Genomic DNA, 576,716 nt, shown 5'->3' with positions numbered 1-576,716 from the left:
GAAATGGGGAAGGTCGTAAAAAAAAGAAAAGAAAAGTATGGGAACTGAAGTCAGATGTTCAGGCTTAGGTTCAACCCCAAAGTAGAAAACTGGCAGCCCGCAGGTCCAAAACAGCCTCAGTTATGTTTTGTTTGAATATACAAAGTTTTCTCTTCATTAAATTAGTACTATTTTAAAAATGGAGGAGTGTTCACATTATAACCAAGAATTCAGGCATCTTTAAAATAAATCAGAAGATCTGGTTGTACATTATCATGTGGTAACAATCGACAGGATATGAAGGGTGACTGTGCATATGCTCAGTGGCTTACAACAGTTGTCCCAAAGTCAGCTCCATTCACAGCTCTGATGCATTTATTTTGCACTGAGTAACCTCGGAAGACTGTTTCCTGGATCTAGAAAATTAATTGCAGGTTATGTATTCATTGTGTTATCTTCTGTCTACCAAAACATGTCATCACTAAGCCCTTTTAGTAAAATATATCTTTTTCCTTCCTCATTTATTTTATACAGATGCATTTTCATTCTTTCCATTGCCTCCTTTTGAAATTATTAACTATAACTATTTTCTTGTAAGAAGATGATAATACAAAGACAAAATCAAAGACAAAATATAGGTAATAAATTCATGAAAAACAATCATGTCAGTAATTAGTGATGTATCATTTTGTGCCTTTTTAAATTACACACTTTGTCTCCCTCAAAACCCCAAGAATAACAAAAGCAAACATCAATGTAATACTGATAAGATTATGAACTTTATAGTTCTCCGGATTATCAGCCTCAGCATGTGTCAGAGGGCCAGCCCTTTTCGGATCTCTGCCGTTCTTCTGTAAATCCTTTGTTATAAGACTTCTGTTCAGCTAGTCTTCAATTGGTTATTCAGGTTGATTGTTCTATGATTTAGTTGTATTCCAGTTTGGTCCTGGGAGGAAGTGAGTGTAACTTCAACCTAGTCTACTGCCATCTTGGATTTCTTTGGACATATGCTTTTATTTTCTCAGTTAAATATTTAGGAAGGAAATGGTTGGCTTATATAGTAGGAGTATATTTATCTTTTCAAGAAATTGTCAAAATGTTTTCCAAAGCAATTGTACTATTTTACATTCCCATTAGCAGGGTATCAGTGTCCTAATTCTTCCACATCTTTGCCAAAACTTCATGTGTTCAGTCTTTAAAATTTTAGTTATTCTAAAAGATACATGGTGCTATCTCACTGTGGTTTTAATTTGCACTTCCCAAATGAATACTAATGTTGATCATCTTTTCATCTGTGTATTTTTCATCCTTCTACATTTTTTGAGGATATGTCTATTCAGATCCTTTGCTGAGTTGTTATTATTTTTTATTATTGAGTTTTGGGAGTTCTCCATATATTCTGAAAACAATTCCTTTATCAGATATGTGATTTGCAATTTTCTTCTACTCTGTGGCTTGTCTTTATTCTTTTAACAGTGTATTTTGAAGAGCTAAAGCCTCAACTTTGATGAAGTTCAGATGATGATGATGATGACTTTTGCTGTTTTTGGTGTGGCTCATGCTTTTGGCATTATATCAAAGTCATTTTTGTTTATGTTTTTTTTTGTACAAATTTTATAATATTTTCTTGTACAAATTTTATAGTATGAGGTTTTATATTTAGGCCTGTTTTGAGTTTGTGTTTTCATGTGGTGTGAGTTATTTTTTTCATATGGATATCAAATTGTTCTGGTACCATTTGTTGAAAAGTCTATATGTTCTTTTCTGGGTTTCATTTGCATCTTTGTCAAAAATCAACTGACCACATATCTGTGCAATGATTATTGGACACTCTAATTTTTAAACTATTATTAAAATTTATCTTGATGCCCATATCACACTGTCTTGATTATTGTAGCTTTATAGTATGTTTTGAAGTCAGGTGTAAGTTTTCTAAATCCATTCTTCTTAAAAAGTTGTTTTGGTTATTTTAGGCCATGTGTATTTCCATACGAACCACATAATTGGCTTGTCAAATTCTATAATTTTGGAATTTGGATTTGGATTTTATTAAATCTATAGGTCAGTTTGGGGAGAACTAACATCAATAATATTGAATCTTCTGATCCATGGACACAGCATTTTTCTCTACTTAGGTTGTTTTAAGTTTCTCTTCATAATATTGTATAGTTCTACAGTAATCAAGTCTTGCACATTTTTGATAAGATTTATTCCTAAATATTATATATATATATATATATACAAATGCACTTAACTTTTGTACATTGACCTTCATAAATTTGCTCAGTAGTAGCATTCCCTCCCTACTCACTTTCCTTTCTCTCTCTTTCCTTCTCTCTTCTGTAGATGCATTAGGATTTATTGTGTAGACAATCATGTTGTCTTTGGATAAAGACAATTTTACTTCTTCAATTAGAACCCCTAGTACAATGTTAACAGATGGAGGTAAGAGCAGAAATCCCCATTTTATTCTTGATTTTAGCTGCAAAGTAATTAGGTTTTTCTTATCATCTAAGTTTTAAAAATTGCTTATTCCTAAACATCAACAATTATGTCACATTTTAAGCAATGAATATGTTGTGTTTAATGAAAAACAGCTTCAAAACAAAATTTTCTACAATTTATATGAGTGAATGGTAGAGTTTGTTCACTTTCAGGATGTAATAGAGTACCTGTAAAGTTTTAAGGTTAGGAAGGCGTCATAGTAGTTACTTTGCAATAGTAAAGGGTGTCTTTCCTATTTAAAATTTGAACAATGTTGGAAGGGGCAGGTAGTAACACATTAATCACGTGGTGTTTATTGTAGCTGAGGAGCAGCTAGAGTTGGACAGCCTTTCTGGTTCTTAGGAGATGAGCAACAATTTTTGCTTCATCACATTCAGATTGTTCTGGACAATAGACAGTAAGATTTTTCCAAATCTGTGAAACCTCTGTTTTCTATAGCACATACTTTAAATGCTGGCCATGGTAGCAGACCCTGGTTTGAACTGAAGAAGACTTAGTTATGAGCTTTGATGAGAAAAGCCTATGTTATAAAATTCGTCTTTGTCCTTGGGGCTTTGCTGTCAGACTCAGCAGAGTTCAAACATTTACTGAAGACCAGAACAATTTTTCCTTCTTATGCCTTTCCCATGCTTGGTAACCATGGGGGTTGTCGTTATCTAACAACCAGGATTGCTTGAGCAGTCCTTGAAAGAGGTTTCACTCCAGAGGACAAAGAAGCTCTTAAAAATGCTCTGTCCAGCATTCATCTTATTTACTTAAAACTCCTGTTACTTCCAAAAGGATTATTTAGAGTGCTGTCAGGGATCTCCTAGGAGCTATAAAACATTGCATGTAACACTGTACTAGCTAAAACTGTTCCAACTCTTAGAAGCTTGCCTTTTGGGTATGAGAATGCTCATTGAAGGTGTGTGGCTGTCTTTTTGCTAGAAATGAGGAAAGTGAGCCATGCTCTTTCCTTTCCCCCTTTACACCCCATACTTTGTCTTTCAGCTCTTACTCATCCTTCAGCTCTTTCTGTACCTCCCTCTTTAACCTGAGTGGGAGGACCCTACTTTTTTTTCTAATAGTATCTTGTGCTTCCCTGAGCACACATTAGCTGACTCTGTTGTGATTGCCTCTTAACTCGGTTGAGTTTCCCACTAGGTTATAAACTCTGTGAGTGCCCCTACTGCATTCAGGTTAGTCATTATTATGCTACCACCAACCACCAACAGTGCCTAGGCCATAGTTGGCACCAGTAGACATTTGTTTGATGAATGTATGAATGAATAAATGCATCGAACAGACCCTGAGTGGGTAGGAATATTTCCATTCCCAAGTAAAAGTAATAAAATAAAGTTTTCCTTGTTAAGAGTTGAAATTGTTGATGAGGGATCCAGATTTGAAAAGGAAATGAAGGAATAAACCCAGAGTTTTAGGAAGAGAGGAAGACAGTCATTGCTATAGAGATTAAAGGAGATGACCATAGAAATCTGTGAAGGTCTGGTATTAAGATTACCTGTTTTTGGCTGGGGGTCTGTATTCTAAAACCTCAAGTGAGATATGTGCGCTCTTATCAGCAGGTTGGTGCAAGGGTATGGAACACTATGGTAAAGACTCAATTTATTATAAAAATTTAGGATATATTTTGACAAAAAAGGAAAGAAAATGCTGCTTGTTCATATTTATATGAAACCATCTGTATTGATCTTTGAAATGTTTCTGGCCTTTTCTCAACCTTGCCATTGTAGATTGGGAAGTTGTAAGATAGAGAACTGGGTGCTCTTTTGGTATCTTTATGTTTCCTGAAATGTTCATATCTAGTGTTTTTTTGCCTTCATTTTCCTTTGGGTTTTCTCTATATGACTGAGTTGGGCTGAAAATGAATATAACCGGCATGTATAAAGTTTATCATTTATTTCCAATATTTACGTTAAGTGATTGTCTTGGATTTTTTCAGATATTTTATTATGTAGAAGTAAGAATAAAATTTCCTCTTACCTGATAATATACTTCTTTTTAATTTAAGAGGTCTTATTTCATTGTCTAGAACTACCAGAAGGATGTTAAAATATTAGTTGTGATGGTGGTCATATTTGTTTCATTCTTTTTTTAAAACAATTTTATTTATTTTTAGACAGAGGAGAAGGGAGGAAGAAAGAGAGGGAGAGAAACATCAATGTGTGGTTGCCTCTCATGTGCCCCCTACTGAGGACCTGGCCTGCAACTCAGACATGTGCCCTGACTGGGAATCAGACCAGTGAGCCTTTGGTTTGCAGGTTGGTGTCATCCTTTATGTTAATAAAAATGTCCATAGTGTTTTAAAATATTTAAGAATTATGTTGCCAATTAATTTGACTATAGAGATTGTATTTCATATTGAGGAATATTCTTCTATTTCTAGGTCATAGATTTAAAAGTTTATCAATTGCTTTAAAATATACATCAATTGAAGAAATTAGGTGGTTTTTCTCCTTTGACCTATTAATATAATGAATTACAGATTTCCTACTATTGGCCGATAATTGCATTCATTTCTGGAATAAATCCGACTCTGTCGTAATTCTTTAATCTGAATAGACAAATTATACCTAATGAAATTGAAGCAGTATTCAAAAATTTCCAACAAACAAAGCCCTGGACCAGATGGCATCACAAGTGAATTTAACTAAACATTTCGAGAAGAACTAACACCTGTCCTGCTCAGACTATTTCATAAAATTCAAAGAGGAGGGAAGGCTCCCAAACTTATTTTATGAGGCCAGCATTATCCTAATTCCCAAACCAGATAGACACAACAAAGAAAGAAAATAATAGGCCAATATCCTTGATGAACATATCATACTTTTTGGACTATAAGACATACTCCCTCCCCACCAACAAATTTGGGAGGAATAATGCTTGTTAATGCTGCTGTTGAATTCTGTTTACATTTGCATTGGTGAAATATTATGTTATTTATGTTATTAAATATTTTACCACATTTTTTGCTTCAATTTTTTTTCCTATTTTCCTCTAAAACCTAGGTGTGTCTTATGGTCCAAGAAATATGGTATATGCTAAAATCCTCAACAAAATATTAGCAAACCAAATACAGCAGTGCATCAAAAAGATCATACACCACGATCAAGTGGTATTTATTACAGGAATTCAAGGTTGGTACCTTTCAAATCGATAAATGTGATTCACCACATAAGTGGAATGAAGGATAAAAACCACATGTTCATATCAATAGATGCAGAGAGAACGTTTGATAAATCCAGCACCCATTTATGATAAAAAATTCTCAGTAAAGTGGGGGATAGAGGAAACATATGTAAACACAACGAAAGCCTATATGACAAACCCACTGCCGGAAACTCAAGGGCAGAAACTACAAGCATTCTCCTTAACATCAGGAAGAAGACAGGGATGTCCGCTTTCAACTTTCTTATTCAACATAGTACTTTGAAGTCCCACCCACAGTAGTTGGACGTGAAGAAGAAATAAATGCATCCAAATTGGAAAGGAAGAAGTAAAACTGTCTTTATTTGCAGATGATATTATACTGTACATAGAGAACAGAAAATATTTCACCAAGAAACTACTAGAACTTATAAATGAATTTAACAAAGTAGTAGGATACAAAATTAATATCTAGAAATCCATTGCATTTCTGTTTCCCAATTATGAACTAACAGAAAGGGAAATCAAGAAAACAATTGCCTCAAAAAGAATAAAATACCTAGGAATAAACGTAACTAATATTGTAAAAGACCTGTACTTGGAAAATTATGACACTGAAGAAAGAAATTGAAGATACAAAGTGGAAGCTCATACTGTGTTTATGGATAGGGTAAATTATTATCATTAAAATGTCCATACTATCCAAAGCAGTAGATAGATTCAATGCAATTTCTATCAAGATTCCAACGATGTATTTCACTAGACTAGAACAAATATTTCAAAAATTTATATGGAACTATAATAGGCCCCACATAGCAACAGTGATCCTGAGAAAGAAGAACAAAGTTGGAGGAATCATGCTACCTAATACTACAAGGCTACAGTAATTAAAGCAGCATGGTACCGGCATAGGAACAGACACATAGATCAGTGGAACAGAAATAATCCCACACCTTTATAGTCAATTAATATTCAACAGAGGAAGCAAACACATACAATGAGCTAAAGATAGTTTATTCAATAAATGGTGTTGGAAAAATTGGACAGATTTGTGACATTGAAAAACTATCGTTTTCTAATCATCAGAGAAATGAAAATTAAAACCACAATGAGATGTCATCTTACATCTGTTAGAATGGCTATCATTAATAAGTCAATGAACAACAAGTGCTGGTGAGGATGTGGAGAAAGGGGAACCCTTTGCACTGTTGGTAGGAATGCAGACTGGTGCAACCACTATGGAAAGCAGTATGGAGATAATTTAAAAAATTAAAAATGGATCTTCTTTTTGACCCAGTGATACCACTTTTGGGAATATATACAAAGGAACCCAAAACACTAATTCAGAAGAACATAAGCACTCCTATGTTCATTGGAGCATTATTTACAATCGCCAAGATATGGAAGCAGCCCAAGTGCCCATCAATAGGTGAGTATATAAAATAACTATAGAACATTCACTCAATGGAATTCTACTCACTTCTAAAAAAAAGAAGAGAATTTTACCCTTTGCAACAGTATGGATGAACCTGGAGAGCATTATGCTAAGTGAATAAGCCAGTCAGAGAAAGATAAATACCATATGATTTCACTCATATGTGTAATCTATTAATGAACAAACTGATTTAACAAGCAAAAGAGAGACAGACTCATAGATGGAGATCAGATGACAGCTACTGAGGGGGCAGGTTAGGGCGTGGAGGGATTGAGCAAAAAGGATAAAGGACTCATGGACTTGGACAACAGTGTGATGATTGCTGGGGGGAGGGGAGTATAAGGGGACTAATTGGTAATGGAAAAAAATTCAATAAAGATTAAATTAAAAAATATCCTGACATATTTCATTTTCTAATGTTTTATTAATGATATATGTATCTATAGTAACAATTGTGATTGCCTAGGAGACTGTATTTGACTCACAGTTACTGTTTGATGGCCAACTCTTGCTTTCAGTCCCTGCAGGTCTGAGCCAGGGTTGGGAGGCTATTTGTGACTTTTTCCTTGGGTTCTGGTTCCCTTCCCCCAGCCAAATTGCGTTCTTTTCCTTCCTTTATTTTTGTCTTCATCTGTTGTCTGTGTAGCAGAAGTGTTTTGAATCTTCTTTCCTGGTTTCTTCTAATTCAGATTACTCCATTTTTCTCTTTTCTATTTTCCTTTGGATTTTATTCACCAAAAATTCAGAAATGGTGGGGTAGGTAAAACCCATTTTATTAATCCAAAAGTCTTTGATCTTGTGCTTCAAATCTAAGAACAATAAACAAAACAAATTATTAAAAGATTATATTGAATTTACATTTGAGATAGCATTTCTAAAAGTCAGGTGTTAGCTTTTGAAATTTTCATAATGGTTAAGTCTCTGCCACAGGGAGGGGCAATACCACTGAACTACTTCACCAAGAGTTGAAAATATCTCAGTGGTTGGCTCCAGATTGCAGCTGAGGTAGCTGACAATGCAGGTCTCAAGTGCTAAACCTTGAGCCATGATGAGCATTTTAATAGTGAAGACTTTTATGTAAGTACAGTAAAACCCTTCTGTTAATGCTGGTAATTGGAATAGGATGCACACTTTTGTTTAAGACAACTAGAGTTCCACCTACTCTTATTTTGTGTAGGTGGCATTGTGAGACACAATTATGTGTGACACATAATTAGGAGACACATTCTGAATCTTGTGTGTGCTTATTATTAAGTCCCGAAATACCTGGAGAACATGCAAGTAAAACCCTCATAAAAACCACAGTCACACCAGCAACCAATTGCAAACACCAAGAATGCACAGAGCTTGTGCTAAATAACACTCCACCGCCCATACAGTTCACCTTCGGAATAGTCCAAACAGCAGAGGTCCCACTTCAGGATCCCTTCTCCTCAGGTCTCTTCCTCTTCCTTTTTTTGTCTCTTAGCCTTCCTCCCCTGGAGTCTTACTTTCTTCAGTTGGTGCTCTTCATAGGCAATCCAGAAATTCTAATTCTAAATTCCATCCTGGGAAAGGATTGAGGATCTTTCTGGCTTGGGGATTGGAGGTCCTTTGTGGGTAGATCATCAGCTTGACCAACTTTTCTTTGGTCAAGGCTGACTCTGTTTTGACAATGCAAATGTACCGATTAGCAAAAGGCAGATCCCATCTCCCCCAGGAGAGGCTGTCTGGAGGGGTGGAGGAGTTAGAGGTCCTTCCTATCGTGTTTTCAGTAGCGTGTGCCTTTGTAACAGCAGTTTTACAGAGCATAGCAAAGTTGACTGAACGACTCTGTCACCCATGGGTCTCTGAGCTCAGGGTAATAAATTGGTTTTCCTGTAGCCAGTGGATAAGCTGTCTGGACAAAAGTCCCAGGGCTACCTTCTCTTTAAGCCTCTGTGTCCCTGAATGGCCCTGGGCAAATGCATTAGCTTTTCCCTCTGTTAAAGGAAGGCGACTGTGCGAGTCTCCTCCATTCCAGAGCTGTTGGGAAGACGAATGTGAATGCATCTGTAAAGAGCTCTCAGCCTCCCCAGAAGGGCACTGTGTAATGACAAGGTGTTATTATCACCACTCCTGTTAGGTGCGTTGAGATTGCCACGGCTGGAATAGCTGCTCGTGCCAGTCTTTTGTCTTCGGCTTCAATGCTTCCTGTCCCCCCTACAGCCTTAAGCAAATACAGACTATTTCCAAGTCGGCTCCCTTCCAATGAGTCAGGGCTAACTCTTGCCTTATATAAACCCATGAACTTGGCCTTTTTCTGGTGGGCTGTGTGGTAAACTGGACTCTTTTCATGGCCAGACAGCCCCAGCTGCACTGTTGTCCAGCTCAGTGACCTTGGGCCTGTTATTTAACCTCTCTAAGGCTCTGTATCTTTACCAGTAAAATTGGGATACTTATAACTATTGTATGGATTAAATGAGATTTGTTCCTTAAAATTTCTGGCAATCAGATGGTACTTAATAAATGTTAGTGTTTTGAAATTTAATGTTCTTTTGTTCTCTCATTTTTTTGTCCTGGTATTTCTACTCCAGCATCTTGTTCAGGGTAGAAATTGATATTTTGGGTGCTTTGAAATGGCATCATTATTCTGGAAGATTTCATTTTGAACCATGTATCTTCATTCTCAGAGTTCTCAAAGCAATGTAAACAAACCAAAGTTATAAAAGCATTTACTTCACAACATTTACTTTCAATAGCTTGTGAACCTTTACACACTCTAAATAGAGAGTGGGAGCTACCAGACCTGGCCTGCCTGTGAGGAAAGGCTGTGAAGAGACTCAGTGAGCCAAAAGCTGACAATTTGAAACTGACTGTGGAGTGTAATGATGCCAACTAGGAGCAGACACCCAGGAAACCTGTCCCATTTACCCTGTATCACCAAAAATCTCAGGAGTCTGCGGAGGTTTTAGAAGAGTTTTTCTCTTAGGAAGTTTTTGCTATTTTACTCTCTAGATTTCTCTTTTGCTGTGGATGGAACACAGTATAGCAAAGGAATCTCAGACTGCAAACTGGGCTCTGTGGGTGGGCAGGGTTCCTCCCATGCAGAGAAGTTTGTGAGGCTTCCACTGAGCTGAGCTACTTGACAGCTTTATGCCTTCAGATTTCATTGAGAAGTGGCTGTTTCTGCTGCACATGTTGTTTCACGGTGGCTTAGAAGCCCGCTCAGCCTCTGACTAGCTAGGTGACCTGTCGAGTTACTTAGCCCATGAGTGTCAGTTTCCCTGTCTGTGAAGTGGGGATAGTGATACCAGCCTCATGGTATTTTTGTGAAAAGTATGGAAATGTGCATAAAATCCCTACATTGGTATTTGACATATAGAAGGCACACTGATACATTTTAGTTATTACTTTTAATAAAACTACTGAATAATAATCTTTGTGGTAGGCAGAATAATGACCCTCCACAAAGATGTTCACATCCTACTCCTTGGAACCTGCACATATGTTATGGACCATGGAAAAGGGACTTTGCAGATATGATTAAGGACCTTGAGATGGGAGGTTATCCTGGATCATCGTGGTGGGTCTAATCTAATCACATGAGTCCTTAAAAGGAAACTTTTCCTCTTGTGCTCAGAGAAAAAGAGGTGAGGCCAGAAGCAGAGTCAGGCAGGGGCCAGAAGCTGAGGAATACAGGCAGTCTCTAGAAGCTAGAAAAACTAAGGACCACATTCTCTCCTAGAGACTCTGGAAGGAACCAGCCCTCCCAACACCTCACTTTAGCCCAGTGAGAGCCCTATCAGACTTCTGACCTATAGAACTGTGAGAGTAAATTTATGTCTAAAGTCCATGTGTCTGTGATGATTTCTTATACAGCAGCAATGGAAAGCTAATAACATGATTAAAGAGAATGTCAAGCAGTTATACAATTATAGAAAGGATGAGGGCCATGGTGCTCTGTATTTGGACAGACTGTTATGGTATGTGCTAAATTCTAGTCCTCCTGAGCTTGGTTACAGTGTTTGAAAGTACCAGTTTTTCTTCTGGGCAGGAGATGTGGTTTGCTTCACAAGAATTGAAATATTTTGTTATACTCCAAAGAGTTTGTCTAGCTTGGAAAAGTCACATTATTTACATTTGAAATTTTGGAATTACCATAATCGTACAAATCCCTCGTTTCCTCTCTGAATAAACAGTACTAGGACTTTGCTATACCAGTCATTTCACAGGTGAAAGAACCTAGCAGTTAGAGTCAGAGATGTGGGTCTGTGTGCTGCCACCCTGGGAGAATAAATCGTGTGATCTCCAAATTGGATCTGCAGTATAAGGATGATAACACCTGGTTTATCTACCCATCGTGTGGGTCAAGGGGAAGATGTGAATAAAGGCAAAATGAGAACGGGCTCACTATACAATGTTAGGTGTAATTACGATTATGTTTGTTGTCGTTATCATCATGTTGTGATAGAATCATGGCATGTCAGATCATGAAAGGACACTAGAGATCATTTGGTCCACTGGCCTTGGAACTCAGGTCAAGAGAGGTTAAATAACTTGAAAATGGTTTTTTTTGTTGTTGTTGTACCCTAGTGTCCAGCCTCTGACATGGCCTGGATCATCAGTGGGCGATGGGCCAGGGTGGGAACTGGATCTCCCTTGAATGGTACCGCTGGGGTTGGGTGGGGGATACAGTTGAAAGAACCTAGTGATCCGGCCCTAGGAGTTGGTGATGGGTTGGGAGGGATTGGCCATGGAAGAGGATATACAGGTGCACGCCAGGAATTTGGGGAAGTAGCAGGGCAGGGTGGGGAGAAGTAACATCGTGCCAAGAGATAGCCTTACAGTTAGTGAAAGTAGGAATATTAACTTCCAGCTTCTAACTAAAGTCTGTGTATTTTTTCCAAGTATCATTATTTTGGGGGAGGAGAAGGAGAGGAAGCTGCCTTATATGTGGTTCTTCTACTGATTCCTCCCCTAACTTTTGGGAGGAACCCGAGATGGACTTATTTTCAGTTCTGCTTAAAGATTAAGGTATTGTAGTCAAGTTCCAGTGAATGACCTTCTTTGGCATGTGATTGGCTCACATTCCCAGAACTTGAATCTGTAATCTTTGGTCCTGAAAGTTTCTGCTTTAATATCCAGACTCACCATGGATAGTCAGGCAAAACAAACAAAGCTCTTTATAAGGCAGTAACAATTCTAAATTCATTTCTGGCTCCCAAGATTTCCTCAGCGTATACTTACTCACACAAACATGCACTTACACATACCACACATGTCATACATTTACATACACACACTCATACCACACTCACCACACACGTACGCACACACTTACGTACACACACGTACCACAAATGGAGAATTATGGTAGCAGTGGCTTCAGGATCTGTTGTGTTTTGTTTTCATGAGATATACTGACTTTTATCTCAGTATGTGGTATATAGAAACATGACATATTAAATATACTTTCCTAGGTTGTATTCAATGGCCATTTGCAAAAGAAAAATTTGTTGGAAGAAGAAAGAATGAATTGACTACCCCTAAATTAAAACCTAACAGTAACAGTCCTTTATAATTTTGAAAGAATGTGGAAATCAGAGGGTTTTCATCTTCCCCAGTGCCTCGTACCCCCAGCAGTCGGTGTGAGGGGAGGCAGGAACCTCGCTTCCTGCCCTCCAGGAGGCGCTTGGAGCAGGCAGGTGAAGTGGCCGAGGTCAGAGACGGGTCTCAAGGGAAGGACACCTGACGACTTCTCTGTAACCATGCAGCTGCTTCCCTCATCTAGTTGCCGAAGAACCGCAGCAATAAGGACTTTTTAAATGGGGATTAACATTTGATTTTAAATATGGGTTATGTAAAGGTTTCCCCATTCTGTGTTAAACAAGTTTGTTAGGCAGAATTTCAAAACCTGGAAAAATAGATAGGAGAATATTACCCTTCAAGATGAGTCTTATTATTATTTTTGGTGTATTTCTTTTAAAATATTTTTTATGCATAGAACTTCCTTGTCATTTTACTTTGTTTAGCTAATAGGTTAGTATTGAATTGTAATTTTTCTTAATTTTTTTCAAGAAGCATTTTGTCATATATTTTCTTGATAAATAAGCTTTAACATCCTATTTAATGGTTGCAGGGTACTCCATCAACAGGCTGTACCATAAATTCTTGGCAATTTCTGTTTTAGGATCTAGGCTGTTTTCAATTTTTTGCATTTCCATATTTAATTTAATTTTTCAGGTAGATGTCAAGAATTGGGATCATCAGATCAAGCAAATTGGATGTACATTGCCATATTTCTTTCCAAAACTATTCTATCAATCTATTTTTTCTGTGGTAGAAATGAAATCTACACTTAAAATGGAATATTGTTCTTAAAAGACCTTAAGGCACAGGGAACTTTTTACCAGCCTCTAGACACATTTATTTATTTGTTTAAAAGTTGTTTTTTTGTTGTTTAATTACAATTGTCTGTATTTACTCCCCACCACTCCCCACCCACCCCAGCCATCCCCACCTCCATCCCCTGCTTCCACTCCTCCTTGGTTTAGTCCTTGTGTCCTTTATAGTTGTTCCCGAAAACCCCTCCCCCCCCATTATCCCCTCCCACTTCTCCTCTGATTACTGTCAGTTTGTTCTTAATTTCAATGTCTCTGGTTATATTTTGCTTGCTTGTTTGTTTTGTTGATTAGATTCCAGTTAAAGGTGAGATCATATGGTATTTGTCCCTCACTGCCTGGCTTATTTCACTCAGTATAATGCTGTCCAATTTCATCCATGCTATCACAAAGGGTGGGGGCTCTTTCTTTCTCTCTGCTGTGTAGTATTTCATTTTGTAAATGTAGCATGTTTTTTTTTAAATCTATTTATTTACTGATGGGCACACAAATCCATGAAACACAGAGAGTCCCAACCAAGAGGAACCCAAAGAGGCATAGGGAACTTCTGACTGGCTGCCTTCCCCACACAGGACCCGGCATCTGGCTGTGTTGCTCCCTTTCTCCTTCTCCAGTCCCAAATTCAGCCTTTCACTGCTCACCCAACCTCAAAGTTCCATTAATTTCCAAGACACAGCAGTTTGGTTTTGCTCTCTCTTCATATTATAAGCCCTCGGGACCTCATCATTGTCCCAAAATGGTTCATTGAAGTATTTTTCTGATCAAAGTTGTTTCCCTTCCAATGAAAGGCTCTGGAAACCGCTGTGAAGATAATGCTTCCGACACTCTCTATCACCCACCGCTGCTGGAAAAACATCTGTTTATTAGTTTGTTTGAAAAACATCTATGTACTTGCTTGTTTACTTAGGCTGATGGATTTCAGGATCCTAATCAGGATGAACTTTCCAGGTAGAGAAAGTGGCTGGAATAGGTGCCCTAAAGAGAGAGTGGCTTGCAGGAAGTGATGAGTTCTCTGCAACGGCCGATATCCAAGCAGAGGCTGAAGATTATTTGACAGGATTGTAAACAGAATTCAAGCAACAGCTTCCTATTGGGTCAGAATAAGTGAACTTGAAGATCTCTGTGAGTCAGGGAATCTGTGATTTTCAACTTCTTTCTTTATTAAAACACTTATTAATGGTCCATTTTTTAGGCCTCGTCTTTTAATAACACACAAGCACATAAAGTGCTGGGCTCATGGGTTGGACACCTATGTTATGTTGCTTCCCCACCTGTGATTCAGGGTGATTAGCTCCCTCCGGCAAGGAGGCATCCTTTTAGGCAATTTTTCTGCCTCTGAGATATTTCAGCCCTTTTGCTATTTTAGGAACACACTGCTAAGTTACACAGGGTTTTGCTGACACCAGGGCCACGACACCTTGCCAAGAGGAATTCCCCATGAATGGAATAAATGAAGAGAGAACGCCTGTGAAATGTGTCAGTGCGGCTCAGCTGCTCTTCCCCAAATGCACCGCTGCTGGAGGTGGAGGGTTCCTGACATTCAGGACCAGAAGATGCTTCTCATTTCTGAAGTTAGTGGTATCAGAAGAGCGCTGATGCCCCAAGCAGCCCGGTCTTGGAGGTGCTGGCATGGTAGCCAGCTCACGTCTGCCAGCGAGTCACCTTCCTTGGATACTCACATCACCCGCACCTTTCATTCTGACGTTGTGGTGCTGTTCAGAGTAGCTAAGGAACACACCACCCTACTTTGAGTTAACTACTCCACTTTTCTCAGAAACAGTCTTCTAGGCCCTCATCATAGTAAGACAAAAACAATAACCTTGCAAAGAACTTTGGGTGATATAAAAACTGGGACCTAAAACGTGTCAAAAATGGATATACCTTTTTATCCCAACAAGTTTACTTCTTGCTAAGGAAATAATGAGAGAAGTGTTCAAGCATGCCCAGCTGCAACACTTCATAATGTCCAAAATCCGGAACTCAGATGCGAGACCATGTTAAATGAGGTACGTCCGTACTTAAGAACCATGTTGTAGAAAAAGATTTAGAAGCACAGAGATCTGTATGATACATTATTCAGTAAAAGAACCAGGCTACCAAGTAATTAACATGTATTTTTAACGATTGTGTTTGACATAGATCTAATAATAACAGTTAATATTTATTGAGTGAATATTGTATGTCAGGCACTGTTCAAATTGCTTTCCGTGTATTATTTAATCATTAACAAAACTCTCTGAGGTACTATCACTGCTCCTATTTTATAGATGAGGAAGCTGAGGCACAGAAAGCTTGGATAAGTTGCTTGAGGCTACTAGGAAGAACTGGGATTTAATTGGGTAAAACCTTTGCTCTAAAACCTGAGCTGTTAACCACAATGAACACTGCCTCCAGCAGACTGAAAAGGAGATTAACCTCAGAAAGCTAAATGCAATTATATATGGTTGTTAAGATTATAGGCGATATTTTTCTGAGTATTTACAAAGCGAATAATAATATTTATTGTAAAATAACATAAAAATAAAGAGTCTGGAACCTTAAGTAGCAGCTTTCTAATTAATGTTTCTGTTCAGCCAACGTTAATTTGGCTAGCAAAATAAATAAGACATGGTTATGCTTTGTGGATCAATCACCATTTGGAATTGACTACTTAGCTTTGAGCCAATCAGCTCACTGTCCCACTGAGAGGCCAGGAGAGCAGAACCAAAGCTCCTAATTTTCACTGCAGGGCCAGTTTTAATTGGCCTCAAACCAATGTTGACCTAGGCTGTTGACCTAGTGATTGTATTCCTTTCTTCTCTTGAAGTTCTTAGACTTGGAGAAAGTCGGCCCTTGGAGAAGTGTTTCTTAGCTGGGGTGATTTTGTTCCCTGGCAAACATTTGACAGCGTCTGGAGACCTTTTTACTGTGGCAGCTGGGGCTGGGGTGTTGCCATTGGCACCTGCGGGTAGTGGGAGTTCAAGGAGGCGATGCTTAGGGTGGTTCCTTAATACACCAAAGGATTATCTGGCCCCAATGTCAATAGTGTGGCGATTAGGACACCTCCTCCTGGGGATGTCAGAGGTCCTCCAGTCCCACTTCCTGCCCTGCCGGTGCTACAGTGCAGAACTGACTCCACACTGCTGTGACTTGGCCAAACTCACTGTTCTTTTCTCTCTGGCAGAATTCAGGAAGATGTGCCTAAATACACATTCTGGGTCCTTGAGGAAATGTGGGCAATGCAAAGAACTTGGGCTTTGCAGTCAGACAGACCAGACGGACCACACAGGCCTGCGGTGGGAACCCAACTCGGCCGCCGACTAGTCTGTGTGGTTGTGGGCAACTTCGTTAACCATCTGAATTGCAGTTTTCTCATCTAAAAACTGAGGACAGCAATATCAATTTCCTAGGGGTGTTGCGCAGACTTTATGAAATGCTACTTCTAAAGTATCTGCTATAATACCCTGATATAGTAGGTACTTACTAAATGTCTATTTCTTTTCCAATTTATCCTGAAGAAGAGCATCAGTGATCAATTAAATAGTCACAGTATAAATTTAGCATGTAGAAGTGATCTAGTGGGCACAAGTTAGGTTCTTAAAAGTTGATATTATAGAAAATCAAAATAATAAATAAATAAAAAATAAGTTGATATTGTGCAACATCACCTATTACATGTCTGGCTGCCTGCAAGTCAATGTCTTTTTCTCTGTCTGGGAAATTGCCAGCTTTGTGTGCGCTCATTGCCGCTGGGGGCGTGGCCTGCTTACTGCTAAGAGCAAATTCAGTACTTGTGGTAGCAACTTATTTTGGAGCTGCATTTGTCTTCTGCTTTTTTTCCTTCTACATCTCTCTTAGCTAACTGGCTTGGACAGTACTGAACATTGTAGTAAAATTAATGATGATGATGATAATAATAATAATAGTCACAACAATAGCTAAGGCATATAAGGTACCTTTTAAATGGGAGGCATTGTTCTTAATACTTTATACATGATAACTCACCTCATCTTTATTGTAACCCTAAGAGGGAGACTGTGGTGGGCAAATGATGGATCCCCCCCAAATCCCTGTGTCCTAATCCCTGGACCTTCAAATATTCTGGCTCACCTGGTATAAGGGACTTTCCAGAGGTGATTAGCTCAAGGGCCTTGAGCCGAGATGATCTTCCCAGATTATCTGGGCAGGTCCAATTTAATCACACAGATCCTTAGAAAGATAAAGCCTTTTCCTGCTGTGGTCAGAGAAGGATCGAAGTGGGGTCAGAGAGATACTGTGCTACGGGGCTTTGAAGATGAAAGGGGTGAGGGGGCACTAGCCAAGGGATGTAAACAGCTTCTAGAAGCTGAACAAGGCAAGGAAACTGATTCTCCTCTAGATCTCCAGGGGGATCTAACCCTTCCTACTTCTTGATTTTTAGCCTAGTGAGACCCACTTCAGACTGCTGACCTGCTCATCCTCTGGAAGAGAAGGATAATAAATTTGTGTTTATTTAGACCACTACATTTATAGTAATGTATTACAGCCACAACAGGAGTCCATACAGAGGATGATTCCAGTTTTACAGGTGAGGAGGGAGGGGAAGAAGCTTGCCAGGGTTGGCACAGTAGCACCAGGAGCCCAACCCTGCTGATCTGATTCCAGAACTCATGCCCCGAACCACTGCGTTGTGCTGCCTGTGAGAAAAGGGTGCCTGGCCCTGACCGTGTGTACCACGTGTGATGATGTGACAGAAGTGAAGTTGGTGAGCTGCTGCTGGGTGTTGGCTCAGGAGGGAAACAGATACTCATTTAAGCTCCTTGACTTTGTCATACCAAACTTTTAAATCCTGCTGAGAGCTTAGAGCCTGTATTAAAAGTTGGTCATTCTGACAATTAGAACTTAAATTCCTGTTTACTTATCTTTGCCAATGGGTCTTTTTTGTTATCTCTTTACATTTTATAATCTCTTCATAGTTTACAAAACACATTGGTATTTGTTACTTATTTGATTCTCATGATAATCCTGTGTGGTAGACAAGGTAGGTGGCACTGAAGCTCAGAAAGTTTGTTTTGCAGCTAAGACCATACGTGTAATAAGGGCCAAAGCAGGAGTTCTAGTTTCTTTTTAGATCTAGAGCTATATATAATACATCTTGTTTTCCATATTGACAGATTTTGTTTAAAGCTATGAATGTATTATATTTTCATTTATACTGAGAGCAGCCTCCATTTAGAAATTATTACTCAAAGAGTCTGGTAATGATGCATGAGTGACTTCAGGAGCATATCTATCACTTTCAGTTACAATCTGTACACAATACATCTCAACATAAAAGACAAATAAAATCCAATTTTTCTCTTGGCTTTTGTTTGTCATTTTCTAGTGAGTTATTCATGATCTTCAGCCATTAGTCTGTGGCTATTGCATAAAGCCACTGTGTTTAGAATAACACTCAGACTGTCTTGCACAACTGGATTGAAATCAGTTTTGTGTATCTGTGACAGGCAAACCCAGGGCACTGAGAAAATTCTGATCACATGTAATTTTTTTCAATTTGAAGATCTAGCGTATGGATATTAAAACTTCAATGATGGGAGATCTTAGATCATAAAATAACTCTGGACCTGCATCAGTTACTTAATTAATATATTAAATATCTTCTACAAAGGTTTGCATTGCCAGGAACTGTGGCATGGATGAGAGAGAATCCAAAAGTGAATTAGACTTAGTTCCCACTCTCCAAAACTCTCAGAATTCCAGTGGATTGCAGACCCATACAATATAAACCTCAAGGCAATTGAGTGTTAAAGGTTCCATAGGTCTTTTGCAGGTAGAAAGTAGGCCAAGAATAAGGGTGGTACAGTAAGAGGCAAAAAATGTTCAGGAATTGCAAATGGAGGCTAAAAATTGTGTGTGTGTATGTGTGTGTGTGTGTGTGATATGTTGTGTGGCCATGCTGAGGAGTGTGGGTGTATTCAAGAGAGTAATAGGAATCATTGAAGTGTTTTAAGCAGAAACAGGTAAAAGAAAACTTTAAATGTCTCACTTTGGTTGCTATGTGGGGGATTAGTAATTAGGTTCCTCGCTGTAGTAAGGCTACGAGCCTGAACTGAGATCAAGGGAGAATGGGGGGGAAAGAGGTGGAAATGGTGGGATGGCTTAGAAATAAATGATTGCGTGGTGACAGTATTGAAGGAATTATTTTTAATTTTGTGTCATTAATTTTTCTGAAAAGATGTTTTGTGTAAGTACAATTTATTTGGTGTCCACATGGTTTAGATTTTATTTAGTTATTCATTCAATAAGCATTTATTGAGTAGCTGCCTAAACAAATAAACCCAATGTTTTCAGCATTGTGGAACTATATATATTGTATATATTGTGTATATTATTTGGTCTTGACCCTTATGAAGCTTATAGTGTAGTGGAACTTACTTAAGGATCCTGGAAATACTGTTTTATTCTTAAGCTATGTTTCCAAGCTTGGACAATTGCATGCTCACTCCTGGGACTTTGCAACGAGAGCTCATGGCATGGAACCAATGGGTGGTGGTCCCTTATAGGCCGTGCCCTCGAGCCTCTTCTGTCCACAGGATGGACCAAAGTTTCTGCTTCTTTACTCTCTGGGGCATCCTTGGCTCCTGTTGATTTTCCAGCTTCTTCTTGGTTCTCTGAGTTCCTAGAAATCTTTTGAAAACATTTCCTATTTCTTGTATTAGTCAGAATCAGTCTCATTGGCTTGCCTTCCTTATATGATCATATTTTTCATTATGGAAAATTATGGACCTTTTTGAAGTTTGTCTTTTTTGTCATTGGTTCCGTTTTTTGAACTGTAAGTTCTGCTATTAACTGCCTTTAAAGTTGATTTTAATCCCTCTGTTGCACTTTACTCCTTCCATGTCCTTTTTTATTCCAATCTTATTACCATTGCTTTTAGTTTTTGACTTCTCTCTTCATATGGATATTTTTCCTTATCCACAGGGAATTTCCATTCCTTCACACAAATAACTCATCAAAACATTTTTTCATACCAAATACCAAATATTTTCTGGCCACAGAAATAATACCTTGAATATTTCCTTGAATATGGCAAAGTTATTATTTAATCCCTTAAATCAATTGCATCAGTAGGGAGAAAGCCCAGGGTATTGAAATGCTGCTTTGAGGATTGTATCACAAGGAAACTCAAATACATTCCTCCCCACTGTCCACATCAAAATGTCTAGTCTTAAGGTACAAAAACAAAAATAAAAAAGAAAAAGAAAAAATAAAACAAACTATAGACACCCCCGGGTCTGTGGCTGTCAGTCTGTGGGGTTTAATCCTTTCCTCCTACTGCATATGAATATATGAAGTCTGCTTCCCCAGGATTTGCACAGACCATTCTTCAACCCACGAGGCTGGGCCCCGCGCATGTTTACCTCTGCCTGGCCAAGTTCAGACCTCACATATATCACAGTATTTTAATGGACTTAGAAAGACTTCTTTACCTTGTTACTAGATGAGACTCTTCTTTCTCTTGGACCATCATTTTATAATTTTTCAGGGTTTATTTTTTGGCCTTCTACTGAGGATGTTTTGGCTCACACCCAAGTCTCACTTTCCTTAGGATTTCTATCATTTTCTACAGAATGGAAAGACTCCTTCGCCTCTTTTTGTGACACAATGAGTTTCTTTCCTCATTTTTTTCTTGTCATTCTTCTGACTCTCATTTCAGAGGCTGAAATAGACTGTACATAAGAGATTGTAGACTTACTCTTTTACATTTGTTTGGAGGAGAGAGAAATGAGGCAGAAAAAGCTAAAGTAGTACTGTTTTATTACTCCTTTCCTATATACCTTGTATGTCCAACCGCCCCTGGCATTTCCACTTGGATAGCTCACAGGATCCTCAGACTCATGCGTGCAAGACTATGCTCATCTCTCCCAACCCTAAACCCAGCCTCAAACCTGCTCTCTCTTTATGTCCTGAGTTCAGGAAATACCACTGGTCTTCACCACCCAGAAACCTGGCAACCCTCCTTCATGCCTCTTCCTCTCTGAAACCTCTCATTACCAATTCTACTGAGTATATTTCTTTTTTAAAAAATTTTTTTATTGATTATGCTGTTACAGTTGTTCCATTCCCCCTTTCATTCCCCTCCACCCTACCCCCCATCCCCACCATTACCCCCCCTTTAGTTTATGTCCATGTGTCTCAAGTCCTTTAGATTCTATATTTCCCATGCTATTCTTGCCCCCCCATCTATTTTCTATCTACTGTCTATGCTTATTTTCTGTACCTTCTCCCCCCTTCTCCTCCTCCCACTGCCCTGTTGCTAACCCTCCTTGAGATCTTCATTTCTATGTTTCCACTCCTGATCTAGCTGTCCTTTTAGTTTGCTTTTGTTTTAGATGTGGTTGTTAATAACTGTGAGTTTGTTGTCCTTTCACTGTTTATGTTTCTTTAACTTCTTTTTCTTAGATAAGTCCCTTTAGCATTTCATATAATAAGGGCTTGGTGATGATGAACTCCTTGAATTTGATCTTATCTGAGAAGCACTTTATCTGTCCTTCCATTCTAAATGAAAGTTTTGCTGCATAGAGCAATCTTGGTTGTAGGTCTTTGGATTTCATGACTTGGAATACCTCTTTCCAGCCCCTTCTTGCCTGTAAGGTCTCTTTTGAGAAATCTGCTGACAGTCTGATGGGGACTCCTTTGTAGGTGACTGTCCCCTTAGCTCTTGCTGCTTCTAGGATTCTCTCCTTCATTTTAATCTTGGCTAATGTAATGATGATGTGCCTTGGTGTGTTCCTTCTTGGGTCCAACTTCTTTGGTACTCTCTGAGCTTTCTGGATTTCCTGGAAGTCTATTTCCTTTGCCAGATTGGGGAAATTCTCTATTATTTGTTCAAATAGGTTTTCCACTGGTGGCTGTGCCTTTCCCCCTTCTGGTACCCCTATAATTCAGATGTTGGAGCGTTTAAAGATGTCCTGGAGGTTCCTAAGACTCTCCTCATTTCTTTGAATTCTTGCTTCTTGACTCTTTTCTGTTTGGCCATTATTTGCTTTCTTCTGGTCCACTCCATTGATCTGAGTCCCAGTTTCCTTTTCATTGCTATTGGTGTCCTGGGCAATTCCATTCATTTCAATTAGTTTTGCCTTCATATATTTGTCTAATTTGTCGGTATAATCAACCAGTTCTGTGAGGATCCTGATGACCAGTGTTTTAAACTGTGCGTCTGAGAGTTTTGCTATTTCTTCATCGCTTAGATCTATAGGCTCTAGAGCTTTGAGATCTTGCGCCATTTTTGGTCTGTTCGAGCCCTTTAAGTGTGAGAAGCGGCGCCTTGGACTCCCAGGTCGCTGGGTTGTGACGCTGTATGTGGGGGCGTGGTCAGAGCGGGGAAATGGCGACCCCCTCTGCTGTTTCCCGCAGCTGGGTGAGGGGCGGCGTCTTAGGTGGTTCACCTGGGCCGGGCCACTCAGAGTCGCTGGGTTATGACGCTGTATGTGGGGGTGGGGTCAGAGCAGGGAAATGGCGGTGCCCTCCACTGCCGCTTGCCGTGGGGACCTGCCGGCCAGGTCCAACCGCCCACTCCCTCGCCTGTCCACCCGCGCCCAAATGTGCGACCACAGTCAACACGCAGCACCGTTCCCCCGCTGTCTCCCCCGAGGTCGCTCACCTGGTCGCTCGCTCGGTCGCTCACTAGGTCCCACCCTGCGCCTGGATTCCGCGTGCCTGAGTCCGTCTGACTGAGTTTTCCTGTGCAGCCCCGCTCCACCAGCCGCTGGTTTCGCCCCTTACCAGTCAGGCTGAAGAATTTGTTAACGGACTTCCAAAAAGTTCAATTTTCTGTGTTCTGGCTGTGTTTTCTATTGCTAATATTTAGTTGTCTCTAAACTTGGTTGTGTGAGAAGGCACGGCAAATCCACCTATGCCTCCATCTTGGCGGAAGTCCTCTGCTGAGTATATTTCTTAAATAAACCTCAAATTCATCACATTTATCCATGTTCAATGCTACAACCCTAGCCCCTGCTAATGGTATCTCTTTCCTGGATTGTAGCCTCTTAAGAGATATTGCCATTAGGAATCTTTTGGTGGCAAATAATAGGAAACAATAAAGGACTTAAACAATAAAGGACTTTTATTGACTTTTGTCACCGAAAAGACCAGAGTTGGGGGAGGCTTCAGGCAGGAGTTGATTGCGAATGTCAACAGTATCCCCCTTATTCTGGTTTCTTTCAGTGTTTCCTGTCTACTTTCTGCTGCGTTACCTTCCTGCTCAAACTGGATCACCCTGTCAAATAAGGGGGCTGCCAGGAGGTCCTCACAGTTTTATTCATGATCTTCAGAAAGAGAAAACATTTCTCCCAGCAGCTCTCAGAAGAGCGACAAAGCCTCTTTCCTAGAAGTCTTGAAAAAGACCCTCTCGCATCTTGTTGACCAAATTTGGATCATACACTCATCACAGAGTGATGGGTTCTGCTGGTGGAGGCTCACTCTTTGAGTTAAGGGAAGATAATCCCACTCAAACTATAAGGCTAAGAATGTCACAGGGGAAATAACTTGAAGGAACTCTGGGGAAGTGTTAACTGACAAGGAAAGTAAAGGTCAGCACACAGGAGTTACCCACTGTACTGTATTCACTGTCCCTCTCTCTAGCCCTATCTCCATAGTGTAGGCAGTGCGGTCTTCAAAAAAAAGAAACTGTGTTGTGCCGCTTCCTTATTTAAAACCATAGCTTTGGCTTCACTTTGCTCCTTGGATAAAGATGATAATTTTTAAGACACCTTACAAGGTCATGGTGATGTGGCCCTGCCCGCTCCTCCAGCTTCACCTGCTGCTGCCATCTGCTTTCGGTCACTTCCTCTCACACAGGCTGGCTCTTGTTTGTTCTCTTGGATTTTTAGGGCTTTGTCCTGTCTCAGGGCCTTCGGATAGGCTGTGCCATCGCCCTAGAATGATCTTACTTCCCCCGTTTACCTGGGCAGCTCCTGTTCACCTACGCCTCTGTGTTATAGGCTCTTTCATGATTTAAAATAAGCTCTAATTAGATTGTCCACTTAATGCTTGTCTTTCCAGCTAGACTGTAAGCACCACGAAGGTCAAAGCTGGGCTTGTCCTTTGTAAACGTCAGTGTGTCTAGCATAGTTCTCTGGCCTCATTTAGTCAAGACACCCACCACTTCCATTCCAGCTTTAAATACAACTTCTCTTGTGGTATCACCAGCAGTTGCCCCACCTTCTTGTTTGTTTGTTAGATGGGACAGCTTTGCCCACCTTGCTCTTCACCTTGAGCAAGACCCTTGGCTTTAAAGACTTGAAGTGTCCTCATATCTAACCTGGGAAAAAGATATTTACCTCTTAGGATGTTATGAAATTACACTAGTGAAAGTATGCATAAAGCTTAGAGCACCTCGGGTAGTCTGACAAATATTTGCTAACTTAAAGTTGGAATCTGTATTTAGAGAATTTACCATTAGGTGCATACTACTTCATTAGCTTTTTCTCTGGAAAATAGCTGAGTGACACTTGGAAAGTTATTTTGCCATTTGTCTTTATAAATATTTGTTGATGAAAGCTCAGGGTGCGTAGAATTTTTCCAGGCTATTATTCCAGCCTTTTTCCAGGCTGTTCCTATTCCAGGGACAAGTGAAGAAGGGCACCTTGAAGACAGAAGAGATAACTCTACAGAGCTGCCAGTCTTATTTGCACTTACATTAATACACACATTTTTACATGGGATTGTTTTCTATTATTAAAAATGGAATCTTATTATAAACCAACCTACAAGGTCTTTGTGAAGGATTTGAGTCCTTTTGCTCTTATATTAATTTTTCAGGTTGTACTTATGCTTGGCTGGGTTTATTCTTCAGATGTGCTTTGTGGAAGGCACTGTCATAAAAATAATTATTTTTGCATGAATTATAATTTCATGAATGGCTTCCTTAGTGTATTCCCAAATATTTACTCAAGTGAATCATAGAAAAGGAGAGGTTAATATAGTGGGCACTTTAGCATTCATTATGTCACTTCATCATTTTAAAATGTATCTTTTTTATGGTAAAAATAATGCATGAATTTTCACTATTGAAAATTTGGAAAATATAGATAAGGGAAATAAGCATTTGTAATCTTATCATCCAAGGAGATACCCATTGTGGACATTTGATATTCTCATTCTACATACACACACCCATGCATACATGACCACACAAACACACATGCATGGATACTATTTCAAATAATTACAAAAAATTTAAATATTCATCCAGTTTTTTAACATGTGTTACTGAACAATAAATTGTGATCTCAATTTACTTTTTAAAATCAGTTCTTATAGTTTTACCATTGGTTTTCTTGCATTTATTAGATCTGTCACATAAAGATAATATTTTGACCTAATTTTTTTGCAAATACTTATGCTCTTGGTTTTGTTTTCTGGCCTAATTGCATTGACCTTCCAGCACAATGATAATTGTAGATATAAGCTTATCATGTTCTTGACTTCAGTAGAGTTGTATGTAACTATATGTCTGCTATAAAAGTGTGCATGTGTGTGTGTGGTGTTTGTGTGTGTAGCCATTGATGAAAAGCTCCTGAGAGTCAATGATTGGTTGGTGTGGTTGGATAAGTAACTGTCAATAGAGATTAGGACACTGAATAAATTTAGCACAAATTGTTCCAATTTTGTGGCATTAAAAAAAGATTCAAGATGACGGAGAATTAAAGCTCACTCATCACTGTCCTTTCTGAGACAGTAGCAGCTGGTAGAAATTCACTTGTATCCATTTTTGGGAGAGGAAAAGGTGAGCTGGGTTATAGAAAGGGAGCAAATCATTTAGAATCGCCTTTGCTGACTTGGAGCAACCACACTGACAGCAGCCCTGGAATCCATGCGGCACTAAGTCAGGCAAAGGCTGGCTGCACAGCGGGGCTTTGGCACCCGGCGGGAAGTCCAGGAGGCAGGCCAGTGAGGGCCAAACTATGCAATTGGCGCAGAGGCCAGGCTAAGCATAATGAGAAAGCTGGCCTGAGTCACAGCTGTGCAACCAAACACTAGGAAGAAATGTCATGTGGAGCTTCCTTGCTACAGCTGGCATTGGTTCACTGAACTGTGATGTAAAGATATATAAAGCAGCATTCATGCTTAAGATTGAAGAAATGTCAGCCACTGCATGGGCAATGGGGAAAAACCTAGGCCTTGGTAGACCTCTTCTAACTTGAACAGATAAAAGAAAACCAGTGTGGGATTCTGCAAAACATAGGATGGCAAAAATCATTAAAAAATCAGAAGAAGTGGAAGCTTCCTGATAAAGATTTGCAATAGGAATTACAAAGTATTTTGATAGCATCTCTTTATGAGATTAACTAAATTTTTAGTGTTTCATCAACATATCAGGAAAGGTCAAAGCCAGTGTAATGAGATCCTCTGTTGAAAGGCATGAAGAAATAAAGACCTGAATTTGAGTTTCAATTAAAAACATAACTTCAGATTTAAAATCAGAATTAGGAGCTCACAAGACAAGAGAAATTTTAAGAAATTATATAAACTATGTAGAAGACAATTCTGAAATGCTTTCTTAGAATATAGAAAAAAGGTTATAAAACTATAAAGATGAAAGGAAAATGACAGGAATGGAAGACAGATGTTAGAAACATGAACAAATGCTATGTAGAGAGATTAGGACAAGGGAAAATAAGTGGCTTTAAACTGTTTTTACTCACCGGAAACCACCTGAGTTTGCAGGTCAAAGGGATTTACAGCGCCTAAAATGAAAATCCTGGTAAGAGAAGTAAATTCTATTGGTAAAGGAAGAATCAATAGTGAGGGTCATGCTCTTTCTCTCTTTACTTTTTATTTTTACCACAGATCAATAATATTTGGAGGTGACTCTGATGCGGTTCTGAGAATAATACAATCATGCCTAGGAAGCCAGCGGGGACCATGCTTTTGCCTGACATGACTTCTCACTAATAAGGTGGAGTCCCCTCCAAAATGATGGGAAGTAATGTCAGGGGGCAGTCCAACAGTCACACTGAGCACAAAGCACGGAGAATGAAATACAGAAAGGTGGCTGTGGCTTCTGCACAAAGAAGTGGTTACCCGAGACAGCTGCTGACGTTTCCCACAGTCCCGGATCCCCTCCTCAGGCTGCTAGACCATGGAAACTTCCTTCCCATTAGGATTTAAGGGAGAGATTTACCAGATGTTTGGGGGTAAATAATAGGTTAAAGCTATACTCATTCAAAGGTAATAAAGCAAATACAAAAGAGGATGGAATCTGACAGAGTTATAAATTATTCTGAAAGATTACATAGGAAAGTAAAATAAAGAGAAGCAGAGAAAAACATACTTTGGCGATTTCCAGTAGGGAACAGAAACACATGTATACTGTGGTATAAATTAAAGAAAATATAAACTTTTGTAATAAGAGTTAGTTGATGAGGTGCTAGAACAAGGAACTGAGTTAAAAATGTTGCCATCCCAGTAGAGCAAAGAATGTAGAGAAATGTCCCCAAGTACATGTGAAAATGTCGTTAGAGAAGTGCAAATTACAAGTGCGAGTTACGACTGTGAGTCTGCTAGAATGGCCGTCATCCACAAGATTGCCGATATCAAGTGCTGGCTAGAAAGTGGGGAAAGTAAAGCCCTCACATAGGACTTGTGGGAATGGAAAGTGTTATAGCCATTCTGGAAAAGAGTTTAGCAGATTTAAAAAAATGTGTTTTTCCAGTTTTATTAGGAAGTCATTGACATATACTTCACTGTATAAACTTTAAGGTATACAGCGTGATGCTTTGATTCATATATTGATTTTGTTAACATGCATTATCTCATAGAGATACAATAAAAAGAAAAAATTTCCCCTTGTGATGAGAATGCTTAAGATCTACTCTCTTAACAGCTTTCCTATTTACTGTGCACCAGTGTGAACTACAAGAAGTCAAAAGGTACAGACTCTAGTTAACAGTGCTGTACAGTATGTAGCAGATTCTTAAAACTTTAAACATATACTTTCCAGGTGTTCTAACAATTCTACTTGTACATACCTACCCAAGGAAAAACTTGCATGCAGATGTTTAAAGTGGCCTTATGTGTAATAGTCCAAATATGGAAACAATCCAAATGTCTGTTAGTTGATGAATGGATACACAAAATACAGCGTACACAGGCAGTGGAATACCACTCAGTGTTACAGTGAAACAGCTGCAGATACATGCTACAGCATAGATGAGCCTCAGGCACTTTATGCTGTCCTGTCCCTTATCCTTGTAATGTATCTGAGCACACTGCAGCCCTGGATGAACCCTGTTTTCCTCGCCTGTACTCAGCTGTATAGTCCTGTGAGTGAAAAACCACAACCTGGTCAGACTGGTGTCATTGTAGATGTGTGATTACCAACCTCAACTAGTCTATACCCTACTCATCAGTTTTCTGGCAGCTCAGACTCTAGCCATTCACAACTGCTTTATATTCTCTCCCTTCTTAGAACTCTGACACCTCTGTTTTCGAATTTTCCTTAAATTTTCAGCAGATTAAGATATCTCCCACTTCACAGTGAAAGTGGATGTCTTCAAATAAAAATACTGTGAACCTCCCTTCAATGGATTTGTTAACCTGCAATCTTACTTTTTCTTTTATCTTTCATCCTTTTACTTATTTGAAGAGTTGTCTCTCTTCTTATCTAAATTTTCCATATCCTGGGAGCTACAATAATCTCTGACTGTATGAAACTTACATTCTGCTGGGAGGAGAGAGCATCAGTTCTTTGGTGAACTCTTCTAAATCACACACTAGTTACCTCTTTGATTTAATGCTTCCAAAGCACCCAGAACTACTACCTCAAAACTATTGACCACATTTACAACTGCTTGTTCAGTGTCTTCTTTTCTTATCACCATGTTGTCTTCATGAGCACAAGCAGTGTTCCTTGCTCACTACAGCACAGGGTGTGGCAAAAGTAGGCTTACAGTTGTGAGTGCACAAAACGCAGGGTTTATTCTTTTATTGTTATTTAGTATTGTATTATTCCCCATAACAAGAACTGCAAACCAGCTCTTGCCCCACCCTGTATTTCTAGCGCCTGGCACAGCAATCAGTATATGGTTAAGTCACAGTAAAGATTTACTGAATGACTAACTAACAGATGTCTATATTAACCACAATTATTTTTATTTTTTATTTTTATTTTTTAACTTTTTTTATTGATTATGTCATTACATTTGCTCTATTCCACCCTCCATTCCCCTCCACCCTGCATACCCCTCCCCCACCATTTCCCCCTTTAGTTCATGAACACGTGTCTCAAATTCTTTAGATTCTGTATTTCCCCTACTATTCTTACCCTCCCCCCATCTATTTTCTATCTACTGTCTATGCTACTTATTTTCTGTACCTTCTCCTCCCTTCCCCTCCTCCCACTCCCCTGTTGCTAACCCCTCCATGAGATCTTCATTTCTATGGTTCTGCTCCTGATCTAGCTGTCCTCTTAGTTTGCTTTTGTTTTAGGTGTGGTTCTTAATAACTGTGAGTTTGCTGTCCTTTCACTGTTCATCTTTTTTTATCTTCTTTTTCTTAGGTAAGTCCCTTTAGCATTTCATATAATAAGGGCTTGGTGATGATGAACTCCTTGAATTTGATCTTATCTGAGAAGCACTTTATCTGTCCTTCCATTCTAAATGAAAGTTTTGCTGCATAGAGCAATCTTGGTTGTAGGTCTTTGGATTTCATGACTTGGAATACCTCTTTCCAGCCCCTTCTTGCCTGTAAGGTCTCTTTTGAGAAATCAGCTGACAGTCTGATGGGAACTCCTTTATAGGTGACTGTCCCCTTAGCTCTTGCTGCCTCTAGGATTCTCTCCTTCATTTTAATCTTGGCTAATGTAATTATGATGTGCCTTGGTGTGTTCCTTCTTGAGTCCAACTTCTTTGGGACTCTCTGAGCTTCCTGGATTTCTTGGAAGTCTATTTCCTTTGCCAGATTGGGGAAATTCTCCTTTATTATTTGTTCAAATAAGTTTTCCACTGGTGGCTGTGCCTTTCCCCCTTCTGGTACCCCTATAATTCGGATATTGGAACGTTTAAAGATGTCCTGGAGGTTCCTAAGCTTCTCCTCATTTTTCTGAATTCTTATTTCTTCATTCCTTTCTGTTTGATCATTTTTTCCTTCCTTCTGGTCCACTCCCTTGATTTGAGTCCCAATTTTCTTTCTATTACTATTGGTATCTTTTGTATCACCATTCATTTCAATTAGTTTAGCTTCCATATGTTTCTCTAATTTGTGACTAAAATCAACCAGTTCTGTAAGGATCCTGATAACCAGTGTTTTGAACTGTGCATCTGAAAGACTGGCTATTTCTTCATCACTTAGATCTATCGGTTCTGGGGCTCTGAGTTGTCCTAGAGCCATTTTTGGTCTATTCGTGGTGTTAAGTGAGCGGAGCGATGCCTTAGTTGTTTACCAGGACGGGGAGACCCAGGTCGCTGGTTTGTGACACTGTGTGTGGGGGCGTGGTCAGAGAGGGAGCAATGGCGGTCCTCTCTGCTCGCTCAGCGCATCCAGTCACTCCACACGCCTGGGGCTTGTTTATCAGATCGGAATTGTGCGAGCCTGCTGCCCGCGCCGGCTTCCCTTCTCACTGGTTTCTCCACACGTAAATGCACGCGACCAACCGACCCACCGCGCCCCTTCTTTGTGCGCTCTGGCAGCCAGCTCGCTCACGCTTGCAATCGCGCCCTTGGTTGCCTGCGCGCACCATGCACCGCCCCGGGAATTTTTTCTTGCTAACCTGCTCCGCTGCTGGCCTCGCTCCTCGTACCGGTCCAGCTGAGTATCTAGTCGTCCTTTGGACTCCGTATTGTCGATTTTCCATGTGGCTTGGTTGTGACTGCTGTTAAAAATAGTTGTTCTTAGATTTGGTTGTGCACAGAGGCGAAGTGGTTTCTCCACCTACGTCTCCATCTTGGCGGAAGTCTAACCACAATTATTTTTAAGTGGCAAAATTACTGCTGATAATTACTTCATGATCTTTTAAATTTTTCTAAATTTTCCTTAATCGACCTTTTAAAATTACTATTATATATTAAAACTATAAAAAAAATTTAAAAAGTCAATGGATTTGAACCCAAGTAATTTTTGCCCACATGACTTGTGGGGAATTTCTTTGAATTATTTTTTTATATTGAACCTAAAAAACATAAGCTAAATAATCAGCTTAGAATTGAGAAGAAAGTTTTTGATAGGTTGTTAGGTACCTGAATCATATACAAAAACCCAGTTATCTTTCTACAGTTATATGACAGAAAGTTGTAGTTGGGCTTCTAAAGGGACTATGAGGTCATACTAATTGATTTTTTTAACAATTTGTTGCTTATTAAATATTTAGTAAGACTCTCGAGAGCAGGGCCATGGTATCATGTGAGTAGCTTTTAGATTTTTCTTTGTAAAGTGGAAGAGGTCAAGGTGATTGTCCCTGACCATGATCCCCCAAGGAGTCAATACTGTAATTACGCATAATGTAAAGGACTTGCCACTGACAGATCCTAGAAGGCATACAGGGATGAACTATAAAAAATTCAATATACAACAGTGCAGTAGTTCTGTGTATTACTGACATCAGTACTGACAGGTAACTTAGTTTTTAATTTCATTATAAACTTCCATGATTAAGTATCAGCGGGTTCTAAAAGCTGTTTATTCATTTGCTTAGTCCATTTGTTTTTATACAGTACCTAATCTCTGACTCTTACTTAATGAGTGTTGACATTGCTGTAAACTGGGTCACTTAATCATTGGCTGGCGTAAAATGGAAAATCACTCTTGGTGCTGCATTTGGTCTTGCAATTATGTACCTCTACAGGCTCGTTTAGGGCAAATAGGAAAGCCAAAGGGAGGAGGATTACCAAGCATATATAGTAAATATGAAAGTAGTTCTTTAATTCGCTTGAATGCATAGTTTTCTTAGAATTACTCATTGAATAAGGTGTACCGAGCCTTTTGCTTACACTGTCATGGTAACAATATACTTTACTATATCATCTTTGCTTTTAGTGTTAATTTTGAATCTTTCTCTGTTATAGAATAGGGTTAATTAATGGACTATCATTACGAATTATATATGAGGTTAGTCTGAGAAAAGTACAGCCATTGTTAATATAATGACAATAGTTTGCTCAACATCAGTGTAACCTGGCAGCCAAGGAGAGTGGACTGGAATGCACATGTGTGAATAATGACTTCACTGTACTAGTCAGTGGGGGTGGTAGACACCACTGAGTGAGCATGTGTATTGTGTGGCTGTCACATTCAAAATACTGAGCAAGTAGAGCAATGAAGATGCATCCAAATTTGCATTAAGCTTGGACCTTCCTTTACAGAAACTATTTGGATGATTATAAGGCTTTAGGGATGATGTAATGAGTTCATTCCGAATAAAAGTATTGCACAAACACGTCAAAGATGGTTGAGAATCTGTTGAAAGTGATCCATGTTCTGGAAGACCTGCAACAAGCAGAACACCTGGGAATGTTGAATGTGTATAGGCTACAGTCAGCAAAGGTCAGCTGCTGACAGTGTGAGAACTGGAAGCTGATCTGGGGATTCCAAAAACTACTGTGTCCAAGATTTTGATGCAGGTCTTGGTGTGAAACATGCCATGGCAAAATTTGTTCTGGGGCTTTTGCTACCAGAGCGGAAGGAACATTGTGCTGTAGCTGCTTATTACCTCATTCAAACTGCTACCAGTGAACCAAATTTCCTCAAGAAGGTTATAACCAGAGATGAATTGTGGGTCTACAGCTGTGATCCAGAAAGAAGGCCCAGTCACCCCAATACAAATTGCTTGGTTCTCCATCCCTGAAGAAGGCATGGCAAAGTTGCAGCAACATCAAGACCATGTTAACTGTGTTTTTTGTTTGGAAAGGTGCCGTCCATCATGAGTGTGCCCCTCTGGGCCAAAGAATTAATAAGGAGTACTACCTCAATGTTCTTCATTGGTTGAGAGAGACAAGACTATGAAAATGGCAGCAGCTATGGGCGACTGGTGATTGGCAGCTTCATCACGACAATACGCCCTTTCCTGCATCATGTCTTCTGCAGAGGTCTTTGGTGAAACCTCAAATCACCCAGATGATTCAGCCCCCCTACAGCCCAGATTTGGTGCCCTGTGACTTCTGGCTTTTCCTCAAACTAAAATTACCTCTGGAAAGGAAGAGATTTCAGACTGTCAATGAGAATCAGGAAAATAAAATGGGGCAGCTGATGGCAATTGCAATAAAGAATTTTGCAGGGTGTTTTGAACAGTGGAAGAGATGCTGGGAGAACTGTGTGAGGTCCCAAGGTGCCTACTTTAAAAAGGACTGAATTGTTATTGTCTGATGTACAACGTTTCTTGTGTCTTGTATCTTCTTCAATCAATGTCTCTATTTCGCTTGTGACATGGGTGGATACTTTCTGGACAGACCTCATACGTTTATTTATACACACAACTCATGTAGACATAAATTTGGAATAACACCACTGCTTTATCACAATGTTGTACAATGTTGCACAACATTGGACTCTTCTCATATTGTATCATCAGGGAAAGTATGGGGTCAAAAGACTGTGTTTCATCTAATGTACTGTTCACTGGCCATTGGCACATCAACCTGCTCTTCATTTCATATCCCCAAATGGGGATTTTGTTAGCATCCAACATACAGTGAAAAAGTCAAGGGAGTTTAAGAAACCTCTCTGTTGACAAATATGCTGTCTAGGCAGACGGCTCCTCATCTAATGATGAAAACCACCACCCCCACTGACTCAGCAACATCTGCACGACAGAGAGGCGGTGGGAAAATGTGTTACAGGGTCGGGGAGGGAGTGGGAATAACCTGCCTGTGAGACCAAGGCCGAAAATCATGTGTGTGTGTGCGTGTGTGTGTGTGTGTGTGTGTGTGTGTACATACACATTTAGAAAACTGTAAGAGTCATTGCTGTCTTGAAAAATGAAAGACTAGAGAAATAGAAGTAGAAGCAATAATAGAGACATAAAAGCAGAAGAGTTTCCTGAATGGAATCTTTATAAAATCTATATAAAAATGAAAAAGAATTAAAAAAAAAGAGAGAATTGCACCTAGATATTTACTGGCAAAATATACTCAGATGAAAAGGAAAATATCGATGCTTAAAACATGTACCTAATCTGGCTGGCTGAGAATTCTTAAGAAGGTTAAACAAATGCTGGAGAACAATGGGTACTGGTTTCACATTTCCGTGCAGAGACTTTTCCACCTCACCAATTTGATGCCTACATAAGTTAGTTGTCATGTGTGAAGGCAAGAGAAACACATCTTCGTATGTCACAAGCATAGAGAAATATTTAACATTATTCCATATTTTACACCAATGTCCAAAGAATGAGCAAAGCATAGTAGAAAAGAACTTGTGGTTATGGGAAACCAGTCAAACATAGGGTTAAGTCTAATACTTATGGTAACATGAGCTTTTAAATTAAATGCAAATTTAACATTTTTCTTGAGGAATACATCTAATCTTACAATTCTATTAATAATAATTTGGACCTTAGATGTCATGTAAGTTGGAGGTATATGTGACCAAAAGCATTTCATTTGTGTTTAAACACACACACACACATGTGGTTCTTATATATTCAACAGCTAATACAGGCTGGTGGACAGCACACACGCACAGGTGCCCTGTGCCATTACGTACATTGTTTCTAGCTGGTGTCTTTTCTGACTGGACAGAGTGTTACGTTCTAATTGGTTGTACCATACCAGGTGTTAAATGTTTTCAATATCATCCAGGTTGAATGAATGAATGGATAAAAGAATTATTATAGTTGATCTCCTTCCATCCTCACCTATATATTCTTCAGGATTTTTTATTCTCACATTTAAGAATCTCTGAACATAGAGTATATGTTATTTGTACTCAATAAAATTCTGCCTCTCCTTTCTTTATATAAACCACAATATCCATTTCTATGCGGCTGCCTATTGAGTCTGAGGACAACTATAATGATGCATTTATCTTAAAGATTTTTTTACAATATTAGTAGTTTTTAGTTCTCTCCCCACTCTCTGTATGATGGTGGATGACCACCTGTGACTATGGCTATTATTTGAGTCCACTCTTAATGACCGCCTGTGGGCATGCGGGGTACCTTAGGCGTTGCTGCGATTCTTTCCATGTCATACCTGTTAGGTTTCCTTATGAGTGAATACATACGTCACTTTTTAATTTTCTCCTTCCTCCTTTAGACAGGTATTGAATATTAAGATTAGAAGGGCTCATGGACATTATGTTGTCATTTAAAAAGTAACTAGGATGAGAGTGGTTCAGTGGTTTTATTTAATTATGCTTCATGGAGGCAAAGCTTCAACCAGTGTGCAGATCCCCTGCTCTGCTCCCGGGACTTTTTAAACAGGTTGGTTCATTTTGGGGCAAACATATGCTTCCCTGTATTACTAACATGTGCTGCATTTCCGGCTCAGAACTTACCATTTTGGTGTTTGAGACTGCAGTCAGAAGTCTGAGTTCCATTCTTGACACCATCTGCAGAGCCGACTTTTGCCGCCTGTAGCCTGCTTTCTCTGCGACACTCCTGACTGTTGGCGGGAGGAAGCAGTGACAGCGCCACCTGTGCCCCGTTGGATTCCTGGTCCAGACTCTCTTTACCGAGCAGCTACTGTGTGCCAGGAAACATCCCAGAAGATGCTTCCTGGAGACTACTTTATTGTTTAATTACTTTATTTAGTAATTGAAATTTATTGAGCAGCTATTGTGTGCCAGGAAACGTGCTAGTTGGTTCTTTCCCACCTAAACGAAACTGTGCTGATAGTGAATTTAAGGGGGTATGTCTATTGCAATATGCAGACAAGTAACTGGCCTTTCTCCCTACTAAGAGAATTTCTGACTTGTTTTCCCCTCTAAATTCTAAAGATACACTTAAGCTACTTTGGAATAAAATTTCCATTTCATTCTTTAAAGCTTTCATTTTTTTTATTTTTAAGGTAAGCAATATGTATTCATTTAGGCACATCTGAAGATTCAGGTAAGCAAAGAAGATAAAAATATTATATATGTGCATGCTTTATATATATGCTTTAAAAATATTGGGGGGAATGTACTCTGAATGGAACCCCTCTGCCACATGGGACTTCAGGTGGGGAGGCTAGAGAAGATACCACGCTTTGTTCAAATCTGTATGGCTTGAATTTTCATGATCATATATTGTTTTTATAATTACAGAAAAGATCCAAATGTACAATATGAAACAAGAATATCAGGGTCACTTAGATTTTGCAGTCTTTTGACTGCAGTGACACATGGGAAGTATACGTCAGGAACTAAGCTATACTTGCATTTGATTGTTAGGATTTTATTAGCTTCAGAATGTGGCTTGTTATCTATCGGTGTTGTCTAGATCTGACCTTGAGGAGACTATTGATAGACAATTCTGAAAGGTGGTGGTTTGGTTTGATTTGCAGCTCCAGAAATGTGTTGGGCTCTAACCCCTAGAATTTTAAAATGTGACCTTATTTGGAGATAGGGTCTTTACAGAAGCCATGGAGTTAATGTGAGGCATTGGTAGTTAAGGTAGGCCCTCCTTGATAGAACATGACTGGTGTTCTTATAGAAAGGGGAGATTTGGGCACGGAGACACGCGCGCAGGGAAAACTCCATAGGAAGATGAAGGCAGACATCATGGTGATAATTTACAAGCTAAGTAACAACAAAGACTGTCAGCAAACCGCTAGAAGCTGAGAGAGAGGCTGGGAACAGATTTCTTTCTAGTGTCCGCAGAGGGAGCATGGCCCTCCTGACACCTGGATCTCAACTTCTGAGAGACGATAAATTTCTGTTGTTTAAGCCACTCAGTTTGTGGTACGTTGTTAGGACAGCCCTAGCAAATTAATACAGATGCTCAATTGTAAAGCCTATTTCAGATGCTCAGTAAATTGGCCTTTTGTAGAAATCTGACCTTTAAAGTTGAACATATTTAATTACCTGAATCAGTTGTTCCAAATACATAATTCTTAAAAAGGCCACCTTTCTTAGCTCTTGCACATAGATATGTATGAATAAAAATTCCTGACATTATGAAAATTTTATGGCCACAATATAATGCAATAAAATATAAATTCTTATGGTGATGTTTATTTTTCTATAGGTCAGAGGATCTATTGGGCTCCTGATCAATTTATTTAAAGGTTAGATTTTTGGGGGTGTCACGTCTCCAGTTCAGGAACCTGGGTGGGGAGGTATCTTTTCTTTTGTGTATGAAGCCATTGGTTAAATTACTTGTTATTTGGGGATTTAGAAGTCAAGAAGGAGGCAGAAGAAAATGGAATGAAATGCTGCATTTGGTTTAGAAAACAGAAGTCACTCTAGGTATTTTAAATAAGAAGAGGATTCACTACAAGTAATTAGGTGCTTTCAAAACCATTAGAAGGCTGGGGGCATAGAAGGTCAAGGAAGACCATTGCTAGAACTCAAGTTCACCATCAGCTTTAAGGGAATTAGAAAGTCCCAGGAACCCCCACACCTGCAGCACCAAGCTGGAGAGTCGTGAGGAAACATGTACAAGTACTTGCACAATCCAGCATATGCAGGGGCCCAGCTTCACTGCAGCCAGAGGACGAGGACTTGGGGTTCCTCCCTCCTACTGCTGCCTGGCTGGTTCCGTGTTCTGTGGGGCGGGGGGCTGGCCCTGCCCCAGCACAGCCTGGGAGCTCCAGGTGCTTGACTCATGCAAGAAAGCTTTCAAGAACAGTGAGGTTTCGAGTGAGCATTAGCAGGTTTTGTTCCCGTAGAGATAAGGGAGAGGCCAGAACACGGGCTCCACCGCTGTGAAAGAAGCAAAAGTACGCATCCAAGTGGACTCGGAGTTGCACGCATGGTCATTGTGTCCAAGAGTAGGTTGTTTCTTACCTTTGTGGTGCCAGATTCTGACACTGCTCCCTGGCTGGTAGTATCATGGGGTTAGACCCCTTGGCCCCCCTTTTACTTGTGGTGTCAGGTTTCTTTATAATGATGGTGTAATGAGCTTTGAGGTCTGTCTCTGGACAATCTGTTTTCCATCCTGGAGGGATCTGGGTTTAGCCAGTCCTTGTCATTGTTGTTGGCTTCTTCGACCACTGACCACCGAGGGGTTTCCTGCTTTAAACTCTCTCGCTTTGATCTTGAGTGAAGTGAGGGCTCTGGTGAGAGGACCTAGTGGCTTATCAGTCTGTGATGTCAGCTCCTGCTTCCTTAGTCCACACTTGTCCAGGTTTTCCCTAACTTCCCTGCTTCACTACCCTCTAATCACACATGCCTCTGGCATTCTGTAATTCTGAACCCTGTGATAGGGGTTTGGACAAATCCGGTTCCCAGGCAGTTACCCCTTGAGACAGAGGTGATAGCATAAAGGGGTGGGGTTGGTGGAGAAGTGGACATTCTGCACAGACCCTGAACAAATATTAGATATGGGATCTATTCTTCTATCTCGAGTCCAAATTTGAACTTTCCCAAAGTGCAGTTCCTATGGTTATTCAAAGATATTACAGTTTAATATTTTTATTGTAAATCCAAAGTGTAAGGTCTGAATTTGTCATTAAAACAACATGATTTTGGGATTAATGCCCCCATTAGAAGAGAGACCGGTGCTTTTGCTGTCTGCACACTAAGCAGAGGTCCTGTGAGCCCACGGAAAGGCCTCAGCTGCCTACGTACCAGGAGGAAAGGCCTCAGGATGAAATCTTCGACTGCCCGGCCTCCAGCACCATGAGAAATAAACTTTTATTGTTGAAGCCACTCAAAAGAGTTAAACAACATGATATTTCAAATAAGTGGGGGCGGGTGGGATGGGGGAGACTGGTGGGGGAGAATGGAGACAACTGTGGTTGAACGATAAAAAAGAGAAAAATGCTTATATTATTTCTTTTGAGAAAAGCAAGGGTCTTGCTGCATTTAATATGATCAGGTATTTATTTAATTTATTTTTCAGTGACGGTTGACATGCAATAGTATATTAGTTTCAGGTGTATAATGTAGTGATTAGACATTTATCTACTTTATGAAATGATCCCCCTGATAAGTCTAGTACCCGCCTGGCACTGTGCATATTTATTACAATATTATTGCCCTATATTCCCTATGCTGTACTTTACATCTCCATTTTTATACCTATTTTTATGACAGCTGTTTCTGTAGCTGTCAATTTGTATGTCTTAATTTCTTCTTCTTTTTTTTTTAACTGATTTCCCTGATAACACTCCCATCTGGTGGTGACCATCAAGTTGTTCTCTGTATTTATAAGTTGTTTCTGTTTTGTTTGTTCATTTATTTCATTTTATAGATTTCACATAAGTGAAATACAGTATTTATTCTTCTCTGTCTGACTTACTTCACTTAGCATAATGCCCTCTGGGACCATCCACGTGGTTGCAAATGGCAGGGTTTCATTCTTTTTTAGGGCTGAGTAATATTACATTGTGTATATGTAACACGTCTTCTTTTTCTGTTTGTCTGCTGATGGACACTTACCTTGCTTCCATATCTCGGCTATTGTAAATAATGCTGCAATGAATATAGGGATGCAGGTATCTTTTCAAATTAGTGTTTTGGGTTTCTTTAGATAAATACCCAGAAGTGGAATTGCTCAGTCATAAGGCAGCTCCCTTTGTAATTTTCTGAGAAAACTCCCTGCTGTTTTCCATAGTGGCTGTTTTACAGCCCTGCCAGCTGTGCAGGAGGGTCTCCTTGCTTCACATCTTCACCAGCACTTGTTTGCTGAGCTATTGGCGATGGCCACTCAGACAATTGGGAGGTAATATCTCCTTTCAGTTTTAATTTGCTTTTTCTCTGATAATTAGTGACATCGAACATCTTTTCATATATGTGTTCTCTTTGCAGAAATGCCTGTGGAAGTTCTTTGCTTATTTTTTTTTTTTATCCTCAGCTGAGGAGATTTTTTCCTTTGCTTTTAGGGAGAGAGGAAAGGAGAGAGGAAGGTGGAGGAAAAAAAAACATTGATGCAAAAAAGAGGGAAGCATCAGTTGGTTGTCTCCTATATGCACCTGGACTAGGGATCATACGTGCCTGAACCAGGGATCAAACCCACAACATAAGCATGTGCTGTGACTGGGAATTGAACTCTCAGCCTTTCAATTCTGGGATGATGCTCCAACCAACTGAGCCACACTGGCCAGGGCAAGTTTGCCCATTATTTTTTTATTTTATTTTATTATTTTTTTAAGATTTTATTCATTTATTTTTAGAGAGAGGGGAAGGAAAGGAGAAAGAGAAAGGGAGGCATCAATGTGTGGTTGCCTCTTGCGTGCCCCCTACTGTGGGTGGAGGGACCTGGCCTGCAACCCAGGCATGTGCCCTTATTGGGAATCGAATCCATGACCCTTTGGCTCATAGGTCTGTGCTCAATCCACTGAGCTATACCACCCAGGGCAGTTTGCCCATTTTTTTAAGGAATATTTTTTATGTGTGTTAAGTGGTATGAGTTTCTTATATATTTTGGATATTAACCCCTATCAGATCTACCATTGGTGAATATTTTCTTTTATTCAGTAGGTGGTCTTTTCATTTTGTTGATGGTTTTCTTTACTGTGCAAAAATTTTTTAGTTTGATGTAATACCATTTGCTTATTTTTTTTGTTTGTTTAGACATATGCAAAAAATATTGCTAAGAGTGTTGTCAAAGACTTTGTTGCTTATGTTTTCTTCTAGGAATATCATGGTGTCAGATGTTACAATTAGGTCTTATTTTCCTCTTTTTTAATTGTATTTTTTCCCATTATCATTTATCCCCCGTATACCCTTTTCTGCCTCCACTCACCCTCCTTCCCTGCAATCATGATGTTTTTGTCCATGTCCATGAGTGTTTTTTTTTCCTTTTTCACCTTTAAGCCTTTAATCCATTTTGAACTTAATTTTGTATATGGTGCAAGAAGGTGGTCATTTCATTTTTTTGGATGCATCTACACACTTTTACCAATCCCATTTACTAGAGAGATTGCCTTTACTGCATTCTATATTCCTGTCTCCTATGTCATAGATTAATTGATCATGTAGGCATGGGTTTATTTCTGGGCTCTCTCTTCTGTTTCATTGATATGATCAGCTATTTAAGCATCAATCAAGATGGTGGGCTTCTGCCAAGTTTAGAGAAATACTTAATGGAAGCAACTTGCTCTATATGTTAGAAGAAGTGAGTGGTTACAATTCACTACCATCCTGCTCATGGCGTATTGCTGGCAGCTCTCTTAGGATGAAATCCTCGAGGCTGAACATATGTTACAGCTTCCGTTTTCTGTCAGCTTCTGCAGAAGAGATTGTTGCCGTAGCAGAACAGTCTCTGTAAAACGCCCGAGTCAGAAAAGCTAGGGGCCCTGAGCAGAGAAGTTAAAGGAAGAAGACAGATAAAAAGGCATATATGAATTTTACCCACTTATTGCTTATTTTCTTTCTCCTCTATACATGTCAACCACAAATGTCACCGATATTTTGTCTGTTTTATTACTTCTGTGTTCTTAGGTTTAGAATGGAACCTGGCATATAGAAGTTACTCAAACATTTGTGGGAAAAAGTGACCATGAATTAGCATTTAAAAATACTTAGATGATTCTTACTCAGATGGTCCTAGGAATAACCAAATACTGGTTAAAATGATAGAATCCTTTATAAAAAATTAAATTATACTATTTGCAAGGATAAATAATTAATAGATCAGAGAAATGATTTCTTATGTTTTGTTTCAGAGTTGGGTATGATGTTTTAAAACATGAAAAGCATTAACCATAAAAGACTGATAAATTCAGTTATATTAACATGAAGAACTTTTATTTAACAAAGGACACCATAAAGTGGGTAAAAGGACTAGCAATAAACCAGGAGATATAATGCACAGTACATATAACTGACAAAGGACTGAGTCTGAACATCAGTAAGATTTTATTTATCAATAAATAATACCTGCGAATCAACAAGAAGAAGACAGACACGCTAATATAAAATGAACAAAAGGCTTGGATAGGCTTTTCATAAAAAAATTCAAATAGACAGTAAACATATGATAATGTGATCAGTTTTATTGATAAACTGATATAAATTAATTTAATATAAAATTAATATAAATTAAAGCCACAATGATATACCATTATACATTCACTAAGTTTGCAAAATTTAAAAGACAAATCTGCCAGTATTAACTGTTGGAGAGGGTATGGGTCAATCAAAAATTAGAGCTTGCCAAGTGTAAATTGGTATAGCCATTTAAAAATGACTTTTATCATTATCTTGTAAATTTGAATATACCTCAGCATCCAACATTTCTTTCCTAGGCACATCTTAGAGCAGCGATTTTCAACCTTTTTCTTCTCATGGCACACATCAACTAATTACTAAAATTCTGTGGCACACCAAAAAAAATATTTTGTTGATTGGACAAAAATAATAGGTATAATTTTGATTCACACATATTGACAGCTATTGCTGTGTTGACTGTTGTCATTTTTTTATATGACTGTTTAAGGGAAAAGAGGCCAGTACCTCTGACTAAATAGTCAGGCATTGCATGTTTTAAAATTTTTTTGGCACATGGGTTGGAAGTTGCTGTCCTGGAAAAACTCTTGAATATAAACACCCTACACGTGCAAGGATGTTCACAGCAGTGTTGGCAGTGTTATTTGTACCCCAGATATACAGCAGCACCACAATGGAATATTACATTGTAGTGAAAATGGAAAAAATCCCAGCTGCACAGCTGTAGTATGGATGAATCTTAAAATGTAATATTGAGTGAAGACAAGCAGGTCACAGAGAAGTCCATACATCTCAATAACATTTTAAAAAGTTTATAAACAAGCAAAACTTAACTTAGTGTTTAAGAATCCATACATATGTAGCAGTAGTATAACAAAAGCAAAGAAATGATAAGTATGAATTTCAGGATCGTTCTGATGGGGGTGTAGAAAGAGGCAGGCAAGGGGATAAAAAAGGGGTGTGCAGGTTAATACAAGGATGCTGGGAATCTTTTAACTCTGAGGCTGGGTGGTAAGGTACAGAATATTTATTGTTATGCTTCACGATTTATGTATATTTGACTATCTTTTGTATGTATCCCATATTAGGTAGTTTAAAAATCTAATCATAAGATTTTATTTCTAAATAGGAAAATTTGTAGTTATTAGATTATAAATGCTTTGACGGTAACCATTTGGCACAAACAAAATATCAACAATGGTTTGATAACAAAGAATTTTGTGACACTATACACTGGTATTTCCAGAGTTCTTGAAAAAAATGTAGTTAAAAGAGATTAAAGACTAGTGTCATATGTAGTTCTCTTATCACTTAGTCTTCATTTGCTTAGGATAGCAATTTTTTTCCACAAACTACAGCTAAACCACCATCCTACTTCATGAGAAATATCAAATTAATGGGGTCTGAATGAATGTGTTCTTAATAATCTGTATAGAATTGATGACTGTTGTGTAGAAACTCATCATTTGGTCTGTGCACATGTAATTCATATCTTGGAAGGAGCTGGTAGAAGGAATTAGAAGAGCTAATTCATGTAGTGAAAATACGAGGTATTCTGTTTGAGCCTTACTCACCTGTCTAAATACAAAGTCAAAAGTTTACTTCTCTATATTAAATAATGTGAGTGCATAGTTTGAAAGGGAGGAAGAGGAGAAAGTGATGCAAAGATGTATAGTTTTCTAGGGAAGGATCTCTCTCAACCTTTGTTTCCACGAGATTCTTTTGTTTCCCAAACAATAGGACTGGGACAAATGGCACTGACCTGCATGCTTATGGACTTGAAAGCTGTCCAATAGATTGGAAGAGACCAACAGGACACACAGGCATATCCTATTATACATGTCTTTGAGGTCAGAAATATTTAACAGTCTGAACACACTATGGTTCTTGAGATTAGATAGGTCAATGGATTCGATTGTGAAACCAGGGTGGATAGCAAAGCCAGAAAGGACCTAGAACCAGTGAAGTCTCAGATTTTGTGACCCAGTGGGTCAAGTCTGGGCCCTGATATGTGGTTAGTGAGGTCTTTTGCTGGGGTCATATTTCCAAAAGTGAGTTAGCTTAGGGCCCAGAGAATCCTGAGGTCTTTTCAGTGTTGCACATGAGATGATCAGTTACAAATGTGAAAGAGACTTCCCAGTAGCTGGAGAGAGTGTGGCATCAAGAGAAGATAAAGACTGGGCTCAGGGTAGGATAACAGAGCATGTGGTTGTACAGAAGCCAGTGAAGCCCACAGCCAGGGCCACTGATGTGTCAGGGTTTCAGACTTGTGCAATACAAGGAGAATTCTTTAGGAATGTTGTCATGATTATTTCAACCTTAAGATGGAATGTAAGGGGAGGGCGTCATAAAAAGTTAAAGATGTTTAGCAACGAGATGGAAGTAAGAAGATAAAATACTCTATTCCTCAGCAAATGCATTCTCTTGTTTTATGTTCTGGACTTTTCCTTCACTAAGCAATAGAAGACAATTGAACTAATACAAAGAAAGCACCTGCTTCAGGTGACTCTGTTTTAGGAGGGAGTGTGGTATTTAGAAAAGGGATCCTATTATGCTCTCTGGGTTGATACTGAGACTTGACACCCCCTCCATGGATGAACCCCTGTAGTTGGGAACCTAATGGCAGTCAAGCATGGTCCAGGAAGGGTCATCAACATTGTATACACATAGATAGCTACATTTATTCCCAGGGAGGAGTCTTGGATCTAGAGAGTGTATTGTTGCAGGACTAGTGGAAATGGGTGCTTGGAGCCATTATTGCCTTTTTTTAACTAGTATCTTTTAGTGTATGAGCCTTTGCTTCAAGACCTTGGGTGTTTTAGGTATTTGGCTTTTGTGGGTCAATTTAAGAGGCTTGGTAGAAAAAGTTCCCCATTCTCTGTAGGTAACTCAGTAACCAGCAGAATAATTCGAAGCATTAAATACCAGGAAGGAATAGCCTGAAGGCCTGTGATGCAGCCACTGACATTTGCAAATTAATTTGGGAGCAGAAGATAAAGAAAAATAACCGTATCTATAAGGAAACTTAAAACCGTAGTTGTTAAGGCACTAATCTAATCTTATTCAAATTCTTTCTTAGAAAAGTAAGTGATTAAAGACCTATTGCAGATGCAGTGTAAGATCTTAAATTCAAGATTTGTAATTGCTAGAATGTAAGTTGTAATGTCAGGAAATGTCGACTTTCCAGTGTTGGGGAAAATGATTGCATTTCCCTGGGGTTGATCGTTTCCACTGGAAGACTACAATTGTGTGCACAGTTTCTGGTCTTTAGGATACAAGGATGGTTTCATAATCTCATCCCCCTTGGTCACAGTGCCTCTGCAGTGGGCCCAACCAAGCACTGAATAGACTTCAGTAAAGTTCTGCTGACTGCACAGTAGAGAAATGATTAATAGCAAAACAGCCAGATCCGCCCAAAGTGATTGCACCATAGCTCATCTTCTCAGTTTCTCACATTTTTTATTAAAATGGTAGATTGATTTTTCTGCTTTCACAGCTTTTTCAGTGTAAGATGATGCATTTCTTATCTGGCATCATCAGCAGCCTGCAGTTGTACAGCTGGGTTCCTGTCACTCTCTGTGTGTGCACATGCACATTTGTGTGCATGCTCATGCATGTGCAATAAGTGCAAAATTTCTGGACTGAGTGCTAGGAAACCCAGGCTTTATTTTGCTCACTGCACTCACAATCCAGGTGACTTAGTGAAAGCCACCTTTGAACTTTAAAATTTTGCAACAGTAATGTTTCTTTTGTGCTCCTCACAGGTGTATGAGAGCAATTGGGTACTGTTGCTAGGGGGGCCCACGAGGCACTGTGGTGTCAGGGTTAGGGTCCCTGGTGCTGAACACAGACAGATCCTGTTTTGAATCCTGCTCTTGACCTTTATTTTACATGTGGCTGAGAAATTATGTTGCTTCTCAGGTAATGTTTTCTCATTTGCTAGAACATGCTATTGTGAACTTCAAATGACAATGTGTTGGTACCAGAAACCAACATAATGACAACTTGTCTCTTGAGAATTAATAAGAGCAGGATCTTCTGATGCTCTTTCACTATAAGAGAGTACCTGGTAATACATCGGATATCAGGCTTTAATCACTACCTTTCTGGTTCAAGAGAGAACTCAGAAGAGATCAGGTAAACATCTTAGAGGTAGAGTTTGAAGTATATGTGTATGGTTTTGGCTCTTTATACTTTTTCTGCCTTCCTCCCCCCAATTCTTGGGGTCCACAGTGGGTCTCAGTGACCAATATTGGAGGCTTTCAGATGAACCCTGCATCTTTTGAGTAAATGGATAAAATCATCAATATTGCCGCTGTTTCATCAGTCGGTAAAATGTTGATGACCCATCTACTCTCCAAGATATACTCCAAATGTCCATGTGCTCCACCTTTGTTTCAGGCCATCCACGGGCACTTTTATTTGCACATTTTCTCTGCCATGGTCACCAGCCTGTTGTTTTAGGAGGAATCTACTCCCCAAAGCTTGCATTCTTACTTAGAAGAGTTCTTTATAGTCTCCCCAGTTTGCCACAAAAAGAAGAAAGATGTACATCAGAGTTGTCTATTACTCACTTTTCTAGTAGCAATTTTTTCTGCACTTTGGACAAAAAGGCAATGCTAAGCTTCTTTTTCCTTGTAATCGTGGAAATCAGTAAAAACCTGACAGAGAGTAAGTGTGATTTGTTTTCTCAGTGGTGGCTGTTACTCAGAGTTAGGAACATTTCACCATTGTCTCTGCATTTGTAATATGTGCTTAACGGTTGGTGTTCCATGAACAAAGGAATGTACCAGGTGTGAATAAAGTTAGTAAAAAGAAGACGTTTACTATGAGGAAGCTAATTATCTGATAAACATGTGTCTCAGCTCTAACAGAATTTCTTGGAGATCTCAGTGCCAGGACCATTTTGGATTTATACCAGGAAAAGAGACCACATTATGAAAGTCAGAATAAGCAAACACTGTCTGGTCACACTTTGATGTTTAGGCTACTTGTATTCTGCCAGATTTGTAAAATGATTTAAGTTATCACACATATTTTATCTTTCTACACATATGGTAGAAAGATACAATATATTGAAAGTGGAATGAAAAATGAAACAAAGGGAAAATAAAGATAGGAAAGTATAGTGGAGCCTGCAAGTGCCTTAGCACAAAGGGACAAGCTGTGATATCCTATGTTCCTGCCAGGGGAGGGCCAAAAGTTGGCTCAGGCCTTCCTGTTGGCCAGTGTTGAAGGGAAATGGGATCCACTGTGCATTCATGCCATAATTAATGTAATGAGACGTGCCTCCCAAGGATATTTATAGTGGGGGCCTTTTGAAGTCTACTTAATAACATCCTCAACAACAAAATTACCAAACACAATTAAAAAAATTGTGATGAAATGCACCTAACATTCAATTTATGATTTTAGCCATTTTAAAATGTACAATTCAGTGGAACCATCACCATCATCTAGTTTCAGAATTTTTCATCAAATGAAAATGCCATACACACTGAGTAGTCACTGCCCTGGCAGTCGCCAGTCTGCTTTCTGTTTTAACAACCTTCTCGTCGTAAACAAAATAAACACTTTCATAATCCTGTCTTACAATGGCACAGACAGAGTGGGTGGCAGCATGCCATTTTTATGTTTATGTTCAAGTCTTTTATCATTTTAGCTGTCTAGAAAAACTGTCTGGCGGAAGAGAGGGTGGATGGCCTCCTTTGCTTCTGAAACTACCAGGAGGGACAATGGGAGAGAACTGTTTGACCTAAGTGATTGGGTTGGAAGAACTTCTACAGAGAGACTTTCACCAGGGTTCCTGTGGCATTTAATTTGGTCAGGTTTGATGAAGATTGACTTATAGCCAAGGATTATTGAACTATTTTAGTATTTATCACAGCCCTAAAGGTCAACCGAATTCCTGCCATTGGTGATGCTAATCCAGTGTGAGGACTTGAGGGAAGCCAAATTGATTGCTCCCAAGCAAAAGTAACAGGAGTAAAGGTTTGGAAAGCTGGAGGTGAAATGAGTATGGTTATGTCCATTTAGGTAAATCCCAAAAAAAGCAAGGTTTGGGGGTAGGGAAATGGGATCGATGGGACTCAGTAATCTTTAAAATCAGTGCAGAAATCAGTTTGTAAATTAAGTGTTTTAATTTTTTATTCTAGTGTGCTCAGAAGAAAGACTAGTTGGTTTTGCTTGGATCCAATATTTAACTTGAGTCTTGAATCATGAGTAAGAGTAGACATTTGAGCATGAAGATGCAGCCTGAATTGAAATATGGAGGCATTACACTTTAGGTTTATTCAGAATCACTCTTTTTTCTTTCAGTCACACATCCAGTCATCTCATTAGTTTTTCTTATTTAATCAGAGTTCTTGTTACCCATACGTTTTCTTTCATTCTTAGTGTCATAACCTTAATGCAGGCTCTTGGCGTCTTTTGTCTGGATGACTGCTGTGGTTTTCCAACTGGTCTTTCACCCTTCAAGGTCTTGAGCACTTAATTCTTTCTTCAAACTTGCCAGAATAAGTCACTCCACCCATATTACTCTTTTTCCTGAGCCTTCAATCTAAGAAATAAGCACATGGTAGTAGTGCTGTCTAAATTAGCAGAGAAAATGATGATATTTCAAAAAAGTTGTGCTCAGGTATGAGCCATTTACTTAGAGAAAAAACGCCACTTAAATCATCATATGAGGTCTGTCTGGAAAAAGTCCAGCCATTGTTTATATAATGAGAACAGTTTGTGTGACACTGTTGTAACCTGACAGCCAAGGAGAGTGGACTGGAATGCACATGTGTGAATAATGATGACTCCACTGGAGTCAGTGGAGGCAGGAGACACTGTTGAGTGAGCATGTGTACTGTGTGGCCGTCACATTCAAAATGACTGAGCAAATAGAACAACAAATCTGCATCAAATTTTGCCTTAAGTTTGAACATTTCTCCACAGAAACCATTTGGATGATTCAGAAGGTTGCAGCTATGGCCAGCTGGTGATTGGCAGCTTCATCATGACAGTGTACCCACTCATACATCATTTCTTATGCAGAGTTTTTTGAGAAACATCAAACCCCTCAGGTGACTCAGCCCTGCTACAACCCAGATTTGGCACCCTCAGACTTGTGGCTTTTTCCAAAACTAAAATCATCTTCAAAAGGGAAGTGATTTCCGACCATTGGTGAGATTCAGGAAAATAGTACGGTGGTGATTGGGGCAACTGTGTGAGGTCCCCAGGTGCCTACTTTGAAGGGTCTGAGGTGTCATTGTCTTATGTACAGTGTTTCTTGTATCTTGTATCTTCTTTAATAAATGCCTCTATTTTTCATATTACATGGCTGGATACCTTCTGGACATACCTCATATATCATAAACTGTAGGTGTGTTAATGAAGTGATAAAAGTAAAATACTCGAAGAAAATATAGATGGGTATTTTTCTGATTGAAGTTTAAACAAAAGACTTTCCAGTGGTAGAAACTACAAAGAAAAAAACTGATAGCTTTGACAATGTAACATTTAAATTGTTTAGTTCAAAAATATAATAAGTGAAGAAATGTGCATGAAGTTGATAAAAATGCAAACTGAAGTTCCAGCCAACATGGAGGCGTAGGTAGAGACCCTTCGCTTCCTTGCACAACCAAAAGGAGGATAACAACCAATCTGAAATCAATAAACAAGCAAAAGTTCCAGAAAATCAAACTGCATGGAACTCTGACAACAAAGGAATTACAGAAAAAAACAACCAGAACAACCAGACTGGTAAGGTAGGTGGCCAATGGGCCAACTCAGAAAAACCGCAGTGACGTGGAGGACCCAGCTCTGCAGGCTGTGCAGGAGGGGCTCACTTAACAGGACTCAGAGGTGGTGGTGGGCCACGGCTGGTGTTGCTGTGATAGGAGAAGCTCCCAGTCTCACACGAGAGTCTCTTGAAAAGTGTACCAGAGATGAGCAGGCCAGTTGCACAGTTCCTTTTCTGGCCCCTCCCACACAGGCAGTGCTGCATCCCAGCAAAGAGGGTTGCACTGCCTTGGTCACTACCTGAGGCCCCGCCCCCTTCCAGATGTATCAGCTGTGTGAAGACAAAGAAATATGGCCCAAATGAAAGCACAGAGTAGAGCCTCAGAAAGGGAGCTAAGCAAGGAGATGGCCAACCTATCCGATGGAGAATTTAAAGCCTTGGAAATCCAAATGCTCACAGACCTGATTGGGCTTGCTCAAAAAATGAAAGAACAAATGAAGGATACCCAAAGTGAAATAAAGCAGAATGTTCAGGGAATCAACAGTGACAGGAACGAAACCAGATCTCAAAGCAGTGATTGGGAGCAAAAAGAAAAAAGAAGCATCCATCAAAATGAAGAAACAAGAATTCAAAAAAGTGAAGAGATTCTTAGAAACCTCTGGGACAACCTGAAATGTTCCAATATCCAAATTATAGGGGTGACAGAAGGAGAAGAGGAAGACCAAGAAATTGGAAACTTATTGAAACAAATAATGAAGGAAAAGTTCCCCAATCTGGTGAAGGAAATAGACTTTCAGGAAGTCCAGGAAGCCCAGAGAGTCCCAAAGAAGTTGGACCCAAAGAAGAACACACCAAAGCACATCATCATTAAGTTACCCAAGATTAAAGATAAAGAGAGAATCCTAAAAGCAGCAAGAGGGAGGGAGTGAGTTACCTGCATAGGAGTTCCCATCAGACTATCAGCGGATTTCTCAAAAGAAACCTTGCAGGCAAGAAGGGGCTGGAAAAAAGTATTTAAAATCATGAGAAGCAAGGATCTACATCCAAGATGACTCTATCCAGCAAAGCTTTCATTTAGAATGGAAGGGCAGATGAAGTGTGTGGGAGACCATTCTGCATGGTGTGGGCCCAGCCCCCAGTGGCAAACATTTACTGCAAAATAATTTCCTAAAATCCATGCTAAACCTTCCTAGGACCAGTGTAACCGGTCCAACCACTTTTCCCTTTTCATTTGCAAATATCCTTCTTCTGTGATGTGATTGGCAGCATTGGCTACTTTGTTGTCTGTAAAAGGTAACCACCTAAAGTGAACCCGTGCATAGTAAATGAGGACCATCATGTAATGTGCTGGGAAACCCAATAAAGGTCCGCCACAGCAAGGGCCAAGGCTTTTGCTCCCCTTGAGAGAGAAGCCATGCCGTTCCTTTCCTTCCACTGGACTCAGTAGTCTGTGTGAATGTCTCATTTTATCCATAATGACAGGACACTGTGGGCCGGTGTCCTCATCAAAGTGCTTTCCAGATAAGATTATGTTAAAGGAGTTCATCATCTCCCAGCCATTATTATATGAAATGTTAAAGGTACTTAGCTAAGAAAAAGAAGATAAAAAAATATGAACAGTAAAATGACAGACAACACACTCACAACTAACTATCAACAAATGAACCTAAAAGAAAAAAAAGACAAGGAAAACAAAAACTAAGCAACCAACCAGAACAGGAACAGAATCAGAGAAATGGACATCACATGGAGGGATTTCACTGGGGAAGGGGAAGGGTGGAATAGCGGGGAAAAGGTACAGGGAAGAAGTGTGGTTAGTAGACATAAGGTAGATGGGGAGAGATTAAAAAAGGTATGGGTAACAAGGGACTCAGAGAACTTATATGTACAACCCATGGACATGAACCAAGATGGGGAATGCTAGACGGTTCAGGGGGCAGGGAGAGGGGGGATAGAGGGGGAAAATTGGGAAAACTGTAATAGCATAATTAATAAAAATATTTAAAAAATGCAAAGTGGAGATGAGAAATCCCTCTTGTGTCTTTTTATTCTCTTTGTGGCAGTTACTAGAAACAATCAGTTCCTTCCCTTGCATGTGCTGTTCTCTCTGCTTGGAATGCTCTTCCGCATTGCCTTCCATGACTGCTGTTTCCCTCTTGTTTTGGTCTCAGGGCAGTATTCTATTCTTAGAAAGGCTTTCCTTAGTAACCTTCTTTAAGAAGCCAGTCCTCACCCACTCGCTCTTTATGACCTTCACTCTGTGACATTACTTGTTTTGTGTTCTTCATAGCTGTTATCACGAACAGAAATCATCTTGTTAGTGTTCTCATCTATCCCCTCGAATACAAGACACAGGAATGTATAGACCTCATCTGTCTTGTTCAGCATCATCTTTTTGAAACACGAGAAGTGCTCAATAAGTGTTTGTTGAGTGAATGAGTAGATAAATAAATGTGTATATATGTAGGAAAATTGGGAGTATATATAACAAAATGTAATAATAGGATTATTTCTAGGTCAAATTTTGTAGATGATTAAAGTTTTTTAAAACATTTATGTCTTTCCCAAATTTTATAAAGTGAGAATGTATTATTTTTTCAGAATTATACATAAGTAGTATTGAATAGAAGGTGTATATTATTAAACAATGGTATCTAGAGTGTCAGATAATTAATCTCAATTAGCATGATAGACTATGCAGGCTGTAAAGTACAAGTTCCCGGGAAACAGGAGTGTCAGCTAGGGTCCTCTTAAAGCATTCGCATATCTGAAGCATCCAGTTAGTTTAACTGAGTAAGGAAGAAATTAGGCCAAAAAAGCACTATCTACCTTGGACTTTCTTTTGAGATTTTTAAATATAACTTCAAGTAAAGAGAAATTTTTAAAAAATTAAGTACTGCTGCCTAGTTTTAAGAGATGGTTACCAAAAGTCCATTCTCCCTGAGCCTGTCAGACATTAAAAAGGGCAGTTGAGAAAAGGCCTGAATATGAAAGTGTGGAAAGTTCCCCAGTGGAACTACCTGCATGGCCATCTGCAGTAGAGACATTGTGACTCTGGGAGGTCTGTAGCAGTCTTGTGCCCAGATGTTAGCCTTGCTTAAACTGGCCACACTATGATTTGATCAGGTCTTTCATACCAAGTGATGATACTTTAAATGACCTCAAATGGTCAAGTTGTTAGGAGCAAAAGTGAACCGAGACGTAGCAGCCTTGTGTTTCATTTATTCACTCACTCGTGAATTCTTTATGCAGCACCTAGTGTGAATCAGGCACTGTTAGGTACTGGGCCTTCCATGGTGAAGAAGATATACATTCCTTGTCCTCAAGGAGCTCACCTTCTAGTGGAGGCAACACAATAAATGAACAAAATAGTTACCATTTGTGAGAAGGCTGGAGAAAAAATATTTAAAATATTAAAAATATTTAAGTAATAAAAGGGCAAAGAGCAATAGATAGAGAGATAAGGGAAGACTTCTTAAAGGAGATGATGTTTAGGCTGAGACCTAAATAGGATGAGAAGAAACCCAGATTAAAGATATCCATTCCCTGTGCAGAGATGTCTAGGGGATATCAGAATCCTGTGTGGCCAAGCAAAGTGAGCAGAGGAAGCATGAGATGAAGCTGGAAAGGTGGACAGAGGTCTGGTCACATAGGACATTGTAGTGTTTGATTTTAAATGCCAAGGGAAGACACTAAAGTACTTTAATCAGAGGAGTGACAGAATATAGAATACCATAGGAAGCCAATGAAATATTTTAATGGAGAAATGGCAGAATCTAATTTTAAATGGTCATTCTTGCTATTATGTGGAGATTGACTTTTAAGGGGACAGAAATAAAAGCAGGAAGACTAGTCAGGAGACAACTGTAGTCATGTAGTTGAAGGGCTAGTTTTGGACCATAGTGTTAGCAGTGGATGTAGGAGTAGACCGATACTTTGGAAGTAGAGCCCACGTGGAATGCTGTGGGATTGGACACAGGAAGTTAGAAGAAATCAGGTTCAGGCTCTGGTTTGACTAACTGGGGGCAAAGCATAGGATGGGGAGATTGTTGGAGGAACAGAGCTTTCTGAGTGTACTGGGAAATTAAATGCTCTAATTTCGGTACTTTAAAATTGAGATGGTTTAAAAAATATTCACGTGAACATACCAATTAAACAGTTGGACATATGAGGCTTACGCTTGGAAGAGAGGTCTGGGCTGGAGATATAATATGAGGAGGCTGCAGTGCTGGGGAATTTGAAGCTGTGGGAGTAAATGAGGTGAAGAAATAGAATGCAGAAAAGAGAAGGGCCTGAGAATCAACTCTGACATTTAGATTTACGAACAAATAAGAGGAGCCAGAACAGGAGACACAATGGGAGAAACCTAGAAGAATGTGATGTTAGAGAAGCTGAGTACTGTGCTTCAACAAGGAGAGGGCGACTCAGCTAAGAACAAGCGTGAGATGAGGACAAGTCATATTCACTAGATTTGGTACCAACTGACATAATGGCTGATCTTACATTTATACAGTGGAATGCTACTGGCTGTAAAAATGAAGAAACTCTTACCTTTTGTGACAGCACGGGTGGACCTGGACAGCATTATGCTAAGTGAAATAAGCCAGTCAGAGAAAGACAAATACCCTATGATTTCACTTATGTGTAGGATCTAGTGAACAAAATAAACTAGCAAACAAAATAAAAACAGACTCATAGATACAGAGAACAGACTGATAGCCATTGAGGGGTGGGGGGTCTGGGAGAGCTGAATCAAAAGATGAAAGGATTAAGCAAAAACAAAACCTTCACAGGCACAGACAACAGTATAGTGACCATCAGAGGGAAAGAGGGAAGGGGGTTGGGGGAGGTAGAAGATAGTAAAGGGGGGATAAGTGGTGGTGGAAGGAGATTTGACTTGGGGTGGTGAACACACAGTACAATATACAGACGCTGTATTGTAGACTTGTACACTTGAAACTATGTAATTTTTAACCAGTGTCACTCCAATAAATTCAATTTAAAAAGGATTAAATGAAGGGGAAAAAATGAGTTAGCTAGACTGGTGGCTATGGAAACTCCATTGAACATTTTGAATTAATTTCTTATTTGAATGATCACACAAAATTTTGAATTTTTCTATTATATTTTTATCACAGACACCATTGGCCCTCTGCCAATATTCTCTTGGATCCCTTTACCTTTTTTGAGCACGCTGGCTCCGGACATACTTTCACTTCCAACAGCCGACACCTGGATCTATGTGGTGGAGGGCTGCCCGAGGTTGCTGGAAGCCACTTTGCGTGCCCAGATGGAGACCAGGAAGTGCTTAACCAGTAATTAAACCAGGAGGGCATATAACTATTCCAGCTCCATTGCTTCGGGTTGGGAGGACTACACTGTTTGCAGAACCCACCTGCAGACAGAGCTCACAGCAGGACTTCTTTTGATAGGGTTTTCTTGCTTGGCTTTCTTTGCTTTCCCCGACTTCTCCACTCTCTACCCTAGTAATTCACTCACCCACATGACCTGGTCTGTGGCCTCCATCTGGGCCACACAACCTAAAATGTTTTTTTTAACCAAACATTAACTTGGTCTATTATTGTCCAGCTTGGTTATGGAATAAAAAGCATGGTCCTCAGACCCTGACTTAATATAGGTCATATTCAGAGTTATTTGCTTTATTTAGACAATTTCCATTAAATGAAAAAAATTAAATGAGTTCCATATTCACTACAGACCTCAAAAACATTTTCTTAATATTTTCTAAAATGGAGCAATGTAAGGGACAGTAGAAGTGGAAGAATACAGTATTTTAATAGTAAGCAGTTCTGCAGTTTTGCTTACCTCCAGTTTGGTTGAATTTCAGCTATTCTTCATTAATTTAGATTTGCATTTTATTCAAGCACATAATTCACTTCTCACAACTTATCTAGAAGCTGAGTTCTAGATGTTTTCTAAACTGTTCTTGATTCTGTTAACAATGGCAGGTGCTCTGCCCAAAGGGGAGGCCACCTTGGCTCTGTCGATGTTGTCATGCTGCCTGTCTTTACTCACTTTTAAAACCTTGACATCAGCTCTCTTTCTAATCAGTCACCGAGTTTCATTCTTTACATGATAACAACATCTCTGCCATGTTTGTCTTTCTACCAATGCCCACAGGGTCCACCCTGTTTTAAGCCCACATGTGTTTTTTGTTTCTTAAGATTTTATCTACTTATTTTTAGAGAGAGGGGATGGGAAGGAGCAAGAGAGGGAGAGAAACAGTAATGTGAGAGAGAAACTTCAATCAGTTGCCTCTCAAATGTGCCCCTACTGGGGAGGAACCCGCAACCCAGGCATGTGCCCTGACTGGGAATGGAACTGGCCAACCTTTACCTTCTGGAATGAAGCCCAACCGACTGAGCCACAGCGGTCAGGGTAAGCCCACACTTCTTAACCAGACTTTCACGGTAGCCTTCTAACTGATTTTCCCTTCATTCAGGCATTCCTACTTCTCATCGCACCCATGCTGAAGTAGGAGGAGGCTGCATGTTCTTTCTGAAGCATAGCTCTGAGTATGTCTCTTCCAGTTCAAGGACGTTCACAAACTCCACACTGTCAACAGAGTAAAGTCATTTCCCACACCAGTCAAAGCCCTGGTTGAGCTTATGTATTGGCTGAGATGTTAGATGCTTTCTAAGTTTTTCATGTTAGTTTCCTATCCCTGCTATAAATTACCACAAATGTGGTGGCTTGAAACACCACAAATTTATTTTCCTGTAGCTCGAGATCAGAAGTTTGAAACAGGTCTCACTAGCCTAAAATCAAGGTGTTGGCAGGGATATGTTCCTCCTGGGGGTTTCAGGGGGAGAATCCATGTTCTTGACCTTTCTAGCTTTTAGAGGGCACTGCATTCCATGGACTGTAGCCCCCTTCCTCTATCTTCAAAGCCAGAAATGTCAGACTGAGTTCTTCTCCTGCCATCTTTTCATATGCCATTTTTGGCCTCCCCCAGACTGACCCATGGGACATAATCAAGTCATCTCTTTTGACTTTTCCGAAACCTGGTTAGGTCAGTGGTAGGCACTGACAGGAGATGGGAAGGCACAAAGGGTGTGATCTCTGGGTCTTTATTTTTTCTGACTTCCTTCCTGTTGGGCGTTTGTAGGTTGGGTTTCATTTCTCTTCCAAATGCCACAGCTTTGGGAAGTGACCTTCTTCATACACCTTTCCTCTCTGGGATCTGGTAACCACGTCCTTCTCGTGCTCTTTCAGACCTACAGTGGTGGTGTTTCCAGTTGTAACGGAGTGTGAACAGCTCTTCCTGGGTTTGCCTGGGACTTTCTGGGTTTCAAACCGGAAGTCCTGCCTCCCAGGAAATGCTAAGTCCTGTCCAAACAGAGGCAGGTGGCTGCTCCACTGTTCCTAGGCCCTAAATCCTGCCTAGTCCTTTGAAAACAATTTTTAAATTATATCTCAATTCCCCACTTTGTGTGTGTCATGAGTGTTCTGTTGGGACTCTGAGAAAGCCATGTTTGCCATGCAAATTACCTCATTTTGCCGCATATGATGTGCTCCCATGTATAATGTGCACCCACATTTTTGGCTCAAACTTCCAGGAAAAACTTTCATTTTAATTTTTTAATTCAATTTTTATTTATTTATTTATATTTAGGCACTTGTTTTTTGTATTATAAAGGAATTTTAGCATTTATTTTTGAATATATGATGGCACAAGACATTTTATGTAATAAATAATTAGAAAACATAAGAGCAGGTACAAAGTATGTCACTTACTACCCATGTATAATGCACATCCTTATTTTCCCATCAAAAAATATAAGTATCTGGAGTTTATCCTTAACATCTGCGCTTCAGAAAGATGACTGTGGCTGTAATACGGAGAACCAGTGGAAGAGAGTCAAGAGTGAATGTCGGGAGACAGGAAGTTGTCAGGGTGGTGAGTGAGCTGTGGTTATGCCTGAAGTAAGGCAATGGGGATGAAGATGGAGGAGGACAGAAGTGTTAGTGAGGCAGGCATCACAGGATAAGGCGATTAATTGGATGTGGGCGGACGGGGATAGAGAGGAGACTAGGGTGACGTACAGGCTGTTGCTGAGACTTGTGTGGACTGTGATGCCACTCACTGAGATGAGAAATTCTGGAGAAGAGTAGGGTTTGGTTTGGTTGGAAACTATGAGTATAAAGTTTCTCTTTCTGTGGCTTTTATTTTCAAACTATTAAGGAGGCCTCTGTTGTGGATTATAATCAATACAAAGCTTATGGATTTGTTAATGGCTTGAGTTTGTGTGTGATAGCACGTGACTATAGTTGCCATTATTAATGCTATGAAGGTCAGCGAAACGTAGCCTTTTAGGGGCAGCATTCTTCACTTTGTGAGTTTCTGGAGGTGTACAGAACAAATCAGCATGTACTTTATGAGGGTAAAAGTAAAAGACTAAGGTTGGACTGGACCCTCCCTTTAGGTAGAATTTTATGAGGAAGGAAGATTCCATGAAGAATGAATCTGACTGCTCTACCGAAATTCTCCCTTCAGCCCTCTGGATAAGCAGGCAGTGAACAGAGACTTTTGAATTGGTGTGTGACCTATGAGCATGTGTAACAAATGACTTTGTATATCTTAGGAACATTTGCAATTCTTGAGTGTCCATATGTGACATTTAAAGGTGAGTAACACTTGAGTAAGTCCGGAGTTAGCTGGAGTCAATGAATGTTTGAATCAATATACAATGGCATTTGTAACATATCACAGCTCCTCCTAAATCAGCTAGGTGCTTACTTTCTGCAACACATCATTTGCATTCTTTTGTTACATAGTCCCAGCTGCTGCAAATCTCCTCATCTAGAAAGAGATTTTTCTACTCTGCATTTTCATAGAATTCAACTTGTATTTTCCTCATGGTGTACATCAGGTCTTGTCTTTTGTGATGGGGGGATTTGTACACATGACATCTGCCCTAGAAGATGTAACAACTCTCAGACTCTGAGCCTGCACCCAGGCAAATCCCTGGGAGCTATCCGATGGGTGGCTCATAAATTCCTACTGACTATTAGTAAAGTCTCATCTGTAGCTGTTGGTGAGTGATCGCCACTACCTGGCAATCTTGATATCCTGCTTCTCTTGCTCGAATATTAACTTAGTGACTCTTAGAAGCTTGTTGATTCTGAGGAGGGCTCCCGGCCTTTTACTGCCCTCTTTGGATGTCTGGAATGGAAGGCCTGTTTCCCTGGGCCAGCATGGAGGATATCCCATAGGAACAGTATCTTGCCTCCAGGTCTAGTGTTCCATGTTCCACAAATGAGCTCAAGATATGGACCTTACATTGTCTTTCTTTTCTAGTTTTTAAAAAAATTTAAAGCAATCTAGTGTTTATTCCTTTGAAGATAGTGTCCCCCCTTTTTATTGAATTTATTGGCATGACACTAGTTAACAAAATTATACAGGTTTCAGGTGCACAATTCCACAACACATCACTTGTGTACTGTATTGTGTGTTCACCACCCCAAGTCAAGTCTCCTTCCATCACCGTTCATCCCCCTATACCCTCCTCCACCTTCTCCTTCCCATCTTCCCCCTGGCAGTCACCACACCGTTGTCCATGTCCATGAGTATCTTCTCTCTTTTTTTGTGCAATCCCTTCACCACCCTCACCGAGTGCCTTCCCCGCAGACAGCTATCAGCTGTTTATTGTGGTAAAATGCACATAATGTAAAATTGACCATCATTTTTGACTGTGTGGTTGGTTCAGTGGTATTAAACATATTCAGATTGTTGTGCAACCATGACCACCATCCGTGTCCAGAACTCCTTTCATTTTATAAAACTAAAACTCCATATCCACTAAAAAATAACTGGCCATTCCCCAGTCCTGTCCAGCCTCTGGCAACCACCATTCTGCTTTCTGTATCTGTGTATATGACTACTCTAAATACCTCACGTAAGTGGGGTCATACAGTATTTGCCTTCTTATGACTGGCTTATTCCACTTAGCATAATGTTCTCCAGGTTCCTCCATGTTGTAGCATGTGTTGGAATTTCCTGCCTTTTTAAGGTGGAATAATATTCCACTGCATGTATACACCACATTTTGTTCATCCACTCATCCACAGGTGGACGTTTGGCTCACTTTCGTGTTTCAGCTGTTGGGAATGATGCTGCTGTGAACATCGTGTAGCCTGACATTCTCTTTTATTTTAGATGTGATTCTTTTTTATCCATGGCAGTCCTCAAGAGACAGGATTTATTCTATTTTGATCTGTGGGAATACTGAGAAGAGGATTGTGTGTCAGCGATTGATTAAGGCTTTGGGGGAAATGAAATTGGGAAGAGGACAAAGCCATCACCTGTGATTTCAGGAACTCCCAAGAAAGTAGGAGTTTCTGAAAGGAATCAAGCTAATTAAGCATTAGCTTGATTGCAGAGGAGAACTTTGGAATGTAGATTAGGCTTCAGTGCTCTCCCACTGAAAAGCAAGGAGTACACTCCTGTACTTTTTAGTTTTCCTCTGTAAACTTCTAGGCACTTTAGGCTTTCCGTGTTCTTGAGCCAAGTGGCTCCAGCAGCCCCAGGGCAGTCCTCCAAATTAGCTTTGCCAGTGTGGGCTGTTGGAAGCAAAAGCATACCAGAGTTGGTGAAGGAGCCCACAGCGAGAGTAGAAGGGACCTGGAGGGATCTGAGTAGTGCAAACAATGCCCACTCCAGCTTCTCACTGGGCGTTTACATTCCGCTGTCCTGGGAACAAACCATCATTCACATTGTCTCCTCCATGGTGTTTCCAGGAGTCACATTATGAATTCATGAACTATTTCCGCCATCTTTTTGTGCCACCATAGTGGTGCACCTGAATGTCCTGGCTGATGCTCTCAAGAGTATCAACGATGCAGGAAAGAGAGCCAAACACCAGGTTCATATAAGGCCGTGCTGCAGAGTCGTCATCCAGTTTCTAGCTGTGATGATGAAGCATAGTTACATTGGTGAATTTGAAATTAGGGATGACCACAGAGTTGTGAACATCATAGGCAGGTTAAACAAGTGTGGACTAATCATGCCCAGGTTCAATGTGCAACTCAAAGAGCTAAAACAATGGCAGAACAGCCATTGATGGGACCTTCTGTGCCATCAGTTTGGTTTCATTGTACTGACAACCTCAGTGGGCATCATGGACCAGGAAGAAGCCAGATAAAAACACACAGGAGGGAAAATCCTGGGGTTCTTTTTCTAGAGATGTTATATATACATGCAAATAAAATGCTTCAATGAAAAAAAAAAAAAGAATCCAGGAAAACCTGACTCCTAGTCACCTTCTACACTATGCCAGCCTTTCTTAGAGGGATGATTTTGTGAAAACTCAGACCAGATCTTCTAAATCACTCCGTAGCTGTCCATTATTATCTATTATTATCTCTGCAAACCTCTCTGCTCCCATTGAAATTAGTTTTGAAGGTTGTTCACAAAGTTATAAGGTTTTCCTCTAATAATCTGTGGATGAAAAACATTTTAGGACAATATGACAGACAAGGGACATTATTAATGTTAGTTTACAAATTCATGAATATAACCTTGATTATATGAGTGCACATTTATACCAGTTTTCAGCTTCTAGGGACTTCCTGTTGCTGGCAATGCTTCATGGAGGGGAAGATGTTATTAAAATCCACAAATCCATCTCTCCCACCGTGAACATAATTTTTAATTTGACAGTCATAAAAGTCATCAACTATAACCAGTGTTTTAAAGATAGAGGAAGTGAGGCAGACAAAGTTAATGGCATTTCACTGAAGTTGTATTAACCCAGCAATAGATCCTTCCATTAACTACAACTTACTCATTTTCAGTCAAAAATTTTATTCATGGGACATGATTATTATTGATTAGCAATATGGTTTAACTTTCCTTAAAAACTTATCCCCTTTCTCGCTTTCACTTTTTATTTGCCATATAAATTCCAGTTAATCCAAATGAGTTTTGAAACTCAGTAGTAAGATGGTGCTTTGTGTTATTGGGGGCAGGGCTAATATTGTAGTCCAGGACACTAAGATAGAACTGTACTGAGTGACGTCCAGATCAGACTCAGAGTCAGCCATTAAGTGACTTCTGTGTGTCTTGATCTCTGTGAGGAGTATTTTTTGACTCAATCCATACAACATTCTCATGAGAAGAGATTATCGGTCCCAATTTTACACTGAAGGTGACAGTTCTAAAAGATAGAGTATATTACCATTTTTTCCATCATATCCAGCAACATCATTCTCCTAAGTCCCATGATCATCTGGAATTTCTCACTAAAATTTATGACCTATTATTAAAATCAATTCTTAAATATTATGGATATTAGAAGCTGTATCTATAGGGTTGGGGGATTTCCAAACATATATTTTGGAGAACGAGGGAAGGTAGGAAGAAATAGAGATGATGGGAAAAGATAATCCCATAAAAAGATAAGACCATGTCAGGGCATCTTAGCTTTTGCCAGTGTAGCTGAAATTACCAACGGAGTGTAAACACAGGGTAAGCATGTACTGAACAAGCACTGTGCATGGCATGTGATAATAAGTCAGCTTCATTTTGGAGTCCTTGTGTATCTTTTTAAATTTAACATTATAAAGAAGCCCCTCCCTCTCACTGGATGAGTACCCCAATGCCAATGAAGACAGCAACAGCAGAAGTAACAACAATACCACCATATATTTTGATACACTTTACACTGTATGAAGTGTTTTTGTGTAGATGCTCTCATTTGGATATGAGAACAGTTTCAGGATTTATTACTCCCACTTTACAGTTGGGAAGTCTGGAATTCAAGGAAGAGGAAGGACTTTTCTATGTAACAGCAATAATATCAATAGATAATGTTTATTGCTCATTAATTTTAATGTTTACTTATTAATAGATGGTGTCTATTGACATTCAATATTATTAGCTATTAATCAATATTTATTGGCAGCTCTAGGGGACTTTGATCATCACAAATCTCTGATTAGGTATCACTTTCAAATTTTCCCATTATCCAGATGAGGAAACTGAGGCATAGGGAAGGTTGGCAATTTGCTCCAAAGTCTGGGATTTGAACTCAGCATATCTGTTATGCTTGTATGTTGGCTTAGATTCATACTCTGGCTTTTCCTCTGCCCTAGTGTTGGCCCTTGAAATCCAAAGCTCAATATGGGCCCACTCGGTAACTTGGTGGTTTCAATTCAACTATCTTGTAAAGGAAGAAAATTTAACAACTAGCATGCATGTCAAATAATCTAACAATATACATTATACTGAATGTACCCAACATTGAAAACCCTGTGTATTGAGGGTATCTTGATGGGACAAATCACAACTGTTGATCAAAGAAACAGAAGACATGTACCTCTATGGAGTCAGCCTGACATTTGTTTGCAGCTGAAAACAATTATGAGTTCTTGCTATAATCAAGCAAACTGACAATATGCTGTCGGCCAAATATCTAGGAACTGAATAATTAAGCCAGTCTCCACTTGGCATTGATAAGGAATAAAGCTCCAGCCCCAAACAGATGCTTGTGTAGTTATGAGTAAGGACCTCCAGGTGTTTACATCATTCTTCAGCCCATAATTTTGGACATTGGATAATTCATGTGACTCCAACTCTATGACTTACCTGTGACTAGGTTTTGTGAGTCTCATAGCAGGGACTACACCGATGGAGAGCTGATGCACAATTTGAAGTATTGTCACGTTGTGTGAATGGCTAAAAAAGTTTCTGCAAGCAGCCAGAATGTGTTGTTGCACATTGATCAGACATGGAGATCGCTTAGTTTCAGCAAAATTCTGCTGCCCACGAAGGCAAAAACCACATTGTCAGAGTTGTTTATCATCATCTACAAGACAGACACTGGGCTTCTTTTAGCACATGTGCCGGTGCATGTGCGTGCGCATGCATGTTGTCTTAAGACCAAAACCTAACCAATGTTCATTCATGTCATTAATGAGATCCAGTTCAAATACTGTTTATAACTTTGTTATAATTGTATCTTTTGTTGGTTTTGAAAGTGTATGTTTAACTGCAATTTCCGATACAGTATAAGAAGTGGGCGACTGGTCTAGGATTACTGCTGAGAAGTGCCAGTTATGCAATTCAAATACCTCACATATACTAATAAATATTAAAGTAAATCATTCATTTTGTACTCTAATGACTCAAAATATAATAAAATAATTAGCTTTGGTAATATTAGCATAAGGCCTGTGTGTTCAATAGATTTGAATAAATATTTATTAATTTCTAAATGAATATATAAGCATAATCATAATGAATTTTTCTCTGTTATTTTGTGCTTATTAAAATAATTTGATTTATTTGCTATAATATTCCAGTGTTTTCCAGCATTAAATAAAACTAGACCCAGGATCACTAGATAATGAATTTGACTTATGTGACTCCCACAGTCTTTCAGTTATTGAGCTAATGAGAAGAACACTTGCTAGACTATTTCCAATTTTTTATTTTCAAACAAGACAGGAATTCTTGGTGAATTAATTACAATTTACTTTAACAGTTAAATATGAGCAAAGGTAACTCTAGTGATTTAAATATCTAATTTTCTTTGATCTCTGCAAAGTTAGAAATTTGCACAGCATTCTTCCAACTAAATCCATAAAATATCATGCTAATTATGCTTGTAATGTGAATTTTGATGTGACTGTAGGAGCTACCACAGCTTTAGTCTGTATCATCATACTTCTTTCAAATGGCAATCAGAAAATCTGGAGACATTTTCAACATAGGATCTCATTTCAGAAATCAACAGTATTCAGAACTGTGGCTCATAGGAAAAGATATTCCTATCATGCTGTGATTTAGGTTTCTAAATTGGAATGAAATGTCCTACTCTAAAATACATAATTTGTTATTAAAGAAAATAGCTAGAGTTTCAGAGTGCACAGCAAGAAAATTCTGTCGTTTAAAATTTCTTTACAATTATCCTTTTTAAAGGAGCTATGATCTTCTGCACACCTCTCTATTGCTTTGAGTGTTGTTCTCCCCACACTACCCTATGATCAATAGGGAGATGAAGTTGTCAGTATGTAGATTTCGGTCTCCTACATGGTAAATGAGCTGACAAGGCAGGGGTTCCTCACAGAAGATGAGACCATAGCATTCCGCAGGAGCTCCCCAGGACTCTTACTTAGGCATCTCCCACTGCTGACAACAGCCTCCTTTCCACGTTGACCCTGGGCTATCTATCATGCACGTGTATACAGAAAATCTCAAAAAGACCTCAGGGCCTTCCCAGTTCCTTACATGAGGAATATTCTGGAATATGTCTTTGTTGCTCCTTTCTGGCAGTTCTGTTTATGAGCTGATTCAGTCCTAGCCTTTTGACCTGTTTTTTATTGTTGGCTCATCATCAACCCTTGGGTCTGATTGCACAATCGCCTCTCTGGTTCTTTTCATTCTTTTTCATGCCTGTGGCAGGCTACTGGAACTGCCCTTCCTTATAGAGAGCAGCCTTTGAAATTGATCAACAACCTTAGGGTATTAACTATTTTCATTTTAAGGCTAGTCCAAGGCAGAGAGATCAAGGGTAAGAATCTAGAGGTACTAAAATCTTGAGTATAGAGGAGTGGAATCAAGAGCTGATAAGGAATGAAGGGACAGTGGAGGGAGAGAAAGTTTGTATGATAAACCAAGTTTTACAGCCAGAGAAGTATTAAGTGTTTGGGCACTCTGCAGAGGCATGGGCAGAATCCAGGAGGACTGTTCAGTTAGCAAGCTGGGTTGAAAGCCAAGGTCAGGACTTGTGGAACAAATGTGATGGGGATCCTGTTGGAGAGGTGCCCCAGGCAGTCGGAGCAGGGATGAACTTGCTCAGAGAGCAGCCCGGGGACCATTGGAACTAGAACTTCATCTCAGCTGTTTTTAAAATCCGCCTTACCTCCACGTGTGGTGCAGCTCTTCCTACCCTCATTTCTTACCCACAAGTGGATACTTGCCAAAAACTAAGACTAATTTTGTGAGAAAACCTAAAATAAATTGTCTATCTGTCTATGACAGGTTGAAAATATTCTGGAGAAACAGACAAAATCCTGTGTAAAGTAAGTGATTGTGGTGGAAATTTATAGGGTTATCTGAAGCAATTCTATGCCAATTGAAAACAAATACTTAGCTGGTTTCAAAGTTCAAGGAGTTAGAACATTCTAGAAAACATGGTGAAAAGAAATGCATCTTACTGGGAATACTGTGGTCTCTTTTCTGTTTATAGGGTAAATCATTCTATAGAAAATACAATATTACATGGAAAAGAAAGTTTATTTCCTGTTTGTGGAGTACCAGTTTCCCAGCTCCCCAGAGCATCTGTTCGTTCTCCCAGCTGCCTGGAATGCCCTGCGCTGCAAGGAGCTGCCTTCGGTCAAAGTGGGCTGCCTTTCCTAAGGTTACGCCCCCTAGGGGCAGCCCACATTCCACAAAGGCTCAGTTTAGAGTCACAAGGCCTGCCCCTTGCCTCAGTTTCAGACAACTCTGCAGGGCCTTCCTCTTTCCCGACTTCCCTGTGGGATTAGCAGGGGCCTCTGTTGCCACTGCATCCTGCACCACACTCAGCTTCTCCCCGCCGCCCAGTCTTCCTAGGAGTCCTTCATGAAACCCCTCTCGGATAAACCCCCTGCATGCAAATCGTCACTCCAGAGTGTGTTTCCAGGTAACCAAGCCTATGGTGGCCCAAGAAATGGCTTTATTTATTTTTATTATTTTTTAAATACAGTTTACATTCAATATTATTTTGTATTAGTTTCAGATCTGTAGTGTAGTGATTAGACAATCATGTACTTAAAAGGAAAAAGAAATGGTTTTAGGGAGCTGACTTTATAATGCCATTTTGGAGCTGGGTAGACTCACTAACCTGTGGTGGATAGAGGATCTATAGCCCCTGGCATGTTGGGATTTTGCGGCTGTTAAAGCTCACTAGTGGGACAGTAGGAGGGGTGACATGGGAAGGAAATGCACTGTCTGGAACAGTACAAAGCATTTGGGACTTATGAGAGAGCTAGTTATTAGAAGAATTACAAAACTGGATGTCCGTTGCTGGGCAATATTTGTGCATCGGAGAAGACAGTGACAGGCCGAATGCAGATTAAGGTAAAATAGGAAACTCAGAGGGCTCTTTCGTAGGATATTAAGAGGCTCTTTTCTCTTACAGCTCAAAGGGTGGAAAAATCTGAGTCAGATTAAGACTTAATTACAAGAGTAGCAGTACTCCAGAGAAAGTTAAATTGTCTACTCCATCAAGGCTCTGCCAACATCAGGGACCTGATCAGAAAGGTGAGGGACTCTGAGGACATATGGGTCACTGTACTTTATAAATCTGAAACCTCAAATCCCCCACACCCTCTGGGCCTGCTTAAGTGACCCACCCCTTTCTGCCAATGTTGGTGATCCTTCTTGTTTAAAGACACGGTGGAGGCCTCTGTCTGGCAGGTCAATACATGTCCTTCCCTATAAGGACATACCCACCACTCCCTTCATGGCCAAAGACTCACCATTAAAACCAAATCTTAGCGTTGAACTGGAAACTGGCCTGCTAAGGAAGAAAAGAGACCATATGCTAAACAAAGGAGGTGTAGACTCTAGACAAAATGAACCAGGGCATCTAGATAAACCTTATTAATTATAACATTCTGTTCCTCTCTGTCTTTGCTTTTTTGTTTGTTTGCTTGATCGGTAGAAATCTTTCACTGGTATCATTTTGTCAATTTCTCAATGCCTTTCCAAGATATTGCCCTTTAAAAATATTTTGAGGCAGCACTACTAGTTGGCACATAAAATTTTATTATGGATATAGACTTTTCTCCTTATATCAGCCACTTGGCGAGGTTGTACCTGACCAGCACAGCTCTTCCGTATTTAGGTGAGCAATAAAATCAGCCTTGTGCTTTCTTTTTTCAGAAATCAGCTTTGTTATCTTCCCCTTTAACAACCCCCTTTAAGAAAACTTACCTTTCTTAGGTTGTTGTGAAGATTGAAATGAAAGTAGTAAGTGCTCAGTAAATATTAGCTATTATTTTTTTCCATGCTATGCTCCTTAATGCATGAATATCTAACACGGCTCGAATATACAGGGCTGAGCAAAAGTAGGTTAATAATAATAATAATAACAGAATAATGAATAAATAATAATAGAAGAATAAACTCTGTGTTTTGTGGACTCATGACTGTAAACCTCCTCTTGCCCACCCCAGTATATTGTAAAAAATGCTATCTTTTCCCTTTCGGGGCTTCACATTTTATTTTTGTCATGGTACTATTACAACCCTATCTTTTTTCCTTCTTTACTTTCTGAAATTGCCTGGAAAATGTTTTGATATTTGTCAATTTGCTTGCCTTTGTTTGTTTTAGTTATTTTTGATTAGAAGAATCTTTGAGGCAGAGTGTCAATTTAATAATTAATATTTTAATTGACTATTTTGTTACCACTAGGAAGGGTCCCTTATTGTGTACATGTGTAATTTTAGGTACTTGCAGAGAATTAATTCAGTTCATATTCCCATCACTTAAAATTCTAAATCTCCAAAGTGAGGACCTCAATGTTTATGTTAGATATTTAAATATTTAAAGTAGACAGTGAAGTTGGCAGATCATGGTTGCAGTACAAAGCATGCGAGGGCTGGTGTAGACTCTGTAGGTACGTGTCTGAACTACAATGTTCTGCAGACCTGGGACCTCACTGACCCGGGTTTGGGGACTACCTATATGTGGTTTAAGACCAAATGGGAGTATTTTTTACTTGAAAGCCAATAAACCACCCATCCTATGGTTTTTGCTACTCAGCAAGCGGAACTTTTTCTCCTTAACATAATCTGCATAAGACCAAACAGAGGTCTGGGAATTACTTGGTAAAGTAATTATGGACTAAGAAATGAGTTAGGTGTTCAGGTCAGGACTTGTCTAAGTTTATCGATCAGTTGGATATATTCCTTTCATCCAAGTTGGAATTGGTGATGTACCTTCCAGGATTCTCTCCCCAGCTTTCAGGATTTGAAGACAGTTTATTTCTGAGTGATGTGAAATGACTTCCTAGCGCCTTATGTAAACTTCTCTTTTATTTCAAGCATAGAGGACACTATTTTATAATTTATATTCTTTAGCCCTTTTTATAAAAAACATAGGCTACATCAGGATTTCTCAACTGTGGCATGCTTGACATTAGACTGTTGTTGGGGTTATGGCTCCAGCATCTTTGTGGCAGATGTGATCTTACCTTTTTTTCAGCATCTCCCCCAATTTAGGAGAAAAGACAGCAAGTATCAAGTATGTTACACCATGAAGTGTCAGAAATGGCAGGAGACTTCATAGTCTTTTCAACTCTTAAGAAAAGTCAGCAGTCAAAGATCCTTGCTGTGTGATCTTGGACATGTGCTCAGGCGCTTGGTACTTTCAGTTCAGTTATTGATCATATGGTTGATCTCTCGAGTTGCCCCCAGCAATGTGACTTACTCACCTTTATGTCCTCAGGGTCTCGTATGCTGTCTGGTGTGTGTGGAGTAGGCACTTGATAAAGTTTGTCAGATGAATGAATATCCTGACTGTTTTGTGAATCTAAGATTGCATTTTCACTAGCATTCAGAATAATCATACTTGGTTGTCTTAGTCACCATTGTATATCCCCAGTTCCTACCTCAATAAAATGTACAGTGTAGGTATTTAGGAAAAGTTTATTTGAACAAATAAGTGAACAAATATTACAGGATTCTTAGATTATATGATCACTCACTATAATATGAATCCCAAAGCTTTACCTTATTACTTTTACTCAAAGCCTCTCTTAGTGAAGGACATATTATTCCTACACAAGTCATGGTAATATACTACGTGTGTGTCCAAAAAGTGAGTAGTTCTTCCATTAAATTAGAACTTGTCTAGGCAAATTCCACCTCCTACAACAAGCTGTGGTTGCTCAAACACAGTTTCCTTGGTCTTGGGGAGAACCTCCATTAGAAGCTGGCCCAGTCTTTGTCCCCTTTAAGTCAAGATAGCACAGGAGGATGTAAGGGGAAAATCCCCAGGCTTTACCATTGGAAGGATTTAGGTTTCAGGTCCACTTCTTCTGCCTACTGGAGATACATGTTTGAGGAAGTACCTATGTTCTTATCCAGTGTGAGCCTAGTTTTTTCATCTGTTAACTAGGGATCAAAAATACCGTATTTTGCCATGTATAATGTGTACTTCTTGGCCAAATTTTTGAGGGAAAAATAAGGATGGACATTATACGTGGATAGTACTTGAAATACCTTTTATATGTCCTTATGTTTTACAATTATTTGTTATATAAAATTTCTTGTACCGTAAGTTCAAAAATAAATGCTAAAATTCCTTTATTATACAAAAAGCAAGTATCTAGATGTAAATAAATAAGTAATTAAATTGAAAGATTTTTTTCTGAAAGTTCAGGCCAAAAATGTGAGTGTGCATTATACACAGGAGAACATTATACATGGCAAAATACAGGTGTCATTGATTTGACAAAATGAATGAAAGAAAACACTCAATAGCTATTAATATCCATTCCTTTTTAATAAGCCCGCTCTTTTACTTTGTGGTAAAGTTACTATGTGTTTTACATAATGGATATGTTCCAAAAATTTGTGTATGTGCACACAATTTTCCGTGAATTGTGTTTAATTTGTTATTAAACAGAAAAAAAAATTCTTATGAAAGAATCCTGCTACAACTCTTTCTGAAATGGGAGTGGGATGTTCTTTGTTTTGTTTGAGACTTTAGCTTTGGATATAGGTGGTTTTGCAGCATAGATTCTTGGTGTTCTCCATTAGCAAATGATCATTTTAGATCTGCACTTACTTTAAATTGAAATAAATGTGGATTTTGGTCTCCCAGTGAGTTCTGGTCTCCAGATTGTTTTGTTGTACATATGAAAACAACTCAGTGTGTCATCGTGCTTCAGGGCGCTGGGAGCAGAAAGCCTGGGCTCTTGCCTCACCGTGGTCTTTACTGACTATGTGGTTTTGGGAAACTGTTTTGTATCTCAGTTTCCTTACCTGCAAAATGGAGATAAAAGCAATACCTATCTTATGTAGTTACTGTAAGACTTACAACATCCGTGGGTGTCTTATATATGATAGGTAGCAAAAGATATTTATTTACTTATTTCTAAATCCTGCCTTGGAACCTATGTTTGTAAATCGTAAAGAGGAAGCTAGCAGAGGGCATGCGAAATCCTGGGTTTATTTTTTTAAAACTTACTCGGAACACTGTTCACAAAGTAGTTTTTTAAAATGGGGCTCTCTGTAGTGTTCTTGAGATTCTCTGGTGTATATTTAATTCTATTGCTCTTCCTAAGTGCGTCCAATATACTTAGATGGCTTCACAGTTGAATTTTCTCTCATCTGTTGTGGAATTTACTAAAGATAGTATACAGCTATAAATAAGCCTACTCGTGCAGCCGTAACCATGGCAACCACCAGCCTCCAAATGGAGAAAGTGGGGCTTACAGGCTGGTCTCAACTTCACAACAGCCTGATATGTCCCTTTTCAAATTAGACAGCTCAGAACTGTGCTTTGCACACAGCACAGCCATTGTTTGCTCTCCACAGAGTGTCTATCATTGACTTCAATCTAATACAATTCCTTCTGACTTTTACACATTCTTTGAAAGCACTCTAGTAGGTTCTGTGAGGCATAAAATGAATGACTCAAGCTAAGTTCTTTCACCAACAAACAGTGGGGTCTTCCTAACATTTGTATTTCCTGGGTCACTCCCTTGCTAAAAACTGTTCAATGGCACCCTGGTGTATATAGAATCTTGCTCTTGCCTACTTTTTAGCTTTATTTCTCACTCTTTTCCCCTGGCACGTTAAACTCCAGGCTCTGTCTGAAAACTCTATGCTGTCCAGTGCTGTTTTCTCTCTCTGTTTCTAAAATTCTCTCCCAACTCTCTTATTTGCCTTCAGATGTTTACTTTTTCCCCCTTAGCCTTAGCTCAAGTGCTTCCCCTTGTGAAATTTTCTGTCACAGTGTGTTTTTAAGATTAATTTAATTTATATAGAAGCCATCAATTATTTGCTCACAGGAATGAATCAAAGGAATTGAACATTTACCTTACTAGCACTAGCAAATGAAAAACAAAAACAAAACAACAAAAGTCTAAAACCTTATTTATAAAAAAGGATGGAAATGGCAAATGTTGCTTAGCCTAGTTTCAAAATAAAAGGTGCTCATGATTGATATTCTTCTTTGAATAAATGTGGCTAGTGAGAGTTATGAGTGCTGGTATTTGGTAAAGGGTATTGGATGGACACTGGTGTGATTGCTATGAACACACCAAAGAACCTACAAAATTTGGCTCTAAGTGGGAAAAAAAAGAAAAAAGTAAGGTAACTGTAAGGTATAGGTAACAATGAGAATAATGATGCTATCTGTTGAGATAAGAAGCAGAGAAAGAATATATTTGGGGTGGAATTATACTTGATTTTCAACTCGTTGCACTTGATGTATCATTAGAACATACATGTCTAAGCAAATTTTGCTTAGACCTCAAGGGCAAGTCAGAACTAGAGATGTAGATCAGAAAATCATCAAAATATGGATGTAAATGTAAGGCAACGGCATGAATGAAACTGCTCAATAAGAATGTAGAATAAGAGGAGACACCTACATTCAAGAAGGAGACTCAAAAGGAGTCACTAAGAGAGAAACAGTTGAAGGGGCAAGGGCCCAGGCCAGGTGCCCAGACTGGTCTTGAGTAAGAGGAGGCATTCTCCCTTTGAGCCATGTGGGAAGGAGTGGAATTGCATAGAAGTGAGGAGACACTGTCCTCTCTCTTCTCTGAAGAGTAGAAGCCAAAGTATTTGTGCAGAGTGAAGGCTTGCGACCTTGATAAAAATACACTATAAGGACTATACCTCCCATATCCCAGCTCTAAATGGTAGGGGGATTCAAAATATGACAGAGTTCAGTAAAGAGGACATGCTTTTCTTAATAACACACTGTTTTAAAAATGTCATTTGTTTCCATGGCTCAAGGAGAGTTTCTTGATTGAAGAAAAAGAATTGAGTCTAGTTTAGAAATGTGAATTTTTACTCCTTTTTCTCTGTCTTTACTCTGTGCAGGGGTGAAATCTTTATGACACCAAACAGAGGCTAGTAAATCAGTTCAGTTCTGTTAATACCTAAATGATCATTACATTTGTTTAAAAAATCCAAAGTTCATGTAGTTTGGATAACAGCTGTTGCATAAAGAATCAACTTTGAATTAAATTAAAATATCTAACAGTATGATCCACTTTCTGGTAGAATTCCACAGAACAAACCACTGGCCAGCTTGAGGTCTGATTATTTTAAGTCCTAAGCCCTTTACTAATCTTTATTTACCTGTTTCTCCAGAGAACCATTATTCTAAACTATATCAGATTATTTTTCACTCCCATACTTAAAAACATTTAAAAGATCTCGTAGAACTGCTTTATGATGCAACAGTTCCGCTTTTGAGAATGTATCTGAAAAAATCCAACACACTAATTCAAAAAGATTTATGAATTCCTATATTCATTACAGTGTTATTTACAATAGCCAAGATATGGAAACAACTCAGGAGCCCATCAATAGATGATTGGATAAAAATGATGTGGTATATATATACAATGGAATATTACTATTACTCAGCTCCGAAAAAGAATGAAATCTTACCATTTGCAACAGCATGGATAGATTGAGAGGGCTTATACCCAGTCGAATAAGTCAGACAGAGGAAGACTAAGTACTATATGATTTTACTTATATGTGGAATCTAAAGAACAAAATAAATGAACAAATAAAACAAAAACAAAAACAGACTCATAGGTACAGGGAACAAACTGATGGTTGCCAAATGAGAGGCAGGTGGGAGTATGGGTGAAAAAGGTGAAGGGAGTAAGAAATTACACAACAGTCGTGGGGATGGATAGTACAGCACAGGGAACATAGTCAACAATTTAACAACTATGTGGGTTGCCGGGTGGGTACTAGAATTATCAGGGAGATCACTCTGCACATCATATAATGGTCTAACCACTATGCTGTACACCTGATGCAAGTAAAAGATAAGATCTCTATTGCATGATGAATAAAAGAGCAGATTATTATTAGGGAATTCAAGGCCCTTCAAAATCTAGCTTTTGGTTTGGACACACTGCACATCATTTGTGTTAACAGTCTATACCTCTGCTCATGCTCCTCATTCTACTGAGAGCACCCTTTGTTCTTTACCACCACATGCTAAACTCGTGTGGATCTCTCAACCCTCTCTTCACATCACCTTCACTCTGGTTCTCAAACTTGGTTGTACATGGAATCTTGTAGGTAACTTTAGCAGTCTACCGGTTTTCTAGTCCATTAAAGCTTTCTCCTCTTGACCTTATCTCTTGGGGAAAACATAGATAAAGACCTCATTCTCTCTTTGGGGGGAATGAGGTATTTTAAAAATGTCATTTGTTTCCATGGCTCAAGGAGAAAATAAGGGGGTAACCTTTTAACTAATCTCCTTTCACCCAGGTTGTTCACTGTCAACCGTCTTCACCAACAATCACTCATTTTTATCTCTGTGCTGCTAGGGACATTGTAAAAATTGTTGTAGAACTTACAGTTGTTTATTTATGAGTTCCCGTCTATTTCAGACTATAAGCTCTTTTTGGGCAAGGGCTTTGTCTTATTTCATTTGCACACCTGGCTTTTTGCAGTGCCCAGGAACATAATAGATGTTCAGTTTGTACAAAAAAGAAAAAAAAAAGAAAGAAATTTGGAGAGAGGTACTGTAGATAGTACTTTTGAGCCTACTTTAAAAATAAAATTCTCTCTATTTCAAGAATTTAGATAAACAGAAGGCAGAAGTGAATATTGAGAAAATCAAAGACAGCATACATTCATAAATGACAGTGCAGCTGTCGTGGGCTATACTGGAGGAGTTTTTGAAGATTCAGTATTAATACTTTAGTAATTTCTTAAGCTCCTCAATAAAATTTTCTAATTCTCTGTCCATTCCTTCTCCTTTCTTACCCCTTCCATATTTGCTATTAAACTAAGCATCTTTTGTGTCATATCTTAAGATTGGAACACCATAACTGGGTTAATTTCTGATACACAGACTACCAGATTATAATGTTCCTTGGAAAAGAGGAAGTTGAGAAAGTAAATAGGGATGTTAAATTCTCTTTGCCAGAGAGCTGATGAAGATCGCTTCAGGGGATATAATAATAATGCTGAAAAGAGATACGATGATATAAAGATGCTGAAAAGAAATCTGAATTTAATCTGTGTATTCTTTATGATTAAATGGAAAATTAAAACCAGCTTAATAGTCATGCTGTTCAAGCATTTTTGTGGCATTTTAATGGCATATTTCAAATTTTAGTACCAACTCATTATACAATATTTTAAACATCTACATTTTGCTATAACCACAAAACCATTAAAATGTACATTGTCCTTTTCTTATTGGAATTATATGCTACTTCTTATGTCCTAGCCTTGGGGCTTGTTTCAGAAAGCTCAGTATTGCTATTTATGATCCAAAGTAGACAAAATAAAATGAACTACAGTGTCTGTTACTTGTAAAATTTAGATAATTATAGAAGATATTTCATATTTTTTTCTTTTGTTTTCTTTTATAGGAAATAATATTTATGCTGTTGCTAATTGCCTGAAGTGATGCAGGCTAATTATTTAATATTTTGAAAGCAAATAAGAGCAAAACAAAGTAAAAATCTCTCATACGCCAATGACCCAGTGATGATGACCAATGACATCTTACTTTATATTTTACTTTAATATTTTATATTTTATTTCAGCTTTTTTTCTATGTGAAAGTACACTAAAGGGCATACCTTAAAGATATTGTTATAAATTTGCAATTTGAAATATTAAAACTGTTTCTGCAGTTTAACTTTCATAGCCATTGGTTGCTTTAGTGGGAGTCGAGAAAAAGGGGTAAGACACGTATTATCCTTGTATCATCTTCCATAACAGTTTCTGAACCAATGAGCTGAGAATGAGAATGAACCAGAATCAAGTTACCACATGAAAGCTATGGATACAGGTGGTGGTAGGGGGTCACGTGGGCTAATGTCAGAAACGGCAGAATCAGAAGCAGGAAGGAAGGAGAGACACAAAGGTGAGGCCCATGGGATGGAGCAGGTAGGGCCAGGGAAGCAGATCCCAGACACACAAGGGAGTCTGAGCGATTCTTCATTTTTCCCTCTGTCCCATCCTATTTGTCATCAACTGTGAAAGAGAAACTGTCATTCTCATCTTCACTGCACTGATTAAAGTCAGTGCTCTAATCACTCACTTCTCACCGTACAATGTCTTTATTTCTGAAGGCAAGGTTTCATCATTCAACGGTCAAAGAAATAAGGGCACTGCAAATGGAAAGTTGAAACTTCCAGTCATGATTAGGTGGAGCTGTGTGTACACTGGGATAATGGATACTCATTTCTCTTGCAACTGTTAGGCAAAACTGTTGCCTATTTCTTCTATATATTAATATCTATTAAACTAGAAATCCCATAAGTGAGCTACCATAAACCCCATTTTATATCCAAGTAAAACAAGTTCAGAGAAGTTAAATTATTTGTTGAAGTTTATACACCTAATTAAGAAGTTCAGATTTATCTGGCTGGTGTAGCTCAGTGAATTGAGCACAGGCCTGTAAACCAAAAGATCGTGGTTCAATTCCCAGTCAGGACACATGTCTCAGTTGCAGGCCAGTTCCCAGTGGGGGACGCATGAAAGGCAACCATACATTGATATTTTTCTCCCTCTTTCCTTCGTTTTCCCTCTAAAGATAAATAAATAAATTTTCTTTTAAAAAAGAATTTCTGGTTTAAATTCAGGTCTGTTGATCATGAAGGCTGGTGTATGATTTTTAAGAATCTCTGAATTCGGGAATATTAAAATCAGAATTTGGGAACTCTGTAGGTTTTAAAGGTGTGTACAGAAGTCCATAATGGGAAGAACAACTTCAATTATGGAAATAATGTATGTGGAAGTGAATTCCTCAAGCTTTGGTATCATTTGAGAAGATCAGTCTGTTCAAGAAAGATGTTCAGAAGTGTGCCATAGGAAAATTATGGCTATTTGGATCCATTTTCAACTCCTAAGGCTTTGTGTTCCTAGAAGGGTCGGCGGTGAGTGGGGGTGGGGGGGGATCTTTGTCTTCTCACAAAACAACTCTGAGAGGCAGTACAGTAGACCAGAAAAAGTGTGGACCTTGGATGAAGATAAATGAATTGTGGCCCAAGGTCCAAATCTCAGCAGCAGTATTAATTATCTGTGAGCACTGGGCACGTTGATGTTTCTGAGTCTTTGAATTTTGACATCTGTACAAAAAGAGTGATTCCTTTCTCATAAACTTTCTGTGCTGAGATTGTGGATTGTGAAAAGCTGTTTAAAATGCTGGTTGTTATTAGTCAACAACCATTACTATATGGTGAAAAAATCATTCTTTGCCAAAATGCCAGATGTTATTCTTGGTTGCGTTTCAAAGGGCAACGAATGTGGTTGCATCCCCGGGTGCTTGCTTCGTAAACCAGGTGTGAAAAGGAGGCAGTTTCCCGGAGAATATCAACAGTCATATCAGCCAACTCCCGTAATTCTAGAAAAACTCAAGATAACATGTGGCCCTGGTATCCTTCTGCTGTTTGAGCAAATTATAATTTAATTCCTATTTGCAGTTTAACAAAATAAACAAGATCATCTACCATTGCTTATTCATTGACCACATGTCTGCTCCCTGTGCAATTATAGCATCTCAGTTGATTGTCTCTACAATTCGGTTTGGAATAGCCTGAAAAGACTTTCTTTAACGTTAGCCAAATATTTAAATAATCAGTAGAAAATGCAGATCTACTTTTAGTTACTCAGTTAACCATGTACTGTATCTGGCCCACCTTCATCTTCCTAAAAAATCTCTTGGCCCACAGAATAAAATATAAGCTCTTTCAAGGAGTCCATAAAGACCTTCACAAATTAATCACTGCCGTTTCTGCCCCATATTGCTCCTCCTCTCTCCATGCTTTCTACATTCTAGTCACAATAGCTTCTCGGAGTGCCTAATCTTTTTTTTTTTTTCTTGGTTGTCATACCACCTGCATCAGGTCATGCCTTTCCTGTTAGACTTGGGTGAGCATCACAGCCCAGTGTGAGGGCTGCATCCCTGATTGGCTGTCAGGCAGCCAGATGACCCACCATGGAGAGAACCTACATGGTGGGAAAACAGACATAACTTTTCTTCTTTCTTTTCACTTGGGGACTTCAGCAGGCCCGCAGTGCAGCAAACGAGCCTCCTGACACGTGAAGGCATCCCAACTGGTTTGACATCAATTGAAAAGCCTGATGTATGTTCTAAATCTTCGAATTCTTTTCTCCTGCAGAGATAAACATCCACATTATTTTTGAGGAGAACAAAAAGTTTGTTTTGTGCACTTTTCAAATCAAAGAACTCCGAAAGGAGTTTTTATAATTTGAACGGTTCAACAGAATGTTCAGATAAAAGGTTGTGAAAGCTTTTCCCCCATTGTCTCTTTTGGTTATTACTGTGGAAAAGCCACTTTAAAAGAAAGACTTTCTTTCCTATTTTCAAGATAAAGACTCAAGCCTCAAGAATTCACCAAAACAAATTATTTTACAGAAAAGCTTATTCAGAAAAGGAGCACATGTGAAAATTTCCTAATCTTCCACAAACCTCTCCTACTCTCATGAAAAAGGAAGTATTGGAATGTAATAATGAGAAATTGGAGCCCAACAAATTGGCATTGTTGGGAGAAAAATATAAAAGCAGAGGTTTACTCCAGGAGGTTTCATTTCGGACCTTCCTTTTTTATGGAGGTTTTTCCTGTCTACTCTCACATCTTTACAAAGAACCTTTTTTCCTCATCATCTGTCTGGCCATCGTGTCTTGCTTTCTCTTAAAATTTAACATGATTGCAATGGAATGCATCTGCCTTCTCTGAAAGCCCATTTTCACTCTTGGCCCACCACCTGTGTTAAAGGAATGGCATTAATTCTCACCTTCTTGAAGTCCTCTTCATTGTCAGATTGCCTCTCTAAGTAGTCACCCTTCTCAGTAGCCACAGTTCTCTCAGGGGCTTTTGCCTTCTTAGTTTCCAGGCCACCATGCTCTTTCAGGCCATTCTCGCTTCACATGGAAATCAGTGCCATGGTCTTTTAATAGACTTCCCTTTATCTGATCCAACCTTCATTGCTTGTAGTAGAAGGTCCAAAGCCCTCTTAATTTTTGACTAACTCTACTGTGGATGGAACTTCATGATTCCTTATTTCTGGCCAGGAAGTTCTGTTCATGGTTCTCCCAAAGCATGATGATATTTCAGGCAGTATTTTAAGCACTTTTCACATACCATCTAATTCACTCCTCACAGTGGTATCATGAGTAAGAGTGCTGGCTTGTTGCACTGGATATGGAACTTGGGTGGGTAATGTAACTGCTCCGTGTATTGTCTCATCTGTAAAATGAAGATAATACTACTAGCATCTACCACATCAGGTTATTGCAAGGATTTTATACAGGCACGTGTTAACAGTGTCTAACCCATTAGACATGCTCAATAGATGTTGATTGTTAGTATCATATCACAGGAGACACTTGAGACACAGGGAGGTTAAACAATTGTCAAGTTGCCATAACCAGTTAATGAACCTGGAGTCTGAACCAAATCTGACTTCAGAATGCACCCAAACATACTATATGGTTTCTTCTCACGTCGTTTACACTCGTGGTTTCTCCCCCATCTCTTTCCTTTGAGGAACAGTGTAGACCTCCAGGACTGTTTGTAGCTGCCCTCTCTTCACTCTGAGATGCCATGGAGGCCATGGAGAGAAAGCAGGTGGCCCCAGTTTGTGCCTCCAGACACTTTTTCTTGAGTCCTGTTGGCTGTGATTGCCATCTGCTGACTCTTCCTGTATTCTAAACACTTCAGGTGAACATGCCTGGTGTGGGCAGAGGGTAAGTCTCTCAGGAAGAGGATGCCTGGACTGAGTGAGCCCCTGACTGAGGGAAGCAGATCAATGCTTTTTTTTTTCACATCACAGTAAAATTTCTAAAGAGACACCATCTATACTTTAAGATGCCAGCGCTGGCTAAGAGACCCAGTGTCTACCTAAGGATTACTTTCCGGTGAAAGGAGTCATTTTCAGTGCATGGGTCATGTTCATGCCTTGAAGATTTCTATTATGTTCCTGACCTGTCAATCACCAAACAGAAAAGAAACTATTGGGATTCATAATTATTAACATAGGACAGTTAAAATGGTTTAGGCGAAGGAAGTTCCCTAGAATGAGGAAAGAAAGAATGAAACCAATATTTTACTGTGTGAGGATCTCTTCTGTGCCAGATGCTATTTCATACATTGCCATGTATTCATGACTCCAGTTCATACAATTTGATGAGCACTTATTGTGTGCCAGGGGACACCTGCGATAGGTCTAGGGGTGCTGGGATTAATGTGGTCCCCATACTCCTTGCCCTCATGGAACTTAGACTCCAGCAAGATGTAGAGTAAGCATTTGCATATTCTTTTTAGTTCCTAAAATGCAGGAATGTATTTCCATTCACAAATGTGGAAACTGAGGCCCAAAGAAGTAAGCTATCTTGTTTAATATAGTAGGTCCATTAAGTAGCCGACTTTCATACCTAGTTCTTTCTAGCCATTGATTTTGATTTCCTTCCATTTGTCACCAGGTATCTCCTGACATGAGCTTTACTGTTAGCTTTGTAGTAATATTAGGTTAAACAATACATTTCAGAAGCAAGCCTGTGAGATTTTGACTTATATTGATTGTTCTTCAGGAAATAAGCCAAACCCTTTCATTCAGCCTACTTAAATGCTAACATCAGAGATTTGAATATTGACTCTTGCTGAAGCACCAGGTATATTAGGCATGATTATTTCTGTATAGTTGAATAGCAACCCAAGTTTTGTTTACCCAATTCCTTAAAAGATTTATATTGATTTAAAATAAAATTATTTCCAGGTTAAATAGTGGTTCAAAAGCTAGTATTTAATCCTCCTCTCAGCCCCAGAAAATAAGTTCCCTCTGAAATGCTTAAAAAGATATAAAATTTGAGAATATTTTATATCAACACTGGAATTTGGAAGGAATGTATGTTAGAATAGGCTTGGGAAAGCTTCTTCCAAGCTTGTCTGTGTGTCTGGCATGACCTCAGATTCTCCCTCACTCCTGCCGCCCTTCAGGCTTTGCTGGAATATTACCTTTGCAGTGAGATATTACATTCAGAATTTCCTAGCCTTCTTTCTTTGATGCTATGCTTTTTCTTCCCTGTTTTATTTTTCCTTATAGCTTAAAATAATCACCTGCCATGCTGTAAATTTAGCTTTATTATTTGCTTATGTCTATCTTCCTATTTGTACCACTAGAACATAATCTCCATGAAGGAAGAGTTTTTTGTTTTTTGTTTTCAATTTCACTTTCTATTGCTTTGTCTCTATTACCTAAAACAGGTCTTGTACCTAGGAGGCACTCAGTCAGTGCTCCCTCAGATGAATGAATTCCTGTTTTACCAATGAGGGAACTGGGGTTAGAGAACACCGTAGTCTTGTTCTGCCTCATTCATGTTCATCATTGTTTCTAAAATTTCTTCATGTTGATATACATAGATCTAATGAATTCCTTTTAGCACAATATTTTATAATTCGAATATATCCATTGTGTTTTTCTACTCCTTCACAGATTGGCGTTTAGGTTGTTTCTCATACTAATATAACAGCTTGGCGCTAGGTGTTGAGTGTTTGCAGTTGGCCCAGAAGTGCAGACATCAGCAAGGGCCTAAAGCTAAGTACCAAAGGAACTAAGTCCTCCATATTCTATGTGGGTGGACTGCTGGGCCCAGGTACCATCTGCCTCTCTGCAGGGCTTGCCTCTCCTAACTGGATATAAGAAGGAGCTTGTGGGAGAGGAGGACATATCCTCTTGTAGGAGTGATGTATTCACAAGGAGAAGCTCTCTCCTTATCTACCCTTGTGTGTGTGTAAGTCGGGGTGGGGAGGTAGACAGTGGGATAGGTGTTTTTTTCCTGAATCCAAGGGAAAGAGCCCACAAGGAAATCCTACCTTTTGAGCTCAGAAAACTTCTCTTCCGAAAGCTGCCAGTGACCTGGGATGTTGGAGAAAGGGACAGGAAAAAGAAGACACATTCAAGGGAAGGAACACCAGAAAAGCGCACCGAATCCCCTCTGCTTGGCAAGTCAAAAGCATGTTCCTTTTCATTTTTTGGTGAAGGGGCATTTCTCTGTGGTCTTAAAGATTTGAGTTGAAATTTGGTACATTCTGTGTTGATCTTCAGCTTTCATCTTTGACTTGAATATTGTTTTTTTCTTCTTACTTTAACCATATTCTCCTAAAGGCCCAAAGTTTTAAACAAAAGGGCTGATATAAGCATTTTCATATGTAATTGTATAACTCTACTATGACAACAGAATGCCATTAAAATATAAAATGAGGAAAATCATACTGTTTTCAGAAGCTTCAATGGAATAAAAATAATTTTGATAATTTATAACAAAATAGTTCTACTCTGAGGCTTGAAAATTAGACATCTAAATAAAGTAACTTTTTAGATATATTAAGATTAGTGTCCAAGTTGCCTTTAAAATATTCTGAGTAGGATTTACTTTGACAATTAAAAAAATCAGGCTTCAGTATATATTTAAAGTGATTAAAAGCACCAGATCATAATGCAAAATCAAGATGCCATTTATATGTGATTTAGTTAACAAAGCATTTTTCTTTTGTTTAAGTATTTTGTTATTGATTATGCGATCACAGTTGTCCCATTTTTTCTCCCCTCTATTTCCCTCCACCCTGCACCCCCCTCCTGCCTACCACCATTGACCTGACCTTTAGTTCATGTCCATGGGTCATACATATAAGTTTTTTGGCTTCTCCATTTTCTATACTATTCTTAACCTCCCCCTGTCTATTTTGTACCTACCATTTATTCTTCTTATTCCCTGTTCCTTTTACCACATTCTCCCTCAGCCCTTCCTGCTGATAACCCCCCGCCCCCACCGTGTGATCTCCCTTTTTGTGATTCTGTTCCTGTTCTATTGTTTGCTTAGTTTTTTTTTTTTTTTTAGGTTTGGTTGTTAATAGCTGTGAGTTTGTTGTCATTTACTATTCATATTTCTGAGCTTCTTTTTCTTAGATAAGTTTCTTTAACATTTCATATAAGGGCTGGGTGATGATGAACTCCTTTAACTTGATCTTATCTGAGAATCACTTTATCTGCCCTTCCATTCTAAATGATAGCTTTGCTGGATACAGTAATCTTGGATGTAGGTCTTTGCCTTTCACGAATTTGAATACTTCTTTCTCGCCCCTTCTTGCCTGCAAGGTTTTTTTGAGAAATAAGCTGATATAGTCTTATGGGAACTCCTTTGTAGGTAACTTTCTCCTTTTCTCTGGCTGCTTTGAAGATTCTCTCTTTATCTTTCATCTTGGATAATGTAATTTTGATGTGCCTTGGTGTGTGCTTCCTTGGGTCCAACTTCTTTGAAACTCTCTGAGCTTCCTGGATTTCCTGGAAGTCTATTTCCTTTGCCAGATTGGGGAAGTTCTCCTTTATTGTTTGTTTCAAATAAGTTTTTGATTTCTTGTTCTTTCTCTTCTTCTTCTGGCACCCATATGATTTGGATGTTGGAACATTTAAAGTTGTTCCAAAGGTTCCTAAGCCTTTCCTCATTTTTTTGAATTCTTGTTTTTTTCAGTCTGCTCTGGTTGAATGTTTATTTCTTCCTTCTGTTCTAAATCATTGATTTGAGTCCTGGTTTCCTTCCCTTCACTGTTGGTTCCCTGTATATTTTCCTTTATTTCACTTTTCATAGCCTTCACTTTTTCCTCTACTTTGTGACCATACTCAACCATTTTTGTGAGCATCCTGATTACTAGAATTTTGAACTCTGCATCTGATAGGCTGGCTCTCTCTTCTTTGCTTAGTTGTTTTTCTGGAATTTTGATCTCTTCTTTCATTTTGGCCATATTTCTTTGTCTTGGCACACCTGTTACATTCTAAGGGGCGGAGCCTTAGGTGTTCACCAGGGCGAGGCAACCCACATCAATGCGTTGTGCCACTGTATGTGGGGAAGGGGTCAGAGAGGGAACAATGCTGCTTGCTTCGCTCTCCAATGGCTTTCAGCCACTTCCCCAGCTACCTACAAGCAAATTTGGCCCTTCTGGTGCTGATTTCAAGGTGGGTGGGTTTGTGTACATTCTAGGACCCTGTGGGTCTCTCCAAGGAACCCCCCTTGAGACTGGGAGTTGCTCTCATTGCTACAACCTCCACAGTTTTTACAGCCAGAGGTTTTGAGGCTTTATTTTCCCAACGTGGAACCTTGTGTTGTGTGGTCTCCCCAGTTGTTCCTCCTGGTTTATCTGTACACAAATGTGGGACCACCTGGTCCACCTGCTACCACCTTGGTATGTATCCTCTCTACCCCAGCTGCTCATCTTTAACCCTCCTACCAGTCTCAGTGAATGTTTCTTCTTTAAGTCCTTGGTTGTCAGACTTCCTTACAGTTGGGTTTTCTGGCAGTTCTGGCTTTTTAAAAAAATTTGTTGTGGTTCTTATTTTGGTTGTGCATAGAGGCAAAATGTATCTATCTATGCCTCCATCTTGGCTGGAAGTTAGATAATAAGGTATTTTTTTTATTAGAGCTTACTACTTGCCTTCTGTACATTAATGGTGCTGTTTCTGACTTGATCATGTCTTCTACTTAGAGTGCCTCCATCTAGAATGACTGATCACCATTTTTTTCCTTTAGTGCTGGTAAAGTACATGTCTGTGAATGTTTGTTAGAAGACTGATAGAGTTTTTACTAAAGTTATATTGAACCGAACTAAAGAGTCAAGGTTCTGACTCTTCACCCTGTGATTTCTCCTCACTCCTTTCCAAACTTGCTTATTGCATATTGTATTTGAATTAGGTTTTATTGCCAAAGTTTTGATTAAGTAAATGCCATAGCTAGAAATTAAATTATAAGCACTTACCAAATTGCAGCCAAGTGATATTGATCTCTAAATGTAACCTATATATTCAGTGCAGCATGCTATCTATGAAATGAGCTGTAGTAATAAATTGGGTATGCTACATTCCTCATCATACTTTTAGTATCCATTAACCAATTACTAAAAGGTGGGAGGGGGTGAAAAAAAGAGGATGTGAATGCTGCAGATGTTTAAATGTGTAGCATTAGCAGTGAGGGGAGGGCATTGCACTATTCACTTCTTTGTAGTTCCTCCTTAGGAAGTCTTTCCTAAAGGTGTTCTCTGCTGCCCGTCATCAGATTGCTGGGTGTCTGATTTACTGCATGTGTCTCCAGTTGGTTCTTCTCTGGAGAAATGCTACTTCAGGCAGAATTTCCCTTACATTACAGCTCCTTGTGAGTTTTTTGTCCAACACAAGACATTAGAGGAGCTGTGGCCTGTATTTTTCCACCAGCTCTTACCTCCATTTATTAACATTGTACTAGAGGTTCTAACCAAAGAAGTGAATATCTTTGTCTAAAGGCAATGTGATTGTACAGGAAATCCTAATGCATCTGCAGAAGAGAGAAGGGGATAGAGAGAAAGGTGGGGGGAGAGAGAGAGGTGTAGGGAAATGCTACTACTAAGTGAATTTATGAAGATCAATGTAGAAAAGCCAAGTGCATTTGTATATATATGAAATATGTAGGAATAAATCTGATTAAAAACGTGTAAGACTTGATACTGAAAACTATAAAACATGGCTAAAATAAACTAAAAAGACATAAATAAATAGAGAAAAATGCTGTGTCTGTGTATCAGAAGGCTCAATATTGTCGATGTTAATTCTCCCTAAATTGACCTGTAGATTTAATACTATCCAAATCAAAATTCCTGGACACTCTCCTGTTGAACTTGATAAGCTAATTATATAATTTATAAGAAATGCATATAGTCTAGAATAGCCAAAACAACACTTTAAAAGAACAATGTTAGAGAACTTACACTACCTGACTTTAATCTTATTATAAGGCTAAAGTAACCAAGGCAGTGTGGGATGCACATCTAGATAAAAGAAATAGGTTAAAAAGAATAGTTAAGTAATAACTTACCACAGATATATGATCAGTTGACTTTTGACAAAGATGCAAATGAAATCCAGAAAAGAACATATAGACTTTTCAACAAATGGTACCAGAACAATTTGATATTCATATGGAAAAAATAACTCACATCACATGCAAACATTAACTCAAAATAGGCCTGAATATAAAACCTAATATTATAAAATTTGTGTAAGAAAAATTTTGGGTTAGGCAAAATTAACTTTGATACAATGCCAAAAGCATGATCCATACAAAAAAATTGATAAACTGAACTTCAGAAGGTTGAGACTTTTGCTTCTCAGAAGACACTGCCCTCAATTTGGTACTTATAAAAGCTAGCCTTGGTGCACAGCTTGGTCCTTCCCACAAACATCCAGGCTGTGCAAATGCAGCCACAAACTGTGGATTGCTTTGTAGCTGCAAACAGGTTGCCCAGGGTCAGTCACAGACAGTGTCTGACATTAGTCCATACCAGAGCCCCTCCCAAGAGGCCTTAGAACCAATACATCCAGAGGCCAACTTCAGAAAATATCAGAGCAGGATCCAGTTAGCTTTACAAGAGACATATTCAAAGGGAGACCTCAACAGGCACCAGACCCTGGGGTGAATTATGTTTTGTTTGGTCACCACCTGCAAAGCAGCTCATATATTGTGGTCAGGGTTGATCCTCCCAATTAGCCAGCTTCAGGATGAACACTGTGCATGAATGGGCCAATAGCAGTCAAGACTCAGTTACAACAGGAAGGCTCACATAACCCACACAAGGGACATTCCTGTAGCCCCCAGCTCAGGTGATCAGGGAAACTACCACTGGGTACCACAGGACATCTATGGCATCAGGCCACCCTACCAAAAGTGGGAGTCATAGAAGATGTACTTAATACATAGAAACAAACACAAAGAAATAGCCAAAAGAGGGAGACTAAGAAACTTGTCCCAAATGAAAGAACAGGAGAAATCTCCAGAAAAAGAACTAAATGAAATGTAGGCAAGCAATTTGTCAGATACAGAGTTAAAGAAAGTGGTTATAATGATGTTCAAATAATTTAGTGAGAACTACAACATGGTAAAATACATAGAAAGCATAAAACATTAAAAAATTAAGAATACAATATCTGAAATGAAGAATACGCTAAAAGGAGTAAATAGTAGGTTGGATGAAACAGAGGATCAAATCAGTGATTTGGAAGACAGGGTGTCAGAAAATACTTGATCACAGCAGCAAAAAGGAAAAAAAGAATTTTAAAAAGGATAGTTTAAGGGACCTTTGTGACAACATGAACCAAGGGGTACCAGTAGGAGAAGAGAAAGAACAAGAGAGCAAGGATAACCTTTTTTTAAAAAATAATTACTGAAAACTTCCCTAACCTGCTAATGGAAAAAGACACACAAGCCCAGGAAGTGCAGAGTCCCAAGCAAGGTAAACCTAAAAAGGTTCACACCAAGACACATCATAATTAAAATGGCAAAAGTTAAATAAAGACAAAGGGAAAATTTTAGAAACAGGAAGAGAAAGATAGTTACCTACAGGGGAGCTTCCATAAGACTGTCAGCTCATTTCTCAACAGAAACACTTTGGACCAGAAGGGATTGGCACAAAACATTCAAAGTGATGAAAAGCAAGGACCTACAACCAAGACTACATTACCCAACAGCATATCACTTAAAATGGAAGGATAAATAAAAAGTTTCCCAGATAAGAAAAAGCTAAAGAAGTTAATTATTACTGAGATAGTATTACAAGAAATGTTAAAGGATCTTATTTAAACAGAAGAAAAAAAAGAAATAATGATAAAAAATAAAATGGCAATAATATGTACGTATCAATAATCACTTTATTTTAATTTTTATTGTCCATGCTATTACAGCTGTCCCATTTTCCCCCTCTGTGCCCCTCCACTCAGCTCACCCCCCACTTCCATAGTCAATTCCCACACCATTGTCTATGTCCATGGGTCCTTCCTGTATGTTCTTTGACTAATCCCTAAACCTTTTTTCAATCAGGCTAATGTTACTAAAAAAAGAATGAGTTAACAATGAGATCAATGAGGAGATCAAAAGTTACCTTGTTATAAGTGAGAATGAAAACACAATAACCCAGAATCTATGGGACACAGTGAAAGTAGTCCCAAGAGGGAAATTCATAACATTTTAGGCATACTTTAAGAAACAAGAAAAATCAATAGATGTAGAAAAAGCATTTGATACAATTCAGCACCAATTTTTGATAAAAACCTCAGCAAAGTGGTAATAAAAGGAACATACCTCAACATATTAAAGGTCATATATGACAAACCTCCAGCCAACATCATATTCAATGGACAAAAACCTAAAAGCATTTCCCTTAAGATCAGGAACAAGACAGGGATGGTTGCTTTCACTACTCTAATTCAACATAGTATTGGAAGTCCCAGACATAGCAATCAGACAAGAAGAAGAAATAAAATGCATCTAAAATAGAAAGGAAGAAGTAAAACTGTCACTATTTGTAGATGACATGATATTGAATATAGAGGCCCCTAAAGACTCCACAAAAAATAACCTACTAGAACTGATCAATGAATTCAGTAAAGTAAGATGGGATACAAAATAAATATCTAGAAATCAGTTGCATTTTTATACACCAATAGTGAACTATTGAAAAGGAAATTAAGAAAACAATCCCCTATACAATTGAATAAAAAATACTTAGGAATAAATTTAACCAAGGAGGTAAAAGACCTATACTTGAGAAAATATAAGATACTGAAGAAAAATTGAAGAAGATACAAATAAGTGGAAGCATATACTGTATTCATGGATAGGAAGAATTAACATCATTAAAATGTCCATACTACGCAAAGCAGTCTATAGATTCAACACAATTCCCATCATGATACCAGTGATGTATTTCCACAGAACTAGAACAAATATTTTAGAAATGTGTATAGAACCACAGAAGAACCTGAATAGCCACAGCAATCTTGAGAAAGAACAAAGTTGGGGGAATCACATTACCTGATACCAAACTCGACTATACTATAAGGTCATAGTAATCAAAGCAGCATGGCACTGCAATAAAAACAGACATATAGATCAGTGGAATAGTATAGAGTTCCCAGAGATAACCCCACACCTATGTGCTCAATTAATACATACAATGGTGTAAAGACAGTCTATTTAATAAGTGATTCTAGGAAAACTGGACAGATACATGCCAAAAAAAAAGAAACAACAATACCTGCTTAAACTGTATACAAGAATAGCCTCAGAGTGGATTAAATACTTAAATATAAGACTTAAAACCATAAAAATCCTACAAAAATATAGGCAGTAAAATCTCTGACATTTTTGTTAGCAATATTTTTTTCTAATATATATCCCTGGACAAGGGAAACAAAGGAAAAAATAAACAAATGGGACTATATGAAACTAAACAATTTTTTGCACAGCAAATGAAACCATCAACAAAATGAAAAGACAATCCACTGAATGGGAGAACATACTCTCCAATGATACCTCTGATAAGGGGTTAATATTCCAAGTTTATAAAGAACTTAACAAAGCTCAACACCAAAAACCCCCCCAAAGCAATCCAATTAAAAAGTGGGCAAAGGACCTGAATAGAGACTTCTCCAAAGTACACATGGCCAATACTTATGTATTAAACAAGAATAGTATAATATATAATATCTCCCCAACAGATTTATTATAAAAATTAGAGAGTATGTGTTTAAGGAACTTACAAACAGCTATGTATTTTAACTATAGTTTGTTAAAATGATATGACATGGAGTTACCAGATAGTCAGTGGTAATGTTATGGGAGAAACTCAGTTCTTCTCACCAATGCAGTAAAGAAGTGCAGGCCAGCGAGCCTACTACCCTGCAAGAAAGTTTATGAATGCTGAGTTCTAATAGAAAAGCAAAGCAAGGGTGGCTAGAGCAGGGGTGGCAAAAGTGGGTTGGCTGGAAGAAAGACCAAAGTTCCTGCCTTTGGCCAGAGGATGGGTGGTGACAGCCCCCCATGTGGCAAAAAGGGCCAAGAGAAGACAGTGGGTCCTTTGTTCTGAAAATTTATATAGTTGCTGTGGTGGGGCTGCAGAAGCTCCATATTGATTGGTGGATAAATGTGGTGCCAGCTTTCCCTGGGGAGACATGATTACTCAAAGGTAGGTATGGGTGTGGGTCTGTTAGCCCAGACCCTTATCTTGCTCTAGAGTCTGTTTGTTAATTTTGCATATGTGACAGGTGACAGGCAGTTAACCAAAGTTGTTTTGTGGCTTTTTTCCTTTGGGCACTGTTGGTCCCCTCCCCTTCTCCCTCCAGGCCTTGGGATGAAGACACAGTCTCAAGGTTTTCCTTTTCCCAGTGAGTGGAGATGATACACACAGACTTTCAAGGGCTCCCCACCCCTACGCTCTCATCGTTTCACTTGTTTGGGAAGCTTGGCAGCTTTATCGGACTAGACCCAGGATTACTGGGTCAGCGTGCCAGCTTTTGCTTTTAGCCTCCTGTATTAAGTTCTTTGTTAGATTGTAATGGTGAGGGATCCGCCTTTGTTTACTGTCTGGCCACTCATCCACTTTAATGGTAGCTGATATGATTATAAAGAATGAACTATTGTCACTGTTGTTTCTGACTTTAGAACCTTATAGAGGAGACATTCATGGGGATAAAGTAGTATTTCAGTGAATATATGTCTATAGGTTTATTGTATCCTGGAAAAAGTGCAAGTAGTGTCTGAAGAATAAGAAAACAGATTATAAATTCTACCTGATAAAATGTCTGAAAGAATGCAGTATCTTGCATCTCAGATGGGAGATTCAAATCTGTGTATTAAAGTCATTTGAGAAGGTTTTCACAGCTGAGAGTTCTAATAACATATCCAGTCACCAGAGTTGCCAGCTTCTTGAGTATTTCTGAGGATTTACTGTACCATCTTGTGTTCCGATCTATTTTTGTTATGCTCTTGATATGAGATTCTGTGAGTCGTTGCTTTTACCTAAGTTTTATTTAGGAGTTGCTTTCAGGTATGTTACTACAATTCACTTTCACTTCTTTTTCTAAATTTCATACATGAAACATAAGCGTTCTGCATCCAAATGAAATGTACAGTGGGATAAACAAAGTAAATCTAACTTACTTTGTGTTTCTAGAAAAAAAGAGGGAAAAAATTCTTTCTATAGAGGATACTATGATAAGTGAAATAAGCCAGTCAGAGAAAGAAAACTACTATATGATTTCACTTATATGTGGAATCTAATAAACAAAATAAACAAGCAGAACAGAAATATCCTCATAGGTGTACAGAACATTTTGATGGTTGCCAGATAAAAAGGGGGTTTGGGGAGTTGGGAAAAAAAGCTGAAGGGATTAAGAAGTACATATTGGTTGTTACAGAATAGTCATGGAGATGCAAAGTACAGCATAGGGAACATAGTTAATAATATTGTAATAATTATAACTAGAGTTATCAGGGTGATCACTGAATAAGTTATATAATGTTTAATCACTGGGTGGTACACCTGAATTAGTATAATATTGTATGTCAACTGTAGCTAAAAAATAAACAATTATTTAAAAAAAAGAAATCAGGTTCATTTCAGGTCTTGGTCCTTAGATTTGTTAAAAGATAAACTGAGGCATATAAATAGTTTGAGTTTATTTTGTAACCAACCCCACCATTCTTTTAATATTGTTTTTGTAAACGATGATCTGTTAACTACTATGTGACTGCAGACAGCCTGTTTGTTTCAGAGTTCTAGGAACTAACTTCGAAGGATGCTGACTCCAACCTTCAGACATTCTGGCTCTGGGAGACTTGCTGACGTTCAAGTGGTTATCTGAACAGGCTCTGTTGGTAGCTTGCACATAGTCCCCTCAACTGAAGAACTCTCAGTGCCCTCCTTTCAAATCCTATGTTCTGCTTTTTTTAATCTTCCTCTTCTCTCCTTACAAAATTCTCTGCCTGTATCCAATTGTCTTAAGATGGTCTTTGTGGAGAGCATTATGCTAAGTGAAATAAGCTAGGTGGTGAGGGACAAATACCATATGATCTCACCTTTAACAGGACCCTAATCAACAAAATGAACAAGCAAGCAAAATATAACCAAAGACACTGAAATTGAGAACAGGCTGACAGTGACCAGAGGGGAGAGGGGAGGGGATAAGGGGGAAAAAGGGTGAAAGGTTTATGGGAACAATTATAAAGGACGCATGGACAATAACAAGGGGGTGTGGAATCGGGAAGGAGGAAGGGAGGGCTGGGGTGGCGGGGAGGGGCGGGGGGAAAGGCAGAAAACTGTACTTGAACAATAAAAAAGTGTGAAAGAAAGAAAGAGAGAGAGAGAGAAAAGAAAAGAAAAAAAAGAAAAGAAAAAGAAAAAGAAAGATGGTCTTTGTGACCGGAGTCTGCCATCTTTTCAAGCTACTGACTCTTGAGTAAACTGCTTTTTCCTTCCATCTGCCCCTGTCTCTTCACTATTGGCTTTTGAGTGGCAGGCAGCTAAACCTGGGTTCAGTATCAATTTGAGCAAAAAAGAAATCTACTGGAATCCAGCAGTGCCAGACCAGAAGTAGTTAAGAGTGCTTTGCTGACAAGAGCCAGGGGAGGGGCTCATATGAGAAAGTGCGGAAGCAAAGAGAAGAAATTATTTGATTGGCTGTTGCTTAGAGCCTACTTGGCTGTTTGTGATTGGTTGTCCTTAACGTTTTGAATTCAAAACCTTGAAGCATTTACAGGCTTAGATTTTGGTTTGCTTAGTCAGGCTGCCGCAGCACTAGGGCTGCATCAGGCTAATGGCCTCCTTGTTTAATTAATTTAACAATGTATTTCTTACACTACATTGCACCAGTGAATGGTGCATATTGCACCCCAGTGGTGCAATTGCACCCCAATGGTGCATGGAAGATAGTTATCTTCCATGACTTAAGTGAGGTCCTTGAGTCTGACTTTCAAAGCTCTGGCTCTAGCCTGTAGCCCTTTTCTGGGCTGCAGATTCGGAGTTCACCTCCCACCCCACTCCCAGTGACAGTGAGCTACTGGTGGGACTTAGAACACATCATGCCTTTCCCCTTGCCCTTCCCTCAGCCTAGGAGTCCGTCTTGGACACCACCCACCAACACCCCCATCTCACTGCCTTTCTAACTTGCTAGCTCCTTCAGATCCTTCTAGACTCGGTTCAAATGCAGTTCTTCCTGGAAGCCTCCCTCAATGTTCTTTCTGATTTTTATTCTTTCTTTCTAGCATCCTCCACAGTTTCCTTCTTTCTTACAATACTTAGGACACATTGTGGATTAATTTGTTTCCTTCCCCAAAAATAGAGCTTCTCAAAGGGCCAGGACCAATCAGGTCATGTTCTTGTATTTTTATATTTTCAGTTTCTTTTAGCCCAGTGCCTGAAGCATAGTGAGTGTTCAATAAGTAGACATTGGATGAATGAATAAATAATTAAGTGGCAGCTAAAAATTCTGGTGGGGTTCATTGAAAAAATGGTTTCTGAAACCATTTCTTTCCTTTAAGAAATGTAGTTTGGGAGTGGTTAATGAGAGGTAGGAAATGTAAGCATCATTTACATGCAGCTAACGGTTGCTACTGAGAACATGCTCAGGTGAAGGAAACGTGGAGCTTGTTTCTTCACTGTGTCTGTAAGAATGATGAGGAGAATTGTTTCACAGTTCTATGCCATCTGTATATCAATATGGCCTTTAATTAGTGACTATTTTTTCTGGGCAAGTGTTCAGGGTACTGATATCTGGGGCTTTCTCTTCATTCAGTCCCTCGCTCCCTCAATGGTGTTTCTGTACCACTTTTGACTGCCTTCTGGAAATTGCTAGAATGGCTGAGTACATAGAATGGGTCCCTGCTGTACTCTCACTGCTCCCAGGGCCATGAGGGAGGCTCTGGGAAACAGCGCAATTGGTGACTGGTAGGCTGCTCTTCTCTCTCCTTCATTGCTTGACAATGACTTTGGCCACTTAAATTTCATTGGGACAGCTAAGTCCTTGGTGCTGGGTTTATTCCCTGCTGGAATAGCCCCAGAAAATGGGACCACCTACCTCAACTGTGCAGTTGGCTTCTAAGGCTAGACCAAACAGCCAAGTGATAGATAAACAAGAAGAGAGAATGAGTTAATTTAAATATCCTAGAGCCCTAACAGGTTAGGGTCACCTCCTGTGCTAACTTCTTCTCCTTAATTCTAGCACCTGCATAGGCACCTGGCAGTGATTGGATAGCCAGGCACTTCTAATTTTTTTCCACAAAAATTAGAAATTTTTTTCTTGTGTGTTTTTTGCACAGTGTGTTAGAAAGAAATATATTTAAAGGGAAGTAAGATTTCTAAGTCCTGCAAGTTCTGAAAGAGACATATTATAAAAGTCTGCATTGTAGATCCACTGATAGCGCTAAGAACTATAGAATAAGAAGGAAATTTGAAGAAAACTCAATCCCCTTGATTTCTTAATCACAGTTAGTATTCCTTGAGACTTTACTATGTACCAGTGTAAGTATCATCTTTGTACTAATTTACTATGTACCAGTGTAAGTATCATCTTTGTATTATCTCATTTAGCCCTCAAAATAACTCCAGGAGGTAGGTCTTGTTATTCTCATTTTTTTTAAAGATGAGGAAACTGATGTTCAGAGAAGTGAAATAAATTATTTGATATCATATAACTAGTGGATGGTGGAGCCAGAGTTATGACCCGTAGGACTCTTAATTTTTTAAATCTATGATAATATTAGCTACTATTGATTTTAGAGTGTACCAGGTACTGGGATGAGCCCTTCACATGCACCAAATCATTAAATATTCATGACTCTGAGAGATAGATATTATCTCTACTAGATACATTAGGAAAAAGATTCAGAGAGGTTAGGGGGCCTGTTCCCAATTAGGAGAAGTTAGTTCCCCAGTTAGGGGACTGTTTTCAAGGTCAGACAGTAGAATTAGAATAGAAATCAGCCTTCTTTCAGGCTAGCATTCCTTTAATTCTTTCAGGTTATATCAATGTCTTAGTCTTAGAAGGCATTTTTTTTAAACAATATTATTTTCAGATCCTAAAGGGAAGGTTGGGTTAAGTTAATGTACTAGTTTGCTTATTGATATTTAGCACTTTTCGTGCCTACCTGTGTACTTACCCAAGTATCACAGAAGTTGGAGGCCTAGAACTACATTTCCCAGAACCCTTTGCCAGCAGGGTTTAACTTTAGATTCCACAGATAAAAGGAATTCACAGAAGATATGAGTAAGGAAGAGAAACAGAGATTGTTATGCCACTTGATCTCATGTCCTACTACTGTGCCCTCATTTCTCCACCCTAGGTGTCCTGACCTCTTTGCTGTTTCTCAGACACTCTGAGAACACTATCCTTTCAGGGATTGTGCACTTCATCATCCTTTTATCTGAGTTGTTCTTCCCTCAGATACCCACATGGCTTTCTCCATCATGTCTTTCAGGTCTCTGTTCAGATGTCCCCTTATTGAAGTCTTCTCTGACCAACTTACTTAAGATTGTAAAATCTATCCTGTTCCATGCTATGCCCCTTTCCCTGCTTTAGTTTCCTTCATAGCATTTATAATCTGATATATATATATTTTAGTTTTTAATTTACTTCAGTATAGAGTATAAGCTCCACAAAGGCAATTACTGGTTCTCTAGTCCAGGAACATATCTGGGTCAAATTAGGCATTCAATAAATACTTCTTGAATGAATGAGAATAAATACTGCCATTGACAGGTGACCACAGGTGGTGACTCTGTGCGTGGGGCACTGTTATGCTTCTGATTAGACGAGTCATTTGTTGTGATCGAGAGCCTTCCTTTGTCTTTACTCCTGCTCTTTCTTGCCACTCCATTCTGTGAGGGCATCTGTGTTGGGTAAGAGACCCAATTTTCCATGAAAAATGCAGATGGAGTTATCAGGAAAGCTATGCACAGCAAGGTGCCTCATTCTGCCAAGTATTTGTAAGATCTTTGGTACATCACACTTAGTGATGTACCAGAGGGGAGGTGGTAAGGGCTGTGTGCCCAATGGGGAAGAGTGTTTCACCACTGACATTGTTTAGAATTGTCAGTGCATGATGATAGTACAAAGAAGGCTGACTTTTAGTTGTATGTCTTTATAGTCTTTTACAGAAAACAACTCTTACTGCCTTAACAGGAAGTGGACCACTCCCACTGCCCTACCTGTGATACACTACAGCACAGAGGTGGCCGAGGGTCTGAAGTCAATCTCTAAGTGCTGTGACCACAATGACTGGGAACTCATAGTGGTATCATTTCCACTCACTGAGCACACTGGTTATTTGCAAGGACGGTTACTGCAAGCACTAACACAAAATCTTGAATTTGCTCAATTTGTCCCCTGCTTCCTGATGACCCATGCTTATTGCCAAGTCTTGAGCTTTGATGTTGGGGGTGGGGGGTGGTTTGGGGCTTATTATTTGTTGCTTTGTAACAAATTACTGTACTCTAAAACGTAATGGCTTGAAATAACATTTATTATCTCAGAGGTTCTGGGTGCTAGGAGTGCAGGCAGCCTAACTGGGTCCTGTACTTCAGGGTCTCTCAGAGGGAGGCTCCAGTCAAGGTGCGGACAGGGTCTGCAGTCTTATCTGAAGGTTCAGCTGGGTAAGCACCCATGTCACAGCTCACTCACGCAGTTGTTGGCTGGCCTCCTTTCCCCAAGGGTTCTTGGACTGGGGGCCTCAATTGCTCCCTGGCTGTTGGCCAGAGACCACTCTCAGTCCCTTGCCATATCAGCCTTTTCATAGAGCATCTCACAACATGGAAAAGTGGGCAAATTAGAGGGCAAGAAAGTATGCCAGCAAGAGAGAGAGGCCTACGAAGACAGAAGTCACATTTTTTATACCTAATCTGAGAAGTGATATCTCATCAGTTTATTGTATTCCATCAGGAGAAGTAAATTACTAGGTCCCTCACACACGCTTACACAGGCAGGGGAACTATACAAGGTGTGAATACCACAAGGCAGAGGTTATTGAGAGTCATTTCAGTTGCTGCTTACCATATTAGGCTTATTCTTCAGTAATTACTCCACATATTTTAAATATTCATGCATTAAACCTTCAGAGTGGTACTTTCCTCAGCCAGACTGTATTTTTGTTATGTCTTGTAGAAAAAAATTCCTCCAAGTTTCTGGTTGATTAATGGATTTATTTTCTGAGTCACACTGAGGATGAAAATTTATTCTTTTTCTTTGACATTTCAAAGGGAACTGGGGAAGGAAGGGAGTCAAATATGTAAGAGCAAATGTTATTTTTATATGTACATTTTTGACGTTTTTTAAAGATAGGTTCCTGGGCAGTAATATTTTAGGTGCTCTGTATGAAGATGTCTTGCTGTTGCATTTACCCACAAAGGAGTTGTGTGGATATCAAATATAAATACATATTCACTTCTCCTCAAAACTTTGCCAACATGAATTCACTGGCTTCTGTTATGTGTGGTAGTGTTGTAGTGAAGTTGGAGGCTACCTAGGTTTTTGCTCTTTGTGAGGAGATGCTCTCAGGGTCCTTCTCACATCGGCTGAATATTCACTGTGTCCGTATATGTGTGCCAGTCTGTCCCACCACAGTCATTCGGGACTTTCTGTCTCAGGGCTTCTCCTGAGGAATATGGGCTGGCAGTTCAGGGTTTCCCAGCTTTACTCTTTGGGTGGATAATACCACCATGTGTGCTCTCTATTCCTAGATTTCTCCGTGGATCGAGCCCCCATTGCCCATAGCTGAAACCAGCTCCATGAAGATCCCTTTGATGATTCCATTCTCTTTCTTTTCTCGTGTTCCCACACCCCTGCAGACGCTTCCTGGGATCACCAAACCGCTGTCTTAGAATCTGCTTTTGGGGGAACCTGCTGGAAGACAATTCTCTATAGGTGAGTTTGTTCAGATGTTTAAGAGATTTTCAAAAATTTGTTTATTTTGATTACCTAAAATTTTGTCTGTTTTACCCAGAGGTTACATTTCTTTAACTCATTTCCCCCCCCCCGGACTTAGGGACCCTTACAAAATATATACGGGTCTTTTCTCAGCTCAATGATTTATTAACTGATAACTTTGATGATTTCTTCGTTTTTGGTTTATTCTGATTTCTTCTTCCTGAAGTTCGATTTGTTCTGGTCTCACTTCTGATATTACTGAGCATTACTGAATACCTGAATATTCTTTCTCCACTCTCTTCTTTCACACTTATAATAATCTCTCATAATTTATATATATTTGTCCTTATTCCCTGCGTTTTAAGAAGGCTTTTCAAGTTTGTGACCCACATCACTCCTTCAGTTTTCTGCAGCATAAGTTTTGCTCTTTACTTCCCCCAGTGTGGTCTTAAACTTTACTATTGATGTTTTACCAATTCTTTAACATCTCATCGATTTGCCCCTTTCATCTCCTCTCAGATGTTAAAATAACTTGTTTTGTTTCATGTTACAATATATTTTTTACCCTTTGCTGAAATTTTCTTTTAGATCCTACACTTAATCATATGATAGTGGCCTGTTCTTCTCTGGGTCTTCTGGCTGCTGATTTTCCCTCTTGGTCTGTAGTTTATTTTGAGTCATATGGAACTTTCTTCTCTACTCATCCTTGGTAAAGATAACATCTATCTAGACTTTGTGCTTATCAACAAATGGGGTGATTATTGTGGCCCATGTGGTTCTTTATATTTGTTCAAAAATCAAATCCCTTTCTTAGATCCCTTGTTGGGAGAGGGAACTTTCATGTACAGTGGTCCTAGACAAATTAACATTTCCTAGCAGGTATGAACCAGTGAGGGCTTCTCCATTGCCCATTTTTTTGGACATTAATAATCATAATTAAATTTTCTGGAATGCTCCACACCACTTCTAATTGTGCCCTCTCTTAACCTCTGCCCCTATTTACTGCTCAGTTATTTTATAGGATTTACTGACTCTTCAAGGAGGTAGGAAAATGCCAGCAGAAGTGGACGGAGTAGTTTTAAGGGTTCAGAGATATCCACACTGCACAGTACAGTTCTAAGCATTACAGAGGGATGATTTCTCAGAGCAGGGCCTATATCTCTATTTAAGAAACATGTTACGTTGCAAAGGTGACAGTAGATTTTTTTCTGCCTATTATACCTGGTCCTTTTTTCCAAACACAAAGCTGGTTAGTGCCATGAGCTAATGCTTGGGTGAGCGTTCTAAATCCACGTCCACATTTCTTATAACAGTTACTAATTTATCAGTTATTATTACATGTATGAGAACCTTAATATCTAGTGGCCTAGTGAATTATCTTCTTTTGATGTATCATTAATATTTCTATGAAAGTTTGGGAGGTAGTAGGTAAGTAAATGTTAATGAGACACTGTTTTGAATGAGAAATCTCATCTTATGTCTATTATAGTAAGTGAATAATACAATAGATGATGTAGTATAACAATAACGTTTTGTGATTTCTTGGGTTTTAAACTTTACTCATAAGTAACATTATTTTCTATTACAGGTTTAAAATATTTTCTCTGACAAATAATTTTATAAGCTTGCTTTGTGTGTGTTATAAATGTCTACCTTAAAATTATTTTTGAGGCAAAACAACCTCAACTTTAATCTACATGCTGATCTTGAGGAATATTGCTGTCAAAAATTATGATGAAGTGCTCTGAAGTGTAGGTATTCGTGACCATTGCTCCATGTCTATCCTCAGAATTCATGATTACATCCAGCACAGTGACAGGAACTCGGGAAGAGATTCAAGAAAGCAAAACATAAGCCACAGAAAGTACTTCTCCATCTTTAACAGATGTTAAAAACATCATCCTGGGAGTGATTGATGTGCAAGAAGATACCATAAAAAGTGAAAGCCTTCGAAGACCTCTCCTGCTATGCTAAAAATAAAAAAAAAAGGAAGCCAAACTTAAAAATTTATGTGCTTGTTCATTTGAAGTTTAAACTTTGGCCCTTCACCTTTGATTAAGATTAACAGTAAAACCACTAAACTCTTCATGGTATGAATAAATACATGTGGACCAGTGACCAAGAGTTGCTTAATCTATTGATTAGTAGAAAAACACTGCACATTCAGCTGTTTTTAGGAGTGTGCTGCAGCAGCTCTTCTGGATTCCTGAGAACCAACTGTGTGAGTCTCTTCTGAACTCAATGGCATCACAATGGTAGACTGAAACCAACCATGTCAGGAGCATCTGTTGCATAGAAATTGGTAAATGCTGCAAGAAGAACTCCCCCCACCCTGCCCTCTTCATAGAGCCAGTTGTTCAACATTGATCAGAACTACTACTTTCATTAGGACCCTTTTTATACCTTCTTTCCATGATGACATGGTTACATTTGGTTTATTTAATATTAAACTCCTAGACTTCATTATGGTGATTGAGTCTGAAATGATATTACACTTGAATTTTCATAGATTTCCTTTTACCCCAATGTAGGAATCATTATGCAAGCAATGGTTTTGTACCTTCTTTTTCTTTTTTTATTTTATACTTAATTTTTTTTATTTTAAGGTACCTCTTAATATTGCACTTGCTATTACATTAGGTAAGAAATATTAACATTATTTATATATTTTTAAGTTTGTATAACTCTTTATTTTTTTCATTTTTTAAATTGAATTATTTTCAAGTACAGTTTTCTATTTCTCCCATCCCAGCCCACCCTGCCCCGTGCTCCCCACCTCCCTTCCATTTCCACCCCCCTTAGTTATTGTCCGTGTCCTTTATACTTGTTCCTCTAAATCCCTCCCCTTTCTCCCCTTAAATTCCCTCCCCTCTCCCCTCTGATCACTGTCCCCATTTTTTGTTTCAGTGTCTTTGTTTTTATTTTGCTTGCTTGTTTGTTTTGTTGTTTAGCTTCCTGTTAAAGGTAGGATCATATGGTATTTGTCTTTCAACACTTGGCTTATTTCATTCAGCATAATGCTTTCCAGTTCCATCCATGCTGTTGCAAAGGGTAGTAGCTCCTTCTTTCTCTCTGCTGCATAGAATTCCATTGTGTATATGTACCACAATTTTTTGACCCATTCATTTACTGATGAGCACCTAGGTTGCTTCCAGCTCTTGGCTATTGTAAATTGTGCTGCGATGAACATTGTGGTGCATAGGTTCTTTGGATTGGTGTTTTAGGGTTCTTAGGATATAATCCTAGCAGCGGAATTGCTGGGTCAAAAGGCAGGTCCATTTTTAGTTTTCTGAGAAAATTCTATACTGTTTTCCATAATGGTTGCACCAGCCTGCAATCCTACCAACAGTGAACTAGGGTCCCCTTTTCCCCACAACCTCTCCAACACTTGTTGTTTGTTGCTTTGGTTATGATAGCCATCCTGACCAGTGTAAAGTGGTATCTCATTGTGGTTTTAATTTGCATCTCTCTGATGGCTAGCAATATTGAGCATCTTTTCATGTGTCTCTGGATCTTCTGTATGTCCTCCTTGGAGAAGTGTTTGTTCAAGTCCTTTTCCCATTTTTTAATTGGGTTAGTTGTCTTAGAGTGCAGTCGTGTGAGTTCTTTGTATATTTTGGAGATTAAACCTTTGTCTGAGGTATCATTGGCAAATATGTTTTCCCATACAGTTGGTTGTCTTTTTAATTTAATACTGTTTTCTTTAGCCACACAGAAGCTTTTTTATTATGATGAGATCCCATTTGTTTATTCTTTCCTTTATATTCCTTGCTCTAGGGGACATATCAGTAAAAATGTTGTTGTGTGAAATATCTGAGATTTTCTTGCCAATGTTTTCCTCTAGGACTTTAATGGTTTTGTGGCTTAATATTTAAGTCTTTTATCCACCTTGAATTTATTTTGGTGTATGGTGTAAGTTGGTGCTCAAGTTTCATTTTTTTGCACGTAGCTGTCCAGTTCTCCCAACACCATTTGTTGAAGAGGCTATCTTTACTCCATTTTATGTTACTGCCCCCTTTGTTGAATATTAATTGACTGTAGAGAGTTGGGTTGATTTCTGGGCTCTCTGTTCTGTTCCATTGGTCTATGTGCCTTTTTTTAATGCCAGTACCAGGCTGTTTTGATTACAGTGGCCTTGTAATACAGTTTGATATCAGGTATTGTGATCCCTCCTACTTTGTTCTTCTTTCTCAAATAGCAGCTGCTATTCGGGGTCATTTATAGTTTCATATAAATTTTTGAAGTGTTTGTTCTATATCTATGAAATATGCCATTGGTACTTTAATAGGTACTGCATTGAATCTGTAAATTGCTTTGGTAGTATGGAAATTTTGATGATGTTAATTCTTCCAGTCCATGAACATGGTATATGTTTCCATTTGTTTGTGTCTTCCTTGATTTCTTTCTTCAGTGTTGTGTAGTTTTCTGCATACAGGTCTTTTACCTTCTTTTTCTTAAGGAATCATTAGTTGTAGCTAACAACTACAACCATAAGCTAGCTCCTCTGGTTTTTTTTAATGAGTAATCTTTCCAAACTAAAAGATGCACTTCTATTCTAGTTTTCTAAAAGGTTTAACATTAGTTGGAGGCTTCATACCTGCAGTTATAGTGAGGATGGACTTCATTTTATTTGCCCAAGAGAGTGCTCTGGCTTAGGGTCCTGCTTCCTGTGCTGCTTCATCACCCTGTGCAGGGGGAAGATTGCTGGAGGGGAACCCTGAGAAGGGAGGAAGTGGAGCTTCCCAGGCACTGCTGGCCTTGACCAAGCTACCCCTCTGTTTCTCTCTACTGCTTCAATGTTTCTTCCTTCCTCCATCTTTCCAATTCTCCTTTCAGCATTATCTAGTTGATTGTTTATTGTACTTATTAGGGTGCATTTATACCCATACCTTAATTTTTTAAAAAAGAAACTGTTGATGGGAAAGATGACTATATAGTCATGTCTTCGTATGTGACCTAGGACGAAAGCAATTTATCAACCCTTTAGTTGATATTTAAAAAATGGATGCTTAATATTTATTTGAAGAAGAGGAAATGTCTACACTTGTTAAGAATGCTTGGCTGTTTCAACATGACAGCCCTAGTCCTGTCTATTCTGAGGGACCAATTTACATGTAATCAGCTGTGAAAGGAACTGAGGACGCAGGGCTGAGTTAACTGGCACCGCATTTTCAAGTTAATTAAGTAATATGTTAATGTTCCTTAGAGAAGCACTTACCAATTTATCATGTGCATATCTACCACCTGGGAATCTGATTCAGTCTGTCTGAGGCGGAGCCTGAGAGTCTGCATTCCTTCCAGATTTCCACAGGACGCTGATGTTGCTGGGCCAGGGAGCCCACTCCGGACGGTGCGGGTGATGTCCCCTCATCTCCTTCACTCTGGTTCCCATGGAAGGGTCAATGTTTCTGTAAAAATGAGGGCACTAGATAGTGCTTTCAACATACTTACTTTTTAAAAAAATTGTTTATTATTTATTTATTTATCCTTAAAACATGTTCTTTTGGGTTGAGTAGTTTACTGGCTCCTAAGACTAGAAAAATTTTCGGCTTCTTTGACATAACTTGTCAAAAGTGGAGGAGAGAGTTGTATTATTCTATGTATACTCTTAGGAGAGAATTGTATTATTCTGTGATTCGAGAATTTTTGTGTCAAAGTTGCTGGGTAGAACAAGAGATATGAAGGCCCTGATAGGCCTATACTTGTGATTGTTTTAAAAATGATAAGATTGTGATCAACTCAGTAGGAACTTTTATGAAGTATATGTTTCTGAAAGGCATATAAAAGACATTGAAACTGAAAAACATGAAACATAAAACCCACCCATAATGATTTAAGGCCAACACCTAGACTTCTAGACAGTAAGATGTCCATGGGAACTGTTATGGTAACCATGTAACTTTACCTCCTCATGTCCCAGGGTGTTCTGGTTTACGAATATGGAGACATGAAGACACCATGCCCGATGTTTTTCAACTCTTCAATTCTGAGCAAACTACAAGCTGCCTGTGATGTGCCTTTGCCAGGCACATATAAAATGCTCAATAAATATATGTGGAATGAATTGGTTCCAAAGGACTTAACTGTGTAACTTGCATACCAGCCTGCACCATTTAAACAGTGCCTGCCACAGGCACGTGCTTCCAGAGATGATTCCTCCTGTGTTATGCTCTTCAGACCTGGGGCGTGAGCAATGCTCTTCTGTTTGGCTTTATGATCTGACACCCACCTCCACCCGTTAAGCGCCCCTCAAACATTTCAGCTAACACAGAGCTCTCTGCTTCCAAATACCCATGACAGTTATTATATTTCATTTTTTGCCATTTGTATTTTGAAAAGATTGCATTCCCCAAGGTGCTGTGAATTCTTAAAAGCAGAAACATTTTCATATTATTTTTTTGTGAAATTCAGAGCAGGTATTCAATAAAAAGCTATTAAACTGATTTCCTGCTTTGATAAGTGATTGTTGATGATACTTTATTAAATATCTATGTCAAATATTTCAGACAAGGCCCAACCCTTCCGGATTCAACCAACAAAATATGTCATTGCTTTAAGAAATTTTCTTATGACTTGGTCTTTGAAACACCTACAGAATAAAATATTTCTTGATAAAGAAAGGTTTAGGTGTGTTTCTCCAAGGTATAGTTGAGAATAGCTTTTGTAATATTTCCATTAGATACTATTGGTTGATGTTTTCTCTATGTTTTCTCAGAGTCAACTGAATGTGAGTTTAGTGTGACTACTACAACCAATCAATACTCTGAGAAGAGCAAACCCAGCTCAATCATGGGGAAATACAAGTAAGTATTTTTAAATGTATATAATACCTAACATTCTTGAAAGCTTATTCTAGAATATATCCTATTTTCAGTGCTTCAGATTAGAGTTTATCTTATCTTTGAAGAGCACTATGAGGTAACTAATATATTACTCCCAGGTGTAATGAAAGACTGTGGCTCAGAGCATTAAGGTCAGTTTTCCAATATCACGGTGCTAGAACATGCTGAGGTGGGACTTGGACTCAGGCTATTTCTAAAACTGTTCTGATCGATACAATAGCCACTAGCTATAGGCGATTTTTTACACTGATTGTAATGAAATAAAAACTTAGTTTTTTAGTCATACCAACAATATTTTAAATGCTCAGAAGCCACATTTGGCTAATGGCTACCATATTGGACAGTGCAGGTACAGAACATTTCCATCACTGTAGAAAGTCTTATTGGACAGCGCTGCACTTGCTGCTGATGTTCTTGCACCTGCTGGTAGCATTCTGGCTGTGCTGCCTCCTGAGGACCTCACTACAAAATGAACCGGGAGCTGGAGAGGGCTACTTTGGGTCAGATGTGGAGGTGTGTGAATGAAGAACTGAGAGGTAGTGGATGAGGAAGGGAAGGACTCTGCATCCTAGGTCTCCTGCAACCTGGTTTGGGCCTTCAGTAGGGACCGAGGTCCCCTAGAATACCCTATGGAACAGCGAGTGGAGGAAGACCTCCCTTTTCCCCACCAGTGAGTCAAAGAGTTTGGGGCACCTACTTAAAGGCTATGTGGGAGGTTAGAGAAAGGAAGGAGAAGAGAGGAAGTCTATACATTAGCAGCCACCAATAATTATCTGCTCCCCTCTGGCCTATGGCTACAATAAGTTGTAGTTCCTATTACTTTTATTTAATTTGTATATTCTATTTATGTACATTCTTTTAATTTTCAGAACAACTCTGTGAGGCATGCATATTATTACTATTGTACACATGAGGAAACTTTGGCACGGTGACTTGATCACACAGTTACAAAGTGGCACTGCAGGTGGGCCCAGGCGTTCTGGGCCCTCAGGCCACTTCCTCAGTCCCTACACTGAACTGCTGTGCTTGCCTGGCATGGGTGTCACTCAGGGTTGCACTCCTCTTTGTTCCTTATCCGCATAAACACTCAGCCGGGTGTTCAGTTTGCTCCGGCTTTTCACGTGATCACTGCAGCTCCAGTCTGGCAAGCATTCCTTGAGCTTCTAGGAACTACTTACTTTCCTTTATAAATACCGACAGTGGTATTAAGCATGTAGTAGCTGGCAGAAGTTTTATCTTTTTTGCATCCATCTTAGAATCTCTACTCTGTCTAGCAGTAAATGGTATTTTTACTTATTTTTTATTTAATACAGTGCTTTAAATAACTATTTATGAGTGTGTATAATTCTGAGTTTGTCTTAGGGACAAGGGTCTGATTTTAATTCCGTATCCTTCCTTATAGCTACCTTTAGTCACAAACAACTGAGTGTTGCTCTCTCAGGAGGTTGATTATTAAGTTCAGGAAGCATTATCTAAGAATAATAAAAGTAGAAATTAAAAAAAGAAATGTAACCATTAATAACATTAATCCATTCATTGTTATTAATGTGTGTCATGCCTGTACTTCTATATAAAACACAAAACAATTTTAGAAAATCGGTACAGTGTTATAAACATAAATCAACTGGGAAAATAAAAACTAAAACTCGGAGGCTGTTGACCAGCCCTTATTGGATTGGCTGAGACAGCAGAAAGCTATCAGTTAATTCTGCTACATAAATAACACTCTCCTCAGCAATGTGTTGAAGACCGAAGAATTTAGAAAATGGTTAAAAACTGAAGAATGTCCTCCGAGAGTGTGATAGATATGGCATCAAATTCACTGCCAAATATAAATCTGCCAAGTGGGGCAATTTCTTGTCTTCTACGTGATTGGAAAACTCAGATCAACTCCAAGATGCCACATTGGGGGGGTTTGAGTTATTTCATTAACCTAAAGATGAGGCCAAAGCTCCTGTGCAGTTTTGGTGAAGCCTGTCATGACTGCAAGGATGTAACAAGATTGAGCGAGGCCACGTGTGGAGAGCAGATTGCAACCAGCTTGTGTTGGATAAACTCGAATGGGGCTTACCCAAGAGCCAGGGCATAAAGTTATGATCAGTCTCAATTATAGCTTTCAACAGGCCACTTTGGGTGACTAGCACTGGGAGAATTCAAACAGCTGAGGAAAGGCCCTGAAAATTGCATTGGTGTTCACTAAAGAAACACAGTTGTGAGCAGTGGTAATGAGTCATGTGTGACAGCCACACCCGCACATGCCCTCCATATCATCCCTCAACGGAGGGTGAAATGAGCTAGAGATGCATGATGGCTCATTTCAACCTTGAGCATGTGTAACTCTTAATGAGGCTGAGGGGGATTATACCTTCAGAACATTAATCTTTAAGCATGTCTTTTGAGCTATGGGAAACCTAAATATTTTGTAGGTTGGTTTGTTTGGTGTTTGTTTATGAAGAATCTGAAGAGTCTTAAAACAAGAATGTAAATAAAGGTGAAATTTGAATGAAGAATATAGGAAGGCAAGAGCAGGATAAATCTAGTATGGTTGGCAAGGCAAGAGTGAGATTTCATGTAGGCTGACCTCTTTGTCCCTGTAGTTCCCATACAAGGCAAGCCCCGTCCCCAATAAAGCTTGTTTGACAAGGGACAAAGGTTGGTTGGAATGAGCAGGTCACATGGACTGCAACATTTTGAAGATGGTCTTTTCAATAAATGGTGGTAGAAAAACTGGACATCCACATGCAAAAAAAGTTAATCTAGATACGGACCTTACACCATTCACAAAAATTAACTCAAAAAGTTTCATAGAATTAAATGTAAAATGTAATATATACTATAAACCTCCTAAAAAGAGCTGATGGGAAAACCTAGATGATCTTGGGTACTGTGGTAACTTTTTAGGCATAATACTAAAGGCATGATCCATGAAAAAATACATAGAATTGTTAAGCTAGACTTCATTAAAATTAAAAATTTCTGATCTGTAAAGATACTAAGAGAATGAGAAGATAAGCCACAGTTTGGGAGAAAATACAAGTATATAAAAGACTGATACCCTTCAAAATACAGAAACTCTTAAAACTCTATGTAAGAAAACAACCTAATTTAAAAAATAGGACAAATACCTTCGTAGATATTTTACCGAAGAAGATGTACACATGGCAAGTAAGCATCTGAAAGGATACTCCACATAATATGTCATCGGGGAAATACAAGCTAAAGCAACAATGAGGTGCCTCTACACACCTGTTAGAGTGGCCCGAATTTAGAAGACTGACAACACCAAATGTTGGTGGGGATGCGGAGACCGGGACTCTGGACCGTTGCTGGTGGGAATGAGGATGGTACAGCTACTTTGAAAGGCGGTTTGATAGTTTCTGCGAAACTCAGTATACTTTTGCCATATGACCTAGCAATCATGCTCTTCGGTATTTATGCAAAGTTGTTGAAAATTTATTTCCACATAAAATCAGGTAGGGATGTCGACCATGGGGGAGTCTATGCATGTGTGAGAGCAGGGGGTGCATGGGCAATCTCTATGCATGCCTCTTAATTTTGCAGTGAACCTAATGTTGCTCTTAAAGAAAGTATTTTTAAGAAGTCAAATAAGGGCCCTTTTACTGCCCCAATCCTGAATCCAGCTATCTTTTTTCCTTCAAAGTAATTTGAAAAATCCCACAGACAATAATCTCTTAAACTAGGGAGTCAAAGATGTTTCAAGTGAAGACTTTTGAATTTAAGCTATATTTGAATAAATAAAGAAGAGGTGGAAAATTATTTTTATAGTATAAAGGCATTCATTCGCAGTCACTGCTATTCTGAAAGGGTGCATAAGGAAAGACTGTAAACTAGTCATCTGTCTACTTCCCTGGAATCTCCCAGTGCAGTCATGCCCTGGGTCTCCCATTAGCAGATACACTGGCTGGTGGTGTTTTCACAAGGCTACGGCCCGGCCAGATACTGATTGTTATCAAGGGGGAGGGACTTTGGGAGACATAAATGAGAGAAGTTGAAACATGAAATTACATTACAAACCACACAGTCAGTTTGAGTTTTGTAAATAATTCTGCTCACAGATTTGATTTACTTTGATAAATCAAAGTAAAAAAAATACTATTTACTCAATTTTTAAGAAATGAAAGTTTCTTCATTTCCAAATTATAGGTGTAGAACTCAAGGGTTGGTTATATTACTGAGCCTTCTAGAATGGTATCAGCTATGATGTTTTTAAAATGGAAAATAAAATAAAAATTTCCCCTCGTTCCCTCTCTCCTTCCCTCTCTTTCTCTTCTTCTTATTATTAAATGTATTGGTTTGTTTTGATGAAGCTATAACAACTGAGCCCTGTTTAAAAAAAAAACCAATTTGTGAAATATGCAGTTGGCTTAATGCACCCCTTCGGAGAAAGGCTGATTTTGATTACCTACTCAGTATTTAACTCAGAATCTCAGCTGTTGGCCCACAGTGTCAGCCTGTCTGTGGTGGCTGCAGGGCCTGGATGCAGCTCTCAGGGGACAGGCTAGTGAGTGCACACCCTTAGATTTAGATGCAGCCTGGGAGGCTGGGAGGCTGGGGGGGGGGCGTAGCTTTGTGACAGAGAACCCTTCCCTGTTTGATCTGATCAGAGGGACTTGTTTCCTCTCACCATTGGTAGTTTTGCATTTAACTGTCTCAGGTTGGCAAATCTAGTGAACATACTGGGAGAGAAATTCAAGTTGCATTTTCCCCCCATGATTCCCATTCTTACACTTAACGTGTTCTCCCCACAGAAAAAAACACTGGCTGTTCCGAATTGATAAATGGTTTGGGATTGGTCTTGGCAGCACTTTTTTTATGCTTATATAGCATCTGGGTTAATGTGTTATGGGAGAAAAGATGGATTCTTTCAACATGTGACTCTGTGGGGATCAGTTTTCATTTTAGGGTCTTTGCATATCTATCTGAAAAGCTCTAATGGGGAAAGCCATTGCTTGGGAGGGAGGTGATTGGAGTGCCAGGACACTCCAAAATCTGAAAGTGGGTCATTCGTTAATTTGTCTATTCATTCCACACATGTGTGTGAAGGGCCCGTCCTGTGCCTGCCACCATCATAGACAAACTATGAAAGGAAGAAGCCTGGTTAAAAGAGCTCTGTGTGTAACAGATGACTTGAGTCCAGTGTCATAAACTGTTACACTTATGGATTGTCCACCGAGGTGGTGTTCATTTGTATACCTGGAGCCCTGAGTGCCCAATAGGATTTGGCAACTCCTAGCTACAGCTCATTATTTTCAAGGGTGCCTGGGGACCACAGTTATGAACTACCAGGTTATGTCTTCCTGAAAGTTTTACACATTTCCCAATAGCTTATCATTTATGAAAATCTTGAATAAATTTTGTTCACACAAAGTTTTAGCCATGTCTGTCATTGACATACATATAATACAACTTTAATAACACAGAACAGTATTTAAAATAATCTAGCACAGACCCCTACTCGCAGCCTCAGTGAAAAGGCTCAAGTATCTAATTTCAGTCAGGCCTCTGCCCTAAACCCTTACCACCTCTCACTGAGCCTGTATTGAGAACCAGATTTGAAGGCCCAGACCAGGACCCGTCTTCACACGATAATAGTGTTAAGGAAAGATACCATGAATTGAGTATATGCTAAATGCCATACATAAATTATGATGCCACCAATCCTTCAAGTTTGCTAAAGGGAAAAAAGAGTTATTCTGGAATCCCGAAAGGTTTGTCTTTCTGTGTATTTGTTTGATGGTTATATATTGCTCTATTGAAGCAAAACAAGAGCCAAAATGTTTCAAGCTATGCAACCAAATATGGTCTGGTACCCATGATCAGGAATCAAAAAAGCTGTATTTCTTTATTCTCAGTGATTTGTTGTTGCCTGCTCTCTGTTTTAAACTACAAGAACAAAAGGAGAATTCCAGACAGAGGTTGTTAGGTTCAGCTATCAAATCCCACATAGCTGGCAAAAACTAGAATACGTAGACTCTGCTGTCACTGCTAATAAACATGTGAATGTAGGGAGGGTGGGGATCTTGCAAGGACTCCTTGAAGAGTGTATTAAGATTTTGTGCCTGCTCAAGTCCTTGCACCTGTAGGCTAGGGATTAGAAATGTTCTTATATATCTGTTCAACAGTGTCAGCAAGTTAGTCCTTAGAGTTTACTGCTGATACTGAGGCAGATAGTATTATGTGCATAGTGTATCTTTTCTCTGCAGACAAATATGAAGTGTTGGACTTAAATAATTAAAAGATTTTCTAATTCGTCTGACTTGAGAAGGGAAAAATTAAGTATCAAGTGAGCATTGTCACAGAGGTGGGATATGCTGGGGCAAAACATAGAAACAAAGAGAAATGTCTGGCTTTGGTTTTCAAAAATCTAAATATTTAGGAATATGTAGAGATCTCAATGCACAGACAGAATATTTGAGAGTTTGAAGAGAGGTCCCTTTCTTCATCTCTAATACTCAGGCTAGAAAAGGTTTTCTTAGGAGGAGTATTGGGGTGTGGGAGAGAAATGGAAGGAAAATGAAAGAATAGAGGTGTGGAGGGTTTGCAAAGAGTGGTCTTGTATCCTGTTCCCAAGTCAGAGTCTGAAGCTGAGCCAGTCAGCTTCAGTTTTCATCTCCCTGGCCACTTGCTCTGGAATGATGAATCGGAGTGAATCTCAAGACTCCTGCTAGTAATTCTGGAACAAGTGCTCATTTTCTTCCCTTGGAGGGTGCGATGAACCATTATGTCAGCGTGAGGGAAGCTACCTTCGACACAAAGCTGACTCAGGAGGAGAGCAAAACTGAGGCAATGGCAGAGAACACATGGAGTCCTGACTGACATTAAGAACTATTCTGTTAAATTGCATGCGAAGCCCACTCTATCTTAGAACTGCTCATCTACATAACATAAGACATCTCCTTTATTATTAAGTCCCTCTGAGTTAGGTGTTCTGTTACTTGGAATCCATAGTATCTCACCTCATAACTGCTATCTTTTATGTGCCTTCTGTGTATGTCCAAAACTTTAGACGTAAACTCATTTCATGGACATTTCACCCTGGAAGTGGACATCATCATCTCCATTTTTTAGATCAGAAAGCCAAGACTCAGAATTGTTGCTCAAGATGGCAGAGCAGGAGTTTGGATCTGGGTCCACGAAATCAAAGCCTGGACTCTTTCTCTTTTTATCGTATTATAACCCAAGTGTAGAGTCACGTCACCTGCAGGTGTCTCATCGAAGCTCTGTGTTCAGTGTTTCACGTGCCTTCTCTTGACATCTGTCTGGAACTTCTTCCATCACAGATGTTTTGCAGTATGGGCCTCACAGTGTAGAAAGCACATTTTTTATGTCCTCTGATGGGATAAAGGAACTACAAATCAAAGTTACAATAAAAGATTAGAATATATTTTGACATAGATTCAAATATTCAAGGAGAAGATTGAATGCACTACATTTAAGGCCTACTTTAAATGGCAGCACGAAGCAGCAGAACGTGCCGGTGTTTGGATGAGACAGATGTGGGTAATGATTTTAGGTTTAGCACGTCTGGGTTAGCAGGGTGGCAGATTAAGTGTGCCTAAGAAATATGCCATCAAAATCTCTTGAACCACCCAAAAGAATATGAAAAAAATAACAAAGTTAATAATGTTAGTGACAGTTAAATAGGAGATGATAGTTCAAAATCTGACCTGGCCTTTTCATTAACTGCATCACTGAAGGTGAGAATTGAGGAAGGTCACTTGCCTAAATGACATACCATGAGCTCTACGTGAAATAGTGTCTCTAGATAGAAGGCATTGGAAAACTCTCATTGGTCCCCTCTCTGTACATATTCTCCAGGGTAATGATGAGCTCACAGAAAAATCCAGGACCATTCTGCAGTTATGCATGAAATGTTCTCTAAATCAGACCAAACTGGAATAATCTCTTCTGCACTCTGTTAAAATTTCCCAGTCTGTCAACCCTGAAATGGCTAGTCTCTTTCTCCAGTCCACGTGGTGAATACAAATCCAACATTGCAGAAGGAAGAGGCTCCTAGAAGAAAGTGCATTGTACGGTGTCCTATAGAAGTATCCTCCGGTTGTCAGTGACAGAAATGAAAACAGAGGTGGAGTCAAGCCAGTGAATGCAGAGGGGTGGGAGAAATGACTAGATAGAGGAGGTGAGGATTCAGCCTCCGCCCAGTGGACTGTCACTAGGTAGATATCTGGTAGGAATCCTAAATGATGCCGTGGGCTCCACACACACCTCCCTATATTTAGATATATGAAGGCAGGTGGCAGCATCTGAATGGGGAGTAAGGGGCCATCCAGCAAAGCTGTCTCATGACAAAGACTGGACTTGGACTGAAAAATGAGAAAACAGAAAACAAGACCAATGACACAAATAAACCACAGGAGGTAATCCAAACAGTATTGACAAGAGGAGAGCACTCAATAAATGTGAGTGTGGTAAGATAATATTTTGAGATACTAACCTATTTTTCTTTCTCTTGGTGCTTTGCTTTTTCCTATAGCTTGCATTCCTGCCTCATTTAAGGATCTGGTAAGACTACGCTGTCTGCTCAGGGTAGGGATGGGCCAGGACAGAGGACAGAAGCAAAGAAGTACTATTGACTTTGTCTCCAAAAGCCTAGGCCCTTAGGTGACTGGAGAAGATTTTAGGCAGGGCTAAAATATTAGGGTTTATATTTACTGCCTTTCTACCCAAAGTGGAGGAAGGGGATGGATTGTGTCAGGGAGAGCAGACCCTGTACCATAATTTCTGGAGGAAGTCTGGGGAAAAGGTGTAAGTAACTGTAGAAAGAGTGGGTATTGGCCAGTTTGGTAGAGACATGGAAAAATTACAATGGATTTTGTGCTCATAAAATGAAAGGAAATAGGAAAGACACAGCCATCAGACCTGAAGGGAAGAGAGAAGTTAGTGATATTTATTTCAGCGGTGACCTAAGTAGATTAGTGATGGAGAACTAGAAGAGGAAACAGCTACCTCAGAAGAAGCCTGCACGGACACACGATATTGAAGGGCAGATAGGAGTCCCACCCCTTACGTCAAATGCCATAGTACTGTGCAGGTCACTCGGAACTTAGATACAACTCTAAGACAAGGGGGGGGCCCAAATTTTCTGAGATTAAGTTTCTGCCATCTTGGTGGAACAGCAAATAGACATTAGGTCAAGTTATTAATAATTATTATGAAGTACTATTTGCATATCTGAGGTGTAAGCTGAGATACATATTAACTATGTTGGCTACCATTATTATTACTTAGATATTGTAGTCTTCACCTGAACTCATTCTTTATTCGATAAGGCACAATATTTTTAAATAAATACAAAGAAATTGCAGTAATAATTTAAATTTTTTGTTTTAAAAAAATTGCATTTTATTAATTATGCTGTTACAGTGGTCCTGATTTCCCCCCTCCCTTTGTACTCCTTCCCCAGTACCCCCCAATTCCCACAGGCAGTCCCCTATCATTGTTCATGTCCATGGTCATGCATGTAAGTTCTTTGGTTACTTGATTTCCTACACTGTACTTTACATCCACATGGCTATTCTCTAACTACCTGTTTGTACTTCTTAAACATTAATAATTCTAAAATAGGTTATAATTTGCTATATGATAAAGTCTTCAAACTTAATCTAGAGATTTAATTCAGGTGGTTCAACAGTTTGGCAACAAGGACCCAAGAGTCAGAAAAATTCTAAGTGCAGACTTCATCCAGTTCTCGCTCCTGGGAGTCAGGTATACCCAGTGGTGTGAAACAGGAATTCCTCTTAATTGCCTGCTGGTTCCCTGACCTTGGACTAAATGAGCCCAGTAAAAAGATCATTTATATAACTGAAAACCATCTCTAAAAGCAGGCAGCTTTTAAGCTGCCTTTAGATCAAAGGAGAGAAGCTGCTTGCAGGTCCAAGTGCTTTGATGTCAGACCTCCTCTCCTTGAGGTTGGGGAGCCCTAGCAGCCCTCGGAAAGCGCGTCTGGGCACCTCCATTGGTTAACGTGCCCGTAAGCTTTTCAGCTAACCTTGGGAGACATATAATTCAGATGGTGGCATGTGAGAGTTTAGTTCTGTCCTCCAAAAATAAAAGACATGGTTTATTTGCTGCCACAATTTCTGAATGACAGAAAAAAAATCATCTCTTTTTTATTTTATTGCATTGGGCTAAAGCTTCAGAGGAACTGTGTGCTGATCTGTTCAGTTGTCTGTATGAATTATCACCCTGTGAATTTGGGAGAGCCGTTTCCACCCTACTTATCTTTATAAATCCTGAGAGCTGTTTCACTTGGAGATGTTTTATTTGGTTGCTTTTTCCATTTTGCGATTCTGAATGCTTCCTATGTGCTGAGCTGTGCCTGGTGCTGACTTTGTGGGGATGGCAGACACAGTCTTCCTCAAAGAGCTCAGAGGCTCTTGGGGAAATTCATGGTACACAAATCATTGTGATTCCATGATATAAGTATTGTGATAAAGACTCGCGGTCAGCACACACTGTGTACGGCATGGCTAAATGGGAAGATCTCAAACCATCACCAATGGCGAGGACCCATAGTGGCAGACAGGTCATGGGAAAGAGCTACACTCAGCTTAGCTCCGATCTTGTGTCAGAGTTACCCTTCTGTACAAAAGCTGGCAGTTTTCTCATCTCTCCCATCCCCATAGATCTGGTAAAAATGTGCACAGAGTTCCCAGGGGCAGAATTCAGGACTCAAGAGGCCCCAGCTTGGGAGAAGACAGCCAGAGTCCCAGACAGTGCCAGGAAAGCAGAGTGAGAGAAATCATTACCAGAAGCTGGGGCAGTTACTGAGAATTTAACATAGTAGGAGGACCCCCTGGGAAATTTCTTGTGCTTTGTTTTTCACGGCTGTGGCCTCATCAGCAAGAATTGAAAGACATGTAGATTATCCTTTTAAAAGGTTAATGAAGGCTTTTTGACAGCATGGATGGACCTGGAGGTTATTATGCTAAATAGAATAAGCCGGACAGAGAAAGACAAATACCATATGATCTCAGTTACTTGTGGAATCTTATGAACAAAATAAACTAATGAACAAAAACAGAAACAGAGACGTGGATACAAGGAACAGACTGACAGTTGTCAGAGGGGAGAGGGGTTGGGGTGCTGGATGAAAAGTGAAGGGACTAACCAAAAACATATATATGTGTGTGTGTGTGTGTGTAAATAAAACACATAGACACAGACAACAGTATGGTGATAGCCCAAGGTAAAGTGTTTTGGGGGATAGGTGGAGGTAAGCAAAGTCGGGGGACATGGGGACAGAAAGAGACTTTGCTTGGGGCGATGGGTGCATGATGCAGTGATACAGGGTGCAGATGGTGTTTCATTAGGTTGTACACTTGAAACCTAGATGGTTTTCCAGACCAATGTCACCCCCATAAATTCAATAAAAAAAAGACATAGGTTCCTGAGGTTCTGGGCTCCCCTTACTTCCAGAAAAGAAAAGAAAAGAAAAGCATTTAGGTAGATTCAGATCTTGTTGGCAATATCAAGATATTTCTGAGGATAATTAGAGCTGTTGTGGGAAAACAAAAGGTCAGTGCAGACCAGTGGTACCATGAGGCCTTAAGTAGAAACATCAGGTAGCCATAGGTTGAGAGGCAGGGCTCAGCATCCCCAACTGGAAGTCCCATGGATCTCTTTTCAGGCTCAGCATAGGCCCCAAAAGGGGGGAAGGGAGGGGAGAGAGTCCCTGACTGATACTGGACTTACCATGAGTCTTGACAGATAGTTCTCTGAGTTGGCTATAAATTAGTTTCCTAAACCTGGCCCTATTGAAATTTTGGATTGGATAATTTTATTTGTGTGTGGGGTGGGGACTGTTCTGTGCATTGTAGGACATTTAGCAGCATCTCTGATCTTGATCCACTAAATGCCGGTTCCACCCCATCCTGCCCGAGTGATAATGACAGTTGTCTCCAGATATGCCAAATGTCTCTTGTAATCTTCCAGTTGAGACCCACTGTTCTAAATAAATATGACAAAGTGGGAAAAAGAAAAAAGACATTTTTTTAAATTTTATTTAGTTATTTTTCGAGTACAGTTTTTTGTCTATTTCTCCCATCCCAGCCCCCCCCCCACACACATCAGTTTCAAAGAACCTGTGCACCACAATGTTCATAGCAGCACAATTTACAGTAGCCAAGAGTTGGAAGCAACCTAGGTGCCCGTCAGTAAATGAATGGATCAAAAAAGACATTATTTAAACCTGAATCTTATAGAACAGGTCTCGTGATGATATCTTTATAATAGTCACCCATTACACCCAGTAACAGTAATGTCTGCAGGCATTTGGTAGACTCATGGGCACAAGAAGACTTCTTTAGCAGTGACAGTGCATTAAGGGCTCCCAAACCAACAGAGATCTCCTGGAGCAGACGGGGTTGCATCTGGGAAACAGGGCAGGAGCTTCCAGTTACATGTGGTGATGGCTTTTTACCAACCAGATCTCTAATGAGGGAACAGCTGGACATTTATATCAACTCCCAGATGAATATTCTGTATAATTTTCATGTATAAGTTACCCATAAACCATGTGCGTAGAGTTTTCATCCCAGGACAATCGCATGGTCAAGTTTTCCTTATAGAGTCCTTGATTAGAGAGTACTTCAGCTAGCTTTGAATCCTGGGCGAGCCCTGATTGAGTATTTTAGAGTCAGGTATTTGGTGCTCGGGCTTTCTGGAGCAAAACCAGTTGAGCTGTGAGCAGCCTTTCAGAGGGTGTTGCTTCTAAATATTTTGCTTTTCTCTGTCTGGCTTAAAAAGGAAGGAAAAAGGGGCAACACCTCCAAGCTCTAGTCCGGACACAGCTCAGTCCTCCTTTTTGTGACTTAGTTCCCCTTTGCGAGCTGCCTTTGGTGTTTATTAGAGAATCTTGATGGGGCCCAAAGGGGGTGAGATGTACCGGATTGCTGGGGCCCAACTGTCAGGACATTACTGGGCCCTGTCCTGGGCTGTGGCACCCAGTTCTCTCTTGATGTCCTTCTTGAGATTCATTCTCCCAAACCTGTGTCTTTTCTCACCCAGGACATGTGGCTCTCTAGCTCCACTGCCATTTCTTCCCACTGAACTATTGTCACAGAATTTGAAGATGGGATTTTAAACTAAAAAATCATTCAACCCATTATTTTCTTCCCACCACGTATGTGTAAACTGAAGACCAGACAGGAGAAGTGACACACCGAAGGGAGCCCAGCTTATGGAGAGTATACAGGAAAGAAGACTGTGGGTGAAACATCAGGAACACAAACAGATAAAGGATAAGAAGCCAAGACAAGCTGAGATGGAGTCAGATGTGTTCAAGGAAAAAGCAAGCTTGAGAAATGATGGGAAAGCCATGAGGGAAGGAGTCAGGAAGAAGGGAGTGGCTAGGATTCCAAGGCTGTGAGAGGGAAGCATGCTTTGGGCAGGACCTTGGGACAATGATGTCTTGTGGGGGGTAGGGCAGGGAAGCCAGGCTTCAAGGGTTGAACAGGGGGCAAAAGGAAACTCAGGAGTTTGGTGATGAACCAGATTTGTCTTGGAAAGGAGGAAGGATTCATTCTCCACTTACCTGTCAGTATGTTCCTGAATACCCAGAGCATTTGGTGGGATTTGCAGCAATGTAAACAGCAGGAAAAGCTGAATTCACAGCTCGTGAGCAGGTGTCCTTGGTTGCAAAGCCTCCTTGGGAACTATAGGATTTCTCTGCGGTAGAGGAGCACACTGGGCAAGCAGAGGACCAATGCAGAAAAAGGCGGTCAGTGTTCATCTTGCCAGGTCATTTCTTGGTGGAGCACCATGGGCTATCAGCTCTGTTAGGGAAATATGTGAATTTGTGATATAATTTAAAATGTTCTTCCCTCTCCAGATTTCTGCACCTTTTATTTGAGTAACTGATGAAATAGACTATCTGCTATTTACATGTTGCAGGGTTATTTTTCTGCCTGTGGGTGATTTTATTCTGAGGGGGAAAGGATGCTATTTCTGTAAATCTCAAACATTACATGCATCAGAGAACTCAAGGAAAAAGCCTTTATTCTCTTGAGATGAACACAAATAGCTCCAGTTTCTTCTACCTCTTGTTTAAAGGCACCTCATAAAGTGCTATCACAAGCAAGCTCCAAGGATGAATTGTTCAGTGCTATAAAGTTTATTTGTGTACAAACACATTTGCATTTCTACTCCACATGTAGTTATACTATACTCTCTAAGAGCACTTTAGAAGACTCAATATCAACTTTCTTCAGTGGAAAATATAAATACAGACCAGCAAGAAACCCACATGTTATAAGGCAAATAAATGCTGAATATAAAAGACTGAAATCTAGCCATTTGGTAATGAAATGCTGATTTCTTACTTGGGTTGTTTTCCCTCTTGAGACCAGATGGTAGTTCTCAAAATTCAGGTTATAAAGGCATAGCACAACTTGCAGTTTTGTGTGTTAAATGGTAAACTTTCCACTGGCAGAGTGGTACACCTCTCTCTGATGGCCTTCTCATGGGAGACACTTCTCAAACAGTACACGTGACCTTGTGTAGTATCTTCCCCTGCACAAGGGAATTAGGTCGTCTAATTCCAACTCCACTCGAAATGCCATTTATTAAAAGTCTTCCTCTCAAATGAACCATGGTTTATTCCTTCATACTTTCTTCATAGTCTTCTTTTTGAAAGTCCTTCAGCTGGGAGTCAGGATTCCATAAATATCCTCAAAGCGGGAATGAGCCTGAAGAGCATGGTAGGCAGACGAGACCCACACTGATTGGGCAACTTCGAAACTAAGACACTTGCTTTGCACATTCAGACCTGAGCCTCGTGTGGCTGCAGAAAATTTTTAATTTCAAACATTGTCTTACTTCCCTGCTGTATGTTCAGCCCCTAGCAGACTATCTGACAGATAGTAAACTTTTACTAAATAGTTCTTGAATTTAATAGATGGAGGGTAATTCTGCTACTCCAAACAAACACTTTCTTATTTTCAAAGAAACAAGCATATCTGGTTTAATCTAGGTGACTGGTCTGTCCATTTTGTTTACATTCCAAAGCAAAACATTCTACTGTTTGGAAGAAAGATGCAGGTGGGGGTGGGGAGTAATACATAGACATTCAAAGCTAATAGCCTTAATGTAGATTGGGCAGCAACATTTATCTCTGTGTTAATGAGCGGGGCCGATCCAGCTGAAGTCTAGAATTCAGGGTGCCAAAGTGAGTCAACTTACTTTTCCCAGGGGTTATAGGAGTCTTAGATTGTCCTAGATTTAGGTATGTATGTGGTTAAGTTACAGCTGGGCAAAGCAGAAGCTGTGACAGTGGAAAGATTGCTACATGTATATGTAAATGGGCTTTGACCCCATCTCAATTCCTAAATTCCTGCTTCTGTCTCCTTTCTGTAGGAGAGAACTAAGGGAGAGTCCGATGTTCAACAATCATAAAACCTCTTACAAGTTACAGGCTGTCCATGCTGGGAGGCATCTTTTGCAAAGACAAAATCAAAACTGGCTGCACTATAACAGATGTGAGGCTATGTATAATCAGCAAAGAATTTACAGCCTGGAGTACCGACCATCAGCATGGTCACTAAAATGGATGAAACCACAAAATCAGTTTTTGCATGAGCCAGTGATGTAGTGTTCTTTTAATCATTTTCAAAGCAAGGTAATATATAGCATGCAGACCTTGAGGTCTTCTCCTTGAGGGGATTGTTTAGTGTTCCTTATTTCAGGAGAAAAACAAGAAGTCAACAAAAATAAAAGTATAATAACAAAGCAATGTACACCTGAGTTGCCAAATATATATTCCAGTGTATGCTTCATTTGTCAGTGGACATTTGAAATAGCCTTGCTGATGGTTAGCAGAATTCCATAATATGAAGAAACTACCGGCCAGCATAAAATTGGTGAGTTAAACTTGGATTCAAGAACTAGCTCACATGTGTTTTGAAGTAGCCCTCCTGCTCTCAAGTACACTAAGACAGATCCTATAATGCTATATTCGTTTCAGAACGAACTTGGGTATGCAGCTCCCTGGGGAGTCCTCTGCTTGTCTGGACCAGCGGTGTCTCTGTGTTTGCTTGCAGAGTCTTGAGGTTCCTTGCAAACTGTAACTGAAGTAAGGTCAGTGGTGGAACTGAGGCAACACAGCCGACTGCATTGCATCAGGGCCCCTTGGGCTATTGAGAAGCCTTTGGGATTTGTTAAGTCTCCAGTGGTAATGAATGTGGCTGTTGAATAGTCTGTCTGGTTTATTCGCCCCATAGTCTAACATGCTGCCTGGTTCATAGTTGCTGCATGTATTTGTAACGTGTATTTGTGGAGTAAATGAATTCAGAGCTAAGTAGAGTGGTGGTGGTAAGTAACATGCAGAAAAGAAGGAGAAAATCATCCTCTGCCAAAATAAGTTTGTTTGTTGAATATTAAGTGTAGTAAGTTTTACTCTGGAGCATCTCACATTTTAGTATGTATTGTGAGAAGAATTTAACAAAGCAGTTTCCCAAGTTTTTTTTTTTAGTGTAAACCCTTTGTTCTTAAAGTACTGATTAGCATCTCTCTGCAGTACTTGAGCTAATGCATTTAAAATCAGTATGCTGTAATAAGCAGAAAATATGCTACAACTGAATTTTGCTTGCTGCTTTTAGAGAGAGTGTGTATGTATGTGTGTGCTGGACTTCAGGGATAATAGAGCGTAAAATTGTCTAAATATTTAAATGTATCTATAATATGTATAATCTATTCTTATAATCCTTAGAGTAAATTATTCTGTAAGCTCTGAAGTAACATGAATTCTCATAGTAATCTGTCAGAATAGTTGCAGAAACAGATTATAATACTGAATATCCTTCAAGCACGTGGGGGAGTGTTCTGGTGTGCATCTACATTTAGAATACTAGGGGGGCTTGTTGATTGTTAAATAAAGGTAACTGAGCCCCATCTGCCACCATCCCCATAGAGACAGACACAGGGAGGCCTAGAAATCTGCATTTAAAAGTTATCTTAGATGATTCTGAAGCAATGAAGTCAGTGGGCAGCGGTCTGGGTATTACTCGTATAAACAGCATCACAATATGTCATTTAACTGGCCAAAGGTATCCAATTTCCCTTCTTTGCCAGTTCATACCTTTTAAGCACAGCTTCAGAAGATATTACAGCACCCCTAAATTATGATAGAGAAATCATGTCCTTACACGGCATTAGCATAGAAAGGAGAAGGCACGTCTAACCCATTTTTACTATTTACACTAATTTATAAGATCTTGTTTCAGGAAGTATTGATCTTATAGATTGAGTTGGAAGTTACAGGAAAGGTGAGGAAGGGAGAGATGCCAGTGAAGCAAGAGAGAGTGGGCACATCCCCTTGGAACTCCCTCACATCTGTCAGGTTGACACGTGGGCGGAGTGGCTGGTGGAAGGGGATGTGTGGTGAGTAGGCCACGGAGTCAGGATATTTTAGTTCTCTTCCTTAGCTGTGGGCCCTCGGCAAGATGCTTCACTTCTTTATGCTTTTTTCCTATTATTTGTAAAATGAGAGTAACATTAATGAGAGTATTCCATGGGGTTATTTTTGAGGTTGAAATGAGATGGTTTCTGTAAAGGACATCGTCCCATACCTGGCATCTAGTAAGCTGCTGATATTAGCAAGTATTTTCTTGAGTGGCAGTGGCATCCAGCTCCTTCGCCATGGTATTTTGCATCTTAATTGAATACAGTGATACTGTCATTAAAAATGAAACAAAAGTATATAATCTTACACTGAGTGCAGCTTTGGAGCTCAACAAACTTGGGATTAAATATTACCTTCATGTCTCACATTGACAAGTTTTATGAACATAGACAAGTTATTTAAAGCCATATGAACTTGTTTCTTCACCTATAAATGGGAATAGAATACCTAAGGGTAAATGATGGCTATCATCATTGCCATTAACTTTGAGTTGCTCGAGCACTTGGGAATTTAATGGGATTGATTGTGTTCCTGCAGCTTTTTAAACCTCATTTGATTGCCTTGACTTCACTGAGATGATTCTGTGACTTCCCAACAGAAATGAAAGAATGCCAAGAGCTCAGGGCCAGCTGGAGTTCCAGGATCCACCCGTCAGGCGGTGAGAGAGAACAGCAGGCAACTATGAGGAGTGGAATGGACAGCAACCAGGCTCTAAGTCCTAGGCAAGGATGAACTCAGGTAAGAGAGAAGCTCCAAAGTGTTAAAACCAAGGTAGGAGTGAAGGAAGAAGGCAGTGAATTAAAAAGCAAAGGTTTGGAAACAGAACAGGCAAGGCAAACGGAGTGTGTCCCAGAGGCCATGTCTGAAGAAACTTTTCAGGCAACTATCCTGAGTGGGAGGAGCCTTTCAGAAAACTGCCAGGGGAGCCCTTGGTTGGTTAAGAAACTGTTAAGAGAGCCCTGCCAGTTTGGACAATGACAAGTACTATAAAAGTTATCATTATTTTTACTTTCCATATTATAATGTGAGCTCCTGGAGATCAGGGTCTGTATCTAATCCAATTTTCTAGAAGCCAGAGAGCAAATGCGGAACTTCAGTTGGTTCAAAGAGATCAAAGGATCAGCCTTGTGCATCCCATTTGCTTCAATTTCTAGGTCACTTTTCAAATATCTAGGGCTCCTTAAGCTCGATTTTAGGTTTTGCTGAGAAAGTTGTTTATATTTTAATCAGTCCAATATTCTTTATAATAACAGCTCAAATTTATTTTATATGTCAAGAATTGGATCAGAGTATACTTCCTGATTAGTGTATATATTATATAGCAGGGGAAATCTAGTAGCATATTGGAAGCTTCTGTATTTCTATATCTTTTTCTGTTTACAAAAGATAACAAAGATCTATAAAAATAAAAAAGGAAAAAGTAATTTTTACTTTTCCAGGTAAATTCTATATTATTTGTTTCATATGAACTTGAGAAAGTTAAAACTTAGCCCAAATAAAATAGTGTTCATAGCAGTGTTCTTTACAATAGCCAAGTGCTGGAAACAGCCTAAGTGCCCATTAGCAAATGAGTGGATCAAAAAACTTTGGTACATATACACAATGGAACTCTACGCAGCAGAGAGAAAGAAGGAGCTCCTACCCTTTACCGCAGCATGGATGGAACTGGAGAGCATTATACTAAGTGAAATAAGCCAGGTGGTGAAAGACAAATACCATATGATCTCACCTGTAAGTGGAACCTAATCAACAAAACAAGCAAGTGAGCAAAATGGAACCAGAGACTCGGAAATAAAGAACAAACTGACAGTAACCAGAGGGGAGGGGGAAAGAGGGATAACGGGAAAGAAAGGGAAGGGTCAAGTCAAGGAACATGTATAAAGGACCCATGGGCAAAGACGACAGGGCAGGGGGAGGATTGAATATGGGAGGTGGGGTGTGTAGGGCAGGGGAGAGTGTGGGGGAGAAATGGGGACAACCATAATTGAACAATACATTTTTTAAGTGCAGTTTTGGATTTCAATGACCATGTGTGAGGATTTCTTGTAAGTCAGACTAATGTGCCACATAGAGACATGTATTTGTGATACTATGGATGGAAAATGAGAAAATTATGTTACTTAAAAGGAAAGGAAATGAGGAGACATTTCATACAAGCCTCATCATTGTCTCTTAATTTTCAGAGAAAGTAATCACAGGATAATTTAGGAATATTTACATAAAATTTTGAAGAGCTAGATTGTATTACAATATCCTTTTCCAACATCAACACATGTCAAACCCTGCAATTTCCTTAATCAGAGAAGATTTCTGTCTTTAATACTCTTAGTCGGGAGCAGCACTTGGATGCGGAGGCTTAACTCTTGGTAAACCGGACACTCAGAGACAGAGCCTCTGCTCAGAAGCCGTCAGCTTCTCATTCTAGGTCCGATCTGTGTGCTTTCAATTCCAAGGGCAGGATGCACAGGGACCTCTGGCCTGTCACCGAGGGCTGACAGTGTGTGCGGTTTGCTTCCGAATGGACAGGCCTCTCACTGGTGATAGTTACCAGAACAGAGATGGGTAAAGTCTCTTAATATTAAATTCTGATTAAAGAGGGATCTCATGTTAGTTTTACCCCTTTGGCCTTCTATTTTTTAGCTCTTCTCTAAAAGAGTGACATTGCAATTACCCTTGAACTCACAAATAACAGAATCTGTCATGTGCTGAATTCGGCAGTACTGTGCCCTCTGCTACCTCAGCTTTAATTCTCCTTTTCTTTGCTGTTGACTATAATAATAAATTTCTAAAAATGAGTTATCACTTAGTATACATTTACTCTATCCCCGCTGTGGTGTTAAGTAGCACATACCTATTTTTTTTCACTGTTACAATCACCTCTACCACAATCATTCTAAATGTAAGTAATTACTAATTACACTGCAGCAACAAAGACTCTCAGTCCTTGCTTCTGATTTGGGAGTTTTGTGTTTTTCCAATGTCTTGTTTTCTTCTTGTCATTGCTGCATTTTGGTGGTGATTGCTGAAGACCCCACCTGATAATGCTGCCATTGGTTCTAAAAATCTTCAGAGGTTCTAAAAACTCATGACCTAAAGTTTTCCTTCAACTGATTTTTTCAAGAATCAGGATATCTCTCTAGAAAATGTTCAACTTTGACTTTCTGCTGTTACTCATCCTTTTAATATTATTGGTAAGACTTTCTTTTCTCAAATTTATTGGAGTGATGTTGCTTAATAGGATCATATAGGTTTCTATGATACATCATCTGTATATTGCATTGTGTGTCTACCACCCAGAGTTGAAAACTCTTCTGTCACCGTATGTTTGGCCCCTTTTACCCTTGACCATCCACCACCTCCTTTTCCTTGGAAACTACAACGCTATTGTCCATACTTACTGTGAGTTTCATTTTTATATCCCACATATGAGTGAAATCATATGGTTCTTAGCTTTTTTTTGACTGACTTATTTTGGTTAGCATGATATTCTCAAGGTCCGTCCCTGTTGTTGTAAATGGCAGTGTTTCACCTTTTCCTATGGCTGAGTAGTATTCCACAGTATATATGTACCACATCTTTCTCTAATCTTCTTGTTTAAAGTATAGGTGAAGGAAGATATCATCATCATTTTCATAATGCCCAAACTTCTTAACTCCTACAAACATATTCATGTCTTTACATAAATGTCTACTTTTCACCTGTAGTTATTAGGCAAGAATATTCATAGTTCTGGGTAAACCTAACACTCTTTGAATTTTCATGAACAGGATTGAATTCAAAGTTCGACTTGAAATTTGAGCCAGGGAATTACACTTTGTGCCAGTTTTCCCATTGTTGTCAGAGCCATGGCTGAGTACAGGGCTCTTGACCTTCAACTCCTGTGCTTCTGCCATTTCAGAAGTCTTAGCATTTAATGTTTACAAAGTGATTAAAGGCACACATACCACACATAAGCAGGAGTATCAAGAGACTTGCTCTATGAATGAAGGAGGGGAGACCTGTACCTGCAAGAGCTCTGATTGACAGGCAGTGGACATTGCACCAGGCACAGTAGTGAGTGTGAGGGCAGAGGGAGCGAGTGATCGTCCTCCTCGATAAAGTCACCTTCAAACAGTGAGATGCAGAAACCGTGACTACCTTGAGATCTCAGCTGCCTTCGGAATGCACTTCGACTCTTAACACAAATGAGCCTGTTTCCGTTCATTTCAAGGGAGTCTGCTGCAGCGCTTGTGTCTAACGTAATGGAAAGCTGAGCTGCAGATATTGGAGGTGACTGAACTTGGGCTGGGAAGATCCTTTCATCTAATCAACTTCAGTGATCTTTTCCCCAATTTTAAACAGACTTTTCTGATTCCCTCTCTTGCAGGGAGGACAGAAACTTCTGGTCCCATTTCAGCAGGCAATGCTCACTGTCCTAGTAATGGAGTATATATATATATATCCTGAAATATGTGGTATATATATATAAAGCATTGCAAAGTATCTGGGATTATATTCAAGTTTGTTTTAAAAGCGGTAGTATATACTCATATACATATAAAACCACACTCATATTATCTTTGTAAAATTGAACCATAAAATATACACTTTTTTGAGTGCTCCATAAAAGAGCTTCTGTATAATTAACTAGCACTTACTCTGGGAAGAATGTAAACCCTCTAAACCTTATAAATCTGTTAGTCTCACACAATCCCAAATGTCCATTTCTACAACCTTCCAACAGTCTTCCAGGAAAGATGATAAGGGCTTTGAACAAAAAGCAGCAAGTTTAAGGTACCATTCTATAAAAGTCGGTCTAAACCTAGGAAAAAAAAGATCATTGAAGTGGATTAGAAGAAACGACCTTGCAGACGAAGACCAGCCGTCTCAGTTTCTGAAACAGGACCGGGACCCTGTGGCGGATGGGGCGCTGCAGACCCCGTGCTTGGAGCCAGCGCCTGTGGTGTCCCGAGGCTGTGAGCCTAGGAACCCACACACAGAACAATACCAAAGAACAAGAAGTGAGCTAGAAACTGCAGTTCTTAATGTCAAAAAATAACCTTGCAAATCACTTGAAGATGATGTGATAAATCATTTTTTTCCTGATAATGAAACAATGTATGGGAACTTTTTATGTATTCATTTTGGAATTTTTTGAATTTTAAATCATGTGAATATATTATCTTCACATGATTATAATCAAAATGAAAAATTTTAAAGTCTTTCCAAAATCTCTTCTGCCAATTATTGTATCGCTCTCTGCAAAATAATAATGATAAATAACAATAATAACGTGTGATGTGACATGGGGTGAGGCCTCCACAGCTGAGAGTGTCATAGTCGGAATGGAAGTTGTAAAAACAGTCCTGCTGTTGTCTCTGCTGAATTTGTGAGGGAAGCCCCAAAACAAATTGAATTCAAGAGATAAGAAAAATTAAATGATTCAGTCAAAAGAAGGAAAATTCTCTCCTTAAATAACACTGGTGTAGATGTTTTTGCAGCTGAGTGTTAGTCAACCTTTTAAATGGGTAATTCCCATGCTAATCTGTACCTGTTCATGAGAGAAGATAGTCTTCATTCCACTTATTGTTATTATTAATCCTCATCTGGGGATACATTTATTGATTTTGAGCAAGAGTGATGAAGATTGAGAGAGAGAGAGAGAAACATCACTGTGAAGGAGGCGCACCCCAATTGGGGATCAAACCCTCAACCTAGGCATGTGCCCTGACTGGAGATCAGACAGGCAACATTTTTTTTAAAAAAAAGATTTTATTTACTTATTTTTAGAGAGAGGGGAAGGGAGGGAGAAAGAGAGGGAGAGAAACATCAATGTGTGGTTGCTTCTCACATACCCCCTACTGGGGATCCGGTCTGCAACCCAGGCGTGTGTCCTAGATTGGGAATCGAAACAGCAACCCTTTGGTTCTTAGGCTGGAATTCAATCCACTGAGCCGCACCAGCCAGGGCACAGACTGGCAATATTTTGGCATATGTACGGGATGATAATCCAACCAACTGAGCTACAAGCCAGAGCCTTCATTCTGTTCTGTTCTATTCTATTCTTATTTATTTTATTTTTTGTTTTTTAATTCTATTTTATTGATTATGCTATTACAGTTGTGTCAGTTTTCCCCCTTGAACCCCTTCCACTCAGCACCCCCGACTCCTTCATGCAGTCCCCACATCATTCATTGTTCATGTCCATGGGCTATGGATATATGTTCTTTGGCTACTCCATTTTCTGTACTGTACTTCATATCCCCATGGCTATTCTGTAACTGTGTATTTGTACTTCTTAATCCCCTCACCTCTCTACCCATTCCTGCACACTCTCCTCCGATATCTGGCAACCATCAAATGCTCTTCATATCCATGATTCTGTCTCCGTTCTTCTTGTTTGCTTAGTTTGTTTTTTAGATTCAATTGCTGATAGATATATATTTATTGCCATTTTATTGTTCATAGTTTTGATATTCTTTTTCTTAAATAAGTCCCTTTAACACTTCATATAATAATGGTTTGGTGATGATGAACTCCTTTAGTTTTTATGCCTGGGAAGCTATTTACCCTTTGATTATAAATGATAGCTTTGCTGGGTAGAGCAATCTTGGCTGGTGGTGCTCCAATGTGGTCCGTAGCTGTCCACTGGGTGCGCAGCCTTTGGGCTTTTCCGGGTGGTGCAGTCCACAGTCAACCTCCACTTGTGTTCTTCCTGGGGCCACCCTGCATGAGCTGTGAAGCAATCTGCAGGTGGTTGCTACTTGTGCTGGGCTTGGAGGTTCCAAGGCAAACCCAAAGTGTGATCCAAAGCTGGATGCTGCTAGTGCTATGCTTGGGGCCACTTAGCAAGAGGTATGGGCCTAGGGTCTTGCTTGTTTGAGAAGGTTTAGGAACTTGTGAAGCATGAGCCAAGACCAGTCATTCATATGGAAAAGCCACTGTTAACAGCTTGGGTGGGCCTATAAGTTGCTGGGACAGAGCCTCAGGAGATCTCCAGGGGTGGAACAAATAATGTTAGCCAGGTTGATAGAGTCTTAGATATAACACCTACTTGGTGGCTCTGTGGCCATGTGGGTAGATGGTTTAGCAAAGGGACAATAGCCTCCACCTACCTATCTGTCTGGTAGAAAGCTGTCCCTCAGCTTTTGCCTGATGCCAGACACTTCACTTCTTCCCTGTGTGCCGCTGGTGCCTTTCAAGCTGCTGCTCCGGTCCTGGAGCTCAGAGGTAATGAGTCTGAATAAGTTTGCTTCTGGGTTATTTAAGAGGAACTGCTTGGGATTCTGGAAGTTCTTCCACTGACTCAGTCCATGCTGATTTTTGCAGCCAGAAGTTACGGGGACTTATCTTCTTGGCACTGGAACCCTGAACTGGGGGGCCTGGTGTGGGGCTGGGACTACTCACTCCCAAGATACCCCATCCCAATTTTTTATCCAGCGCACGTGGATGCGGGGAACAGCCTGTTCTGTGTGTCTGTCCCTCCTACCAGTCTGGATGGATGTGGTTTCTTTAATTCCATAATTGTCGCACTTCCATTCAACTTGATTTCTGACTGTTTGGAGGGATGGTAGTTTTATATTGCAGTTGTAATTTTGTTGTGGTTGCGTGAGGAGGGGAGCCATGTTTGCCTGTGCCTCCATCCTGGCTGGCAGTCCTCCTCTGTGGACCTTCATTCCATTTTAAAAGGTAACTGACATCAAAGCCTGATGAAGACAGTGTAAAAGAAGAAAAATTCCTGCCAATTTCCCCTTTGCTTTGAATAGCAGGAATTTTTCATGGATGTGTTGTCCTAATCTCTGCTTACCCACTATTGGGAATGAAATTCAGAAGGGTCTGTGAGTGACTCTGTGTGTTTCTGTCTAAATGTTTATAGATGAAACTTGATGTTTAGCTAGGAAGGAAGAACAGAGAGTGAAGAATGTGGACTATCACCTCTGCAGAGAGTGAAGAATGTGGACTATCACCTCTAGCCAAAGATTAGACTTTCTTTTATCTACTAGTTACAAACTAGAGCCTCACGGAAGTCTTCTCTGCAGTACATACACATGCACGTATGTGCACAACACACAGTGCACACAAACGCACCACACACAACACTTGCTTTTCTATTTGTTTCATGCATTTTTACCTGTAGTGCTCCTCAGTATTGGGCTAATTGCTGACAGACCACAAAATGCTTTGGGTGGTGCATTATGCTTGTCCTCAAACTCTTATCTTTTAAGACAGGAGCTCTCATTTCCTTTTTAGGTATGTTATTCTTTCTCAGTAACAGCTCTCAAGTCAGGTTTCAATGGATTCCATTAATCTGGTCCATTTACTACTATTCTCTCAGGGACCCATTTCTGATTTCAAATGTGTGGATCTTATTTGTACATTTGATCAGTCATTTTCCAGGGAATTTGGGGAAGGGCAGCCCATGCCAACAAGCTGTCTGGAAGTATCTTTACAGCACATAATTAAATAATGTTCCTTTACATTTTACTAAAACTGATCTTTAGATTCTTTGTCTAAAGAGTCCCTCTTATCACAGAATGAGAAGATAGGGCATACTGTTTATGTTTTCATAGTACCGCTTATTGTGAAAGCAATTTGTTGACTTCAAATTTTGTTGAGCAAAATTTCCTGCTTACAGAATTAGAATACAGAAAAATATATTTCCTTTATTTCTTCCTCACATGCCTTAAGCAATGCTATTATCTTATATTTGTCTTCCTCTTACATTCCACACAGAAGAATTAACTGTCTCTTTACAATTATTCTTGCTCCTGTATAACGAGTTAGCAATGGTTCCCATGCATTTTTGAAATTCTGTTTCTTATCTTTTATACCACATTACTCTCTCATAGTCAGTTCTAGCTGTAAATCTATATGAATTATTTTATGGGCAATTTATTTTTCTTTCTCCAAAGTCTGACTTTTTTCCTGTTACCACTACATGACAAGTATTTCAATTTATAATTTTCCAGGAATTCCTTTAATGTCCAAAGCATCTGATAAAATACACAGGGGATCACAAGCTTCCATTTGCTTCAGAACATTTTCAATTATAGATAGTGGAGTGCTTAGACCTCCTGAGCTCCCAGAACATATATAATCTCCTATAACTGCTGCAGGTCTCCAGCTGCTTCTATCATCACTCAAACTGGGGGTCTCAGGTGGGTCTGTGTGAGAGGTAGTCCACTTGGGATTTTACACTGTGTTTGTTTAGAATTACAGATTGATGCTTGCCACCACCGTCTCTCAAACACGTTCAGAAGGAATAGTAACAGGCTCTAGTGTCCTGGTGCATTTTCCTCCATCCCAGTGTGGGGAGGAAACATCACACTGCAGTGGAAATATTACAAACTCTGAGCCAACAAAACTGGATTGAATACGGTTTAACCACGTATTACATGCATGACTTTGGATAAGAAACTTAACTTCTCTGAGTCTCAGTTAAATGGGGCGGCTATTAGAGTCTACCCCATTTAGTCCAGTCAGAGTCAGGACTATTCTGAGGATTAATAGGTAATGAACGAGCCAGTAAGTGAGAGCTTTTGAAATAGAATGAAGTGTAACAGTGCTCTGACTTGAGAATCATAGTTTACATAATCAAGATTCATAGGCCCAGATTGTAAAGGCTGGTGATAAGGGGAGCTCTCTTCTCTCTCTCCCCCATATCCCTTACCCTTTAGTGTCTGTAGCTTTCCTCTGCCAGTAATCTCCTGGCTCATGCTTAAGGACAGGTTTCTCCAGAAGCGTAAGGCACGTCAGAGTGCCAGGCCAGGGATGGGCTTACCCTCAATACTGTGCTGCTTGGGCCACGTGGATTTTCAAGTAGAAGAGTCCAATAAGCAGTTGGATGTAGAAACTAGGAGCTCAGTAAGCTTACAAACCAACTGTGAGGACTCAAGCCAAGGAATTAATCCCAAATGGAAATAGGACTTTTGCGTCAGTATACCTATTATAGTATTCTTAACAGAGGAAAATTTAGAAGCTACTCATATATCCAGTAGTGGAGGATTAGTTAAATATGCTGATAAAATAAACCCAGTTGGTAGAATATTATATGATGACGATGATGATAATTTGCAATTTTAATGGTCATATTTATGGCTAATTTAGGTAGTTCAGAAAAATATCTAGGTTGTAATACTTTATAAAAAATGAAAATAAAAAACTAAATATACAATTTGATCAAAGTTATATAAAGTGTTTAAAATATATTTCAGATGAAATATACCCCCATGTTAACGGTGCTTGTCTCTGGGTTGTGATTTTTATCTTCTGAATAATTTTCTGTAATCTTAGATTTCCAGTCATGGCCATATGTTGTAGGCTGAAAGGGCAGCTTTTGCCAGAAGGCTGGCAGGGGTCTTACAAGGGGCTTTATGACACTGCATTATCTTGGAGAGGCTGCCATGGCCCAGGCTCAGCCCTCAGGCTGTCACCTTCCAGTGTTATCAGAAGGTCACTTGTCTAGCCTATAATCAGAGCGAAGGAAGGTGGTTAGTCTTGAGAGATATTTTATCATGGCTAAGGGCAAAGGCAATAAATCAGCCTTGACCACCGCAGAATTCACCTCCCCAGTGACAGGAGAACTCGCGCTCCTCTGGCTGAACAGTCCTGAACAACACAGTCAACTTCTGGCTTCTTGCACTTCCCTTTCCATGAATTATATTGATCCTCTTCTTCACATGGAATTAATTAGACTTCTTCTGCCTACCAAATAGTATCACAGTCAAGGTTCTGCTTCCCCAGGTGTATTCTCAAGTCACATCTGTGTGTCTCACAGGCCTTCCTCTGGTTCGTTTCCATCATTGACTAGTCATATCCATTGTATGAGAAATTTATTTCTAAATCCTTCAAAGTACCTTAATATCACCCATGTTCTGGCAATCGAATATACTTATCTTCACAACTAGAACCTAACTTTTGAAAAGGAGCAGGGGCTGGTTTGTTTGTCTGTTTTATAAATACACCCATGAATGCTCCTAGTTGCATGTTTAAAAAGTAGAGTCCCGGGAGGCAATTCTGTTGCCATTGCCAAAAACATTCTTGTGGTTATCACTCCAGCCTCACCACCTGCCATATCACCCAAATTCAGAATGATTTGGGGCTGCTGCCAATTACTCATCAACCCTCAGAGGGCATAGAAGCCATCCTGAAAAATCTACAATAGGCTGTGACGGCAGATCCATAGAGGAGATCCAGAGATGACTTGTGCTGGGCTCTGACAGTTTCCCTGGAATTGGTGTCCCCTTGGAAGAGGGCGACAAGCAGGGTCCAAAACCCCAGATTGTCAGCTAAAGTATGTTGGTACCTTAGAGGCACATCTCGTCATCACTTAGACCTTGGCATTCTACAGCTTAGAGGAAGCTAGAAGTCCCTGAGTCCAGGGTTGACTTCTAATGTACAGCAAGTGAAACTAAAACTACTTTATGTCCTGTGAGGAGGCCTTTATGACCCTCAATTCCATGGATCCAGGAAACTTAAATAAGAGAAAGAAGGCTGGGGTTTGATGGGTACTATTCAGTGGTGCCTGTCGTATACCAAAGATACGTTTTTGTCACACATATAATATTTTACTCGCTTTTCATAGCAACAATCAAAACTATATCAATTATCCTTATTTTGCAGAAGATGAACCAGAGGTTCAGAGAGATCAAGTTTACCCAATGCTATTGTTAGTAGCTGGTTATGCTAGAATTTGAATCTGGTTTTCCGTAGCCCAGCCTTGCTCTTCTACCCCATAAAGCAGAATTCTCACAAGATCCATTTTGTTTTTCAGGAAAGGGCTTTATATTTTCCATTTTGGAAGTCTGGAAATTAGTGGGAATATGTCACAATAAAATTAGTCCCGCTGACCCTGTGGAGCGTGGCGGACCCAGAGCGCCAGGGATGCTGTGCAGTGTCCTTAGGGCGAGCTTTCTCAGGTGCTTGGGAAAGCGAGGCACACTCTTCCCAGTGCAGCTTCTACCTGGCACTTTAAGAAGGAGGATGGTGATGATGATAACTACTTATATTCATTGAGAGCTTTCTCTGCACCAGGCTCTGTGGTTAGAATAGTACATGCAACCGTTACATGTGGGCTTCCCTCAGCCAGGAATATGCCTTCCCAGAGGACAAATTAATAAATGCCTCTCATGAGGGGTGGGCTGAGAGGTATATTTAATTATGGCTATAGTATTGTGGAGTAGATATTATATATATTTTACGTGAGCCTGTTTATGCATGATTTGGGACTGGTTCTCCAGGGACATTTGACTGGTCTTCTTAGCGGGTTATGCTCCGAGAAGTGAGGAAGAGCTGTTGGCAGGAGAGTGCAGATTACACTGAGTCAGTCCTCTCGTCACAGTAAACAAAACAGGTCTGTCAATAATATGGGCACATTTGCATGAAAATGTAAATTATTATGACTTAGGAATTGATGCGGAATTAGGCTATAAAGATGATTTCTTTTGTGTGTGTTGGGGGTTGTTTTTCTCTTGTGACCTGAGGGTATGTTTCCCCAAAGCGTGGTGGCTCCCATCCATTCTTTCTCATATTTGCAGTACACATATGATATGTGGGCTTCTCAGTTAAGTAGTGATAGTTTCTCACTTTTCTGTCATTCTAGATTTAACAGTGAAGAACCTCCTCTAACTTTAACAAATGACTTCACTTTCATAAAGGTTTCCTTGTGTTTTCTGGGGTGGAATTCTTCTACATAGTCCATGACATTTTCTGTTCTCTGTGGCCGTGATGCTGCATTCTTTCCTCAGGCAAACATATTATTGATCGTCCTTGTCCTCAGGGTTTGGCCTAAGGAGGGAGGCCAGACAAAACGCTGAAATAGAAATCAGTGTGTTCAGCTCCTGGCTCACTGTGACTCCTTTAAGTCACCCCTTTAGATTTTGGGTTTAAATAAACCTATGATTCTGGGTAAACCATACTCGCGAGAAAAGAGTTATTATATACTTGTCAAGAAACAGGGCATGTGGGTTATAATAATAAAGAACAAAGGTTTTCCAAGTTATTTTTATAGTTTTGTAGACTGTACAAAATACTTTGTACATGATGTCATTTAATCTTTGCACCCACATGAGTTAGGTATGCTCTGCTCATTTTGTTGGTGAGAAATTTAAACTGAGGGACAGATTATTTTGTTATAACAAATTATTTTGTTATAATTTATTTGTGATCACAGAATCATTAAGAGGCAGAGATAGAAGTAGAACCTAGATCTTATGCTCCCAAATCTTGTCCTTTTTCCTGAAGATCACTCTGGCTCTTTTGCAAAAATCTTTAAAGTCAAGGAGACCTGCCGATTTTGAATGGGGCATTTTGAATTAGGTAATAAAATAACACATTAGTCATTGCATCATATATATTGCCAAGGAGAGAAAAAAAAGCTTGTTTGATTAATATTCTGGAAGATTAGCCATGGCTATTTATGGGTCCCTGAGGGAATATCTACCAGTAATCTTTGGGAACAGAAAATAACTAGTGAAGATCTTGGAGGAAACCTCAGACTGTTTATTAGAAAGTCCAGGTTGGCTTCTTTGAAAGCAAATGAATGGTGGTTGTAGAGCCAACCAAGGGGGCTGCCTTTTATCCCTGTCCCACTTCACGTTTGTGTTCATGAATGCCTGTGCTGGGTGGTGGGAATATAGCCAGGAAGCGGTGTTTCTGCTTCTGGCTCCCCACCCTCTTCCCCAGTCCAGCCCGTTTTCCACAGCTCCATAGAGATCCAGAGCGGTTTCTCTAAAATACAGTTCTGACCATGTCCTGCGGTATCATGAAGCTGTACAGAGATGAGATCATATCGTATTGTTGTATCCTCCGTGTACTTGGCATCAGTCAGGTGCAGCTGAGACCCTTCACAACTTGGCTTCTGCTTCCCTCTTCCAGCCTCATCTCCCTTTCCCCGACCTTTCACTGTCTACACCAGCTGTGCTAAACTCCTGCCTGCTCTGAGGAATGCGCCAAGTTCTGTCCCTCCTTGGGCCTAACCAGTGCTACCTTGTTTGCTCTGAGGCCTCAGGCCCCAACCCTCCCATTTTCCCTCTTCTGTTAACTTCTGTCTGTCCTTCTGCCTCAGTTCAGACCTCACTTCCACCAGAAGACATCTCAGAACTGACCTTCAGAACTGGCCCAGTGCTATTCTATTTTATTTCATTCAGCATTTACCCTATCATAGTATGTGCCACATGCTATTTATATTGCCTATTACTTATCAGTATGCTTCCAGAAACAATAACTGGCACCTATCAGGCATTCAGATATTTTTAAAAGGGCCACTGAATGATTAGATAAATTAAGCAATACTGGATAGGTTGTCAGGGATTTTGTTTTTTTTCTCTGCATCCCCGGCATCTGTTGTAATGTTTGGCTCATGGTAAGTGTATACTACTGAATGTTTTCAAGTTAATGCATTAAATGTGAACAGGACACAAGGCTTATACACGTACATGTAGATATATTGGGACAATTACCTGTTACAGTAGGACAATTCAACCCAAGGTCCAAGGCCCAAGTGGGTAATTGACACTGTCAGGTGCCTTCTGAGGGAATATTCTGCATGGAATTGACCCCTAGGGAGTAATAACCACCAATTGCTCTCCTTCAAGGAGAGTGGGTACCAGAGTAATATATTTAAAACAAATCAGTGGTTCTCCTGGCTTTATCTTAAATGCCTTCTTCCCCCCACTCCCAGTACAAATACAACTTAGCATGGTTTACAATTCCAAACCCTGCAGTTTTCCCTTAGTATGGCTTTCTGGACACAGCTGCCTCCCTTTTCCCAACCACCATGCCCTCCATGACAGCCTTATCGAACCATCTGCAATTCTCCACGCCCACTCCACTCTGCAGGCCTTGAATCTTCAGTTGATCTTCCCTCTTTCTGAAATGTTTCTTCTCAGTTCTCTGCTTAGAGAAATCTTTCTCATCTTCAAACCCACATTCAAAATATCATCCCTACTATGAACACTGCTCTAGCTGTTCCAAGCAGTTTGCCATTCCATTTTCCTTATACCCAGAGGAATTTGTACAGACCCCTACAATAAAACATATAATAATTATTATGTCTTTATGATAGATAGTGAGCATCTTGATGTCAAGAAGTAATGCCTATTTGTTTTTCATATACTCAACTCTCTGCATACTGGTAGGTACCTAATAATTTTTTTGTTATAATAAGTGGATAAAAACTGATATCTTAATTTCATACTGTCTTAGTCAGTTTGGGCTACTATAACTAAATATCATCAACTGGGTGGTTTGAACAGCAGAGTTCCCTCTTCCTGGCGTGCAGATGGCCACCTTCTTGTTGTGTCCTCATATGGCAGAGAGGAAGCTCTAAGACAGGGTGTCCAACTCGTTTTCAGCAGGGGCCACATTAGCCTCATGGTTGCCTTCAAAGGGCCAAATGTAATTTTAGGACTGTATAAATGTAACTACTCCTTAACAGTTAAGTAAGAGCTCAGCGCTGCTGCTGGGTGGAAATAAGGTGCAGAGCTGGATAAAACAAGGTGGAGGGCTGGACTCAGCCCGTGGGCCTTTGTGTTTGCCACCTGTGCTCTAAGATCTCTCTCTTCCTCTTCATACAGGGGCACTAATACTATCATAGGGGCTCTACATAATCTCATTTAAACCTAATTAGTGCTCGAGTAAATTTGGTTTTCAATAAAAATACAAATGATTTAGTTTAAAATGTTTGGGACAGAAATATTAATTCTGAGTTGTGAATTTAAGAATTCATTTGACCTTCATTTTGTTTATGTGGTGTATGACCTTTATTGATTTGTGAGTATTTTACTATCCCTGCATCCCTGGGATGAATCCCACTTTATCATGGTGTAAGATCTTTCTAATGTATTGCTGGATCTGGATTGCCAATATTCTGTTGAGAATTTTAGCATCTATGTTCTATAGAAATGTTGGCCTGTAGTTTTGAATAGATGCTGAAAAAGCATTTGATAAAATCCAGCACCCATTTATGATAAAAGCACTCAGCAAAGTGGGAATAGAGGGAGTGTACCTCGATGTAATAAAGACCATATATAAAAAACCTACTGTCAACATCCTACCCAATGAGCAAAAACTAAAATCTTTCCTCTTAAGATCAGGAACAAGGCAGGGGTGTCTGCTTTCACCACTCACCTTTCTTTGTTTTTCTTTGTTTTTTTAAAAATAATTTTATTTAGTTATTTTTCAAGTACAGTTTTTTGTCTATTTCTCCCATCCCAGCCCCCGCCCCCACCCTGTGCTCCCACCTCCCTCCCATTTCCACCCCCCTTAGTTCTCGTCCCTGTGTCCTTCATATTTGTTCCTCCAAATCCCTCCCCCTCTTTCCCCCTTAAATTCCCTTCCCTCTCCCCTCTGGTCACTGTCCCCTTGTCCTCTATTTCAGTGTCTTTGTTTTTATTCTGCTTGCTTGTTTGTTTTGTTGTTTAGCTTCCTGTTAAAGGTGAGATCATATGGTATTTGTCTTTTAACTCCTGGCCTATTTCACTCAGCATAATGCTTTCCAGTTCTATCCATGTTGTTGCAAGGGGTAGTAGCTCTTTCTTTCTCTTTGCTGCATAGAATTCCATTGTGTATATGTACCACAATTTTTTTATCCATTCATTTACTGACGGGCACCTAGGTTGCTTCCAACTCTTGGCTATTGTAAATTGTGCTGCTATGAACATTATGGTGCATAGGTTTTTTGAAATTGATGTTTTAGGATTCTTAGGATATAATCCTAGCAGCGGAATTGCTGGGTCAAAAGGCAGGTTGATTTTTATTTTTCTGAGAAAATTCCATACTGTTTTCCATAATGGTTGTACCAGTCTGTAATCCCACCAACAGTGAACTAAGGACCCCTTTTCCCCACACCCTCTCCAACATTTGTTGTTAGTTGCTTTGTTTATGGTAGCCATCCTGACTGGTGTAAGGTGGTATCTCATTGCACCACTCACCTTTCTTAACATAGTACTGGAAGTTCTGGCTATAGTGATCAGAAAAAAAAAAAGAAAAAGAAAAAGTAAAAGAAAAAAAAGGCATCCAAATTGGAAAGGAGGAAGTAAAACTGTTATTATTTGAAGATGACATGACAGTATACATAGAAAACCCTATAGTCTCCACCAAAAAACCACTAGACCTAATAAGTGAATTTGCAAAATAGAGGGATACAAAGTTAATATTTAGGAGTTAGTGGAATTTTTATAAAATAACAATGAACTATCAGAAAGAGAAACTGGGCAAAAATCCCATTTACTATAGTAGCAAGAAAAATAAAAGTATCTAGCAATAAATTTAACCAAGGAGGTAAAAGACCTGTACCTGGAAAACTACAGAACACTGAAGAAAGAAATTGAGGAAGATACAAATAAATGGAAGCATATACCATGTTCATGAATTGGAAGAATTAACATTAAAATGTCCATACTACCCAAAGCAATCTATAGATTCAACACAATTCCCAGTAAAACTTAATGGCATATTTCACAGATCTGGAACAAATATTCCAAATATTTATAAGGACCAAAAAAGACCTCGAATAGCCTCAGCAATCTTGAGAAAAAAAAAAAAAAAGTAGGAGGGATCACAGTACCTGATATAAAACTATACTCCAAGGCCACTGTAATCAAAACAGTCTGGTACTGATATAAGAACAGGTGATCAGTGGAACAGAATAAAGAACCCAGAAATAAAGCCTTGTCTCTATGGTCAATTAATACTTGACAAAGGGGGCATGTGCATACAATGAGTAAAAGTAGCATATTCAGTAAATGATGTTAGAAGAACTGGACCATACATGCAAAAAAATGGAACTAGATCACCAGCTTATAGCATACAACAGAATGAACTGAAAATTGATAAGAGGCTTAAATATAAGTCATGATACCATAAAAGTATTAGAGGGAAAGGCAGTAAAATCTCAGACATCCCACATAGCAATATTTTTGTTGATATATCTCCTACGGTAAGGGAAATAAAAACAAATGGGACTACATCAAACTAAAAAGCTTCCAAATGGCTAAAGAAATCATCATCAAAATGAAAAGGGACCTGACCATATGGGAAAACATATTTTCCAATGATACATCACACAAGGGTTTGATCTCCAAAATATATAAAGAACTCATATAACTGAACACCAGGAAAACAAACAATCCAAGTAAAAAATAGGCAAAGGACCTGAATATACACTTCTCCAGGGAGGACATACAGATGGCCCATAGATGTATGAAAAAAATCTCAACAACACTAGCTATTTGAGAGAAACACATTAAAACCACAGCGAGATATCACCTCACACCAGTCAGAATGGCCATCATAAATAAATCAACAAACAAGTGCTGGTCAGGTTGTGGAGAAAAGGGAACTCTAGTCCATTGTTGGTGGGAATGCAGACTGGAGCAGCCACTGTAGAAAACTGTGTGGAATTTCCTCAAAATATTAAAAATGGAACTGCCTTTTGACACAGCAATTCCACTGCTGGGAAATACCCTAAGAATCCTGAAATACCAGTTCAAAAGAACTTATGCTCCCCTATGTTAGTAACAGCACTATTTACAATAGCCAAGTGCTGGAAGCAGCCTATGTGCCCATCAGTAGATGAGTGGATCAAAAAACTGTGTTACATTTGCACAGTGGAATATTATGCAGCAGAAAGAAAGAAGGAACTCCTACTTTTTGCTATGGCATTGATGGAACTGGAGAATATTATGCTAAGTGAAATAAGCCAGTCAGTGAAAGACACATACCATATGATCTCACTAATAAGAGGAATCTAATGAACAAAATAAAACTAATGAGCAAAATAGAACCAGAGGCATAGAAATATGGAACAGACTGACAGTGGCCAAAGGAGAGGGAGAAGGGGGATAATGGTGGAAAGAAGGGGAAGGGACTAATCAAAGAATGTGTATGAATGTGACCCATGGACATGACAACAGGGTGGGGATTGACTCAGGGAGTAAGGGTTGGGCTGGGTGGAATAGGGCATAGGGAGAAAAATTGGGACAACTATAATAGAACAATAATAAAAAACTGAAAAAAAGAGTGCATTTGAAACAAGGATTAAACAGTAATTCAAATAAGGTATAAATATTCTACATGTAAACTTAAAAAGCAAGTAGTTTAGTGTTATGAGAGTATTTAATATTCATGCAATAATTCAAATTAAGAAATGTACCACATTCTTTTATAAAATATATTACATGAATATGGTTTAAAACTAAGTAGAGTTTAATAGCAAAATATAGAAACAATTTTAAGTATGAGAAGGACTTAGAGCACAAGTGGCAAACACGAGGCCTGTGGGCCAAATCTGGCCCTCCACCTTGTTTTATCCAGTCCAGCACCTTGTTTCTACCTGGCAGCAGTGCTGAGCTTTTGCTTAACTGTTAAGGAGTAGTTACATTCATGCAGTCCTAAAATTACATTTGGCCCTTTGAAGGCAACTGTGAGGCTGTTGTGGCCCCCAGTGAATATGAGTTTGATGCCCCTGATTTATAGTGTCTAAAGGAATATATTTACTAGACGATAACCTAGAATTACCTGGCTATTGAGAATCTGCACAGGTGGAAATGCTACTGGCATTCAATGAGGAATTGATGAACGAATGAATAAATATATATTATTTAAATTTTTTTTACTTTGGCACATCCAAAATGATCTTTTCTTCCTTCAAGAAACTCTAAACAAACCTAATTAAGATATATTGTTATTTTCACTTAAAATTTTTTTACTAAATCACCGTTGAAATCTGCATATTGACAGTGAGCAACATTATCTGGAGATTCAAGACACATGTACTTGTCCCTATCTAAAATGAGGAAACAGTGTGAACAAAATACAAGGTCTGTCCAGAAAGTATCCGTCCATATACTATGAAAAATAGAGACATTTACTGAAGAAGATACAAGATCCAAGAAATACTGTATACAGGAGTAGGCACCTTCAAAGTAGGCACCTTGGGACCTCACACAGTTATCCCAGCCACCGGCTGCCCAGTCATATTTTTTCTGAATCTCATCAACAGTGTGAAATCTCTTCCCTTTCTAAGGTGATTTTAATTTTGGGAAAAGCCAGAAGTTGCAAGGTGTCAAATCTGAATTGTAGGAGGGCTTAGTCACCTGGGTGATTTGATGTTTCACCAAAAACTCTGCACAAGACATGATGCCTGAATGGGTGAGTTGTCGTGATGAAGCTGTCAATCACCAGTTGCCCATAGCTGTGGCCTTCTGAATCATCCAGATAGTTTCCATGGAGGAATGTTCAAGCTTAACTCAAACTCTGATGCAGATTCGTTGCTCTACTTGGGCAGTCATTTTGAATGTGATGGCCACACATTACACATGCTCACTGAGTGGCATCTACTGCCCCCACTGACTAGTACAGTGAAGTCATCATTGTACATGCATGAGTATTCCAGTCCTCTGTCTTTGGCTGCTAGGTTACATCGATGTCGTGCAAACCATTCTCGTTATTAATGATGGTTGGACTTTTTCCGGATGGACCTCATATATTTAGTAAGCAGGAGTCGTGGAGGTTGTTTGTGCAAGAGACTACTCACAGCTGTCTGAACTGCACTGATGTTTCCCATATAACCAGCAGCCTGCATCTAATTTTATAATTTGAAAAAAATCACTGGTCAGCCTTAAGCCTGTATGAGACTTAAATTTTAACACGTTATGCTTATTATATTTAAAAATTACTCTATATCTCACAGTTGAGTGAAAAAATAATTGTTCCAGATAAATGTGTTAGTGGAACAGAATAGACAGTATGGAAACAGACCCAGGTCAATGTAGCCAACTGACCTTTGACTAAAGAGCAAAGGCAATACAATAGAGCAAAGAGAGTCTTTTCAACAAACAATGGTGGAACAACTGGACATCCACATGTGAGAAAACTAACCTAGACACAGACCTTTTATCCACAAAAATTAACTCAAAATGGACTTAACTCAAGACTCAGAAAGTTCAAAGAATTTGTCCAACATCACATGGCTAATAAGTGTGGAAGTCAGATTGCAAACTCAAGTTTATCTGACTCAAAAATGTACATCGAAATGAACTACAGAGCTAGTGCCCACCCACCTCCAGTGACTGCTATTGGCTAAGTCCCTGGGGGCTGGCCTCTGTGCAGGTTCTGTCCCCACTCAGGTTCTAGACTACCTTGGTTTAGAACTCTGTTCTTGGTGGTTTTCTGCTTCTGTGACATTTATTTTACTTCTCTGTGCCTCAGTTTACTCATCTTTAAGATAGAGAAGTAGAGAACTATAACAGTGTTTCCCCATCAGGTCATTCTGAGGACTAAGTAAAATGCAAAACTATAAAACCCCTATTATATAACATAGGAGAAAACCTAGATGACCTTGGGTATGGCAATGACTTTTTAGGTACAGTACCAGAAGCATCATTCAGAAAATACATAATTGATAAGCTGAACTTCATTAAAATTAGAAACTTCTTTCTGCTCTGTGAAATGTCAAAAAATGAGAAGACAAGCACAGACTGGGAGAAAATTTTTGCAAAAGACATCTGGTAAAGGGCTGTTATCAAAAATATACAAGTAACTCTTTAAAATCCCACAGTAAGAAAACAACCCAAATAAAAGAATGTGCCAAATACCTTAATTGAGACCTTACCAAAGAAGCTATGCAGATGGCAAATAAACTTATGAGAAGATGTTCCACATAACATGTCATTAGGGAAATGCAAGTTAAAATGAGATACCACTACACATTATTGGAATGTCCAAAACAGGAACTATGATGATACCAAATGCTGACAAAGACGTAGAGCAACAGACACTCTCATTCATTGCTGGTGGGAATGCAAAGTGATACAGCCACTTTGGAAGACAGTTTGGTGTTTTCTGTGGTGTTTCAAAACTAAATATACTCATACTACACAATCAAGCAATTGTGGTCCTTAGTTTTTATCCAGAGGAGCCTGAAAATTTATGTTCTCACAAAAACCTGCACATGAATGTTTATAGCATCTTTATCTATATTTGCCAAGACTTCAAATCATCAAGGTGTCCTTTAGAAGGTGATTGGATAAATATGCTGCTGCATCTAGACAATGGAACATTATTTAGTGCTAAAAAGAAATGAGCTATTGAGACATGAAAAGACGTGGAATAAACTTAAATGCATATTACTAACTGAAAGAAGTCAATATGAAAAGGCTTCATATTATATGATTTCAACTATATGACATTCTGGAAAAGGCAAGAGCTATGGAGACAGTTAAAAGATCAGGGTTGGGGTTTAGGGAGGGGTGAATAGGCAGAACTATGAGGATTTTTAGAGATTTGGAAAATACTCTATATGATACCACAATGATGGACACATGTCTTTATTCACTTGTCCATGTCCATAGAATGTACACCAATAGTGAACCCTATGGTAAACAAAACTAGGTACTTTGGGTGATTGTGATGTGTCAGAGTATCTTCATTGACGACAACAAATGTACCGTTCTGGTAGGGGATGTTGATCGTGGGAAAAGCTATATAGCATGGGGGCACGTGGTATCTGGGAAATCTCTGAACCTTCCTCTCAACTTTGCTGTTAACCTAAAACTGCTTTTAGAAAACCAAATTCTTAAGGAAAACCATCATATTCTTATATTTCTACTCACTCCCATGTTCTGGTTTTCTTCCTCACATCATTCTCAGTCAGTATCTTTACTATCAGAATAAAATGATTACTTTTTCTTTAGAAAAGTAATTGTTCTATAGGATTTCACACTATGTTAGAGCATAGCTGAAACTTAATTCTTCAGGTGTCTTATGGCTACTTCATATGATTTTTATATAAAATTTGCAGTGGAAAAAGGTGAGAATGTCCTGAAATTTTTGCATGTGATTGGATGCTTACTTACCCCCAAGAAGCCAGAAGAAGGGCACAGCAAAGTCATTCTTAAGTCTGAAATGGCATCTCACACAAATATGTTGCTTAAATGACCCACTGTGTAATAGGGCATGCGATCAATAGCACATCCGATCAATAATAACAACAACTATTTGCCATGTCAAAATACATTCTAAGTAGCTTACATGTGCTGACTCAGTCCTCAGAATGACCTTATGGGGAAACACTTATAGTTCTCTCCTTCTCTATCTTAAAGATGAGTAAACTGAGGCACAGAGAAGTGAAATAAATGTCGTAGAAGCAGAAAACCACCAAGTACAGTGATCGGAGTTCTAAACCAAGGTAGTCTAGAACCTGAGTGGAGGCGTAACCTGCACAGAGGCCAGCCCCCAAGGACTTAGCCAATAGCAGTCACTGGAGGTGGGTGGGCACTAGCTCTGTAGTTCATTTTGATGTACATTTTTGAGTCAGATAAACTTGAGTTTGCAATCTTATTTCCACACTTATTAGCCATGTGATGTTGGACAAATTCTTTGAACTTTCTGAGTCTTAATTTCTCGATAAGTAAAATGGGAGAATATTTATCTTAGAGTTGTGGGTGAATTAAGTGAGGTATCCTGTGAGAAGCACTGGTGCAGAGCACTTGTTTAATAAAGGGATGCTATTGCTTTTATTCTGGAGAGTACACCAAATCTGTTTGTGCTCAGGTACCACTCTTTGAGAAGCATTCTTTGGAGGAAGTAGGGGTGGTCCTTGTATCTGTAGCTGTTTGTTTTGGACCTATTTTGGAATTACGCTTTCTCACTAATTCAAGAAGAAATGAATGTAAGGTCTATGTTCTGTTATGACTTCCAATAAGCATCTTGACATGATTTCAGAAAAACTCTTAAAACAATATCTCATAGAAATATATTGCTTAATGTGACATGTGTACTAGAGGAAAAGGCTCTATGCCTGCCAGGGTCTTGGCTCTCTCCTTCTCCGTTTATAAATGGGAAGCAGCTGCTCAGTCTGTGGGCAAGTCCTTGAGCAGAAGCGATAAAAATCAGAAGAATGTCACCTCCGTGTGGGCCTCCTGCTTGTCGGGAAAGACCGCAGGGAGCACCGACCACTGTAAGATCAGGCACTGGAACATGCCCGTGCCCTTGCATTCTCCCTGACACCTTTCCCAAGTTCAGCTGGAGACCCTCATTACTTTGTGAATGATTGGAGCATTCCAAAGAGAAACTGTTTGATTTTTTTCTTGCTAATTTAGCTCTTGTAGTCCAATTCAGAGAAATAGTTGTGAAAGGCAAAGATTTTGATGTGTAAGAACCAGGCTATTAGAGATTTAAAAAAGCATTTCAGAAATCTAAAGTTAAAGCTTTGAAGGGACAGAGCATAAAGTTAATCCATACACAATATAAATTAGGACAATAGATGACCAGTGAGAAGTCCCTAACTTGGGGGTGAAGGGAGGGCAGGGGATGAGGAACCCAGAAACTGATGAAAGAAGGGGGACTAAGAAGGAAGCCAGTGGGCGCCATTGCTTGGGGAGCCCTCACGTAGGGGCAGGGTCGGCAATGGACTAAAGGGGTCCATTTGCCAGTGTGCATCAAGCAAAATAAGATGTGAACAGGAGTTTGCAGCAAAGAAAGTAAGGGTTTATTTTTAGGAAGTGGCCCATGCCCACAGACAGGTTAGCTCACACTCAAAAACCTGGCTCCCTGATAGTTTCTAGGGGATGAGTCATAGAGGGGAAAAATCACTAATCACAGCGACTAAAGGGTTGTGGTCAGGGCCGTGGTCTCTACTGATTGGTTGGCTAGGGTAGGGGGTAGGTGATCATTGCAGCTGGTCCTGACGTCACCGTGGCCTCACTTCATCTAGTTTCATCACTTTCCTGGGTTTGGAACTGAGAGACAACCAAGGCGTAGATGTTACCTTTAATTTGCCTGAAACTCTGTCTCTGTGGACAATAGACCCCAGGCTTTGTGCCTTAGATTATTTGGTGCTGATCAGAACCTCACTGTCTTGAGGACCTAATGCTTAGGGAAGTGTAAGGGAAGTGTAAGTGTAAGGTCATGTAAGGGAGGAGACAGGTGAGTCAGGGTGCTGGGTGAGGCAAGGTTAAATCAAAAGGAAACGGAGGAGAAGAAGCCATGATGAAGAAATGAAGTTTCTACATGGTTATAGGGTCAGCCTGACAGAATGCCCAGTCGCTGCTGGAGTGATCCCCTTCAAGGCCAGAAACATGAGGCTGTGGGCATGTGTCTCCCCAGCACAATGTCCATCTGAGTGGACAGTCTGAGTGATGGCTGCTGCTGAGGCTCTGTGTCAGCTCCCTACAGACATGCCCTTTGTCCTCTGGCAGAAGTGATGCTGTGTGTGCATGAATGTTTCACTTGGCCCATCTGAAGTAACTTGCCTGGCTAACCCTGAACTTAGACAGCACAGCACACTCACAGCACCCCTGAACAGAAGAGTGGGATCTTGGATTTACCACTGGACATGCAGTGCAGCAAAAGGCCTCTCAACCTCTGGACCTGAGCAGCTGAACAGAAATAGCCAAACACATTGTCAGGTTTGGGCTGGACAAATTGTAACCCTCATGCGCTGTGAAGAGCAAGCATGGTGTACTTTGTAAAAATGATTTATGTCCTGCTATTCACAGTAAAGTTGGTTACCATATTAGTTTATGAATAAATAGTGGGAAACTGTTGATCAGCAGAGACTCTGTGTAGTAAGAGATAGCTGACTCTTAGGTGGGAGGAAACACAGAGGTAATAAAAGGGGCATTACTTGCTTTTCCATTGCAGAAATCATTTTGAGACAAATGCTGCTTGCAAAAAGGTCATCCTTTCTATGTAACTTGTAGGAGATCATTTTGAAAGTTTTCCGGACTTGGCCTTATGGGTGTTTCAGCTCCAAAGTACTTTCATAGTTATTATTCCATTTGTTCTTTTTTATACTCTCAGGAGGAAGCAAAGCACGTTTTTGTAAATCCTGCTCTACAAAGGCTGAAGTAGTGTTTGTAGGGTGGGCAAACTGAGGAACAAATGAAATAAATGACCTTGGATAAACCTACTGCCATGGATCTCTTCTGATGTCAAAAAGGTGGTATTTACAATCATTTGGTAAATGCATGTATGAAGAAAATGTAGATGTTCTGAAATGAATGTTTTCAGAGTTCTCTGGGAACATTGGTGGATCTACATTTCCCTAGGAAATCAAATACACTCTCTCCATGAAATTTAGGGACTTGAAAGGAGAGTAGCACCTTTAATTTTATAATAATACTATTAGTCATTTTCCAAAAACTGAAGCCCCCTTTATTTTGTTTGAAGGGGACTTCAGCGGGGGTTTGAAAGGCTCTTCTACCCAAGTCAAAGCTGTTATGGTAAATAATTCTTCCCTAATGCTCCCCAACAATAGTCATGGCTTCAGTCCTTTATGTTTTAGAGTATTTTATCATCACCTTGCCTGGCACAGACATGTAGGATCTAAGTAACTCTATAGTTCAAATTGCTGATGCTGTATACTTGGAAGCATCTTGGTGCCAAAAGGCAGTGAAAGGCAGGATCCATTTGGAGACTTTACATCCTCTCTGTCATGAGGGGCTGATGAATGAAGAAGGTAGGACACTCATCAGGACAAACATCTCTGATTTGGGAGTGAAAGTTGCATTATCAAAATTATGCCTCTAATATTAACCCTGGTGTTTGTCACAGTATATAATTGTGGTGATGTGGATGGAAGTTAATGGCAGACTGAAAAGAGGTTTGCTGGATGATGGGGTTTTTGTGACACATGTAAACCTAAGTTTTAAAATGGTACCCAGTGGTCCCAGACAGGTGACTCAGTTGGTTGGATTGTCATCGCATACACCAAAGGGTTATAGGTTCAACTCCCAGTCAGGGCACATACGTAGGTTACAGGTTCAATCCCCAGTCGGGAGTGCCTGTGGGAGGCAACTGACCAATGTTTCTCTCTCACACTGATTTCTTTCTCTCTTCCACACACAAATCTCCCCTTCCTCTCTCTCTCAAATCAGCAAACATGTCCTGGGGTAAGGATTAAAAATACATTTTAAAATAATAAATAAATAAACAAATAAATAAATAAATATAAAAAAGCACTAATGAGCCTCATACAACTCTGTAAAATGGGTAAGGAGAGTATTATCTCTATTTTATGGGTGAGGAAACTGTGGTTAAAAAAAGGTAAAACAACTTTCCCAGTGTTCTACACTCAATCATCTTTAATTTCTCTCACTAACATTCAAATCATAGGGATTCCAGAAGGAGAAGAGGAAGAGTAAGAAAATGCTTAACTTATTTGAAAATATGAGAAAGGAAAACTTCCCCAATCTGGCAAAGGAAATAGACATCCAGGAAGTCCAGGAAGCTCAGAGAGTCCCAAAGAAGTTGGACCCAAGGAAGCACACACCAAGGCACATCATAATTACATTACCCAAGATTAAAGATAAGGAGAGAATCCTAGAAGCAGCAAGAGAAAAGGAGAGAGTTACCTACAAAGGTGTTACCATAAGACTGTCAGCTGATTTCTCAAAAGAAACCTTGCAGGCAAGGGGCTGGAAAGAAGTATTTAAAGTCATGAAAGGCAAGGACCCACATCCAAGCAGCAAAGCTTTCATTTAGAATGGAAGGGCAGATAAAATGCTTTCCAGATAAGGTCAAGTTCAAGGAGTTCATCATCACCAAGCCCTTGTTATATGAAATGTTAAAAGGACTTATCTAAGGAAAAAGAAGATCAAAACTATGATTAGTAAAATGACAATAATCTCACAACCACCAACAACTTAACCTAAAAACAAAAGCAAAAGCAAACAACTAGAACAGGAACAGAATCACAGAAATGGAGATCACATGGAGAGTTATCAGTGGGGGCGGGAAAGCAGAAGGAGAGTGGGGGAAAAGGTACAGGGAATAAGAAGCATAATTGGTAGGTACAAAACAGACAGGGGGAGGTTAAGAATAGTATAGGAAATGGAGCAGCCAAAAAGCCAAAGAATTTATATGTACAACCCATGGATATGAACCAAGGGGGACAGAATATAGGAGGGAAGGGGGATGCAGAGCAGAGGGGAACAAAGAGGAAAAAAGATGGGACAACTCTAATAGCATAATCAGTAAAATATACTTAGAAAAAAGAGAGAATTCTCAATGTGGGAATTCTCCAAGAGAAAGTGGAAGGTTTTGATAATACTTACCTATAACTCAGATCATTGCATGGTGATGGAGGAGGCAACTCTCAAGGGTTGCTTTAATTGTTGGGGCAATGGGAGTCTCCAGTTATCTTCTAGAGATTGTGAGTGTAAGTGGGAAGGATCTGTAAATTCAAGGTTAAAGACCAGTGGTGTAATGTAACATTAACTGTAAATGGCCTGCTTAGGAAACATCAAGTGGTACATTTTAGCAGCAACATAAACACTGAGAACACACGAACTGAATCAGTGGATAGCTAAGAAAAGTGGGGCACATTTAACTGCTGTAGTCTCTGAGAGTTGAGGAAAATGGACTTAGCAGGATTTCAGGTAGAAACAAGTAAAGGAAATTCTCAGGCCCATTTTTACATCCGCCACCTAACCAGGCAACCAAAATTGCAAACGCTTCTGAAATGATTTCAGCAGCATTTGCCGTTACGGTAACTCTCTTTGATTTTAGGAGAGATGCTAGACCTGGAGCTGACAAACCTTGAGCCGTGGGCCAGATCTAGCCCGCTGCCTCCGATTGTAAATGCAGTTTTACTGGAACACAAACACCCCCACTTGTTCCCACACTGTCTTTTATTGCTTTCCTACTACAAAGGCAGAGTTGAGTAGCTGTAACAAAAACCACATGGCACCCAAATAAAAAAAATTAATTCTCTGGCTTTTTACAAAAAAAGTTGCTGATCTTTGTCCTAGACCTTTAATGGCAAAATGCTTTAATCTCAATGCCAGCACTAATTAGTGAGAAGTGGCTGCTTGGACCGCTGTCTTGAATACCCTAAAACTACCTCTCTGGTCAATGAAAAAGAGTGCTGAGATCAATTAGCAAAGTCTGTGTAGGCACAGAAGCTAGGATTGGTGGCAGTTGTGCCAAGTATTTGCCATCCCCTACTGTAGGCTTTCGTTTTCCCACACTACTGTGAGGCCAGCCTAAGTCAAGGAATTCCCTGATGTCTGGAGGTGCTTAAAAAAGGCAGATGAGGTGATGTCTGGTGTAAGGCAATGCTAGCACCTTGCCAAATAAATTAAGATAACTAACCTTAGATATGACATGAACATTATAAACTTTGCTATACACCTGACAAATGCTATCATATTTATCCCTACCAATCTGGCAGATAGATATTTGTCTTTGTTTTATGGCTGAGGAAATTAAGATTCAGGGAAGTTCAGGAACTTTTGCTATTGAACCCAAATGTGTTTCCAAAGACAGTAATTTCATAAGTTTGTTGGGTTAAATTAAATTCGAGAAGAATCACAATGTCATTATCAGCCTTTCCTACTGCATAAAATCCAACAATTGGAAATTAAAGCTATATCTCTAAGAGAAATATTCTCGAGAGACTGAAACTATTGCTATTCACACTTTAATTAGACCACTTTACCTCTTAAAAAAAACTACTGTAATTTTGAACCTGGTATAAATGTCGTAGGGTGGTGATTTTTTTGTTTTGTTTTTTGCTTGTTTGTTTGCTTTAGCAAAGAAAATTGGAGAAGTATTGTTGGAGCTTGAAGTGTTCTTAAGGGAAACTAGTATAGTCAGAGATTCAATGTTGGATAAAGAAGAATATTTGAACCATGGCTAAGATCCAATAGGTAGACATAGGATAAATTGTGCCTGCCTAGTGTTTTGGTCAATGTTGTTTTGATTGCAACAAACTGAAACCTTTCAGAGATCATTTATCTCAAGGAGTATTTGTTTCAAACATTATGTTTTCATGGAATTTAAGGGCAGAAAAGTATACCCGATCTTCACAAGGAAGTCGATATAACTAGAAATTCTCTCTTTCTCTCACTCACACACCCCCCCTCCACTACCTGCTTTATTTTTCTGTTTTTTCTTTCCTGTGGTTCTCTATGTTTGTGGTAGAAAAATTTCATCCCCAGCCAAGAATAGCATTACGTTCCAGACTTTATCACAGGTCTAGCGTGGGGAATTTCATATGTGCATTTGAAACAATGAATAATATTGGAATAATATTGCATGTCAACTATAATTAAAAAACCGAAGGGCATTGTATTGATTTCTTCTAATACCTCTGTGAAATTCATAGCCAGTAGATTATTTTATAGTACAAAGTCGTTTATAATGTGCTTTTTGAAAATGTCGTATGACCCCATCTGTCAGAAAAGTGTGAGAAACTGTCTTTAACTAGAAAAAAACTGTAAATCTTCATTCATATTTCAAAAGAACCTTATGCACCCCAATGTTCATAGCAGTACAATTTACCATAGTCAAGTGCTGGAAGCAACCTAAGTTCCCATCAGTAATGAGTGGATCAAAAAACTGTGGTTCATTTACACAATTGAATTCTATGCAGCAGAAAGAAAGAAGTACCTTCTACCCTTTGAGACAGCATGGATGGAACTGGAGAGCATTATGCTGAGTGAAATAAGCTGGGTGGTGAGGGACAAATACCATATGATCTCACCTTTAACTGGAACATGATTAACAAAAGGAATAAGCAAGCAAAATGTGACCAAAGACATTGAAATTGAGAATAGGCTGACAGTGACCAGAGGGGAGAGGGGAGGGGATAATGGGGGGAAAGGGTGAAGGGTTTACAGGAACAACTATAAAGGACACATGGACAATAAGAAGGGAGGGGTGGAAACAGGGGAAGGTGGGGAGGGGTAGGGTTGGGGGAAAACTGTATTTGAACAACAGTTAAGGAAATTTTAAAAAGTCATAGTCTCAAGAAATTTAGGGATGTGAGCAAATGAACATGATATAGTGTTAAATGAACAAAATAAGGATGAAAGACTATATTTATAGCATGATATCTCTTTTTTCACAACTCTGTGTGTAGTTATAAATAAATGAATAAGAAAGGGCCTGGAAGGAAATATATCAATAGAAATGAACTATGTAGTGAGTCTACAGATGATATCTATTTTTGTCTCTAATATTGAATATACTGCAGAGAAAACAAACTAATTTTCTAATAAGAAAACAAGACCACACATTAATTTCTTAAGAGAAATATAAATTGAAGAAACACTTCTGTAGCTATGGAAAATTTTAAAGATTACATGATAATTACTTCTAAAAAAATTTTACAGACTGACCATTTCACAATGAGCTCTCTGATATCCTGGCGTAGAAGTCAAAATTAGTACATTTGAATCCTAAATTAAACACATTTTTGAAAAGCACCTAATTTCATGGATATTATCCATGAAACGAAAAGCACAGAATCATTTAATAAAACTGAACATACAATATGATGAAATTTTGCAAAAACATAGTATATGGGTAGGTGGCTGTGTGCACAGAAAAAATGAAAAACATTAATTAAACAACAATTATTTCTGGATAGTAAGATTATGAATATTTTTTCTTTGTTATAGTCTTCTGTACTTTCTAATTATTTTAAGTCTTTATCATATCATTTTTTGGTGTCCAGGCAAGACATCCAATGACAAACAACATTACAAACAAGAATGAATAACAAGGATTTTGCAACAGTAATCATTTTTTTTGTAGGCTCAAATGAGTTTGAGCCTACAAATGAATTGCACAGCAATTCTCATGTGTACACAATGAAATTTAAGAGAAAAATAGAAGAATCCTAAGTTTTTATTGCTAATTTTTCCCACTGTAGCATTCCAGCTAAGCAAGTTTAAAACCACCAATGTTAGTAAAAACTGAATGAAGATTTACAGTTTTTTTCTAATTAAAGACAGTTTCTCACACTTTTTTGACAGATGGGGTCATACTACATTTTCAAAAAGCACATTGTAAACGACTTTGTACTTTAAAATAATCTACTGGCTATGAATTTCACAGAGATATTAGATGAAATCAATACAATGCCCTTCGGTTTTTTAATTATAGTTGACATACAATATTATTCCAATATTATACATTGTTTCAAGTGCACAGCAGTGATTTGCCATTTATATTCTTTATGATAGGATCATCACAATAAGCCTAGTGACCATCTGTCACCACACGGTGTTATTAGGATGACATTGACTGTTTTCCTTATGCTATGCATTATATCCCAGTAACTTTTTTTCAATAACTGGAGGTTTATCCCCTTCACCTTTTTCACCATCCTCCCCCCTCACCTCTGGCACCCATCAGTTTGTTCTCTGTGTGTTAAGTCTGTTTCTGTTCAGTTTCTGTGCTCTCAGTACACGAGCAGCCCTTTCAGGAGAGCCCTCTGCTCTGTTCTATGTGTGCAAATGCAGATTTGCATACATAGAAAGTATCCCGGGTCAGTGATATTTTCCTCTGAAAGACAAAGAAAAATTCTTCATTTTAGTGAGCTAATCTTCTATTATAGCCTGTTCTTCTGTTTTAACAAGACACTATATTTTCAGGGTTGAATTTTTTTTCCTTGGCAGTGAGGAAGCATGTTTCCAATTCTCCAGTAGGAACAAACAGAAAAATCCTTTACATACCGTGACGTCTATATGAAATTCTTGTGAATACAGTTGAAAGTGAAAAGTCTGAAAGTGATTTCTTATGGTTTAGCTTTTACTGGGCTTTCTTTGTGTTTCCTTTTTAACCTTAATGTCTTGGGGGAAGTCTGATCCTCCTCCAAGTCATGGAGTAGTCGGGGAATGGCCCTAAGGAACTGGAAGCTGAGAAATGTGCTTGTAATTGATGCCTGACATGTCACCAGGAGAAGGGAGGATGCATTTATCTTTAAAGTATCAACTAGTTGGATCACTCGTAGGCTGTCCTTTTATCCATCATGTAGAAAATAAATACGAATTTTCTATGCCAATTTTCGAATGAATGCATAATTAGAAATTATCAGGAGTATTTTCAGATTTAACTTTGGCAAAGAGTAGTTCTCAGTTTTCTTTCTGAAATAGTTTAAAAAGTGAGTGTAACTTACACAAGGCTTGATAATTTACAAAGCTCTTCCACATCTTATATCAATTCATTTTCTTAATGAACCAGTGAAGTAGGATAAGGTGGTCATCATTCCTATTTTTTCAGTCCTCACCCAAGGACATGCTTACTGATTTTAGAGAGAGGAGAAGGGAGGGAGAGAGAGAGGGATAGGAACATCAGTTGGTGGCCTCTCGTATGTGCCCTGAATGTGGACCTAACCCACAACCTGGACATGTGCCCTGACCAGGGATGGAATCTATGACCTTTCAGTTCATAGGACAACACTCCAACTAACTGAGCCACACCAGCCAGTGCTCCCATTTTTTGGAAGAGGAAAGAGAGGTTCAAAGATAAGTGCATTGCTCATGGTCACATAGTTGAATCTTATAAGAAAGGATTCAAAGCCAGGTCTCTTGACTCTTTCCACTGTAAAATATTCTTTGTTTATTAGATCTCAAAACATCTGAATGCAATTACCCACAGTAGAAAAGGTCCAGTGTGGCTTTTGTAGCTCATTAATACTTGTAAAGGGACCAAATCCCTGGATACCAAAGCAGGAATTTTTAAGAAAAGGGTTAGCTTATACCAAGTACTTCCATAGACATTACTTCACATTTTTGTGACTCCTTTTCCAAACCATGGCATCTCCTTGAATGTGGAAAGCCTAAGAAGAACAGTTATGAAAGACCTGTAACTGCATGGGATCAAGGAAATGACAGAAATCCAGTCCCTGGATTTAATGCTGCAGAACTGTTACTGGTAGTAGATGCTGACCTTTCATTCAGAGTTCCTGGAATCCCAACACAGGAATATAAATATAAAAAATAACTTTCAAGGCAATACAACCCCCCCTAAGATTGATGGGAAGTAAAGTACAAGCATATGAGGGAAATTTTCACCAAGCAAGACAGAGAGGTTTTGAGAAGGAACTTATTCAGGCTTCACCTCTTGAACAGACATAATCTGAGAAGTTGAGGAGGAACTTCTCCATTTCTCTGTCTCCTGAACTAGAGAACCAGCAACGGGGCCAATGAATCAGAAAGCTTACCAATCATCCCCGGTGATAGCTGCTCCCCCATAAGATGTCAAAAGTACTGTACCTCAGGTTTGTATATTTGTTCAGAAATGGTAACTGGATAAATGGAAGACATGAGAGGTATAAACTTCAATTTCTATAAATGCTCTCAAAGGAAATTTCAGAGGAAGGTTTTTGTTGTTGTTGTTCAGAATTAAAGAGAGCAAAGCCATGGGGATAAGATATTTCACAAGAATAGAGCAAAGATGCAGCAGAAGATGGAAGAAAATGTTTGGGTTTGGAATGCAAATTATGCATCACTGTGTCCTCTAGTTGAGGACGAATCTGGTCGGTGGATGTGTGTTTATGTGGGAGGTGGGGAAGAGCAACCAATTTATTATCACGTTTGAATAGGCTACCTAGTTGGAAGATAAAGAGATAGAAGCAAAACTAAATAAATAAGTGCTGTAGTAAATCAATAAAAAACAATGGGAAGAAAATGTTATTCTGAAAGGTCAAGGATAAGTTCGTGTGAGAAAACAATTAACTGTGGGATTCAGGGGAATATTTCATAAAACCTGACTTTCATTACAAAATGGAGTTAAGAGACAGAGTACTATAAAGGAAGCTACTAAAAATTATAAATTACACAGAATAAAACAGAACAAGATATAAAGGAATATTGGTAATATAACAAGGATTTGAGGGCAATAAAAATACAATAACAACACTTAAAATATACTGTTGGTAATTGTGGATCAGATGGCTTGCATCACTTTTCTTGTTGAGAACAACTAGAAAAGCTAGACAAAATACAAGCTATTTGTTTGAAGCCATTAGTGAGCTACTAAAGTAAAAGGGATTTGCAGGAAACAAGACCTGGGAAAGAAGCAAACCTGGCATTTGGTACTGCTTTTCTCTCCTCAAGAAAGTTGCTGATTCTGAGTGTGTCAGCCTAGAGGTCGATAAAGTGACCAGAGTTCATGATAGGCCAATAGGGCTATCGTGAAGTTCGGAGTTTGCCAGAGCATTGGGGTCCTAGTCCACACTCTTGGCTTTCAGTAGAGACCATGAAAGGTTACAATCTAGGAGTAAGAATAAATCAGAGGGAGAAAGAGAGCAGCCCTCTATATTGGGGGTCAGCAAACATTTTTAGGGCCAGATGATAGATATTTTAGACTTTTAGGCCACAGTCACTGTTGAAACTACTCAACTCTGCTGTTGTAGCATGAAAGCAAACACTGAAAATATGTACATGAATGGGTATGAGTGTGTGTTCCAGTAAAATTCTATTTACAAAATAGGCCTAGAATCCTATTCTTTATTAGCACCTGGGATTATTGAGCAGATACTCTTCATGATACCAGAGTCAAACAAGCAACCAAAGAGATAGACACCTGCTTCCTGAGTGGGAAGAAATGACAAGGAGGGATTCAGGCAACCTCTGGTGCCGTTTGATATTGCTCCTTGTGTGTTACGGAGAATAGTGCCTCATCTACAATGTCTCAGGTCTAATCCCTGGAACCTGTGAATATGTCTGGTTCCTGGCAAAGGGAATTGAGGTTGCAGATGAATTAAAGTTGCTAACCAGCTGATCTGAAGATCAGGAAAATATCTTGAATGACCTAACTGGGTCCAATATAATCACAAAGATCTTTAAAAATGGAAGAGAGAGGTAAAAGAGTCTGACAGTCAGAGAAGGAGACTTGATCACAGAAGCAGAAATTGGAAATAGGAGATGTGAGAAAGATTTGATTAGCCATTGTGGCTTTGAAGATAGAAGACGGCCACAAGACAGGGAATGCAGGCAGCTTCTGGAAATTAGAAGATACAATAAAATGCATTCTCCCTTAAAGCCTCCAGATAGGAATACAGCCTTGATTTTACCAAGTGCAACCCTTTTAGGATTTTTAATCTCCAGATATGTAAAAGAGTAAATTTGTGGCAGTTTGTTGCAGCAACAACAGGAAACTGGTATATTCCTCAGACCCAGGAGTAGGGCTGGACATGTGAATGGGGCAAAAGGAGCCCTATTTCTAGGAGGAGGAGGAATGCAGACATGGACAAGAAGGCTGAGACTAGCACTACTCGGTTCCCTTGCAGCTAAATTATGAAAACTAACAGATATCAGTTCTCTAAACTCTTTATTCTAGGAATTAGGATCAGGAACAATTATGTAACTAGTCATAATCCTTCATGACTTAATGTTTCTTTAAAATAGTGAGTCCATAACTAACTAATTTATTTATCTAGCCCCAGTTATGTCCACACACACTGTTTATTTAATTAGAATGCAACTAGTGAGATTGTGAGTATAAAATTCCAAATGAATATTTCTTTCTATGATAAAAGGAGTCTATGTGCCTGACCTAAAGCTGAGTAAGTCTCATTCCGTATAAATTCATAAAGATGCAATAGTGGCAGGATTTTACCTTTGCAGGCTCGAGGTGGTGACGTGAAGTACAAGAGGGAGAAACATGAAGGTTACCTTGTAAAACTCCTTCAGTTAAGAAAAAAAAGGATATTAACCTGAAATGTGTCATCTCTAGCTTTTGACCAAGGCCTAAAGACAATAGATTGTATATTCCAAAGTGAGTGGTTTTTTAGAATTAAAAAACGCACACAAATTGAGACTGTAACAGGGGAACACTGTTGGAGACTAGAGAGGATTTTGTGCAAGTTTATTTCTATAGAACTATACTGTGATGCCCAAAAGGGTGCAGAGTGAGTATATTTCCCTCACCTCAGGTCTAATGCAGGGCATGATTCTTCTTTGGCAGACACTGTGGACTGAGAGTGCCAGAGAGAGAAGCTTTCTGAAGCTGCTTGTGGAAGCAGAAGGGAGCCTGCAGCTGGAGACCAACACATTTCCCTCCAACAGTGAGTGGGCCAGTGGTAATGAAGGAACAGGCATGAAATTCATTTAAAAAGACATTCTGTCTACAAGGGTACCTTCCAGAGTACAAGGGGGCTCTCAGCTGATAAACATTGAGGGTGAACCACTGGAAATAGAAATCAAAGGTGATGACCAGCTGAAGGGGAGCCACTTCTAATTGTCAGGAAGATACATTAGGAAGTTACCAGAAGAGGAGAAAAGCACCTTGAAAACTAGAGTCATTGTGAAATGTCTGCCAGGTCAAAAAGGGGCTTGAGTCAGCAGTGTGATGAGAACCGTCCTACCTCCCCCACACTCCACTCTCTCACGGCTTCTCCTGCCTCCCTCTGCTCTGAGCATGCAGGGCCGGGAAAGGAGTGTAAGGGCTGCCCCTTAAGTCTGGTGAGAGGGCCTTCAGTGAGCTGGATATGGCTGCCTGCCCAAGTAATCTCAAGGCTAAAGGCTGTGGCTGCTGGCCTGCAGCAGGGCAGCGGGAGAGGGTGGAAGGTTATGCTGCAGGTGAAGTCGTGTATTTGAAGGTCATGGGACATAAGTGAGTACACGGGACTATGTGAGGTTCCCCCGGGAATCTTCTCCCTGCCCCCAAACATAGAAATATGGAGAATGGATCTGTGGGAAACATCACCAAGTAAATGGTGGGAAGTAGAGTAGGAATTTGTCTTAAATACTAAGAAAGCTTCTCATTAAGCCCTGTTTTTGGTCAAAGGATCCCATTTATGAGACATCAGGGCTTCCATCTGTGGTCATGTAAGAGGTCATGGATAAAAGGTCACCTAGCATTTAAATCCATAATCTTGGTTTTATCATTCTGTAGAACTAATGAATAGGACCATTTAGCTGGAAATTTAAAAGGGAATAGAATTACTATATAAACTTAGGGTTATTTATTAATCTTTTAAATCACATTGTCATTTACTTCTGTGTATGAATTGTAACACTATCAGTAGCATCTTCTAGAATGCAAGAAAATGATGATAATTTTAGTGGTAATAACTACAATGAATGTCTACACATTTCCAGGCCCTGACTAAGGTTTGTTTTTTTTGTTTTGTTTTTTTTGCACACTATTATTAATCTTCCCTGGGACAAAAAAGGAAAAATGTATCCACCAAAGACAAGGATTAGGTCGTGGCAGAGAACTCTTATTTCCCATGCATAGCATCAGTGGATGGTTTGTTCCAGCCTATTAATTATTTAAATAGTTATTATCTATGTTTGTCCTTCTGGCTTAAAATGAGAACTGATCTGAGCTTATCTGCATAACGTCTTGTAGCAATACAGAGAGTGTGCTCAGGACCTTTTCTAGCAGAGAAGAAAGAGGATGGATCTTATGAGCCAGGCAGCACGTCAGTCACTTTAACATGCATTATCTCATTTAATTATGACAATGAACTTGTAAAATAGGTATCTTACCTTCACTTTAGAAATGAAAAGACCAAGGTCGCTAAGTTAGTGAGCAGCCCGGCTCAGGATACAATCCTATTGTTTGGTTCCAGGACATAAAATGTAGAATTAAGCCCTATATTCTTTCCAGGATACTATTTAGAAAGTGCTTTACATGTCCAGTCTCATTTTATTGGTCCAAATGCTCATGAAGGAGGCAAGAACACATGATATGGTGCTGATTTGACAGACTGAGCATTTGTAGAACTGAGCATAGGAGCCAGCCTAGGAGATCCAAAGACTCAATGGATTCTTACCTTCCTCCACCACGCAAAAGTATGTGTGATCTGGGAAGCCTGCTAGTTTCAACTATGATGACCTTGTTATGGTAAGCTGAAAAAATGTCCTTTCCTCAAAAAAAGTAAATTTATTTCCTAGTATCTAGAACATGTGACTATATCACCTCATTGGGCAAAAGATTAAATATTACCTTATGTGGCAAAAGGTATGATGAAGTTAAGGATATTGAGAGTCACGAGTTTATCGTGGATTACCTTGGGTAGGGTGGGGGCCCTAAATGCAATCACATGTATTCTTAGGAAAGCTGGGTGGAGGGGGATTTGAGACAGAATGCAGAAGACACGTATATACAGAGAAGGTAAGGTGAAGATGGACCAGAGAGACAGGCAGATGCAAGAACGGATTCCTCCCTGGAGCCTGCAAAAGAGCGTAGCCCTGCTGACACGCGGATTTCTGACTTCTGGCTTTAGAACCGTGAGCGGATAAATTCCCATTGTTTTAGTCCATCGAATTTGTGGTAACTAATGCACCAGTTATTAACTCTTAATCGGGAGGCAATATAGTCAATAGATACTTCTCCTAAATCCCTGGATGATGCTGGCAGGCAAAATATTATGATGATCATATGTTTCTGGAATCATAAAAATATTGGTTTGAACCCAAACTCTATCACTGATGATCTTGAGTAATATATTTAATGCTCCTAAGTATTATTTTCCTTATTTAAAATATTGGGAGATTAATAATGTCTACCAAATAGAATTATTTGAAGAATTAAGTGAGGTTATGCAACAATAATGTAAAGTACTTAGTATAATACTGGGCACATGATTAATTTTTGGTAAAGACCAGCAGTAAGACAAAGCATATGAACTTAAGGGACATGCTAAAAAATATAAAAGTAATAAAACTGTCCTAGTATGTGTTATAGGTATCAGAAAAAAGTTATAGGAAGAGAGAAAAGGAACAATAATAAGGAATTAGTTCTTTGAAACTTTCTTATTTAGGTGATTTTAAGTTTGCTAACTTAACATTTACCATGAAAATTGATGGAAAAATCCTGAACAAAGCACTAGAAAATTCAACCCGGAAATATCTTTTTAAAAGATAATATGCCATGAGCTTGTGGTACTTACTCCAGTAATACAAAGTTGGTTTTATGTTCAACCAGTGTAACATACCATGTTAAAAGAATAAAAGATAATGATAAATAAAAAGGAACCTTCAAATTATATCAGTAGATACAGTTGGACAAAATTTAATACTCTTTCATGATACAATTCTTAGCAAAGTAGGAATAGAAGAAATTCTCAAGCTGATAGAATATCTTTGCATATAACATTGTACAAAACTGTGAAACAATAAATCCTTCTTTTCTCTAAAATTTGAAATGAAAAATGGGTGTCTACTCTAACCACATGTACTCATTAATTAAAAGAAAATAATGGCATAAATATAAAAGTAGAAGAAATAAAACTGTTGTTTATATAACAAAGTAATACAAAGTGTGGCCTTATACGAGAAACTTTATAGTAAGAGTCAAGGAATCACGTTTATTCATACAGGTTCCCCATTGTAGTCCACCGACCAAAATCCAGTTAATTGGTTTTATAGGTGTGTTATTTTGCTAAGCATGCCATAAAGTGTCAGTGGGGTCCAGTTTCCTTGAAGACGTTAGGGAAGGGTCTGTTCCAGGCTTCACTCCTAGCTTTTGGTAGCTCTCGGTGTGTGGCAACATGCCTCTAGTCTTCACATGGCGTTCTCTCTGTGTCGAAAGTTCCCCTCTGTGTGATGACCTCAGTTATATTGGATTGGGGCCTACCCTGCTTCCAGTATGACCTTATCTTAACTAACTACATCTGCAGCCACCCTATTTTCAAACAAAGGCACGTTCTGAGGTAGCGGTGGTTGGGGCTTCTACATGTGAACTTAGGGGGCACATAATTCAGCTCCTAACATTAGGTTTCTATCCTACAAAAAAAGCCTCCCGCTAATATGTTAAATTGGAGTCTGTAGCCTCTAGAATGGAAAATATAAATTCCATATTTATTAAAACATAGTGGGAAAGAAATCTATTATTTCTCCCCAAATGACAACCCCATGTCCTCATCCACAACCCCTGTAGTTTTTAGCAGAATCATCCGGGTGTCTGAAGAGAGACAGGAGGAAACGGGCCCCATCAAATGTTGCCTGTTGGGCTAGTTGGTTCCCCTTGATAAATGCACTTGACTGCTGGTCAGCAGAGCATTGTCTACATTTTAATTTTTTTATTTGCAGACATTGACGTGTTGCCCATTTCATGATAGCTCATCTCTATATGAGTCATTCATGTAGACCAGCCCCGAAAGACTGACAGGGAGTAGGAGTAAGGGCCCATTAAAACTGACAGGTGGACAGGTTGACTAATTCAGAACTGCTCACACATAGCCGCCCTCTCTTCAACTGGATCTGGTCAGACCCCAGATATGTCAGACTTCCTTGGGAGATGTCACTAAGTGTTTGTTTCTCCATTTTACCAAGATCTTGCTCAGTGGTGAAGTATGTCACCTACAATAAAAAATGGCCATGGCCTAATTTTTCTGCTGAATAGCAGGGACTTCATTATTGGCAAAGAACCCTGCTACTGGGCAGCTGGGCGGCTGCTCCTCGTTCCCACCCCAGTGGTGACTTACCGTGGCAGGAGCTGCAGGAGGAGGCAGTGCGACCCAATGCTCCAAACCAGTCTCTTGGGCTACTCCCAATGAGCCTGTTCTCACTGGCCATGGGCAAAGACAGGGAGCTACTCCACAGATGACACTCGTGAGAGTCTGACACTCTGAGTCTGTCAGGTGCTATGAAATGTGTGTTAACGGGAAAGCCTGTGCCTGCATAGGGCTTAACTTCAATAACAATAATAACAACAACAACAGTAAGAGAATATGCTATTTGCTAGACACTGTGCTGGGTGCCAAACACATTATCTTATTGAATCCTCTAAATTATCTTACAAAGAAAGCATTATCATCATCATTATTTTACAGATGAGGAAACCAAGTGAGATGATTGTAGTTATTAGGGAGCCTGTGTTCCCTAGCACAGTGCAATTTCCATTTATCTGTAGCACTCCCCGATTAAGTTTGCTGGACGTGTTTCTGCCAATATGATGAATCCGTGAGAGCCAGGACATCTGTGTGTGTGCACACATGTGCTTCTGTGATTTTGACCTCATGCCCTCAAGCACCTTTCTCCCTGGGCTTCACAAGAAATTGTACCCTGTGATATCAGTGCTCCTTTCTTGTAAGTCCTACTGCTCCCTGTAATTTCCTGGTGATTGTGCTCTAGGATGTGCCCTTCAGTAGCCTGTAACCCTCATTAAAGTAAGAAATGTCGAAGAGTGGCAGAGAAGCTCTGTGTTAGAAGATGTGCACTGGCTGACCAGGGCCTGAATCCTGCTCGCAGATGTGATTTGTCGACCAACACAGGGTTTCTTTGTTTGCATATCCAAAGAGGTTTTATTCAATGTTAAACATCAAAGGTTCTATGCAAAACCTGACTTGTAAATTTTCTTGAAAAATGAAGAACTGAAAACACTTTGCCACTTTCCTGAATGACAGCTGTCAGCTGCCTCCTTGAGAAGGGCACACACCAGACCCTTCCACTCAGGAATATGCTGTTCGCATTGCCCACTTCATAGGCTTTATGGATTTCCTAATTGTATTTATTTATTACATATAATATTATTTTATATTAGTTTTGGGTACATACATGGTGATTAGACAATCATATAAAGTGTTCCCCCCGATATTTCCAGTACCCATCTGGCACCATATATCATTTTTATAATATTATTGACTATATTCTCTATGCTGTACTTTACATCCCTATGACTATTTGTAACTACAAATTTTTACTTCTTAATCCCTCACCTTTTAAACCAAGTCCCAAAACCCCTCCCCTCCGCCAACCAATAGTCTGTTCTTTGAATCTGTGAGTCTGTTTTGTTTATTTCTTTTGTTCTTTAGATTCCACAGGTAAGTGAAATCATGTGGTATTTGTCTTTCTTTTTCTGACTTATTTCACTGAACTTAGAACACTGCAGTGAACATAGGGGTACATGTATCCTTTCAAATTTTTGTTTTTGTTTTTGTTTTCTTTGGATATATATACGCAAAAGTGAAACTTCTGTGTAATAAGGCAATTTTATTTGTAATTTCTTGAGGAACTTTCACACTTTTCCACAGTGGCTGCACCAGTCTGTATTCCCGCCAACAGTGCATGAGGGTGCCCTTTTCTCTACATCCCCACCATCTTTGGTTGTGGATTTATTGACCATAAGTGGTGAGGTAATATCTCATTGTGGTTTTATTTGTGTTTCTCTGATGATTAGTGACCTTGAGCATCTTTTTTGCATGTCTGTTGGCCATCTGGATGTCCTTTTTGGAGAAGTGTCTATCCAAGTTCTTTATCTCCTGGGGCATTTCTTATAGCATGTTGCTCTACTTCCTATATTAAGCACATCTCCAAGAAGTATAGGAGTTTGTCAGGAATTATTACAGTTTGTTCTCTAGAACCTCCAGTTCAACAAAGAAAGATAGAGCATAATTTTTAATTAGAGGAACTATTCTGTTGTGCTTCCAGCTCTAGATGCAATACCCAGTTGCACGGGGCTGTGTTGCTCTGAATGACCTGGCAGCCTTTGTGCATTTGCTGATCCTTACTTTATTTGAATTGTGACCACTGTCATCTGAGGCACTGCTAGCAAGCCATCTATTGAGAGCCAGTTAGTGAAGATCAGTTCCACTTATACCCTTTTCCATTTATACCTGGTGGTGAAGCTTCTGTTTGGTATTCCTTGGTGATGTCTGCTGCTTCCATCACCCACTACTAGCAAAACCCCGTGCTGTTCAGTATTTGGGGAGAGTCCACCTAACCACCCCCTGCAGCTTCTTCACCCCTCACCTTTCTCAAGTGCACAAGGCAGAACTTGGTGGGATTCTGGGAATCTCTATGGATACCCAGGAAGTATGATTGCTGCTTCAGAACCTTGAGGGAATCTTTTTCACTAAAATGAAGACTCAGGTCCTAATTTTTTTTCCACCCAGCTGCAAACCACCTGTCAAACGTCAATCCTTTCCCTCAAGCTGAGGAGAATGAGATCAAGTGGATAAAGTAAAGATTTATTTATTTATCTTGGCAACATTTCAGTGCTGTGTTCAGAGTTAGAGATTCAACAAATATTCATTGAGTGCCTCCTTTTTATAAAGCATCATGCTGAGCAGAGTGGCTGCCAATCACAATTGATGTGTGCAGAGCACTGAGGTACATGATCTTCTTATCTGGTCCACACATTCATCCAGGGAGGTGGGGCTTTATTGTGCTTCTCTTACAGATGCTGACTCCAAGGCTTCAAAGGACCTTATCCAGTGTCAGTGTGAGAAATAAGGAGCAAAAGCAAGATTTGAGCTCGAAATTTGGGGCTCTGTTTCAATATAGTCCCTAGAGTTTGTAATGCTATCTTAGGCCATACCAACTTAGAGGAAATGATCTCCCTGGGAAAAAAAGCAAACAAGTATTCCTCTGGTTTCTTCCAGTGTGTTATGGTACATCACATGGTGTCACCAGTAGACATGAAAAGATTCTCTCTCTACTACATAGGAACAACCCTTTTCCTACTTAATTCTGGCTGCTGGCAAGGGAAAACCATGATACTGGAAAAAGGAGCCTGAACACTGCAACTGCTGCTGATGTCCTCCATTCTTGGCACAGATGCTGGTCTTTGAGACAAAACCTATACACTGAGCCAGCACTGCGGGTGCCACTGGAGTCCCACTGCCCTCAGTACTGCTGACACTTATTAACATAGGCATGAGGTGGCACAGCAGCCACTGGGCATGTGGGGGTACTGGCACCACTGATGCGCCATAGCAGGGCCATGTCCCCGATGCTCTGTGCAAAACCATAATATGCTGCTGTCTGGGGAGTGGGCACGGAGCTCAGAGTGATTTGGTTCAGTGGGAGTGGGGATGAGATGCTCCAGAGCCAAGATTTCTTTTCTCTCCTCCTGCTTCTTCTGTGTCCGGGCCAGCACAGTGCACAGCCACTTTGAATCAGGCTCTCCTATGGATGAGCAGAAAAAAGATAGTAAAAGACAGTAACATCTTTCCTGAGATGAGACGTCCCTTAAGAATCCAGCATTTACTGCCAATTTCATGCTCTAATTCTAGGAGGGAAACACAGCTATGCATATGCCATTTATTCCTTCAGCAAACATAAGCTAAGCACCTATTACATACCAGGTAGAAGACACAACTGTCTTCCATTTGCTCAGTTTATAAAGGCGATCACGAATCTGAATGTGTAATGACAGTATTGTAGGAGAAGAGCTAGGCTAGAGGTAAACTGAGGATGCTGTGAGAACACTGAGGAGAAGGTACTTCACGACCTCCCTCCTACCTGGGAGGATTCAGAGAAGGCTCTCTGAATGAGGTAGTGTCTGGGTGGACAGTTGAAGGACAGGTGAGATTTAGGGAGACATGCTGGGGAAAGTCAGAACAGCACGTGGGACGTACTGTGGAGAGAAAACTCGACACACTTGGAATGTGACAAGTGACAAGATTTGGGTGGGTTGTGAGTGAGGTTTGGGGCTGATGCATATGAAATCCTTGTCAAGATCGTGAAGAACCCCCTGGATGGTGTAGCTCAGTGGATTGAGCACGGACTGCGAACCAAAGGTTGCTAGTTCGATTCCCAGTCAGGGCACATTCCTGGGTTGCAGGCCAGGTCCCCAGTGGGGGCCATGTGAGAGGCAACCACACCTTCCTTTCCTTCTCCCTCCCTTCCCCTCTTTCTAAAAATAAGTAAAATCAACAAAATCTTAAAAAAAAAGATTGTGAAGAACCCTGAGCTCCAGGTTGGGGAAAGTCTCTGAGGAGTTAAACCAGGGACATGGTCATTCTGTTTTAGATGACTTCTGGGTGCAGAATAGGAGATGAGCCTGGGAGGACAAACAAAAACATTCTTCTTTCTCTGGGAAGTTGACGTGCATGAACTGAATGACTCGGGAGTCACGTGGAGGAAGGGAACAACTACTAAGCCAATCAGATTAGCCTAGCAGTCAGAGGGGTGACAGCTGCTCCTAGCATTTTCTCTCACTGCCCCTGTGGTGTGGGAGCCCCTAGGATGGGGGCAGCTTCTGCCCACTCGAGTGCCAAGGGAAACCTGTCGGCCACACAAAGCTGTGACTGGCACATGAACCCACCAGGACTGGGAGGAGCAAGGAGTCCCCAACACCACTGTCATCTTTAGGAGCCTAACGGAGCTGGCAGGAAAGAGAGCTGAGACCACCCTTAGCTGGATATTGACAGCAGAGGTGGTTATGGAGTTGGGCTGGGCCTGAGGCCAAATGAGTTGGCAGGGTCTGCCTGGCCTCTGCCTTGCCCCCCTCGGCTCCATCTGTCTAACGGTAGGTGTCAGCCTTGAAGAGTGCCAGCTTCTGAGTCTGGCAATTCAGAAAAGGGGAAGAGGACACGCAAGATGAATGCTTACCGGTGGAAGACTGCCTGAAACGTGCAGTCCTGGAAATCAGTCACAGTGTGATCCTCTAAACATTGTTCCCATCCTGTGCTTGCTTTCCCTTTTGTTTGCCACTTATCCTTAAAGAGATACCCAAATTAATATATCATAAAGACATCTTCCGTGGGGCCAGGGAATGAAAACCTAATCCAAAATGCCTGAAGCAAAACTGAATTGATTTCTTAAGTAACTGAAAAATCCAGTGATATTTTAAGGCACAGCTAGGTTCAGGGATTCAAAGCTGTGTTAAGGCTTCTCTCCTTAGAACATTTTACATGTTTAGAATGCCAGGAAAAGGAGACATCTTCTTTCCTGTTAGAAAAAGTCCTGGATTTTGATCCAGTTTTCCTGGTCTGAAACACTTGCCATCTCTGAGATACCACAATGGCCAGGGCAGTGGGAAATTCTGCTAATTCAGGTCACGGTTCTGTGGCCATACATGGAGGTGGGAGAGGGTTTTCATCCCAGCACTACGTGAGTTAATAGTTGGAGAATGGTGGTGTTTTGGAGGAAATACAGAGGCCATGACTGGTTAGAGGGGGAACACTGCAAGCCAAAATAACAGGTACCCAATCTCATTGAGTCTTTGGGTCACCAAGCTATGTAGACTAAAGTGACCAATTGTGATGGAGATTATCCGCTGATGATAATGATGGTCATGTTAATTATCACTGTTATTTTATGAAGATATTTGTATAGTTTGGTATATAGTTCAGTAATTTTGCTGAGATTTCCTAGTCAGATGAGTATTTAGGCATATGATGTATCTAGGCACCTTTAGTAGGTGCCTAGATACATCATATGACAGTGACAAGGATTATGGGATGATCCAAGGACTAGGAGACATACACACAAAAAGGTTTATCAAATGATTTTATGTTATAATTTGTGTCTACATCAAAGTTAGAGAGGGAGCATAAATTTTTTATGTGATTGTACTATACTATTCCAGTAACACCATAAAATTGTTTTTAGCTAAGTTCTCGAGGCATTTCCTTTATGCCTTTCATGGAATTATTTTAGCAAATACATTTGTAAACTAAAAATAACATAAATCCAAAGGCAGAATATTAGGCATAATTTCCTCACAGTACGGAATTCTAGATCTCAACTTCTCTGATTATAGTGGCATCAGACATTTAATACATGGTGGCTAAAAAGAAGAAAGAGTGAATGAATGACTGTTGTACCTGGTATGCACCCAGGGTATATACATACCCAAGGTATATACCCCAAATAGAATTCCTGGATCATGTAGTAATTCTATTTTTAATTTTGGGGGTAACTGCCATACCATTTTCCATAGTGATTGCACCATTTTACATTCCCAGCGGTAATGCACAAGGGTTCCAATCTCTCCACTTTCTTACCAACAATTGTTACTTTCTCTTCTTTTTCTCTTTTTGATAATAGTCGTCTTAATGGGTTTGAAGTGATATCTCATTTTTTTTCATTTTGACTAAAAATCATACTTTATTTTCTATTACTTCTCATAACCATATCATTGTGGTTTTGATTTGCATTGCACTAATGATTAGTGATGTTGAGCATCTTTTCATGTGCTTATTCTTGCAAGAGATATTGGAATATTAGGACTATATTTCTTCTTTGGAGAAAGGTCTGTCAAGTCTTTTGTTCATTTTTGAATTGGGTTTTTACTATTGTTATTGAACTGTGGGAGTTTTCTATATATCCTAACTATTAATCCTTTGTCAAAAATATAATTTGTGAATAGTTTCTTCCATTCTGTGGATTGCCTTTTTTTCTGTTGACAGTGTCCTTTGATGTACAGAGACTTTATTTTTAATACATACAATTTATCTATATTTTTCTTCTGTTGCTTGTGCTTTGGGTATCAGATCCAAGAAATTATTGCCAAATCCAATGTCATGAAATTTTTCCCCTACATTTTCTTCTATGAGTTTTATAGTTTGAGATTTCATGTTTAGGTCTTTGATTTTGTGTTTATTCTGTATACAGTGTAAGGTAAGAATCCAACTTCACTATTTTGCATGCTGCTATCCAGTTTCCCAACATCATTGTTGAAAAGACTGCCCTTCCCCATTGAGTGGTCTTGGCATCCTTATTGAAAATTACTTGGCCATATATGCAAGAATTTATTTCTAGGCTCTCTATTCTATTGCATTGGTCTGTGTATCTGCATGCCAGTACCACAATGTTTTGATTATTGAAGCTTTGTAGGATGTTTTGAAAACAGGAAATGTGATACTTCCAACTTTGTTCTTTTTAAAGACTGTTTTGATGATTTGGTATCTCTTGAGATTCCTTATGAATTTTAGTACGGATTTTCTATTTCTGCAAAAGAAACATCATTGAGATTTGGATAGTGTTATGGGCTGTATTGTGTTCTCCCCACAAGTCACATGTTGACATCCTGACCCTCAGAAAGTGACTGTATTTAGAGATAGGATCTTAAAGAAGTAATTAAGTTAAAATGAGGTGATTAGGGTGGGCCTTGATTCAATATGGCTGTTATCCTTAAAAGAAGGGGAAATTTAGATATGCATATGTAATAGGAAGAAGACAAGGTGAAACACAAGGAAAAGACAGACATCTATAAGCCAAAGAGAGGCCTCAGAAGACATTAATCCTGCCAACACCTTGATCTTGGACTTCTGGCATCCAGAACTGTGAGAAAATAAATTTCTCTGGTTTAAGCCACCATGTCTATGGTACTTTGTTATGGCAGCTCCAGCAAACTATTGAATAATACAGATAGGAATTGCATTGAATCTATAAATTTCTTTGGAGGAGTGACATTTATAGATAGGCTGAAATTCATAACTTTGGACTAAATGTGTAAAAATGCTCAGTCAGCAGCTAAATTTGTATGAGTCCAACTGAGTAAAGGTATTGTTCCTATACTGGGACTTACATAGAATGTATTATTTTTTATTTGGGTTAAGTTTATTTATCTTTAGAAGGGCAATTTCCTTTAGGTGCTAGCTATAATTAGAATATATTCACCTGCCCAATATTAACAAGCAGGAATATTGTGCTCACACTATTTTTTTCCATTTTCCTTTAAAATATTCCCCTAATTAAACTCTTATATTGCACATGCTGGTTGCAGTGAATAGTTGCTGTCGCTGCTTCTGTTCCATGTGGAAAACAGAGCCAACTGTTTTGTAGTAAAGAAAAAATAATTTTCCGAGTATATTCTTAGGATAGTGTGAAAGCCATAACGACAAGGATCCTCTGAACTGACAATGGACTCAGATTTCCTGTACCACTTGCATTGTTTGTATTGTATTCCCACAGACAGGACAGAAAGCAGGCTTCTTCAGGTTTCTGCTACCCAACACATTGCTGCTGGCAGAGGTGAAGGGCAGAATGTGAAGGATTCAAGTCAGGGCTGGCAAACTAGAGTTTGTCAGCCAAATTCAGTCCACCACCTGTTTTTGTAAAAAAAAAAAAAAAAATGGAGCACAGCGATTCTCATTCTTCCATGCATTGTCTTTGGCCGCAGAGTTGAGTGGCTGTGACAGGACATCACATGGCCCACAAAGCCTAAAACACAGGGTGGGGCAACAGTAGTTGTACAGTCATGAGTATGAAGAACGCAGAGTTTATTCTTGTATTCTTTATTACTTACTGTATTATTTTTCCATACAAACAACCGAGAGATTACTTTTGCCCATCCCCTTATATCTGTTTATTTACAGAATAAGTTTGTCGATCCCTACTAGACTACTAAGTGGTGATTTGCTCAGATCTCTCATTTTGCAGATGAGAAAAATAAACAATAATATCACGGGGGTGGAGGGTTCCACTTGGCGGCATGGGACAGACTGAAGAAGAGAGATAGATGGCCTCCTGCAGATCAGTCCTGGGCTGGGGCAGGGTCAGCAGTCAGGAATTGCTAGCAGTGGAATGTCTACAATGTGTAAAGACCAAGGGAGGTTGAGTCATAATTCTAATAATTCCTGCAGAAACTTCCAAGAGGAGATAACAAAGATGGCATTAAGGATGGAGCCAGACAGTGCAAGAATCAGTGATAGATGCCTGGGTCCCACCTGTGGGGATGGGGAGACTGGATAGGATTCTCAGCAACAGACGGACCTGGATCCTGGAGGCTGGGCCACAGAAGTGGTACCTAGAATATAAATCTTGGTGTATGGGGTAATCCAGAAATCAGGGCAGATGAATTAGCAACAAGTGTTAGGTTGGAAGTGGGTGAGGTGAGTCCATAAAATTCTTAAAAATTCTTCTAATGTGTATCCATCAGGGTCCTAGTAAGAAACATGGGCCCCCCTCAAATGAAGATAATCGGAGGAAAGTGCCAGGGCTGTTCCGTGTGATGGACAGAATGCAGCAGAACCAGTGTTTTACTGGTCCCTTTCACTCACGGCAGAAATAATAGAAATGCTGGGGGGAGATTCTGGCGGTGGTCCTTTTCACTTTTGGATTATTTCTTTTGAAGAGAAAAAGAGTTCTAACTACTATTGACTCAACTGTTTCATCCTACTTAGGGGAAAAGTTAAATAAATTAGAACATTATTCTGGCTGGATTAGGTTGGCCAGCATGAAGCTACCCTTTGAATAATAATGTACTTTGAGCTAAAGTGCATTCTCTTTCTGAACCAGAAAAATAAGCATGGGCTTGACTTATATGTTTCCAAGGGGATAAAAGCTGTCTGCAGAAACCTGCTTTGCCTTTCTCACTCAACTCCCATTTTTAGATAATCTCACACATACACACACACACATACACCTTTAAAAAATAGTGCCTATTTACTTCATCATGAAGTAGTACCAAGATCATGGTATTTGGGAGTCTTTTTCAAAGTCAACATGTTACCAGCAGAAATTTATTTTTGGCTATGTATTTATTCATTGCCTCTTGAAACATTCAGTGAACATGTACTACTTGCTCACTTCCATAAGAGGCACTGGAAGCATGAAAAAGATTTGAATCTCTGCCCTTGAGTAGCTCACGACTGCCCTAGGTGGGAGCCAGTCAGACATTAAAAAAAAAAAAAAAAGACAATGCATTAAGAGTGACAATAAGAATACATGGAAAGGGTTATAGGGATAGTTGGGTAATATTTTTTGAGGTCCACATGTTGTAAGGAATATTTGGATTCTTACAATAGTAACAAACCACTGGTTCCCCCCTTGCAGTCACGACCTGACAGTTTTACTGAACCAGAAAAGGTTACTGTGTACACAGTACATGTAATTTACACAAGAAGAAAACCTCATAAATTTATTTGTCTCCTTAGAGTGGTATTTCAAAGAACAAAATTATAGGTAGAACACAATTTCAATGCAGATGGTTAAGTATGCTTCGTAATTATTAGAAAATATTCAGAGCAGAACTTACGAGTATACTGCATCACTCTGGAGTTGTTATATTATTCTAGCAATACGTAATCGAATGGAATTATTTCCATATAATTTTCTAAGAACTGAGGCATTTCTGTGGCACCCATAACTTTGGAGGGCTTTATGTTCAAATACTCTTACTGGTTTTTATTATTATTTTTTGTATTGATGTTGTGATGAGTACCAACAAGACTGGGTTATTTTACTTACATAGTAAGTGAGGCCACTGGATTTTTTTGTTGGCAGAGACAGGTACTAAGTTTAGGGATTGTCCACCAGGTAGGAAGAGGAGGGCTAAATCTGAAATCTGAATTTAAGGAGCATTGGAAATACCTGCAGCCACTGAATTTCTTACCATTAATTTTTTCTCTCAAAACCATCTGCAGATGGGTGCATATTAATTGGCTTTGGGCATTCTGTTACCTAGCAGGAGTAACACATTAGACAGCTAAAATTAGCAGCGAGGAAAAAAAGGTGAAAATACAAAGCGTGGTGAATCAGAGTAGGTGGGTATTATAGCAGGAAACCCTGACTGCCAGGTGAGAGGCATCCTTCATCTCTGTGAGATGCGGAGTGGCAAAAGGTGCTTGAGGCATGTTACTGAAAAACCATGCTATCTCACACTTACATGCAGATCTGAGTGTGCAGGGTGACGACTGGGGTTATTTACGCTTCACACTGCCACACATTTTTATAGCATGCTTTTCATTTCATGGATTTGAATACATCAGTGATCAGGGTGATGTGTGAGCGGCAATGGAGGAAGCCAGCAGGAAAATTGGAAAGCAGTTGGCTTTCATCTGTTTTGTCTAAGCGTAGGGGGGGAAAGTCTCCTCAGCCTTAAAAAGCATTATAATAATGAAAATGTTAATGACCAAAATAAGAACAGCTACAAGTTGTACAGAGCTTACCATGCACTAGGCACTGTTTTATGTACATCATCTCATTTAATGTTGCCTGTGCTTCCCCCCATGCTCCCCAAACGGTAAACATCTCTTCCAGAACTGCTAGTTCACCTTCTCATAGCAACACCATAAAGGGATTGCACTTTATTTGCAATTCCAGATTTATAAAGTCTTCTTCATTCTTGACCTTGTTAGAGCTTTGAGATGATGAACAGAGTGTCCCTTTCCTCCTCACCCAAGGCCAGGCTCGGACAAAGGGAGTGTGCTTGTTGGCCAGGCAGCCCTGGACACTGACTGTAGTAGGAGGAAGACTCCTGGTACGTACGTCTCTACTGACAGACCTACAGAGTGGAGACCAGCAGCTACCGCCGCCCCACCTCCCTGTTTCAGTTCCCACCTACTTCTCGGACTCAGAGCCCTCATTCACTTATACACAGCGCCAGGGCAGGAGAATGACCTTCCTGCCAATCCTAACACCCTGCAATCCCAGCGAACACTAGTCACTGTTCTAAGGGTAAAGTGGTAACGAGGCAGATCCATCTTGGACGCCTTCCAAGAACCCTGGTGCCAAGAGGAAGGCCTGAGAAAATAGGCAGGGAAGAGGGAGCCCCAAATATTGTTAGTGGTTTACTACAGAGACTTTGTTGCTTTTCAGGAGAACCTGATCTCCCTTACCTGCCTGGTGCGTAGAGACTCAGACTCACTGTCCTTTAAGCAAAGAGGTGCTGCAATTCTACCCCTTTCAACAAGCTACTGATAGAAGGAACCAGTCACTAACACCTAGGGCACTTTTACTTTTTAAGCGCTGCCCCCCCCTCTTTTTCTTCCTTCCTTCCTCTATGTATTTTCTTCTAAACTTTGCTTTCGTTTGTGATATTTAGATATGCTGTTTTCTCTCCTCTGGGTGTGCTCTTGGGTTTGATCTAATTGGCCTGCTGTTCTAGTGTCATTTGGCATTATTGGGAAGATGAATGGGACTGGGGTCAGAGTTCAGCAAGAAGGCATCTGCTCACTTGCATTGCATACAAGTGCTCAGAGATGATCTTTAATGAAAGCTTGGAAAAGATTTGCATAGCGTAGGTTGTCTTCTAGCCCTCCAAAGCTGAGTGACCAAAAGGCAGCCCTTCTCCAGGGGGATCAAAATGGAATAAACAGGAGGTAGGCATATCTTCACAAAGAGTTCCCTGCTGGGGATGTCTTCTGCAGGACAGAAAATGGGAAAGACAGGGTGATCAAACTGGGAGAAGGTTGGAAATGGAAGCTCTTGAATGGGTCCCCACCACTGGCCTGTTTTGCTCATAGAACAATCTCACCAAAGAGGAGTTTCCACTCCACTCCACTCTCAAAGCCTCTCACCCAGTGTCTCCGCTGGCCTCAGGTTACTGCACCATCGCCACAGCGGGCTCAGGTTCTTACTGGGCTCTCTTCGCGTTGACAGTTCTTACACTTTACCAAGTAGCCAGAATCCCCACTTAGGAAGAAATGCTTTTTATGGCACGGGGTGGGGTGGGGTGGGGGGCAAAGGGGACAATGGATCTATTGTTCTTTTGGCCTTCTTGAATAGGGCAGATGTCTGCCTCCCCCGAACCCGGCCTCCAAAGGAGGCTGAGTATGGAGCCCTCTGAGACTCACCTTCCTCCCACTCCTGCTTTGTTTTCTGGAAGAAGGTTTTTGTATCGCCCTCCCCGCCCTCGTCCCACCAAACCTGTCTGGGGACCCCGGTGGACAGTTTTCTTTTTCTGCGCTTCACAGAGTGGAAGTTGGGAGGGGAAGAATGAAGCACAGATCAGATAACTCATTTTAATTCATGCGAAACCTGCTGCCCTTGGTTCCTCCTGGACCTCCGGGGAGAGGCACCAGAGTCCCCCACAGTGCAGAGGCAGGAGAGCGGTGCATGGGAACCCCGGAGCCAGCAGTAAAAATGCACGGAGAGGAGAGCCCAGCGAAGATGGATCGGGGAACTCGCTGCGGGCTGCGGGCTCCGCACCGCAGGTGCTGGGGAATCCCAGCGCGGGGCGCACCTTTGCTGTCGGGTTTCCCAGTTGCCTTCCGGGAAGCCGGTGGAGTCCCTGAGGCTCGGGTGGGCGCAGTCACGCTCGCCGGGACCCGCAGCTCTCGCTCCTCCCTCTGCCTGAGCTCCGGAGTGAGCGCTTAGAGTCCCTCTCTGAGCATGCGCAGCCCGGTGTCCTCCCCGCCCCTCCCGCCCCCAGGCCGCCCCCTACGCCCCCTCCCCGCCAGCCTTTTGCTCCTTCCTTTCATTAAACAAGCAGGAGATCCTGAAACCTGGACCCTGTGCCAGCGGCAGCACCGGAGAAGGCAGAGGCAGAGCACGGGATGGGCGCCGAGGGGGATCTGTGATCCCGCGCACCCCCACCCCACGCGCGCGCGCGCACACACACACACACGCATACACACTCGCACTAACACACACTCGTCCACGCCCGCGCCGCACGCTAGCCGGCTCGCTCTCCCACGCAGGCGGAATGCAGCAGAGCCCCGGGAGCGTGTCTCCGGCCGCTGCCTGAATGCACCTCGCTCCCGGGAGCCGGACGGCCCAGTAGGGCGCACCGGAGGACGCTCCGCCACCAGAGGTGAGTAGGGCGCCCGCAGCGGCGGGCTGTCCCGGGACTCCGGGCAGGGTCAGGTTCCCAGCCGGACTTGACGGTGCAGGTGGCCCAAACCCAGCTTGCGGGTTTCAAGGTGCAGATGAACACGGCGCTGGGGTTGTGCGAGGCGAGAGGGAGATCCCAGGGAGGGTCGCCTCCTTCGAGGTGTCAGATTGACCCAGCAGAAGGCTACACTGTCCCCGCTCGTAAACTTTCCTCCCTTGTCATTTGGGAAACGTGGAGACAAAGGGGGCGTGGAGGCTCCCTCTGTCCCGTTCCACCCTCCTGGCTGGATTCCTGGCTGCGACGGGAGCCGCTGTGCGGGGGCGCCCTGCAGGTAGCAGATGCCAAGTCCTCTCCGCCAGGGCGGGGGTTGGGATTCTCACCCCGAGCTGTAAGTGTGGCCGTTGAATTTCCTTCAGGCGGGGGCACCTGTCATCCTTTTCCTTCTCCCAACCCCGCACTCAGGCGCTTCGTAGCGGAGGGCGGGGGTGGAGGGGGGTTGTCACCTGGAGGATTGGAGGGGCAGCCTTTGGCTTTCTTATTCAGCGCCTGTGCCAGAGGCGCCGGGGTGAGGCTACGGTCAGTGCGGGGATGAATGATGAGTTACTGAAAGGCTTACCATAATCACCTCCTAGAAACGCTGGGCGCCAGGATCTCTCCTCCCCCGGGAAGGTGCTGTCTTCACGCACACCCAGGCGGCAGCACTGGGAGCTGGGCAGGGGCTGCTGTGGCAGCGGCTGCAGCCAGGGGAAGCTGGGCTTTATTTTTGCCCTGGGGTTTTATGACACACACGTGGAAAATGTGGAGGATTCTGGGTTATTTTTCTTTGTGGGGATATCGTTTTCCCTTTTAGCCACTTTCGTGGGAAAGATTCTCTGCAGCCCGATACCTAGCTGTGGACAAGCACCGTTCCTTCGGTCCCAGGGAAGAGCTCCCGAGAACAGGATTCCCCAAAATGCCAGCCCCATTGGGTCGGAGTCTCAGAGTGCGCCTGGGAATTGCCTCAGATCTAATGGCGCTTACAAACAGCAGAGACTGGGTCAGCGTGATAGGGGTCCAGGACCGGGACAAAGGCAGTAGAAGAGGGACAGATGATGGCCGTTTAGGAGAGGAGTGACTAGAGGCCAATTAAGTGGGAAGAGGTCGAGTGTGAGGCAAGGTACTCAGCAGTCTTATGGGAATTCATATATCACTTCTACTTCTGTTGCGGTAGGTGGCTTTTATTCATCAGTGGGACTCTAATTTGGAGGTTTCTGGAATATCACATCTGGCCCATAAAAGACTGGATTATTCCTTGGCTAACCTTTAGCACGATTACAAATCCATTCTCTAAGTCTAGAAAACACAATGTGTGAGGGTTTCCATCTTGACATTTTGTTTACAGCTGGGCCATGGGGTGGGCAGATAAGGTGTATTTTTGACTCTTCTCTACCTCGGGAGCTTTGGATTTGTAAAAGTGCGTGGGGACTCTGGAAGCCAAGCTGACCCTGACAGAAGAAGGCACTGGAAGCCGAGACCCGGGACCTGCGGCTGTGGGTTGTTAGGTGGTTGGTTCCCTCTTTACTTGGAGGTGACAGGTGGAGTCCTCTCTCTACCGCTTCGGGGACCTTTTCTGATTTTTGTTTCTAAAATTTTGTAGCTTTTTTGAAGTGGGAGAAAACATGATATACATGACGTTAATTGAGAAAGTTCACATATGAAAGAGACCTTGATTGGTAAGTCAACATAGTGAAAGGTGAAGTTTTTGAGAAAGGAAAAAAGGAAGGAAATTAGGACAGTGATGAGTGTTATGGAAACAGCTTTACTTTTATGATATTTTGAAAGCACTGTGGCATGTTAAAAGTAAGATAGAAACCTGAAAGTTGTTTTTTTTTTTCTTTTTTAAACTAGTGAAGTAAAGGCCTTTCCAGAAATATTTCCCAGAGTTAATTGGCATAGAAGGGGCTTAAGTATAATTGTCAGGATATGTCCTTTTTCCTTCATGGTGAACATTCTCATCATTTTCTTTGCCAAACTTGGCAAGAAAAATTTAAGATTTTTTTTAGCTTTTTACTAGCCCTATATTTTCTCTCTTTATGATTTACTTTCTTTTCCTACAGCTGCAAGTTCAATTTATTTTATTATATAAGACTGTACTTAGAAGTATTCATTATAAATTCACCTACCCCATATTTAGCATTGGAGGTAGTATAAAAATGTGTAACAGTGTTCTGATCCTCAGAGGGGTTTATGATGTAGTTGTAAATACAAGGCAGACACACAAGACGTAATTCAAGAGTAAGATAGCTCTGCATTTTACCATAAGCTCGTAACATGTATGCTATTTTCTCTATCCTTGCTCCTTGGGGGCTTTTTTCACTTTTAGACAGCATACCTCAGCACCTATTATGTAGTGGAGGCTGGAAAGAAAAAAAACAAAGGAAGTAAAATGTAGCTCCAGTTTTCAAGGAGGAGGAAACATAATATAGTATTTAGCCAACTGTGATGCAGTCTGATTAATCGCCATAATGCTAAGGCAAATCAAGTGCCAATAGTACAGACATGTAAGTGAATTTCTCCCCCCCCTTGGGGATATGAGCAGGCAATCTTTGAGATATTTTCAAAAATGAATAGTCCTCTACCAGGTAGGGAGGGATGGAAAGGACATCCCAGGCTGAGGAAATCTGTGAGGGTGTGCGATGAATTAGGGTAACTATAAGCCATTCTACATAGTAAGAGCACATGATGCTGGAGTGTGGATATGAAGATACAGCAACTGGATGATACTGATTAACAACTAATGTCATGGAGTAAATATTTGGCTACAGATACGCGTAGGATGCCATGGAAGCACTTAGGGAGGGCATCCACCTACAGGACGGAAAGGAGATCAAGAAAGTTTCTTAGGGAGCTTGAGGTGGCTGGTAATTGAAGGACAAGAAGTAGGGAAGGGCTTTCCAGGCAGAAAAAACTACGCAAGAGTTGGGAGTAGTTCTGTGTGACTTCAGTGAGAGATCTGGAGTTTTATTTTTATTTTTTTATTTAATTTAATTTTATTTTTTATCGATTATGCCATTACAGTTGTTCTATTCCCCCTTCATTCCCCTCCACCCTGCACCCCCATCCCCACCATTACCCCCCCTTTAGTTTATGACCATGTGTCTCAAGTTCTTTAGATTCTATATTTCCCATACTATTCTTGCCCCCCCCATATATTTTCTATCTACCATCTGTGCTACTTATTTTCTATACCTTCTCCCCTTTTCTCCTCCTCCCACTCCCCTGCTGCTAACCCTCCATGAGATCTTCATTTCTACGTTTCTGCTCCTGATCTAGCTGTCCTCTTAGTTTGCTTTTTTTGTTTTAGGTGTGGTTGTTAATAACTGTGAGTTTGCTGTCCTTTCACTGTTCATCTTTTTTATCTTCTTTTTCTTAGATAAGTCCCTTTAACATTTCATATAATAAGGGCTTGGTGATGATGAACTCCTTGAACTTGACCTTATCTGAGAAGCACTTTATCTGTCCTTCCATTCTAAATGAAAACTTTGTTGGATAGAGCAATCTTGGTTGTAGGTCTTTGGATTTCATGACTTGGAATACCTCTTTCCAGCCCCTTCTTGCCTGTAAGGTCTCTTTTGAGAAATCCGCTGACAGTCTGATGGGAACTCCTTTGTAGATGACTATCCCTTTATCTCTTGGAGTTTTAGTTCCATGGCATAGCAAACCATCGGGCCATGGAGATAGACAGAGATTAAATGTGAATGGAAATATCCCAAGCAAAAGAGCTTCAGTTTTATCCAAAAGGCTAGGAGAGAGTCTAGAAGTCGGGAAGGTTTGAGATGATCAGATACGCACTAGAGAAGGAAGGTCTGTGACCGCTGTGTGGAGGATGGGTTGCAGGTGGTGAGGCTGGGAGCAAGCAGCTTATTGTGGAAATACAGGCGTGAAATAGTAAGGATGGAGGCAGTAGGGGTGGAGCGGAGGACCTGGGACTGGGAGACAAGTGGCAAAGAGAACCCCGCTGATCTAAGAGGGGCCTCCCTCTCTGTGCTCCCCCTCTGCCCTCTTCTTTCTTAGCATTCACTTGCATGGCTCACTCTGCTGTATTTTGGGGTGGCGGTAGCCACAGCTGCACCTCCAGCATTCATCACAGGCTTGGTACAGAGTGGGGAATCAATAAATATTTGTTAAATGAATGATTAAATCAATGAATGAGGAGCTTCAGTCATGAAGTGATGATTCCTGCATAAGAAGAGTAGACTTCCATTTTTCCGAGGTGATCAAGTTTTGCGAGGTCAATGACAAAATGAGCCAGGGAGACTACCTCTATAAGGAACTGTCCTATGACGTGCCAATAAAAAAGCGGCATCATGACATGACATTTTTATATATTAAAAATTATATTGTCAGCCCCTCTTGCAGGCAACAGCATTTCGTGCCATTCCTGATTCCTAGCCCCCTGGCTTATATGGATTTTCTCATTTCAGGTGCTTTGCTTAAACTTTTCAGGTAATCTTGGGCCAGGGAATTTGTAAGAGACAGGGTCTCATTTAAAGAGCTCACAGCATCTTGGCATCCGAGGATGAGGGCTGAACCACGTGTGTTCCAGTCATGACCATGCAGCCCTAGGAATTGGGTCCCTTACTGAGCCAAACCCAAGTATATTGAGTTACAATCTTAAAATCCCAATAAGAGATCTCAGAATGGGTAAAACCATGAGCATTTGTTTTCAGGTTGACTACAGGGGCTGAAAGAGAAGGAGTTATCAAAGATAACGTCTTGGGATTGACCTTTGGCAGCTGGCTGAATGGCAGCAGAGGAAAGGGGGAGGGATGTGAACTTAGAAAAGTGGAAGTCTGAGTGCTATTTTGTGGAAATTAATTTTGGGGTGAGCCTGGAAGATCCTGGAAGGCACATAGCGCAGATCGCAGTGTGTAGTGATTTCACAGTAAGTGCCAGCTGTTGTTTTTATTAAGGGAGAGGCTGGAGAGAGCAGGAGAGCATAAGACCAAAGAGTTAAGTCTCAGCATTTAGCAAAATTTAGGAAGTAAGGAGAGAGACAAGTACCACAGACTACTCAGAAAAGATGGGAAAGAACCAGCATCAGAAAAAGCCTAAGGGACTCATGAGACGTGGTGATCAGACTTCACTGAAACCATCAGACCTGTGTGTCAGGCCTTGGGTGAGTGCCCACGTGTGGAGTCTCGTTTAATCTCCACGCTGCCTGAGGCTCCCTTCCCCATTCGACAGCTGAGGCGCCTGAGACAAAGATGCCAAGAGTTTGTCCGAAGTTACCAAGCCAGGAAGTGGCGGAATTGGGTCTCAAAGCGCATTTTAATAATCCCATAAACTGTCTTCTCTCATTAGAGGTGTAAATTACCAGGATGACTTTAAGTGCTAAGAGGTTGAAAAAGACAAAGTAGAGAACTAAAAAAAAAAAAAAAAACCAATGACAAGGAGTTCACTGATGACCATTTACAAGGCAATGTTAGCACAGCAGCGTGCTCAGGAGCCTGTGTCAGGGAGTTCAGTGGGGAATGGGAAGTGAGGAATCCAGGTGAGGTGTACATGTCAGTCATTTATGATGCCTGGTGGGGGAAAGAATTATGGCCAAAGGGGGGGGTTCAGTGAGCTTCAAATGCAGTGTTTATCAAAAGGGAACAGATGGAAGGAGCGGGTGTCTGAGCAGAGCAAAAGGTGTGGAGAATGAGAGAAGAGATTGTGGAGAAGGGCGCCTCCCTCCAAGAGCATGGAAAGGTGGATTTGAAGACAGGTGTGGGACATGCCCCTCTCCCCCATAACTAAATTACTGAGTGGCTTACTGACTCCCGGAGAATTCAGATCCTGGAGCGTTCTGGAAATGTCAGCAGCCTCTGAGTGCTGTACATTTAACGGTGTCAGTTGGGCATGCTGGACAATGAGTCTTGTCTACGTAGCACAGTGGCTGAGGACACGGACTTTGGAGTGAGGCTGTGTCTGAATCTTGCCTGTGCTACTCATCAACTGCGTGACTTTGGGCACATGATTTACTTCTCCATGCTTCCGATTACTCCAGTTCTTTAGATGGAGATAACCACGTGGACCCATGCCCTACAGTTCTGAGGATTAGATGACTTCGTGTTTACGAAGATTGGCATAGGTAGAGTAAGTGTTCAATAAATAGTAGGTATTATATGTGACAGCATGCTCGGGATTCTATAGATTGTGTGTTTCAGCATGGTTTAAAGATAGCTTGGTTGGTTGTAAATTGCTGGCGGTAACCCTGTCTTCCCAAGTGCAGGGATTAAATCAGCAGACAAACATGGCAGGGGCAGGCGAGCTCCGCCATCGTAAGTCTAGGTGGAGGAGATGCGAGCGGCGTGTGGCTGCCCAAAAACCAACCAAAAAGTTGGCTGGCTTTTTGGCTGGTCCTCACGTTCTTCAGGCTCATGGGCATCACACAACAGCTACTTAGCTATTCAGCAAATTGTTTTCAGGGAAGTGACGACATGTATTAATTACAGTGCCTCTTTGGTGCTGGGGGGATGTAGACTCTAAATATCTCAGATGTGAGGTTCACAACATTCTTTGAGAATTAAAAGCCTCCCTTCTTCATGGAAATGATTGTGGTGTGTTCAAAAATAGAACCCCAGTGGGTCTGGAAGCCCCATCCGCTAGGAAGGTGGCAACAGGGCAGTGAGTGAACCCCGGTCTGACCAGTACTGTTTGCGTTACACTCTGCCAAGATACTTTTTAAAAATTGTTCTGCAATCAAAGGCTGATATTTTTTGTTTCACTGATCCTATTTATGCTTCAGCTATCCTAACTTTATTACCTCAGTAGTGTCCCAACTGAGATTTTTGTGTTTTACTTTCAGGTCTTTGACCAAGCTGTTCTCTCTTTTTGGAATCTTGTCCTTGTTACCCCCTGCCTAAGTCCTTTAGGTCAAAATCACTTCTTGTGGAAAATTGCCCTGACCTTTTGGCATTATGGTTGGCTTCTTCTTTGTGTGTGTGTTTCTGTAATCCTCAACTTTGGATTTTTAGCACCTAACATAGCATTTTGCACATAATAATTGCTCAGCAAACATTTTGGATTGAATGACTGGCTGAGTGAATGAACCTTGTTCTTTTGAGTCATTGCTGATGCCCCTATAATGCAGCTTCGTGTTATAGAAAATCATAGAATTTTCAAGTTCAAAGTTTCACTGGAAAATTCTGTAATCATACTACCAAGAGCAACCAGATGAGTAGACTGAGCACCAGAGAGGCAGGGTGATTTGCCTGGGGCCATGTAGCTAAACTGCGTGAGAACTGATTTGCCCAGTTCCTGATTTCAGGGTCTACCCAGGACCAGAATCAGGGTGAGCGGAGGGAGGCAGAGTCTTGTGAGTGCAGGGTTGGTTCCTATCTTTATTTAAAATGTTGATGATTTGTTCCTCATGGATTTCTTTGCATTAATTTTCATTTTTAAAAATATTGCACCAAAATATTGTTTTTCTCAATTACTGCGTTTTGGGCACCCCTTTCAGTTTTGTGGCGGAAGCAGGTGCCTCACTCTCCTCACTGCCCTGAGCTCTGCACTTTCCAGGAAGTAGGAGGGGGGCACTCCCTAGCCCCCCAACAGTGGCGTGAGAATGCAGTGACACTGTGTGGCATGGGCCCTGGCCGAAAATAGCGAAGGAAACACCATGCGACTTGGTGGTGTGAGCTGTTGATAAACGTTTCAGGGCCTGGCTGACCTGCCAGTTAGTAAGCATTACATTCACAGTACAAAAGCAGGGGCAAAAGGAAAAAGTAAAAGTTGAGTAAAAGCTCTATCTAACTATTTCCTGTCTATTTATATATCTCAGGGCTAAAGGAAAGCATAGAGATTGTCCTCATTTATAAGTTCATGTATGTTGTTTATATGTACTATATTTTTGAGTTTCTTAACAATCCAAGATGGAAAAAGGAAGAAATTATTTTACCCAGAAACTTGGCTGGTCTTGGTTTATGGCATTACTGGCCTATTTTGAAGATTTGAGGTTAGAAATGAAAAAACAAAACAAAACTAAAGTTTGTCTTTCTGCCCCCAAAAATAGGAAAGGGAGGAAAAGAAGCATTAATGGAAAGGAGAAAAAGAGATAAATGGAGGAAATTTTGAGGGGAATATCTATCTGGTAATTAACATCCAAGGTACAACTGTCAAGTATAAAAGGGGTTTTATATATATGATTTCCTTAATTTCTACAGCTTGCTAGAATAGGTACTAATATCTCCATTTGATAGCTGAGCACACCAAGTCTTAGAAAGGTGAGTTGGCTTACCCAAGCTCTGAAAGCTAGAGCTTGATTCAAACCCTGGTCTGGGGTTAAACCCCTTTACTCATCCCACTTTCCCCTTCTGATTCTCAGAGGCTTGGGGTGACAGATCACCCTATTACCTTCTGCTGTCACCAAACCCTTAGGTGCAGGGCTTCGGGGGAGTATGTGGGGCCGATGGATGGGAAATGAGCAATCAGCTCCCCTTCTGCGATTATTTCCTCTTCCTCCACTACATTTATCTTTTCCCATTCATCAATAACAACAAGAAGCAGAGAGGCATATGCATAGGAAATAAATACTCCTCTTTGTGTGAATGTCATAAATTTTTATGCGACACAAATGCACGTATTTTACATTGCCTGCATTGTGTTAGAAGGGGCTTTCTCTGTAGGCATCAGGGTATCGAGTGTGTTAGCAGCGCTCCCCGGCCCACACGGAAGAGGAGGCGATCATAATTACTGGAGCAGATCTGTCACAATGAGGAGTAATGGGTTTGTGTGGCTGACAGTCAAGGGTTTCTGGGGTGCTCTTTTTATTGATGCTTCTGATGAATAACATGGAGCTGTGACCCCCTGACCCAAACATTTTAAATTCAATACCATCGCTGATCAAGTGAAAGCAGATATAATTAACCAGAAATAAAATCTAGTTGAGAGTGTTGCTTTGCCATTCATTTTTCCCATTTCCAGCCTTTGCTACTTAGCACTTCCTGGCACACCCACACACTCAAATGCTATGATAATCAGCCTGCAGCCTTCTCTCCTGAGGGTCACAGGAACTGAAAAAAAGGAAAGAAAAGTAAGACCTCTTCATTCACACTTGTATTAAATGGAAAAAAAAACATTAGCTTTGTGTGCGTGTGTGTGTTTTGCAGTATAAAAGCAAAGCAATATCTTTAGGTTTGAGAAAACCTTTTGGGTTGTTTTTCACGGGCTGACATACAACATGTGGCACAAACAATTCCTGGCCGGGCCAGTTGGGAACAATTAGACTATTTTAGCAATCACAAAATCAATGAACCTTCTTATGTAGGTGCTGCAACGCTGTACAAAATGCACATGGAATGAAGCCCGTGGTGTAGAAGTGGAGACCAGTCCCATTTCTGCTGTAACTTCTTTCCCAGAAAACCACTGTCCATTGTTTGGTGTATGTTCCTTCAATATTTTTGGTCCATTAACATTTAGATATCTTATTTTTCTAATGTTTTGAAAAATGTTTATTAAAAATGCCATTTTTCCATTTTTAAAAATTTAAGCTTTTCTGTATTTCTTCTGTTGCCATCAGTCCCGTTATATCCCCTGTCCCCAGCAGTCACCACACTGTTGTCCACGAGTCCTTTTTCCTTGACCCCTCCACCCTCTCACCTCCCCCACAGTAGCTGTCATCCTGCTCTCCATCTATGAGTCTGTCCCCATTTTCCTGGTTAATATGCTTCCTTTTTTAAGGTGGAAATGTGCTTTACGTATTATTTTACCTTGTACTGTTAGTTACAATTTCAAATGAAAACGATTCCTTTAGATTAGTAAGCATTTGGTAAATACTGCTATTGTATGACTGAATGCTACTTTTCATCCTAAAATAGATCTCAGCTGACATACCCTGGGGTCCTCTGGCCATCTGTCCTCATGTATATTTTGTAGATACCATCAATGAACAAATATTTTCTGAGCTCCTCCTAGGAGCCACCTACTACACCATATGCTTTTCAGGAGGTCACATCCTAGCAAGAGATAAAGTAATGAGAGGATTTAATTTGAACCTAATGAATGGCAACAGCTGTAAATTCTCCTTGACTCACAGAATTGCTGGAAGGGATAATCTATTCCAGTTGTCTTATTTTTTCCAGATGAGAATTGAGGTCCATCAAGGTTAAGCGACGTGTCCAGGGTCCCACAGCTGATGATTGGAGAGGCTGAGATGACAGGCTGGTTTTCAGCCTGTTATTATTAAGCCAGTGCTGATTCCATTATACCTGCCTGCAAAACAATCCTCACATCTGAGGGAGGGAACTAGGGAATTCACTTCCCAACACTAGTATGAGCAACGAATCCCTAGCAAATTTAAAGTCATGCTTTATGTAAATATTGTCACCTACAAGATGCTCTGGAGACCACCCGCCTATTCTCATACCCCTCCCCACCTAGCTAACTCTGCCCAATTTCATCTTTGCCTCCTCTTTGGCTAATCAGTCTCCAGTTTTAGCAACACCTTGAAGGTAGGCTACAATCTGACCCTAAAGTTGAGATGAGAGGATGCCCACATTACCTAGAGAGGGTGTTCTATAAACCTATTAGATTTATTTTGCAGTTTTGCTTCTTTCCATCTTGAACCTGAAGAAATGAGTTCCAAAATAAATGCATTTTTCCCCCGCCAGCTTTAATCAAGGCATCAACTCTTTCTTATATTAACTGATGACTTTTCTCCATGATGGGAGCATGAGGAAAACTCTAATTCTGAAATACCCTAATTGTCTTTTCCTGCTATGGAGGTAGGGTCATGTGGTAGATTGACAGCTTGGACCGTGGCATCAGGTGGAGCTGGGTCCCGGTCCCAGGTCTGCCGTTCACTGCCATTGTGATGGCAGGCCAATCCCTTAGTCTTTCCAAGTCTGAAATCGCTTGCCTGTGAGCTGCACGTAATAGAAGTACCCCTCCCCAACAGAGACTTTGTAAAGAATAAATAAATGACCTGCCTTAACACAGAGTTGAGAACATAAGGACTAAGGAAGTTGTAGCAACTGTTATTCATTGTTTATGATCTACACATGACATACAGTGGATACAACTCTCAGAACCACTTAGATGTCAAGTTTTAAAATACTGGGTTATAAAAAATACAGATTCACGTTAATCAAAATAAAATAAAATACTAGGTTGTCACCCTGTCTTCCATAACACTTTAATCTCCTTTTTGCTGTTGTTGTTTGAAATTAAGACTTAAACTAAGAAGCTGAAAATATGACTCATTATCCTGGTAACCCCTCAAAATTTGTCAGGTTTTGTCAAAATATCACCTTCATTTGCTGCTGACCTATGAACCTGGGAATTCAGAAGCAGAGCAAGATGTGGGGGAATGGAGGGATTTCATTATACATCAAAGCTTTGCATTAATCATGTGTCCATGATTTGGGCATCTCTGGACCACGCTGGGAGAAGAAGAGTTGTCTTGGGCCACACATTAAATACATTGTGACACAATCACAAAGAATTCTCATAGTGTTTTAAGTAAATTTGTGATTTGGGGTTGGGTCACATGTGGCAGGTGGGCTACCGGCTGGACACCTAAAGAATCAATCTCAGCCCTCTTTCTCTGCATTATTGTATTTTCATGGAAATGCTTTGGAACTGATGAGAATGCATGCCTTTCTCAAACCTTACGACAATGTTACTAATCATTACTGGTTAAATACGTGCCTTCAGTCTCGTTTTCCTAGTACTGGTAGGTACCCTAGATTCCGTATGTTTGCATACAATCTTCTCCCTCCTGTTCTTTAAGAGACAGGTACAAGCCACCCACCCAAAGGATACTTCCTGTCAAGGAACTTTTCTGGCCTTCCACACATTTCCTCCCGTAGGAAAGAGAAATATCCACCACCAAGAGTTTTCCTCATTTTTTTCCTCCCAGGTGCTAGACCCCAGCCTACCCCTATCCTAAAAATAGTAGTAAGTTACTTTTATGGTAGATTCAGCTTTCCAAGTACATTTGCTTCTGAACATCTAAGAACTACAGGAAGAAACTTGAGTACCCTTCTTTTTCCTCAAACATAATTCTGAATTATTTCTCGATTTGGTTTTAAAAATGGACTGTCCCTTATCATTCTACTTTGACCAAAAGGAAGTTTTGTCAAATTATAGCTACCTGGGCAAATGATAATTAACTGGGCGATATTTTATAAATGAAGGTGATTTCAGTATTGTTAAAATGTGAATAAAAAGAATAATTGTTCCATTGTTATAGGAGATGAAACAGAAACTTCACCTTAACAATTGTTCTGTGTGGGCTTTACCCAGGGGACTTTCTCTGGCATTTTTCCGGTCTTCTACCCTCTTTCTCCAGAGTCTCTGTGCCTGGCACTGTTTTCGTCTATGCTCTTGCTGATTTTAGACAGCCCTTGCTGCCATCAGTGCACGACTCCCAGCCCTCCCCCAGGTAATTCTGCAGCCCATACCACCTCCAGCCCTTGAAAGAGACAGAAAGATTATTTGGAAGTGGTGGAATGTAGTGGATGTATGAGATTTTATGAAAAGATCTGAGTTTGAGCCCTGACTATGTATACCACTTACTCACTGCGTGTCCTGAGAGTTTTCTTAACCTCTCTAGAATTAACTGCTTCATTTGTAAAATGGGGACCAGAGTAACTCACAAAGAATCATTCAGAGATAACGTGTGAGGGGGTAAACTCTAAAATTCTGCACAAGTGCTCATTTATTAATACATAATTTCTAATTCAGCACCACCATTTTATAGAAAATGAAGGGAAATGAAGTAACTCTTCCAGGAATGCGAGGCTCAAATTTTTACTGTTCATTTGGCAATTGAAAACCAAAACATGTAGCATAAATCAGATGGAAACGCACATGCTGGCTGAGAATGTAAATCACCCTGGATCAGATGTGCGTCTTTCTGACCTGACTCGGAAGTGTTCTGTGGTCAACAGAGTACATGCCCAGCATTCATACAGAAATCGCTTTACCTAGTTTGTCCAGAATCACTTACCTAAAGCTATTAAGTTTTATGGTTACTATGCTCCCTCTTTAATATGAAGTGTGCCTGAGATTTCCCAGAGGAGTTGAATAGGTTCTCAGCCTTGATTTTAAAATTGTAGGTGGGTGGGGGAGGGGTGCTTGCAGAAAAGGAAAATGAAGAGGTCAAAGGGAGGAGGGGTCCAAGCGGATCCGGGCAGAACCTGCTATTTTACATGAACCTAAGACAGAAGGAAGAGACCAGCCCTATCTCCGTGTTGGTGTGAGAGCGTCAGTCTCCACCAAGTTAGTGTGCCATGCCCTTTACCTCTTTAGCATTAGAGGAACCAAAACCATTTTGGATGAAAATCACCAGGAAAATTCAAGTGGATGAATAGGCTCGACCTGGAGAGGCTGACTGAGGCCTTAATGACGGGCAGCAGTTGAACTGGGCACATTCCTTTCCTTCGATTAGTAGACATCTTTGAGTATGCAGCAAATATTTTTTGAGTAGGCGAGTAAACGGAAGATTAAGTGAATGAGTAAGTGAGCTGAGAGTCAGGAATGAATGGGATTATCCTGAGCTTCTGAGAGTTGGGAGCCAGACGGGTAACAGCGACTTAATTGGGCAATGGGCAGGAGCGAACAAGGCAAACATGTGCTGGGTTAGAGATTTTGAATGATTGCTCTTAACAAATACGATTTAGCAAGACAGTGTTTGTTGAGAGGCTTGCCTCAAGGCTGTGTAGGTAATAAGCTATTATGCCACCTGATGCTTAAAGAGTTTGTGACATCCTTATACTTCCTCAGAGATGTACTCAGTGGAGCATAATGAGATGGGTGTAGGCTCTGGAGTCCAAGAGGTAATTTTCAGTTCTGCTTTGTTGGCTTTGATATGGGAAAGATATTTAGCCTTCTGGACCTTCAATTTTCTCATCTAAAAATGGGCCAATAGCACCTACCTCATGTGATCACTGTAAGGAGTGCCTGAGCTGTCTCTCCATCTCCTTCTTCATAAGGGTCAGTTGCCTTCTCTCCTACTTATTCTTGAACAAAATATTGACAACACCCTTTAGATAGAGACATGTTAAAAATGAATGAAGGACTGTAACTTCTTCCAACATTCAGAGACTCATATTAACTAAGCGACCCTGGTTCACTCCTACAAAATCCAATATACATTCTTAAGCATTGTTTGTGTTCAGAAATGCACTGAACTGAGGGCCTGCCAAACACAAACTTCACCTTACCAGTAGCTCCCTGTGCACGTTACCCAGAATAGCTTCTCCTTTGACCTTTTCCCGGTCTTGTGCTGCCTTTCTCTGAGCTCCCTTTCTTTTCCATTTCTTTTCATCTGTTCTCTTGACCATTTTAGACAGCCCTTGCTGCTGGGCCCTAACGCCCGACTGCCACCCCCTCCCTCCTTTGAAGTCTGTACCTCTACCCAGGGCAACTGGAGAACCACCAAAACCACGTTTTTCTCTTCTGTCATGTGCCCCAATTTGTCAACTCCCTTATTCTTATCAGAGCCAATCAAAACCCCTTCTTCTCTCTTAATTTTTCTAAACCCTTAGTTTCTTTAGTTTATTCTTGCTGTTGCTGTTCTTAACAAATTTTATAGTTAATTTATTTTTATGCATTTATCTTGGTTATGTGTCCCTTTAAGTATATAGGCTTTAAACTGGAGCCTATAGATAGCACCTTCCCTTCCCCGGCAGCATTTGTTTATAGTTTTTGAGTCATATTTTTACTCTTGAGTCTCTCCTCCCCCTGCATGTATACGCCTAGTCCTTTCAAACGTTTCTAGGGTTTTAGATGAAGGGATTTTGCTCCTTTCTTCTCTGTAGTCCTTGAAATAGTCCGAGTTGGCTGTCAGGAACTCTCAAGTTCCCATTTTAAGGACATTTCCCTCGCTCCACAGAGTTGTTGATCAGAGTCCACCCGATGACTTCATCTGCTCTTTGAGAAATGGAATCACAACAGGAATGTTAAGTGTGTATGTGAGCACTGGGTAAAGCCAGTTGTGTTTTAGCGGGTGTGTCTCCCCTCCTTGCTCTGCCTTGCCCCGGTGGCCATTCCGTGATTCATATCAGGAGCACACAAGTCGTTTTCTCCGTCAGCCCAAGCAGTGTCCATTATACTCTGACGGTGATATTACCTTAGTTGCTCTTTCTCCTTTCATTTTTTTTAACTCTCATTTTAGGTTGTAGCTGGCATGCATCCACTCTCAGGTGTAAACATGTGATTTCCTCATCATTTGATGCTCAGTATTTGTACTTTAAAAATACATGTTTAAATGAGTGCTGGTGAGGATGTGGAGAGAAGAAAACCTTCATGAACTATTGGTGGGAATGCAGGCTGGTGCAGCCACTTGGAAAACAGTATAGAACGTCCACAAACAATAAAAAATGGAGCTATTTTATGACCCAGCATTTTCACTTCTGGGTATATATCTGCAAAAACCCAAAACATGAATTCAAAAGAATTTGTGCACCCCTGTGTTCATTGCAGTGTTTTTTACAACAGCCAAGGTATAGAAACAATCCAATGTCCATGAGTAGATGATAAAAAAGTGGTAGTACATATATGTAGTAGAATATTACTTGGCCATAAAAGAGCATGAAATCTTACCATTTGCAACAGCATGGATGGACTGAGAGGAAATTATGCTCAGAGAAGTAAGCAAGAGAAAGACAATTACTATGTAATTTCACTTATATGTGAAATCTAAAGCACACATTAAATAGACAAAATAGACACAGACTCACAGATACAGAGAACAGACTGATGGTTCCCAGAGGGGAAGGAGGTCGGGGGCTGGAAGGAAAAGGTGAAGGGATAAAGGAATACAGATTGGTGATGACAAAACAGTCACGGGACTGAAAAGTCCAGCACAGGGAATGTAGTCGATAACGCTGAGATAACTATGGATGGTGCCAGGTGGGTACCTGAAATATCAGGGGGCACTTTGTAAAGTATATCATTATCTAACTACTGTACTGTAAACCTGAAATGAATACAAGATAATATTGAGTGTAAAAACATAAATATAATCAACTTAATTTCCTTTACAAATATGTTTATACCCTGGCTGGTACAGCTCAATGGATTGAGTGTGGGCTGCGAACCAAAGGGTCACAGGTTTGATTCCCAGTCAGGGCACGTGCCTGGGTTGTGGGCCAAGTCCCTAGGGAGGGCCATGTGAGAGGTAACCACACATTGATGTTTCTTTCCCTCTCTTTCTCCTTCCCTTCCTCTCTCTCTAAAAATAAATAAATATTTTAATTAAAAAATAAAAATATATCTGTAATGGTCATGCTCCCTAAATCCACCTGTGACTGCAGTTTACCTTGAGTGCCCTCCTGTCTTTGAGCAACCCTCCATTTCTTCTCTTGCCTTTTTTGATTGGCCATGTGTTTCTTTTTCAGAGGCTGCTAACTTTGGCTAATGTTAAGAACCAAACCTTTATTGTTGAGGGAGGTGCTTTTGCTTAGATAAGTCTTGTGATTTTCCTCAAATTGTGCCATATTGGTGGGTGGGCACCCAGCCTATTTTATAAAAGAGACTCAATTAATATTCGTCCATTGACCGACTGAATGAATCTCCTGCTCCTTCATTCCATTTGCCATAGTCGGGAGCCATTTGGCCCGAATTCCTTCTTTCTTTCCCTGTGCCTTGAGAACTGTGTCAGGAGAAATGTGCCCGGGGAGCAAGGCCATAAATAGATCATTACTCACAGGGAGAAATGCCAAGTAGCCTTGTTCTATATCCAGGAAAACATCGGGGCTCCTGAAAAGCAAAATGAAAAATGACAACTGAGCTTACCACTTCTTCTGGAAGACAAAAAACATAGACCAGAAAGGGCAGGATCGCTGACCTAGTGAGTGTTTGTGGTAAGGTACGCCAGGCCTGCCCTGAGCTAAGTGGGAACCGCAGGGGTCCTAGTGTCCTTTCTGTGCATTTCTTAGTGAGTCCTGCGTATTTCTGCAAAGTATCAGAGGAGATCACAACACTTCTGGATGCGAGACTGTCCTGGAGACATGGGGCTCATAATGAGGTAGTGAATGAACCAGATGACCCTTTCTAGGAAAAGGTTTTCTTTCTTTCTTTTTAAGGTAAATTATGAAGATGGATGTGATGCTGTTTCACTTCTGGGAGATTCTTAGAAGCATTGATTTTATAATAGGAAATATGCATATCTCCTAATGCATTTGCATTGAATGCCCACACTTCAACAGCCACAACTCCTCAGGGGCCAGCAACGATTTTTATTTCAGGGCCATTGTCGAAAGACTGGTCATTCACTAGAGTGTGCACGATGAACCCTTCAGAAACAGGAGATGAATAGCAGTATCTATAGCATATGATGGGTTAACGACCGTGCTATCAAAGAGCTCTACAAGTGATGAGAAATAGATAATAGTATAATGTACAAAGGGTATAAACAAGAAGCTCATAAAAGGTAAAATGCAAATAGGCAATGAACCTATCCAGGGAAGTTCAATTTCATTAGTAGGTAGAAAAGAAAAAAGTAAAAACTCAAGATACCATTTTGCAGCCATTAGATTGTTAAAAGATATTTTTAATATTTTTATTCCAGGGTTGTCAGTGTGTGTGTGGGAGTATGCATGTGTGTGTAAAAAACAGACATTTTGCACAGTGCTATTGGTTGTATGGATTATTGCAAGTTTTAGAACCTAATTGGAAAATATTTTTGAAACTGAAAATGTACACCCCTTATCACTCAGTAATCTGACTTTAGGAAAGACATCCTAAGGAAAGGATGGCCTGGATTTTTAAGGAGATATACTTAATGTATATAGACAAGAATACAGCATTTAGTAACTAAACTATTGAAAAAAATATCAGAATATTTATCAATAGGGCAGTGAATAAATTATGGAATACTAAATAAATGAAAATATTACACCACTTTGGAAAGCATATCTTTATGTTTACGCACATATGTTTATGCTCCATTACCCCTTGGCAAGTGGAAAAAGAAAATTAATAATAGTAACTAAAACATATATTGCTTACCATGTGCCTGGCACTGTTCTGAGCTGCATATATTACTTCATTCAAACGTCCAACTACCAATTTACAGTTGAGGAAATACAGCAGAAGGAGGTTAAATGACTTCCAAGGCCACACGAATGCTTCGTGGTGGAGCTAGGGTTTAAGGCTTCGTGGGATAGCTCCGAAGCTGGCGCTCTTGATGACCTGGGTGCCCTTTTTCTCAAGTGATGGTTGTTGTAAAATCCCATTTGTATATTAAAAATTAGAAAATAATTACATGTATACATATATATGTATGTATCTGTGCATATATACAGGTGAAGCAAAAGTAGGTTTACAGTTGTTTGTATGGAAAGTAATATAATAACTAGTAATAGCACAAGAATAAACTCAGAATAAAGTGTGTTTTGCATACTCCAACTGTAAACCTACTTTTTCCCACCTCTGTATTTAAATGTGATGCTTGTAATAACAGCCTTGATTATTTTTAAAAACAAAATAGATCCATTTGTCTTTGACCTTGTTACCCAAACAACTAAAATAGGAGCCTCCTTAAAGGTCTGTGATTTTGTTTTTTCAAAATTGATTTCAATTCTCCTCAATGTCTTTTTCGGCAAAAGATTTATGTACTGGGGGAATTTACTGTCCACTCTGTGTGGTAGGGGGGAATCACAGAGTGGTTTGTGTTTTCAGCATGAAGCCATGAATGGTAAATATAGAAAAGCAATGAAAGCTAAGGACAGTTGAACTTTCCATGTGGGGCTTGGGTCTCAATTTCTGATGCTCTGATATATGTGAGGAAGACATTCCGAGTGAGTAGCTGCTCTGTTTCCTGCCATTTCAGTTGTTCCTGGAGGAAGCAAGTGTGAAGGGATGGAGGATATTGTACAAAGGCTTTGAAGTATTGTGAAATAGCCTAGAAGGATGCCAGGAGCGGAGGAGGTCCCAAAGAATTCAGGAGAGAGAGAAGTCAGACAGAATTCAGGAGGTCCCAGGAGAGAGAATTCCGTGGATCTTGTCTCTCTATTGGTAGTGCTAAGTCAGTCGAAAACATATTTATGAGTCAAAATTGGCCCAAGTTGATGCCAATGAATGGAGGTATTAATTGACCCTGGACAAACCAGAACAATTCTCTTCTATTAAAACCTGAAATTCTGAACCAGTTGTGTACCACGGCCTCTTAGACTTTCCTCTGTCTTTGCTCTTGTCCTTTCATCTGCCACCTCCTACCTGGACTCTGCTTCTTCTTTGTAAACAAATCATTTCACTCAGATTCTACTGTCACTCTAGATCTACTTCGTTTCCTTCCGTGTGACATGATCCTGTCTAGTTTTCCTTTTGCCTCTCTGGCTTTTTATTTGCAGCCTACTTTTCATGCCCTGAAATGCTAGTGTTGCCCTGACTGGTGTGGCTAAGTGGGTTGGGCATCTTTGCTGCAAACCCAAAATTCCCCAGCTTGATTTCCATGCCTGGGTTGCGGGCCAGGTCCCCGGTTGGGGGCGTGCGAGAGGCAACCAGTGGATGTTTCTGTCTCTCTCTCTTCCTCACCCCCCTTCCCCTGTCTCTAAAAATAAATAAACTCTTTTTAAAAAGTTGGTGTTGATGAGCCTCCATTCTCTGCTTTCCACAATGCTCCTAGTATTTTTTCTGTTTTTGCCACTGTCCTAATTAAGGCTGTCATTATTTTTGCCCATACATTTTTTTCACTTATATCTTAATTGGCCTCTTACCTCCACACTTTCCAATCCATTGTAACTACCGCTATTTGATCGACATGTATAAAATAGGACTCTAATCATGTCTCCCCACTCCCCAGTAATTTTAGTAGCTCACTATGATGTCCAAGCTCTTCATCCTGGCACTCAGTATCCTTGGGATTAAACCCCAAGCTGGCTTCCCAATCTTCTCTCCTACCTGCTCAGGCTGCATAAGGTGCCTGGCCTTTCCACAGGCACCTGCACATTCTGACTCCCATGTTTCCAACCTCCTTGTGCCATGGTTACCTCTCAAAATGTTAACGTCCTTCAGAACCTACTAAAAAGTCTTCCCCTACCTTCTTAGATGCCCCTATGCAGAAATCATAGTTTTCTACTTAATTTCCCTGTTCTGGTCTATTCTTTGATTAGCGCTCATTTCCTTTTTGTTGTTGCTTCACAGCGATTTCGTGCATGTGTAGTCTCTTGCACTCCCTGGGCACCTTCTTGAAGATAGGTAGTGTTTATTTTTAAATTTAGAGATATAGGAAGAATATAAGTAATTTCAACCCCCAGATGGTGATAACCAAGATTAATATTATGAGGTGTATCCTTGAAGTATTTCTTTATGCCTGTATACAGTGCTCCTCATTTTAACAAGTCATGTGATAGCAACCTGTATGTATTCCTTTCTAACCTTTTTTTAATACCTAAGGGAAAGTCAGAATTGAGTGGGTTGGCTGCAGTAGCAGTTCAGGAGGTGTACTGGGAACACACTGCCGGAATGCCAGCTTTCCTACTTACTAACTAGGTGAATTTGGGCAGGATATTTTATCTTTCAATGGTCTACTCTGAAAAATAGAGATATTAATAACCTACTTCTTATGTTTGTTGTAAGAACTGAATTATATAATGCACATAAAATATTTCCCATGATATATATGACATAGGCATATAATAAATGTTACTTGCTATTATTATAAAAACCATATCCTGAATATCTCCATCGGACCGTAAACATGATCTGGAGCAGTGGTTCTAAGTGGTGGTGGTCTTGCCAGCAGGGGACACATCTGAGATATATTTGGCTAACACAGTAGAGGAGGACAGGTGACTGGCATCTATTGAGTGGAGGCTAGAGCTCCTACGAACCATCTTGCAATGCACATGACAGCCCTGCGTGACAAAGAATTACCTGACTCCAGATGTCAGTGGTGGTGAGGTCGAGAAACCATGACCCAGGGTGTTCGGGGCACCCGTGGGCACAGCTGACATGACTGAGGTCCCTGGGTAGCCAGTTGGGGCCTCTCTCCACATTGTGTTTCTTCCTGTAGGAAGCCAGCCGGGCTTGCTCACGTGGTGGCAGAAGGTTCCTCGGCTGTAAGAGAGGGGAAACCCTACCATGTAGATATTTTTCAGTCCCCTGCCTGTGTTGTTTTCTGTCCAATGTCCAAAGCAAGGTCTTTAGCCAACCCCACATGCAAGGGGTAGAGAAGTAGACTCTGCTTCTGAAGGGAGGAACTGCAAACACGGTGGCTGTTTAAAGATCTGCTGCGTGGGGTGGGCAGGCTTGTAACTGAGACTCACTCTGCTGAACTGCTCTCCAGGAAGGCTGTGCCAATTTATTCCCCCAACAGTTACCTGTATTTCATTATCTCACAAATACTTCTAAGTTAGCGTTGAAAAAGATATTTGCACTTAGCGTCTTTGATCAGTCAAGTGAAAGTAAAAGGGCAGACACAGAACAAATTAGAAACTTTATTTTAATTCGTTTCTTGATGTTTCCTCTCAGAAGAGCTGTGATTCATGTGGTAAACGGCCTGGTGGCATCTCAGCTTGGATGTCACACAGTGCCTGAGCCGGACGACATAAAAGGATTTACTTTCCCCCACAAACCTGCCTTTCCTACACCTCCCATTTCAGCTCATGGCACCACTGTTATTTAAGCCAGAAACCCAGGTTTCCTCTTGGAACCCCCCTCTCTTACTTCCTTTTTCAGTCTCACCTTCGATTACTTAACCTCCATAATGTTTCTCATATTGATTTCATGTTTCCCTATTCTCATCAGCAGAGGATTAATTTATACTTTCATTACTCCTTGCTTGGATCATTGCAATACCCTCTGTGTCCTCTCTGTATTATCCCAGAACACCCCCTACTCCAACACTTCCAGCGCTGTGTTTACAAAATAAAAATCAGACCGGGTCAATTCCATGACAAAAACCCCTTGCATTTTTATGTACTTTGTGGTTCTCCATGTCCTTCTGGGAATTAAGTTCAAATTCCTTAGCAGGGCATTTATGTTCCTGCCCCAGGAGAAATGATAATACAAGGGGAGACCCCCCAAAAATGGAATTTATTTATAAAAAACCTGTGTATTTATTCTTATACATTTAAACTTCAGTCACTTTCAAAGTACTCTCCATTTGATGAAATACACCTACCAAGACTTTTTTCCACTGCTCAGAACAGTTTTTGAACTCGACAATTTTAATGCCTTTTAGTGCTTCTGCTATTTTTTGTTTCACCTCTTCCACTTTGGCAAAACATTCCCCTTTGAGGACTTTTTTTATCCGGGGAAAGAAAAAAGTCACTCGGGGTGAGATCAGGTGAATAGGGAGGGTGAGTCATGAAGGTCCTGCCGTTTCTGGTCCAAAACTGCTGAACACTCAGTGCGGTGTGAGCAGTTGTGCCCATGAATGACCCATCATGAAATGGGCAAATGCATTGAAAGGATCTTTTTAAAAAATTCATGGAAGCCAAACATAGCATCTCACAACAATGCCAGCTGGTACACTGATACAGATGAGTTCCTTGAATACTCACCTAGTGGGAGAAGCCTGTACTACAAGGGCCTACTCTTCACAAGGTAACTCCATTCTTTGGTGGAGGGGCAGGGGTCCCCTTGTAAATTGCCTTGTGTATCAGACTGAGAAGACAGAATTTGATTCTGTGAGAAATGAAAAGCATATGCTAGCTTCTGCTATTGAAAGAATCTCTAGAAAGGGAATTATCACACCCTATTTACAGTATATTTTACTGTCAAAAAGTGATTAGTTTGAATGTTCTTTTCCATGTTGAATCACAGTTTCCCAATGAAAATCAATCCACTTAATAATTGCCTGCATTCTATAACCTGACTTTCACAAAGTCTTCAAATTCACAAAATAATTTCTGGAGCTCCTCTCATGCATTCATTTTTTTGGACACAGCCTTTGACTTATGTCAGAAAATGGTCCCAGCCACATTTCTGAAGCATGTTGATGACAGTTCATTGGAACAGAATCCAAAGTGGTTTTGCTGTACTGAAGTTAAGGTATAATCTCTATTAAGTCTTTGCACCTGCCTTCAGCTGTGCTTTACGAAAACCCAGCCACTCTCTTTTACACAAGATTTGTTCTTCACAAAGACTTAATGCTTATTATCCGGTGCCCTGTGATCTCTGGGGTTATTAAAAATTGATTTCTTCCATTGCCTTTCCTTGGTGCCAGCCCCTGAAATCCTTGACCGTCAATGGAAGGAGAGAATTGCAAACAAACAAACAAACAAACAAACAAACAAGTATAAAAGGAGATTTCTTTGTTCCAAGTCCCTGCCTCCTGCTAGCTGCAGACCTCTTGCGTGTGCGTTTGCTGTGTCAGCCCAAAGTGAAGCAGACAGAGGGGGAATTGGGGAAGGCCATTAGGAGCTGAACCAGCAGGAACCCAATAAGGAGAGTGACGGGCCCTGCTGTGAGCATGAGCGCCGGGGTGGTCTGTGGCCAGGGTGGAGCAGAGCTGCTTTTTGCTTTGCTCCTTGGTGGCAGCACAGTCATTTCAAAAACAAAGGGCTCCATGTGGATTGCTTAACTTGAGCTCATCAGTTCAGTGTCAAAGACAGGGGGCCCCTTTTAGCTGAAACCAATGACTGGATAAAGAGGGTATCATTGCTGTGGGGTTTTTTCCATACTTGAATAAGACCTTGAAGGACCTGCCTTCTGTACAGCATCATATGCAACATTAGTTTGTTTTTGAGCTTTTATGCTGACAATGAAAAAGATCTGAAATGTTCTAGACTTTTCCTGTGCGAATCCCAGAAGCATCCTCTTGATACCCATCTAATAAAGACAATCTCTAAAACCAAATAATAGATTGAAACATGTTATGAGTTCTTCTTTAATTCAAGACAGGGCTTACCTTTAATTCTCTAGCTGAGACAGTTGTATTTGTCTTTCTAAAAGCAGTTTGCTCAAGTGTTTCAAGTAACTCAAAGGATCAGTTGATTAATTCCATATGAAATTGGATTAGACATTCTCATTTTAAATGGCAGCTTTATGCTTACTCATTGTCTTGAATAACCTTAAACATTGTTGCTATCTTCCGGCCCCATTCTTTATGTAATCACTAGCCCTTGGTAGTCTGCTTCAGGTCATAGAAAATCACTTACAGATATTTTCAACGTGCACACCGAGGCCCTTTATGTCATAATCCAATTTGATGGGTTTTTTTCTCTTGCATTACCTCATGTGGGAATTCTTGTTTAAACTTCATTGATCTGTCTGGTTTATTTTGCAGGGCTGTGTGGTGCCATGTCATGTAGGAAGGATGGAGAGGTGCAGTGAACAGACCCACACATTTTGAGTCTTCTCTTGCCAATGGACACAATTAATTTCATTTCTTTGGGGCTGTCAGTTTAAAGTCATTGTTTGTTTAGAATGCATTTGCTCAGGAACATTGTTTACATGATGTAAATTCTCAGAAGCTCACCACTTCCTCTATTTGTAGTTGGCAGCTTCTACTCTGTGGGTTACTAACACAAAGGCAGTAACAATAACAGTTTCTGTTTACTAAGTGTTCTCAAGTGCCGGATTCTGTATAAGTGCTTTATATACTTTATCTCATTAATCCTTCAATATTCCAGGGACGTGTGCACTATTATTATTCATAATCTTCAGGTGAGAAAAGAGACATCGAGAGAAGTTAAATAACAGAACCAGTGGGAGTTAAACATCAGGATTCCCATTCATGGTCTTCTGACTCTCAAACCTATGTTCTTAATCATTTTATTATATAGGCTCCGAAGGTAACCTGTTCTGCCTTGCAGTTGTTAAAATGTTTTTTTTTTCCTGAAATGCCTTTCAAATCTGTCTTCCTGTAGCTTTCATTCATTGGTCTCATTTTGAGAATTTTGGCTAGGTGAAGTGGCTTTCAGCTCTTCCTGTGGATTATTTTTTAGAAGCAAAAATCCCCAATTCTTTCCCCAAAGTATGTCCTGGGCACTTGACCCATGGGCTTGTCTAGTCCTCTGACAGTGCTACTCACTCCTCAGAACCACAGATAACTCTATAGAGACTGGTTTTAGATCTCTCTCCTTCATCCTGGTGTTTCAATAACACTATCTTGGGCTATTTCTGTCCCCTAATTCTTTTTCTGTTCATGTGTCTCTATCAGATCTGAAACAGGCTGCACCCACTTCATCTATTCTAAAACAAGGGCACCTTCAAGTGGCAGCCAATCCCAAGTTATCTGCAGATTCTGAGGTCATCTTATGGAGACAACTCAGCGGATGGCCAACAGATCTGGGAAATCAGGTCCCCTCCTTGCTGAGTGGGGCCAAGATCTTACACCTACCCATATCTACCTGGACTTCCCGACTAGGACGAATTTAACATCAAGTCAGAATTTCAGTCCTTGGCCCTGAGGACTACCTGAATGTAACTCATGATACAAAATATAATAAATAAAAGAAATTGACCTTTTGTACTCTATGAAAGATCTTTATACATTTCTAATGTCCTTTTGATTCTGAAGGTTTCTAAGGCTGGTAAATTTTATTTTAACAGATGCCTCAGAGTCATTTAAGATTTCTTAATCTTGTCTCTGAGTAGCCATTCAAGTCTTGGGTATACGACTCAGTCCCAGCTGCAGATGTCACTGCCACTGGGTGGTGGCCTCTAGTACCTTCTGGGCTCAGTGATCCCTAGGATTATTAGGTTGTCAGTTAAGAAGAAACAGCTTCTGGTAAATGCTATTGGTTCACAGTACTTTCTGTACACAGTCTCTCATGCTCAAATTTTCCTAAAGAGAAATGTCCACTTTAATTTCTTTTTTCTTTTCTTCCCTGGTGACTTCTCAGGGTATTCAGAAAGCAATCTGAAGGTCACAGATCTCAAGTTCCCCCTTTCTTCTCCTTTGGGCTATACATACCCTTGTCCATTAAACTGAGGAAGCAAAGAGAAAGGAAAAGCAGAATTTCCTCTCAGCCAGAATATGTAAAAGAAGGAAGATTCCAGATACACTGAAAATGCTCTGCAGAACAGTGATGACCCCACCTCTGATAGTAAAAACCTGAGCCACCTCACCTCTCCAAGGTTATAAGCCTCTCTGCAGACTAGCCAGAGTCCCCAGGCCTTGGAGGGAGAGAAGGCAGAGGATAATACTTACTTTTTCAGCACCATTTTTGTATTATAGTCCACACATGGCTTGTGAGGGAGAGAGTTGGAGGGTTGCCAGGGGAGCCTAGCTGAGGACTGGACCTGAGGAAGGGCTCTACACCTCACCCCCCCAAGCAGGGACTGGGTGGGGGGTGACAAAGAAAAGAGAGGTTTGAGGGTATACGAGCAGAGGGGACTCAGCTCTCTTTTCTCAGTTAGAGCCCAGGGAAGAGCTTGATTTCAGGATTCCTTCATGGTGCACAGGGCTGCCAAGAACTGGTTCAGGCATTAGTGGAACTTCTTTGGGGTTTCCCTCAGCAAAGGTGGGTTCGGGTTGACCTGCAGGGTCGTCGGAGCCTGGACTCCCTTGTGGACCACTAGTCCTGTGATTTGTGTTGGCTTCCTCCACCCCCATCAGCCTGATCGATACAGGAGAGCTGAAGACGGAGGGGAGAACCTAACCAGGGCCATGATGATGGGAGCTAAGAGAAATGTGAGTACACAGGAGATACCTTGTACGGGCCACCAGACATACTTGACCATGACTCTAAGGCTGTGGGCTATGGGCGTGCTTGCAGCCCTCCCTGAGTCCTTGGGTCAGGAACCAGTGGAATTTGTTTTGTTAGGCCTTCTATGATTCCATCTGTTGGTGACGCTGGGAGAAACTCAACCACCTCGGACTGAACTTCCCAAACCCACTACTGGTCTGCAGCTGTTCTAACGGTGGCGGTGGTGACATTCCTCTGTGGGAAAGAAATCGTGGCACAGTTCAACACCTCTTTCTTAGCAAACCAGAAAGTGGGCATGTGTGTGACAAACACACACAAAAAAAACCAAATTACCAAACCCCGTGTATTCAGTCTGACATGGCAGGGGAATCAGGCCTTTTATGCTTGTCATACAGGCAAAATAACATTTTGTGCTTCTTATCAATACCCAGTACTGCATAGCATTTAAACTTTCTATGTCGTCTCATTTATTCTGTGTCGATCAATTAGGTAACCACCCCATTTTGTTGGAGAGAAACTGATGCCCAGAAAAAAATAGAGTTGCTTAAATGAATAATTATATAAAATCACAACAACTAATTAAATCTCAGATACTATGCTGAGAAAGTTATATGCACTCTTCTATTTAATTCTTAAGATTACTTTGTGAAACAAGTATTGTTATTATTTTCATATTTTTGATAAATGAATTAAGGCTCAAAAAAGTGAATTAACTTGGTCAGGGTCATATAAAGTCAAATAGCTGATTTCTTCTTTAAATTAATTTCTTATAATCTTTAAATCCGTATCTCCCCAACCTCAAAAGTCCACACTTTCAGCCCCTTACTACTGTGGAAGAGGTTGAAGGAAGAGTCAGATTTTTGTGATTAGCTGTAAAATAACCTTTCTATCTGTTTTACCCGCAAGGGAGTTTTTCATCGCATGTAAGGTAGATCCCTTCTTCAAATAACTTTTTGGTGTGCGAGCTTTTCATTAACATGCATCAAATGGAGGCATATAATTTTCAGATGGATTCATTTCCCCCTTTGAGTGCTTTCATTAATTTGAATATCAAAGCATTTGCTTGTTTATACACACTGAAGAGTGAGCTCCCTAAAAAGAGACAAAAGCAACTCTCAGAAAAGGTTTTGGCATGTTTTTATGAGTAAAAAATAGTTTGTGTGAATCAGTCAGGGTTTGTGTGTATTACACACAATAAACCAAATGAGTATAACAAGTTTAATTTATGAATTAAAGATTCAGTAACTCATCAGCCACCTGTCAGCAAAAGACTTTTGAATTCTGTGTATATAAAATGCTCTCTATAATCACACGGAATGTGCAATGTGGCTGTAAGGTAATAGGATTTAAAATATATAAGAATTTAGACAATCCTTATAGTGGCGATTGTAGTGATTCTCTATCCTATATCTCATCTCTCTTATTCACCAAGCCACACTCTGAATTGCCTTCATCCCCAAACCAGTCCCAGTCTCTGTGTCACCACTGAAGAAATTGAAGGGACTGCAGAGGAAGCCCCTAAAAGGCTGGGGATCATTCGGTAACTCCCCACGGCAGACGATGCCCTGACTGGGCCTCTGAACCTGCCAGTGAACAGATTCTGGTCTGCTCTTAAAAAAACCAGTGCTGCTCTGTAGCCTCCCATGGAAGGCTCCGTAATCTCGTTTTGCTACTCTCCCATCTTGATTTTTTTCAGTGAATCCAGAAGCCAGTTTCTAGCCTGTGTGAGGTGTCCTTTTGAACTCTTCACCCTATTAACTTTTATTTGTCATATTCTTTTTAAAAAGAACATGTTAATTAAGATATGACTTGCAAGTCACTTCGTAATTTTTTTTTTGAAGGAGGATGTCAGTAACGGAAGATTCTGGCTGCGGGATATACTTCTGACTCCTGATTAAAAACCAGCTCAGCCAGACATTTTGATGATGGAGCGCAAGTCACGTATTAAACAGTTGACGCATATAACTGCGTCATATAATTGTTTGGGATTAGTTTCTCCTTTGGATTTGCAGTAATTCACATAGACTGTTATGAAGGTTCTTTTTTGCATTCTCTCAAGTTTACTTAAAAGAGAAGTAGTGTGTGTGTGTGTGTGTGTGTGTGTGTGTGTGTGTGTGTGTTTGCAGGAAATGTAATAACTTACATGAAGTTAAAGGAGAGGTTCGTTTATTGGGTTTTAGAAAGAGGCATTATCCTAAATAAGAATGATAAAGGTGGTAAATGTAAACTTCTCAGAACCCCTCTGCTATCTTCTGGAGCCCCTGACATGCCCAGCACCTAATTCCCACAGTGCATTTCTCTCCTCTCATCTTCACAACCACAGTGGAGGCTGCTGACCTGGAAGCATTTGTAAACAGGTGAATTTCAAAGCATTAGATTTCTATTTGGTGGTATTTCAGGCATGGGTGCTATGTAGTAATTGGGGACAGAATGGCTTCCCAGGAAACTGGTGTAGATGTGATTTAGGCCCTTTCACTGAGAGGAAAGCATTCCAAGAACTCAGGCGCAGGAGATGGTGTTGTGGCCTGGTTTATTCATGTGGAAGTAGAAACTGCCCCCAGGGGACAATGTCCCTTCTCCCTCTATCCCACCATGGAAAAAGTCCAACTGTGTCCTCAGCAAGGCCAAGACAAAAGCCATTGTCCAGAGTTTTTGCTTTATATTAAAGCTTAGTCCTTTGGAGACTGCAGTTGGCTGCTAAGGGGTCTCAGTCCCCATCCAGAGGACTTAGCTTGTTCCCAGCTGCTCCAGTGGTGGAGTCTATGTGGCTGCGGGCCGTGTGGCTGCGGGCCGTGTGGCTCCTAAAACCACATGACTGTGGAGAGAGAGAGAGCACATGAATGCATGGGATGAATGCGGGTTCTCGAGTGAAGGGGTGACTTTTTTGTTCCCTTAGGATTATATTAGCTTGGGCCTGGGGCGGACGAGGTACACTTTCAAAATGACCACTCAGTTTCCCAGGCTTTCGATGGACTTTGAATGGGTCTACACATTCAAAGAGGTCTGGTTAGACTGACAGGCCTCTGTGGTCCAGCATCTCCCCCTGCATCCCTAAGAACCCTGTACCGGAGCAGGAAAGGAAGGAGTGTAAACCCCCTTGGTGGAGCAATGCTGTGGTCCCTTGGAGTATGGAAGGCTGTAGCTTCCTGGCTAAGCAAGCAAGCTTATGCTCCTCAGGTTATTATGTTCAATGTCTAGTTCCTTTTGCTCCCCTTTTCTAGCTCTATACCAGTGGTAACAAAACCATAAATCCAAACATGTTGATGAGTATAAACTCCCCAGGGCTAGCTAGAAAATGGAAGCTAAATTTACACAAAACTGAATCATTAAATGTGGCACTTTTACTTGAAAATAAGAACTTCCCCCCACTGGTCCTCTTTTATCCCATTCCCCAAATTCTCTGGAACCTCTTTTCAGTTATCAACAAATATTTCCTTTCCAGCTTTTCCCTAAAATACTTGTAGTTTCTTGTTTGACAAATATTGGCGCAATCCCTGGGCCCTGCATTAAAACTGCAGCCCCGGCCTGTCTCACTGGGGCTCCAAGACCCTCTGTTCCCCTGTGCCCTGAATTCCCCCTGGATTCCCACTTTTTCAGACCATTGTTTAATCCTTATCTTTTACCAGCCTATCTGTGTTGAAATCGACTCTCTCTTCTGGATGACATCCCTCCTTTAATACTATTATTAGGGTAATACCTGATTGTTGGAACTATAGTTCCTCCCTCATCCTTAGGCTATTTGACCTTCTGCAATGTGGAGCCCTTAGTCCTGCCTTCTTCCAGTTCTCACACCTCCTGACCTGCCTTTCTTGGCTTTCTCAATGCCTCTTCTTTCTCCAATCTTTAGTAACTATCGTAACTCCGTGCTTTATCCTTTCTCCCCCTCCATTTTTTCCATGAATGATCTAATCAACACCTACATTCCCCAGACTCCCTTGAATATGTCTTTTTTTTATTTGCCCTTCCACTGCCCTAACTCTAATGGAATGAACTTCTAAAACCACATCCTTTTGTCTTAGTCTCTCTACAGTTACCATTATGTCTTCAGAGTCATCTTTCTGAAACAGATCCAATCTATGCATTACAGTCTTTAGCAAATGTTAATGAATCCTGTTACCTCCCAGAAAAGTACAGGCTACTACAGGCTTGTGGGGAAGAATGGAGGTGAGGCAGGGAGGGAGGGGGAGTAATGCCAAAAGCCAAGAAGAGAGTCGAATGGCGTGTCTGTGTGCTAGGCTGCATGGCTTATCTTCAGAACAGCTCGTGCGTAGATACTATACTTTGTAATGGGCTGTGGAAGTGAGGGAGGCGATGAAATGTATTTTCCTGGACCCCTATCATCTGGTTCTCGGCTGCGGAAAGTCTGGTGGTGTTTAACTCCTCCATGCTGTGAGATTCAGCTCTTTCAATAGCCACTCAGAAGTAAGATCCTGTGCCTGTGGTGTGGCCATTCACCATCCAGTAAGTGGCAGGAGGAGTCACTGAGCTGGTAGGCAGGCCTGTACCGGCAGCCAGCGTGGAGCTCTGTGTTCCTGAGCAAGTAACTGCTTGGCTCTGGGAGGCAGGGTTCTGGGAGGCAGGATCACAGACACGTGTGAGTTTTCTTGGTTGCGACCTGGGAAGCAAGTGAGGGAGGCCAAGAGATATAAGGAGGCAGATAAGATATGTCCAGTGTAATGCTCAGCCTCACTCCTTATCAGGGAGAAATTGATGAGATTCCATTTTTCACCCATCAAATTGGTAGAAGCCAAACTGTTAATATCTGGGGTTGGCAAGACTGTGGAAAACTGGTACTCTCACACAGAGCAGCTGGGCACCTGCCTGGAACAGTGAGAAACGTACTCATGCAGTGGAATGCAGAGAGCTTTAAAGGACTAGCGCGTTCTCTCTCTCCTTCTCTGTCTCTGTATAAATGTATACATAAAAAATCAAGTTGCAGAAGAATACATACAATATAATATCATTTGACTACAAATAGAATGTAAGGAAATGGCCATGGGTTCCAATGCTGGTCCCTGCCACTAAGTATGAGCTCTGTGGAGAAGGAAATTGTGGACAGAAGCTGAAAGCTGCTTAGGTGACTAGAAAGCAGAGGGTGGCCCCGACTGCGAGAGAGGGACCTCCTCCACTCAATGTCTCTCCAACCATGAGGTGCCCGGGCCTGTCGGTGACAGCGCATAAAGGAGACTGTGGTGACAGTAGACATACGGAGCTGGTGGGAGAATGAAAGATGATGTGAACTGCCTCCTACTGACCCCTTGAAATATTAAGGGAAGGCTTTCCTCAGGTTCGACATTTTGGAAGGGACATACTATACAAGCAAAACATGTGAATTCATGTTAAGAAGAACTCATTTGACTACTGAGGACTGGGGTCATTCTGGCAGAGTGAATTGTCCCTTGTCTGTGTTCCCAAAACATGTACTGCATTATATTAAGAGATTGTTCTCTTCGCAAGGGTAAGGATGATGTCATATTCATCCTGGGTCCTCAATATATAGCCTCAATAGTGAATTTTTAATGTTTGTATAATGGATGAGTAGCTCTTTGGGTGGGGTCTCTGGAAATCAGTGTCGATACATCAGGATGTATTGAAATCAGTACAATACATTGGGATGATGGCCCTCCACAGCTTCTCTCCAATCTGAATAAGATCTTCAGGTGGGAAAACCAAGAAATACAAGGTGGCTGGCCTGAGTCTAGAATATTCAAGAGAGACGAGAATTACTGTGCCATTTGGGAATCACTTCGAATATTTGTAAACAGCTGCATTTTTGTCCTTTGGATCATGTAATGGCACAGGTCAAAGCTAAATAATAGGTAAAAGCTAAAAATTGTTAATGCGTATAGTTCCTAGCTGTCAATCAAATTCTGCTTTTTGTAAGTATTTCTAGGGCACTCACTGGTATGACAAGGTTTAATATATGTGTGTGTATGTGTTACATAGGATTTTTTAAATAAAACCTAAAGTCTTCAAGCAGATGTTAAAGAGCACATTAAAAAAAATTCACCACCACAACACAAAAACAAAAATGCCTTCAAACTGACAGATGGTCTCTGAAAGAAGACAATTTGAATGTATAAATATAAATATATATATATTTCAGAGAATAAATGTGTCAATGGGGCAAACTGATGCCTACATTTATGTCAGCTTAGCACTCCTGAGGCCACGCAGGGGCCTATATTCCTTGATTATTGGTGACCCTGAGCTCTGCACAATAAGAAGCCTTTTTTATAGACTTTACACTTAAACATAGAAAGTAGCCCACTCCCTCATCAAGCTATGTTATATGCATAGTATATTTTCACATTCTAGCCTCTATTATTTCAGACTGATCTAACCATTACAGTGGGGGAACATGTTTAGGATATATTATGACAAATTATAACAGTGCACTGAAAGTATACCAACTCATGAAATGTCATATAGAGAGGAAAGGTAATTAAAGTCACCTTGACTTTGTATTTGGCTGAAGTTTTGTTTTTTTTTTTTCCTTTAGAAACAACTATAATGAAAGATCTGGTAGAGAGCAGCTGTAAGATAAAGCACAGAAATAATAGGCTCTGTAAAAGGACACAGTGCTCCTTTGCTGGGACAAACTTGTCCTCGGACTCTTCTCAACCCCATGATGCACCCTCCTATCCAATTGGATAATTCCTGGCCTCCTGGATGATTTGGATTAAAAGTGTCCTATCTACTATGTTCCCACTGGGCTTGTGTTTGGAAGTATGGATGTTTTACTTTGGATTATTATTCATCATTGCATCCACCAGATTTTTTCAGTCTTCTTAATGGTGGCATGGTTTTAGGAGCAGCAAGGTGGGACTGGGCTCATTAGAGATCACACCGTGTTTGTGTGATTTTAGTCAACTGTTTTACACAGAATTCAAGTCATAAGAAGCCTGACAAACTTTCCTTAATGTAGCCATCTCCTATGTCATATGAGATGACCTATGAGTATATGTTTTCTAAAACATATAAATTGTTTATTAAGAGTTCCAGAAAAACCTAAAAGCTGCCAGGTAGTATCCAAATCACTCTGTTGAACCAGATGGTTATTTCTTTTTATTTAAAAAAAATTCTGATTCTGTGAACTTTGTTCTTCTGGACCCAAGCTGTTACTTCCCAGTCGGCAGAACGTGGGGCTTCAGTTTCTCTGCTTCATGTTGACTTTTTGCAAAAACTCAGCACAATACTTTTACTCTTTTGCCTTCCAGTCCAGTCTCTACAGGGACCAGTGTGATCTTAAATTATAAACCGGATCATCTCACTTCCCTGCATACAGTAATGGGTTCTCAGTGCTCTTAGAGAAAAAATCAAATTCCGTACTGCTTGATCCAGCCCCTCATTATGAATCCCAGCTGAATCTTATATCACTCTCCCTTGTTTAAGGTACTATCAACTGCTCTAACAGCTAAACCTTGAGATCTCACGGCTTAACACCAATAGAGGTTTATTTCTTACTCATGCAAGTCAAGTTGGTAGAAAGAGGGAGAAAGGACGGGCCTTTGCTCCATGCAGTTATTTAGGGGCTGAGATTAACAGTGATATGGCATCTTCACATGTAATTTTCAAGGACACTCTATCAGGGGTGTCCAACCTGTGTTCTGCGGGCTGCATGTGTCCCAGGGTGGCTATGAATGTGGCCCAACACAAAACTATAAATTTACTTAAAACATTATGAGATTTTTTTGTGATTATACATCACAATGTATTTAATATGTGTGCCCAAGACAACTCTTCTTCCAAGTGTGGCCCAGAAATGCCAAAAGGTTGGACACCCCTGCGAGGTATTAACATCCCATTGGCACTTAAGCAAAGAGTGTGGAGCATTTGAATGGGCCCAGTCTAGTGGTGGCATTTCCACCCATGTCCTTTAGCCAGATGCATTCACATGATTATGTTTGTATGCAAGAGGGCAGAGTTGAGACATTAAATTGCTTATTAGAAAGCCGTGTCCTCCGAGCAAGTCTGCAACCCAGAAGGGCATTCTTCGGTGGAATACTAGCTGTCTCTTCTGTACTCCTCTTGCACGCTGAACTGAAGCCTCACTGAGCCCTTACTCTGGTGCTTGTGTATTTGTAGTTCAGGGCTCTTCCCATGTTGTTTCTCTTCTAGGAACATTTCTGCTGTCTTAACATGACCAGTTTTTCTTCACCTTTTGGTGTTGTTCTAAATGCTTTCTCCCCAGAGAGACCTTTCTTAACCACTTGTCAAAAGTAGGATTTTCCAAGCACCTTGTTGGTTTCCTTTGTGGTACTTATCATAGTTGATAGTCAGTTGATTTATTTACTTGTTTTTCTTTCTGTAGCTCTCACTGGAGCACAGGTGGCAAACACAAGGCTCATGGGCCAAATCCAACCCTCCACCTTGTTTCTACCTGGCGGCAATGCCGAGATCCTTGCCCCTAGTTAAAGAGTAGTTAAAGTTATACAGTCCTAAAATTGCGTTCGGCCCTTGGAAGGCAACCGTGAGGCTGATGTGGCCCCCAGTGAAAATGAGTTTGACACCCCTGCAGATTGTTAGCACCATGAAACTAGGTAGATATTGTTTTTTACACCATCGAACTCTTAATGTCTGTTATAGTGATTTAGTAGGTGCTTAACAAGTATTTTCTCAATTAAAGCAGAGGTTGTGGGTAATAAATAAGTGCAATGTTAAACTGAAACATCGTTGTTTATCATTAATATAAACTTATATATTTGTGATTCTGTGCCTAGCTTTGACATAACCAATGAATCGTGATTGCTTTGTATTGACACTTTATATTAACCCAACCCTTCCTAAGAAACTATTTCAGTTAGCTATTGCTGCCTAATACATTGCCTCAAAGTTTAGTGAATTAAAACAGCAATAATAATTTTATCCTCTCTCACAGATTTTTGTGGACCGAGACTCCAGGAAGCGTTTGACTAAGTTATCCTGGCTCAGAGTTTCTCATGTGGTTATGGTCAAACACTGGCTGGAGCCAGAGCATCAGTGGGCCCATTGCAGACCCAGAGGCTGAAGGCTTCAAGAGCAAGGATTCCTGTGAGCAAAGCAGGAGCAGATCGATTTGTAAGACCTGCCTCTGGAAGCATCGTGTCTCTTCTGCTATGTGCTACTGGTTGAAGCGTACACTTTCAAGCATAGAGGACCCAGATCTGGATAGGACGAGTGTCAGAGAATTTGTGGGCACATTTCAGAACCATCATACTGACCAGGAGGGAACGAGTTATTATTACCAGGCTTTCTCTCTCACCTGCAGTCTACAGAGGCCACCAAGGAAGTCCGTGGGTCTGACATTTTCCCTGCACAGACCTCTTTAAATAGCCAAGATATGTATATATTCAGGACTTTGAATTTGAAAAGTGCCTCCTTACAGGGTATTGTAGATATCATATTATGAACACAGTGGCAGTGAATTGAGAACTTACTTCTTTTCATACCATTGGAATTGGCTGCGTTAATCCTTAACATTGCTTTGGCACATTTGTAGAAAAGAGCTTTTCTCAGAATAATTGGTTTCGGATTTCCAGCCTTGCTATTCTAAATAACACATTCTCTGTTTTCATTTAGGCAGTTAAAAAAAATGTGTTTAATATTTTTTACTCCGGTTAGAATGCCAGAGGAAGGAATTACCGTGAATTCTAGGATTCTGCTTTTTAACCATCTCACTGAACTTATTTAATAAGATGGGGCTTTTTAACTTTATTTTTATTGTTTACACTGTTACAGGTGTCGCTGTTTTTCCCCCTTTGCCCACCTCTGCCCAGCCCTTGCCCCCACCCCTGGGCTATCACCACACTGTTGTCTGAGTCTGTGGGTTTTGCATATGCGTGTGCGTTCTTTGGCTACTGCCTTCACTTTCTTATTTAATGAGATGTTTTAAAATGCAGATAGTTTAGATTAGAAAAACTCACAAACTGCTACATTAATCCAAGCTCCAAAATGTACAATAACCAACCTTGTCGCCATTTTTTTTACTAAGACTTTATAGTTAGACATATTATACTGTTCCAAGTATGACCTTGAACAAGGATTCGCCGACTTTTTAAAAGTTGCAAGAATATTACCAAGAGTTCTGATATAACTTGCGCCAAGTTTCTCATATTAACATTTCTGTGGTCCATTTGTCACAATTCATAAAACAGTAGTGATACATTATTAGTAACTGAACTCCACACTTTATTTAGATTTCTTTAGTTTTTACCTCATGTCTGTTTTCTGTTCCTGGATGCCACATTACATTTATTTGTCCTGTCTCCTTGGACACTTCTAGACTGCTACCGCTCTCAAGTGCTCCTTGTTTCTGATGGCCTTGACAGTTCTGAGTTGAGAACAGGACAAAATGGACAGGGAACACCAAGCGCTGTGCTGTTAGGAAGTTGAATATTGTGGCCAAGAGTAAAGATTTAAGGACAGAATAGCCATGTGTTCTAATCCTACTACTGTCAGTTACTAGTTGAATGACTTTGACTAAGTTCTTTTCCCTTTCTGAGCTTCAGTTTCTTCATTGTTTGAGGAATAATATAGGGCTGATGTGAGAATTAATTGAGGTAAAGCATATACTGTGCTTAGCATAATGCTTAATACTCACTTGTTATTAAGAGGTGTCTAAAATATAGGTCAGCCCACAAAAGACTATTTAAAATATAATATAGCTGACAATAATCATTATATTAATGCCAAACATTGACTGAGCCTATCCCATGAAGACATTAGTATTAGTACTTTTCATATCTGAACTGAATTCATTGTCCTAATAATATTACTAAGTCCAACCAGCCTTTATAATATTGTGTCTAGGGAAAATGCTTCTCAAATTTCAGGGGTGAGAGAGAAGACAGAGAACATTCCAGTATAAGTCATGGGCGTGCGGGGGGTGAAAGCTGGAGGAAGTGAACAGAGCAGACAGTTCTGGGTGTGGGTTTTAAACAGGTACGGCAGCAAGATTTTCAGCCATCACTGAAGGGCTTCACAGACCCAAATTTATGGTAGACTTCTCCATATCTTCTTCCTCGGGACTGGCTAGCCAGGCCAGGTAGGGTGGGAACAGGCAGGTTTTGAGGGCCACCCGAATGCTTAAACATTTGGTACGGGTGAAGATTGATCAACAAACAATCGGGAAAATGCTCCCACTTCTCTGGGTGCCCATGGCTTGGAAGAAATGCAAACCTGGCCTCCCTGGCTCCATGATTCCTTCCCCACAAGAGACAAATGTGCTCGCAACTTACTAATTAGATGGAACCATCTTAATGATTTTATTGCTGTTGCAGCCTCCACCAAGAGAGTGTTTGATTCATGTGAGGCAATCAGCACCCTAATCCACGACAGCTAATGAACACAGGCAAGAGTGTTATTCCTAGTGAGTACATCAACTTTACTTAATATGCAAAGGGCGACAGGGGATAGGAAAACTACTGTTTGAAATTATTGTCTATTATTGTGGGCAAATGTTTCATAAAACAAAACAGTGGCTTCCTCCCATGATAGCGTTGGGAGCGGAAGACAGAGGAGGAAATTAACTACTGGAAAGAGTTCCCCTGATGGGGCTTAAGCTGATCCAGGCTTCCCTAGTGGCTGTTATTTTCCATGTGGACGCTCTTCAGGAGGAAAGCAAGAGAACAAGCTAGGATCTTTGTTTAATAATAAATCTCATATTTAATATCAACAGCAGCTCATATTACTGGCTACCTGCAAAGTGCTGTGCATATCCACCTCTTAAAATCCTTAATAGACCAATGTGTTAGACATAATGCTTTCATTTCAGAGATGAAGAAATTGAGGCTGAGAGGTAAAACAATTTGCCCAAGGCCAAGCAACAGAGCTGGGAGGTGAAGCCACACGCGTCATTTCCTGAGCCCGTTATTGGAACCACTGTGCGACAGACCTGTGGCTAGAATGGCAACACCCCTGTCATACCTGCAGTGTCTGCGATGCTCTTTTTGGAAAGGCCCGGTCACCACAGTGATTGCTTTTTGAGTTGGCAGGGGTTTTAGGGACCCCACAGGTTCTCAGCTGGCCTGTACATTGGAATCATCTGGAGACTTGAAAATCAGCTGATACCCCTGAACCCCACCCTCAGAACCTCTGGCTTGATTAGTCTGATGTGGCGTTGTTGTGGACGGGAGAGGGATTTAAAAGCTCCACAGCTGGTTCCAATATGACCCGAGGCTGAGAACCACGCTGACCTAGATCAGCATTCCAAGACTGGCTGCTGCTGTGGCCCGTGAACTGTCAACCTCACCTGGGAGCTTGTTGGACATGCAGACAGCCCGGCTCCACCGCAGGTGATGCGTATGCACACTAAAGTATAAAAGATGGGCAGTGCCCAGCCTACCTCACAAAGGGGGTGTTGCAAAGAGAAAGAAGGAAGGGTATTCTAGGCAGATGGTTTAATATGCCAACTCCCAGAAGAGAAAGAATGGCATATTTGGGAACTAGAAGTGGGTGTTTGTGGCTGAAGCAAAGATTACCAAGGGCTTGGAAGGTCAACCTTTTCATGCAGGCTAGATACGCTTCCGCCCTGGGACTCGGCTGGTGCTGGCAGCTTTCTCTAGCTCTATGGTTCATCCTTTCTCAGTACTCAATACTTTCTCAATAAGGCTCTACTCACCTCATTTAAATTGTAACCTTTCCTCCTGACTTCATTATTTGCTCTTTTTCCCCCTGTAAAATTTAAAAACTTCGAATGTGTTACCTTACTGCCCTTACTTTTTGTCTTCATTTGCCCCATGTCTTAATAGGAGAACGCAAGCTCAGTGAGCGCCCAGGTCTTGTCTGTTGACCCAGTGCCTCCTCCAGCACTGGGAACAGAATCTGGCACTCAGGAAAGGTGCTTCCCTTGTACTTCTTAAGTAAGCAAGTTCTGAAGAGCTGAGCAGGTCATGCTTACCTTACCTACAGCTTGACTGTGAAGTTTGTCAAGAGCCTTTTCAGGACTTTAAGTGGGTGAAGAACAAGATTGGATTTACCTTTGATTTTAGGAAGACTGCGTGGCTGCTGTGTAGCTGTGGCCTGTGGGGTGCGGAAGTTCAGGGCTACGCTAAAGGTAGGAAGGCCAGTTTGGCGACAGTGGCAGCCTTGCTGAGGGGAACGGGCTGCAGAAGATAGAGTGCATTCAGGGCCTGCCTAGGAGGTAGCATCCTCGGGGGTTAGCTTAAGGAGGTGAGGCGGAGAGAAAACTCATCCTGGGCTTCTGCTTTAAACCACGGGAAGGACGAAAAGTCAGTCCTGAGATAGAGAGGGCTAAGGAAGAACACATATCTGGAGAGAAAGAGTGAAGCTACTGTAAAGCAGTAAGCTCTGTTATAACCTGGAGCAAACTTGAATTTCTCATTCATTAACTATACTCTTAATTGCTGGCATTATGCTAAACCCATGAGTGAGTGATCTTCCTTCAAAAAATACTGGCACACAATCCTCAGGAGCACGCCAGTGCCCTTCTTGCTCCCCCGCCCCCAGGAGCATTATCTGTACCTTCGTCTCTCCTAAGCTCCAAGGGCCTTTTTTTTTTTTTTGCCTCTGTAACTTGTTTCCTGAGCCTGTTCTGTTCTACAGCTCACTTCTACCTCTGTGGCTTTCTAAATAAAAATTTCCTAATAGTTTGAAAAAATGCTGCTAGGCATGGTGCTGGTTTCAAGGGATGCAGTGATGCACAAGTAAGATGGGGACGCATCTCCCTGCTGCTGGAGAAGTTCTGTAAAGAAAACAGTGCTGGGACCGGAAGAAAGAGGGGAGAGAAAGAGAGAAATGAGTGAAAGAGGCTGTGAGACCCTAACGGAGAGAGCGTGCTTGCAGCTGTAAGGGAAGTGCAACTTTCTGATGGTGTTTATACTGGAGCTTAAAGGAAACATGAGGTTTAGACACAGGGAGAGGACAAAGGAGTCAGAAGCACGGAGGCGAAAAGAAATCTAAATCACATGTGAGGAACAGCAAGTAATTTAGATCGTCAGACATCTAAAGGCATGGGGTGTTGGGTGTGATGAGAGGCAAAACCGGGAACACATGGAGAGCGAGACAGTCAGGTGAAGGCTTTTCAACTGTAAGATTCTGTAAGAACTTCGCCTGAAACACAGTAGGTTCTCAGCGTGTGTCTGTTCAGTACATCTATGAATTATTTTTAATGCGGGTGCTGTTTGGGGAATATAAACGTGACTTTAGTACAGAGGATGGATTATAAAGGGGAGAGGCCAGGAAATGGGGCTATTTTAGTAATGTATTACGCAGATAAACTGTCTTCTGTCAAATGACTGCTATATTTTAGTGTTAACGCCATGAAAGTTTGCATCTGGTTTTTACAAGAGTCCACTGCAGGTGTTCCTGGTTAGGTGGCTCATGTAAGACAGTTTCCCTCCAAATTGTAACTCGAGCCCCTAGCCTCCTTGTAAGTTGTGGCTTAGCCACCCTCTAGGTCGCAGGTGGCAAATATAAGGCCCACAGGCTAAATCCAGCACCTTGTTTCTACCCAGCAGCAGCAGCACTGAGCTCTCCCTTAACTGTTGAGGAGTAGTTACATTTATACAGTCAGAAAATTATTCAACCCTTTGAAGGCAACTGCAAGGCCGATGCGGTGCCAGGTGAAAATGAGTTTGATACCCCTGCTTCAAGGTCTTTCGGGTCTCCCCCAATCAGCTCATGGGTTGCAAAAGAGAAGAGACGATACCTTTTCTTGAGAGGCTCCCATGAGGCATCCAGAAGGATCAGACAGCAGTTGCAGGCACATTCCATCAGCCAGAACGCAATTGAGTGGCATGAGCCCAACCACAAGGGCGGCTGGGAAATACGATCAGTGTGCCCAGAGAGAAGGGGAACTAGTTTGTTGTGTAAACTAGTGGGCTCTTCCGCAGTAATGAAGGTGAGAGTTCATAAAGATTGAGGGAATAAAGAGGAAGATAATGCATTCTATAGATTTGGGGAAACGTACAATCGACAGTAAATTGCTACGGATTGGGCATGGAATTGGGGGGGCTGTGGTAAAAGGATACATTTTTCTGAATGTAATTGCCACCAATAAAAATTCACAGGGCCACTGAAATTGTTGTTTCCCTGATGCTATTTGAGAAGGAGAAAAACGATATTGTTAGCAACTCATGGGAAAGTTTATACAGAAAGGTTTAGATGTTACCGCATCAATATGAAAGCTTTTTATTCTATGTTTTATTAAAGAAAATAACTTCACCGTTCATGTGTATTGTTAAAAGCTTGAAGCATGTATCCAAATTGGTGAGGTTTAGAGATACTGGTTTACTAAGAGATAAACATTGCAACACAATGGGAAAAAATCTGTTTTTAAAAAACTATATATATACACCTGTTCAGAAGATTGGGGTGGGTATGTTACCTATATTTCCTCCTCAATGTTTAATTCCTGAAAAATAAAAGGTAGCAACTATTGTTATGTGGCCATAACAAAGACAGCCTGTGGAGGCACTGGTCTGAGTCGGGTGAGCGAGGCACAAAGTAATAAATCATGGCATGTTTGTATAGCGTGGTGATACTTCGAGTCTAATTTTGCTAGGTTATTTCTCAAAGGAACTTCTACTTCAATAGTAGCTCGCCAATACATGATTCTCAGCTGAAATTTGTTTGCGGCAGATCTATTGCATAAATTGAGGCAGCTGTGCACAGCATGCGTTTCATCTCAATGTCTACATCGTGAAGGGTGTTATTCAAAGGGCCACTAATCAGGGGAAAAGCTCTCTTCAATTGCAACTTCTTGGAGCCACATGCAAAGGAAAATTTGCATGTTTCATTAAGAGCGAACCGACCTATTGGTTTGTGTGCAGGCTGAATTATTTACATTTTCAGTTTAAAAAATGCTTAGATGTTATTTCCAGTCCCATGTCTTCCCTCAGTTCATTAGCCTGAATAAACTAAGTTCCCTTGGCGGAGAAATTGATTGTAGTGCCGAGGGTTTCTTGGGGCTCGTTGTGGCCACATACCCAGATAACCTTAATAAGATTAGCCTCGTGTTTTCCTATGGGCTTTGATGATAGCAATCTACCATATTCCCCAACTCCAATCCTTGTCACACTTGACTTTTGTTTTGCTTCATTTTAACAATGTGTTTGGCTTACAGAATGAAAGTAGATTGATCTGTTTCGTTCCTTCTGAGTTAAGTTGTTCCGTTCCTGGATTTCCATGCCCTGGCTCATGTGTGTGTATCTGCACTGGAGCAGACGGGGCTAATCTATATGAATCTGCTTTATGGAGAAGGAAAATGAAGCCATGAATATTAATAGCCTATTGTCGTGTGATGATATTCTAAACACATTCACCATAAAAATCTCAAACTATGAAAGGAAAGGAGTTGGTGGGGGGAGGCTGGGTGGAGGGGCACCAAGGGGGAAAAATTGGGGCTAGTGTAATAGCATAAATAGAATATTTTTTAATATGAAAGGAAAGAACACTGGGGTCACCTGTATAATTTCTGCCCTAGAGAAATGCGCTAAGAGCACGAAAACAAAGTATGATTTCAGGCCTGGCCATAGGAACAAACTGGGTCTGAAACTTGAACTCTTAGTTCAGTCCTGAAGTCCATGGTGGTGTATTGATGCATCAGGAAAAGTGAGCCAGGCACACAATATCTTTGTGGATCAATAAAATGTAAGACATTAGTTTGATGGTTCATGAATGCTCACTTGTATTTCAGTTTAGGTGATTAGCTATTACAGAAATCATGTATGATGTAATATTTTTCCTTTTTCCTGAAAGGAATTGTTAGAAATGGATTCTAGTACTGGAGACCCTGCATTGAATTTCAGATCTCATTAATCACCTTAACTCCCTAATTTTCTTCCAAAGGAAAAGTGAGGTTCAGAGAGATGAAACAGCTTGCCCAAGTTAGCCCAGCTAATTAACAGTAATTTTGCTACATCGTATGATAGTCCATTTGCAGAAACAGGTCCCTAAATGTTCCCTTCTTTGAATAAACATCAAAGCTCTGTCTATTCTTAAATAAAAGTTTCTTTGAGGTCATGGGCAGTGTAGGCCACGATAAAAACAGGTTTCCTTTCTCTGAATGTGACTTATGCTCCTGTTCGCTTTGATTGCTGTGTGGGTCATTCATTAGGTACCCGCCGAATGTCACTATGTGGTAGTTACCCTGCAGGGCTTAGGCCAGCAAGAGAAGGGTGAGCATGTTTATATACTTAGTGGGACCAAGTATTCGGCTAATTATCACGTGATTGCCCAGAGAAAAGTCCACATAGTGGTACAATGACTGAAGGTGGAAGATTTGCAGATACGAGTTCATGAAGTGCAATGAAACCCCCAGCAGTGATCTGATTCTGAAGGGCAGTGGTTGCTTTCTCTTGCCAGCTGGAAGAAGCTGAGGGAGCTCACTTACTGTGAGCCATAGAATGTGAACCAAACATTTATGTGCTTCTCTTGAAAAGAAACTTTCACTGCCAGTTGTGAGAAAGCACTCAAAGGAGTGCTGTGGAAATCCAGCTTTTTGTAAGCGCTGGAGAACAGACAGATATTTTAGTGTCTAAGAGAAATGATCTCTTAAAAACTATTTTTAGTTTGAAAACAGTCATTAAATGGCTCTAACAACATTTTTAAAAAGTCCTGAAAGTCAGCCTTTTCTTCTATATATCTGCAGTTTGGTAATTTGTCAAGGGTCATATACCCGGGATCAGAGATGTAGCTTCACATTAAAATAAGTTTAATTCTGCTTCACTTAAAAATGTTTAATTTATTTACAACCCTATTGCCCTTTTTTGTAAAATAGCTTGATTTTCTTTGTTTGAATAAGGCTAATATTACTGCACTTCTGCTGGGCTGAACTGACATTCCACCAGCTTTGTACTAAATTATACCTCCTGGTCTAATTTGCTAATTACAGATGACGTGTGGAATAAATTTTCTAATTACAGATGACATTGGGAACAAAAGGTTGTTGAAATGAGAGAAATGGAAAGAGCTCAGTTGGTGCAGAGTTGTTAGGTGCCTGTCTGGCTGGTGATGAAAGCATTCTTGTTCCTAGATCTGTTCTCTACAAATTTTCTCGTTCATCCACGAAGTATTTATTAGTTGCTTTCAACTGCTACAGATAAAACCAAAGAACCAGAGGAAGTGCCTGCCCGTGCGGGGCTTACGCTCTGTAGGGGAGACAGATGATAAGCAAATAATTTTAAACCTCCAGAGAGAAATGCCAGCGCTAGGACAACAGTATAGGTGGAGGTGGTCGGCGGAGAGTTCCCTTAGCTGGGATGGTTAAGAAGGCTCACCTGAAAGGGTGAAAGTCAAGGAGAGAACTGATATCAGCAAAGGGGAACAGTAAGGGCAAAGACCTGAACTGAAACAAGCATGAGGAATTGAGGCACAGTTGACAAAGTGAGGATTAGGAAATGAAGGGAGAGATTTGACCAAGCAGGCAGAGCAGTAAGTAGTTCTCAGTGTGCTGTCCCTGGACCAGCAGCATCGGCGTTGCCAGGGACCTGCGAGTGCTGCCAGTTCTCGGGCCCCATCTCAGCCTCACTGAATCAGAGCCTCAGGGGGTGTGGCCTGGCAGTCTGAGTTTTAACCAGCCCTCCTGGGGATGTGCGTGCCCAAACTCCGCACCCACTGATCTAGAGCCTCGCTGGTCATGATAAGGAACAGGAAGCTTATCCTCCACTGGAAGGTTTTAAGCTTGAACTAATGTGATTTAGGCCTTGAAAAGATAACATTGGCCTTTGTGAGGAGAATGGACAGATTGGTACTTACTTTTTTATGTGTATATTCTAACTAAAAATTGTGGCTCAGTAGGAAAGAACAATTAGCAGATTCATGCCGGGCTCTGTTTACTTTCATTGTGAAGGATAATTGTGTTCAATCTCATGCCCTAATTCCAGATGTCGCTACCTAAAAATGCAAATAGAAATTCCCTACTGTGAGATGTCAGATAACTGAAATTCAAACATGCTTGTGGAAATGCAAACCCATGATCAACTGTGAGTTTTCTAGTTGAAGCAAACAATGGCTTTAGCAATGAAATATAATTAGGGTCATTATATATTAATGCTGTCTATTTTACTCTGGGCATCAGAGCCCAGATTTGGTAGGGGGTGTGTGTGTGTATGCTTCCTAGAGTAGGAATTTAACCTTCCTCCCATAAAATCCCTTTGGATGTTTATGGGGTCTCGAATGATTCAAGAGTTTCTAAAACAAATCTCAACCCCACTTACATCTGCCATTTTTCCCTTTGCTTCTTTATTTCCCTCTCCTTGTGATATCTCTAGTAATGTTATGTGAGGGTGAGTTATTTGTGTCACAACTACCATACACCACCTCCCATTCCCAGAGGTGCTGCCTTTTGTAATACGCCCTCTGGCTCTGTGCCAGCATCCCAGCAGGGCCAGTGCTAAGGCTGCCGGGCACACACCCTGCTGGGGCTACAGTTACACTAAGCCCAAAGAAGTGCTGCCTCGACTTCTCCAGCTCTCACAGACATTGCAAGAGAAAGCCCCCTTTCCATTCCTTTCTATGCCTCCTCTCTCCTTGGGACTCAGACGGATGCTGGCTACTTCTGCCTCCCAAACACATCTACTTCCTGAGCTTTGGAGTAAACTTCCTGTTAGCACTTTCTTTCTCATTAGGCAAGCTTTATATCATATGTTCTCATAGAAATCGCCCCTAGAGTCTTGTGACGTACCGCAGTCTAGCTGGTGACTGTCAAGGCAGGCTGCGTATCACTCTTCACTGTCGTGGGCAGATCAGATCCTCTTCTCTGCTTTGTGGTGTAGGGGCCTCTGTGTCCTGAATTTCCATGGTTTCCTCTTTCTCACTTTATTCCTTTGTTTGCTGGAGCACGTTTCTCACTTCCCAAGAAAAGCTGCATGAGACAAACTTGATTTTTGTTTTGTTTTTTAGAATTTTCATGTCTAAAATTATCTCTTCTCTCCTCACACTAAATAATGATAGCTGAAAATACTTCCAGATTAAAAATTGCTGTTTCCTTAGCATGTTGAAGGCACTGCTCCATTGTCTTCTCATTTTCAGTACCATTCAGATTCTTCATTCTTTGTATAAAATGTATACTTTTTCCCTATGGGACTCTTTGGCATCTTTTCTTTCTCCCTAAAGTTATGACATTTCACTGTGAAATGCCTTCACGTGCTACTGTTTTCACTCATTATGTCAAACCATCATGGCGGTCAGAACTCACAATCCTGATGTCCATGTCTTTTGTGGGCAGGGCCTTTTCATGAATTGTTTTGCTGGTGATTTCTTCTCTTCCATTTTTTGTGCTCTATTTGATATATATATATATTTAATGTGCAGATGATTGGGAGCTCTGAGCACTACAAGAGGCTTGTTGACTCTGGTCTTCACGGTCAGGTGATTGGATGGACTCTTGTGGAAAATTTCTGATATCAACATCTTCAGAATTTTCTCTTTGATTACAATCCCCAGAGAAGACTCTGCCAATTCCCTGGCCTGGCTGCCTAGCTCTGGGAGCTGAGTAGGTGTGAGAAAAGGCTGAGGTCTGAACATTCAGCAGGCAAATGTTCTGTTATTACTGTTTTCCATCTGGGGCCCTCCTCTCAACTGTGCCTTGTGTCCCCCAGTTCAGAGTCCCTCTACTGCCTTCCCCACAAGTAAAACCCCAAGCTTGCACAACTTGGAAGAAGAATATTGGGGAAAGACTTTGGGGAGCTGACTGCTTTTTGCCTCACCTTCTCTATCCCTTTAGAAGTACTTGGTGCCATTTACTTCTAAGCCTCCTGAGGGTTCTGCAATGCAGAGCAGGTTGCTTACTGCCTTTCCCTGCTGCTGACTTAGAATTTTGCTTTTTTAAGTCTACCAAGTCAGTCACCATCCATCCACCCACTTTTAACCCCCAACATGTTTGTTCATCATCTCACATTTTCCTTTGTGAGTTCATGCATTTATTTAAAAACTACTTTATGTGAGATTTCATGGGATTTGAGAGGGAGCAGAAGTAAATGCATGTGTTTCATTCACTATGGCAAATCCAAAGTACTTCCAGACTGACTTTCCTCTAGTCTCCGAACTGGGTTCGAAGGATCAAGAGTGATACGAATTATGGCATCTCTATCCCTTTACTTCTCATTAGAAAACAAATAGCTACGGTAAGTTAGGTTTGATTTTTTTTCCCCCGCTCTGTTACACATTAACATGGTTCGATTTTTGTTTCTCCTTAAGATGAGCAAGGATGTATTTAAATTTCAGAAAGAGGAATGGAGATTAGATAATAGCAGAAATCTGTGTGGATGTCAAAATTTGCGTAATCGGGAGAATCCACTGAAACTGGTGACTAGCTGAGTTTACAAAGAGCTGGGAGCACAAGCCTGAATCTTCAGTTGGCTGGCATTGACTTTGTAAGCAATTAGTGCAGGAGTGAGCACACTCTTCTGCTTGTCTGGATGAAGAAGTATCTGCAGTTTTAAGCAAATGTAACACTTTCATGGGGTACATGTTTGGATACTGCAAAGTTGTCCCTGAGATAAATTCCTATCTAATTTAGTGCCTGGGTATCATTTTTGGGGGTGGTGAGCATAGCTGGTGCCAGATGGGCAGTGACTCTGTGTCCATGGTAGAGGGGAGGAGGGGTTCTAGCAGCTGCTATGAGAAACACTTAACCACATACAATCTACCATTAGTAATATATCCTCCCATTTCTGCCTGGAAAAGTGGTGGAGGATTACTGATATCCTTTCAGAGGCCTTAGGTTTACCTGTTTACCTGCTTTTTTCCTTCTGTTATTCTTCATGTTAGTTACAACATAATTGCGTCTGGATATTTTTTGGTAACTTTTTCTTTATGTTGAGGATCGGGGTGTGGGAGTGAGCCGGAAAGACTTTTTTCTTACAAGAAGGGGATTATAATTGTTAACATTGTTCACCCATGAGAGTCCCCCTTAGATGCGAGTGTTGCTGGGTGTCATGAAACCAGTGCTGCAGGGAGAAAGCCATGTTTGCTGTGCCATGAAATTGGATTGGATTTATGTTTAACTGCAAAGTCAAACTCAAGAAAATGAACTTGTCGTGGGCTACTTTGCACTGGAAGCTTGGCCACTCCTTGTGCTTTCTGGATTTAAGTTCGGAAGTATAGCACCGATGTAATGCTTATCTATCTGGCCAGGATTTTCTAATTCCTCGTTTCAGAGGACAGTGTCTCATGGGAGTAAATAGTGTAGGTTTCGAAGTGAAACAGACCTGGTTCCAAATGTGTGTGAGTGACTTTGATCAAGTGAGTTAATCTCTCTAAACCTCAGCCTCCTTGTTTGTAAAACGAGAATTGTTAGTCATGGACACCTGTGACCCGAATACACTTGGTTCCACAGCAGACTAGTAAATGAATCCCGACATACAGCCACTTGTAACAACATGGGTGGGTCTTGAGAATATCCTGCTAAACCAAATAAATCAGGCAGAAAAGGACAAGAACCAAATGATTTCACTCATATGTGGAATGTAAAACAGAAAGCAACACATGAACAAATGAAACAAACTCAGACACAGACACCAGTGAAGGTTACCAGAGGAGAAGGGAGGTGGGGGAAGGTTGAAAACAGTAAAAGGGAGTCAGATACATGGTGACAGAGGGAGACTGGACTGCAGGTAGTAAGCACACAGTACAATATACAGATGATGTATTATAGAATTGTATACTTGTATAAACTTATTAATGTTACCCCAATGAGTTAAATTTTAAAAAAGAACAATGAATCCTGCTTTATGGGATGTTCTCCCTAGAATTTATCTCATCACACACCAGACATCCTTATTTTCAAACATTCCAGCTGATACATTTTCAGGTCTGGAGACAGTATTGGGAAAAAAAGCCGAAGTAGGAAAATAAACATGATTCTAAGGATCCTCCATTCAGAACTGGGTTTCTGGCATTAAAGAAGTAATTCAGAATTGACTCTGAAAAGAATAGCTCCGAGTCAATGAAGCGTTTTCCTTTTTCTGTTTATCAAATCAAACACATTTCATAAAGGAGCAGGAACCTCTGAAAACAAATGCCATGGCACCTCCTTTAAGCAATTACTCCAGGGACTAATGAAAGTCAATTGTCTACTCCAGGTAGAGCTTTCATAAAAGATCGAATAAAAATGGAATTGGAAACTGCATCATGCTCTAAAGAAGTGGCCCCTTAAGACGGCTGATTGCCCATCATGCAGCGTCTCCAGTACTGGTTCCGTGACCTGTTTGAAAGGAGAAGCCTTGATTGAGGAATGCCATGTTGAATACCAAGGTCTATCCATCATCTGTTTGCTTATTAATGATCAGGTTTATTCTTTCTCTCTGACTCTTAAGATAATATTTCTAAACCTTGTAAGAGTGAGTACATTTATGTGTAAACCTCAGGAGAACTCCACTTGGCTGCTATTGCCTAATTAATCCTCACAGTTTGTCCATAAGGAAGACACAGCTTTAATGTCCTTCACTCTGTAGATCAAATAACTGAGGAACAGAGAACATAAATTGTATTTTCCTTGAATAGCTGGGTTTTAAAGGAGCCATCTATATTCACAATGATGAAGCCCATTCTAAGCTTTGAACACAAGGGACCTTGGACTCAGCTGCCTGTATGGTGATGCCTGGAGGCTATTTAAACAGGGAAACTTGTAGAAATGCTCAGGTGGTCCCAGGTCTCGGAGGAGCAGCCCAGTCTGTGCGCTGCCTCTGGGACCTACTAGGACCTATTCTGTTTTCTAGATTCAAGAGCTGGGTGGGTTGGGGATGGTCTGCCCAGCAAGGTACAAGGTGACAATCCCTGCCAGTGGGAGGGAAGAACTAAAACCTTATTGTACATCACTAGATCCACGTGGCTGGGCATATTAAGAGTGAAAGTGGAGTGGCAGTGATAATGATGACAGTGACAACGATGACTTATTTCATTAAATGCTACTCTGTGCAGTCTCAGAGCCAAGAATTCTATTTGTCTTATTTTCTTTAATCAACACAGTTCTTGATGAGGTTGGTACTAATGTGATACCCAGTTTACAGGGGAAAAAGTAAGGTATCTGACATTTGTTGGTAAAGAAAAAAGTGGAAAATCAGAGCTTCCATAGGGAGTCATTTTTTTTCCAATGCAGAATATGGCAATTCGTGTTGCGCTGCTTGGTTGGCCTTTTTACAGTTTAATTAAATTTTTTTATCAAGGATTTCTTTGAGATATTGTATGCAAGTATTGGGCCAGGCACTGAACATAATGAAATGGCCTAGTGCCTATCCTTAGGAAAGTCAGTCTAGATTTGGCTACAAACTCAAGTTTTTTTTCTTTTTAGAGACTTTATTGTTTTTAGAGAGGGGAAATGAAGAAAGAGAGAAACATCAATGTGTGGTTGCCTCTCCCATGCCCCCTACTCAGGACCTGGCCTGCAACCAAGGCATGTGCCCTGACTTGCGAATCCAAACGGTGACCCCTTGATTTGCAGGTCAGCTCTCAATCCACTGAGCAACACCAGCTAGGGCCAAATTCAAGTTCTTTCATGGACAGCCATGTGCAACATGACACCAGTGAGTGTGACAGAGCCTGAGGCCAACTGGAGAGCACATACCCTAGCTAGAGATGTTCCAACTAAGCGGTGTTAACAACAAAAATCCCTGCCATATAAGCAGAACTTCTCTCTTGGCTAGATTAGATCTGGCATTACTTTACATCTCATGGACTGGGTATCTTCTAACTTCTTGTCCAATAAAAAGTTTTGTTTTTATTGTATTAACATGAAAACACAGTCTTGACCTCTGTAATGAAAACTTTGATACAGAGGCTTAGGAACCTAGTAATGGCCACCATAGGGAGAAGGGAGTGGGCTCACCGAGAGAGAAGCAGAGACAAACGGAGGGGTGAGAGAGAGTCCAAATGGCATTCATGTCCATGGTTCCAATGCTCCCTGAGGCCCAGGGGCACCTTTCCTGCAATTTGGTTGGTCAACTATTTCTTCAGGCATAGAAAACAATACTACAGAATATCCTTCCAAGATATTTTTCACTTTTAGCCAGAGCTAGTATAAGTTGGGTTTCTGCCACTTGTAACTAAAAGTGACTTGACTAATTCACAAGGCTGCCTGTGAGGGCAGTGAGAGAGATGAGGGAGGTAGAGTGGACAGTCAAGATTGGGAGGAAGGGATCCATCCACAGAAGACAGGGCCAGATGGGGCCACCTGTACTCATCAGCCTCAGCACAGACGTGGAGACTCAAAACAAAAGTAGTAGGGGTGACAATTAGAATACATAAGGCAACTATGGGAATTGGGGTGGAAAATGATGGGGGCAAAAATCAACTCCTGTTTCTAACTGAAGCTAAAGGCACAGTTAATTAACTTTTGCCAGAAAGCTGCTGGAAAATGAATTCCAGTATTCCTAGGTAGGTCAAAATCAAAAATTTTTAAAGGAGGGGAAGCTGGGACTAGTTTTCAGGAGGAGAAGGGGTGGAGCTGGTGGCACTGGGGCCATCTGTAAAGTTCATGGATTGTCCTTAGAACTTACCCTGGCTTCTTAGGGGTCCTTTTTGTCCTCATTGGAGATGGGCCAGGATGGCTCTACTGGCTTCATCTTAATCTGGATTTTCCCTCTAAGGTATTGCTACCTTCTTGGTGTCAGGAAACATGAAACCTCCCTCCCTAAACATATTCTGTGAACATTTTCCCTGCTATATGTTGCCAGCTCGATTTTTAAAAACAGCTTTATTGAGATATAATTCACATATCATACAGTTCACCCATTTAAAGTATGTAATTCGGTGGCTTTTAGTGTATTCGGAGTTGTGCAAACCATCACCACAATCTATGGTGGAACATTGTCACCACCCCCAAAGAAACCCTGTACCCATGAACAGTTACCCCTCTTTTCTCTTCCAGCTGTCCCACTCTCTAGCCCCAGAAAACCACTAATCTGGTCCCCTCTCATCTCTTTAGATTTGCCTGTTCTGGACACTTCACATACAGGGAATCATACAACTGGCAACTTTTATGATTAGCTCCTTTCTCTTACCATAATGTTTTCAAGGTTCCTCTGTACTGTACATAAACAAATACTTCATTTCTCTTTATTCCTAAATAATAGCTCATTGTGTGGATATATATTTTATTTATCTACTTGTCAGGTGATGGACTTTGGGATTATTTCCACTTTGTGACTATTATGGATAATAGTGCTCTGAACATTCACGGACAAGTTTTTGTGTGGATATGTTTTCATTTCTCTTGCGAGTGTACCTGGGAGTGGAATTCTTGGATTGGTCATATAGAAACTTTATATTTAACTTTTTAGGAACTATTTTTCAAAGTAGCCATACTATTCTATATTACTAGCAGCAAAATATGATGGTTCCCATTTCTCTACATCCTCACCTTATGTTTTTAAAATTATAGCCATTCTAATGATTGAAAGAGGTATTTTGTTGTAGTTTTGATTTGTATTTTCCTAGTGGCTAAATAATGTTGAATATTTTTTCATGTGCTTATTGGCCATTTATATATCTTCTTTGTAGAGATATCTACTCAGATTCTTGTCCAACTTTTAATTGGGTTGCCTTTTTATTAAGAGCACTTTATATGTGCTACATGTAAGCTTTTCACCTTTTATATGAATTACAAATATTTTCTCCTATTCTCTGGGTTGTCTTTCTTATTTATTTTTAAGGCACAAAAAATTTTAATTTTGATAACGCTCAATTTTTTTCCAATCACTGCTTTTGCTTTTGGTATCATATCTAAGAAAATGTTGCCTAACCCAAAGTCATAAAGACTGGCTCATATTTTCTTTAAAGAGTTTTATAAATTTAGTTCTTAGATTTAGGTATGGGATCCATTTTTTAGTTAATGTTTTTGTATTATGCAAGGAAGGAGTCCAGGTTTATTCTTTTGCTGTGGATATTGAGTTGTTCCAGCATTGTTTGTTGAAAACACTATTTTTTCCACTGAATAGTCTTGGCATCCTTGTTGAAAACAATTGACCATTAAATAAGAGTTCACATCTGGACTCTCAATTCTATCCTATTGATTTATATGTTCATCTTTATGCTAGTACCATAGTACCTTGACTTCTGTAGCCTTGTAGTAAGTTTTGAAATCAGGAAGTGTGTGTCCACCAATTTTCAAGATTTTTTGGATAGTCTGGGCCCCTTACATTTCCATAGGAATTTTAGTATCAGCTTATGAGTTTCTGCAAAGAAGCCACTTAGGATTTTGATACTTATTACACTGAATTATTTTGCTTAGTGACTGAACTTTGATACTGTTTGGTAGTGATTGCATTGGATCAGTTTGGGAGTATTGCCATTTTAACAACGTAAATCTTCTGATAAATATGTGATGTCTTTCCATTTATATAGCTCTTTCATTTCTTTCCATAATGTTTTTCTTTTAATTTCTATTGTATTTTTCCATTACCACTTAATCCCCTTATACTTCCTTCCTCCTCCCCCCACAGTCAGCACATTGTTGTCATGTCCATGAGTCCTTTTTCCTTTTTGCTTGATCCCTCCACCCCCTAACCTCCCCACCACATAGCTGTCAGACTGCTCTGAGTCTTCTCTAATTTTGCTTGTTTTTTATTTTGTTCATTAGATTCTACATATGAGTGAAATCGTACAGTATTTGCCTTTCTGATTGGCTTATTTCATTTAGTATAATGTTCTCTACGTTCATCCATGCTGTCACAAAGGGTAAAATTTTCTTCTATGTGGCTAAGCAGTATAATATTCCATTGTGTAAATGTCCCACAGTTGTTTTATCCACGTATCTGCTGGTGGACACTTGGGCTACTTATATTCTTGTGAATTAGTGTTTTGAGTTCCTTCAGATACATTCCCAGAAGTGGGATCACTGAATCAAAAGGCAGATCCATTTCCAATTCTTTGAAGTATCTTCACACTGCTTTCCATAGTGGCTGCATCAGTCTGCATTCCCATCAACAGTGCAGAAGGGTTTCCCTTTCTCCATATCCTCGCCAGCACCCATTGTTTGTTGATTTATTGATGATAGACAGTCTGACTGGTGTGAAGTGATACCTAATTGTAGTTTTAATTTGCATTTTTCTGATGAGTAGTGACATTGAACATCTTTTCATGTCTATTGATGTCCTCTTTGGAGAAGTGTCTATTCAGGTCCTTTGCCCATTTTTTAATTTTTTAGAGTATGTTTTATATTTCTTATTACATTTATTTTTAAACGTATTTTCAATGCTATTGAAAATTTAATTGCTTTCTTTAAATTATGATTTTGGATGGTTCATTGCTAGTGTATAGAAATATAATTTATTTTTGTATATTGATCTTATACTGTACAACCTTGCCAAACTTGTTTATTAGTCCTAACAGTAATTTTGTTGATATATAAGATCATGTCATCTGCAAATAGAAATAATTTTACTTCTTCCTTTCCAATTTGATGGCATTTATTTCATTTTCTTATTCATCGTCATGGCTAGAATTTCCAGTACAATGTTGAATAGAAGTAGTGAGAATGGTCGTCTTTGTCTTGTTTCTGATCTTAGGGGTAAAACATTCAATCTATTACCATTGAAAATGATGGTAGTATGAATATTCTATAGATACCTTTGGAGGAAGTTTGCTTCTATTTTTATTTTGCTGAATATTTTCAATATGAAAGGGTGTCAGACTTTATTTTGAAAAGTCGATCTTGTGGCTTTTGTCTCTTAATCTCTTAAGGTATATTAATTTGTCTACTGTGTTAAATGTAGCTTTCTTGAACATTTGAGAACATTTACTTTTGTATAGTCAATTTTTGTATAGTCAATTTATGTCATCACATAAGTCCTCTGGAAGCAGCCAGTAAGACAGAATTTGTAATGCAAGAGTTTTATTAAGATCCATACCTGTGCAAGAATTGGCAGAAGCAAGATTGGATAGAGGAAGTCAAACTGCTAAACGTGTCTGACAAAGCTTTAGCCAATCCCACAGGGAGCTCTGGAACAAATATTTCCCATGAAGGTGTCCTGTTATGGGTCAAAATGGCTGGGTCTTTTTGCCCCGTGTTGCTCGGGAACCAGATGTTGGGTTGCTCCATGAAGAGTGTGCCCCAGAGCCAGGTAGCTCTCTGCAACTGACGAGTCACTGAAGGTACTGTGATCTCAAGTCTGTGTGCAGGTCACTTGGGTGATGAGTCTTTCCCTGAAGGCTGATCTGGGCCTTGTGTTCCTATGTCAGCCATGCTTATCAATCATAGAAATCTCAGACTCTGACCCAAGGTTTGTTTTTATTATCAGAAGTTTGACAAGTTTGAGACACATCAGAGAACAAAACTATGTAGTAGCCCTCAGACACTTTGGACAAAGTCATAAACACAATAGGCCAGTAGCCACAGTTGCACCAGCTGGTCCCCACAGTCCTCCTTGGACTACTTAGCACACACGAAAGTTTACACCCAGAGTGTTCAGAAGCTTTGATGGTTAATCTACCTATTATCTCATGAGAATTAGGGCCTCCCCAAATTAAAAAATATATATAACTGGGAAGCAGTTTCACTGATACTATCTTCATTTAAGAAAGAGAATTTCTAGTTGAAAATGTACTTTAATAATAATGCCTGTTTTATGTTTATTCATTTTGCTAGTCTTATCTTTGTCTTCATTTTCCCACTGAAAGTCTCCATACCTGTTTGTTACTCAGGGAACCTAGTAATCACCAGAAAGCATGAGGAAAAAAGAAAATGAGATGAAAAAATTCATGCCTATTTGTATTTCTATCAAAAGAAGTGCTCCTTGTAAATCGAGGATAAATATTTGTTTTACTCCAGGTTTCACTTTTTTATTCTGGTTTTCTTGCTCTAGGTCTCACTTCAGCGGCCCTCTAAAATCAACCTAGATTGGGTTGAATTTACTTGTTCTTTGTTCTCAGAAAATGTGGTATAGTGAACAGGAAACCACATTTAGGTTAATATGGAGTGTCAATACACTGTCAATAATTCACTAAGGTCTTACATACTCTATTATCTGGGATGTAGGGAGGGAGAAATTAACACTGACTCCATTCTCAAAGTGAGAGTAACTCTTTGGTACTATTTACATCAGAATTGTCTAGTTACTATTCTTAGAGGCAAGTGATTCTTCCATAGATGAAATAACTTGTCACTCCTTTAATCTGAAATCTGACTCATCAATAACAGGCATCAGTTTCCTCCCTGTCCCTGAAATGCCCGGATAAGCAAGAAAGAGCAGCTCATGGTGGAGGCTTTGTCAGCACTGAATGGGTAAACGTGAGTAGGCCATTTCAAGCATTAGAAGAGGATTCTTACTGATCAAGTGTGGAATGTGAGCAGAAGCATCTAAGTTTCCCCTGCCTTCAATCCCCTCACCCCAAGCCCCATGGGAAGGACCAATAGCATTTAGAGATAGCGAGGAGCTGCAAGGAATTGCTGCTGGAATGTAGCAGTACAGCCATTTAAAGAAGTTGACTTTAAGGACCAGTAAAGACTTATTTGTCTATGAAGTTGCTGTCTGCTCTCCACTTGTAGGAGTCAGATAGGCCTTATGGTAGGCAAATGAAATGACCAGGAAGGTAGAATAAAAAGGGAAAATAGCCCACTTGTCCACTTCTGTGTTTCATTCCCTTTTTTTCTATAAAACACAGCATTGTGTTCTATAACCGTGAGTAACTGCTAATTTTCACAATCACATCAGATCATCTCAAGTGATCAGTAATACAGTTTTCCATTGCTGAGATCTGTATGAGCAAAGGGACATCATTTTCTGCATTGCTGTAAGATGCTCTGAGGAAATTACAAGGGGAAATGGTTGCAGTATTTTCTGTCACTTGTCTTATAGTAATCAAACACTTTTAACCTGCTTAGCCTTTTATTATTCCTTCTCTAGAAATTTCTTTATACTGAAGTTATAACTTGTATACCAAAGTCCATAGTATGAACACAAAAGGGCTGTTTGAATTTGCTGTGCTCCATGGCAGATCCCCAAATGCTAGTACTCAGCTAACAACAAATATTTTGTCACCTTACAGTAATTCCAGATGGTGAACATTTAAAACCCATAGGGACTCTTTCTTCCATGTTCAAAGCCAGCCAGCTCAGACTGAGTCCTTCTACTGATATGTCTTGTTCTCTCTCTTATGCCTTCCTCCACCACTTTTAAGGATCCTTGTGATTCCTTTGTACCTACCCAGGCAATCTAGGACAGTCTCCATGTTTAAGGTCATCAGATTAGCAACCTAATTCTATTTGCAACCTTAATTTCCCATTGCCATATGGCCTACTATATCCATAGGTTCCAGGACATCTTTGGGTATATTATTCTGCCTACCATACCTTACTTAGCTAATCAGACACTAGGTGTATAATGGCTTCTACCTTCTAAATATGTCTCCACCCCATCCAATTCCCTTTTCCTTTGTTGTCTAGGATATAATGTAGATTTGGTCAACTCCCACCTGAATCATGCTAACAACCTCCTAACTGGCCTCCCAGCCTTTGGCTTTCCCTTCCCAATCTATTCTGCACAACGCCTTCCCTCTGGGTGCATTTTATAATATGGAGATGGGTCCCTTCATGATGGGTCTCTTGCTTATGACCCAGCTTCACCTTGGCACAATCACCTTGCACCCTTTATTTTAGCTGCTTCAGAACTTCATCTTCCTCCAACACAATATGCTACCCTATCTTACCTCTGGACTGCATACCTCCTTCTTAAAACTAGAATATCTAGTTTTAATTTTTACTTTGCTAAAGTCTTCTTCTCTTTCAGGCTTCATAACATTTCACTTTCTTTGGGAAGCCTTTGCTGATCCCCATCCTTCAGAATAGGCTTTCCTTACTACCCTATATCAGCACTTACTATTTTTGCATGGTGACTTTTTATTTGTTTGTTTTGCTGTTTCTCTAAACCTCTTGGCTCTGAGTTCCATGAAGACCAGGAGTCATACCTTGCTTACTAGGCCTGAGTATTTTTAGTGCCTAGTTGGTGCTTGACATATAGTACATTCTCACTATTAATTCATTGAGTTAGAGAAAGAATCAGTATGGTTTAAACCCTTCAGCAAATAAAGTGGCTCTGCTTGGCCCAGCCTGTTGAAGTTCATTCTACCTCTCTCGCTCTGGTTGTGTGAGATGCACACACACTGGCCTCTCAGTGCTGCCAAGGCCCCTGCCCACCTGTGCTGCAGAAACATTGCCCATGCTGCACCTTCTGTCTGCGATAAATTCTCATGGCCTTGCTGATCCTTCAGATCTCAGCCCAGGGCTCACTTCTGCAGGGAAATTTTCCTTGACTCTCCTCGTTATGGACTGAATGTTCTTATCCCTCCCCCCAAAATTCACATGTTGAAGCACGCATGCAATGGTTGGTGAAGACTGGGCCTTTGGGAGGTAATTAGGTTTAGATGGAGGTCATGAGGGTGGGGCTCCCATGATGGAATTTGTCTTGTTAAGAAGAGAAAGAGATTAGAGCCCTCTATGTTCTTCATGGGAAGACAAAGTACAGTCACAAGGCAGCCATCTACAATCAGCAAGAGGGTCCTCACCAGACACTTGAATTGGCTGGTGCTTTGATCATGGACTTCTCAACTTTCAGAGCTGTGAGAAGTACATGTCTGTTGTTTAAGACACCTAGTCTATGGTATTTTGCTAGGGCAGTCCAAGCTGGCTAAAACGTACCCCATCCCTCTCTCCGAGTCAGGCTTTCTTATTATATTTTAAGAAACGCACACACAGAGCATTATCTCAGTATTTTTGCATTAATTAAGAGATGTGTAGTTAATATTTGCCTCACTAGTAGGTTAAATTCCATGAGAACAAAAACTATCTATTTTTGATTCATCATTATATCTACATCCACAAATAAATATTGGGTGAAAAAAATGAATGCATTTCTCTTTTTATCCTCTAAGTTTCTCTTTTTCTTTCCTTTTCTCCTTTCTTCCTCTCTTCACTGTGCAAACTAGGTAACTTATAAATGTATGAGCACAGAAAGTGGTTTTTTTGTCTCTATTAAAATAGCACTGTAAGATTCTTAGATCATCGGCACCAATTTCCATACCAAGCAGAAATACATTCACCAACCCTGAATGAAGCCCGGGAGGATAACTTATGAACTTTTTCAGTCACTGGTAGCTTATGACATGTTCATACATTATATTTTTTCAATAGCTCCAAATGTTTGAAAACTCTCCCTTTATCAAACCAACAACCATCTTCTTAAATTCTCTCCATTTATCTCATCTCAGCCCTCTGTATCAATACAAGATAAAATGATTTTCTCTTCTGCATGACCCCCTCGAAGTATTTGAAGGCAGTTAGGACTTGCCCAAGACTCGTTTCTAGGTTCCATTCCTTTCAAAAAATCATCACAGTTTGTGTTTTGTGCTCTTGTTTTTCTCCCTATCACCTTCCTCCTTCCCCCACCCTTTCTTCCTCCCTTTTTTCCTTCCTTTCTCCTGCTCCCTGTTTCCTTCATCCTTTTGTTTCCCTCTGCCTTTTCCTCCTTCCTTCCTCTCCTTTCCTCCCCTTCCCTTTCTCTACTTAGTTTCCCCCAAATAGAAAGCAACTAAATGATCTATATTTTCTATTTTCCTCTTAAAGATCAGGCCTGCCCTGATCATCACAGAGCACAGAGAGGGAGAGAGGGAAGTCATCAGCCTTTACTCATTTAGATGAGTGGCAGTTGTGCCTTCGTCCATGCTATAGACAAAAACGTTGGACAGGGTTGAGCTATGTACAGAAACCCGAGAATGCCACTGAAAGTTCCTCCCACGTTAATGCTGATCCATTAATCAACACTCCCAGTTATTAATATGCCATCATCATGCCCATGTGGAAAGTGGGAACCATAATGTAATCACCAGGGAATCTTGAAAGCTATATTTAATATTTCAGAGAAATCCATTCATTTATTTATTCACTCTATTGAGTGCCCACTTAATATGTAACCCTGACATTTTTAACTGAATATTTTGGTTGTGGCAGCTATAATAGAGCTTTGAAATTTGGGATGTCAAATTTTTGTCCACTCAGAAGGCATATAAATAGCTTCCTGTCCATTTTTGATACATCCAGCTAATACACCATGGCCAGTGACCAATTTAGCACTTGATCTGGGTCCTTCTGCTTTAACTTGAGAATTTCCATTTATCGACTCAATTGACATGTAAGTCCATCACAATGGCAGCTGCTTCTATCATCTTGGCTAAATGAAATGGAGATTGTGACTATCTCTTTTCATTAGATCAACTATGCTGCTTTATCATCCTAGCAGAAGCAGTCAGAGCCCCAGAATGCATGACTGACTGGGTATCTGCGACTCACTGCCAGTGCTTCTGCAAAGGGGTGGTCCTGTAGGTGTGCACAGATTTTTGTTTCCAGCCCCTTTGGGATACTTGATGCAAAACTTGCAGGGGTTTTTTTTTGTTTCTTTTTTGACAGTGTGATAGTACATACTTCCGTCTTTCTCCCCAGCTGTTGGTCAGCTAACACCACTGTCCTCCCATCTTCATCTCTCTGGCTACTGCCTCCTCCAGACTGTCATCATCTTCCATCTGAATTGCAGCCAGAAGGCAATTCCTGCAGGGCTTCCTTTTTCCTGCCTTGCCTTCCGATGTTGTTCATACTGTAACCAGAGAGATGCTCCCAAAGGATAAAGCAATTTGAGTCATTTTTCTGCTCAAAAACCCTCAATAGCTCCCTATCACCCACAGATGACAGGGAATGTGACTAAAAGCACATTCAAACCCAGTGAAAGGCTTACAGTGGCTGCTACAACTTTCCCCAAGTAGATGAGGGTATTCGAGTGTGGCAGACTGATATCAGTTCTGCATAAACGATGGTGTGATTGGGATACCCTGAAGATCACAAAGAGCAGTTAGGCAGCTGGTGACTCAGCCCGTTCTTCAAAGGGGGTAACGTGCCAACAGCACCTGGGAGGCCAGATGCCACAGAAGACCAAGTGAAGATGAAACTTCCAAAAAATTCTCATAATCAAGAAGGGGCGTGGCCAGAGTAGTAGATGACCTTCATCTGTAGTGTGGGTTGGCTGGCAGTGCCTACGGGGCCTGGAAGGCAGTATCTGAGTGGCAGACACATGGCTGAATAATCCCATTGAGCACTGCAATCTGAATAAGCACAGTCAACATCAGCATCGGTTTGTAAAATGTGTGTGTGCTGTGAAGCGTGTATGGGCATGTGTATTTTGTGAAAAAGGAAAGGAGACATTTAAACACCTGGCTATGGAAGATCAAAGTGAACAGTTTAACATATGCAAGATTTACATAAACCGGTGTAACAACACACTGAACATGTGTGTCATCTAACATGCATGTGTACCATCTGATGGGGGCTTGTGAGGTCTCGAGCGTGACTTTTGAATGAGCACATGCACAGTCTGAATATCAGTGTGTGACATTTGAGCTGTTTACCAAGTGAGTATGTCTTTTTAAAGCTACTGGTTTACTAAACATGAGTATCACCTGCAGTAGTAAGGATACGATCTGTACAGCAGGTAGATCATCTGAATGAGGATGTGTAGCATGTGTCACACTTGAGCATGTGCCTGAATCACCTCCAGGACATATTAAAACATGTTGCTGGGGACTCATGCCCAGAGTTTCTGAACCGGGAGGTCTTGGGTCAGGCCCAGGCATATGCATTCAGGTGATGCTGGTCCTGCTGGTCTGGGAACCACATTTTCGGGCTTCCTGGGAAGCCTAGGATTCTGTGGGAGATCTGAATGGGCAGGGGCACTGTCTGAGTGGATACAACATCCAGAAGCTGCTGCACATGTGTTCTATACCTGAAGGCACTCATTGTCCATAGGGCTAGGTGGACACCTGTACAAATAATTACCATACATTGTGGGAAGTGCAGCAGTGTGTGTCCAAGGAACAAAGATGCACAGGAAGCATTATCTACATCAGGAACAGATGCTACCAGAGGAGGATGTGTGGGTGGAAGAGATGACATATGAGCTCTACTTTAAACGCTGATTAGAAATGCTCTAAAATGAGAGAAAAGGTAAGTGGGGGAGGTATTTCTATAACAGAGCCCAGAAAGGGCACAAAACAAAAAAAAGCTTTGGAGAACCACAAATAGTTTGGGGTTTCTAGAATAGACTATGAATTGGGAGCAGAAGGCTGAGGCTAGAGTATTCCCAAAATTCTGACCAGGGGGATCCTTGTGGGCCATGATGTAGAACATGGTGTGATTTTTTTCCCTCCATATCAGAGATAGAGGATCAATGAATGACTTTAAACAGGGAAGTAATGTCATCAGTTTATGTTCAGAAATATCACCCTGGAGCTTGAGTAGAAGACAGATTAGAAATGAAGCAGGAAGTCTACTGTGTGACATCTATTTATGACAGGTGATGAAATTTTAAACCAATAAATGCAATGGAATATAAGGGACAAAATTAAAAGCTACTATAGGAGAGAAAAATCAAGACTTGTGGACCTATTCACTGGTGGGTTCTGAGCATCAGGTGGAGTGAATGGGGATAAGGAGGGGAGAATGGGTTAGAAGGGATGATGTATTTAATATTAGACACCATCAGTTTAGGTGCTTCTGCACCATTCAGAAGGGGATGTTGTATACTTGGGTTTGGAGCTCAGGGGCCAGTTCAGGTAAAAGTTAGAAATTTGGAAATGACTTGTCAGTGACAACTACACTTGAAATTTGGAAATGACTTGTCAGTGACAACTACACTTGAAATTTGGAAATGATTTGTCAGTGACAACTGCACTCATGGAAATGGGGCAGTCTTGGTGAGGAGCGTGGAAAAGCACAGGTCTGAGATGGGGAACCCCAGGGAACATCAACATTGGAGGGGCGGGCAAAGGAAGAGACTCAAACGAAGAGAAATCAAGTGGCACCATCAGAAAGGTAGGAGGATGCAAAGCGAGTGACCTCATGAGGCAGTCTCTTCGCAAGTAGGGGGAAGCCATGTAATTTAAATGACTTACGGATGGTCCCAGATAGAGTGTGTGGTTCAAGAGGAAGTCTTGTTCTGTCCTGACAGTGCCACAGGGTGCTTTAGAGGCCTTGCTTCATTAACTCGAGTCTCTGAACCTCAGTTTTAAAATATGAAAAATAACAAGGCAATCTTGGCTGGGAGAGAACAAGAGTTGGGTGGTTCCTGTTTTGCCGTGCATGAGGGTTTAAAGGTGGCCCTTGGCATGCTTGTTACAAGGGCAGGCTCTGTAGTTGCTTGGTTCTGGATTAAAGTCCTAAAGGCATCATTTACTGGTTCTCTGACCCTAGGCAATTTACTTAATATTTCCAAGCCTCCGTTTTCTATAAAATAAGTCTAACAGCAGTTGACTTGTGGGTTTTTTGGTATACAAAGAGATAAGCCATGGAACGTGCTTAGCACACAATGCCTAGTACAGAGTAAGTGTTCAGACCAGCGTACGAACAAAAATAAAACAAAACAGCAACAACAAACCCGGTGAAAATTATGAAAATGGAGGAAGTTGAGTTAGACATCTCTAAAGTCCTCCCAGCCCAGAACCCTTTGGTTTTTTTTTTTCATCCATGATCCAGTGATGAGGGGCTCAGTAGACACTTGTGACCTATATATTGAGTAGGAAGAGGGATTTGGTTTCTGATTTTTGACATCTATTACACAGCCAAGAGAAAATTATTCTGATTTTAAAAAAAAGCATAAAATGCAAATATACTCTAAAAATATGGCTCAGGAAAGGAAAGCGCCCCTCCCCCACTCCAGTGAAGAGCTGAGCGTCCTGAACTGCATCCTCCACTAATGACCGTAGTAAATTGTTGCCTAGATCCAGGCCCTGGGACTGGTGATCATTTGTTTCTCAGAATACTGCAGTGAAACGGGAAGGAGCTATGGACTGGGGGAAGATGTGGCTGATTGATTACTCCTCTCCCTTTTCTCACACCTGGTCAGAGGGTCTCCTTTCTTTTACGAGAGTCACTGTATAGGTATTTATTCATATGTGCATTAACTAAGGCTATGTGAGATTTACAAAAAAGTGGGCTAGATCCCTGACTAAATTTAGGATCCAGCAAGGTGGAAAGATAAAGGAGTATGTTGCACTCAGGAAGTGAGAGAGTTGAGAAGATTTTACCTTTGTGGTACAATGACTGCTTTGCAATGCAAAACCTTCTCATCTCCATGCAAAGGCAGGCTAATGAGACCTAGTGGATTAAAGCCTGGACCTGGGAAAGGAATAAGAATGAGGTTTTACCTTCTAATCACTTTTTTTTTTTGCTGCTGTTTGTGAAAAAAAAAAAAACAAAACAAAAACAAAAAAACGAGGATTGTACATTCTAGGTATTAATTACACTGCTCATGTCTGTATGTCTTCCACACCAACTCCTCACATTTTGCCCAGCTCACCTGCTTGAAATACAATATCAGTGATCTCAACCACTGGAATACTGTAATTATTATGGAAATGTATTTTGGAACACACATTTTTTATATGCTGACATATAAGAATTTCAAAAATTATATTCTGGTAATACGTGGGATAAACTTAAAGACAGTTTTCAGAAATTATTTATGCTTTGTTGTGTGTATGTGTGTGTGGTTGTGATTATAGCTCACATTTATTGAGCTTTTTGAATAGCAAGGTGCTTTTCCAAGTTGTTTATTATTTAATCCTCACAGGACGCCACCATTAGGACAGCAAAGACACTGTTAGAGCCCACATTTAGGGTCCTTTCCCCCATTGTATAGGTGCAGTAACTGTGCTTAGTGATGCAAAGTAATTCACCCAATGTCACATCGCTGAATGGTGGTGGAGTCTCATTAGAACACAAGTCTTCCTGACTCCCAAACCCATGCTTTGAGCCACTATGTAATACAAAAATATATATACAAATAAATTAAACCTTAAGAAATGTGCATTCATTTACCCATGGCTGCTTGTGTTTTTCTTAAATCAGGACAGAAAATTTGTGCATTCTCTATTATATCACTTATTGCTTTGTGTTATAATTGGTTTATGGTTCTTTAATTCTTTTCCATCTTTGTTGCCATATGTCACCTCTTGGTCCAGATGAAACTGTAGAACTAGCTCTGGACACTTAATGAGGGCCTGAGGGTAGCCTGAGGTACTTCAAGAGGGGACAAAAAGAAGAAAAGAAAACCCTAATAATTGGTTATCAAACATAACCCTCCCCAACATTTTTCATTGGGTAATTTATCTAATATTTGACCACCTTGTTAAATAAATGGAATAAAGGATGAATGAAAGAATAAATCTATAGACCCTTTAGATGTTAATGAACCAGGTAGTTTAAAGCCTTGCATGAGACAGAAAGCTCCTTAAGGACCAAGATTTTTTATTGTATTCATCACTATTTTATATCTAGAAACTGATGCTCAAAACTATTTGTTGAATATAATTAAAGAATAAATCCATGAACTTAAAGACAACCCTTGTATGTTGGTATACTACAGAGCAAATTATCTTCTTTTTTAAATTTCTTCCTTTAAAACCAGACAAGGAGCCATTTGAAGACTATTTCTAAATATAAGAGCAATATTCCCCCAAAGGAGAACTCTGCCGTCACCTCATCAATGATGTTTTTTGTAGAATACCACCTGTAAACATTCCTACTTTCACATTTCTAGTTTCTTTTGTGTATGGGTTGGCCAAAAAGTTTTTTCCCCCTATAAGATGACTGTAGTAGTGCTTCATTGTCTGTAACTTCATTCAAAACAAGTTTGTTAGAATGTATTGTGACAGCTGTCATAATAGCATGCATTAAAAAAACTCAACATTGGAGAATTTTTGTGTAGCCATTATAATATTGAAGATGGATGAAAATACACAACATTTTTGGCATATTATGCTTTGTTATTTCAAGAAAGGTAAAAATGCAATGGAAATGAAATAAAAGATTTGAGCAGTGCATGGAGAAGGTGCTGTGACTGGTCACATGTGTCAAAAGTGTTTTTGCAAAGTTTTGTGCTGGAGATTCCTCATTGGACGATGCTCCATGGTTGTGTGGACCAGTTGAAGTTGGTAGCAACCAAATTGAGACACTGAGAAATATCAGTGAATGCTATCCCACACAGGAGACAGCCAACTTATTCAAAATATCTAGATCAATAAAATTGGTGAAAATGAAAAATGTGTCTTTTACTTTACAGAGAAAACTAAATGGGCTTTTTGGCCAACCCAATAATTATCTATCTTTTCCATTAAACTATAAGCTTAGAAATTCCACTTTTTTTTCAATTCCAAAGAACCACTTTTATCTGAACACCACTGTATTCCAAGACTTTAGATGGAGATACTCAGTAAATATCTGTTGAAGGATATCTGTTGCATCAATGACTGGATGATGAAATCAGTTCATTGATCTATACTTGGACTATAGGTTTTAGGCTGTAAACATCTTGCAGAGACTTAATCCATTCTTTCTTCCAGACCTATTACATAGAATCTGGCACGTAGGAGGTGTCAATAGATGTTTATTCAATGAAATGAACATGTGCATAAATGATAGTCCTGGATAAGTAGTGTGATTAGATAACATCTTGTGCCCCGTGTTGGGACCCTATGTTTGTGGAAGGCAGACACCGTGCCTCATTATGCCGGGATGATGGGTATAGATCAGAACTGTGCAGGCCCACAGAAAAGGTGATACCAAAGAAAGTAGACTGTGGTTTAGGGAAGATAAAAGCCATTGTCACTGTAATGTAGTTCCCCTGAACATTTTTTTTAATCCCACCCATGCCATAAATTAATCTTAAACAATGAAGCAACACTTACTAATTACTTTGGAAATCCCAAGGTCTTTCCTGTCTCCAAGAGACCCAAAACATCCTAGAGAGCAACTGGATGTTTGTCTCTGGGCCTGAGAGAGAAATTATTGTCATGATTTGCAGTTTTGTTTCTTTGAAGTAGGGAAAGGAACAAAAATCCCCTGGAAATTCTGTCTTTAAACACTATTTTTAACTGAAAACATTCTCAGCCTGCTCTTATGGCTTCTCTGGATCAGAGCATAACCTTCACCTCTGTCCACCACCAGGTTGGATTCACTCACATAGCTCAGACTAGAACTAGCTGATCTCCAGACCCACTGATGTTGGGAGTGAAATGGGACTCTCTTTGCATTCCAGTTTATGGGCCTCATGTCCTATTTGTGGATGACAAAAATCCTTTGCTCAAGCTAACTTTCAGGGAGTGTTGAAGAGTGGACTTTAGAGAAGACAGAGGACAAGAGTCTGAAGTCATACTCTGCCACTGCAATGGCTGTATGAACTTGAGAATTCACATAACCTTTCTAAGCCTTGCTTTTACTCATCTGCAAAGAAGTATGTGAGGATCACATGGGGAACCTTAATATAAAGGTGCTTTCTAAACTGAAGGGGACAATATAGAAACTCTAAAGGCAATATAAACAGATAAGCATCTCACAGGTACTCTGGACATCATCGATGATGAATAACTGGAATGCTACCAAGTTCAAGGCTACTTTCTGTACTTTCCTTTAAAAAAAAAGTTAATATCAATGATCTCCAGTAACCAGAAATTGATTTTGCCTGTTTTGAACTTGATATCAATGGAATTACTTTATAGATATTCTTAGATTTTATTCCTTCTTACTTATAATGTTCCTGTAATTTTATGTATCATATTTTGCGCTGTATTGCCAAAATTCACCCAGCATCAATGCTGTTTAGCATTCCATTGCTTTCTTTCTGCTTGTTGTTACAAACAATATTTCTATGAATATTTTTATATTTGTGTCTTTGGGTAAAGGTGTAAGAGTTTCAGGGAAGTTTTTGAGTTATAAATAATTCACAGCTTCAGTTTAATTAGATTGTTACTGTTTTCCTCAGGAGGTAAAATAAATTTATATACCCACTAGGAGCATGTGATCTCTATTTATCCTGATCAGAATATTTTCATCAGGATAGTATTTCAATATCAGGGTATTTTCTGATCCCTATATATCCTGGCCAACACTTGATATTGTTAAACTTTATAGTATTTGCTAATCTAATTCATATTGCATTATGGTTTTCATGTTTATTTTCCCAATTACAAAAGAAGATATTATTTGGATTCACCACATCCTGAAGGCTCATAGCTTTTGCCTATTTTCTTACTTGTCTTTTTCTGATTGATCTCTTGGTATTCCTTATAGTTTTTGTTACTAATGAATGCATTTAGATTACCCAGTCAGCTTTATAGGGCCTTCCTATTACTTTTAACCTAGAAAAAGAATAAAAATGTACTTTATCTATTTATTTCAGCCTATAGCTGACATAATCAATTTAACTTACATCCCAAATCCACCCTGGAGCCCAGAATTCCCTTGCTGTAGAAATTCTATCTGTAGAGGAAATGCCTGAACACTCAAATTGTTTTCTAGTCAGAGATCTCACCTCTTCATGAAATGGCTAAAACATGCCCTGTAAGTGAAATATGATTAGTTATATGCTTTTGTATACACACACATACACACACATGTGCACACAGTTTCTGCCTCTGGGTCAGTTATCAGGACTAACTAAAATTTTCTTCTACCTATCTTGACTTGTATTTGTGTAACTAAACAATATTAAATGATCAGTGCAATTCAGTATGGTTTGCCAGTCTTCTCTTGATGCTACTCTGGCATTTATAAATAGATTTTATTTATTTTGGTAAAATGAACAAATTATGAAGCACTGCCAGTTACTTTGTGAAAATTTCCGATACCGGGAGGTAAACCTGAATTGCACAGTGGAAAAAAACGGTAGGAGTCTCCCGGATCACAGAACAGTGCTGATGCTGATGAACTTCTCTCGGTGGGATCTACTGAACCGCATCGTCCTAAGGTGTCCACCAATCCAACCTGCCTGATATCGAGACATTTAGAAGGGCACCCAGATAGTAGCAAGACTTTGTAGTGGAAGAACAGAAATAGAATTTTTTTCTCTCAAAGACCAACTCCAAAATGTGCTTTACTTAAACAAATTGAAGTTCAGAGGATCATCTGGCATCTCCCCACCCCCATATACACACTTTTATCAGCAGGTATCTGTCAGCTGATAATAATCAGGCGTAAAGACCCTGTGGCTTTACAACCCTGTTTAAACACCCCACCTGTATCTGATTAATACCTCATACCACAAAAGCATTCAGGATGATAAAGACAGCTTTTCAGGTAGTTATTTCTGTATCGTATTATGAATGTTCTTATTTTATTTTTTAAGATTTTATTATCCATATTTAGAGAGGAAGGGAAGGAGAGAAACATCAGTGTGTGGTTGCCTCTTGTGTGCCCCCAAGTGGGGACCTGGCCTGCAACCCAGGCATGTGCCCTGACTGGGAATTGAACCAGCGGCACTTTTGAATGTCTTTATTTTAAATCTACAGGCAATAGGTACTCCACAGATAAGATTAAAAAGTGAGTACAAGTGGGAGCAAAAGGCCACCTTGGTGAATAACATTTAGCAGAGTTGGCCATTTGTGCTGTCCTTACTCATTTATTATTGTGCCCATATCCCTGTAGGTTTTAGGAGTTTGGCTACTGTTCCCATCTAAAAATATCCCCGATTAACAGATTCAAATGCAAGCAGTATTGTTCTCAGTATTTTGAGTGCTGCAGTACGGGTGCTGTCTCTTCCCGAATTTAATCAGTCTCCCTGGGCCTGCAGCACCCCCCACGTGCTTAACCTGTCATTGTTACTTGGTCACCCCAAGCAGTGCAGAGCTGAACTTGACACACACTGGGGGAAATGTGGGAGTGAGCAATGCTGAGAGAGCACTTTTCATTCCCCCAATGGAGACAGGAAGTGGTGCTGGCAGCTGTCTAACTGGGACGTCTTGAGTGGTTGTGCTATGACCTCGTCCTCACACTGGCAAATGCCAGGTAGTGGCACTTGCTTGTTTGTTTATCATTTACGTTGAGATAAGCCCAACAGAAACGAGTCCTCGTCCATTCGCAGGGGAGGATGAAGCAGAAGACTGGCCTCACCATTTAGGGGTCTGCTTTGAATATTTGGACATTTGTAATGAACATGGTTTAGGGCCTGACAGCTACATCCTTTCCTGTGTTTTTTCTTTCTTTCGGGAGCAAATAGTTGCTGAATGATATGCCTATGTGTTGGGATGGTTGTATATGCCTGGGAACCTCAACTGTCTTATTCTTTTAGATGTAGACATTCAAGTTCAGGAGGTGCGAGAATGATAATAGAAATGGGAGAGAAAGTGGTCAGAAGAATTTTGTGCTTTTGCTGAATCCTTAAGCTTTTAAGTGTGTCTCACCCTGGAGGCTGTTCAGAAGCCCCCAGTGAGAACCCTGAGTATTAGTTCTGATTTACTCAGATGAAACCTATACTAAACCAAAGCAAACCCTCACCAAAAAAAACTGAATGGGTGGTTTTTTGTATATTTTTGCCTCATACTCTGTAAGTAATATTTGTTCTTTAGAGAAGTAACAAGAAAGTGATGTAGGAGATATGTGACTATTATTGATGTTTTTAAATTTTCTGCACAAAACAGATCACTCACTTTTGTAAAAGGTAAAGTAGAAAATGGACCATCCAAGATATTTACAATCAGAATTCAGACCATGGAACTCCAATTTGCATTACTGATGAATTCTTTTTTACAACTCTTTTTAAACATGCCAGTATTCAGCATGCTTCAGGGGGAAATGTGGTGCGAGCAAAAAAACAGACTTTATTTTATGCTGACACTGAAGCTTATTTCACATGCAGAAGCAAAAACAAACAAACCAAAACAAAAAACAACTAAACCCTTGCGCTGTTGATAATTTTTTTCACAAGTCAAATAAAATCTTTAAAAAAAATTTAAAGTATTTACTTTTAGACAGAGGGGGAAGGAGGGAGAAAAAAAGGGAGAAACATCCAACATGTGAGAGATACATTGATTGGTTGCCTCTCACACACCTCCAGCTGGGGACCTGACCCACAACCCAGACAAGTGCCCTAATATGGAATCAAACCAGTGACCTTTCTGTTCGCAGGCTGGCACTCAATCCATTGAGCCACACCAGCCAGGGAAAAATACTTTTTAAATATTTTTTTAAAACGTGTATTTCTGCAGAAGCTGAGCCTCCATCACTCTTTTGGTTCCGTGGCAGGGTTGTGGAGGGGCCTCTACCCGGCCCGGTAAGTGACGGCAGACAAGGAAGCAGGGTTAGTTCCCTGCCAAGGCTGTGGTGGAGGGGAAGGCCTGCGACCCGGAAGTTGATCTGTTTGTAGACAGTGGGAGGGGACACAGCAAAAGGAGAGAGAAGCCACAGCGGAGAAGAGTAGCGACATGTCAGACAAAAAGTCAGTCAGGTGGCCGCACAGGAGATCAGGTAGAGAGCGATGGAGGTGTCCTGAAAAGCAGACAAGAGTCTGAAAATAGGTAATGTTGAAAAAAATCAGCCAGGCAAACAGCAGCATCCAGACCTAGGGTTCAGAGTCTGGCAATGGCTTCCCTTTGCACATAGAGTCCCAAAATTCTTCCCAAGAAAAATCCTGCCAATCCTGGCTCCCACTTTTTTTCTGTGCCCCATCTCTCTACCCAACACGACCCATTGCTTTCTACGCTCTGGCAGACTCGCTCGCCTGTGGTTCTTCCAACGTTTCAAGCTTTTTCCTAACCCAGGGCCTCACCACATGCCTAGAATCCTATTCCTTCCCTTGTCTTCTATCCACTGTCCCCAGTCTGGCTGACTCCTACTTCTCCTTCAAGTTTACTCTTCAGTGTTACCTCCAGAGAAGCCTTTCCTGACTTTCTAACTTATAGGAGTATAACCCTGCCCACTCACACTCTGTCACAGCCTTCTTGAACTCTGTTACCCCTGTGACCTAGGTCCTACCATCATCCTCAACATAAATGGCAGCCTGAGACCCACAGAGGTCAAGTAACTTGTCCAAATTACATACTAATAATGGGTATATCAGCCAAGGTCCCTGTAAAGGACAGACAGTACATTTGGATTCTCTTGAGCTAAGAAGCCCTTAATCTGAAGATCCAGGAAATAGGCAGAGCTGTGCAGAGAGGGTCACCTGCAAAAGCCGGAGACCTTTGGGTATGGAAGAGAGCCAGCCCAAGGTGGCTGTGCAGAGAGGGAGGCAGAGGCGGGGATACCAGACACATTCTCTCCCTCAGTGTCCTGCTGGCGCTCTTCGTTGGAAAGCAGGAAGGTAGGGGAGGCAGCAGATGTGATCCACGCAGGGTGGCCCCTAGGCCAGAGAGCAGGGTGAGACAGGTGGATCTGGGGGAAGGTGGCAGTGGAACAGGGATTTGAACTTAATCTGCTTCCAGAACAGATGCTCTTTGCAATGACATGTCTGTCTTTCTGGTACAAAGTGCTTAACTAGCACCGGTCCCAATTTAATGAGACCCGAGTGGTCAGGGAGGGGTTACTGTCTTTGCTCACTGAGACGCATGGTTCTCAGACGCTGCTTCTCTATAGGAGAGAGCCAAGGACCATTTATTAATTAACTTCTCAGTACTTTGAAGAGGTGGAGGAGAGGGCTTCTTTTATTTTGTAAGCTCTTGTAGCTAATTATGTTTCTTAGACTAGAAAGCTGCTGGAGATGACTCTCCAGGTAACTTCCTCATCACGCCCTGGGGCCGTCCTGCATTTGGATCTGCTGCTGAGCCCCATTCTGTCCATTCTCTGCAGAAGAGGAAGGGGGTTCGTTAGGATGCCTCATTCCACTCGCACAGCAAAGCCCCAGTGGAAACAAGTGCCCTGCTCACTCCTAGAAGGACGCTTGCTTCTTTTCCAAACAGAGCTTCAGGAGCATATGGGAAAACAGGCAACCTAAATGTTTGCATGTGTCTGTGCTCCGAGGCTGACTCACATAGAGGATCAGCAACCTGTGTAAATTTAGCCCACAAGGGCGGTTGTGATAGTTGTAAGAACAGTGACTGGGTTCAATTATGTGATTATTTATGGAGTGCTGACCATGGGCCAAACACTGGGGGCTATACTAATGAACAGAACAGACATGGTCTCATCATACTTTCAGAATTTTACTTTTAAAAATACACACTGCCAATCGAGATTGAAGGATGTGTCTTTTCCTCCCGTAGGGAATGAAGAGAGGGCAAGGAATCGAACTTAAAAAAAAAAAGCCATAGCTGTGAGAGATGTGCAAAACCACATTGCATAATAACCTTTATAAAAAGCCATTACATAAAACCTGCTGGTGAAATAAGACTATATACCATATGGCTTGTGTGCATTATGCTTCGTGTCATATAACTTGAATGTGCACTTCACCACATCTCATTTTAATGAGGGATTACTTCCTTTCTTTATACTGGTAGAATTCACTCAGATTTAGTTAGAAGAGATGCTAATAGCAACAATAATAATAAGTCACTCTGTTCAGGACAATCACATTTTGCTGAGTTTCAGATCATTCTCACTGCTTAACAGTAGTTCTTGGACTTCATTCAGATTTCTCTGGTTTGGAAGCTTCTGTAAAAGCACAGAACTTTGATGTCTAGGAATGGCCACAAATTCCAATGTGGCTCTGTGGCCAGATGTCAATATCATTGAGATAATTCAACGAATTGCTGTAGAGTATTTACTACCTACAATCTCTATAGAGTATTTACTATCTCCTAGGAAAATATCTGTGGTGCAGAGTGCAGGCTCTGAAATCAGAGGTGTGAAAAACTTCGGCAGATTACTTAATCCCCAGAGTCTTGATCTCCATCTTTTTAATTGGAGGTAATTAAGAACACCTCCTTCGAACGTTCGCTGTGGGAGTGAAATGCCGTGATGCACGCAGCACAGAGCCTGGCACGTGGTGCGCACTCGGTCAGTATCACCCAGTCCTGCCAGTGTTCTCTCCATCATTCAGTCACGTCCGACCCCCTTGATTTAAGTCGATGTGGTCCTGGGAAACTGGGGATTTCCTGACACGTTTTGTGTCAGAAATGGTTTCAAGAGGAAACCAGGAAGGAACAATTCAGACGGCAGCCAGTGGGTAAAAGAAGATAAGACCACATGTTCAGAATAGAAGATAGAGGCTTGGTCTACAGAGACATAGTGTGGACATAACAGTCTTGACTTTTTACTAACATTCCAGGAGATGAAGGCCCGTGATGGAAATAAAGGCAAGCATAACTTGCAATCATGTTTGAGGATCTTAAATGCCACTGCACGTATGGGACAAAGGTGTTGCCTGCTTGGGTTCCGGGGATCTGGGTTTAGTGGGGCTGATATGAGAGAGCTAAAGAGGAAGAATATAACTGTCCAAGAGAGATAATGTGTGCTGCGGAGTCACATCTTAGAGACCAAATTGGCTTTCTTGGAAACAGGGTCTAAAGGAGAGAGCTCAGTGAGTGGAATGGTAGATGAGATGTTCAGGAGGAGCGGAGCGCAGGAGAGCTAGGACTTGTCCCACGAACTGAGAAGGGATGCCTGGAATTCTCTCTCTGGCTCCTGGCTGCCCACTGAGATAGAAATGCACTTTCAGCTGGACCAGCATAGGTTAGAGAGCGATGAGAGAGGTTGTCAGGGAAGGTGGGGCAAGGTGATGAACCCACCTGAGACATGCTAAGGGCTTTCTGTCTGAGTCTACAGACAATGAGGAACCTTAATTTTTTATTAAATATGCAAATGGCATCCTGAGATCTCTGTTTTAGGAAGGCCACCCCGAAACGCTTCTTCTTACCCCATTCTCCTAATTCATCATCTCCTCCTCCTCATCCTCACACAGCTTGGCTCTGACCACATTATGACTTATAGTTACTTTTTTTTCATGACTGTCTTCCTCCTTCCAATTGTGAAATTCCTTGAAGGAAGACCCTGTGTATTAGACTTTTATGCCTTCAAAAAAAAAAGAGAGACAAGAACACAAAGATAAAGTGCTGTTTTGGAAGACATCCCATGAAAAGTTTGTTTCCAGAAACTCTTGTTGGCTTGGGGTTCTGATAGTAAGCAACCACCCCCTACACTAGAGTGGCTCAGCTGTAAGCTTAGCACTGCAAGCTTACTGAGAGTCCTTTCTATCGGTGTCTTCCCAGCCTTAACCCGTGCTTGGCACACAGCATTCAATGTGTGTTTATTAAATGAAAAGCTGGTACCTCTTCTTTGAAGGGTGGTCTTGGATGCAACCTTCAGACTGTGGCTTTTCCCTGGGTTATGGCATCCTCAGTAGTATGCTGCTTTGGTAATATGGAGGCCCACCTGGTATCCTGGGAGATGCTTAGAGTAAAACAATTTCATATTGCACTGCCCAGAGCGGAAGAACAAACCCTGGCCATTAGATATGGCCAGCAGAGGGCAGCAGAGGGCTGCAGAGCAGGGTCCAGTGCCTCAAAAAGAGACTTCCCTCTAGGGGGGCGTTGAACCACCAGGAGATGCCTCTGGATCAGGGAGGTGAAAGTGAAGAGTTAACAGGGAAAGCTCATAGGCAACCAAGAATAAGAGGGGATAGCCCCTTGGGAGAAATTAAGGAACTGCTCCTTGAAAACCTTGCAATAGGTTGGGCAGTGCCAATGGGATACTAGAAACTTGAGTTGAGCACAATCCCACAGTCCTGTTGTATCTGTACACCACCAGAATCCCCAGTGAGCGGACGAGACCCACTTGCCAGAGGACCTCAAAGGGACCTCAGACGGTCTTTAGCCCTTTTACTTAGAGAATACAGTGATTCCGGGCTCCAGAAAAATTCCCTTCCCATGCTCTTTCCCACATTCCTCCCCATCTCAACCTCCCCTGCCCCCCATTTCTGCCTCACCTGCCTGTTCTGTAGACAGCTGTGGAGGCTAGTCCTGCACCACATACAAACTCGGGTTTTCGTTGGCACCTCATCAGCCTCACTAAGGGCCGTCTACCTCAGTTCACGGCCATGTCTGGCAGAATTTAGAGGATGTTTTGCTCTGCTTTTAGCCGGCGATGGAGAGAGAGAGAGAGTGTGTGTGTGTGTGTGTGTGTGTGTGTGAACTGGCTAAGAGCGATCTCTGGGTTCTTTCTGGTGGCTGATTCAAGTCCCACATCTTTACCCCTAAGTTGGTGTTCCAGCCTACTCTTACTATGGCTTCCCAGGAGCAAAAAATATCTTTACACGTTCAATAATAAAAATAATCATCCGCAAAGTGGGACAAAGAGATGTACTCACTCACAATTATTTTTTTACCTTACCAGTAACAGTCAGCAGAATCAATTGTGAATCCTCATTGTTGGTGTTGATGGGTAGAATTACTGGCATTGGGTTTTGTGACTGGCTTAAAAGGAAGATAATGTTTGAATGTGCTATTTATTTTTCCAAGTTCACTGGCCAGTGTGTCTTATCAATCAATGTCTTTGTCACCTAAGTTTATTCTTCCACAATGTGGCTAGAGCACATTATTGTGTAAGGTGTTTTTTCTAAATGTCTTATCTATGGTCTTCTTCCCATAGTTGGTTAGCTATTCAGTCAGTATAGATGCTATTCAGTAAGCAACAGGTGCAATCGAATGAATGGGTGGATGAGTGCCTTATATAATAAGTACCATCCCCTTTTTTGGCCTATGACCACTGCATTTGTTCACCTGGACAAAGGAAATGGTTACCACCATATCTTTGAACAGGTGTAAGTGCAGGGTCCTCACCAAAGGAAAGGTTTGAAGATCAGTTGGTTCAGCCATTGGATCCTACTTTGGCTTCAGAATCTCTGTACCTTGAGAGAGAGAGAGTATGACCCTGTGAGGCGCTTCCTATTCTGTTATTTCCAGGATTTAGTGGCTTTTCAACTCACCACCACAATCACAATCTCTGCATTCGACATGCTGGAATTATTCTTGGTATCGTAGAGGACAGAATTAGAATCCATCCATGGGTAGTATTACAGAGAAAGAAATTTGGGCTCAATTTAAAGATGCATTTTCTAACAGTCGAACCTGCCCAAAGACAGACAAGGCTAGTTTGCAAGGAGGTGAACTCCAGTCACTGGGAGTTTAGGCAGAAGGAGAAACCTACTTATCACTGCTTCTGACAATCAGATTGTTTTTAAAGTCTTTTACAGCATTCAGGACACATAATGGTTATGACCTTCTAGAATGGGTTTCTTACAAGTTCCTATTGATGCTTGAGCCTTAGCTAGTGGAATAGTACAGTGCATCTTAGCAGTATTTAGCTTCTTTTTACCTGATGAAGAATAGATTTGCATTATTGAATTCCTTTATACCATGTCCTGTGTCAGAAGCTTTATATCTTTTAATCCTCACAACAACCCAGCTAGGCAAGGCTTAATCTTTTCATTCCACAGAAAAGACAACTGAGACTCAGGGTTTACATCACTTGTTCAAATTTATATCAGAGCAGAGCCCAGTTTTGCAGTCAAAACCATCTGTAGGTCTGTCTTTTCAACACAGTGGGTCACTTTTAATTTTAAAAAAAAGAAAAAGAAAGCTACACTTGCCAAAGCTCCATCCTTCTGAGTATTACCATGCCTTTTAGTCACAAGCAACAACATTTACAATAGTAATCTGTGATCAAGGAGCAGTTTGTAATTTTTGTTATAAATCACTGCAGAGTAAACGTAGCTCAGCCTCATTCTACATTCATCTCAGAACCTGTGCACAGTCGATCAATTAGTTCTCACACCCAAGCAAGTGGAGTGGATGTGATGCTCCAAGAAGGTGAAAAATAATTTATAGGAGCAGCAAGGTTTTTTATAACTGGTTAGGCTGCAAGAATCATGAATGTGGGCAAGTAAGAACAATGAGTTCTTCCAGAAAGTAGCAGCGTTTAACTCTGCTCTCCACTGGCTGAGTCTATCTCTTCTTCTTTAGATACTGGATGTGCACTAGGTAGGCTACTGGAGGCCTGATCCCAAATGTGCATGGCGTATTGTCAAGTGATTCCACCAATTTGTGGTTTGAAGACCTAAGAGGCCAGAGTCACCCCCAGGAACGTGGCTGCAGCATTTCCCACTGCTATCTGTGGCACCTCTGAACAGTCAGCCTTTTTGTGTCTATTTCCTTTAGATAAAACAGACATTGAAACTTGCTTTGTGTTCATTTGTTTTCCAGGTTAGCTCTTGCAATTTGCTTTGAATGTGCATAGAGGGATTTTTTTCAGAAGGAGCATCTAAGCCCTAACAAGAAATCTTATCTGGCAGTCTTCCCAGAACTGTCACTGAAGGCTAATCTCGCCATAGGAGCAGTGTCATACGTTGTAGAGATATATACCCTTTCTGGGCATTTCAAAACTTGTTCGTCCTCCCTTTGTTGTGCAAACAGTGACATTGTCTTCAACTGTTGGTTTTCATAATACTGCTAACAAACAGTTCATTGTACTTACTAGGTGCCCGGTACTGTTCTATCTGGCACACAGATACTGATTTTATCTCACAACTCTGAGATCATTCTCTCTTTACAGTGCTAGAAACTATAGCAAGCTTAATTTTTTCCTTAATAGACTAGAAAAGAATTAAAAATCAAAAGAAAGCCCGCTGCAAGCTTTAAAGTGAAGCTTTCATTTACAACAAAACAAGAACCATTTCAAAGAAGTGTGTTCCAGGAGTTATTTGTAGAGTCATATTTACCATTCACTGTTGTTTTCAATCTTGTTTAGCAATTTCTGTAGCTTATCGGAATTGCTAGTCCACTTAATTAAATTTATTGTGAGACAATTGGTATCCCTGTGAAGAAAATTACCTGTTCAAAACCTGACCCAGGGTGAACTCTGAGTGGGAGTCATAGCCTTTTGTGTATGACTTCCCATCTTCATCAATTCCTAATCCATCTTCCTTCTAGTACCTAGTCAGCACCAGGTTACTTTCAGAGACTACTGACTTGTAGGTCTGTCTATAGAAACTACATCACTATCCTTCTATATCTGCTTCCAGGATTGCAGGCAGTGACACTGAGTATATAAATGGCTTTGTTAAGACAAACATGCTATGAAATGTTGTGAGGACTTCATAATATCATTCTTTCCCTTAGACTCAAATTTAGTTTCATTTTGGTAGATTCATCTGGGCTTACGCTAAGGAATTGGTGTTCCTGAAGTCCTTCAAAGACTTTGTTATGAATGGTTTCTCTATATGCTAAAGGGATGTTTATCTAGATATTTCCACACCCCTAACTAGTGTTCCATGCTGCAACCAAACAATCTGAAAGTCCTCCATTAGAAATGTTCAACAACTCTACCTACAGGTCAGTCCCAAGGCTTTGAAGATACTAAGCAGGACATCCTCAAGCTTTGAGATCTTACAGCCTGGGTGTGGTCATACCAGGAAGGGCAAGAAGGGGTAACCATAAGTGTAATGTGCCCAGTAATGCCTCATGCTCACAGGACAGTAGGGCAACCGTGGGGAACGGGGGTGTTGAGTAGAGTGAGAGCAAGTAGATAGTTGGAGTATTGCGTCAAGAGCGTCAGTGAGAGGTAGGGTGGGAGAGGAGGAAGAATGAAACCACAGCAGATGTGGTGTAGGGGCTATGGGATTAAGGTTGACAGAATGTCTACAAAGGGTATTTAGGGGGAGAGGGTTGGAGATCTAGAAGTGAATGAACACTTTGGGATATTGGGAGGTTTCTTGGAGAATCTAGGTGCTGTGTCTGGACATACACTTAAATGAAAACTGGGCCCTTTGGTATCAAAGAACCAAGAGGTCTGTGGCTTCCATGGAACACCCCCAGAACATTTTAATTATAGTGAAATTTCAAGGAAGGAAAACTCACTGGCATCATGATTCTTCCCAACCTCTATCCTATCACTTTTTTTAAAATTCAGGGAAGTGTTTTCCTAAACGAATGAATGGTTTCTCTTAAAGTAAATAGAAATCATTTTCCTTTGAGATGTAATAATGATCTTATCTACTCTTGCCAAATCTTTGTATCATTTGAGTCGCTCTGTGAGAGACAGTTGACTGAATGCCAAGCTGAGTTTCCAGGGGCAGCTTTGAAGGCATAGTAAACATGCACCCCCTTCAAAGCAGCAATTGGATAGTATGGTTGGCACTCAGTAGAGTGCAAGTTTAACATGACAGAAGGGTAGCATTTGTTCTGTTGATGTGCCCAAGTCAACTGGTACTCTCTCAAAATATGTAGGTAATTCTTCATTTCTTTGCCTACATCCATGTGATCTGCAGGGTTGACATGCTTCTCTGATGAAACTTTGGAAGGAGATGACTTCGCAGTACTGTTTTATGGTTTGATGTGGGTCACTCGTATTATAACCCCTGTTAGGACGAGCAGAGAGCTTCAATAACTGACCCAAGGTAGCCCAGTCAACAAAGGATTCTGAAGCACCATCTTTTTCTTCTAACAACACAAATTCTGTTGTTCTCTTGAGGTTGGTACAAAATTTATTATCTTTTTCCAGAAGCTAAACCTGATCAACTACACTCAATAATGCTATGTTCTTTTTGTTTGTTTCCCCTTTAAATTATTTTTATCCTATTTAGATATCTGATCATATTTATCCTTCTTACCCCTTATAATAATGGGTCATAGACATAGATACACAGCTGTACTAAAGGTGCTCTAACTATTTCATTGTCCCCCCAGGTGGACTCTGAGCTCCGTATGTAGCCCTTTGTCCTCTAATTCTTCAGTGTCCCCACACCCTCTTGCAGAGTGAAGAGCATGCTGTAGGGGCCCAAGGAATCCTTGTTGACAATGAAAAAGACCAACTGTCCCAAATGTTAGCAAAGCTGTGGAGCAGCTGGAACTCTTGTTCACTGCTGGTGGGAGTGTAAAACAGTACAGCCACTTTAGAAAACAGTTTGGAAGTTTAAGTTAAACATACATCTACCATATGACCCAACTGTTCTATTCCTAGTTATTTGCTCAAGAGAAATGAAAGCATAAATCCATACAAAGACTTTTACACAAATACTCATAGCAGCTTTATTGATAATAGTCCAAAACTGAAAGGACTGATATATCTACAAGTGAGTGGATAAGCAAATGGTGATATACCCATAGGCTAGATTACTACTTACCAATAAAAAGGAACAAACTGTTAATATACACAACATGGATAAATCTCAAGATAATTATACTGAATGCAAAACAGGCAGACAAAAAAGGGTGCATGCTGTATGTTTCCATTTATATAAAACTCTAGGAAATGCAAATTAACATACCATGTGGTTGCCTGTGGATGAGAGGGTTAGAGAGCTAGATTATGAAGGCAGTGAGGAAACCTGTGGGGTAAGAGATATATTCATTATCTTGATTTTAACAGATATATATGCATGGTGCTAGTTTAACAGATATATATGTATATCAGAAGTCACCAAATTTACATTTTAATTGTTTGGTGTTTGTTGTCAACTGTACCTCATAAAGCTAAGGCAAAAAGCAAAAAGAAAGTGCTGAAATGATTATACAGCCATCACTTTCCCTTTGGTGTTCCACTGTGCGCATGTTGCCATGGTGAGGGCTTCCTTTTTGAGACGAGCATACAGGGTGACATTGAGCAGATGGGGCTTTTAGGTCGGGCAGAGCCGGTGTGACCCAACATTGGCTCTGCACCAGCGGTGCAACACCGGGCAAGTTACTGTGTCCTTAGACCTCGGTTTGCCCTTTTATAAAATGGGACTAACAATATACCAACCTTAGAGAAATGCTATGAAAACCAAATTAGATAAAAGGCCTGGGACTTCATAAAAGGTAACTATCACGCATGATATATTGCTAAGAACCTCTTTTCCCCATTTTTTGAGACAGTAATTAAGACCTTTACCAGCTTGACTTGATTCTCACAGATTCCCAACCAATTACTAAGAATAGAGCAACTAACAAAGAAAGAGCAGAATAGGCCTGAAATTATAAATAATACAAAATCACTGCTGGGCACCTATCCACCTCATTCTTTGTCGCCATGCTCAGTGGAGTTAGCGGCATGTATGTGTGTTCAGATGTTCGACGTGGAGAATGGGATGACACGGGATGTGGATCAGGGCAGGCTGGGAGCCGGCAGACTGAGCAGTGTCAGGAGGTCCTTGAAAGAGTATGGGTTTTAACTTACAGTCTGGTGTTCAATGTGAGCTCAGCTGCTTTTTGTACGTGAAACCACGTACAGGTTATTAAACTGGCAAGATCCTCCCTTCACTCACATGTGAAATGTAGATAACAGCTCACATATACTCATTTGTGAAGTGTAGATAACAGTTTACATATCACAAATTTCATGTAACAATAAATACATTGACATCAGAAATAATTTCAAGGGTAAATATATTTCCCTTCTTATTATGGTTGAGGGCAGCTGTGTGCACTGATGATAAACACATGGTTTAACCTGACATGAATGGTGTCAAAAAAACTATTAAAATGCCTTTTAAAACTCATTCTGGAATATGTGTGTGTGTGTGTGTGTGTGTGTGTGTGAAATTGCTTGATCCCTTGAATCCCTCCATTAATGCTTCTTTTAAGGAGAAATTTTTGTTGCATTAAAACTGAGGCAGGTACTCTCTTTGTGGGCAACTGAGAAACTAAAGCGACAGAGGAGCCCCTTTCTGAGCTTCCCCACCAGGCCGGGCCAGTAATAAGAGTGAGAATTCCAAAAGGTGAGGATGCAGACCAAAGCACTTTGCATTTGTGAATGCAATGAATCTACTTGATGGAATCAACTTTTGGGAAGGCCCATCAAAATTCAGTTTAGATCAGGAAGTAGCCATGCCTCACAGCTCGTTAGTTTGTCCTCTTCCCAGCATCGTGTTGGACGTGCAAGCCCCCCCCTCCACATCTCCTAGCAGGTACAAAAGGACAGTGGATAACACGGCTCCCTCATCACAGATAATTCAGAGATCTTTCTCTTCTCCAGTTAATTGCCAGAGACAAGCATTGACAGTGTTTTCAAACAGACGTCATATGGTGGGAAACTTGGGTCTGTTTCTCCGCATCTTGGTCCATGAGGATTTTCCTCTTCAGTTCAGACACATAATCATCCTTTTAACCAGTCTTCAAGGTCCCAGGGGCATCAAGATACACACCGTCATCACAGCGTCAAGTCAGACAGGCTTCTCGTCCTTGCGTGGCAGCAGGCAGACGTTGCAGCGTGAGCAGCGTTGCACTGATCACGGGTCTGACCATCATTGCAGAGGAGACAGGTGATTTCTTCTGTGAGGACAGGAATCTCGATGGCTGAAGCCATGGCTGTGGTAGCAGAAGAGGTGGTAGAAGAGCTGGAAAATGACAGTCACCTGGAAACTAATGAGTATTTAAAGGACATTGTTTTTCTAGGGTCACCTAGGCCCTCTTGACTAAGTTGGTCTGGGAATATTTCATTAAAGCTGTACAAAGCAGTTTTACAAGTTGCCACATTTCTTTATAAAATTTAAAAAATCTATAGCTACAGTCTAATGCAGAAATGAGAAGAATGGTGGTCCCAGTTATTACATTAATAACCTTTCACCTGAGGCTTTCATGAAGAGAAAAGGGTTTTATGCAAGAGAAAGTGCCCCAATTGCAATCATTTTAGACAGTTGAGGAAAGGATGTATTATATAGATTGGTTGTCTTATAAAGCAAATATTTTAATTATCTGTTATCTCCGAGTATTGTATTGCAAGGCCCTGCTTATTAGTGAGTCACATTATGTATGTAATAAAAACACTGAAGTTGATAGTCTAAAATAAAATAATATTTTGTTAATAGAAGAGAAAATGTAATTGCAGTGACTCATTTTACTAACATTTGATTTGAGAAAGTTTATTGGTCAAGTTTGGGGATAAATCATATTGTTTAACTTCATAGAGAACATAAGTGTAAGTCCTGTGAAATTCTCTTTGAGTTTTACCCTAACTGGACATTCCAGTGTAAACCTACATGTGCTATTTCATTCTAAAAGTTTAGGGTTTCCTCATTAAATCATGTTTAACTGAATAACTGAGGTCACTCAGGAGGTTAAATATCCCCAAATGTATTTTTTATATTAAAAATTAAGTATTGGTATAAATTCCCCTTTTCAGGAAGAACAAAAATGCAAATGCACAGTCAGATAAAATGGCAAATTTGTTTACTGAAAGTATACGTGTTTGGGAAAAGGTTCACAAACCCTTTAAGTGCTGCCTCTATTACTCAGACTTTAAAATTTTTCTATTTTCAAAGTGCCCAGGACATGTATACAAGGACACATTTTATTATGGGGACTATACATGGCTTTTTTGTTTGGACATTTGAAAGAACTTAGTCTTAAACACTTCCTGATTTAAAAAATTTTAAATCTTGTTTAACAAAACTTTTATATATCAAGATGTTTCACTTTTGTTGTAGAACTTGTTTACGAAAATTCATTTCTCTACACACTTGGATTCTTTTAAATAACTACAGCATTTGTACTATATTACTTTTTAATATATTAAAAAAGCCACTAAGTGCAGGAAGGCTAAATAAATAAATAAAGCAGTATTTTTGTGGCAGAGTAGTCATTGTAGGTTTCCCCAACCAAGCCTCTAATTCCTAAGGCAAGCCCACATTCCTTGGAGTATTATCCATGTTTGGGACCGGAGCTATAAGGGGACCACCTGAGGAGGAGCCAGACTCAGAAGCTCTGTCAGGGAGGAAGGGGCAGAAAGGGCCGCGGGGAGCCAGGAGGAGGGCAGGAAGCCGCTGGACTGGCTCTGTGAGTGCTCTGCTTCAGACGCAGCGTCTGCTCATGGATGCGAAAGACATGCCAGGACTGATTTTCTTGTTCATAGCTCACTTTCTCTGTAAAAGGGGAACTGAGTGCTTAGCAAAATAGGTAGCGAAGAACTTTGAAAGAAATTAGACTGTCCTCAGGTGATGGGGGCTCAGATTTTATGTCTGCCATCGGCTAGCTGTGTGACCTGGGAGAAGTTACTTAACCTCACTTTGTCTCGGAGTCCCCATCTTTGAAATGGTGACAATAGTGCCCACCTCATAGGGTTGTTGACAGGATGATAATGGCTAAGGCAAAGTTCTCAGAAAGTACAGGAAGCGCTTTGTCTTTGTTGGCTGTTGATTTGTGACACTTTGCCTAGGAGGTTTTATAAGAAAATATTTGGTGGCTTTCCATAACTATATCACTTCTAGACTCTTTGGCTAGTAGTATTGTATGACATTCTTGTGGCTTTTAAAGGAGAGATAGTTCGAAAACTGAGGGAGCCGTACACAGAGAACTCCTGGAAGGCTTAGGAAGAGATTGAGGTCGATCGACACCACACTAAATCTAGAAACTAGCAGGACCTGGTCCCGAAGGAACGGACTGTGGAATTTTAGTACTCAAGTGGGCTTTTTATTGCTCTTTCTTTTTCCCTCAGTTTCTTGACCTTTTTTATGTCTTAAATGATTAACCAAAGATTATGGTTCGTGTTATCTCATGTCGGGGTTTGGCCACCAGATAGATTCAATCATGCTACAAAGCTATGCAACCGAACTAATGTTTAGCTATAATATAAATTCCTTGGAGATCAGGTTCTGATTAGGAAACTGTGTTATATAGACAGAGAAGCTTGAGTAACAGTTTTTAGAGTGACAGAAATTTTATTTTCCTATTTTTGACTTTTCCCCACTAATAACATGCTTGATCCACTTCAACCCCCTTCCTGCACATGAAACCTGTCTCCTTATATAATACACCGCATGCTTTTGAAATTTACCTTACACTTTTAAATATCATTTTCCTTTCAATAAGTGTAGTACTCAACTTCTGAGTAGAACAGATTTATTTCCCTCTGATTTTATGTCCATTGTAAAAGAACATTTGCTATAATTAAATCATATAAATACTGTAATAGTTAATCTGAGAAAAGATAGCACACAAGTTGAAGGTGGCCTCCAGTATCAAAGAAAACTGAATTTGAATTCTAGCATCACCCTCTAAAAACTTTGGATAAATTAAGTTCCAGTTATTTTATTTGTAAGAAAGGGATTATATTCACATCTCTGGTATATGATGTTTACATGACCAGTTTTAGGCAATTATGGGAATTAAATGATATAACATATATAAGTGCTTATGGTAGCACCAGGCGTAGCGTGAACAGTTAATAAGAAGTAAATTTCTCTGTTTTCAACTTAAAGAATATCAAAGTTTTATGGTCAAAGAAGGACAACTCTATTGAATGTCTTCTTTTCTTGAGTTTATCCCCATAGGGAGTGAAGGAACTATAGCAAAGTAAAATCATACTGAAGCCGTATAGTTGTAGTACATGGTAGTTATAAACCCAGGCCCTGCAGTTGGACAACCAGGGTTCAAGTTTCACATCTAATCTTTACTACTATGAGCCTAGGCAAGCGGGTTAACCTTGCTGTGCCTCATTTTCTCCATCTACAAAATTGGGTTAATAATACCACTTACTTTACTGGGTGGCTAGAGAATTAGGTGAGATGATGCATATGAGACATAGAACTGCCACATTGAAAACATTCAAATACTTGGGTTACTAATATTCAAGAATCATCTGGGGAATCACAGATTGTAAACAACATAACTGAACTCAAGTTTAGGTTTGGAGTTCCAGAAAATATGCAAGATTTTTGCTCTACTGTTTGAAAATGAGGTTGGAATCTGCTAATAGTTTCTACTTGTCCTCAAAACCAAATAGATTGTATCTCTGTGTATTAAGCTTTATTGACTATTTACGCACCATAAAGAACGTTAAAGCTTACACATTAAGAAATGTGTGATACTGTCAAAAAGATAAGCCTAAGCCATAGAAAATCATTTGAAGACGGCATCAAACTGGTCAAGTGCTAAGTGATATGTTGCGGTCTGTGAGAAAGGGAAAATTACAAAGAATGGCAGTTTATCAGAGGAGCGGAGAATAACTATGGAGAGTATGGTAAACCACTATGAGAATTTGGAAGGAATTAGGAATGATGGACTCAAGTTCTAGTTCAAGAGAAGAGCAAAAGCAAGGGGGAGATGGTGAGAAGTGGGCATTGTATTTGTGGAGGGGACAAGCAGAGGAACAATGAATTTCCAGGATTAATCGGAGGGTATCTGTGAGCACAGAGTGAGCAGTGAGGCTGGGTATGGCATAAAGGTAACATAAGACCTCTGAAGAGGTTGAGTTTATGGCTCACCTCGTTTTGTAAATGAGATGGCTGAGGAAAAAGAATGATTTCACCAGTCGTACTTACTAATCAGTAGTAATTAGAGTCAGCTGGTCTAAGGCTCCATCTGCCTTGACTTCTTGGCTAGTGAATATGTCACTGCATCTCTTTGCGAGCTCAGATCACAGAAAACGTTGAAAGGACTGAAGAAATCCCCTTGATGCTTCCCGCGTGGTCACGATTCTAATTTGGGGGATGAATTGATGCCCCTTCTTCCTTCCATATTTCCTAAAGTGAAAGAAGCAAATATTGACTCATAGGCCACCCAGACAAGGGCCTCATCAGTCCCCACTTGGGAACACCCAGCCCAAACTAGGTAATTTGATTATTTGGGGCACTTGGCTGAGAACTCAGTTCTGATTCCTAGGGCAAAGCGCTTTGCACTGTATCATACCACCTGCACTTATTTACCGTGATTTCAAACTCTTACGGGTCTCCTTTTCTCTATTCTTATATTCTTATCAGGCTGAATGACACAGCACCCCCCGCCCCCCAGCTTCCCCAGAGTATGTCTCTTTGTCTCTCTCACTTTGACCTGTTCCCTGGAGAACAAGGAAACATTATCATCTGCTTAAATGGAGCCTTCAGGATTGCTCTCCCTATCACTCCCTAGGATCTGCTGATCTGGAGTTTATGTTCTGTTGGCTGTGTTCCTGAGTCCTGTAGGTCATCAGATTAGAAAGGTGTGTCCCTCTTTCTCTGAGTCACCTCTGGCTTAAAGACTGCAGGTCCCAGTGTGACAACAGGAGTCCTATTTTGACAAAAGTGGGCCACTCATATCCTTGGAAGACCCCTGTTTGCCATTTTCTTCTGGTGCAGTCATCTCCACCTTCCATTTCTCAGGGCCCCCCTCCTGCCACTGTGTGCCAGGTGCCCCTCAGTCCTCCATGAGGGGAGGGGCAACAGGGGAGTCGGCCATTCCTGTCCCTCAGCACAACCAGGGTTGCTGTTACAGAACTCTACAGATAAAATGCCAAACTATGCAGTAAGAGCTGTGATGGTTACTGGGATTTAGGAAGGTTTCTGTTATTTTTTTCATCAGCTGTAATTCTGCTCCTTCACCTCCGAGTGGGTGTAAATTACTTGAGTTTTTTTCACTCCTTACCTCCTCCTCTTCTTTCCCTTCCCTCCATTTCCCTTCACAGCCCTCGGCAAAGGTAAGTCTGGATTAGTGGGGAAATAATTACCCCATCTGCTTCTCCTTTACCATTTATCACCAGCCACCTCCCTTTAAAACCTGGGGTGCCGCCTGCATGTTGCGAGGTGCCCGGAATGCCCTCAGGAAACAAGAAAAATGTTCCTGGGGACAGCTGAAGCTGTCAGCTATAGAGTTGAGAGAATAAGTAAAGGCATGTTCATCAAATCGGAGACCTCTTTTACTGGGTCTGTTAAAATTGGGGCACAAGAATAGACTTCTGGGTTCTCCTTCGTTGATCTTATTTCATGCCATTCGGGACATGGTTTGCATGACAGTGTTCTCTGCTCCTCTGACTTTAAGTTGTCTTAATCACTCTAGTGAAGCTTCCAATCTCTCTAGCCTGTTATGCTGAATCTTTCACTCAGAAATCCCTTCCTCCCTGTTCAGTTTTCGGTCCACTTGGTGTATGCGTCTTACTTTGTGCATTGCATTTATTCTGTTCCGCTGGCTTTGAAGCACTTCCTGTACATTGATGTGTGAACATATGTTGTGTAGTTATTATATAAAGCATAATTGCCCAGTTAGGACTTCACTGTGGTTACCTGTGTTCTCAGTGGCTGGCAGTGACTGGCTCTTCTGACCTGCAGTCTAGATGGTCTTCTCACAGCACCTGTTTCTTTAAGGGCGGTGTGAACGAGAAGTGACATTCTTTGGCAGACTAGGTGGCAGATCTGGATATTCTGTGCACTGGGCTTGGGAAGTATCCTGTACATCCAAGCAAGAAAAGAAGCACCTGGTGGGGAGGAGCACCATGTTGGTTTGAACAAACTGTGGCAGGGCTGCCAGGTGAGAAGGGAGGAGAAGAGAGAAGGGCACCACAGGCCAGAGGAATGGAAGTTGGGATAAAAACATTAGAATTAGTTGGACTGAAGTAGACAAAGATTTAAAAAGAGCCTGAAGTATAAGCAGGTGCACTGCTAGCCTAGACTCTGCCTTTGGTCAGATTAGAAGAACGTGCCAGCCAGTGCCCCTGGGCGGAGGTGGTCCTGTGTTTGGGTGCACAGCTTGGTGAGCAAAGAACAGGTTGTGTTTCAGCTATTGTTTGTCTCTCCATTGGGCACACTTGTGTGAGCTGTAGCCTGTACATTGTCCGTGACTGCTGTGAGTGTACTGAACAAGAACGTGCTCTAAAAAGCAGCGGTACACATTTAGTATGTGTCACATCTGGAAAGAACAGTGCCTTGGAGGCGGTCGTATTGCAACATTCCTTTCCATAACGTAGTAGGATTTAACCTACTACGCTGAACAGCCGGGCCTCGTTTGATCCCCCCAGTAGCCCTGTGAGTGCATGGTTATCCCCACTGTGCGTGTGGACAGACAGGTTCCGGAGATCACGTTGCTCACACAGGATGCAGGGCGCCGAGCCCTCATGATTTAGATCCAGATCCTCCGACTGTAAATCCTGAGCTCTTCTGCAGTATCAGGCTGCCCACCTTGACAGCACACAGATGGGGGAAATGAGGCTGGGTTTGTGAATACTCATTGCCGCTTCTCATGCATAAGCGTGATTAAGCTGTGCACGTGCAGTAATTAGGACAACTCTGTCACTTGTCTATACCAGTGTAACAGGTGGGTTCCTGCCACCAAGGTGACTTGGAGAAATGAATTCTTTTTGCCTCCGTTTCCTTGGATGTAAACTGAGGCCAGTAATATCTACCTCGAATCTCACTGGGTTAATGATCGTAATTAAATCTCTGAATATTAAATTCCACAGGGCAGGGCTTCTGTCTGTTTTACATAATCACTGTACCTGCAAAGACAAGAATAAAACTTGGCACAAATAGGTGCTTAATATATATGTGTTGAAAGAATTAATGGATTTGAGTGTTTATTGTATGGTGGGTACAAGGCAAAAGCCTTCACAAACATCGTTTTATTTATTCCTCACCACAGAGCTGCAGGCCGGGTGTAATGACCTCCATTTTACAGATGAGAAAATCGAGACACAGAGGGTGACGAGACCTACCGGGTGCCACATGCCAGTGAGAGGCAGGGCTGGGATCGAAATGTGAGCTTGTCTGATTCTACAGTGCAGGCTCTGAGCTCCTAGGATTGTTACAAAGATTAAGTAAAATTAGGTGCCGAGTCTGTAACACGGAGGTGCTTGATTAATGAGAATTTCCCTTCTCACGCTAAATTCAAAATTCATGATCACTTGTATTATTTTTTAATATTTTTATTTATTGAATCTATTGGGGTGACATTGGTTAATAAAATTATATAGATTTCAGGTGTACAAGTCTGTAATACACCATCTGTATGTTGCATTGTGTATTCACCTCCCAAAGTCAAGTCTCCGTTTGCCACCATTTATTCCCACTTTACCCTCTTCCCCCTCCCCCACCTCTTTTCCTCTGATAATCGCCATACTGTTGTCTTCGCCTATAAGGGTTTTTTTTTTTTTTGCTTAATCCCTTCACCTTTTCCACCCAGCCCCTTCAGCCCCCTCCTCTCTGACAGCTGTCAGTCTGTTTTCTGTATCTATGAGTCTGTTTCTATTTTAAAATATCTTAGCAATAAACAAATATGAAAGTTTTCATTGGTAAATAACTGGAAGCCCACTTTCTAAAGACTCACTGGCCAGATTGTCTCTCCCCATCAGCCTCTCTGAGATGACAATTTCTTGGGGGCGCCAATTGATGACTTTTTCTCCTTTAAACACCCACCCCATGTTAATTTTGGCAAGGCTTGTTCTCACAGGTCTCACAGCACGGGAGACAATGATGCTGGCCTCTTTCCAAGGGTGGAGGAACAGCCAAAAGCGGCTAACATCCCATATGGTAGCAGACACAGTTCTCTGTCTTCATAATGTATGCATCCCGAGAGGCCTCAGGGTAAAGCACTTCATATGCAATTGGTAGGTTTTACTCATCTATTTGTTGTGAAATAAGTCATGTATACTTCTTCACCTTTCAGAAACAGAAAAAAATAATACTTAGTAAACATTAGTAGATGGATGTCATAAATTCTAACGATACAAACAGAGTTTCTGGAGCCCCGCTCCCCTGTAACAGTTGTCTGAAAAGCAGACAACTGTGCACCAACAACAGGATAGACATGCAGAAGTGACCGCTGCTCATGGAAAGAAGGCGCTCCCACCTTCCCAAACCCCATCCACAAAGACAGCCTCCAAGACAAGAACTGTGAGATCTAATAAGCACATTGCCGTTACAAAATACTCACGAGGGAATATAGCATAGCATAGGGAATATAGTCCATAATGCTGTAATAACTTTGTATGGTTGTCTGACCACCATGCCGTATACCCAAAACTAATACAAAATAATGTTGAATGTAAACTGTAATTTAAAAAAAAGTAGAAGTAAATACACAGGTTCATACCCTAATGTTGCCACTTCCTAGCCTTGTCACCCTGGGCGAGACACTCTTCCTTCGGAGCCCAGCCATCCTCTCAGGCGCTCTGTGAGCACTAAGGGAGCCATGGGTGTGGCCGACCCAGCCCAGGGCCTCCTGGGAGCTCTGTGAAGATGGGCTTTCCCCTTGAGGGCTGACAGTGTGCTCAGTGGGTAGTAGATGGGGTTCAGGAGCTGACTGCAAAGACAGTGAAGAGAGTCGGTGTGTTTCACTCACATTGAGGGTGACATCGTTATGTTAATTTTTGCAGGTGTGGAAAGGTTTAAAAAAAGTCACATATAATTATAATTGGTCATTAGAATGGCCATTTTGAAGTAAAAGATGCAAGTGCATGAGAGGCCAGTGTCAAGGGCGGAGGGCCTGGGGTCTAGATCCAGAGCTGAATCAGCGGGAGAGCTGTCTCTCCTCCTGCCTCACCTGCTCCTCGATCGAGTAGAATAAACATCTAGCACACATTTCCCACATGATAGAATTAATGAGGCAAAACTCGTGAACCTGTAGCATCTTCAAATGAGAGGGATAATATGAGTAAAAAAAGATCTGGAAAGGTGTCCTTGTCCCCCTCTCCACTCCCCGCCTTTTGTCACCTAAAGGGCTAAGGCTGAAACAGTCTCAGTAAAAATTACTTTTAATGAATGGGTCTGACTTTTCCTAGACACACAGGAAGCAAGGTTAGTAAGAAAAAATCAGATTTTCTGCATGAACTGAAGCTAAGTTTCTCTGTATGGACTGAAGCTAGGTCTGAGTCTCATTCATTCAACAGTTTGTTGGGACACTGTTTACCAGAACCTCTGCTTGGTACTGCACATAAGAGATGCAGGTCCTTGAAACACCAGCAAGAATGAGAAGGCATTGGAACAGTTGGGGTGAATACTGTTAGGTGTGTGAAAGGTTCTTTGCATTTCACATGCTCTGGCCGGTGGTTGAAAGGCAGGAGACCATGCCTCCTGTATTTACAGAACAGTCTCTTACTTTAGGGACTCCCCCCCATTTAAATAGCTCCTCATCATCTCATCAGTTGTAGAAAGATAAATGGCCCCTTCTCAAGGGTCCAGTATGACACAGATTGTTCAATGACACATCATAATGAGACATAACACAGAAGCAGCCAACAAGATTGTTCCATTCCTTCTATGGAAACAGCGAGAGGGAACGGAGGTAAGAAGATAGCAGCTGAGCACCTGCCGTAGAGTTTGGCCATCGTGTTGTGGGGAGGGTTGACTTGGTGGAATGTGTAATAAGGCTGAGTAACATTCCATAATTCGATGGTGTGTGTGCTCTTTCTAGGCAAACAAAGTGTAGCAACACAGTGCTAGGATGAGAGACTACAATAAGCAGCAATAACAAGAAACGAATGTGAGAAACAGGTGGAGAGTGTGCCCCACAGATGAGTGACATCAAGGCCTGTCAGTAGGTAACACTGATACAGAGGTGTCACCACAAGGGCACCTGGCAGAAACCCCACGAGAAAAGGATTAAAATACGGAAGCTTCTATCTGGAAGAAAGTATGACACTCCAGGATCCCTGTGTTAGAAGTGTTATAAGGAATAAGAATTCTTTGACTAGAAAATAAGCATTAATTATCAGCTACAAAGGACATGATGTTCTGTTAGACGTTTTGATGGGGTGGGTCTCTTAGGAGAACTTGTGGGAATCTCCTCTGACAACTGGGAACATTCCCGCCTGGGAAAGTATCAGCTGCTCTGCCTCATGTCACTGAATCATTAGTATCATCAACTCTTTAGACACGGGTTGGGGGGTGCTATAACAAATAAAACTCTAATTTCTTGAGCATCTACTCTGTGCCAATCACTGGGCTAAGGCTTCTGTGTAAATTGCCTTATTTCTCATCATGATTTATGAAGTAGATATTATCATTGGCAGTTTTCAGCATAGAAAATTGAGGATTAGAGAGATTAAGTGCCTTGCCAAAAATCACGCTGTAAGTGGCAAATCTCAGTATTTTCTGTTGGATGTAACTGAGCTCAGGTGAAAGGCCACATTCTTAATAATGATGGGTTTTTTTCCTAGCACAGGATGAGCAAGAGGATTGTAGGTCGTATATGGGTGAGCACTTTAAAATTTACCTATTTATTGACCAGGGACTAGAAAAAATATAACCCATGATTTCATCATGGTTATTTTTAGAATGAGACTAAGTAAAAATAGCTGATTTCAAGGTAATTTTCTGGAAATAGGATGGATATGAGAAAAGCCATGAATATGTACTTTACTGAAATTGGAAAACTGCATTAGGAGACATCCTTACCTGGTTTACACATCTTCAACCTGGTCTTGAACTTGTCACCAGTGCCCTGTATGTTTATGTTGTCTGGAATTTCAGTTCCTGTACCTACTCTGTGATTTCCCCAACTAGATTAATTCTATTGTTGACTTTCTCTGCTTCTGTTTCTTTGACGCTTAACAGTGTAGGGGGGGAAGCATAACCCTGCAAATTGGCCACATCACTGCATATTTATCATCCTCAGACTCAATTTGGTTCTTCCTGTTGGTATGCAATTCTGTTCTCTGTCCTAAACCTTTATCATGTTTCTCAATCCAGCTCCATCTGAACATCTCTTTCAGTAGATGATCCAGGTATCCTCTTTCACCAAGAAAATACCTCATTGGAGTTTATTTTACATATAAGTAAACTGGGGCACAGAGATTAAGTCTCACAGTGAAGTCTCACTGCTAATGCTAGAGCTGGGATTCAAACCCGTCAATCTGACTAATCACTATTTTTGCCTGATTAATCACTATGCCCCGTTGCCTCTTTCATCCTATACAACATCTGTCCAGAGAGTGTCCAGCCATGTAACATGAAAAATAGAGACATTTATTGAAGAAGATAGAAGATACAAGAAACATGTACATAGAAAAATGACACCTCAGTCCCCTTCAAAGTAGGCCCCTCACACAGTTCTTTCAATCGACATCAGCTGTTACATCATATTTTTCTGAATCTCATTATCATACTGAAATCTCTACCCTTTCAAAGATGATTTTAGTTTTGGGAAAAGCCAGAAGTCACAGGTCCTCAAATCTGAGCTGTACGGTGGCTGAGTTACCTGGGTGATTTGATGTTTTGCAAAACCATTTCTGCACCAGACATGATATATGAGCAGGCACATTGTCGTGGTAAAGCTGCCAATCACCGGTTGCCCATAGCTGAGGCCTTCTGAATCGTTTATGCAGAGGAATGTACAAGGTTAACACAAAATTTGATGCAGATTTGTTGCTTTACTTGCTTAGTTGTTTCTAACGTGACAGCCACACAGTACACATGCTTACTCACTTGTCTACTGCCCTCACTGACTAGTACAGTGAAGTGGTCAATGTCCACACATTCACATTCCAGTCCACTCTCCTGGGCTGCCAGGTTAAATCAATGTCACACAAACCATTCTTATATTAACAACAGCTGGACCTTTTCTGGACAGACCTCATATTTTGAATAAGTTAATTAATCAACGAATGGGTGGGTTAAAGAAAGACTGGAACTTGGCCACAGCTGTCATGGAAACCTAACATACACGGATCACATCCTCTAACGAGACATTGGCTAGCTTACCTTACCCTGGAACACAGGAGGTGCCAGCCTGATGGGGAAATCCCCGTCCTCCTCATTAATCCTGCCCTCTTCCCATGTTCCCTCTCCCAATATTCCTTAACACTCACTCTTGCCCAAACTCATAAAAAGTGCTCCCCTGCTTTGGAGGCACTGTACTCACCCCACTATGGCTTGTTTTTCTTTGAATACAGGGCATCAAACTTACTACTAAATTGTTTTAGTTTTGTCATTTGACACTAGGCTTTTACTTAAATGTGGCTGGACTCCACATGTCTTTGGACTTGGCTTACTTGGTCCCTTCCTCAGGGACCTCAGAAACTCCAACCAGGAACCTCCTCTGTGACTTAGTTTCCCTTTGCCCCAGTGTCCCCTGTTACCAGAATGGCTGCTCCACCAACTCATCCAGGCCTTAGCTAACTTTTCTCCTTTATCTCCTACTTCACCTAAGGACAGTCTCCCACATAAGAATCCAGGAGTAGTCTAGAATCCTTCCCATACGCTCCTTAAATTTTATTTCCTGAATCTGTCTCCTTCCTTCATTTTCTAGCATTGCTTCCTTAATTCCTTTTTTTTTTTTTTTTTGCATTGAGAATTCATTGAGGAATAAGACAGACAGGGCCCATGTTCTCAAGAAGTTCCCATGGTACAGGAGGAGACATTCTAACTGAGATCCAGATTGGGATAAATGAAGAGAAGCAAGTGCAAATGGGAAAAGCAAACCCGAGACTGGGGGCAGAATGGGGTGGCCTGATGGTGTTGAGAGCTTCTGTGAAATGGGTGCTCATGAATTTATTGTGAAACCAGACACCCCAGTTGGGTAATATTTTTTTCTCCTGTAACTGCCTGTTTGGATGAGGCATGGAAAAGTGGATGGATGACTTTCTCCATCATCTTTATCTAAGTCACTCCAAAAGCCTGTGAGCGGTCCCTTTACCTCCAGTTTCCATCTGTCTACAACCCCATGTTGATGCCAGCATGCTCTCTGTAAAACACAATGTTGTGTTGTTCTGGCTAAAAATTTCTGATGTCCCCTCTGCCAATAGCAGGGGTTTCCCAAAGTTAGTGTCGTATCAGAATCACCTGGAGAGCTTAGAAAACATCCTGCTGCCTCCTCCCTCACTCTCATCACCTCCAAACCCCTACTTTCTGATGCAGTCGTTCTGTGATGGGGTAAGAGAATTTACATTTCTCACAAGCTGTCAGTTGATGCCGATGGTCTGGAAACCATACTTTGAAAACCACTGGCCTGAGAACAGTTTGCTAACTTCTTTGAAAACTAAGCCAGACTCTTTCCAAATTCTCTTCTTCACCCTCTCGTTTATTTATATATATAAATAGTGTTCTAGCCAATCCACTTGCAGCATTTTCAACACACCAAGTACCTTCTCATCCATTACCTCTATTCATGCTGCTTCTCTTGCCTTGAATATTCATGTTTCTTTCTCTCCTTAGTGAAATTTTTACCCTTTGAGTTCCTGCCTAAACAGCCTCTGGGAATCCTGCCCTCCTCCCACCATTTGAGTAAAGTTCATTGCCGCTCCTTTTGGGCTCCACAGCACTTTGCGTTTCTTTATCTCTCACGGCATAACACATTTCTGCGTGTGTCTTGCTTTGAGGAACTACAGTTTACCCATCTCTGTACCCCACTGACCAGCACAGGGCCTGGTACACAGCAGATGCTCAATAAGTGTTGACAAACAACTGGTCAAGTAGGTCAATGCTTAGGGTGGTCAGAGAAGGCCCCTCAAAACAGAGTCTTGAATAAAGGAGTAGGAAGAACACTTGGTAATATGCCAGTGTTAAGGCCTGCTGGTCAGGAGCCCATGGGGCAGAAAATGAGGGTCCCTCAGAATACTCCACCAGCTATTCTATCCACCAAGCCGGGCCCATTTAAGAGATGAGATCTGTTAATTATGCAGAAACAGAATCTTTCAAAATCTGGTTATGCTGTGCCCTGGCCTTCTCTTGAACTGCCTGGGAACTTGAGCAATTGGTAAAGTACCATCAGTTAAAGTACCTGGTGAAACAGTTTCCAAGGATGAGGCTCAGAAGGAACAAGTCCCTTACTCCCCAGGAGGGCCAGGGAGGTATTAGCAAAATTATTGCTCCCTAATCTTCCCCTTCCTCCACACCAGGACAGCACGCTGTGGGCTCTGAGCTCCCAGTGCTGACAGGCCCGTATTCTAGGGTCAGCAGGAAAGGGTCCCCGACACCAAGGAACTTAAAATGATGCTCCAAACATCTGACATTAGCCTGGGGAGGAGACAGCTGCTTTGTCTATTGAAATTGGTGTTTTGTGATATTCAGGCCTGTTCCAATTTCATGGCACATTAAGAATTTTAAGAGACTTCTGTTTCTGATTTATGTTGCCAAATAAGTAAGGACTAGGATATTGTAAGATCATGTTTTGGGCACAGTGTCACCTCAGAAGTTCTGACACTGCGGTCACGGCCCAGCCACCCGATGACTTTAGAACTAAATGGGGCGCATGTGTGGCTGAGAGTGGCTTCCATCCTCACCCCACAAAAGAGGCACTGTGCTTGGAATTGCCTCTTGGTTGGTGGGATGGCCTGGTGTGAACTTCAGGCCACAAGTGAACTTCATTCACAAGTTGCTCTCTGTGGCTCAGAGCAGAGTCCCCCCAGTGCCTAGTGGTCTAGTATATTTCCAATGTCTGTATGCTTATAATTTACGAGGAATGCCTTATAGTCATCTCTAGTAAGGGCTTTCTGGAAATGACCAGTTTTCTGTCTTTGGGTGGACTTTAGAAAAATAGTCATTTTTGGTCCAATTGAAGAGCCCATTTTTTCAGAATACTAGGATATTTGGAACTGCTCGGGAAATAAAAAAAGAGATGAGTTTTTTGTTCCTGCCGAGTCTTTTTAGTCATAACTTCTTAGGAGGGAGGGGCAGAAGGACAAAGACATACTAAGAGACAGACACTTGACAATTAAGAGTGAAATTGAGGAAGAAAAGAAACTGGATTCCCAGGAAACAGAAGAGAGAGAAAGGAGTTGCAGGGAAGGAAGGGGGAGAGGAGGACATGCAGGAAGGAGGCGAGATGTAACTTCAGGAACTGGAAGTGACTTTGCAGGCAACCAACAGCTGCAGTAGCAGGTGTGCTGGGAGAGTGGGGCGAGGGGTACCGGGTGCCCACTGGCTGAGTGTTATGCAGCAGGGTCTTTGCTATCTGCTGCACTCTAACCTTGTGAAATCTGCACAGGGACCCTGCGAGATGTGAGTAACCAAAGCTGGCTCAGTGAGTTTAAGTCACTTGCCTGTTGTCCCTCAGTAAGTGGCATGAGTGGAATTGAAGCCCAGGTGTCTTTGGACCCCAGTGCTCATTCTTGTGGTCGAGTCCAAGGCACCATTTTTTTTTTCCCTGGGCATTCTGCAAACTACGGTTAGAAATGAGAGTGGTGTTAGGAGAGGCTGTTTGTTAAGCTGGTACCAACCCACCTTTCTGTCTCTAGGTGATCTTTGCTTGGTGTGAGCTGAGTGGAGTCTGGGGTGTCCAGGGTCCCCACCTTGGTATATCACTGAAGGGGGAAGTGTGTCTATATTTTCTCTCTTAGGGGGGGCCTTCCTTTGACCTTCAGGTCCCATCTTTTACTCACAGAATCTCGGGGGCTCCTGGTTACCTTAATTTAAGGTATGGCCTTGTTTGCCTGTCAATGTAACCATTTGTTTACACAACTCAAAAAAAAGCCCTTAAAATCATTAGTAGCTCCCAAGTAGTCACCTGTTACTTAGATTCCATCCCTCCACCCCTGCTTTCTCTCATCTGTCATTTTCATTTTTTTAGGCACTTGCCAAACTCTCTTCTCTGTTGCTTTTATCCCCTAGAATGAATCTCTTAACATTCTCTCCAAATTCCCTTTTCCACTTAACATCCAACCTCTCCCCATCTTTTGCTGAACCTTCCATTAACTTTATAAATGGCCCCCTGCTGTGGCTTCTTTCTTATCCTTATTAAAGATTTCCTGCCAGATTAATGTTTCCTGAACAATGTTGGTATTGCTGTGTTGACTCAAAAGCATCTCACTGGTCACAGAATGAAACTCCCACCGAGTCTGGCCTTCCAGGCCCTGGGGTCACACAGAAACCCATCCTACCTTACTTTCTAGGGTCCTCTACCCAAGACTCTCTATTCCAGGACGTATCCAGAACTTTTCCCATTCTGTGCCTTTATGGCTGCAGTTACTCCTGCTTGGAAGCCATTCTCCCTTTATCCCCAAGTGTCCAAATCTACCCGTAACTCAAGGCCTGATTCAAGTTACCATATAAACCTTCCACTGGAGTCCTCTCCCTGCCCCCCCCCATCCTACTGCTGGAATTGACTTTCTCCCACCACTGAGCTCCCATTTTCAGGACCTTTACATTTTGAAATTTGTATTAGGAATGTTTAGGTAATAGTAAGCACTTGTGTTCAATTTTCTTTCAGGAATTTGCTTCACAGAATTATAACCAGTTGACATGTGTTTCTCATGTTTCCTCCATACTTGTGATATAAAGGGAAGACACTCATTAAAGGGATTCTTTAAAATAATAGATCATATGTCCAAAATTAAGTGTGTAAAACGTGGACACTGGAATATAATGGGGACTCCACAAATATTTGTTGACTTAATGAATGGATAAGTAAACAAATGATAATTCCTCAAGAGCTCTCAGCCTTTACCAAATCTGTGGCTTTGTGTATAACTGGTACATGTCATATGCTTCCTGGGCTTATTGACAAGAACTCCAGAATTCTCCGAGGACACACGGTTATCTGGGGATACCCTGTTTACGTTTCGTATCTCACCCATGGTGGCCTTCCACAGGATGAGCCCCTACCTGGCTTGCACTAGAGGAAGCTGGGAAAACAAGAACAGCTCAGTTGGTTATGAAATTTTTAGGTCACATTTTTAAAAGAATTTCGCCCATATTTTTTCACTGTATTTTATATGTAAGGTGGCTAGAAAGAAGTCATAAACCAACATAATTTTTTATACTCTTTGTTTTTCATAACTGGATATCTACAGAATTTATCTTTGGAGTCCAAAACTTCATCAGCATTATATCAGGTTTTCATAGGAAAGAGGGTGTCTTTTTATCTGAAGTTTCAAATATTTAATCTAGGATTGTTTTCTCCTTTTATACCTTTGACTATTTTTACCCCATTTTTTTCTGCTTTGTTCTTAAGGATCAACAATTACAGGTATGTCAGCCTTCTCCATCTATCTGCTTCCTTATAATCATGTTACTATCTTCGTTGATTTTGTCTGTCATTTCAAGCCGCTCCACTGTATCTCTGGCTCTGTTTTCCATTGCATTTATTTTGTATTTGTGCTTTTAATGAGGCTTTCATTTGTGATGCTTTCACTTTTCTTTTGAACTTCTTTCTTGATCATCGTCATCTCACTCTTCTTTTCTCCTTCTAAAATCTTAGTGATAATTGCCTATTTGAGATCCTGCACCTCTTCTTTAAACTCTTTCTATAGCTCCTGTAATACGTTTGTGTCCATTAAGATTTGTTCTGAATGTTTTGTTTTTTATAGGGTTGTTCTTTTACTGTTAAATGGTCTTAATGTATTTTTTCATTTTTCTGCTCTTGTGGGGTTTTAATATTGTTTACTCTGCTTGCTTCAGTTTTGTGGCTTTCAGACATAGATCTCAAGTTGGTGCCTTTTTGATTGCTAGTTAGCTTTGACTTGGGTTACTAGTTTCAGAAGAATACTTCAGAGTGGAGTGCACAAGGGCTATTAAGTTGGAGCATTCTGCTTGGTTTGGGGTAAGCCTTGCTGTCTCAAACACGTTTTCACAATATCTGTTAGGTTTTGTATTCATTTATGTTACTCCCAGGCACCTGACTTTAATCTCTGTCGTTTAGAGAATTGGTGTGGTTCTCAGTCCAACCTCTAGGTCGAAGGTCTGGACGTCCTGGTCTCAGGACTGCCACCTCTTCTCCATCCATCACCCTGCTCTTTGGACAGTCTGTCAACTAGATGGTTATTCTGTGGACCACAGAAAGAGCCACTCCGCTCTGGTGCCTCTTCAGAACCCACTCCCTGCAGACCTGGAGGGATGCAACCTGCTCCTTTTATGGCCTGGGTCCCAGATCTCATTACTTCAAACAAAATGACTTTTCACTGGGCCTCAGGGAAGCAGCTCTTGCTCTTGGTGAAATCTGCTTCCCGTTGGAATTCTGAGGAGTTTGTGTTCACTCTCAGGCATACAGATTTCACATATTGGTCAGTTGGGGCAGCATTGCCATTTCCAATTAAATGCAGTTGTTTTCCTTAATGCCTTTTATGTGTAGTATTTGAGAGAATAGAGTAAAATGAAAATATTTTTAAGGAGAGGTATGTTTTGAAAGGTCAAGTCAGATGAGTAGAAAGCTATGTGTGACTAATAGAAAATATTGTGTGATTAGAGAACACTAAAGGAATTGGTATTTGTTACCACTATGAGTTGGCTATATGATTCTTTGGAACCCTTCTCAGAAGAAATAATGGATGGGACAGTGCAGGTACTTAAGTATAAGTTGGCAATATTCACCATAGAACAGAATTCCTGAAAGTCTAAGTCATCCTAAGGAACTTACTGCCCAGATTATCCAAAGACTTTTTCATTTATTTGGTTTTGAATAATTTTAAAAGGAAAATGTTAATGTTTTTAAGCAGGTGAAGCTATCAGTTATTGCAGAAATGAGTTAAGGATTTGTTGCCTGAAGATGTTATACAGTCAGACCAAAGAGCAGAGCAACATCCTAATACATGATCAGCTAGCTAATTGTCGGGTTCTGGGACATTGTAGATGAATGCTTGACCATGTACCAGTGAAGCCTTTTGTGGGGCTGTCACCCCCCCCCCCGGTTTACAAAGGGATGGCAATTACGGAGTGTATATGCTACTCTCTTGCGGAGTCCACGAATGAGTGCTAAGTCATCACTGTATACTTCATACTGAACTCAGACCTGGCCTCAGAGTCTTTCCCAATACAAAACTTAAAAGCCTCTATGTAAATGTATTCAAGATGGCATGACAAAAGCAATTTGCTCCCCACCTCTGGTCTAACTCATTACTGGACTTCTTAATTTGATGATATTGATGAAATAATGATGAGCAGGAATACATGTGAAATTATGCAAAGAAAAAAATGAAATTTCCTAACTCTCAGAAAACACTATTTGCTTGTTCCCCATGCTGTTTGGATAGGATGACTAACAATCAGTTTAAATATTTATTGGTGTCTATTCTGAGCACTGTCGTGAGCTGGGGTAAGGAGATGAATAAAACGTAGGCTCTGACTTCAAAGAGTAAGTCAATTAGTCCACAAATATTTAATGAATGCTTCCAATGACAGAAACAATGCCTGGTACTAGGGTTACAGCAGTAACAAAACTGAGGCTGGACTGTACCGGCTAGAAGGGAAGATGGGAATTCAAAACATCCATGGTAAACTAATTGCGAGTACCTGAAGTGCTGCAGAGTAGCAGACGGGCACCTGACAGGGCCTCTGAGTTTGTTGTGGGTGGAGGGGTTTGCTACCTTGTAATAGAAATAACCACGGAGCTAAATAGAACTTGGTATGATACACACAAGACTTAATGATTAATTCTGTCTTACAGAGATAATGAGGACCCTTAGGAAATACCTGACAAAGGTTTTAACAGATTTTGGTGAATGAATAGGATGTCAGTGGGCACAAACAGACAGAAAAAGGGTTTCCAGACAGAGGTAATAGCTGGAGTTCAAAAACAAAGAGGACCACTGGCTAGTATTTACAGACAATTATAACTGATTCTGATTGACAAGCTACAGCCTTTAAGATAATAAAGGTCATCTGACATAGAAAGAAGTTTAAACCTTATTTTTACATATCAATGAGCCTGGTATTGACCTGGTCCCATCTATTACAGAAGGACAATCCTGTGTTCAGGATGAACTGGTAGGTGAAATAAAGTCTGGAGATAAAAAATCTTAAATAGGAGTTTATGATACCATGTGGGAGCTAATGAGGAATAGAATAGTATAGTGACAATGTTGAAATGCCAAAACCTAAATATCTAATTCGATGTATACATTTTGGTCCCAACTTCATTTAATTTTTTGGTGATAATGAAGAAGGAGAAAATAATTTGAGGAATACTTAGGAGGTAAAATTCCCAGGATTTGTTAATTGCTAGGTCATGATCCCTGAGAAGGAGGATGGGTGGGTGAGCACATGAAGGTCTCACTAAGTGGGACGCAGATTATAGGAGCTTAGGGCTAAAACTTGGTGAGTTCAGCCTTAGATGTATGAAATTTAGAGGCCCATGAACATTTAATAAATATGCCCAAAGGGTTAATCAATATGAGTCTAAATTCAGAAGAGTGGTCAGTTCTCAAGCTGAGCATCGTTAGCATATTATGGTGGTTAAAGCCCTGATTATAAATGGAATTACCCAGAAAGAGCATGTGTGGTGAAAAGAGAATTCTGAGAAAAGAATCCTAGGGAGCATCATTATTTAAATAGAATGTTTGCACAGGAATCTAATCCAACAAAGCAGGTTGCAAAGGAATAGTCAAAAATATAAGAGGACAGTCAGGAGAGTGCCGTCACAAAAGTCAAGAGAAGTGAAATTTATAGGAGGTGGTTTTGGCAGTGTAGAAAAATTAAAGTACGGGCAGAAAATTGTTAGGTTTGTCATTAGAAAAATCACTTGACATTTTTGAGCTTCAGAAGAGAGATGATGTGTAAAAAGCCAGATTGCAACTGGTAAAGATGAGAAAATTCACAATATAGAGAGCGCTCTTTAGACTGGATTAAAAGGAAAGGAGGGGGGAATTAGGAAAATAGCTAGAAAGGGATACAAGAGGCTTCTTTCTGAGAGTGAGAGATGATTGATTCCCAGGAAGACGAGGGAGTTGGTGGGGGAGAGAATGAGATGGGAGATGACAGGACCAAAATTCAAGTGAAAGAAGTGGCCTTTATCCTAGAAACATCTTTTAATGCCCATGGTCAGGGAACTCAAGAGTTAAAGATTTTAGCCTTAGTTGATAGGCTCAAGTGATTAAAACTGTAACTCAAGAATTAAAAGATTTGAGCTTTAGATGATAGGCTTAAGTGACTAATTCATGTGGAAAGCTGTTATTTCAGGAACTGGAATGCAGGACCGCAGGACTCAACAAGCAATTCAACCTTTATGCTCCAGGGAGCCTCCAAGCCTTGGAGACCAGAGCTGAGCCGCTGTGTTCCAGGGAGGGAACACCTGTGGTGCAGATAAGAATTGTTGAGCGACAGATAAAGAAGTACTAGGATAATTGTGGCTGAACTGCAACTCTTATCCAATCAGCCTTTTTCCAAACCCTTACCCACCCTTTCTTCTCCTATTAAAAGTTCGGTTTGAGATAAGATGTTAAGACAGTTTTCCAGGATGTATCTTCCAAGTCTTTTTAGATTGCCAGCCATCTGAGTAAAGCACCCAGAAAAATTCAATCCTTGTCTTTACTTACTGTTTTTTTTAGTGACAGGCAGCACTAAAATGCCAACTTTTCTGGTTTCAGCAAGAGGGCAAGTACAAGTAGTTTCTTTAGGAAGCGTAAGCAGTACCGGTGGGGGAATGAGAAAGTGGGATTGGAAGGAAGATCTCCTAAGCCAGCTACACTGGGTGACTGGAGCTCAGTCCCAGGGGGACAGGCTGGGAACAGTGTAAAACACTTGCCATGGACTGTTCTCATCCGAGGGGTGGGGAGCTGGGACATTTTACTCCAGCTACCGTCAGCCATTGGCTGAGGGCTGCTTCCAGGAGCTTTTTGGTTTTGTTTTGAAATGAGCATATATTGCTTTGTTATAATAAACACAACATATTTTGAGAATAAAAGTACAGGGCCTGGCTCTATTAAGTATTATGGCAATTGCCCTGGCTGGTGTAGCTCAGTGGATTGAGCACAGGCCTGTGAAGTAAAAGGTCGCCAGTTTGATTCCCAGTCAGGGCACATGCCTGGGTTGCAGGCCAGGTCCCCAGTGGGGGACACATGAGAGGCAACCACACATTGATGTTTCTCTCCCTCTCCTTCTCCTTCCTGTCCCCTCTCTCTAAAAATAAATATTTTTAAAAGTATTATGGCAATAAATGAATGAAGTGTTAAGTGTTCAATATCTCCCTGTAGCAATTTGTGCTATCATGATGTGTGATAAAGCATTTTTATATTATATTTCACATTACATTGTGATTTATCTGTTTATCTGCCTCTCCTTCAGCCAAAGCTTCTCCAAGACTGGCATGGATATTACTCATTGTTATGTCCCCAGCATGTAGGTCAGGAATCCAGTAGGTGATGAGTAAATGTTGAATAACAGTAAACAGTGCGCTGAACAGCACTGAAAGATCTTGAGTTTAGTTTACAAGCCATGATGTTGACAATGACAGTGTCCATCTTGCTCTTACTGAAGACATAGTCAGTGTACTTATATTTTAAAAAAATCTTTGATTTAAAAAAAAGTGGTTCTCAAACTTTGCTGACAAAGTATCTGGGGGCTCTCTACTCTACTCGAACAGCCAGATTGAAATCCGACAGAAAGGTTCTCCAGTTGTTAATAATGTTATGGCCAAACTCCAATCTACCTCAGGAAGTCCTTCAGGCAAAGTTAAGATAAAAAGGTCTGGGCCCAAGAATTTTAATTCTTTGGCACTTTCAGCCTGCACTGCAGGCGGCTGAGCCATTATCCTCTGCTTCAAATGAAAGGTCCCCAGGCAAAGAGATGTAGAGACTGAAAAATTGGGGGTTTGGCTAGATAAAATGGGGGTTTGGCCGCACCAACAGCTTCTCCTGTTGCTTGGAAGAGTGCATAGAAGTGTGGGATTGAATGGACTCTCTCCATTGCCTCTCATGGAATAGGTGTGTGTATGCTAAATTTAGTTCATATCTTTGTCATATAACCTCAATTTTAAGAGTTAAATGTGTGTCTAAATGGGAATCTATACGATAAAGACCTTTTTTCTCATCTTAGATATATAATCGATCATCTTAATGATGCCTGACTCCACTTTCAATAAAAGTAGAAAGTCTTATTTGATTTCTCATAACTGATCTTTCAGAAATACCTGGAAATGAAATTTCACTGTGAAAAAACAACTTGATGTGACTAAATACATAGAAATTAAAAATCATCAATCAGGTAGTCTAACTAAAGAGTGAAATTAAAGGTGCACCCCCCCCTTCAGAATTCATAGCCTTAAGATAAGTCATATCCTTAAGAATATTTGGGATTTCTTATTCTAGAGACTTAACCACAGGCATCGGTCTCAAATTCACCTCATTTTCAGTTGCCTCGGTATGAAAGATTTGAGGGATCATTTAGGCTACAGTCATTTAAGTTTTTTTCTGGACTGTCCTCTCTGGACTTTTGATCAAACTGAAAGTGACTTTTCCCCTCCATAATAATACTAATCAGTTTGTTTCCCCTTTCATGTTTGAATCTGATTACCCAATGTGAGAAGAAAAAACCAAAATATTTCCAAGTGCTTGCCTCTAAAGAGCGGAACACAGAGCTGAGGGAGAGGGAATGGGAGACTGCTGGTGGGTCGTAAGCTTGTAGTTTCATCCAACCTTTTAAACTCAACACATAGATTGCTTTATATATTTTAAAGTTCCCATGAAGAAATAATGGTTTGTGGAACAAAAGAGAAAAGCTAAGAGACAGAAAAATGGAAAGAGGTGGTGAGTCAGAGCTATAGTGCAAAAGAACCAGGGCTCCAGGGAGATGAGGACGTTAACATGACCATTTCCAAATCACGGGAAAGACATGCAGGTAGAAAGAAGGCATTGACGGGGACTGAGTGGGTTACAACAAAAAGCTGTAGTGTTCTAAGCGAATAATTGAGCTTTGCACCTCACTCTCCAGGAATCTAGACCCTGAGAGCCAGACACATAAGTCTATAATTGAAGATTTTTCCACAAAGGAATTAATTTGCTCATTATGACGGGATGGTACCAGAACAAAATGCAAGTCTTTCTGTTCCTAGAAAAATTTTGTGGTGGTGATAGCATTACCCTTGGAGATGGAAAGTTGGAGTGAGGTTGCTAAGTGTATATGAAAAGGCCTCCTGGTACCTATCGGGTTCCTAAAGGGTGAACCTGGGGAGACCTCAGGCTTCTAGAAATGGGTTAGAACAAAGAGTGGCTTATTCTCCTCTGGGTACTTGTGAGCTGCTCTTCCTCTGTGACTAAAGAGGTGGTGTTGTATCTGAGGACCTGGCTTGAGAAGCACTTTTGCTTAGTTGCTGCGTGACACTGAACAGGCTCCCCAGCCTTTCTACTCCTTAGTTTCTTTCCCAGTTCAATAGGGTTGCTAAGGGTGGTCATGGGCCAACTTGAAGACGTCTGTATAACAGGCTGCCTGGCTGATGATATGGAGCAACCATTTGTGTTTTTCGCTCTCTTTGTTTTGGGGGTATTTGGTACGTTATTACTCTTTGATCAAAATGAAAGTGTTCACACAATAAACCCACATTATCATGGGATTTGAGTCTTTAAACTTTTGTCCCAAAGTAAGGGTTATAAATTTCATGATGTAATATGCATAAGAAATGTGAGAATTTAAAATGGAGCCTTTAAGGCTGTTAAAACAAATGCTTATTTAATATGAACTAAACCAAGATCAGCAAAGAGCTCAAGTTTCATGGAGAGCATAAATTTGGACAAATTCCTGGATAAAAGGCTTATAATCTAATTAGCCACTAGGATTCCATAAATATTTAGGAAGAAATCATAGGACTGGAAAGAATTTCAAGTTAAATGCAGATGTGATTTCTAAAAGAAAAAATGTCTTTAGCTTCCTTGTTCACTGTAACTTCTTATGTGCATTCAAATGTCATTGAAATATTAAAAAAAAATTTTAACTACTTTAGTGCGACAAGTTGCCTGTAGCTGAATGGTTGACTGGCTATAAAACATTATTCCCCTTCAGCCATTAAAGCTGTCCTTGAAAAAGAATCTCTCAATTTCCTTCAAGATCACTTGTGTTTCAATGAATAGCATTAAACCTCTTTGCTTCTGATAATGTCACGATTTTTTGACCTACGAGAGATACAAGTGAGAGTTTCCTAACTGAACTGCATCATCAGCTGAATACAAGTATGATTTCCTGGACATCAGACCTGCTCCTACATGGAACAAGCTGTAAGAGTATTTTCCTTCCCGACATGTGTTCAGATACAGGTTCAAAACTTGGTAGTTAGTATGTTACCTCCATTTCCCTAGACGCCCTGTCTCTAGGAAGCCCAGGAGAAGTTAGACATGCCTTAGACCGAAAAGAGCATTGGATTATTGGATATCTCTCTGCAATAACTTGCAGATAAGTGCAACTGTCTACTGATATCAAGCCACAGAATAGCAGGAACTCATTAGGTTTATTTTTCTATTTCGCTCTGTCTCCACACCCCTTGAAGACAGTCTCTATGCTAAGGCTTCCTTATTTGTGGCCTAGGACAAGCCGTGCAACCATCCATTCTAAATCCCAGTTTCCTTTCATGTAACATGGGGGTGCAAATAGTAGCTCCTGCCTTACACGATTATTATGGGGATTCTTAAGGCACCGCTGGGGTACCTAGCACTGCCTAGCACATGGCAGGTGTTCAAAATACGTATGCTATTTACTAAATGGAGGAGAAAATAGTACCTTGTAATGGTATTTCCCCAAACCCTAAGATCTTTTGTGTTTCTAGAAAGTTATTACTTTATTTCAAACTGTGTATAAGTCCTTTTCTGAAATTGTAACTATAGGATGAGGCCTTGGACTAGACTCATGGGATAGTTTCCTACCCCGAGACTCCATCATTGTGGATATTTGATTCATAGCATTCACTTAGGGAAAATATTTTACTATTTCTTATCCCCACATTTCAGTAACTTGGCTGTCCTGGGTCAGCATCATGTAGAGTGCGGAGCTAGCATGGTGGAGTGGTACTCAGTGGAGTTTGGAGCCCAGGAGTTCATGTTTGAGCTTCAATACTTTTAGCCTGGTACCACCTGAGGTAAGTTACTTAACCTGAGCCTCAGTATCCACAACTATAAAATGAGGATAAAAGAATATCCAGAATTTCTGTCACGAAGAGGTAGTGAGTTGGTGCATATTATACCCCAGGGTCCTGGGTCTCCAGGAAACAATCTTTCTGCTGCTGCAGATGCCACTTTTCCGCCAGGTGTGTCTGCATGATTAAACATGGCCTCGCAGTGTTTTATCTTCACCCCGAACCGCAGGGATGGCTCCCGCCTCGCCTCGGTCTCAACACAAAGCTGACACAAGATTTTGAATTACACTCAGATTGGGTTACTATGAAGGCCTTAAATAAAATGCTTTGGCTAGAGACAGGCTGGGCTCATCCACAAATCAGTGACAAAAGTACCTGACTTCCCAAGAGCAAAGCAAATGATTCTGTGACTGACTTTACTTACCGAGGGATGAACGTGTGTGTTTTGTGCCAGTAGCACTCAAGTACATCTATCTCGGCAGCAGTCTCTCTCTCTTTTAGAGCTGTTGTGGCAAAGTTGTCAGCATGATGTGCTAAACTCAAGAAAATTGGATGTCCTAGGTATTATTATGTTTAGGGCATTCTAGCTGCAACCTCACGATTACTTTTGATTCTTGTCTTGGAGGGGCTTCTAACCTCTTTGGGGCTTGACCCGTCACTTTGCAGGCATTGACCTGTCACTGAGCTCAGCACACTGTTTTTATTTTTGCAAACCAGATAGGTTTAGTCTATGTTGTGGGGAAGGTGGTCAATTAAGAGGTTCAGGCAGAACCCACATTTTATTTTATTCATTTTTTTGTTGTTTCATTCATTGCTCCCCTTATCTTATTATCCACATTTCTCCTTCAGTCTCAAGAATGAATTTCCTCCTTATTAAGCCCTGCTGGCTGAAATGTAGGCTGCACCTGCTTGATTGTTTTGTGGCTTCTCTTGTGAGCAGAAAAAAAAATTGTGAAATTAACTCATATCCAAATCTGAAGCTTTTCTGAAAATTGACATGAACAAATTAGGTGTCCTGGGAATCAGCAATGTTCCATAATTAATAATCTTTTTATCTGGGTGAATAGGGAGATATTTAATAAGTTTTGCTGATGTTCTTTAGAAACAGTCCCTTCTTATTAAGCAGAATTGTACAATGGTGCTTCCCTAATTGGTGGTGTCTGGACCTTGACGGGGAAAGTGGGAAACAGAACTGCAAGTGATGAGCATGAGGAACTTCCAAGCCCTGGCTGGGTAGCTCAGTCAGTCAGAGTGTCCTCCCAAAATGCTAAGGTTTTGGGTTCAATACCTGGTCAGAACACATATAGGGAGCAACCAAGGAATGCATAAATAAGTGGAACAACAAATTGATGCCTTTCTCTCTCTCCCCACCCTTCTTCATTCTCTTTAAAATCAATCAGTAATTTTTTAAAACAACTTTTATTCAACAAAAGTTTAAAGATCTCCTGGAATATGCTGAACACTACACATATCTTGTATTTACCCCTTACAATGCTGACTCCAGTACAACTACAATAAAACAAAGGAATAGACAGAAACACAGCAAGGCACAGGGACTTAATCTAATTTATGTACTTGTTGTCACCTGGGTCCAGATCCACACCTGTCAGACTCTAAAATCAGTGCTCAAGTCCATAAACTGGGGCTTTTTCATGGAGATGCACAGTGACCTTTACTCCTGTGATGAGGTTTGTGGTTGAGCCAGGGAGGAAATCCTGCCATTCTGGTGGCATTCCATGGCATCAGGCTGCTGCATAGGTTTTTGGTGAACTTGGCCAGGTTTCAATCTGTAGGTTACAAGCTTGCATAGTATGGAGAGAAAGGACATTATTGGAGAGGTGAGGAGAAAGGAGAGGGTGTTGAAGCTAAGACAGACTTTAATCACTTCTTCCACTTTTCCTTGGAACGATTGTAAATATTCACCAGTGTTGCCATTCAGCACTGTGCTGGATGCTGTGAGAGGTGCAAAGACTTACAAGTCAACTCAGTCATGCAGTCTACAATCCGGAAGGAAATATAACACGTATACCTATGGAAAGTTAGCCAAGAACTATGGGGTTTGGCTGAAAGATGAAATGAGAGCACAAACGGGAAACCAGAGACTGGGAAGAGGCTGGGAGAGTGCCTTACCTCATCCTGTCATTGATGTCCTCATGTTGCCCATGATTAAACACCAACTCAATGGCTCAGCTAGTCAGCTACATGGTGAGCAAAGGCAAAAAGGAAATAAGGAAAGGCATTCATATGTATTTAGGGACCTCGGTTTAGCAGGGGACTACCTTTACAATAAGGTATATTGAGTTTTTGTTTGTTTTTCTTTAAGCATGGTACAATTTGAAAAGATAATACCTTGAGTTGATTTTCAAGAATAGTCTGTTTCACGCTGTGCTGGATTCTGGGCCAGAGGAAGTTGGTGCTGAGAGGACACAATTGGGATTCAAGAGGAAGGACTGAACAGGAGGCTGCACTGATTTAACAGAGTAAACAGAAAGCTTTTATCACCTCATCACTCCTGGAGATGGCACACAAACACAAAAAAGATGTGTTTTAGTCTAAGGGATTTAAACAAATAAGAAAAGTCATTTTAACATTCCCACCACTCCCACTTTAATCAGCTACTAAATCTTATTTGCTCTTCTAATTATCTTTTTTTTAATTTGTAGAGAGAGAGAGAGAAGCATCGGTTTGTTGTTCCACTTATTTTTGCATTCATTGTTTGATTCTTGTATGTGCCCTGATCTGGGATCAAACCCACAATGTTGGCATACTGGGACAACGTTCTACCCAACTGACCTACCTGGCCAGGGTCTCTTCTAATTATCTCTTGAATTCACTTACTTGTCTATCTCTGTTGCTTTATCCTTACCCCGAGGCACCTTCTCCCCTTGTCTGGATGATCACAGAACCCTTCAACTGGCCACCTCATCGTCATATTCACTCTTTTTTGGGGGGTGGGGGTAGATATACATTTTAATGTACATGTGCATTAAACTCTTGGAGGAATCGTGCAGCACTGCCAGCATTGGATGCATCCTAGGTTACAAATCTGCATGCTCCTTTGCATCTGGTCATGAGATGGTAGAACCTGTCATCTCGCCTTTATTGTTTACTATGACACCCACGTTATCTTCAAAATAAAGAAACATGCCATCTTTTCTCTGGTATGACTTTTGCTGTGAAATTACCACTGCTGGATGTACCTTCTTTCTGAGCTCTGGATGCCTTTTGGGCTGTCCATCACCATGTCACCTACACCAGCAGCAGGAAGTCTGTTCAGTTGTCCCTTGATCTCCTTCACAGAGGTGATATACAGAGTTTTGGGTTCTGTGTTGTCAGCACAGTTGATCACAGCTCCTATCTGAAGATCCAGGGAAATCTGGAATTTCACACCGAGCACCCACCACATCCTCACTTTGACATACTGAACTCTGGAAAGGAACTGAAAGGATCATATTTATTCTTGTCCCACTGTTCCAAGCCACTCTCTATATCTTGAACAATCCTTTATAAAAGCAAATCAGGGCATGGCAGTTTTCTTCTTAAAACCTTTTAATAGTTCACTAGTATTCTTAGAGAACTCATTCCAAACTTTTTAACATGGCCTACGTGGCCCTCTAGCCTCATCCCATGTCCCATTGCCAATGCTCTTCATGTTTTAGCCATGTGGCCATGCTTTGTCTTATTTCAGGTACTTCCCGTCTACTGTCCTCTTGGTCAGCGATCCAGTTCCTACTCCCCTCTTAAGTCCTTTGCATCCATAGATCACTTCTTAACAGGAGACTCTCCTGGCTCCCTAGACTGTTTACAAGTTAACCCCATTACAGGACTCAGAGAGACATTGTTTTTATCTCACTTGTAAGTATTTGTCTAATGTCATCTTTCCAAGAGACACTTGGGGGACAGTTGGTGAACAAAATGGTCATGGATTAGTGAAACTTACATTCTGGCAGCTAGAGAAAGATAAGGAAATATAATGAATTATAAAGTATGTTGGATCGCTAGTGGTATAGGTAAAATAGAAAGATGTAGAGTAAGATCAGGAATGCTAGATGAGGGAAGCAAGTTGCGATATTAAAGAGAATGGTCAGCATATCTCCACACCATGTGCAAATTAATTCAAGAAGTGCTATGTTAAATGTAAAAACTGTAACTTTAAAGCTATAATTTTGTATAAAGCCTGGCATGAAATAGTAAGGCCTCAATACATGTTTATCAAAGAGACAAGTGGGCAGTATTGCCATTATTATTATTATTATTATTATTATTATTATTATTATACTCACTTGAAATTCTAAGTTTGCCTCCATTGCAGAATATAGGCAATCCTCCCATGATTGCACAGCCACGCAGGCAAAGCCAGGCTGGCACAAGTGTCGTCGGAACCCTTCTCTGAAGCCTCTCATAGAGAACAGGAGTTCCTCTCACTTCTTTTTCCTGTCTCTTGTGAAACCCCAAGAGTACCCAGCAGAGCTAATTCATTAACCTGTCATGAGGGCACATGAACTTCCTGGCAGGGATTCCTGAGGGTGCCCAAGGACCTGGGATCTAATGACAAAAACAAACCTACTCTGTTCCAGAGAGTTGACCTGAGGATAGATTGGTATCTCAACTCATGGCTTCTCTTCTCTTCTCTTCTCTTCTCTTCTCTTCTCTTCTCTTCTCTTCTCTTCTCTTCTCTTCTCTTCTCTTCTCTTCTCTTCTCTTCTCTTCTCTTCTCTTCTCTTCTCTTCTCGAAAACAAACAACCTGGCTTTTGGGCAGCTTAGCTTTAAATTGGAAAATGCAGCCTTGCCTGGCAGAATGACAGTATCATAGCCTCCCCACTGCATGGAACAGCTCGTGAAATACATCCCTGCAGGCAAGGCCATAAAAGGCTGTCTAATATCCTGCAACCACCACCCACTAAAGGACCTCCTGTACATTTTATTTGGAATTCTACTTTATGAATGTGTTTCCTCTCTTCTCCAGCAATTTCTCACCCTTGATTGATCTTTTGTTTGTGTGGGGGGTAGGGTTTCCTTTCCACTTAATTAGTGATTCCATCTTTAGGTCATTAGAAACAACCATGGTCCTGGAGATGAGGACCAGATGAGGATTCAAAGGGAAATGTAGAAGAACCAGTGACTAGGAAGTCTGAAAAGGCAGTCTGGCCCATCTGACCTTAATAAGATAAATTCCCTTTCTAGGCTGTTTCAGGGGGCCAGGTTTAATTAGGGGCTCTCATCTATCTCTTCTCTCTACTTGTCTCAAAAATACAAAAACTGGATTGAAGCCAGCTCATGCATGGGTCTAATCTCTTCTTACCTAGATGATAGCTGTCCCCAGTAAGTCTGCCTAACTCCAGTAATCACCTACCACCATCCGTCTGACATTCTGTAAGCCAAAGGAAATGGGGAGAATCTTCACCTTTAACCTACTCAGTGCTGCAACATAGGTCACAGTGACCACATCGTTGTAAAGTTTGTTGTTAACTGCAGTCACTTTGGAAATTCTATTTGAAATTTTATAATCAGAGCCAGACGAAAGAGAATGCAAATACTCAAGTATGTTTAAGAATCATATTCACTGCTTTTCAGTTGAGAGCAATGGAGACATATTCTCTGCCTATTTTCTTCCCACGCTTGAAGCTGAGCGCAACTTTCCCTGGAACTTACCTGGTGTCTGCCCTTCTGGGGTGGGTGCCTGCATGCGTGTCCCTGTGTCCTGTGTCCTGTGTGGTGTTCTTGTTCGTGCTTCAGGGCATCAAGGTTTCAGTTTAACTGAGCGCCAACACCTCATTTCTTTCCAGCCTTTGATTTTATTGAAGGAAACATTAACTATGTTTTAATTAAGAAAAGCTCTTTGTGCTTTGCTACTTCTTCCAGCTGTGGCTTTTTTTTTCCTGGTGGAAAATTAGGGGTAACCAATATCAACAATTTAAAAACTAGGACAATGTTCCGCCAGTCTGGGCATACGTTTTCCTGTTAAGCACTTCCCCTGGTGGTGGCCCATAGGATGATCTCAGGCAGGTCTTCCCATCAGCCATTTAGACAATAGCGTGCTCCCGGCTTGCTTCCCAACATCAGGCCATCTGCTGCTCTTTGTGTTCAGTGGCATCCTTCTGCTCTGTGTCGCTTTGAAAAGGCTAGCCTCTAACAGAGAAAGCTTACTTTTAAGAAGTGGATATTTTTCCCCTACTTCACTTTAGCTTTTGTTATATTTAATTAAGGAACATATTTTTTAAAGCAGCAATCTAAACTTTTTTTTTAACAATCAAAAAGACCCAGAGATAGAATTTAGTGGAATAATTTTGCCTTTCAACGTTACATTTTGAAATATGTTCTGGTTTACATTTTGATTTCCAGGCCTTCCTGACACTTTATTTTTCATTGCTGTTTGGGTCCAAGGTGCAGTGAATCTGACCTGGATGGAGTAAGCAGAAGGGACTGACCCAAGACCTACATTAGGACTGGGCCGGGATCTAAGGGACTGACCCACCCAGGGCAAGTGTGATATCAAATGATGGAGCTCACCGTTAGTGCCAACATCTGTCACCTACTATGTGCTGGGTACCGTGCAAGGTGCTAAGGGTACAGTGCTGAGCAAGATAAACGTGGCCCTGGCCACATGGAGCAAAGCTTCCTGCCATTCTAGAAAAGGAACAGATGCTAAACAATTATACAATAAACATTATGGAGGAGGAGGATGAAGTTGTATAATAGAGAGATAGGAACCAGTCAGGCAGTAAAGGAAACTTTCCCACTGAAAATGGTGTTTAACTGCAGGCCTGAGGGAGGGGCAGATATTTGCTGGGCAAATACGAAGGCAGAAGGAGTACTTGAGGGGGTGGATGTGAGAGGCCCCGGATGTGACGAAGAGCTTGGCATGTTGCACAAATTCAGTGAGTGGCTGAAGTACAGGAAGGTTGGGGGTGGGCAGGGGGTGGTGATTGTTATAAAATGGGACTGGAGAGGTTTAAGAGAGTCAAAAATTATTGTTGCATAGACATTAGCCAGGTGACGTTCTGCCTCAGTTCTGAAAGACCCAGCAGCAGGGACCCAGACATCAAGTAATACTCAAGTGACAAGAGGCAAAACGGCCGTCTCAAAGACTGTCCAGTCAGGTTCGGGGCAGAAGTGTGAGCCAGGCGTGTTCTGTGCTTGAAGGACTCCTAGAGGTAAATGGGAAAGCTGAACCCTAGTCACTGAGTGGGGTCCAGACAGCAATGCAGGCTCAGAGAGAGACTGAGGTTTTATGAAAGGGATTCATTGGATTAAAAAAGTAGGGATAAAGCTAATGACTGGTCACAAGAACCAGGCCAGTGTATGATGGGAGCCCTGAGGGAATCAGCAATGACATTTGGGTCTAAAAAGCCATTTGTGAACAAGGTGGAGGCCCAGGTATCCTCCCAGGGTTCCTGGGTCCTGTGTATTTTGTGGAGATTTGACTCAATGCTGGATTTCCCTGGTTTATGGGTTTTATGCCCTTTATATCTCTCTGCCTTAATGTGGGCTAGTTCAAGGACGGGACAGTGAATTTAGCTATGAGATACTATGGAAGGGGACAGGTTAGAGAAAAAAGGGTGTACCAATGCCACCCTCCTATCATACATGGGTTTCACACTGTCACTCTTTACAAGCTTTGAAAAGCATCTCTAAAACTCAACAATGCCAGGTATTTCTCTCGAAAGCCTCAGTAGCACCATCGTAAATCCCATGCCATCTCGTGATGAAATCTGTTTTGTACTCATCTACAATCCCATTTAATTTGTCCCTTAATGTCTCTGTTAATTTTTTTTAAAAAAAGGATTTCCAGTGTCAGAGAAATTAAATGCAAATGGTGATCCTGCTTGGAGATAATGTACTGAATAGAAATGATCCCGAACAGTGGGAGGCGGGGGTGCTCTGTGTCACCAAGGAGGTGACTGCCTGGTTCACCTGTGCTAACGATGGGGATTGTGGATAACTCATTACATATTTTTGATATATTTTATTTTACATAAAATGTAACTCTCACAACTCATATTTTCTTACCTTTTCTACTGAAATCCCCCACGTATACCTTACCTCCAAATAAGACTTGGGTCACGTAAAAATTAAGCTTCATTTTTCCCCCATTCTAGACATCATCTCATTTTAATCTTACATCACCTAATTCTGAAGAATGGCCTTATAGAAAGTTTCACCATGCTGAATGTTGTAAAACTCACAGCAGAGTCATCTTTGACATGGCCTGGGGATGGATTGTGTTGTCACATTCTTGCTTCCAGAGTCCCCTGACACCAGGGGAAAGTGCAGTGCTCCGTGGCCCAGAATCTCAGTAAATAGTCAGTACTCTGTACCAGACAAATTAAACAGTGGCCAGGGAGGGGTGGGGAGAATATTCTGCAAGGAATACTGCTCAGTACCTCTGGTGGTCCCAGTTGAGAACTGTTTTCCTGCTGGGGTTAATAATTAACCCACACCGAAGTCCTCCACCTTCCGACTGGTGAGCTGGGGTCTTTTCATTTTGGTGGGTAGGAACAGAAAGTATTCTTGGCCCTGTGTGAGCCCCGATGATTATTCTCTCTGGCCCTTAGGTCGTTTCTTCCCATGCTTGTCAGTACATGTGCTGTGGGCTTCAGGGGACCCTCTGCAGAGCCACCCAGCTCTCTGTGCGGGGTTCTCTGGTGCTCTGCCGTGGGAACGCCAGTTGCTTGGGCCTCCCCACATTCCCAGCTCCGCCAGCCACCTTTCTGAGTTCCCCCTCTCTGTGTGTGGCCTGCAGGCTCTCTCCAGGAAGGCAACTAGAGCGCTCACAGGGCTCACTTCTTTTAGTTCCCATCTTTAGGGATCACTGCTCTTCATTGCCTCAAGTTTAATGCCTGGAATACCATTGTCTCATTTATTTTGTCTGTATTTTTCAGTTGTGTCAGGCGTGAAATCCAGTCACAGTCATTTCCTCTTGGCTGGAAGCAAAATCCCTCTAGGGCTATTTTAAGGTTGTTTAAGATTGTTTTCTGCCTGGCTTTTTGAGGCTCTGTTTTGTATGATAATAAACGCATAAAGAGTAATCTGGCCCTGGCTGGTGTAGCTCAGTGGATTGAGCACGGGCCTGCGAACCAGAGTATCGCGCGATTCAATTCCCAGTCAGGGCACATGCCTGGGTTGTGGGCCAGTTCCCAGAGGGGGACACACGAGAGGCAACCATACATCGGTATTTCTCTCCCTATCTCCTTCCCTTCCCCTCTAAAGATAAATAAATTAAATCTTTAAAAAAAAAAAGTAATCTGATAGTAAATTTTTACTTTGTGGCAAAATGAAAATTTAAAACTTTTTTCCTGAAGTTATTTTTTTTCTGTGTCACTAATTTAATTTACAGTCATTTTAGTTTCCCTGAAAAGAAATTTTTAGAATTAAGAAAATTTTACCTACAAGTCACTTTCAAGTTAATTAAATTGTTATGGACACTTAATTTAGTAATGAATGGAGTTGTGAAAATCTGACATTTTTAGGTATATACTTACATATTTAGTTATTTGGTTTTGCATAGTTTGGGTGCCTTTCTGTTCACTTCCTTTATTTTCATGGGCTCTTAAATAGCTCACGGGCACTGGAGACTGGGCCTATGTAGTACCTAACATATAAAACATCTCCACTTTCCTTTGGAGTCCGGAGTGATAGTAACAACCACTTACAGGAGCTTTGGTGTGACCCCAATAATGGCCTCTGAACTTGAGATGCCCTTCACTTCCCCAAATGTCAGTAAGGCGCCTCAGTAATTTTCTCTCTTAGAGAGAGGTTTGTCCTGTTTGGCTCAACTGTGACCTTTATCCCAGGTGGAGCAAGTTCATCACCACCTCAAAGTTTCTCATGTTCTAGGGGCTCAGCTCTCTGTCCTAAATTAGTGGTTCTCCACCAGGGGCCATATCCACCCCTGTTGCTCTCCCCCCTTGAAGCAGATAGCTTGGCAGTGTCTGGGGACATTTTTAGTTGCCACAACTTGGGAGCAAAGGGGGTTGCTACTGTCGGTATCTTATAGGTAGTTGTAACAAAACATTCATCAGGGTTCAGTGTAGCCCTTGTTATTGGTATGGAGTCTGTCACACATAATGTTAAAATTGATCAGAGAAAGTTTCACTCAACGTGTCCAAAGTTAGTCTCTCAAAATGAAAAGGAAATGTATTTTCTAGTTTCAATCTGGAAAAGGCGAGGAAGGACCTAGTTCAGGGAAAAACACATTAGAAAACATTAACACGAATTCATGACCTTTAAGAAAAGTACAGTTGGCCATTCTCAGGCACTCTCTATATCACAGCCCGTAGGAACCATTGGAAAGGCACAGGGATACGAGACAAATGATGCCAGACACATGTTAAGGAAGTCTTGCTCTGCGTAGAGAATCGGAGATGAAGTAAACAATTTTTTTTTATCTGGCCTTGGAAATTTCATAAAAATCTAAAATCTCAACTGTGTTGTTTTGGTTTTTAAAGAGGATCCAAAATCAAGTCAACTCCTAATAGAATGTTTTCAGTTCAAAAGGACAAGTCTGTAAAACAATCGGCTGTTGTGCAGATATTCCATCTCGTAAGTTAAGAGAGTGTATTATGCTGTCAGTGTTTTGTACTTGGAACACGCACACACATGTGCACACACAGGCACGGGACTGAAGGAATCAGCGAGGGGGGGGATCAGCGATGTATTAATCCAAAGTAGTTAATAGCCATGTAGCAAAGGGAACCAGGGCAAAGAGTGGTCACAGCAGAGGTTAGTGCCTCAGTACAAATGTCAGCAAGGACAGAAACAAATAAGACCTAAAGTTGCAAACCAGGAGGATGGGGCATGGAAAGAGGTGATCCATGCAGAAGGGACACTACCAAATGTTTTGCAGCCGCAACTGTTTCAGGGCACGAGGGCAGTCTGCTGGGTTGAGGCACTGTGAAGCACCAGGCAGCTAGAATTCTGCTGATTAGTTAGGTGCACAGGGCTCCCTATCTGGGCATTTGGTCTCTACGGCTGTTCATGGCTGGCATATATTATTTTCTTTTCCCTGGAATGATTATTTGACGTAACTGTGTTGTAGATCACTATTTTGCATTGTTTGTATACAGCTTGCCTTATCTACAGGGTTGCTGATATTCTTATGTAAATACTCAAGGGACCACTAAACATATGGTCTTACACCCTGCTACATATTTCTGTTTCAGCCTGGACAGTCGCGGATGGTGCAGCCTCGCTACATGGTGTAAGAAATGGCTGTAGGAAGCAACACCCAGCGAAGTTATTCCATCATCCCGTGTTTTATATTTGTTGAGGTATGTGTATTTTTTTACCTTTATGGATAAGTTGAAATAAAGTAGCAATTTTTGTGCTGAGAACTTGGATTAAAATTATTTAATCTTGTGATTGATGATTAAATTTTGATAGCCCAAATATAATTATTAGTGCAGCATCTAAATTAATTTGTTTTCAAAAAATCAATATCATGTTTCAGGAATTCAATGAACCAGACAGTTTACAGATGATGTCAGTTGATGGTCTTTTGCCTTGGAGCCCAAATAAAGAAAACAAAATCTTAAAGCTGACATCTCCAATGGGCATTTTTCTTTAGTTGGAGCTTGGATAGTGTGCAGTTTTCTTTGGTCGTGCGTGATTTGGTTGAGTTGCTCCAAGTTTGTACCAGCAAAGAGTTTCTCCAGCATCTTGTTGGTTAAACTTCTTGTACCCCTTCTTCATTGTATCTCCCTCTCTATGTGTTTGCTATGCAGGAGAAAAAGACATGGAAATTTTAAGAAATGTGGAATCATATGATGCAAACAAAAAGCTATTGCAGGTTATCTCAGGATAAGCTGTTCATTTTCTAGAGACGATATTTCTGCCTTCTTAACAGTTTGGACATCTAATGGGTTGTTTATTTGTTTGTTTTTAATCCTAAAGATCAGGTTTCAAATATGACAATGTAAAGAGCTGAAAAATAAATGTCTCAGTTTCCTTTCTGGTTAACTGCCTGGGTAGTTTCCACACCCCAAGGGCCAGCTGTTGCAGGTTCTTGTGTTGTGGGATTTTTTTAGCTGAATATGACAGAAACATGGGTGTTGATTTAATACCCATGTAAAAAGAAGACATTTGGGTTAAGCCCCTATTTATATGATCAGAAGTAAATTTGCAGTACACATGTTCAAACACATTGTACAAATCAATATAACAAATGCTGTTATCTTCTACCTCTTGAGATAACTTCAGCTGTTTATATAGTCAGTTAGATAATTTTGAGCATTCTGATTTTTGGCCAATAATGTATGTGTTTGGCTGATCCATGAGTTTCACCTTATAGTCACCCCTTAGTAGTTTAGATGAACAAATATTACTTGATGATTTATTTTCTGGTGATATTTGTGAACCTGTTTGTATTACAGAGTCAGGTGGAAATAGGAAATCAGAGTGGGATATTAATAGGAGTCAAGTCACACATAGACTCAAGCATCCCTCGCCATAAGCACATATTCTTAATACTCTTCCTTTAACTTGCTATGTAAGAACTAGGGTAACTCTATTCCGAGAAGAACTATACATCCTGTGTATTGTGGGTTCTAGTTACTATCGTTCATATTGAAGCTGTAATGGAGGAAAGGAGTCCTTCCTCCTGCTGCTCATGAAGGAAAGAGCAGAAGGCTATAGCATTAGTTTTCAACATTAAAACTTTCTTTTGTTACAAGGCAAATAAATTTTTAAAGTGAGTTGGGGGAAATTAGGGTATAAGTCATCCATCATCAACTTTATCCTCCCAAAAGCGATTTTATTTGAGATTTTCTTAAAAATCAAATAGGAACCAAGACTCAAGTAAAAGTAAGAGGTTTAATATATTGCTGGCAGCTATATCTCTGATGATTTCGAGCCCGCTAATGTTTGAATGATGAGCTTCACTGGAAGAGCAGGCAACACGAGACATAAATCAGTTTCTCTGTGCCTTTACCTGGCACAAACAAATACAAGTCTAAAAATCTGGGAGAGAAAATGTAGTTTATTCTTTTTCTTGCTGTGCTGTGCTTCATTTGCATGGAAATTTAAGATGCATCAGGGATTTCTCTCAGCAACTACCAGGAGAAAGAAAAAAGGAAAGTAGAATAAAGTAGAAATTGAGTCGGGAGGAGGTGAATCTCCAAGTGGCTCATATGATTCCCATGTATATAATTTATCACTTATTGTTTATCCACATTATCCCAGGTGTTCTGATATAACTAACGTATCAGAAAATTTGGTGAGAAATAACTTGGTTAAAAAATGTCAATTTGATCAATAAATTTTTTTGCTGTTATTTTTTAATTATAAAAGAATTCTAACAGGGAAAATAATACAACAGAGATCCCTAAGCCAACTACCAAAACCAAATCTAAAATTTTGCCATATATTTATCAATTTTTTTTCAAGGAAATAAAATGTTATAGCTATGGCTAAAGTCCTACTGTCCTGGACCCAGAAGTAACTATATGTGAAGTTAGAGGCTTCATTCCTCTGCATGATTCTCATGTATATTTTCATGTTTTCTACATGTGTATATATACATAATTAATGTTTCAGGAAGATTTTAAACAAATGATACCATACCAAAGTTTTTTTTTTTTTTTTGCAACTTGCCTTTTCATTAAAAATCATGTTCCTGAGATTTATCCAGATTGTCAATTATGAAAATTTTGTTAAACTCTATGAGTATGTCTGTAATTTTGTTATATTTTCTTTTCAGACAGTTATATCATTTGCAGGTAGTAGCAGATTTGTTTCTTCTTTTCTGATTGTTATGACTTTAATTTATTTTTCTTGTCTTATTGTTTTGGTTAAGACCTCTAGTATTATACTGGATAGGAGCAGTAGTAGAAGACATCCTTTCCTTGTTGCTGACTTTAAATAAGTGTGAACTTTTACTTCTTATTTATCTGTTCTCTTCCTGCTAGATAATGACTTAATTTGTTTTAATTTTCCATTGTGTTATAAATTTTAGATTATATTTCTATTCTCTTAAGCTTACTATTAAATTTTAACCTCAAATGTTTAAGTTTATCTATTTAATCATTAGCTCTATGCTTCTCAAACAATCGATGATATTCTTCGGTCACTTTGAGATCTTGGGTGTCATTCTTGATTCTTATATATTACTTAAATTTTTCATTTTTTTAATCAGGGTTTTTTTTGTATTTATCTTCATATTCATCAGTTACTTTACTTACCATTGCTCCTTTTATTCCTCTCCTTCCTTCAGGGTTTAATTTCCTTGTAAAGTTTATCCTCTAGTAGTTCTTTCAGCAAGGATCTAGTGAATTATAAACATTCTTAATATTTATCTGAAGTTTTCTTTATATTAATAGCTTGGCACTTAATTCTAGAATGAAGAGTTTATTTTCCACCCTCAGAATTTTGTAAGTTATCCCTTCCCCCCTCTACTCCTCCAGACTTTATTGTTGCTGTGAAACTCTTCTCTTTAATTACCATAAGATACTTTTTGTTTCCAGTTCCTTTTAAATTTCTCCCTCTCTCTCTCTCTCTCTCTCTCTCTCTCTCTCTCTCTCTCTCACACACACACACACACACACACACACACACACTGCAGTTTCAGAATTTATACTTGTTAGGACTTATTTTTCATCTTGAGTATGAAAAGCCCTGTTTGTACCAATTCTATAAAACTCAGAGTTTTCTCTCCTTCATTCTTTTTATTGTATTTTTTCTGCAACATCTATTTGATGTGTTATTTCTTGTCATTCTTTCTATATTCAGTGTCTCTTAAAGCTATCTTTTTTTTAATTTCTAGAAGTTCTATGTACTTTTTAAAAAATATACCTGTTTTTATGCTTATGGTTTTTCTTTTATGTTCTTTCAGAGTATGCTGTTATCTGAAATTATCGGTGTTCTAATTTTCCTGAATGTTGTGTCTGCTGTCTCTAGTTCATGGGGGATTATTACCCTGCTCATTTTTATAATTTGTCTTCAGCTCATTTTTCACAGAACTTGCTTCTTCTGTAGGATTCATGTGGGTCTTAAGTTTTAAGAGTATGTCTTTGAAGGAATTCTACATGCATGTTTCTCTTGGGCTCAGGCTTCTACATCCACAATCCAAACATGCACATTACTGAAGTAGGATTAGCCAAAGTTCACTTTCCTTGTAGTCTTCCTGTGCCAGCAGGTGGATGCATAGAGAACTCATTTCCTCTTAAATGAAAAGCAAGCTTTCAGAAATTCTGCCTTTTACACAGGAGTCTGTTCCAACTCAAGTCCTCATGACCTATTTTCATGGACATTAGAGCCCAAATCCTGTTGCTGAGATTGACATGTACCTCTTTCTCTGTTCCCACCTAGGTCCACTGTACCATCAGTTTAATCAGTTATGACTCTTATTTTAGTAACCTTTTTGACTCAGCTCACCTGTAAATTAAAAAGAATACAACGAAAGAATTTCATCGTCATTGTTTGCAGATGCTGCAGTGGAATGTTTTCATGCTATTTTTGTCTCTGAATGCATTCATTCATTCAACACACATTTTTTTACTACCTATTTTCCCCCAAGGCATTATGTGTTTTGCCCCTCTTGCAAACTTTACGTACCAAATAGGCTTCTGTAATTTGGATCACACCAAGTTTTTTATACAGCCATGATTGTTGGGCCATGCTTGCAATGTGTGTGGGGGATGGAGAATGGCAATGACAGATACCTAGGGCCCACAGTGGAGCACTGATGTGCATTTTCTTGGTGATTTTAACTATAGGAGCACAGAATTTGGACTGGCACTTGGTGAGGAGAATAGATGCCAACTAGCCTTCTCAAGTCAAACTTGCTGACAGAGTAGGAGCCTGCATGTGACCGACCCAAAAGTCCGAAACAGTGCTGGGGAGAAGCTGTCTGATAAAGAAGCATGCAACGCGAAAGATCTCATGGTGATGACAAGTTAGGAGAGCACTGCTTAGGCTAATCCTTGAATGTTACAAACTAAAAGGAGAAGTTAAGATGTCACTGAAGAGAGCAAAATGTGTAGATTTCAGAGAGTACCTATAGAAGATAAGGGGCTGAAAGGGAGGCGGTGAACAGCAGAGGACAACAGACTGTATTAGAAGTATGACGTGTAGTAGGCAATGCAGGCAGTTCCAGAAACAAAGCCCTAGAATGATAGATAGCATTCAGTAAAATGTCTCTTCTGTCCATCTCCCAGTGTCAGCTAATCATTAAAGGTGCCTTGTCATGCTAGCCAGAGCCTCTTAAACAGAAAGCCATTGACGAGAGAATAATGACGTTAAGGGCCAGAATAGGACATTTCTATCGCTAAGGAGAGGGAAATCCAGAATCACTAAAATTCCAGGAAGGTCCACAACAATATTTCTGCCCAACAGCTTCAGCTCTTCACTGATAGAGTTCTACCAGAGCGAGTGAAAGTAGCAAATACTGAAGTAGACAGAAGCTAGAGAAGTCAGGAGTAGGAAAAGAAGTGGAAAATTAACAACTTTTAAATGAACACAAGGAGATCTCCTTTCTCATTTTTGTTCCTTGGACTCAATAATATTAACAATTGGTGAGGATAAAGGGACTTAAAACAAAATAGCTAAAAATAGGGATTTAAATAATCAAATGTTCTCTCTATGGTAATTTTTTATCCATGTTACTTCCTTCTCTTTCCTTTCCTCCTTCCACCTTCCCTCCCTCCCTCTCCACCTTTGTCTCACCACGTATTTCTGGTCCCCACTCCCTGATTCCCTCCTTTCTCCTTTCTTCTCTGTCATTTCAGCACCTCTCTCCTACTTGAGGATCTACAGAAGAAGGACTTCCCTGGGGGAAAACACTCAATTGGGTGTTGAAGGATCACTTTTTCTCTAAAAAATACGAATATGAGCTGCTTCCTGTCTTCTAGGCCTCCACAATCAGTAGCAGATATGATTTTTTCAAAATGCTTAAGACCGAGATATCCCTTTGAAAAATCTTCCCAGATACCAGTAAATTCCTCTCAACAATTCCACTGCATTTTCTATAAACTCATGAATAACTCAGTCAAGTTTCTTTCAAATATACCTGTGCTAACAGCAAAACTTAAAATAAAGCTTAGTTTCCTTGGAAGACAATATTGAGTACCAGGAGTCTGGACATAATGAATGTAATTGTTTCTTGATGTGTACCGATGTGACAGTTTTATCATTTTGGCGGTTGCTTGTACCTGCAATTTTTATGGCCTGTGTTTGACAACTCATTTTTCTCAGCTTGAACCTACCAGGTGATTGCTATAAATTCCAGCCTGAAGATAAATAATCTCATGAAGTTCTGCAAGAATCTGATGGTTCTGAGTGTTTTTCTCTGGGGCCATAAGTGAAGGAATTTCACATCATCATTTTTAGAAACCGAGTACTGCCTCAATGCTTCTCTCATTTTGTGTGCCTCAGGTTGTAAAAAAGAATGAGTCTTGGTCTTGCTTTCTGATCTTTACTTACAGGTACTTAGATTTAGCAGCTCTGAATGCCTTGTTTCTGAGACTTAGATTGTTACTGCCTTAGATTTTTATATTTAAGTCGCATTGAGAACTTTTTCTCCTTTAATGTTTTTTAGAACTCAACTGCTTTTGCCTAGGAGAATATATAAAAATCTTATCCTCATGTATAATTGTGTAGAATGAGAAAGTAACCTGATGTCAAAAGTCCTGGGTTGCAGTCAAGCAGAAAAAAAAAACCCAAAGACACTGAAATAGAGAACAAGGGGACAGTGACCAGAGGGGAGAGGGAAGGGGGAAAAAGGGGGAGGGATTTGGAGGAACAAATAGGAAGGACACAGGGACGAGAACTAAGAGGGGTGGAAATGGGAGGGAGGTGGGGAGCACAGGGTGGGGGGGCTGGGATGGGAGAAATAGACAAAAAAAAAAAAACTGTACTTGAAAAATAACTAAATAAAATTTAAAAAAAAAAGAAAAAAAAAAGTCCTGGGTTGCAACCCGTCATCTATTGTTGCTGATGGTAACTTCTTTGGACTTCAATTGCTTCATCTGTGAAATGGAAATAAAAACAACCTTCCAGTGGGCACTTTTGAGAAATAAATGAAGTAATGAACCTGAAAGTCCTTGCCAAGTCATATGTCTAATAAATATTAACAAAAAATAATTAAAAATAACAGCTCTTACCCAACATAAAATAGATAAGAACAAAAATAACAAATGAAACAAACCAAACACACACACACACAACACACACCCCCCAAAATCCTGACAGAGGGGCAATGACAATTTAATCCCCAGATAAACAGTAATGTAGGTTTAGGGGAACACTCTTTTTAGAATACATTTTGAGGTGCTATTGGATAAGATTTCAAACAAAACAATGAAAAATTTGTGGGTCTTATAAACTGCAGTGACAAATGCAAATTGTAAAGTATTTTTCCATTTTTTGATTATTTAGTCATTATTTTGACTAGTGTTTGTAATACTGGAGCAAAAGGACAATACCAATATTTAGGTACCTATTTTTCAGAGTATCAAAGTGCCAGTGTTGATTTTTAAATGAGATATGGTTGCCATTACCCTTTATCCTTATTGTCAGATGCTCTTCCAGCTGAGTGAGGGCTCCTCTGTTCTTTAGCATTGAGCCTGTCCAAGTTCAATGTTTTGGGATCAAGATCCCAGTTTAAATATATTGTCATGGGTGAGGGTAAGGGGAAGAGAAGTTAGGACTAAGAAAATGGATCTGGCTCAGGAGAACAAAGTATTGGGAGAGGAGGAAACAGATCTGGAGGAAATCAGGTGGTGGGTCCCTAAGGGAAGGACTGGGAGTTGGGCCTGAGGACCTTCCAATCCCTTGTTTTTATAATTCTACCACACCCTCTTCCTGATTTCCAAAAATGGTCATGCTCTTCACTATAAAATGTCAGGCAAGAATCTTGAATAGGCAGGGATGTGGTCAGGAAGAGAGCGCCTTTGCTTTCATCAACATTGTAATGACATATATAACTCTTTGCACATATCTCAAGATGTAAGTTATTCAGACTTCGGATTTTTTTAAATCCCCAAATAATGGTATCATACCATTAAATATACCATATTTGACATTTGCATACTATTCTGGTACATATTGGAATACTGAAAAACATCAATGGATAATATTGACCCTGGGCAACAGGAATTTGTCTTCACTTTCAACTTTCAGATGAAGAAACCGAGGTACAGAGAAGCTGTACTCACTGAAGGCCACAAAGCCAGCAGGTGGTAAAGTTGGGATTTTAATTTAACATAAATGCACATCATATGTTACTTCCATTGCGCATATGTAGGCCTAATGGTTAGTCTCACAGACACACTGAAGAAGTATACTTTCTCAGTGGAGAACTGACACAGAGTAAGGCAGTCCTTTTTGATATGGTCAGAGGTAAAAAAATTTAACATATAATGTTGAAATATGACTTTCCTTTTCTACAATCTGCCACTCTTTGTGACTTAGGTTTTTTTTTTTATTGTTATTCTATTGCAGTTGTCCCAAGTTTCCATCCTCTGCTCAGCCCACTCCTCACTCCCACAGTCAGTTCGCACACTGTTGTCCTTGCCCATGGGCCATTCATACATGTAATCCAGGTAAATCAGCTCTCTGGAACTTTTTGGGAAATAGGACGTTTTGTTTGATGGAGATTCAGGTTAGCTAATAATAACCAGAAAACCCCTTTAACTTCAGTAATTATTATTAAATAATATTCTTTTGAAAATATATTTTAAATGATCTCAAGTATACTCTATATGATAGAAAATAATATAATCACTCAAGTACTTATAACCTAGCCATACAAAACCCTAAATTTTGATATTATTTGGTTCAGATTTAAAATAAATAATAATAAAACATAATGATATGTGGGGGAGCTTTGTCCAGCAGAGCCCCCATTGGCTGTCACGGATGAGAATAAGTCTATCATGACATGATCTGCTTGGGGAGGAAAGGTGGCCGACCTCCCAAAGGAGAAGGGCCTTGAGCCTCTTCCTCAATGGGCTTTTATTGGGTTCAATTTGCAGATGAATACGGGTAAAGCTCATGAATCATTGTCAGGCAGTAAGGATCAAACAATAGTAACATTTTAAAAAGCATGAGGGACTATTCTGAGTCAGGGTTAGATAGCTAAAGGGCCATAAAACTTTGGGAAACAAACTCATTTTATGCTTGGACCCTTATCAGAAAATTGAGGACATTCTTAGCAAAGCAGCTTTCACAGGATTTTATGCACTCTTTCTTAGGTCTATTCACCTGGGTGAACCACCCATTCCCACCCAGGCTGCACTGCCCTCTGGCATTGTTTCAGGCTTAAGTCAGGCAGGGGAAGTAAGTTAGCCAAGAGATCAGGAGAGTTGACAGCATGAGGACTCAGGCTATGTCAAAGCTGAGGGGTGAGGGGCCATCACCTTCTTTTTCTATTAGCCCCCCAAGTCCTTCCCTGACAGTGCCATCAAGACAATGCCTGTCTTAGGTCATCCCTCATTTGAGGAATCTTACCTGTCATTGCCTAGCCAGTCATCTGCCCGGGGCCAAGCAGGGTGAAGTAAAGGAGGCAGAGGCAGTACCCCTGCCAGAGGATAAGCTTTGTCTCCTTAGTGGCTTTATGGTTACAAGGTCTTTTTACTCAGCCTTAGCCATGGGGGATCACAGCTTCTGAAACTAGGCGGGGCAGTTCCCAACACTGCTATAGTTGAGGCTCCCCTGCATTCTCCCTTACAGGATCCCACTTTCCCCTCTGCCTGTCCACACATAAACTGTAAGCTGAATTCAGTATACATACTCTTCTAAGATTTGAACAGTTCTCTAATATGTATTAGTTCAGTTTGTTCCTTAGTAAGTTCCCACTGCTGAATTATTAAATATCTTTTTTTAATATTAAGGTATTTGAACATGGATTGTGTTTACATGCTGCTAAAGCTGTAGATATATAGGAGATTGGATCAAATACATATATGACCAAGGCTATATATGGTAAATTGGTGTTTTAAAATAATCTCAACTAAGATGGACTCTGACAGTCAGTAAGGTTTTGCCACAATAACAGACAGTACCTAAATCTCAATGGCTTACTAAAACAAACTGATTTTTGACACTGCAAGTCCTGTGCAAGTTGGTAGGAGGTCTCTGCCCAGTCACAATCACCAGGGACCCATCTTGTTGGAGGCTCTCTCTCAACATATTTCCATATTCACTTTGGTAAAGAGAAGCAAACACAGAAACTCACAACCAGGCTCTTAAAGCTGTGTCTGTAATTAATGTAGGTTCTTCCCACACACATTTCAATAGCCAAAGCAACCAAAATATAGCCATGCCCAACTTCTAAGTGGGTAGGAAAATACCTGTATTTTGCCACGTATAATGCCCACTCATGTTTTTGTGTGCATTATACACAGGATTATTATACCCATGGTATGTAATCATTATACCCATGTATAATGCACATCCTTATTTTTTCCTCAAAAATTTGGTGAAAAAAAGTGCATATTATATGCAGCAAAATACAGTGCACCCTACAAAATATCTAAGTGATAGTGCCCTCTTGATTTTTCTCTTCCCATTAAAAATTAAGTCCTAAATCATGCAGATAATAACAGATTTTACTTGGTTGTGTTCTAACTAATAGTGATATTTGCATGTTTTTTTATTTGTTAAATGATTTGTTTCTTGAATGGCACTGATAGGAAGAGTTTCCGGTCACTGGAGGATTCAAGCAGAGATCAGTTTGCCAAGTGGCAGGAAGCTGAAAGGAGCCCTGAGCACTGCGTGAGTGACTAGTCTAGAAGACCATCAATATTCCCCTCTGACTCTGGTACCTGTCTTAGTGAGACCACCCAAAGATGACAGTCTTAGTAAGAACTAGCCACACCCAAGGGGCTTGTCCCAGATTCCACCCTGGAATGCTGTCCTCAATCTACCATCTACTCTGTGTAGTTTCCCAGATCACTCTGTGTCCACGGTGTACACCCTATAGCAATGTTCTCCCTATCAGTTTCCCTGAGAATTAACTCATTGCCTTAAACCAGGCATTCTTCATGATGTTGAGTGGATGCAACAATACTCTGATCATCATAGAATTTTACATACTTTCCCTATGGGGCATGAGTCTAGACAACCCTAGCAAGATAATGACAGACTCTGTCTGGACTGAACATGTTGCATTTTTCAAGAGCTATAAAAGATACCCTCTTATCCTGCTGCAGTATATTATTTTGCACAGCCTGCAGGTGCATTTATTCTTTCTGATTCATTTTTCTTGCATAAAAGCTATCCTTTAAATCTATCAGGAACCGGCGTAAGTAGTCATTGATATGGGAAACTGGCCAAACTCTTTTATTTTTCTTGAATCTTAATTCCAAGACTACATAAAACCTAATTTCTAAGTCAATGCAAAGTTATGATTATTTATTCTAAAAAAACAAACAAAAACATTCGAATCTATCTCACAGCATATAAAAATATAATTTATAGGAATGCTCACTTATAAAAGAAGTATAAAAATAGCAATCTGTAGGGAGAGCAGCTTGGGACTGTGTACAAAAGTCTTCAAGACTTTGTATTCATTCCCCTTTGGACCCCAGAGTACACTCTTACTCTACAGAAATAATCATGGATATGACAGACTTTGCTGCAAGGTGATTTATTATAAAATCATTAATGATGATAAAAAGCCCCTAATTGTAAGCTATGGGGGGTGGTTAAACATTATTTTTCATTCAAAAAATGGAACACTATGCATCCATACAAATGGTACTATAGAAAAATATTTAGTTCCATGAAAAAATATTCAAGTTAGACAGTAAAGGGGAGCAGGCATGGGTTCAGAACAGTGTATGACCTGAGTTTCCCCAGGCCTCACCAGACTGTGAATACATCCAGCAGTGACATCAGGAAGGACCTGAATTTCACCGGCTGTTGCTCACAGAGAATTCCAGCAGCCCTGTAATCTTCCCCAGTTAAGCCTGGATCATCACTGTGCTCAGGATGATCCAGGCTCAAGCCATCTCTGGGCTCTTGTTACCCAGAACATTAGAGAATTTTCCTCATTATCTCCAGCCATGCACGTTCATTTCCTCAAGCAAAGAGGCCATGCAAAACTGCCTCACACTGTGCTCATGTGGGGAAATGCTAACATCTAACCCCCCAGGGACTTCCTCTACACTAGGGGGGGGAAGAAGTCCTGCTCCTGAACTCCATGTCTCACTTCATCACCTGAGAACAATGGGGCACTGCTGTGTCTTATTTTTCTCTGCAGCCCTTCTGTTCAGAGAACTTACACGTGAATCCACTTGGAAGGGCCCGTCCCTAAGGTGCACACACTTTGTCTCTTCTACCTCTTTTTTTCCTTCCACTTTCTCCATGCAGATTAAGTCATGGGAAATGTTTTTGTGCATCTTCAGACTCACTAACTTCTCAGACATGTCAGGTGTGTAAGCGTTGTGGCCATAGATCTTGCAGCCTCCAAGCCAGATAACCTTTTCATTGAAGTTCTTCAGCACGGACATCAAATGGGATGTCTTTTTGGAACTCTGCATATGTGCCTATGCAATCATATGCCTATGAAGAAAAGGAAGGCACAAAAGTCAGTATTTACCTCTTGGCATTGGGATTAAATGTATCGTTTGCATGGAACTTGATTTATTTTTCCATCAGAAAAAGATTAAATAACTTAGTTTTAAGATTGTACTAAGTGATTGATGTCTACTATGAAATACAGAATTCTCTTTAAATATATTTTATTGATTATACTATTACAGTTGTCCCATTTTTTTCTCCCCTTTGTTCCTCTCTGCCCTGTACCCCACCTCCCACCATTGTTCTCCCACCTTAGTTCATGTCCATGGGTCATACATATAAATTCTTTGGCTTCTCCATTTCCCATAGTATTCTTAACTTGCCTCTGTCTATTCTGTACCTACCATTTATGCTTCTTATTCCTGGTACCTTTTCCCCCATTTCCCCCTCCCCCTCCCCACTGATAACTCTCTATGTGATCTCCATTTCTGTGAATCTGTTCCTGTTGTAGTTGTTTGCTTAGTTTGTTTTTTTCTTTTTTTTTAGGTTCAGTTGTTGATAGTCGTGAGTTTGTTGTCATTTTACTGTTGAAAACTCATTTGAAAACTCATTATATTCACAAAAAATCCAAAGTCTCACTTTACTCTCAGAGCAGAATTAATTACCAGGCCTGGTGGTTTGGTTCATTGGAGCATTGTCCCTGTACACCAAAGAGTTTGCATGTTCGATTCCCAGTCAAGCCACATACCTAGGTTGCAGGTTTGATCCTGGATCGGTCAGGGCACACACGGGAGGCAACCAGTCGATGTTTCTCTCTCATAATGATGTTTCTCTCCCTCACTTTCTCCCTTCCTCTCTCTTGAAAAATAAATAAATATATCCTTGGGTGAGGATTTTAAAAAATTGTTCATTATATATCTTATTTTCAGTTTTAAGCCTGTCTTGTCTATATACATTTGTGGAACTGCCCTTTTTTCCCTCAGCTGGAAGCTCTGGTCTCAGTACCTACCTGCGGTTTTCAGTCACCTTGGTGCATGCTATATCAGTGGAAAAAAGAATCTATCCCCTGTTCCCACTCCCATACAATTACCATCACCAAAAACATCTCCCCACAGTTACTGATAAAAGCATAGACTCTTATTGCTAAACAGGACCTTAGATCACTTATACAAATGCCTCTTCTTTCGATAACTGAGAATCAGAGAGGTTACGCAACTTGTTTAAGATCACGCAGTTGGTTATTAACTGTGCGGGAAACCAAACCTGTAACTCTTACCTTGTAGTAATCCATAGCAAATTAAATTAGTTATTCATAGCCAAATAACTTCAAAAGCAGAACAATAAAAGTGACTTCAAAATGTTTTCAGCAAGAACAATTACAGAATGCACAATATAGTATATCTTCATATATTTAACACGATATGAAGAGGAGTCTTCACGAGTAGGAGTGCCCAAAGCCTACAAAGATCCTGTAACAGCTCTGACTCACCTTTCCAAAGGCTCAGTGAATTTTCCCAAAGGAAGTTGACATTTAGACAATTCCTGGAGACCAGTGAGATGCTACCCAAGTGAAGGAGAGGCTCCTGGGAGGAGAACTCCTGGAGGAGGGGACAGTTTTGCATGGGCCAAGACCTAAGAAGTTACTGGGAACTCGAATTGCTATAAGAGTTTTAACAAGGTTGGAACTTAGACTATAAGATAGGGAATAGTGACAGCAGAGACTGGTGAGGCAGACAGTGGCCAGATCATGAAGTGCCTTGCAGGTCGTATTGAGCACTTTATCCTAAGGGCTTTGGGACACCAGAACACTCCTGGATATTTTAAGATTGTACCTTACTGCTGATAAGAAATGGCAAAGAGAAGTGGTGATGAGAACCTGGAGCCAAAGGGAAAAGACATGAGCTCAGATTTTGTCTATTCATTATAGACACCATCTCTCCCAGACTGAAGAATATCCTTCCTGGCGAGGAAAAAGTGTATTGCCCTAGGGCCCACATTGCCTGCTTTCCCTAATACATAGTAGACAGATGAGAGAATATGAAAGGAATCTACATTATCAACAAACCAGTGAGCATGCCAAATTGCCTTCGGAACTACCATTTCACCCTTTCTCATAGCTCCGAAAACTTTGAAAAAAGACAATCTCAAAAGTTGCATTAGCTTTGATGCTTCACAAAACTGCACTGGTTTATATGCCAGCTCCTTGGAGCAGAGACTTGTATCTTGTTTCCCCCTAAGATTCCTGACCAGTGTATATATAGATAGATACAGTGACTTCATTTTTTGTCCCACTGTCAACTCTTCTGTCATCCCCCTTAAGTTTACATTTAATCATCACACCATGTGTTGGGAAAGTATGGTCACTCTCACATGAGGACATCTGGTCATTTTACTCCTGACTCATGATCAGTTGGGTGTACATATATTTAAAGTGATTTTCCAGAATTAGACCAGCAATGTGCTAACCCACCCACATGCTCCCATTATGTTTTCTTTATGAACAACAGCTTATACTTGAAAAAATGGCACATAGAAAAGTAAGGTCTATCCATGGCCAACTCAGAGTTTTTCTCTGAGACACAGTTGAACCCACATGGGAATAAACTCATGGTCTTTGGTTGTACTAGCATAGAAATGTCACAGTGTGGCCCGGGGACCACCTGCTTTGGAATGAATGAGGTGTTTGTTAAAATTTTGATTCTTGAATCTAATCAATGATCTTAATCAGAATGGGGGGCACTAAACATCTGCATTTTCCTAAGTTTTTCAGGTCATCTTTATGTTCAGGAAAGTTGGAAAACTAAGTCAATCAATAAGGCAGCTCAGCCCTAGCTGGTGTAGCTCAGTGGATTGAGCACGGGCTCCAAACCAAGGGGTTGCCAGTTCAATTCCCAATCAGGGCACATGCCTGGGTTGTGGGCCAGGTCTCCAGTGGGGGCCATATAAGAGGCAACCACACATTGATGTTTCTCTCTCTCTCTTGCTCCCTCCTCTCCTCTCTAAAAATGAATAATTAAAATCTTTTAAAAAATAAAGCAGCTCCTTGTGGAAAGGTGTAAGGTGTACCAGTAGCCCCAGTTTAGCAGATGCTGGCAGTGCCCTGCCCATTTCCCACTGACTCAATCCAAGGGCACTTGCAAACAACCCTGAATGAACATACAGGTTTCTCTGTCTCTAGAGAAACATACCAGGCCCAACACGTTGAGTAGGCCATGATGGCTGGGGAGTTGCCCCCAGTTACCCTTGACCATTGCAGAAAAGGCAATGGTGCAGAAATCATCCAGCTTCCTCACTCCTCAGTGGGGCCATTCAGAAGGGAATTCGATGTCGTTTCTGAGAAATTTAAGGTAGAACACCAGCTAGCTGCCCGTGGTGATGACTTTGTCATTATTGTACCTTTTTGGCTTTCTTCCCCCTTCTTCACTCCTTCACATCCTTCCTGGGATCACTTGACAGATGAACTTTGTCAACTTGGGGGGAAACCTAAAATAAGAGGCTATATAGAGAGTAGAACAACTTTATTCCAACTGAATTAGGGGATAAGATATGAAGAATAAAGGGCTAAAATATTTTTTAAAAGATATTTGATAAAGGGAATTTTATTAAATCTGTCTGATTAAAATTGAATTAGTTTAGGTTAATTTTATTTTTCACATTGTTATCATTTCTGTGTGAGTCTTCTATGAAATCTAATGTGTTGAACATCCTTTTCAAAATACCATTGGTATAGAATCCTGAAACATTCCCTTGAGAAAAATCTTCTGTGTCTCTGGAGATAAATACTAGTTTGGGGTATACTACATGGAATTTAGATAACATGGGAATTCATTTTCTTTTGATAGTAGACAAAAGAATGCTTAGCCAAAAAAAGAAGGCATTTTAAAAACTTATTTTCCCTAAAACTGTTATTTGACCAAGTAAGAATTTCAACTCTGTGTTACTAAAATATAAGTTTCTCTCAGCTGATAATTGTTCAGATTCATCTTTGGCATCTCCTGAGACAAGACCCTTTGAAGCTGACATATTGGTGTTCTTTTTGGCTCTGAAGGAAGACACTGTGTTATTTTGGGGACACTTTACATTTGAGGGTCTGATGAAATAGTTGTGTGACCTTCAGCAAATTACTGAGCATCTCCAAATTTCAGTTTTCTCATTTATAAAAGGGTGATACTAATAACTTCTGCTTTACTAAGTTGTTTTGAGAATAGAGTTTTTAAGATCCCAGCGTATTATAGCTAGGTACTTTCTAATTATTAGCTCATAAGACAAACCAGCGAGAACCACACATCATGAAAAATTCAGCATTTATCAGCTGAAGGATGCCCTTGAGGTTTCTTATCATATATGTTTATTCAACTTGCTCTGTTTTGTCATTTTCATTCAGTAACTTGTCTTGGGCTAAAGGAGAGTTATTTATAGGGTTCTGCACAGCCGATGTCTGTGACCTGCAAATGTTTGGGTGACTCTGGCATGGCCTGTAGCTCAAGTGAAAATTCAAATTGCTGATTTGTCAACCTAATAACACAAAATTGCACTGTTTAATTTGTTCACTTTCTACAGAAATTAGATATTTTGACAGAATTGAATGATAAGACATATAGTTTTCACACTCATCAAATGCAAGATGCAAAATAACCAACTAAACTTGTCCAACCAGTTTGGGGGGCTTTGTGTCCTTCTCAGTACTGAAACACAATCTTGGTTTGTATGAAGTCTTTTCAGTTTGTATTGATCATTCAGGCTTGCATTGTACTGTATAAGCAGTGACAGATTCTCTGACACACATTTCCAGGTAAACTTGGGACCTTGGTTGTTTATTTGCTGTGGGTAATGTTACCACTTTGCCTATCCGACTCCTTCCTGCTTGAGAGAATTTCATGCTGGGTTCTTAATGGCAAATTCCACTTTTCATTATGAGACTCCTTCATGGGTGAATATATTTTCTTGCATATTTCTGGTCTTCTCCCAAAGTATTTTGTCTTATCCTTCCCAGCCTCAGCCTTCTGAGGGAACAATATTTTTTTCTTTCTTAACTTTAATTTAACTTATTTATTTAATTTTAGCAAATGTATTGGGGTGATATTGCTTAATAAAATTATATAGGCTTCAAGTACACGATTCTATAATCCATTATCTGTATATTGCATTATGTGTTTGCCACTCGAAGTCAGATCTTCTTCCATCACTATATATTTGCCCCCCTTTGCCCTTTTCTACCAGCTTGCTACCACCTTTCTCTCTGGTAACCACCATTTACGTTGTCTGATTTTTGTGTGTTTGTCTCGTTTGTCTGTTTGTTGCTTTCAGTTTTATATCCCACATTTTAGTGAAATCATATGGTTCTTGACTCTCTGACTTATTTTGCTTAGCATGATATTCTCAGGATCCAACCATGTGGTCGCAATGGCAGTATCTCATCTTTTCTTAAGGATAAATGGCATTCCATTGCATGTATGTACCACAGCTTCTTCATTCGGTCATCTATTGAAGAACACTTCGGTGTTCCTATGTTTTGGCACAAAGATTTATGTACTCCACTGTTCACTGCAGCATTATTCATGGTGGCCAAGACATTATCTTCTTCATCTTCATATCTCTTGATACCTATTATTAAAAAGCGATTTGTACAGAGCATATGCTTATTTTACATTGGATTCCTCTAGGAACAGACCCTGAAACATGTGAGTTCAAGTAATTGATCCGGATGATAATCCCAGAAATTACCTGTGGAGAGCAGGGAAATGGAGATAAATGGAGCAAATTCAGGAGACATGGAAGAGCAGGTTCCCCCATGGGGATCTGGGGCTCAGTGCATGCTGGAGGCTGTGGAAGACCACCTACCTGATGTCTCAGATTTGCCCCAGCTGAGGGGTGAGGAAGCTGGAGTGTTTAATCACATGGCAGTTACACCGTTGTTTGAGGTTTACTCCAGGGGGTATTAATTCCTGGGCACTGTGGCCAGCTCTGCATGTACCAGTCCACACCTGCACCTCAGAAAGCTTGCAGGAAGAGAGGTGCTTTGTAAGAAAATTGCAAATGCCAAGGGGTTACGCACAGGGCACTAGCCACCCCTGCTCTTAATGCACAGTAAACTCCTATTGCACAGAATTGAATGGAATTTGCCAAGAGCTGTAAGAAATATCAAATCATCCTAAGGCTTGAAATTGCCTATTTTTACTCACCACCTGCAGATGCGTGTTTTCCACAGTGTCAACTTTGTTGGAACTGAGGGACTTGAGGGCAGTGCCATCCCTGAAAGCCACAGCAGGGCAGTTGTTCTCCTAACACCACCACACCTTTGGTGTGTGCTGTGTCTTCCATACACCGGCTATTACAGATGGAGCAGTGAAAGGACGTTTTATGCTTTTTAACCAAGCTATATGGGATCTCAGTAGAGACTTTATGGTTCTTTGGAAACAGCAGTGGGCCAGGAGTTAGGGAATACAGGTTTCCATTCTGTCTTGTATGACCTTGCAGCCACGTGGTCTTGCAGAAATCACTTTGAACTGTCTTAGGCCTCATTTGGCCAATCCGTAAAATGTACAGTTTGGATACAGAGGTCTGTTCCAGGTTCAAGTGTGATTATCCTATGAAATAAAGCAATAAGGCTTGTATCTGCTATGTGGATCAAATAGGAATCAGGGGAAAAAATGCAGGTTTACACATATGTGCAAATATACATATTTATTTCTGTAAGATATGCATGTGTCTACTTACTGTCTTTTTTCACTCCTAAAATGAGCAAACACATTTTTGTAGCATCCAGAATATGGCCTTTTCAAATGACTTTTTTCTTAAGAACAAATGATTTCCTCTCTCATTACAAATGAGATTATTATATTTTCCATGTAGGATCAGAACAGGGAATTTGAAAAAGAGCATTATGCCTTTGTTTTTCTTGTGACTAACATGTTTAAGTGGTCTGTAGAGATTAAATATTTGTTGAAAATTTGTGAGATTCCCCATGTGATACAAGTTTCTCTGAATTTCTTATTTATCTTCATAAGCTCAGCAGGGTTAGACTTCTATGAGAGATCCCCTGTCTCTTAAGTGTTGGTCTCATACCCTAATAAAAGGTAAAGTTTTATCTTGTTTGGAACCAAAAGGTAGAGTAGGTGGTGCATGGGGGTTACTAAGCAACCAGTTCAAGGCCACTGGGGATTATTAGGGTTCACTGGACCCAGCCCCTCTCCCTTTGAGGACTTTATATCACACTGTCAATAAGGGAAATCAAGTATTTCAAGATAGGGATGGAAAAATCATATTATGATGCAATGTCAAAGAGAAGGAAATTCACATCCTATGCTAGCACTACCTTTCATCGTCCTTGGCTCCTACCTCTTGCTTGGGTCCTTTGAGGGAGTACCCCAGCTTGGCTGAGGATGCAAAGTGTCACTAGCTCTAGTTTTGAGTTCCAGTCAAGTTTATGGGCTCTCTGCAGCTGCTTCCTCAGTGCACTGAGAAATCAAGCCACAGCCAGGGCCTTCTGTTAGTGCATTGCCATTGCCTGTTCCTATTAATCTCCCTGGAGACTAACCCCACCCAGACCGTGTCTTCAGGGCTCTGGAAGTATCTAATGGCTTTCTAAGCTTCTGTAGAGGGGTTGACATTGTCTATTGGGGCTAAGAGAAACATCTGAGATCCCAACAGACTTTGGAGTCAAATTCAGCTTTGGAACTTTTTAGTGACTGGGGACATCGAGGTATTAGAGCCTGTGCTCACCCCAGTTCAGCCTAGTCTAACACGTATCATAAAGTGGGTAATGCTCGGTTTTACCAGGGTCTCTGAAGGAAGTTTCAGTTCTGCCTCTGTAGAAGGGGTGTGTGTGTGTGTGTGTGTGTGTGTGTGTGTGTGTGTGTGTGTGTTGGGTGGGAAAAAGTGTGGTCTTTTTTCCACACTCTGTCTATAGAACCAGCTCATTTTGTGGATTTTATGTTAATGATTACAATGACGTTCTTATAACCTTTAAGGTACTCATGTCTCCCATAGTTTTATTACTCACCCAGTGTTGCTATTATGGTTGTGTTTAAATCCCTGTTGGAAGAAAGAACACAGTCATTAATGCTTGCAAAATTCTTGAATGTCTTCAAGGAGCCTTCATAAATTCAATGTATGTTTTTGTTTCTTTTTGGAAATTCTCTTTCCCTACAGTCAGGCTCTTAGAGCAGCACTTTTCACCATTTTTATCTCGTGGCACACATAAGCTAATTACTAAAATTCTTCAGCATACCCAAAAATGTATTTTTTGCCAATCTGACAAAAAATAGGTATCATTTTGATTCATTTGCCCTAGACGGTTATTGCTCTGTTGGTTGTTGTCATTTTTTTTGACAACCTAATGGGAAAGAGGTCAGTGCCCTTGACTAAATAGTCAGGTATTGTATGTTTTAAAAATTCGTGCAGCACACCCGTTGAAGATCGTTGAAAATTGCTGTCTTAAAGCAGTGGTTCTAACACTTCAATATGCATGAGAATCACTAGAAAGGTTAAAAGTGTAATTTCCTGGCTCCTAAAAGAGTGGATTCAGAGAAGATGATTGATTGGGAATCTACATTTTAAACTACCCCCACAGGATGCTAAATACAGTTGACAGGCAGATCCTATTTTGAGAAATTATTTTAGAGAAGCTAATATGATAAATGCTTTTTGAAAAATCTTCTAGGAGAGATCTTGTCAATGCCAGAAATTGGGTGTTTCTAAACAGAAGTAAATCCCGGGTTACAAATGCTTTGTCATCTACAGCAAAAGAGCCAATGGGTATGTGATGCTCACCCTGTAGGCTGCAACATTGCAACTCAGGTCTATCAATAGATTAGGACTTTTTAAAGGGACAGCACTCACTGCATATGTATTTCATTGGCAGGATGGAAGTGAACGGGCTGTCATTGCCTGACTGCAATGGGGATAGTCAGTGGCCCTGAGGAGTTGTGGTTCTTCCTTGTGCAACCTTAGGAGACATACACATGGAGATCATCTCTTGAACCTGAGCATCTGTCAGTGGTCAAGGATGTCCTGGTGTAGTGGTGGTGGGCTTTCCCCTCCCCTGTGATAGTTTTCTTTGTCAGCATGCATTTTAGTTCTGCATTCCAGTCGTGCTACTGTTTGTAAACACTGTCACCCATTCTGGACACAACAGCTATTCTTTAATCATTATATCTCAGCCTTCATTTGTCCCAAATAGCTAACTATCTCTCTACTGGGAAATTTGCTTAGTCTCAGGAAATGTGTGTCTGTTATTAGTTCAGATTACTTTTGCTAAATCACTGAATGTAATGTCCTCAGGGTAGAATAAATTAATGCATTTGTAAAGGTAATTTCATTAAGTACTTTTTCCACAGCAGTGATAAAAAGGATATAGAAAATTTCTACTGAATCCTTTAAAGTGGGTTTTATAGAAGACTTATACAGATTCTAATTAGTTGTAAACTGGACTTTGGTACTTTTCCCCATTACAATGATAGGTCTCTCTGGCCACTACCACCCTCTCTAGTGATTCCCATTGGGCCAGGCTAAAAAAGAACTATCCGACTTGGGTATGCCCTTTTGTCTTTCTCTACCTTGGTTTCTTCATTCACTCACTAGCAACCATTTATTGAGCCTCCTGTGAGTGCGTTGGGCAAGGAAAGAGATAGCTCAGACTCTTTTAATAAAGTGAAAGAATTAGACCTGTGGTTCTCAAAAGGTAATTTCCAACCTGTCCCATCAGCATGATGTTGGAACTTGTCAGAAATGCAAATTTACAACTTCTACTTCAGATATAATGCATCAGAAAGTCTGGAGGTGGGCCCAATACTTACGTTTAACAAGCCCTCCAGGAGGTTCTGACTTACATAAGAGTTGGAGAGCTGGAGTGTTCTGTGTTTGCACACAGAAGCTCTGCTCTGGGTTTCCTCACTGAGCTTTCTCTGAAACAAAACAAATAAGGCAAGGGATAAAGTCTATGGTATTCAAAGAAGCAGACTTTTTTCTTATGGAAGTTCTTGTCTGATAGAGACGTGTGTTGTGTGGGTATTGCAGGATAGGTATGTTATAGATAGAACCAACCTTTACGATGTCTTATTTTGCCGTGCATAATGTGCAGCCACATTTTCACCCAAACTTTCAGGAAAAATATCTTTCAATTTTTTAATTCAATTACTTATTTATTTATATTTAGATACTTGTTTTTGGTATTATAAAGGAATTTTAGCATTTATTTTTGAACATATGGTACAATAAACTTTATATAACAAATAATTATAAAACACAAAAACAAATACAAGGTACTGTAGGCACTGCCCTTGTGTTCATCCTTATTCTTCCTTCAAAAATGTAGGCAAGAAGTGTGCATTATACATGATGAAATACGGTAATTGTGGATTGGATGAAACATTTGCTTCTTATCTGTCTTCCTGTTCAGGGTCATTTCTCAGATTTCTTGGGCATCCAGCACCTCCACAACCCGATAATCTATGTTTCTTCCTTTTATACAATCTCTTGTCCATTGTCTTGACCAGAAATATAAGATCAGCCAATTCTTACAATGAAAAATGTATGATTAGCCCAAACCACGGAGATGCATAGGGTGAAACGCAATGTATTGTGAGCAGTTGACAGTGCAATTTTCTTGCCAGCCCAAGTGTTTGATCTCCACATTGGATGAATGTAAAGAAATCTGACCTTGCCAGATTTGTCCACTTTTCAGCTACTGAGTCTCTTGGAGGAATTTCTGCAAATGTGGGTTATTTTAGCAGTGAGAAATTTTAAAAATAACACATCAGCTGCCTTCTGGATCACAGCTTTGCTGACCTAATGATTTGCTCTGTCTTCAAGATTAACACTGATTCCCACAGACAGTTTGATTGTGCAGTGACTATTAACACAGGTATGAGCCCAGGAATAATGGAGCCTTAGATGTGAAGAATGAGCGGTACCTCTTGGAAATTTATGAATTAGTTTTATAACCACTTAAGCTTCCTTTAGATGTAGAATTATTGCCAGAGTTATAAAACCAAGTGGTATGTATATTTGGTATGTCCTGACAAGTGCTCTAAGTTCTGATCATCAACCATATTCTGCTAACGCCACCAGCAATGAATGGCTAGTGTTGCAATCAGATATACAATGGCATTCTGCCACAGGCAAAAGCATCCCTGGCTTTGGGGTAGGAGGTGCAAACTGTATGCATCTCACAAGAAATTAATGTAGCTCATGCTGCTGCTTCAGAGCACTGAGGGGATCGTTGGAGAGAAGATAAGGACGTGTGTAGATAATGAAACAAGCAGCTCAGAGGTCCCTAGATCCTTAATTCAGGAGACACAGGAGTTCCCTGGGCTCCATGGGGTTTGTTTGGGAAATAACCAGTGCTTAGGGACAGACAGGGAAGACGAGGGGTGCACCCCATCCCCACCCTACTCTCCCAAACCCTCTGCAGGAGATACTTGACTTGCCATCTTTCCTGTTCTTGGTTTTTATAACAGGCTTGAGTATAAGAACATTCATAGTCTCTCATCAATTTCTCCCCCAAATTTGACAGGGTATCATATGAATATAATAAAATTTATACATTTCTGCTGGAAAATTTTGTTTGTAAAAGTAAAGAGGTATTTAAAACCCAAAATTTGGAAGAATGCAGTTTTCTTTTTTATTTGTCTTTGTGATGGAAATTAAGCATCCCTTCATTTTCTCCTCTTAATTAATTTTAATTTTATTTGCTATAATTATAATTAAGGTATTATGAGCCCCTGATTAATTTCTGAATTGAGATATTGCAGCTGAAAATAGTTATTTAAAAAACAGGACTGCAGATTTCATGGGGATCACCCAGCCAGTAAGAAATGAACTTCGTGAAGACCGAGAAAAGCAGCCCTGACACCCAGGAGCTGGCCTGGTAGTGCTAGTGAGGCCTTGGTGTTCTGTTGAACATAGGCAATTTCACAGGACATCAGCATCAGACAAGGCCATTCTGTGATTATGATGGGTCAAACAAAAGCAAGACTGCCCACATCTGAACAGACAAAATAGAGCCTCAACCACGCCACAAAACACTGAACATCCTCCTCTCTGAGCTCGTAAGAGTGACTGCTGTTTCTTCACCAATTACATATTTAATCTCCCTCTGCAATGCCTGCCCTTACATGAGATTTATTCAGATAATCATAGACTTATTTCTTCTTTCTAAAAGTACCCAATCCAGAAACCTACTTCTTTGGACCTTCTTCACATCACTGTCAATTCCCCAATCCTGTAAGTCCTTTCCAACATTGTTTTACTAAGATACCCTACGGTTGCCCACGGTGTGCATTCTCCCTCCCTGCAATGAGTCCCATACACAACCTGTTCAACTACAAGTGTGTTCCAGGTGGTCTTTGGGTAGAGAGTATTCTGTAAGTGCATTTATTATTTGGTTACGTCCATTCTGGACAACATGCCAACCTCCTTAACCCTGGCCGTGGCTTGCTCCTACAGTAGCCTGTCCCCTCTCTGATTTCAGTTCTTCTGGGAGATTTGTTCTTAACAGTTTATATGCTGAAAAGAGTTTAGTCCTTTGGAAAGAAAGAGTCACCTTAGAATTCAAACTGAAACTGTGCTATTTAGGGTTCTCTAAAGAAATAGAACCAACAGGATGGGTGGGCGGATGAGGTGTATATGATATACCTTAAACATCTAACATACACTGCATGCCAGGAACTGCGCTAAGTGCTTTGTGTTGCGTTTTACATGAATTAATCTGTTTAGATCCTTGTGATAAGCCTGTAAGGTAGATATTATTACCCTTATTTTACAGATAAAGAAACCAAAACACAGAGAGGTAAATTAACTTGCCCAAGATTACACAGCTAGGGTTCAAATTCAAGTTGCCTAACTCCACATCCCTTATTCTTAGCTTTTACATTCTACTGCCTTTGAGATACTTCCTCTGTTTAGTAGAATCTAAATGGTAGTAAATTAGAATCCCAACTAGACCCAGAGTAACATACATAATTGCAGGAGAGCATAATAGTAGTTATTTAAATGTTTGTGTATTTTATTTTAGGATAAATGTCATTACCAATGTCATTTTTCTCAGTTATAATAGTTCATGAGTCCATTGATTAGACTCTTAAGAGAGTCATACATTATTATCAATATAGAACTATATAGATTTCACATAGTAAAAGTAAATATCATTCAAAGTATATTCCTCAGAGATACCAAGGATTATTTAAATTACAAACATATAGGAATCTGTCTTCTTTGAATACGATAGACATACATGTGGTGGAGGAATGGGAGATATGTATATGTAACATGAGAATTGAGTACAAGTGTGTTACGGTGTTGTCAGTTGTGTGAGTATTTCTCAGGTGGTTTTCTTCCCCATTGATAATAGCTTGTTGGGTATTTATACCTGCTGGTGTTCTTCAATTTGTCTGAGGGTATTTCATTAGTCTTTTGACCAGTTCTCTTTTTCAGTCTTCTATGTTCTCTGTCCCTAGTGACGGTGGCTTTACAACTGTCATGGTCTACTTGATCACTCCTTTAACACTAACCTACCATTTCTTCTATATATTTTTCAGCATTTGTATAATAGGTTAGCCATTTTACAATGCTGCAAATCTTTAAAACTTTTTAAATGTTCATTAATAAACCCAGAGCTTCTTTAACATTCACAAATGCATAAAAATATTTGAGTAAAAAAGCACTCAGAAAAATGCATAATCCTTACAATTACTTTTAATAAGCATTACATTGAACCCAAAATAATGTATATGTAAACATTATATATACTATATAATTCTAAGGTTAATATGAAAATGGCAAATGTGCAGAAACATATGAAATTCATAAACAGACATTACTTTTTTATCCTTTATCAATTTCAACCTTATAAATTAAAAGACATGGTTTAGGCATGATTATAATGTGCTTTCCTGTCCATTATCTATAGCAATCATGGGAAAAGCTATAACCACCTGAACCTTGGGGGAAAATATCTTAGCATTTTGCATATGAAATGTTCTTTATCATTTTCTATCTAACATCATTTGGGTTGCATTCATTTTCACATTCCTTCAGTTGCTCCTTATTGTTAATAACATTCTAAGTTTAATGCTTTGTACCGAAGAAGAGATGCCCACATGAAAAAACAAAGGGAAAGTTAGTTTAGTCATAACCTAACCTAGTCAAACACCCTCAGCGCGTGCAAACCCAGATAACATCATTAATATAATACAATTATATATATATATGTATATATAATTTTGTTTAAAGAGTATAAAATAATATATCACCTAGAGGAGATCAGTAGCTGGTTAAGGAACTTAAGATGCCCTATTCCTCCTGACTCCAAGTTCTGGACATTTTGACTGTGCTTCACCTCACAATACTTACAGACGTGGGGAGCACTCCAGAGCTGTGTCACGCCCCATACACACCAGGACAACATTTGTCCTCTTGCTGCAGCACTGTCATCATCTCTAGCTAGGCACTCGGGTTTGCATTCCCCACTGTGCCAACTCTTTTCCCCCTCGTTTATTGTGAAACCCACCGATCCCAGGTAGAATTCCCCTGCCCTCGGCTCCAGCTCCGCACTGGGCAGGGGTTCCTCCGTTTTTCCTTTTAGTGCTACCATCTCATATACTTCCTCATTATGCCATTTTCCTCCTTCTTTTCCTATGTTGTTTTGGCAGAAATAATGCAACTGTAAACCCAGTTTAGAACTCCACTGACGCCAATAGACATGTCTTCTAGATCTGAGTTCCTTAACCTCAGCACTAGTGACATTTTGGACTGGACGATGTTGGGGGTGGGGTGGGGGCTGTGAGGATAGTGATTGAAACCTATTGTTATTCATTGCCTCAAATTTAAAAGATAATTATTATTAAGCCCCCTTTTTAAGTGAGGAAATTTTTACACAGCCAATAAGTGGTAAAACCTGGGTTTGAAACTAGATCTCTCTGCCTACAACTTTCATCTTTTTTCTTCTGCTCAGTGCAAACCAGATTATTATTCAGCAATTTATATATGTGTTAGTTTTGGCTACTAATAAGTAAAATACTATAGACTTGGTAGCTCAAACAACAAAACATTTCTCATAATTCTATATTGGTAAGTTCAAGATTAAGGAGCTGGCAGATTTAGTGTCTGATGGGGACTTACTTCCCATTTCATAAATGGCTTGTCTTCTCCCTGTATCCTCACATAGCAGAAGGAGAGAAAGAGCATTCTGGGGCCTCTTTTATAAGGGCATTAATCCCCTTCATTAGGGCTCTACCCTCATGACCTAATTACCTCCCACAGTCCCCACCTCCTAATACCATCATAGTGGGGTTAGGATTTCAATATGTAAATTTGGGGAGGACATAAACCTTCAGTTTATAACAATATACATATTGCACATGGAGCAGTAAAGTAGCAAAAAAGGACACCAAAGAGCTACCTGTGTTCAGCTGTCATTATGTTATTAAAGTGTCAGTATCTTTTAAGAACACATAATTTTTCTAAAATTATGTTTTCTGCCTAAACGAAAAGTAATTTTTCTTTGAGAGTAATTAGATTCACAGGATTTTCCTTTTCGCAGGTGTATCTGGTCTCTCAGTTGAAGCTTTACAAAACAGATTTCAAACTGATGGGTGCTGATAACTGAAATGTCCAGATATAAATGGCTTCAGGTAAAGCTTGATCCAGCAGTTCAAATACTTTCACCAAGGGCTTTCTTTCCTGTCTTTCAATTGCCTCTCTAATGTCAATTTCATCATTAGATTCACAGTATGGAGCCAGCAGCTGTAGGGTACTATAAGAGTAATTCATGCCTCATGTTTCAAATGACACCATCCAAAAAGAAGAGAGATTCTTTTGTGTTAGCCACACAAATGAGAGTCAACTCCTTTTCCTCTTAACCCCTATAAAAATGTTTCCTTTGGCTCTCATTGAGTCATATATCATCCCTGAACCAATCTTTGCAGCCAGAGGGCTGGATGTGCAATTTCCTCTAGTGAATCAAGGCTCAACTTTGGGTTATGGGTAGGATCAGTCTCCTTCAAATTATAGAGCCAAAATTGGGAAGAGTCTTCTCAAGGAGAGTTAGGAATATGATTCCAGAAGATGGGGAATGGGTGCTACGGAGGGCCAAAGAATATATGCCTCTATACCAATTCTCTCAACCTGTCTCCTATAGTTGGGAGTTTTCATTATTTAATACCTACCCCATCCTTATTCTGTCTCGGAGTTTTTACCATAGACCTGTTTTGTTTGTTTGTTTGTTTACCTCGCATTTGTGGGAACTACTTAATAAGTGCCTACTAGACCAGTGTGGTGAACCAGTACCCACAGAACAGGTTAGAACAGGGCCAACCAAGTAAGAGGACAGCCCACTGCTTTTTGGAGAGGTCTCTCAACCAGGCCCTAACGTTCAATCAGAACTTCTCTGGATTATGTAGACTCCAGTGCCCAACTGTCCTCACTACAAGTAGGATCCCCCTTCATTCTTCAAGTACAAAGGAAAGTGACTTAACCTTTTTGAGCACCTACTATGTGCCAAGCAAGTCACATACACTGTATCATGTCTTCCTACAACCACCCTGAGGTAGGTATTACTAAACCATTTTAAAGATGAGAAAATGGAAGCTCAAAGAGGCAAAGTAGCTTGCCCAAAGTAATACCACTTATAAAAAACAGACCATGGGTTCAAACTGACATGTCTTTTACTCCAAAACTTGTGCTTTTTGTCGTCAAAAATGAACCCATCAGAAGATCAACAAATATATACATTTGTCATCAGAAGATCAACCAACAAATATATACATTTAGAAAGAATCCAATATTTATCAAGAAGTATGCTTAATGTCATTAGCTTAATAGCAAATATAAAGCCTTTCCCCTATTCCTTAGGAAGAAATGAATGGAAGAAGGAAAATAGAAAAGATAGAGTCTTGGTGTGATGATATCCTTAGCACTCCTAAAGGTACACAGAGTACCTAGAAAATCAGCATCACTTTGTAAGGACAAGAACACCCATAGCAACGGGGAAGTACGTTCTTCAGCAGAAGTGCAGTACATGACTTCTTTAGGCAGCCACACCAAGTACCCAGAGAAATTGGCAGCAGCTAGGGCGGCCCCACCGTAATGTGGGAATTGAAGCAGCACGTGAGAAAGAAAGTAAGCCAGCAGTATGATAATAGTTATAAAGTATTTCGGCTCTCCCCCCATATGGGTATACCCTAAGGGAATACCTGTTAGAGAAAGACAGCACAAAAATGCACATACATATGGGCTTTGCTAAAATTCAAACAATACAGTCTGGGATAGAACAAACGGGAAGAATGTTTGCAAATTCCAGGGCTACCTTGAAAAGTCAATGTAGCTGTAAAATGTGTGCTTGCTCTTTACCTGACAGGGTGTTATGTGGATTTCTCTCAGCTCTGGCGAGAACAAGGCCTTTAGCTATACCAAAATGCATCAGACAACCCCCTACCGAACTCGATCTCTGTATGCATTATACTTGTCATCCAAAACCCATGTGAACCTTTCACGGGTTGTGAGTTAAACTCAGCCCTTTGCCCGTGATCCATATTATGTGGTAGGACGGTGCAAGCATGAGTAGCCATTTCTCTACCGCATGTCTCAGAGAACGTGGGCAGTTGTGTTAGGTTTGGTTCGGTCTGCAGGTAGCCTAGAGCAGGAGCCCTCCAACTGGGTTTCCCAGACAACGAGGATTCTGACAGTCTCAAAGATGGCGATGGGTGGGGCCCGGAGGAAGCCTGTGCAGTTCTTCCCTCCGCCCAGCTCCGGGCACCTCTGGGCACCCCCACAGCAGTCTGCTTCTGATACTGGAGTTCTCTGGGAGATTGTGTCTGCAAACAACATTTCCCCACTAACAAAGGTTCCCAACACAGTCCTAGAAGGAAGTACCACGTTTGTGCCTTGGAACGCTCTGAGTGGTTCTCAGCATTGACAGTCCCTAAAATAATGTGGAAGTCAACAGCTACAGAGGATATTGACTTTGGGGGGCGAGTGTCTCCTGAATTTGTCTGGCAACATGTTAGTTGGTATATAACAGTGCTGGTCACGACATGCAGAAGATGGAACTTCCGTAAAGAGCATCCATCATATTCTGAACTGCTCTCCCAATTTTTAAATCCTTGTACTACTTCACCCGCATCCAGCAAGGACCTGCAATGATAAGTTCTAAGGAGAACTTAAGCCTATGGATTCCCACCAACTATGGAGCAGCGAAAGAAAGTTACAGGCTGTTTTCTACCTGACCAGCCACCTAAGAGTGTTAGGAAATGCATTTAACACATGGGTTGGGAAGTCACGCTATGTTTTGAGGTAGCTTGAGCTCCTCTGAAAAATACTGATCTGACAATTCTAGTATAAAATGAAAAGCCCAGTTAGTTTAATTCTATCAATATAAAGTAAATTATAGATAAATATACATGACAAATATATACAGAACATAACATATACAAATATATACATGCATAACAACAAATCAGTACTTCATCAGTGTAGAAAACTGGTCAGTTTGTAGATCGTAGTTTTATAAACATTATCAGCAAATTACGGAACGAAATGAAACCCCTGTTCAAATTCCTCTCCTGTTTCTGTTAATGTGTTGGAACCTGTAGCGTGATGTCTGGGTCTAAATCTCCCCCACCTTATAAAGATGAGACAACAAAGCCTCTTGCCTCCCAGCAGAGCTATCGTGAGAAATAATAAAAAGATGCCACTGTGCTTTAGCCTCTGCAAATTGACAGTGTCAGAAGCTGAAGAAAGTGGAAAGATTCTACAAAAAGAGTTCTCTCTCCCAACCAGGTGGTGGATTCTTTGCTGTTGCTGATGGTTACATAGGAACAGTGGTGAAAAATGTTCAGCTGGGAAAATAGGGAGGATTCCAGGGGCATGCCCCAAAAGATGCGACCCACTGTTGAATTCCGAGCATTCATTTCAGTGATGGTGGGAAACACAATTGAAGCTTCCATCTGGGTGACTGAATTCCTTTTTCCTTCTCACTGAACCCAAAGCTACTGCTGTTCAGTCCTCTGCCACTGAGTCTTGAGACAGTGTTTTATTTCTTCCCCATAATGAGGACGCCCTGGTGGCACTTTCACTTGGTAGAGAAAATTCCCTGTGGTCTTCTTCCCAGTGCCTGCAGACACTTATCAACACTCTGGAGGAGATCTGTGGGTATAAAAGAATGCTGTTCACATATTGGGCCTGCGTTTGTGCCTGTTCAAGAATCTGTCATGTGGAGTAGTTCGAGGAATTTTACCAGCAGCTCCTCCTTAAGTGAAAAGAATCATTAAGTCAGTTCCTTTAGAGCACATGGCATCTTTAATATTTTTCACGGGTCATTTGTGGAGAAAGTATTGTCACTGCTCACACCACAGCAGTCCCCAAAATAGAAGATGCTGCAGACAGATTTAACAAGGGCCCTGCCTCACCTCACTGCACAGGGCTGATTGGCTCATTCCCGTCCCACACAGCTCACCCAAAGCAAGAGCCAGTCCACTACCTTACAAGGATTCACCCACAAACTCCCAGATTTCCAGAACTTCACATTCCACTTTCAAAATTTGCAGCAGCCATGAAGAAGGAGCTTGTAGTGAAGATAGCCAGAAATGAGCAATAAGAGAAGGGCCCGCAGCAGCCAGGGGAAGTGACATGCTTCAGACACACCAATCTGTCACCCCGCAGGTTTACTTACGTGCTACATTTGCCTTCAGAGGGTTTATACACCACTCAACAGTACCCTCCACCATGATTCCCTGTACCTGTCTGGCCAAATAACATAGCTTAAAAGCGTCAAAATTAATGGGCAATGATTTGGTGACTATTAAGATGCTTTTGGGTATTTTAAATGGGTAAAATAATAGATTTGCTCCTATTATGCCAAACCAGATGCAAATATTGGAGCTCAGAGGGCCTTTGGAATCAACCCATTGGTATCACTTATTTGGCAGCTGGGGACACTGAGGCCCAGAGAGGTTAAGTCACAGGTCCAGGATCACACAGTAAGTTTAGTGAGAAAACTAAGACCCAACCCCACATCCCCTGACTCTAAGTTCAGTGTTCTTTCTACAAGACCCAAGAGCCCTTGGCTGTTGTTCATCATCTGCCATCTCAGCCTCCGAGTTTGCACCTTGACCTGGTAATCTCACTGCCTGCACTCCGCACAGGTGTCCCTGGAGCTTTTTCTAATGCAGATTTTCTGGGGAACAAGTTGCTTATGTGGCAGAACACTATAATGAGATATTAGTTTGTATGTGTGTTTATCCCCACCCTACCTGCTCTACACACACACACACACACACACACACACACACACACACACACACACACTCCATTTCAATGCCAAGCAAGTAGCCAGGGGCTCACTGTACTTCTTTAAGACACAGGGATATGTGCCAGGAAAAACAGCTCAAGCTACATCAACTCATTGACTTTTCTCATCTTTTATCAAAGCGTATACTCAGGGGAGAAGGATAGTCACCGAGACAATAAAAGAGGGACAACGTGGGTGGGTCTTCCAATGAATGGGACACATGTGCTGCTGCTGGGTGAGAGAACTGCTACGAGTTAGCAAGACCCCAAAGGGGACGACCACATGGGGCACCGAAGGAGGCTGCACCTCGGGCCCTGGGGCTCGGAGTCCCAGCAAAGATGCCTGTGCCCGAACTGTGGCACAGAAGCAGTGGGGCCACTGGAACTAGAAGGACCTGCGTGAGCAGGACACTGAGGGCTCGAGGGCTGCCCAGGGCGGTGTGGACCAGCACCCCGAGGGCCTCTCTGGTGCCCTGTTGAGATCCTGTAGCAGGGTGTTCAGCCCCAGCCTGCAAGGCACATGCGGCACAGGGTGGCTGGGAAGGCGGCCCAACACAAAATCATAAATTGACTTAAAACATTACAAGACTTTTTGTGATTACATGTAGCAATGTATTTAATGTATGGGCCCAAGACAACTCTTCTTCTTCCAGTGTGGCCCAGAGACACCAAAAGGTCGGACACCCCTTCTAGGAGAATTCCATTAATGACCACGGAATAAGTTTCTGTGGCCCAGTGTGATGGTGGCTCAAACTCAGACATAAATTCACTTTTTTAAAACATGGTATTTTTAAATACCCTAGTTTATAGGCAAGATTTTTACCTACTACATTTGTATTAAAGTTTTTATCAAAGCATGGGTATTGCATTCATCTCAACAACTGGAATCCTTTGTTTTCAGCATACAGTGAGACCCAAGTTCGAAATTAATGATTTGACCCTGAAAGATATTGGGTGCAGTGGAGGTTTTGTCTGCTCTGTGAAGCCTTTCCTGACCAGCCGTCCTCTGGGCTCCCACTGTATCTTGTAAATGCATCTGTAATTGCACTTGTCCCTCTGCATTATAATCACTTGCGTACAGGACTAGCTCCCCTGCTAGGCTGCAAGCCCAGTGTATGTACTGTTTGCCTTATTCTTCAAAGCACCCCCAGCAACCAGCACAAGTGCAGGCACCCAGAGTAAAGCAGTAAGTCTGTATTATACTGAAGTCGGATCCGTGGCTTTTCTGTAGTATTTTTTTCCTCAAAAGAGTTTCAGAACAAATTGAGGATGAGCAGTTCAGACTATACATGTAATTTTATTTTGAGGTTTAAAAAACCAAAGCCTGTGCAGTCTTCATTCGACCCATTGAACATCAGAAAGCCTGAGGTTATTTAGAAGGTGTGATGTGTCTAGCTTTCCAATTTTGTGGCTCTTCTTGCTTTCAACTCAGGTCAGTTCAACAAACAATGCGAGTACCTACTATGTTTGGGGCACTTTGCTCTGTGCTGTGAGAAAGCACGCACACACACACACACACACACACACACACACACACTCACACTCACATAATCAAGAAGTTCCCAGCTTATTGGGGAGTGTAAATAAAAGTAATCTAAGTGGTGGAAAAAACCATGCTGCAAATTCCCTTACATCAAATCCTCTGTAGCGCCCTCTTCCAGGATGGACATAAGCCCAGCTGACTGAAACTCTGCTACAAATGCCAGCCAGGGGCAGTCCCACAAGGGTGGCTGCAGTCCCATGAAGGCTCTGAAAGCAAGGAATTGGGTTCACATCTTTTATTTGGATCTGGACATGGATATAATATTTGCCTCAGAAGTTTGGTGAGAATATATCACACTTAAGAGTGTAATGTAAAAAGAGTTATAATGAAAGACTATCAAAGAAAGAATAAGTATATAAAACATATATCAGGGAATTAAGTGGAGAAGAGAGAATATAAAGGAATAGAAAGGGTAAATGAAGTATATGTAATCAAAAAAATTAAACACAAAGAAGAGAGACTGAACAGAGGTTGAAATTGGCAGTTAAATCCCAGCGGGACTATCAGAGATATGATATCCTGAGAAAGATGAAATTACTTAAAGGCAGGGCTAATTGAGTTCACCATAAATGCTGCACAGGAACTGAGGAAGTCATGATTTAAAAGGGTAAAATAGTTGATTCATTGTAAGAGGTAGAAGGTGGCTGGACTGGGATGCAGCCAAATTTGGGGGAAGGTGAGTTGGCTGGGGAGGAACAATAGGAAGTTGATGGAAATTTATGGGGGAGAAATGCAAAATACATGAACTGAAGGAATCAGTGAGGGAAAGAGCCCCCTCCCCAAGCCACTATATTATTTACTCAGGAATCGAATAACGTGTTTTGAACTGCAGCCCCCAAGGAGGTTCCTATGACCAGATTGGCCATTTCCATGACCTGCCCTGTCAAAATCAGCCAGTTCTTCACTCAGGATAAAAAAAATAAGTAGCTCTGCTTCCAGAAGTTTGCCTTGTTTGTTATTAAATCAGAGGTTCAATATTGGATCAAAGCCCCAATGACACATTAATTTTTTATTATAGTTTCTGTTTAGCATTATTCTGTATTAGTTTCAGGTATACACAAGTGGTTAGACAATCATGTATTAAGAGTAGTCTCCCTGCTCCTCCATATTTCAAGTACCACCTGGTCCCACACACAGTTTCCACAGTATTGGCAGCTGCGATCCCTATGCCGTGTGACTATTCTGTAATGTCAACTTGCACTTCTTAACCTGGTCACCTTTTCCACACCCAGCCCCCAACCTTCCTCCCCTCTGTCAATTAACACCGTTCTCTGTATCTATGGGTCTGTTTTTATTTTATTCTTTGGATTCCACATATAAGTGATGCATTCCTTCTTCATTAAGTCTTAATTTTTATTGAAATAAAAAGAAAGTGTATCTGCAGTCATTCAAAGAAATTCAGTGTAAAGTTCAAATGTTATCTGCGTTTACTTTCCAGTTCCTGAAATTTGCCACAGCCCCAAGATTTAGAGACAGATACAAAAGCTAGTTTTCCTAAGTACCTTAAAGGCAATTTTGGGGGCACTGATTAGCTCTCTTTTGAGAATAAGTGGACCTTTAGAAATTAAAACTTACTTGATTTTTTCAGTGTATAAAAGTAATGAACATAAAATGCATCTATTGTTCAATCATTCAAAGAAATCCACTGCTAACAATCTGATGTATGTCCTAATATTTTTATGTGTATTTTATGCATAGTTGGGTTCATACTATATTTCATATGTGGCTTTTTTTGACTTACCGAGAAGGACAATTAAAAACTGGTTTTTTAAAGTAGGATGCCTGAATCTAAAGTGCTGGGTGCTTGGAAGCTTTCGTCTCCCAATTTCTGCAACAAGATCTTAACAAACTCTTTAAGGGGAAGTAAAATTCAGCATCAAAACTGACCGTAAATTTAGAGGAACCATTCAGAGGCTCACAGCCAGCAAAATCAGCCCATGCTAAAGCCTCTCCCATTTCTGTGCCTTTGCCAAGTGACTGAACTGGAGAGAAAATTTAACTATTGCCTTCTGACTTTAATTAATGTTTAATTCTCAGTAGCAAAAATACACTTCCTCTTGTAGGTTCTCATTACGTTTCTCTGACTCGGTTAACGCTGTGTTTATCAAGATGTGAATATTTTCTCTAATTACCGTGATTTTGGCCGCGTGTCACACTGTCAGAGATCATCACAGATGTGTACATGCTTCTCCCCTCCCTCCCCTGGAAACCATCCAGTCCTCTCTGGAAATTAAATGCAGTAAAAGGTCTAATAAAGGGGAAAAAGTCCAGGCATATCATGTCTCATTTCAAGCCGTTCCAGAATAAAACCAGAAAGTATTCATCAGGGCGATGAGATGTGCGGTCTGTTTAAATATTAAGGATACGGATGCAGAGTTCTGTTACTTATGATACATTTCATTATTGGAAGATCCAATTCATTCTGCCGAACAAGAATGCTGAGATGATTTATGCTCTCAGAAGCACATTGCCCACTCCTGGTATTTCCTCTCCTGTGCAGAGAGATCAATGAGGACGTAACCCTTGGCCTCTCCACCCCTTCAGTGCCCCTGCCCTGGGTGGAGTAAGTTTCATGAGCATCAGCCAGTAGGGAAGAAGTAGACATGCGGGGCTCAGCTTCTTCCTCCTTCCCTCCCTGTGGGAGCCAGGTACCACAGGAAACTCGTTCTAGTCTGTTCTGTCTTTGTAGGAAGGCCTGTGGTGTTCTAGCACTGTCTCTGCTTGAGAGGGTCAGCCCACCTAATTCTGGGGGTGAGTACTGGGAGATCCATCTAATCACATCCACTAACCCAGCCTTGGGAAGTATCAGGGCACCAGCTTGCTCTCTTACACCTCCTCTTCTTAATTGATTTGAAACACTTGGTGGGCGAAAAGGGTGCTATTTAGTGGCTCCTTTAAAAGTGAACATCCTCCAACACAAATGTCGGTAATTAAAAACAAAATGAAACAAAAACACCACTCTTTTTTAGGCGTTATGTTTTTAAGTAGTACTTTTTTTTTAATTAGTCGCTCTTGTTCTAAATTTGCAGTGTGAATTCTGTAATACATTCTGCCTTTTGGTGTTTAATTCTGGATCTAGTTAATTAAAAGGCAGGAGAGAGAAGAAACCTAGCTGTCAAAGGTCAGAATTTTCCTTGATGGGAAGCTATTCCTCTTCATGCATTGATATTTCTCCCCCTGTGGTACTAGGAATTATTTTCCCCATTTTCCTGAGACAGGTGAGGTGGTGTGGCTTGCCCAAGTTCTCACAGCTGGATAGCAGCGCAGCAGGGAATTGAACTGCCCGGCTCCAAGGCCAGAGCTTTTTCTTCAGGAAAACTCTTACTACATCTCTTCCTCACAACCTCTGCCTACCCTTTCACTGTCAAGGTCATTAGGAGAAGGCGAGGAGGAAGAAAGGATAAAAAAATGGTGCCATGATAAAGACTACTTGGAAGAGTAAAGTGGTTTGCCTAGGAGCCATCTTTATCCTAAACTTTCTTGAGTATACATTTTTTGAGTTATTTTTTTCCTGCCACCTAACAGATTAATCCATTACATATGAAACAGGGATTTAGCAGAATTTCTCTTATTTCAAGAATTTAATTTTCCCACTTATTTTTTTTTTGGGGGGAAGCCTTGTGGGAGATTACCTATTTTATTTTATTTATTTATTTTTTAAAAGATTTTTTATTTATTTATCTTTAGAGGGGAAGGGGGAGGAGAGAGGGAGAGAAACATCAATGTGTGGTTGCCTCTAGTGCTTCCCCTGCTGGGAACTGGCCTGCAGGGAACTGGTCTGCAACCCAAGCATGTGCCCTGACTGGGAATCGAACTGTGATCGTGTGGTTCTCAGGCCTGCGCTCAATCCACTGAGCTACACCAGCCAGGGCGAGATTACACATTTTAAAAAGTCTTATTTGAATATTCTCTTGTTTTGCTCTAAAAATTCTTTGCAATTGCAAGACAATTCTGATGACTCTTCCAAATTGGTTCCCTTGGTTTGAAAATGTCACTACAAAAAGTCAAAATTTCTTGAGTGTATTACTCGGGGAATTCTTGCCTCTGTGAGAAGGTTACAGTTCATTCATGTCCCTGCAACAACTGAACACATATTCTCCAGAAACATCCATGTAAACTTTGCTCACTATTGATTCCCTTATAAATAGAGCAGCCTGGTCTCCTTCCTGTACCTTTAGACAGTATCAGGGAGAATACTGCAAGGATTTATTAAGTTGAGGGAAATATAACCCAACTGGAAACTCATGTCCCAAGAGTACAGAGTAGGGCCCCAGAGGTCAAGGCGAATTCTATAGAGCTAGAGTATGTGCTCCCAACTCAGGACTGTCATTTGCCTAGAAGGGCTTCATCAATGTGTACTAAGTGAACTAAAGCAAAACTCTGGATGAATCTTAACGAGGGAATTAGACAGCCATAGCATGCTCCAACTAGAATTCATCCAGAGACATCTATAGGTGTGGGTATGTGGGTTCGATGCCTCCTTCCTTTGTGTCGTTCCTTCAGATCTCGAATTTTAAGTCCCAGAACTCTGACTTCTAAGGTGTGTTTTTTGAAGACTGAAAGAGAGAAAGCTGGGATATTAAAATTTCCTATAAAGTGTAATCATTCATAAGTAATTCTCTGTGCCACCTGGCATTTATATGGTGGTAGATGTGGGGAAGTTTGCATTTATATTTTATTGGTGCCTAATGAACTTTCTAGCCATGACCAGCTCCAGGGCTGTGTTGTTTGAGAGTGAAGAAGTGCGGTTCTTCATGTCATAAACTGGCGTTCCAGATCTACATATCCTCCCCCACACTGCCCCCCATTCCTTTCATGATTGTGCGCCTTTGCCTGTCTGTACCAGCAGAGGGGGAGAGAGAACAGACCAGCGTTTGTTGTGTTAGAGAAGTGTCCCACACAGAGAACTGTTGAATTGTACTCTCCTTACAGCTACGTGGGAGCTGTGAGCATCACTGGTGCCAGTTCACAATGAGGCAGTCAGCTGCGTTCTCAGTGCCTAGGACTTGGAACTGCTGAATCTGCAGCTGTTGTGACTTTTTCTCTCTCTTTCAAAAAAATTTTGTTTAAGGCCTTCAGCATCTTTCATTGATTTTGTTAAAACCAAATAGGTACATGCTGTACTTTTATTTCCTTAAGTTTCATTTAGACCAGATGATGTTTTTATGCAGATTTTTGTGAGGAAAATAGTTTCCTATCTGCTTTGATTTATTGATCATTTTACAGTGCTCAGAATTACCAAGGGCACTTATTCTGAGTCAAGTTCTCTGGCTGATAGAGCACCAATGCCCCCTGCTGATACATTTCCGGAAACTTTCCTTTGGAAAATGAGAACATTACCCCATCTTCCAGGCACTTTTCACCAGCCTTGCCTGAAAAGGACATGGGTTTCTAGGGTCATCTCAGTCGGCTTTATTAGCTTCTCATTAGTGTAATTTCTTCTATTAGTCTTTACTAATGCAGCTAGAAAGTTATTTCATGCTTGGCTGGCTTTATTATAAAAACAGCTTTAAAGGTATCAACAGAGCTTTATACCTGACAAAATGAGAACCAGAACTAACATTCGATTATGGCGATGTAATTCTGTTACATTCTATTTACATTTAATGGGAAAAGTCCTTCGGATTACCTTCATATTTATCTTCCTGTTGCTTCTGTATTTATAGAATTCTGTCTTAAAGAGATTTTAAAACCCAATGCTCCTGATTTACTCAAATCCTTTCTGTCCTCCTCTATCAAGTGATTTCTTGGTTTCCCCTAGCGATAGAGAACATACCACCTAATCAAAGCAGTCATTGTGTCTTTGAATAATCCTGACAAAAAGTTCATGCAGAATTTTTTTGGTTCAGCATCTAAATATTAGGCCAGTTTCTACCCTTTTCTGCTGTAAGAGCTTTTGCAATAGCAAATCTAATTCCTCTTAATTCTTCAAATATTTGGAAAGAAAGATTATGTTCTCCTGACATTCTTCTCTTCCCCTAATACTGTCAACTGCCAGAAAAAAAAAAGACAAATATTTCTGTAAATGTTTGACCAAAGGGACAAAATCTTAGAATACCAGCAGAATATAAAATTTCTATTGTCAAATGATGTGCTAATTACTAGTTTCTCTCTGTATCTATAACTCCCTGGTTACCACCATACACTTTAAAAATGCTCATTTTTGAACTCAGTAAAAAGAAAAAGGAGACACGTTCCACGTCTATAATAGTGTGGTTTGAATATTCCCAAGAACATCCAATCTCAGGGCTTCATAAATGCCTGGAAATCATTATATCTCCCTGCTCAGCCCACATATTCTGAAGCAAGCCGTGTCAGATGAAGATTTTGAGTGAATTTGGACTGAGATGTTTTAATCAGCAAAAGCCTCAGAAAGCCAATTGGGTCTTTGTGAAACTCATCATTTCCCCTGAGTTTTGCAACTTCTCTTCATGCAGCTGCAACATCTAAACTCCTGGTGCTTTCTAGGCAACCCACTCCTCCCCCGTCTTTCATTTGCAGTTCCTTTTGCTGTGTAGGTAGCCAGTAACTAAGGCCGTTGCCATATTTTACATCAACCGTAATGAAACAATGACCTTAAGCCAAACACGTATAGCCACATTCATTTTGCTAGGCTTGCTCTGCCACTAAGTCTTAAAAGTTGTTCTTTGCTATTATAGTTTTCCTAAAATAATGCAAGGTGGTTTTATTTGAGGGAACCATTTATAACATTTCTTTTTTAAAAAATTGTATTGAATTTTTTGGGGCGACATTGGTTAGTAAAATTATATAGGTTTCAGGTATATAATTCTATAGTACATCCTCTGTATATTGTATTGTGTGTTCACCACCCAAAGTCAAGTTTGTTTCCATTTATCTCGCCCTTTGTGCTGTTCCTCCTGCCCCCATCCCACTTTCTCTCTTATAATCACCATGTTGTTGCCTGTGTCCTGAGGGGTTTTTTTTGCTTAATCCCTTCCTCTTTTTTACCTGACTCCCCAAACCCCCCTCCCTTCTGACAGCTGTCAGTCTGTTTCTGTATACATATGAGAGTCTGTTTCTATTTTGTTTGTTCATTTTGTTCATTAGATTCCATACCTAAGTAAAATTGTGTAGTATTTGTTTTTCTCTGACTGGCTTATTTCACTTAGCACAATAATCTCCAGGTTTATCCATGCTGTTGCAAAAGGTAAGATTTTCTTATTTTTTATGGACAAATAGTATTTCAATATGTAAATGTACCACAGCTTTTTTTTTATCCACCTATCTACTGATGGACACTTGGGCTGCTTCCAGACCTTGGTGATTGTAAATAATGCTGCACTGAACATAGCAGTTCATATATTTTTTTCAAATCAGTGTTCCTGGTTTCTTTGCCTATAGTCCCAGAAGTGGAATTGCTGGGGCATAAGGCAGTTCCATTTTAAATTTTTTGATGTATTTCTAACTGCTTTTCACAGTGGCTGCACCAGTCTGCATTCTCACCAACAGTGCGCAAGATGGGAATTTTCTCTACATCTTCACCAACACTTGTTGTTTGTTGATTTATTGATGATAGTCATTCAATGGCTATCTCACCTGACTAGTGCGAGGTGGCATCTCATTGTGATTTGAATTTGCAATTTTCTCATGGTTAGTGATGATAAGCATCTTTTCATATGTCTTTTGGCCATCTGTGTGTCCTCTTTGGAGAAGTGTCTATTCAGGTGTGTGTTTTTTAGTGTTGAGTTATACAGGTTCTTTATAAATTGGAAAATAATCCTGCCCTGGCTGGTTTAGCTCAGTGGATTGAGCATGGGCCTGCAGACCAGAGGATCACAGTTCCATTCCCAGTCAGGGCACATGCCTGGGTTGCAGGCCAGTGCCCAGCAGGGGATGCTCGAGAGACAACCATACATTGATATTTCTCTCCCTCTCTCCTTCCCTTCCCCTCTAAAGATAAATAAATAAAATCTTTTTAAAAATTGGAAAATAATCCTTTATCAGATGTATCACTGGCAAATATGTTTTCCCATTTGGTGGGTTGTCTTCATTTTGTAGATGGTTTTCTGTGCTGTGCAAAAACTTTTTAGTTTGATGTAGCCTCATTTGTTTATTTTTTCCTTTGTTTCCCTTGCCCAAAAAGATACACCAGAAAAAAATATTGCTACCAGCAATGTTCAAGTTTTTACTGCCTATGTTTTCAGCTAAAAATTTTATGGTTTTAAGTCTTACATTTAAATCTTTAAACCATTTTGAGTTTATTCTTGTGCGTGGTGTAAAAAGTTGGTCTAGTTTCATTTTTGCATGTATCTGTCCAATTTTTCCTACACTGTTTATCGATAGACTGTCTTTACCCCATTGTGTGTTCTTGCCTCTTTTGTCAAATATTAAATGAACGTATAGGCATGAGATTATTTCTGGGCTCTCTATCCTGTCCCATTGACCTATTTGTCTGTTTTGATTACTATGGCCTTAGAGTATAGTTTGGTACCAGGTAGTGTGATCCTCCAACTTTGTTCCTCTTTTTCAGGATTGCCTTGGCCATTTGGGATCTTATTTGGTTCCATATAAATTTTTTAAATCCTTGTTCTACTTCTGTGAAATATATCACTGGTATCTCCATAGGAATTGCACTGAATCTGTAGATTGCTTTGTAGTATGGACATTTGATATTATTTCTTCCTGTTCATGAACGTGGTATATGCCTTACTTGTATCATCTTCCATTTCTTTCTTTAGTGTCTTATAACTTTCCAGATATAGTCCTTTTATATCTTTGGTTAAATTTATTCCTAGGTATTTTGTTTCTGATGCATTATAAGTGAAATTGTTTTCTTAATTTCCCTTTCTGATAGTACCTTATTGGTGTATAAGTATGAAACCAATTTCTGGATATTTATTTTGTATCCTGTTACTTTATTGGATTTGTTGATCAGTTCTAGTAGGTTTTTTTGTGTGTGTGTGTGAAATCTGTAGAGTTCTCTACAGTATCATGCCATCTGGAAATAGTGAGAGTTTTACTTCTTACTTTACAATTTGGATACATTTTAGGTTTTCTCCTTGCCTCATTGCTGTGCCTAGGACTTCCAGTACTGTTTCGAATAAGAGTGATGAAAGCAGACCTTCCTATCTTATTCCTGATCTTAAGGGGAACACTTCTAGTTTTTGTCCATTGAATATGATGCTGGCAGTGGGTTTGTCATGTATGGCCTTTATTATAGGTATGTTCCCTCTATTTCCACTTTGCTAAGAGTTTTTATCATAAATGGGGGCTAGATTTTATCAAATGCTATTTCTGCATCTATGAATATGATCCTGTGATTTTTATCCTTCATTTTATTTATGTGGTATATCATGTTTATTGATTCGCAGATATTGTACCAACCTCACATCACAGAATAAATCCCATGTGATCATGATGTATAATCTTTTTATGTATTGCTGGATGTAGTTTGCTAATATTTTGTTGAGAATTTTAACATCCATGTTCATCAGGGATATTAGGCTACTTTTTTTTAAATTTGTAGTTTCTTTATCTGGTTTTGAAATTAGGATAATGCTGGCCTCATATTATGAGCTTGGGAATCTTTCCTCCACTTTAATTTTTGGAATAGTTTGAAAAGGATAGAGGTTTGTTCTTTGGATGTTTGATAATATTCTCCTGAGAGGCCATCCAGGCCAGGACTTTTGCTTGTTGGGAGTTTTCGATAACTGAATCAATTTGTTGTAATCAGCCTATTCAGATTTTCTGATTCTTCCAAATTCTGTTTTGAAAAATTGTATGTTTTTAGGAATTTATCCTTTTGTTTAGATTGTCCAATTTGTTGGCAGATAGTTGTTTATAATATTTTTCTTATAATACTTTGTGTATATATAGTGTTAGTTCTTCTTTTTTGTTTCTAAGTTTATTTATTTGAATCCTTTCTTTTTTTTCTTGGTGACTCTGGTTAAATGTGTGTCAATCTTATTTATCTTTTCAAAGGACTAGCTCTTGGTTTCATTGATTGTTTTGTGTATTGTTTTCTTAGATTCTATTTCATTTATTTTTGCTCTGATCTTTATTATTTTCTGTCATCTACTGACTTTGGGATATGTTTGTTGTTTCTCTTCTAGTTTCAAGTGTAAAGTTAGATCATTTATTTGAGATTTTCTGCATCTTGAGGTAGGCCAGTATTGCTATAAATTTCCCCCTCCAAACTGCTTTCACTGTGTCCCATAGGTTTGGGGTTGCTGTGTTCTCATTTGCACTTGTTTTAAAATACCTTTTGATTTCTTCTTTAATCTTGGTATTGACCCATTCATTGTTTACTAACATGTTATTTTGTGTATTATTCAGTTTTTTTCTTGTGAATGATTCCTAGTTTCAGACCATTATGGTCAGAGAAGATGCTTGACAAGATTTCACTCTTCCTAGAATTTATTGAACTTATTTTGTGTCCTGGCATGGGGTCCATCCTAGGAAATTTCTATGTGCACTCTAAAAGAATGTATATTCTCCTGCTTTGAGGTGAAATGCTCTGAAGATACCAATTAAATCCATCTAGTCCAGTGTGTCCTTTAAGGCCACTGTTTCTTTGTTGATTTTCTGCTGGAAGATCTATTCACTGATGTCATTGGGGTGTTAAAATCCCCTATGAAGACTGTATTTATGTCGATCTCTCCCTTTATGTCCATCAAAATTAGCTTTACATATTTAAGTGCTCCTATGATGGGTACATAAATATTGAGAGGGTTATGTCTTCTTGTTGGATTGATCACTTTGTCATGATATAGTGTCCTTCTTTGTCTCTTATCATAGCCCTTGTTTTAAAGTCTGTTTTGTCAGATGTAAGTATTGCTACCCCAGTTTTTTAATATCTTTTTTTATCCCTTTACTTTTAGTCATTGTGTATCTTTCATTTTGAGGTGGGTCTCTTGTAGGCCACATGTATATGGGTCTTTGTTTTTTTATCCACTAGCTACACTATATCTTTTTTTAAAAAAGAGATTTTATTTATTTATGTTTAGACTGAAGGGAGGGGAGGGAGAATGAGAGGGAGAGAAACATCAGTGTATGGTTACTTCTCGTGTGCCACCTATAGGGGACCTGACCTGCAACCCAGGCAAGTGTCCTGACTGGGAATCGAGCCACTGACTCTTTGGTTCACAGACTGGCACTCAATCCACTAAAGCCACACCAGCCAGGGCAGCTACCCTATATCTTCCTTCTGATTGGAGCCCTTAAGCCATTTACATCTAAATTGATTATCGATAGATATGTATTTATTGCCATTTTATTCTTTATATTTATTCCTCTGCTGTTGTTTTTCTTCTTCTTCTTCTTCTTCTTCTTCTTCTTCTTCTTCTTCTTCTTCTTCTTCTTCTTCAAGAAGACGAACATTTCTTGCAATATTGGTTTGGTGTAAATAAACTCCTTTAGTTTGTTCTTGTCTGGGAAGATTTTTATTTCTCCTTCAATTTTAAATGCTAGCCTTGCTGGGTAAAATAGTTCTGGTTCTAGATCTTTTTCTTTCATTACTTTGAATATTTCACACGAATCCCTTCTGCCCTGAGAAGTTTCTGTTAAGAAATCAGCTGAAAGTTTTATGGGAGTTTCCTTGTAGGTAACTGTCCTTTTCTTTATTCTTTTTAAAAATTCTCTCTTTGAGTAATGAAACTAAAAAATAATAAAATAAATAAAAATAAAAATAAATAAAAACAAATTTACAGAAAGATTCTGTCGTCGTCTTTAACCTTTGCCAGTTTAATTATGATGTGCCTTAATCTGGACCTGTTTCGGTTCATCTTGTTTGGGAATCTCTGCAATTCTTGGATGTTCTTTTTCCTTCACCAGGTTAGGCATGTTTTCAGTCATTATTTCTTCAAATAAGGTCTCAATCTCTTCATCTCAGTCTTCTCCCTCATCTGGTACCCCTATGATGTGGATGTTGTTATGCTTCACGTTGTCCCAAAGTTCCTGTAAACTATCCTCATTTTTTAAGTATTTTTTCTTTTTGCTGCTATGATTGGTTGTTTTCTGCTACTTTGTCTTCCAAATTGCTGACTCAGTCCTCTGCTTCATCCAAACTACTATTTATTCCTTCTAGTATCTTCTTCATTTCAAATATTTGTATCCTTCATTTGTGACTTTTTTTTTATGGTTTCCATGTCCTTTTTCATCTGTGGTAGTTCTCACCAAATTCCTTGTAATTTTCACTAAGTTGCTTGATCATCCTTATAACCATTTTTTTAAAAACTCATATATCTGGTAAATTGCTTACCTCCATTTCATTTAGCTCTTTTTCTGAAGATTTCTCCTGCTCATTCATTTTGCTGTCCCCCCCTTTTTGTCCCTCACATTTTGGCTTCCTCTTTGTGTTTTCTGTGTATTAGGTAGAACTGCTGTGCCTCCCAGTCTTGATAAGATGGCCTTATGTATTAAAAAAGCAAGACTTGTTTAGGTAACTTAGTAGAAGTATATGATCAGTCTATTGGATACTTGCAGGAAAGAGCTGAGATGAAATAGAAAGCTACAGAGGATTTAGCTCATCGGGATCTTGGTTGGCATGCTAGGAATTAGAGTTTTTATCCTCTAGGAAAAGGAAATCAATAGACTTTATTTTAGAAAAAAGTGTTTTAGTGGAAGTGAGATATTAAGGAACTAGAATAGGTCAGACTGTCTGTCTGATCTATGGAGTGTGTCTGAGTATGGAGTAGAAAAAAGGAACAAGGATTAATCAGGAACAGCTCTTCATTTTCTCAGTTGAATAATTAAGTGTGGTGAGATTTTCTGAAAAGGAAATACTGTAAAAAGAGTTTTCAGGAGGTACAGGTTATGATTCAGATAGGAAATCTTGATTGTAAGATGCCTAAGAAATATGTAGAGGAAGATGTTGATATTGGATGTAAAAACAAGGGCCTGTAGTTCAAGAAAAAGAGGTCTGGGCTATAATTATATGTCTGTTAATAGTCAAAATAGGTGGTAATTGAAGCTATTGGAGAAGTTCAGTAGGAAGTAAAGTCTCTAATTTTAGAAAAGGGTTTGGGTAAGAAATAAAGATTTCAACATGTAAGAGGTAGTTGGAACAGTGGGAGTACATGAGACTCCCCAGCACAACAGTGGGAAGAAAGTACAGAGCTAATGGTAGAGTAAGTGTCTATGTGAGAAGAGTTGGAATTCAGAGACTAGTAAAATAATAATAAAGGACAGGAAGGCAAGGAAAGAGAGAAATTCAAGAATAAAAAAATGGCCAGGAGTGTCAGATGTGGCAGAGGCATCAAATAAGCCGAGGACAAAAAAAGTGTTTAATGAATTTTCAATTAGAAGGTCCTTGATGACTTAGATGATAACTATGAAAAGCAGAGGGAGCAAATGAAGTTAACCCAAGTAGCTTTGCAATGCAGGAAAGCAAAACTATTGAGCAGTAATAAAATCAAGGGAGGGTTTTATTCTGTGTCTTGTGCTTTCTATTTTTTCTTTTTTGCTTTGTTTTTTTTTTAAATGTTTAAGAGGTACTCAGAGGCAGCGAAGATAAGGGAGGCTTAAGGTTCAGAAAGAGGAAAACTAAGGCAGAGCAGCATTTCCAAGAAAGACAACTTACTAACAGAGAGTGAACAGTTTTCCCCCCAAGTCTTGTCTCTCCAAGTATCGCTGTTCAGTTAGGTTACGTTTATATTTCTTCCAGTACCATCACCCAATATTTGAGCAATAGAAGCCCAAGTGTTAGGGCTTTTGTTTGTTATCTCTGTGAAATTTCCTTAAGTTAAACTCTTCATTCTAAGCTGTTGAGAATTTTCTGGATTCTAATTCTTTCTTCCAATACACACGTTATCCTTCAAAGTCTACATCACTCACAGATTTGATAAGGGTGACATCTAACTCACTGGCATAAGACTGAGAAATGAACATGCCTAGAATTCTCCATTAATATTACTACTGATTCATTAATAAACTCATTTTGAGTTCATCCAATATTCAATATACCTATTATCCAGTCCACATTTCTGTCTTGTCTACCAGGTACTCAAGGTCACCTTTTGCCAGGTTCCTGGATGTAGTCTGAACAGACCACAAATAACTCATTTCCCTGCTATGCCAATCTAGTAACTCCATTAAAGAATGAAATAAGATCAGTCTGAAGTGACCCGGCTCTTGCTTACTGAACCCATCCTGGCTCAGAGTGATCGATGTCTCCTCTTCAGAGAGCAAAGAAAGTTGCCCTGTAACATCAGTTCTACAGTCATGCCTGGGATAAATATAAAATTCAATCCTTATCATCAGTAATGCTTTTAGTACTATATACTTCCCTTTTTGAAATTTAGAAATATATTTGCCCATTTCCAACATTTGTGACTTTCTTTTATTCTCATTAATTTCTTTAAAAAACCTCATTTGCAATTTTCTCAGTATTCTGGATGTGATTTCCCTTGTAAAGCATATTTAAATTCATTTAAAGCAACATCGTTCTTTCTTTGGTCACTCCCTATGTTTAACCAATGCTATTCTAACTTTTTAAATCTGAAGGCCTTTTCTTTAGATAAGGAAGACAGGCATCAAATACAATCAAAGAATTCTGCATTCTCAGAAGTATCCATCAATATTGCATTATTGTTCCATTTTACTGCATCAAATTTAATTGTAGCATTTTTGTTAGCCACCATTTACTTTAGATTTTAGACATTTGAACACACTGTAAAAGAGATCCACTATCTTCTGTTGGTCTCAGCTCTCTTTTCTTTCATTTTCTGTACATCCAGTTACCAAATTTGGCCTCATTAGAGAGTTCCCCCATACAAGCCAGAGTTTCTTTCAGTTGTGCCTCTTCTTCTTTATCATTAGAACTTAATTTTGGAGAAGTTTAACCATCCAGACTAGTTTCCATTTTAGGCTGTCATGGCTTAGGCTCACGCCTGCTTAACCTCAGGATCTTCTGAATTATGCTTTCACGAGTTCTGCAGCTCCTGTCTGAGCGAACTCTGAACCCCACATTTAATGGCAGCTTTTCCCCACCACATGAACTTCACTGAACCTCACATGACTGCACTACTAGCTGAATGAGCTTAGGTCATTAATTTCTAATTTAATTGTTTTAGATGATTTTAGGATATTTATTTTATAAGTTACCTATAAATGCAATGCCTTATTTTATAAGAATATAAAAATTAGCTATAAATTTGACATATGTTGAATCTGAATTGTGGGGTAAATGGAAAATAGAAATAAATACAAAAATTATATCTCTCAATTACTATTGGCTTGAATTAATCACCATAAAGGGGTTATAACTGGTGAAGTAATTGTTTTTAGTTCATTTTAGATGTAAAATTGACTGGGAGTGTGGATTATTTGTACATATCTGTTTCTTTGTTGACATACAGCAAAATATACCTTTGATGGAGCCCAAACCATACTAAACAAAATAGTAAAACCAAGAGATTATATCCATCATAGGATTCCATAATGAAAGTAAAAAGATAAATTAATACCTGAGAAAATACATTTGCCATTTATGCAACATAAAAGACTGGTGTCCAAAATTTATTAAAATCTATTTCAAGTCAATCAAAATAAAAAGACAATACCAAAAAAAAAGAAAAACCCAAAAATGATATATATATATAAGTATTTTATAGAAAAGGAAACAGAAAAATAAATATGAAAAGATGTTCAATCTTATTACTTAGAAAAGTGTAAGTTAAGACTACAGTATATATATGTACCTGCTCATAGTATATTTACTAGACTGAAAGGCTCACTACACCAAGGATTATAGATCTTGTGAAGAGTAAGAACTTTCAAACATGCTGATGAGCATGGGAAATAAAAAAGCCCTTTGAAAAACAATTTGGGATTGTCTTACAAAGTTGAACATATGTATCATTCTATGCTCCAAAAACTCTACTCCTAAACTCACACTCCAAAGGAATCTTATACACCTTACACATGTCCCCATAGACTTGATCAAGATTGCTTATAACAATCCCCTAATAGCACAATAAATCCCCAACAACAATTTAAACAGTGAAAATAAATGAACCTGAGATATATATAAAAAATGTGGATAGATATTAGAAGCTAATGTTAAGTGAAAAAACAGCTTCAGAATGGTATGATGACATTTTTATTAAATATGTACATTTTTTAGGGAAACATACAAATGTGCTAAAAAGTGAAAAAATATAAAATTCAGGAAAGTAGTGACCTCTTTGGGGAATGCAGTAGGCTAGAGATGCAACAGAATATAGTAGTTTGAGATTAAAGATACATAGATAGGAAGTCTCTATGGCATTGATGATGTCCTACTTCTATAATTGGCTGATTTGCCCTGACCGGTGTGGCTCAGTGGATTGAGTGATGACCTGTGAACTAAAGGGTCACTGGTTCAATTCCCAGTCAGGGCACATGCCTGGGTTGCAACCCAGCCCCCCAGGAGGGGGCCTGTGAGAGGTAACCACATATTGGTGTTTCTCTCCCTCTCATTCTCCTTCCCTTCACCTTTGTCTAAAAATAAATAAATAAAATCTTTAAATAAAATTGGGTGATTTGCTTGGATATTTCTTTTATTACTATGTGTCTAACTTACACATGCACTCTATATATTTTAACATAAAATACTGAATAAAAATATAAGGGCCCACTGGCCCTTGGATTTGGAAAAGCATGGTATTTTTTTTTTTTTGAGAGCACTGTATTCTTACCCAGGGTCTTCTGCTAAATTGTTCTGAAAACTCAAACAAGTTACTTAGCTTCTCTGAGCTTTGTTTTTTTCGTCTGTAAAAAGAGAGACTGGACAGTCTTTGCAGTGCCTTCCCATTCCAACAGTCTATAACCACGTGGTCCAGAGAAAGAATGGACTATGTAAGCCAAGGAACTTTCCTAGTAGCTGTCAGCTCACACTTGTTGATACAGACTCAAAATATAAGGAAAGGGGCAAAGAATATCAATCTACCATGTTCTTCTAAACAAATGGAAATTTCAAATAAGGAAGACTAAAAAGCAAGGTTGTATTAGGTTATTTAAAACTGTACTGCCTTAACTCTGGGTCAAATACCTACTTGACCACAAGCCTCTGTTTGCCCTTGTCATGTCCTTTTAAAATTTTACAAACAGCATATAAACAAGGAAAAATGCACAAATACTGAAGGCTAGGTAGCAAGTGACATTTATCAAATGACAGAAATCTCAATAAATATCCACAGATGTGGTAGAGATTAACTGCAAAGTGAAGAGAAGAAATGGAGCTCAATTTAGTAAAACCTCTTGCCCACCAAGATAAAGCAGCAGCATTGCGTGTAATTAAAAAAATAAACAAAACCCCAACCCTAGCATCCCTAATCAGGACGAGGCAGGCTGTGGCCCATGCAGGGTGAAACCACTCAGCTCTTTTTCCACCAGTGCAAGTCATTAGAACAGTGAGTGGTACAAGTACATGTATAGTGCTTATTATATGCCAGAGACAATGTTGTTCATATGTAATTAGTTCAATTAATCACCACATCAGCCATTTGTTGGTAGATAGTATTTTCTCCAGATGAAGAAACCAAAATATAGAGAGTTTAAGTGACTCTCCCCAGGTCAATGAGTGGCACAGGCAGGTTTTGAAACCAGGGGCTTCTAGAGTCAGTGCCTTAATCACTGAGCTATACTCCCCCTCAACAGTAAAACAAAGTGGCTGGTCCGCTGTCCTCGGCCACAACAATGATGTGCAGCAAACCACTCCAAAACTCAATGGTGTGCAAGAGTGATCATTTCTTTAGCTTAGGAGTCTGTAGTTGGCTGTTTAGACCTTACTGGGCAGGTTTCCTGGGTTTGGCTGGGCTCACTCATGAGCCTAAGAGCTGGCCAGCTATTGTCTGGGGGTCACACATCTCTGTGGGTTAATTGGCTGTCACTGGGGTGGCTTGACTGTCCTCCATGGATCTTATGGCTCCCCGCAGCAGGCTAACCCAAGGCACATTCTCCTGAGGAAGGCAGAGATGTCAGAGCAAACGGGAACACACGGATGCTTTTTATGCCTCCGCTTGTAGTCACGTCCAACGAAGCTTTTGCTGCAGTGACAAGGACTCTCCCAAAATGCAGCAGAGCTGTTTCCTCAAACCACAGACAGCAGATCCTAAAAGGAGGGAGAGCCCAGTTATGTCATCTGGAGCCAGACCCTTTATACAGTTAGATTCAGAAATCTGGCCTCCAGGGAATATTCTCCAACAAGACAGAGAAAAACACAGAAAATAAGAGACACAAAGGCAACTCCAACTCCCTCTCACTCCTCCTGTCTCAGGCTTCTAGATGACCTAACCGGGTGCTTCCATCAACCCATCCTTCACCTGTAATGTCAAAGAAGAGGATTTTTACAGCCATCATAAGGAAGGGAAGGGACTCTAGAGAGATATTTATGAGGAAAAGTATTTTCAGTTTCTAATGGGGTTTGGATTTACTACATGCAAATTTGGAGGGCACGCCTTGTCTCAAGGCACTTGAGGGAATGCCGGCTGGAGGCGCAGTGATCTGCACTGGTTTTTTACAGGCTCCCAAGTAGAAGGATGTTTCTTTCAGACTTAGGGTGCTCCTTGAATATCTTCAGGAATTAAAGGTGCATGATTGTTGCTATTCTATCTCCCACACCTCTCAATATTTGAGCATGCTAATTGAATATAACCTCCTCTTACATACATCCAGCTAAACAATTTTTTTTCTGATTCCCAGGGAATACAGTTTCAATCCTCCTTCACAGAAAACAAAGGAGCCATTGCCTAGAAATGGGTTCGGCTTAGCTCATACAACAATACTAGCAGTTACTCAGAATCTACTTTCTGAGACCCTGAGAGGGTGACCATGCAGGTTAGGAGGTGACAGTGGATGGAGCTCAGACCAGTATCCTGACTGCACCTTCTAATTATGACAGTTCTGACATCAAAGGTGCCATGAAAATGAGCTTTCACACAGTGGACTTTCTACCTTCTAAGACCATTGCTACCCTCTCAGGCCAAAGGTGAAAGGTAAAAAGACAGAGGCAGCAGTCAAGAATGAGAAAGTACCCAATAATAAACAATTATTAACTTCCTAAGAATATAACTAAGTTCCTGAACCTTTTCAGCTCAACATGCATGGCTCAGGTAAAATGCTGTAAAGGTATCTTCTAAAGCAATTTCACATGTCAGGGAATAAATTTCCATTGACAAGGCACGCTCAGTCATAAGACCCCTTGTATCACCGCAGAGGGATTAGAGTGCTAAATGATACAGATTTTGCATTGTGCTACGCTCAGAAGGTTTTTAGATGGAACAATCATTTCAAAAGGAACAAAAATCAATCCAACAGTATAAAAATGATAAAAAAGAGGCTTAGATTACTTTGCAGAACCTCCAGTCAAAAATAGATTCAGAGAGTGACAATTTTTCATAAGAATCAGGAGATTATGCACTCTGGGAGCCTTCCCCTATCATGTGTATTAGAATCATTGTTCCTCTAATTCAAATCTCTAAGCAGCTTAATTCCTGCTCTTATTTGAGTACAATTTAGAGAGAACAGAAGCACAAAAAGGCTGTATCTGTCCAGTATCTGCCTCTCTAAATGAAACTGCTCAGATGACTCCAAGCTCCGCACCTCTGTGGTTGACCATAGAGCTGGACATGCCTCTCAAAGTCAAGGTGAAGAAAGCCTCTCCCAGGTGAAGACTCCGGTTGAGAGGCAGTCTTAGGATTGTTAGGGGGGTACAATAACATCTTCCTAAGGAAATACGCTTCAGGACGACTTAACGGAAGATTAGAGGGGAAAAAAACCTTTGCTCCATTCAAAGATCTGAATCACCATGATTGCATTAATTTCCATGCCAGATTCCATGATAGGGCAATACTATCAGATGACAGAATTGGGGCCTTCCCTGGGACAGGAAGTAGCCATCTTTACTGGCTTCCTCCAAAATTAAAATCAACCATTCATGAGCTGATATCTGGCCACATCCCGTGCTAGATTGCCTCTTGTGTGCCTCTCCTCTGGAAAGCATACTTTGGAACTGATGTTCCTGTCTCAGGAATGTGGAGGATTTTGAAGGAGCACAGAAATCATTCTAGCATGTACTCAAAACCTTGTGGTAGCCTATCCTGTTCCAGGACCCCCTGTATATATCTGAAAAGCTGGTGTTCCTTAGGTCATCAGGGGCGGCCCAGGTCTACTCAGTTGGTAATGACTGTCTGGAGTCTATGTGGAAAGAGACGTGAAGACCCAACTGGGTTGGACCGGAAAGAGTCCCAAGAATTACTGGCACTGTCTGTCGTAATAATGGATGGAGGAGCGTGGCCCATTTGGCATGTTTTAATCATTCTAGTTCTGTTGACTTAAAACTACTATTTTTTCTCATTTCTTTAAAAACACGGGAGAAAAGAAGCCTGGTTAGACATGGGGGATGGGTTTAGGCCCTCTGCATTTTGAACAGTGACGATGTTGGTCCTACCTGTGTGCTTGTTATAAAATGGTACGGGCATTTCTAAGCCACAAATGTCCAGCTTAGGAGTGCTTGGAGAAGTGGACAGCTGGCCTCTTCTGCTCTGGAGACAAAGGAAGAGACACATCTCCTGAAAACCCAAAGAGCAAGAAAAGGTTTCAAAACTGCCAGGTCTCTGCCTGTCACCTGCTAGACAACAGGCACAGCTGCATTTGAGGACACAAATTGCCTAGAGATGACTGCCTTCCTTTCTCTTCCTCCTTTCCCATGCCTAGTATAATGGTAGACATTCAACATATACTGGTTGTGATAAGGGTTGAATCCCTGCTGCCCAGAGATGACTAGTGCTAAACTACCACCACTTAGAACTTTACGATAAGTGCATTTATGAAGTGATCACATTCCTGCATTAGCACTCAAAGGCTTATTATTTTTTAATTCATAGCACAACCCAGAAGAGCTCTCTGTCCCTTCCTTTTCAAAACAGCCCCATTAATCTGCCTCAGAGAACACTGGGGCTAATTCTGTTATGCCCTCTGCCTCTGTCTCTATTAACCACAATTAGAAAACAAGGACTCCGGGGAATCTCTCACCCTGTGGCCTCCCGTGTCCACGCAGCACCATCTCTAATTGATTCCACTTCCCACCCTCCTCAACCACTTAAATGGCTGCCCTGTGAACTCCAAACTCACAAGTCTGGCATCCGTCAAGTCCCTTGTCTTTGTAACCTTGTCTAAACAGTTCCTTCCTCTTTCTACTGTGAGCTTGGCTTTCTTGATTATATTGCTTCCTTGGAGCTCTCCCACATGGTCGTGTTTTATTTTCCACACCCTTGTTCTGTTGGACTTGGAGACATAGTAGATATCCTTGCCCCTCATTACCTCTTCTAGACGATTGTCCTACTCACCTTAAAAATCACTTAGCTTAGAAACTCCTGCCATCAGTCAGTACTGTTAACTCTGCCTCCTTGGTGCAGTTCTACACAGTTCAGACCACCCCTTCCCATTCTTGAAGATGCTAGTTCTTGGCTCATTATTACATTTTCTTCAACTGTGCTCTGGTCACCACCTCCTTAGTCTCCTCTTCAGTCTCTGTTGCTCATTCATCTCGTCTCTTGGACTCCTCTGTGTTTGCTCATGCCCTAGGTGATCGGGTACTCTGATGATCCCCAAAATGTATCTCCAACTCACACATCTGACTGCCTCTTTGACATTTCACTTGGATGTCTACTAGGCATGTCAAAATTTTTATGTTCAAAATTAAACTTCTTATTTTCCCCAGCCCCAAATCTACTCCTTTGAAGGCCTCCCCCATGCAAACAGGGACTTCACTGCGTGCACTGCTATTTCCTAATGCCTGGCACATAGTATTTTAACAATGAGTTTAATGAAGGAATACTTAATATCTTCACAATAGTAGTTGCAAACTAAACTTACAATACACAATGTTTTCCTGCTACTCTGCTGTGCATGAGAGGATGAAACAGGATTTTGTGAGCTTGCTTTGGAAATGCTACGGCACAGCAGTATTAGTGGTACCCTGAGCACCTGCTAACTGACCTATTAACAAACCTTTGCACCAACTCTGATTTCTCCAACAAGGAAGTCTCTACTCTCATTTAATATGAATTACTGCCAAGGTCACCCTCCTCAATGACAGGTTTGCTGTGTCACTTTCCTGTTCAAAACCCATCAGTGGTTTCCTTCCGAGTATAAATAATGTTAACAATTTCTGCCTGCAATTCAAAGTTCTCTTCTTTTGAGTTTGCACCTACTCGTCATCTTTCATGCTGAGAAGGCATCCCTGGTGCACCCAGCATGCTAACCCGAAAGGTGAAGCTGGTCCCTGAACAAATCTGTGTCAATCAAAAGTCCCTGACAGGAAGTGACAAAAATGTGACTGGCTTAGTGAAAAAAAATATTTATTTGACTCACCTAACTTAGGAAGATGATCAAACCATGTTGAGAAATGCAAGCTGTGGAACAGCATGTATAGCGTGATTCTACTTTACATATTTTAAAATGTACTCATGATTGTTTATATGGGGGAAAGTCTAGAAAAATACGTAATTACTACAGTTATTAATGATTAACCTCTAGTGAGTTAAGTTCTGATGATATGTTTTTCAGTTTATACCTTCATGTGTGCGAGTGTTTTATAATTTTTTAAAAGGCTCAAATTTATGTTTGGTTCCTGGGACAACCCTACTCATGCAAAGCCATCATGCACTGTCCAGTATGTAGCCACTAGCCATGTGTGGCTATTTAAATTTAAAAGAATTATGATGAAATAAGGTTTAAAAGTCTCCTCTTTGGTTTCAGTAGACACATTTCAAAGGCTTGATAGCCACCCATGGCCAGTGGCTGCCATATTGACAGTATAGAGTAGAACATTTCCATTGGTGCAAAATTCTGCTCCCATAGAGGGAAACACCTGACAGCTAAATGAACCGAGGTGCTCACACAGTTGCTTTCACTGGGATGATTGGCTTTGCTCAGATGCAGGCAGAGTGAAGGGGGCGCCTGCCTGAGCACCTGTGACCTGACAATCTCCAGGAGCCTGAGTGAGGGTCGGGTCTGTGTTCATTTATGCAGCATCTTCCAAGGTGTTTGGGAGGGGCACTATTATAGAGGCAGCTTACCCAGTCATTTTAAGGGAAATATGGTAAATCCCTACCTGGTAATTTTAAAAGGAAAATGAGAACATCTAAAACTTTGGCAACATTGAGATTTACCTGTTTTAATTAAGAAGAACAAACTGGTTGATTTGGAAGAATGTTTTTGCTTTTCATTTGCCTAATTCCCAAGAAACTTAGCAATGCATTTGAAAGGAAAAAAGAATCGTAGTCATTTCTGGTAGGGAAATTAAAATTGTATCTTAAGTAATTATGTTGACAATTATTTTAAAGGGAACAGGAAGCTCTATCTTGTTTCCTTAGTTTCTTTTTCAATTTGAATCTTTAAAATTTGTTATATATGGCATGCAGAATACTCAGTGTTAGTTCTATGTTTTAATTCTAATTTAGAGTCATGAAATCACTTATTGTGCCTTTTTTACTCAAATAATTTCTGTAATTTTAAGGGTCGTGGTAAGAAAAGGATCCATGTTATAAATAACAAATAGGAAGTCTCAATAATTTTTATTTAAAAGATAACTGTGATTTTAATATTTAATATAAACTGATTATATACTTACTATCCCTTTAAAGCTATAACATAGTAGGTTAATGAAAACATCCCTTATTTTCTTTTAAATAAGGTAATTACAGCCTTTTCATTTTTACCACAAATCCCCCTCTCTATTTTTCTCCAGAGCTCCTAATTAAGATCTTGCATACCAGAGATCACTGCTCAAAACACACTGATTTACGTTCAAAATTTTTGTTTTGACCAATATACTAATAAGATGTCTTAAACAGGTTATATGTTTCTTGAACAGATGCTAGAATTGCTCAGAGTATAATAAACTTTAGAATCTCATCCATTCATTCAGCTGATATCTCTGAAATACTCATTACATACCTGTGCTAAACTAGAGTTACAAATTTGAATGTTCTTTTTCCTTAAGGCCTCACAGTGTGGTAGAGGGAGACACAGTAAAATCAGGGCTGGCTATTCAAAACCGTAAGCACTGGGATCATGTTTGGCTTCCCAGGGAGCTGTCAAAGTACAGAAGTGAGACATCTCATCCCTCTGCACAGGTGCTCAAGGAGGACTTCTGGAGCAGTGTTCTGTATCAAAGTATTCCACATGACGTGCCATCCCCCAGATAAGGAAAGGACAGGATCAGGTATCCCATGGACTGCCACTGGTTTTAATCTGGTTATAGAGGATCCATAATGACTAGGAAAATTTCTTTTTTGGGGCTGACATCCTCTTCTGTCCTATTTTTCCAACATTACCGTATTTTGGGGCCATAAGATACACCTAGATTTTAGAGGAGGAAAATAGAGAAAAAATTTTTGAAGCAAAAAAATGTGGTAAAATATTTAATAACATAAATAACATAATAGGTCACCAGTATAAATGTAAACAGAACTCAACAGCAGTGTTAACAACCATTATTCCCCCCAAATCTGGGGGATGGAAAGTGTGTCTTATAATGTTGGAGTTCTTAAGAAACTTTAAGTAACTTTACTTGCAACATCATACATACAGTGTTTTAAAGTGGACATTATTATAACATGGACAGGCCAAAGAAAGTAACAACAAAGTTCTCTTTTGTCTTCAGAGTAGGCACCAGAGCCAAAATGATTTGTTAGAAAGCCATTCTGCAGGCAGAATGACGAACCAGACTCCCCAAAGCCAGTTCAGTGCTCAGTTAGAAAGCAAAGACCTCAGTAACGACGATTGCACTACGAGGCTCGTGCATTTGCTTGTGACACCAGGGATCGCTCACCCAGAGGCTCTGTGTGCTGATTAAATCCATATCTCTTTTACTGGAAACCTCTTTTGATTATTAATGAAGGAAATTTTAAAGATGGCAAGAAAATTGCATTTCCTTTTGAAATTACAGTAGAAGTGTCGTTTCTTCAACTGGCTCTTTAAAAATTGAGAAGACCCCAGCCTTACAGATTAATGAGATTTTCCTCCCCTAATCCTGCTCCCACCCCCTCAGACCTACTTATTCACTTAATAAGTCTACCACATACGCCTCACCTGTCAGCAATGACACAACTCTTCATTTCTTTGAATAGAGCTTACTATTCTGGATGTGTGGGCAATCATATTTCCAAAGATTTTCTTTACTGGATTTGACTGGAGTGGATGCATAGCAAAGGCTTTGGTCTCACGCCTACACCCTTCTCACTTTCCTCTGCAAGAGGGAAGTGGTGCCTTTGGTGTCAGTGTCTAGTGACTGGCATTCAACTAGCCCACTTGTTATCCCTATGGCTTGCCCAGTGATGTTCATTCCCACAAAGAAGCCAGACACTGGGGCATTCGAACCTAAGAGAAGGTGTGGCTTTAGGGCAGAGCTCCTGTTTCAGAGCCCCAAAGGAGTATGTGCTGGAGAACAGCATAGGTTGTTTTGTCTATGGCTCTTTAGATTCATAGAACAGAAAATCAATTGCGTTATATAAAGACAAAAAAGGAATTTTAAAAATGAGGATAAAAGGGAATCCTGTGAAACCCAAGAAGCATAGACTGGCCTCTGCATAAACTAAAATGAGAAACTGAAAAACCACCAGGACCAAAATGATCTTTTCTCCCCAGGCCTTCTGGTCTCTTGACTTTGCATGTCCACTTTATTTATTTTTTTCTCTATATCTCTGTCCATCAGCTGTCACGGTTTTTCCAAGTTCAGATGGCCACACAAGGCAGATCTGAGTAGAAACACAGTGCTCTCAACCCTGAGAAGCTAGATTTCAAATATTGCTGGTTTCTGCCTTCTGAATCGTTGCAGAATGATCAGGAATTAATGCATTTTCATATATATCGATTGTCATTCTTAGAAAGAGAAAGCTGAGGGAAATCCCTGGTATGTTAGCTCCTTACACCTCATTAACCACCCCCACCCCCCTGCCCCAGCTGTAACTGCGCCTTTCACACTGACATCCCCACCCTTCCCCCAGCACTTGGGGCCAGCACAGCCTCACCATCTGCTCCTGTGACACCAACATGATGGCCTCCCTCCATGCGTCCCTAAATGGGGCTGGAGAAGGCAACCGAGATGGCACATGTGCCAGCTGGCACCAGTGGTATAAACTGGATGGGGCTGCATCACGGCCGAAACAGGGAGGAAGAAGGGAAGGTGCTGACAGCCAGCAGTGCGGTGGCCTCAATGCCGGGAGGCAGACATCTCTGCTCCTGAAGCGGAATCCACGAGTTTCTCTTCCTGCAGTAAATACATGAGTTTTACTTTTTATATTACTGTTGACACTATCACGGTTGTCCTCATTTTCTCCCCCTTTGCCCGCCTCCACCCAGTCCCCACACCACCTTCCCTCAGGCCACGTTGCCTATGAGGTTGGCATGTGTGTTCTTTGGCTGATCCCTTCACCTTCTTTTATCCAGTTTCTCCAACAGCCTCCCCGCTGATGGTTGTCAGTCTGTTCCGTGCATCCAGGCCTCTGGTTCTGTTTTGTTCATCAGTTTATTTTGTTCATTAGATTCCACATATAAGTGATGTCATATGGTATTTTATCTTTCTCTGACTGGCTTATTTCACTTAGCAGGATAATCCAGGTCCATAAGCTTCTTTTTAATATGTGTTCATGAGAGTGTTCCACAGAGAAGAAATTGAGATCTGAGTTGTTTTGTTTTTGCATCTCTGAATCTCTGAAATTACCGGGGACTCTCCAGGGAGTTTGAGGAGTGCTTGGAAATGACAGGGCAGGGTTTCTGGCTGCTCATGAGGAGCAAAGGCAGAGTGACTCGTGCCAACAGGTCATCTGTCCCATAGGCTGCCCGAGTTCCCACCTACCTCTGCCGCCCTGAGTCTCCAAGCTTCCTTGTTCTCTACTTCATGCCCTGCAATTAATTGATTCATTCACTCATTCATGCAGTTCTCTCTGGATGCTACTTTCGGGATTAAATTGCTCAAGCAGCTATTCGAAATTTGAAATTTAGGGATATGATCTTGACTCCTCTGTTGTCCTCGTTGTTGATTTTCATATATTTTATTTTTTTAAAATATTTTACTTATTGATTTTTAGAGAGAGAGGGGAGGGAAGGAAGAAAGAGAGGGAAAGAAACATCAGTGTGTGGTTGCCTCTGGCTTGCCCACTACTGGGGACCTGACCTGCAACCCAGGCATGTGTCCTGAATGGGAATCAAACCAGTGACCCTTTGCTTCATAGTCCCATGCTCAATCCACTGAGCTACACCAGCCAGGGTGATTTTCGTGTATTTGATGTTTTAAGATAGTTCTATGTTCTAAAAGTTTCTATTCTATTTTCTATTAAGTCTATATATATATATATATATATATACCATATATACGAGGTATGCCCAGAAAGTATAATATGAAAAATACAGACATTTATTGGAGAAGATACAAGATACAAGAAACACTGTACATAGGACAATGACACCTCAGTTTGCTTCAAAGTAGGTACTTTGGAACTTCACACAGTTCTCCCAATCTCTATCAGCTGCCCTATTGTACTTTCCTGAATTTCATCAATGGACTGAAATCTCTTCTCTTTTGAAGGTGATTTTAGTTTTAGGGAAAGCCAGAATTCACAGGGTACCAAATAGAGGCTATAGCAGGGCTGAGTCACCTGGGTGATATGATGCAGAAAACCCTGCATGAGACGTGATACATGATTGAGTGCGTTGTTGTAATGAAGCCACCAATCACCAGTTGGCCATAGCTACGGCCTTCTGAATCATCTGAGTAGTTTCTACTAAGCAATGTTCAAGCCTAATCTGCAAAATGTGATGCAGATTCATTGCTGTACTTGTTCAGTCATTTTGAATGCAATGGTCACACAGTATACATGCTCACTCAACAGAGGCTACCACCCCCACTGATGAGTACAATAAAGTCGTCATTGTTTACACATGTGGATTCCAGTCCACTCTCCTTGGCTGTCAGGTTACATTGATGTCACACAAACTGTCCTCGTTATACTAACAATGGCTGGGCTCTGGACAGAACTTGTATACATATATGTACGTGTATGTGTATGTTTTTGCTTTTATTTACTTCATTTTCACCTTCCCTTTTAAATAAAAATGGTAACACAGAGGCACAGAAATATACAGTAATAACTCTTCCTCAATAGAGGAAGCTAGATGCTATTTTTGTTTTTTCTATAAAGCCCTCATAGATTCTGCTTTTCTCCAAGCGTATGTCTCCCAGGGCTGATGATGCCAAGAGAATGACAAAGGTGTTTCCAGCTCCATGGATGAGAGACGCAGAAATTCTAGATCAGCCCTGAGCAGGAGACAGACATCCCCAGAGGCAGAGCCCCCAAACTCTTGGAATCCTAGTGTTATCTCAGCTCAAAAACATTCAGGTCAGCTGGCTAGATTTCTTCCCATCAGGTCAACTCAGTTGACCAGTCAAGCACAAAAGAAATTAGAAACTTCATGCCCTTGACTTTACAAACTAGTGTCTGGCAAGGGTACCCATTAGCAGGGGCAGCTTTGGAGCAACTGTCTCTCATTCTTGTTGGAAGTACGTTTATCCAAGTCTCTGCTGCTAAAAAGGAAAGCAGTAAACCAAATGCTTAAAACAGCAGGGATGGCTGAGCCTTGGTGATGTACACATGGTGCCAGGAAACCTCAGGCCCAGAGATACACATGGGAACAGCCAGACAGGACAGGATGGTTATGAATGTGACAGAAGGTCACTTGGGAGGGAAGGCATGCCAGATAATAGAAAAATATAATCCTTGTAGAGCCAGAAACAAGTTGTGTATGAGGGACAGTGGGAGAAAAGAATGGTGTGTGTCCTACCATTGGGGGACAAAGAAAGCTGGTGATAAGGTGGCCAGAAGACCTTTACAGCAGGGTGGCCAGGAGTTGGGACTTGAGACACACTACAACTGCAGATACACAAGCCTTCTGAGCCAGGCAGGGAAGGCAGTGAAATAGGGAAAGTGGATGAATGGGGGAGGATTCTTAATCCAAATGACCCTTAAAGAAAATGATGCTTTCAGCTATGGTAACAAAGAATTGCAGAGATAATATCAAAAATAGAGGCTGTGCCAGGTTCCAGAGAGTGGGGTAGCAGAGGGCAGAGTTTAAGTCTCTACTTCAACATTGTGGCTAAATAAGTGAAAAGGAAAATGGACAAAAATGCCAGCTAGCACCTCCCTGCATTAGGGTTAACCTGCTTTGCCTTCCCGCAACTCTCTACCCTTTTGAGCAGGGTGCAATTCTAATGCCACCAGGTAGGCGTTTTTCCTCTGGGGATCAGAAAATGTGTGTTTCCAGTCTGGTTTTAACACTAGCTAACTATGACCTTGGGTTAGTCATTCCAGGGCTAGAATAAGAACTTTAGACTTTCTAAACACTGAAAATATTATGGTTTTCCCCTACTGCCCCTTATGTACTTCCAAACACGAGAGCAGACCCTCCATAATGGAATTTATTTATAACATATTGTGTATTTATCCTTGTGTGTTTAAACTTGAGTCATCCTCCATGTGATGCAATACACTTATCAGGATGTTTTTCCACTACTCAGAACTGTTTTTGAACTTGTCGATTTCAATGCCTTTCAGTGCATCTGCCATTTTTTGTTTCACCTCTTCCACATCAGCAGAACGTTTCCCTTTGAGGATTTTTTTTTCTTCCAGGGAAACAGAAAAAAAAAGTCGTTCAGGCAAGAGATTGTGTGAATAGGGAGGGTGAGGCTGGGGTCATGCTGGTTTGGGTCAAAAACTGCCGGACACTCAGTGCAGTGTGGGCAGGTGTGCTTGTAAGTTACCCCTCATGAAAGGGGTAAATGTGTTTAAAGAGGCTTCAAAAAAATTCCCTAAACTGAACGTAGCTTCTGACAACAACACCAGCTGATACACTGATACAGATGGATTCCTAGAACACTCACCAAGCAGGGGAAGCCAGTAATATTAGGGCCTGCCCTCCAGAAGAGAATCCCTGTTTTTTTGGGGTCCCCCCTGGTAAAAACAATTTTAAGCCATAAACAATTTACCGAGACATCTCCCCAAGTTCAGACTTTTTTCCCAGTAGTGATGAAATTGAAACTTAAAAGCGAATCAACACTTAAACATATTCTGTCTCCATGTGAGTTTCCCTGCTTCGCTGATGCTCAACCTAAGCCCATGTTCAGCTCCCGTGCTGATCTGTCAGTGGTCAGCTGTCCTGCTGGCCTCGGTTTTCTCATCTGTGAAACCAGGCTGTTAGACTGGAAGATCTCTGAGATCTCTTCCAGCCTAATTTTCTGTAATTTCATAACCTCACAGACCTTCTCTATCTACCTTTATCATCATCTTATCTCGGCCTTTTGGTTTCTTCCAAATACAAATGAGAAAAACAATGTTGGCATTTCCATATACCCTCAACTCCTACCTCTGACAGGCAACATCTAAACCTTGGTCAATATCTAGGACATTTCTGAGTCAAAACTGAAGGGTAATTGAGTCCCTTTTTATGTCTAACCTTATAGTTAGATGTGATCATCATCGGAGTCCTTGATTGACTGGCGGAAAGCATTTTAGAATAAAGGCAAAAGCTTTTGGAAAAGGATAAACAGTATAAGTGATGTAGGATACCTGTATTGTTTTCATTCCTGCCAGTAATTTAGGGTGTGTTCTGAAAATTTCCTTTGACATAAAGCTAAACGCCAGGTTTTAGCCTTCCTTTTCATTCATTCATTTATTTACTTGTTCATTCATTTGTGATCTCCCTGCCTCTAATAGTTTATATTGATAATAAGGTAAGTCTATCTCTCATAGTTTATGAAATTTCTCATGAACAGCTCTTACATATACCTCTTGTCAGTTCTGATGCCACTGATCTTTGACTTTTCACCTCTGGCCCGGATGGAAATGCTGCTTTGGTTCCCACACATCCCCCGAGAGGGTGGCAGCACAGGCTGGGACTCTCTGCAAGCCCTGCTGTGATGTGCCTCTCAGCGGGGAGCTGTGCACTAGTTGCTGGAAGGTTTAGATAACAGATGTGACAAGGCAGACAAGCAAGCACTCACTCCCCGAGCCCAGAGCACGCTGAGCCAGGCACGCACACACTCGCCAACACCAATACCAGGACAGCCGCCGCCACCCGGGGTGATGGAGGGACTGTGCTCTGAGGGGCGAAGCCCTGCTAATGTCTCTGTGTGGCCATGCTGTATTTTCAGCTTGTCATCATGGCTGGGACAGTGCTGCTTGCCTACTACTTCGAATGCACTGACACTTTTCAGGTGCATATCCAAGGATTCTTCTGTCAGGACGGAGACTTAATGAAGCCTTACCCCGGGACAGAGGAAGAAAGCTTCATCACCCCTCTGGTGCTCTATTGTGTGCTGGCTGCCACCCCAACTGCTATTGTAAGTACAGAAATAGACTTGCTTCTTTCTTGCCAGATACTAAACAACATTCTGCCTTTGCTCCTCTTGCCCTTCTTTCTGGGCGTTCAGCATCGGCCTGATCAGGGGTGTCCTGTTTCAGCCAAAACAGAGTGACTGGAGCTCTGAATAAAAGCTCATTAAAGTGGGTCTTGTCTTTTAGAAGTGACTTGCTTTTTGGTATCTGAATTTAAATATATACATGTATATATATTTAAATTCAAAGCATGTATGAATGCCATAAATGCTGGCTAATGTGTTAAGGAGAGCTACTGTGCTCTGGGAAAACATACAGTGGGTCCTGTGTATTAAGAAGAGGTCTGGAATGTACGTACCAGTGTTGATGTAAACCCTCGGATCAGAGTGGAGGAGACTACCCGGGCCCCTACCTCCTGCTGTTTTGATTGCGCTTCCAGAGATGCCAGAGATGAGAGAAATCGCTTGACCTGAAGTTCCCTATAATTCATTCCTGATGGCTCTGACTCTGTTCACATTACATCACATTCAATTAAGTTGTAACTTTACCTTCATTTATTTCATTTTTTTTTTTCTCTCAGGAGAGCACAAAACAAAAAGGCCAGACAGTCCTTTAGGGAGACTGTTTCAAAGCATAAATCTCCCATATCTGGATTAGCTGGTAAAGTGATTCAACACTTAGACACTTTAATTTTTAAAATGACTTTGTGAGGGCTTTAAAATACACATTTCTGTGTCTAAATACGCTGCAAGGTCAGATTATCTGGGATGTAATCTCAGTGATCACTTCTCTTCTCTGCTAATAGACGCCTCCCCAACTCTCTCTCCCTCCCTCCCTCCCGCGCCCCCCCAACCTGCCCTCTCCCTCCTTTTTGGGGCAGTAATAAAAATACTTACTGGCATGCTGAGGATTATACTGAATGCTCAGACATTCAGCACAAGTATTATTTTCTATGTAAATTTTTTTTGCTTACTTTAAGATGAGAAATAGAATAGAATTTTGAAAGGTAATGTGGAATCATAATGAATCATAATGCTTTGAGTTCATTTTGAAAGTTGCTCCTGGGCTCGACCAGCTCCCCCTAGATGATAAACCTGTGTCGTGGGGATTAAGGTTGGCGATGATAAAACGTGGTGTATGAGTGGTTAATAACACAGGCTTTGCAGTCTGACATACCTGGATTCATGTCCTGGCTGTACAACTTTAGGCAAGTCCCTCTGTTGCCCCCCCACTTCCATAAAAATGGGGATAATGTAACTATTTCATTGAGTTGCCTCGAGCCTTAAATAAAATGACTCACCCACGTGACTTAGCCCAGTGTCAGGCACGTACTGAGTGAAGAAAAGAAGCTGGCTGGGAATTGTTTTCTGAGGCTGGGTCCTCCACCTGAAGAGGATGAGGTTTCACTGAGAGCCCTGGTGACAGCCGCTCTTCAGAGCGACGGGGCCTGTGCCCTCTCCCAGAGGAAGGCTGGTCCCTGTGTCCCTCTTACTGTGGCCAAATTGATCCTTTCTCACCAGCCTGGGAATAAGAGGAAGCATAAATAACACCTTTCCCTGTATCTCAACCGGCGACACACTCCACTCCCCAGATAAAACCAGGAGGCCACATTGGGCTCTGAAATGGTTTACCAGTGGCTCTGCCTGGGAGCAATGGGCTTAGTCTGGAATCAGAGCTTGTTTCTTCCTGTCTCAGAGCATATCACTCAGGAATCCCTGAGTGATCCATTGACCTGGGAAAACATTTTCCTCTCTTTTTCCCAGGCCAGGAAATAGTGTAACCTAGGTTTCCCTATAGTTATTTATTGTAATTAGAGTGATTCTTTTCATTAAAAAAACAAATGAAAGGAAAGAAATAGATTAATAAAAATGATGCATAAAAATAGTGAATCAAAAAATAACAGAATTGGTAAATAAAGTCAGAAATTAATTTTTTAAAAGTAAAATTCACAATCCCCTGGCTAGTCTAATATAAAGGCAAAAGTAACAAAAGTTAAGAAAAGAATATGTATAAGCAAAAATACACAATCCTCTAGAAGTCTACCCTGTGTCTTTATTTAAATTGTATATAAAATTCTGTGTCAATAAATGCTTGCATCTTAATAAAATTGATAATATTCTATGAAAAGATAGTTTACTAACGAGGCCTTAAAAAGATGTAAAAAAGCTGAATAAATGAATAACAATAGAATAAATTTTTAAACATGTCTAAAAGTTATCTCACAAAATACTACCAGGGATACAGAACTATAGTGTACATTCCTTCGAACTTTCAAGGAATAGACAATCCATAACTATGTAAAATGTTTCAGAGACTAAATATAGAACGCTCTGAAATACCAAAGGTCGAGTGCTACTTGGAGGTCTGGGGAGTGTCATCTGGGTTTGCGGGCACCCTCATCTCCCACAGAGCACAGATGACAGCTGTCTCTGATTTCTTGTGAATAGCGACCACACCTGGTCCCAGCCATGAGACCAATGTAATTCCAATATAAAGATGCTGGGAAAACTGAAAAAAAAATAAGAGAAGTATGGATTTCCAACACTTAGGCTACATGCACACCCACGAAGCACTCTCACTAGTAACAACCTTACTTAGCATTGTCAATTCAGGTGTATAGAAAAGGATGGATAGATTTGTCTACCTAAAAGTAAGCGTTTCTATCCCCCCTCCAAAAAAAGTAAATAAAACCTGCAATAAAGTTTGCAGAACGTGAGACTCAAATGTAAATAGCCTTGATACTTAAAAAGATGAACTTCCCAACGTAAAAATGGAAAAGGACAAGAATTGACAATTAGGAAAACAATAAATTATGTACATATAAACATTTCTAAACTCCTCGGTTATCAAAGAACAGGACTTTTTAAAACAGGACTTTTTAAGAGCCCATGTTGTTGAAAGTGCAGATACTTTTATGTTGCTCAAGTCAAAGTGTAAACTGGCATCTTGTTCTGGAAGAGCAGCTTCTCCAAGATGCGTTAAGAGTTTTTTAAACTTCAGACCCAATCACTAATTCCATTTTCTGAACTTGTGTTAAGGAAATAATTAGAGGGTTTTTTTTAATGTTTTACAGTTGTTCCAATTATTTCCTTCTTTGCCTCCCTCCATTCAGCCCAACCCCACTTCCGTAGTCAACCCCAGCCTGTTTTCCTTGTCCATGGGTCCTTCATGTATGTTCCTTGACTAATCCCTTCACCTTCTTTCAAACAGTCCTCACTCCCTCTTTTGCTCTTACCAATGTCAGTCTATTCTGTGATTCTATGCTTCTGGTTCTATTGTATTGATTAGTTAATTTTGTTCATTAGATTCCTCTCATAAGTGAGATCATATGGTATTACATAAATACAAAGATTTGTTTATCCGGATTTTTACCTCAACAATAGTTGAAATAGTTAAAAACTTGGAACTAGCTAAATACACAATATTTAATGTATATATACATACATTATGGGGCCATCATGTTTTTTCAATGCCTTTAGTAGCAGTGAAATATGCTAGTGATATATTGTTAAGAATATTAAAAGGCAAAAAATTATATATTATATTGCAAGGGAAACCTTTTTTCCTTCTACAAGAGAATCCAAACTTCTCTTTATGTTCTGGCTCTGTTTCCCCAGAAAAAAAAAAGATGATATGTATCTATATTACTAGACCAAATTAACCCCTGATTGGAGAATTGCATCTGGACTCAGAGAACTGTAATTACCCAGGGAGGTACCACGCTCTGACTTCTGAGTGCAGTGACTCTGGAAACTTGGTATGTACGTTGTGGGACCTTGGAAGTTATGCCTATGAAGTTGCATATATTGACTTCTACAGGGCATGACCCTTTTCACCCAGGCGACTCCTGCATCCTCTTATATGTGTGTGGTCTCCTTACACCTGGGCTGTAATACTCTGCTGGACCACAGCAAGGACATGTGCTGAAGAGGATCACATGATGCCGCCCTATTGGCCAGATATGGCTCCTTCCCGGGGTACCAATGCCAAATGTAGGATGTGGTTGTCTGTGGGTCTAAATATTTGATAGACCCTAAAAAGATACCTTGTGTATGTTGCCAGTATAATCCCAATATATACTTATATGTAAAAAGATTGGTAAGAAATAAACTAAAATTTATAGCGATTATCTGAGTGCTAATAGTACAGTTGTTTTTCTTTTCTTTTACTTTATATATTTCTTCCCAATTTTGCATGAATGCATATTATTTCCAAATCAAAAAATATATATTTAAAGCAAATTATATACTCCAGTACTTCTGGTGATAATTATAAAATGACCAATCTTTAATAAGACTTGAAAATGGCAATTCTATTTGTAAACAGCACTGCTATGAACATAAGGGTGCATAAGTTCTTTTGAACTGATGTTTCAGGACTCTGAACCTAATGAACAAAATAAACTAATGAGAAAAATAGAACCAGGGGCATAGAAACAAAGAACAGACAGACAACCAGAGGGGAGGGGGAAGGGGGTGAGGTGGGAAGAAGGGGAAGGGACTAGTCAAAGCATGTATATGAATGGTTCATGGACATGGACAACAGGGTGGGGAATAATTGTGGGAACGGGGGTGGGCTGGGTGGAGGAGGGCAAAGGGGGAAAATTGGGACAACTGTAATAGAATAACAATAAATATTTTTTGAAAAAGAGAAAATGGCAATTCTAAAAAGCAAAGACACACATGGCCAAAAACAAAAATAGTAAAACAGACCAGTGTGAAAAATTTTTTCTCTCTGGGCAAAAATTATAGATCTTTTATACTAAACATTTCAGCAGAAACTTCTCCAGGCTACAAATTTGGATTGTATCTCTTCCACCAATTCCTTTCACCAAATGGCACAAATTGGCATGGAGGTCTAATGTTCTGATGGGAAGCAAAGGTGAAATGGTCAATGGACAGTGAACTGGGTTCTACCCCAGCTCTCAAGTATGGCACCCTGATTCAGACTTTCTATTCCTTTGCTTCTCCTGGAGAAAATGCTGGCAGGCCCCCAAGATATGTGCTGAGGAATAATCCCTAAATGATAGTGATAAGAATAATACCATCTAACTTACTTATATTCTGCGGTCCTGCCGATTTTGTCCTTTCAACATGCCAGTGGAATAGAAAGTGACATCCCAAAGATCATAGAGAAAGTATACGGTCCAATTCTCTTCATTTCTGAGTTGAGAACATTGACACTTAAGTAGGTCAAATGATTTGCCAGAGGTCCCAACTAGTTCTATACAGGACTGGGCAGATATGGGGTCCACTTTTATTTTTCTTCCTGAAGGAGGGACATTAATAGGAACCAGGGCTGGTTATAGCTGACGCATTGATGGCAAAGACCCATGTAGCCTTTGATGGTGCTTGATCTTCCCCCAAGATCTGAAAATAAATGAGCAACATCAGAACAGAATGTCTCCTGATGTTCAGGGACACCCCTGGCAGCAAGGAGCTGTGTTCATTTCTTTTGTCCCATCCTGGGGAGGGATGGTTCATCCAAAAGCATCCTTTGCTGGGCCTGGGGGACACAAATCCTGAGAGTCTAACTCAGCGCAGGCCCTGCTTCTGATTGTGCATCCTTCATCCTCTTCACCTTGCAGAGTCATCCTACTAAGGTTACTTGGGACCCCTGCCTCACCTGACCTTAGTAGGGGTCCCAAGCGTGGCTTTGTCTCTAGTAACTGTGTGACCTCTACGTCACAGTCCTTCTATGGGTTCAATTTCTCAATTATAAATAAAAGGAGAGATTGAGAATAATGATCTCCAAGATCCTTCCAGTGCTAATATTTCATGAGAGCTAGAGAAAGAACATTCGGATTGGTAGGCTCCAAATGTCAGAGTCCCAGTTCCCAGTTCTCAGCTTGTTTTCTGGAGTTCAGTGTTATACCTCTGTACCTAGTCAAGTGTTTTTGATAGGACTGCAGCTTTTTGGTTTTGGTTTGTGTTTTTTTTTGAAATTTTTTATTCCTCCTTAAACCCATTTCCTTTTCTCCCTGGAGCTGAAAGTTGGTAAGACTCCTCTGGGGTAACTTGTGTGGCATGAACTAACTGCAATTTTTTAAAAAGTAGCTCAACCTAGACTTGGTGTTCTTTGCATTCTCAAGCACATTAGCCATTGCAAAACCTAGCACCCTGCAGTGCTGTGTGTCCCTGTGGATGGGCACCAACATCCCCAGTCAAACTGCAGGACGCACACGAAAGGCATGAAGGACAAGACGATGTGTACTCGATGTGAAAAGACTGTGATTTCCTATTTCTACTTGTGCGCTTTGCTGCAGAAAAGATCAGCACCATGTTGAGGCAAGGCCACGTGGGGATATACGGCACCCGGACGGGCCACTACTGTTGCAGATCTTCAGGAAAGTTAGAGCTTGGGCACTCACTGTGTCCAGAACCATTTAGCTAAAAGTGGTCCCCATGCTTCCAAGAAATCTAAGGCATGCATGCTGACCAACTTGGAAATGCTGGCTGACTACTCTCCCAGGCCTCAGGCCTCCTCAATAAACTCAGACACTCAAAGGCAGAGAACCTGTTTAGATAAGAGGAGTTAACTGGGCAGAGAATCGGATTTACACTTATTTTATCTCAGCTCCAGCACCACAGGGCATGAGAAAATAGCTATTAAACCCTTCCCTTGGCCTCACAACAAACTAACAGCGAAGTATTTAGTATCGAAGCAGCAGAACGTTGGACACCCCGGGCCCAGGAGAACTGGAACAGCTGCCAGTCTGCACGCACGTGGGCGCGATTGCATACACCAGACTCATGTAGAATTTCCCAGGAAAGGCAGGGACAAACACAATTTGATAGAAAGGCACCATTTGGAGGAAGCTGCGAATTCTTACTTAGGGGCTTTCTGGGCGGTAAGCCCTCACACTGAATATAAAAGCCCTAAGCACCTGTGGATCACAGAGTGGGCTCTCAGTAAATGCCAGCCTGTGTGCTGGCTGAGGGGGCGCACAGCTGCTGAAGCAAGGGGACATTGTGGGGCCCGACTGCCTCGTAATCTGCCTCTGCCAGGCTCTGAACGGTCTTGTCTGTTGAAACCCCTTTCAAGACTTCGTAATTCACATCCTTCTTCCTGTGGTAGAGGACTTCTTAGTACTTTTTGTTCACTTTTTTTTTTTTTTTTTTTTTTTTTTACTGTGAGCACATTTTCTTTGTTGCTAATGTACAGTTCACAGTTTTTTTCTGGGAAAGATTTACAGGGACTGTTTAAAAACTTAGAAAATAATCAGTTCCCTTGTTTTTCATCCATGCTGCACAGGAGTGCTCCACATTCCTTTACAGATTGTTCCCCCCCCCCCATGTTCCACAGGGAGATTTGCTCCCCACTTTTGAGATTCCCCTTCTAATGGCTGGTGACTAGGTGGCTGTGTTAATAATCTTTGGTAATTCATTTCTTCACAAGGTCATTGCCTAACAAGACATGATGACTGATTTCCTTGGTGATTACAATGCCTTTCACCTTTTTATTGAGAGCAGTATTTGAGCTACCTCATTTTTTTTTTTAGATCTAACAAACACTCCTTTCGATTTCACTTAATTCATAGGATATGCCGTGACAATGTTTTCCAGTATTGCACCCTAATGAACCTTTATTTATCAGGTTGCCGTCAGCTCCAAGCTGTAGACTGACATTCCTGTGCCTTATAATTTTTTTTTCAATTTCTATTGTTGACACTATTACAGATATTCCCATTTTCCCCCCTTTGCCCGTCTCTCGACCCAGCCCCCACCCCGCTTCCCTCTGGCCATCACCACCCTGCTGTGTGTGTCCGTGGATCATGCATATATGTTCTTAGGCCCATCCCTTCACCTTCTTTCATCCAGTTCCCCCCTCTCCTCCTCCCTCCAACAGCTGTCAGTCTGTTCCATGTGTCATGACTCATTTTAAATTCCCATTTCTCTTGTATCCACTGTTCGGGGAAAAAAAAGGCATAAGAAACCACTGTGCTTTGGAGATGTAGTCTATCACCTTGGTGCTGCATTCTGTAACAGGTGTGAATTTAAGATCCTTCTGAATGGATAGATGTAGCCCCAGGATTAAGACCAGCAGGAAGGCTGCAATCAGCAAAACACTTCTTTTCCCAGTTGCTGAACATTTTCAAAATGCCATCCATCCTCCTGATGACCTTGATTCTATTGAAGGCTTTAAGCTTTGGAAGGCATAAAACATGTTTAAAGCTAATTTTTTTTATTTACACTTAGGTGCAATAAGTAGCAGTCAAGAGCTCTTGAATCAGCCAAAGCTCAGCAAGTGAGAGGACCAACCCTCTCTGCAGACCTGGTTGTTCAATGACACCCATTAGGAAAGGTTACAGCAGAGTGTGAAGATGTCTGCAGGCACGCCTGGTGGCACAGTCTATACGTTTAAAATCTCCCGCTTAATTTTTAAACAAAATCTACAGCAAAAACCATGCTGCCTTCTTTGGAAATGCTCATACCTACTAAAGCTCCTCAGGGAGACTATTGGAAGCATCTAAAAATCCCCAGGACTGAAAGCTCAGAAGCCACTGAGACCCTAATATTGGGACGTGTGCAGAGAACAAACCCTCTCCTCTTCCTCCAAGCAGAACCTAGAGAGGGGGCTTCCAGACCTCCGCTGTCCTTTGGGAACCTGAGTGACAGAGAGGTATCAGGAAATGTGATGACTCCGGAGCAGGCTGTGTGCACTTGGCTCTGAAGGAAGAGAGGCATTGCAGGAAGCCACTGGAGCCTGGAGGGTTTAACTGATGGCACTGAGATTGAAGCCCCGTGATGAGATTTCAGTTTCCCTGAATGCACCTCTCTTGTTAGCTCCTATCATAAAGGCACAGATGTTGAAGCTGGAAAAGTGTCTTAGAGGTCTTCTAGTCCAGTACACAAACTGACAGATTCAGCCCTGGCTGGTGTGGCTCAGTGGATTGAGCTCCAGCCTGTGAACCAAAGGGTTGCCAGTTCAATTCTCAGTCTGGGCACATGCCTGGATTGGGGGCCAGGTCCCCAGTAGGAGGCATGCGAGAAGCAACCATACATCGATGTTTCTCTCCCTCTTCTTTTCCCTCCCTACCCCTCTGTCTAAAAATAAATAAATAAATAATATCTTTATTTTTTAAAAAAAGAAACTGACAGATTGACAGCCGAGAAACTGACACCAAGAAGTCAAGCAACTGATTCAAGATCAAATGCCCAGTTGGGGCAGTGCAGAGCTAGACTCATAGATGTAGCCTTACTCCAGGACTAGGAGCAATGGTATTTTTTTAAACCAATTCCAACAGACATACTTGCCTAGATAGAACAGGAAGAGAAGGCAACAAACATTCTGTGAGCACCTATAGATACTTTGACATACATTTTTTAAGTAATCTCAATAATTTTCTAAAATATTAATAGTTATTACCCTCATGTTCAAAATCATGAAAAAGGGGGAAAAGTGAGGCTCAAAAAAAGATTCAATTAGTTGGCCAAACTCACCCATCAAGAAGGAAGAAAGCTGGGATTTCAACTTAACAGCCCACATTCAAGAAACGACACCGACTTTGATATTCCCAATTACCAGAGCTATAATTAGCATATGTGTGAACCTAGAACATATATTCCAGGAGTTTTAGGTGCCTTTTTCAATGACGACTACATCCAACATGCAGTGAATCTCCCTTAAAAATATTAAATTATAGCCTATCATAGAGTACCTATTTTCTTCTTCAGACTGTTTATATTTTGAAGTCTAAAAACTGTTCCCTAAATATTTTGCATTTATATCACTTATTTATCACTTACCAGATCTCCTATAAAACACTGTGAAGAAGTGAAGTCTAAAAGATAGCACAGCAAATTAATATATTACATTTCAGGGTTATTTGTTTATTTGCCATTTGAGTTTCCATATTTTAAAGACAACTTTATTAAGATAGACTGGTTATCCTTATTACTTAAAGTATATTTACTATTATCTAAATGTCTTTCGCCACTTGGGATTGTAGGCAGCATAGCTGGGGGATGAGAAATGCACTAATGGAATTCATTTGCAGTTCATTGCCAGATCGAGTTTGGCCTTGATGAGTTCTCACCCGAGGGTATTCTCATTTGTTGTGAGTGATATGATGTTTGTTAGCTAATAATCAGAAAGGCCATAACAGGTAGGGCAGCCAGGGCCAAACACATGGCAAGTTCCACATGCCCCAGCTGCTCTCTGAACAGAGTGGTAGGTAGAGGCAGAGTGTGTGTGGCAAAGATACAGATGGGGGAACCCAGGCATTGCCAAAACCGGTCATAAATCTGACACGATGTGCAAAATGGCATCTAACGCAGACTGGAGACCTGGCAGGAAAGGAGGCCCTTTCCCCTTATCGAGCAGAAGCCTCTTTCTCCCTTTCTACAAGCAGAGTGAGGCCCTATGTGAGACTCTAGGACCCAGTGGATGGAGAAATAGCACCCTCTGTATGGTCAGTGAAGTGCAGGAAAATGAACGTCCATGAAGCCCACTCACTGAGGTCTGAGATCCAGACTGTTTCACCAGCAACGGTAATGTCCATCAGTCTTAACTAAAAACTAGGAATATCTTCCTACAAAGGTGTATGTTATAAGGTGACTTCCTTCCTTCCTTCCTTCCTTCCTTCCTTCCTTCCTTCCTTCCTTCCTTCCTTCCTTCCTTCCTTTTGTAAACATTCATTTTCACTTATTATATTCTATGCATTAACTAGATGCATAGATTAGTGTGTGTATATATATATCAGATATATACATACATATGTGTGTGTGTATATATATATTATATATATATATCCTTGCTTTGATATTTTGTTATGCTTCATACCTCACTTGTTATTTGAACATTGTTGGCCAATAATAACATTTTTTGTACTGCTAATCATCTTTGATATGAGAGTCCTGGGATGTTTTATATATGGATTTATTTGCCAAAGTTCTATTTGGTCTGCTATGCCTTGAAGTTATTGTGTTTCCATTTTTGTGTGTGTATGTGTTTTTTGTTTGTTTGGTGGTTTGTTTGTTTGTTTGTTTGGAGAGGGGAAGGGAGGGCAAAAGAGAGGAAAAGAAACATTGATCGCTTGTTGCCTCTTGTGTGCCCCTAACTAGGAACCTGGCCTGCAACCCAGGCATGAGCAGTGACCGGGAATCAAACTGCTGACCCTTTGGTTCACAGGCTGATGCTAAACCCAATGAGCCATACCAGCTAGGGCATGTATATTTTTTAATAAGAATAGGCTGTGTATAGATTTTCCTCACACATCTTGTTTTTTTGCCCTCTTGTGTGAGTAGCAGGAAGCCTTAGTGAATGTAGAACTCCTTGAATTTGCACAGCTCTTTCCTGTACAGTAAGAATGTTTTCAGCTTCTGAAATGGCTGCAGCAAGCAATGCTTCTTTCTTTCCTCACTTTTTTCTTGTGTGCATCACTCTCCATTCCATTTCCCTGATTTACTTTTAAATCATTTCCTGACATTACATCAGATACTTATTTGTTTGTGTTGTCCCCCCACCCCCCACAGCTGGAACAATGCCCTCTCCAAAACCAGTGAATGCAAAATGAGTATACGAGTGAATTTAATTTAAAGGAAATCACTTACTTTCTGCCACTTGGTCCTTGGTTTTTATTTATTCTTAAGCAGTACATCAATAAATGCATGCTGTCTAGTCCATGTTGGGAATTTCCTTCAGTGTTCATCTTCAGAGATATTAAGGTCAGAGGCTTCTATCTATACGTAGATCCTCTAAAGATTCAATCTTTTATTCATTCAACAAATATTGATTGAGACTACTATATACTAGTCCTATTCTATTCTAGGCACCATACCGAGGTGGGGGGTGGGGTGCAAAAGTCCCTCCCATGAGGACATCATAGATGAAGAGGGACATACAAACAGTAATTGTAATTGAGTGCCCAGATGTCAGGATAGAGATCTGTATGACATATTGGGGGAGCAATGACAAATCAGGCTCCCCCTTTTCCTGAGGGAGACTGGCAAAGGCTTTGAGAAGAACAGTGACATTTTCAGTGAGTCTTGAAGGCTAAATAATAAAAATCATTTTTCTTTTTTTTATAATCTACCTAATTAAACCTATATTTCAAAAGACCCTCATTAATCTGACATGCTTTATTCATTGGACATTGATTAACTACTATGTACCTTCCACTGCGCTAGGCCCCTGGGTTACAACACAGAATAAGAGAGGCATGACATCCCATAACAAAGAATAACAATAATAGGCAATTATTTTCGATAAGAACTAGAAAGGAGAAACACAAGGTAAGGGATTCATGTACAACAAGATTGCCTAAGCTAGCCTGTGGAATAAGAGAAGGTCCCCTCAAGGAAATACTGTTTTATGTGTCCAAGTGTGCATGAATTTATCCCCATCTGTTCGCTAAGATAAAGAAGAGTAAGGCAGTTCCATCATGAACCGTAGGGACAAACGAAGCCCCTTGGCACCTTATTTTGGCAGAGATAGGTCTTGTGGGCAAAGAGGGAGGGCTGAGTTCTTGAAGCCATTCAAATATTTTCACATGGCAGAGCTCATTAACTCATTGTCAGTTCCAAGGCATGTTAGGCACAGAATATTTCAGCGCCTTCCAAGGCGATCCATGCTGGCCCATTATTTGCCTGTCAGACACTGAATTCTGTCTGTTCCTACCTACTACCCACCTCATTCTGAGTTGTCTATAATCCATTCCTGTCTGCTACACTGTTCTTTCTTGTATATGGAAGGAATCATGAGTTTTTCAGTGTTTAAAGCATATTGCACTTAATGTGTTTGTTTTCTATGTTCTCATTTATTAGACACAAATTCAATGGATATTTTTGCCAAGTCAGTAGACGTGTAGTGATTAAGAGGAAGAACTCCAGAGCCAGGCTCTCCTGGATTCAGAGCTGGAGCTTATGAGTTACCAGCTCTGATGACCTTGGACAAATTATTCAACTCTCCTATAGCTCAGGTGTCTCATCTGTACAGTTAGGATGACAGGGTCAATTTAGAGGCCATATTCAAGAGCTGCTTTAGACACAGTCTGGCTGTGTATGGCCAAGTCCCTGAGACCTTCAATTTCCTCACTTATAAAAGGAAAGGAAAGACATCTATAAATGATTCCAGTTTTAAAGTTCTATAGTTTAATTTCCATCACCCGTGTGCCATTCATGATATTGCCAGCTTTATCCATCTAAACAGATAGTCCATAAGGGGGGAATGTAAAACATGGGAAGTCTTAAACATTGAATGATTGAGTTTATCTGAAACCACAGGATATACATGGCAACGAAGGACATGTATAACCTCACATTCTTCTGGGGAAATGTTGAAATAAAGAGTAAGGCAAATAAAACTGGCACAGGATGTGGTGGGAAGTGTGCACTTTGACCCCCAGATGTCCTGGGTACCCAACCAGTGCCACGTGTGCCAGCTGTGTGTGCTGCAGGGTCGGTTACTGTGCCTTGCTGACCTTTCCTTCCTCACTGAGAAGCAAGAGCAATAGCACCTATATTGGGGGTCTTGTGAGCAGGAAAAATGCTCTGATAAGTGTCTGACACCCAGTTTTTAATAGATGATGATCACTATTGACTTTTTATTCTTCATTGATGGTTCTCAGTCTTCAGTCACCAGTGCCTGAGCTGGTGACAACTGGTCTCATCTAGTTCCTTATTTTAAATGGGAATGTACCGGGCCGTGTGCTATAAGCATAATGAAGAAATGTAAGATGTAGCCTCTGTCATCCGGGAGCTTTCAACCTATGTGAAGGCATGATGATTTAAATGGTCATTACACATGCATTAGTTCAAGATAACGAGGGAGAGAGGTGCCAATCATAAAGAAGGGACAGTCAACCAGTTCAGAGGAGAAATGTAGCACAGGCAAACATGTTGAAGTAAGGATTTATTATGCAAATAAAGGTAGCATTGCCATGTAATGAAGTAATGACATTGTGGTGTGTGCATGTCACACCTTGTTGGGCACAGCATCCTCAGTCATTTCTCAGTATTGCAACTCACATACTGAGTTAAAAAAAAGTCACTCCCAGGCTGGGCAAACCTTATCATGAATTCTATTACAATTTTTTATTTAAAGTGACTTTTTATGTGACTTTAAAGTTTAATATGGTAGCCTGAAATCTATCTGAAATGATTAATCATTGCTTTCTCTAATTTTCTTGATGAGTTCAGTGCACACTACTCTTTAATTGGTCATCTCTCCCACATGGTATCTTTTAAAAGGATTGTGGAGCCTCAGAAATTTGTGTTTTTGTTTTTGAAGGCACTGGTCTTTTTTATCAGACAGCTCTCCAGCTTGACCTTCTCAAACATTTCTTCTGCAGATTTTTATTGGTGAGATATCCATGTATTTCATAAAGTCAACTAGAGAATCTCTGATTGCCCAGGAGAAAACCATTCTAACCGGAGAATGCTGTTACCTGAACCCCTTACTCCGGAGGATCGTACGATTTGTAGGTGAGTACAAGAGCGTGCCGAACTGAGCCTCCCACCTCTGGGTAAAGCCTGCTACACTTACTAAAGATGAACCCCCTTGAGCACGGGTGCTGTGAGGGTTTTTCCAAGTGCAGAGACTGAGCCTGATCAGAATGCCAAGTCAGGGTTTTGATCCATGAAGTGTAGAACTTATCAAATTGTCTTATGAATGATTTCAGCTTTTTTTCCCCCCACACACAGTATTTATCTGAGATTCCCTCTGGACACAGAATTTAATATTGACTGGAGATTGCCATATACTGCTTTGGTGAATCAGGCAAGGGTAGGGGGCAAAAGGGAACATCCATAGAGTGAATTTAGAAATAATCGTATTTCCTCACGAAGCTTTTCCAACAAGTAATTTTGGTATGCAGAGAACTTAACAAAGTATGAGAGATATACTCCTTCAGGTTCTTGAAAATAACCTGTTTTCCAACCAAAGTTGAAAGACAAATAGTTTAATTATTGTTCATGACAAGAAAAATTAAGGCATGTTCTACATCCTTCCTTCTAGAACTTCTACAAAAACTTCTGGGGTGTTATGGATGATGATTACAGTATGGGGATGAATGTGTGCCTGGAGAGAGGAAGAATACAGATCTTGCAGAGTTCTTTCTTCTCTCTCTCTCTTTACTGTTGTTCAAGTACAGTTGTCTCCATTTCCCCACCACTCTCCCAACAGCCATCCCACCTCCCACCCTGGATCCTTCCCTTCTTTGACTTTGTCCATGTGTCCTTTATGGATGTTCCTGAAAACCCTTCCCACTTTCCCCCTGTTATCCCTTCCCACCTCCCCTCTGGTTACTATCCATTTGTTCTTCATTTCGATGTCTCTGGTTATATTTTGCTTGCTTGTTTGTTTTGTTGATTAGATTCCACTTACAGGTGAGATCATATGGTATTTGTCTTTTACCACCTGGCTTATTTCACTTAGCCTAATGCTCTCCAAGATCTTGCAGAGCTCTTACACAGTACATACTCAATAAATAATCATTACAGTGTTCTAATGATATCTTAACGGAAGCCAGGATAAAACTCCCCAAAATGTGAACATGGCTGGTAGGAAAACCAGCCACGATACCATTTAGAACATATAGAACTGACAACCGAGAAACTTAAGGCCAAAATACAGCATGCTCTTAGCTCTATTGGTTATCCTTAATCTTTTTTTCCCATTGTAAAGAAGGATTGAATTTCTTTAACTCATGAGCAAATGATCACATCAAAATCAAGTATGCAATAACTAGTATGATTAGAGTGGAAGTGAAGGAGATAGTGGAGCAACCTAAGAAAACCTAATTTGAAAGCAGCAACCCTTCACATTCATGTAGTCTCCAGCATTTACAGATGTGATTTGCAGAATGACCTGTGGCAGCCTGTGGTCAGCTCATCTGTGCACACCCTGATCAGAATGATGTCACTGCCATCTGGTCTACTCACCCAAGCAATGGTGGTACCTTTCAAAGATTTTCAGAGTCTGGCCACTTCCTAGGACAGTGGCTAAATAACAAATCATCAGAAGAGAGGAAAGAATATTTATTATACAGGACAACAGACTGGACACTTTCTATACACTGTATTATTTATTCCACCTGCCACCCTGTATGGTAGGTTACAGTCCTAACTGTACAGATGCAGAGTCTGAGGATACAAAATGGGACACAGTAGCTTTTCCCAAGAAGAGAGAGAGTCACTCTACATACACATGTACTCACTTTGTTTCATGAGGGCAGATTTTATGCCCACTGTCTGATCTGCTTTCTGCACATGTAATTAAAGCAAGTTATTCAAAGCAGAGGGTTATTAGGTCACAATTAAATGAATGTATCTGTTAAAGTCACTGTTATTTTTCCTTAGTGAAGATCAGTCATACCTATTTTCAACCCACCTCAGCTGGGGCAGAGTCCAAAAAATGGAAATTAATTGGCACCTGTCATGTATATAGGCCTGCCTCTCTGCATTGGCAAGGCAAGTCTTCGTTCACTAAGGAATATCAGTAGGCCCCCACCATCCAGTAGTGAACCCTGCAGATTGCTTGTTGTGGTACCTGAAATTCCCACTTGAGTCACTCTGTATTGGGCTGAGGCCTAGTTTCAGGAAGACCACTATTAAAGTAGAAATGTCTCACCGTGGAGGAGCATCCAAGTGCCATTTTAATAATCAATGACACATTGATCCATTTTGGTCTGTCATAAACGAACAGACGCCAGGATCCTGGGAGCATAAGCCAGGGACATGCAAATGAAACCACTTAGAGTTCAGCAGCCTGAGATGCTGGTAATAGGGAAGGGATGCCAGAGGAGGGAGACAGCCAGTGGGAACAGGTAAACCTTGGAGAATTAAGGGAAACAGCATTGAAAGGGGTGTGGAGGGGTTGCTGGATAAAGAAGCACTTGCTTCATACTTTCCCTCTTTTGTTTTATGACACCCAGGATCTGCCCAGTTGCTTAAACAAAAGACCTGGAAGTCACCCTAAACCATCTGGGAACCTGTTTGAAATGTAAATCTTTAAGCCTCATGTCATAACTACTGAATCAGAAAAACTGGGGATGGGGCCTAATAGTCTGTTTTATGACAAGTCATCCAGGTGATCCTCACGCATGCTGATGTTTGGCAGCCACGGGTTTAGGCCATTAAAATTTCTTGCCCCTGTAAGTGATCCCTTCACATCTTGTCTTGCAACTTGGCTGCATTTACCCTAGCCTTGCAAAAACACCATTCATTGATCATTCTGCAGATTTTTCTGGAGAAAAAATATGACCAAGTCATGTCCCTGCTTAAAACCTTTCAATGCATTCCTAGTGTTTTTAACAATTGATGCCTTGTCTCGGTTACTGCTTATGTGCTGCTCTTTCTGCCCAGAATAAGCCATTGCCACCCTCTCACCATCAAAACTGACGAGTTCTATTCATCCTTCAGAATGCTGCTTGTACATTACCGCTTTAGTACTCCAGAAAGCTAGCTTCCTCGTATTCCAGGCCCCTACCAAACCTTATACCTGTGTCTTTTATAGGCACTTAAGTCCTGTAAAAGATGCATTGCTGGAAGTCCATTATATGTAAGTTCATTATTCCTACTAATTTGTGATCCCTTGGAAAGCAGGGACTGTATCTTTTTCACTTTGTATCATTATTGCAAAATGCTTGGTACTTAGTAGGTTTTTAATAGGTTTCTCCTTTTTTTGGAGCAAAAATATACTCTTTTCAATCACAGATTTTCCTCGAATTGCTTCCAGAAATGCCCAGCCCACACCCCACTCCCACAGTCAATTCCCACACTGTTGCCTGTATCTGTGGGTCATTTATACCTGTTCTTTGACTAATCCCTTCCCCTTCTTTCCACCACTACCCCCCGCCCCTCTGACAGCTGTCAGTCTGTTCCATGTTTCCATATCTCTGGTTCTATTTTTCTTGTTAGTTTATTTTTTTCATTAGACTCCTCTTATAAGTAAGATCACATGGTATTTGTCTTTCACTGACAGACTTATTTCACTCAGCATAATAGTCTCCAGTTCCATCTGTGCTGTCACAAAAGGTAGAAATTCCTTCTTTCTGCTACATAGTGTTCCATTGGGTAAACGTAATCTTTAACGTACAAAGCAGAGCTCAAAGCGGCACTTTACCTCCCTAATTCCCTGTCTTCTCTAGTCTGTGTGGCATAGACTTCAACACATAGCCCCACGCTCCATTCCATGGGTCCAAATTAAATTTTAAATGAGAAAATGGCAAGAGTAGCATAGTCAAGGGGAATATATTTACATTAAACCATCTCCTCCTGTAGATAAATGCTACTGTGTTGGCCTTGACAGGAGGGTAAATTCCTCTGATTCACAAATCCAACAATATTCTCTCCCCCCCGAAGGTTATCATAAGAAATATGTGTCCTACCTCCCAGGCTTTGGGTGTAAACTCTCATAGTTCAACTCCTCTACCCATTTCCAAACTATTGTACAATTTCTTAAGTTTTATATACATGATGTGGGAAGAGAGGAGAGGGGTTGGCTGGACTAACAAATCTGACATTTTATAAAAACAAATGTAGTCAAATGAGCAACACATATTTGGATTTCTCCCTTTCCTCATTTCTTCCTTCTCCTTCCTGCTCTTCTCTTACCATTTCCTTTGACACTGCTTGAAAATGAACAACAATACACAGAGGTAAGTTCTCAAGAGAGATAACTTCCTGTGTCCCTTTTCAGCAGCAAAGCAAAATGAAGAGGTCACATTTTCCCAAAACTTCATGAAGATAAGTTCAGTTAAATTCTTTTCGTCCACAAATAAACATGAGTAAACATATTCTTGTAAATGTTAATTATTAAATAGTAACTTTTAAATCTAAGATTGAAAAGTAATAAAAAGATTAGACCCTCAGTCAGGGTTTTTGCTTTCTTTGCCATATAGAAGGAAAAGTAAATTAACTTTGTCTTCTGGAATAACTGCATCTTTTTTGAGTTAAAGAAAAAAAGGGACCCAAATGTGCCAAGATTAGACTGTCTGTTAGCACCTAAAATAGCCTGTCATCCAGAAGCTCCTTATTATGGGCTTTTCATTTGGAATCACATAGTTGCTCCATTGTTCTTGTAATAAAAATTTAATTAAATTCCAAGCAAGTCTTATGCCATTTAAGTCGATCTAAGAAGTCAATAGCAATGGAATAAATAGAATGTGCCATGGTAAACAGTTAATTCACGTAACACTAATTAATTGCCATAAATTAAGTGTGACCTAAATGAAGCGTGAATATTTTAAATGCCATTTCAAAGGTCACCATGTCCTGTGGTTGTAAGAATTAATACCCTGAGACAAACCTAATGTTAGCCTTTTCAAGAGCTAGAAAATCCTTCTCAATTTTGAAAGTCATTTAAATGTGCTTTATCTAAATAATTTATTTGATTCAAACAGTCCATTTCTACTTGCATTTGCTTTTTATACTTAAATTATGAACAGGGGGAATGATCATATTCATTCAACCTTCAACGAATAATTTGTCAGGCATATGCTATACACCAGGCAGCGATTAAGGCATTAAGAACATATTAGTGAACCAAATAGAGATTTGCCCTCATGGAGTTTATATTCTCGTGGGAGAAACCAGACTTTAAATGAGTAAATTATAATGTTTGTTGGAAAAGTGAGATGGGGCAATATAATAATGTAGAAAAGGGGTTCGTGGAGGCAGATGTGCAATTTGAAATGGAAAAGGAGAACCTGTTCTACAACGAGAATTGTCTAAAGTTAGCAGTGACGTCCCAGCAGCAGAGGGACCGTCCAGCCAACCAGGCACCCAGTGAACTAGGTCAGCTGCAGGTGCTGACTGAGGAAGTTGCCCTGGTGGGTAGTCTAAAAATAACTTGAAGTGCCCATGCACCCAACTTCAGTTTTGAGACAAGAGGCTAGACCTTAAAAAAAAATGTCAAGAGCAAAGCAGAGCATGGGCCTATGAACAAGTAGAGATATTTCTAGAACTCAGCAACAGGAATCAGATTTTGAAGCTCAGGTATATAGATCAGGAGGAGAACCCAAGATGGATCTGAAGGGGAAAAATGGAGCCAAGCCACCACTGAATTCCAATGTAGCCAAGTCGGGGTTGGCCCTTGGGGTGGAGATCAAGGACACGGGGAGAGAAGGGGTGCTGAAGCTGGAAGCCTTGGTTGACCTAAACGGCATAGGCAGGGATCCACCTCTGGCTCAGGGCTTAGGGAGTTGTGGTGAGGCTGCTTTTGGTTGCTCTGCTCAATGCAGAGAGCAGATCTCCCCTTTGAATGTCATCCTCGGTGAACCAGAACATTACAAACCCAATCAAGACCCTGGCCCAGAACTCTACGGGTTACTCTAATTATCAAGAAGAAAGTTACTTAGTTGTAGGAGACTCTAGTGATCCTTTTCCAAGGGCCCTCCCAAACACCAGTGTTTAGAGGCTGGGCTCAAAAGGACTGGGCAGATTGCTGCTTTCTCTAGCACTTCACAGATTAGCCAGTGCAAATTCGTGGTACTTTGGTGAACTTATTTACTATCAAGCCGAGTTTCTCAACCTCAGCACTATGGACATTTTGGGCCAGGTAATTCTTTTCTGCGTAGGGGTGGGTGACTGTCCCATGCTTTGTAAGATGTTTAGTAGCATCCTTGGCCTCTACCTGCCAGATGCCACTAGCACTCTCCTTCCCTGCTAATGACAAAGAAAAATGTCCCCAAACATTGCGCAGTGTCCCCTGGGGGCAGGATTACCCTCAGCTGAGATCCAAGCCTTAAAAGTTTAAGAAAACAAGTATATTTTAAAGACTTTAAAAAATATATTTTTTGCAAGATACTACACACATAACAAAATTACGCACAGCAAGGTGCAAAAATACTATCTGAACATTGGAAAATGACTGCCAACAATTGATAAAGGGTCATTTCAAAGTATTCTGTAATTAAAAATAAATTAGTGTGTGTTTCGGAAACCATTTAAATTATTGCATCAGAACATGCTAAAGTGATTAGGAATGCCTCAAGCAGAGGGCGAAGAGCACCAGGCCAGTATCTGTTAGTCACCAACAGGGCTGGCAGCTGCCTGTTGGGGCTCGGTGCTGGATTAGTGGTGGGAACAGAGTGGATTCAGATCACCAGCTTTAGAAACTTGTTTATACTCTTTATAAAACACAAGAATCCAAAAGGGCAAGTTACCGCCCTTGAGGACCGTTATATGCAAACGCTCCAGGCTTTGACATGCCTTTTTCAGATTCCTTGGCAGGTAAGGAATCTCCACATTTAGTCTGTAGCCAGGCTGTACTTCCTAGACTTCTCTGCAGCTACAGCTTCCACGCATTTTATTATAAGATTATTATTGCTTCTGGCAAAGTTTAGGATGTTTTTTTTTCTCTATCCATCAGCACTTAGATCCACACTGCCTTGAGCAGTGATTTTCAAACATTTTCATCTCATGGCACACATAAACTGATGAATAAAGTTCTGTACCACACCAAAATATGCATATTTTGTGATCTGACAAAAATAGATACAATTTTGATTCATTCACACCAGACAGCTATTATTGTGTTGGCTGTTGTCATATTTTTATTTGACAATCTAAGGGAAAAGAGGTTAGCGCCACTAAGTAGTCAGGCATTGCATATTTAAAAAAATTTTGCAGCACACCGGTTGAAAATTGCAGGCCTAGAGGAAATGAGAAGCAGCTATTTAAAGGCTAGCAGGCGGGAGAATGGAGTCAGACATTTGAGAGATGAAGTACTGAGTTGCCGTCCTTAGAAGTGAGAAGTAAGGAAGCACCGCTGTTGAGGTAAAACCATGTTATTAGAAAACTGTGTGATTTTATGCTTGGGGAAAATAGAAATCTATTGGTTGTTTCAACTGTAAATATATCAGGGCTTTAATGGATTACCCACCATGTTTATTAAGTAGTTATCCATCTTTACTTACTATGATGACTAGTTATGACAAATACAAGGTTAAAAAAACCACCAGCTTCTCATATTCTAAAAGGTGCTTTCAAGAGTTGAATATGTTGTTTGAAGTTGTTAGAATTACAGGGTTTTGTCTCTTCCTCTGTTTCAAAGCTAATTTTATGATCAACTTATTTAAGTTCTTTGAATATACAAAGAACTTACACGACTCCACTCTAAGAAGACAAGCAACCCAGTTAAAAAGAGTGGGCAAAGGACTTAAACAGACATTTCTCCAAGGAGGACACATACAGAGGGCCCAGGGACACATGAAAAGATGCTCAATATCATCAGAGAGATGCAAATTAAAACCACAATGAGATACCACTTTACACCGGTCAGAATGACCATCATAAACAAAGCAACAAACAACAAGTGTTGGAGAGGTTGTGGAGAAGAGGGGACCCCAATCCATTGTTGGTGGGATTGCAGACTGGTACAACCACTGTGGAAAACAGTATGGCATTTTCTAAAAAAAACTAAAAATGGACCTGTCTTTTGATCCAGCAATTCCACTGCTGGGATTATATCCTAAGAACCCTAAAACACCAATTCAAAAGAACCTATGCACCCCAATGTTCATAGCAGCACAGTTTACAATAGCCAAGTGCTGGAAGCAACCTAGGTGCCTGTCAGTAAATGAATGGATCAAAAAATTACGGTACATATACACAATGGAATTCTATGCAGCAGAAAGAAAGAAGGAGCTCCTACCCTTTGCAACAGCATGGATGGAACTGGAAAGTATTATGCTGAGTGAAATAAGCCAGGTGGTGAAAGACAAATACCATATGATCTCACCTTTAACAGGAAGCTAAACATCAAAACAAACAAGCAAGCAAAATAAAAACAAAGACACTGAAATAGAGAACAGGGGGACAGTAACCAGAGGGGAGGGAATTTCAGGGGGGAAAGGGGAAGGGTTTACAGGAACTAGTATAAAGGACACATGGACAACAACTAAGGGGGGTGGAAATGGGAGGGAGGTGGGGAGCACTGGGGGAGGTGGGCTGGGATGGGAGTAAAAGACAGAAAACTGTACGTGAACAATAATTAAATAAATTATAAATAAATAAATAAAATACTGAAGATACCTATTTCCTTCAGTTACAAAAATAATAACTAGTATCTACACAATGTTCACAATTTATAAACTGTTTTTACAGCTATTTCTTTCACTGGCATAATAACCCTGTGATACAAAGTAACTGAGGTTCAGATTAATCGATTTAAATAAAATCCATACTGAGGATTAAAGCCATTCCAAGACAAATAGACTGCTGTCAGTCTTTGGTGTTTTTGTGAAATCCAGAGGAGAAAGAGACCGAAGAATCTTTCTGTGAACTCCTGAACTTAACTACTGAAGAACCGATACATTTAATTCTGTCCGAAACCTCTTCCTGAAGCATAGTATTTGACATCTGTAAATCAATTTGCATCGCTCGTGCTTGAATTATACTGTTTGAACAAAGTTGACTCGTTGCCAAAATGATGCGAAAAGTGTCTCACTCAGAGATGACATACCATAGGTATTCTGTCATATTGTTATCGGGAAATTACTGGCTCAAACTTTGAGGAGTTCCACTTCTGTTGTGACATGGCAGCACACTTCATCGGGGGCGAGCTCTAGGTCCTTGCCTATTCTCAGTGCCCATGTGTGCATGCTACCAAGCTAAAGCACTTTTCATGCCCTGGGGTGTACCCATATTTTTTTAAGTACATGGAAGTATACACTTAGATGGTAATGATTAAGAGTATGGACTTGGAGCCATACTATTCAGTTTCTAATCCCAGATCTTCTACCTAGTAGCTGTGTGAACTTGGTCAAGTTGCTTGGCCTTTCTATGCCTCAATTTCTTCATCTGTGAAGTGTAGAGATAATAGTGTCTGCTTCATAGAATTGTGGTGAAGATTAAAAGAAGTAATATTTCAAAGCATTTAGGACAACATCTAGCACATACTAAGCACCATGTATTAGCATCCATTATTTTTATCTTTATTATTATTATTATTACTATTTTCTAGTATCCACAGCAGTCTTAATGAACATCTCACCAGCTCAGTATGTCTTTGCAAGGAAACAAGATGAACGTGGTAACTGCAGACTAATGGTCTCCATCAGGCAACTTCCAGCTGGAATACAGCATGTTAAGGAGAAACAATTTCACTATTCTTTCTTTTCTGAAACAAAAACCAGTTGTTTCCTGAGGGAATGCTCTTCACCGAGAACATATTTACAACAGCTGAATGGCTTTCTCCATTGAAATTTCTCCCTTGAGGATCTTGGTGTAGCAACAGCAAAAGCAAAAACAAACTATGCAGGGTTTTTTTTTTGTATCTTATATTTCATTTACAATGATGATTTGGTGAAAAATTTGATCTAGAATTAAGAGGCGATGATTGAATCAGAATGTTCTTTGGAGGAACTGAACATAAGAATTCCTGGTATGATTCCCTGCTGCTGTCAAAAATGACATTGGGGAACCCACGCCACTTGCTTGTACTTATATATGGTGTTCATCAATTTCCTTACTGAAACAAAAACCAGGAACTGATTTGAGGGGAGGTTACCTTGTTTCTTGAACATCATAGTAGAGAGGCTACTACAGAAGATTTACAAAGCTGGTTGAATTTTGCAAGCAAGGAAAAAAGTGTTCCAACATTCTCAACGCCACACAATGTTCTTTAATGCTCTCTTTCATTGCATTATCTTGCTGCAGACAAAAGAGTGCTCCTCTTTTAGAAATGTTTGATGACAGGTTAAGAACAGGGGTTGAGGAAGGGGTAGAATTCCCTCCCATTTTCAGAGACTGCTGTTACCAGCATAACCCAGATAAGTTGTGTTTATGCCATCTGCACTACCCTTTTCTTTTTTAAAGTGCTATGTGTTACTTTCTCCACATGAAAATATGTAGGAGCTACGCTTCCATGTGCCCGTATGATAATATTTAAGTGGACAATTATTGCAACTTCTGAGAATCAGAAATAGGGACATTTCTCTCAAAGATGTGCATATCTAAGTAAAACTGTGCCCAAGTTCGTCATGACTCCCAGATCCCTTGTGTTTCACAAAGTCCCCCCTAAGGAGTTTTTCCTGCGTGTAACGTGGATCTTAATCCTCCAATTCAAGGTACCTCTGTTGGAAATGTAGAATGGTTTTATTTCAAACTTATAATAGAAATTGGAAATATAAAATGCTTTTATTTCAAACTTGTGATTTCTAAGTTTCCTGACTCATGATACACTTAAAGTCCCAGTTTTCAAATGTTCTTTTTTTCCTAGGCGCACTATGCTGAATTTTGTGAAGTTTATAAAAAGAGACATACTCCCTACAACTTACATGTTAAATGGTCTGATGTCAGCCATATGTTCAAGAGAATCAGGGGTGCGAGACACCAATATGCTTTAAAAGTGTGATCAATTTTTTTTGCTTTTTTATCCTCTTCTCCTGCTAATCTTTCCTGAAGTTTCTTCAACAATTTGCCCACTGATTCTACAAATATCTATTAAACGTTTACTATCACTATGTGCCAGGTTTGATAATAGGTACTTGGAATACACTCGGCTCCGACAGAACTTGTATATACTACCATTCTAAAATGAAAATGGACAGTATTGAATGATCATACAAATATAAAATTCCTACTGGGACAAGGAGTACAAAAAAGGTGTAACGGTACCACACTAGTCTAAAATAGGAGTATATTTTCTAAGACCCCATGTGATATGAGATTATTCTCCTTATTCACTATTTTTAATTGAAGTATAATTCACATATGACATTATATTAGTTGCAGTTGTACAACATAATGATTCAGTATTTGCATGTATCACGTAATGATCACCACAATAAGTCTAGGTAATATCTGTCACCATAGTTACAGAACTTTTTTTTGTTGTGATGAGAAGTTTTAAGGTCTACTCTCTTAGAAAGTTTCAGATATACAGTTTAGTCTTATCAGTTATAGTCCCCATGCTATATATTATAACCCCATGAATTATTTGTTTTATAATTGGAACTTTGGACCTTTTGACCCCCCTTCACCCATTGTGCCTCCCCCTCCCCCACCTGCCTGCCTCTGGCAACTATCCCTACTCAGTCTTCAGTGGGGCAGACCAGTGCACACTCAGTGTTCCTCCACAGACAGAAGTGTGACTTGCTCTTGCCCCACTCTTCAGGGTGTAAGTCTGAGATGGATGAGCGTGCACGGCACCAAATCCAACCCCCAGATTTCCTGCCGGAGTTCCTCAGCTGCAGAGAATGTCACCTCCCTGTGTCCCCGCACACCAGGTGTCCACGCAGCTGCAGTGCCCAGCATGCACCGCTCTCCAGAGCACAGGGGCTGTTCCTCTCAGAAGCAAGATGCCAGCCAGTGCCTGTGCCCCACCTCTTCCTGCCTGGTTGTCGTACAGGAGTGTGTCTGCAAACACACTTGGAAGAATGAAGGAGGAGCGGAGACAGCTTCAGAGAGATTCAAAGAGCAGGTCTCATCCAGTGGAGTGACAGCAGCCCTGTCTCTCAACATTCTAATCCCAGATCTCTAAATCGGGGCAAGGCAGTAGGAGAGAAAGGAAGGAATTCTCTCCCTGGATTTTTCTCCCATGATCTGTCTTCTAAGGAGAAGACAGAGAGTATAGGAGTATATAAAATATACTCCTATTTTAGACTAGTGTGGTACCGTTACTCCTTTTTTGTACTCCTTGTCCCAGTAGGAATTTTATATTTGTATGATCATTCAATACTGTCCATCTTGGGTAAACTCTGTCCTCCAGACCATGACTCTTGGTCATCCCAGCCAAGCTTTTTCAGAATTCTGAACACACAAAGCAACAACAATAAGTGTTGGGAGCTCATAGCTCTGGCAAATCCAAAGCACTCTGTTTTTAGACTTTTGTGTCTGGTATACATTCATTCAGAAACATAACCAGCTCCCGTGGTACAGGGAACAGCTTTGGGGGCTGAGCCACAACATAAGTAGGACCCACTGGGAGGAAGGGGTTACAGAAATGAAAAGAGTATCTGTTAAAAATTTGCGAAGTAGAATCTTACATAAAGGATTTTAGACACCAATTTTAGGGTATGTAGACAATTTTAAAACATCCTCTTCAAATCATACCTTGAAATGTAGGAGACCATCAAAGGTGTTCCACCTGACTCTGAGGACAAAAGTAGCTATTTTTAGCTTCTGAGGCTTATAAAATATACACATGAGCTTGGGGTTAAGTCATAGGCATGGCTGGAGCTTCTCACAAAAGCCCTGTGTGATCTGACGTTGTGTGTGAATCGCCAGCGCAGCAGGTTCCACGGCCCTTTGTCGGCCTGGCCTGTGCCGGGTAGGCCAGACTCCCCAGGCTGCCGCATTGCCCTTCTGAAGCCACTTCAAATGCACCAGAGTGAACTGTTTGGAAAGCAGATGCTCGTTAAGCCATCAGAAGTAGACATACCCCAGAGAAGGAAGAGAAGAAGAGGGGAATGCGACTGTTCAGCAATGTCATCACATGACAGCCAAGAGAACTGCCTGTCACAAAATCACTGTGACCACAGAGATGACACTTCAGGCGCCGAGCCGAGGAGCCTAGAAATCCTCTAAGAAAGACCAAACCCATCCTAATTGGAAGCACATTGGACAAATAAAATGCCAGAGGAAAGTGCTGTCACTTTTCCCTTTTCAAATCATCAATTACCCTAGTGTCCTGGAAAAGAATGTCTAGACAGGCTTATTGCCCCCTCAAAAAAGCCAGAGACCTGCTCTTTGAGAATCCTGCTTGAAGATGTAAAAAAATGTCTAACCATTCAGGGTCCCAGAATGTGGGGGTGAAAATCGTCACAAATGATCAATGAATGCATGCCCGCTCTCAGAGGGCTCAGCCCTGCAGAGGGAGCTGGCTGAAGTTGTTGAAAAAGCCAGTTCTCATTGCGATGAAACACATCCTGGCAAAGCAAAGCCACAGAAAAGAACATTGTAGCAATCGATACAGATTATTAAAATGAGAACCGGAAGACGTTTTCAGCCGAACTCGTCTCCACTTCTGCTACAATGGATGAACTTTTGAGTGCTGATATCAGCACAATTTGCAGATCCCAGACATTGAATATGGGAATCAAAATTGGGTAGAAATTTAATTGAAACTATTGCAGGCCCTTGACATTTAGGAGGGTAACGCTGCCTCTCGTACTTGCCAGCTTCTCCCATAATTGAGCTGCATTTGAAAAGTCAGCTTTATCCCTTCAAAAGGCTTGTACATCCCTGGGCCTCTGCGTAGCCTCTCTTGATACATTTGATATATTTAACAGATACTCTGTAGATGTACTGTCTAGGCTTTGAAAGAATTCACAGTGAAGCTTCCTGTAAGGAAATCTGCCTATCCAAGTTCAAGCTTAGGGGGGTGAATTTTTGTGAAATTGACCAGAGAACAAGTAGAAGCCGAGAGCCCACAGGATTCTCAGCCACACAGTGGAGTCAGTGTGGTAGGAAGAATAATGCCCTCCTCTCCCAAAATGTTCATGTGTGGTCCCTGGGAACCGGGGATGTGGTATTTTACATGACAAGGGAGGATTTACAGGTGTGGTTAACTGAAGGATCTGGAGATGAAGATAGTGTCCTGAATTATTCCAGGTGGACCCAATATAATCAAAGGGCCCTTATAGGAGGCGAGCAAGAGAGAGTCAGAGAAGGGGATGTGACAATGGAAGCCAGGGTCATAATGATACGATTACTGGAAGGGGGTCACAAGAAAGGAATGAGGCATCTTCTAGAAGCTGGAAAAGGCAAAGAACGAACTGTACCCTGGAGTTGCCAGAAGGAATATAGCCCTGCCTATGCTTTGATATTAGTCCAGTGAAAACCTGCTTTATATTTCTGACCTTCGTAACTATAAGAGGATAAATTCGTGGGGGGTTGGTTTTTTGTTTTAGACTTTATTTATTTTTAGAGGGGAAGGGAGGAAGAAAGAGAAAGAAACATCAATGAGTGGTTGCCTCTCGTGAGCCCCTCCTGGGGACCGGGCCTGTAACCCAGGCCTGTGCCCTGACTGGGAATTGAATTGGTGACCCTCTGGTTTTCAGGCCAGCGCTCAATCCACTGAGCCACAGCAGCCAGGGCAAGAGGATAAATTTGCGTTGTTCTAAATCACTCAGTTTACAGTAATTTTTACAGCAACAGTGGCAAACTCATACAGTCAACAACATTCATTGTAACATTCTTTGTTTCTTCTCATTTTCTCTTTCCAACACCAAACGAAACATCCAATTCAATCAAGGTTTTTGGAATGATCTTTTTTCTCTCTTTGAAGGACATCTCCCTAACCTCATTCACTCTTACCTGCCCTGGTCTGATAGATAACTCCTGCTGGGAGAATTTGCATTTCCACACAGCACCAGGGAGAAGCTATTTTCTTTAAGAAGAGGACTGAAGCTGAGTAACTACTTAGAGCTGGGCACCATCACCCGTATTTTGCAGCTACCTTAGTTCATCTTTCCAACTGATTGCAGAAGCATCCCTCCCCACAGTCATTTTGTGGCCAAGGGTACCGTGGTTCTGAGATAGCAGGTACACATTCTGTCAATGAGTCACCAAAGGTGGGGCTGGAGCCCAGGGCTCTGTGACTCCAAAATTAGAAAGTTCTTTTTATGCTGAGAATGTGCTGCTTCTAATTTACTTACACGAAACAATACTATGCTAACAGCTCGATGCATGAATTTGGATGAAGGAGTCATTCGAGAAGCAGGTGCCACTCCCTACTCCCTGGAAAGATGCAGATGAGCAGGCAATCTGACTCTGGGGAGGACCTTTTCGATAGGTCGTCCTGGCCCCAGCTGCTGTTTCCTCTCAGGGACAAAACCGATCGGTGGTGTGTGTCGCCATTTCTAATTATTTTGAATCTCCTTCTAGGGGTATTTGCATTTGGACTTTTTGCTACTGACATTTTTGTAAACGCCGGACAAGTAGTCACTGGGCACCTAACGCCGTACTTCTTGACGGTGTGCAAGCCAAACTACACCAGTACAGACTGCAGAGCCCACCACCAGTTCGTCAGCAATGGGAACATTTGTACCGGGGACCTGGAAGTGATCGCAAAGGCTCGGAGATCCTTTCCCTCCAAACACGCTGCTCTGAGCGTTTACTCCGCCTTATACGCCACGGTGAGTGTGTGAGTCTTGCTGTCTCTCCCTAGTTGAGCTGTAGCTGGGATGTGTGTCTTCCTGCCCTCTTCGTTCCCATTCTTTCATCACTGTCACTTGTAGTGATTTTTAAAGTCCCGTTGCAACCTGCTTCTCCTATGCAATGTGCTGTTGCCCCCACCCCCACCCCCAACATGTCAATGTAATATCCTGACCTGCCAGAGGATATTAGTTCTGGAAAGAATGTTGATAATCACTTAGTCAAATCTTTGCATTTTACTGATGCAGAAACTGAGGCCCCAAGAATAGCTAAGGACCCGTGGTGAGAGGCGGCAGCCCGGCTTCTGGCTGCCTCCACAGAAGTATAAATGTTCTCTAAATTTGTTTGCTCTCAGCACAGAGAAAACCTAAAGTGCAACCCACATCTTAAAATACAAGAAGGACAATGGTATCACTCTTATTTTTCTACTCCTTAATTGCATCCATTTAGGGAATGATCTCAAATTGCATCCATTTGGGAAATTGCACCTTTCTCTGACCTATGCTTCTGTGGGGCCAAAAGAAATATTAATACTTTTCCTCCCACTTTCTAAGTTCTTCTGGCTGAGCTGATTATCAAATTAACAGAGACAGATTAACAAGAGAAAAATCAAAGTTTAGAATATGCACATGGGGAATTCACGTAAGCATGATTATTCCATGAAAATACCAAAAACAATGAAGCAGCATTGGGTATATAGAACAGTTTTGGACAAAGGAGACAGGTAGGGAACAGGGGATCAGATTTCAGAAGTGAGAATGGGAGAGGCCCTGGCCAGGTAGCTCAGTTGGTTGGCACGTTGTACAGATGCATCAAGGTTGTGGGTTTGATCCCAGTCAGGGCACATGCAGGAATTGACCAATGGACGCATAAATGGATGGAGCAACAGGTAGAGCTCTCCCTCTCTCTCCCCCTCCAAAATTAATTTTCAAAAAGAGAGAGAGTGGGTTATTTATAAGTAGTCGAAAGAAAGTGGAACACATGTGGCAGAAAAATCCTTGCCAAACAACTCAGAAACAAGGGGATACAGAGGTGTATCTAGCTAATAGTCTTCTGCCTGAACCCCTTTGTTTACCATATTTAATTCAAGCTTGGCTAAGGGAGCATCCTAAATTCTCTTTCCTGATGCAGGTTTCTCTGTCTGAATCTCTTGGGCAGGAAAGTTGGGGAGATTCAAAGATTCTTTCTGAGTCCTGTTTCTTAATAAACAGCTTAATATCAATATCCCAAAAAGGCAGCTTCAGGGTGGAAAAATTTCAGTCCCTTCAACTGCATAGAACTGAGAGTTAGGAACTCTGAGCTCAGAGGCTGGGTGTCGTGCGCGTCTACCATGGAAGCAGAGCTGTTGATGGAAAACGTCGCTTTTCCTTGCCGCATCTTGTCTCATATTCAGGAAATGAGTGGTATAGCGATTCTCAATGAAAGGTGAGGGAAGAAGAAAACAGAGGAAAGACCCCTGTCAAACTGAAACTGTCCCTTCTTCCCAGAGATTCTGAGCATGCCCCCCACCCCCAGGGGAGCATGATTCCATCCCCCCCCCCCCAGAGTCTGCCTCTGATGGAGGAGCACTCCTGCAATTACCCTGAATTACACGTTCAGGGCAGAGAAGCGGTGGCTGACAACCAGTCTGGTCTCTTTAGTAGACTCTAAAATAAATTGCTAAATAGTCTCTTTAAAACAAATGTTCCTCTGTGTCCCATTTACAGGATCACATCCATAGGACCAATTTGTGAACCAACAATTATCCAAAATGAGTCTTTCTAGTTACTCTGTTTAGATCTCCTCTTTAACGAATACATGATAAAAGCTTATTTCAGCTACCCTCACATTACGGAAACATGAACATAAATAATACAGAAGCTTCAATATACAAATAGCTCAGTGTGAGCTCAGTGAGGCTTCTTCGCTTCAATGAAATAAAATAATCCATGGCAGGTATTTTTTTTTTAAGCAAAGAAAGTCCTGTCAGGCATTCAACATATTGTTTTAATTTTCAAAATATTCATTTGCTTTAAATTATCTAGAACCTAAGTTATATGAAGCAATGTGCTCTTGCACCTTTTTCTTTGTTTTATCAGACCAAAGTCATTGCTCTGTGAAATTAATTTTTGACACCATTATAAAGCTAAATCTGTCATAATAAACTCTCATCAAGTAAGATATAAATTTATTTTGGAGAGAAAGAAGTAAGCAGAGTCAGCTCACCCAGAATAGATGCAGCCATAGCACATTTTCAAGGATTCAGACAAACCCAGTTCAAATTATGCCTCACGATCATCAGATAAGCCCTGATATAAGATTCTAATTCTGCAAACAATTCTGCGCCCCTATTATGTGTGAAGTGCTTTCAGAAATTGCTCAACAAATATTTCCTAAGTGCTAGTTAATAGTCTGAAGAATACTAAATAACTATAGGCCCCATGCTCTTAATAGTTTGTAATTGAATTGGAAAGATGTATAAAGGTTATATTTTGAAAAATACAGAGGCATAAAAACAAATATACCTAGTATAGATGCTACATAACACTTTTCACACAGCCTTAGAATGCTCTCCTGGTACGCTCTAATTGATGTCACTCCGATCTAACCACAGTCTTCTAGGGCATCAGCTACATACAATAATAAATAGAATCCCATTGTCCTGTATTCAAACCAGTGTTGAAGCATCATTCTAGGAAATTAACAATTTCCATTGTAATATTGCAAAATGCATCTATTTGAACTTGTATGTACTCTGGCCACGTAACCATACTACACACTATAATTTAAGTATCAGCACACCGTGTTTCAGGGTTGCAAACTCATTTATCACTTTTATTAAAGACGTCATAAATCAATAATGCCCTCTACTGGTTTCTTGTAACCATTACCAAAGGTGAACTAAGTGTGTTACTTGAAACAGGCACATCTTCCTAACGAGGCTACCGGGACACACTGGATGCCTGAGCCCAGGAACATTCATCTGCTTCTCACAGTGAAATAAGGAAGCCTGCACATTAGACTTGAAACTAATGTAAAATAATATTGAATTACAACTGTAACTGAAAAATTAAAATGTTTTAAAAGAACAGCTCACATAAATTCAGGCTCCCTAAATTTCAAAAATAACTAGTCATTCTTTAGTTAGTTCAGGTTTTCCCAACCTTTTATATGTCATGACATAAGTTTTAAAAAATTAATATTTGAAAATATGCTAGAGTAAATGAACAGATAGAGCTGATCACACTTGTCCCAAGGAATGTGGATGTCAGTTTCCCAGCAAAACTGAAATCTTTGTGACATGCCGGTTGAAAAGTTCTAATTTGGTCAATCAACTCATCAGTAAAGGCTTTTGTTTTCATTGCTCAGAAGTGTGAAGAATCAGCTGGAAGTATGGGGGACACAAAAAGTAAAGTGTACGGCCTCTCGCCTATCTGGTCTTCATAAACTTCATACTTGTAGAAGGTTTATTTGGTATCTGAGCATCGTATCACATGGGTTCTTTAATACCCAAAATGGTGCTTCAGCCTGTGGCGTGAAAACTGCGTCTTCTGAGTCTGATCATTATCATGTGGTCATTCTGCATGTCACCACATTTCTGTCCACATGTCCCCCAGAAACACCATGATTAATGGACATCTGTCCATTGTTCTCGCTGCACTAGTTTTCCACCCAAATTCTTCCCGAGCATCTGAGGGCAGTTGCTTTGGCACAGCCCGCTTTTGAGTGCCGGAGTGTGTGTGTGCATGCATGGGTGTGCACTGTGCGAGGAGGCTGCCGGTCACTCCCCGGTCTCTGTCCTCTTCCAGATGTACATCACAAGCACAATCAAGACGAAGAGCAGTCGACTGGCCAAGCCAGTGCTGTGCCTCGGGACCCTCTGCATGGCCTTCCTGACGGGCCTCAACCGGGTCTCCGAGTACAGGAACCACTGCTCCGATGTGATCGCAGGCTTCATCCTGGGCACTGCTGTAGCCCTGTTTCTGGTAGGTCAGCTTCCCTCTTTCTACCTTCTCCCTTCGCGTGCCCTCTGACAGGCTGCCTAAGACCCTGGTGAGTCGGGCGCCCAGACCTCACAGTCTAGGCCCAGGTTCATCTGGTCCCAACCTTTGTGAGTTGTAATTATTCCCCAAGTATTATGTATGCTTGTGCTGCAAGAATGACTTCTAAAGTACCCTGTCTGTCGGAAATATGATTGCTATATTTCTTCCAGGGATCAGGGAGAGGAGTGCCCAGGGAGAATGGCTTAGTCCGCTTTCTTCAACACTGTGCTTGGGGCTGACTGGGGCTAAGCAGACTACTAACTTGGCATACCTCCGAACCATTGTTCTGAAACATTAGTTTGGGATGCATTGGGAGCAGAGCTCAGTGTTATTTGGGGATAGAACAGAGACAAAGGACCCCTGGTGGAAGCAGGCAGCCCCTCCTCCAGCATTCCAGGACCCTGAGTTCGGGCCCAGGCTTGCATATCCCACTCAGAAACATGAGGACTCTCAGCTGACCACACCCAGACTTTTTCCAAAGGCCTCTATTATTACCCGAACATGCCTCTCAGGCATCTTATTTCTGCTACAAGTGGCTTCTCACCCACACATAATAATATTCCTGGACTCGTGATTAATACAGTTTTCTCTGTATCATTACAATGCCGATAATATTTTAGTTTCTCAAATACATAGGGGCCTGTCTATCTGCTCACCTAGGGAATCTTGGATTGGAAAGGAAGAGGTTAATTTTTATTGTTTTTGTCTTTTTTTACTGTTTGATCAGGTGTGAAAGGGCTATAACAAATGGCATGTAAACTGTACAATTTGATCAATTTTGACATACAGATATATCTTCCTGCCCACCCTCCCCTTTCCCTCATTCCCAAGCCACTACTGATCTCCTTTCTGTTACTCTATATTAGTTTGTCGTTTCTCAGATTTCATGTAAATGGAACCATAGAGTGTGTCTTCTTTTTTCTTGGCAGCTTTCACCCAGCATGATTATTTTGAGATTCATTCACATCGTAGCATGTAGCAACAATTTATTCCTTTTTCCTTCTGTATAGTATTCCATTGCATGGGCATAGCATAAGGTGCAGATTTTTTACTAATCTTCAAGGACTTAAAATTAACCCCAAAAGATTTACAGTTAATCACCAGGGCTGGAGATTCACCTGTTGCACATGAAATGAATCCCTAACAGTATTCAGCCAGCTTCCCCTCTGAGACTGAAGCCATCACAGTCTGGATGTCCCTCCTTCCGTCCTGCCCTTTCTGGTCCAAAGCACTCATTAAGACTGGCATCTCACATGGAAGAATTTCACAGTCCTATGCACTAACTCCTCCTTGTCCTCCCCAACATAAAAAATACCCCCATAGCTCTCCCAACCACTCATGCAGAGTTTTCCAGTGTTTTTTACGTGCTAAGATACACAGAAAAAAGGCTCAAGTTCATTCAGAACACTGATTGGGAATCTCCATTCTAATTCAAAATTATTTTGAATGAATCTAGGCCTTTCTTCTGTAGTGAAAGATGGACTTAGATGCAAATTCTCTGGGTGCAGCAGCAGGGAAAGTGGTGCTGAGGGGGACCCTGAAGACACCTCACAGGGATATTTTCCTAAGATTGCTTTCTTTAAAGAAGGAAAAGCTAAAGGTGATGTCAGAGAAGAGAGGGTTTTCAAAGAGGCATCAAAGGTGCACAAAGGAGAGGGCTCAAAAGGAAAGCCAGACAATCTTGCTGTCCATCAGTCCTGGAGCCAGCCAGCCCCAGCTGGAGAGAAAGAGCAGTGTGGGAGAGAGAGATTTCATGCGACCTTTACAGGATGAAATCTATCAAACCCTTTGGGTTTCCTCAGGCCCCATACACAAATTCTGCTTTACCATTAAACTTGCCTTCTCTCAGTGACTCACTACCATTCAGTTGCTGTTTGGACTGTTGTTGGCTTCCCAATTGACGTCAAAAGTCAAAGTTTGTTTTCCACAAATGATCTTTATATAAGACCCAGACCTGCTGTTGAGTCGCTCCGACAGGAGACAGACCGCCCTGTGTCTGCATTTGCACAGGTGCACACGCAGTAAGCTGGGAAGTGGGTGGGGGAGGATGTCATACAAGAGACTTGGAAGCATTCCAGAGCAGACTTGGAGAGGAGACAGGGAGAAGCAGAGAGGAGAGTCAGAGAATAGGAGCGTACTCGCAGCCTATGTTCACTACTGTTTTGTGTTTCCTATGAAGATGAAAGTGTGGGGAAGAGGGGAGATTATTAGTTGAGCAATTACTACATACCCTCCTCTTTCTGTACAGCAAATCAGGTGCTCCCAGAACAACCCTAACAATATTCTTATCCTCATTTTATAGATGAGGAAAGTGAGGCTCAAAGAAAAGTAACTTGCCCAATGGCCATACAACCAATTAGGTATGAAACTAACCTGAGTCTTTTCAACTCCAGCCTCTTCAGCTTCAACACCTTCCACTTCTCCTGTTTTGTGAGGGAAAGAAGTTGAAGCAGAGATAGAGGAAAGTAGTGAACATTTATGTAAATGTCCTGCAGGGTTTGAAGAACAACAGGAAAGATTCAAAGGCACAGATAGAAAAACAAAGATGCAGAACAATGGCAGAGAGAGAATGGAAAAAAAACAGATAAACTCTATATGGGCAAAAGAAGCAGGGTTGATGGTAAAAGAAAGAAAGAAAGACTGGTGTATGAAGGAGCTTCAGTAGGAAATAAAGTGGATAGTAATTTAGAAGGAAAGTTTTTTAAAAGAAGCAATGAAAGAAAAGTGTCCCGCATGACTTATGTACTCTCAAGCAAAGAGTGGTCACATAATTTAAGGATGATCATCCTAGGTAGGAGTCAAAGACTTGAGTATTTGTTGTATGTTTGGCACTTGTTAAGAGGCAAAATACTGTCATAGCATTAGCTATGGAGTTTAAATCTCTTTATGACCTTGGGCAAGTTATCTAGCTTCTCTGTACCTCCTCATATAAGTTGGGAGATAACGGTACCACCTTTCTTGTAAGATTGTTGAGAAGGTTCAATGAAATAAGTAAAATTCTAGAGACAACGCCAGACACAGAGTGGCCCTCCATCAATGTTAGGTGTTAACCATCAGGTGCTTTGCATTATCGTGTCTTTTCATCACTACAGATTGATGAGGTAGGTATCATATTATTCTTACTTTACAGGTTAGGAAACAGGCTTGATGTGTGGATTGGTTCTCACTGACCATCTGGTGACTCAACAGATGTTTCCTCAGCACTGAGAATGTGCTCAGCCGACACCCCAGACCATGGCCTGGGTATTTCCATAGTTCCTACCCACTGGCTCAAAGGAAACAAGTCGCTATGGCAGTGGCATTCTAGGGGAAAGGCCTGCCACCCTCAGAGCTGGCCAGGCATCGATGGCTATAGTCTGACCCAATCTTTTTACCCCCTCATCCTGCAGGGAATGTGTGTGGTCCATAACTTTAAAGGAACGCCAGAGTCTACTTCCAAACCCAAACCCGAGGATCCCCGTGGAGTGCCCCTGATGGCTTTTCCAAGGATAGAAAGCCCTCTGGAGACCTTGAGTGCACAGGTATCGTACAGCAGTTTCAGCAAACCAGATCCCCAGGCTCAGCCCTGTTCTCTTGGGAGGCCAGCCGATCCATTGGTCTTCTCGAAAGCAGGACACCGCTGCATCTACCCAGCAGCAGTAAAACACGAGATAACGAAGGCCCTCAAGACCTTCACAGCTCCCCTCAATTAGTCCTGCATTTATTCTGATGCTTGGCCATCACGAATCCTCTGGAAGTTCTTAGTAATGTCGAACTTAAGCCTCATCTGCTTTAGGATTCCTTGGCCTCCAGTCTAATTCCACAGTTAGGAAATTTGGACCAATCGTGTGGGAAGTCAAGCTGGTTTATGAATTAGGACAATATTTGGGAAAAAAGGTTTTATTATATCTAGTGACAGATGTAAACTAGAAGCACATTTAAAAGGTTATCAACAAATCGATGTTAGTGTCCTTTTGGATCTGTTTTGATGACAACCATCAAAAATTCAATACAGCGATACTTACTGGTCACTCACTTACACCAGGACCTTGTCTCATGCCAGGGGTACAGAAAATAATTAGCCACACCGTCCTTGCCCTGAAAGAACTCACAGATGATTAGGAAAGGACACAAGTGAGTGTCCGTAACTGGGCAATGCTGAGTCAGAGGCCCAAAATCCGCCGTGTGAACACAGATGAACAAAAATCTGTTCTATCTGAGAAGACAAGGCGCCCTGGAGGAGGCTCGCTCGCTGAAAGGAGCCTGGGCAGATGGCATTATTCACGCACATTATTCACAGTTCTCCAGGTGCTTTACGACTACATTCTTATTTGAACAAAAACCTATTGAACCAGTAGTAGAATTCCCATTTCCAGGTAAAAGATAGGAATACGAAAGATCAAGAAGTTAAACTACTTGTCCAAGGCCACGCACGTAGCATGTCAGAGAGCTGGATGGGGAGCTGTTTAAGCAGACAGAAAGGGGTGTGGCTAATAATAAAACAGGGTTTTTGTAATCTGTATATCTTGAAATCTTGTACAGCAGGATTGTACAGGTCCTACAAGGGAAAAGCAGATCACCTCCCCCCGGAATTAGCATGTGCTTCACATCAGTATAGAGTAAAAATATTTTTCACTATCTCACTAACAGTTATTATAGATCAGATGTCTCTCTAAGACAGCTATCCTATCTAATTTTATCAATAACCCAGAAGAAAACCCAATAAAGCTCTTTGCACCCCAGGAAAAATGTTTAGGACTCTCCATTAAGTCCAGTGCCAAGTAGTTTATTTGTTTGTTTATTTTCATTTAATCTGTTTTAAGATAAAATACAGTATTTAACGTTCTAATTAGAAGTAAAGTACTGAAAAATTTATTACTGGTTTATTTATCTATAGCGTGTTGATGCAGGTGGAATGGCAAATTAGCTTAAATAATGATACCTTGTAATGAAATGGTGTAAGAGACTCTCAGTAATTTTTCTTCCCTATCTAATGATGTTTCTAAAATTGGTGAGATCAGAGTGGTTCCCTCTATTTTTGAGGTGAGGCAATTACAGACAAAGGTCAGTTTAAAAGGCAAACTGAAATATTTGCTTAGTTCCACAAATATGTCAGTCTCTGTGTTCTTGTAAGTGCTGTTTACTTCACCCTGAACAGCCAGGTCCAAGGACGCCTCGTTTCCACCCACCCTTCCTCCCAACATTGCTCGGCCATTGCCCTCTGTCGAAGCCTTCTCCAGACTCCCCTCTCTCTTCTTCCATAGGGCCCCGAAGAGTTAGTTGAACAGGCCAAGAAACATCCAGGCCACATTTTGAGGGATTCCACTTACACTGAAAAATGAAATGCCAAACAAAGTTTCAAAAACCACTATTCACAAGATAGATTTAAAAATTTGTTTTAAATAATATATTGATTTATTGTTCACAACAGGCAGTAGTGGAACTTCTTTCAGATCTTTTCACATGTTTGTATTCTTGTAGATCACCTCATCCAGATACAATTAGAGGGCTTTCCTGAGTACCAGGCTTGGGCTAGAAAACCCTCACAATTAAAGCCAAAAGCATCCCCTCCTATCTGCCTCCCTCAAGGACTTAGACATCTTTGAGTATTTGAACTATATCTTACTTATTCTCCACATTTCCTGGCATTCGATAAGTGTGAAATAATGTCTGGTGGATAGATAGATGCAGGCCAGAAACCAAAACCTGAACGAGACACTAGAGTCAAAACCAAGAACCTAAAATTGGACCATAGTCATTATCTGAACCTTCATGGAAATCAGAAATATGAGAAACTATGAATAGGACTTCTGCAGGCGAGTCAAAATGAAGCCACAGGAAGCTGTGTGGAAGTCGTTAGCTCTCACGTGATGCCTTCCATACCAAGTGTGGAAGATTCAAGTAACCGCCTACCTGCTTTTAGTGTTAAATGTCCCTACATGGTTATTTGGGAGACTATACCTTTTACGTGTTGGTCACAAAAAGAAACTTGGTGTTTATTGCAAGCCAACACATTCAATCTTACGATAATTGGAATTATTATTCTGTTTTATATATGGAGTAAGTAAAGCACAAAGACTTTAAGTAATATGCCCAAGATCACCCACTGAAAATTAAAACCATAGACCCATCTATTTCTTCAGGGCCTTGCTTGCTACACAATGTGGTCTCACATTTCATTCAAGGGGAATTTCATTTTGAAATCCACACCTCTTAGCACTGAGAATGGAAACACGCCAGAGGGCACAGTGTGTTTGGACTGAGCTGCACAGACTTCCTTTCCCCTCTGCCACGTGGAGCCCTCTGAGCAAACACGTGCTTTTTCCTCTCTAAAACATCAGCTCGGATTTGAGTAGTTGCCGTCTGTGATTTTTCCCCTTAGTTGGGCGATGGAAATGGGATGCCTTTTTCTAAAAGCTTTCCCAAGCACTAAAGACAAACCGAAAAGTAAGCAATTACAGAGTGCAAAACAAACAAAACTGGCCAAGTCTCCAAAGCACTAGTTTCTGGGCCTGTGGAGTCACTGTGATCCTAGAGACACAGGTGGACCCAGGCTCCGCATCGCCAGGTCCGTGTTGACCGGAGCAGCTTTTAGCCTCAAGCGCTTTGTCTCCATGTTGAACACTGTTTATATTAACAAAGAAACTAGAGAAGGAACAGTTGCCTTAACCAGCTCCGGGTGTGGCGTAAAGTCTCCTCTCATCTCCAGATGGGGGAAAGAACACATTTTTTCTTTAACACGCATACAGGCACACAAAAGAATTCAATCTATGCTGAGACCCAGATACTCCAGAGATGCTAATTCAGCAATTCTGGGGTGAAAAATTATATTTAAGAAAATATTCCCAGAATGTGAATAGCCCCTTTCACACTAAACTTGTGATAATATCACAGACTTCCTATAAGTAGAAGACTTGGAGAGTTAAAGAAATCTACCCAGAGTCACCCACTTAGTTATCTTAGAGGGTTGAATTACTTTATATTTTCCTCTGACTCTTAAATGGAACCTTATAAACATATACATGAAATATTAACCAAAAAACAATTTTCAAAAATAAAGCGCACTATACAACTGAAAACATAAAAGAAGTTATTTTTCACATTAATGCAAAAATGCATCAAATCTTAGTTTTTACAAATATGGCACATCAAAACACCTTAAAAAAACACAAAATACTCAGTTTCTACAATTCGTAGCTGAGCTCTCAAACAAGAATCCAGAAACCTGTGATAATCATTTAGAGCTGTAGCCACAGTTTCTTAAGGTATTTGCCAATTCCATGGACCAGGGAATTTAAGTTCAAACAAAAGAGAAAGCTTTGGGCCTGCAAAAGGTGGGGTAGTGCAGTTGACCCTTGAACAGGGGGACTGAGGGGCTGACCCCCCTACACACGCAGTTGAAAATCCACAGGTAACTTTCGAGTCCCCCAAAACTTAACTACTAATAACCCACTGTAGACCAGAAGCCTTACCAACAACATAAAAGTTGATTGACACATATTTACTATGTTAAATGTATGATATACTATGTTCTTACAATGAAGTAAGCTAAAGAAAAGAAAACGTTATAAAGAAAATCAAAAAGGAAAAGAAAATCCATATATAGTATTTATTGGAAAAAAGTTTGCTTAGAAGTGGGCCCACACGGTTCAAACCCGTGTTGTTCAAGGGCCAGCTATCCGTGTAAACGATGTAAACAGAAGAGACCGGGGTTTATGAACAAAAAATGATAAAATTATGAGGAAAATGGGAAAAGCTGCAATTGTAGTAGGATCTTTTAACACATTTCCCTCTGTCATTAATAAGCAAACAAAATATAGTAAAGACATTGATAATAAAGTTGATCTAACGTGCATTATATACAAGCCTTCTAAAAACACATGAAATTATGAAAACAGACTACATATAAGACTACAAAGCAAGTCTCAAGAAATTTAAAAACCGATCACACAGATTATACACTCTACAAAAAAATTTCAAAGACACCCAAAAACAAACAAAAAAACCCTCTATACATTTGAAAATATTAAACTCACTTCTATATAACTCATGATTCGAAGAATAAATAACATGGAAATTTTTCAAAAATTAGAACTGTCCTATATTAAAAACATTACCTTACAAATAGGTGAGATACAGCTAAAAATTACTTTTGAGATCCTAAATGTTCATACTGAAATATAGTTGAGTAAACATAATACAGAGCAGAAGTATATAGGTAACAAAATTAGACAAAAAAATAATCTGGGGTTAAAAATCAGGAAAGGCAACAATTTGAGAGGCCGTGGAGACGAGAGGGAACCGCCCACGCACACTCGAGGAGAGAGGGAAGCAAGAGATAGTCAGGAAAAAAGCGAGTGTGTACACGTGTCAATCAACCGAATGCCAAGATGGTGTCTGCTTGTTTTTGCAGAATCACTCTGCTTCCATGACCGAAGTTACCTGAGACGGCTGCTGCGTCAGGAGCTGTTTTTGTTCAATCACCCACCAATTCGATACTTCCAGACACACAGTTGCTCGCTGTCAAACTGTGAAGACAAGTATTATGTTTATCTAGTTAGAGGCTAATGTTTTGTACATTTTTGTATGAGGAAGTGATGTAGCTTGCCCTGGTTTTTTTTTTTTTTGGTCAGCTTTCATATATTCATGCCAGAATTTCAAACCGACAGAATTTTCTTCTTGTTCAAGTGTGCATCGAAGAACCACATTTATTCAACCACTGATGTTGTTTTGTGATATTTGTACACAAACCTTCTTTTCGCAGTTTTATAAACACAGAAATAAAATTAGTATAACAATTCACTTTGATCTTTTATCACCACAGTTGCTGCCTCCTTCAGAATTTTTGAATATCCCTGAAAGTTACCTTTTGAGTTGCGGGGAGGACAATGTTGGTTAATGGAAAACCTCAAAAATCAATTGTGCAGAAGCAACATTACTTTCAACCAGAACCTTGTGTTCTGCTCTCTGCACATGTTATTGCATTCCAAGTTCAAGTGAAATGTTAATGCAGTCACCTAGTTACACAAGTGGCAGAAAATCCTGAATGTGAGCGGAGTGGGATTACATGATGGTTTCTTAGACAGTGGTCTCTCCCATCTAGGAAACCCAAGCCCTCCCTGGGATTATGTCCTTGGGCAGGTGGGCGACCCTGCAGCCTTCTTCCCCAAAGGCAGCCAGCACCAGCCTCCCCGTCAACTCAGCGGCTTTGTATATCGTATTGTACGGACTTTATATGAAAATGAATATTTTACAGTTTGCACAGTATTATTTTACAGAAAGGGTTTCAGAACTTCTACAACCCAGAGCCCAGAGCAACAGCTTTCCCTGGTGGCTTTTGATCGTTCTGGAATTTTAACCGCATCTCATTTTTCTAGCATGGTAATAACGGATATGTAACTCCTTCGAGAGGGGAGCCTCCTTGTCTGTACCTAGCCGAATGTTTTCTTGACACTTCCACATCGACTCTTCTTACCTTTTTTTTGTACATATTTTTTTTTCTAAAGAGAAGAAAACAAGTTATCACAAAATGTATTCTGGCTCTTGTCCTTTGTGTTAAGCTTCATCCAGCTGGGCAAAGGTGACTGAATTGTCTGAATGAAGTGACCTCGGTACATACTGATACTTCTCAGATCCCTGCCTGCTGAGCTGGGTCCTAAGACAGGTGGTACGTGTCAGCCCCATTGTTAGAAATACAGGTCTGCCCGGCTCCAAATTCCGCTCTTTCCACTGCATCTAGATGCCTTCGATGCCTGCAAAGGCTTTTCAGTGTGGTATGTCTGTGGTTCAGGGGTGGTATGGGTGAAAAAGGGCACCTGAGCAGGACGCGTTCTGCTTATGAGAAGGAAAAATTTGCAAGCTCTGGCCTCTCTGATCTTATATAAGCTACCTAAGTGTAATGTTGGACCATTTCATTCTCTAGGCATATTTTAGGATTTTTTTTTTTAAAGATAACACTGAGCACTCAATTCTATTTCATGTTCATAAGATATTCTGGAAAATGCTGTCAGGCTATATTGATTTTACATTACCCACTTCTTGTTTCAACGAGAGGCCATTTAAATGTCTGACTAGCAGATGGTATATCCAGAACTTGAGTCAAGCGGACAACATCAGTGTTATCCTTGTATTCCTCTGTCCAGTTTTAATCTGGAAGGACCTATTAGAAACGTTCCAAGATCTCTAGTCACAGACCCCCATTTTCTGGCCTTCGGCTTGGGGTGTATTGACTGAGTTATGCTCCACAGGACACCCACACTGGTGTATGTGGAATTAAAGGACATCTCTGGGCTCACGCCCAGGGGATCCCTGAGCCAGTTTGATTCCTTCTGTTATGCCTTGGCAACCTTGGTGTTGCCACTATTCAGCCCTAGGTTGCTTCACAAGCCTCACGTTGATCTTTCAAGTCTGCCCATTGAGATTCACTTCTTAGGGCTCGGGACCCCTCCCCACAGGCCTTCTACCCAAACAAAGCTCTGTCTACGTAGGACAAGTGGCCACTTAGCCTCAGAAAGAATCAACCTGCAGTGATCTTTTCTTCCTCTTTTTAAGGAAAGCTCCAAGGAGCCTGAGAAGTCTGCCTCACTGTGAGAGGGAAGTGGGAAGAAACAAAAGAAAGGCTAATGAACTGTGTTGACATTAGCACCCTCAGGGAACTATCAGCCCCTGAGGACATCCAAGACATTTTACTTCTTTGATTCAGCGCCCAGAACAGGGACTGACACAGAGCAAACAGTCAAAATGTGTCAAACATTTAGATTCCAGACTTCCTCCTAATTTGGCTGAAGGAAACTCGACTCATTTGGAATAAAGAGAATTTGAATGGTGCCTAAAAGATCCTAAAACTAAATATATTTAGATACAGGAATAATAAGGGTGAGGAGACTGTGCTCCGCAATCATGGACGTGTGGGTGCCTCTTCGGTAAATCCTAAAGATCTCCCCGGGGGCTGCGCGTCACTCTCCTGACTCAGAGAATGGAAACAGGCATAGCCCCTCCTCAGAAAGAGAGGGGGTGGGTATCCTTGGCATGATTTAAAGAACAGAAGAACCAAGAGTAGCATTTTTTTAAATTGACTTGATTCCCCTATTTTTTATTGTATTTTTTTCACCATTTTTACCATTGTATTTTACCATTGAACCCCCTTACACCTCCTATATGCAACTACCAGAACCTCTCAATGGTGTTAGATATCTTGGAAGCAGACACATCAAATACTACATTGCCCTAGTTTGTTTTAAGGAGTAGGTTACATTAAGGCTATTACACTGTTTCTGCCCTGATGAATTCAAGGTGTATACTAAAACTAGTCTCTCATTTAATATCATCCCTGGTACTACCATAGGAATTCTGTAATGGATGCCAAACCTCTTGCTTATACTCTTGTCCTTGAGCCAGTTGTCCCAGGATCCATTGATACATGTATTCACTGAGTAAGTATTTAATGAGCCTCTATTGTGTGTCAGGAATCATACTGAGAATGGGGAATATGCAACAAAACAAATGGACCTACTTCTTGCCCTCATGAACTTAGAGTCGAGTGGAAGAAAAGGAAAGCAACCATAAACTGATTAACATGTAATTAGTGCTTCAAAGAGGGACCTGATTTAGATAAGGCAAGCATAGTGTTATTAGGAAAGTCTTCTTTAAAGAAGTGACATATATGTTAGAATGAGTAGGAGGTGACTAGGCAACAGAGAAAAGCATATGAGGCCAAGGAAACAGCACGAGCAAAGGTCCTGGGGCAAGAAAGAGCTTTACACACGTGACGGAGTAAAAAAAAAGCCAGAGTTACTAGAGTGTAGTGAGAGACATTTGGTGGTGCTGGTGAGTATGTTGGGGACTTTGGAGGCCTTGTTTGTGGATTTTAGAGTTTGTCCCAAAGTTACAGGAAGCCCTTAGAGGACAGAAAGCCCCTAGTAAGCAAGAGAATGGCAGAATCAGTTTATATTTCTAAAAAGTCCTTCTGGGCTGCTTCTCTGTGTAGAATGAGCTGAAAGAAATCAAGAATGGAAATGAGACTTTCAATTAAGAGGTCATTGCATTGGGCAAAGCGTGATTATGACTTTGACTGGGATGGTGGTAGTGACGACAGAGAGGGGTTGCAAGGCTGTGGAAGACAGCTGCGAGATGGACGCAGCAGGATCCAAGCTGCCTGAGATGCGGTAGGACAACAGCTTTCAGGAACACTCTCTTTCTAGAGAACCTTTTCTAAATGGAACTCCCCTTCTCAGTGATGGATGAAAAGCTGAAAGGAAGAAGAAATTGAGTTTGACCCTGGTCTCCAGCCCATTGGCTCCTGTGGAGCCCAGGCCACACCACACCCACGGCTAGCATCAGAAATGACGTTGCCGAGAAAAGCAACACTGACACCACTCGAGCCTGGAGCCTCTGTCCTCAGTGTGGCTTGTCCATTTTGGTCTCCTGCGTGCCAGCATCTGTAGAAGGTTACATTCTATCGCCTTCCCAGGAAACCAAGGCCGCCTGTGTGAAGAGTGGAGGGTGGGGTGAGTGATGTGCTCTTTTGAGTTAGCCCCATCAGCTTTAAAGGAACTTCTGTCTCTCAATTTATCTCGAATATTGTGGAACAGAGAATAGCTCTTTTGTGGGGAACAGTGATGTTTAATGTTGTTATGTAAAGTCATATCTCCATTCAATCATTTTGTAAAGATCTTTTTTTTCCAGTTTCAAGTGAAGTTCCGCAGTCTTTCAGAATTGGGTAAATCCAGACTCATTGGAGTCAGACTTATCATACATAATTCTGTATTTAATGTTAATACTGCCTTCTTATTATCCCTCTCTGTAGCCAACAGAGTTTCTGCTTTTCGTGGGGACTGCGCAGTCAGGTATTTCCTCACCTGGACGTCTCTTCTGTCCTGTTCTTTGTCAGCCACGGGGCAAATGTGAAGGCAGGCAGGTGTCCCTCCACTCCAGCAGCCTGCCTTCTAGGGCAGGCACTCTCTGGTTCGGGATCTTGGGCCCAAGGATGTCCACAAAAAGGACTAATTAACTAGTCGTCAGCTGGGAATTAACTCGTCCTCTGAGGGATTTTGAGTGGGTTGACCTCAAAAATAAGTTTTGATGCATTTGGTAAAATCCGTCATACCAAGACCCGCTGGGTATGTATTGATTAATCTACCACTGCCCGATGAACCACTGAACTTGATGAACATGTACCAGCTCTACCCAGGTAACTTTGGGCTCATTGGCATGAAGCTGGAATCTAACTCTGTTCAAAAAAACTCTCTTATTAAATGAAACCAAAGGACTCTGATAGGCGTCCTTATAGGATTGTGAGCGATGTACCCCTTCATCGCACTTATTCCTCCTCATTCTCACAGCATCTTTGTTCTGGAACCTTCAACAATATATATTTTGAGATGCAGTTCAACTGCCGTATTCTCTACGACGCTCTTCCTGTGGCCAGAACTACCACCACCCACCTACTCGTAGTTCCGTAGCTTTTCACAGTAGCTCCGCCACAACTGTGGTGGGGGGCTGGTGGGGGAGAGGTGGGTGCAGGTGTCAAGGCAAGAAAGGTGAGGTTTCTGATTCCACCTGACCCTCAGGCAGGATTTCCCAGGACGGAAGCCACCACTCGCCAGGTCTGCACCTCACCCTCGCGGGGCTGAAACCAGGCTCTGAGCTCCTCAAAGGTGACCCATGACTTTGTGGCAGTCTGACTTATTACATGTAGCAGCATAAAACATTGAACCCATTTCTCCGTATAAGTACTTTCTGAAACCAATCTAAACTTCCTATGGGGCCTCTCTATACCACTGAGTAGAGGGAAGGAAAATAAACTTATTTTTTTAAAAGATTTTATGTACTTCTTTTTAGAGAGTGGAGAGAGAAAGAGAGGGAGAGAAACATCAGTGTGTGAGAGAAATACGCATCAGCGCACGCCCGCAACTGAGGACCCAGCCCGCAGCCCATGTGTACTGACCAGGAATCCAACCAGCGACCTTTCCGTTTGTAGGTCAGCACTCAATCCATTGAGCCACACCGGCCAGGGCTATTATATGTCTTTTACCTTCACTTTCTAATTTGTATGAGGAAGATGCTCATATCTGTACCGGTACAAGGCTCATACAGGCTTGACCATTTCATTTGCAAGCAAATTAACAGTAGGACACATGCCCAACCCACTAAGCTACACCATTCAGGTTAAACTTAACTTGCCAATTAAGTGTAATTGCAACTCTTCCCGGGAAACCAATTTCTTAATGGTAAAATCAGTCCCTTTGAGGACATTAACTTTCTTTCTCTTCATGTTATTTTTGTAACCATCCTAAAACTCCCCCAAGGCAAGTAAATAGAACTGGGACAGGGTTGAAGGGTGTGGGGGCAGGGGAGGGAAAGAGTAAAGAAATACAAAGAGAAATGCATGTCAATACATTTAAAAATGTTATCTCTAACACACTGTACTAAAACTAAAACATAAACTAAAAAACCACTTATTAATTGATGGTGGGAATTCTCGTGTCCAGAATTTGACCTCCCTTCCCATACCCCATCCTGGAACTGAGAGGTGCAGAACAGCGCTGTAACAGTTAGAAATGTTGCTTGGTGAGCATGAAATGCCAACAACAGCAACAACAGAAGTCAAATCATGTGTAAGGACATTCCAATAAGCCCTGGGAAAAGCCTACTACGCAGCCCTGGTTCCAGGGCCAAGACGGGTTTTCTCTGGTTTTCTTCTATCCGTGGGTTTTCTTCTTCTTTGTCCCAGTTGTCTCATTCAGGGCAACAATGGACATTCACAGAACCTTTCTTGCTGAAGCGAGAACATACCTCTGTTTGGTCTGCTTTATTTTTCTGTGAGTGTAGTAATAGCACGGTATTTGCAAAGGCCCTGTGCCTTTGGACTGGGAGAAAGCCTGTCTTTTACTATTACATCAGGGCTCCCCAGTTTCTGGGCCTCGGACTGGTACCAGTCTGAGCCTATTAGGAATGGGCCACGCATCAGGAGGTGAGCTTGAGTGTAATACACTTGAACCATCCTGAAACCATCCCCCGCCTCCAGGTCTGTGGAAAACTTGTCTTCCATGAAACCAGTCCCTGGTGCCAAAAAGGTTGGGGACCATTTACATAATACTTTTTTTTTCCTCTACCAAAGTCTTTTACTATTATGTGCTTAGCCAATCAAACTGAGAAATTGTAAGAACACTTACCACATTCAACCTCAATTATAGTGGAAGCCACAGTACAACAGGCAAAAGCTACTGCAACCTGGGTAGATACTGCCGCCAGATGGGTGAAATAAGTTATCCGAGTCTTGGGAAGAGACTGTAAGTTCAATCCTACTGGATATTTATCTCTACCACATGAGTTTAGGTAAATTAAGCTCTCTACCCATAATTAACACAGCTGTAATATGTAAATAATTCAGTGACAACCTATAATGTGATGGTTAAATTGATGTTTGGACCTGCGCCACCAGGTGTACAGACATCATTCTGAGTGTGTCTGTGAGAGCGTTTTGGATGAGATCAACTTCTGAATCAGCAGACTAAGTAAAGTAGACTGCCCTCCCTGGTATGGTAGGGCCCCATCCCATTGGTTGAAAGCTGACTAGGACAAAAAGACTGACCTTCCTGCAAGTAAGAAGGGACTCCTCCTGCCTGGCTATTTGAGCTAGAACATTGGCCTTTTCCTGCTTTCACACTCAGACGGAAACGTTGGCCTGCGTTGGATCATGGGCCTGCCAGCTTTCAGAATGGAACCCTCATATGCGCTCTCGTGGTTCCTAGGCCTTCAAACTCAGATTAGAATTATACCATTAGCGTTCCTCGGTTCCAGCTTGCCCGCTGCAGCTCTTGGGACTTCTTGGCCTCTATAATTGCGTGAGCCATTCCTTATAAAATAACTTCCTTTCTCTATATACATTCTGTTGGTTTTGTTTTTCTTGGAGAACCCTGATTAATACAGATTTGGGCACTGAGAGTGGTTAGTAAACAAATATAATAATGAGACCAGCTACTTGCTCTTAATATCACTGGACAAAATGTAGAAAGAAAAGGATGGACTCAGGGATTTTAATTCCAGTTTATGTGCTCCATAAATAATCAAAAGCATCTATGTGTGCTCTGAAGAATATCCTTATCTCCTGTAGCCACAGGACTGAGATTACTAAAAATCAAACCCAGAATCTTGTCTTGTGACTGGCTAAATTACAATGTAAGTTGAACTCCCAGCCTCACCGGGTGCCCACTGTGAAAGTGAGGGCACTGAATGTCGAAGGCATGCCATAAAGTCGATGTGAGAATTAAATCAGATAATTCATGAAAAGCTTCTAGCACAGCTCCTAGTATACAGTAAACACTCATTAAGCATTTTTGTGTCTGTGTTTCTGCAAAATAGGTGTCTTATTTTCAGCTCATCTCTAATCAGGAAGTGGCTCTACTCACCATAGGAGATTTCACTTCTTCACCCACTATCCCATCATCAGAAAGACAGTGTGATACAGCCCTGGCTGGTGTGGCTCAGTGGACTGAGTGCCAGCCTGCGAGTGGAAAGGTCTCCAGTTCAAATGCTCAGTCAGGGTACATGCCTGGGTTGTGGGCTAGGTCCCTAGTGGTGGGAGTGTGAGAGGCAACCAATCAATACATCTCTTGCCCTTGGTATTTCTTCCCCTCTCTTTCTTCTTCCCTTTCCCTCTCTATAAAAATAAATAAATGAAATCTTTAAAAAAATGTGCTACAGTTACCTCTTACTACCATATATAATTCTCAGCTTATGTATATTATGTGATCTTACAAAACTTTAAAAGGCTAATAAATAAATTCAAGATGGTTATTAATTTTTAATTCCCCTTGTTCAATTTTTTTAAAAGATTCGGTTGTGCAGTTTTTCCTTCTATACTGCCTCAGTCCAGATCCAGGGGAAGCTGGGATTCCCTGGTGGGCAAAGTGTTCGTGATCATGATAGTCTTCGGTACAAACGACAGAAAATCCCACTGCCAACAGCGTAAACAAATAAGGAAATTTATTGACTCCAATAACAAGAAATCCAAAGGTTGAGAAACTATGGAAGCAACATCATTACAGCTGCAGTTCCATTTACTTCTCTGCAGCTCATTTGACTCAGACCTTGTGTATCGCTTTTGTTCTCAAACTGGCTCCTCTTGCGGCCCCAGTATCCTCAGCCTAAGGACAAAACAAAATCCAAAGGGAAAAGCTGCCATCTCTTTGTTTCTTAAAACAAGGAAAATGTCCCCCTAAATTCCTAAGTGTCTCTTTTAGTCAATTTCCATTATCTTTAGATGTCTCTGACATCTCATTGGCCAGAATAATGTCACATGGCCATGCCTACACTCATCACTGGATGAAGAAAAAAAACCACCATGATTGGTCTACACCAATTAGCACTCACCTGTGGGGGAATTGTCCAAGCACAGGAGCCTGCTTGGGTTTTATTAGGAAAAAGGAAGGTTAGGCTGCCAACAGTATATGCAGCAGAGATTTATAAACCAATGAGACTTTCTACCAGAAGCAATAGGAATCCGTGAGGAGCACATAATAAAGAATGAGAGAGGAAAGCTCCCAATCATGTTTAAAACATAACTATGAAACATCAGAGTGCCAAGCTTAGGAATAAATAAAACCCAGACCCTGGCAGGGCTGCCAGGTCCAGAATTATTAATTATTTGTGTATTCAAAGGCACATAAACTGTTGCCTTTGAGGTAGACTCTCCACCCACCCTCCAAAGGGAATAGGGTAAAAGTCACTGGGACTCACATATGCACATAAATAGGAAGATGACAAGGGTTCCACATTTAATTTAAGTGAGAGGGACTTCTGCAATCAGCTCAAGAATACATGGAAGGAGAGAACAGCTTAGAGAATCAAAATGTCTGGACAGTAATCTTTGCCCAGGAGTTACAGAAAATGCTTGAAATATGTCAGAAACCAGAAGGGCACCTCCCCACCTCCATTTTCATTTGTTACGAAAATAATTAGGGGAAATAGGAAAAGCAGGTGGGGCAAACTATGCCATTTGGCAACTCAAAATGCTAGTACTGGATCACGTTTTTGTTCATTGTCCACTAAATGGACATGTTCTTCACTGGATGCTTGGCTTATCTCTGTACCCGTAGGTAAATCTTTATTGTCTAAGTCAGCATGGTGGTCTCATTTCCTATGCTTGTGATCATTTTAGGCATGAACATGAGGTATTTTTTGGCCCATAGCAAAATAAAATAGAAATCATAAACTCACTCCTGGTCATAACTTGATGGACTCTCAGAACATCAAGAACAAAGAGAAAATTGTCAAAAGCTTTCAGTAAAGAGGAAAAAACCCATAAAGTAGTAAGAATCGGGTTTCTCATTGGCAACCATGGATGCCAAAATAAAAAAACCAAAGTGCTAAGAGAAAATAATTGTTAACATCAAATCCTATGTGTATAAAAATTACAATTAAAGAGTGAGAGCAAAATATAGAAAGAGGCACATGAATCTTTTTAAACAATAACTTGAGTTTCTCCTTTGGAAAAATAGCCAAATGGATGATACAGCCAAGAATTAAAAAGATAGGTTGTAGGAAATGGTGAGGAGCAAAGAAACGATTAAAGCACAGTCATGTTAAATAATTATTGATTGTAAAATAATCAATAACCTGAGCCCTGACTAGTGTAGCTCAGTTGGTTGGATATCATCTCACAAAGCAAAAGTTTGCCAGTCCAATGCCCAGTCAGGGCACATGCCTGGGTTGCGAGTTCAGTGCCCGGTCAGGGAGTGTAAAAGAGGCCGCCTATTGATGTTTCTTTCTTACACTGATGTTTCTCTCCCTGTCTGTCTCCCTCCCTTCCCCTCTCTCTAAAAAATAAATCTTCTTCAAAACTCAGTAATCTGAAATGAATGCAGAAAGATGCCGTGTTTGCTGAAGTGCTTGTCTTTGTGAGCAGGAATGTAAATACATTGATTATATCTCGTGGGGTTTTTTTGACTTTTTTAAAAGATTTTACTGTATTTTTTCATTACCACTTACTTCCTTATACCGCTTCCCCTCACTGCAATCACCACACTGTTGTCCTTGTCCACAAGTTCTTTTTCCTTTTTTGCTCAATCCTTCCGCCCCCTAATTCCTTCCTGTAGCTGTCATCTGCTCTCTCTCTATGGGTCTGTCTCTATTTTGCTTGTTAGTTCAGTTTGTTCATTAGATTCCACATACAAGGGAAATCATATGGTATTATTGTAAAGAAACAGAACTTGATGAATCAGGAAAAAATCGATTTGATGGATAAACCTAAAGCTGTTCTTGAGAAAGATCAACAAAATAGACAAGTATTTAGCAAGTCAGACTGAAAGGAAAAAGAGATAGCATGCAAATAAACAACAAGGAATATGTGAAAAATTATAAGAGAAAAATGTGTTCCAGAAAATATGGGTGAAAATGTATTGTCTCCACAATAAATTTCAAAGCTAGTCAATATGAGAAGGCACAGTTAGTTCCTCAATGAACGTAATTCACCACATTAACAGATTGAAGGACGAAAGCATTATGAAAATTATAATAGCTAACTCATATAGGAATTTCTGTGTGCCAGGCACTGTTCCAAGTACTTGAAATACATTAATTCATTTAGTTTCAATAAATGCTATGAAAACACTTGATTAAATTAAATCCAATTCCTGATTGAAATTGTAATAATATCTTTTACAAATAAAAAGAAGTATTCCTATTCTTAAAAAAGGCAGTTAAAGTATCTACTGGCAGTCCATGGCAAGCATGACACTTGATGGTGGTGTTAGGGCTTTTCATATCAAATGTCACAAACTCAACTCAAAATAGTTTAAACAGAAAACATATTTCTACAAAGAACTTCAAAGTTCCAGGGAATTCATCTAGATTGGCAATACCTGGATCCAGTCTGGGGTATAAAAGATTATTGTTTGCACTAAAATAGCAACACATCCTGGTGCATATAAACTAAGACTCAATTTACAAAAATTCAAAGTACGTACGATTTATCAGAAATATTCCAGATGTACCCACACCCTGGTCCTTTGATTTGGACCATTTTTAGTCCAGTTCATTCAAGATGACTGTGACTAGAGAGAAATCAGGAGAGCCCCCTCTCCTCACCCCATCCCTGCCTTTTCCTCATTTTTTGGTCTCCCCACCTTATCTCACCCTTAGTTCTTGCTCACAGGTGGCTTCTGGTTTGTGTGAGGTGTTGCCTGAAGAACTTCTGGATCTCTCCCCAGGCGTGCTCCTGGGCAGCTGCGTGCGCAGCAGGGTCCCCTCCCCAGAGCAGCATTAGGAACCTGGAAGTGCTCCGTGAGGCGTAGCAGAGGGGCATGTAGGGTGGCTCTATGAGGTGGCCAGCCCCGGGGTAGACCAGCGCCCTTCCATTGCTTCTCCCGTGGCTCTTCAGCTGCTCCAAGGCCTGCTTAGCATGTTCTTTACTTTTTATAGATTGGTCATTCTCTCCTATTATGAAGAGGATCTGACCCTGAGCCTTTTCAATGGGCAACACGCTCTGCTGATTCACTTTATCCCGGGGGTCTCCCCGGAAGTGGAGGAGGCTCAGGGCCCCCGAGACATCAGTCTCCGTGCGCTCCATATATGATGGGATGGGTAACATAACCAGATCCTTGTACTTGAATGGAAAGTCAAAGATCGCATTGGCCCCACTGATGCAGACAGTGGCTACCACCTGCTTCAGGAAGCAAGCCATGGCCAGCCCAATCTCTGCACCTTTGCTCAGAGATAGGACTCCAATTCCTGGCCCTTGGATCTGAAATACAAAATAAAGGGAACCCATTACAGGCCATACATTGAGAAGGGGCAGCTAGTATGATGGACAGTCAGAAAATGTGGGGTGGGGGTCCTGGCACTCAGGTTCACCAGCTTCCGTGACTGAGAGCACTACCTGTTGTCTTATGGGGACGATAATATTACCTTCCTGGCAGGACTGTTACTGAGGATCAGCAAAGGCAGACTTACATAACAGCCTAAAGGATCCAGGGATGGCAGCAACATTTGCCATCACAAGAGCAGAGGCAGGTTAGCTTTCTGAAGAATCAAACTCTTCTCTCCAGCTAGGAAAAGAGGTCTCCTAGGTCCTTTCAAATAACATGTTAGTGTAGTTCATATTGAAATAGCATTTTGCAGCACATTCATAATCCAAAGGCTAATCCTAATGAGAAAAGATTTGGATTCTACCAACAGGCCAATTTCTGTACCCAGTCCAACAGGAAAAGTAGTAGGTGGTAGGAGGGAGTCCTTCCTTCTCTGACAGGCTGAAGTAGCAGAAAGTGGAGGGGAATCTGAGAGATGAGGGAGGGAAGGACCGGTATTCTGGACGGAAAACAGCAAAGACATGGCCACCTACTAAGTTTCCTTTTCTCACAATTGTATTCTTAACATCCTTTGTCATCAGAATCACCTGGAAAAAAAAACTTTTGAAATTAGAGCTTTCCAAGATCCAATTGTTCAAGTTTCTACTACAGATGGGCTGAGGAGGCCCAAGAATTTGGTACTATAAAATATTCCCCAGGAAATCTAGTGTATATCCACACTTGGGAACCACCTGCTTGAGGAATAAATAGTGGAGTGAAAGAGAAGGAACGTAACTGGAGATAGGAAGCTGATTCAGTGCAGCTGCAACATCACAGGTGAGCGATGATGAGGCAGCAAACTAAAACGGTGGCAGGGAGGGTAGAGAGAGTGTGATGTGTTGAGGAAGATTCCAGAGTAGAATCCAAAACACTTTGGGATTGGTTGAGGGTGTGGGGAAAAGAAGAGGGAAGGTCCCAGATAGGCAATGATGACAAGGTGGATTCGTTAGGTTCACTGTACACTAGACGAAGGATTTTCAACTGTGTGCCACAAGAATTATTAAAACATGCAACACCTGACTACTGAGTCAGGGGTACTGACCTCTGTTCCCTTAAATTGCCAAATTCAAACATGAGAACAGGCAACACGACAGTAGCCATCTGGTGAGAATGAGTCAAAACGATATCTATTTTTGGTCAGATTACAAAATGTATATATTTTGGGTGTGGTACAGAATTTAATTAATCAGTTTATGTGTGCCATGAGATGAAAAAGCTTGAAAATCACCATCTAGACTCTAGGCTAGGTGCTCTACACATATTATCTCAGTCAGGCCTTCTAAGAAAACTGAGATTCAGTGAGTCTCAGCCTCACTCAAGTTACAGCAGTATCAAGGGGAGAAGGGAGGAATTGAACCTCTTCTGCTGACTGTAACGCCAAATTGAGTTTTGACAATTGCCCTTTCTCCCCAGACAATGCCACAAGTAGTTAAATCTGAAATGAAAAAAAATAAGAACTTGAAAACATTTTGTATGGGATTTGATTCCTTTTAGGTAGTGTTTTCAAAAGAGATACAAAGGCTAGAAAAATCACACGTGTGCTGCTGCTGCTGCTGATGATGATGGTGACATTGAAGATGAAGATATCAATGTGCTCCAATAGGAAACCCAGCTCTCCGCCTTGAGAAGAGTGAAGACTCTCCAGGGAGACAAGGATACAAGGCAGGGAGTGAGGATGACTTAAGGTCTGGAGCAAAGACATGGCCAGAAGGGCTCCATCACAAGCCATGTGGCTTTGGCACATTGCTTCGCCTGACTATGCTTTCTCATCTGAAAAATGAGGATGATGTCAATAATACTCATTTCACAAAGTTATCATGAGCATCACTTACATGAGATAGTATATATAAAGTGTTCAGCATAGAGTCTAACAAAGCTTAATGTTAGCTGGTACGATTATTCTACCACTGTTAGGTTGAATAATAAGAAATACAGTAACTGATATTTGAGTACTTTTTAACTAGAAAAGGATAAGTTAATATGGTTCAACTTAACGGAATGTCAATGTTGACACCTGACTATCTGCTGTTTATCCTTAAGTATCTTTTTTGAATCATTACCGCAAATACCAGTACTCTGTTGTCTAATAAAGTGAGCTACATCAGCTGATATTTAATTCCTAGAAAAGACCTAGGTTATCCAGTGTACTATTCCAGTCCTTATCAAACTTGAATGTACATACGAATTAATTACCTCGGGATGTTGTTAAAATGCAGATGTTGATACAGAGACAGGACCTGAGAGTCTACCCTCGAAGGCTCCTAGGTGATGCCGAGACCTCTGGTCCAGGGACCACATTTTCAATAGCACAGTGTCACTTGACAAACAGATCTAAAATCACCCTGCCTTTCCCTAGCCTAGCCCCTCACATTGAACCCTTACTTAAGATTCTGCTCCTGGATCTGAAACTCAAGAGCTAATGCAGCCAAGTCAGGTGGTGCAGCTAAGTCAGTTTTGCTGATAATCCTGCTCTGCTCTCATAGCCCAGCTCTTATTTTGAACTTCTGCATTGTTCTCAGTCTCAGGACTCTTTAATGAAATTTATGCCAGCATCCCCCCATGCTGAGATAATCACTGAAGTCCGAAAACATGTCAAGCCTGAGAATTGGTGGCTGATTTGAGACTTCCACTCTCTGTTATTGTCCTCTTGATGCCAGTAGGCACTGAGCTGACCTCTCGCCAGCCCCACAGTCCCACAAGGTAGACGCTGGCATGCCCCTTTGAGTAGTAAACTCGTGTGTTGTGCCCAAGTCGGAACAGATTGGTAAAACGGGCAGAAGCGACATCGGTGATACTTTTCGTCCATTGCTATAAGGTGGCAAGGTAAAAGGAAGAGTATTTTAAATACCTTGGGATGAGCTAGTAAGAAATTGACGGCTTCCTCAAAATATTCCATATCCACCTCCACCAGTAGTTTGGGCAGGTCTTCATAGGCAAAATATGCTAATGCCAGGACTGCAAAGCCATGGGCAGCCAAAAGACTAGCTCGGAATTCCAATAGCCCCCCGGTTCCCCCGTACAAATCGATGATTCCAGGGAAAGGGCCTTCTCCTGAGGACAAGAGAGAAGAGAAGGAGATTAGAAACAGTGAAGAGAGGGTCAGGTGGACAGCACAGTCGAAGAAAAATGAATTCCATCTCCACACACCAACACACAAGGGCAAGTGAATTTTAATAGATTGCAGGAAATGCTAGCTCTCCAATACTTGGTGCCGTCTCTTTTTGGGTTCCCCTCCCCCATCAACACTGTTTTCTCTACCACCAAATATTAGTCTCACCTGGGGGGAGAAAAAGGGCTCCTCGCAGGCGGCCCTCTCGGATCTGCACCCGCTGCATCCCTGGGCGTCGGAACCAGCGCTGCACCACCTGACTGGCACCGGGCTGAACCATGGCCAACTCTGGGATGCAAGCCGAGTTGTATATGTCCAAAGTGACAGAAAAGGGGCTGTTCATCACATCCTTCTTAAGCAGCCTCATGAAAGGCTTTTCAGACTTCAGAGACCAAAAGAGGCCCATTGGATGGACCCCTACGTAATCGCCTCCTAAGGAAGGAGCCTGCTTCAGGTCCAGCTCACCAGCCTCATTAGCCCTGTAGAAGGCTTTGGACTGGAACAGATTTCCTCTCTCATCCTTCAGAGATGCCGTGAGGGTCACCAGCTGCATTGGAGGCAAGCCGGTCGCTCGGATGTGCACGGGCTCATCAGCAAGGGCACTTGCTGGGGTGGCTGTCAGCTGGGGCATTGGCATCTGGCCAAGGGACCACTGAGTGGTGTTTTCTGCCCTGCAGTGGAAGAGGAGACTTTGAATTGGAGCCCTAAATTCTGGAGTAAAGGTCCAGACAAGGCTTATGTTAGGTCTAGCCAAGTTAGACTCCTTGGAGTCAGTGCATGGTACGCAGAACATTTGGAGGAGGGAGAGAAAGACGTGCGTTATTCTCACTTTACCCAGGAGGAAGCAGGTTCAGCGACATGGTGAGTCTTATAAATAATTAATAGTAAACTGGAAATTCAAGCTAAGCCTGGCACCACAGCCTCCCGTCTTATCCATTATAACAGTGTAGTAAATCTTAGTTTTGTGGTTTTAAGTAAATTGAGCTTGAATTCCTCAGTGAAGACAATACCCATATGACCAATTCACAGGGTATTTGTTAGCACCCAAAGGGGCAATCGTGATCAAGGGTTTATAGGAAGGATCTGTGCTGCTTTTCGGCCCCCAGCCTCCCCGGGCTGCAGTTACATAAACAAGAAGTGTATTGTGGGAGTGTCTGTGATTTTCTCTCTAATCCCACCCTGCCCTTTTCACAGTTCCTATTATTTGTTCTTTTTAAGAGAAAATAACATTGTATGATCTTGTTTCTGCTTTTATGCCTTTACAAGGGAGCGATAGATGTAAAAATGTTGTTTGTAGTCAAGAGACCATAATATACATTGGGTCAGTTATTTTTTTATACTCAGCTCAATTATAAGGAAAATTGGGGGTGTTCCTTTTTTCCTTCCTTCTTTCCTTCCTTCCCTCATTTTTTTATACCTCATTTGTCAAAAGGATTTGAACTATCTACAGATAAACAAATACAGAGTAAAATAAAAATAAAATAAGATCTGGGAAAATGAGAACTAGAATCAGAGGCTTTGAACATAGAAAACCTGGAGCATGAAAAGTAGAGCATTTCATGAGCTGTGTGTTTGGCACTGAATTAGTGAGAGCCGCGGGAAAGAAGGCAACCTGCTCAGTTTTGTTGTTCTAATTATTCTCATAGAGACAGTTACCAGCTTCGGAGGGGCGGGGGGCAACAGAGTGAGGTCTTTCCAAAATTTAGCTCTAAAAAGAATGTCTCATATGAGACGTTGACAAAGTATGTACTATTTTTTCAGTAATATCTTTACATACATTGTGGTAGAAAGTGTTTCTTCAGAAAGCTCGATTCCCCAAGGCATCCTTAACTTCTTATGGGGAAATACAAAATAAAGGCTTTGGGGTTTAGATTTGTGAGTAGAGAAGCTTCTGGAGAAATGAAACTGGCTCTGGCAGGGACAAAAAAGCAACACCCGGCATTCAATCTTTTGCTGTGGAAAGAGAGTCATTAGAGAGGCAGGTGATGGTCAAGGGGCAAATGCCTTTTTGAACTTACGTTAGAAGTGATTTTCTGCAAAGACAACACCCCCACCCAACCTGATCCTTTATCAACAACCAGGATTACTGACCATTCTGTGTACACCAAAACTCAGGGTCAATGGAGCAGTTTTGAATTAAATGAGTGATTGTGAATGTTTTTTCTCAGTACTGGGAAAGTCCTTGAAGAAGGGGGCATCAGTTCAAGTTCATGGGCCTTACATTCATGTTAGTGAGATGAGACCATGTTTTTAAAAAACCCCACGTCCCCTGCAACGTTTTGATGGTCTGTAGGTATTTTCTGATCTGATCCTTCCGGTAAGCCTGTGTATCTGCTATTTCCTTTGTCCCCCTCCACAGGGATCGTGAAGAAGGGATCATTGATTTCCCCTGTTTGACATGTCCTTTCCAATTATTGTTATTAGTCTCCTTCTCAAAACTTCTATACAATGTATTGGCTCAATATAGATTTTATTTTCAAGTAGAATTAATTTGAATTGCTTACCATATCCACTCCCCAGCATGCATCCTGCCTCTGGTCTACTCCTCCCTAGTGAACTTGCAAAGTCCTCAAGGGCAAGAATGATGTGCTAAAACTTTAAGGATCCTAATGATACTCATGTATCACACAATGTACATACTCAGGAGTTAGGAGATTCCTGCCTGATGGGCAGGAAAAAAAATAATAGCACCAAAAATGTAATAAAAACACTGTATTTATACAGTGCTCTTGTAATATGAAATGTTGAGGTTTCTTCCTCTTTATGTGAGAATTGCCTCCTAAAGCCCAGAGATGGACTGAGGGCCGTATACAAAAGGGCCGTGTTCAGTTTGTTGAGTCCATTTTCATTTTTGGGTGCCAAGTCGGGGCGGCTGTTGATGGTCAGTGAGTACTATATTGAAGGGGGAAGAGGATAGCAGATTGATCATGCTTGCCTCTCCTTCCTGAATTACCTACTCCAACTCCCCTCAGGCGTGGGACAATAAGTTAAGAGAGTAAGCAGACTCTATTGGTGTAACAGAAAATCAGAGAACATTTTGCAGTCTATGAAATGAATTTGTACACATGGCAACCCAGCTGCACACTGACACTTTGCTATTATTGTAAACATTGCACAGTATGGATGGTATAAGAAGAGCACTGTAATAAAAATTATTTTTAGGGGATTTTTCTCATTTTGTTATTTATTATACCACTGTTTCATATTTTAATAAGCATTTGCATTTTACAAATACCTGTATGGTCCTATATGGTGATTTTTTAAAGATAAATAAAAAATGGAAGAAGAGAATTGAAGAACTAGGGACAAGTCTGATAAGATTAGTGATGGAGAATTGCCATCTTCTGACTCATTTCACAAAGGACAGCCAAAAAAACCCCACTCTTCACAACAAAACTACTGATTTATTTATGTCAGTTGGTAATACAATTGTCCTGCTCCCCTGTGCATCTTCTTTAACAAGCAATTTAAAAAGGGAGCAATGGCACCAGGAAAATTGAAAAGGAAATCATGTACTTCAACCATTTGACAAGTAAAAGAATTGGTTATTTTAAATGGTTATTGAAGTTATATTCTCCCCTGATTCCAATTTTTCCTCTAACTGCAAACAATTTTTGAGCAATGGCTGCCACATTCATGTAAGGGTAACGTCTACCACCTTTGGCCTAGCACTGAAGATCTTTTGCATGGGGGTGGCTCTGCCGTAGGACTCTGGAGAACTTCCTTGTGTCCACAGGCAAAGCCTGAACCACTGTATGACTTAAATGAGGGTGGAAGGCCTATGCTCTACCCAGGAACAGTCCTAAGACAGGCAATCTCTAGAGGAGGCTTTGCAAGATGGTTTCCTCACATGTCTGTCCCTGTCTTATGGGAGTTTGCCATGGGGAAGTTCTCCGCCCCCCCCACCTCCCTGCTTTCAGAGCAGCATAGGACTTTCCATCTCACTCCCACACTCCTTTGAGGCAGAGCTGCGGGCTCTGTGGCCATTTCGCTGCAGGCGAGAGTTGACTACTCAGCAACAGGGCATGGCACAACTGTGTGCAAGTCATCCATCCCCTTTTGTTTTAGGGACAACCTTTGGGCGCATGAGACAAGGACCCGGAGAACTGGTGCCTGTAGCTTTGCTTGTCTTTACTATCTTTGTAATAGGTTGTCTGAATTTAAACGTGGCTCCTTATATATTTACAAACTAAATCTGTCAGTCTTAGCCACATGTAATTAATTAAATTTCAAGTAATTAAAAATAACTAAAACTCTGTTCATTTGATTAAAGTCACTCTAACCAGATTTTAATTGTTTAGTAGGCACATATAACTAGTGGCTACTACCTTGGACAATCTAGATAAGACCATCTCTATCATCATAGAATATTCTATTGGACAGCATTACTCTAGGTTATGGATTATTTCTCAAGGGCAGGAAATATACTTTGTTCAATACTCTGTCTCTTGGTTCCCCAAAAGTGTCCAGCACGTATTAATTGCTCCGTGTTTGAAGAATGAAATGAAAGAATAAATGAAGATGAAAAAGCAAAAAAAAAAAATTTTGAAATTTCTCAGAAAAAAGAGTATAAGGAAGAAAGAATAAAAGCCCAACTGAATTTTGATACCCTCTCACTGAAGTTGAGAGACTCCTTCAAACCCAATATAAAATTTATATTGGGCACAATAATATGTGCCGGAGCTGTTAGGGGCTGAAAGCTTAATGCCATGTTGTTGAGCAGGTTCCAGACCACCTCCAGACTCTCAGGGGGAAGTGAGCCAAGTCTATGCCCCTGGGAGAACTTGACCTGTTCAGAGGAAGGGCAGTGAAAAACTGTCAGAACACCAACTGAGATGCCGGCAGGCAGAAATCAAAAAGATGAAAGGGAGCAAAAGGTCATCCCCAGAAGTTAATGTTACTAATCAAGAAACAAAAATTCCATTCCTTTTAGGAGCCTGACGCCTTTCTTTTTTTTTTTTTTATCACCAGCACTTCCTACCCCCTCTTTCCCAGCAATAAATCCTAGAAAAAATTCTTGAGTCCAGAAACAATCTCTCCATAAATTCACATTAGCTAGACCGTGATTTTAGTAGCCGAGTGAGCAATAAACCCTCATGGATGTTAAGCAATGGTGCCACCGAGGACCCTGCTTGCCTGCTTGAGAGGAAACACACGGAGCAAAGTGAAAGCAGCCTTCCCAGCTTCCCTGCCACGAAATCAGGAAGCTGGCCTGTCCTGCGAGGCCACGACAGCCCTGATTCTCCAAACACTCACCCTGAACTCCTGCTAGAAGCAGTCCGGAGCAGAGCTGTAAGCAGAAAGCTCTGGGCACTTGCCTGTTGTTCCCTGATTTGTAACAGCCCAGCCTACACTGTACGAAGTACAAGTCGTCTACCCAGAAACGGCAGGCAGCTCCTTCTTTTTAAGTTTCCAGCGACAGGATTGCCGTTTTATGCTGAGAGTCTGGGCAGAGGCTCAGTCTAGCTGGTGCGCTTTCAGTAAATATGTTTCATAATAGAGTCTCGTATTTCATGACCCAGTTCTTGTTTTGTTTGGGGTTTTTTGTTTATTTGTTTTTTATTTTGGTTTTGTTTTTATTTTAGAGAAAGAGGAAAGAGGGGAGAGGGAGAGGGAGAGAGAGAAAAGGATGTGAGGGAGAAACATCAATTGGTTGCGGATCATGGTAGGCCCACCATCCAGGTGTGTGTCCCGACCCATAATCGAACCTGCAAGTTTGGTGTGCAAGGCGATGCTCCAACTAACTGAGCCACCCAGCCAGGACCATGGCACTGGTTTTTAAGACTGTTCCCTTGACTCCTCCTTTCCAGTCTCAGCTCTACTCTCCTTTGCTTCAGTTCTCTCTGTATCCCCTCCTCTAAGTTTGTGGCCTCTGAAGCAGCTGCCTTTTTTAGCACTTTCTAAAAAGGCAAATCCTAAGTATCCATCTTCAGAGCAGTGTGGGTTTAAGACTCACTGGAAATATCCGGGGGGAGACTTTGTAAAGCATATGATTATCTAACCACTATGCTATATACATGAAAACAATGCAAAATAATATTAAATGTACAATGCAGTTGAAAAATAAATTTAGAATTCTCAAAAAAAAAAAAGACTTTCCTACGGAGTCAGCTAAAGATCCCTGAGCCCTGCCCCTGGAGATTCTGACTTAGTAGATCTGAGGTGAGGTTCTATGGAGATCAGTATTTGAAACAGATGTTAATCCATTGCCCGGTTTGCGAACCACTCTCCCAAGGGATGGTAGGAGCCTCCCAGAACCTCCCCCAGCACCTCTGAAATGCTTCCCCCAGAGCCTCTGAAATCTGCCCTGTTGTTAATCCTGTCACTCAATGCCCATTGTCAGAACATGCAAACGATCCAACCTACATGCTGTACTCTGTTTCCTGGCTGTGAATGCCCTGAGGGAGGGAACCGTGTCTTTTAATTTTTGCTTAGTTTGTGGTCAGTGAGGTGTAGTTAAGAGACTAGTCTCTGGAATCAAAGAGACCAAGACTAAAACCCTGACTCCTTTACCATCGATCAAGGTGACTGACCTCAGGCAAATTACTTAACCTTCCTGTTTCAGCTCTCTAATTTGTGAAATGGGAGTGAAGTGATAACAAGTATTAAAAAGTGAAAAATAAGCCTTGAGGAAAAGGGCTGAACTTTTGGAAATCATGGACGGATTGGAATGTCTGGTGGGAGCAGCAAGCAGTGAGGGCCCAACCATGTAGAAGGAGGGCTTTAGCAATTGTCCTCCTCATAGCAATTTTATGTAGGTGTGGAACATGCAGAAAAGACTGTGAAGACTTCGAAAGGAAGAAGGAATTCTACTCCCAGCCTGCCTTCTGCAACATCATCTCTTCCCTGTGTCTCCAGCCTGCTAGCCTTGTTTCTCTCTCTCTCTCTCTACACACACACACACACACACACACACACACACACTCTCTCTCTCTCTCTCTCTCTCTCTCTCTCTCTCTTAGGGTATATTGGCCGGGCCCGAGAATTTAACTGACGTAAAACAGATTAACAGGAGAAAACCACGTAAGTGTATTTAATGTAAGTTAATTTTTTGTGACACAGGGGACCTCAAAAGGAATGAAGACCCAAGGAAATGGCAAAACCTACATTTTTAAATATTAGGTTGAACAAAAAGAGGCAATTGTGAAAAAATAAGTTATGTGGTGAGGCTAACGAAAGATCCAATTATTTTCACAAGGTCTGTTTGTGTAGAATTCTCTCAATCTCAACTGCTTGTCCTTGAAGATAAGATTGTTACTTTCCTTCTGGGGTAAGGAGGACATCTATACGGGAGTTTTATCTTCTGCTTTCAGGAAGAAAACGGGAAGGGTCTTACATCTGCTTTTTTCTTAAGTGCTAATAAATTTTATGTCAAAGAGGCATATTTCGGGGTGAGGTGACATATTCTAGTTTGCTTTAAAGGAAAGGAGAAAAAATAACATCATTAAAATGTCCATACTACCCAAAGCAAACTATAGATTCAATGCAATTCCTATTAAGATACCAATGGCGTATTTTACAGGACCAGAACCAATACTTCTAAAATTTATATGGAACCACAAAAGAACCTGAATAGACATAGCAATCTTGAGAAAGAAGAACAAGATTGAAAGAATCTGATATCAAACTATGTACACTAAGGCCATAGTAATTGAAACACCGTATACTGGCACAAAACCAGACACATAGATCAATGGACCAGAAATAAACCCACATCTTTATTGTCAATTAATTTTTGACAGAGGGAGCAAAAACATACACTGGGGTAAAGATAGTCTATTCAATAAGTGACATTGGGGAAATTGGACAGATACATGCAAAAAAAATGAAGCTAGACCACCTTATACCGAACACAAGAATAATCTCAAAATAGATTAAAGACTTAAATGTCAGACCTGAAACCATAAGAATTCTGGAAGAAAACATATGCAGTAAAGTCTCAGACATTTCACATAGCAATATACTTCTGATATGTTGCCTCGGGCAAGGGAAACAGAAGAAAAAAATAAACAAATGGGACTACATCAAACTAAAAGTTTTTTCACAGCAAAAGGAACCATTAACAAAATGAAAAGACAGCCCACTGAACAGGAGAACATAGTCTACAATGATAGATCTGAGAAGGGGTTAATATCAAAAATTTACAAAGAACCTACACAACTCAACACCAAAAGAACAGACAAATGGGCAAAGGATGCTTCTCCAAAGAGGACATAGAGATGGCTAATAGATACATAAAAAGATGCTCAACATCATAATAATCCTAGAAATGCAAATTAAAACCACAGTGGGATAATACCTCCTACCTGTTGGAATGGCAATCATCAATCGGTCAACAAAGAACAAGTGCTGGTGAGGACGTGGAGAAAAGGGGACCCTCATGCGCCGTTCATGGGAATGAAGATTGGAGCAGCCACTATGGAGAGCAATATGGAGTTATAGCATAAAATTAAAAATGCAATTGCTTTATGACCCAGCAATTCCACTTCTGCTATTATATTAGAAGAAACCCAAAACACTGATTTGAAGGCTATATTCACCCCTATGTTCACTGCAGCATTATTTATGATCACCAGGATTTGGAAGCAGTCCAAGTATTCATCAGTAGATCAGTGGATAGAAAAGCTGTGGTACATTTACACAGGGGAATATTACTTGTCCATAGAAAAGAAAGATAGAAAAAGACAAGTACCATATGATTTTACTTATATGTGGAGTCTAATGAACAACATAAACTAATAAACAAAATAGAAACAGACTCACAAACAGCAGACTGGCAGCTTTCAAAGGGGAGGGGCTTGCAGGGCTGGGTGAAAAAGGTGTAGGGACTAAGGATAAAAACTCATAGAAATAGGCAACAGCATGGTAAATAGGTGGGGAGAGATAAAAGAGGGTAAAGGAGAAATAAAAGGTGATGGAGGACTTGGGGTAGTGAACACACAGTACGATGTATGAGTGATTTTTATAGAATTGTACACCTGAAACCTATATAATTTTGTAATTTTTAACCAATGTCACTTCAATAAATTCAATTTTTAAAAAGGTAAAAAAAAGACACCTAAAGTCAAGAGATGGAGAAATAAGACCTATAATGAATTGAAAGTTTTGTGTTCTATTATTCCATAGAAAAGATGGTGTAAAGAAGATTTAATAGAAGTACTCAGAGCCTAGGAAAGAAATTCGTTTTCAGGGACTATCTTAGTCATTAACTAGCAATCTATGTGACATTGGTAAGAACAGTGATGGAAAAGTCATGTGGCAAGTGTAAGGGGAGCAAGACTCAGAAAGTGAAAAAGCAGAGTCACATAACTGTTTCTCATCTAAGCCAAGCAGAGCAGTAGCACATGACAGTACTGCCTGCTTGGTAGTTCAAGTACAAGTCCATTGCATGCATCAAATACAGCTATTCAGTGCTATTGTCAGATTGTCGGTAACTATTGCTCAACTTACTACTGCAATTCTGATCATATTTTGGTGACCCTTATGTGATCAATCTTATTAAAGAAAAAATTAGACAATTAACAAGGGGATAACAAGCACCAACCCAATTACAGCAGAAAGCACATTTTAAGATTCAAAGAACATATGTGGATTGGAAAGTACTGCAGCCCCGTGTTTACCTCTCAAGCAACTAAAAATTTAGAGCCACTCTTCAAAGACATACAGATTATCTGTCTGGTTAAATATGATCATATAATAATTATCAGAGAAGATGATATTGATAACAACTGCTTACACCTGCTGAGTGTTTAGTTTTGCCAGTTATTCTAATAAGCACTTTACCTCTAATATCCCCTTTAATTCTCACAACAACCTTACACAGAAATATCATTACAATATTATTTAATAGATGAAGAAAGGGTGTAAAAGAGGAACACAGCACTTGAGATGTGTGGAACAATGTCACATAATCTAACATACGTGTAATTGGTGCTTTAGAAAGACAGGTGGGGGTTGGGCAGAGAAGAAATGTTTAAAAAAATAATGGCTGAAAGTGTTTCAGAACTGTTGGAAAACATGCCACGATTGCAAGAAACACAGCAAATCACAAGGAGGGCACATCTAAGAAAACCATAAGTATGGCATTATTGTCAAACTGATAATAATAAAATATAGAGAGCAAATCTTAAAAGCGGCCAGAGAAAAATGGAAACATTACATACAGGAGAACAAATAATAAAATAAGATTTGACTTCCTGCCATAAACAATGGAAGCCAGAAGATAATAAAATAAATTTGTAAAATGTGTCAAGGAAATTTTTAAGAAACTAAAATTCTTTATCTAACAAAATACACTTCAGAAATGAAGGCAAAATAAACACATTTGCAGGAAGCAAGAAACTGAAAGGTTCTATGTGAAGTAGAATAGCACTAGAAGAAATGCTAAAATGTTTAGGGGAAATTATGCTAGATAGACAAGTGGATATGTGGAAAAGATGAAGACCACAAAAATGGTCATTATAAAAGCCCTTTAGAAATACCTGTAATATATTTGCATATACATATGTGTGTGTTTAAATGTAATTAAAAGACTTTTAAAATGACAACAATGTGTTGTGGAGTTTATAAAACACAGAAATACATTATGATGACAAAACGGTGGGAAAGGATCAGTAGAATTACATTGTTGCAAGATTATTATATTACTATTTTTCAAGTAATACTAAATGGTTTGCAGGTGACTGTAATCACTTAGGTCGTTGTGGGAGACAGAGAGATGACCTGCCGGGAAGGAGAGCAGCTGATCACTGCACCGAATCAAAAACAAGAGTTAAGCCTTTGTTACTTACTGTGATCAGGGAAAGTGCTTGGGGCAAGACAAGGGTCCAGGTCTGCCGATCAGCCACAGGTGGGGTGATCTCACTGCCGAGGGAACCCCAGATGAACAGATTCCATAATGTTGGGGTCGGGTGGAGTGAGTGGAAAGGACCAAGAGCAGAAAAGAACAGTTTCCCTCCTCCTGGCGTCAAGAGACCTCAGCAGAGACGCCTGAAGATGACTTTGGACTTTGATGATGACAAAGATCTAGGAAAAAGAGATCTAAAAACGAAGCCTCTCCGGCAAAGGAAGCAAATCTGAGAGGAGCGGGACGATGTAAAGTGACCTGAGTCCTTCACTGCAGGTCCCCTCACCATGGCTGCACCCCAGCAGCCTGCCAGGGAAAGCGTCTGTAATTGTCCATGGTCAGGCAGGCCTGAAAATTCATGCGTTCCTTAGGTACATATTTTAATTTTTTGAGTAAACACACGCACAAATATTTAATTAACCCAAAAGGTGTTCCAATGACTGTGGCTGTGTAACAAACCATCCCCAAAATGTAGAGGTGTGCAACAGTTACTTATTTTGCTCACATATTCTGCAGGCCAGGAATCAGGACAGGGCTCCGTGGGATCAGCTTGTCCCTGTACCAGGGTGTCTGGTATCTCATCTGGAAGATCAAAGGCAGGGAAAGGCTCGTTTTTTCTCATGTCTGGAAGCTGATGCTGGCTCACTACTGGAGGCATTATTTCTCCTATGTGGGGGCCTCGCACTGGTCTTTCTGTATGGGCTGGTTTAGGCTTCCTCACAACTTGGTCTGTGTGTTCCAAGGGCAACTATCCCAAGACGGAGAGCCAAGTCGGGACTACACCCTTTTTATACCCTAGCTTCGGAGGTCACGTGACATAATCTCTGCCATTTTATATTGGTTGCAGCAGGTACAAGTCCCCATCAAAATTCAAATAGAGAGAACACAGACCACTCCTCTCAGTAGGAGAAATATTACTCACATTATTAGTTTTTAGAGCATGTGGGATAACACCTGTGTGCGAGTCTATGTATCTGTGCAACTGTCTTTGGGAAGCGTGATCTGCCACAACAGGAAAAGAGTAAAGGAGCAAATAGTAAAGGGGATTAATGGGAGACAAATGCCAAGATGGGATATTTTAATCCAACCACATCAATAACTGTGGTAAGTACAAATGGACTAAACACTCTAATTAGAAGATGAATGGTCAAACTCATTGAAACAAGTATTGTTTTTTCAGAAACATATTGTCAGGATAAAGACAGACTGAGAACAGAAGGAAGCAGACAATTTGCATATAGAAGAAAACATATGCAACACAAACGTGGAGCAGACAAAAGCTACTGCATCTATTTTATATCAACTTAGGCAGAGCATTAGTAGAGACAAAAGGGGACACTAGGTAACGATAAAGGAAGCAATTCATCAAGAAATAATCCTAAATGTATATGCACTCTGCAATAGAGTTTCAAAATACATGAAGCAAAATGGAAAACTTTTTAAAAACTCACAGTTGAAGATTTTAACGATTCTCTCTACCAACCAACTTGATTTAGTTGACATTTGTAGAACATTCTAGCCCAAACTGCAGAATATATAGTCTTAATAAGAGACCAGAGCACTGATTTCTGCTTAGAATATAGGAAGCTGGAAAGAGTATTGTTCCTATCAGAACAAGAAGAAAAATATGCATAATCTTGAAATCATAACTTGAACCTGCTGGAGAGCTGAGGTTACAGCACAACCAGTTAGCTGGAAATCTAAGAAAAGACAGGTGCCTTCAAGGAAGGATGGAACACCTGGCATACCTGCAGCAGGGCACAGGGGGAAGATGGGGCCGGGATTCCGGCAGATCATTAGAATGCAGCTAACTTTTCAGTGAATTGCTAAAGGCTGGCGCAAACACAGAAAACACCTGGAAGCTGCCGACACAAGTTTGCAGCCAGTGACAAGTTCTTCTCCATGAACCTGATCAGGTGGTTATGAGAAGGATTGGGGGTAGGGCAAGAGTCTGAAAAAAGCTTTTCTTACTTGTACAGGCCTGCAGGATGGAAGCAGTCACCAATGCAAGTAAGGCATAAAGCCCCACCAGGGACATTTTTCCCCAATAAAAGCCTTAAGCCACTAGGAAAGAGGATGAGGAACTGAACCAGTTTCCTAGGACTGACGTGTTTCCCAAGATGCAGGACTTGGCAATGCTAAAACCCAGGATGGTCACAGAAAAATCCGGAGGAGTTAGTCCCTCTACTGGGGAAAGAGCATGTTCAAGGCCTAGAAAAAGACCTATTTCTTCTAAGGCAGGAAAAATAAATAAAAGAAAAACTCTGTTTCTGGAGAAAGAAAACTATCCTGTGTCCAAACAATTAGTTAAAGAGTGCAGGGCCACTGAGAAATCTCTACTCCCAGGCTCAGGGGCACAGGACCTGCCAGACTGAGGCTCAACAAACTCTGAAAACATTATGCGCCGCCCCGGCCCCCACCCCCGTCCCTGCCACCCGCCTCCTGGTCCCATCTGTAGGCTGGTAAACACCAGGTAACAAGCAAGAGCAGTCAGCCACTGGGGTGAGCAGAAACATGAGGAGAGACCTCTCTGGGGTGCAGGCACACAGGGACTGCCTAACGCCAAGAATGGAAAGTGAACATTGAGAAAAACCCTCTAACAAACCAACCTCCATTCTAAATACGTAGGAAAAAAAAAACAGGCAGCAGATATGACCAGAGATTTTCCCAAAGAGAATATACAGACACCCAACAGGTTCACGAAAAGGCATGCAGCATCACTAATTATCATGGAAATACAAATCAAAACCACAATGAGAAATCACCCCATACCTGATAGGATGGCTATTGCCAAAGAGGTAAGAAATAACGAGTGCTGGCAAGAACGTGGAGAAAAGGGAACCCTTGTGCCCTGTTTGTGGGGGTGTAGATTAGTGCAGTCACTACAGCTAAACGGCCTTATTCAGTTTTCCTACTCATGGTTTTAGTGGCCAATCATGGCCAAAAATATTAAATGGAAACTACCAAAATGAACCACTCTTTGGGGGCATATATATATATATATATATATATTTTAAAGATTTTACTTATTTTTAGAGTGAATGGAAGGGAGGGAGAGAGGTAGAGAAAATTCTCTGAGAGGACCAGCAGAATTGATAAACTCTGAACTATTTTAATCAAAAAAAATACAAGGTGGACTACAAATGAAAAGCACCCACAATGAAAGAGGGCTTATCAGTGAACACCCAGTAGACCTTAAAAGGAAAATACAATAGTCCTCTCTTAGCTACGTTGTTGCTTTCCGTGGTTTCAGTTACCCAAGCTCCGAAAATATTAAATGGAAAATTCTAGAAATAAACCACCACAAATTTTAAACTGCTTGCCATTCTGAGTCACATTATGAAATCTCGTTCTGCCCGGGTGAATCCTCCTTGTCCAGGGTTATCCCCCTGTATGTGCGACCCACCTATCTGTCACTTAGTAGCCATCTAGACCAGCGGCCCCCAGCATTTTTGGTACCAGGGACCAGTTTGGTGGAAGACCATTTTTCCACATCTGGGAAGGGGGAGTGGGGCGAGACAGGAGGCAGAGCTCAGGCCCTAGTGTGAACTCTCCTCCTGCTGTGCAGACCCGTTCCTAACAGACCACGGATCAGCACCCATCCGAGGTCCGAGGGTTGGGGACTGCTGCTCTGGACTGTTGGGCACTGCAGTGCAGTGAATGTGTTCAAGTAACCCTGATAGTAGCCCAGGGCTGTGTCCCAATGCCTGCGTCACTCATCCCCCTTCATCTCATCATGCAGGTGTGGTATGGTCTCCTATCAGAACCAGAAGGGTAAATGAATAGAGTACCTTTTGAAACCATATTCATATAACTTTTATTACACCATATGGTTTAACTGTTCTGTTTTATTATAACTAGCTGCTGTTGTTAATCTCTTACTCTGCCTAATTTATAAATTAAACTATCATAAGTATTAGGTCTATATATAAAAAAAAAAAAACAGTTTAGATAGGGTTCAGCACTGCCCAGCTTCAGGCATCCCTAAAATCTGAACAAAAATAATTCCTGATTTAATCATGTCCTTGTGTAATCATTTTGTCGTTCAGAACCACCTGGTCACCTGGAAATTTGAGAAATTTCCACAAATTAAATACATCAAAGTCAGCAAAGACTTACCACCTTATTGGATATTCATAGGTACTCAAGGCCACTTTTTTTTAAAGTTATAGAAGAAAGATCTGAAGTAAATCTAACAGTGGAAAATTGTAACAGTGGGAAAGTGCAACCCACCCCATCATTCTTTTCATATTGTTTCTGTAAGTGCTGACTCTAATATGTGGCTTACAGATAGATGAGTATGTTTGTGTAAGAACCCTAGGAACTAGTTTCAATAGATACAGACCCCGACCCTCAGGAATCCCAGCTCTGGGAGATTTGCTAACCTTCAACCATGGAGGCAGGATGACTGAAGCAGGGTGATGCACAGAGGACCATCACTTGACCTGTTGGAATGGATTGTGCTCATCTGTGCAAACCCCTCCCTTGATCTCTGTGCCTCCCCTCTCCTACCTTATAAACACCTCTGCCTCCACTGAGCGGTGAGGATGGGCTTTGAGACATCAGTCCAGCATCTTCCAGGTGGCCAGCATCTGCTAATAAACCACTTCCCTTGACATCAGCACCCGTCTCTGGTATTGGCTTTTGTAGCGGCAGGCAGCCGGACCTGCGTTCGGTTACATAAACATCATCTCCTTTGAAGAAAATATGCATTTATCGAAGCTAGTATATATATCTCATTACAGAAAAAGTCACAGCACTTAATAACTGGCACATATTTTATTTCTTCATTTACAATACTTAAACTAAGGAAATGGCAAGGGAGAAAACTAAGTTTACCATAAAAAAATTAAAACACACACATTTCAAAAACCCAAATTTAATTCCAAAACAGATTACTCCAGAATGAACAGAATCATTTTCTACTATTTCTACTTGTGCAGTAAACAGTGAAACATATTTCTGTAATAAATGTAGACTTTTCTTTCTTTTATAAAGATATAACCCGTTTCCTTATTTGTCTGTATACTGTCCAGGGTGTCCAACCTGCAGCCCACAGGCTGCATGCAGCCTAGGATGGCTATGAATTCGGCCCAACACAAAATCGCTAATTTACTTAAAACATTATGAGATGTTTTTGTGATTACATGTCTCAATGTATGGCCCAAAACAACTCTTCTTCTACTTTAGATTTAAGAATACTAACACGATTAAAACATTTTCTTGCCTTATAAAGACTATGTCTGAACATGTAATAGCTTCACGTCCTAAACCAAAGTTAATTACTGTGTCCAATGAAGAAAATTTTCATAAATTATTAATGAATTGATTCCATTCAAAAAAGTTTCAGCAAATGTGAAAAAGAAAATCCTGTTATTTGTCAATCCATGATGCTATGAGAAAAAAAATAATACACTCTTTCACAAGAAATGTGGTTTTAGAGCACAGTTCTGATAGCATTTCACACGGCAGAGCATCAGTCTGATAAGCAGCCTCCTTGCTCAGGGAAAAAATGATTTCAATGAGCTCCTCTTCTGAACTGTTCAGTAACCCCATGTTATTTTTAAATTGGGAGGCAGATTACTGGCAATGAGTTCATCAAATTTAGATCTGTCTTGAATAGGAACCTTATAGAAATCGAGAACATCTCTGACCCTGCTCATTTCATGAAGCCTGGAGTTAGGCACTGCGTGGCCCAAGTCATCAGCTAAACGTGCCAAGAAACCAAACTTCAGATGACCATCTTCCAGAGAGATGTCCTGCCAATTGCTAGGAGCGGATGAGCCAAAAATTTCTTTGACATGAGATTCCAAGCGACCCTGGAGATCTTCAGGTGGTATGTATGTTCGGCTTCGTAAGGGTGGACACACCAGGATCGGTTCTTTCTTCACCTCTTCTACTGTCTCAGCTACCACTGGCTTTTCCTCTTCTCTGAAACGATGAAAATCAATGATGTGAGTCTTTGGTTCACTGCATTAAGGAAGTTGACAAGTTGGCAAACACCAGAACCAATCTTGCCCACCAAGTTAAATCAACAATTTGCACACTTACTGGGCACTGTGGAAGGAGGAAAGAATAAGACAGGTCCCTGTCCTTGGAAGCTAATAATTGAACTGAGCTGGTACAGACCAAAAAACAAAAGCTAATTCTAGATTTTCACATGCTCTATGAATTCCCAACCGTTTTGTATGGGATTTTCAGTCCTCCAAGATCCAAACCCAACCTACTGAACTTCATCTCTCACTGATGTCCTATATATACTCTATGCCCTACCCAAACAACACTATATTCTGCTTCCTACTTTCCTGATATCACGTATTAGTTCAAGTTATAGCCTATCCAAAATGCCTGTCTTTCACCTCTACCTATAAAAATCCTACTTACCCTGTAAGTCCTGGAAAAAAGCTGTTCTCTTCCAAGAAGCTTTACCTAGTTTCCCCAATCAAATCTAACGCTGAGTTTCTTTGAACTCCTGCAGCAGTTTAAATTGCTCTCAGCAATATAAACTGCATCCTACCTGAGATTTCATTTCATTGACATTCTACTTCTCTTACTGGATGATCAGGGTTTCCTGGCCCAAACATCACTGACATTTTGGATGAGACAATTCTTTGTTGGAGGTGCTGAGGCAGGATGCGGTTCTGTGCGGTTCACTGTAGGATGCTCAGTGGCATCTCTGGCCTCTACCCACTAATGAGTATCCTGGTAGCACACCTGTCCTCCAGCCATGGGAATCATACAATATTGCCAAATGTCCCCGGGGGGACAAAACTGCCCCTGGTTAAGAACCACCATGCCGGATTATCAACTCCTGAAAACACAGGCCTGTTTTATTGACTTTGGGGGTCTTTTGAAAACTGTTTGAATATTATTGAGTAGATGGGCCAATGTGAGGGAATCTGCCTGACACATTATTTCAGTGCTTAATAAAATATTTGTTCATAAACTGACTCCTGTCTTCCGTGGAGTTGCCACTGGATTGGGATTGGGCAACCCTACAGAAACTGGAGGCCCTGGAAATGAACAATGTTTGGCCAAGAATAGGGTCTGTAATGCTACTCCTCTCTGCCTATTCAGACTCTTCCAGCAATATATCCCTATTTCTGCAATTCTTTATCAATTTCTCCATATCTAATAAGTGTATTCCCAGGGCACAGAATATGCTATACTATCACCTGTCTTTAAAGGAAAAAAAACAAAACAAAAACCTTCTCTCCATGATCCCTTCCAGCTTCTTTTACAACAGAACTTCTCAGAATAGTTGTCTATACTCATTATTCTTCACTTCCTCACCTCCGTCTTCTCCTCAAACGACTCTAGTCACAGTTCATCAGAATGAAATGAAAGCTGTTCCTTCCATCTCAGTCATCTCTTATGCTGCTCTGGTTGTTGTCATAACTTACCACCTTCTGAAATTGTATTCTACATTTGTTCATTTTTTCCTCCACCAGAACGTTTTACGAGAACAAAGGTGGGATCTGTCTCATTAACACCTGGATCCCTAACACCCAGACACTCTGCATTTGTTCAGTGAGTGAATGCAATAAACCTGAATGGGATTTAAGAGACAATAACAAATAGTAGTCAAAAAAGAGGGGTACCTAATGAAACATAAGCTGATGACAAAAATCCTTTTGGAGTGAAGTTTTTGTTTGAAACCTAAGAGAGTATACATTGCTTCCTGAGGTTCCAACAGGTTCTGTTGTCCCAATACTACCTGAGTCAAACAGATTTACCTTCAAAAGATTCCACAGTGGGCTGAGAGGAAAGCAGTTAATGGGGAGTAAAGACACCTGGGTTCTAATTTAGCTCTGCCCTTGACTTGTGACTTGTGGGGTAGGGAGATTAGTGGGGCAGTTCTTTGAAAAAACAAGTAAATTCAATAGGTTATATTTATACTGGGACGGGAGTGTAGATGTATTCACTGGGGTTAAAAATATTCCTCTCTGTAGGTCCTGTTTCCTCATATATCAGCGTCCTTAAGCTCTGACAAGGGACTTTGTTTCTGCTGCTGTAGCCTACTTAGAAAAATGCTGGGCCAGAGCAGGCGCTTCATAACTGTCTGTTGAGTAAGTCAATGAATGAACAAACGAACAAAATGAGGAGGCTGCACTTCAACTCTGAATATCGCTTGTTTAGGAATATACCCAGAAAGTGAGTTTAGTTTATGGAGCACTTTCACGTTCCGGTTCTAAGTTGCTTGTATGCTTCCTGACACCACACTTGGTGTCTGCAAAACAAAATCAGCACCGTTTGCTTAATAAATTAATGAGCGGGCGGGCAGGGCACGGGGGCGGTATCTGTTACAAGATAAGAAAACTGAGGCCAAGAGAAGTGACCCAGCTCCCCGGCTCGCGGAGACCAGAGCTGAAGCTGAACTCAGAACCCTAAGGCTCTTGTCATTCTCCTAGCCAGGAGCAGGACCTCGCCTTAATAGTGCGACATTCCCTTTTGAATTCGTCCTTTCATCTTCCTCAGTTTCTTTCCTTACTTTCCGTGACTGTAACCCACCATCTAACCTTTCACTTTACCTGGATCGAGACCAAAATTCTCGACGTGGGGACCCTGCGATTATCCATGTGAGACTTCTTCTGGTAACACCGAGGACCGAAATCGCCGCCATCTCTGAGACTAGCAACAAGACGGAGCCCCGCCCCCGGCCAACCGAAACTAGCCAATCCGGTGTAAACTTAGTGGCGGAAATGTCGGTTCCTCATATTTGCATGCCGGGAAATGTAGTCCAGTAGCCATTGCCCACATGGCTGGACCGTGACGCTCTCGGAGCATGACGGGAGTTGTAGTTGGGGGGCGTCCCGGGAAGGTGCCGGGTGACGCCTTCTGGTCCGGGGGCGGTCGGTCACGGAGCTCCTTGGCTGAAAGGAGGAGGAACTGACAAGGGGAGGAGGCTGTGGCGAGGCCTGGAAGGTGCGCAGCCGAGCAGGGGAAGGAGTTCGGGGTTGGGGGGGGCGGCCTTGGGGCGCTTCTGAAATGCTGCTGGGGTCGTGACCGCTCTGGGACCAAGGCAGGACCTGGCCAGACCCAGCTTGGAGGCCTCCCCTTCGACGGGCCTAATCTCCAACGGTCGGCTAGGCCGCACCAGAGGCTCCTTTCTGTGGGCCGCCCCAGTTTCCTGCCCTGATTTCTGGCCAGGAGATGGCCTCCCCGAACCCCTCGCTGGAGCCAAAGGTAAGTCGCCCCTCTGGGTATCCCCTCTCACTACTACTCAAGCTAGGCCGCGCTCCTCCGCCCCCCATCCCTCAGACCGTAGTGTTTAGGGCCAGCTCAGTGCAAGGAAGTACCCCTAGTACTCTGGGGTGCGGTTCGACAGTAAACTGACCACTGGCTCGTATTTTTCCAAGAACGACTTGATAAATTAGTAATGCTCCAAACTAGCGCTTTCATTTGTAAGTTATTCCAGGTGAGGCATCATTTTTGACCATCTGCCATGCCTTCTGCGCCTGTCATGATGTTTGGCTCCAAGACAGACGCTTAGAAAACTTCATAGAATTGAATTGAACAGGGTCACAAGCCGGTGAGAATAAAGAATGGAGCCAGGCAATGAGGTGAAGGAAGCTTGGGGAGGCTTACTAAAATTAAAATGATAGGATATCATTATTAAACCAGAAAAAGCCTTATTCTTAGGCCCCTCACTAAGGAAGGACAGTGATCCAGCTCAGTTACCCTCTAGTCTGATGTGCCTGTCTGTTACAGTCGGTTCCCAGGAATTGAGCCCCTCTCGGAACTCATAGTTACCATGTTCCTTCTAGCCTTCCGGGCCCTGATAAGTGCTACTTTGCAGTAGTAGAATTGTCCTTGAGACAACAGGAACTGACTACAGAAATCATACTATTTCAGGGGTTGCTGACATTTGAGGATGTGGCTGTGTTTTTTACCCAGGAGGAGTGGGATTATCTGGATCCAGCTCAGAGAAGCTTGTATAAAGATGTCATGATGGAGAATTATGGAAACCTGGTCTCACTGGGTAAGAATCTGCTGTTTCTGATTAAAATATCTAAGAGGCTGTTAGAAATCAGACTCTTAAGAACACTTGGACCAATACCAGAACCAAAACTGCTTTGTTCCAAACTTCTGATTCAAACCTTTCAGCCATCAACTGTTCAGCCATGACTCTCACCCCTTGCATTTTAGCAGGGACCAAAATACAAGCCTTTCTGGCTTCCTATCCCATATTGCTCTGTACTTTCCCTCCTGGCTCATCCTCCCACTGCTTTCCTCCTACTCCTTTTCACTCTGCCTTCTGGAGCCCCTGTTCCTCTTCACATAATGTTCCTTACCCCTCCTGGCCTTAACTGAAACCTGGCACTTTCCCAAGGACACCACTTCTCTGGGAGGGGCTGCTTATTCTCCCACATCCTCTTCCTTCCCATCCTTTGTCTCCAGGCTGCAAGGGAGAAGAAAGTATTGCACTCCCAGCTTTTCAGTGCTCTTCCCAAAGGATTCGTTTTCCACCTTGAAACACAATCTCTCCCCTTTGAGCCCTCAGCAGTCTTGCTCTGCCCACTCAACTCCTTTTCACTACCATTTGGCAACTTTTTTGGACCCTCACACATAGACTTTGTCACATGTTTCAGAGTCCTCTGTGCTAACCCGCACCCTCCATGATATATAGTCATTACTTAAGCCCAGTCTATTTTGACCGTGTTGTCTTCAGGGCTATCCCTTTTCATTCAGCAACTCATATTGATGATCATACCCTCAATTTTATCATAACAGGCAAAACTAAAACCCCATATCTTATTCTTGACCAAGTAAAAATACTCAGGCGTTTATTGACTGTAACTCAATAGTGGTGATCAGAGCAGACATAATCTCAAGGGGAGCTTACTTCTTACCTTTCTTCCTCTCCTACTCCTTTCCTGCTAAACCTGTTCATTCCTAATGATGCTTCCTGTTCCTTGACTTCTCTGGTTTTTTTCTTCTCCTGACCTCACTCCTCTTCTAATATATGGATTTATATATGAGCCATCACCAGCATGCTCTTGTGTCACCTTGTCGTTATGCTCTGCCCATTCTGCAAGTTTCACATACCCCTGTTTTGGGTATAAAGTCCGCCTTTTCTTCTCTCTTAGTTGCATTGCTAAATGCACGAGGAGAAATTTTTTAACAGAAAGAATTGCTGCCCTGTGTATATTCATGGCTTTTCTTTCTTATAGTCTCCACTGGGTTTTTACATTTCAACAAGTTTTTATCCTTGATTTGCTCAATCCCCTGTTCCTTCTAGTGACTTTTCCAAAACAAGAGTTTTCCTTGAGTCCATCACTTAGCAGTGGACTTCACCTCCTTCTTCACAGAGAACACAGAGGCCATTGAACATGAATTCTCAACTTTTTGGCCCCATATCTTACACCCTGAAGGCTGCCCCTGTCTTCTCACTTCTCTAACTACTTACACATCAGTCAACCTTTGTCTTTTTTTTTTTTTTTTTTTTCCTTAAGAAGGAATAAAGCTTCAGTCTTTATGGTATCCGGGTTGATAGAACCAGGCAAATGACCAGCCTTGCCTATCCCTAGTGCTACAAAATGTGAGTGCCATATGCACAGAGGCATGGCAGTGAGCCCATCTATGATCTACTCTCAGGCTCTCTTCTTTATTTTAGCAAAACACAGCTTTTCATCATTTATTCCACAGTTTTTTCATTCTCTTCTGTAGACTTTCCACCCCCTTAATCAGAGTTCCTTTGGGGAAAGAACACTGTTACTCAACTGTTCCAATCTTGTTTCTTTACTTATAGCTCTGTAATTTTGGTTCATCATTTATACCTTTCCTTCCCATGCTGATTTTTCTTTAAAAACTTTAATAGCTACATTGATACAGCTGGCAGCTTGATTTCTCAGGTCTTGATCTTGCAGTTCTTTCAGCTAAAATCAACGTGTTCAATTTCATGACTTCTCTTTGCCATTTCCTTGCCTTCTCTCTGTTTCCTCAGCTACCATCATATTATAAAACTGTTAGGTTAAAGATTATAGACATCAGCCTAAGCTAGCTTAAGCCAACAAGAGAAGTTATTCTAGGGACATAGATGACTCATGAAATATATGAGCAGGATGGCAACTGAGCATCAGAAAAGAACCAAAGCCAAAAATTGGATCACTCTCAGGAAGCCAGGAATGAACTCTGTCTTTGTGCTCTGTTTCAGTCTCCTTGACAGAATAGTCTCTCCTCCTGTGTTCACATGCTTTTGTCCGTCCCTTTAGCTTCTGACTTGATAGGTTACAATTCTAGACACATTCACACTCCCTGTTTCAGTTTCAATTCTAGATTCCTGGGAAAGACACCCTTTTTTAGTCAGTTGTCTACCATAGACAAATTAGATGTGCTCACAAGATGGGAACACGTAAGTATGGCAGATAACCCAGAGGTGATTATAGTTACCAAACCCAGATCTAATGGATACTCATTTCTAGGCTGCCCCATGTGGAAGCCTAGACTCACTAATCTCTTTACCTCTGATTGACCTATTTACTTATATGCCAGTGCTTCTCTGTTTCATTTATTTTAGCTTAAAGGATAGCTTTAAATGTTTTACATTTTATGTCTGTTAAGATATACTTTATTGATTACGCTATTACAGTTGTCCTGATTTTCCCCCTTTGCTCTCTCCCACCCAGCACCCCCCACTCCCCAGGCAGTTCCCTCACCCTTGTTCTTGTCCACAGTTCATACTTGTAAGTTCTTTAGCTACTGCCTTTCCGACACTGTACTTTACGTCCTTGTGGCTCTTTTGTAACTACCTATTTGTACTTCTTAATCCCCTCACTTCTCACCCATTCTCCCATCTCTCTGTTTTTAATCTTTGTATTTTAATTACAGTGTGTCTTGGGGTGGGTCTTTTTGGGTCCATCTTGTTTGGGGCTCTCTGTGCTTCCTGGACTTGCCTGTGTATTTCCTTCACCAAATTAGGGAAGTTTTCTTTCATTATTTTTTGAAACAGATTTCCAATTTCTTGCTCTTTTTCTTCTCCTTGGGTACCCCTATGAAGTGAATGTCGAATTGCTTAAAATTATCCCACAGGCTGCTTACACTATACTCGTTTTTTTTAGATTCTTTTTTCTTGTTCTGATTGGGGTTTTTTTTTTTTTTTTGCTTCCTTATGTTCCTAATCATTGATTTGATTCTTGGCTTCATCCAGTCTATTGCTGTTTCCCTGTAAATTGTTCTTTATTTCAATTAGCGTATCCTTCATTTCTGACTAGATCTTTTTTATGCTGTTAAGGTCCTAAGTTCCTTGAGCATCCTTATAACCAATGTTTTGAACTCTGCATCTGTTAGATTGCTTAGCTCCATTTCCTTTAGCTCTTTTTCTGAAGTTTCGATCTGTCCTTTCATTTGGGCTATGTTTCTTTGTCTCCTCATTTTGCAGCCTCCCTCTGTTTGCCTCTATGTATTAGGTAGAGCTGCTTTGACTCCCAATCATGGCAGTATGGCCTAATATAGTAGGTGTTCTATAGGGCCGGTGGCACAGTCTCCCCTATCACACAGGCTGGGTATTCAGGGTTTACCCTTTGTGTGGGCTGAGTACACCCTCCTCTTGTAGTAAAGCCTTGGTTGCTGTTGGCAGATCAACGGTAGGGATTTACACAAGCCAGTCAGCCACAAGGATTGGCTGTGACCACTTATCAGCAACCTCTGCCCTCCATGGAGGATCAGCTGTGCAGGGACAGCGTGGCAGTACTCCAAAGTGGTCTGTAGCTGTCCCCTGGGTGTGGTGGCCCTGGGGTAGCCCTGGGGTTTCCCAGGTGGTACAGGCCAAGGTCAGCTGCCATCCGTGTTTTGCCCAGGGCCACCCTGCCTGAGCTATAAAGCAATCCGAGATGGCTGCTACTTATGCTGGGCTTGGAGATTTTCAGACAAAGCCATGCTGTGAATCTAGGCTGCTAGTTCTAGGCAAGGTGCTCACTGAGGCCAGCTGCTGCTTGTTTGAGAGGATTTAGGAAGTTGTGAAGCATGATCCAAGACCAGCTGTTCATATGGAAAAGCAGTTTGGGTGGGCCTGTAAGTTGGGTATAAGTCTCTGGGGACCTCCAAGGCAAATTAAACAGTGTTAGCCAGGTTGATGGAATCTTAGATATGTACCAGTCTGCCAGCTCTGGGGGGAGGGCTCAGAAAAGGGACAATGATCTTTACTCACCTTGATGTCAGACACCTCAGCCTCTCCCTACATGCCACTGGTGCCCCTCAAGCTGCCTCCCTGGTGCTGGAGCCCAGAGTAAGTGAGTCTGAGTAGGTAAGTCCATGTGTGGGGTCTTTAACAGGAACTACTTGGAGCTCCAGCAGTTTCTTCCACCAACTCAGTCCCCACTGATTTTCACAGCCTGAAGTTGTGGAAACTTACATTCTTGGCGCTGGAAGCCTGGGCTGCGGAGCCTAATCTGGGGCTGGGACTCCTTGCTCCCAAGATATCCCTCCCGAATTTTTATCTACCACGCATGGATGTGGAAACAGCCCATTCCACAATTGTGCCTCTCCTACCAGTGTGGATTGACATGGTTTCTTTAATTCCATAGTTGTCAGACTTCCATTCAACTTAATTTCTGTCATTTCTAAGCGATGATTGTTTTATATTTTAGTTGTAATTTTGTTGTGGTTATGCAAATGCCATGCCATCTTGACTGGAAGTCTCTTATACTTTTCTTACTAGATTTATTTCTAGGTTTTTTGTGGTTTTGTTATCATGAAGAACATTTCCTTTTTCTATAATATTTCTATAAAATATTTTTTCTTGGTAGTGAGAAATTGTATTTATTTTGTATATTAGTTGCCATCGCTATTTTGTTTAATAATTTTAGGAATTTTAGGTAGACATTCATATCATTTGCAAATAATGATAATCTTCTCTTATTCTTTTGAATAAACCCCCTGGAACAATATCTGCTGAGTAAACATAAAGAGACTTTCCCTTCTTGTGAGGGAGAGACCAACACGAACAGTTAAAAGTGCAGTGTAAAGATAGCTTTAATGGAGTTATGGACAAGGGCTAGTGATAAAAAAACAGAATACCTAAATCTGTCTAGTGGAGATAGTGAAGGCTTTCTAAAGAAACTGTTGCTTTGAATTGAATCTTAAAGAGTAACCGAGAAACCAAGAGTTTTCCAGCTAAATGTTGGGGGACATTTAGTAAACAAAATGTGCAATGAAATGGTACAAAAGACTGTAACACAAGCAATTTGCCCACTTAAACTGTGATAAAGTAGGTAGCAGTTGAACTACAACTTAGAGACCGTATCACAGTACGGAGAGCTTTGATTTGATTTTAGAAGTGATGGAGTGTTAGTGATGGTGACATGAACAGAATGTGAAGATCTCTCTGGATCCAGTGAAGTAGATGTCGTGTGAGGGCAGCCTAAAGATCAGAGCCAAGGATTATTAGGTGGCTTTTTCGGTGATCCAGGGAAAGCATGGTTGTGAGGGTAAAAAAGAAGTTAGATGCTAGAGGGTAACATCATTAATTTTTGTAACTGATTAGTGGTAAGAAAAATAGAGACATTTAGGACGATTTCCTGCTTTGGGACTTTAGGGTAACAGATACCAGTGCCTTTCAAGAGATGATTAGCAGTGGAGACGGACGTGAAAGTAGAAGATGATGATCCTGTCAGTTGTGAGCCCTTTTGAGACGTGTAAGTGGCAATACCCAGAGAGTAAGTATCAGTGAGATGGTGTGAACATGGGTAACAATAACCTTAAACAGTTGACAAAGGAAGAAAAATTCATTAGGTAAATGTATTAGAAAAGGCCAAAGAAGTAGGGAGAGAACTAGATAGATAAATAAATAAATAAATAAATATTTTAAAAAGAGAAGGATTTTGGGTTCAGGATAAAGTTATAGATATATTTGTATGTTGGTAGGAAAGTTTCAGTGGAAAATACAGATTGAAGAAAAAGGAAAAATGGTAATAATTGAACAAGTTCCCAGAGGCAAGTGGGATCAAGAGAGGGTAGATGGATTAGCCTTGGATAGGAGTAGAACAAATATTCATATACAATTGCAGGTAATTTTATAGATAGGGAGCAGAAAGTTGAAGGAGTTCTCCTGCCCTTTTTCATTGTGTGAAGGAAAAACAGCCCACTAAAAGTGACTTTGAAGGAGAACACTGTAAGCAGCCTAAGTAGAAGTAAAGTTTCTAGTAGTTTGTTAGGAGAATAAGTCTTGGGGGAATAAAATAACTTAATGACTGGGGGAAGTAAGTGAAAAGAAAATTTGAAGCTGACTTCACAGTTAGAAGACTCGAAAATAGAGAGAAAAGAGGAACTGGTGAAGTTGTCCAACAGGCAGCAAGAGGTAGGAAATCATGAAAGAAGTCAGAGGCAGGTTTAAGTGTCCCATGTGCTACTCTGTTGCATCATACGTTGTCTTTCTTCCAACACATGGGAGCTTTTTATTTCTCAGATATTGTGCATATTCTCATTTGGAACTAAGTGGTTCCAACTTGGGTCTTAATATCTTTAGACAGAGAATCATATGTACATGAAGAATGTGGTATGATTTATGGTAGGGAAAGTCATAAGCTATCACAGATTCTCTTTCTCATTTCTTCTATTACCTCTGACCATGTCCCTTTGTATTTATTGTTCTGTCTGTCTACATGATAGACTCCATGTCACTTCAACCCATTGTTTTTGTTAAAAGCCATTTTGTGTTTTGATACAAGAACTGCTTTTTATTTAATTTTTTTTATTATTTTCTTTCTCCATTTGTACTCATTGTCCATTCCATTTAGTAGGCGGCTTCATGTCTTATCTTTGAATCCTGGCTCATTACAGAGTGCTCGGAATATTCATCATTTCAATAAATAAGTTCTTATTAATAAATGAATTCTTGCTTTCCTGATTTTTGCCTTTGATCTTCTCAGTGTCATTTTATGTGTTCTTTTTTTGTCAAGTTATTTGGTCTCCTCACTTTATAATAATGCTACCTTATTCTACATTTTCCAGAACCTACTGTTTTCTTCCCATGTTATTCTTTCTACCTCAGTGGACTGGTTCATCCCAACCCTGCTTGGTTTATTTGTGTATCCACCTTTCCATGCGTAATTTACTATTGATTTACAACGGCCCTTCCTCTCAACTCCACTTGCTCCTGCAGGTTCATTCTTGGCCTTTTCATAAACATTCTTTTCATATCTATTCTCTAAGGAAAACACTTAATTGCATCAGATAACTAATTATAATGGTATTTACATAGTTTGCACTCTTTGCCAGGTAGTGGGTACTGTTCTCAGAGCTTTATGTATATGAACTAATTTAATCCTCAAAACAACACCATGAGGTAGTAAGCTACATTTGATATAGTAGGTTAGTTTATCTTAATTAGATTGATTTATCTGAATTATCTCATTTTTCTGACAGTTTCTTTTTACTAGAAAAGAGCCTGGCTGATGTTTCTGTTCTCTATTTATTATTCCAGATGTTTTAAACAGAGATAAGGATGAGGAGCCAACTGTGAAACAAGAAATTGAAGAAATTGAGGAGGAAGTGGAATCAAAGGGCATAATAGTTACAAGAATCAAAAGTGAAACTGACCAGGATCCCATGTGTAGAGAAACCTTTGAACTTGTTGGTAGGTTAGATAAACAGAGAGGAATCTTCTTATGGGAAATACCAAGGGAATCTTTGACCCAGGAACAGAAAATGTTCAGAGGAAACACTAACATTATTCGTAAGAGACCTAACTCAGAAGAGAAATGCCACAAATGTGAAGAGTGTGGAAAGGGTTTTGTCCGCAAGGCCCATTTCATTCAACATCAACGGGTCCATACTGGTGAGAAGCCCTTTCAGTGCAATGAATGTGGGAAGAGTTTTAGTCGCAGTTCCTTTGTCATTGAACATCAGAGAATCCACACTGGGGAGAGGCCCTATGAGTGTAATTACTGTGGAAAAACCTTTAGTGTGAGCTCCACCCTTATTAGGCATCAGAGAATCCATACTGGAGAGAGACCCTATCAGTGTAATCAGTGTAAACAGAGCTTCAGCCAGAGGAGGAGCCTTGTGAAACATCAAAGGATTCACACAGGTGAGAAACCCCATAAATGTAGTGACTGTGGGAAGGCCTTCAGTTGGAAGTCACACCTTATTGAGCATCAAAGAACTCACACTGGTGAAAAACCCTATCACTGTACCAAATGTAAAAAGAGTTTTAGTCGAAATTCATTACTAGTAGAGCATCAAAGAATTCACACTGGAGAAAGACCCCATAAATGTGGTGAATGTGGGAAAGCCTTTAGATTAAGTACATACCTTATACAACACCAAAAAATCCACACTGGCGAGAAGCCCTTTCTTTGTATTGAATGTGGGAAAAGCTTCAGTCGGAGCTCATTCCTTATTGAACATCAGAGGATCCACACAGGTGAAAGACCTTATCAGTGCAAAGAGTGTGGGAAAAGCTTCAGTCAACTTTGCAATCTTACTCGTCATCAGAGGATCCACACAGGAGATAAACCCCATAAGTGTGAGGAATGTGGAAAAGCCTTTAGTAGAAGCTCAGGTCTTATTCAGCATCAGAGAATTCACACCAGAGAGAAGACTTATTCATACAATGAAACTAAGGAAAGTTTTGATCCAAATTGCAGTCTTATTATACAGCAGGAAGTCTTCCCTAAGGAAAAATCTTACAAATGTGATGAATGTGGGAAAACTTTTAGTGTCAGTGCTCATCTTGTACAACATCAAAGAATCCACACTGGTGAAAAGCCCTACTTATGTACTGTATGTGGGAAAAGCTTCAGTCGGAGCTCCTTTCTTATTGAACATCAGAGAATCCACACTGGGGAGAGGCCTTATCTGTGCAGACAGTGTGGCAAAAGCTTTAGTCAACTGTGTAATCTTATTCGGCATCAGGGTGTTCACACGGGTAATAAACCCCATAAATGTGAAGAGTGTGGGAAGGCCTTTAGCCGGAACTCGGGCCTTATTCAGCATCAGAGGATACACACAGGAGAGAAACCTTATAAGTGTGAGAAATGCGACAAAAGTTTCAGTCAGCAGCGCAGCCTTGTCAACCATCAGAAGATCCACACGGAGATGAAAACCCAAGAAACCCATGAATGTGATGCTTGTGGTGAAGCCTTCAACTGCCGAATATCTCTCATTCAGCATCAGAAATTGCACACTACGTGGATGCAGTAAACGTAGAGAAATATTTAAGCTTAGTTTGCCTTGAGACTAGCTACCCAAGTGCAGTTTCAATCTTGCTCAACATGAGTCAAATTTAGTAAGAAAGCAAATTATCTTTGGCCTTAGGCAAATGGTTTCTGAAGATTCTGTGAATAGTGGACAATTGCCCACAGGCATTTGAAGACTTCCATTACTTTTTTTTTTATGACTTGGTAATTTATTTAAGCATCTTTTTTACATATTTTTCAGGTTAAACCTGAGTTCAGAGCACTTGGTTACAATAAAGAAGGGAGAATGACAAAGTTGCATTGGTACAAGGGAGCCAGAGCCACCAATGTTAAGAAACTGGAATAATTATTCAGAGTCCTCTGCCACCATCTTATATGGTAGTTCTTTCAGTTCCATGATATGTTTTGCTATGCATGCCAAAGTCCAGTTATTGAACATAATGATATTTTCAAGGAAACAGCCAGAATTTTTTTGAAACTGATATACAAAGTTTTTGTCATTGTTAAAGCCAGTTGTTTGGCACATGAGTTAAAGAAAACAGTTTCAATGCCTTGTGGTTCTCTGAAATGTAAAATGAGTGGACCATTAGTTTTATGAAGATTATATAACAAACCTAGCAGAGGTGTTACCGAGGAATCTTTGGCAGTGCCTTTTTTATTTTCAAGATGGGCCCAAAAAGGTTAGAGGAGGACACTTGTTTTTTGTGCCCTCCCATCTGTGAAAGATATTTGTAGTCTTATACAAATGATCTTACTCCTTCACTACCAGTAGCATGTGAAAGTGTACATACTTTGATTGCTGGGAATTGGAAATAAAAAACCTGGAGTCTATGCTAGGAAGCTAAGATATTTTGGTATTGCTTTGGTTTTTATAGTAACTAGACTTTGCATGCAATTTTAAAATCCTTATTTCTGGTTCTAGGGCTTCCCGTAGTTAATGGTATTATAAACCTATTAATTCATCTGTTTTAATCATTAAACCAGTTTTGTTTTTTGCTTTGTGTAAGTTCTTTGTTACTTTAGTGTAAAATCTGTCAAATATATTACTATGTTTAAAAATTAGAATCAAGGATGTAAAGGAAATTGCTTTTGCTTTTTCTACCTGTGAGACAGCAGAGATGTCCAGAGGTAACTGGAATTGTGGACATGGTGCACAGGAAACTATCTGGGCTAGAAATTAGAAATTCACCTGTGTTTAGACACAGAAATGAATTAGGGTTTAATGAGAGGATAAAGCCAAAAAATGCAGAAATGGAATACTGAGGCCTACTTTTGTTATTGGGTGGGCAAGATGCAAAGCAGACTGAGGGAGGAACATCCAGAAGTGTGGATGGAAAACCCAATGTGTGATGACAGCTGCTGTTGGAAACTGACCTGGAAGGGTTGAAGAGTGTCCTTTAGATCATTAGAAAGTCAGTGGGTTCTCCAAGAGCAGCCTGAAAATTTGGGAAGAGCCAGTTTTCAAGGGGTTATTTAGTAAAGACTGTTCATTTTGAAATTATGCACCTGCTTTTTTTAATAATTAATGCTCATGTGAAATAATAGTAATTTTAGATCATGGTCTGTTGAATATCTTCAGTTTAAAAAAGCCCTTTTAAAATTATTATTCTTACCCATTTAATTTTACTGGTTTATAGAAGGGAATAAAAGGTAGATTGTTTGAAACTATAAAGAGGGATATAGATCAAGATTAAAAAAAACTCTGAGTGTTTCCCATTCATTCTGGAAAGCCAGTTAAAGGAGGTTGAAGATTAAAGAAAGCAGGTGGACATTAAGTTATACAAGCTTAAAATTAATTCTAGCACTAGTGGAAGAATTTTCTTCGGAGGCTTTTCCCCTCCAATTTGGTTTAAAAAAAAAGATTTAGTATGAAGAAATAGAATACTCGACCCATTTTCAAAAAATAGTCATATTTATGTTTTGAGAGTCAAAACATAGTTTTGACTGTTAGGCGCAAAGTTAAGAGCCTCACTCATGATGAAGGTTTGGGTTGCAATGGGTAGAATAGAAGAGAGAACCAAACAAAAACTTAGGGAGAGCTTGTGGGAGTTTTTATAGGGCCCAGCTGAAATAAAGGACTGAATTTTTAGTGGAATTACTTGTATTCCTCTTGGAAATAACATGGGACAATTTTGAAGGAAAATCAGAGTTACAGGAGATGAAACAAAATATTAGTAGATGTGTTCAAGTTCTTCAGAGAACCAGTAAACCAAAAGGATGGATAGAGGGCAGACAGACAATAGGAATTGGCTCATGAATATGGAGGCTAGGAATTCCCACAGTGTATCTGCTGTCTGTAAACTGGAGAACCATGAAAGCCAGTGGTATAGCTCAGTCTGAGTCCAGTGGTCCAAGAACCAGGAGCACTGACATACAAAGACAAGAGAAAATGCCCCAGTTTAGACAGCAAATTTACCCTTCATCTTTTTGCTGATTGCAGGCCCTCAATGATTTAGATGATACCCATCAGCATTGGTGAAGGCAATCTTCATTTAGTCAACAGATTCAAATGCAAATTTCTTCCAGAAACACCCTCACCGACACACCTAGAAATAAGGTTTTACCAGTGCCCCTTAGCCCAGTCAAGTTGAGACAAAATTACCAGTAATTATCACAGTGCATAACATTGAAACAAGCAAGTAAAGGGAGTCTGGTGGAAAAAAAATTTAATGGTAATCACTGTAAATATTCCATTTCTCTAATTTTAATGAGGCATTGCGCTTTCATATGTGTTCCTGAAGGAGGATGTCAGCAAAAATCTAGGGCATGCCCAGTTGAGCATGGTACATGCATTACAAATTTCAACTTTTTTAAAGTAAATTTAATTGATTATGCTATTACAGTTTTCCCAATTTCTCCCCTTTACCCCCCTCTGCCCTGCACCCCAAACCCTCCAGCATCCCCCACCTTAGTCCATGGCTTGTACATACAAGTTCTTTAGCTTCTCTGTTTCCTATACTATCCTCAACCTCTCCCCATCTATTTTATTGCCTACCAATTATGCTTCTTGTTCCCTGTCCCCCCTCTATTCCCCTCCACTCCCCAGTGAAAACCCTTCATGTGATCTCTAGTTCTCTGGTTCTGTTACAGTTCTAGTTGTTTGCTTACATTTTTTGTTTTTTAGGTTCAGTTATTAGTTGTGAGTTTGTTGTCATTTTACTACTCATAGTTTTTCATCTTCTTTTGCTTAGATAAGTCCCTTTAACATTTCATATAATAAGGGCTTGGTGATGATGAACTCCTTTAACTTGACCTTGTCTGGGAAGCACTTTATCTGCCCTTCCACTCTAAATGATAGTGTTGCTGCATAAAGTAATCTTGGATGTAGGTCCTTTTATGACTTCAGGCACCTATTTTCCAGTCCCTTCTTGTCTGTAAGGTATCTTTTGAGAAATTGGCTCAGTCTTATGGGCACTCCTTTGTCGGTAACTCCTTTCCTTTTGCTGCTTTTAAGATTCTTTATCTTTAATCTTGGGTAACTTGATGATGTGCCTTGGTCTGTTTCTCCTTGGGTCCAGTTTCTTTGAGACTCTGAGCTTCCTGGACTTCCTGGAAGCCTATTTTCTTCTCCAGATTGGGAATGTTTTCCTTCATTATTTGTTCAGTAAGTGAACTTCTTGCTCTTGTTCTTCTGGTACCCCTGTGATTCTGATATTGGAGTGCTTATAGTTGTCCCAGAGATTCCTTAGCCTCTCCTCATTTTTATGAACCTTGTTTCTTCATTCTGTTCCAGTTGGATACTTATTTTTTCCTTCTGTTCCAAATGGTTGATTTGAGTCCTGGTTTCCTTCCCCTAACTGTTGGTTTGCTGTATATTTTTTTTATCTCACTTTGCATAGCCTTCACTTCTTCCTTTATTTTGCATCCATACTCAGTCATTTCTGTGAGCATCCCAATTACCAGTGTTTTGAACTCTGCATCTGATAAGTTTGCTATCTCCTTGGGGCTTAGTTTTTTATCTGGAGTTTTGATCTGTTCTGTCATTTGGACCATATTTCTTTGTCTGGGCATACCTGCTATTTTGTAAAGTGGGCAAAGCCTTAGGTACTCGCCAGAGCAAGGCAACCCATGTCCCTGGGTTATGGCACTGTGTGTGGGGGAAGAGTTGGAGAGGAAAAGATGCCACTTGCTCAGCTCTTGGCCAGCTCTAGCTCCACTTTGCAATGAACTCTCTCATGTGAGACTGGGAGTTTCTCACTGTGGCAACCCCCATGGTAGTTTATAGCTAGCTTTGAGTCTTTAATTTCCCGTTCAGCCAGCCCTGCCTTTCCCCACACAGTCCACCGCCTTGCCTGTGTGGTCCACCACCTTGCCAGGAGTCCTCTCCACTCAGCTGCCCATCTCCCACTCAGCTGCCCTTCACCCCTCCTATCAGTCTGGATGAATGTTTAACTCCTTGGTTGTCAGAGTTTCATGCAGTTTGGTTTTCTGGCACTTCTGGTTGTTTATTGTTTTTAAATTGGTTGTTATCCTTCTTTTGGTGGTGTGAGGAAGGGAAGCGTTTTTACCTATGCCTCCATCTTGGTAGAACTCCAAATTTCAACAATTTCTTTAGTCCAGATACTCCAATCACTTTTTAAAAGCTACCATTCCTAACCTTTCACCTCAACCTCCTTCAAAAGTGATGGCCTTTGGTGGTTGATGGGGGTAGATGGATTGATTTTTTAAATTAAAGTCATCTCTATTGTCATGAATGATGCATGGACAAATAGAAGAATAAAAATACATATTTAGTGGCCAAATGATCCAAGTTTAATTAACATGTATTTTTTAAATACCTGCCAGGTGCTATATTAATGCTATAAGTATTAGTTGCATCAAGCAGTCCTTTATCCTCTAGAAGACATGAGGGAGTAAATAGCCAAATGCATTTCATAGAGTAAGACTGGAGGGAAATCACCTAACTTTCCAAAACAGTTTTCACACATTTTGCACCAATAAAACATAGTGCATATCTCTGCCTGTGCTACCTCCTGTTCACAAGCCACATTCTCAAGGGCACTCTTCTCATGTCCGCCCAGGACAGTCATTGCCTTTCTGGAAACAAGAAGTGCCCTCTGATTTCTTTGCCCTGTGAATTCCCCTTGGGTAAAAACAGGGCAGGCCAAGGAAGAGCTGAAAGTGGCTGCAGAAAGATGCTTTGGCCTTGGGTATATTAAGAGGACAGGGTAGATTTCTCTGACAGCTGTGCCCTCAGGCTACAGCCTAGCCCTGGCTCTAATTGCTACAACTGGTGCTCTGTTAGAAGATGCTCTGTGTTTCCTTGTGCTACTGTGCTCCAAGAGCGGAGTCTGTGCATGTTTGTAAGCCTCTTTCTGAGAACTAGATGTTGAATTATTTTGAATTTTTATTTGTCCCAATACTTGCCTCTTGAGTTGGAATAAAATAGAGACTTTATTAGGATGGTAAATAGCAATGCCGCATAAGGAGACTTTTGTTGTTTTCCTCTGTATAATGATGTCGTGCCCACTCACCGACTTCCACCAAGGGGCTCGGCCCTATGCTAGATTGCTATTATATAGACAGCTGGTTCCCAGTTTCCTTTCAATCTTCTGCATGCTAAAAATAATTTTCAGCAATACTCTTTTGTCATATTATTTGCTGTGCAAAAATTATTCACATGGCCCTATTTCTAATTACATCCAGGTAAGACTTTCCACAGTATCTTTGTCCAGTCTCTCCTTTTCCTTCACTGTGTCTCTCTACTTGGTCTCACCGTCCTGGTCAAATTTCCCACAATTTCCTCAACATGTACAATCCGTACTCTAGTCAGGACACGGTTAACTCATCTGCACAAGTGCCCTGATCATTCTTCAAGAGCCAACTGACAGGGAAAAATACTTATTCACCACTTAGGTTATCTGACACTACATAACACACTGCCAACCTCGCAACAGCGGCCCTGTTTTACAGATGAGGGAAAGGGCTCAGAGAAGCGAAGCATGTTTCCCAAGATCATATAACTGGCAATAAACAGCCTGCAATTCACCTCACCTTTGTAAAGAATTCCTTTCCCTTTGCTCACAGTGCCTGGCCCATGCCACTGCAGTTTGGCACATTCTTGTGAACCAGTTTGTTTCCCAACTGCACCCTTGTTTTCCTCATCTAAACAGTAAGCATACAAAGACCGTGTAATATCTTTACAGCACTGAGAATACAGTAGGTGCTGCGTGTATACTTGTGGGCTGATGTTATATGTTTACGTATGTTGATGTCCAGTACTAAGTGCTAGGCTATTTTAAGAGGCTTGGGACAGATTGTGTTACAACTAGAAAAACATGTTATTTGACTAATGGGAAGAAACCTGTAACCGACTGTGTTGAACTTTGCCATTATTCCTCTCTTAATTCATCCCCTCCAGAAAATGGGTTTAGGTAAGGAATTGGTAGTATTACAGGAGCCCTCAGGCTCTAGTGAACATGGGGAAGTCTGCTTATAACCCATAAGTATGGCGGATCCTGTTCTGAGAGAAAGTTCGCAATTCTTTATCTGAAAGCCTTAAGGGAAGGGCCTATGTGTTTTGGAAACCAGAATTTTTCAGATTTTGGGAGTAAATATAGTACTTATGCTATGTCGTACATGACTTCCTCTGTGGGTCCGAGTCGGCACCTACAATCGACCACATTAAAACTCTGCATCCCATCCAGGGGAATATACAGCTGACAGCCTCAAGTCAGGTTTTGCCACCAAATAATTTGCTGCAAATTTGGGTTTTCAGAGGTTTTTGGATTTCAGAATTGTGAATAAGGGGCTGTGAACCTGTTACTGAGATGTATTGACTCCCTTAATTTCTCAATAATTTGTGACGGTGTACTTTATTTTGGAGATGAAACACTGAACCACAGAAAGGTTGTATAACATGTCCAAGGTCACATGGCTAGTAAGTGACAGAGCCAGCATTCAAACCTAGGCCGTCTGACTCCAGAACTTGCGCTTTTCACCAAGGAGGGTACTGCCTCTCAAGAGGACTTTGTAAATCACACTGGCCTCATCTACTGGTTATGTGGCCTTGGACAATGTCCTTAGCACCCTGGACCCTAGTCTCCTCCACTCTTGCTATGAGTGAAATGTAGATGTCAGGTGGAGTCTCTCACTCCGGGAGAGCTAAATCAGATGGACTTGAAGTTCCATTTACGCTTTGCCTAAAGCCTACTCCAAGGTTTCTGCAAGTTTCTAGAGAGTTCTATTCTCATGATCACAGTCAGCTTTGGCTGCTAAATTCATATTATGAATCATTATGAATCGTCTCATTAGCTTGTTTATATAAAGCATGATGTAGATGCATATGTGAAACTCGGCTCTTCCTACCAAGACACATAACTTTAGATCGCTTGATATCTCTCTTCCTTCTTCAAAGTCCTTTAGCCGCCTCCACACAATTCCACAGCGCCCTTACTTCTCCCTGTCTTCTCTCTTCCCGCCTTTCTTGTTTCTTCCTTTCTCCTCCCTCTTTTCCTTATCCCACCCCTCCCTTCTCTCCCTCTCCCTCTTCAGACCAAAAACAAACTCTTCTTTTTATTCCTTCCAGTATTTAGTAATTTTCTGTGGCTTTGGCTTTTGATACTTAAGCCTTTAAGGCCCAGGTGGCAAACACAAGGCCTGCAGGCCGCATCCGGCCCTTCACCTTGTCCTATCCGGCCCAACACCTTGTTTCTACCCGGCGCCAGTGCCAGCTCCTTGCCCCTAGTTAAGGAGTAGTTTCATTTATACAGTCCTAAAATTACATTTGGCTCTTTGGAGGCAACTGTGAGGCTGATGAGGCTCCTGGTAAAAATGAGTTTGACACCCCTGCTTTAAGGTATTATCTTCTCCCAGTGAATTATCAGAGTATTTGCTTACACAGTGTCCTTTTGGAAGAGTTCCTTTCTTTTTTACATCTTGTGATGTCCAGCCTAGATGCCCTCATGTCCATTTCTGCACCCAGCTAAACTGACTTTTCAACCCCTGTTCATGTTTCCTGCTTAGCTACCTGAGCTTAATTGTCTGGTATACAAATGCCATGGCTGCCCTAAAGCTGAAAGTTTTCTTAATTACTTTCAATGCCTAGTACCAGGTTTTATTTTTAGTTGGTGTTCAATAACTACTAGAATAAATCTGACAAAGTATCAAAAGCTAGGAAGCCATTAATATGTACAGTGAGCAACCACACAGTTAATAGAAATTGAAGTCTATAGCTTCATAATCCTTGTCTTCATATTACTCTTAAGTGGAGGAAATTGCTTGGCTTGAGATTTCAAAGGCAACTGTAACGGTGCTTTAGTATGGAAAATAGATCAGATGATGACCAGGGAAAATGCATTATATAAAGCCTCGCTCTCGGTGAAATGTAATTAGGCCTTGACCAAAAGATATAACTAACTCAGCTTTGATTATAAATTCATGTTCAACCCATAAATAAGAATCTAAGCAGTTTTTCTACAACAGAGAGTCAGTGGTGTGCTGAGTAAGCTCTAGATTAAAGAGTTCTTCCAGAAGAGCTTTGTCACAACAGATGTTGCTAGCTCCTTAGGACAGTTTAACACATGGTGGGAGCTTAAGTCATTGCTGATGGAATGAATGGATGCAATAGGAAAAGTGGAAGACCAACCCTGGTGGCAGCAGCATTGAACCCTGCCTGTTGCCCTGCCATTCCCTTCTTCCCTGGCTCTGTGTTCATTACAGAAGAAAAAGGAGACCTGAATGCTAATCGCTTAGATCTACCCTCCCTGACTGTGTGACTGTCATCTAGTAACTTAACTGCCCTAAGTTTGGTTTTATCATCTGTAAAGCGAAAGAAAGCCTTGGGCTAAAAGACCTGTAAGGCTCTAAGGTAGATTTGAATTGCTCGTATGGATATAGTTGTCTTTACAAAGCAATTCAGGTACATGGAAATATTCAAATGTTCTAGAGGCACATGATAAGTAAATTATATAGAATTTATAAATATATAACGTATATATTGCATACACAAATGATGTATGCAACGACCTTGCACTTCAGTTCCAGGTCGTTCTCATCAGAAGGTGGCCCTTTGGACTAGTTCTGTTTTAGTCCTCTACACAAATATGCTTATGCCTCTATTTCTTAATTTATCAACTCTAAGCAATATAATTTATCTTTGTACTCTTTGAGGCAAAGAATTTGTTTTGCTACCTTTTCTATATTTTAGTTATAGTTATGAATATTTTAATAATTTGTATCTATTTCCTTCATTGCTTTAATAGACCTAAAGTACTATTCCTTAATCTATCAATTTTAAGTAATGTTATGACTCCCCACTAAGTGAACTAGTCTCCCCTTGCCTTCCTCCACTTCTTCTCCCCCTTCAATTTCCCACCTTCTATCAGTTAAATAATCACCTTTTTCACCAAAATCATTACTTTTATGTCACTCAAAGTTATAATGTTTAAATTCCCTTTTGCAACTGTGGTTGTCTTTAATGCTTTTTCTATGGGTAAATTTTGAAAATGGAAAGCCCATAAAGCATAACTATGTGAATATTTTTTACTGCAAAATAGACAGCGTGCTGGGATGTGCGGAGGAAGATGTATTCCTATGTCGTCAGACCTGGGCCAGGAACACTCAAAGCAACAGTCACACTGATTCTCTCATTACACACCACATGTTTCTCAAAATCCTTTCACATTTTAGCTTGCTTCAAATTATAAATGGCTTTCATTTTTGGATAGATCGGTCATTCTCAAACTTGGCTGTACATTGGAATCATCAAGAAGACTTAAGAAGCCTTGGTACTTAAAGGACTTGACATTAAGAGTTTCTGATTTAATTGGGCTCACAGAGTGTGGATGAGGCATCTGCTTTTTAAAAATTTTTCCAAGGGATTTCAAAGAGTAGCTAAAGTTGAAGACCCTGATCATAATTAACGTCAGTCTCATTTAATAGAGTCAATGGTAATGAAGAAAAAAAGTAAAACCCAATACCGATTGAAGATTTGTATCGTATTTTATTTCTTTTTTGATTGTAGCTGTCTCCTTCATAACCTACCACTCCTAAGGTTGTTTAACAAGACACACTTCTCTGCCCTCAGCTTCTGAGATGTTTCATTTGGTAGTTGTTACTTGGATGGAGAGCTGATTTTGTTTTAAAGTCTGTTTTTAGGTGCATGCTTTGGGGCATGTACAGCTGGAAGTGTGGCAGGAAAACCGTCGTGTGACATTTCATCAGATCTTTGACATTCAGACTTGTTTCAATAAATGATTTTTTTCTTGTGTCTAGAAATTTAACGTGCATTGTGTTTCCAGTGGTTCAATCTAATCTTGTCTAATTTCCAGGATCAGTCGAAAGGTTGTTGTTCCCTTTCAGCCCACCTCCCAAGACACCTAGAAGAGCCGGAGCCAGCCACCCAGCCTCGGGTTCTAGTAGGTATAGCAGGGTGTGTAGAGTGACTGGGTGGACGCAGCACTGGAAGAGCCCATGGGAACGTACTTGCCTCGGGCTGCCTGGGAGTTAGCCTAAAAAATAAGAGTGACAGCGAAATAAGACCTAGTTAGAGCGAACACAACCATACATTTCACCCCCTCTGCTCCTCAGACGAGGAGCAGCAACACCTGCATTTGAATATTGCTCTCCTTACATTGATTTTGCAGGAATGTTGTGGCTGATACCATTCTTCCCATTCTGTAATGTTATCTCCTTTTCCCCAGTTTTCTTAGCACTTCTTTGGCAAGATAGGTTTGTGTCTATTACTGGGAAAGTTTCTTTTCAGTACCAACAGTACTGCATGAACAGTACTAGAAATTAAAGTTGAGAAACTTCTTATTAGTATGGGGATAAAGGAATGAGGATTTCAGTCTAAACAGGGGGGAAGCTTGGAATAGCTGTTGAAGTCCTCTGCTAAGATATTGACCAGGTGCTATGGCCAAGTATCAGACATGGTGCAGCTGAAGGTACACTATAGCAAAAACAAACGAATAAAGTTAAATTATTTTTTTAAGTTTCCTACTTTTTACTTGATCACAAGAACATGTAGTTTTAAGTAGTTGTTTTTCACAGTATCATTTGATTCCCTGTGTAAATTCCAATTAAGTAGAGCTCAGGATTACAAAACCTATAACAATATTTGAATGTCACTCTTCGAGTCACTGTTACTATTGTTTGCTCTCCCCAGGATCTATTTCTTCATCTACAGTGGTTTGCGAAGTGTGTCTCATGGACCTAAGCACTTGTGAGAAATGGGAACTCTCTAGCTATGCCCAGGACATGTGACTGATAAACTGAGGTAATTCGGTGGCTGGGGTCCAACCCTCTGCATTTTAGCAAACCCACCAGGTGGATCAGATGCACACCTGAGTTTGAGAACCACAGCTTACATGATAAACTTGGCTTTCCTTCCTTTGTACGGATGGCCCTTCTGGCCCTTATTTCCACAGTCCCTCCGTCATATTAGCTACACCTCCTCACCTCATCAGCACCAGCCATAATACCCTGCCCTCTCCACCATCACAAGGTAGAGTACTACCTCTAGAATCTCACACCTCTCTTATACCCCAAGATGATTTTTTAAACTTCTCTTGGGCTTTCTCTTCCTTTAGTGTTTCATTGGCACACCTCTGGTGAACACTTAACTTCTCGCTCTGCCTCTTCTGTGATCAGCACACTAAATGAGCCAATCACTCAACTCTGGCACTCTTCTGTCTCCTTATTAAACTTTTCTCTCCGGCTTTGTCTGTTTAGGTTGACCTGAATCTTCCTGCCTGCTTAAGAGGGCTGTCAGGAAAGTTCAGGATCTAAGTGAAGGTACCGCATACTTGTTCTCCTTTCAGCTGCACCTTGCCTGATGCTTGGTCTTCACCTCTGGTCTTCAGCCGAGGACGTCAGCAACTATTCCAAGCTGCTCCCCTGTGAAGACTGTACTCTCTATTCCCTTCTCACTCTCTACAGATGCCCTCACCTGTAGTCAGCGATCAACTGCTACATCTCTTTACCTCAACAGATTTGATTTCGGCCTACTCTCTTTCTTCTTTGATATCTCTCTCCTCTTTTCTAAGACCAACCCTGCCACCTGTGTAATATAATTATCATAATCCCATTTCCTCCAAGTCCTTGTCCTCTCTCCACTCTCCTTATCTTTACTCTCTCCTATTTTTCTTTTCTAATTGGTAGAAATGATATCACCTTATGGGTTTGACTTGCATTTCCCTGGTAGTTAGTGGTGCTGAGAATCTTCTCATGGGTTTATTGCCATTTGCACTTCATTGATGAAGAAATGTCTGTTCGAGTCCTTTGCCCATTTTTACCTGGGTTGTTTTTATTTTTGTTACTGGGATGGAAAGTTTCTTTATGTATCCTGGGTAATAAAACCTTATCACCTGTTTAATTCACAAATATGTTCATTCATTTTGTGAGGTGCCTTTTCACTCTCTTGGCAGTGTGTTTACATGTAAATATGCCAAGCCCTCTCCTACTTGGCTAAACTCTGTGCTTCCTGAAGGCAGTGTCTGTGTCTGCTTTTTTCACCCCAGTCTTTGGCTCAAAATAGGTATTCAAAAAGGGATGGTTCCTAGCAGAATAAAATCCTTATTTGTTCTCACTTCCCCTGGTAACCTTTCTAGGTCTTTACCTGGTATACTTCTTGGCTGTGCACATGTTCTCTTCCCTCTCTTTTGAAGCCCATCTGTTGAAGGTCACTGATGCGCACCTAAATGCCCATCTCTGCCTTTTCTGAGCCTTTCCCCCCAAATCTCTCTGTAGTGTGTTATTACTGACCCCCTGAAATTAGTTTCTCTTCGTTCTCAGAGTCCTTGGTCCATCCTGTCATACTATTGCTGTTTGTTTGGGTGGCATCTCTTCTTCATCTTCCCCAAATGAGAGGTGTCCCTACTTCAGTCCTTGTCCCTCTTCCCTCTGAAGTGTCTATGTGGAAACTGTCCTTCAATCTCTGTCATCAGCTATACACTCAGTGTGATTAACTCAAAACTCTCTCAGGCCCTAACTTGCCCACTGAGCTCCAACGCCACATTTCCAAATACCCAGCAGACACTATCTGCCGATGACTTCATGGCCTGAAGAAGGTACAGCTTTTCTGCATGAGAGAGCCAGGCCCCACGTGTCCACTTGATCAGGGAGATAAAAGTAGTAGCCTCTTACCACAGCCCGCTTCACGAAGGCCTCCTGTGTGGCCTTCTTGTTTGCAGCCTTGCCACTCCAGGCAGCCAGCGCACTGGCCTGCAGGGCCCGTCCGTAAGAGAAACTCAGTTTCCAGGGCTTTGGTAGAGGGCAGAGGTTGATAGCATTGAGGTTGAGGGTAGCATCCTCTTCACTCATGCCACCAGACAAAAAGCAGATGCCTATAATGAGAAAAGCCATTCCACTCCACTGGTCCAAGCTTGTGGACCCTGCTTGAGAAAGCAAGCAATGAGCCTAAAGGAGATGTAATGCCACATTTTTTTTCTGGTTGGTTTGCATAGGACTGAGTTGAAGATATTAGTCTGCCTTTGTTGAGGCTAAGGATATAAGAACTTCAGTAAATAAGGGTGGTGATGAAATGTTGAAGAAATCAATGGATTGTGTGCATTTGGACAGACTCAGAGTATATGGTATCGTGGAGTGTGAGGGCAAGTGCTGGCTGCCTGTGGGATAGCAGGGGTCTGCTTCATGGATAGAAGACTGCTGGACCAACAGAAAAGCTTGTGAAACTCTTTCAAAGGCTGAGCACTAAGACCATGAGTTGGAGACGAAAAGCCTTACCAGGAACAGCTGCAGGAACGGTGCGGTACAGAGCCGTGACAGTGGCCATAGCCACTTGCTCTGGAGTATACTTCTTGGTGCAGGCATGCCCAGCAGTCACCATGTTGGGCTTCAGCAGGGTGCCCTCCAGGTAAACATTATGGTCATTCAGGGTCTTGTAGACAGTAGCCAGGACCTGAGGGCAAAAGGTCCCAACAGATGAAACCTAGAGCAAGCCTTAGAGGCACCTGACCTCGGCACTTCTACACAGCAGGGTTGCAGGATGAAGGAATTCTTGTGTGCAACTTGGCCAAAGCTTCCCAGCCAGCCCCTAGGCCTCATCAGGGCAAGGTATTGTGAACCACAGCCATGGAGCACAGCCGAGCCGGCCTGTTCCGGCCCCTACTCTAACTGCTCACTGCATGGACTGTCGGCATTGCTCTGCTGCCCTTCACTCCTTCCTTCCCACTAGTCCCTTTGGTCAGTGGCAACCGTTTTGATTTAGTTAGTTGGGGACATCTAAATTGGCCTTCGTTCTCCTTCCCCATAGGTGCTAAGTGGACCTATACATGTACATTTTAGACAAGGAAGTGCTGTCAGATCTCATTTAGTCCACCAAACTTTGCCAGTGAAGAAACTGAGGTCAGGTTACATAGGACTCTCTTACTGTGTTACAGACACACTGTGGTCAATTTAGAAAGTCACAAGTAAACGTATTACTTTCTAATTAGATATTTTCATGTGAGCTTCATCTTATTTTAAAATCTCTTAGTTTACACATAACAGGACCGAGGTCCTAAAAGATAATATGACTTATCCAAGCTCCCATAACTGGGAACAAGAACCCTCAATCTCTAGTCTTGGTACTGTAAACCCTGTGCTTTTTCCATATAGAGCACACCATGTGCCAAGAAGTGGAAGGTGTGATAACACGCCCTTCCCTTCTCCCTGCTGAAGATGACAACTGAAGAACATTTTGCATATAACAGTGGATATAAGTTAAGTAACAGCTGTTACTTAAAAGCAAGGTTTTTCAACTAGAATTGGGAGCGTTATATTCAAGCCTTACCTTCTCAGTGACATACTGGCAGTGTTCCAGGTCATGGTCACCATCAGGAATTACCTCCGGCTCAACAATGGGTACCAGCCCATTCTAAAAAGGACAGAGCAGAGGACAGAGAGAGTGAAGCTCTGCTCAATGGGATCCTTTGCTTAAGAGATTATTCAGCAGTTGCAATTGGTATAAAATGAAGCCTTTATGGAGAAACACCATCTAAATGACGTAAAAGCAATGCAAAGAAATCTAATGGGATGTCTAGTGAGCAGGGCTTAACCAAAAAAGAACAATGCGGTTAAAAAAAAAGGTTTTCTGGAAATGGGCTAAAGTAAATGCCAGCTCTTCATTTCTATGTCTTGTTCTAGAAACTGTTCTCACTACCTCAACAACTAGCTGTCACTCTTTTAGAGCAGTCAAGCTTAAATCACTAAGATGCTGCTCATGTGAGTTCAGTAGGGTACCCAAGATGTGTTTACAATTCTGATTGGGAATCTCCAGGCACTCACAACCTGGGTTGCCTTAACATAGCACCCACATAACAAATCAGACTGAACTGGATCCCAGAGACATGCCAACATATGTTGGAAACTTCAGCATCGAGTCACCATCCTCCATTAAATTACATGGACTGGGTCAGAGCTACCACCCTCGAGCTAGGGATCGAGCTAGGGTCCTGTTTTGGCCATGTTGGAGCACAGACAGTCAAGTGCCAGGGCCTCAAAAGCCAGGCCACTTTGAAGACTCAGCATATAGCCCTTTGGAGAAGGGCAGCAGTTGATGGTACTTATCTTTTGGGTTCCTAGCTGGCTTGGGCAACCAGACCCTTCTCTACCACACTTGGCTACAGCAAAAGTAGTGAAAAATGCCATCAGGATACACTGGTGAGAGGAGGTGAGGGGTCCTGTGTGGGTATAATAAAATGAGAAGGCTAAACTCTAAAGGCAGCTCTTGTCTACTGTTTTGTATCCCAAGAGGAAGGCTGAGCACCTGCTGACAGATGCTGGCATAGCGAGCCAGGGCATTGGCATTCTCCTGGATGGCAAGAGGGGATGGACACTGTTTGTCAATCCTCAGCACAGCACGCCACTTCCCAAAGTCGACACCGTCTTTCTTGTACTGAGCACAGCGCTGAGAAAGGCCATCGAGTCCTGCAAGTCACAAAAGAGAGAACAGCTCTTTACACCCCTTCCCTGATCCATGAGGCCAGAGATAAAATGATGGAGTTCTCCTCTGGCTTAGCTTTCAACCAGCAGAGCTTGAGAACCAAACACAACCAGGAAAATAAACACAGGTCCCAATACTGAGCAAAAATACCTAGATTTAATGAATATAATTTTGAAGCACATAATGGATAATACCATAAGAATAGAGGGAACTAATATATGTTTAGTACTTGCTATGTTCCAGGCATGATTCTAGGCATTTTGCATGCCTTTTCTCATTTAATTACCATAACAACCCTAATGGTTAATATTATACTCATTTTACAGATGTGGAGATCGAGGCTCTGAGAGGTTAAGCAAGTTTACCAAGTTTGCAGAGCAAATGAGTGACTGAGCTGGGATTCTGCTTAGCTAACCCAGTGCTGGAGTTTACACTTGGACAGTGAAGGACCTCACAAAATTATCTAAGTCGTGAGTGATGGAACTAGGACTCAAACCCAGACGTATGTGATCTCCAGAGCTGGGACCTTTCTTCTGTCCCCACTGCTGGATTTCTCTCTAAAAATAGTATACCCCAGGTACAGAGTATCTTCTCTGTGCACCAGACTGTGGTTAAGTACCTTTATGTATATTGTATAATTTAATTCCCAAAACTATTCTGTGAAGCAGATATTATTACCCCTTTTGGACTCAGACACTTAAGTGACTAGCCTGGGGTCACACAGTTATTAACTAGAGGAGCTGGGATTAAAAATCAGGTGTACGTGGCCCTAAAACTGGGGGACAGTCATATTTTCTCTTCCCTTACTTATTTCTAGCATATTTGGGCATGATTCACATCAGCGGGCACCATCCTTACCTTGAATGGTGGTTTCTTTGTTTGTTCCTGCAAGAGGAGCACTTCCTTGGTCTAACTGTGAATTAAACCATTAACAGGTAATTAGCAGGTGTCAGGTGTCCCAGTCAAACACAGCACAGCCTCTGGTGATCACTAATAGTTCCCATTTTTCACAAACCAAGAAGAAGAATTAGGAAGATGATTAGTCACTCAGAGGGACACAACTCAGTTCTCAGCAGAAGGGAAGTTACATGGAAGGAACAATGTAAGAAGGTCAAGGTCAACCCTAAGAGGATGGAAAGCACAGGCCTGCAGCTTGGGAAGGGAGAAGTAATCTCACAGTACCCCGGATGCGGAGGTGCTGTACAAGAGCAGTTTCCTTTAAATCATTCATTCATTTATTTAAGAGACATTATTGAGCACGTGCACATACCAGGCACTGTGCCGTAGGAAACAAAGAGAATGAGGATGCAGCTGTAACTCTCAGCAGAGCCGAGACTAAGTTCATGAGCCAGAGAGACAGGCTGGGCTGCAGCTGGCTCCGATTTTACCTTGCTGTGGGCAAATTATGTTACCTCTTGTAATTCCAGTTTCTCGCTTCATCTCTAAAGTAAGGGTAATAATTGAGTCTGCCTTCAGAGGTTGTGAGGAGAATTAAATGAGTCCCTGGAGTTGTAAGCACTCATTGAATACTAATGTGCACTCTTGAGAAGTTCATGCAGTTTTGGAAGACTTCGTTAAAAATGGAACAGTAAGTGCTTTAATAATAATAGCTACCATGCACTGAATAATAATTATGCAATGAGAATGATTTTTAAAACTTATTTCACCCTTAGAAGAACCTTATGAGATGGGCGTTATTATTCCCATTTTAGAAATGAGGAAATTGAGACACAGACTTAGTACCTTGTAGAAAAGTTGTTGGAAGAAGATAGCATGAGAAGAAGAGTCTAGAAGAGGATCTGTTCTCAGGGGAATGTGTGATGGAAAGCAGCTAGATGATGAGAAATGTTCAGAGTGTTGGCCTTGCCCCAGCCCTTGGGCTGGGCACTTGACTGGGTGCAGCAGAGGTGAGGGGAGTGGAAGTACTCACCTTAATCCCCAGCACGATGCCCTTTTCCTTAAGGATGTTTCTGAACAGCTTTCCCTGGCTGTCCTTCTGGTAGAGGGTCTCATGGAAGAGGATCACACCCCCGATGCTCTGGCTGATGGAGTTGTCCACGGTAAAGATGATTTCTCGGAACTGCCGTCGGTTCTCCTCTGTGTTCTCCACATTGATCCTCTGCAGGCGGTTTCCCATGGTGCCTATGGTGGGCAGGAGAAGGCGGTGTAAGGAACAAGCCGAGCTTTCCTGCATACCATCTCAGTGACCCTCACCAGGAGGGACAGCAAGACTCTCCTCTCTATTAAGGTCTTCAGAATTCCTGCTTCTTTTTTTTGTCTTCCCAGGAATGACCTTGGTTGCTGTCAGGATGCCATTCAGGGATACTGTGGGCTGGGCGTGTCTATGTCAGGGTGGAAACCACCACTGGGTCCCAGTGGGTAAGTATGGCCCTCATCCTCTCCCCAGCCCTCTTCTGGTTCAACCCTCAATCTGACTATTGACCTCTCCAGCAGCTGTGGTTTTATGGTGGTGTGCAGGCCTGCCAGAGGTCTGCCTTGTACCATCTTGGGCTTGCTCAGACACAAGCCCTCCCCTGTGCCAGATGTGGATACTTCCCTGCCCTCTCAGCTCTTCATTGGCTGACTTTAAACTGACTTCTCATTAGCAGTAGAGGGCTATATATCTGACCTCCTTCTGGTTACTGAGTTCCTGGTCTTGCCATAGCCTGGATTCAAATGACCTCTGGCTGGGGGCCTTCAAATGGTAGGCCTGAGCCTCTGTCCTGGGTTTTCAGAGATCTGCCAACTGGAATGACAGGGCTCAAAAGGTCTATGATTACTAAGTGTTCTGCTCCCGCTCCTGTGTGCATAAACCTTTACTCCCCTGAGAGGAAAGGAATATGATGACCACGTTGCCTCTGCTGAGTGTAAAAGCCAAAGTATGCGTGTTGTATGATGTTTCTTGCACTCACCCACAGACTCGTCGGCAGCCAGGATCCCCTTCCCATTGGCGACGATGCGCTGGGCAATTTCAGAGAGCTCCTTCTTCTGTTCTGGTGTGAGAGCTGGGAATTGGTGGGCCATGGTGACAGGTCTGGAAAGGAGTACATGAGAGTCCTGAACAGAACTGTAGGTGGCTCAGAGGGACTCATAACCAAGGCAGCTGGGGTATGCAGACAAGCCGTGCAGGCCCCTCTGCCATTTCTGGCCCATTTTCACAAGTGTATAAACAAATGAGGTCTGGGGGGTGTTTCCCCCTTAGCCTAAGTAGTAACAATCAGCCATAATGGATGCAGGTGGGAGGCTGAATGTTCCCACTGATCCTACATAGAATGTCTTCCAGGAGACCTTTGGGATCACTGATCCTGAGACTGAACCAGCTAATTAGTGGTGCACTCAAATCTGACAAATAGATGGCACTGTGGCAATTACTGTCTCTCTATTTTGTGGATTCCTGGCGCTGTCAGGTGCCCTGAATGGCTTCAGGCCAGGACAGTGGGGCCTCTGTGGCCATTCTCCACTTTGCTCCATTAGCCTACAACCCACCAGACAATTCTCCGGGCAACCAGCTTGACAGGAGAAACCACCACTTGGCCTTGAAGTTAACCTCCCTTGAGCTTCGGAACCTACAGGGTGAGGGGCATGCTTCCTTTTTCCTGTATTCAAACACTGATGAGACGACTTGAGGCCAATGGGGAGGATTTTTCCTAAGTGTCCCTGGGCTGAATGTCCCCAAAGGCTCCAAGGGTGCTGAAGTCACATGCTGGTCTCTGTTCTAGTAATTCTTAGCCTCACTGCTCTAGTGAGGGGAGACTCTGGCTCAAAGACCGCCCACCCAAACAACATCCTTAGCAGTAGCACCCTGAAGGGGCTCATTGCCCCTGTTCAGCTGCCACTTTGAGCTAGTCTTGAAAATACAAGATCACAGGGCTCATATATCTTAGAAAAAGTGATTTTGCATAGGTTGAGCTATCAAAGAGGACAAACCACAGTGAAGATTATCTTGAGCAATTTCCTATCCAAGTCTATGGCCTCCTCTCCCCTCACACACTTACACACAGGATAGATGCCTTGTGCCCACATTCTACTTTCTGGAAGCCCAAGGGCACTTCAGTTCTCATTTCACCCATTCAGCAATGAGGTAACCAGCCCAGGTAGTATCTTCATTAATTAATGAGCAAGCTAAGATTCAGAGACATTTCCCTACTTGCCCAAGTTCTCAGCGAGAGTGAAGCAGAGCTTCCTACCCTGCCCTCTCTCATAGCAAATTGACTTTTTCACATTTTCTGCATCCCTTTAAGGCAGGTTCTCAAAACCCTCCCCCTTGACATAAGAAGTTGATGGATGGCCACTGAACTAACTCATGAGAAAGAATAATGGATACCAGTCTCATTAGTGCCACTCTTTCTTCAACAGTGGTCCTTGTCTTAACTGAAAAGAATGAAAGCACAGTGCTGCCACTGGGATACCAGGACATGCTAGTGAACAACAGTCTCTAGAGAAGATGATGTTCTGAGGCTCCTCACATCCCAGCCACCTAATGTTGCCCCTGTTTGCATACTAGTTCTAATATTGTGGTCAGGAATTATTAGCTTTGGACCTGGCCTCTAAATCTTCATGCAGATAAAAGCCAACCTGAAGTTGGGGACATTCAGGCCAAAGTATGAATTTTTCTCTCTCAGTTTAAGTATTTGCACAGAGGAGTTGACATGTAGCAAATAGCAAAGATGTTTTCTTAAGGAAACTAAAGGAAAACATAGCCCAATAATAAGAGAAAATGATCATTTACTGCCAAGCACTCTGCTGAATGTTTTTGCATGTGCTATCTAATTTACTCCTCACAATAATCCCAGAATGCAGCAGGAATTTCCCCCTTCCATGTATAGATGAGTAAAGACTATAAGAGAGTTTATTTGTCCAAGCACAAATAGCTACTAAGACATGAAGTTGAGATGAGGGGCAGTGCTCCTCTCTTTCAAGGAAAGAGTGAGCTCAGTGAAAGGGATCAGCCTTGGATGACTCTAATGTGCTTGAGGACACCCACAGAATACTTGGCGATGACACCCTCAGAGCACCCCAAATCCTTGGGCTGTGGGTCACCATTCCCACACCACTGTCATCACCAAACCTAAGCATCCGACATTCACACAGAGGTTTGCTGCTCGAAAAACAAACAGACCTGGGCTCCAGGGCCAGCTCTGCCTCTCCCCGGGCTGGGACCACAGGGAAATCAGTAATTTCTGGCTTCTAGTTTATTATGGATTAAATGGCAGTAATATCTGCTCTTGTTGTCACATGGCTGAATGTGTCAAATGTGACCTGTGAGCACTTCACTCATTGTGTTTGCTCAAAATAAATTTGTCAAACTGCGTGATAATCATGAAGGTGCTTTATAAAGCCTTATGAAAATGCAAGGTATTATTGTTACTTCTTTTTCAATTTTTTTTCAAAAAATAATTACCTGGGGGACTGCCACATTTCTATTTACTCGCAAGCTATTTTCTTCAGGCTGATGTGCTGACTCGACCAGAAAAACAGAGAAAAGGTCGAATCAAACCAAATCTGTTTACGGGAAGTTAAACTTCTACAGGAGGATTAAAGGTCTGCACCACATCAGCACAAATGTTATTTGTCTGTTAATCATAAAACAGGGTCAGGGGCCAATGTTCACCACGGGAGCCGGGAGGCCAGTGGGAGTGGGTGACGATGGAGAACGATTTCTATGCCCCGAAGCCTCTGCTCACTGAGGTCTCAAGTCAACATTTTTCAAAGTGTGATTGGAAATTGTTTACGTTATACTATTAAGTGAAAAAGTTGAGCTGCAGAGAAGTGTGCAGGATATAATATCATTCTTTTTTAATTTAAAAAGTGTTATACGCACATACTGTTTGCACGTCTGCATAAGCAGAGAGTAACCACCCTGGGGTTGCCGCTGGGGAATAAGATGGGGTGAGGTGACTCTTACTTTCTAAATTTTATTTTATTTCATTTTTGATAGAGGGAAAAGGAGGCAGAAAAAGAGGGAGAGAAACATCAGTGTGAGAGAGAAACATTTCATAGGCACCCCGACTGGGGACCAAACCTGCAACCCCAGCATGTGCTCTGACCAGGAATCAAGCCAGGTGAACTTTTGCTTTGTGAGATAATGCCCAACCCACTGGGCCACACCATTTGATTTCATAATAAACGAGTTTATATATTATTTAATTATCATACATAACATACTAACAGGTACATATGCACAGCTCTGCGAGAAGGTTGTGAGTATGCACATACACAAAGAGAAGGTAACCACAGGAAAACAGAGCTACAAGTGACCTCAGAGTGATCTCTACTCTGACCAACCCTGCCAACTTTAGAAATGAGGAAACAGAGGCCCAGGAAGAGTCCGTTTGATGCCTGTTCTATATTGTGATGTTCTAGGATTACAAGTCACATCCTACTGGGTTACGACTTGGAATCCCATTGCCAGTCCTTCTTCAGCAAAATAATAGATGGAACCCTCTGGTATGGTCCTTTCTGCCTTCCTAGAAGAGGTCCTATGAAAAGGTAATAATTTGTAAAATGTGAATATTCAACTTTTGGAGACATGTAAGGCAGTAGAGTCCATTTCCTTCTCCATGTACAAGGCCTGTGGATTTTCAAGAAGACAAAGACAAAAGGCTTATTCACCGCAAGGCTTATTCATTGAAAGCCTATGACCACCAGGCACCGAGAGCAGCACTTTTATGTATTAATGCAGGAAGATGCTCACAGTCTTGCTTCCCATCCCCGTGCCACAGTGACAAGTACAGTGAGATGCTCCCAGCCAGCCGGATCCCTGGTGCCTCTGAATGCATGTGCAGCAGCCCAGAAAGAGAGTGATGCTCTTTCCTCTAAACTGGCAAGTGAGTCAAAGGAGCTGCTCACAACTGCACTCCATTGCCTGGCTCAACACTTACCTTGGGTCCAGCCTGGGCCTCAGTCTTCCCCAGGTATACCCCTGGCTAAAGCCATGACAGCAGCTGGGCTTGAGCCCCTGCTGGGTCCCAACCAGCTCGTGGAGCCCTAAGTAACTATTTAAAGTCAAGCATATTTTAAAAGGCAGCACATCTTCACAATATGCTGTTTTTAAGAGAGTGAAACAAATGCACCAAAATAGATCAGCAGCTTTTGACTCTAGTTTAAGGTGCAGAGTCTCTGAGGTGTTTGGTGCCAGTAGGAAATGTTGTTATGGAAAGTATCAAAGTGGAAGGTTGGAGAATTTATAATCAAATGATAACTCTGCTCTGGGACGTTCCCAAGCCTGTTCCATTTCCTCATCCGAGCAATGGGTGAAAGTCAAAGGTAACACATGCGTCCATGTCTGTGACAAGGAAACTTCACTGCTAATACTGGTTGGTGTGGGAAGAGAATGAAGAAAGTGACAGAAGGTGATAGATATGTAAATAAATCATCCAAATAAGCAGTGGTTATGAAAAGAGTATAAATGAGCAGGAATCTCAAAAACTGAGTAGAACCTAACTAAATGGGAGCACTCAAGTTGATTTTCCCAGGCCAAGATTCCAAAAAGCCCTCAGACAGGTCACACTGGTAACTAGGAGCAAACTTGAACAGTTTGCTGCCAGGACAGGTATCAGGAAAAACAAGCATTTCATCAGATTATCACATTTTCAGCCATCGTCAGTTTTTTTCTGAAAATGAAAGCAAACACACTTTTTCCTCTACAAGTGCTCATTAACCCCTTACTCTCTGGTGCAGTCCAAGTAGACAAAAGAAGTTCCTTTACTTACACTCTGGGATAGCAGCGTCCCCTTAGAGATCAGAAGCTGTGGGAGAGGCAGCAGCTGCCAAATAGGACGAATCTTTGGGAAGAGTCAGCTTTTATAGACTTCTCATCAAAGTTTGTTTTGTGTGGCTTAGGGTGGTTTTTTTTTTTTTTTTAACTTTTGCCCTCCCCTTTCCACGTTGGCCTGGTGGGGAGGTGTTTATCCAATACCTCTGATTGGCTCGTAAACAGCCAATCCTTCTAATCATGCTCACATACTCACTGTATGCATAGAATGTTAAAGCTGCAAGGACTGGCTGGAGGCCATGTAGTTCTAACTTCAGACTCCTCATTTTGCTGGTTAGGAAATGGAGGCACAGAGGATTAGGGGAATTCACCTAAGATGTTCAGCTAATAAATGACTGAGCTCTAGAGTCCACAAAGGGAAACAGGGAAGGATGTTAGCTTAGCTCCAGCACTTAAAAAATGCATGACCTTGGCCAAGGTTGTCTCTATTTCTCTGACCCTTAATTTCATCCTCTGTAAAGTGTAATCCCAACTTCAGAAGAGTATTAAATAAGTTTGTAGAGCACCTGCACACAGTAGGCACTCAAAGGCCCTCTCTCCAAACCCCATCTCAGTGCCCCCCAAAACAAGCTGGGCTCCCTGGTGTTTTTAATGCCAGAACCCACTGCCTTTACTTTATTTCACATTCATTCTCAATCTATACATTTTTGTCTTAAAGTTAGTAAAGACTAGAATAAAACTCAAAGTGATTGAGCTAAACCATCATCTTCCCGAGCTATGGCACTATCTTGGTATAGATTCATTCCACAGGTTTTCTCCTGAGCATTCAAGCAAAATCCAAACCAAGAGAAAGCAAATATTGTAAAAGTATTGCATGCTTCCTGTGTCAAATAATGAATGAGGCAAATAAACATGGAGAAATCTAAAAATAATGAAGTGACCATGATTACTGGAAAGTATAAATGCTCAGGAAGACACTCCCTTGGGATAACTCACCAAATGCAGAGAGTGTCAAAGTACTCAAGGGTGTGGCGCGTGACACTAGAATGTATGGGGGGACCAGTGAAATGTCAAGGAAATGAAGAAAAAAGTAGCACAGAACTAGGTTATCTACATAGAGTTTAGGCCCAGAAAGCTCCTAAAAGTGGATAGTGTTAGACATTGAATGTGGTTATTAAAGGAAGTTAAAATATTTGAAACATAAAATTTGTCTGGGGAAGGCTTATTTGCCTGGGGAAGTCTGGGCCAAGGCCTGTCCTAACTTCTGGAGACAGGGAAGGCAGCAGAGAGTCCATTCGCTTCTCCAGCTAGACCAGGTGGAGGGCTAGACGAGGTGAAGCCCCCTTTAGAACTCTTGACTCGTCTTGTCCCCCAAAGGCACACTCTCTGGTTTTCCCATGTGCACCTGGTGCTTAGTCAAGTACCTGGTGCTTGAGTCATCAGGTCAAGATGACCCGATCTAGGGAGTATTTATCCTATTTTAGTTTTGTCAGAGAAGAATGGGAGGAAGCAGAGGTGGGTGGTGATGAAAGAATGGAGAGTGGGGTCAGGGACAGTTGGTGGGGATCAAACCTTGGGTGGTCAGAACGGTGAGTAAAACTCCACCCACTGAAAGCTGCATGGTGAAAATAATTTCACTTCTGCTGCTAGTACCAATTAGTCTCGTTGCAACGATGACAACAATAACAATAATAATCACTAATTTTTTTGAGATTCTATGATACATCTAGTTCTTTTTATAGATATCTCCAATCCGAACCCTCTCTGAAATTACCCACTTTCTGGATAAGGAAACTCTGGTTCAGAGAAGGCAAGTGACTTGTCTGGAGTCCCAGGACAGGTGCACCGAGAGTCTGTGTCACTCTGTCAGCAGAGCTGACACAGAGCAGAGCTGTTTACATTTTAGTCACCGAAGACTGCATAGATTAGCAATTTACCTCTCCCCTCCCAGTATTTTACAACCTTGGACATTAAACCTTCATTAAACAGGGAAGAACAACTTGTGTGGGTAGACCTCGGTGGCCCTGGTCCTGCTGAACATGGATTCACGTGGACAGCGGACTGGACAAGCACGTCAGGGAGGTGAATGCACCGAGTGACGCCGTCAGGTGCTGTTCCCGTGGCATCAGCATTTGCTCGCTCGCTCACTTCCAGGGGCTGATGTGTAAGTAAACTCAAAGTTCAAGATGGCAAGGCTAAGGCTTACCGGACAGAGAAACAGCAACTCCTCGGCAACACAGACCATTTGCAGGTTGTTTTTTTTAAGACTCTTAAATCCATAAAATGTTCAAAATTGAGATATCATAGTACATGTAAAGACCCTGGGACTTGGAAGCTGTGACATATTGGGGAATCCTCCAACCTCTTTTGTCCTCAGTTTTGTCCTCTGTAAAATGGGCTAGAAATGGGTACCATCAGAACCTGATTATGAAGCATAAATGAAATAACATATGAGTAGGGCTTAGTACACAGTAACTTTTTCATTAAATAGCTGGATCTAAATGCATAATTCTGATTTAGAAGCCTTCAATTACAGATTCTTCTAATAGACAATAATAATAAGATATTATTCATGGTCATGACTCTCAGTAACTCCAGTAACTGCCTTGTTGATTCTTGTCTCCCTGCCCCTCTCTAGATACTTCTGATTTGAATCTGATAACTATATAAGTCAACCAATAGGTCATAAGTTAAATGTATTTATGCCCAGTATGAGATCTAAATCCACAAAGAAACTTGTACATGCAAATAAATCCCATGTATGATAGAGTTACACTCATTGTAAAATTTGTATTTTTACTTAGGGAAAACTTTCATTAAAAGGTTTGCACATCTACGCAATGCAAGGAAGAAGCATGGTTAGGTCAATACAGCATTTAAAAATGGCTTCTCCAACCCGTTGTCTGGAAATCTCCTTGCCATACTGGAATTTGCTTTGGTGGTCAGGATGATTTCAGGACCCTGAAACCAGCAGTCATTCTTTTGGTCACAGGAATAGGGCTAATGTTATTTCAGCACAGTCAACAGAATTTTTATTGAGGTGCTGTGTGTGAGGCAATTTGTCAGCTATGAAGGCATTTTGTAGCAGATATACTTTCGTAGAGAACGCAAGATGAGTAAGACTGACGTGTCCACAACAGGATTGTAATGGAAGAAGTGGGAGGAGAGGGTTGAGGGCAGGAGCAAATCGAATCCAGTCACAGAAAGAGTGTGAGAACACCCAGAGATTGTGGTGGTGGTGGTGGTGGTGATGAATACAGTGTTCATGGAAGACTCTATGAAGGAACATGAGAGAAATGTCTGGATATTCTGGACTTTTGCATGGCCAGCCCATGCTCCCTGCCAGTTGATTCAGCCCATCAGACTGAGAGACCTATGCTGGGGGTTGTGGCGGAGAGCAAGCCTCACCACTGTCTCCCCAGCACTTAACACCACAGCTTACAGGACAGTAGGCACCCAATCGATTTTTGTTGAATAAGTGAACCAATAAATATATGAATTGCATTTGTAACAATATCAGAAAAATCTGAATTAACTGTCTTATAATTCTTATCCCTGAGAACTTGAGATATAATATAACCATTACCTTCTTCTAAAACTACACCATGTTCTGAAAGCACATCTACTATTGTTCCCTTGAAATTTCACAGAAATCCAGGCTGTGGCTTCTCCAAAATGCTGCACACGAACCACCGTGCCCCTCTGCCTTTAAAAAAATGTGCTAAAATACACATAAAATTTACCATCTTAACCATTTAAAGTGTCTAGTTAGTAGTGTTCATTCCATTCACATTGTTGTTTAACCAATCTCCAGAATTTCTTTTATCTTGCAAAACTGAAACTCTATATCCACTAAACAACTCATATTCCCACCTCTACCTCCACCATCACCACCACCGCCCCTGGAAACCTCCATTCTACTTTCTGTCTCTGTGAATTTCACTATTCCAGGTATCTCATGTAAGTAGAATCATACAATATTAGTCATTTTGTGACTGACTTATTTCACTTAGCACAGTGTCGTCGATGCTGTGGCACATCTCAGAGCCTCCTGCCTTTTCAAGGCTGTATAATGTTCCACAGGCCACTGGACAAGTGGGATGCTTCCACCTTTTGGCTGTTGTGAATAATGCTGCTTTAAATGTGCATGAACACATATCTCTCTGTGACCAGGCCTCCGATTCTTTTATGGCCCCTTTGTGAATATAACAGTTATATTGAGATAGAATTCATATCCCATACAATCCAACTATTTAAAGTGCACAGCCCAGTGGTATCTGGAATATTCACAGAGTTAAGAGTATTAAATGAGACTTCCGCCAAGATGGAGGTATAGGTGGATGTGCCGTACCTTCTCACACAACCAAGTTTAGGGACAACTAAATATTAGCATCAGAAAACACAACCAGAACACGGAAAACTGAACTTTTCGGAAGTCCGCTGACAACAAATTCTTCAGCCTGACCGGTAAGGGGCGAAACCGGCGTCTGGTGAAGAGTTGGAAAGGAGGGCTTGGTCAGACCCGGGCGCGGAATCCAGACGCGCAAATCCGGACGCGCAGGTTCCAGACGCAGGATTGGACCTGGTGAGTGACCGAACGACCCACCGGGTGAGCGACTGCGGAGAAGACAGTGGGGAGGCGGTGCAGCGTGTTGACTGCGGTTGCCTGATTGCGAGCGAGCGAGGGAGTGGGCGGTTGGACCAGCCGCAGCGGCGATAGAGGACGCCGAGGCGGTAGAGGGCGCCGCCATTTCCCCGCTCTGACCACGCCCCCACATACAGCGTCACAACCCAGCGACCTGGGAGTCCAAGGCGCCGCTTCTCACATTTAAAGGGCCAGAACAGACCAAAAATGCCGCAGGAAGACCTCAAAGCCCCAGAGATAAATCTAAGCGACGAAGAAATAGCAAAACGCTCAGATGCACAGTTTAAAACACTGGTCACCAGCTTCCTCACAGATCTGGTTGATTATAGCCACAAATTAGAGAAACATATGAAGGCTAAATTAAGGGAAATGAATGGAATTCCACAGGAAACCCATAGAGATGAAAAGGAAACTGGGACTCAAATCAGTGCAGTGGACCAGAAGAAAGCAAATAATGGCCAAACAGAAAAGAGTCAAGGAGCAAGAATTCAAAGAAATGAGGAGAGTCTTAGGAACCTCCAGGACATCTTTAAATGCTCCAATATCCAAATTATAGGGGTACCAGAAGGGGGAAAGACACAACCACCAGTGGAAAAATTATTTGAACAAATAATAAAAGAAAATTTCCCCAATCTGGCAAAGGAAATAGACTTCCAAGAAATCCAAGAAGCCCAGAGAGTACCAAAAAAGTTGGACTCAAGAAGAAACACACCAAGGCATATCATAATTACATTAGCCAAAATTAAAATGAAGGAGAGAATCCTAGAAGCAGCAAGAGCTAAGGGGACAATCACCTACAAAGGAGTCCCCATCAGACTGTCAGCAGATTTCTCAAAAGAGACCTTACAAACAAGAAGGGGCTGGAAAGAAATATTCCAAGTCATGAAATCTAAAGACCTACAACCAAGATTGCTCTATCCAGCAAAACTTTCATTTAGAATGGAAGGACAGATAAGGTGCTTCTCAGATAAGACCAAATTCAAGGAGTTCATCATCACCAAGCCCTTATTATATGAAATGTTAAAGGGACTTATCTAAGGAAAAGAAGTTAAAGAAACATGAACAGTGAAAGAACAACAAGCTCACAGTTATTAACAACCACACCTAAAACGAAAGCAAACTAAAAGAACAGCTAGATCAGGAGTGGAAATATAGAAATGAAGATCTCAAGGAGGGTTAGCAACAGGGGAGTGGGAGGAGGAGATGGGGGGAGAAGGTACAGAAAATAAGTAGCATAGACAGTAGATAGAAAATAGATGGGGGGGGGCAAGAATAGCATGGGAAATATAGAACCTAAAGGACTTGAGACACATGGACATAAACTAAAGGGGGGTAATGGTGGGGATGGGGGGGCAGGGTGGAGGGGAATGAAGGGGGGAATAGAACAACTGTAACAGCATAATCAATTAAAAAAAAAGAGTATTAAATGACAGTTTGTGAGAGAGATGTGGTATGGTTTTCAAAAATGCCAGAATCTGGGCAGTTTTTAAAGCACCAGAATGAAGACTGGGAGCAGAAGGCTTTGAGGCTCCTTTCATTTCTCCAGGGTGACATTTTTTTTAGACACTCCTCATCGCTAGGAAATGTGAACTCTGTATATTCTAGAAAGACTAGGGCAAATGTGTATATGCGAGTCTCCAGAGTAAGTAAATTTAAGAGTATTCAAAATCTAGGGCTGAGAGATACCTCCCCCTTGAGACTAAAAAGTAAAATAGAAGCTTGAAATGTGGTACAGAACTTGCAGCTTTCCTTTGTCTGAGGAACTGTGTCTGTGAAGTTAGGGGATGGCAGAGGCAGAGTCAGTTGGAGAGAATGGGCTCGGAATGCCGGCATCACTGCGCGACCAGTACTTTTCCAACAAGGAAGAGTTACTCTGCGGCCTGCGGTGACCGCCCATTCCCCCGCATTCCTTCAGTACGGGTTGTTTACTGCCAGGTCGGTGTTTTCTCCTGCTTCTTGCTCAATCATCTCAAAGTTCAGTTGGTTGGTTATGTCACTGATGACCCCCAGCTTATTTTTTCACTCCTCCTTATCTCTCTGGTGAAACTGTTTGGCCTTTAGGTGGCAAGACATCGTGTGTGTGGCAAGAGCCACTGATGAGAAGGCACGAGGTCTGGGTGCTGGTCCGGTCGTGTCCCTGATTCGCTGCAAAACTGAAGGGAGTCACCTCCCCCGCCTCCTGTCCCTGGTATGCGAGGTCGGCTTAGTCCTGCCACTCTGTCTAACTTTATCGTGTTGTCACAGTGACGGAATGTTATCTTCTAGATCAGCGATTTTCAGTCTGTGTGCTGCAAAAATTTTTGAAACAGGCAGGACCTGACTATTTAGTCAGGGACACTGACCTCTTTCACCTTAGACTGTCAAATAAAAGATTGATAACAAACAACACAACTAGCCACCTAGTATGAATGCCTTATCTTGAACCATAAATATAAATGGAGTTACATCGTAATTGGTCTGCTTGCATAATATGGTTGCATCTGATTGGTTAATTCTTGGTACCAGAAATCCTTACATACAAGTATAGGCACCTAATTTTTTTAAAAGTCACTTTGCAACAAAAAAAATTCCAAATAGTAATTAGTAATAGTGATAATAATTACTATGATTAATTTTTTGGTACATCAATCAAAATTATACCTATTTTTGGTCATATTGAGGAAACAATTTTTCGGTTGTGCCACAGCATTTTAGTAATTAGTTTATGTGTGCCATGAGATGAAAAAGGTTGAAAATTGCTGCTCTCAGTAAGTGCTATGAAAACTAGAAAGCCGTATATAATTAAAAATGTTATAAACCATGTTACGTCACGGAAGCAGATGTTACATTCCTGCTGTGGCGCATGCATGTGTGTGCACACACCCACTGAAAATCAGAAAGCAAGGTTCTGGCCCCAGCTCTACCCCGAATAGCTGAATGACATTGCCCAAGAAAGGTCATTACCATCTACTGAACACCTACTTCTTACACAGCCTTTTCTGGGCACTTCACGTAGCGCATTCCATGTAATCCCCACAAAGTCAGCAGGGCAGGTATTGTTTTTGAGAGGAGGGAGTTAATCCCATCTCTGCTTCAAGGTCACACTATTACTACATGGCAAGGCAAGGACAAAAATACAGACCAGTGACTGAAAACTCATCATCTACACAGTGAAGGGCGAGGTCTCGTCTAGCTGTGATGTTTCATGGTCTTTTTCTGCCCAATTGCATGTTTTCAACATTCACAGTTATCATAGAACAAAAAAATCATTTTAAACAATAATATAACAACTCTGATGAGCATGGCTCAGTTGGTTGAGCGTCGTCCTATAAAGCAAAAGGTCACCAGTGTGATTCCCAGTCAGGGCACATGCCTGGGTTGCAGGCAGTCCCCTCACTGGCACATGTGAAAGACAAGCGATGGATGTTTCTTTCTTACATCAATGTTTCTCTCCCTTTCTTCCTCCCTCCCCTCTCCTCTCTCTAAAGGTAAATAAATAAAATGTTTTGCAAAAACAGTAATATAAGAACTTAGATTAGACTATAACATGTTTTCCAAAGGAAGAGTTGTTGAAATGAATTATTTATTGAGTAGAGTTCTTCAAAATATTGGCATGTCTAAGAGAAGCCAGGGTTCTAACCCCTTGCCTCTTATTCCCTCCTCTTCTTGGATTTTGCTTCATCTCATCTCAGTGCTCTTTACGTGTGAGGAGAGCCAGGAGGACCACATCCAGAGCTACACTGTCCTGGAAGGCTGGAAAAAAGACCCAGACACTGAGGGGCAGACAGCAAGTGTGGATGGTGGGCCAGCCAATTGCTTAGTGACCACCTCGGTGCCACCTGTGTTCCCACAAAATGAAAAACAGGATCACTCAGTCTCCCAGGTTAACAAATCCAGTCACCTACAAACTCAACTTTCTGCCCTTTGGAAGATCTAGCCATAAATTTTCTTGGTGAATCAATATAATTCAGTCATTAAGAAAGTGGACTTTTCCCAGGCCAGGTGACTCAGTTGCTTGGAGCATCATCCTGTACACCAAATGATGTGTGTTTCATTCCTGGTTGGGGCACATACCTAGGTTGAGGGTTTGATCCCCATTTGGGATATGTATGGGAGGCAACCAATCAATGTTTCTCTCTCACATTGATGTTTCTCTCTCTCGCTCTCTCTTTAAAATCAATGAACATATCCTCAAGGTAGAATTAAAAAAAAAGAAAGAAAGTGGACTTTGAAGTCAGTTATGACTTGCTTCAAACTTCAGCTCTGACCTTTCTATTTGTGTTACTGTGGGCAAGTTCTCTAAATTTTTTGAGCCTTGGTTTTTCTCAGTCAGTCTACTAAAACTTGACTTTCATCATGGTCAGGGGTTGGATTGAATGAACAAAAAAGCTTAATGCCTGGCAAAAATGAAGTACTGTAAAATTGGGTCTTGCTCTCATCACCATCATTTTTTCTCCCGTCCATATCCTCCAAAATCTGTCACCAAAGGGCAGACCATTTCCAAAATTTTTGCCCCCACAGCACCCAGCTTCCTCAACTGTGTTCCTTACTCTGAATCCTCCCATCTCACTCCCACCCACAAGAGCTTTCCCCATTTAATATGCAGATAAATTAAGCCGGAGCCTGAGTCCCTCTCGGAAGTTGCATGCCTCTCAGGAAGAGGCACCTGCCCTCCTTAGAGGGTAACGAGGGGCTGTAGATGAGGAAAGATGTTTTCCCCTTGTTAAGCGAACCAAAGGAGAGTGTGACTTACTGGTGCCCTGAAAAAGAAGAAGAGAGGAAGAAGCAGGTTTGAGGAGACTGGAGAAAATGGCAGTATTATTTGTAGCAAGTGCCAAAGGGAATGAAAGAGGAGAAATGAATAAAAACATAAGGCCACGTGTCCGCACTTCCAGAGTCAGAACAGACTGAGTGGCAGGAAGGGCGACCCTGCCGGGAAGGCAGACAGGCTGACTGTATTAGCAAGCTTTGTACTGACCATGCAGACTGATGTATGACTGGCCTGCCCCACTGCACGCCTGTCCTCTGTGCTCCAGTTGACTCCCAGCGTGCTCGGCCCTGCTGAGCTGCCAGATGGAGGTGTAAATAAGAGGCTGGAACAAGTTATCTCTGTGGCAGGAGCCCGGGGAGGTCCTCATCACATCACTGGCGCCCGGCAGGGTGGGCTGCATGCGTACTGATCATGATCAGGCGGCAGATGCCCTGGCTCCCCTGGAGCAGGGAAGAGGGGTGCAGTCACCCCTTTTAAATTTGTTTCCTGCCTAGGGCCTGCCCCCCTCTGCCGCTCATTTTGGTGCCTCTTCTTTGGGCCATTTACCAAGTGAGGACAGAGACCTTTGATCCCAAAACGGGGAAGAAAAAAGGTAGTCACATTAAAAACAATTATATTCCAGAATGTTACGGTCAGAGAATACAAGCAGCTGCCTTGTGAGAGAGCTCTGGCCCGTGTGTGTGATTTCACCAGCCTGTTTCCAGTGCTCTCCCCTCTCCCCCAGCTCCCAAGGCACTGCTTCTGGGCCTTTCCCTCATGCTGTCCCTCATCCATCCTGAGCTTATGAAGTTAGCTGCTTATAGTTCTGCAAAAGTGAAGATTCCTTTTGGATCTAGTAGAGAAAGAAAGGCAAAATCACAAGTAAGGAGGCAAAATCACAAGTAGGTACAAAAAACTCCAACCTCAGCTCAGCTCTCCTTGCCTTTTTAGATCCAGAAGAGATTGTCTCGAACCTCCAGAAACCCCAGTGCTTTTCCCCAGTGTGGGGTTTCTCTTATCCAGGTCGTTCTGGCTCAGAGCTGCTCATTGCCCTGAATCCGTTGGGTCAGGCACACAGTCACCCCCAGGCTCGGCACGCCAGCCTGTCCACGCCACAGCAAGCCAGGTGGGAAGCAACTCCTTCACTAGATGTCCATAAAAGACCAAACACAAACGGGTTCACGTTGCACAAAGCCTTCTTGTCATATGAAAAGATAAACTGAGGCATATTAAAGTTTTAAGGATTTATTTGAACAAGACTAAGTGGTTAGAAAAACTCTATCCAAGGGGAGCTGGGTGGAAAAGTTTTATAGAGAAGCAATGAAGGTATAGGTTGGTGGCAGCTTAAAATCCTGTTGGCTGTGTGTGCGTGGTTGTCCTTAGGTTTTGACTTCATAATCTGAGGCACTTACAGTCTTAGATTTGGGGGGTTGGCTACATAGGCCACAATGGCCTTAGACCCACGTCAGTCTAATGGCCTTCTCGTTTAACAGATTTAACAGTAGACGTAGCTAAAGGTTTGTAGTCAGAGAAGGGAGTTACATGGTGGCCAAACAACAATTTGAAATCAAGCATTAGTCACCTCTATTCTTTTTTTAGTAGAAAGATTTTATTGATTGATTTTCTTTTCTTTTTTGAGAGAGAGATGTGCTGTGTCACTTATTTCTGCATTCATCAGTTGCTTTGTGTATGTGCCCTGGCCAGGGATCCAACCCACTGCTTTGGCGTATCGGGACGCTACTCCAGCCAGCTGAGTCACCCGGCCAGAGCAGTCAGCCCTATTCTTAAAAGTCCTCTGAAACCCCCCAGCAGGTGCCAGATGGGGTGTTCCACTCCCCGGGCAGGCTCTACTTCTCTCCCTGCTCTCCCATTTCTCCTCATTTTCTCCCTCACAAATTGCCCTTAGAAGTCTGAGTTGTTTTTTCTCTACAAGCTGAGGCAGGATGCACAGCTCACCTTTAAATCTTTGTTACTCCGGACAAATCAACTTGCTGGACCAATTACTCTGCTGGAGGTGAGCCACTCAGAAGCCCTGAGACCTCCTCTAACGCCCTCCACGTTCCTGAAAAGACACCTTGGTACCACATCACAACTTTGGTTTCTCTTTTCAGGACAATGTATCCCAAGCTTGTGTGGTGAGGGCCACAAGAGAGGCAAGCCCCTTTGCAAATGAGTTACAAGAAAGGTAATTCCTTTCTCTGAGGAAGAATGCAAATGAGGACACGCTGATCTGAGGAGGGAGTGAAGTTATTTCCTGCTCCGAGACAGAGCTTCAGGCGTGTGTTTTCTGTGTGTAACGGAGGATGGAAGTGGGTGCCGAGCCTTTTGTGGGCCTGTTTTCTTGTCTCCCTCTGCTCTGTGACTGTGGGAATAGAACAGAAATGGCAAACACCAAAGAAGAATTAACAACAGACTAACATCCCATTATACCCAAATGATAAAACTTTATTTTCTTGAGCCAGACATGGCCAGGACAGATGGTGGCCATTAGCTAATCATTGCCAGGAAGAAAGGCAAGGGCAGCAGATGTGGACAGTTCTGAACCGTAAGTTAAACTAGACGTTAAACTAGGTGGTAGAAATCAACCCCATATGTTTGCTTAAAGCCAGGAATAGCTCTACTTTAGATTAGGTATGTATCAGTGCTGTTTTTATCTTGGCCCAGGAGGAAGTCTAGCCAGGGCTAAAACTACTTGGCTATTAACATAGAGACTGCAGGTTTTGGGTGTTTCAGACACCCAGTTAAAATGAAATAAAGTGATTTTTGAATCAGCTTCCCCACCTGTGGTTCCCTGATGAGCAACATTTGAATGATGTTCTATTCAGGCCCATCCCAACTGATTCTGTAACGTTCTCCGGGACCAATGCCAGCGAGCCTGGAGGGTCTGAACTTCACACTAAAGGAAAGCCTCCATGACTTGGCTATTGGATATAACACTGCAATGAACATAGGGGTACATACAGTCTTTCGAATTAGAGTTTGGGTTTCTTCAGATACATACTGAGAAATGGAATCACTGGGTCATAAGACAGTTACATCTTTAAGTTTGTGAGGCACCGCCATACAGTTTTCTGTAGTTGCTGCACCGATGTGCATTTCCACCAGCAGAGATTGAGGGTTCTCTTTTCTCCATATCTTTGCCCACCCTTGTTATTTGTTGATTTTTTTTAGAATAGCCATTCTGACAGATGTGAAGTGATAGCTCATTGTGGTTTTATTTTGCATTTCTCTGATTATTAGTGACATTGAGCATCTTTTTATATGACTATTGGCTATTTGTATGTCCTTTTGGAAAAGATCTATTCAGGTCCTCTGCCCATTTTTTTAACTGGATTGTGTGTCTTTCTGGTGTTGAGGTATATACAAGGTCTTTACAAACAGATGTTAAGCCCTTATTGGATGAAATATCAGAAGGAACATTTTGTAAAGTATCTGAGTGTTTAACCACTATGCCGTACACCTGCAACTAATATAATACTGAATGTAAACTGTAATTGAAAAAGAAAAAATAAATAGAAAGAAAAACCTCAAATTCAGTTTAGATATGGCCAAGTGAATTATACGTAGTTATTGCTTTATGTGTTATTTCAAATGACTAATTTGCTAAGTGTGTACATTCAACTTATACCACAGTTTTGGAACTCTGGTTTTGCTCTTTCTTCATGTTGAATATACCCCTGGAAGCTTAAAATTGTGGAAGTAGCTGGCTTTTCCTCGGCCTCTGGGAGGTGCTGTCCCACACCCATCTTGATTGTTTAAACTACGTCCTAAATTATTGCACATCAGTGGAGTATAAACTTGGGCTCAGGTCTCCTAATTATGGATCAGAAGATCATCTAAAAGAAAGATGGAGAGAGGATTTTTTCAAGAATACTCAGTTCCTCCAGTTCGATGGCATCAGAGGTACACAGAACGGACCCATTACACACTCAGTTCTCTGCCTTTCTTGCTGGAATGGTTCTGGGTGAATAGCACGAATGTGCTTTGGTGTGTTGCCATCTAACTTGCCTGAGGGCCATCATCACACACAGGTCCATCCAACTCACTCGGGCCATTGTCCAGTGAAAGACCATCACCAGCTGTGCTCATTAGGGATTGTGCAGACACGTGTTGATCTGAGAACCAAGAATACTTGTATTGTACTTCTCCTGAACGATGAGTTTAATTTTATCTTATTGTGTTGTCAAATTGCTCAGCTGGCCAGGTTTGCATTTTGTTACTTAAGCTGAAAAACAGAAGAAACCTAAGGAGAGAAGTAGAAACAAATTTGAGGTAAAAGTTGATTCTTTGAAAAAGCTGAATAAAATGACAAACCCTATGCCAAGATCGTTTATTTCTACCTTCTTTGTTTCTTTATCAATATTAGTAATAAAAAGAAAGGCAGTAAAAAAGGTGACAAGGATATTAAGAAACTTGTTGCCCATATATTTGAAAACCTAACTAAAATGGACAGTTACCAGAGTAACGTTACTAACAACAGTGACTCAAGAATAAACAAAAACAACTATAAAAGTTAAAAATGGAAGCAGGTTTTATCACAGGGAAAAGTCTAAGGACACCCACTTTTATTGGTTTGTTTTAATTATGGAACAAATGGTTCTGGTTTTACTTAGTACTATTCCAGAGTACAAGAAAAAGGAGACACTGCCCAATTTTGTATGAGATTATCATAAGCTTGAAATCAGACCTGAAAAGAGGGTATGAAAGAGAAAAATTATAGCCAGTCTCTATTAGTGACCACAGTTGGGAAAATTCTAAACAAAATATTAGCCAGGTGAGCCCTGGCCGATGTGGCTCAGTTAGTTGGAGCATCGTCCTGTAAGCTGAAAGGCTGACAGTTCGATACCTGGTCAGGGCACATGCCTGGGTTGTGGTTCGGCCCCCAGTCAGGGTGCCTTTGAGAAGCAACTGTTTCTTTCTCACATCAATGTTCCTCTCCCTCTCACCGTCCCTCCCTTCCCCTCTCTCTAAAATCAATAAGCATGACCTTGGGTGAGGATTAAAAATAAGAATAAACTTCTTTTAAAAAAAATCTTAGCCAGTTGAATACAATAACTTGTAGGAGTGACTGTGACATTGGTTTGTCCCGTGAGATCACTCTGATTCCTGTTCTCACCAACAAACACCCTGAACACGAGTGTGTTCAGCCAGAAGTTTGTTCAAAGGCTCAGTGTCTTTTATCCCCTAGTGACCTCTTGTGGCTGGTGGACAGCATTCGTTGCTGGAGAACCTGCCTCCGGAGAATGTCTGACTTGTTGCCTCCTGAATGTTTATCCTTAGGCTACAGAAAATGGGCCCCAGGGGAACCAGGAAATGGGACCTGGCTCTGTTCCCCACGTACACTGGCATCCTTGGAAGTCAGCGTGGAAAAGGGCATCTTTCTAACAGGTGTCATCTCTAAGACAAGCGGAGGAAGTATGTAAGAAAGCCAGATTCTCTGTTTCTTGAACTTACCTTTCATATCTTTTTTCCCTTCCTTCCTTTCTTCCTTCCCTCCTTCCTCCCTTCTCTTCTTCCTTTGTTCTTTCCTTTTTCCCCTCTTGCCCTCCCTTCTCTCTTTCTTTTGTTCATTTAGGTGAGGAGGGAATACTGTAACGAAACATCAGTCCAACCGGAAGAATAATTAGCAGGGACAGAACAAGCCTGCTGGTATCAAAGTGGATGCGGGGTGCTCACTGCAGTGCTGGTCTTAAACAGCAAATGTTCAACAATATACAAATACCCATTAGTAGGAGATGTTTCAAGTGATTGTATTACAGTCATACAATGGAACCCTGAAGGGCATCGAACTGTACGCATGTGCCATACACACAAAGGCACAGGGGCCTGGGGTGGGGGGTGGATAAAGAAACCAAGTTACGTCACAACTTGTATGATGTTCTGTTTTGTAACATTTCTCTTTTCCATGAAAAGAGAAAGCCACCAAAATGTTAATAAGGCTGGTTATATCTAAATGGTAGTATTAGGTGGGTTTTCTTAAATTTTTATTTACATTTTTTTGTATTGTAGTGATTCCCAACTTAGGCAGCACATTAAAAACCTGAATGCTCACCCCCCCCTGTAGAGCAATGAAGTCAGAACTACTGGGGTGAGATCCAGGTGATTCCAATAGCCAATCAAATTTGAGAAGCAGCATTGCATTGTCCGACTCTTTCACAGTCAGTGATTATGTTTACAAAACAGAAGGGGGGGCAGATGTTGCCGATTTATGTGTAGTGTATATGTGTGTGTGCGTGCATGAATACACACACTATGGCGGACAATCAGATGGAGACATACTGCAAAAGTCCATGGAATCGGAAGGCAGAAAAACCTAGCTGAGACTCCTCGCTCTGCTGCTTCCTGGCTGTGGGACCTTGGACAATGCACTTCAGCTGTTTGAAGGTCAGTTTCCTCATCCAGTGGAGGCAGGCACTGATATCTGCCCCCAACAGACCTGTGAGAATTAAATGAAAAACTGCATGTGAAGGGCCAAGTAAATGATGGAGGGAAAACAGAGAGAAAGAAGGGGAAATAACTGAACATCACAAGATAAAATGTGGTCATCCCAGGAAGGTTAACATTTATTGTTTCTCACAGATGCTTTGATTCCTCCAACAAACGCCCTTGCTGGTGGCTGACTGGATCCCAGGCACTGCTACTTAGGCTGCAGAAGACGTAACCATAGTCTTTGTACTTGTACGGGAGGCAAAACTTTATCCTCTTAAGGTCTCCAGCTGGGTCTGAGAATTAAGTTGACATAAGACAACATTCATAGGAGAAAAACACAAATTTTTACACGTACGTGGGAGGCCCCAAAGGAAAGTGAAAACCCAAAGACCCACACATATACAGAGATAGACAGAAGTAATACACTGTGAAACATGATAAGACAAAGGGACTGGGGTTAGGACAGTTAACGAACGGAAAGGTGACTAGGACGATAAGGGTTAGTTTAACAAGGTTTGTTTATGCAGATGAACTGAAGCCTCATCTTCTGCTCTGGAGAGAAGAATTTTTCTTTCTTCCTGGTCTAGGGGGGACATCTATCACATGGGAGTTTCATCTCTTGCTTTCGGGAATAAAAACGAAGGTCAGAATGGCCTTTGTTCCATCTGCTGTTTTTTGGGTGCCTGTAACTCAAAATCAAAGTGGCTTTCAGAGGGGGTGATGTAATCTGGCTTCTTCCTGGATCGCACAGGCAGGGGAGAGCTGGGCTGTAACAAAGCATAAAATGTGATAAGTATTGCAAGAGAGGCAGGCTCTCAAAGGGGTGTTCGACCTTTTGCCATCTCTGGGCCACACTGGAAGAGGAAGAGTTGTCATGGGGCTACACATTAAATACACAAACACTAACAAAAACTGATAAAAAAAAAAAAAAGACTTTAAGTAAATTTACAGTTTTGTGTTGGGCCGTGTTCATAGCCATCCTGGGCGGAGGGTTGCACACCCCTGCAGGAGTAAGTGCCTCTCCAATGTCTCTTCTTAAGAAGGGAAGTGAAGTTCCACTTAAGCCTATGGGGAGCACAGAATGGGGAAGTGCAGATCGCATGCTCTGTCCACTAGGGGGAGCTCAAGGCTTTTCCTCTGCTACCTGAAAAGAATTGGGTAGTATTTCTGGCAAGGACACAGCTTAAATTGAACTGGGTTCAGATAAAAGCCCCCGCGCCTCTTGGTGTTGGTGGGCTCCCTTTTTAGATGCTTCCTTTTGAATTACATCTCTCTTTGCTACTGTGCATCTGGTAGTGTAGAGGGACTTCGGGTCCTCCTCTCGGATGAAAAATTTGCTTCCTCCACTTAGAAGACTAATCACGAACCAGAGCGAAGTCCCCCAGTCAGGAGAATACTTCCTCTAGGCACAAGTCACGTCCAGCCCAACTCACAGGAACAGCCGAGACCAGGACTTGGGGATGACTTTTGCCATAACTGGTCACTGGTACACATACTCTAGGGCCTGGCATTTCAAAGGAGCTGGCAGGACGACAGGGTCCGGAAATTCGGGACCCAGGCATACGTACTTATCCAACTCACCACAACCAACACATATTTAAATATTTACATCTGTTTATTAATTTTCATTATTATTGCATGGCTACATGATTTGTAGATTCGAAGTCCTCTCAAATCTTGCAAAAATTTGATTTAGAAATTTTTCTAAAAGTTATTTGTTACAGTAATCTGTATTGCAGCAACCTTTTATAGGCAGATTTTTCTTTGATTCTAAGATTGATTCCCTTCTCTTCATCTCATATATTTTTATGCTGTTAATGTTTCCATTTGCACACTCTTACATAACGAAGCCTAAGATTATCTCTGAGAACCTCATATAAAAAGTTAAGATGGAGTCTCGAAGTTTGTGTGACATCCAAATGAAGGGAAATATGGACTTTTTCCCATTTAACTTGTATTTATTGTATAGCGCACAAGCAGACAGCAGTTTTTGGACACCTTTCGCAGTTCAATATGGAGTCACTGTCAGCCGTGACAGTTATGTTGATTGCTATGTCAAGACTGAGGTAATGGGGTGTAACAGGAACACCCTTTGAAGGAACCCAGGACACCCAAACCCACAAACCTGGACACCCACTTGAAATGTGTCCTCCATCCCTGGTGGGCTACAAGGACTCAGGGCTCCGACCACCCAGAGCTCAGGCCTGGCTGTAGCACGACTCACGTTTGGAGCCCTGCCGGATCTTCACTCCGCGGCTGCCCGCCGCCACGGCAGCCCCCTAGCTTAAGACTGACGCCTGCCTTCCCACATTTCCATTGGCAGACACCGCCAGGGACCCGGACTCATGCCAGGTGCTTGCTCTGCTCATCTGGGTGTAACCAGCTCCTCATCTTGGGTATAACCTGTGTGTGACTCTGTCGGCTTATTGTGGAGGTCTACCCCAATAAACCTAGCATGTGGAAAGACACAAAGGTAGGAGTCACTACCTTCAGGGATGCGCCCTTGCTCACGACATTTTTTATATATATACAAAAGCTGTACGTATTTAATGCCTACTACTTGATGAATGTAGAGATAAGTATATACCCATGAAACCATCACAATATATACCAAAAACATATTTGCCACCTCCCAAGTTTCCTCCTACTCTCTTTCATTAATATGACTTTTGGTGTGGGACACTAACATTTAACATAAGACATTAGCAAATTTTAAACTATACAATACAGCCATAATTTTCAACCTTTTTTAATCTCATGGCACACATAAACTAATTATTAAAATTTTGTAGCGCAACAGAAAATTTTTTTTGCTGACCTGAAAAAAATAAATATAGTTTTGATTCATTCACACCAGACAACTATTGTTGTGTCGGCTGTTGGCTGTCATTTTCATTTGATAATCTAAGGGAAGAGAGGTCAGTGCCCTTGACTAAATAATCAGGTATTACTTGTTAAAAATTCATGCAGCACCCCCCTTGAAAACCACTGCAATGCAGTATTGTTAACTATAGGCTCTATGCTGTACGATGTATCTCTAGGACTTACTTATCTTATATAACTGAAACTTAGTGCAATTTGACTGATACCCTTCAGTTTGCCCACTTCCACAAGCCCCTGGGAACCACCACGCTACTCTCTATTCTGTGGATCTAACTATTTTAGACTCCTCACGTAAGGAGTATTATGTAGTGTTTGTCTATGTTTAGCTTGTTTCACTTAGCATAATGTACTCTAGGTTCATCTTTGTTGTCAGAAGTGGCAACATTTCCTTCCTTTTATTTTTAAGATACATTTAATTGATTATGCTATTACAGTCGTCCCATTTGTTTCTCCCCTTTATTCCCCTCCACCCTGTACCACCCCTCAGCATCATTCCCCCACCTTAGTTCATGTCCATGAGACATACATATAAGTTCTTTGGCTTCTCCATTTCCCATACTATTCTCAACCTCCCCCTGTCTATTTTGTACCTACCAGTTAGGCTTCTTATTCCCTTTACTTTCCTGCCATTCACTTCCCTCCATGTGATAACCCTCCATGTGATCTCTATTTCTGTGAACCTGTTCCTGTTCTAGTTGTTTGCTTAATTGGTTTTTGTTTTTGTTTTTTTTAGTTTCAGTTGTTGATAGTTGCGAGTTTGATGTCATTTTACTGTTCATACTTATGATCATCTTCTTTTTCTTAGCTAAGTCTCTTTAAAATTTTATATAATAAGATCATGGTGATGATGAGCTCCTTTAATTTGACCTTATCTAGGAAGCACTTTATTTGCCCTTCTCTTATAAATGATAGCTTTGCTGGATAAAGTAATCTTAGTGCTTGCCTTTCGTGACTTCAAATACTTCTTTCCAGCCCCTTCTTGCCTGCAAGGTTTGAGAAATCAGCTGATAGACTTATGGGAACTCTTTTGTCGGTAACTGTCTAATTTTCTCTTGCTGCTTTGAAGATTCTCTCCTTATCTTTCATCTGGGGTAATGTAATTATGATGTGCCTTGGTGTGTTCCTCCTTGGGTCCAACTTCTTTGGGACTCTCTGAGCTTCCTGAACTTTCTGGAAGTCTATTTCCTTTGCCAGATTGGAGAAGTTCTCCTTGTTCAAATAAGTTTTCTATTTCTTGCTCTTGTTTTTCTCCTTCTGACACCCCTATGATTTTGACATTGGAATGTTTAAAGTTGTCCCAGAGGTTCCTAGGCCTCTCCTCGTTGTTTTGAATTCTCATTTCTTCATTCCATTCTGGTTGAATGCTTATTTCTTCCTTCTGCTCCAAACAATTGATTTGTGTCCTGGTTTCATTCCCTTCACTGTTGGTTCCCTGTACACTTTTCTTTATTTCACTTTTCATAGCCTTCACTTTTTTCTCTATTTTGTGACCATACTCAACCATTTCTGTGAGCATCCTGATTATGAGTGTTTTGAACTGTGCATCTCATAAGTTGGCTACTTCTTCATCACTTAGTTGTATTTTTTTTAACTTTGATCTGTTCTTTCATTTGGGCCATATTTTTTCTCTCGGCATGCCTGTTACATAGTAAGGGGCGGAGCCTTAGGTGTTCACCAGGGCGGGGCAACCCAGTCTGGATGAATGTTTCTTCTTTAACTCCTTGGTTGTCAGACTTCCATACAGTTCGATTTCCTGGCAGTTCTGGTTATTTTTTGTTTTTAAATTTGTTGTTGTCCTTCTTTTGGTTGGACGAGGAGGCAAAGTATGTCTGCTATGACTCCATCTTGGCCAGAAGTCCGATTTCCTCCCTTTTAAAGACTGACTAATATTCCATTGTATAAATACAGCACATTTCCTTTATTCATCTGTTGATGGACATTTAGATTGCTTCCATGTCTTGACTACTGTGGATAATGCCGCAGTGAATATAGGAGTACAGATATTTCTTTGAGGTTCTGTTTTCAATTCCTGTGGAATTTGCTGAATCATATGGCAATTCTATCTTTAATTCTCTGAGGAAATGCTAAATGTTTTCCACAGTAGCTGTACCAACAGTGTACAAGCACTTCCTTTTCTCTACATCTTCACCAGCATTTATCCTTGTCTTTTTTTATAATAACTATTTAACAGGTATGAGGTGATAGATCTCTGTGGTTTTCATTTGCATTTCCCTGGTGATTAGCGACGTTGAGCATTTTTTCATGTGCCAGTTGGAGATTTGTACGCCTTCTTCAGAAAGTCATTTATTCATATCCTCTGCAGATTTTAAAAACTGGATTTTTTTTTTTTTTGCTATTGAATGATATGAGTTCCTTATGGGTTTTTGGATATGAACCTCTTAACAGGCATATGGCTTACTGACATACAATGATAGATCGGTTGGCAACTGAAGGTTATGGTTTAAGTACCAAGGCCTCCCGTCTACCTGTGAGTTTTGAAATCACTTTGTTTTCAGTTAAAATGTTTAATTGCATGATCTGTCTGCACTCAATTTATTTCCCTTCTGAAATCTCAGCCTTGTGTTTTCTTGTTACTTGTCAGAACCCGGTGAGTTGTGTTGAACAGAACTGCTTTCCCTCCTTTAAGGGGATGTGACTGCACAAGAACACCGTCACGTTGTTCACCATAAACTTGTGAACAAAGAAAACAGTAAGTAGAAATCTCAATCTTCACTGTTAACTAGTTATTCCCCTTTCTGACTTGAGTTTTTATTGCCTGTACTTCCTTGAAACTGGCCATATGACTGATACAGGGTGCAGCGGGGGGGGGGGGGGGCAAAAAAAGGATTTGGAATGGTGTCCAGAATTCAAAGTGTATAGGAATATTGGAGAGACATTTAAGATGTCCTCACCCCCCCCCCAGGGGGAAGGGATGAATAGAGCCAGGACCATTGAGAGCTGTTTTGCATAGCAACAGTTTTGCAGCTAACCTCTGGAATGGTTATTTAACATATCTATAACCTTTAACTGGTTTCATAGATATGTTAAATAGCAGTGGCCAAGTTTGGATCCAGGGAGAAGGGAGTAGCAGGGACTCAGGATGGAACTAGGGGCTGCGCTCCTGAGTGAGAAGGCCTGTGTGAGAGCTTGGAAAAGACTGGCTCCAGGACATGAGGGGAGAACTGCCTAGGTGGAAGGGAAAACCACGCAGCTTTACCAGAATGGAGATCCCTGCAGCCAGGTGAAGAAGAAAGACACACACTTTTGGTGGAGTGCAGACCCCTGCAGCTTTGGTAGAAGAGGCCCACATGGCTTTGGGATGCTTCCTTTGGCCACGTGGCCTGGAAAGCAGGGGAGACTTTGGCTGGAACTGGGTACAAAGAACTCTTGCCAGTGGACCATGAGAGGGTACCACAGTACTTTGGATTAACTCGAGATCCTGCACAGTGACACAGCTGATGGTGCCAGCGGCCTGAAACACAGACGTGTGCTCTTTTCCTGATTTACAGTACCCAGAGTTGGGACAGTGGGAGAAGGGAGCGCTGTGTGGGTGTAGGTATACAACCTAAAGGACTTTGCTATTTTAGTGGAGGCGTTAGGCCTGAATAGCATTAAATAAACATTTTGTTTCCTTTTCACAAATCTCTGGCATTGAGAGATGTCTTTCCAATTGGCGGCGGACAGAAGAACCCAGTAGATATTAGTATTTTGTTTTTTTGGGAGGGGCCCCTGTTGTATAGCAGTTTTTGGCATCCCTAGGTGGGCCAAATATTGTACTGCCCCTCCCTTGGACCTCTTGTTCGGTAACATGACTATATGGTTCAATAAATCTAATCTAAATAACATAAACATCTATATGTTGCTTCCATTTCTAAATATCGTAGAAAATGGAAAAAATATTTTAAATCTTGATGACTTCCCCAGAGACAGGGCAGTCGCTGTTCACATTTTGCCCGTTCGCCTACACCTTCTCCCTGGCTCACCAAGGCCCTCAGCTTGTTTGGGGGGTGGGCAGACAGCCCCTGAGGTCAAGGAAGACAGGCCCTCACCCAAGCCACAGTGAATGAATTGTGATTGGGCTTATCCCATTTCCCTGTGCCTGAGATTAAAATCCCTCCGGAGACAAAAGGAGAGGTCAGCAGGGAGACTTCCTGAAATTGTTCTTCCTGGGAAAACAAACAAACAAACAAACAAACAAACAAACTTCACTAGGAAAAAGCTTTCTACCTCATTCCTTCCTTCCTGCTTTGAACACAGCTCTGTAAGGACTTGTATTTAAAGCTGCAGTTACCACAAGGTGGAGAAAGTTGGCAGAAGAGAGGGACAGACAGGGTCTGAGTCCTCGATCACATCATTGGAACTGCCTTCTCCAGGCTTCCTGTTAGAACATTAAACACCTTTATTCTTGATGCCTTGGGAGACTGGCTGTTATTCGCAGCTGGATGTCCCTGAAGGCCACAAGTGCTACAACCATCTCCTGCACTGAAACCAACCTGCAAAATTTACAACAGTACTTTCCTGAAATAGGCGGATGTTAAAAGGCACTCCAAATATCTCTTTCAGAGAAATAGACTGATAGCATCATTTTTTCTTTTCATTTGAGCTGTCCCACCTTGGCAAGCAAAATCAGAATTTTCCCTCCTTTAAAACCAAACTATCCTATTTTCTTACTGGCAAGTGGTTAGAAACTATTAGCTCATGAACACTTTCTAATCAGTTCAACATTACACTTGCTAAAAACTCAGGCCTTTAATGTTGGGCTGTTCAGCTTTGTTCATTCATACAGGGGAATGAACGCATTCATTCATACCTTGAAGGTAAGGAAGGGGTAGAGTAGTTGAAACATTATGAACAATGCTTGCGAAGTACAAAATATCCCACTGTTATGGAGCAGCAGCTTGCCCCACCTTCCAGCAGACTGAGGGCTTTGGCCAGCACTGTTCAAGATGGATTGGTTAAAAACAACTAATTTTAAAACATAAGGACGAGTTTCTTCTGGCTTGAGGATCCATGTGGAAACACTGATGAGATGAGGCAGAAGAAATACTGTGGCCCTCGATTCAGAAGTTTTCAGAGTTCAAAGAAGGGTGCTCCTTCCCCACCCGTAATGGGTGAACTACAGACATCCTGTGAGAAGGGCAGGAGCTCCCTGACACTGGTACTGACTAGCAGTCAGTCATAAAGCCGATGAGCTGTGCTAAGAACCAGACTTGACACAAGAAACCCAAAGGCTGCAAGACTCGGGAAGGACCATGAACTAGCAGGAAAGCCTTAGGGAATGAGACTCACCTTGAAGGAATGAGGACAGGTGTGAGCCTCACAGTCTCTGCATTTGAGGACCAGTAGGCTTTTGTCAGCAGATGGGATGGATGGACAAAAAGTACTTTGGCTTTGGCCTTTCTTGATTCTTTTTTTGAGAACAGTATGGCAAATAGCTGTCAACAAGATGTGTCATTCTTGGGCAAGCTAAATTCTCTGGAGGTCATTTTTCCCCCCAAATAAATGTTTTAAATTCAGTTTCAGAAAAAAGATATCACATCTTTTTTCCTAATTTAGATTAGAAAACATGACATTAAGAGGCTTGCTCTCCTGGAAATGGAAGAGAAAGAAATAACCTTTAATAAGTGCAAAGATAATGTTCTGGACCTTCCTCTTGCATCAGAAGCTATCCCTTTTGCCCAGAGCACCTGCTCTAGGAACCAATTTACTCTCTTTATCTCCCTCCAGCTGGGACAGGCTCATTCCCCATTCACCACCACCTATTTCTGAAAGTAAATGTGTCCCTCATTCCCTTGGTTAGCTGGAGGCTTCTTCGGGGAGTCATGTTGTCCTCTGCAAGAAGTTGCAAGGGAGTTGAGAAAGTTGGGGCAGCTTAGAGTTCTGGCGCTTTGGGGCAACTTATAGATGACACCCTGTGACCCTGGCCCCCCAAGACTTGCTTCACTGTACTAACTCCTCCCCCAGACAACAAGGTTCTAGAAGGAAGTGCTGAGGAAAGAAATTGTAAACCTAAAGAATGGTTTAAAGAGTTTATTTTGAGCCAAGGGTTTGGGGGCCAGTCCCAGAAGCAAAACCTGAAAGGACTGAGTTAATGATCCAGTAGTTTTACCATTGATCTTATACATTAGAATCAGAGGAGAAGACATAAGAAAGGTTATGTGAAATCCACTGGGGGCAGATTCAGAAGAGGGGATATCTTTAGATTGGGTAAAAGTAAAATAGAGATATTTACTTCCTTTACATTGGTGGCATTACAGAACAGAGGTCCAAGGGGGCGGGGCAATATTTGGCCCACCCGGGGACGCCAAAAACTGTTACAGAATAACAGGGGCCAAGGTTCATTATGTCTGCTGCCCTATAGGAAAGATGTCTCTCAATGCCAGAGATTTGTGAAAAGGAAAGGAAAGGTTTATTTAATGCCATACGGACTTAAAGGAGTGACTTAATGTCTTCATTTAAAACATCAAAGTCCGTTTGGATACCCACAGAGGCCCACGGTGCTTCCTTCTCCCCCGGCCCTAATTCAGGGTGCCATAGCTCAGGAAAAGAAGCAAACGTCAGGGATCCAGGCTCCTGGCACCATCAGCTGTGTCACCATCCAGACAGGATCTCTAATTAATCTAAAGCCATGCGGCACCTTCTAATGGCCTACTGGCAAGAGTTCTTTCACCCTTCTTCTAGGCAAAGTCTCTCCTGCTTCTCAGGCCACGTGGCCAAAGGGAGCACCCCAAAGCTGCAGGGGTCCCCACTCTGGCCCAAACTACATGGTTCTTCTCTCCACCAGAGCTGCGGGGGTCCCCACTCTGGCCAAAAGCACATGACTCTCTCCTCAATGGCTGCCTAGTCTCAATCCTCCGCTGCAGCCCCATTTCCGACTCCTCCCACAATTGGCTGCACTTGCCAGCACTCCCGTATCCTTCTAGCTTTACTGGGCTGCCATAGTAAGTCTGGGCAGGTGTGGCCCCATGTCGTGGAGCCAATCATCTCTAAGCTCTCGTGCAGGCCCTGTAACTTGGGGGACCTGCCCCCAGTTACTTCTTGGGTGGAAGTCCCTTCCATCCCCCTGGCTCAGAGCATAGCCACAGCTATTTAACATATCTATGCAGCCAGTTAAAGGTGATAGATATGTTTAATGACTATGCCAGATGTTAGCTGCAAAGTATAAAACAGCTCTGTGGCCCTGCTCCGTTTGCTCCTTCCTCCAACTCATACCTGTGGGGGGAAGGGGTGAGGACATCTTATATGTCTTTCTAATATTTCCTAGATACCTTGGGTTCTGGACATCATTCTAAATTTATTTTGCCCCCCCCCTTGGCTGCACCGTTATAGTGGGTACAGGACAGTTAACAGTTCACATACAGTTTATAACAGTATGTGGGTAAAAGATAATAACGAGGCATGCTGGAGTTGTCTCGCTCTGTTCCAAGGTCTGGAGAAGAGATCACTGTGACATTTTAAGTATGTCATTCTAGATGCACGAAAGCAATGGGCAGAACTTGTCACAGTAGAGATTCAGCTATCATATAGGCCTTAGGATGTGACTTCCCTCCATAAGTTGCCTAGTTGGGATTTTTTTTTTTGACAATCAAAACACCCACATGGTTACTGTTAGTTACTGAAGGCTGTCAGGCTTGCCGAGGCAGCCCTTTTGTTTACAGAAGAAAGCACGTCTATGTCCGCTCACCCTGGGGTCTCTGGCTCTCAGCACAGCGCCCGTCACCCAGCAGGCACTCGGTCAATGTAAATTGACACGTGGGACGTGACGCCTGGTGCCTTTTGTAGATCAAAAATGTTTGTCTAGAGGATTCCGACATGCAGTTGTAAATTTCAGTGTCTTCCTTAGGGAGAGAATTCATGTTCAAGTGTGACAATATGGGTTAATTTGGCTGTACGAGTTTTCTTTCTCTGATGTTAACTGGTAAAGTGGCAGATAATGTGATTCTAATCTCTTCAAAGCATTTTGTTCATATATGGAAGTGTGTCTCTTCCTATTATGGTATTTTAGGTAATAGCTCAGCTAGATTTTTTTAAAAAGCTTGAGTCCCCTGAATATTGTTAATATGATTTAGGGATTTATTAAGCTAGGAATAAACCACTAAATTTAGATTTATGTATGATTTGTTTGATGTAGTTCCTTGCAGAAAAACACACGAATTATGATTTTCAATGTGACAGACACACTATTTTTAAAATAATTTTTTAAAATAATTTTTAATTTTTTTCTAAAGATTTTATTTATTTTTAGAGAGAAGGAAAGAGAGGGAGAGAAACATCCTGTGTGATTGCCTCTCATTGCCTCTCACATGCCCCCTACTGGGGACCTGGCCTGCAACCCAGGCACGTGCCCTGACTGGGAATTGAAATGGCAATCCACTGAGCCACACCAGCCAGATCTTTTTAAATTTAGATGCTTGTTTTATTTTGTACTTGTACAAATGAGGAAGAATACTCCATGTGTAGATTCCAAGAAGATGAAACCCTGGCTTCTTTATCGTAAACTTCATTGGAGGGGGAGCTCAACAAAAGCCAAGCTTCTTTTGCTGAACCCCAGCCGACTATGGATTCTGGGTGTGTCAGAGCTGAAAAGGGTTGAGACAGACGAGAGGAACTGCCTTGAACACATTGCAGGAAGGAAATCTACACAGACTTGCGGACTTGTGTTTTAAAAATATGGGCTGCTGAATACAAGTAACAGGTTCCAGGTCCCAGCAGTGCCAAGACTTACATTGTTTTCCAGATAAAAACAAACTGGGGCGGGGCACATTCTTTATCTAACATGTTGCCAGCATATGCCAGCGCCTGCATTTTGCAGGGGACTCAACTGTTCACATTTAAACAAAGCTACGCTAATAAAAATCAGATACCAAACATCATATAACAACAAAAAAAAATGGTCCTTAAAATAGGTCCCTGCTCTGCCCAGGCAGTTTCTGTGAATGTTTACCTCTTATTCTTTTTTTTTTTTTTTTAAGATTTATTTTTATAGGGGAAGGGAGAGGGGAAGAGAAAGATCGATGTGAAAAACATCCATCGGTTGCCTCTCGCACATACCCTGACTGGGGGACCTGGCCTGCAACCCAGGCACGTGCCCTGACAGGGAATCGAACTGGCCACCTGTTGCTTTGGAGGATGATGCTCGACCAGGCCAAAGCAGTAGTCAGGGCACCTCTCTGATTTGTTAAATCATATAATGTTTTGCCAAAGGCCACCACTAGCACTCAGAACTACACGGTCAGATTTAAACCGTATCACCCTTGTAACTTGAGAAGAGTGCACAGGTACAATGTGGTGATCATTCCTTCGCTCTCCAGCCCCTCCACCCAAAAGTGCTAGAACAGGCTGTGGTGCCAACCGTGGGTGGTGGTCACGTGCAGATGATTCTCAGGAAGATGCAGCTGCTGCAGCTGAAGGAGAACACCCAGCCCTTCTTTGACAGTAACACACAGGGCCCACCCCCACCCCCGGCCTCTGAACACAAAACTACAATAACAACAAAGGAGAAAGGAGCCATGTGGTGATGTAGGAAGTTCCTTTTTACACTTGCCATTCCATCTGGAATACGTGAAGAAAACTTCTTTCACAGGGTCAAACTGAAAATTAGAACCAACCCCGTTCCTCACCTTTTTTCTTCCCTAGTCCCGTTTCTTTGTCCAGTATTCCTTTTGGTGGACAGTTCTGTTAGAGAGGATAAGGGTCTCAATGTCCTGCAGCTCTAAATGTTATTTCTTGCAAAATGTTAAAACACAGCATAGTATTTCCCAGATGCAGTGGTAAACAGGATGAGCTCCTAGGAATTTGACAAATAAAAGTAACCAACTGCAGAAGAAATCAACATGTAATTGAAAGTAACCAACTGCAGAAGCAATCGACATGTAATTGACCAGTGTATATAAACACTGGCTAAGCTCCCAGGAGACAGAGCTTGGGATATGAATCTCATCTCCTGTACATGCTGCAACTACTTTGCCACAGTGAAGTCTTATTTTTTAAAAAATTACTTTATTGTCATTCAATTACAGTTGTCTGCATTTTTCCTCCACCCCAGCCAAACCCCTTGAAGTCTTATTCTTGAACAGAGCACTCCAAGTGGTGAACCACTTAAGCTGGATAACAGTCCCACTGTTATCCTATTATTTCCTGAAATCTTTCCTATTATTTCCTATTGTGTGTCAGGTATTGCTCTGGGGATGAATGACATAAAACACAGACGACCCCTGATATTGCAGACCTTATATTCTGTGGCAGGAGATGGAGGTGAAAAACCCAAAATAATAAATAAGGGAACTTGAGGTAATGACAAGAGCTTTGAAGGGACTCAAACTGGGTAATCTGATGAAGTGGGTTTGAGAGTAGGAAAGGGGGAAAGGAAAGCCTGCTTCAGATAAATGGAAAGTCTTTGGGGGTGGGGGCAGTTTAATACCGAGTTCAGGGAAAGGCCTTGCAGTGAGAACCTAGGAAGCAAGTACAAGGACTGAAAGAAAGCGGGTGTGTCTAGAGCCTGGGGAGTGATGAGACATGGAGTCCGAGAGTTTGCAGGGGCCAGATCACAACTGGCTCGGGTGGCAGTGTAGGGGTTTGAGTTTTATTCTAAGTGCAGTACGAAGCCAGGTCCTAGCAAGGTAATGAATGATTTATCCAGAACACTGACTGTCCACTGTTTTGTTCCTTTGCATCTCCACAAACTGGTCCTATAAGGATTTCATGACAGCCAAACACACACACACACAATTTATTAAATAAGGGAGTTTGGGACAGACAAGAACAGGTGACAGATGGGACTTTCTGCTTCTAATCACTGTCCTCTTTTCCCATCTCTCTGACATAGTAACGCTACCTCATTCCCACGTTCTTGTGCCTCCTGTTCCTTGTTTATTTTTGATGCAGTCGTCACTTGCCTTTGGATTTTCATCTTGTTCTTACCTCCAAATGGTGAACATAGGTGCTTTTTAAAAAAATCAGTTCATTTATCCATATTTCTGTGTAGGTCACCAGGGAAAGGTCAATGAAGATAAGGTGTCCCACTGTGAACCAAAAGTTCCCATTCAGCATGGAGGATGACTCATGTTGTTGTGAACAAACCAATATTGGGGTGACCCACCAGCCACGGCTCTAATATAATGTAAAATACCTTTTCTGGCCATTAGCACTGTTCAATTTCCAACTGTCTGACACAGCCCCAAGGTTTTTCCAAAAATCCAACCTGAAGAAACAGTGCCAGTTAATGAGCTTTTCTCAGCAAATTCATTGCAGTAAGGACCAAAATATCCAAATTGTTCATGTAACTTAAAAATCACCCAGTTATAGCATGTGTTACTGCAACTCACAATGAATCTCAGTGTATCTAAAAATCCCACAGTGATCAACTTCAGTTAGAATGCCTCTCCACCCAAATTGTTACCAATTAAATAAGTTCTCCCCAATGGGAAGTGCATCCAAGGGGAATAAGATCAATCCTATCATTTTATACATCCTGCTTCTATTCTCCAGTTACATGGTAGTATTCTCACCATTTTTTTTCTTTAAACAAACACAGTAATAAAGACGGATGCACAATTCAAATGCTTCCATTTAAGAAATTCAGTTATTAAGCCAACAGCCCGTACCTTTGCGTAGTACTTTGGGACTCCACAGTGGTGGGGGGTATGTGCATATGTGTGTGTTTGATACTACTCGCCACATGCAAAAATCCGTCCCATATAAATGAGTGAAAGAGAATAACAAAAGTCTTCTCAGGATACCTCAGTGGAATGGGTGCTTTTATTTTACGTGATATGTCTATGCAAATACGATCAGTCACAAATGAGACCTTCTTAGGCCTGACAATAATTTCAACTTTGAAAGATGAGCAGGACTGTTAGAAACCTTCACCCACCTAGTAACTTGTGTCCCTTGATATGGGGGGGGGGGGACTTGAGGTCTCCTCTAGTCCCCTTGCTTAGGATTAAACAAGGGACATCAGCTTTGGCGTGAAGCTGTCAGCTGTCCTAATCAAGGACAATATATGAAAATTGGACTCGAGGAATGAGGGACAAAAGGGGGGTATATCTAAAAGTGGGTAGAGGGAAAAGGGCAGCACTCAGCTGCAGAAAATATCCAAGGATGGCAGACTCTACTTAAGCTCAATGGGAGAAGAGGTCTGGGTACTTAGGTAGAAAAACCAGACAAGGCCAAGACGGCCTTGACCATCCAGAACGCAGGAGTCAGGAGGGGATGTCTGCATGCAGTAGCCAACGGAATCAAAAAGAACAGAAACATAAACCAGCAATGACTCCCCTGTCTTGAGGCTGCCTAGCTTAAACAGGACCATAAAAAAATTCATGAGAGGATCCAATCATGAATGCAACAAACTCTAATAAGGTCTAGGTTGAGGGTAGTCCTTTTCTCCAGCATGGGAGTGGACCAGTTGCTGGGTGAGGAGGAATGAAGGTGTGGAATCTGAACATCTGAGTAAGTCATCTGCTAGCTCTGACCACTTCGGGCATTGCTGGGAGATACCTAACAGGTCACTACAACAACACAACACACACTGTGACCTGCTTGTTCCCCAAGACCCACATGACAAAGACTTTCTCATACCTTAGTCTACGGATACATTATTCAGTCCAGGTTACAATCGAATTTTACAGGACAGAATTTGACTACATAGATATTTATAACATGAGTGCAGTCAAGAAAAAAGCTGCAAGTCAGAAGAGCTGTTTCCATCCTGTTCAGCTGTGTGAACCTGGAGAAGTTGTCTAACACCTCTGGGTCTCGGTTTGTTCATCTGCGAAGTGGGGTGCTAGAGCCCTTCCCCTCCCCCCAACTCCTCTCTCTGTTCTCAAGTGGATCCCCAGATGGGAGCTCACTGTGGAAACGTAAAAGCAAAGGGAAGATGTGGCTCTGAAACAAATCAGAGAAGTGCTTGAACTCTTAATTCAATCACATGTCCTCGTGAAGGGACTTGTCCATGGGTTTGATAAGCGTCGTCAAAGGCCAGTTATTTGTACCACTCGAGAGAAGTAATTTTTAGATGATAGTCTTGGAATAAGCTCAAAAGGAGCCTCAGATCACTTCCAGTTTGAATAAGAAGTTGTTTTGGCTTGGTTGGAGCCATATGCCCTGCAGAAGTCACAATGACAAGTCAGTGTTCATTGTAGTGGTTGGTCTGGAAGGGCTGCTTCATGAGTGTGAGCTGTGTTCTGTCTCATACTCTCAGCCAGCAGTCGCCAACCTTTTTGGCACCAGGGACCAGTTGGAAGACAGTTTTTCCATGGACTGGGAGAGGGGTGGGGACAGGAGGCGGAGCTCAGGCAGTACTGTGAGTGAAGCGTCTGCTTGCTCACTGGTGCTCACCTCCTGCTATGTGGCCTGGTTCCTAACAGCCCACAGACCAGTACTGGTCCACGGCCTGGGGGGCTGGGGACCCCCACTCTAAACAATATCATTAATATCTTTATCCAAAATACACTTGAGTTTTATATACTTATTACAGGAGAGACAAGAACCAAAATTTGCCAAGTACTCTCTCTGGGCTGAGCACTTATTAGGTGTTTTGCAAACATTCTGTCATTTCAACCACGAGTCAACTTTAAAGGGTAGGTCCCACTGTCCCCATTTTACAGGTGGAGAAACTGAGACTCAGAGTGGTTATGACTTGCCCAGTTCACATCACTAGGACATGAGAGATCTGAAATCAAAACTCAGGTCGTCTGACTTTGCAGCCCATGTTTTGTCTTCTATAACACCATGCTACCTAGAAGAAAAAAAATGAGAGTGAATGGTTAGCCAGCAAGTTAGGAAAAGGGATATACAGTGAGTAAAAAAGCTCACCCATTCTATGCCATTCTACAATGTCCACTTTCCAAATAATCAGAATGTGACCAAAATCTTCGATACTAAATCCCTAATAAACATAAGCAATCTGACTTTGATGATCCATAAGGTGCTTTCAAATTTTGCTAGGCCTTGAAGTTCTCACAAACAATACTGATCACCAGTGCACGACAATGCAGAAGAGAGAAAGGCAGGTAACAGAAGTGAGCCCACCTGCCTCCACGCTGCCAGGCGCTGCATGGCTTTTATTGGCTTTCAGGAAACAGGTGGAAATGATCGACATGGTCCTGCCTGTTTAGACATGTATCTGAAACACATCCATTCTCCTGTCCAATGAAAAGAAATCCATTCGAAAGGGTCTAACCTTTCACCAATTCTGCCCTTAAAATCCTTAAACAGTCACTGTGCACAATATTTTTGGCAGTCACAGTCTCTGCCATAAAGTGCAGCTGAGCACAACTGGAGAATATAACTGGTATTTAAATGCCCCCTGGTTGGTGGATCAGATTGCCCGAGGCGGTGTGGCTGGTGGAGGGCCAGGGATCCGGATCTGCGGCCAATGGCTGCTCGTGCCAAGGTTCTTGACTGGTCTGTCCCTCTGCAGTCTTAGTGCTTATATTCCCGGCAACGTTAAACAACGAATTATCTGCAAGCAACCATGTCGAAATATGGAGCTCAGTATTTGAATCTCTCAGAAGCAGCCAACTTCAGAGAGGCAGTTCGTGGCCCGCTACAGCAGACTGGGGTGAAAGTTGTACCGAAGGCTGGAGAAGAGCCCGATGTGTTTTACGAGGTTGGGTTCCACCACATAGGCCCGCTCCCCCTTGGCCCTCAGCAGTGAGTACAGTGCCATGTCCTTGCCAAAGCCCTGGTGGCAGTACACCTGGGACAGGTAGGTGAGGGTCCGGCGGGCCGCTGGGGCAGGAAAGAGCATGGCCGGGGTACAACATTGTGAAGCCGGGACCACGCTGTATAGGGAAGGGCTCAGCCGCCGCAGTTCCAGGAAATAGTGCCGGCCCACCAGCTCCACCAGGCCCATGCTATACAGGGAGAAGAACAGCATGACGGGCCAGCTAAACCCTGGACGGCTGGCAAACCGCATGTATATCCAGGTTAGTAAGGGCCCCAGCAACATGCCCACACCAACCCACTCCAGGATCCGCATGGGCTCCGGGTTGATATAGTGCTGGAGCCTCTCGGGGTGATAGAGCTTTAGATAAAGGGCATCTCTGAGGTGTGGCTCAGAGAAGCGAGCCCGCAGAAGGTGCTCCAAGACTGGGAAGATCTGCTCTTCTGGAATGGCATCGTCTTCCACCATCAGGACATAATCTGGGTTGTAGGTCTGCAGAGACGACTCCAGGCAATAGACATAGTCCTGCTTCTCTTTCTCGAACGAGTTGGTGGAAGGGTCATCGCCGTAATCGTCCTCAGTGCCCTCATAGCGGTTGGCCACGGGGACATACTTGGACAGCAGCTTGGCATCGAGATGGCTCACACTGCGCTCCACATTGCACAGGAAGAGCTGGTGCCCCTCGCACTGGGGGCCGCACTGTTGGAGAAGCCGGTGGAACTGGGACACCACCTGCAAGACGTAGTGGAAGCCAGGTTGCCTGTCCACCGTGACGATGGTGATGACCAGCCAGGGCCGTGGGGTGGCCTGCCAGACAATGGGCACTGAGCCGTTGGCGGAGGGCAGCTCCTCGAAGTAGTGAAGGGCAGCTTCCCCCTCCTTCAAGCTTTGTTGCAGGAACTCTTGGCTCATTTGGTTCAGATGCCAGTGGCGAAGGTAGAAGTAAGAGTGTAGAAGCCGGTGACAGGCCAGGGGGGCCAGCAGGCCAAATGTCACCACCGTGAGGACGAAGAGCTGGACAGCGGTGCTGCTCCAGGAGAGCCTCCGGAGCCTCCGGAGCAGCATGGCAGCTGGAGAGGCTGACGTGCTCATGAGGCCAACTTCCGGTCAGGTCTGGTCCCAGGAACAAACCATCCTGGACCTTAGGCCCAGATCAGTGCAAGTCAAACCTAGAGAAAGAGAAGCAAGAGAATGGTAAAGGGCTTTTCAAAATCCAGGGTAAGAACTCAGTGCATAGCAAACCAGAAATTCCAGTTCTAGGCTGGGTAGCTCCTAGAGACTTAAGTATTTTCTCCAGTACACCACTCTTTAGTTGTAATGATCTCTGGGACTCCTTTCTCCCTTCTGTGAGTAATGAGACCTTGGTACACCCAACCAAGTCTCCACATCTACAGATGCTTAGTTAGACTTACAAGGTGCCAGTAAGCCACCAGGCACACAAGCTCATTAAGTCAATTTAGCAGCTACAGACACGGGTTGTTAAAACAGATGCAAAAAAGCAAGACTTGACACACAAAAAATAAGTTCCAACGTAAATGCATCGTAAATACTTGATGCGACTTCTGAAAACTCGGTCCTGTCTGCACATCCCAAGCCCGCCAAAAAGGACTCTTTATGGCTCCCTGCAATGTCTTTGTCAAGATCTTCCATCCTTACTTCTCTAATCTCGTGCCGCTATACTTAAAATGGCATATTAATTTAACCCTGATTATTCTCCCATTTTGTTTTTTACTGCCCTGGAAACCAATGAGAGAAAGGATCTTCCCCGGTGTACGAGAACTCCAGAGCCTCAGACTTCTGGAGAAAAGGAAATGTCGGGGGCGGACGGAGGTGGAGATGGACGAGACCGTGGCCCCTGGCCAGTTCCAGAAAGAAATGTTGAGCGACACAATGACTCGGAAGGCGGGCCTGCGGTCAGGCCCGTGGTCCGGATCCTCGCTCGGCCACTCACTTGGTGGGAGGCCACTTCACTCCCCACAACTTGGATTCCTGACCTGGGGAATGAAGACAATAATAATACTGATCGCACAGTGTTACTGGGAAGATTAAATGTGTTACAGAACAAAATAATGAATAGTAAAAATTCCCTTAAAATACACTGTGAGTACAAACTCAAGTAATATCTTAAGACTAAGCAGGCCTAATGATCTGAGGGAAAACAGATTCACAGCAAAATAATAATAATAATAGTCCCAGAATTAAAAGGACAAAACCAGTAGGACACCTGTAAGGTCAATGCAAAACTAAAGGTATCTACAGAACAGAAGAAAAACCTCTTACTTCGGAAGCATACAGTTTGTTCACAGTTGGAGGAAAACAGCCTCCCTTGTGAATTCTCTGGAAGGACCACCCCGGTACCATATGAGGCTGCTGTGGCACCGTCTCTAGTGGTCTCATATCTATATTCTCTCCTTCTTAGGCACATAGAAGACCCTATTTCCTAGCCCATCTTTCAGGTGAGGTCATGTGACGAGGGCTTGCTGGTAAAGTGTGAGCAAAATGACCGGTGTGACTTCTGAGCCAAGGTGATTGAGAGCAGATAGGCCTCTCAACGCTCTCTTTCCACAGCTACTGTAATTGAACCAACAGCCTTGGTGGATCTACAGGAGGGTGGAGCCACCGGGAGGCAGCACCTGGTGTCCTTGATGGACTGCAGGGAACAGAGGCCCCTCCTACTGCTCACCTGCAGCACCCTCCCAACCCAGAATGGACTGTGCTGTGAGTTATACATAAACCTCTGTGTCTAGCAACTGATGATTTTTGGACTTGCTGGTTACAGCAGTCAGCCTCCCCTGCCCACCGAGTTGTGCGGAATACCAGACCTCTCTCCAGCACGGCAGGCCCGCAGATGACGTTGTTTAATTCTAACATTGATGAGATGACGCAGGAACTTAACTTTTGTTTGTATCAATTAGTCTACGGTAAAGCTGGTTTTGTTGTATGTTGTTTCTCTTACAAGTTGAAAGACCTATTGACGATGTTAAGTGAAGACTTACTATATGATGACATAGTAAGTGAAGACAGCAGAGAGACAAGTCTCATTTCAGCAACAGAGGCAGGCTACACAGTGGGACCCCAGATATGAGACAGACTAGCCTGGTAGTAGTAAGAGCTCTGAGCAAACTGGAGAGAGAGCTAAGTAGGGAGAGGTTCCAGTAGCACACAATGCCAGCTTGCTGGTTTGTGACTTCTGGAGCACTGCAGACTAGTGGCTTCTCTCTGGCATCTGCTCAGGGCAGTGGAGTTAATAAATCACATGGTAGTGAGGCAGGATAGTAAGAGGCTAAGCAAATTCCTGGGCAAGTGGAATGGTGAAATTGAGACAAGATCATTAAACAAGGCCAAGCTGAACAACTTACAGCCAGCCAGATGGTGAAATCGCAACACCTTATCTTCCCTGACACTCATTTGAATGCACCAGCACATTAAAAACACACCTGGAAAGCTACTCAATATTCTACTGAAACTCTACTCGAAGATTCTTGCCTGCAGAAAATAAAAACCTTCAAGCCAAAGACCTGCAGGCTCCAGAGCATGAACTTTTTACCTCCTCCTAGACTCCAAGGGTCTCCACCAGACTTGCAAGCAGGGAGCAGTGGGCAGCGGCAGCTCATCCCAGGCTTACAACCTGATCCTGTACGGCCCTCTCTTTCTCTGATTTCCCTGGCTTGGCTCGCTTCTGTCACTGTGACCTTCACTTCCACTGAGCTAACAGCAGCTTCACCTTGGCTCACTTCCTTTGTTTCCAGGGAGCCAAAGCAGAGTGCCGACTGCCTAGACTCTCTCCTGTTGTGGCTTTTACAGTCCTACCTTTGTTTCCCTGTCCCAGCCTTAATAAACATACTCTCAAAATCACCTGGGCCTGTGTTCTGAAATCTTTCCTACACGAAGTCAAGAGCCCACACGCTGCCAGCTGGCGTGAGCCAGACCCAGTTCAGGCCCGTCCCTGCCCAGAACAGCTGCACAGCCCCAGGGACTTGCCAGTCCTACATCATTACTAGTGGAAACCAAGGACTGAAACTGGGTTGGACTCACACTCCTGTTAAGTCGGCCTTGGGAACAGAGTCATTCAGGAGGCTTCCGGGTCCCCTCGTTCTCTCTGCCCACAGCTTGAAAAATGCAAGGCACATATCAAGTGCTAAGATGCCAAAATCCCTTATATAAAATGGTGCAGTATTTGCATATCACTTACCCACATCTTCCCACGTACTTTAAATATCTCTAGATGATTTATAATACAATACAATGCAGATGCTATGTAAATAACTGTTACACTGTTAACATTCAGGGATCATCTTCCTGGAAATTAAAAAATATATATTTGACCTGTGACTGGCTGAAACCACATGCAAAACTCCTAGATACAGAGGACTGAGTATTACAACATCACTAATCATCAGGAACATGCCAATCAAAACCACAGTGAAGTATCACTCACACCTGTTGAGGTGTCTATCATCAAAGAGGTCGGCTGTAACAAATGTGAGCACGGATATGGGGAAAAGGAACTCCTGTATACTACCTGTGGGAACATGGACTGGCACAGCCGCTCGGGAAAACAATATGGAGACTCCTCAGGACACTGAAGATAGAACGGCTCTGTAATCCCACTTCTGGGTACGTAGCCACAGGAAACAAAACCGCTGTCTTGAAGAGTTATCTGTACTCCCATGTTCACTGCAGCATTATTCACAACAGCCAACGAGCTAAGTGTCCCCCAGCTGGTGAATGGACAAAGAATATATGGTATACACTATATGCAATGAAATATCACCCAGCTTTTACGAAGAAGAAAATCCCATTTGTGACAACGTGAATGAAACTAGAGGTCATGATGCGACATGAAACAAGGCAAAGAAAGACAAATGCTGCATGATATCACTTAGAAGGGCAATCTTAAAAAAAAAAAGTCAAACTCACAGAAATGGAGCGGGGAGTGGTGGGTGCCAGAAGCTGAGGGGCGAAAAAAATAGGGAGAAGTTGGCCAAAAGCCAGAGGCTTCCAGTTATAAGTGAGCTCTGAGGACCCAACGCATAACCTGGTGTTTACAACTGGTAACAGTGTACCCTGTAACTGAAATTTGTTAAGAGGGTAGAACTTAAGAGTTCTCACCAAAAGAAAAAAATATGTTAAACTCTATACACAGATATGGGAAAACTCTAGGATAAATCTTCAGTTAAAGGAGACATAAGAAATGCGTATAGCATGTTACCATTTGTGTAAAAAAAGGGGGGAAACATACATAAAACTACTTGTATATACATAAGCTACTTTTCAAAGAATATACAAGAGACTGGCAACCTTGCCTCCAAAGGCAAAGTTGGGGAACTGGGTGCCGAAAGACGGAGGCGAGATAAAAAACGTTTTATTAGATACCTATTTGCACCTTTTGACTTAAAGGTACTGACTTACAGAAAATAAATTTTCAATTTTAACATATTTAATATAATATCATTGCCCTGCCAGCAATTCTCTCTATACCAGTAGCTTGTTAGATTCCTTGCTAGTCACGGTGTGCCCAGCCTCCCCCATCAGAACTTACCCCCATGGATACCCAGCACTACTCGTCACGAGAGTGCAAAGTCCCCAATGTTTATTGAATGAGCAAACTGAGGACACACCCTTACACTCAGCTAGGACTGGAAGGCCTGGAAAGGCACTGAAAGCACCAGGCCGCTGGCTTCCTGCTTTACTTTTCCAGGATCTTGCTAAGGAGCCTGGTGTGCTTGCCTGGCTGGCTCCAGAATTTCTGTACAAAAGAGGCTTGTGTGTTCCAGGTAACAGAGGGGAGGGAGAGGACTTTCTTAAAGCTATGTTTATAAAGCAAGCACAATGATTTTCCTTAGATTTCATTATTTATTGGGATAGAAACTATAGAACCTAGTGCTGATATAAAGAGGGCTTTTAATCCTAGGCAACTTCCCTACTGGGAACAATAAAGTCATTAACAACACAGAAGTACTTTGTTTTAAAAAGATACTGTGAGAATGCTATTCTATGGACAGTAAGCAAAGGAGAGGGAGTCAGTTCAGAGGACACAGGGTCCCTGCCTGCACCATCAGCTCTTGCTGGGGTGGTAACAGCCACAGATCTTCATTGCTTACACGCATTTCTTGCTCACTGGTCCGTGGATGGCTGTGGCTCGGCTGTGTTCAGCTCCAGACTGCAGGTCACAATCAGGACATCGTGCATACCTTTCATTCCCAGTCAAGTGGCAGAATGGCCACCCGGGCATGCTCTTGGTGGCTGACAGCTTACACAAGGATCAAAATATGCAGACATAGATCAAGTCCACTCACCATACACTGGCCAAAGCCCCGAGGCACAGAAATTAACTCTCCCGAAGAGCAGAGGAAGGGGAAGGCGAAGATTCAATAGAAAAGGAAAGCAGGGGGCAGATCTCTAAGCCCTCAGGAAAAAAAGAAAGGATCTAGCCATCTGCTCAGAGTCTGGGAAATTTCTCAAATGCTTAAGGCATCTGGTTCCCTATCATTATATATTCGCATGGGTCAGGACAGCCTACAGCACTGACCCCAAAGTCCCAAGGGGGTTATAAAAACTGAGGTTTAATTCTTACTCATATTACTTGTTCATTATGGGTCCACTGTCTCTGCTCCATGTCATCTATACTCTGGGACCCCGGCAGACAGAACTGCCTCTTCCCTGAACGTGGCTGGTTTTGTGGCAGAGGGCCAGAGACAAATAGCGAATCACAAGCTGGATCTCAAAGCAACAGCTCAAAAACCACACATACCATGCCCACCGGCATTTCAGTGACCAGGGCAAGTCACGTAATAACTCTTAAGTGCCACAGGGTGGAGTTATATAATTTTCCACAAGAAAGGGGGTACCAAAAGACATTCGGCCAACCCTGAAATCAATGGTTAGGGGAATATAGGTCTCTTCAGGGAGGGGCAGAAAGACGTCTTAACAGTAACGCACTCCCGCCTTGGGCCACGGGAGCCGGGACCAGATCCTTCACTCAATCATCAGACGACAAGGTTGTCTAAAATCCAGCTACACAAAGTTACGTAGCCTTTTAGGACCACTTTCTTCTTAGCTTTTTAAAAGCTCTTCTTAAAGGATTTAACCAACTATTACACAGTAGCATGTGGTGTTCAATAGCACCTAAAATTTAGTTCATTTTTTAAAAATCTGGTTTGAGATCACCAGTGTTAGGAAAACAGACCTAAAAACATAAAATTTTCTTTTATTTTGAATCATCACCTGAGGATATGTTTATTGATTTGAGAGAAAGAGAGAGAGAGAAACATTAGTGGGCTGCTTCCTGCACGTGCCCAGACCAGGGCTCAAATCCACAACCTAGGTGTGTGCCCTGATTGGGAGTCAAATCCACCACTTTTGGTGTATGGGATGAAGCTTCCATTAACCGAGCCACCTGGCCAGGGCACAGAATTTTCAATTGATAGTTTGAAGGACGTTCTCTACTCCCAGCCGTCCTGGGGGTGGGATAAGCAGAAGGCTATGTCTACGTTATCACTCTAATGGCCTTTTCCCAGAATCCCACAGTAACCATGGTGTTGGGTGCTCAGACCCACACTCCAATGACGCTGTTCACTGATTGGCAGTGGTGAGGCAGCCTGGAAACAGCTCTGCCCTCACAGCCCCTAGTCTAAGGCCCAGTGATGACTGAGATTCTTGTCTATCCCTTGTACTTTGAAATACAAGCAGTGCCTAAAAGCACTGGGTTGGCCCAAAAGGTCATTTGTTTTTTGCGATAAGATGACTCTAGTAGTACTTAGTTGTCTTTAATTTCATTTAAGACAATTTTGTTAGGTTGTATTATGAGAGTTGTCATCTCACCGTGCACTTAAAAAAAAAACAAAAACTGCCCTGGCTGGTGTGGCTCAGTGGACTGAGTGCCAGCCTGGGAACCCAAGGGTTGACAGTTTGATTCCCAGTCTGGCACATGCCTGGGCTGCAGGCCTGGCCCCGGGGTGGGGACTTGCCGAAGATAACTGATGAATGTATCTCTTGCACATCACTGTTTCTCTCCCTCTTTTTCTCCCTCTCCCCCCCTCTCTAAAAATAATTAAATGGAATCTTTAAAGAATAAAATAAAAATAACAATCAAAATTGGTTTTTGTGTAGCCATCTTAATATTGAAGATGGAGGAAACTTAGGGACATTTTTGGCATATTACGCTTTACTATTTCAAGGGAGATAACAATGCAATGGAAACACAAAAGATTTGTGCAGTGTGTGGAGAAGGTGCTGTGACTGATCGAATGTGTCAAAAGTAGTTTGCAAAATTTCAGACTACAGATTTCTGGCTGGATGATGATGTTCCACAGTAGGGCAGACCAGCTGAAGTTGACAGCAATCAAATCAAGACACTGAGAACAATCAATGTCATATACCACGTGGGAGACAGCCAACACACTCAAAGTATCCAAATCCATAAAGTTGTTGGTGAAAATGAAAAATGTGTCTTATTTTACAGAAAAAAACTAAACAAGCGTAGATTATGCTTGTTACCATGTCTAGGATGGAGCTGTCAGGGAAGGCAATAAAGGACAAAGACACCAAGAAATGAACAGGAAACAGGGCCAGGATGAATACAGGGAGGGACAAGGACAATCACATTTTAGTGCTTCTGAAAATTAAGCTGAGGGGCCACAGCAGTACGGGAGGCAGAGGGAGCATCAGGAGATGAGCACGACAGAATGGCCGCAGTGTCCCAAGTCAGCCCTCCTCCAGGAATGGCACCACCCCTCTCTGAGCGCCTGGGTCCCAAAGACCAGTGAGTTCTGACTTCTCACCCCTATCACTCACTTCCCAAGTCCTAGCCATTCCACCTCCCCCGTCTCTCTTCTCACCTCCCCCTCCCGTTGCCATGCCTTCTTCACTGCCAATGCCGGGCCATCCCTCATCACCTCCATCCAGGCCAGCTGACTGCAACAGGCTCCCAACAGGCTTCTGACTCCTGGAATGAGCTGTTTTGGTCCCAGTGAGATAGGAGGGAAAGAAGTTAGGGGGAAATGCCGACGAATTGATGGAGGAATTAGGAGCCTCACAGCCTCACACCAGAGCCCCCACCTCCGTGTATGATCAAAGGGCAAAGGGAAAGAGTTTATCAAAGCAGAAACCCTGCTTGTGGTAGAAGAAGTCAAGAAAAACAAGGCCCCTTCCCAACCAGAGGCAGAGTCAGAATCTGGCGCCAGAAAGCTGAGACACAGCTCCAGCCTTGGAAACACGTCGAAGTCCCACCTCATGTACAACTCATTCCAGAGCTGGTCCCTGTTCGTTTGGACCGGTACTTCCACTGCTTTCAGAGCAGTGGTGCAGTCCTGCCTCTTCCCCTTTCTCGACTTGAATAGAACTTGCTTTGGCTTCACTCTAACTCACTCTTGAAGCTTTTGCTGGGCGAGCCAAGAACGTGGAGGTTGGGAGACAGGTCCCGGAGAAGTAGGCACAGGGCCAGTCCCTGGCACCGAAATGACCGGTAACACCAGCACACGCACTAATTAGGTGCATTTATGTGATGAAATCACTTGATCTCTCTGAGCCTACTTGGCCTCTCTGCCAAAGTAGAAAAACACAAAATATCTCATTTACAGAGGTGTTGTGAACGTGAAATGAGACAACAACTAGTCCCTCTGTCAGGCACAGGACACTGGCAAATGATGGCAACGTTCAGGTGTCCAACCTGTGGCCCGCGGGCTGCATGCAGCCCCGGATGGCGGTGAATGCAGTTCAACACAAAATCATAAATTTACTTAAACATTATGAGTTTCTTTTGTGTGATTACGTGTTGCAGTGTGTTTAAATGTGTGGCCCAAGGCAGCTCTTCTTCTTCCAGGGTGGCCCAGAGATGCCAAAAGGCTGGACACCCCGGTATGGTCTGTCCATTCCGCGCTCGGCAGCGTATGTCTGAACACAGCGCTCTTACTCTGCAGAACTGTTCAATGGTTCCCCAATGACCGCTGAGTCAAGTCCAAATTCTTCTCCAAGATTCTTCACGATCCAGTTCCAACGATCTCTCCAGACCCATTTCTTCTCACACAATCCTCAAAGCTCAGCTCAAAAGGGGCCTCTTCCAAAAGCCGACCCGATCTCCTCCAACCACAAACACCAATCCTTTTTCTCAAGTGCTGAAGCCCTTTACACGGACTTCAGATGAATGTCATCCTTGAGGACATTCATTTGTCTTCTTTGTTTGTTTATTTATTTATTAATAGCTGTAGCTTGAAGGCTTTAATGCTATCATGCATACAGGATTACCAAGTCCATACAGGTGTACTGCCAGGAGAATAGTTGGAGATTTGATAATATTCCCAGTAGAAAGATCAATATCTTTACCATGTTTTCTTTCTGCTCTCTGATGAAAGTAAAGGATTCTATAGAATGATCAGGAAACATCACACATGGGGTTGGCAAAAGTAGGTTTACACTCTTGCCCAAAGTGTGCTTGAGTATAGCAAGTAGACTACAAGAATGTATAAATAGTGAAGGCCCACAAAGAACAACCGTAAACCTACTTTTATGCACCCCTGTGTTCGGTCTCTGCTGGAGGAAGTTGTGCCCTGGCTTTAGTTTTTGTTTTTTTTCCCTTTCTCTACAAAGGCAGAAAGCTGCAGGAGGGCAGGGCTGGCTAGGGAGAGGTGGATGGGTAGGAGGGGACATTTTATCGTTGCTGGACTTTAATCGTCCGTCATTGTGCAGGGTGCTGCACCCACTCTTCTGCGGCTGCTCTTCCCACCGATGCCTTTTGGTTCAGCTCTCAAACTGGGGCTTGAATATCGAAGGAAGCTTTCACCTTATACTTTACACTGTACCTATTTATAGCTACCACTTATTAAGCTCCAAATACATATCCAAGTTCTGTTAGACTCACATCTATTTCTTCTGACCAAAATAGCAACTCTCAAATAGCAATGGAACTGATCACATTTAGATGGAGGGGGGGAAAAATGATGAAGAAGCTACCAACTTGCAGAAGGAAGTTTAAGCACAGGACAGATGTCAAAGCCCATGTTTTTCTCCTGATGCCTCCCACAGCTTTACTCATGGCCCTTGACTTATGCCCCAAGGAACTTAGAATCCCTTACTAGTGGGTTTAGTCTGATTTATCTTTGTTATCCTCACAGACCATAGTCAAGTCATTTGACCTCTATGGTCCTCAATTCCTCAGCTACAAAATTGGGAGTATCAAAATGCCCCGTTACATAATGCAGAGATCAACTCATCTGTAAATGTTTGCTAAGCACCTTTTATGTGCCAGGCAGTTTTAAGCATCTTACCGATCCACATAAAAAGCCTATGAGAAGTACTATCATTAAGTCCCTTTTATACCTGAAAAACTAAGGTAAAATTAACTTATACTGAGGTTAACAAAGGTTTTAAGTGGATGGCAAAACTTGAACCCAGGCAGATGGGTTCCAGAACCCATGTTCTCACCCAATATGCAATAATATCTCTGCACAGATTGGGAATGCAAGAAAATCAACTGAAAAAACATTAGAAATGATAACAGACTTTCAGAACATGGGCATGTACGGAATTCATATGTAAAAATAACATGTATAATATATACTAGTTGGTTTTCTCTAATCAATCACCAAATTAATTAATGGGAGAGCAGATACTAGACAAAATGGGGGGGCAACTAAACTACAAAGAAATAAATTTAAGAACTATGCAGAAAATGCACACACACTATAAGAAGGACATTTAAAAAGTCTTCAATAAATGGAGAAAAACAACTTTTTCCCAGGCAGAGAGACTCAATAATGGAAGAGGAGAGAGAGGTTTTTTTCTCCTGAACATCTCTGTATTTAACACAAGGTCAATTCAATTTGTGGCCCAGTTCAACATACGGGTACTTTGTATAAATTGGTGTGACCTTTGCAGTACCTATAAAAATGTTGTACGTAGCCTTGGATGGTCTGGCTCAGTGGCTTGAGTGCTGGCCTTCGAACCTAGGATCAGGGGCTTGGTTCCCAGTCGGGGCGCATGCTTGGGTTGTGGACAGGTTCCCAGCTGGGGACATGCAAGAGGCAACCCATTGATGCATCTGTTGCACACAGACGTTTCTCTCCCTCCTTTTCTCCCTCCCTTCCCCTCTCTCTGGAAATAAGTAAATAAATAAAACCTTAAAAATAATAACAGTAAAAATGTTGTGTGTACATCCCCTTCGACATAGAAATTCTACTTGTAGGAATCTACCCTGCAGAAATGCAAGCACATGGTACCAAAGATGGACAAGAAATGTTCAGGGCAGTTTTGTCCGTAATAGAGAGAGAGAGAGAGGGAGAGAAGCAGGAAGGAAAGGAGGGGAAGAAAGAAAAACACACTGCAGGGCAAGAAAATGCCTGGCAACGACAGGAAACAAGTATTTAGGATAATTACACAAGAGGATAATACAGGGACATTGAAAAGAAAAAGGTTTACATATACTGACAAAAGAGTCTTAGCAAGGTCTCCCTTCTGAACGGGATGTTTGTGTTCCTCAAAATGTGTCAGTTAAAACCCTGATCCTCGCGCGGGTGTGATGGTGTTTGGAAATCCTGTCATTGGGAGGTAACTAGGGCCTGTCCCTGCAGCTCTCCAGCTGACATCAGTGCTTTTGAAAGAGACAGCAGAGCTTGCTTGTGCACGGCCAGTGAGGACACAGCAGGAAAGGGGCCATCTGTGCACCAGGAAGGAGGCCTCACCAGAACCCAACTACTGGCACCCTGGTCTCAGGCTTCCAGCCTCCAGAACTGCAAGAATTGTTTCTGCTGTTTAAGCTACCCAGTCTATAGTAATTTGTGATAGCAACTGAGCAGATGTAAAAAGTCTCTACAGGGAAAATGCCAACTATGTCAATGCAAATTGTAGAGAAATATTCATAGTATGGTCACTGTACTTTAAATGAGGAGTACAATTGGGTGAAGGAGAGATGGAGGTAAGGAAGGAGGTTTCCTGTTTTGCTTTCTATACTTCTGCAAAAAGCATGTATTGCTTTTATGACTGTTAAACGTTCAATTTAACGAATACTGAGTCCTGTGTCAGGTACTGGGAGGGTGGACATGACCCTTGTTATCAAAAATCCAGTGGAAATCCAAACATGGTTTTATTTTGGTGGAGTAGGGAGAGGTTGGTTCCCTCAACCAAAGTATTCTAAAGATCATCTGGAGTCAGCCCTAATAAAAACTTCCAGGAAACGCTCACTTTGGTGGCCTGTATACAGATTGGAAGGATATATTGAAAAGTATTGTGGCGCTGTGCAATGATGACATTAGGTAGTACTCCATAATTTTATTAGTTGAGAGGGTGGTTACAGCTGACAAAATTTCATCAAAATAATACATTTAAATTGTGCATTTTACTGCATGTAAGTTATACCTCAATACTAAATTATACCTTAATTTTTTTTTAACCAAGGAAAATGATGACCCCGGGTAATAAGAAAGAATCTGCCAAATCAGACATCAAACCTGTTATAAACCTTCAGTAATTAAAATTTGGTGCCCCAGCACCAACATATACTGAAAAAGATGCAAAAATCCACAGATATAAATATGCAATAATTTAATCTCTTATAATTGTAACAATTGAAATCAGGAGTAAAAAGAGATAGGCTTAACAGTGGGGCTGCAACTGGTTAACCATTCAGGAAAAGTAAATTAGCTCTGCTCTCCAACTCAACCTAGAATAAATTCCACATTAAAACTTTTAAATGAAGCTTTAAAGTACATGAAAAATGACAGGATAATATTTATGTAGACTTGAGTTAGGAAAGGGCCTTCAAGCAAGGCCCTCAAGCATAAACCATAAAGAAGAACAGATTTTAGTAACTAAAAAAGGTAAACTTGTATGCATGCGGCCAAAGATGAAAAACTGACAAAACATTAGAAACTGAGAAAGACGGTACAACATAAACAACAGAATCACTACTTTAATGTGTAATATATAAATAACGCTTAAAAGTCGCAAGCAGAAACTCAGCCGAAAAGAGGGCAACAGAATTAACAGTCAATTCACCCACACAAATGCAAAAAGCCAAACCACATTGGTAAAGGTGTTGATTTCCCCTGGGTAATCAGACATGTAAAGTAAAAGAAGATACTATTTTTGTCCATGTTATTACATGAAATGTGTATATGCAGAGAACATTTTAAGATACCCAGAAAAATCTCAGCCATCTGGAAGATGAAGTTTTACATTATCTGTATTTTTCCCTTTACATTTTTGTTACCTCTTTTGTAATAAACTTTTCCGTTAACAAATTCTAATAATTTTAATAATGTTAGGTGTTAGACACACATAGTTGTCTCTCTTTTCATCTTTCAAAGTACAAGGTTCAGTGCACTCTAGAAATGCACCCCTAAAAGAAGCTATTTCCCCTTAAAAGGTTTAGTTCTCCAGCGGAAATACGTGCACGGGTTTCGTTAATGTTCTGCACAGTGAGTTAGTTCACTGGAGCCGCCCTGCGGACCCCAGCGAGGAATAAGGGAGCAGCAGGGGATGCCCAGGTCACACCCACCCTGCAGGAACACTGTGGGCGCAGTGCGACACCGGCGACACCGGCAACACTCGCGCCCAGGCCAGGAAGAGGGCAAGACTAACCGGGGTGGTCCTACTTATCCCTCATGGGAAGAAAATGGGAGAGGAAGGCCAGAATCCGGGATCTAGCGTCTGCCGCAGACCTTGGGCAGTAACTGCTGAGCTTGGGCCTCAGTTTCCCCAAGGCCAAGGCTAACGGTCTTCATTGCCACGCTGGCTACCTTTGCCTGGTCTTTCCGAGGGACGCCTTTCCTTGCCTGGTCTCCCTTTCTCGGCCCGGCGCTGCTAGGTCACCCGCAGACGCCGTCACCAAAGCAGCGCGTTAGGAGGGGTGCCCGGAAGGCCAGAGGGGTGGATGTGAGGCAGACCCTCTCGGCTTGCGAACGGCCATTAGACAGCCCGGCAAGGTTGGGCAGGAGCAGGGCGGGAATGCGGGGCGTCTTACCTTGACTCGCGCACTCCGGGCTGGCGCCTTTCTGTCGGCCTTGCGGCGCAGCCGAAGAGAGTGAAGGGTAAGGGAAGCGCCCTCGCAGCAATGCTCATTCATCCCCGTGCTTATGCCAGCCTCTGCCGCGCAGGGGGACGCCCTTCCGAGGCCCCGCAGTCTTGTGGAAAGAAGCTACCGGCGCCCCGGGCTGGCCACAGTGGAGCCCCCCTACCCAGAGCGCACGATCCAGGGCGCAGGCCCTTCCTGGTTGCGCCAGTCCCAGCAGCTGCTCACTGTGCCAGCTGCGGCCACCCCTAATCCTGTTGCGATGCCAAAGGGACTGGGAAAATCGTGCGCAGTGGAATCCTACCGAGTGGGGGCGGTCAGCTCCATCCCCTGCGCACTCGAAGGGCCATCGCCTCTGGTGTCGCCTAGTCTGGCCGAATCAATCCCCTGAAGGAGCCATTGCGGGACCCTAAAGCCCCGGAGGCGCAGGCACAGCGCAGTTTGGCGATGCGCCTAAAGAAACCTCACCTACTCCGGCGCAGCGCAGTTCCATGCGACCTGTGAGCTGCGGGACGACCGCAATCCCCAAAGCCAGCCTGAGGAAACGGGGAAGGCAAAAGGCGCCAACTGATGGGCAGAGAGGGAAAAGCAGGCTCCGGGAAAAGGAAGTTGAAATGAGGGGAAGGATTGAGTCTTTCCGTGGTGCACAGCCCCCAGCTTGCTGTCAATCCCGTTCTCTGCTGGAGGAATTTGTTTATGCCAATGATAAAAATAATAACGGACACCATTTCCACCACCAACCGTACCCAGCTTTACCCCACGCATCTTATGAACATACCTCTAGCTTTCACTTCACTCCTGTACATTAGAGATTACTATCCTCAACTTGCAAATAACGAAAGATTTGAGATGATCATTAGCCAGGTGCAACTCTTATTCCCAAAGCCAAAAATGTAAATATTTATTAAAAAGCAAAAAGGCTTGGTCTAACCAGATCACCTAGCAAAATATAGGATTTAGGTGTGTAGCTCTTTCCAGCTAGCTGTCAGTCTGTCCCAGGAATGTCTTTGGTGGTTCATTTGAGTCCGAAGCAGTACCCATGCTCAACTCTCAATTTTGACAGATAGGTGATAACATATCCATCTTACAGATGGAAAAATTGAGGTTTGACCAAAAGGACGATCTTGTCCAAGTGACAGACCTTGTCAATCTAGTCTACCAGTTAATAATGAAGTGGCTATTTACTTGGCACTGTGTAAAACACAGAATTCATACGATTTTAGTACTCATACAACCTTACAAAGAAACTGCTGTTACCATTCCAAGTTAAGGAAATGGGCTCAGAGGAGTTATGAATTTACATAAGGTTAATTCACAGCTATTTAGTGGCAGAGTTCAGGTTCAAATTTATATCTTTTGTCTACAGAGCCTTCACCTGTCTCCAAAACCATTGTTTTTTCCACCCACATTGTGCCACTTCTTGCTCCTTCTATTGCTTCTGTATTTTTGCCAAAGACGAATAGTGTATCTAACCCATATGCAGAGCTACAGGGCATTGTAACAACATCAAGCCCAGTATTGAGCTCATTTCCAGGCATCTTTTTGGGTGATGTAAATGGCATCTAACAAACTGAAGTCTGTATCAACCAGTGGCCGGCTTTTTGAATACAGGCCCACACCATACCATTTATGGATCCTGATGCTTCTCCCAAACAGCACCAGACATACGTACGAGGGGCAAGTTGGAGCTGCATATATATGTCACTCTGGCCACACTGGCCCTCTGGTCTTTCTCAAAGACACCAAGCTCAGTTCTACTTCAGGGCCTTGGTACCCGCTGTCCCTTTGTTTGGCATATGCTTCCTCTACATTTCCATGTTGCTTGCTACTTTGTGTCCCTGATCATCTTACACTCCTACCTCCTGTACTTTTCCCTTTTCTTCTCAGGAAATGGCAAATGAATGATTATGAACTTCTGGATCTTTGCACATGGTCACCTAAAATGAAAAATCCAAAATGAGAGGCAATAAGTGTTTATCTGGGATCAAAGAATTGCAATTCCGGAGCACAGCTCCAGGCAAAAATCCCATTGGTGTCCCAATTACAGGTGAAGGGTTCTCATGAGAAAAGGAAAGGAATAAGTACATGAAAGGAAGTATGAATTCCTATAGGTGCTTATAAGCTGAGCTACTCTTGGCTATAGATGATTGTTTTTTCATTCTGTCTTCAGATAGAGTCCGTTATCATCAGTCCTTGTGGTTAAGGTGTCCACTATTCTGCAGGCTTCACAAACAACAGTTTGTGAGACAATGTTCGTTCATCCCAATCCAAAGGTCTGACCCAGCTGTAACGTTGCAATGGTTACAGAAGCAAGGCAGATGAGGCGGTTCCGCTGGAATGGCAGCTCTGGTTCCATTTTGTCATGGCTCCATTTATGTCACTTTTCACACACAAAACCTCTAGGAGAGAGAACTTAACAAAGGGAGGAGAGCATCATGGGAAAGGCATCTGAAAAGTGGCTGCAATTACTAATGAAGAAAAGTGGGAAAGGAAAAGCTGAAAGCTGTGGGGGATGGAAATAGCAGCTCCAGAAAAGGAGGAGAGAGGAAGAAGAAGAGAAAATATTGAAAAAAAGAAAAGATAAATTTTTGAAATAAAAAAAAAAGGTGAAAAGAACTGTCAAAGAGAAGTCAGCAAAAAATGCACCGTTAAACAGTTTAGTGACATTTAAGAATATAAAAGGCAAAAAAGTCTAAAAGCTTACAGAGAAGAACAGATCAAATACAAAGGAACAAATATCAGATTACCATTAGATTTTTCAACCGCACTCATGGCTACAATAAAGGAATGGAGTAAGGTTTTCAAACTATTAAAGGAAGAAAACTTAGAATCCAGAATTTTATATACAGCAAACTTTTTCGGATGTGTGGGCATGTCAAACATGTTCTCAGGTAGAGCTAGGTCTCACTCTTGCACAGCAGTGCAGAAATGTGAACATGATCATACATGTCAAAACCATACAAAACCATATCAACAACTCACCAGAAAACATATGATTATTCCACGACCTTAACATTGTTTGGCCAGAACTTTAAGTGCTCTCTAGCTGTCAGTTGTGAAAACGTTCTTACTCTCTAGGAAAACGATAAAAAAAAACAAAAACAGTCAAACTAATATTTATTTAGTACATTATAATTTACATTTTAGAAACACTGAGAATTAAATATTTTATTTCTTTATTAAAAAATCAAGAATAATTTGAATACTGTTTCCCCTTTTCTTTGTATAAATTACGATGTATAAATTGTCTTCTAATAAAAGAAGTACTCTTTTGTGGGGGCAACATTTTTCGAAAGTTCCCCCATCTGCCACAGGTGAAAGTAAACAAGACTGAGACATCATCTCCTTGGGGAGGAGAGGTAGCCAGTTTCTCCGAGGAAAAAGGCCTTGAGCAGTGGCCAGTTTCTGAAGGGAAAAAGGCATTGAGCCCCTTCCTCCAAGGGCTTTTTTGGGGTTGTAACACACAGGAGTATAGGGCAGCAAGGATCAAACAGTGGATAACATTTCAAAGAAATCTGAGGGCTTAGTCTGAGTCAGAGTCTGTCGGGAAAGGGGGTTGTAGAAACTTTGGGAGACGTACTCATTTCCTGCTCGGACCCTTATCATATGAATGAAAGAACTCTTAGCAGAGCAGATTTCACAGGTTTATCAGAAAGTCTTTGTGATGCCAGATTTTTCCCCCTGGGATCCCACTCTAGCCAGGCAAGGAGCTGCAGTGCCTCCCCCATTACAGGTTTTCAGGCTTAAGGGGATTAGAGCCAGGAAGCGCCTCTCCCAGAGGACATGGGGACTCAGGCCATGTCACATAGCCAGGAGGCATGAATCTATTGCTCACTCTTTGTTGCACCGCCCCTCCCAGTCCTTCCATGAAGGCCTCCCAAGTGGTCGAGTTTGGCTTAGGTTGCTCCCCACTGTGAGGAGACTTACCCATCATGGACTTCATAGCATGCTTTGGGGGCAGGGAGGAAACTGAGGCAGCGTTTGCTACCAGAGACAAGCCTTGTCTCCAGTGGCTCACATTCCAGAGGTCAATTACTCATTCTTAGCCATGGGGTGGGGGGTGGGGATGTTAGGGTTACAATTACTGAAACCAGGCGGAGCGGTCCACAACATTCTTTCTTTTCTTTTTATAAGATTTTATTTCTTTATTTTTAGAAAGAGGGGAGGGAGGAAGAGAGGGAGAGACACATCATGTGAGAGAGAAACATGGACTGGTTGCTTTTCTTAGTGCCCCGGATGAACCCACGGCCCAGGCATGCGCCCCCCCTAACCTGGAATCTCACCAGCCACCTTTTACTTTTCCAGACGGTGCCCAACCAACTGAATCACATTAGTCAGGGCCACCTTTAGTTCTTCGTTGGCCACTTTGAGAATCTGTATCTCTTTGCTTAAATTCTTGGTGTTGCTACTGAAAAAAGCTTGTCTCATCAATATATAATTATAAGTGATCTTCATAACCACCCATGAGTCTGCATTTCCCCAAAATACTGGCCGTGACCTTGAACAAAACAAGGTTTTATTTTGTGCCGATCTCAGCCTATCAATAACCAGTGTTGTTGTTGGACTGGCTCTTGTTCTTATTCTGATCACAAGACACTCTTTTGCAATAACCATCAGGAAACTTTGAAAAAATAAAGGTTTATTATCTACAGGACCTGAAAATTACGCAGCACACCTGGAACCTCTCTGGTAGGGAGGCCGAGAAGGGGCATGGGCCTGGGCTTCTGTTTTAATTAGGGTTGAGGATGGGGCCTAGGGTTTCTGGACTTAATTGTTCCTGGTGATTTAAATCTAAAGTAAGAGTTAAGAGTTTAAAGCTCGTGAAGGGAAAAAATAAACAAACAAACACGTGGCCCAAATGGTCGCATACTGAAATCAATGAAGCTCTCTTAAGCAAAGGAGCCTCAGTCCCAGAAGGAGGAAAGGCAGCCTGGCTCTTTAAGTCTTGTTGCTGGAAACATGTTCATTCCATCCAGCTATCACTGAAGTAGATGCTTCTTTGAAGTTTATGCCTCTGCCACCACAGTTTAAACCCGGCACTTGCATTAAAAAAAGAAACAAACAACTGTCAGTACCTACACTACAGCATGACCTAGTGTTAAACAACAAAATTCAACTTGGTAAATTTGGAGATCTCGCTGGCTTTAAACAATTAAATTGGACGGCATCTCTGCTGGCAGGCAGGGAGATACTCCAAGGGGTTGCACAAATAGAAGCTTTTTATGGGAAGAGGGATGTGGCAGGGGAGTTTTTAGTAAAGGAAAACAAATGGGTTGGATTTAATGGATTATTTCTAGAGCAGAACATCTTAACTTTTGGGTGGAAGGGAATGGCAAGGGTTTTATCATGCAGATTGCCTCTTGTTCCTTTGGGAAAGGGGAGATGAGGAGAGGGCAATTGTGACAAATTACCTTACTGGTGCTTCACCAGGGAATTCGAGGTTGGTTGATTCAGATTATGTTTCTGGGAGAGGTTGAAACTTCAGGTAAATCAGGTATTATAAATAGGCTTGGTATCTTGGGCGTTAGCTCAATTGAAGCCTTTTGGGCCTGTTGTTCTGCTCAACACTAGCAAGTCAACTACAAGCAAGTTTATGCAATGAAATGGAATGTAAGTTTTAGTAACCAAGCACAACAGGGAACGAGGTACTTGCTCATTCATGCTTTATAAATGGAGCTGTGGGCAGGCTGCCGGCCTGGTCCCTGGCGTGTCCCTGGCCCTCCATGCCCCGCGCAGCTAGAGTCTTTCGCAGTTTCCCAGGCTCTCAGCGATCCCAAGCGGGAGGGCTGGCTCGAGGTGGGAAGAGCCGCTAGGCCTGCTCCTCCGCGCGACTGGTCGGCAGCACCGAGTGCAGGCCGCTGCGCCCTGCAGGCCGATTCTGCCGTGTCCTGTGGAGCGATGCGATGATGTTGGGCACTACGATGGCCCGGGAGGTGGGGTAGGCGCTGCTAACATTGCAGCATAGGGCACCCCAAGAGGACCAGGAGAACATGAATCCCGAGAAGGCGTCGCGCGCCCAGCAGCCTCAGGCCCCGGTGGGGCTGGCACTGCTGAAGGCCTGGAACCAGCGGGGTGCAGCACGGCCCAAGACGCCACGGGTTGCACTTCTTAAGGATCTTCCTATAACTGTGGAACATGCCATTGTTCCTTCCTAGAAAGCAAACAGTAAATGCATTTACCATTCATGTGCATGAAGCAGAAGAGACTCAAAAGAGGCCAGATGAAATCTAAACGGAATGCAAAGATGTCCTGGAGTTTATCTCAGCTATTACATGACCTGCACAAAGATAGCCACTGATATTTCTTGATCATGCAATGGATAGTAGTGCTGAGTCACCACACACTATGGATGTTGTCAATTGAATTGGAAGATGAAAAGCCAGTGAGTGTTAATGAAGTCCCAGACTACCCCGAGGAGGACATTCACACACACCTCAGGTAAATGGAGATTCAGTGTAAGCCTAAAGTGGGTTCCATGAAGAGACAGCAAGACATCACCAACAGTGTGAGGGCTGTCCTCCTGCACTAGTTAGTTGAAGTAGAAGAATATAAACTATAGAATGAGACCCTGCTCTTGGCTGGGAACTACGTAGGTAGGTTCCTTTCATCCATGTCTGTGCTGAGAGGAAACCTTAGGCTTGTGGGCACTGCTGCTGTGCTTTAGCCTCAAAGTTGGAAGACATACACCCCCCGGAAGTAGCAGAGTTTGTGCATGTTACAGATGATACCTGCACCAAGGAACGAGTTCGAAGGATGGAGCACCTCGTTCTGAAAGTCCTGGCTTTTGACTTTGCTGCATCAACAGTAAATTAGTCTCTCACCCAACACTTTCTGCACCAGCACCCTGCAAACTGCAAAGCAGAAAGTTTAGCCATGTTTTGGGGAGCGTTATGTTTAAGAGGTGCTGACCCATACCCTAAGTATTTGTCATCCGTTACTGCCAGAGCGACTTTCCTTCTAGGACTCCACACAGTCACGGGACAGAGCTGGCCTGAATCCCTGGTACAAAAGACTGGGTGTAGCCTGGAGAGTCTGACCCCTCGTCCCCTGGAGCTTCACCAGACCCACCTTGGAGCACCACAGCACACAGAACAATTAGAGAAAAGTACAAAAATTCCAGGCGTCATGGTGTTTCTCTCCTCTTCCCACCAGAGATACTACATGTATAACACAGGAAGACTGCCTTTGCTTTCTAAGAGTTAAATCACTCAAAGTACAAATTATGGCGTTACTTTTTAAATGGTTTTAATTTGTATATCTTTGGTACATGTAACTATCTTAGAAATGTGCCCAATTTTAAATGCTTTCATTAAGACTATACTGTCAGGGATCATATCTATAGTTCTTTAAATTCTCATGTTAAAATATTAATGATGCCAACTGTCAGGATAATAAGAATAAGAATTAATGAATTGATTAAAAAATAAATACAAACTGAGCTATAACTATGGAGAGCTAAGCTTCCTTTTTTAAAAAATATTTTTTTCTTTTATTGATTCTAGAAAGAGGGGAAGGGAGGGGGAAAGAAAGAAACATACATGTAAAAGAGGAGCATCCATCAGGTGCCTCTTGCACACGCCCTGCCTGGGGCCCGAACCCACGCCCCAGGCATGTGCCCTGACTGGGAATCAAACCCACCACCTTTCCGTTTGCAGATGACACCCAACAACTGAGCCACACCAGCCAGGGCCAGAGCTGAGTTTCTTAACCCGCCTCGGTTTGGAAGTCTCCCTGTTGGGGAACAGTTTATTTCTCTTTCAATAAAATATTCCTATCAAGTAAAACTCAGAATTTTCTTTTTAGAGAGGCAGTAAGTAGGATGTTTAGTGCAAGCTATTGTTGAGGTTTGGGGATAGCGGGCAGTTATTCAGACAGGAGCGGAGTAGGAACAATAGGCCAGCTACAGAAGTTCACCAGGGCGGAAAGCCCCAGGGACCTAGCAATGGGCAAAACTTGGAAAACAAGTGTTGTAAGGTGGGACGTCGCCCCCAGGGTGACCTTTCCTCCCCCAGCATATCATTGGTCAGGCGGTTTAGACCCTCTGGCTTTTTATATCACTGGTCTCAAGGTTCAAAACCTCTCCTGACCTTTCCTTTCCTGGCAAGATGCTAGGCATGTGGTAGAGCCCCTTAAAGGATGAACAAAGGGGCTGGAGAACTCCATGGAGCCCTAGCAAGACCACTCCCTCAAGCATTAAGCCCTCAGGTCCATGAAGTTCTGGCCCTCATCCAATAATCTTAAGAGCAAAGCTTGGGGCCTGTTGACTACAGAGACAAAGTTTTGGTCCAACTAGAGATCACTTCTAGGTCTCAGTTGTGTTTCAGCTCCAGGCCCAGAAAAGCAGCACAACCAGGTGAAGTGCCGCCATGGCTGACATCAGGGCCAGCTGAGATGTCTGATTCCCTGCCTTAGTGCCAACCAATGAAAAGGAGACCACAACCGTGTAAAGGACATACGTGGAAAGCTGGTGAAATTCTGTTGAGATCTCCCCTAAAATCCCCTGAGAACTTCCCCAAAATTCTCACCTTTAGAAACCAGGTAAAACCCCTTACCTTAAGACAAAGGGCCCAATGAGTGCACCTTCCCCCCCCCACCCCCGCCCCTGACCTCCTCTGGACCATGCCTTCACCTTTCTGTTCCCTCAAGGCGGGTACCTTTGCTTTCTTTCTCCTAAGCTCCAACGGTCCTTCGTTTGCCTTTGTAAGTTGTTTCCTGAGTTCACAAAGCCCAGCTAGCTCACTTCTTCTACCTCTGTGACTTTCTAAATAAACTTTTGCTTATATTTAAGTTTTTGGCTCTTAATTCTTTGTTAGCCAACCTCAAGGACCAAGGTCTAACATCTACTGATGTTCACCATTAACAGTTCTGGCTTTGTTTTGGGAGGTTTAGTGTATAGGCTGGTGACTGCCATGAACAATGTGTTTCTCAGGACTCACCTAAAACAGTTAAATTAATTGAACAAAGATGTCGTTTGACTGGTGTGGCTATAATGCCCCTAAGGATATTCAATCACAACTAGCCCATTAGGCTTAAGTTACAGCCAATCACATAATTTCCTTCTGTAACGGAACCCACGCTCAGCAGCCTGCCGCCACAAAAGCCATATTGGTGAGACAGATGCCAGCAAGAAGGAAAAAAATTTATTCAAGCCCTGGCATCTCCAGAAGATGGGTGGATTCCTGTCCTTATCTCTGGTCAATCCAGAAATTCTTACAGGGAGTTGTTGGGAATTCAGGAAGGGGAAAACTTCCCAAGAGAAGTGGGTACATGCTGTTTTTTGGGGGGAGTAAGGGGAGTGGGGACTGAAAGGGGAGTCTCACAGCCCTTCATTCTGGTGTTGACTTTCTATTTGCATTAGCATCCTGCCCTTCCCTGGGCACCTGTGGTTTATGGCCAGATGCCAGCTTATTTATCTCACATCTGTAATGAGAACCGAAGCACAGGCTTGACAAAACTTTGATTACTAGCTGGGAGATTTACAACTTAACATCTTAGTGGAGGCAGAGGCTTTTACAGCAGGGAAGGGAAGGAGAGCAGAGTGGAGACTGGAGGTGGCTATGGACCTGCGGGCAGTGCTTCTGCTGGTCCCAGCGTGGATCATTGTGCTCTATGTCCCTGAGTCTGCGCAAGTTGAAGGCAGACTGTTTCTTAGGGTTACACCGAGGATGAACTTTTGATTCTAGTAAAGTGTACTTAGAAAAGAAAATTTAACATGTAAACTCTAGCTTTGAAAGAAAAATCGGGTTAGAGTAACAACCTGGGTTTAATGTTTACTAAGATTAATATGGGTAGCTTTATCTAAGTCCAAGTATGGTCTATTCATTCCTCATTAAACTTGATTTGCTTCTGCGTTTCTCTGTGAAAGTCTCTCTGGCCTTGGCTGGCATGGCTCAGTGAGTTGAGCGCTGGCCTGAGATCCAAAGGGTCACTGGTTTCAATTCCCCATTGGGACACATGCCTGGGTTGCAAGCTAGGACCCCAGTGCCAGGCTTAAGGGAGGCTGCCTATCAGTGTTTCTCTCACACAACTATGTTTCTCTCCCTCTCTTTCTCCTATCTAAAATAAAAAATAAAAAATTTATATATGTTTTAAAGTCTCTGTAAGCTCCTTTTGGTGGAGCATTCCTAACACTTCTGGTTTGGAGCTGCCCAATTCAAATAGATTTTAGCTCAAATAAACTCTTAAAAATTTTAATATGCCTTCGTTTCTCTTAGCAAAGCTTAAGCCAGACTTTAGTCAGCTTCTCTTTTGTAAAAGAAGGGGATGTCTTTTAACAATAGCAACAATGCCCTCTCTTTAAATAACTAGGTTTGTGCTAGCTACTCAGTTTATGTATTAAACCCATTTCATGTTTATACATAAATAGTTAATAAATAAAATATTTGATTTAGAAAATGGATAAAAAAATTATAGTACATATACACAATGGAATTCTATGCAGCAGAGAGAAAGAAGGAGCTCCTACCCTTTGCAACAACATGGATGGAACTGGAAAGCATTATGCTGAATGAAATAAGCCAAGTATTAAAAGACAAATACCATATGATCTCACCTTTAACAGGAAGCTAAACAACAAAACAAACAAGCAAGCAAAATAAAAACAGAGACACTGAAATAGAAAACGGGGACAGCGATCAGAGGGGAGAGGGGAGGGAATTTAAGGGGAGAAATTTAGAGGAACAAGTATAAAGGACACAGGGACAATAACTAAGGGGGGTGGAAATGGGAGGGAGGTGGGGAGCATGGGGTGGGGTGGGCTGGGATGGGAGAAATAGACAGAAAACTGTACTTGAAAGATAATTAAATAAAAAAATTAAAAAAAAGAAAATGGAGTAAATAGGAGATGAGAAAGTAAAGACAAAGAGGAAACAACTCGAGTATGTCCTAATCTGGTGGTGCATTGGTTTTAAATATTTTTAATCTTTTATAAAAAGATGGATGCTATACATATGCTCCTGTAACCTGATTACCCCATCAGCAACACATTGTAAGTTTATTTCATGTTAACAAATATAGTTTTGATTGCAGCTTTAATGGTTAAATAGAATTCTATGTTATAAACATATCATAAAGTAGTTAGATTGATTCTAAAATTAAAAATTATAAATAATGCTATGATAAACATTTTTATAGTCATATTTCATCAATGACTTGCTTTTATTTTCTTTGAATACATAATTAGATTTCTGACTTCCAGCCAAGATGGAGGCATAGGTACATGTGCTTTGTTTCCTCACACAACCAAAAGGACAACAACAAATTTAAAAATGAAAAACAACCAGAACTACCATAAAATCAAACTCTATGGAAGTCCAACAACCAAGAAGTTAAAGAAACATTCGCCCAGACTGGTAGGAGAGGTAGAGATGGGTAGCTGGGGCGGGGAGGACAGGCAGCAAGGGGGCAGGTGGGGTGGGTGAGGCAGCAGCTGGTGGACCAGGCAGTCCCACATTCACATGCAGATAAATGGGGAGAAACAACTAGGGAGCAAGATAAACTGCACAATTCATGGTTCCAGCACGGGTTAATAAAGCCTCAAAACCTCTCTGGCTGTAAAAACCTGTGGGGTTGCAGCAGTGGGAGAAACTGCCAGTTTCACAGAAGAGTTTGCTGGAGAGACCCATGGGGTCACAGAATGTACACAAAACCACCCACCAAGGAATCAGCACCAGAAGGGCCCAGTTTGCTTGTGGGAAGAGGAGGAAGTGACTGAAAGCAGGGTGAGAGCCAAGCAAGTGACATTGTTTCCTCTCTGACCCTTCTCCTACATACAGGGCCATAACCCAGTGACATGGGTTGCCCCACTCTGGTGAATACCTAAGGCTCTGCTCCTTGTAATGTAACAGGTGTGTCAAGACAAAGAAATATGGCCTAAATGAAAGAACAGATCAAAACTCCAGAAAAAGAACTAAGCAAGAAGAGATAGCTAATCTTTCAGATGCAGAGTTCAAAACACTGGTAATCAGGATGCTCACAGAAATGATTGAGTATAGACACAAAATAGAGGAAGAAGTGAAGGCTCTGCAAAGTGAAATAAAGGAAAATACACCAACAGTGTATTTTCACACTGTGAACCAACAGTGAAGGGAAGGGAACCAGGACTCAAATCAATGATTTGGAACAGAAGGAAGGAAAAAAAAACATCCAAACAGAAGAGAATGAAGAAACAAGAATTCAAAAAAAAATGAAAGAGGCTTAGGAACCTCTAGGACAGCATTAAATATTCCAACATTTGAATCATAGGGGTGCCAGATGAAGAAGAGGAAGAGCAAGAAATGGGAAACTTATATGAAAACATAATGAAGGAGAACTCCCCCAATCTGACAAAGGAAATAAACATGCAAGTCCAGGAGAGTCTCAAAAAAACTGGACCCAAGGAGGAACACACCAAGACTCACCACAATTAAATTACCCAAGATTAAAGATAAAGAGAGAATCTTAAAGGCAGCAAGAGAAAAGGAGACAGTTACCTACAAAGGAGTTCCCATAAGACTATCAGCCGATTTCTCAAAAGAAACCTTGCAGGTAAGAAGGGGCTGGAAAGAAGGATTCCAAGCCATGAAAGGCAAGGACCTACATCCAAGATTATTCAGCAAAGCTATCATTTAGAATGGAAGGGCAGATAATGTGCTACCCAGATAAGGTCAAGTTAAAGGAGGTCATCTTTACCCAGCCTTTATTATATAAAGTGTTAAAGGGACTTATCTAAGAAAAAGAAAATCAAAACTGTGAACAGTAAAATGACAACAAACTCACAACTATCACCAACTGAACCTAAAAAACAAAAACAAAAAGGAGCAAAGCAAACAACTAGAACAGGAATAGAAACACAGAAATGGAGATTACATGGAGGGTTATCAGTGGGGAGGGGGCAGGGAGTGGCCAGGGGAGAAGGTACAGGGAATAAGAAGCATAAATGGCAGGTACCATATAGACAGGGGGAGGTTCAGAATAGCACAGGAAATGGAGAAAGCCAAATAATTTATATGTACAACCCATGGACAGAACTAAGGGTGGGGGATGCTGCTGGGAGGGGGGTGCAGGGTGGAGGAGGGTTAAAGGGAGAAAAAAAATGGTACCACTGTAAGAGCATAATGAATAAAATATACTTGAAAAAATAATAATTAAAAAGAAATAAAAATGTCTAAGCTAGTGTGAGAAAGACAAATACCCAGTGATCTTACTTATGAGAAGAACATAATGAATAAAATTAATGAATGAACAAAATAGAACCAGAGGCATAGAATCACAGAATGGATTGACAGCAGTAAGAGCGGAGGAGGAAGAGGGGGCTGTTTGAAGGAGGGTGAAGGGATTAGTCAAGGAACATACATGAAGGACACATGGACATGGACAATGGTGTGGGGATTGACTATGGAAGTGGGGGCGGGCTGGGTGAAGGGATGGAAGGGGGAAATGACTGGAACCACTGTAAAACCTAAAAATAAAAAATAAAAATAAAATGTCAAAAAGAAAGAACTCTAATTGCTGGAGTATTGGGTGTGACACATTTAAACTTTTAGTACAAATTTAAAGATGGACTGACACTCATTTTAAAAGGACAGCCTTCATAAGAATAAAAAAATACAAACCAAGATGTTCAGTTCTTCAGATATTTTAGCATTTTGCAGCCTGAAACCACACATCTCTGTGCTGTGATTTTAAATGTTAAGGTCGTATTTCAACAAGCTGATTTAATTACGGTTGGTCATCCGTCAGTTATAAGTGTCCACATACATAATTATTAATTAAAAAAAGCTAAAAAGGGGAACTGATGTCATCTTGGAAGAAACTAGTTTTCGAGGCTAACTGAACAATTGAAATGTCAGTGCAGTGTCAAAATGGGTTCCGTGGCTTGGACATATTCAAGTAATAATATCTTTATCACTATACTTTTGAAATTCCTATTAGCCTGGCATGCAATTACTTGTACAGCATTATTCAATTACAAGCTACAAATGAATCCAGCTTCTGGACTGGAACATCAGGTTTTACTTCAATTAGTAAAGCATAATGACAATCCATTGTGAAGGGTAAAAGTTACTAACCAGAACTAAGAATAGGGAAGGGATGTCACCCCAGCTTCCTCCCACCGGATCCAAATGAGATCAGGTGCTCGCTCTCCTTTATAAATGTCTTCGATGGGAAATAACACCGACACCCTGCAGTGAAGATCAAGGAAGCTTCAGTTGAGAACCCGTGAGAAGTCACATATCAACTAAAACTCACCATAGTTAATGTACAAGGTCAGTATTTCCGGAGGTTCTGAGAGTGCGAGAACAGTGGGCTGAGTGCCAGAAGCCTCGTGGAAGTGACGAGTGGGGGCGGGGGCGGGAGCCCCGAGAGGACTCCGGAGCGATGCTGCAGGCAGCCCCAGCTGACTTCCCAGCTTCGTGGGTAAAGGCGACTCGGTTAGTCACCAGTGTCGTCAGCCTTATTCTTCCTCTGAGGTGTGGGAGGGGTGCTCATCAGGCAAAATGCTAAAGGTTCGGCGGGTGCGGGACGGGAGCCCGATCATACACTGCAGCTTGTGACCTCCTTTTAACTGGACTTGGCCGCAGGCCTCGGCACCAGAAATTTATATCTGAAGATATCAGAGTGAATGTGAGTAACATCTTAGTACAAGCAATTTGTTAGGGTTAATGCATGTTTAAATTGACATACTATCAGTTATATTGATACCACTTTTCCTTTATTGATCACAGAATAATTTAAAAACTAGGCAATGAAAAACACCGATATAAGAATAATCATGAACTAGGCAGTATATATATATATATATATATATATATATATATATATATATATACAATTCGGTTATAAATAATATTTTTCAAGCTTAAATAATGTCCAGACCCCCCCTAAAGGAAAACAAATTTCTCATGGGCCAACTAGTATTTGCTTTGATTATTTATATTATAAGGTTAGTTAAAAATGTATAAACATAATCTGGACATAAATGTCTTATGCTTCTATAGCCATCTATAAAAATCAAACCATATTTATAAATTGAAGATAAATAAAGCCAAATAAGCTTCATATGAACAATATTAGATGTAACACTTAATGTTGGTTTGCCAAAATTAGGACCCTATTTGCAATGGGAAGATGGCACAATGTAGATTCATTGGTGGTCAGGGACCCATCATGTCACTTTTGACTGCTCACTGGGGAACAGGCCTCATCTCTGTCCACAGTGATTCTCCTGGGGCTCCTGTACATTCCAAGGGCGCGGGAGGCTGTGCTGGGAAACCTAATTGCCCCCAATTTTTACTCCAAGGGGTTGAACTGAACGAGCATGTTACCCTGGGCTGCGATAATGATTATTACATTTTTCAAAGTTTTGTGGGTTGTGTGTGTGTGTGTGTGTGTGTGTGTGTGTGTGTGTTGGGGGAGAGGGGAGAACATTTAAGTTCTATTCTCTTAGCAAATTTCAATTATATAATAGCTTAATTTTTGTAGATGAAAATGAGATCATACTATTTATACCGAGATGGTGGTTCATTTTGGCACCATAAAATTAGATATTTTTTTCACTGGGAAGCAGTGAAAAAATACTTCTTTTTAAAATTAATCTTGATTGTATTTTTCCCAATGACCACTAACCCCCTAAACTTCCCCTTCCCCAGCAATCACCACACTGTTGTTCATGCCCATGAGTCCTTTTTTAGCCAGCACTTCCTGATAGGTACCATGAATATTAAAATAATATCTCTGATTTTGCTCGTTTTGATTCCAGGTTCATCAAGGAGCCTTCTAATTATTTATGTATATGACTCCATGCACAGATCAGCTGCCAGGAGAAAAATCAAATACTGAAGAATGCAAGTGTCTGGTCTTATTGAAATAATTAACAAATAGGCATTTGGGTTAGGGTATTGCATATAGGTTTGGATAGCGAGTGTTTTCTTTAGTCCTTGATTACCTGTGGGGGCCCTACAATGTAACTGGTTTTGTGTGTGTGCCCCAAGGCAGGAAACAAGGTGACTTCACTACAGGAGGGTGGTATCTTTAAACTAGCCAGCCAGCCTTCCCTAGGGGGTTGCCTCCCTGCTGCACTGCATTTCAAGTTCTAACACTACCTGCCCTGTCAGAGTGGATGAGTTGAGCAACAAGAGCTCCGATGTTATCTAGAAAGTCTTAAACAGTGGAATAGAGACTTGAACTGCAGCTTAGAAAACTGATATGATTTAGCTGGGGTGACTCAGGTGGGGCATGGTGATTAATAAACAAAGGTGATATCATACAAGCAAACTGAGCTGCTAACTTTGACAGACAAAATGTAAGGTGGTTGGCATGGACTGGACACCGTGGGAATATACCTGTGGCAGGAAAAGAACACAGGAGGTAGGGAGTCTCCAGTACCACCATTTTCTTCAAGACAAGTGAGATAGGGATAAAAGTGGTATATGTACTGGAAAAGAAGCAATAAAATGAACAGTATTTGCAGATAATATGCTTGTTCCCCACCTCCTCCAAAAGAATCCAAGAGAATCATCAAGAAAGTAACATAGTAAGTCAAATGCACATATAGTGCATTTGACTGTCCTGTATAGCACTTATAACCAAATGGAAAAATATAATTTTAAAAGTCATATTCTAGGTGGAAACAAAACCTATATTCTATCTAGATATAAAAATGAAAGACTCATAACAAGAAAACCATGAGACTTTATGAAAACATAAAGGAAGACTTGAGCAAATGGAGAGACAGCATGTGTTTCTGATTGGGAAGACTAACTATCAGACATTTTCGTTTCTCCCTGAATTATTTCATAAATGTAATGCACTATATCGACATCTCAATGGAATTTTATTTGTGAAGTTTAAAGATCATTTTGATTTCCTGCTTTTGCACAGGGTCCATCTCTAAATACCATTACATGGGGGGATCACATATGAGTTTTGGGGTGGGGGGCACAATTGGGACCACAGTACAGGGTAACTGAAAGTGTTGGCGGATGGGCTCCTCTTCCATTCTCCTCTCCTTAGGATTAACAACAGAGCCCATAACCTCACTGTATAATATGATAATATTCTTACAAACTGTTATCTGAAGGGGTCAAGGGAGTGCCTGTGTGCTGGAAGAAGGAACAGCAAGTCTCCACACCTTCGTTTGCAGGAGTGGGAGCCCCAGCCCTCTGTTCCTTTTAGCAAGACTCTGAAGTGACGTTCTTCCACCTCTAGCCTGAGGACTTTCAGCACTGGTTATTTCTATCCTTTGGTCATCCAGGGGATGCTGTGGGGTGCTGTCAACATCTTCCCCACCTCCCTTTAAAGCTGGGTCCCCAGGTGCTGGGAATGTGGGACCTTAACAGCTCTCAGTTGAATTCTCCTCCAGAGTTTGCCCTTGGCTGGAGGAAGCCACCTAGATCAAGACCTGCTCCCTCTTCCTTGCCACTCAGTATCCACAGCCAATGACTGGCTGATGCAGGGGCGGGTGACAGCCTGGCCTCCTTGCTTCAATTCCAGGCAGCTCTGAAAGGTTTCCTGGTTCTAGAGCTGCTACTCATGATATTGGTGGGGGCCTTCGATGTGACAGCAACACAGTCCAACTCTCCTTCTGCCCAATCCTGCTTCCTTCTCCCCTGATAGGTATCAAACCTCTTGCACACAAACCTCAGTCTCAGAGTCTATTTCCCAACAATCTCCTATTTGCATTTGGCTCTGCCTGGGGCTTTTGTGGGTCCTTCCTCCACCTCTCTGCATTCTTTGAAATTCTTTCTAAGTACCTTCTGGAATTTCAAATCAGTCAACAAAAATCTGTATACGAAGCTTTGAAAGAGACAATCTTATTTCAGCCCCCTGGCTGTTAGAATAGTTATTTCCAGTTTTCTTTTATGGGGAGGGGTCTCTGCAGGCACTCAACACCGATAGTCCCTGAGCTCTGTCTCCTGTCCCCTCACCCTTCGAGGCCACGAGAACCTGAGTTCGCATTTACTCATTTTGAAAAATGCCCTTCAGCTAAAATGCAGTTTTAGTTTTCAGTTTGTTTTCTAGAGGACAGTCATGCTACAGGGATGGAAATGAAAACTCCACATCTTATCTTTGTAAGTATGCATCAGGTCTGAATGCCAATGCCTGCTGCAAGAATTTCAGCAATGCTATTCTTTCTCCTCCAAGGCCAGGCGGATTGCCAGTTACCCAGTAATAGTGGGTCTGCCCAGTGAAAATTCATAAAGACAGAGTGGTTTCTCATCCAAATTCTCATCCTCTGATAAGGAGGGCACGGCCAGCACGCACGCATAATGAAAATCAAAATTATAAAAATATTAGTCATCTGAACATATGTCACATGGTATAAAACATAAGAGACCAGTTCTATGACTACCACTGATACTGCACAGCTTTCTAGGGGAGCATTAAATAAAGTGGGGCTTCTCTGACAATTTGTGACTCTCATCCTTCAATGAGATTTGTGAATCCATCCGCTCTCATCCTTCTATTGACCCTGCTGGGACTCCCTGTCCTCATGCTCTGAGCTGAGAGGCTTGGCTTTGGATCCCACGACCATAGTCCCCAGAAATCACAAAGTAAAAGAGCTAAGCATGGTATAGCATAGCAGACCAGGTGGGCCGGGGAGAAGGAGGCAGGGGTGTACAGGAGAAGGAAAAAGATGAGGCAAAGGTGAATTGCTATAAAGTGGGGAGGTGTGGGCAAGGGGAGGTGCTGGTTTCTGTAGAATACTTTCAGGCAGTGTTGGATTTCATCACTCAGAGCAGCGTTCCCCAAACATGCCCAGATATGGGGCATCGTGGCAAAGGCAAGAACTTGCATTTCCAGAAAGCTTTTCCTGGAGATTCTGATTCGGTAAGTCTACAGCAGGGGCCACGGGATCTGCATGTTTCTGTTTAACAAGTGATGCCACGGTAGATAAAATACAGCTTGACTAAAAATAAGGATAAATAAAGGACTAATAGAATTATGTTTAGCACATAAATAACCCAAGCATGGCATATTGGACTACACGGAGACAGAACAACAATCTTACAGCGGAACATTTGCAGGAAGCATAGACTAAATGGTAAGCAAAAACCTGAGATATCTTAACGTTGTCTTTCATGAGAGCATTAAGCCTACCGGAAATAGACGTCTAGGTTTCTAAGAGTTAAGTTAAAAAACAAGACTGACAGCACTTTGGGACCAGAGCTTTAGAAAAGGAACTGGGAGGAACGCATATTGCCTGCTGCCACCTTGTGGCAGAATTGTGTAGTTAATGAAGACCAGCTTCAAGTGGAGATGGGTCCTTTGACAAATGTTAACTTAGAAAAAAAATCACTTGGATTATGAGTATTTTCTTTGCAAAAAGGTTCTTACTTAAATTATAGTGTTGTCAAGACAAGCAATGATAACTTTCAAAGACAACTGATATAAAACATTAAGTATTTTTTTTAGCATAGCAAATGCTATTCTGTCATTTAACTTATTTTTCCAGGGCTATTCTTTTTTTTTTTTTTTTTGCTTGAATGAGATAGTGAACAGGTGGTGGTTGGTAGGACATAAGGAATGTGGTCCATGAGAGAATTCTTCGCCATCCTCTCCTTCGTCTAGTCTATGTTCCTGGTTCTTAGGGTGAGGCTACTACCTCTTCGGACCAGGATAGGCTTTTGGGAAGGTGTCAGGTGGCTGACTGGGGCTTTCGGAAGAATAGCTGGAGAATTCGGTTAACTGCACATGAGAATCGGAAGGTTCTGCAAAGGTCTGCTCTCTTCTCATCATCTTCTCTAGCACTCTGAAGTGTGAGTTGAAGTCAGGGGTGTTCTGATTTGATCTGGATCAATTTTCCCAAAATTCTCTTAGTTCTGCCCACCTCTGTGTTGGCTTCTTTATCAAGCTGGGTAGCAAGAAGGCTCCAACAATTTTGGGCCTTGCATAAAACATTCAGAAGAGAAATAAATTGCTTTAGTCCTTTTATACCAAGCAATCCACTTTGATTAAACTGTCCATTTTTACCAGTAGGACTTTGGCTTGGGAAATGGGACTTACTGTTTATATTAACACAATCCTTGGAAGTGAATTCAGCTTCCCCTGAAACATACAGAATGAAGGGAGCTAAATGGATACATGAGTAAATTCCTGGCTGTGCTCTGTTAAGAGGTGAGAGAGGGGGGCTGGAAGCTAGGTAGGCAACCAATAATAGTGACTTAATATCAGCAACTGATTTATTATAATACAATACACAGGTGATGATACTCAAATGAAACTCACTTTGTGTGAGGAAAGTGATAATAGTGGGGATTACGGTAAAGAGGGATAAAAGTGGAAGCACTATTCAGTTCCAGGCATGTGGCCATGCAAGAATGTAAGTCCAGCATTGCTAGATCTACAATGTTTTTAAGAGAAGTTGATAATGTGGACTTTTATGTAAAATACCTTATTTTAAATGTTGGTGATTAAGATCAGTTTTTGTTTTTAACCACAAAAGGTAGCCAATGCTGTACAAAATAAACAAGCATATCTATTGGCCTGTGAAACTATTGTTTACAAACTTCGGGCTAGAAGAACCCTTGCTTGCCATTCAGTGATTCTGCGGTTGCAAGGCTTGACAAGAGTAGCCAATGGAGGGAGAGCAGAGAACCAGAGTTGTTATCTCATAGAGTGTATTTCAGCAGGTGGGTCCCCAAACACAATTCAGTCTTCTGCTTTACCTAACAAAATGTGAAGTCCACTTAGAACCACTTCTTTGCGGGTTAGGCAGTCTGCTAGTACCTGAAACCACAAACACTTTTTTGTGTTTTATTTATCTTCTTACTATTATTTATCTTCTTACTAATCCACAGGTAACACCCAGCAAGAACAGGGACAAAAGTTTTCACACTATTAGAATTCTAGCGTGAATTAGGTTTGATCTTTCTTTTTTCCCCCTCCAAAGAGGCCTAAATTTTGTAGGTATGTATGTATTTAGATATAACACTATCTCCAGGCCACTATCTGATGTCATTAGTTTTACATAGTTCTGCGAGGCATACAGCTTTTTATTGATAAGATAGATTGATTACCTTCATATCATTAAAACATTTAGTTTAACTGAATGGGGAATAGCACTGTGCAATTGACAAAAAAAAAATCAATGCTTAATTACCTTAAAATGGACTAGTGTGGAGATTACAAGCTATTGATTTGTTTTTTTATCGCTCCCCTGGTCATTTCCTTGTTCCAAAAAAGCACAAAAGCAGTAATTGTCATCCTTTCTGCACCTTAGACTCTCAAGAGAAGGTGGGGGTTAGGAGTGAGGTTGAGGGAACGTTTTTTAAAAATGTCTACGTCCAGATAGTACCCTAGAGACACTAAAACACCCCCAAGTGTTTCTAATGTGTAGGCAGGAGGTATATAGTTCCCTGTAAGAAAAATCCACAAGCCCTGAAACCCATCAAATTTCTTGGATTTTCTCCAGAAGCCTTGATTTCAACTCGAGGTGCTCTGAGTAAGTAACATTTTCCCAGGAGCCTGAGGCTACTTCCCGCTCCCCCCGCCCCCCCCCCCGCCCCGTTCGGAGTATCAGCAATTCGGCAAGCTGAATGGGACTAGGTAGACCAATAACAGGCAACAGAACAAAGCATTTTATCTAATAGAAAAAACAGGTAGCAGTAAAAGATCAACAAGCCAAAAAAAGTCACTGACACGCTCCAGCGTCAGCCAGGCAGCGACACACCTTCAATTCTGCGCGGATGCCCCACCCCCCTCCCGCGTTGCTAGAGAGACCGCGCCTACTTCCGGGCGCTTGGCGCCCTCGCGCACGTCATTTCCTTCCGCTGGTTGAAGCGACGCCCCCATTCCCTTTTCCTGTGCCTGGCCCCGCCTCCCGGAAGCCCCGACCAGTCTTAGCCTGCGGGTCAGGTTTGAGAGATGGGCCGTTTGGGTAACGTTGTTGATTAAGTATCCCCAGTTCTGCTGTCGGGAGAAGCGAGTTGGGGGAAGCCAGGTTAGATCTCGGCCCAGGGAGCGACGGGACTTGCGGGCCCTCGGGAATCTCCACCCTCTCCGGCTCCGGGGCCTCCTTCTCCCAGGCCTACGTTTGTACGTGCAGGAGCATGGGGTCCTCGGCAGCTCGCGAGTGAGATTGAGGCCCTTCTCCTGCCCCACCGTCTTCTCTGTCTCCAGGCGTGGACCGACTCAGGTTGCTGCCACCGACATCCCTTTGCCTGGAGCTTGAATTGGAGGTAGTGTGTAGTTTGTAGTTTGGGTGATGTGATCGCAGGGCCGCTTTCTAAAGTAGCTGAGTGCTGTGGCATTCATTCTTTTTCCTTTGAGCCTGGGTACCCTGGGAGACAGGTAGGCAGACAGAACATTAGTTCACCTCCATTGTGCATATGAAGAGAACGAAGCTCAAGAACTCTTTCAGGGCCAGCACTGCTCCCTAAACCATCGAACTGGAATTTGCATCCCAGTCTAGCTTCTTCAGGGTTGCGGAAAATCATGGGGAGCACATTTGGAAATAGTGGGAAAAAGTGCGAATATAAAAAGGAGAGGTAGCATTTCTGAGTGCATACTTCATGTCAGGCATTATGCTAAGTTTTTTCTGTACTTACTCATTCCTTATAAAAGGCATAGAAGCATATGCTGCTGTTGTTATTTTTGGTTTAGGAAATAAATACATACAGGCTCAGAGATGATAACTGACTTGTCCAGTATTAATGACTTAGTAAACATCTGCCGGATGTATTTACAGCTCTGTGATTTCTCTAATGCAGCAGTATTAGCCTCTATCCTGATCATACTGTGTTTTTCCATTTCAGGAAATGAGATTTCTGACATTTTTCTCGGTCTCTTCATCTTTTACCCATTGTCTTATTTCTTAACCAGCATCCTATCTAGAAATATGTAGTCATGTAAATTCAGCCCCAACTCTTAATCCACAGTTTACTTCTTTCTTTCCAAGAGGAATTTGGGGATTGTGTTGCTTGGTGTGGAATGAATGGCTAGGTTAAAAGGTTGGTCAGAAGAATGGCTAGTTTTTACATCATAGGTGGTCTCTATGGTTGCTCTCCTTGCATATCTTACTTAAGTTTCTGTCTTTTTTTTCTCCAGGAAAACATCTATCATCTTGTGCCAAGATGTCAGGGATTGGAAATAAAAGAATGGCTGGAGAGCCAGGCACTTCTGCGCCTCCGGAGAAGAAGGCAGCTGTTGAAGATTCAGGGACCACAGTGGAAACGATTAAACTCGGAGGTGTCTCTTCAACGGTGTGTGGAAACAGTAGTAGGAGAGTGTGCTTTTCTTCTGTCAGTTGTAGCCTGAAAGTAGGAATTTATGGAAGCCTTCTGGAATAAGGGGAACTGATTGGAAAAGAAGAGGCAAATAAAACAGCCAAAAGTAGATGGAATGATGTAGTGATCTGTTCTGAAGAAGAGATACTGACATTTGATCTTTATTTTTAAAGGGGTGCTTATATTTTTTTGAAGAACCTGGTGCCTGGTACACATTGATTATAGGTGTTCAGTGGTGGGAAACTGTACCTTCATTTTTCATTCTTGAAAGATTAGGTTTGTGACCGGGTAACTCAGTTGGTTAGAGCTTTGTCCCAATGCACCAAGGTTGCAGGTTTCATCCTCGGTGGGGGCATGTGCATGGGAATTTCAACGAATGCGTAAGTAAGTAAATGGAACAACAAATAGGTGTTTTTCTCCCTCTTCATTTCTCTTTTCCTCTTCCTTCCCCCTCCCCCTTCAGCTCAATAAATAAAAAGAAGAAAGAAAAAATTAGGTGCCAGGTACTGAGAAGTAATGTAGCACAATCATGATTAGAGTAGTGAAGACTCAGAGACTGAGGCCCAGCTTCCTGGAGTTGACTCTCAGCTCCGTTACTTCTTGCTGCATGGTGCTTTGTTAGCCTCCTTGTCTGCAAAATGTACACAAGTACCTGTGTACCCAAGTACACAACCCAAGTGAATGGGTTGTTGAAACGATAAAGTGAAAGACCTTGATAAGGGCTAAAATATTATTTTTAACATGGTAAGTACTCAATATGTTTGAGCTATTAATGATTATTGTCGGGCTAAATATTATGAATATAATGTTGCATAAAATAGGTATTGTCCTTGCTCTTTTGAAGCTGACATTTTCATTAGATTGTTAGACACCAAACTCTTAATAGTAATGTTATGTGTCTAGTAGACATTAGAACTCACTATAATAGTGTGCTTCACTATTTAGATCAAGAACCAAGCCTGTATTTTGGAACTCAGCCATGGTGATACATTATTACAATGCTCTACATTTGTATAGGTTACAAAACCACACCTGTTACTTATTTGAATTGAGGCTGAAGATCAGAGAGAGTAATAGGGGCACTCAGTGTACATTGTTGATGAGGTATCATTTTTGAGTCTGTCTGGAGTTTAGCTATTCCATTCTGCTGCCAGAAGGTGACTTGGTCTCAGCACTGTCTCACATCTAGCATCCCAGGGATGTTTATTCATTCAGTAAATAGGAGTATTTGTTAAGCGTCTGTTATTTGCCAGACACTGTGCTTTACACTGAGAATAGCACCTGGACTACAATTTGCAGGGCGGCACTGACAAGGGCATAGACTGTTGGAATAGAATGGGATGTGCGCTGTTCGTAGGGATAACCACATGCTCTAAGGAAGCACAGAGCACACATACCGTTTGGACTTTATCCAGAAGACGGGCCAGCTGTTGGAAGGTCTTAAGCAGGAGAGTAACAGTCTCTGAGTTATATTTGGAGAATAGACTAGAGGAGCCAGGGTTATAAGCAGGAGTCCAGTAAGCAAAATTATTCCCTCATTCCTTCTCCCACTTCCCCAGCTCACTCCACCTTACTAAGGGTGGGGAGCTGGAGCAAATGTCCACTGTTTCTTGCCCCAGTTGTCTGAAGGTTGTTCTTGAAGGCACTGACGCCTCCTTTGTACTTCAAGGTTGCCAGCTGAGATTGCGGAACAAAAAACCACACAACTCCAATGTGTGCTTGAAGTGGGAACTGTGTGAATGGAGCTGTCCACCACAGCTGTGCTGAAATCTGGCAGGCTGACAGGCCAAGGCACAGGGCAGCAGAGTGTCAGAAGCAGCAGGCTGTTGTAATAACCTTGATGAGGGGTCACGGTGGTTTGGACCATTGTGGAAGTAGTGTTGACAAGGTATGCTGATGGGTTGGACGAAGCATATGAGAGAAAAGCAGCAAGATGACCGTGGGATTCTGGAAGTATGGCATTTCCACTTACTGAGCTAGGGAGGAGTATGAGAGGAGCAGATTATTGGGAGCTGTAGAGGGTGAATCATGAGTTTAATTTTGGATCTGTAAGTCTGAGATGTTTACTAGACCTCTGAGTGGATAGGCTGTTGGGTATGGTGATATGCAGTCCGGGGAGAGGTCGGGGCTAAAACTGTACATTTGGGAATGATTATTTTGTAGATAATGAAATCCATGAGACTAGAGGCTCCCTTCTAAGGAAAGAGTGCAAAGAAGAGAGCTAAGAACAGAGACCTAGAGCTCTACAACATTCTGATGTCAAGAAGATGAGAAGAGGCTAACCCAAGAGACAGCAAAAAGGGGCCAGAGAAGTAGGGGGAGAACCAGAGTGAGTGGGGCCCCAACAGCCAATGAAGAGAGTGTTTCAGGGAGTTGATCAGGTGCTGCTGATGGGTTGTATAAGGGGAGGACTGAGCGTTAGATTCAGCAGTGGAAAGTTCACTGGAGACTTGACCAGAGCTGTTCGTGGAGTAGAGATGGCGGAAGCCTGATTGCAGTGAGCCCAAGAGAATCTACAGTAAGAGAGAGGAATCGGGGGAAAGAGGTTAAAGGCATTGCTTTGGAGGACTAGTGATGTAAAATAGAACTAAAGGGGGCAATAGCCAGAGGGAAATGCAGTGTTAGGGGAAAGTTTTTTTTAGAAATTTTTTTCTAAAAATTGTTGCACAGATGGAGGAATGGGTCTTAACGAGAGCAGAGGCAGGTTTTCCAGAGACCGTTAGCAACCAGGAGAAGGAAGGGGCTAGACATAGATTGGCCAGTAGTTGTGGTTGTGGGAGATAGATGTGGCCGTCTTCTTCTGATTGCTTCTATTTGTGTTTTTTTTCCAGTGAAATCAGAAGCAAGACTCATCTGAGAGTGAGGATGGGGGAGGAAGTTGTGGAGGTTTGAAGAGACAGGAGAAGGTATGGAGTAGTTGTCCTGAAGAGAGGATGAACTCGAGAGGTGGAGTAGGGCTGGTGCTGTCATTTTTTCTAGTCATATTAAGCTGCCTGGCTGGAGCCTGTGGCTATAGGTGGAGAGTCGGGTGTTACCAGGATTGAGGTTTGTACCAAACAGTATGATGAAGGGGAGGATTATAAAAGGGCGTGATTATAATGACTGATCACGGACTTGAAGTTTGACAGAGAAGGGATTTTAAGGAGGTGAGAGGAGTGAAGGACATTGACAAGTGTAGGACCAACGGTGGTAGAGCCTGGAGGAGTTGAAGACTTGCTGGAGTCAGGAAGGTAGAGAGTGGAAGCTGGAAAATAGGTGGTAATCGTGGGGAATGGGCTGTTTGGAACTGAGGTCAAAGAGAACGTACAGGTCAGCTAAGACTAAGACTAACTGGGAACTTGGTGGGTGAGGGAAGTTAGAGGACAAGGTCCCTGGAAGAGAGGAGGTCAATGACTTGATCCAGTGTATATAGGAAAGAGCATCACTGGGAACTGCCGTCAGTAAGAACTCTGACGGGAGTAGTATTGCAGAGAGTGATGACGGTCTAGGTGCTAAGTCTTCGGGAAATGTAGGGCAGTGACCCAGGCATCTGGAAATGAGTGCAGCAAGGTGGGGTGCAGGTGGTGCAGGCCAGTGGCATGAGCTGCAAAGCCAGGAAACTTTAGGGAAGAAGGTGGGGTGATGGCCTGGGAGTGGCAGTTGGGAACAAGGAGGACACCTGTCTGTCTGCAGACCCAGGGCTTCAAAGGGTGTGGGAGAGAATCAGTGACTATCAGAGAAGCCTGCAGGGAAATGGGTATTTTCATCCAGGTTTCAGTTAGAGCAAGAAGGGGAAGAAAATAGGTTGAAGTTTATTAACAGTGTTAATAAGCTGGTACATTGGGAAACTATTGACTCCTTTAATATATCAAGAATGTTTTAACCAAAACAGAAGAAAAAATTAAAACAAGAAATTGGTGCTCTAATAAATAGCTCTTACCTTAAAATAGTCATTAATTCCTATCCAAAGTAAAAATGCCCTTTCTAATCCTCTTTCTTTGCCTAGAATACTGGCCCATTCCCCATCCTAGGGGAGGAGCAAGAGGGAGAGAAGTTAAAGATGCTGAGAGGGGTGTGTCATTACTGATGGAGTGATGTTTTTACAGAAACAAGGGATTGGGAGTCTGAGCACATTTGAGGTTGTAAGAATTATGCACAGGTTGGTAAGTGGCGGGAAGGGGTCAGGGAGTTGGGCAATGGAGCTTTCCATCCGATGCCTCGTATTTTCTCTGGAGTGGGAAGCAGAGTCATCTGCTGTGTGCATCACGAGAGGAGGCAGGCTTGGTAGTTCGATGTTGTCTCGTTGGAGCCTAGGGGATAACTCACTTGTCAAACGTTTCTAGAGGAATTCTAAGATCTGTTCAGGTCAGGAATTTATTTTATAGTGGCAGCGGTCTCCCAGGTTTAATGACCTTACCTACAAGTCTCAGCATACTGGGTACAGGAATGGAACAGTCAGATATGTGGGTTAATTCAGATTGGGATGGTTTTGCAGAGGTGGAATAAAAGGATTAAGGGCAGAAAATTGAGGAGCCCCACAGGTAGGAGTTTGAAGGAATATACTAGGGTATAGTCAAGGTATGGAAGATAGTGGACACAGAGGGGACTGACAAGGAGGGGAGAATCCAAAATTTGGAGCTCTAGAGGAGGGCCAGCATATTGCGAAGGGCATGAGCTACCTGGAAAGATGGGGGTTTATTAAGGGAATGAGAAGTTGGAATTTTAGGTTTCAGATGTGACAGAGTTCCAGACTGAAGTCCGAGAGGTGACTTGGAGGTATGTGGCTGAAGCACAGTGGAGGGGGTAGCCATTGGAGTTCAGAACACAGCTTAGATGCCAGAGGATGTGCACATATATGCACATTTATTGAGGCAGGGACTTGGGGTTCACAAGGACCCCAGTGCCAAAGTCTTGAAGGAATGAGAGGCAGTGCTCAGGTGATGGGTGGCTGTTGGACGGTGGAGCCTCACAGTGCAGGGCTTTGTGGATGTGCACAGGAGTGGGGCAGCGGGACGAGCAAGGTCGCGACTGTGGTGTATTCCTGCATGTCATTCTCCTCCCATCATCATAGACCCTTTATTTCTCCTGCTCCTACTTCTTCTCTAATTATTTGTGAAGTTTTTTTAAAAAAATGAATAGCTTTATTTATAGGAAATAACTAATCAACTACCAAGGCCTTGTTGAATTCAACAGCTGATTTGTCTGACTTCATTGTGGAGACTAATAAGATTGGTTTCCTGGGGCAGGAGGATTCAGACATTCGAACACTGCAAACCAAAAATCGCAAGCTGGCGGAAATGCTGGACCAGCGGCAGACCATCGAAGACGAGCTCCGGGAGCACATTGAGAAGCTGGAGCGAAGACAGGCCACTGACGATGCCTCGCTGCTGATTGTCAACCGCTACTGGAGTCAGGTAGCTGGCTGTGTGTCTGCTCAGATTTTCATTGCCCTTCTCCGTAGCACTCGCTTCATTTCCAAAGTTGTATCTTTTTGTTTTTCCAAACTACCCAATTTGTGCCTTTTTGTTTTTTTATAACTGCACCTAATCTCCAGTTTGATGAAAACATCCGCATCATCCTTAAACGGTACGACCTGGAGCAGAGTTTGGGGGACCTGCTCACAGAGCGGAAAGCCCTGGTCGTGCCGGAGCCCGAACCGGACTCGGACAGCAACCAGGAGCGGAAGGACGACCGAGACAGGGGTGAGTGTCTCTGGTGGGTTTGCCAGTGCGCGCTGTCTCTTTTGGAAGAGCCTTGCTTTGAGGCTCTCCATTGAGGGGGGAAATGGATTTTGGTATTTCCCATTAAGTAATTTGGGGGGCTTTCTCTTTCCCCCTGTGCCCTTCAGGGGAAGGCCAAGAGCCAGCTTTCTCTTTCCTTGCTACTTTGGCCAGCAGTTCCAGTGAAGAAATAGAATCTCAGCTGCAGGAGCGTGTGGAGTCCTCCCGCCGAGCTGTGTCCCAGATTGTGACTGTTTATGACAAGCTGCGAGAGAAAGTGGAGCTGCTGTCCCGGAAGCTAAATGGTGGAGGTGAGTCTGGAACCAGGAGACTGAGGGTGGGGGCGGGGGGAATGAGAACTCACCTCTGCGTGCTGATTTGTACTTTGCACAAATCAAGTATTTATTTTTACCTAAATGTCTTGGAATCCTAGTCTTCAGTGTTTCTGGTGATGTAAACACTTAAATTTTTTTTTCTTTATTGATTACTTAGTTTTGACTTCAAAACGTCAGTTAATATGTTCTTGCTTTTTGTTTTTTTGTTATCTAACAATTTCAAAAAAGAGTTGGCCCAGCTTTTAGAGTTGTCAGGGGATCTCTGTTTAAAAAGAAAAGAAAATATTATGGATGGAAAGTGTCTAAAATAAAAACATTTGAAATACGTATGATACTGTTCAGTGTTAGTGCAGGGATTTGTATTTGGACAGTATTGTTAAATATTTGTGTAGTTAGGTCGCATCTTATTAAATGCCTCGGTTTCATGTTTTTAATAGTAATGCTGGTCTAGCTATAGTATTTTAATTTCTCTGATTATCATTAAGACATTTAACCCTTTATTTCTGAAAGAAACATGTTAAGTGTAATGGTGATTGAACCACTGGGTAGGTAATTAAAATTTTATTACTTTGTAATTTTGGTTTTGAGGATACTTGGGCTAAATTATCAACAATTAAAAGAATGGGCATATAAAAGATTTGTGAAAATTTGGCAGGCAAGGGTTTCTTTTGCTTCTCTGTGTATTTCTCTATTTTATTATTTTGATAACGATTGTTTTAAAATATACAAAGCAGAAAACATAAAGGTGGACCCTGACAGTCCTCCCATCTCACTTCCCAAAGATAACCATTGGAAACAGACCTTTGTGTGTACGGATTGCGTTTCTTTGCGTGTTCCAGCCAAATCCTGTCTCGCGGGGCAGTGCCTCGGCTCCCTCTTCTTTGTCCCTCCAGTGTCTGGCGCTGTAGCTGGTGGGCACTTAGCTAATGGTGAATGAATGGCTTTCAGTCCTCCCTGTCACCTGATGGAAACCGAGCTGTGTGTTACTTTTTTCTCCCTTGGTTGTACTCACGCAGTTAGGGGGTGTCGTTAAGTTGTAGTTAAATGCCACGTGGGTATATCATGTGCTTTATGGTATATACCGTCCACATATTGTATGCAGATGATAAGACATATGCAAAGGTTATGGCAGTGTTAAACTTGATTTTATAAATGAGTATCAAGTAAGATAGTTGTTATATTTAAAAAGGAACTAAAGTGAGTCCTGGTGTGTAGCTCAGTAGATTGACCGCCAGCCTGTGAACCAAAGGGTCACCAGTATGATTCCCAGTCCAGGGCACATGCCTGGGTTTCAGGCCAGGTCCCCAGTTGGGGGCGCGTGAGAGGCAACCACACATTGATGTTTCTCTCCCTTTCTTTCTCCCTCCCTCCCTTCCGTTCTCTAAAAATAAATAAGTGAAATCTTAAAATAAATAAATAAAAAGGAACTAAAATGAGTAGTGTATTAAACAGTACTTTCAAGTTTTCTCTTGATGGCATGCATTTTAAGGTTTAAGTTAAAAAAATTAATCACAAGTTACCAGTTGCAAAGCTTAACATAAAGGACGATTGCCATTGATAAGCTGAACTTTCTAAGAGATAAAGATGCCTGAAGTATGAATTGTAGCGTCAACTCTAATGTTTTGGCAGTTAATTTTTTCCCACGTGTTAAATTTGGTCATTGATTCAAAAGAATTGAATTTATCAGCTTGTTTATTAATGCACTAAATATTTATTGAGCTCTTATTCTATTTTTCTTGATACTTTAGGATTTTAAGAGGATTGAACTTCATTCCCTACTTGTTAACTTGGATTATGAACCCCTTAACTATTTGCATTAAATTTTTGTTGTTGTTGTTCTGCTGATGGAGATTCTTATTTAGTAGGCACAGGATAGGTTCCAGGGAAGTGTCTAATTTTAAAAGTTGCGCATGTGATTCTGACAGGCAGTCCCGGTGGAAAACCACAAAAATCGTTACGTGACCGACCACTCCGTGTTGCGTTTCTGAGTGCTGCCAGGGCGTGGTATGAGAGGGCACTGCTTCTGTTAGCTGTCTCTGCAGGGCAGTGTGTGTCCCTGGAGTGTCTGGTTTCATGAAGGTACTAGCATTTGGATTTGAGCTTCCTATTCGTGACTCTGATTTTAAACCTATGAACTTGGTATAGTTAGTTCTGTAGCTTATTCACCTTCTTTGTAAACAGTGCACTTGGTTTTTCAGCTTCAGGAGTGCCCACAGTATGGTCTTTCAGAATATGATCAGTAATGCTGTGCTCTTTATTCTTTAGGACTTGATAGGTGCTCATTTGAACAAGGAAGTTTCTGCTCTGTGGTCCCCTTCTCCCTCCCAACATGGTGATGTTGCATGTCGGTGTTAGTGGATAATAGCAGTTTTTGGTAGCCTTATAAAGTAGAATTTTATTGCTACCAAGTCTGACAGGTTAGCGATACCTCTTCTAAAATTCGTTTTTTTAGGGTAGTTGTCCCTTATCTGAATAAAGTTGCAGAAACTCTCCATTTCCTTTTTAAAAAAATATTTTATTTATTTTTAGAGAGAGTGGAAAGGAGGGAGAAAGAGGAAAGAAACATTCATGTAGGAGAAAAACATCCATTGGTTGACTCTTGCATGCCCCCAACTGGAGACCTGGCCTGCAACCCAGGCATATACCCTGACTGGAAATTGAACCAGTGACCTCTTGGTTTGCAGGATGACGCTAAACCCACTGACCCACACCAGTCAGGTCTCTTCCATTTGTTTTCTCAAGACATTTTGATTCCATAGGAAGGAATGGGAGTTAGGTGACCTTGACTCTGTGATCATTTCCTTAAGCAGGTCATCTAACTTCTGAGTAGTTAATCTGTCTTGGGCAGATAATAAAAACCATCCTCCTTCTTGACATTTTCTGCAAAAGTAAGTGAGATTTCATGTTAATGCTTTGGTGGGACACGCGGTTCTGTTGTTTGACACTGTACATGCTAAACTATAGTTCTTCTCCCTCAGATACCCTGATAGTGGAGGAAGCAGTGCAGGAGCTGAACTCCTTCCTCACGCAAGAGAATATGAGGCTGCAGGAATTGACAGACCTCCTTCAGGAGAAGCATCACACCATGTCTCAGGAGGTACTTGACCGGGAGGGAGAGTGGCAGCTTCTAGTTCCCTGCGGCAGACGCCGACTCAGAATCCTGAGTGCTTCCAAGGTCATCTTACCCTGGAAGGCCTGTTTTTATATATTGAAGAGCACACAGGACAGGCGAAGGCAACCAGCTCCGAGAAAGCAAAATCTGAGGCTGGGTGTTCTGTAAGGAAGAAACCATTGAATATTTCTCCTTGACTATGCCTGTGTTCAAACAGACTAATTTTAGGATCTCAGTCTTTATGAAGAAATACTGGTGTGTGCAAAACACACCAAACCCCCAAATAATGAATTGCCCCAAATATAAAAGACCATGGACAATGACATTGAGGAAAGGGTTGGTAGAAACTCATCTGAGACTGGGGCAGTAGAAACTGCTGCATTGTCAATGGCCTAGGAACTTGAGGAATGTGGATTTCAGTCCAGACTTGGACCCAAATGGTGCCATGACCAAACCATGTCGAGATTTGGGTATTTATTTATATAAAACGACTGAGACAAGGGATGACAGGCCTTACACGACTCTTCTGATACTCATGAGTATCATTGTATCAGTAGTTTAGTTCAAGGGATATTCTGCTGAAGTTTGACCTACCTTAGTTATCATTTACTTAGTGCCTGGCACTTAGGTCCTCTATGGATATTAGCTCCCATCTTACTGCTGAGGAAACAAGTTCAGAAGGTTGGTGACTGGTCTGAGGGCACACGGCCAGAGGGGATGTGACTGGGGTGTAGGTCCGTTTAACCTCAGACCTGTGTTCTACATCATGCCCTCGTTTCCTAAACTCCAGGACCAGGGTCTGTGCTGGGCTGGTTGCATGAGAATCACCTGGGAAATGTATTAATATACATGGATTCTCATCAACCTTCAAAGGTTACTATAAAAAACAGTGCTTACAAATAAGTGGGAGTGCAGTAAAACATAATGACTTTTTGGTCATGCTTTAAGAGAAACTAGTTGCCACCAAGATGACAGAGCCTTCCTCTTCCAGACTTTCCCCCACATCTCACTTAACTTTACGAAGGTGGAAAGAGACATTGCTTTGCTCAACTGAACTGATATCCAAGGTGGCTCTGTGGCCGGCTGTTACTGCTGCCTGTCATCTGGGAGCTCACCTTAGCTGTCCACTGGAACACCTGCGTGTTGCCTCTGACACGGTAGTTCCAGGGTGGTTAGGCTGCTTATAGGGCAGCGACTTCTTCCAGAGACTGAGTGTCCCGGGAACACCAGGCGGAACCTCCAGGGCCTTTTGGACGTAGCCTCAGAGTCACGTGGCATTTCCACGGAGTCACTCGTGTTGACTCAGCTTCTTGACAAGGAAGCAGTGATCCCACCTCTTCGCTAGAGGGGCCTGTCAAAGAATTTTGGGGCCATGTTTTAAAAACCAGTACAAAGGATGTGTGTAGATTAATGTGCTCATGTATCAGTTTTATAATTAAAGCATTGAATAGTACTAGCTGGTGTGTAGCTCCTAAGTAAACAGAGAACAACAAAGATTTTTGTATCTTTATAGTGTCTATTTCAAGATTGTCCTGGGGTGAGCTTAAAAAAGAAAGTGGAAGTTTTCCTTTTGTTCTTTTTGGGTTATTATTTATGGAAATGTAGGAAGGAGAAGTTGAGGTTAAGGATAGCTTTCTTTTCCTTCTATTTTGTTTATAAGATTTTATTTATTTACTTTCAGAGGGAGGGGAAGGGAGGGAGAAAGAGAGGAAGAGAAAGAGCACACTCCCATCTAAGGACTTGGCCTGCAACCCAGCCATGTGCCCTGACTGGGAGTCGAACCAGTGAACTTTCGATTCACAGGCTGGCACTCAGTCCACTGAGCCACATCAGCTGGGCTGTCTTTTCTAAATATACACGTATATTTAAGTTTTTGTCTCATATTATCTGATAAAATCAAGGATGTTATCTTTTTTTTTCTCTTAAAAAATACTCGTTTTTCTGGTGGGTTTTGTTCTATATAAAGAAATGATGCTTCTTCTTCTTTGAGGTAGAAAAATTATTGAATCTTTTTTTTTTTTAAAGATTTCATTTATTTATCTTTAGAGGGGAAGGGAAGGAGAGAGGGAAAGAAACATCAATGTATGGTTGCCTTTTGTGCGTCCCTTGCTGGGAACTGGCCTGCAGGGAACCGGCCCACAGCCCCGGTATGTGACCTGACTGGGAATCGAACTGCGATTGTCTGGTTCGCAAGCCCGTGCTCAATCCACTGAGCTACACCAGCCAGGGCCAAAAATTATTGAATCTTAAGTAGTCTTTTCCCTGTGTGGAAGTTCTTATAAAGTTCTATGTTTTTCATGATTGTAACTTACTCAGAACTGTTAAAAGAACCTGTGATTTCATTTTTGTACTCATGCATTGGGAAGAAGGTATTGGTATAAGCCATTTTTTTAACCTAGTCTCTTTTTTTTTTTTTACTATATTTTCATGAATGCTTGTCGCTGGGATGTAGTTCTCCAAGTTGCAGAGTAAAGTGGAGACGGCCGAGTCACGGGTGTCTGTCCTAGAGTCCATGATCGACGACCTGCAGTGGGATATTGACAAAATTCGGAAGAGGGAACAGCGACTCAACCGACACTTAGCGGAAGTCCTAGAACGGGCAAGTGCTGTTTCATTTGTAGCTTGGAGACTAGAATCGTCTTACGGAGTCTGCTCAGAAAGGATGGACTTGGGTAGTAGTTCTGGGGGACAGATGGACTCCTTAAAAGCTCCTTTGGTTACCAGACTGAAACTTTGGGGTCTCTCACTAAGAGTCTCTGTCCTCTCTGTAGGTGAATTCGAAAGGTTACAAGGTCTATGGGGCAGGGAGCAGTCTCTATGGCGGCACGATCACCATCAACGCGCGGAAGGTGAGTCGGCCGCTCTCCCGGGGCGTGTTTGGACCTGGTGCCAGTGTTGTGCCAGGTACTTAGGGCTGCGTCCACAGGGGGTACAGCGGGGCTTTGATAGAAGAGTGGGTCGGTGAAGACAGACATTTAGGAAGAAAATGATTTTAAAACTTTTGTTCGCTACTATCATTTTACCATTTTTTTGCTTCTCTCCAGTTTGAGGAGATGAATGCGGAGCTTGAGGAGAACAAAGAGTTGGCTCAGAACCGCCACTGTGAGCTGGAGAAGCTGCGGCAAGACTTGGACGAGGTCACGGCCCAAAACGAGAAGCTGAAGGTAGGAGACACGTCTCTCACAGGGTCACAGGGAGTAAAACGAAACTTCTGCTGGCCAGCTCGTGGACATACTTGTGACCCCTCGTAATTTATGAAGGAAAGTTGGTCTGTCACTTATGCACTTATGTAGTCACATCCTGCCTCGTTCTGAGAAGATTTAAAGCAGCCTACAAAAATATGTAGGCTGAATCAAGGCACCGTAACTTAGGAATTGCTGAGAAAATGAGAAGTAGGATGAACGGGGGTGAGGATCCAGAGTGGATTTAAAAGATGGGGCCGTGCCTGGCTGGGCGGCGCAGTTGGGTGGGGTGTTGTCCTACGAACCAGCATGTTGCAGGTTTGATCGTAGGTCAGGGCACCTGCCTAGATTGCGGGCTTGATCCCCAGTCTGGGCACGTACAGGAGGCAACCAGTTGATGATGTTTCTCTGTCTCTCTCTGGCCCCCTCTTCCTCGCTCTCCCCTTTTTCTCTCTCTAAAAATCAGTAAACATGTCCTTGGGTGGGGACTAAAAAACAGTCGGGCTGTACACGAGACATAGGCCGGGAGCGTGTGAGCACTGTAGGAGGGTGGGCGGCTCGCATGTCCGTGACGGCCAGGCGCGGGCCCCGGAGGCTGGCTTCTGCAGCGGCCGGCTGCCGGAACAGAGAGAGAACCGCTCAGTGGTCTCGGTGGTGCTCACACCTGCCCCCCATTGGAATTTTCTCTCCCCGGGTTCTGGCGGGAAGCAAGTGGATTCTGAAAGTCTTCCGTTTCTCTTTCCATCACAGCCACCTGTCTTCATGTCATTGATTTGTTTATAGGTAAATATGTGAATAAAAGAAACATTGGACCTGAAAAACTACAAAAACAACCTGAGTAAAATCAGTTGAAGTGTTTGGGTAGTTGAAACAGATAGAGAAGCATAACTGTTTTTGATATGTTGAAAATATTTCTTTCTGTGACTGTTAATAAAGAGAGTTAAGTTAGGGACCGGGGTCCTCAACTACCTTCTTAAAATAAGCATCCTGACAAATTTCACAGTGCTCGTCGCTGTCCCTAGATCTGACAGATTTCACAGGGCTTTTCTAGTATTCTTGGATCTAGATTGCACATAGTATAAATAAAAACTTGTCAGTTAAAACAGTTCTTGTGTGGAAGAATACAGGTACCAGGTACCACCTCTTGGGTGGTCTGATTTAATTTAAGGTACATTTTACATACCCAGAGGAGTTGGTAGACCTACTCCATAACCTTCATAAAGTTTGTCTCAATTGCGCAGCACGTCTGAGTTTAAGATTTTATTTCCTCTCTGGCATCTAGGGCACAGATGTGAGAATCTGCTTCTGACCTTTTCTTTGGGTCCTCCCAAGGTGGAACTGCGGAGCGCAGTGGAGGAAGTGGTTAAGGAAACTCCGGAGTATCGCTGCATGCAGTCACAGTTCTCTGTCCTCTACAACGAGAGCCTGCAGTTGAAAGCGCACTTGGATGAGGCTCGGACCCTGCTCCATGGCACCAGGGGGACCCACCAGCGCCAGGTGGAGCTCATCGAGGTAACAAGTAGCCTTGTCTTCTGTATATAAGCTTTTTCTGCTTCATAAGTTTTTAATTTTGTTCTCTCGCGTGCAATTAATCTCTTATTGATTCAGCAAATACTTATAGAATGGCTATAGGTCTTCATTCTGTCATCTGGTGGGGATCCTGCCTTCAAGAATCATACAGTACGTGTAGTGGGGAGAACAGTGTCCATCAGAGTGCGGTGTGGTGCAGCAGGGGCGTATCCCACAGGTGCAGCGATAAGGGAGACAGCATCAGATCCGACTCTGGAGCCTTCTCGTTTCCGCTTGCCAAAATGCAGTGTGAATCTTCAGGATAAATATAAGTTTACTAGTAGATCAAAATAGGAGAAAGGCATTCAGCTGTGAGAACAACAGATATAAACATAGGGTGGTGTGGCTGGAGCCTTGTGTGCGTGGGGCAGAATAGCGGGTAGGAGCTATATCACTGTTTCTAAGCCATTGTAGCTTATCCTGTCTATGTAAATATGTTTTTTAAAGGCGGAAACTTTTATTTATGTGTTCATTTCTGTATCTTCTATAGTCCTTAAGGTAATGTTTATAGTAGTTGGTCTTTTGTTATATTTCTGCCAAATGAACTGAATTTAATATATCTTTCTTTACATATGCTCATTTTTGTTTTATTGGTTAGTTCAACCAAATTGTAACATTCTCCGAGGTAGTGGCCTTTTCCTTTTCTTTAATATTTGGCTGATTTTCAAGTCACTGTTTTCTAACCGGTGCTTCGTAAGTATTGAGTTGGAATTTTTCATAGTATCTCTCTCTTTTCTTGCTGTTTTCTTTATTTCTTCTTAGATCCATAAAGATCAAATTTAGGGAACATAATATAATATGATGATATTTCCACATTGTGATGAGAATTTTGATTGGTTCTTTTTTCTGTGTGTAGCGAGATGAGGTTAGTCTTCATAAGAAGCTGAGGACCGAAGTGATCCAGCTAGAAGACACCCTGGCCCAGGTCCGCAAGGAGTATGAGATGCTGAGGATAGAGTTTGAGCAGACCCTTGCTGCCAATGAACAAGCAGGTATAGTTATTTCTGTTCCTCCCTGCAGTTTGGCCACTGCAGGTACTTTCCTTGAAAGACACAACGCAGTTACCGGGATTCGTTAGTACTAACTGGAGTTCAGAAGTCCTAAAGAACCTAAAATCAAGTCCTGTAATTCATTCTGGTTCGTAGCCTGAATGTTTGTTTTTAACTCAAATTGGCCAGTTTTGTTTTCATCATCAGAGAAGGACTTTCTTTTGGCAAGTCTCCCTATTTCTTAGCATCCCCGATGTATGTGTTCTGTGCTCTCTCCCCTGTGCCTTTGCTGCCACAGTTCTTAATAACATGCCGTTGCTGTGTTTAAGGCCCCATAAACCGGGAGATGCGCCATCTCATCAGCAGCCTCCAGAATCACAATCACCAGCTGAAAGGGGAGGTCTTAAGGTATAAGCGGAAGCTGAGAGAAGCCCAGTCTGACCTGAATAAGGTAACCAGGAACAGTAGCATAAGTATTATTTGCTATTCAGTTTTTAAAGTGGTTTTCAAGTGAGGAAAGCAGTGCGGTTGCCGTGAGTGACGTGCTGCTTCCGTTTCTTTGTCCTCCCAGACACGCCTGCGCAGTGGCAGTGCCCTCCTGCAGTCTCAGTCCAGCACTGAGGACCCCAAGGACGAGCCCGTAGAGGTCAAACCGGATCCCGAGGACTCCTCTGCCCAGGCCTCTGCAGCGAAGGCTTCTCAGGAGGAAGTCAATGAAATTAAGTCCAAACGGGACGAGGAAGAGCGAGAACGAGAAAGGAGGGAGAAAGAGAGGGAGCGAGAAAGAGAGCGGGAGAAGGAAAAGGAGCGAGAACGAGAGAAGCAGAAACTGAAAGAGTCAGAGAAAGAGAGAGATTCTGCTAAGGAAAAAGAGAAAGGGAAACATGACGATGGAAGGAAAAAGGAAGCAGAAATCATCAAACAACTGAAGATTGAACTCAAGTAAGAGCAATGCTTAGAGTAACTTTCTGACCCAAAAGCCAAGGTTAGGACATCATGCATGAGATCTTTGGTTGGCGGCATGGCTTATCTGATAGTTATACTATTTTGAGTGTAACTAAATTCGCAGTTAATATGGTCTCCATTATGGTTCAGGTGTCCGGCCAGCATGACCCGCATGGTGCCGTGTAGTCCGTTTTGGTGGTCAGGTCTTGGTAAGCCCCACGGTTGTGGCTTTATTGCTCATGAACCCAAGTTAAGCGAAGGGGTGTCGTGGTTGAAGTAACACTCATGAGAAGTACTGAATTGTACCCCTGGCAGAATGCTGGCATTAATTATCATTTAAACTATATCAGGTAGAGTATGTATCACTATAATTTGGACAATACTGATCTGTTTGCCTGGAAGTTAACTAGTTTGTGTACATATCAATATCAGGTCATTTTAAGAGATTTCTTAAGAGGTTTATTTTTTTTAAGATATTTTATTTATTTTTAGAGGAGAAAGGAGGGAAAAAGAGATGGGGAGAAACATTGATGTGTGAGATAAAATATCAATCAGTTGCCTCTTGCCTGACCCCCAGGCAGGGAACTGGCCCGCAACCCAGGCATGTGCTCTGACTGAGAATTGAACCGGTGACTTTTTGGTCCATGGAGAGATGCTCAACCCACTGAGCCACACCAGCTGAGGCTTTTAGGAGGTTTATAGCTATGAGCATTAAAACAGGAAGACAGACCTTTAGGTCAGTGAAGCACTGTCGGCTCTCACACATTGCCCCTTCTCTTCCTGCTTATCTAGTAAGTTCTCTGGTAGAACAGGCTACTTCTTACCTCACGTTGGTCATGGTGAAGCCTGTATTGATGTTGGATCTAAGGAACCACTGTACTCAAAATGTTTAAACTTCTTTGGTGATGCAAGTGTAGTTAAGAGGTTTGATAATTTATTAAGAGATGAAGTTTCTGTCTTTGGCTGATGGTTAATCACTTAACTATCAAATCTAGGAATAGCAGTACATTTTAAATGTTTCATTTTTCTCTCCTCCTTTTTTTCTTTCTTTCTCTTGGTATCTTTAAGACAAAGGGTTTTTTCAAGTGTGGTGTCAGAATCATTTGGGTGACTTATTTAAAATACAGTGCTGGATCCCAGCTCAGACTGATTGAGTATCAGTTTCTAAGAGTGAGGGCCCAGAAATCTGCCTGTTCAACAAGGGCCTCGAGTGTTTATTTGCTAACTCTATGTTAGAGAACTTGGTCTGCAGGGAGAAACGATTCCTTTTACAACTACTTTTCTGTATTCACTGAGTATATCCCGAAGTCTGTTGATAGTCTGAGCAAGTTTTGTCTTTTAGATGTGTGCTGTAAAGTGTAGAATAGAACTGTGGTGAAATACCTTGCTCCATTTGCAATCCCCTTGCTCCGGTGCCCTCTGTTGTCTCTTTACCCCACTCGCTGTCCTCTGCCACCCCCGTCCAGGAAGGCGCAGGAGAGCCAGAAGGAGATGAAGCTGTTGCTGGACATGTACCGCTCCGCCCCGAAGGAACAGAGGGACAAAGTTCAGCTAATGGCCGCCGAGAAGAAGTCAAAGGCAGAGGTATTCTAGTCCACCGCCACCTGTCATTCGGGTTAAAATCTTCGTTTGCGGGATGTTCCTTCACACTTCTGAAGGATGTAGTTTCCTTCACTTTAAAGTTAGTGTTTAAAACGTAGCAACATTTCCTTCCCTTTCAAGGACCATCTAAAATAGAGATTTCCATATTCTCCACTAGGTGGTGGATGAGTCATGTCACAATTACTGGGAATAGGAGTAGCCTTTTCAGTTTTTTATCCACTCTTACCCATAAAAAAAACCATTGTTTTTTTTTTTTTTTTTTTTTTTTTTTTTTTTTTTTGGTTTTCAAATTTGTTTATGAAAGAACTTTTAGAAACATGGGAAAATCGCTTACCTGTGTAATTTTCCATGCTATGAGTTAGAGGTAGTACAAGCCCCCAACTTTCCTGTGTAACTCTTTTTTTTTTTTTTTTTTTTTAAAACTATAATTTTTGTTTAGGTTCTTCCATCTGATATTCTTTTCATTTGGATAATTCTTTTTTTCTTTTTTTTTTTCTTTTTTTTTTTTTTTTTTTTTTTTAAATTAAATTTATTTATTTTTTGAATTGATTATGCTGTTACAGTTGTTCTATTCCCCCCTCCATTCCCCTCCACCCTGCCCCCCCAACCCCACCATTACCCCCCTTTAGTTTATGTCCATGTGTCTCAAGTCCTTTAGGTTCTAAATTTCCCAAACTATTCTCGCCCCCCCATCTATTTTCTATCTACTGTCTATGCTACCTGTTTTCTGTACCTTCTCCCCCCATCTCCTCCTCCCATTCCCCTGTTGCTAACCCTCCTTGAGATCTTCATTTCTATGTTTCCACTCCTGCTCTAGCTGTCCTTTGGTTTGCTTTCGTTTTAGGTGTGGTTGTTAATAACTGTGGATTTGTTGTCCTTTCACTGTTCATGTTTCTTTATCTTCTTTTTCTTAGATAAGTCCCTTTAACATTTCATATAATAAGGGCTTGGTGATGATGAACTCCTTGAGTTTGGTCTTATCTGAGAAGCACCTTATCTGTCCTTCCATTCTAAATGAAAGTTTTGCTGGGTAAAGCAATCTTGGTTGTAGGTCCTTAGAATTCATGACTTGGAATATTTCTTTCCAGCCCCTTCTTGCCTGTAAGGTCTCTTTTGAGAAGTCTGCTGACAGCCTGATGGGGACTCCTTTGTAGGTGATTGTCCCCTTAGCTCTTGCTGCTTCCAGGATTCTCTCCTTCGTTTTAATTTTGGCTAATGTAATTATGATATGCCTTGGTGTGTTCCTTCTTGAGTCCAACTTTTTTGGTACTCTCTGGGCTTCTTGGATTTCTTGGAAGTCTGTTTCCTTTGCCAGATTGGGGAAATTTTCTTTTATTATTTGTTCAAATAGTTTTTCCACTGGTGGTTGTGTCTTTCCCCCCTCTGGTACCCCTATAATTCGGATATTGGAGCGTTTATAGATGTCCTGGAAGTTCCTAAGCTTCTCCTCATTTTTCTGAATTCTTATTTCTTCATTCCTTTCTGATTGATCATTTTTTTCTTCCTTCTGGTTTACTCCATTGAGTTGAGTCCCAGTTTTTTTTTCATCTCTATGGGTTTCCTGTGGAATTCCATTCATTTCCCTTAATTTAGCCTTCATATGTTTCTCTAATTTATGGCTATAGTCCACCAGATCTGTGAGGAAGCTGACGACAAGTGTCTTAAACTGTGCGTCTGAGAGATTTGCTATTTCTTCGTCACTTAGATTTATCTCCGGGACTTTGAGGTCCCCCTGCGACATTTTTGGTCTGTTCTGGCCCTTTAAGTGAGAGAAGCGGCGCCTTGGAGTCCCAGGTCGCTGGGTTGTGACGCTGTATGTGGGGGCGTGGTCAGAGCGGGGGAAAATGGCGCCGCCGCCGGTCCCCCGCTCACTCCCTCCCCCGCGCGTAACCGGGCACCCACAGTCAACTCGTAGTCACTCACCCGGTGGGCTGCTCACTAGGTCCAATCCTGGGTTTGGAACCCGTGCGACTGGATTCCGCGCCCGCGCCCGGGTCGTTCAAGTTCTCCTTTGTAACTCCTCAACCCGCCGCCGCCGGTTTTGCCTCTTACCGGCCGGGGCCGGAGAATTCGCTGTTTGCGGACTTCCGAAAAGTCGCTCGTCTGGGTTCCGTGCCCGCGCCCGGGTCGAACGAGTTCTCCTTTGTAACTCCTCAACCCGCCGCCGCCGGTTTTGCCTCTTACCGGCCGGGGCCGGAGAATTCGCTGTTTGCGGACTTCCGAAAAGTCGCGCGTCTGGGTTCTGGGTTCCGCGCCCGCGCCCGGGTCGCACGAGTTCTCCTTTGTAACTCCTCAACCCGCCGCCGCTGGTTTTGCCTCTTACCGGCCGGGGCCGGAGAATTTGCTGTTTGCGGACTTCCGAAAAGTTCAGTTTTCCGTGTTCTGGTTGTGTCTTCTGATGCTAATATTTAGTTGTCCTTAAACTTGGTTGTGAGAGGAGGCAGGCACATCCACCTTAATCCTCCATCTTGGCGGAAGTCCCTAAAAAACCATCGTTATAATGATTCTCTTTTCTGATTATTTTTGGGAAGAACGTCTTATTTTTTAAAAATTTTGGAGGCCAGGGAAAACAAAAATGCTGAGAACTGCTACTGTAGAGAAACATACACGTGCACTGATCCAAAGTGCTGCTTATAGAAGCCTGTAAAGTCGGGACTGAGCAGTGTGAAAACGGCGTTTGATGCTGTGTGCTGGATATCGTTGACCTCCTTGCATAACTCTGTAAAGCTGCTTTTGATGGTGTGGGCCCTCCATCTGTGTACAATAGTCATTGATTTTTGAAATTTCATCATAGCTTTTTCTTTGTCTTTGTGCGATTCCCCTCCTCCCGTAGTTGGAAGATCTAAGGCAGAGACTCAAGGATCTAGAGGATAAGGAGAAAAAGGAGAACAAGAAGATGGCTGATGAGGATGCCTTGAGGAAGATCCGGGCAGTGGAGGAGCAGATAGAGTACCTGCAGAAGAAGCTGGCCATGGCCAAGCAGGTGGGCACACTTCCTTTACTTAGCTAGCTTTGGAAGTCAGCGTTGTCTGACAAGTGAGTTATTGACAGTGAAGTTTGCTCTTTCATTCCAGTCTTTTTTTTTGTTTTTAAGATTTTATTTATTTATTTTTAGAGAGAGGGGAAGGAAGGGAGAAAGAGAGGGAGAGAAACATTGATGTGTGAGAGAAACATCAGTTGGTTGCCTCTCACATACCCCAACTGAGGATCTGGCTCACAACCCAGGCATGCACCTTGGCTGGGGATTGAACTGGCGACCTTTCAGTATGCAGGCCAGTGCTCAATCCACCAAGCTGCACCAGCCAGGGCTCCAGTCTGCTTTAAAATATTTTTTCTCCTATATGTATATTTGTTTGTTTTACATGGAAGTCTTTTATCCTTCAGTTATTTTGTTGTGTGTATTTGTGAAACATGAAGTTTACTTTTATTTTCAAATGTAGCATTTTGTTCAGAAAATGTTTACTGAGGGGTCTATCCTTTCTCTGCTGACCTGGAATTGGGGTATAATGAATATTAAATTAAAAAGATACAAAATTTTATGCATATTATTATTATAAATATATGAAACTAAGAAAAACACGTACCCCAACCAGATTATAAATGAATACCCAAAGTTTTAACTGTGGTTGTTTGTGGGTCATGGAACTAGAGAGACTTTTCCTCTTCTGCTAATGAGCATGTATTTCTTTAAGTGCCAGTGAATTTATTAACACTCAGTAATAAAGATTCCAAAGATGGCTGGAAAACCCATGTGTTTACCATACAGAACATCTTCAGTGTCTCTAAGAAATAGCAAAATGACAATGAAATGAAGTGTTTCTAATGGTGACTAGATCATTAAGTACCTTTAAAAGAGGAACATATTAGAATCTATATACATTCCTTTTATGAAAAATGGGGTTTTGACTTACTAAATCTGATCACCACTCCTCTCCCTTTTTCAAATAATTATCAGGAAATTGTATTACTGTAGGTTCTGGTATAGTTAGAAAGACACACTCAGTTCTTATCTAGAACAACTCATTATCTTAAAAATGTCAGTTCTCACTAAAAACTTGGAGGGGAGAAGACCTTTCTAGCTATTAATCAACATAAAAACATGAAAGAAAAGATCGATAATTTTTCACTTGTGAAGAAAAAGACCTTACAAAACTTCTAATTGGCAAAAACCACTGTTAGCAAAGCCAAAAGATAAATGACAGACAGGGAAAAACAAATTTCTAACACTTACCACAAAAGGGCTTATCTTTCTAATATATATTCTTTTAACTTAAAAAATGATAGGGGAGAAAATCCAGCAACCCAGTGGAACAATAGGCAAAGATAAGAATAGTTCACAGAAAAAAAAAATACAGATGACTCTTAAACATATGAAAAGATGCTCATTATAATAACACAAATATAAGGAAACTATTTTAGATATAGCCTTCTCTTATCAGTTTGTTATGCGGTGCTGTTGGAAAGTTTGTAGATTAAATTCAGTATTCTAATTATGAAAAGTGTGAGAAAACGTGAGGTTTTATGTTAGAAGTTCTCCTGACCAAGTACGTCTTCATCGGTGTGCTGGCCTCTGGTGGGGATATATTCCGTCTGTTGACACTGACGCTGAGAACAGGTCAGCGAACGGTGTCAGCCCAGCTACCAGTGCCAGCCAGCTACCAGTGCCAGCGGCTTCTGCACAGCAGGGCCAGCGTGGTGACAGGACGGTGCTTCTGAGAACGAAGTGCCTCTTCGTCTCTGGGTTAACTTGTTTTCCAATGAACAGTGGGTGGGGAAGTTTAGTTTCCTGTGCCCTTTTTTTGAAGTCAGATGATTTGATTAAAACGAAGGGTTTTCCTCCTTATTTTAGGAGGAGGAAGCTCTCCTCTCTGAGATGGATGTCACAGGCCAGGCCTTTGAAGACATGCAGGAGCAAAATATCCGTTTGATGCAGCAGCTGCGAGAGAAGGATGATGCGAATTTCAAGCTCATGTCAGAACGTATCAAGTCCAATCAGATCCATAAGTTACTGAAAGAAGAGAAGGAGGAGCTGGCTGACCAGGTGTTGACTCTGAAGACTCAGGTAATTAGAATGAATAGAGCTTTCCAGAATTCTGTTGAAGAAGGGTAAATTCTACGTGAAAATATGCATTAAAATTATGGTTATGGCAAATTTTTTTTGTAATAGCAAAAACTGGAAACTAAGTGTGTATCGTTAGGTAACTGGTAAATAAATTGTACATCCCTATCAAGGAGTACAGTGTAGCCGTTAAAACAAGAATGGGCCTGTTAATATAAAAAAGTACCTAAAATATATCATTAAGTGATTTATTCTCCTTTTATGTTAAAATACATGTCTTTGTGTCCATGTGCTGTGTATTCTAAAAATTTCTGGAAGGTGACATGACAACCGGTGAGAGTTACCTGATTACTTCTGGATGTTGGGATCAGAGTGTGGGGGGTGTGGCTTTACTTTTTACCCCTTAGGATTGTTTGATTCTGTTTTGTGCATGAATTTCAAGAAAAGACTACTTTTGAACCCGGAGCCATTCTGAAAGAGAGACGCTTGGCTTTTTGTCGAGCTGTGGTACATGCCGTGGTGTGGATGGCCAGGCACTTAGGGTCACGTGGCCGGGGAAGATGATGGTCTCTAAGTGTAACTTCCTCTGTTCTTGGCAGTTTGGAGAGAATCTTTTCCCTGGTTTCCCAGACTCTGAATCATCAGCAATATCATTTTGTGTTAAAAGTGAAGCTTTTAATTATTCTAATCTGCCGGGTTCATGGGTAAAATAGGTAATAGTTTGAGATTTCTAAGAGATTCTCTTTCGTGGGCCTGTGGATTAACAGTGCCTAGTTGGTTTTTCTTTTTGTTCCTGTTTGTGCTAAAATCTGATTTCCTTCTTCCAAGGTTGATGCCCAGTTACAGGTAGTAAGGAAATTGGAAGAGAAGGAACATCTGTTACAAAGCAACATCGGCACCGGGGAGAAGGAGCTGGGTCTGAGGACCCAAGCCTTAGAGATGAACAAACGCAAGGTATGACGGGTTAGTCTGTAACCTGAAGGGACAGTCAGTCTCAGAGGGACACATAAGCACGGCACTGGTGAAATTACAGGCTCACTTATCCCTTCGACTTGGGTGAACGTTTTGGCTCGCTGGAAACACAGGAGGTGATAAGGTGCCATTATTCGTACATCCCACATAGGCGATGGAGGCAGCGCAGCTTGCAGATGACCTCAAAGCACAGTTGGAGTTGGCGCAGAAGAAGTTACATGATTTTCAGGATGAGATTGTGGAGAACAGTGTCACCAAGGAAAAGGACATGTTTAATTTTAAACGAGCCCAGGTAAGAGCAGTTCTTTTTTCTTTACCTGTTACTTGCTAGGTGTTTTCTGAGCTCTCACATGACCCTCCTTATGAAGGGGCATTGGTCTAAAGTATGTCATTTCCTGTTTGACTCAAGTTTCTCAGGTTAAGAGACCAGAGTCTGTTTTCTTCACTGCTGTGTCCCCAAAGCCTGTCATGGTGCCGAACGCCTAGCGGGTATGAAGTAAGAACTACCAAAGGATGCCCTAGTAAATAAGTGGCAACATACCTACCTTAGAGGACTTCTATAAGTTCTCCTATACGTTTTCTGTTTTTGGCATGTCCGCTGTTTCTCGTGATGCTTTTCTGGTCTTATCCATAAATCTGTTCATTTTAATCCAGTCTACCCTCAGCTTAAAACTAATTGGCTTAAAATAGTGTCTCATCAAGTTTTTCATCTTTTTAAAAAATTTAATGTCTCTAAATTCTTAGAGTGTATTTTCAGTTAGTACTGAAATTGACCATAATTAAGTGCGACTCTAGTTTGGTGATAAGATCACAGTTGCCTGTTTTGAAACAAAAGAAGATATCTTGCCATTTGCAATTCTCTACATGCTTAAAAGACAATTGGGCATGAAACGACTTCTTCCCACAGCGGGGTGTTCAAGGTGGAGCGATGTCTTTCTCACGTGGCAGGTCTGGGGGTGTCTAACGGTGTGCGTCCTGCCACAGGAGGACATCTCTAGACTGCGGAGGAAGCTGGAGACCACAAAGAAACCAGATAATGTGCCCAAGTGCGATGAGATTCTGATGGAGGAGATTAAGGATTACAAGGTAAGAAAAACTATCTCAGTGATTGCTTTGTGGGTTTTTTGTTTTGTTTTATTTGGTTTGGTTAATTGGGGTCTGCAGTGGCCTGCTAACAGACTGGGAGAATAAATACTGAACTTCTTGACATGAATATAACCAGAGAATGGTTTATTCTGGGGGAGGAAAATGGTCCTTAGCGCTTAGTGGGTTTTGTGGTTGTCTGCTTGTGTCTGCAGGCCGTTTGGATCATAAACCTTCACGGTTGCTCACACTCTCCTTTCTGTTCTAGGCACGCCTGACCTGTCCTTGCTGCAACATGCGGAAAAAGGATGCTGTACTTACCAAGTGTTTCCATGTGTTCTGCTTCGAGTGTGTCAAGACGCGCTATGACACCCGCCAGCGCAAATGTCCCAAGTGTAACGCTGCTTTTGGTGCCAACGATTTCCACCGCATCTACATCGGTTGATCCAGGCCAGAAGAAGAGGAGGGGCCGGCTCGACAGGCGCTTCCTCATTAACCATCAAACCTCTACCTCTTCCCTCCCTGACCGTCACTCACAGGGCACTTTGTCAACCACCTGTCCTTCACAGACTTGACCTCTAGATTCTCGAGTAGCTAGATGATGTCAGGGGGCGGGACTGATAAATGCAAGTCTTAGGTTATAGGATGAACTAGAAACAAACAGCTCTTACTTGTCTCCCCACCAGCCTTTCGTCTCCAGGCTCTCTGTAAAACCTTGGATTGCCCATTTCACCTGCAGGAGTGGAGGTGGTGTTTTTGGCCTGGAGAAGGGACTAGGGAACCGATGAGCCACGTGGCTGTTTGGGGAAGGGTTGCATGTGTGATCTTTTAGACATAAGCTGTCGATGGGCACAGGCTTTTCTTGATTTAGATAACAAACTTTTTTGTAGACTTGGGTCAGGATGTTACAGTTGTACTGTTCTTTCCTGGATGGTTTGAAGCCTTAATGAAATTATTTCCGGGATGATGCAGTTCATTTTTTATTCACTAGCCAAGTAACTTACTGAGGTCAGCTGGCCTCCTTGTTGAAGTAATCTAGGTTTTGAATGTTCTGCTCATTAAATTCTTTAAATTTCTTGAGGCAGGTTAATTTCAGATACTGTAGTCCCTTTTATCTCCAAATGAAATGAAGATCGTAGAGGGTGGGGGCACAGTACTGAGACTATAAAGGGGGCTACTGGGTACTCTGGGGGTGCGATTCAGAGAGCCTGGGGGGGCTATGTATTTCTCTCAGCCTCCACAGAGGTCGTTCTGGTCCCTGTTTTCCGGAAGATTCCCTGTAATCTCCTTGTAAAACTTTATATTCCTCAAGCTTCAAATAAAGAAGGATTCAATTTGCTTCTGTGTTTGTTTTTCTTTGAAACTTTTGTGTTTGTCATCATTAGTTGATTTATACCTGCTGTTCTAGAATAGAATCCTCTTGAACAAAAATAATCAACTTAGAGTAAAAGGCTAACTGTGATTAGTTATTTGATTAATTGAAGCACTTTTCTCCCAGCTGTTTTATTGAGTCTGTTCTGCGGGGAGATTATGCTTAAAAGATGATGGTTTATTTCTCTATTCTTGGTTCTCTTCCATAGCTCACTGTCAGGGTAAGAGACTGTGACTTGTTTGCCAGGGAGCGTAAGGCTGTCTGGCAGTTTTAGTTGCAAGTTCTTGAATTTTAGGTTTATCGTAACCAGCCAACCTGACATCTTACGTATCTTTGACATGGGGTTGCAAAAAATGGATCCCTTCTGGATCACCACCTGTCCTAGGAGATGGGCAAGGACAAATTCCGTGTCCTTTTGTGGTCACTGCCTGTTGTAGGGGACCGGTTTGTCTTGGCCTGGCAAATGTGACTCAGCTCTGAATGGAAAACCTACAGAAGCGAAGTGGTGGGCAGGAGCCAGACCTTCAAACTGGGTTTTCCTGTGGGAATCAGGCCTAGAAAATGCATACAGGCTGTTGTGACTTGCTCTTGCTAAAACTCCCTCACCCTGGTCTAAAGCAACAGATGCATATCGTCTATCTTCAAGATAATTTCCAAAGCCTGTGTGAGCTGTCCCAAGGACAGAGCTAATCAGCTCATTACCGTCCCCCTCTGCATGTTATTTTTATTTCCTTGATTGTACCTAGAATGTAGACAATAATGTTTTATGTGATAGATAATAAATCTTTCTATGATGTAAGACCCAAGGAAAACAATAAGAGCCTGTCTAGGCAAGGGTCGGGGTGCTCCCCTCTTGAGGGAGTGGCAGAGGCATCCATCCACACTCTCCCCTTGGGAGAGTAGTTGTGCCTGTTCCCTTTTTCTCCACAGGATTGTTGTCGCCTGTGCATTGATTCTCGTCTTCAGCCACAACAGGTGGACTCTGCTGGCCAGGGTCTGCTACATCTGGCGCCCAAACAGGGGCGCAAAGGCTAACAGCCACAGCCTGTAATCAGCAAGACTCGTGATGAATTTCACAGTCATGTGGTATGGATTAAGAAACGAGTTTAATGACAATCTTACTGTGTCATCAAAGAGGCCACAGGTCTCTGGAGCCCCTCAACTCCCTGTCTGAACACACACACAGCCATGGAGGGGTCAGGACTCAGCATACTTGCCGTCAGCAATACGATACTTCCCGTTGCTGCTCTGTGCTTATGGGGCTGTCTGAGCATAACTTTGTTGGCTTGGGGGCCAACAGGCTACTTAGGCAGCAGGTTATGGTGGGCAGGTGCCAGGTACTGCTAAATAGTAACTTTAAATAAATTGAGGGGTCCGTTTTTGTTCTACATTTTTTCCTATGTCTAGGATAAGACTGACGTCCTCTTTGGAATCTAGGCCACGCGTATTTGTCTCTGTCTCTTAAGTCCACCAGTCCTCATTAAATGATAGCATGGCTAAGTCATTCCAAAACATCAAAAAACTAACTTCATTTGCTCACTGCCGAGCAAACAAACTAAATGCATGTGAATGAGAGGCATTTCCACCCAGCGGTGAGGATTCCGGTCTTTTAAATATGTTCCTGTTCAGATGAAAATCCCTTAATGGTTCCTCCTGCCCACAGGTGGCAGACACAAGGCCCTAGGGCTGAATCCCACCCTCCACCTTGTTTTATCTGGCCTGGCACCTTGTTTCTACCCAGCAGCAGCGCCGAGCTCTCACTTAACGAGTAGTAACATTTATACAGTCCTAAAATTACATTTGGCCATTTGGAGGCAACTGCGAGGCTGTTACAGCCCTTGGTGGAAATGAGTTTGAGATCCCTGCTCGAGTCTTTGGGGTACAAAATCAAGGTTAACACAGTGATCTTGCCTCTGCTTTGCTCTTTCCAGTCCTTAAAACTTACCACCCACCTTGTGCTTTATATTTCTGTCCTATTGAACTGTAATGTTTCTAAGTTGCTTTATTGCCATGGTTTCCCAACTCTGGGGCTTTGCATAGGTTTCTTTTACCTGGGCTGCCTGTTACCCTCCCTCTCACACGTACACGTGCAAAGTGATTACCTTGTTCCCATAGTACCTGGTGTGCATTTCTTTATCAGAGTAGAGGCCACATTGTTTTGCCCGTTTGTGTCTCCCCAGTAGTTGAGTTCCACGGGATTGGAATTGGCTTTTGTATCTTTCTATCTCCAGCAGCTAGCCCCAGTGCCTAGCTGAAATCCAATGAATGAATGAATGATGCAGAATGTCCTGGAGTAATTTGACGGTTGAATTAGGTTAGAGTGGGGTTGTATTTTTATGAGATTTGACTTGGGTATATTCCAACAGAATGTGTGTGAAGAATGCACCCAGCCAGCAGATTCACGACAAGTTTGTCAGAGCCAAAACTGCCTGAGTTGTCAGAGACAGCAGGACACCCGAGACTGCAGGCCTGCCGAGGGATTTGCAGCTGTGTTTATGCCTGATCTTGGTCGGACTAGGAAGCAAAAAGAGGCGCCTAAAATTATTTCTGTGACACCCAGGGGCTGTTGTGTTGAGTTGAGTGGACCAGTGCAGGTGCAGTTACCACATCAGATTCCCTCTCTGTGGAGCTGGGAGCCAGGCTGAGGCCCCAGACATGGGCGGTTGGCAGAAAGACTAAAGGGGAGTCAGAGAAAGAGGAATCCTGAAGGTGCTGTGTGGTTGTCCTGGAAACTGCACTGCCCGAGTAGTCTCTGCTGCTGCTGTTACAAGTCGGTGGCCATAGGCGACGTACAGAATTTCCCGAACCTTAGTTTTTCTATTTGTAAACTACAGGTCTGGTGTATCTGCTCCAGACTAGGCCTAGAGTACACGTGTCATGAGGTTATAAGGAGGATTATGGAAGATCACAGTTTATAAAATAAGTGATGGACAAATGTTAGCTCTTACGGTATTGTCTGTTTACAGGTTGCAAAAAGACCAGATTGAGAGAAGGCCCCTGAGGTTAGAGACCACACCTGTCTCATTCACCATCGTGTCTCCAGCCCTTGGCACATAAATCCAAGCTTTAGCCCATCTTTGTTGACTTACTAAATGAGGGTGGGTAGGGCAGAGTTTTTACGACTTCTCTTAATAGCATGGCTTTTCCCGAAAGTCTCTTGCAGATGAAGCCACCTCCATTCTACCTCATGACGCCAGGACTCTGAGTTTTCTGAGCAGATTTTGTGCCGCTTTGGATTACAGCCAGGAAATCAGCACAGGTCACAGCATCAGTGGCCCCCAGTCAGGAAGGCGCTGGGACCACATCAATGTTAGAATCCCCAGAGACAATGCTAGCAGTCCACCGAAAGTGAAGTTTCTGTCTGAACATTTATTCCACAGTCATAGAAACTGAAGATGGAAAAGATTTAAGGACATCTAGTCCATCCACGTGGTTGTACAAGAAAAGTGGCTGGAGCAAAACAGCCTGGTCAACGTCATGCTCACAAGACGGCATCTCAGTGGTTCCCGCAGCGGAGGGATCGCAAACACATTAGAATGAAGACACAATGCAAACAACGCTCATTATAAACCTTAAGAAAATACTTTTAAGTACATTATTTTCATAAAACAATTAGGGACTAAACTAAAAGAAGAAAGAGGGAATCCTGGATAAAATGGACGGCATCAAGGGGTGAAGAAAGGAACAATGAAACAATGAAGTGGTTTTGATGACTACAAAGTTTCTTTTGAAGGCTGCTTGGATCTCCTGGTTTGCTTATCGGAAATGTGAGTTGGGAGGAAGAGAAGCTCTAAAGCATTTTCTTTCCCCTCCCTTCTTTATCCACACCCAGGAGAGCTCACTAGCCGCAAGGCCCAGCAGACCCAGCACCAACACTGAGAAGCCCATCGCCCACCTGACAAAGCTCTGTTCTCCTTGGCAGCTGCTCCACTTACACTTCTCTGCTTGGCTCAGAAGCAGCAGGTCCTGTATAGAGTTTGTGCTACAGCAAAATCCAACAATGGAGCGTCACCTCCGGCTGCCTCACTTGTTTGTCCCAGTCCTTCCTCCAGCTTGGCTCTAACTGTTGGAGGAATCCTCTGTCCTCTACCTTGAGGCATCCGTGCTCT

The 576,716-nt window shown here is 41.3% G+C and overlaps 7 protein-coding genes, 1 long non-coding RNA gene, 1 other non-coding gene and 4 pseudogenes across 23 annotated transcripts; 7 read left to right on the top strand and 6 right to left on the bottom strand.

The window, feature by feature from the left end:
* Window positions 1-60,948: 60,948 nt before the first annotated feature.
* LOC119045911 (40S ribosomal protein S15a-like) lies at window positions 60,949-61,350 on the top strand (annotated as a pseudogene).
* A 115,772-nt stretch (window positions 61,351-177,122) lies between these two features.
* Window positions 177,123-406,087, top strand: PLPPR1 (phospholipid phosphatase related 1). Of its 4 annotated transcripts, XM_037140814.2 has the most exons (8): window positions 177,123-177,283; window positions 298,081-298,188; window positions 363,355-363,543; window positions 377,832-377,964; window positions 393,316-393,566; window positions 397,374-397,550; window positions 400,997-401,128; window positions 406,000-406,087. In XM_037140814.2, the coding sequence occupies exons 2-8, from the start codon at window positions 298,126-298,128 to the stop codon at window positions 406,030-406,032; spliced, it is 978 nt and encodes a 325-aa protein (XP_036996709.1). In that variant the 5' UTR covers window positions 177,123-177,283; window positions 298,081-298,125; the 3' UTR covers window positions 406,033-406,087. The 4 variants fall into 4 exon arrangements, with proteins under 4 accessions (XP_036996709.1, XP_036996707.2, XP_036996708.2 ...); XM_037140812.2 differs by lacking the exon at window positions 406,000-406,087 and having other exon boundaries at window positions 400,997-402,493; XM_037140813.2 differs by lacking the exons at window positions 397,374-397,550; window positions 406,000-406,087 and having other exon boundaries at window positions 400,997-402,493.
* LOC119045959 (small nucleolar RNA SNORA41) lies at window positions 204,065-204,194 on the top strand. Its single transcript, XR_005081882.2, has one exon. It is a non-coding gene; the product is annotated as a small nucleolar RNA SNORA41 (small nucleolar RNA).
* On the top strand, window positions 259,568-260,836 carry LOC119045956 (RNA-binding protein 7-like; annotated as a pseudogene).
* Window positions 289,888-290,337, bottom strand: LOC128626018 (60S ribosomal protein L23-like; annotated as a pseudogene).
* LOC119045947 (uncharacterized) lies at window positions 298,295-318,371 on the bottom strand. The gene is made up of 5 exons (XR_008389953.1): window positions 316,558-318,371; window positions 311,124-311,233; window positions 310,138-310,417; window positions 301,096-301,178; window positions 298,295-298,633 (listed from the first exon to the last, which is right to left on the bottom strand). It is a non-coding gene; the product is annotated as an uncharacterized LOC119045947 (long non-coding RNA).
* Window positions 406,030-427,012, bottom strand: BAAT (bile acid-CoA:amino acid N-acyltransferase). 4 transcript variants are annotated; one of them, XM_053656539.1, is made up of 5 exons: window positions 426,798-427,012; window positions 421,710-422,212; window positions 421,281-421,483; window positions 417,723-418,329; window positions 406,030-406,114 (listed from the first exon to the last, which is right to left on the bottom strand). In XM_053656539.1, exons 2-4 carry the CDS (start codon window positions 422,176-422,178, stop codon window positions 417,736-417,738), a joined length of 1,266 nt encoding a protein of 421 aa, XP_053512514.1. In that variant the 5' UTR covers window positions 422,179-422,212; window positions 426,798-427,012; the 3' UTR covers window positions 406,030-406,114; window positions 417,723-417,735. The 4 variants fall into 4 exon arrangements, with proteins under 4 accessions (XP_053512514.1, XP_036996705.2, XP_053512513.1 ...); XM_037140810.2 differs by lacking the exon at window positions 406,030-406,114 and adding an exon at window positions 414,545-414,733 and having other exon boundaries at window positions 417,713-418,329; window positions 426,798-427,011; XM_053656538.1 differs by lacking the exon at window positions 406,030-406,114 and adding an exon at window positions 414,545-414,733 and having other exon boundaries at window positions 426,798-427,011.
* A 10,238-nt stretch (window positions 427,013-437,250) lies between these two features.
* On the bottom strand, window positions 437,251-441,040 carry MRPL50 (mitochondrial ribosomal protein L50). Its single transcript, XM_037140816.2, has 2 exons — window positions 440,919-441,040; window positions 437,251-438,318 (listed from the first exon to the last, which is right to left on the bottom strand). The coding sequence occupies exons 1-2, from the start codon at window positions 441,008-441,010 to the stop codon at window positions 437,931-437,933; spliced, it is 480 nt and encodes a 159-aa protein (XP_036996711.2). The 5' UTR covers window positions 441,011-441,040; the 3' UTR covers window positions 437,251-437,930.
* Window positions 441,041-441,318: 278 nt separating this feature from the next.
* ZNF189 (zinc finger protein 189) lies at window positions 441,319-452,532 on the top strand. Of its 4 annotated transcripts, none has more exons than XM_037140820.2 (3): window positions 441,319-441,573; window positions 442,288-442,369; window positions 449,810-452,532. In XM_037140820.2, the coding sequence occupies exons 1-3, from the start codon at window positions 441,541-441,543 to the stop codon at window positions 451,528-451,530; spliced, it is 1,836 nt and encodes a 611-aa protein (XP_036996715.1). In that variant the 5' UTR covers window positions 441,319-441,540; the 3' UTR covers window positions 451,531-452,532. The 4 variants fall into 4 exon arrangements, with proteins under 4 accessions (XP_036996715.1, XP_036996714.1, XP_036996713.1 ...); XM_037140819.2 differs by having other exon boundaries at window positions 442,285-442,369; XM_037140818.2 differs by having other exon boundaries at window positions 442,243-442,369.
* Window positions 452,533-461,449: 8,917 nt separating this feature from the next.
* Window positions 461,450-475,233, bottom strand: ALDOB (aldolase, fructose-bisphosphate B). The gene is made up of 9 exons (XM_037140822.2): window positions 475,125-475,233; window positions 470,325-470,446; window positions 469,343-469,554; window positions 468,271-468,325; window positions 467,236-467,396; window positions 466,261-466,344; window positions 465,213-465,387; window positions 464,613-464,812; window positions 461,450-461,977 (listed from the first exon to the last, which is right to left on the bottom strand). The coding sequence occupies exons 2-9, from the start codon at window positions 470,434-470,436 to the stop codon at window positions 461,882-461,884; spliced, it is 1,095 nt and encodes a 364-aa protein (XP_036996717.1). The 5' UTR covers window positions 470,437-470,446; window positions 475,125-475,233; the 3' UTR covers window positions 461,450-461,881.
* Window positions 475,234-504,027: 28,794 nt separating this feature from the next.
* On the bottom strand, window positions 504,028-524,027 carry PGAP4 (post-GPI attachment to proteins GalNAc transferase 4). Of its 4 annotated transcripts, XR_005081693.2 has the most exons (3): window positions 523,434-524,022; window positions 507,841-509,646; window positions 504,028-507,547 (listed from the first exon to the last, which is right to left on the bottom strand). XR_005081693.2 is itself a non-coding variant. In XM_037139437.2 (2 exons), exon 2 carries the CDS (start codon window positions 509,567-509,569, stop codon window positions 508,358-508,360), a length of 1,212 nt encoding a protein of 403 aa, XP_036995332.1. In that variant the 5' UTR covers window positions 509,570-509,646; window positions 523,950-524,027; the 3' UTR covers window positions 504,028-508,357. The 4 variants fall into 4 exon arrangements, 3 of the variants coding, with proteins under 3 accessions (XP_036995332.1, XP_036995324.1, XP_053512433.1); XM_037139437.2 differs by having other exon boundaries at window positions 504,028-509,646; window positions 523,950-524,027; XM_037139429.2 differs by having other exon boundaries at window positions 504,028-509,646.
* A 5,360-nt stretch (window positions 524,028-529,387) lies between these two features.
* Window positions 529,388-530,650, top strand: LOC119044821 (cyclin-A2-like; annotated as a pseudogene).
* Window positions 530,651-545,275: 14,625 nt separating this feature from the next.
* RNF20 (ring finger protein 20) lies at window positions 545,276-572,573 on the top strand. 3 transcript variants are annotated; one of them, XM_037139408.2, is made up of 21 exons: window positions 545,276-545,403; window positions 545,583-545,641; window positions 546,510-546,664; window positions 551,914-552,081; window positions 552,222-552,369; window positions 552,516-552,698; window positions 555,701-555,819; window positions 558,287-558,433; window positions 558,606-558,683; window positions 558,879-558,998; window positions 560,349-560,528; window positions 561,442-561,577; window positions 561,904-562,025; window positions 562,146-562,516; window positions 563,986-564,103; window positions 566,955-567,104; window positions 568,971-569,183; window positions 570,009-570,134; window positions 570,304-570,444; window positions 571,137-571,238; window positions 571,504-572,573. In XM_037139408.2, exons 3-21 carry the CDS (start codon window positions 546,536-546,538, stop codon window positions 571,678-571,680), a joined length of 2,928 nt encoding a protein of 975 aa, XP_036995303.2. In that variant the 5' UTR covers window positions 545,276-545,403; window positions 545,583-545,641; window positions 546,510-546,535; the 3' UTR covers window positions 571,681-572,573. The 3 variants fall into 3 exon arrangements, with proteins under 3 accessions (XP_036995303.2, XP_036995294.2, XP_036995310.2); XM_037139399.2 differs by having other exon boundaries at window positions 545,276-545,498; XM_037139415.2 differs by lacking the exons at window positions 545,276-545,403; window positions 545,583-545,641 and adding an exon at window positions 549,520-549,594 and having other exon boundaries at window positions 546,575-546,664.
* The last annotated feature ends 4,143 nt before the right edge of the window (window positions 572,574-576,716 follow it).

Source organism: Artibeus jamaicensis, unplaced genomic scaffold, assembly GCF_021234435.1.
Source record: "Artibeus jamaicensis isolate MK-2021 breed Jamaican fruit bat unplaced genomic scaffold, CSHL_Jam_final scaffold_1964, whole genome shotgun sequence".
NCBI classification, from domain to species: Eukaryota; Metazoa; Chordata; class Mammalia; order Chiroptera; family Phyllostomidae; genus Artibeus; species Artibeus jamaicensis.
Note: the sequence above shows the minus strand (reverse complement) of the source record. Positions and strands in the feature narration are given on the sequence as shown.

Coding starts and splice junctions, on each gene's coding strand:
- PLPPR1 (XM_037140812.2), top strand. CDS start 298,126: ATGGCTGTAGGAAGCAACACCCAGCGAAGTTATTCCATCATCCCGTGT. Junction 298,189..363,354: donor CGTGTTTTATATTTGTTGAG/GTATGTGTATTT, acceptor CTGTATTTTCAG/CTTGTCATCATGGCTGGGAC. Junction 397,551..400,996: donor CTGCTGTAGCCCTGTTTCTG/GTAGGTCAGCTT, acceptor CTCATCCTGCAG/GGAATGTGTGTGGTCCATAA.
- BAAT (XM_053656539.1), bottom strand. CDS start 422,178: ATGCCAATGCCCCAGCTGACAGCCACCCCAGCAAGTGCCCTTGCTGAT. Junction 421,484..421,709: donor AGCCCTTTTTCTCCCCCCAG/GTGAGACTAATA, acceptor TCTTGTCCTCAG/GAGAAGGCCCTTTCCCTGGA. Junction 418,330..421,280: donor TCTTACTAGCTCATCCCAAG/GTATTTAAAATA, acceptor TTTGTATTTCAG/ATCCAAGGGCCAGGAATTGG.
- MRPL50 (XM_037140816.2), bottom strand. CDS start 441,010: ATGGCGGCGATTTCGGTCCTCGGTGTTACCAGAAGAAGTCTCACATGG. Junction 438,319..440,918: donor GAATTTTGGTCTCGATCCAG/GTAAAGTGAAAG, acceptor TCATCGTTTCAG/AGAAGAGGAAAAGCCAGTGG.
- ZNF189 (XM_037140818.2), top strand. CDS start 441,541: ATGGCCTCCCCGAACCCCTCGCTGGAGCCAAAG. Junction 441,574..442,242: donor ACCCCTCGCTGGAGCCAAAG/GTAAGTCGCCCC, acceptor ATACTATTTCAG/GGGTTGCTGACATTTGAGGA. Junction 442,370..449,809: donor TGGAAACCTGGTCTCACTGG/GTAAGAATCTGC, acceptor TTATTATTCCAG/ATGTTTTAAACAGAGATAAG.
- ALDOB (XM_037140822.2), bottom strand. CDS start 470,436: ATGGCCCACCAATTCCCAGCTCTCACACCAGAACAGAAGAAGGAGCTC. Junction 469,555..470,324: donor GGCTGCCGACGAGTCTGTGG/GTGAGTGCAAGA, acceptor TGCCCACCATAG/GCACCATGGGAAACCGCCTG. Junction 468,326..469,342: donor GCATCGTGCTGGGGATTAAG/GTGAGTACTTCC, acceptor TTTAATTCACAG/TTAGACCAAGGAAGTGCTCC.
- PGAP4 (XM_037139437.2), bottom strand. CDS start 509,569: ATGAGCACGTCAGCCTCTCCAGCTGCCATGCTGCTCCGGAGGCTCCGG.
- RNF20 (XM_037139408.2), top strand. CDS start 546,536: ATGTCAGGGATTGGAAATAAAAGAATGGCTGGAGAGCCAGGCACTTCT. Junction 564,104..566,954: donor AGAAGAAGTCAAAGGCAGAG/GTATTCTAGTCC, acceptor CTCCTCCCGTAG/TTGGAAGATCTAAGGCAGAG. Junction 567,105..568,970: donor AGCTGGCCATGGCCAAGCAG/GTGGGCACACTT, acceptor TCCTTATTTTAG/GAGGAGGAAGCTCTCCTCTC.